General features: G+C 35.3%; 22 protein-coding genes, 4 long non-coding RNA genes, 7 other non-coding genes and 1 pseudogene across 44 annotated transcripts; 23 read left to right on the top strand and 11 right to left on the bottom strand.

Annotated features, from left to right (window-relative positions):
* The first annotated feature begins 1,085 nt into the window (after positions 1 to 1,085).
* LOC144359449 (uncharacterized) lies at positions 1,086 to 3,904 on the top strand. The gene is made up of 4 exons (XM_078012620.2): positions 1,086 to 1,362; positions 1,485 to 1,670; positions 1,800 to 2,384; positions 3,319 to 3,904. Exons 1-4 carry the CDS (start codon positions 1,086 to 1,088, stop codon positions 3,555 to 3,557), a joined length of 1,287 nt encoding a protein of 428 aa, XP_077868746.1. The 3' UTR covers positions 3,558 to 3,904.
* Positions 3,905 to 26,213: 22,309 nt separating this feature from the next.
* On the top strand, positions 26,214 to 30,405 carry LOC144359448 (uncharacterized). The gene is made up of 2 exons (XR_013422020.2): positions 26,214 to 26,422; positions 30,223 to 30,405. It is a non-coding gene; the product is annotated as an uncharacterized LOC144359448 (long non-coding RNA).
* A 26-nt stretch (positions 30,406 to 30,431) lies between these two features.
* On the top strand, positions 30,432 to 33,374 carry LOC146732809 (uncharacterized). The gene is made up of 3 exons (XM_085491972.1): positions 30,432 to 30,523; positions 32,159 to 32,427; positions 33,126 to 33,374. Exons 1-3 carry the CDS (start codon positions 30,442 to 30,444, stop codon positions 33,372 to 33,374), a joined length of 600 nt encoding a protein of 199 aa, XP_085348098.1. The 5' UTR covers positions 30,432 to 30,441.
* A 477-nt stretch (positions 33,375 to 33,851) lies between these two features.
* Positions 33,852 to 37,825, top strand: LOC146732808 (uncharacterized). Its single transcript, XM_085491971.1, has 6 exons — positions 33,852 to 33,857; positions 34,250 to 34,488; positions 34,954 to 35,047; positions 35,603 to 35,747; positions 35,984 to 36,191; positions 37,558 to 37,825. Exons 1-6 carry the CDS (start codon positions 33,852 to 33,854, stop codon positions 37,823 to 37,825), a joined length of 960 nt encoding a protein of 319 aa, XP_085348097.1.
* Positions 37,826 to 121,027: 83,202 nt separating this feature from the next.
* LOC100371916 (uncharacterized) lies at positions 121,028 to 145,928 on the top strand. Its single transcript, XM_085491970.1, has 26 exons — positions 121,028 to 121,040; positions 121,512 to 121,727; positions 122,439 to 122,561; positions 123,183 to 123,516; positions 123,679 to 124,601; positions 127,711 to 127,914; positions 128,344 to 128,484; positions 129,284 to 129,497; positions 130,553 to 130,824; positions 131,449 to 131,652; positions 132,332 to 132,712; positions 133,087 to 133,314; positions 133,669 to 133,782; positions 134,342 to 134,452; positions 135,068 to 135,175; positions 135,759 to 135,964; positions 136,132 to 136,470; positions 136,753 to 137,118; positions 137,589 to 137,754; positions 138,163 to 138,307; positions 138,679 to 138,902; positions 139,256 to 139,480; positions 140,138 to 140,326; positions 141,006 to 141,275; positions 142,265 to 143,998; positions 144,863 to 145,928. The coding sequence occupies exons 1-26, from the start codon at positions 121,028 to 121,030 to the stop codon at positions 145,087 to 145,089; spliced, it is 7,677 nt and encodes a 2,558-aa protein (XP_085348096.1). The 3' UTR covers positions 145,090 to 145,928.
* A 1,293-nt stretch (positions 145,929 to 147,221) lies between these two features.
* Positions 147,222 to 150,023, bottom strand: LOC146732807 (dimethylaniline monooxygenase [N-oxide-forming] 2-like). The gene is made up of 3 exons (XM_085492012.1): positions 149,713 to 150,023; positions 149,081 to 149,325; positions 147,222 to 148,328 (listed from the first exon to the last, which is right to left on the bottom strand). The coding sequence occupies exons 1-3, from the start codon at positions 150,014 to 150,016 to the stop codon at positions 148,011 to 148,013; spliced, it is 867 nt and encodes a 288-aa protein (XP_085348138.1). The 5' UTR covers positions 150,017 to 150,023; the 3' UTR covers positions 147,222 to 148,010.
* Positions 150,024 to 150,238: 215 nt separating this feature from the next.
* LOC100372067 (flavin-containing monooxygenase 5 pseudogene) lies at positions 150,239 to 153,421 on the bottom strand (annotated as a pseudogene). The gene is made up of 3 exons (XR_014926769.1): positions 153,301 to 153,421; positions 151,465 to 151,923; positions 150,239 to 150,303 (listed from the first exon to the last, which is right to left on the bottom strand). The product of XR_014926769.1 is annotated as a flavin-containing monooxygenase 5 pseudogene (transcript).
* A 3,011-nt stretch (positions 153,422 to 156,432) lies between these two features.
* Positions 156,433 to 164,014, bottom strand: LOC100372215 (flavin-containing monooxygenase 5-like). The gene is made up of 6 exons (XM_085491969.1): positions 163,869 to 164,014; positions 162,922 to 163,380; positions 162,373 to 162,428; positions 157,645 to 158,038; positions 157,268 to 157,509; positions 156,433 to 156,865 (listed from the first exon to the last, which is right to left on the bottom strand). Exons 1-6 carry the CDS (start codon positions 163,987 to 163,989, stop codon positions 156,590 to 156,592), a joined length of 1,548 nt encoding a protein of 515 aa, XP_085348095.1. The 5' UTR covers positions 163,990 to 164,014; the 3' UTR covers positions 156,433 to 156,589.
* An 11,453-nt stretch (positions 164,015 to 175,467) lies between these two features.
* On the top strand, positions 175,468 to 176,829 carry LOC144360591 (uncharacterized). Its single transcript, XM_078013254.1, has one exon. The coding sequence runs from the start codon at positions 175,468 to 175,470 to the stop codon at positions 176,827 to 176,829; it is 1,362 nt and encodes a 453-aa protein (XP_077869380.1).
* A 29,793-nt stretch (positions 176,830 to 206,622) lies between these two features.
* LOC100367122 (putative glutathione-specific gamma-glutamylcyclotransferase 2) lies at positions 206,623 to 208,939 on the bottom strand. The gene is made up of 3 exons (XM_002735674.4): positions 208,729 to 208,939; positions 208,023 to 208,061; positions 206,623 to 207,104 (listed from the first exon to the last, which is right to left on the bottom strand). Exons 1-3 carry the CDS (start codon positions 208,864 to 208,866, stop codon positions 206,739 to 206,741), a joined length of 543 nt encoding a protein of 180 aa, XP_002735720.2. The 5' UTR covers positions 208,867 to 208,939; the 3' UTR covers positions 206,623 to 206,738.
* A 3,787-nt stretch (positions 208,940 to 212,726) lies between these two features.
* Positions 212,727 to 227,754, bottom strand: LOC100367267 (suppressor of SWI4 1 homolog). The gene is made up of 14 exons (XM_085492239.1): positions 227,555 to 227,754; positions 225,448 to 225,612; positions 224,449 to 224,550; positions 224,062 to 224,112; positions 223,575 to 223,745; positions 222,663 to 222,739; positions 220,634 to 220,741; positions 220,172 to 220,295; positions 219,959 to 220,037; positions 217,652 to 217,706; positions 217,329 to 217,403; positions 215,797 to 215,876; positions 215,569 to 215,643; positions 212,727 to 214,224 (listed from the first exon to the last, which is right to left on the bottom strand). Exons 1-14 carry the CDS (start codon positions 227,576 to 227,578, stop codon positions 213,887 to 213,889), a joined length of 1,524 nt encoding a protein of 507 aa, XP_085348365.1. The 5' UTR covers positions 227,579 to 227,754; the 3' UTR covers positions 212,727 to 213,886.
* Positions 227,755 to 231,288: 3,534 nt separating this feature from the next.
* Positions 231,289 to 236,677, bottom strand: LOC100367420 (endoplasmic reticulum chaperone BiP-like). Its single transcript, XM_002735676.4, has 8 exons — positions 236,500 to 236,677; positions 235,412 to 235,587; positions 234,994 to 235,225; positions 234,631 to 234,878; positions 234,130 to 234,284; positions 233,701 to 233,936; positions 233,071 to 233,308; positions 231,289 to 232,807 (listed from the first exon to the last, which is right to left on the bottom strand). The coding sequence occupies exons 2-8, from the start codon at positions 235,570 to 235,572 to the stop codon at positions 232,062 to 232,064; spliced, it is 2,016 nt and encodes a 671-aa protein (XP_002735722.1). The 5' UTR covers positions 235,573 to 235,587; positions 236,500 to 236,677; the 3' UTR covers positions 231,289 to 232,061.
* Positions 236,678 to 237,271: 594 nt separating this feature from the next.
* LOC102810062 (uncharacterized) lies at positions 237,272 to 247,658 on the top strand. Of its 4 annotated transcripts, XR_438340.3 has the most exons (17): positions 237,272 to 237,359; positions 238,094 to 238,200; positions 238,419 to 238,505; positions 240,848 to 240,879; positions 241,083 to 241,145; positions 241,347 to 241,441; positions 241,646 to 241,677; positions 242,163 to 242,194; positions 242,490 to 242,541; positions 243,063 to 243,093; positions 243,615 to 243,650; positions 243,881 to 243,938; positions 244,184 to 244,272; positions 244,510 to 244,535; positions 246,230 to 246,278; positions 246,908 to 246,935; positions 247,500 to 247,658. It is a non-coding gene; the product is annotated as an uncharacterized LOC102810062 (long non-coding RNA). The 4 variants fall into 4 exon arrangements; XR_014926860.1 differs by lacking the exon at positions 240,848 to 240,879; XR_013420862.2 differs by lacking the exon at positions 238,094 to 238,200 and having other exon boundaries at positions 237,293 to 237,359.
* On the top strand, positions 240,920 to 241,011 carry LOC144353796 (small nucleolar RNA snR60/Z15/Z230/Z193/J17). Its single transcript, XR_013420864.1, has one exon. It is a non-coding gene; the product is annotated as a small nucleolar RNA snR60/Z15/Z230/Z193/J17 (small nucleolar RNA).
* LOC144353800 (small nucleolar RNA SNORD24) lies at positions 241,496 to 241,569 on the top strand. The gene has a single exon (XR_013420868.1). It is a non-coding gene; the product is annotated as a small nucleolar RNA SNORD24 (small nucleolar RNA).
* LOC144353797 (small nucleolar RNA snR60/Z15/Z230/Z193/J17) lies at positions 242,901 to 242,992 on the top strand. Its single transcript, XR_013420865.1, has one exon. It is a non-coding gene; the product is annotated as a small nucleolar RNA snR60/Z15/Z230/Z193/J17 (small nucleolar RNA).
* On the top strand, positions 243,460 to 243,533 carry LOC144353801 (small nucleolar RNA SNORD24). The gene has a single exon (XR_013420869.1). It is a non-coding gene; the product is annotated as a small nucleolar RNA SNORD24 (small nucleolar RNA).
* On the bottom strand, positions 245,186 to 245,988 carry LOC146732806 (uncharacterized). Its single transcript, XR_014926861.1, has 2 exons — positions 245,848 to 245,988; positions 245,186 to 245,353 (listed from the first exon to the last, which is right to left on the bottom strand). It is a non-coding gene; the product is annotated as an uncharacterized LOC146732806 (long non-coding RNA).
* Positions 247,659 to 248,344: 686 nt separating the features above from the next.
* Positions 248,345 to 268,229, bottom strand: LOC102801290 (histone-lysine N-methyltransferase SMYD3-like). The gene is made up of 12 exons (XM_006817664.3): positions 268,051 to 268,229; positions 260,689 to 260,752; positions 260,116 to 260,220; positions 259,086 to 259,143; positions 258,269 to 258,461; positions 257,334 to 257,436; positions 256,796 to 256,906; positions 255,843 to 255,912; positions 254,973 to 255,099; positions 253,639 to 253,803; positions 251,796 to 251,904; positions 248,345 to 250,634 (listed from the first exon to the last, which is right to left on the bottom strand). Exons 1-12 carry the CDS (start codon positions 268,209 to 268,211, stop codon positions 250,461 to 250,463), a joined length of 1,440 nt encoding a protein of 479 aa, XP_006817727.2. The 5' UTR covers positions 268,212 to 268,229; the 3' UTR covers positions 248,345 to 250,460.
* A 1,281-nt stretch (positions 268,230 to 269,510) lies between these two features.
* On the bottom strand, positions 269,511 to 273,103 carry LOC100366557 (mediator of RNA polymerase II transcription subunit 22-like). Its single transcript, XM_002735670.3, has 4 exons — positions 273,015 to 273,103; positions 272,603 to 272,743; positions 270,789 to 270,869; positions 269,511 to 269,998 (listed from the first exon to the last, which is right to left on the bottom strand). The coding sequence occupies exons 2-4, from the start codon at positions 272,732 to 272,734 to the stop codon at positions 269,780 to 269,782; spliced, it is 432 nt and encodes a 143-aa protein (XP_002735716.1). The 5' UTR covers positions 272,735 to 272,743; positions 273,015 to 273,103; the 3' UTR covers positions 269,511 to 269,779.
* LOC100366813 (large ribosomal subunit protein eL8-like) lies at positions 273,081 to 279,580 on the top strand. The gene is made up of 6 exons (XM_002735672.4): positions 273,081 to 273,162; positions 273,487 to 273,610; positions 276,278 to 276,427; positions 276,962 to 277,182; positions 278,547 to 278,747; positions 279,400 to 279,580. The coding sequence occupies exons 1-6, from the start codon at positions 273,160 to 273,162 to the stop codon at positions 279,502 to 279,504; spliced, it is 804 nt and encodes a 267-aa protein (XP_002735718.1). The 5' UTR covers positions 273,081 to 273,159; the 3' UTR covers positions 279,505 to 279,580.
* On the top strand, positions 274,141 to 274,215 carry LOC144353798 (small nucleolar RNA SNORD36). The gene has a single exon (XR_013420866.1). It is a non-coding gene; the product is annotated as a small nucleolar RNA SNORD36 (small nucleolar RNA).
* On the top strand, positions 276,613 to 276,687 carry LOC144353799 (small nucleolar RNA SNORD36). Its single transcript, XR_013420867.1, has one exon. It is a non-coding gene; the product is annotated as a small nucleolar RNA SNORD36 (small nucleolar RNA).
* On the top strand, positions 278,087 to 278,162 carry LOC146732805 (small nucleolar RNA SNORD36). The gene has a single exon (XR_014926924.1). It is a non-coding gene; the product is annotated as a small nucleolar RNA SNORD36 (small nucleolar RNA).
* A 2,883-nt stretch (positions 279,581 to 282,463) lies between the features above and the next one.
* Positions 282,464 to 292,006, bottom strand: LOC100367575 (surfeit locus protein 1-like). 2 transcript variants are annotated; one of them, XM_002735677.4, is made up of 8 exons: positions 291,860 to 292,006; positions 289,188 to 289,417; positions 288,137 to 288,337; positions 287,530 to 287,602; positions 287,218 to 287,265; positions 285,730 to 285,844; positions 283,755 to 283,836; positions 282,464 to 282,687 (listed from the first exon to the last, which is right to left on the bottom strand). In XM_002735677.4, exons 1-8 carry the CDS (start codon positions 291,908 to 291,910, stop codon positions 282,606 to 282,608), a joined length of 882 nt encoding a protein of 293 aa, XP_002735723.1. In that variant the 5' UTR covers positions 291,911 to 292,006; the 3' UTR covers positions 282,464 to 282,605. The 2 variants fall into 2 exon arrangements, with proteins under 2 accessions (XP_002735723.1, XP_085348361.1); XM_085492235.1 differs by lacking the exon at positions 287,218 to 287,265.
* Positions 291,975 to 294,075, top strand: LOC100367725 (prefoldin subunit 6-like). The gene is made up of 4 exons (XM_002735678.4): positions 291,975 to 292,110; positions 292,934 to 293,004; positions 293,565 to 293,689; positions 293,840 to 294,075. The coding sequence occupies exons 1-4, from the start codon at positions 292,032 to 292,034 to the stop codon at positions 293,955 to 293,957; spliced, it is 393 nt and encodes a 130-aa protein (XP_002735724.1). The 5' UTR covers positions 291,975 to 292,031; the 3' UTR covers positions 293,958 to 294,075.
* A 3,022-nt stretch (positions 294,076 to 297,097) lies between these two features.
* Positions 297,098 to 326,495, top strand: LOC102801411 (uncharacterized). The gene is made up of 23 exons (XM_078010089.2): positions 297,098 to 297,154; positions 297,259 to 297,289; positions 297,475 to 297,530; positions 297,940 to 297,984; positions 299,242 to 299,316; positions 300,701 to 300,805; positions 301,389 to 301,459; positions 301,812 to 301,924; positions 303,612 to 303,724; positions 304,514 to 304,594; positions 304,849 to 304,922; positions 306,163 to 306,260; positions 308,192 to 308,230; positions 308,330 to 308,410; positions 315,155 to 315,271; positions 315,917 to 315,978; positions 317,688 to 317,754; positions 318,318 to 318,446; positions 319,780 to 319,908; positions 321,611 to 321,684; positions 322,326 to 322,512; positions 323,343 to 323,422; positions 324,062 to 326,495. Exons 1-23 carry the CDS (start codon positions 297,140 to 297,142, stop codon positions 324,164 to 324,166), a joined length of 1,947 nt encoding a protein of 648 aa, XP_077866215.2. The 5' UTR covers positions 297,098 to 297,139; the 3' UTR covers positions 324,167 to 326,495.
* A 4,779-nt stretch (positions 326,496 to 331,274) lies between these two features.
* Positions 331,275 to 340,757, top strand: LOC100366967 (casein kinase II subunit beta). 2 transcript variants are annotated; one of them, XM_002735673.4, is made up of 7 exons: positions 331,275 to 331,422; positions 333,349 to 333,426; positions 336,012 to 336,114; positions 336,936 to 337,051; positions 338,478 to 338,553; positions 338,899 to 339,088; positions 340,325 to 340,757. In XM_002735673.4, the coding sequence occupies exons 2-7, from the start codon at positions 333,355 to 333,357 to the stop codon at positions 340,437 to 340,439; spliced, it is 672 nt and encodes a 223-aa protein (XP_002735719.1). In that variant the 5' UTR covers positions 331,275 to 331,422; positions 333,349 to 333,354; the 3' UTR covers positions 340,440 to 340,757. The 2 variants fall into 2 exon arrangements, with proteins under 2 accessions (XP_002735719.1, XP_077866217.1); XM_078010091.2 differs by having other exon boundaries at positions 331,293 to 331,496.
* On the top strand, positions 334,453 to 335,301 carry LOC146732804 (uncharacterized). Its single transcript, XR_014926890.1, has 2 exons — positions 334,453 to 334,583; positions 335,261 to 335,301. It is a non-coding gene; the product is annotated as an uncharacterized LOC146732804 (long non-coding RNA).
* A 6,274-nt stretch (positions 340,758 to 347,031) lies between the features above and the next one.
* On the top strand, positions 347,032 to 445,538 carry LOC100313653 (MEC2-like protein). 6 transcript variants are annotated; one of them, XM_085491753.1, is made up of 10 exons: positions 347,033 to 347,211; positions 396,532 to 396,638; positions 425,084 to 425,156; positions 429,434 to 429,516; positions 433,332 to 433,535; positions 436,624 to 436,679; positions 437,543 to 437,621; positions 438,149 to 438,318; positions 441,221 to 441,240; positions 443,295 to 443,792. In XM_085491753.1, the coding sequence occupies exons 1-9, from the start codon at positions 347,118 to 347,120 to the stop codon at positions 441,237 to 441,239; spliced, it is 885 nt and encodes a 294-aa protein (XP_085347879.1). In that variant the 5' UTR covers positions 347,033 to 347,117; the 3' UTR covers position 441,240; positions 443,295 to 443,792.
* An 8,513-nt stretch (positions 445,539 to 454,051) lies between these two features.
* LOC102801528 (uncharacterized) lies at positions 454,052 to 508,367 on the top strand. Its single transcript, XM_085492232.1, has 28 exons — positions 454,052 to 454,174; positions 456,563 to 456,756; positions 458,003 to 458,180; positions 459,098 to 459,170; positions 460,641 to 460,724; positions 460,830 to 460,899; positions 461,112 to 461,193; positions 461,601 to 461,723; positions 462,005 to 462,130; positions 463,007 to 463,138; positions 464,552 to 464,681; positions 464,991 to 465,058; positions 466,444 to 466,564; positions 466,791 to 466,859; positions 466,976 to 467,080; positions 467,380 to 467,517; positions 468,479 to 468,603; positions 468,949 to 469,159; positions 470,020 to 470,199; positions 478,128 to 478,335; positions 478,504 to 478,595; positions 482,222 to 482,319; positions 492,452 to 492,563; positions 493,182 to 493,327; positions 496,793 to 496,985; positions 501,232 to 501,884; positions 503,596 to 503,686; positions 504,388 to 508,367. The coding sequence occupies exons 2-28, from the start codon at positions 456,711 to 456,713 to the stop codon at positions 504,412 to 504,414; spliced, it is 3,681 nt and encodes a 1,226-aa protein (XP_085348358.1). The 5' UTR covers positions 454,052 to 454,174; positions 456,563 to 456,710; the 3' UTR covers positions 504,415 to 508,367.
* Positions 485,910 to 489,095, bottom strand: LOC100367879 (uncharacterized). The gene is made up of 2 exons (XM_085492354.1): positions 487,646 to 489,095; positions 485,910 to 486,712 (listed from the first exon to the last, which is right to left on the bottom strand). Exons 1-2 carry the CDS (start codon positions 489,051 to 489,053, stop codon positions 486,039 to 486,041), a joined length of 2,082 nt encoding a protein of 693 aa, XP_085348480.1. The 5' UTR covers positions 489,054 to 489,095; the 3' UTR covers positions 485,910 to 486,038.
* Positions 508,368 to 510,153: 1,786 nt separating the features above from the next.
* On the top strand, positions 510,154 to 514,755 carry LOC146732803 (uncharacterized). The gene is made up of 2 exons (XM_085492230.1): positions 510,154 to 510,320; positions 512,144 to 514,755. The coding sequence occupies exon 2, from the start codon at positions 512,152 to 512,154 to the stop codon at positions 514,636 to 514,638; it is 2,487 nt and encodes an 828-aa protein (XP_085348356.1). The 5' UTR covers positions 510,154 to 510,320; positions 512,144 to 512,151; the 3' UTR covers positions 514,639 to 514,755.
* Positions 514,756 to 552,462: 37,707 nt separating this feature from the next.
* Positions 552,463 to 570,783, top strand: LOC100374235 (uncharacterized). Its single transcript, XM_002736481.4, has 7 exons — positions 552,463 to 552,591; positions 565,467 to 565,701; positions 566,363 to 566,419; positions 568,032 to 568,190; positions 568,626 to 568,748; positions 569,744 to 569,864; positions 570,563 to 570,783. Exons 2-7 carry the CDS (start codon positions 565,468 to 565,470, stop codon positions 570,751 to 570,753), a joined length of 885 nt encoding a protein of 294 aa, XP_002736527.1. The 5' UTR covers positions 552,463 to 552,591; position 565,467; the 3' UTR covers positions 570,754 to 570,783.
* The last annotated feature ends 5,933 nt before the right edge of the window (positions 570,784 to 576,716 follow it).

Below are 576,716 nucleotides of genomic sequence, written 5' to 3'. Positions count from 1 at the left end.
AACTCCCGATCCCGTGTTTTTATGCATCAGCCGGGAAGAACAAAAGGCACGTCCTTTTGTATTCGTTCGCTCGTGTCGCTGTTAATACTTTTACAGTACAAATATATCTAAAAATAGCATGTATGTGCAGTTGATATTATTATGCGCCTAGTGAGACCATACGTCGAGTTATGTGATTAGTATTTTCACCATATCGACCATTTAAATAAAATCAATAAACGTTGCTTTTCTTATTATTCGTAGCACGTGACTTAGTGATAGGCACAAACACGAATATATACAATAATTATGTTGTCAGAAAACGGAATGGGAGTAAAAACAAATCGAAAGACAATTAGGTTGATTTATTTACACTGATATTTCAAAAGATAAAAAAAAGCGTTTTATTATTTTTTGAGCCGTTGAATAAAATAAAGGATTGGATTTTGCTCTAGTGGGCATTCAGACGAACTGCTAAATCATCTAAGTCGTGTGGCATCTTGTCTGCGATAGTCAGAAATGGGGTCTGGCCGATACGAAGACGCCACTCGTACACCGCTGCGCTTACAACTCCGTACGAAACTGACATACCGTGAAACTTAATAAAAAATCATAAAAGTAGCATTTAATTAGTCGCTGTCAATACAAGGAGTATTAGATGGAGTTTTCATTAAGGTTAACAAGCTACTCCCTGCCTCCCACTAATCATTCAGTCACAAAGTCACTGTATCTGAGAGAATCACGTGGTACTGTTTTGCTATCGGCCAATCAGAGTGCTGCTTCCAGCTGTCGGTGACACCTGCTAGATCACACCTATCAGCGCATGCGTGCGATATGCTAATGTTGTTAAGTTTGGCAGGCGATAATGGTGAAACAGATGGGTCCCTGTAGAGGGTGGGCCGGGCTTAATTAAATCACCAGACCCCCACATTTGAATAATCAAGAGCCTTATTTAAAGCGGTAAAGAGCGGTTCTGATTCAGATTGCATCCATCTCTCCAACGGAACACAACCTAGGGTCCAACAGAGAGCTGAAGAATATCCCGTACACCACCAGTTCAAACTCCGCACTTTCGTTTTACGCTTAATTTCAAAAACAAAACAATCATGCCTCGTTCGTTTCTGATAAAGAAAAACAGTAAAAAATCATCGTATTCTGGCCGCGGCAGATCAACGACACTGACAGCGTGTTCATCTTCTACCGAAACATGCACGTTTGAGAAGTGCCGTGACGTCCGATGCACCGTACAAGCGAGTTCGTACACTTCACCAGGAAGCTGCTGCAACAGTTCCAGATGTACCACGCCTGTCCTGACGATGCCCCCGTGCTTGCCAACAAGCAGGGGGAGTGCATTCAGCACTGTCCGACCCAGACATCTACAAGGTAAGCTGTCAACGCCCCTTCCATCACAAAAAGTCGCCAGCCACAAGCGAAACGATGTTCGACCAACTTTTCATACTGTCAAAGCCCCATTCACTGATTTGTTTTTCTTCTTAACTTTACAGAATTCTCAAGTCGATATGCCAAATTTGGGCACCCCGTCAATGTCGACAGCTCACCAGTGGGCCATGTGACCAGATACGACGTATTAGCAAGTAAGACTAAGCTGGGCCATGAACTAAACAGCGGCGCAGTGCAGCAGTGGCCGTGTGATATGTCATCATACACAGTCCCATCACCTCCACCAAATGGTAAATATTGTAACTTTTAACAATTTTAACAAATTTTAAAATGCTATTTTCTTGTCAAATAATGAAATGCAAAAAAATAGATAAATAAATAAATACCAACCACTGACTCGGACTTCATGTTTTCTTTAGGTTTTCACAAAATCATGGTGGAACTGCTGAAAGACGGAAAGTTGAGTTACACAGATGTATACCGAGCCCAGTTCGCCCATGCCGAGAAACAGATCATGAAGTCTGCGACGCCGGAGCAACCTCATTGGGCAGATCATGGCTTCAATATCCCTCTCTCGCCGGCAAGTTCAAGTTACAGCAGCGATGGCTCGGATGAAGGGCTTCAAATGAAAGAGGACTTTCCATCAGAAAAGAAACTGTTATCGATCAACGGATCGTTCTCGTGTCTGAAATGCAACAAAGTGTTTAACACGCCGCACGGATTAGAAGTACACTCCCGCAGATCTCATAGCGGTGAGAGACCGTACGCCTGCGAAGTTTGCCACAAGACCTTCGGACACTCCGTCAGTCTCAGCCAACACAAGGCCGTCCACACTCAGGAGAAGATATTCCAATGTAAACAGTGCGGGAAAACTTTCAAACGTTCCTCAACTTTGTCTACACATCTTCTCATCCATTCCGATACCAGACCATATCCATGCGAGTACTGCGGGAAGAGATTCCACCAGAAATCGGATATGAAGAAACATACATACATCCATACAGGTGAGGGCCTTTACTATAATATTCTGCGATACATAATGCCTGCTTAACAATTGGCTTTCCTCGCAACCCCTGAATTAGTATTTTCTTAAAATCTCTTTAAGAAAATCACTCACTATTAGGATAACAAACACTGTGAAACGGTCAAATTTGGAATTCTATTTTCGGTAATATTCGTTTTAAAGTGGGTGCCAACAAAGCTGTCGTAAAACGAAAAATAAACTCACCAGTCATTTACATATGGTGAAATAATGGCTATTTTGAGCGGTGTTTTTTATGATTTGGGCAACTCGTGCACTAACCCGCTTTCTCAGAAACATTCGGTGAAAGTAGCACTAACATTTCTAATACGCGAGCAACAATACGTGAATGTAAAATTATATTAGTTATACCACCCGATACTCGAGAAATAAAACTATTAATAATATTGTGTACATGATGAAATATGAGAGAATAACGTTGCCACCATTTTGCTTTGATCGGATTTTTAACGGTGCGGTAAAACAGCGCCGCCTGCGGCCGTTCGAAATGAAAATGGGGTACAACGAATTTCATTTGTCTCTAACCGACCGTGAGAAATAGGGGCGGCAGTGAATTTTTCAACCCGGATTAGTATAACAAATTCCTATCGTACGCTCCAATTAATCATATAACCGTAACTCACGATCGCTAAATATACGGGCATGGTGGCATTGTTAAAGCTATTTATAAATTTGCGAGTGCTTGTTGCATTAAAACTGGTTGCACAAAACATAAATTAAAAGATACATGAATTACTGACGCCACAATTAGGGCGGGATTTTTTTCTGTAATGAGCCAGCAACTATGATAAAAACAAACACAGTGACGTGACGCATCAAGGCGATATATATGTACATTGTTTTCGTAATTTTACTTAGTATATTGAATTAATATTTTTTTTTTTTTTTGCTTGCAGGTGAAAAACCGTACAAATGTACCCAGTGTGGCAAGGCATTTAGTCAGTCGTCAAACCTCATCACCCATTCACGCAAGCACACCGGATTCAGACCCTTCAGTTGCCAGCTTTGCACCAAGGCGTTCCAGAGAAAAGTCGATCTTAGACGTCACCACGAAACTCATCACGTGGGTAAAAACGAGTCTGACGTCAGCCGTGTTCTTGAACGTCTCCCTGCACCGGTTCAACTCACTGCGTGAAGCAGTGTAATGATCCTTAAAAAAAGACATTAATAGCGGATGAATCATTATTCGGCATCGATTTTTGAGAATCGGATATGGGGTCAAAGGTCGGGTTTTTATAAATATCGCTGCATATTTTAATATATGCAAACAACGCCCATGTATGGTCACAATTTAAAAGTATTATTATTACATTTTTTTTGTAAATACTTTATTTTTTTTTTGACAGCCAGGTACTAGTATTCATTTCTTAGTCTGTTCACTAGAGGGCGCTCTGACATGTCCTGGTTGTGTTTTGATAGAATATTTGTGATCGGGTAAATGTAAAAAGGGAACTTTGTTTAAATAAACATGATTGTTATATACATACGTTTTATTTATTTATTTTTATTTACACTTTCCGTATTTTTGTTTTTTGCGTGAAGTCCCGAATGTAAAAAATGTGTTTTCAGCACGTATACACGCACACACACTAAGTAGCGTTTTGATTATTATCCGGTATCGGATGGTTTCCGGTTCCGGTACTATGATAATATCAGGACTTCCCAAATTGTGATGACGCAGAAAAAAACCTGGGTTCCAGGTAATTTGAATTGTCCCCGCGTTTTTGACAATATATGAATCATTTTATATTACCGATATTCACACTTACAGATGAAGATTTTGCCCAGACAATAATTCGGTAATATGTTGTTGGATTTGTTTAACAACACACAAATTAATAATGTCATCATCAAGCAATCAAGCAACCAGTTCCCCCCCCCCCCCACTGCTGGGCGTCCACGGTGAAGGGCGTGTGCTACACGGCCGTTTCGACTGTGTTTCGACTTCTTGGTATCGCGAGTTTCAAAACAAAAATAACGAGAGTCGGTACACGAGTTGTACGAAACCAAAAGTGTGGCTAACCGGGACAGGACTAAAATACAGTAGACGCAGTACGCCGTGTTGGTATAATAGGCCTAATATAATACCCAGAATGAGGACAATCGCGCATCCTTTGCGGGTCGTCGGCACTATTATGTGTGAATATTTCGGGTATATATTATAAAATTGGAAATGTTGGTTGTCCTTTTAACATATTTCCAAATGTTAAGGTCTGGCGAACACCACCGACCCCTCAATGAGGTGATCATCCATCTGTCAGTGAGCAGGCCTGAGGGTCCAATTACGATTCTGAATAACAATTAAATGAGTCCGTTATGACCGACTGCTGACTGCAAAACACGAGTACACGGAGTTGGATAGTTACGTCATATACATGCAAATCCACATGATAAAAAAACTACATTTATATGCGTTAATAAACAAAACTAGCAATACAAATAATCATTAAATAGACTGCATGGGAAATAGGGCGGGGTGATGGTACGTAATTAGTCGATTAACAACTCCAGGCCCAGGCATGTAAAGAATAATAGTAGTATGATAACACACAATGCTGTAGAAATAGGGCAGCAAAAATAGCGGTCAATTGTGATTTGTTCGGAAACATGTTTCCTCAATCGGTCAACAATACGAGGCTGTTTCACGAATAGTTACGCAACAAATGGACACTATTCAATTTGTAACAATTGCAGTAAAAAATAACACTCCATTGAGTAAGAAACATTGAATACGGGCGGTCAATTTATTGGTGAAATTAACAACCTGTAAACAATGTAAAAGTATATGTGCATAAAGTTGTCAATGAACCGAGTAATCACTAAGTGGCGAATTAGCATTGGAACATATAATAATTATTTTAAAATAACATATATATATATATTGTTTTAATCTTTAAAGATATGTATGTGCAAGGCGATGCCATCACCGAATGTCGCTTTATGTTGTCTTTCCTGGATTTGTATGGACAACAGGAACCATATTCCATGTTAGGACCATCTTCGTATCATAATGGTGTTATGACAATTTAATGCGCTAACCCAGCACCCATCCACTGAGGCCTGGTCAAAACTTAAACAACTATTTAGCAGACATTAACAAAAGCCCTCCCAAAATCCGATATTTTATAGATTCAGTATTTCGTGGCCAATGGCCTTGATTTCCCGCTGAGTCCGTAACACGCTCACACAAGGTGCGGTACAGGTCGACCTCAGGTAGGATTTGAACTCGGGTATGCCGACCAGAGTCCGACGCAGTAACCACGTTGATGTCGGTGATGATATTGAAAATACACATTACGTAACTCGAGACCCAAATTCCTGCCCCCCAACGATGTACATATACTGAGTCACTGAGAGATGAAAACTCGAATCGAGTACACCATGAATACAAGTAAATGGGGACAGTTGAGCGAAATTCGGTTACAAACATTTTGCAGGTCAGCAAAATTGTGCTCAACGGAATAAAGAAACCGTTAATGATAAGCACAATTTCCCCCTGAAGGTAAAATTTATGTGGTATATCTCGCCAATAGTAAATTCCTCAGTTTTTGTTTGAATATATTCTTTGGTTGTGATCTTAATGTGACAGGCAGACTGTTCCATAATTTAGTTCCTAAATACGAGGATGAAAAGTGGCCTCTAGTTGTATTCATTTTTGGAACAAGTAAGTCAAATCGGTGCCTTTGTCTGGTATTGTGACAGTGCTGAATATACTTAAAGTTGTATGTTTGCAGAGAGTGTGGACCATGGATAATATCATATACAAAATTACAAATTGAATAATATGTGCACAATTTAGGGACATCAAGTATTCTACGTTGTTTAAAAATAGGTGCAGAATGGGAAGTAAAATCAGAGAAAGTTATCAATCTTGCAATCTGTTTTTGCGCTGTTATAATGCTTTTCAAATTTGTACATATGAAAGACCCTCCTCAATTTCAAGTGACCATCCCTTATTCTGTTTCAAATTTCCAAGCGGTAATGTTGTTCGCCGTTTACTATAATGAGTCTTTATAGAAATTGGCGAGCAAGATGTCGTTGAATGCAGAACTTATTACTTAATTAATTTGAACATTATCAGAAATGTGATGGGTTCCGAAGTTCGAAAACTTACCAGAAACGAAAAACTACGATCAAAGTATGAATTCGTTAACATTTCTCAATTAAAGCAGGGGTGTCGTCACCTGCGCATGCGTCAGACGGCCATAGCGTGTCATTGTTTACTAACAAGCGTCTACCCATGATCCTTTGCGTTTTTAGCGCGTGTTGTTATTGTCGTTTGTAACTCAGTTCCCGCGCGTGCGCAGGTGACGACCCTCCCGCTTTAAGTATTTCATACGAGACGCGCGTGGTGATTGCTATATTCGTTTAATAGACGAAAATAACCTAAACTCAAAATGCAAATTGACAAATGATTGAACGTGGAAAGAGTTTAAAGATAAAACATCGCCAAACAATTTGACGTAAAACAGGAGTTCATACTATATAAAATTATAACAATGTATTTTTTTAAAAGGAGAAAACTTGAAAAGTTCGATGCATCACTGTGTTATATACCTCACGAACCGGCGGTATACATAAAACCCGCGGTAAAAGGAAAATCTAAATAAAAAGCGGCGCCGACGTATAATTGGAACTGAAATGTGTTCATTTAGCCCATTAAGCACTAAAACAAGCCATCCAACGTTAAATTAGAATTGGAAATGCAATCTCGTCACGGCGGCCATACCAATACAGGACCCCCTGCGAGGAATTGGGAAGACACATGCATATCCAAAATACTTCCGCTTTGTGTATAATGCTTTAGTTTTATGGTTTGTTTGTCCATGTTAAATTGAATGAGACGTTTTATCTTATCTCTGTACATAAGTCTTAATTAAGACATACGTAGTTGTAAATCATGTGTCGGTCAGTCGATAACTAGAACAGTTCCAGTAATTGACATGCTGAGTGATGTTCATTTCCTATCAGATGGGAAACAACTTCTTTACGGTTGAAGGGGTTTCAAGTAAAAAAAAAATGTCAGTGATTTGTTTCTACAGACGATGTTTCCCCAGTGGGAAAAATCTGCGCGGATACTCTGTAATCAGATTTAAATTTGTAAAAAATGCGTATTTTGAGACGGAAATCGATTTGTATTGGTCAATGTATTACGACACAGGGACTAGCGGTTGAACCACTTTTACCGTAAGGTTGATGTTTTCAAGTTGTTATAGGAATTCAGAAGGCGGTTCGACCCAACATTGTATTTTAAATTAAATGGAATGAACAGGAGTGTGGCTCGTAAAACGAGAACTGTAAAACACTGGAATTAATTTTCGCTGAAAAGACTTTTCGGGGTTTTTGTATGGAGTATATTTTTACTGAATAAATGGTATATTCGCAGGATTTTGTTTTCATTGAATCAACCTTTCAGCAAAAATAGAAAAAATAAATGCCAAGCGGATGGACATGTAGAAACCCAAGAGAAGCGTTAATGGTTAAACAGAGAGCGTGCATTGAAAATAGAAATTGTATCGTACGCGGGGTTTGTAACTCGAGTGTAATCCTCTCTGTCTCTCATAAATGAAAGTACCCAGAATTTATGGAGTTGTTCTCAGCGATTTAAAAAATATAAGTTTCTCAAGACAACTGTAACACACAAAATAATGCTCTTCCATAGTGCAATGGGATAATAGTTCTATGATTAAACACAATAAATCAATGAACATTGTCATGCAATTTATGACCAACTTGAAGCCCCCTTGAAGCAAAAAAAAATAGGTAGTAGTAGTCTTCTACCATATGTTTATATATTCAGTGGAATTTTAGCGAAAAACAAGTTTTTACATTGTCGTCTACGGGGTGTTATTTTATAGTAGGATTACGATCAGAAATGCTGAAAAACAAAGTTGCGCTGTTTGCTGTCAGGCGACTCTGAGCACGGCATCAGACGCTTGGATATATTAAGGCGATCGTACGATACAATAAAAAAATGACAAATAACTTAACAAATGGAGGTGTAGTATATTACATAAGATTTAACCAGATTGACAATTGACAATCTACAAGTTGAACAAGTTCAAGAGTTAGTAATTGACCTTTATTGGGTGTTATCGTGAACTTGTCGAAGAACTGCATTTGCAAACACGTTCGGCGCCTGCGCGCTTCCGGGTCACAGTCTTACACCATTGCAGTTCACATCAGAACACTGAACTGCATACGGCTTATTTTTATGCTTATGTTAACGCCATTCTCTTAATTAAAAGTTGTCAAAACACACAACATACGTAACACGACAGTGGCGTACAATGGCAAAATCCACGATTCACTGACGCTTTAGAAAGTGCAGATCGAGTGTCTCGAATCGCAGCCTGAGCGCGCTGGCAAAGCTAGACTAAAAATCAGGCGAAATAGCCTCGAAATCTCAGTTATCTCTACAATTAAGATAGGCAAATAGTAAAAGCAAGCATGAAAATCGACTATTTTAAATGAAGATTGCGTGTATCTCCTTCACAAGTTACAAGCGTAAATAAGAATAGATCAAGTAGTCACGTGAATATGTCAACCTGTGAAACGTGAACTTGAATCTGATTGGGTGTCGTGGACATGAGGTATAATAAAGAACAATGTCCAATTTCATCAAGATGAAAATCTCACGAGGAATGATGATAACATTGAGTATTTTTGAGCAGGTTTAAATAATTTTGTTTGAAAATCCATCTGGATAAACTAGTGATTTATTGTAAATAAAAAAAGAGGCAAAAAATAGTATTCGCTCGATGAAATGACGAAAAAGCTAGTGCGCGTGCGCTTTGATTTATCTGTACGTACATGTAAATCCGTACGACATGCGCGATTGCGTTTCACATTATTTCATCTAACAATGTGTTTTAATTTTACGATAAATCACACTACATTGTTATTTCCAGAATTGAATCATGGCACTTATAACTAATCAAAGTTATCTATCACAATTTTTAACAAAGCCCACAATGATAACTCTAGAAGTACGAGGCAAAATACAACAAACCTGTCAGATTTACCTTACAGTGCGCCAAAAACAAGTCGAAATTAAAAAGACGAGAAGGAGGTATACACTTCAACAACAACAACATAAATCATGGCAATTACGGCGTGGGTTATGCAAATTCCAATGCAAATGAGCCTAATTTGCATTTTAAATCACAATTCATATTATCGTCACAGAGGAGCATATCTCATGTATTATACATTAATGTTGCAAGATGACGAAAAAAAGTCAAACAGAGTTCACATCTAGTGTCCAGTCGCTCATCAAGTGAACTGACATGTTTGTCATAATGATTTCACTACGCCAAACCTATCCATCTCGTCTATGTGCATGCCCCTCCTCGGGCTCCAGCCTTCCAGCTTGGTCTGTCCGGCGCCCAATTAGTCAAACAACTTGAACACATGTTCCTGAAAATGACATGCCCCACGCTCATTTATGCCTAATCCACGGGGTTTGGACTCAACCCGAAATATATACGACATATGGCATTATGTTCGCAAAATGAGGCCTCTTGACGACCCCCTCCACCTCCCATACGCTGGGAGCGGCCACAGTTATCATAGCAATTGTCTCGTCATAAAATAATTGAATCCACATTAAATGCCAAAACATTAATTTTGTTCTATCTGTAAATGTATGAGTGGTCACGTAATTTGTGTAGCCGAGTAGTCTTCTGCACCCGAGGCAGGAGATCTAGCTTTATGTTGGTCCGCGTAAATCAATGATGGAACTTTTTGGAAATAGACTTAATCATAGACCTTGACGGGGAGTATAAAGGTATTTTAGCATAGAACTAAAAGCTATACTTAAAATCACGCCGTCGTCAAAATTTCACCGTAGTTTTGTTTTCATTTGATGAAGTACTTCTTTTTCTAGCAGGGCCTAATCTGCATGCGCACGCGCTTTGCGTCGGTCACAGGTGCGGCTGAGTCATAACCTCGATCTCTGTTAATTGCGGACGAGAGCAAAAGTCACCCCACGGGAGACATAGCGGCAATCAAAGACGCGATTAAGTATCTTTATTCTACAAATTGATGGACTGAATACCAGAGTTCTGCCCTCCCCGGGGAGAATCGCTCAAATCTGTGTGCGAGAGAAAATCGTTAAAAGTCGCCGAGGTTAAGAGGTATCCTATGTCTCATAACTATTGTCCTCTTTGGATTTCCATACTTTTTTTTATTCAGTCATTATATATAACTAAACTTTCGTATTCATCTTTAAGTGCATGAAAATTGCATGGCATGCATTTTGGTCACAATGCATTGAAATGTATTTGTAATGCCCTTGTATAGCGCTCGAGTTGCACAAGTAGGGGTAATCTTCAAGTTGTATGTTTACACTGTTCAGGAAAATCTCAACAACTATCCCAAAGTACAGTTTTCTAAAAGAGTTCTCGGCCTTTGTTTTCATCGAGATGGTTGCCAAGCGGTAAAAGATGCCCGGATGTTCGACCCAAGAATACGTCGCTATGAGTCTCATATCGAACAGGACGCGGTGCGGCGACCACCGCCCTTTAAAGTTTTATCGAATGTATCGTTCCTTATAGGTCGCGCCCTCTAGCGATGACCGATTCTATGATGTCACGCGTTGACGTTCTGGTGTTCGTCTTTCAATAAAAAAAGACATTTGTTGGAGATTTACTTTTTTTCTAAATAACGAACGAATACACAACCAAACAGACGAGAAGTTGTCTATTTGAACTACATCACGCCATTTTGACGACACAAAAACGATTCAACTCCAGGGGGCGCGAGTTATTTGACAAATATATTGTGCGATGAGCTCAAAGATTTGGCGGGAAATTGTACACCACATATCATAGAAAACCCCTGTGAACTGGTGTCGCGGGCGGGACAACTACAATCTCCTTGAATACACTGTGAGGTTAAATTTCCGGTAAATTTTTCTCAAAATCAGATTTTTTTTGGTCCAATTTTTCAACTTGAGTGCTGCGTAGCAGATCTGACTAAGTCCAGCCAGACAGTGTTTTACAGATATTATCCCTATCACTTTCCATATACGTACATACCCCATTAACACTCTTTGTGACGTTTACCACGCGTTACCTGTGTTGTCCAATCATCGTTTACTGTAATTTGTCTCATCTAGCTTACATTGACTTCACTTCACTATATTCTCTGTGACGACGAAGCAACCATTATACGGATTTCCATTTTAACTGAAATAAGAATATTTGAATCTCGTTAAAAAAAAAAACATTTTATTAAGTTTTGCAATTCACGTACGCAGAAAGGGCATTCTCAATTTAAAAAAAATAACAATTAGCGAGCGTATTGCGTATTTTTAGGGTATGTATAGATGTCAAATTTATATTTTTGTTGTCGTATTTTCAATAAACAACGTTTTTGAGTATTTTGGCTTTCTTTGAGCACCTATCACAAACTACCTTTTTGTTTACATAATTTCTCTTTAAATATTCTGATTAAGAACTGCAGGAAAGGGAAGATTATGTTTATTTAAATGAAATGAAATTAAAGAAAAGACAAATAACAGTTTATTTGTGCAAGTTGAAACTTATTTATTTGTAGTCAAGTTGTCAATAAGGGAAATATTGAATTACCTGTCGCTTTTTGGCAAAAAAAAATCTTAAATTGTGAATTATTGTTTTTCGAAAAGTGGTACTAGTACATATCAGAGGAGTAAAATTTAGCATTTTAAACTTTTCATCTTAACTTTTGCTGCTCAAATTTGTTTTATTCCTGGGCTTCAATAAATTTACATTTTGTTTCCTAATGTTCAGTTTACAGGAATAAAAATAAACTGTATCGCTTATATCGAAACCATTATTGATTTATGATAAATTTTAGCGAACGTTAACAATTTGAGAAGACCACTGAAGCGGTTTCATGTACACACCACGACTAGCGGAATTCAGTTTAGTACACGTTGCCTCCCAACGGATGAAATCGGGGTGAAGAATCTTTAACGCGGCGCGGTCGATATGTCCGCGTCATTTAATTGAGATATTATCATAATGACAAGATTCCTTGAATTATCAAAAAAAAAAAAAAAAAAAAAAAAAAACACGGAAAAAGACTCGTATTAGTGAAAAGACTGAATGAGAATAATTTCGGACTCGGTGATCATTGCCAGTCGTGATATATTGTCAGGGAAATAAATCAAAGTTAGTCCATTACGGATAAAGATGGGATCCCCCGGGTACTTACCGTGGCTAATTCAGATTCATGGCGATAAAAGCGACGGATCTGTCGAGTCTTATCGCTCTTTGGCGATCTATTATGTCAATTAATCACGTGATGTCGATAGGTTTTCTTCAATTTGTTCATACAGAATGATCTAATGCGATCTAACGCAGGGAGAAAAAGAAGAAACACGAAGCTCTGTATAGTTGTTTATAGAATTAAAGATCGCAAATGAATTATTTACTATTTAGTGTTTTCCGTTTCGTGTTAGTAATATTGAACGTAGTTTCATTCCGAAATTTATAGCGGTAGGGATTGAGCTGTTACTTGTACAACGTACAATTCGTGGTTTTATATGAATAACCCTCGACCATTGGTATTTTCCCAACAAGCTTGAATTAAGAAGATATTAAGAATTCCACTCAGCAATGTCTCGTAATATCAAGTATTATTTTTTTTCAAAAACGAACACTTTGCTTCTCGTCTCAGCCTCAGTGAGAGTTTGCGTTGAAACATTTGATTGGCTGCGCAGTGTTTCCTCTGGATTAAACATGCAATGCAAATCTCACTCTGACATTTGTCGAATTTAGGCACATTTCGTATTTTGAGTTTGAGTCCATCGGGTAGCACTCCCCATTTTTTAGAGAGGTGGAGGTTCTCAACTGCCCTCTTATACATCTAGCACTCAGTTCCTAACGATTTTCATCGCGAAACTATACAGTCGGAAAACAGACTCCGAGCAATCGGCAATACAGAAACCAGTCATTATATATATAATGGTGGGGGTGCGTTCATTGTTAATTCCTGTAAATATTTAGGGTTGATGTGTGTGTTTTTATTGTTGGGGATATAATAACATATCTTTTTCAAATTAAAGACAACTGTGTTCATTTTGAAACTGGTATGTTACATCCTTTCTTCTGACATTTTGCAAACCATATTTTTGAGCCGATTTCAAGCGCCGCTCGTAACCGAGCACGCACTGCACTGCATATATGAAGCGCTGAATATCCTATATTATCGGAGTCGTTGATGAAATATCATGATGAAATACATGGAGCTTGGATCCTGAACGCTTATGGCAATGTACACGATCATTCCTATTCTCATTCTGTAATTGACTCGACAAGTGTTTTCAACTTGTTCAATACCTCAATGACATTAAAATATGACGACATATAACTTTCAATTAGGTTAGAACTGTTTAAGTGCACATACAACCACCTGTTAAATATATCAATGAAGATAATTGCTGTTGCTGGTGGTAACACTGGTAATGGAAATTGTTTATAATTTCTCAATTAGTTTTTCATTTAAAATCATTGAAGAATCAAGGGTTTACATTGTGGCTTACATGTTCACATAAAAGAATAATTAATTAAGAAATAGTCATTCAAGATCAAAAGCGAATTTGAGTGCGGCAATTATTTAGATGATCAATTCATAGATATAACATTTGCCAAATTTAATATTTTCGGGTGGCAATCTGCCAATCGAATACTCGCTAGTCTCATGTGCGCGTGGTATCGACTTCGATGACCCCAGTGACCTGTAGGCTCATTCGGTTAATGCATGCACATATCAGGAAAGTTTTTTTCGACATAGCAGAGCTTTAAGTCTACAATTCACCTGCCAAGTCCGCGTGTGGTAGGTAGAAATATTGAGAACTATTTTGATTATTTTAGGACAACTAGCTGCGTACGAGGGTGAACAAAAATGAATGATTTGATGACGCAAAAACATGCCATGTGACACTCACTGCTTATAAAAGATTGTATATAACAATGGGGAAGTTGGCGATGAACTTCACATTATATTTGAATATAAGATAACCTAAATATACATTTCCTGCGTTAGAAATGTTTTTTCCTTAAAAATGTCATGAAGAACAACGATAATCCTATAACCAAACCATTCTGCCAAATTCCGTTGTTCATCATATTATCGAGGTTCTCAAAGATAAAATATTTCGTACACACTTGGATTTTCTGTTATTTGCTATTTTATTCTAAGATTCACATAGAACCTTGCAGCTTAACGTGCAATATGATAAATACACAAATGCACACAACACATATGAAGTGAGAGACTCGGGGTGGGGGGGGGGGGGGTTACATTCAATATCGGAACATGTCCGTGCCACAAAACCAAGGTTCCAGTGTATACGCGCACTGGTACCATGTCGTAGAATTCTTTACGAGAGCCCATGGTGGTGGCTAGGTAGAGGCTCATATTTCCTTATTATTTTTGGAAGAAACAATAACTATTAATCGAATAAATAGGATTCATATCTACCAGGTGAGTGCAACCAGATCAGTGTAAACACGTAAGTAACGTCAGTTTTGTCAAACAATCAACCAAAACAGTGTAAAATCAATTCCGACCAAAAGTCTACATAATCGTACTCACTTGCACCAAGTTTGATAAGTTTTATTTATAAAAAAAAAAAAATTCACGTGAGATTTTATGGCGAGTGGGTGTTGTTTAAAAAAGAGGAATGGAGGAAAGGTCGCAGGGTCTGGTAACGTCTGTTGTTATTTCAAATGAAACCGTTGTAGCCGGGAGTATGAAATACTGCTACGAGTTTCTATTGGCATTGACACCTCACAACATCGCTTTGACGAATGAGCTGGAAGGGCGAGGGTCGCGGTACCAAGTGTTCGGCAGTCAAATCTATGAATGACAATTCCATGAATTCGCTTTATTGCCTCTGGTCAGTCCGCCGTCTTGTTGATACGGTAGGCCAGTGTACCGACAAAGCTATAGCCGGTAACAGCGCGCCCTCCATACAAATAAAGCCTTGAGTAGTGAGACGGGCCACTATTTCCATTTAAAAAAAATATTCTGCGTCTGAAAAACTGTCGAAATATCACATTTTGAGAACTAATTAATCAATGCATATTTCTCTAAGTAGAAAGAAAATGGTTTTCACGAGGCGGAGTCGGATTCCGAGTAAAAAACACGTGACGCGACAGAGAAATAGTTTAGATTAGCCAACGCACTTTCCCTTTCTTTTGTATGACAATATATTTCATGCCAACTAAAAGCAAACACAATCAATCGTTTGACTAATACTTAACGAATGTCTCTGATTTTTGTCATATGCTTCATTAAGCTATACTATTTGAAATTATTGTTGTTATGACAATCATTCCGTTGAAGTTTGTTCATATGCTCATTTCGTTTTATAAAAGTTGAAGAACTCGTGATCACGATGTTCCAGGGGAAAAAATGAGGTGCGCCCATTTCAGATGTCACAAGTCTCTTGTGTATTTCCACGATGTTTCGAATGTTATACTGATGGCATCGCGGTTGTTGCGCCGTTTTCAAATCCCAGGGGCTGTCTGAGTGCGTTCGTATGGTTGTAGTGCATAGACGAACTGTATTTGGTTGCGGGGTAGCTGAAGCGAAACATTGGCACGCGTGCAGTGAGGCTGCGACGATTTTTGTCTCCGATTTTAAAAGTACCTCGTGTACTTATTTCCACAGAAATAGTTGGGAATGCCCATAATTTTGTGTTTAAAATAATGAAAAAACTGTTTAACCCGGAGGGTAACGCAACACCCGTTCCGTAATGTAGCGTGAAAAAGCCTCGGGCCGGTTGGTGTACAGTCTGTGTCCAAACATCGCACTTCGGACCATTGAACTGCTAAACAGCCTAGCCATACAAAACGAAACAACCGACGCAGACTGTACGCGGGAATTCTGTCAGCTTAGAATTGCCACCAGAAAGAATTACGAACGAACGCGCGCCGGGACACGTGTCTGCGTCAAATTAATAGCATTTTGTTGTCCTGTCAACTTGATTGAATGACCTCTGATTGACCTTCTGCAACAGATGTGGACCGAATGAATCTTTGTATTATTGTAAATTAGTTTGAAAAGCTGCCCTCGCCCAACGACGGACAAGTGACGTTTTCGTTACTTCTAACCTGTTGAATAAACTCGGTAACGTGTCAACAAGGCCGTGTGCATTTTGACATTTTAACGTAAGGACGGTCTTGTTTTACATTGCGACACAAAGTTTATTTTGTTTTGAATGTTGTCTGTTGACATTGTTCTGAACTTTACGATTCGCGTTGTTAACGTGTAACGCGGAACGTTAATAGAATTTCTGAAGTGGTGGGCTTTACAATGACATAGTTACCGCACTGTATTGTGGGTAAGTCGTATAGGAGTACCGAAGCCGAAGGGGGGTGGGTGCAGTACATAAAATCTCCCTGACATTGAACACCATAGTCTTATCGGCTTTTTGTTTGTTTTGTATCGTCACTTTTAAATCTCAACTTTTTCAAAATTTCAATCTTATCTCATTATTTAACGAACTTTTTCTTATTGCCTCGTTCACATACATGTTGACAGAACATCGGTTCATTTATTTTACTCCGATGAGCAAGAAACAGAAAACCTCTTCCATCATATTTTTTTAACATAAAAAAGAAACAGCAATTCAGTATTACAACAAATCAAATTATTTAATTAATTCAAAAACTAAGACGAACTTACCCCCTTTTTTGCATCAGTGTCTACCAATATTCACATGATCTGCATATCAGTGTCCCCCAAATCATGCTTGAATTTCATTGAGTATTATTATTGAACAAATCCGTGTATGAAAATATTTTTTAAACTATAAATACTAAGCTTTCTGAGAATATGCTAATTAAATATCCTCAGTCGGGGGCAATCACCTCCCCATAGGTCTTTGCACTTTACGCAATAGTACCTCTTCCACAGGCAACCTTCAATTTTGTGGTCAATCACCTCACTACGCACCGACATTTTTACGCGGTTGTTTCATTTGAAACCAAACTACAAAAGGTGGGAAAAAACGTATGTGACTTCTAAACTAGTTATTAATGTCAGACTTCAGTAAAAACGTAAATACGAACCATTTTATCGCGGACTATGTTTTGCAAGGTAATGTTATAGTAGTGAAATGGCGCACGTGGTACTCTAAAACTTGGAGGAAACAACATTCTGTTAACGAATAGAGTTGGGAAAGAAACATTAATGACCATTTCACTGTAAGGAGTTTCCTAAAATTTCCGTTCATCTTGTATTCTGGTGAATATTTCAATACTATTTATGGCTTGAACGGGTTCGATTTTCCGCGTCTAACAGCCATATGACACTAAGGTTCTTGTAAATTTATAAAGTTAGTCATTTATTGTACAATGTAATGCTTTGGCATCTAGGAAAGGATTGCACTTTTCTAACTTTTCATTTATATTTTAATCTAATTACTGAAATTGTATTCGGAGTCAGGGCATGAAACGTCTTGTTAAAGCGATTAAAGTAACCGAGTGACATTACGCATACCTTTGTTAACCGACAGGGTCTTGTTCGAACGTACTTGTATTCGAATATGCAAATGAGTTCTATGCAACGCTGCTTTGTGCAGTGATGATAAGTAACGCGTATTCCACGTTGCTAAGACGCGCACCATGTATTTCTATGGCCTCTGCGCGAGCTGCTGTAGAACGCCGGTCGAAGGGGCCGGTGAAAACAGCCGAAGTCGAGAAAACAGCACAACTCGACTTTGAAGTAATCCTGAGCAACCAAATTTATACATGTTACACATGCAGGGCTAATCTTGTTGCACTGTTCAGGAGAGTCTGGACAACTATTCCAAAGTATCATTTTCTGAGAATTTTCGGTCTTTGTTTTCACCGTGATGGTTACCAGGCGGTGAAAATGACGGATGTCCGCCCCACAATACAGCGCGTGTACAATACATTGTTTGGTTCACATGAAATGTAGTTAACAGAATTATGAATTGGTTTGTAAACACATTTGAATATGTACCTTCCTGTATGTCACTGTTATGTTTCATGTGTGTTTCCATTAAAACTTGGTTTTCAGTTTTTCCTTGTAATTCGACTGAAACAATTATGGCTGACGACCTCTGTTGTTTTTGTTACAATATTGTGACATACAAACGCCTCTGCCTACCTTATGCACACACTAGTAATGTTTTTTACTCGACAAAACTGATATATCGATGGACTCGTGAGAGGAAGGATTAGGGGGAGGTACTTTATAGGTTGTCTTTCCTGTTTCACATCAACAATTCAAAATACGGAATCGATTAACAACCTACAGAGGGCGCTATGCATGTTATCGTACTTTGCCGAAAACGTATGTTTGGAAGAATTGCACCACACGTTCAAAAAATGCCAGTCATCACAAATACCGGTGATAGGTCATATTCAGAAAAAAAAAAGAGGAAAAATTAAACACAACTGCCAAGTCAATTCGCAAGGGTGTGTCTTTGTTATGAGTAATCATGATTGCAGCATCACGAATTATTTGATTTTTGGTAGGAACAATAGACTATCGTAAAATTATTCGTTAAAATAATATGTCCAGATTTACCTATGCGTACAGATAATTCAAAACGCATGCGCACAAGCAGTATATTATTGCGTCAAACTAATACTTGCGTTTGCTGTTTTCAAATAAATCTTTGTTTTTATCAAAATGCATTTTCAAACATTAATTTTCAAAGTTATTCACATTGTCGCTTCACAATCGCAGAGATCTGAGCTTTACAGATACATGCGACTATGATCTGCCGAGACATGAAAAGAGGTGAAAACACGCCATGCAAAAAGGACGTTTGTCGTCTACTCCACAGCCCGTTATACACCCGATATTTAAAGCAACACATTTTTTTATCGCTAGAATTCATTCATAGATCTAAAATTACATATACAGAATAACAAAAGCCAGACCTCTGCTTTCCTTTAATGATCTGAATTTGCGTGGAAAGAAAGTTGGTCATAAATCACATATATTTGATATCACCAGAGGTACATTACTTTGGGTTTGCAACTACGGTGACATACCAAGATCTCGTTTCAATCTCGTTCTCGCATAAGCGTTTCAACTCAGAAAAATGCGAATGCGCATGCCCGAGGTAACTAGGATACTGGGATGTCCAGGTGGATCAAAATAGCTGCTCACGATATGACGGATTACGATAACTATATTTTCTGTACATTTTTGATGTATTACATTTGTTCACCATGAATGTGGTAATACACGTTTTATTGTTTTATTACAAACCGCCTATGCCATGTCAGAAGGTCGTAGCATCAGTCTCGCTATCTATGAGACGAGACTTGAATGGGATCTTGACACGATGTCACCATACAGTACTATGCGTGTTGCAAACCCCAAGTAATGTACCTCTGATATCACTCAGTTTTTATTTCAAATAATTCAGGATAACAAAAAGTATACTATACTCAGGATCTAATTTTTACAATTTGAGATAATATCTACGTAATAGTAATATTCACTAAAATGCAACCATCATTTTCTCAAAAATAGGCTGGTGGTCTTGACTTTATAAACTACCAATTGCAAACTTAATAAATTATGGACATTTTCGATTAGGTGCAGGCTCCTATCTTAACGCTGTGATACACGGACCTGTAATTTTTGTTAACAAAAGTTGACACGTGTATCATGTCCTTAAAACGTCCAATGTCATTTATTGCTAGGCGCTTTTGAAGGGCGGCCGGCGAGCCGCTTGTATGATAACAAGTATCGTTGAGGGCGGTATAACGGTAAAAGCAACCAAATACGTTCGGTAGGGACTAAAAATTGAAAATCGAGTCGAACTATGTTCTGAATTATTTTGACGTCACAGAAGCCTTCCGTCTCTAGATGGCGCAATTTATAGGCAAGTTGTATTCAGATATTTATAAACTATTATCGAACATTCGATTACACCGTGTATGTTGAAATATAAAACAAACTACTGCTGAAAATGATTTTGAAAATTAATATGTATAGAAACTACACGGCCATCATGGATCTTCAAAGTTTCAATCCATTTGAGAAAAGTATTGCCACCATACTAATTCCATTCATTGTAATATCATTTACACCATGGGAACTACACGTGTTGTGACGTAATATACATGTGACGTCATTGGTTGGGGCGCACCATTATGATTCATTTTATGACTTGTTTTATACGGTTTTGTGTACGCATTTGCAGGTCATTTGGGGTGTTCCTCCCTCCCACTTCGCCACTTAAGTTGATTGCGAGGCATTTGCCATGGTGATGTGGTATGTATGGGGCTTTGTGAAGATTTGTATTTAGTACGGGAGTAGAAACACACTCACATTTACGACAGCAATGACTTCAAGTTTGGAAATGCGGTGTTGATACCTTGCATGGTTAGTGGCGCGAACAGAACCAGTTATTAATAATGTTATTGAATTGATAAACTAGAAACAATTTTATAAGTGTTGTGATTGGTGCAAAGTATAAAGAAGCACAGACAATGATGGACAAGTCTTTGTAAGTGTCACAAGGCGGAGTCAAGTGTGGATACCAAACTAGTTTGGTCAGTCAAACAGCTGATAATTTTACACATGATCAGAGGAGGAACAGTTGAGAAAAACGTCACTGTGCTCCAAGGCGCTCGTCGCCAGCCACAAACTGATCACACATGTGAATTATATATTCTACAAAGACAAATCGACACTGGTGTTTTGATTGGTTTTTCGGTCCTTGGTGGCGGGAAACATTTCAACATTTTAAAAGCATATTACTTATATTGAGGCACATATTGAAAATGAAAAAGTGTTATACATGTGCTATGTAGTTATAATGTGTGCATGCCATAGTGAATATCGATGCTCGACAATATATTTTCGGCATTATTTTAAGGTGGATTTCAATGGTGACAGAATAGGGATACCTGTGATGGCGCTTTCAGTGTCATCGCTAGCCAAACAGGACTGGCTTTTTGTTGTGGGCTCTTTTCCCCACTGCTACTTTTTAGCATTAATTGTGACTTGTATATTTGTATACAACCAACAAGCAATAACTGGTGACCCTGGTACATACATACATACATACATACATACAACATACAACAGATGCAATCATAAACTAGCATTTAATGGTTTATTAAATATAGCTGGAACAGATCAAAGGTCAATATTAATTAAGTCACACCGCACAAGGCTCGAACCCAAGCAGGACTACAAGTCAGACAAGAACCATGTGCTTGTTAAATTCTCAACGAGTTAGAGCCCGTACAATAGCGTGGGGCTTGCATCCAAGTGTAAACAATGTACGAGTGAATCGTTTAAACTGACGCAGTTCCAAACATTAAATATTGCCAACTTTCCAGCGTCTGACCAGCCTAGTTGGGCACAACACGTCAATAGAATGACGGCAAAGCAATACAAAATTACAGCAGTTGTATAATAAGTTGATGAATTAAATAAATGCACTCCACAATATACACGATAAAAAGGCTTAGCTCAAAATATGCATAAAATATGCAACCCTAACGTAGTGTTACTGACCAGTATCATACGACGAATGCCAATGTTTTGTAAGCAGAACTTGCATCTCTGCATTAGTTGTGAACGAGCTTCAGACAATGATGTCCAACGTGGTCAGATCGAATAGCCCCGTCGAGCATGTGACCAAGGCGTACTTATACAGATATCCATGTCCAGGTGCACATACTCGGTATTCAAATTTCCCTGACAAGACGATCTGTTCCCTGAACCATCCCATTCCAACAAAGGGTGTATGACCCATCATTTATAATAGACACTTAAATTACACAAGTATAAAATGTATGTAGGCATCAGTACAGCATTTCTAGGCACCTCGTGACAGTAAGACTACAAATTGACAGGACTGCCAACTAACCCTGTTCTAGTGAAACAATCTTGTTCTGAAAATTACCAAATATGTGTTTTGTTTTTTTTTGGTAACAATTACGTCATTTCAGAACGAAGGGGCAGTTTTTGATGTAAAAAAATATGGCGTCATTTATATTTGGTCTTAAAAAATCTACTTTTTTAGTTTTTTCGAAATGTTAACCATGTTTAGGGATGTTGTTTATTTTTGTGAAGTTTTGGGGAAAGGAACCTATTTAAACGGCACGTGACTAGACGAAAGTTAATAAAAGAAATAATATCAATCATGACTTCCATATTTCTTGTATTCCTGATTGTATCATAGACCTTAGAAAACAAGGTCTATGGTTGTATGCACTTTCCATGGGGTTAACCATTGTGAACACGGAAGGGGGGTCTGCATCATAGTGAAACATTGAATGAAGAATAAACATAATTTGCAAAGATTTTTTACCAGATTGCCCATGTGAACTGTGAATCACGCTCACTTAGACTTGGAGTATTATTCCCCGAGGAAAATAATATACGATCTGCTAAACCACATACCATTTGTGATAGAGGGACTGTGATCTCGCTCATATTTGTCTGACGCGCCACTGTATTTCTTTAAAGCGCGCCCTCGGTGTTTAATAGAACTCATACTTTTGTTTTAAGCACCATTTTCACGAATGCTCGCTCGAACTCATTGCAAATGTGTACGAATAAGTAGCTGAAGAGCCACCTCACCATCGCCTTCGGTGCGTTTTAACATGTAGCCCTAGAAATGTGATATATCTGTACGCAGCTAGGGGGTACTAGCGTACACATAAGGGATTGGTCAGTTACTCCGGCCTAAGGGGGGGGGTCGGCAGATTCCGTTTTGCCAGCTGTAAATCTCAGTTGACCCACCCCCTATCAAATAAAAAAAAAGTGGGTGACCCACCCTCCAACATTATATTTTGAAAACATGCTGACCCCCCCTCCCTGAACAGTTTTGGTTCTGACATGATTACAAAATGTATTATATGTGCATTGAAAATATCATGGTTTGTCATACTTTTTAGTGTTTGCATTTAATAGACCTTAGGAGGGGAGGAGAAGCATAAAGCCAAAAAACGACTACAGAAAAGGCTCCAGGAAGGAGGGAAATCTATGCTGCTAAAGATAGTAAATAAAAACAAAGCTGTGGAGTACTCACTTGATAAACGCCCTTATAAGATAGGAAAAGAGGATTTGAATCTAGGCGGCTTGAAAACTATGATTTACAGCCGAAGCACAGCCCGTGCTTATGAAAACAAAGGGAACTTTGATTTTTGCTTAAATTTGTGTTAGATTTTGGTATTTTACAGAGCAAAATATGCATATTTAAAAGTTAAAAAAAAACAAAAAAAACTAATTATTTATTTTTTCATTATTTATTTATTTATATATCAGCATTTTCACAAATTTAACTTGTTTGATTTGCTGAACAAAAACTGTCACTGCTCTTTGTACTAATTGCTGTGTTGTTTTTCCGTCCCCTGTTATAATTGGATAAATCCAGTAAGTATCTTATACAATGGTGACTTCAGCGTTTAAATAAAATAATCTGATATCAGCAGCACATGGACTTGGGATGTGTTTAAAACTTAACTGTATAATTGGGGTTCTGCCGCATTGCATAATCTGTTAGTTATTTGGCAACTTCACCCCAACATATTTAGCCTATAACATTTTTTGCATCAACAAATTTATAGGCAATATGGGTAATAGTTATTATTAAGAACGCATTTGTACGATTAACTTTTTATCTTTTGTTCTGAAATAAACTTTTAAAAATACTTGCATAAGCGCGTGTGTGAATTTTGGAAAACATGGTGACCCCCTATTCATGAAATCAAAAACAGGGTGACCCCCATTCGCAAAATCAAAAACAGGGTGACCCCCCTACTGATCCACCGACCCCCCCCCAGGCCGAAGTAACTGACCAATCTCTAACATAAAAGTGTGGTCTGCAAATTCAGGAGAACGACGAATTTCAAATCGTCAACATTTTTAAAGGGCGGTAGTCGCCGGGTCACGCATGCGCGAAATATATGGATCTCATATAAACAAATATGGCAACTTTTACTGTTGCGCAGATCAACGAGTACAAACTGAGACGTTACCAAGCTTTAATTAGGTATTTTTAGGTGATTGGAAGGTAATGAAGGAGTCACCGGCGATAATTAGTGCAAGTCGCGCTCAGATCAAACCTCACACTTGTGATTTCCATTAGAAGGGCGCATTGAATTGTGAGGAAATAAATGTTTATCAATACAAATTTCGCACATGCACGTAATTTTTTAAATGCCAACAATGAGAACATTTTCTACTTAATAAGCTAAAGCACGTGCCTAGTAACCAAACATTGGAAGCATTAGAGCCAAATTACCAAAACTACCAGCTCAAGCGATTCTTTCCACCACTTGCCTGATTAATAATTATGTCCTTGTCAAGTGGATCGGTACCGGATGACCGGAAGTTAGCTAAAGTTGAGACAGATCTAATAAATACTTATGGGCCAAAACTGCGTCCAATACTAGAAAGCTATGAAACCTATGTTTCCACTAAAGCAGTCTTTATTAACATTATCACATTATAAAATTAGCACAGCATTGAAGTTATTTGATAAATTAATTGTACTAATTATTAATTATAAGTGTGAAGTATGGGAAGAAGAATCAGCAAAACATAGTAACATTATAGAAAGTGTACTGTTAGCATTCTGTAGATTTCTTTTAGGTGTCAGTAAAAATTCAACAAAAAATGATATTCTTAGAGAGGTGGGTAGATATCCATTGAACGTCAAAATTAAAACACAAATGTTAAAATATTGGTTGAGACTAAAATCCCATGAAATTCCCAACATTGTAGCAACTGCCTTTATGGAAATAAAAACTTGGAAAACAGGATGGGTAGAAAGAATAGAAGAGATAACTAAAAACAACAATCTTTCAGAATTATCAAAACAACATGAAAAGAAGGTAGGAGAGGTACTCAGAGAAAATTATGTAAAAACATGGAGAAGGGAATTATTTAATGACAGCAGAATGAATGGAGCAACAAACAAACTAACTTCATACAGAAAATTTAAAACTACCTTCAATATGGAGAATTATTTAAATGATATAAAAAAATTAAAATTAAGGCGATTATTTTGCAAATTTAGAATTTCTAATCATAAACTACTCATTGAGACTGGCAGATAATTTTTTTAAATATATACAGGACAAAAAATCTGACTTCTTGAAAATGAATGAAGAAGAAAAATTTCGATTAATTATGACAAGCTTTGCAGGAATATAAACTGCACAATTCATACATACAAGTATGAACTTAAGAGATGGAACATAGTAACTCCATCAAATTAGTCTGCAGGTAGTTTTAATGCAATGGCATATTTAGTAGCTTAGTAGTTTTATTGTTATACTAATTTTCATGTTTTTTTTCTTCCATTCTTAGTTACATTTATTCAATGTTTTATTCGTGATTTTTGTGGAGTGAACTGTACTTCAGTTTTGCTTTGTCCTAAACAATAACATTAGCTTATGTTTTTTCTTCGTTCCATAATTATATGTATTTAATGTGCTATTTGTGATATTAGTTGTGTGAAGTATTATTTCTGTTTTTGTTTTACAACCATAAAACTAGTCTCTGTAGTAGATTTTCGTGTTGAATAAAATTATTATTATTATTATTATACATTTCTGTCCTCCCTATATTTTGTAAAATAGCTGAGAGAACCGTATATCGAGCCATGTATGCATATCTCGAAAACACGATTTAATTTTAGAAAAACACAAAACATTTTTGTTAAAAATAACGCCCCGAGCGATAGAATGTGAGAAATGCAAACCTTCTTCGATAGGATGAGGGCGTGCTCTAATTGGACCCGTATATGTGTTTCAGAAGGTTGAATAATTCATCGATCAATTCAAATTGTAAATAGAGTAGTGTATCGTCCTGAGCGTCGATCGTTTTAATTTTAGAAATCGGAATATTTATTTATTTTCAAACTTCGATCTCTTCATTCGTTGGAATACTGTGTGGCCTATGTACATGTAGAAGGAAAGTGGTAATGGAAACGGATTTTATCGGGAGTTCGTCGCCAACCAAGCGAAAGTGTTGCTTTGAATGGAGGTAAGTTTGAACACCATTGTCGATCAACAAAGCAGTCTACATCGCACATGTATACACACTCGGATTTATTATTAAGTTGAAGAAACGGCTGTGCATGGTCATAATATGTACGATTTGTACTTTGTTTTAAGCAATGATGCTCCGAATAGCTTTTCAAACGGCCGCGATTTTTCTTTTACGATCACTCGATGCAAACACCCCGAGAGTAGACTTGCCCGCTAGTAGCAGCTGTTCACGCTCCTCTATTGTTACGCGATTGTGATGCGTCGTACGACGACGAGAAATTTAAATGGATGTTTACACATTCGTATAGTTTTGAGGATATGTATCAACTGGAATTACATTACGGGTAAACGTAACAACGATTAATTTGATACTTTGTAACATCTGATCAACACCAGTTTACGTTACACCATTACAGCTCCCTGGTTACACTTACAGTAGTGGTACCGCAGATACTCATCAACGCGTATAGCTGGTATTAAAACCATCGCTTCATCGCAAGTTGAAACAAAACAAAACAGACCTTACGTTTTCACGAAATAGAAAAAAACGCACAGAGAAGAAATGGCCGCATTTTAAGACGATTTTTTGTGTAAAATTAATTACTGCGAAAATCAGATCGTTAACGTGCAACGAAGCGACACATACATGACCTCCGATAGGTCACCACATTGAAAGCGAGAGTGATATGGAATCGCCGTACTATAACTAAACCACAAATGCATTTCCAGGCGTTTCCGGTGTTTCCGCGATCACAGATCGAAAATATACCATTATAATAGATTTATTTCCGAAATTTGGCTTCTTGTTTAATTAAAACGCAGTAAATATTGGGGTTGTACAGTAACAACTTGTGAATATGAATCATGCATACCATATTTGTTTCATATATGGGTGTGGCTCTGACCCAGTTTTGTATTTCCCATGATTTGATATCTAAATTATACAATAAAATATTAAACAATTAAACCATACAACTGGATATACATGTAGTAAAGAATAAAAACAAAATTCAAATAATGGAGAAAAATTATATTTAAGCAAATAATCAAAATATTACAATTAATTATTTATTTTACAACTTTATTATATTATCATTAATTAAATTAAAATATTAAAGTTTGATACAGAGCAATAGATAATATGATTCAAATCAGATCACTGATTCAATATCAGTGTCATTAATTAATAACCGCAGCAAGTGTTACATAGAGGCAAAACAAAATAAAGACTACATGTAATATTAATCATGTCTGGTTTATATTAATAAATTTTACTTACTCCGTTGACCACCATTAAAACATATCGCCATATTTCAGTGTTTTTTACCATATGACTTTATTTTATACTGGTGCTCACAAAATCCAAATCCCGTATTTGCTCTATTAGAAGCGCATCTCCAGTAGAGGTGCATATAAACCATCAAATGCTTAAATTTGTTGTTTTAACATTTTATGTTTCTCAAAGTTCGGTTAACAGTTAATTAAAATTCAAGCAATTAAATTTGAACGTTAAACAAAAATAAAAATCTATGTTGCCTGTAACTCGAAGTTCAGTTAACTGTTATTTAAAGTTTGAGTTACTAAAAAATATATATTGCCTGTAACTAATTGAAATTCTGTCAACTGTTGATTGAACATCGAGTTACAATTTGAATATGATTTCTTAAAAGTGAGCGTGGTTTCAAAACTATGGGCATGGTCATTTGCGTAACTTGATGTTTTCGTAACTCTATGTGTCGTAAGTCGATGTCCATAACTCCTAACAGTTCAGCATCTCCATAGTTTTTTTCTGAGAGTGATGTCTTACATTTTTGTAAAGATGGAATGCAACTTGAACAGGATTACAACAAAAGAACACATACAAATTCTGAGAAAAAAAATAAAACTATCTTTGATGCACTATAATGTTACAAATTAAAAATTGTGTAAATTTGCAGATTTTTAAATTGTGCTTATCACATTTTGTTAGTTTGGGAGTAAGTCAACAAGATCTTGAATTTATCAGATGTATGTTCGTATAGCATACATGCTTAGAAATAAAGGCACTTAATTTGAGCTTTGACAAATGATGTAAATATCACTTGGGTGTACAACTACAAAAATATGTTGCCATGGCAACAAAACTACTAACTGAGAAAACAGCTTGTGACTAATGCTGGAAAAATGAATGATAAATATTTTATAATATAATCATTTGTTATTTTTTTTTATCAATTGTTTCATGGGATAGTGCTCAATTTTATTCTTTTAGTGTACGATGTTTGCTCCAAATCACAATGATTTTTAAAAAAAGGCAACTGATTATTTCAAGTAATTGACCTTGACAATATGAATAATTTTTACCATAAACATAGTTATCGGATTCTATAGAAATCTGCAAGCTCTGGATAGCTTTCAGGTAGCACATAAAATAATTAAAATAAAACAATTGAGCAATCAGTGTGTCACTATGCGATTTGCATTTCTTATCTGTACTGTATTATGTAACACTGGGGATACGCATGTTAGGCATGTGACAGTATTCAGTAAAGGTGAATTTGTTGTCTAATTTATCAATTAATTGTTTCTATATGTTGAATGAAATTTTAACATAAAATTGATCTTACCATATTTGCTCTATTAGAAGTGCATCTCCAAGTAAGTCACATATATAAACCAAAACGTGTTTGATTTGGTCATATTATAAGTACACCGAAATCAAAATTAATTTTGGCTTTGTTAATTTTTATCTTGAGTTACAGTGTATATAGGCCCTTATAGCCATGCAGTACACATTTAAATTTCATGTAAATAAACAATATATATTTTACATGTGTTGTATACGTTGCATGGGACCCATGTCAAACACGATACGATGTGATGACTCAACACTTTAAAGGGTGGTGGCCATTATTCGCAAGTGCACTGTCTGATGACCTCTGCCCTTAAAGTTATGCATTTCTGATACTGTGAAATACTTTATTTTCGCTTGCGATTAATTTTCGCTGAAAGAATGATTCAGTGAAAATAAAATCCAGCGAATATACATTTTTTCCTATATATTACATTCAACTCGTCAGAAATCATTGAAAATAAATTCCATACAAAACACCCAAAAAGCCTTTTCAGCGAAAATTAATTCCAGCTAAAATAAAGTATTTTACAGTAGAGCAAATTAATAAATCTTATCTTCTGTTTGATGTCACGCTTCAATCCAATCATTCGTTTGGTCTCTTTATCTCAGATGTGCGTAAACCGATGTAATCCTAACTTGGCAGAAAACCGATAATCACTAAAGTCAGTGACATTTCGCATACTCCCATGTGCTTTTGTCTCGCAGTATAGTGGCTAACTTGCACCCCCCTCCCCTACAATTAGTCTGTGGCGTCAATCCAAGGTCATTCCCCTTTGGTGTTCAACCTGGAATTCATGAGCGGTTGCACTACGTTACCAGTGACCTTTGAAAAACTGTGGCCTTATTATTATTTTGGAAACAGTAGAAAATCATACAACTTAAAAATAAAATATAATAAATTAATATTATTTAAATGAAAGATTTTCAGAAAAAAAAATACTAACAGACATGTATAATTTTTTACTCTCTGCATATTGTTAGAAAATTAATTAATACAGGATTACTAAAAACCACTGCAAATTTTTATGAATTCATGAGTTTGTGAAAATCAGAAAAACTTTGTGTGAAAATTCTCTAAATTATCAATTCGTGAAAAATTCTAGTAGCAAAAATCGAGCATGTTACAGTAGTATCTACTGTTAATTAATTTTCTAAATTTCAAAATTTTTTGTTTGTTCCAGGTTTGCATAATTACACAAGACCAATTTGGACAATGATGATACCACTTTCCAGATCAGTGTTGTTGCAGAATCCAACTATTCGGTTATCAAAAGTCGCAAAAGCCGCCATTATTTGTAAATCAAGGATACTTCCAGTGACTGTCACTCTTATCTCTCCATCATGAGATAATAAAAAAAAAACAATTTTTATATTTTTTTTTCAATCAAAAGATTAGTTTTATGTTGCAGCATGCGTCAAAGATGACACGCTTAATTGGATTTCTAAAATACGTCTTTCCACGAGTAGCAATTTTAGTTTTAGGTAAGTCGCAAGTTTTTTAATCGAGAGGAGATTAGTTTTGTGTTTAATAGTGTATGAGGTCATTGGAAGAGCTGTATTGCAAAGTATGTACTGTAAATGCATTAATTATTCACTGGGTTTTAACCTTTTCACCACCAGACTTTCTCACCAAAATTCTGCACTTTTTTATTATATTCTTCAATATTTCTAGAAATTAACCCTAATTTTGGAGCCAACAGACAAAATTTGAGACAAATTTTTATTTTTATTTAAAAAATTTGGCTATTTTTGTCCCAATCTTGAAAAGGAAAGTGCAATCTATAAATAAGACTATTTTGTGAATTTGTGATGAAAAAATGGAGTGATGGCAAAAATATTAATTTCGCTGATAAGTAAAATCTGCTAAATTAAATCTACGGGAACATGTGAAATAACAATAAAACTCATTGTTTTTTGGACACATTTGTGAAATTAAAACACAATGACTTAGCCCTGCGTACAGTGCTGTGTGTACGGGGACGTGTTCGGTTGATAGATGTCCCCCCCACCACAGCCCTGCGTACCTCCATAGACAAAGTCCGGGACTTTGAAAAATATAACTTTTTTAATGAAATAATATGCCCAGGTACCAAAAATGATGATCGATTACCAAATATATCCAGAACTCCCAGTTCGGAGTCCAATTGTGGATGAAATCGGCAACTTTGCCCTAAAAACAAACGCATTCTCTCGCGTGAATGAAATTAAAAATGGCGGCGTTTGGTGGATAATTCCTCCGGTACCTACGCGTTTATAATTTGTCCGTCTTTACTAGTCGTTTTTTTAAAGACATTTCAGTTTCAGATAACTGTATAATGGTTGTTACGGATAACTATCGTCATTTCAACCGATTTCGGCTGGGAAACTACTTATTTTTAACTTGCGCACCAATTACGGTGCGCTCCCGGACTTTGTCTATGGAGGTACGCAAGGCTGTGGTGGGGACATCTATCAACTGAACGCGTCCCCGTACACACAGCACTGTACGCAGGGCTAACAATGAATATGCTCAAAACATCAAAATAGTGAAATTAAATGTCAGTGAAAATAAATGGTTTTACAGTAGTATGGCAGGATTTGTAATTTGTTTAAATATTTTGAAAGACAAATTTTACAAATTGCACATTTTTAAAAGTGAAAATTTAGACACACAGTGATCATTTCATAAATTATCAGATTGCTAACATTTGACAATTTGTATATAATATTATACATGTTCCTGGTCCAACCCGATTTGCACTTTATTTTGAAACATCCACCATCTTGAAAATACTCTTGATGCAACAAAGGCATTTCCTTTCATCTTTAGAAATATTTATAAATTTCACAATTCAAACTGAAACGAGGGGCTTCTATTGGCTGATCAAATAACATTGGCACGTTTTTTAAACAGGGTTGTTGTTGCTATGCTCATTAATTAGCAGTTGAATCAAAATTCATGAATATTTATAAAGATGAAATGCCTTTGTTGCACCAAGAGTATCACATCACTCTTCTGCATTCAGTTTTTCCTACAAAAATAAAACAATAATTTACTGTACTTCATATTACTTACATGTACGTCTAGAGCTGTCGTAAAATTGTTTTCTAATATAACTATTATGTCTGTTTTTTTAGTTCTACATATTTCAGCGGCTCAGACTGACAGCGATAAATTCATAGACATAGACTCTTACATACAGTACTTCGGGGTGGCTAATGCTGGTCAGAATCCACTCCAAGGAGCGGAAGATCTCCTGGAATTCCGCTTTCAATATTGTAATGATCATGGAATGTTGATATACCAGGAAGGTGCCAATGGATTTACGGGATATTTCCTGGCAATTGGAGTCAACAGCGGGCGGATCTACTTGGAGTGGGTGGTTACATCAAATACTTTGATTGAGGTGTGTATTTTAATACTTACTTAAGTGTTTGAGTGAAACCTGTCTAAACTAAAGACGCAAGAACCTACAAAAATAGTTGAGTTTTCAGAGGGGTTCAGTTTATAAAGTTATAAAAATTATAATTAATTTGAGAAATTGAATATAGTGAAAATGAGTCATTCAGTTATGGGGTTGACCATTAGAAACATGACAGAAAAGGAATATTAAAAAAGAAATTGCATGGGGAATAAACAAATTCTATATTTATATTTATTAAAAAAACACACTAACAGAGGAAAGCAAAAAAAATTAACTTCATCATGAAATAAAAATCTAGCATAAAAAAAATACAAAAAAATAATATATCTTCTCTCCCTGAGTTTCTAATGATGGACATCTACCGGGTAATAAAATTATTATACTAGTAACCAGTTTTTCCCAGGTTTCAAAACTGCTCAGAAATGTTTAATAAGTTAATTATTACCTTCATTAACCAATAGGACATTTGTTGCACAGTTTTCTAGGAGCATGATTAGATCATGCAAGGTCATGCAAGTGAATCAATAATGGTAGTTTTGTAGGATTAAAGAGACATTCTCAGGGGGCAATTATATTTCACCAAGGGCAGCAAGGTGCAGATAATTGTGCTATGTTAAAATGAAAGTAGTTTTATAATCACTATTTTTTTTTAAATTTATTCAAAAATTACCCTTTTTCAGCTCTACATTGGAGATGGGAATCTACAACCAAACACATTTTACACGGTGGGGCTGTACAACTTAAAAGGGCCATTTCAAAGTACTTTTGCGTACATCAATGGCCTTCCAGCAACGGTGGATTTCCTGACTCCTGTTGACATGGGTGGACTTGATATGGATCAGTTGCTTGGTGATTTATTCATCGGTGGATATCAAGATATCAGCGAGCTTAAGGCAAGTAAATCAAAACGGTGTTCATGCTTGAATTAATTAATCCATGTTTTAAAGCAATAAACCGTTACATTGTCACTTTGAGCAATGTTCATGTTTTGAGCAGCTAGGAGGGTTTGATGATTAGAAATTTGGAGGGGTCAAGAAAAAATAAACTGAAAAAATAAATCTTACAAGAACAATTATGGTTATAAATATATACTGTATTAACTCTATTAAAATTGCATCGCAAATAGAAGTGCATATAAACCAAAAATCACATTTGTTGTTATACAAAATAATTAAAATATTACTTAATTTGTCCATAGAAAAATCTCTGTAATTTACTAAATTAATGCGCTACAGTGTAAAAAAATCTCTGACACATTTAATGCTGAAAAATTAGGTAAAACAAGAATGTTGAATCAACATCAAACTAACATGGTTATCTTTCTCAATACTAAGTATGAATAATTTCCACAACTATTTTATCCCCCTCCCGGAATTGGAATGATCGACCTATGAGTGTACAATTTCATGGAAGTAACTATCACTCCATGTCTAAAAATATTACAATTGAATTGAAATTTTGTGTATTTTTTATATTTAGAACTGTTCCCTGACTCACTGTTGGATTTTGTTTTAGGGTCCCTAATAGAAGTCACACCCATTCTCTTCGAACAATTGCGAACCACAAATTCATCATTTCTCATATGTGTAGATGCTCTAATAGAAGCCGCATCCCCTTTGTTGTATTGTACCATTTTAATAGAAGCCGCAGCTTCTAATACAGATTTCATTCATTTCAAATTATTTTGTATACATGTAAATTTTCTTACCATATTATCATGGTAACTATCACTATTTTAAAAAAGCAGATTCAAAAAGTCTGTGTCTATAACAATATCATTTATATTATTGAATTTTGTTGCCAGGTAAACACAGAGAGGTTGAATGGTTACCTAGTTACGTGTCTGGACTATATACGGAGCAGCATCAATACGCTGGACCTGAATGCAGCAGATGTCAGTCTTGGTGTCAAAGATGGTTGCCCTAGCGACTTCTGTGCTCCGCCATCAACTGTCACACTCCAGAGCAGTACATCGTTCATTTCAATGAACATCCAGCTACCACCGAAAACAAGAACAATAATTAGTCTACGATTCCGAACAATGTAAGTTATATGATACTATGGTTGACTTTATTTCAGCTGGAAATTATTTCTGTTTATTTCACTAATTTGTAATGAAACTCAGACGAACGATAGTAAAAATATTTTTTCTCACAAAATTTATTTCAGTTGATTGATGTCAAAAATAAAATAACTTCCTAGTGAAAATAAAAAATGTTACTTTAAAAACTAAAACATCTTAGACCACCCTAAAAACCATGTGTTGCAGCATATCGAACATGACACTGACACGATAACTGTACATGAGCCTCTATATCGAACACGACACTGAACAATGACTGTGAATCTCCATATTGAACATGATGTGGCTAACAACTAATATTTCTTTTCAGAAGATTTGATTATTCAAATTACAAGTTTTATTTGTTTTCTGTTCCACAGATTCTGTAAATTATACAAATGCATATCTAATCATTGTTAACACAATATAATATTTTTTCTCTACAGGGCTTTGAGAGGAATGTTATTTTATTTTGGTGGTCCTGCTTACTTGACAGTATACATGGAGTCTGGACGCTTGATTCTCGGTCTCAATACGAAGGTAAAATTTTTTCTTATATTTTGCCTAAATCGAATTATGCAAATATATACACATATATAGCAAATAAACACCAGTGTATTAATTATTCCTTGTTTAAAGACCAGTGGTCATCCCACAGCACATGTTTGAATTTTGTGTAAATAATGTTTTTCGCACACACTGGTTACGTTGCTGTGAGTCTCATATCAGAACAGGATTTCCATGGTTTAGCAATCTGATGGAACCATGATGTTACTTGTTCCTGTCTTTGTGTTTACTTTAGACTTGGTGGTTGTCATGCCTTCAACAAAAAATAGCAAAAATAAAGTATTTCAATGTAGAATATTTTGTTAATGGTCCCATGAAAGCAAGAGACAATTTTATCTTGATATATAGATTTTCTGGTATTATCTGTCAATCTGATCCTAATTTTACAGCATTATTTTTTTTCTTTAAATTGCAATCTGGTGAAGATTAATCAATATATAGAACTGTGATAAAATGTGTTATTTGGTCAAAATTCAACGTTTTGTGAGAACAATTAATTAAAGTCTAAATATGTTCTCTCGTACACAGGGGAGCGGGGCAGGTGCTTTTTCAGATCCAACAGCAAGTAGCAGCTATAATGATGGAACATGGAAGTACATCAAAGTCATTCGAGAAGGAAATATCGCCAGAATGGAAGACGAGTTTGGTACACAACTCACATCAGTAATTTACAGTAAGTAAAAAATCTTGGATCCATTTTTCAAAGTTTAAGTTCTTCTGCGCATGCGCCAACCAAACACCAGTTTATGAAATAAATTATGGTCAGCAGTCCCTGACTGCTTTAACCTTATTCTTTGTTTATCGTTTCTTTGACTTAGCCTAGTTTTGACAGTTCATTTAAATGGAATTTCCATCTACTCGGTAATTTGTAAATCAGACTTTTAACAATATATTTGTTTCTTCCATCAGCTTCTACTACCGGCACAGCACAAACATTAAATGCAGCAGAGTTAATGCTGGGTGGTGTTAAACTCACGAGTAGCGTGACACAACCGTTTCCCATCGCTGGCTTAACGTCTCTCAGAGGATGCATTATGGAACTTCGCTTCATTGTCTACAGCATCTCTCCTGAACCACCTGAACTCTTGAACTTTGACACACAGGTCAAAGAGGAAAGGTCAGTTCTTGTTTATTGTTTATTTTTTAAAGACAATTTTAATATGTCGCAAATATCAACTAATTAATCTGCTGAAAATATAATTTATTGTTAATATTGATTGTGGCTTGTTACAAATTAACAAACAAGAAGCACACATTACGTAGATGAAAACCAGAATAATCTCAAAAAAATCATCCTGAAAATAATCTAGCTTAGGGACGACGTCAAAAGATCGATGTCGGATAAAAAACTTAATTATTTTAGTTTGTTTCTAAAACCCCCCACCCCCCACTGAAACTTAATTGATAAATATTGGTCATAGCGTCAGACTACATTCACCATTAAATACAAATTGATAATCGGACAGTAGTATTTCATAGCAGTTGGTTGTCGGGTGGGTGTAAAAAGACTTTACAAATGCACCTCATTTGACGCACATATTTACACTCGAACCAAACCATTTTCTTGTCTTGGATGTTTGTTTTTTTCCTTTTCGGTTATTTATGTCCATGATTGGATAGAAAAAAAATACGAACTACAAATACTCCAAGATTTGTTTGACTTCATTAAAAAATAAAATCGTTTTTGTAAAATGGAAACTTTTTGAGGTCAAAACCCCCCACCCCCAAACTAAAGCAAATAAGTTTTTTATCCGACATCGATCTTTTGACGTCGTCCCTTAGATCTACCCTCCCAGATTTAAATTGATTTTACAGTTATCACACATTTAATTTTCAGTGTGGGTCCCATGTGATGTAAACAATGTGTTTACATTATTTGTGCTATTAGAAAGCAATGTGATGTTTTATAAAATATATTTTTGATATTCACATTGTTCATAAGTCACTAATTTTTGGTTTCAAGTAAAAAAATTAAATTCTCTAGATTATTTCAAATAATAAAATATTTGAACAAATTTCAAATATAATCAACAGAATATTGAGAAACGTGAAATCAGTCATCTTGAAAATTAACAATCATCAGTTAATTTAAAGCAGGAGGGTTGTCACCTGCGCATGTGCGGGAATTGAGTCCTAAGCGACAATAACAACAAACGCTAAAAGCGCAAAGGCTCATGGGTAGATGCTTGTTTGTAAACTATGACACGCTATGGCCATCTGACGCATGCACAGGTGACGACTCCCCCACTTTAAGTTTATTCAAAACAAATTGACAAAATCTAAGTTTGTTTGTCAATTATTTTAATATTGGGTATTACCACAGTTGGATTGCAATTCAATTTATAATGAAAACAAATATTACCTGTTATAATCATGAAACAGTATATATAGCGCCACCTATGGCCAATCTTCTAAAATCCTGTGTATAGAGGGCGCTGTTCTTACTACTGCAATTCTGTATTTGTGTCTGCATGTTTTCTCAGGGGTGTGTCACATGGAGGCTGTTTTTCTGACCAAGTTTGTGAACCAGGTTGCTCCTCGCCATCCCAGTCATGCAATTTCATTTGCGAATGCGGCCCAGGATTTTATACATTCAATCCATCTCCTTTAATCTGCTTCAATATTGACGATTGCACACCGAATCCATGTCTGAACGGTGCTACCTGCGTCGATGCCATACAGGATTATTCATGTCTTTGTACCATAGAGTATAACAAAGGTAATATATTCAGTTTCTCTTTTATACCGTAAACAATTCTTGTTATTAAAACTACATTAATTGACATTATAGACAAGACCAGTTTAAGATTTGTCAAAAACCCAGTTCTTTAAATAGTGTTTAAAGAGAATCCTATCCCATGATTCATTGCCAGTACTGTCCCATGATTCATTGCCAGTACTATCCCATGATTCATTGCCATTACTGTCCCATGATTCATTGCCAGTACTATCCCATGATTCATTGCCAGTACTGTCCCATGATTCATTGCCAGTACTGTCCCATGATTCATTGCCAGTACTGTCCCATGATTCATTGCCAGTACTGTCCCATGATTCATTGCCAGTACTGTCCCATGATTCATTGCCAGTACTGTCCCATGATTCATTGCCAGTAATATCCCATGATTCATTGCCAGTACTGTCCATGATTCATTGCCAGTACTGTCCCATGATTCATTGCCAGTACTGTCCCATGATTCATTGCCAGTACTGTCCCATGATTCATTGCCAGTACTATCCCATGATTCATTGCCAGTACTGTCCCATGATTCATTGCCAGTACTATCCCATGATTCATTGCCAGTACTGTCCCATGTATCATTGCCAGTACTATCCCATGATTCATTGCCAGTACTGTCCATGATTCATTGCCAGTACTGTCCATGATTCATTGCCAGTACTATCCCATGATTCATTGCCAGTACTGTCCCATGATTCATTGCCAGTACTGTCCAATGATTCATTGTTCATTTCTTGAGTTTTATCAATATAATATAAGATAACAAGCAGAAATTGTGAGGATACATTTTGATCAAATAATGATCTTTTAATTTATTTTATTTCAATTTATTAATTATTTGCTGGTAGTTTTTCACGTGATCGTGAAAGCCCAGTATGTGGCGAGGAGATAGTAATATAAATAACATGTAGGTAATAATAATTACAAAACAATAAAAATATATAGTAAAAATAAAATATGTATAAAATTAAATTAAATTCATGCTGTACAATACATCAGATTTTAGTGAGGTTGCTTAAAATAGTGACCACAAATATTACATATGTCTTCTGAGGTTGTTCTGCAGTTGTTTATTTGTTGAATACATAGCTTTTACCTTTTCATCACCAGACTTTCTGCCCTAAATTTTTCTGTTTTTAACTCCGCTGTCGACGTTGTCGAGTGGAACTTATCATATGAGTGATTGTCCATTGGTGTTCGTCATCGTTCATGTCTACTTTTTACTTTTTCGGCTTCTTCTTGAAAACTAACTTTCTTATTGCTTTGATACTCAGTGTATGTACCTTGGGCAGAACTCTCTTAGATTTGTTCATTTCTCTAATTTTCATGAATATTTTTGTCATTTTTGATAAAAAGTGATAGTTTTGACTTCTTGTTAAAAACCGTAAGTCTGATTGCTTTGGTACTATACATATAGGTACTACAGGTAGACCATTCTCAGATTTGTTCATTTTGTAATGATATCATCGATTCTCTAATTTTGATGAATATTTTTGTCATTTTGGTAAAAAGTGAATTTTTTGAAGCAAGTTTGATTGCTTTGATATTATACATATAAGTACCTCAGTTAGACCGCTCTCAGATTTGTTCATTTTCTAATGATATTTTCAGCTCTTTGATTGAAATGTGCATTGCTAACAGCGGAGCTATCTCAACCTATTTTGTTAACTGGTGGTGAAACGATAAAATTTCTAGGTGCATCCCAGAATGCATTGTACACATTGGAAACTTATTTACATCAAACTTTTTGTGATATTATATCCAGCAAACATAAAGTATGAAAATTTTGAGTGAACTATTTTAAATGTGTTACTATGGAAAATTAGGTTTACAAAAAAAATATTGGCTATACAAAAGAGTGCAAATAAGTTTTGCATTTACTTAGCCTATAGCAATGCATTATGGGAGGAAAATTCCTATTAAATATGATTGACGCAACCTATGATGCAACCTGTGTATAAAGAACACCTGCCTATAATGACCACTTTTAGGCAGTCTCAAGGTATAATGTATGAGCAACCTACGTATAAAGAACACCTGTCTATAGTGACCACTTTTAGGTAGTCTCAAGGTATAATGTATGAGCAACCTACATATAAAGAACACCTGCCTATAGTGACCACTTTTAGGCGGTCTCAAGGTATAATGTATGAGCAACCTGTGTATAAAGAACACCTGCCTATAGTGACCACTTTTAGGCAGTCTCAAGGTATAATGTATGAGCAACCTACATATAAAGAACACCTGTCTATAGTGACCACTTTTAGGCAGTCTCAAGGTATAATGTATGAGCAACCTGTGTATAAAGAACACCTGCCTATAGTGACCACTTTTAGGCAGTCTCAAGGTATAATGTATGAGCAACCTACATATAAAGAACACCTGTCTATAGTGACCACTTTTAGGCAGTCTCAAGGTATAATGTATGAGCAACCTGTGTATAAAGAACACCTGCCTATAGTGACCACTTTTAGGCAGTCTCAAGGTATAATGTATGAGCAACCTACATATAAAGAACACCTGTCTATAGTGACCACTTTTAGGCAGTCTCAAGGTATAATGTATGAGCAACCTACATATAAAGAACACCTGCCTATAATGACCACTTTTAGGCAGTCTCAAGGTATAATGTATGAGCAACCTACAGTACGTATAAAGAACACCTGCCTATAGTGACCACTCTTAGGCAGTCTCAAGGTATAATGTATGAGCAACCTGTGTATAAAGAACACCTGCCTATAGTGACCACTTTTAGGCAGTCTCAAGGTATAATGTATGAGCAACCTGTGTATAAAGAACACCTGCCTATAGTGACCACTTTTAGGCAGTCTCAAGGTATAATGTATGAGCAACCTACATATAAAGAACACCTGTCTATAGTGACCACTTTTAGGCAGTCTCAAGGTATAATGTATGAGCAACCTGTGTATAAAGAACACCTGCCTATAGTGACCACTTTTAGGCAGTCTCAAGGTATAATGTATGAGCAACCTACGTATAAAGAACACCTGTCTATAGTGACCACTTTTAGGCAGTCTCAAGGTATAATGTATGAGCAACCTACGTATAAAGAACACCTGCCTATAGTGACCACTTTTAGGCAGTCTCAAGGTATAATGTATGAGCAACCTACGTATAAAGAACACCTGTCTATAGTGACCACTTTTAGGCAGTCTCAAGGTATAATGTATGAGCAACCTGTGTATAAAGAACACCTGTCTATAGTGACCACTTTTAGGCAGTCTCAAGGTATAATGTATGAGCAACCTACGTATAAAGAACACCTGCCTATAGTGACCACTTTTAGGCAGTCTCAAGGTATAATGTTTAAGCAACCTGTGTATAAAGACCACCGTCATATAGTGACCACTTTTAGGCAGTCTCAAGGTATAATGTATGAGCAACCTACGTATAAAGAACACCTGCCTATAGTGACCACTTTTAGGCAGTCTCAAGGTATAATGTATGAGCAACCTACGTATAAAGAACACCTGCCTATAGTGACCACTTTTAGGCAGTCTCAAGGTATAATGTTTAAGCAACCTGTGTATAAAGACCACCTTCATATAGTGACCACTTTTAGGCAGTCTCAAGGTATAATGTATGAGCAACCTACGTATAAAGAACACCTGTCTATAGTGACCTCCCTTTCAGAAATATTTTTGCAGATTCGCCTTTGTTTAAATACCAAAATAATAATTAGCATTCAGTTTTTAAAACAATTGTTATTTTTTTCAAGTCAAACATAATTGATTTTAATCATCTCCAATTAATGTGTCTCTGTTACAACTTTACCATCTTATTATTTTCTGGACAAATATTATATCAAATGTATGAGTTGGCAATCCATAAAAAAAATACCCAGCCTCCATATAACGATCACCTGTCTATAAAGACCATAATATCTCTTGAGTGTTCACTATACACAGGTTTGTCTCTATCATTATCTTGGAATTAATCAGCATTCAAATTCATGGAAACTAAATAGAATATTTTTTTTTTTGATAATGAAATCATTTTAAAGAAGGAATTGGATACAGAGTAAATATATGTCTCGTACAATTTCTATTTTTATTTTAGATAATTATTGTCTATTATATGTACCAGGAAAATAGTTTAATATCATAAAATAAGAATTATGCTTTGTATTGATTAGAACGTAATTTGAATAACAGTAGAAAAACCGAAAGCAATGATATTGCAATATAATGATAATTGTGATATATAGAAATTTTACAAAACTGTATATTACATGTGAGCATCCAGTCAAAAGACTCAATAGATCGCTGGATTATTCCATTTCACAATAGTGGGTGAAGTTGGTGGAAAAAAGATGGGCAGATCATGATTAGGTCTAACCTATTTGAAATCTGGGTGGGGCGCTGGAGGCTAAATAGTTAGTTGCTCTTTCAACAGAAGTTCGAAAAAAACTCTTATTTGGAAAAAATGATTTCAGACATGCTCTCAAGAAAAAAAATCCTTGTCACAGTAGTGTGAAAAAATAGTATGCAATTGACAAATTTTCTCCAGCACCCAGCAAAGATTTTAAGTGGGTCACCCCTTATTTCTGAAAATGTATGCTCAGAAAAAAATGCTGTTAACTCCATGGTTTTTAATTTTACTATTTTCGTTGATAAGTAAAATTTACTAAATTAAACATTCAAAAAAACAATAGAACTCATTGTTTTCCTGCCAAGTTCATGAACTTAAAACCTAATGAATTTTTCAAATATCAAAATGGTGAAATTAAACAAAATATCATTATTATTTCACTAGCCTTCATTATTTTTTAAATTTTGCAAAACAAATAATCAGACCTGTATTCAAGTAATCCTGGCTTTCATCATACAGGAACTAAACAAAAGGTTTCTGTCCCTCCAATGTACCTTCACCACCCACAGATAAATAAACCCTCCTAAGATGGTAGCCATTTTGAATACCTAAGTGCTCATTAACTTAAGTGTCAATGTTTGAAATGGAAAGTGTACAAATGCTGAGTGCAGTGGGGGAAAAAAACACTTCCACACAAGATGCAGTTAGAATACATCAGTTTTAGCAGCTAGCATGGACCAAACAACATCAAATCAAACATGGAGAAGTTGCCTGTGAAATGTCTACTTTGTTTGATAGTTCTGTTTCTGCAGTATTCAGGTAGGGGAGAAAATAATATTGTCAGTTGGAGGTCGTGTTTACACACGTCAGTTTCACCTGTTTCACTGAGACCTTTGAGGTCACATCTGACTTTACTTTACTCCAGGGCCTGGCAGTTCTAGAAATAATACAAAGGTTCAAAAACTTACAAAATGCATCAGGTTGTCTCAGTGGAACTTCTTGGTATTCAATTCAAGGTCGATCATCAAAGATTCAATTTCCGTGATATACTCTCACAGAAAATCACTTTTTCAGACCAAATTTTGTCCGTGTATGCATGTATTGCACCAAACCATGACAATGGTTTACAACTATTTCTTGTTAACCAACTCCCAGACTATAGTAATTCAGATCATGGAAGTTACAAATATTTCTATTTTTACTTCCATTTTCAGATATGTTACACAGTGACTGTGCTTTGGTATTTTTTAACCCTAAAATGCCATAACTGTTCCCACCAAATATTTTTTCACATTTTCAATATACATGTATCTTTTTTAATAAGGTTTTTTTTATTGGAATGAAGAAAATTTCTCATATCATTGTCCTTGCACAGATTTTAGATCGAAATTTTAACATCAACAAAAAGTATGTTCAAGGTGATGGGAGTTGACTTTGTAATTCAAGGAGTTGAGAAGTTCAAACTAATTGGATCCTTGAATAGAATAGGAATGTGCATTGTTTACGCCCATTACATTCTACTAATATTGTTCTTGTTTTGTTCAAAATATTGACGTAATCAGGGACAATATAATACAGGCTACACCAAGTACGGGCTAAGATTTAAAATTATCTCATATTTTTGCATATCGACTAAACCTAATTATATTTATGAACGAGAGGAGACAATAGTTAGCTTGGGCTAAGGAACATCCAAACTTGTTATGAATATACAAATCCTCAGGCCTTTAAATTATGATTACTTAGTATATTATCCAGGAAGTTGTACATTAGTATGTTTGACCTTTTATCTTGTGCTACACATCTATCTCCACTGCACTTGAATCTAAAACATTGATGTAACAGTTCCTAATACCATAAACACACTAAAGTTTCGACCGTTTCTAAATAATTATGTTGAAATTTTGAAGTGGTCAAATTTATAATTATAGAGTAAAAATCAGTGATTACAAAAAAAAATTAAAGCCGCAAGCGGCGTCACCGGGGCCCAAGCTGACAAGATTCTGTTTCATAATTAATGTGGTCACATGTTAGACAATCAGGTAGCTTGAATTATCAGTAACATGAGGTCAAAATGAAGTTGGTACCATGTATTTACCTGGTTTGGTTATCGAAATATGGTTTTCAGGATATATAATGAGCCATGTTCTTAATAATGAGATTACATAATCATATATAGCCATTTCTAATGTCAGTTACATCTTTCATTCAATGTCTTCATAATGACACTTGTTACACGTCCTGCTCTGCGACAGTGTTTTAGATATGACTGCTTTGCATATTAATGAGTTCACATGACCATATATGGTCATCTGTTATTTTTAATCAAATCTCTTGTTCACTGTTGTCATAATAACACAGGATTCATCTTCCTAACTGCAACAGTGTTTAAGATATAATGGTTATGCATATTAATGAGTTCACATGACCATATATGGTTATCTGTTATTTTAATCAAATCTCTTGTTCACTGTTGTCATAACACAGGATTCATCTTCCTAACTGCAACAGTGTTTAAGATATAATGGTTATGCATATTAATGAGTTCACATGACCATATATGGTCATCTGTTATTTTAATCAAATCTCTTGTTCACTGTTGTCATAATAACACAGGATTCATCTTCCTAACTGCGACAGTGTTTTAGATATGACTGCTATGCATATTAATGAGTTCACATGACCATATATGGTTATCTGTTATTTTAATCAAATCTCTTGTTCACTGTTGTTATAATGACACAGGATTTATCTTCCTAACTGCGACAGTGTTTAAGATATAATGGTTATGCATATTAATGAGTTCACATGACCATATATGGTTATCTGTTATTTTAATCAAATCTCTTGTTAACTGTTGTCATAATGACACAGGATTCATCTTCCTAACTGCAACAGTGTTTGAGATATAACGATTACGCATATTAATGAGCTCACGTGACTATATATGGTCATCTGTTATTTTAATCAAATCTTTTGTTCAATGTTGTCATAATAACACAGGATTCCACTTCCTAACTGCAACAGTGTTTGAGATATGACAGTTATGCATATTAATGAGCTCACATGACCATATATGGTCATTTGTTATTTTAATCGAATCTCTTGTTCAAGCTTGTCATAATAACACAGGATTCATCATCCTAACTACAACAGTGCTTGAGTTATAACAGTTATGCATATTAATGAGGTTAGAAGCCCCCACCCCATGGGTGCCCAGCCACGTGGCCTAACAGTGTGCTATTGGGGCAAAATGATGCATCTGATGACACAAATGCACATACAAAATTTGAAAGAAATCAGACTAATACAAAACATGTAGTTGCATAATTTCTATTTTCACAAAATCCAAGATGGCGGCCAAACCACGTGACTGATCAAAATAATATTATTTTTCTCGTATGCAGCTAAGGCCAGGCATAGTAAATATAAAAACATCTAGTAGATTGGTTGAATCGTCTCTGAGAAACAAATACCCAAACTTTTGGTCAATTTTGCTTAAAATCCAAAATGGCGGCCAAACCATGTGACTGATCTGAAATTTTTTTTAGGTTTCTGAAAGGGCTTGATACACAGATGCCATGAAGCAAAATTAAAAATATTCCCTCAAGTGTTGCCAGAGTAAAAAACTACTTCCTGTTTAGAAGAAATCCAAAATGGTGGCCAAACCACGTGACCAATCGTAAACATTTTTTCAAACATAAATGGGATTCATATATAGAAGCTAAATACTACATATGAGAGCATTCTGCTTGGTGGTTCTGAAGAAGAAGATTTTCAAGTGTTTTTTGCCGTTTTTAGGGAAAACAAAATGGCGGGAAAAGTCACATGACCGCTAAAGTTTTTATTGCTGATATTTATTACACATGAGTTGTACTATATACCATAAAAAAATCTAGACGCCTAGACCCTCAGAAAGTGGTCAAACAGCCACTTCCGGTTTTATTTCAATCCAATATGGCTGCCAAACTAATTGACCAATCGAAATTCTGAAAGCATGTTGCACCAGTTCACATTAGGGACTATCAGTATAGAGCATTTTCAGACTATTCAGTTCAGCAGTTTTCTCAAACGGCTTGACGAAAGAAGTTGTGGAAGAAAGAAGAAGAAGAAAGAAGAAGAAATTAAAGCCGCAAGCGGCATCACCGGGGCCCAAGCTGACAAGATTCTGTTTCATAATTAATGAGGTCACATGTTAGACAATCAGGTAGCTTGAATTATCAGTAACATGAGGTCAAAATGAAGTTGGTACCATGTATTTACTTGGTTTGGTTATCAAAATATGGTTTTCAGGATATATAATGAGCCATGTTCTTATGCACAATAATGAGATTACATAATCATATATAGCCATTTCTAATGTCAGTTACTTCTTTCATTCAATGTCTTCATAATGACACTAGTTACATGTCCTGCTCTGCGACAGTGTTTCAGATATGACTGCTATGCATATTAATGAGTTCACATGACCATATATGGTCATCTGTTATTTTAATCAAATCTCTTGTTCACTGTTGTCATAAGAACACAAGATTCATCTTCCTAACTGCAACAGTGTTTAAGATATAATGGTTATGCATATTAATGAGTTCACATGACCATATATGGTCATCTGTTATTTTAATCAAATCTCTTGTTCACTGTTGTCATAATAACACAAGATTCATCTTCCTAACTGCGACAGTGTTTTAGATATGACTGCTATGCATATTAATGAGTTCACATGACCATATATGGTTATCTATTATTTAATCAAATCTCTTGTTCACTGTTGTCATAATAACACAGGATTCATCTTCCTTACTGCAACAGTGTTTAAGATATAATGGTTATACATATTAATGAGTTCACATGACCATATATGGTCATCTGTTATTTTAATCAAATCTCTTGTTCACTGTTGTCATGATAACACAGGAATCATCTTCCTAACTACAACAGTGTTTGAGATATAATGGTTATGCATATTAATGAGTTCACATGACCATATATGGTAATCTGTTATTTTAATGAAATCAATTGTTTAATGTTGTCATAATAACACAGGTTTCATCTTCCTAACTCCAACAGTGCTTGAGATATATCAGTTATGCATATTAATGAGGTTAGAAGCCCCCACCCCTTATTCGCTTGGCGACAAAACCCAGCCACGTGCCATTCGGTTAAAAGAATGCATCTCAAGAGTAGAATGCACATATACAATTTTAGCCAAATCTGACCAATACAACACATGTAATTGCACAAGATTTGTTTTCATAAAATCCAAGATGGCGGCCAAACCATGTGACTGATCAAAATAGTATTATTTTTCTCATATGGAGCTAAGGCCAGGCATGGTAAATATAAAAACATCTTTTAGATTGGTTGAATCACCTCTGAGAAACAAATGCCCAAACTTTTGGTCAATTTTGCTTAAAATCCAAGATGGCGGCCAAACCATGTGACTGATCTGAAATCTTTTTTAGGTTTCTGAAAGGGTTTGATACACAGATGCCATGAAGCAAAATTGAAAATAATCCCTCAAGTGTTGCCAGAGTAAAAAACTACTTCCTGTTTAGAAGAAATCCAAAATGGTGGCCAAACCACGTGACCAATCGTAATAATTTTTTCAAACGTAAATGGGATTCATACATAGAAGCTAAATACAACATATGAGAGCATTCTGCTAGGTGGTTCTGAAGAAGAAGATTTTCAAGTGTTTTTTGCCGTTTTTAGGAAAAACAAAATGGCGGGAAAAGTCACATGACCGCTAAAGTTTTTATTGCTGATATCTATTACACATGAGTTGTACTATATACCATAACAAAATCTAGACGCCTAGACCCTCAGAAAGTGGTCAAACAGCCACTTCCGGTTTTATTTCAATCCAATATGGCTGCCAAACTAATTGACCAATCTAAATTCTGAAAGCATGTTGCACCAGTTCACATTAGGGACTATCAGTATAGAGCATTATCAGACCATTCCGTTCAGCGGTTTTCTCAAACGGCTTAACGAAAAAAGTTACGGCGGAAAGAAGAAAGAAAGAAGAAAAAACCGGACAATAAGAATAGGGGCCTCGCCCTTCGGGCTTGGGCCCCTAATTAAAGCCGCAAGCGGCGTCACCGGGGCCCAAGCTGACAAGATTCTGTTTCATAATTAATGTGGTCACATGTTAGACAATCAGGTAGCTTGAATTATCAGTAACATGAGGTCAAAATGAAGTTGGTACCATGTATTTACCTGGTTTGGTTATCGAAATATGGTTTTCAGGATATATAATGAGCCATGTTCTTAATAATGAGATTACATAATCATATATAGCCATTTCTAATGTCAGTTACATCTTTCATTCAATGTCTTCATAATGACACTTGTTACATGTCCTGCTCTGCGACAGTGTTTTAGATATGACTGCTTTGCATATTAATGAGTTCACATGACCATATATGGTCATCTGTTATTTTTAATCAAATCTCTTGTTCACTGTTGTCATAATAACACAGGATTCATCTTCCTAACTGCAACAGTGTTTAAGATATAATGGTTATGCATATTAATGAGTTCACATGACCATATATGGTTATCTGTAATTTTAATCAAATCTCTTGTTCACTGTTGTCATAATAACACAGGATTCATCTTTCTAACTGCAACAGTGTTTAAGATATAATGGTTATGCATATTAATGAGTTCACATGACCATATATGGTCATCTGTTATTTTAATCAAATCTCTTGTTCACTGTTGTCATAATAACACAGGATTCATCTTCCTAACTGCGACAGTGTTTTAGATATGACTGCTATGCATATTAATGAGTTCACATGACCGTATATGGTTATCTGTTATTTTAATCAAATCTCTTGTTCACTGTTGTCATAATGACACAGGATTTATTTCCTAACTGCGACAGTGTTTAAGATATAATGGTTATGCATATTAATGAGTTCACATGACCGTATATGGTTATCTGTTATTTTAATCAAATCTCTTGTTCACTGTTGTCATAATGACACAGGATTCATCTTCCTAACTGCAACAGTGTTTGAGATATAACGATTACGCATATTAATGAGCTCACGTGACTATATATGGTCATCTGTTATTTTAATCAAATCTTTTGTTCAATGTTGTCATAATAACACAGGATTCCACTTCCTAACTGCAACAGTGTTTGAGATATGACAGTTATGCATATTAATGAGCTCACATGACCATATATGGTCATTTGTTATTTTAATCGAATCTCTTGTTCAAGGTTGTCATAATAACACAGGATTCATCATCCTAACTACAACAGTGCTTGAGTTATAACAGTTATGCATATTAATGAGGTTAGAAGCCCCCACCCCATGGGTGCCCAGCCACGTGGCCTAACAGTGTGCTATTGGGGCAAAATGATGCATCTGATGACACAAATGCACATACAAAATTTGAAAGAAATCAGACTAATACAAAACATGTAGTTGCATAATTTCTATTTTCTCAAAATCCAAGATGGCGGCCAAACCACGTGACTGATCAAAATAATATTATTTTTCTCGTATGCAGCTAAGGCCAGGCATGGTAAATATAAAAACATCTAGTAGATTGGTTGAATCATTTCTGAGAAACAAATACCCAAACTTTTGGTCAATTTTGCTTAAAATCCAAAATGGCGGCCAAACCATGTGACTGATCTGAAATTTTTTTTAGGTTTCTGAAAGGGCTTGATACACAGATGCCATGAAGCAAAATTGAAAATATTCCCTCAAGTGTTGCCAGAGTAAAAAACTACTTCCTGTTTAGAAGAAATCCAAAATGGTGGCCAAACCACGTGACCAATCGTAAACATTTTTTCAAACATAAATGGGATTCATATATAGAAGCTAAATACTACATATGAGATCATTCTGCTTGGTGGTTCTGAAGAAGAAGATTTTCAAGTGTTTTTTGCCGTTTTTAGGAAAAACAAAATGGCGGGAAAAGTCACATGACCGCTAAAGTTTTTATTGCTGATATTTATTACACATGAGTTGTACTATATACCATAAAAAAATCTAGACGCCTAGACCCTCAGAAAGTGGTCAAACAGTCACTTCCGGTTTTATTTCAATCCAATATGGCTGCCAAACTAATTGTCCAATCGAAATTCTGAAAGCATGTTGCACCAGTTCACATTATGGACTATTAGTGTAGAGCATTATCAGACCATTCTGTTCAGCGGTTTTCTCAAACGGCTTGACGAAAAAAGTTACGGCGGAAAGAAGAAAGAAAGAAGAAAAAACCGGACAATAAGAATAGGGGCCTCGCCCTTCGGGCTTGGGCCCCTAATTAAAGCCGCAAGCGGCGTCACCGGGGCCCAAGCTGATAAGATTTTGTTTCATAATTAATGAGGTCACATGTTAGACAATCAGCTGCAGGTAGATTGTATTATCAGTAACATGAGGTCGAAATGAAGTTGGTACCATGTATTTACCTGGTTTGGTTATCAAAATATGGTTTTCAGGATATATAATGAGCCATGTTCTTATGCACAATAATGAGATTACATAATCATATATAGCCATTTCTAATGTCAGTTTCATCTTTCATTCAATGTCTTCATAATGACACGAGTTACATGTCCTGCTCTGCGACAGTGTTTTAGATATGACTGCTATGCATATTAATGAGCTCACATGACCATATATGGTCATCTGTTATTTTAATCAAATCTCTTGTTCACTGTTGTCATAATAACACAGGATTCATCTTCCTAACTGCAAGTGTTTAAGATATAATGGTTATGCATATTAATGAGTTCACATGACCATATATGGTCATCTGTTATTTTAATCAAATCTCTTGTTCACTGTTGTCATGATAACACAGGATTTATCTTCGTAACTGCAACAGTGTTTAAGATATAATGGTTATGCATATTAATGAGTTCACATGACCATATATGGTCATCTGTTATTTTAATCAAATCTCTTGTTCACTGTTGTCATAATAACACAGGATTCATCTTCCTAACTGCAACAGTGTTTAAGATATAATGCTTACGCATATTAATGAGCTCACATGACCATATATGGTCATCTGTTATTTTAATCAAATCTCTTGTTCACTGTTGTCATAATAACACAGGATTCATTTTCCTAACTACAACAGTGTTTGAGATATAATGGTTATGCATATTAATGAGTTCACATGACCATATATGGTAATCTGTTATTTTAATCAAATCAATTGTTAAATGTTGTCATAATAACACAAGTTTCATCTTCCTAACTCGAACAGTGCTTGAGATATATCAGCTATGCATATTAATGAGGTTAGAAGCCCCCACCCCTTAGGCGCCTAGCGACAAAACCCACCCACGTGCCATTCGGTTGAAAGAATGCATCTCAAGAGTAGAATGTACATGTACAATTTTAGCCAAATCGGACCAATAGAACACATTTTGATGCACAAGATTTGTTTTCATAAAATCCAAGATGGCGGCCAAACCATGTGACTGATCAAAATAATATTATTTTTCTCATATGGAGCTAAGGCGCGCCATGGTAAATATAAAAACATCTAGTAGATTGGTTGAATCACCTCTGAGAAACAAATGCCAAAACTTTTGGTCAATTTTGCTTAAAATCCAAGATGGCGGCCAAACCATGTGACTGATCTGAAATCTTTTTTATGTTTCTGAAAGAGTTTGATATACTGATGCCATGTAGCAAAATTGAAAATATACCCTCAAGTGTTGCCAGAGTAAAAAAACTACTTCCTGTTTAGAAGAAATCCAAAATGGTGGCCAAACCATGTGACCAATCGTAATAATTTTTTCAAACATAAATGGGCTTCATATATAGAAGCCAAATACTACATACAAGAGCATTCTGCTTGGTGGTTCTGAAGAAGAAGATTTTAAAGTGTTTTTTGCCGTTTTTCGGAAAAACAAAATGGCGGGAAAAGTCACATGACCGCTAAAGTTTTTATTGCTGATATCTATTACACATGAGTTGTACTATATACCATAAAAAAATCTAGTCGCCTAGACCCTCAGAAAGTGGTCAAACAGCCACTTCCGGTTTTATTTCAATTCAATATGGCTGCCAAACTAATTGACCAATCGAAATTCTGAAAGCATGTTGCACCAGTTCACATTATGGACTATCAGTATAGAGCATTATCAGATCATTCCGTTCAGGGGTTTTCTCAAACGGCTTGACGAAAAAAGTTACGGAAGAAAGAAAGAAAGAAAGAAAGAAGAAAGAAAAAACCGGACAATAAGAATAGGGGCCTCGCCCTTCAGGCTTGGGCCCCTAATTAAAGCCGCAAGCGGCGTCACCGGGGCCCAAGCTCTTCATAATGACACTAGTTACATGTCCTGCTCTGCGACAGTGTTTTAGATATGACTGCTATGCATATTAATGAGTTCACATGACCATATATGGTCATCTGTTATTTTAATCAAATCTCTTGTTCACTGTTGTCATGATAACACAGGAATCATCTTCCTAACTACAACAGTGTTTGAGATATAATGGTTATGCATATTAATGAGTTCACATGACCATATATGGTAATCTGTTATTTTAATGAAATCAATTGTTCACTGTTGTCCTGAAAACCCAGGAATCATCATCCTAATTACAACAGTGTTTGAGAGATAATGGTTATGCATATTAATGAGTTCACATGACCATATATGGTCATCTGTTATTTTAATCAAATCTCTTGTTCACTGTTGCCATATAAACACATAGGATTCATCTTCCTAACTGCAACAGTGTTTAAGATATAATGGTTATGCATATTAATGAGTCACATGACCATATATGGTCATCTGTTATTTTAATCAAATCTCTTGTTCACTGTTGTCATAATAACACAGGATTCATCTTCCTAACTGCAACAGTGTTTAAGATATAATGGTTACGCATATTAATGAGTCACATGACCATATATGGTCATCTGTTATTTTAATCAAATCTCTTGTTCACTGTTGTCATAATAACACAGGATTCATCTTCCTTACTGCAAGTGTTTAAGATATAATGGTTATACATATTAATGAGTTCACATGACCATATATGGTCATCTGTTATATTAATCAAATCTCTTGTTCACTGTTGCCATATAAACACATAGGATTCATCTTCCTAACTGCAACAGTGTTTAAGATATAATGGTTATGCATATTAATGAGTCACATGACCATATATGGTCATCTGTTATTTTAATCAAATCTCTTGTTCACTGTTGTCATAATAACACAGGATTCATCTTCCTAACTGCAACAGTGTTTTAGATATAACGATTATGCATATTAATGAGCTCACGTGACTATATATGGTCATCTGTTATTTTAATCAAATCTTTTGTTCAATGTTGTCATAATAACACAGGATTCCACTTCCTAACTGCAACAGTGTTTGAGATATGACAGTTATGTATATTAATGAGCTCACATGACCATATATGGTCATTTGTTATTTTAATCGAATCTCTTGTTCATGGTTGTCATAATAACACAGGATTCATCATCCTAACTACAACAGTGCTTGAGATATATCAGTTATGCATATTAATGAGGTTAGAAGCCCCCACCCCATGGGTGCCCAGCCACGTGGCCTAACAGTGTGCTATTGGGGCAAAATGATGCATCTGATGACACAAATGCACATACACAATTTGAAAGAAATCAGACTAATACAAAACATGTAGTTGCATAATTTCTATTTTCACAAAATCCAAGATGGCGGCCAAACCACGTGACTGATCAAAATAACATTATTTTTCTCGTATGCAGCTAAGGCCAGGCATGGTAAATATAAAAACATCTAGTAGATTGGTTGAATCGTCTCTGAGAAACAAATACCCAAACTTTTGGTCAATTTTGCTTAAAATCCAAAATGGCGGCCAAACCATGTGACTGATCTGAATTTTTTTTAGGTTTCTGAAAGGGCTTGATACACAGATGCCATGAAGCAAAATTGAAAATATTCCCTCAAGTGTTGCCAGAGTAAAAAACTACTTCCTGTTTAGAAGAAATCCAAAATGGTGGCCAAACCACGTGACCAATCGTAATAATTTTTTCAAACATAAATGGGATTCATATATAGAAGCTAAATACTACATATGAGAGCATTCTGCTTGGTGGTTCTAAAGAAGAAGATTTTTAAGTGTTTTTTGCCGTTTTTAGGAAAAACAAAATGGCGGGAAAAGTCACATGACCGCTAAAGTTTTTATTGATGATATCTATTACACATGAGTTGTACTATATACCATAAAAAAATCTAGAGGCCTAGACCCTCAGAAAGTGGTCAAACAGCCACTTCCGGTTTTATTTCAATCCAATATGACTGTCAAACTAATTGACCAATCAAAATTCTGAAAGCATGTTGCACCAGTTCACATTAGGGACTATCAGTATAGAGCATTATCAGACCATTCCGTTCAGCGGTTTTCTCAAACGGCTTGACGAAATAAGTTACGGAAGAAAGAAAGAAAGAAAGAAGAAAGAATTAAAGCCGCAAGCGGCGTCACCGGGGCCCAAGCTGACAAGATTCTGTTTCATAATTAATGAGGTCACATGTTAGACAATCAGGTAGCTTGAATTATCAGTAACATGAGGTCAAAATGAAGTTGATACCATGTATTTACCTGGTTTGGTTATCGAAATATGGTTTTCAGGATATATAATGAGCCATGTTCTTATGCACAATAATGAGATTACATAATCATATATAGCCATTTCCAATGTCAGTTACATCTTTTATTCAATGTCTTCATAATGACACTAGTTACATGTCCTGCTCTGTGACAGTGTTTCAGATATGACTGCTATGCATATTAATGAGTTCACATGACCATATATGGTCATCTGTTATTTTAATCAAATCTCTTGTTCACTGTTGTCATAATGACACAGGATTCATCTTCCTAACTGCAAAAGTGTTTAAGATATAACGATTACACATATTAATGAGCTTACATGACTATATATGGTCATCTGTTGTTTTAATCAAATCTTTTGTTCAATGTTGTCATAATAACACAGGATTCCACTTCCTAACTGCAACAGTGTTTGAGATATGACAGTTATGCATATTAATGAGCTCACATGACCATATATGGTCATTTGTCATTTTAATCAAATCTCTTGTTCAACGTTGTCATAATAACGCAGGAATCATCTCCCTAACTACAACAGTGATTGAGTTATAACAGTTATGCATATTAATGAGGTTGGAAGCCCCCACCCCATGGGTGCCCAGCCACGAGGCCTAACAGTGTGCTATTGGGGCAAAATGATGCATCTGATGACACAAATGCACATACAAAATTTGAAAGAAATCAGACTAATACAAAACATGTAGTTGCATAATGTCTATTTTCACAAAATCCAAGATGGCGGCCAAACCACGTGACTGATCAAAATAATATTATTTTTCTCATATGGAGCTAAGGGCAGGCATGGTAAATATAAAAACATCTAGTAGATTGGTTGAATCGTCTCTGAGAAACAAATACCCAAACTTTTGGTCAATTTTGCTTAAAATCCAAAATGGCGGCCAAACCATGTGACTGATCTGAATTTTTTTTTAGATTTCTGAAAGGGTTTGATACACAGATGACATGAAGCAAAATTGAAAATAATCCCTCAAGTGTTGCCAGAGTAAAAAACTACTTCCTGTTTAGAAGAAATCCAAAATGGTGGCCAAACCACGTGACCAATCGTAAATAAATGTTCAAACATAAATGGGATTCATATATAGAAGCTAAATACTACATATGAGAGCATTCTGCTTGGTGGTTCTGAAGAAGAAGATTTTCAAGTGTTTTTGCCGTTTTTAGGAAAAACAAAATGGCGGGAAAAGTCACATGACCGCTAAAGTTTTTATTGCTGATATTTATTACACATGAGTTGTACTATATACCATAAAAAAATCTAGACGCCTAGACCCTCAGAAAGTGGTCAAACAGCCACTTCCGATTTTATTTCAATCCAATATGGCTGCCAAACTAATTGACCAATCAAAATTCTGAAAGCATGTTGCACCAGTTCACATTAGGGACTATCAGTATAGAACATTATCAGACCATTCCGTTCAGCGGATTTCTCAAACGGCTTGACGAAAAAAGTTACGGAAGAAAGAAAGAAAGAAGAAAGAAGAAAAAACCGGACGATAAGAATAGGGGCCTCGCCCTTCAGGCTTGGGCCCCTAATTAAAGCCGCAAGCGGCGTCACCGGGGCCCAAGCTGATAAGATTCTGTTTCATAATTAATGAGGTCAACATGTTAGACAATCAGATACTAGTAACTTGCATTATCAGTAACATGAGGTCGAAATTAAGTTGGTACCATGTATTTACCTGGTTTGGTTATCGAAATATGGTTTTCAGGATATATAATGAGCCATGTTCTTATGCACAATAATGAGATTACATAATCATATATAGCCATTTCTAATGTCAGTTACATCTTTAATTCAATGTCTTCATAATGACACTAGTTACATGTCCTGCTCTGCGACAGTGTTCCAGATATGACTGCTATGCATATTAATGAGTTCACATGACCATATATGGTCATCTGTTATTTTAATCAAATCTCTTGTTCACTGTTGTCATAATAACACAGGATTCATCTTCCTAACTGCAACAGTGTTTAAGATATAATGGTTATGCATATTAATGAGTTCACATGACCATATATGGTCATCTGTTATTTTAATCAAATCTCTTGTTCACTGTTGTCATAATAACACAGGATTCATCTTCCTAACTGCAACAGTGTTTAAGATATAATGGTTATGCATATTAATGAGCTCACATGACCATAAATGGTCATTTGTTATTTTAATCAAATTTCTTGTTCAACGTTGTCATAATAACACAGGATTCATCATCCTAACTACAACAGTGCTTGAGTTATAACAGTTATGCATATTAATGAGGTTAGAAGCCCCCACCCCATGGGTGCCCAGCCACGTGGCCTAGCAGTGTGCTATTGGGGCAAAATGATGCATCTGATGATACAAATGCACATACAAAATTTGAAAGAAATCAGACTAATACAAAACATGTAGTTGCATAATTTCTATTTTCACAAAATCCAAGATGGCGGCCAAACCACGTGACTGATCAAAATAATATTATTTTTCTCGTATGCAGCTAAGGCCAGGCATGGTAAATATAAAAACATCTAGTAGATTGGTTGAATCGTCTCTGAGAAACAAATACCCAAACTTTTGGTCAATTTTGCTTAAAATCCAAAATGGCGGCCAAACCATGTGACTGATCTGAATTTTTTTTTAGATTTCTGAAAGGGTTTGATACACAGATGACATGAAGCAAAATTGAAAATAATCCCTCAAGTGTTGCCAGAGTAAAAAACTACTTCCTGTTTAGAAGAAATCCAAAATGGTGGCCAAACCACGTGACCAATCGTAAATAAATGTTCAAACATAAATGGGATTCATATATAGAAGCTAAATACTACATATGAGAGCATTCTGCTTGGTGGTTCTGAAGAAGAAGATTTTCAAGTGTTTTTTGCCGTTTTTAGGAAAAACAAAATGGCGGGAAAAGTCACATGACCGCTAAAGTTTTTATTGCTGATATTTATTACACATGAGTTGTACTATATACCATAAAAAAATCTAGACGCCTAGACCCTCAGAAAGTGGTCAAACAGCCACTTCCGATTTTATTTCAATCCAATATGGCTGCCAAACTAATTGACCAATCAAAATTCTGAAAGCATGTTGCACCAGTTCACATTAGGGACTATCAGTATAGAACATTATCAGACCATTCCGTTCAGCGGATTTCTCAAACGGCTTGACGAAAAAAGTTACGGAAGAAAGAAAGAAAGAAGAAAGAAGAAAAAACCGGACGATAAGAATAGGGGCCTCGCCCTTCAGGCTTGGGCCCCTAATTAAAGCCACAAGCGGCGTCACCGGGGCCCAAGCTGATAAGATTCTGTTTCATAATTAATGAGGTCACATGTTAGACAATCAGCTGCAGGTAGATTGTATTATCAGTAACATGAGGTCGAAATGAAGTTGGTACCATGTATTTACCTGGTTTGGTTATCGAAATATGGTTTTGAGGATATATAATGAGCCATGTTCTTATGCACAATAATGAGATTACATAATCATATATAGCCATTTCTAATGTCAGTTACATCTTTCATTCAATGTCTTCATAATGACACGAGTTACATGTCCTGCTCTGCGACTGTGTTTTAAATATGACTGCTATGCATATTAATGAGTTCACATGACCATATATGGTCATCTGTTATTTTAATCAAATCTCTTGTTCACTGTTGTAATAATAACACAGGATTCATCTTCCTAACTGCAACAGTGTTTAAGATATAATGGTTATGCATATTAATGAGTTCACATGACCATATATGGTCATCTGTTATTTTAATCAAATCTCTTGTTCACTGTTGTCATGATAACACAGGAATCATCTTCCTAACTACAACAGTGTTTGAGATATAATGGTTATGCATATTAATGAGTTCACATGACCATATATGGTAATCTGTTATTTTAATGAAATCAATTGTTTAATGTTGTCATAATAACACAGGTTTCATCTTCCTAACTCCAACAGTGCTTGAGATATATCAGTTATGCATATTAATGAGGTTAGAAGCCCCCACCCCTTAGGTGCTTGGCGACAAAACCCAGCCACGTGCCATTCGGTTGAAAGAATGCATCTCATGAGTAGAATGCGCATGTACAATTTTAGCCAAATCGAACCAATACAACACATGTAAATGCACAAGGTTTGTTTTCATAAAATCCAAGATGGCGGCCAAACCATGTGACTGATCAAAATAATATTATTTTTCTCATATGGAAATCAGGCCAGGCATGGTAAATATAAAAACATCTTGTAGATTGGGTGAATCACCTCTGAGAAACAAATGCCCAAACTTTTGATCAATTTTGCTTAAAATCCAAGATGGCGGCCAAACCATGTGACTGATCTGAAATCTTTTTTAGGTTACTGAAAGGGATTGATATACAGATGCCATGAAGCAAAATTGAGAATAATCCCTCAAGTTTTGCCAGAGTAAAAAACTACTTCCTGTTTAGAAGAAACCCAAAATGGCGGCCAAACCATGTGACCAATCATAACACTTTTTTCAAACGTAAATGGGATTCATATATAGAAGCCAAATACTACATATGAGAGCATTCTGCATAGTGGTTCTGAAGAAGAAGATTTTCAAGTGTTTTTTGCCGTTTTTAGGAAAAACAAAATGGCGGGAAAAGTCACATGACCGCTAAAGTTTTTATTGTTGATATCTATTACACATGAGTTGTACTATATACCATAAAAAAATCAAGACGCCTAGACCCTCAAAAAGTAGTCAAATAGCCACTTCCGGTTTTATTTCAATCCAATATGGCTGCCAAACTAATTGACCAATCAAAATTCTGAAAGCATGTTGCACTAGTTCACATTAGGGACTATAAGTATAGAGCATTTTCAGACTATTCAGTTCAGCAGTTTTCTCAAACGGCTTGACGAAAGAAGTTGTGGAAGAAAGAAGAAGAAAGAAGATTAAAGCCGCAAGCGGCGTCACCGGGGCCCAAGCTGACAAGATTCTGTTTCATAATTAATGAGGTCACATGTTAGACAATCAGGTAGCTTGAATTATCAGTAACATGAGGTCGAAATGAAATTGGTACCATGTATTTACCTGGTTTGGTTATCGAAATATGGTTTTCAGGATATATAATGAGCCATGTTCTTATGCACAATAATGAGATTACATAATCATATATAGCCATTTCTAATGTCAGTTACATCTTTCATTCAATGTCTTCATAATGACACTAGTTACATGTCCTGCTCTGCGACAGTGTTTCAGATATGACTGCTATGCATATTAATGAGTTTACATGACCATATATGGTCATCTGTTATTTTAATCAAATCTCTTGTTCACTGTTGTCATAATAACACAGGATTCATCTTCCTAACTGCAACAGTGTTTAAGATATAATGGTTATGCATATTAATGAGTTCACATGACCATATATGGTCATCTGTTATTTTAATCAAATCTCTTGTTCAACATTGTCATAATAACACAGGATTCATCACCCTAACTGCGACAGTGTTTAAGTTATAACAGTTATGCATATTAATGAGTTAGAAGCCCCCACCCCATGGGTGCCCAGCCACGTGGCCTAGCAGTGTGCTATTGGGGCAAAATGATGCATCTGATGACACAAATGCACATACAAAATTTGAAAGAAATCAGACTAATACAAAACATGTAGTTGCATAATGTCTATTTTCACAAAATCCAAGATGGCGGCCAAACCATGTGACTGATCAAAATAATATTATTTTTCTCATATGGAGCTAAGGGCAGGCATGGTAAATATAAAAACATCTAGTAGATTGGTTGAATCGTCTCTGAGAAACAAATACCCAAACTTTTTGTCAATTTTGCTTAAAATCCAAAATGGCGGCCAAACCATGTGACTGATCTGAATTTTTTTTTAGATTTTTGAAAGGGTTTGATACACTGATGCCATGAAGCAAAATTGAAAATAATCCCTCAAGTGTTGCCAGAGTAAAAAACTACTTCCTGTTTAGAAGAAATCCAAAATGGTGGCCAAACCACGTGACCAATCGTAAAAAAATGTTCAAACGTAAATGGGATTCATATATAGAAGCTAAATACTACATATGAGAGCATTCTACTTGGTGGTTCTGAAGAAGAAGATTTTTAAGTGTTTTTTGCCATTTTTAGGAAAAACAAAATGGCGGGAAAAGTCACATGACCGCTAAAGTTTTTATTGCTGATTTTTATTACACATGAGTTGTACTATATACCATAAAAAAATCTAGACGCCTAGACCCTCAGAAAGTGGTCAAACAGCCACTTCCGGTTTTATTTCAATCCAATATGGCTGCCAAACTAATTGACCAATCGAAATTCTGAAAGCATGTTGCACCAGTTCACATTAGGGACTATCAGTATAGAGCATTATCAGACCATTCCGTTCAGCGGTTTTCTCAAACGGCTTGACGAAAAAAGTTACGGAAGAAAGAAAGAAAGAAAGAAGAAAGAAAAAACCGGACAATAAGAATAGGGGCCTCGCCCTTCGGGCTTGGGCCCCTAATTAAAGCCGCAAGCGGCATCACCGGGGCCCAAGCTGACAAGATTCTGTTTCATAATTAATGTGGTCACTTGTTAGACAATCAGGTAGCTTGAATTATCAGTAACATGAGGTCAAAATGAAGTTGGTACCATGTATTTACCTGGTTTGGTTATCGAAATAGGGTTTTCAGGATATATAATGAGCCATGTTCTTATGCACAATAATGAGATTACATAATCATATATAGCCATTTCTAATGTCAGTTACATCTTTCATTCAATGTCTTCATAATGACACTTGTTACATGTCCTGCTCTGCGACAGTGTTTTAGATATGACTGCTTTGCATATTAATGAGTTCACATTACCATATATGGTCATCTGTTATTTTAATCAAATCTCTTGTTCACTGTTGTCATAATAACACAGGATTCATCTTCCTAACTGCAACAGTGTTTAAGATATAATGGTTATGCATATTAATGAGTTCACATGACCATATATGGTCATTTGTTATTTTAATCAAATCTCTTGTTCACTGTTGTCATAATAACACAGGATTCATATTGTTAACTGCAACAGTGTTTAAGATATAATGGTTATGCATATTAATGAGTTCACATGACCATATATGGTCATCTGTTATTTTAATCAAATCTCTTGTTCACTGTTGTCATAATAACACAGGATTCATATTGTTAACTGCAACAGTGTTTAAGATATAATGGTTATGCATATTAATGAGTTCACATGACCATATATGGTCATCTGTTATTTTAATCAAATCTCTTGTTCACTGTTGTCATAATAACACAGGATTCATCTTCCTAACTGCGTCAGTGTTTTAGATATGACTGCTATGCATATTAATGAGTTCACATGACCATATATGGTTATCTGTTATTTAATCAAATCTCTTGTTCACTGTTGTCATAATGACACAGGATTCATCTTCCTTACTGCGACAGTGTTTAAGATATAATGGTTATGCATATTAATGAGTTCACATGACCATATATGGTTATCTGTTATTTTAATCAAATCTCTTGTTCACTGTTGTCATAATGACACAGGAGTCATCTTCCTAACTGCAACAGTGTTTGAGATATAACGATTACGCATATTAATGAGCTCACGTGACTATATATGGTCATCTGTTATTTTAATCAAATCTTTTGTTCAATGTTGTCATAATAACACAGGATTCCACTTCCTAACTGCAACAGTCTTTGAGATATGACTGTTATGCATATTAATGAGCTCACATGACCATATATGGTCATTTGTTATTTTAATCGAATCTCTTGTTCAAGTTTGTCATAATAACACAGGATTCATCATCCTAACTACAACAGTGCTTGAGTTATAACAGTTATGCATATTAATGAGGTTAGAAGCCCCCACCCCATGGGTGCCCAGCCACGTGGCCTAACAGTGTGCTATTGGGGCAAAATGATGCATCTGATGACACAAATGCACATACAAAATTTGAAAGAAATCAGACTAATACAAAACGTGTAGTTGCATAATTTCTATTTTCACAAAATCCAAGATGGCGGCCAAACCACGTGACTGATCAAAATAATATTATTTTTCTCGTATGCAGCTAAGGCCAGGCATGGTAAATATAAAAACATCTAGTAGATTGGTTGAATCGTCTCTGAGAAACAAATACCCAAACTTTTGGTCAATTTTGCTTAAAATCCAAAATGGCGGCCAAACCATGTGACTGATCTGAATTTTTTTTTAGGTTTCTGAAAAGGCTTGATACACAGATGCCATGAAGCAAAATTGAAAATATTCCCTCAAGTGTTGCCAGAGTAAAAAACTACTTCCTGTTTAGAAGAAATCCAAAATGGTGGCCAAACCACGTGACCAATCGTAAACATTTTTTCAAACATAAATGGGATTCATATATAGAAGCTAAATACTACTTATGAGAGCATTCTGCTTGGTGGTTCTGAAGAAGAAGATTTTTTAGTAGTTTTTGCCGTTTTTAGGAAAAACAAAATGGCGGGAAAAGTCACATGACCGCTAAAGTTTTTATTGCTGATATCTATTACACATGAGTTGTACTATATACCATAAAAAAATCTAGACGCCTAGACCCTCAGAAAGTGGTCAAACAGCCACTTCCGGTTTTATTTCAATCCAATATGGCTGCCAAACTAATTGACCAATCTAAATTCTGAAAGCATGTTGCACCAGTTCACATTAGGGACTATCAGAATAGAGCATTATCAGACCATTCCGTTCAGCGGTTTTCTCAAACGGCTTGACGAAAAAAGTTACGGAAGAAAGAAGAAGAAATTAAAGCCGCAAGCGGCGTCACCGGGGCCCAAGCTGACAAGATTCTGTTTCATAATTAATGTGGTCACATGTTAGACAATCAGGTAGCTTGAATTATTAGTAACATGAGGTCAAAATGAAGTTGGTACCATGTATTTACCTGGTTTGGTTATCGAAATATGGTTTTCAGGATATATAATGAGCCATGTTCTTATGCACAATAATGAGATTACATAATCATATATAGCCATTTCTAATGTCAGTTACATCTTTCATTCAATGTCTTCATAATGACACTAGTTACATGTCCTGCTCTGCGACAGTGTTTAGATATGACTGCTTTGCATATTAATGAGTTCACATGACCATATATGGTCATCTGTTATTTTAATCAAATCTCTTGTTCACTGTTGTCATAATAACACAGGATTCATCTTCCTAACTGCAACAGTGTTTAAGATATAATGGTTATGCATATCAATGAGTCACATGACCATATATGGTCATCTGTTATTTTAATCAAATCTCTTGTTCACTGTTGTCATAATAACACAGGATTCATCTTCCTAACTGCAACAGTGTTTAAGATATAATGGTTATGCATATTAATGAGTCACATGACCATATATGGTCATCTGTTATTTTAATCAAATCTCTTGTTCACTGTTGTCATAATAACACAGGATTCATCTTCCTTACTTCAACAGTGTTTAAGATATAATGGTTATACATATTAATGAGTTCACATGACCATATATGGTCATCTGTTATTTTAATCAAATCTCTTGTTCACTGTTGTCATGATAACACAGGAATCATCTTCCTAACTACAACAGTGTTTGAGATATAATGGTTATGCATATTAATGAGTTCACATGACCATATATGGTAATCTGTTATTTTAATGAAATCAATTGTTTAATGTTGTCATAATAACACAGGTTTCATCTTCCTAACTCCAACAGTGCTTGAGATATATCAGTTATGCATATTAATGAGGTTAGAAGCCCCCACCCCTTAGGCGCTTGGCGACAAAACCCAGCCACGTGCCATTCGGTTGAAAGAATGCATCTCATGAGTAGAATGCACATGTACAATTTTAGCCAAATCGGACCAATACAACACATGTAAATGCACAAGGTTTGTTTTCATAAAATCCAAGATGGCGGCCAAACCATGTGACTGATCAAAATAATATTATTTTTCTCATATGGAGATCAGGCCAGGCATGGTAAATATAAAAACATCTTGTAGATTGGTTGAATCACCTCTGAGAAACAAATGCCCAAACTTTTGATCAATTTTGCTTAAAATCCAAGATGGCGGCCAAACCATGTGACTGATCTGAAATCTTTTTTAGGTTACTGAAAGGGAATGATATACAGATGCCATGAAGCAAAATTGAAAATAATCCCTCAAGTTTTGCCAGAGTAAAAAACTACTTCCTGTTTAGAAGAAACCCAAAATGGCGGCCAAACCATGTGACCAATCATAACAATTTTTTCAAACGTAAATTGGATTCATATATAGAAGCCAAATACTACATATGAGAGCATTCTGCATAGTGGTTCTGAAGAAGAAGATTTTCAAGTGTTTTTTGCCGTTTTTAGGAAAAACAAAATGGCGGGAAAAGTCACATGACCGCTAAAGTTTTTATTGTTGATATCTATTACACATGAGTTGTACTATATACCATAAAAAAATCTAGATGCCTAGACCCTCAGAAAGTGGTCAAACAGCCACTTCCGGTTTTATTTCAATCCAAAACGGCTGCCAAACTAATTGACCAATCGAAATTCTGAAAGTATGTTGCACCAGTTCACATTATGGACTATCAGTATGACGCATTATCAGACCATTCCGTTCAGCAGTTTTCTCAAACGGCTTGACGAAAGAAGTTGTGGAAGAAAGAAGAAGAAAGAAGAAGAAATTAAAGCCGCAAGCGGCGTCACCGGGGCCCAAGCTGACAAGATTCTGTTTCATAATTAATGTGGTCACATGTTAGACAATCAGGTAGCTTGAATTATCAGTAACATGAGGTCAAAATGAAGTTGGTACCATGTATTTACCTGGTTTGGTTATCGAAATATGGTTTTCAGGATATATAATGAGCCATGTTCTTAATAATGAGATTACATAATCATATATAGCCATTTCTAATGTCAGTTACATCTTTCATTCAATGTCTTCATAATGACACTTGTTACATGTCCTGCTCTGCGACAGTGTTTTAGATATGACTGCTTTGCATATTAATGAGTTCACATGACCATATATGGTCATCTGTTATTTTTAATCAAATCTCTTGTTCACTGTTGTCATAATAACACAGGATTCATCTTCCTAACTGCAACAGTGTTTAAGATATAATGGTTATGCATATTAATGAGTTCACATGACCATATATGGTTATCTGTTATTTTAATCAAATCTCTTGTTCACTGTTGTCATAATAACACAGGATTCATCTTCCTAACTGCAACAGTGTTTAAGATATAATGGTTATGCATATTAATGAGTTCACATGACCATATATGGTTATCTGTTATTTTAATCAAATCTCTTGTTCACTGTTGTCATAATAACACAGGATTCATCTTCCTAACTGCAACAGTGTTTAAGATATAATGGTTATGCATATTAATGAGTTCACATGACCATATATGGTCATGTTATTTTAATCAAATCTCTTGTTCACTGTTGTCATAATAACACAGGATTCATCTTCCTAACTGCGACAGTGTTTTAGATATGACTGCTATGCATATTAATGAGTTCACATGACCATATATGGTTATCTGTTATTTTAATCAAATCTCTTGTTCACTGTTGTCATAATGACACAGGATTCATCTTCCTAACTGCAACAGTGTTTGAGATATAACGATTACGCATATTAATGAGCTCACGTGACTATATATGGTCATCTGTTATTTTAATCAAATCTTTTGTTCAATGTTGTCATAATAACACAGGATTCCACTTCCTAACTGCAACAGTGTTTGAGATATGACAGTTATGCATATTAATGAGCTCACATGACCATATATGGTCATTTGTTATTTTAATCGAATCTCTTGTTCAAGGTTGTCATAATAACACAGGATTCATCATCCTAACTACAACAGTGCTTGAGTTATAACAGTTATGCATATTAATGAGGTTAGAAGCCCCCACCCCATGGGTGCCCAGCCACGTGGCCTAACAGTGTGCTATTGGGGCAAAATGATGCATCTGATGACACAAATGCACATACAAAATTTGAAAGAAATCAGACTAATACAAAACATGTAATTGCATAATTTCTATTTTCACAAAATCCAAGATGGCGGCAAAACCACGCGATTGATCAAAATAATATTATTTTTCTCGTATGCAGCTAAGGCCAGGCATGGTAAATGTAAAAACATCTAGTAGATTGGTTGAATCGTCTCTGAGAAACAAATACCCAAACTTTTGGTCAATTTTACTTAAAATCCAAAATGGCGGCCAAACCATGTGACTGATCTGAATTTTTTTTTAGGTTTCTGAAAGGGCTTGATACACAGATGCCATGAAGCAAAATTGAAAATATTCCCTCAAGTGTTGCCAGAGTAAAAAACTACTTCCTGTTTAGAAGAAATCCAAAATGGTGGCCAAACCACATGACCAATCGTAAACATTTTTTCAAACATAAATGGGATTCATATATAGAAGCTAAATACTACATATGAGAGCATTCTGCTTGGTGGTTCTGAAGAAGAAGATTTTTAAGTGTTTTATGCCGTTTTTAGGAAAAACAAAATGGCGGGAAAAGTCACATGACCGCTAAAGTTTTTATTGCTGATATCTATTACACATGAGTTGTACTATATACCATAAAAAAATCTAGACGCCTAGACCCTCAGAAAGTGGTCAAATAGCCACTTCCGGTTTTAATTCAATCCAATATGGCTGCCAAACTAATTGACCAATCGAAATTCTGAAAGCATGTTGCACCAGTTCACATTAGGGAGTATCAGTATAGAGCATTATCAGACCATTCCGTTCAGCGGTTTTCTCAAACAGCTTGACCAAATAAGTTACGGAAGAAAGAAGAAAGAAAGAAGAAAGAAGAATTAAAGCCGCAAGCGGCGTCACCGGGGCCCAAGCTGACAAGATTCTGTTTCATAATTAATGTGGTCACATGTTAGACAATCAGGTAGCTTGAATTATCAGTAACATGAGGTCAAAATGAAGTTGGTACCATGTATTTACCTGGTTTGGTTATCGAAATATGGTTTTCAGGATATATAATGAGCCATGTTCTTAATAATGAGATTACATAATCATATATAGCCATTTCTAATGTCAGTTACATCTTTCATTCAATGTCTTCATAATGACACTTGTTACACGTCCTGCTCTGCGACAGTGTTTTAGATATGACTGCTTTGCATATTAATGAGTTCACATGACCATATATGGTCATCTGTTATTTTTAATCAAATCTCTTGTTCACTGTTGTCATAATAACACAGGATTCATCTTCCAAACTGCAACAGTGTTTAAGATATAATGGTTATGCATATTAATGAGTTCACATGACCATATATGGTTATCTGTTATTTTAATCAAATCTCTTGTTCACTGTTGTCATAACACAGGATTCATCTTCCTAACTGCAACAGTGTTTAAGATATAATGGTATGCATATTAATGAGTTCACATGACCATATATGGTCATCTGTTATTTTAATCAAATCTCTTGTTCACTGTTGTCATAATAACACAGGATTCATCTTCCTAACTGCGACAGTGTTTTAGATATGACTGCTATGCATATTAATGAGTTCACATGACCATATATGGTTATCTGTTATTTTAATCAAATCTCTTGTTCACTGTTGTTATAATGACACAGGATTTATCTTCCTAACTGCGACAGTGTTTAAGATATAATGGTTATGCATATTAATGAGTTCATATGACCATATATGGTTATCTGTTATTTTAATCAAATCTCTTGTTAACTGTTGTCATAATGACACAGGATTCATCTTCCTAACTGCAACAGTGTTTGAGATATAACGATTACGCATATTAATGAGCTCACGTGACTATATATGGTCATCTGTTATTTTAATCAAATCTTTTGTTCAATGTTGTCATAATAACACAGGATTCCACTTCCTAACTGCAACAGTGTTTGAGATATGACAGTTATGCATATTAATGAGCTCACATGACCATATATGGTCATTTGTTATTTTAATCGAATCTCTTGTTCAAGGTTGTCATAATAACACAGGATTCATCATCCTAACTACAACAGTGCTTGAGTTATAACAGTTATGCATATTAATGAGGTTAGAAGCCCCCACCCCATGGGTGCCCAGCCACGTGGCCTAACAGTGTGCTATTGGGGCAAAATGATGCATCTGATGACACAAATGCACATACAAAATTTGAAAGAAATCAGACTAATACAAAACATGTAGTTGCATAATTTCTATTTTCACAAAATCCAAGATGGCGGCCAAACCACGTGACTGATCAAAATAATATTATTTTTCTCGTATGCAGCTAAGGCCAGGCATGGTAAATATAAAAACATCTAGTAGATTGGTTGAATCGTCTCTGAGAAACAAATACCCAAACTTTTGATCAATTTTGCTTAAAATCCAAAATGGCGGCCAAACCATGTGACTGATCTGAAATTTTTTTCAGGTTTCTGAAAGGGCTTGATACACAGATGCCATGAAGCAAAATTGAAAATATTCCCTCAAGTGTTGCCAGAGTAAAAAACTACTTCCTGTTTAGAAGAAATCCAAAATGGTGGCCAAACCACGTGACCAATCGTAAACATTTTTTCAAACATAAATGGGATTCATATATAGAAGCTAAATACTACATATGAGAGCATTCTGCTTGGTGGTTCTGAAGAAGAAGATTTTCAAGTGTTTTTTGCCGTTTTTAGGAAAAACAAAATGGCGGGAAAAGTCACATGACCGCTAAAGTTTTTATTGCTGATATTTATTACACATGAGTTGTACTATATACCATACAAAAATCTAGACGCCTAGACCCTCAGAAAGTGGTCAAACAGCCACTTCCGGTTTTATTTCAATCCAATATGGCTGCCAAACTAATTGTCCAATTGAAATTCTGAAAGCATGTTGCACCAGTTCACATTATGGACTATCAGTATAGAGCATTATCAGACCATTCTGTTCAGCGGTTTTCTCAAACGGCTTGACGAAAAAAGTTACGGAAGAAAGAAGAAGATGATGAAGAAGAAAAAACCGGACAATAAGAATAGGGGCCTCGCCCTTCGGGCTTGGGCCCCTAATAAAGCCGCAAGCGGCGTCACCGGGGCCCAAGCTGATAAGATTCTGTTTCATAATTAATGAGGTTACATGTTAAACAATCAGATAGATCTTATTATCAGTAACATGAGGTCAAAATGAAGTTGTACCATGTATTTATCTGCTTTGGTAATCGAAATATAGTTTTCAGGATATATAATTAGCCATGTTCTTATGCACAATAATGAGATTACATAATCATATATAGCCATTTCTAATGTCAGTTACATCTTTCATTCAATGTCTTCATAATGACACTAGTTACATGTCCTGCTCTGCGACAGTGTTTTAGATATGACTGCTATGCATATTAATGAGTTCACATGACCATATATGGTCATCTGTTATTTTAATCAAATCTCTTGTTCACTGTTGTCATAATAAAACAGGATTCATCTTCCTAACTGAAACAGTGTTTAAGATATAATGGTTATGCATATTATTGAGTTCACATGACCATATATGGTCATCTGTTATTTTAATGAAATCAATTGCTCACTGTTGTCCTGAAAACCCAGGAACCATCATCCTAACTACAACAGTGTTTGAGAGATAATGGTTATGCATATTAATGAGTTCTCATGACCATATATGGTCATCTGTTATTTTAATCAAATCTCTTGTTCACTCTTGTCATAATAACACAGGATTCATCACCCTAACTGCAACAGTGTTTTAGATCTTACGATTATGCATATTAATGAGCTCACATGACCATATATGGTCATCTGTTATTTTAATCAAATCTTTTGTTCAATGTTGTCATAATAACACAGGATTCCACTTCCTAACTGCAACAGTGTTTGAGATATGACAGTTATGCATATTAATGAGCTCACATGACCATATATGGTCATTTGTTATTTTAATCGAATCTCTTGTTCAACGTTGTCATAATAACACAGGATTCATCATCCTAACTATAACAGTGCTTGAGTTATAACAGTTATGCATATTAATGAGGTTAGAAGCCCCCACCCCATGGGTGCCCAGCCACGTGGCCTAGCAGTGTGCTATTGGGGCAAAATGATGCATCTGATGACACAAATGCACATACAAAATTTGAAAGAAATCAGACTAATACAAAACATGTAGTTGCATAATTTCTATTTTCACAAAATCCAAGATGGTGGCCAAACCACGTGACCGATCAAAATAATATTATTTTTCTCAAATGGAGCTAAGGCCAGGCATGGTAAATATAAAAACATCTAGTAGATTGGTTGAATCACCTCTGAGAAACAAATGCCCAAACTTTTGGTCAATTTTGCTTAAAATCCAAGATGGCGGCCAAACCATGTGACTGATCTGAAATCTTTCTTAGGTTTCTGAAAGCGTTTGATATACAGATGCCATGAAGCAAAATTGAAAATAATCCCTCAAGTGTTGCCAGAGTAAAATACTACTTCCTGTTTAGAAGAAATCCAAAATGGTGGCCAAACCACTTGACCAATCGTAATAATTTTTTCAAACATAAATGGGATTCATATATAGAAGCTTAATACTACATATGATAGCATTCTGCTTGGTGGTTCTGATGAAGAAGATTTTTTAGTGTTTTTTGCCGTTTTTAGGAAAAACAAAATGGCGGGAAAAGTCACATGACCGCTAAAGTTTTTATTGCTGATATCTATTACACATGAGTTGTACTATATACCATAAAAAAATCTAGACGCCTAGACCCACAGAAAGTGGTCAAACAGCCACTTCCGGTTTTATTTCATTTCAACATGGCTGCCAAACTAATTGACCAATCGAAATTCTGAAAGCATGTTGCACCAGTTCACATTAGGGACTATCAGTAGAGAGCATTTTCAGACTATTCAGTTCAGCAGTTTTCTCAAACGGCTTGACGAAAGAAGTTGTGGAAGAAAGAAGAAGAAAGAAGAAAAAACCGAACAATAAGAATAGGGGCCTCGCCCTTTGGGCTTGGGCCCCTAAAAAAACCGAACAATAAGAATAGGGGCCTCGCCCTTTGGGCTTGGGCCCCTAAAAAACCGGACAATAAGAATAGGGGCCTCGCCCTTTGGGCTTGGGCCCCTAATTAAAGCCGCAAGCGGCGTCACCGGGGCCCAAGCTGACAAGATTCTGTTTCATAATTAATGTGGTCACATGTTAGACAATCAGGTAGCTTGAATTATCAGTAACATGAGGTCAAATGAAGTTGGTACCATGTATTTACCTGGTTTGGTTATCGAAATATGGTTTTCAGGATATATAATGAGCCATGTTCTTAATAATGAGATTACATAATCATATATAGCCATTTCTAATGTCAGTTACATCTTTCATTCAATGTCTTCATAATGACACTTGTTACATGTCCTGCTCTGCGACAGTGTTTTAGATATGACTGCTTTGCATATTAATGACTTCACATGACCATATATGGTCATCTGTTATTTTAATCAAATCTCTTGTTCACTGTTGTCATGATAACACAGGAATCATCTTCCTAACTACAACAGTGTTTGAGATATAATGGTTATGCATATTAATGAGTCACATGACCATATATGGTCATCTGTTATTTTAATCAAATCTCTTGTTCACTGTTGTCATAATGACACAGGATTCATCTTCCTAACTGCAACAGTGTTTGAGATATAACAATTACGCATATTAATGAGCTCACATGACCATGTATGTCATCTGTTATTTTAATCAAATCTTTTGTTCAATGTTGTCATAATAACACAGTATTCCACTTCCTAACTGCAACAGTGTTTGAGATATGACAGTTATGCATATTAATTAGCTCACATGACCATATATGGTCATTTGTTATTTTAATCGAATCTCTTGTTCAACGTTGTCATAATAACACAGGATTCATCATCCTAACTATAACAGTGCTTGAGTTATAACAGTTATGCATATTAATGAGGTTAGAAGCCCCCACCCCATGGGTACCCAGCCACGTGGCCTAGCAGTGTGCTATAGGGGCAAAATGATGCATCTGATGACACAAATGCACATACAAAATTTGAAAGAAATCAGACTAATACAAAACATGTAGTTGCATAATTTCTATTTTCACAAAATCCAAGATGGCGACCAAACCACGTGACTGATCAAAATAATATTATTTTTCTCGTATGCAGCTAAGGCCAGGCATGGTAAATATAAAAACATCTAGTAGATTGGTTGAATCGTCTCTGAGAAACAAATACCCAAACTTTTGGTCAATTTTGCTTAAAATCCAAAATGGCGGCCAAACCATGTGACTGATCTGAATTTTTTTTTAGGTTTCTGAAAGGGCTTATTACATAGATGCCATGAAGCAAAACTGAAAATATTCCCCCAAGTGTTGCCAGAGTAAAAAACTACTTCCTGTTTAGAAGAAATCCAATATGGTGGCCAAACCACGTGACCAATCGTAAACATTTTTTCAAACATAAATGGTATTCATATATAGAAGCTTAATACTACATATGAGAGCATTCTGCTTGGTGGTTCTGAAGAAGAAGATTTTAAAGTGTTTTTTGCCGTTTTTAGGAAAAACAAAATGGCGGGAAAAGTCACATGACCGCTAAAGTTTTTATTGCTGATATTTATTACACATGAGTTGTACTATATACTATAAAAAAAATCTAGAAGCCTAGACCCTCAGAAAGTGGTCAAACAGCCACTTCCGGTTTTATTTCAATCCAATATGGCTGCCAAACTAATTGGGCAATCAAAATTCTGAAAGCATGTTGCACTAGGTCACATTAGGCACTATAAGTATAGAGCTTTTTCAGACTATTCAGTTTAGCAGTTTTCTCAAACGGCTTGACGAAAGAAGTTGTGGAAGAAAGAAGAAGAAGAAGAAGAAGAAGAAAGAAGAAGAAATTAAAGCCGCAAGCGGCGTCACCGGGGCCCAAGCTGACAAGATTCTGTTTCATAATTAATGTGGTCACATGTTAGACAATCAGGTAGCTTGAATTATCAGTAACATGAGGTCAAAATGAAGTTGGTACCATGTATTTACCTGGTTTGGTTATCGAAATAGGGTTTTCAGGATATATAATGAGCCATGTTCTTATGCACAATAATGAGATTACATAATCATATATAGCCATTTCTAATGTCAGTTACATCTTTCATTCAATGTCTTCATAATGACACTAGTTACATGTCCTGCTCTGCGACAGTGTTTTAGATATGACTGCTTTGCATATTAATGAGTTCACATTACCATATATGGTCATCTGTTATTTTAATCAAATCTCTTGTTCACTGTTGTCATAATAACACAGGATTCATCTTCCTAACTGCAACAGTGTTTAAGATATAATGGTTATGCATATTAATGAGTTCACATGACCAAATATGGTCATCTGTTATTTAAATCAAATCTCTTGTTCACTGTTGTCATAATAACTCAGGATTCATCTTCCTAACTGCAACAGTGTTTAAGATATAATGGTTATGCATATTAATGAGTTCACATGACCATATATGGTCATCTGTTATTTTTAATCAAATCTCTTGTTTACTGTTGTCATGATAACACAGGATTCATCTTCCTAACTACAACAGTGCTTGAGATATATCAGTTATGCATATTAATGAGGTTAGAAGCCCCCACCCCCATGGGTGCTCAGCCACGTGGCCTAGCAGTGTGCTATTGGGGCAAAATGATGCATCTGATGACACAAATGCACATACAAAATTTGAAAGAAATCAGACTAATACAAAACATGTAGTTGCATAATTTCTATTTTCACATAATCCAATATGGCGGCTAAACCACGTGACTGATCAAAATAATATTATTTTTCTCGTATGCAGCTAAGGCCATGCATGGTAAATATAGAAACATCTAGTAGATTGGTTGAATCGTCTCTGAGAAACAAATACCCAAACTTTTGGTCAATTTTACTTAAAATCCAAAATGGCGGCCAAACCATGTGACTGATCTGAAATTTTTTTTAGGTTTCTGAAAGGGCTTGATACACAGATGCCATGAAGCAAAATTGAAAATATTCCCTCAAGTGTTGCCAGAGTAAAAAACTACTTCCTGTTTAGAAGAAATCCAAAATGGCGGCCAAACCATGTGACTGATCTGATTTTTTTTTTAGATTTTTGAAAGGGTTTGATACACTGATGCCATGAAGCAAAATTGAAAATAATCCCTCAAGTGTTGCCAGAGTAAAAAACAACTTCCTGTTTAGAAGAAATCCAAAATGGTGGCCAAACCACGTGACCAATCGTAAAAAAATGTTCAAACATAAATGGGATTCATATATAGAAGCTAAATACTACATATGAGAGCATTCTACTTGGTGGTTCTGAAGAAGAAGATTTTCAAGTGCTTTTTGCCGTTTTTAGGAAAAACAAAATGGCGGGAAAAGTCACATGACCGCTAAAGTTTTTATTGCTGATATTTATTACATATGAGTTGTACTATATACCATAAAAAAATCTAGAGGCCTAGACCCTCAGAAAGTGGTCAAACTGCCACTTCCGGTTTTATTTCAATCCAATATGGCTGCCAAACTAATTGACCAATCGAAATTCTGAAAGCATGTTGCACCAGTTCACATTAGGGACTAACAATATAGAGCATTATCAGATCATTCTGTTCAGCGGTTTTCTCAAACGGCTTGACGAAAAAAGTTACGGAAGAAAGAAAGAAGAAAGAAAAAACCGGACAATAAGAATAGGGGCCACGCCCTACAGGCTTGGGCCCCTAAAAAACCGGACAATAAGAATAGGGGCCTCGCCCTTCAGGCTTGGGCCCCTAAAAACCGGACAATAAGAATAGGGGCCTCGCCCTTTGGGCTTGGGCCCCTAAAAAAACTGAACGATAATAATAGGGGCCTCGCCCTTTGGGCTTGGGCCCCTAAAAACCGAACAATAAGAATAGGGGCCTCGCCCTTTGGGCTTGGGCCCCTAAATATAGCCATTTCTAATGTCAGTTACATCTTTCATTCAATGTCTTCATAATGACACTAGTTACATGTCCTGCTCTGCGACAGTGTTTTAGATATGACTGCTTTGCATATTAATGAGTTCACATGACCATATATGGTCATCGGTTATTTTAATCAAATCTCTTGTTCACTGTTGTCATAATAACACAGAATTCATCTTCCTAACTGCAACAGTGTTTAAGATATAATGGTTATGCATATTAATGAGTTCACATGACCATATATGGTCATCTGTTATTTTAATCGAATCTCTTGTTCACTGTTATGATAACACAGGAATCATCTTCCTTACTACAACAGTGTTTGAGATATGACAGTTATGCATATTAATGAGCTCACATGACCATATATGGTAATCTGTTATTTTAATGAAATCAATTGTTTAATGTTGTCATAATAACACAGGTTTCATCTTCCTAACTCTAACAGTGCTTGAGATATATCAGTTATGCATATTAATGAGGTTAGAAGCCCCCACCCCTCAGGCGCCCAGCGACAAAACCCAGCCACGTGCCATTCGGTTAAAAGAATGCATCTCAAGAGTAGAATGCACATATACAATTTTAGCCAAATCCGACCAATACAACACATGTAATTGCACAAGATTTGTTTTCATAAAATCCAAGATGGCGGCCAAACCATGTGAATGATCAAAATAATATTATTTTTCTCATATGGAGCTAAGGCCAGGCATGGTAAATATAAAAACATCTATTAGATTGGTTGAATCACCTCTGAGAAACAAATGCCCAAACTTTTGGTCAATTTTGATTAAAATCCAAGATGGCGGCCAAACCATGTGACTGATCTGAAATCTTTTTTAGGTTTCTGAAAGGGTTTGATATACAGATGCCATGAAGCAAAATTGAAAATAATCCCTCAAGTGTTGCCAGAGTAAAAAACTACTTCCTGTTTAGAAGAAATCCAAAATGGTGGCCAAACCACGTGACCAATCGTAATATTTTTTTCAAACGTAAATGGGATTCATATATAGAAGCTAAATACAACATATGAGAGCATTCTGCTAGGTGGTTCTGAAGAAGAAGATTTTCAAGTGTTTTTTGCCGTTTTTAGGAAAAACAAAATGGCGGGAAAAGTCACATGACCGCTAAAGTTTTTATTGCTGATATCTATTACACATGAGTTGTACTATATACCATAAAAAAATCTAGACGCCTAGACCCTCAGAAAGTGGTCAAACAGCCACTTCCGGTTTTATTTCAATCCAATATGGCTGCCAAACTAATTGACCAATCTAAATTCTGAAAGCATGTTGCACCAGTTCACATTAGGGACTATCAGTATAGAGCATTATCAGACCATTCCGTTCAGCGGTTTTCTCAAACGGCTTGACGAAAAAAGTTACGGCGGAAAGAAGAAAGAAAGATTAAAGCCGCAAGCGGCGTCACCGGGGCCCAAGCTGACAAGATTCTGTTTCATAATTAATGTGGTCACATGTTAGACAATCAGGTAGTTTGAATTATCAGTAACATGAGGTCAAAATGAAGTTGGTGCCATGTATTTACCTGGTTTGGTTATCGAAATATGGTTTTCAGGATATATAATGAGCCATGTTCTTATGCACAATAACGAGATTACATAATCACATATAGCCATTTCTAATGTCAGTTACATCTTTCATTCAATGTCTTCATAATAACACTAGTTACATGTCCTGCTCTGCGACAGTGTTTCAGATATGACTGCTATGCATATTAATGAGTTCACATGACCATATATGGTCATCTGTTATTTTAATCAAATCTCTTGTTCACTGTTGTCATAATAACACAGGATTCATCTTCCTAACTGCAATAGTGTTTAAGATATAATGGTTATGCATATTAATGAGTTCACATGACCATATATGGTCATCTGTTATTTTAATCAAATCTCTTGTTCACTGTTGTCATAATGACACAGGATTTATCTTCCTAACTGCGACAGTGTTTAAGATATAATGGTTATGCATATTAATGAGTTCACATGACCATATATGGTTATCTGTTATTTTAATCAAATCTCTTGTTCACTGTTGTCATAATGACACAGGATTTATCTTCCTAACTGCGACAGTGTTTAAGATATAATGGTTATGCATATTAATGAGTTCACATGACCATATATGGTTATCTGTTATTTTAATCAAATCTCTTGTTCACTGTTGTCATAATGACACAGGATTCATCTTCCTAACTGCAACAGTGTTTGAGATATAGCGATTACGCATATTAATGAGCTCACGTGACTATATATGGTCATCTGTTATTTTAATCAAATCTTTTGTTCAATGTTGTCATAATAACACAGGATTCCACTTCCTAACTGCAACAGTGTTTGAGATATGACAGTTATGCATATTAATGAGCTCACATGACCATATATGTTCCTTTGTTATTTTAATCGAATCTCTTGTTCAAGGTTGTCATAATAACACAGGATTCATCATCCTAACTACAACAGTGCTTGAGTTATAACAGTTATGCATATTAATGAGGTTAGAAGCCCCCACCCCATGGGTGCCCAGCCACGTGGCCTAACAGTGTGCTATTGGGGCAAAATGATGCATCTGATGACACAAATGCACATACAAAATTTGAAAGAAATCAGTCTAATACAAAACATGTAGTTGCATAATTTCTATTTTCACAAAATCCAAGATGGCGGCCAAACCACGTGACTGATCAAAATAATATTATTTTTCTCGTATGCAGCTAAGGCCAGGCATGGTAAATATAAAAACATCTAGTAGATTGGTTGAATCGTCTCTGAGAAACAAATACCCAAACTTTTGGTCAATTTTGCTTAAAATCCAAAATGGCGGCCAAACCATGTGACTGATCTGAAATTTTTTTTAGGTTTCTGAAAGGGCTTGATACACAGATGCCATGAAGCAAAATTGAAAATATTCCCTCAAGTGTTGCCAGAGTAAAAAACTACTTCCTGTTTAGAAGAAATCCAAAATGGTGGCCAAACCACGTGACCAATCGTAAACATTTTTTCAAACATAAATGGAATTCATATATAGAAGCTAAATACTACATATGAGAGCATTCTGCTTGGTGGTTCTGAAGAAGAAGATTTTTTAGTAGTTTTTGCCGTTTTTAGGAAAAACAAAATGGCGGAAAAAGTCACGTGACCGCTAAAGTTTTTATTTCTGATATTTATTACACATGAGTTGTACTATATACCATAACAAAATCTAGACGCCTAGACCCTCAGAAAGTGGTCAAACAGCCACTTCCGTTTTTATTTCAATCCAATATGGCTGCCAAACTAATTGGCCAATCAAAATTCTGAAAGCATGTTGCACCAGTTCAAATTAGGGACTATCAGTATAGAGCATTATCAGACCATTCCGTTCAGCGGTTTTCTCAAACGGCTTGACGAAAAAAGTTACGGAAGAAAGAAAGAAAGAAAGAAAGAAGAATTAAAGCCGCAAGCGGCGTCACCGGGGCCCAAGCTGATAAGATTCTGTTTCATAATTAATGAGGTCACATGTTAGACAATCAGGTTGCTCTTATTATCAGTAACATGAGGTCGAAATGAAGTTGGTACCATGTATTTACCTGCTTTGGTTATCGAAATATGGTTTTCAGGATATATAATGAACCATGTTCTTATGCACAATAATGAGATTACATAATCATATATAGCCATTTCTAATGTCAGTTACATCTTTCATTCAATGTCTTCATAATGACACTAGTTACATGTCCTGCTCTGCGACAGTGTTTCAGATATGACTGCTATGCATATTAATGAGTTCACATGACCATATATGGTCATCTGTTATTTTAATCAAATCTCTTGTTCACTGTTGTCATAATAACACAGAATTCATCTTCCTAACTGCAACAGTGTTTAAGATATAATGGTTATGCATATTAATGAGTTCACATGACCATATATGGTAATCTGTTATTTTAATCAAATCTCTTGTTCACTGTTGTCATGATAACACAGGAATCATCTTCCTAACTACAACAGTGTTTGAGATATAATGGCTATGCATATTAATGAGTTCACATGACCATATATGGTAATCTGTTATTATAATCAAATCTCTTGTTCACTTGTCATAATAACACAGAATTCATCTTCCTAACTGCAACAGTGTTTAAGATATAATGGTTATGCATATTAATGAGTTCACATGACCATATATGGTAATCTGTTATTTTAATCAAATTTCTTGTTCAACGTTGTCATAATAACACAGGATTCATCTTCCTAACTACAACAGTGATTGAGTTATAACAGTTATGCATATTAATGAGGTTAGAAGCCCCCACCCCATGGGTGCCCAGCCACGTGGCCTAGCAGTGTGCTATTGGGGCAAAATGATGCATCTGATGACACAAATGCACATACAAAATTTGAAAGAAATCAGACTAATACAAAACATGTAGTTGCATAATTTCTATTTTCACAAAATCCAAGATGGCGGCCAAACCACGTGACTGATCAAAATAATATTATTTTTCTAATATGGAGCTAAGGCCAGGCATGGTAAATATAAAAACATCTAGTAGATTGGTTGAATCGTCTCTGAGAAACAAATGCCCAAACTTTTGGTCAATTTTGCTTAAAATCCAAGATGGCGGCCAAACCATGTGACTGATCTGAAATCTTTTTTAGGTTTCTGAAAGGGTTTCATATACAGATGCCATGAAGCAAAATTGAAAATAATCCCTCAAGTGTTGCCAGAGTAAAAAACTACTTCCTGTTTAGAAGAAATCCAAAATGGTGGCCAAACTACGTGACCAATCGTAAACATTTTTTCAAACATAAATGGGATTCATATATAGAAGCTAAATACTACATATGAGAGCATTATGCTTGATGGTTCTGAAGAAGAAGATTTTCAAGTGTTTTTTGCCGTTTTTAGGAAAAACAAAATGGCGGGAAAAGTCACATGACCGCTAAAGTTTTTATTGCTGATATCTATTACACATGAGTTGTACTATATACCATAAAAAAATCTAGACGCCTAGACCCTCAGAAAGTGGTCAAACAGCCACTTCCGGTTTTATTTCAATCCAATATGGCTGACAAACTAATTGTCCAATCGAAATTCTGAAAGCATGTTGCACCAGTTCACATTATGGACTATCAGTATAGAGCATTATCAGACCATTCCGTTCAGCGGTTTTCTCAAACGGCTTGACGAAAAAAGTTACGGAAGAAAGAAAGAAAGAAAGAAGAAAGAAATTAAAGCCGCAAGCGGCGTCACCGGGGCCCAAGCTGACAAGACTCTGTTTCATAATCAATGAGGTCACATGTTAGACAATCAGGTAGCTTGAATTTTCAGTAACATGAGGTCAAAATGAAGTTGGTACCATGTATTTACCTGGTTTGGTTATCGAAATATGGTTTTCAGGATATATAATGAGCCATGTTCTTATGCACAATAATAAGATTGCATAATCATATATAGCCATTTCTAATGTCAGTTACATCTTTCATTCAATGTCTTCATAATGACACTAGTTACATGTCCTGCTCTGCGACAGTGTTTTAGATATGACTGCTATGCATATTAATGAGCTCACATGACCGTATATGGTCATCTGTTATTTTAATCAAATCTCTTGTTCACTGTTGTCATAATAACACAGGATTCATCTTCCTAACTGCAACAGTGTTTAAGATATAATGGTTATGCATATTAATGAGTTCATATGACCATATATGGTCATCTGTTATTTTAATCAAATCTCTTGTTCACTGTTGTCATGATAACACAGGATTCATCTTCCTAACTGCAACAGTGTTTAAGATATAATGGTTATGCATATTAATGAGTTCACATGACCATATATGGTCATCTGTTATTTTAATCAAATCTCTTGTTCACTGTTGTCATAATAACACAGGATTCATCTTCCTAACTGCAACAGTGTTTAAGATATAATGGTTATGCATATTAATGAGTCACATGACCATATATGGTCATTTGTTATTTTAATCAAATCTCTTGTTCACTGTTGTCATAATAACACAGGATTCATCTTCCTAACTGCAACAGTGTTCAAGATATAATGGTTATGCATATTAATGAGCTCACATGACCATAAATGGTCATTTGTTATTTTAATCAAATCTCTTGTTCAACATTGTCATAATAACACAGGATTCATCATTCTAACTACAACAGTGCTTGAGTTATAACAGTTATGCATATTAATGAGGTTAGAAGCCCCCACCCCATGGGTGCCCAGTCACGAGGCCTAACAGTGTGCTATTGGGGCAAAATGATGCATCTGATGACACAAATGCACATACAAAATTTGAAAGAAATCAGACTAATACAAAACATGTAGTTGCATATTTTCTATTTTCACAAAATCAAAGATGGCGGCCAAACCATGTGACTGATCAAAATAATATTATTTTTCTCGTATGCAGCTAAGGCCAGGCATGGTAAATATAAAAACATCTAGTAGATTGGTTGAATCGTCTCTGAGAAACAAATACCCAAACTTTTGGTCAATTTTGCTTAAAATCCAAAATGGCGGCCAAACCATGTGACTGATGTGAATTTTTTTTTAGGTTTCAGAAAGGGCTTGATACACAGATGCCATGAAGGAAAATTGAAAATATTCCCTCAAGTGTTGCCAGAGTAAAAAACTACTTCCTGTTTAGAAGAAATCCAAAATGGTGGCCAAACCACGTGACCAATCGTAAACATTTTTTCAAACATAAATGGGATTCATATATAGAAGCTAAATACTACATATGAGAGCATTCTACTTGGTGGTTCTGAAGAAGAAGATATTCAAGTGTTTTTTGCCGTTTTTAGGAAAAACAAAATGGCGGGAAAAGTCACATGACCGCTAAAGTTTTTATTGCTGATATTTATTACACATGAGTTGTACTATATACCATAAAAAAAATCTAGACGCCTAGACCCTCAGAAAGTGGTCAAACAGCCACTTCCGGTTTTATTTCAATCCAATATGGCTGCCAAACTAATTGACCAATCGAAATTCTGAAAGCATGTTGCACCAGGTCACAATAGGGACTATCAGTATAGAGCATTATCAGACCATTCCGTTCAGCGGTTTTCTCAAACGGCTTGACGAAAAAAGTTACGGAAGAAAGAAAGAAAGAAAGAAAGAAAAAACTGAACGATAATAATAGGGGCCTCGCCCTTTGGGCTTGGGCCCCTAATTAAAGCCGCAAGCGGCATCACCGGGGCCCAAGCTGACAAGATTCTGTTTCATAATTAATGTGGTCACATGTTAGACAATCGGGTAGCTTGAATTATCAGTAACATGAGGTCAAAATGAAGTTGGTACCATGTATTTACCTGGTTTGGTTATCGAAATATGGTTTTCAGGATATATAATGAGCCATGTTCTTAATAATGAGATTACATAATCATATATAGCCATTTCTAATGTCCGTTACATCTTTCATTCAATGTCTTCATAATGACACTTGTTACACGTCCTGCTCTGCGACAGTGTTTTAGATATGACTGCTTTGCATATTAATGAGTTCACATTACCATATATGGTCATCTGTTATTTTTAATCAAATCTCTTGTTCACTGTTGTCATAATAACACAGGATTCATCTTCCTAACTGCAACAGTGTTTAAGATATAATGGTTATGCATATTAATGAGTTCACATGACCATATATGGTTATCTGTTATTTTAATCAAATCTCTTGTTCACTGTTGTCATAACACAGAATTCATCTTCCTAACTGCAACAGTGTTTAAGATATAATGGTTATGCATATTAATGAGTTCACATGACCATATATGGTCATCTGTTATTTTAATCAAATCTCTTGTTCACTGTTGTCATAATAACACAGGATTCATCTTCCTAACTGCGACAGTGTTTTAGATATGACTGCTATGCATATTAATGAGTTCACATGACCATATATGGTTATCTGTTATTTTAATCAAATCTCTTGTTCACTGTTGTTATAATGACACAGGATTTATCTTCTTAACTGCGACAGTGTTTAAGATATAATGGTTATGCATATTAATGAGTTCACATGACCATATATGGTTATCTGTTATTTTAATCAAATCTCTTGTTAACTGTTGTCATAATGACACAGGATTCATCTTCCTAACTGCAACAGTGTTTGAGATATAACGATTACGCATATTAATGAGCTCACGTGACTATATATGGTCATCTGTTATTTTAATCAAATCTTTTGTTCAATGTTGTCATAATAACACAGGATTCCACTTCCTAACTGCAACAGTGTTTGAGATATGACAGTTATGCATATTAATGAGCTCACATGACCATATATGGTCATTTGTTATTTTAATCGTATCTCTTGTTTAACGTTGTCATAATAACACAGGATTCATCATCCTAACTACAACAGTGCTTGAGTTATAACAGTTATGCATATTAATGAGGTTAGAAGCCCCCCACCCCATGGGTGCCCAGCCACGTGGCCTAACAGTGTGCTATTGGGGCAAAATGATGCATCTGATGACACAAATGCACATACAAAATTTGAAAGAAATCAGACTAATACAAAACATGTAGTTGCATAATTTCTATTTTCACAAAATCCAAGATGGCGGCCAAACCACGTGACTGACTAAAATAATATTATTTTTCTCGTATGCAGCTAAGGCCAGGCATGGTAAATATAAAAACATCTAGTAGATTGGTTGAATCGTCTCTGAGAAACAAATACCCAAACTTTTGGTCAATTTTGCTTAAAATCCAAAATGGCAGCCAAACCATGTGACTGATCTGAAATTTTTTTTAGGTTTCTGAAAGGGCTTGATACACAGATGCCATGAAGCAAAATTGAAAATATTCCCTCAAGTGTTGCCAGAGTAAAAAACTACTTCCTGTTTAGAAGAAATCCAAAATGGTGGCCAAACCACGTGACCAATCGTAAACATTTTTTCAAACATAAATTGCATTCATATATAGAAGCTAAATACTACATATGAGAGCATTCTGCTTGGTGGTTCTGAAGAAGAAGATTTTCAAGTGTTTTTTGCCGTTTTTAGGAAAAACAAAATGGCGGGAAAAGTCACATGACCGCTAAAGTTTTTATTGCTGATATTTATTACACATGAGTTGTACTATATACCATAAAAAAATCTAGACGCCTAGACCCTCAGAAAGTGGTCAAACAGCCACTTCCGGTTTTATTTCAATCCAATATGGCTGCCAAACTAATTGTCCAATCGAAATTCTGAAAGCGTGTTGCACCAGTTCACATTATGGACTATCAGTATAGAGCATTATCAGACCATTCTGTTCAGCGGTTTTCTCAAACGGCTTGACGAAAAAAGTTACGGAAGAAAGAAGATGATGAAGAAGAAGAAAAAACCGGACAATAAGAATAGGGGCCTCGCCCTTCGGGCTTGGGCCCCTAAAAACCGGACAATAAGAATAGGGGCCACGCCCTACAGGCTTGGGCCCCTAATTAAAGCCGCAAGCGGCGTCACCGGGGCCCAAGCTGACAAGATTCTGTTTCATAATTAATGTGGTCACATGTTAGACAATCAGGTAGCTTGAATTATCAGTAACATGAGGTCAAAATTAACTTGGTACCATGTATTTACCTGGTTTGGTTATCGAAATAGGGTTTTCAGGATATATAATGAGCTATGTTCTTATGCACAATAATGAGATTACATAATCATATATAGCCATTTCTAATGTCAGTTACATCTTTCATTCAATGTCTTCATAATGACACAAGTTACATGTCCTGCTCTCTGACAGTGTTTCAGATATGACTGCTATACATATTAATGAGTTCACATGACCATATATGGTCATCTGTTATTTTAATCAAATCTCTTGTTCACTGTTGTCATAATAACACAGGATTCATCTTCCTAATTGCAACAGTGTTTAAGATATAATGGTTATGCATATTAATGAGTTCACATGACCATATATGGTCATCTGTTCTTTTAATCAAATCTCTTGTTCACTGTTGTGATAATAACACAGGATTCATCTTCCTAATTGCAACAGTGTTTAAGATATAATGGTTATGCATATTAATGAGTTCACATGACCATATATGGTCATCTGTTCTTTTAATCAAATCTCTTGTTCACTGTTGTGATAATAACACAGGATTCATCTTCCTAACTGCAACAGTGCTTGAGATATAGCAGTTATGCATACTAATGAGGTTAGAAGCTCCCCACCCCATGGGCGCGTAGCCACATGACCTAGCCATATGCCATTCAGGGGAAAGAATGTATCTAAAGAGTAGAATACACGTACAAAATTTTATTCCAATCGGACCAATACAACACATGTAATTGAACAATTTCTGTTTGCACAATATCCAAGATGGCGGCTAAATCATGTGACTGATCAAAATTATATTATTTTTCTCATATGGAGCTATGGCCAGACATATTATTTATGAAAACATCTAGTAGATCGGTTGAAGCAGCTTAAAGAAACAAATGCCCAAACTTTTGGTCATTTTTATTTGAAATCCAAGATGGCGGCCAAACCATGTGACTGATCAAAACTATATCATTTGTTTCAAATGGAGCAATGGCCAAACATAATATATACAACATATCTAGTTGATAGGTTGAAGCACCTTTGAGAAAAAAATGGCCAAACTTTTGGTCATTTTTATCTAAAATCCAAGATGGCGGCCAAACCACGTGACTGATCGAAAATATATTATTTTTTTCAAATGGACCTATGGCCATACATCTGATATACAACGTATCTAGTTGATCGGTTGAAGCACCTCTGAGAAACAAATGTCCAAAATTTTGGTCAATTTTGTCTAAAATCCAAGATGGCGGCCAAACCATGTGACTTATCTGAATTTTTTCTTCGATATCTGAAAGAGGTCATTATAAAGCTGCAATTTAGCTGATTAGAAAATGGTCACATAATTGTAGCTTGATAAAAAAAACTACTTCCTGTCTAGAAGAAATCCAAAATGGCGGCCAAACCATGTGACCAATCATAACAATTTTTTCAAACATAAATGTGCTTTGTATATTGAAGCTAAATACTATATATGGGGGCATTTCGCTTGGTGGTTCTGAAGAAGAAGATTTTCAAGCGTTTTTTCCCGTTTTTGGGAGAAAAAACATGGCGGAAAAAGTTGAGGTTTACGTTTAGAATTTTTTTTCATATATCTATTACACATGAGTTGTACTATATGCCATAAAAAACCCTGATCGCCTAGACCCTCAGAAAGTGGTCAAATACCCACTTCCTGTTTAACTTCAATCCAATATGGCTGCCAAACTACTTGACCAATCAAAATTCTAAAAGCATGTTGCACCAGTTCACATTAGGGACTATCAGTATACAGCATTATCAGACCATTCTCTTCAGCGGTTTTCTCAAACGGCTTGACGAAAAAAGTTACGGAAGAAAGAAAGAAAGAAGAAATTAAAGCCGCAAGCGGCGTCACCGGGGCCCAAGCTGACAAGATTCTGTTTCATAATTAATGTGGTCACATGTTAGACAATCAGGTAGCTTGAATTATCAGTAACATGAGGTCAAAATGAAGTTGGTACCATGTATTTACCTGGTTTGGTTATCGAAATATGGTTTTCAGGATATATAATGAGCCATGTTCTTAATAATGAGATTACATAATCATATATAGCCATTTCTAATGTCAGTTACATCTTTCATTCAATGTCTTCGTAATGACACTTGTTACACGTCCTGCTCTGCGACAGTGTTTTAGATATGACTGCTTTGCATATTAATGAGTTCACATGACCATATATGGTCATCTGTTATTTTTAATCAAATCTCTTGTTCACTGTTGTCATAATAACACAGGATTCATCTTCCTAACTGCAACAGTGCTTAAGATATAATGGTTATGCATATTAATGAGTTGACATGACCATATATGGTCATCTGTTATTTTAATCAAATCTCTTGTTCACTGTTGTCATGATAACACAGGAATCATCTTCCTAACTACAACAGTGTTTGAGATATAATGGTTATGCATATTAATGAGTTCACATGACCATATATGGTAATCTGTTATTTTAATGAAATCAATTGTTTAATGTTGTCATAATAACACAGGTTTCATCTTCCTAACTCCAACAGTGCTTGAGATATATCAGTAATGCATATTAATGAGGTTAGAAGCCCCCACCCCTTAGGCGCCCATCGACAAAACCCAGCCACGTGCCATTCGGTTGAAAAAATGCATCTCAAGAGTAGAATGCACATATACAATTTTAGCCAAATCGGACCAATACAACACATGTAATTGCACAAGATCTGTTTTCATAAAATCCAAGATGGCGGCCAAACCATGTGACTGATCAAAATAATATTATTTTTCTCATATGGAGCTAAGGCCAGGCATGGTAAATATAAAAACATCTGGTAGATTGGTTGAATCACCTCTGAGAAACAAATGCCCAAACTTTTGGGCAATTTTGCTTAAAATCCAAGATGGCGGCCAAACCACGTGACTGATCTGAAATCTTTTTTAGGTTTCTGAAAGAGATAGATATACAGATGCCATGAAGCAAAATTGAAAATAATCCCTCAAGTGTTGCCATAGTAAAAAACTACTTCCTGTTTAGAAGAAATCCAAAATGGTGGCCAAACCACGTGACCAATCGTAAAAATTTTATCAAACCTAAATGGGATTCATATATAGAAGCTAAATACTACATATGAGAGCATTCTACTTGGTGGTTCTGAAGAAGAAGATTTTTAAGTGTTTTTTGCCGTTTTTACGAAAAACAAAATGGCGGGAAAAGTCACATGACCGCTAAAGTTTTTATTGCTGATATTTATTACACATGAGTTGTACTATATACCATAAAAAAATCTAGACGCCTAGACCCTCAGAAAGTGGTCAAACAGCCACTTCCGATTTTATTTCAATCCAATATGGCTGCCAAACTAATTGACCAATCGAAATTCTGAAAGCATGTTGCACCAGTTCACATTAGGGACTATCAGTATAGAGCATTATCAGACCATTCCGTTCAGCGGTTTTCTCAAACGACTTGACGAAAAAAGTTACGGAAGAAAGAAAGAAAGAAAGAAAGAAAAAACTGAACGATAATAATAGGGGCCTCGCCCTTTGGGCTTGGGCCCCTAATTAAAGCCGCAAGCGGCATCACCGGGGCCCAAGCTGACAAGATTCTGTTTCGTAATTAATGTGGTCACATGTTAGACAATCAGGTAGCTTGAATTATCAGTAACATGGGGTCGAAATGAAGTTGGTACCATGTATTTACCTGGTTTGGTTATCGAAATATGGTTTTCCGGATATATAATGAGCCATGTTCTTATGCACAATAATGAGATTACATAATCATATATAGCCATTTCTAATGTCAGTTACATCTTTCATTCAATGTCTTCATAATGACACTAGTTACATGTCCTGCTCTGCGACAGTGTTTTAGATATGACTGCTTTGCATATTAATGAGTTCACATGACCATATATGGTCATCTGTTATTTTAATCAAATCTCTTGTTCACTGTTGTCATAATAACACAGGATTCATCTTCCTAACTGCAATAGTGTTTAAGATATAATGGTTATGCATATTAATGAGTTCACATGACCATATATGGTCATCTGTTCTTTTAATCAAATCTGTTGTCATAATAACTCAGGATTCATCTTCCTAACTGCAACAGTGTTTAAGATATAATAGTTATGCATATTAATGAGTTCACATGACCATATATGGTCATCTGTTATTTTTAATCAAATCTCTTGTTTACTGTTGTCATGATAACACAGGATTCATCTTCCTAACTACAACAGTGCTTGAGATATATCAGTTATGCATATTAATGAGGTTAGAAGCCCCCACCCCCATGGGTGCTCAGCCACGTGGCCTAGCAGTGTGCTATTGGGGCAAAATGATGCATCTGATGACACAAATGCACATACAAAATTTGAAAGAGATCAGACTAATACAAAACATGCAGTTGCATAATTTCTATTTTGACAAAATCCAAGATGGCGGCCAAACCACGTGACTGATCAAAATAATATTATTTTTCTCATATGGAGCTAAGGCCAGGCATGGTAAATATAAAAACATTTAGTAGATTGGTTGAATCGTCTCTGAGAAACAAATACCCAAACTTTTGGTCAATTTTGCTTAAAATCCAAAATGGCGGCCAAACCATGTGACTGATCTGAAATTTTTTTTAGGTTTCTGAAAGGGCTTGATACACAGATGCCATGAAGCAAAATTTAAAATATTCCCTAAAGTGTTGCCAGAGTAAAAAACTCCTTCCTGTTTAGAAGAAATCCAAAATGGTGGCCAAACCACGTGACCAATCGTAAACATTTTTTCAAACATAAATGGGATTCATATATAGAAGCTAAATACTACATATGAGAGCATTCTGTATGGTGGTTCTGAAGAAGAAGATTTTTAAGTGTTTTTTGCCGTTTTTAGGAAAAACAAAATGGCGGGAAAAGTCACATGACCGCTAAACTTTTTATTGCTGATGTTTATTACACATGAGTTGTACTATATACCATAAAAAAATCTAGACGCCTAGACCCTCAGAAAGTGGTCAAACAGCCACTTCCGGTTTTATTTCAATCCAATATGGCTGCCAAACTAATTGACCAATCGAAATTCTGACAGCATGTTGCACCAGTTCACATTAGGGACTATCAGTATAGAGCATTATCAGACCATTCTGTTCAGCAGTTTTCTCAAACGGCTTGACGAAAAAAGTTACGGAAGAAAGAAAGAAGAAAGAAAAAACCGGACAATAAGAATAGGGGCCTCGCCCTTTGGGATGGCGGCCAAACCATGTGACTGATCTGAAATTTTTTTTAGGTTTCTGAAAGGGCTTGATACACAGATGCCATGAAGCAAAATTGAAAATATTCCCTCAAGTGTTGCCAGAGTAAAAAACTACTTCCTGTTTAGAAGAAATCCAAAATGGTGGCCAAACCACGTGACCAATCGTAAACATTTTTTCAAACATAAATGGGATTCATATATAGAAGCTAAATACTACATATGAGAGCATTCTGCTTGGTGGTTCTGAAGAAGAAGATTTTAAAGTGTTTTTTGCCGTTTTTAGGAAAAACAAAATGGCGGGAAAAGTCACATGACCGCTAAAGTTTTTATTGCTGATATTTATTACACATGAGTTGTACTATATACCATAAAAAAATCTAGACGCCTAGACCCTCAGAAAGTGGTCAAACAGCCACTTCCGGTTTTATTTCAATCCAATATGGCTGCCAAACTAATTGACCAATCGAAATTCTGAAAGCATGTTGCACTAGTTCACATTAGGGACTATCAGTATAGAGCATTATCAGACCATTCTGTTCAGCGGTTTTCTCAAACGGCTTGACGAAAAAAGTTACGGAAGAAAGAAGAAGATGATGAAGAAGAAAAATCCGAACAATAAGAATAGGGGCCACGCCCTACAGGCTTGGGCCCCTAAAAACTGAACAATAACAATAGGGGCCTAGCCCTTCAGGCTTGGGCCCCTAATTAAAGCCGCAAGCGGCGTCACCGGGGCCCAAGCTGATAAGATTCTGTTTCATAATTAATGAGGTCACATGTTAGACAATCGGACCAATACAACACATGTAAATGCACAAGATTTGTTTTCATAAAATCCAAGATGGCGGCCAAACCAAGTGACTGATCAAAATAATATTATTTTTCTCATATGGAGCTAAGGCCAGGCATGGTAAATATAAAAACATCTAGTAGATTGGTTGAATCGTCTCTGAGAAACAAATGCCCAAACTTTTGGTCAATTTTGCTTAAAATCCAAGATGGCGGCCAAACCATGTGACTGATCTGAAATCTTTCTTAGGTTTCTGAAAGGGTTTGATATACAGATGCCATGAAGCAAAATTGAAATTAATCCCTCAAGTGTTGCCAGAGTAAAAAACTACTTCCTGTTTAGAAGAAATCCAAAATGGTGGCCAAACCACTTGACCAATCGTAATAATTTTTTCAAACATAAATGGGATTCATATATAGAAGCTAAATACTACATATGATAGCATTCTCCTTGGTGGTTCTGAAGAAGAAGATTTGTTAGTGTTTTTTGCCGTTTTTAGGAAAAACAAAATGGCGGGAAAAGTCACATGACCGCTAAAGTTTTTATTGCTGATATCTATTACACATGAGTTGTACTATATACCATAAAAAAATCTAGACGCCTAGACCCTCAGAAAGTGGTCAAACAGCCACTTCCGGTTTTATTTCATTTCAACATGGCTGCCAAACTAATTGACCAATCGAAATTCTGAAAGCATGTTGCACCAGTTCACATTAGGGACTATCAGTATAGAGCATTTTCAGACTATTCAGTTCAGCAGTTTTCTCAAACGGCTTGACGAAAGAAGTTGTGGAAGAAAGAAGAAGAAGAAGAAGAAGAAGAAGAAGAAGAAAGAAGAAGAAAAAACCGAACAATAAGAATAGGGGCCTCGCCCTTTGGGCTTGGGCCCCTAAAAACCGGACAATAAGAATAGGGGCCTCGCCCTTCAGGCTTGGGCCCCTAATTAAAGCCGCAAGCGGCGTCACCGGGGCCCAAGCTGACAAGATTCTGTTTCATAATTAATGAGGTCACATGTTAGACAATCAGGTAGCTTGAATTATCAGTAACATGAGGTCGAAATGAACTTGGTACCATGTATTTACCTATTTTGGTTATCAAAATATGGTTTTCAGGATATACAATGAGCCATGTTCTTATGCACAATAATGAGATTACATAATCATATATAGCCATTTCTAATGTCAGTTACATCTTTCATTCAATGTCTTCATAATGACACTAGTTACATGTCCTGCTCTGCGACAGTGTTTTAGATATGACTGCTTTGCATATTAATGAGTTCACATGACCATATATGGTCATCGGTTATTTTAATCAAATCTCTTGTTCACTGTTGTCATAATAACACAGAATTCATCTTCCTAACTGCAACAGTGTTTAAGATATAATGGTTATGCATATTAATGAGTTCACATGACCATATATGGTCATCTGTTATTTTAATCAAATCTCTTGTTCACTGTTGTCATGATAACACAGGAATCATCTTCCTTACTACAATAGTGTTTGAGATATAATGGTTATGCATATTAATGAGTTCACATGACCATATATGGTAATCTGTTATTTTAATGAAATCAATTGTTTAATGTTGTCATAATAACACAGGTTTCATCTTCCTAACTCCAACAGTGCTTGAGATATATCAGTTATGCATATTAATGAGGTTAGAAGCCCCCACCCCTCAGGCGCCCAGCGACAAAACCCAGCCACGTGCCATTCGGTTAAAAGAATGCATCTCAAGAGTAGAATGCACATATACAATTTTAGCCAAATCCGACCAATACAACACATGTAATTGCACAAGATTTGTTTCATAAAATCCAAGATGGCGGCCAAACCATGTGACTGATCAAAATAATATTATTTTTCTCATATGGAGCTAAGGCCAGGCATGGTAAATATAAAAACATCTATTAGATTGGTTGAATCACCTCTGAGAAACAAATGCCCAAACTTTTGGTCAATTTTGCTTAAAATCCAAGATGGCGGCCAAACCATGTGACTGATCTGAAATCTTTTTTAGGTTTCTGAAAGGGTTTGATATACAGATGCGATGAAGCAAAATTGAAAATAATCCCTCAAGTGTTGCCAGAGTAAAAAACTACTTCCTGTTTAGAAGAAATCCAAAATGGTGGCCAAACCACGTGACCAATCGTAATAATTTTTTCAAACGTAAATGAGATTCACATATAGAAGCTAAATACAACATATGAGAGCATTCTGCTAGGTGGTTCTGAAGAAGAAGATTTTCAAGTGTTTTTTGCCGTTTTTAGGAAAAACAAAATGGCGGGAAAAGTCACGTGACCGCTAAAGTTTTTATTGCTGATATCTATTACACATGAGTTGTACTATATACCATAAAAAAATCTAGATGCCTAGACCCTCAGAAAGTGGTCAAACAGCCACTTCCGGTTTTATTTCAATCCAATATGGCTGCCAAACTAATTGACCAATCGAAATTCTGAAAGCATGTTGCACCAGTTCACATTATGGACTATCAGTATGAAGCATTATCAGACCATTCCGTTCAGCGGTTTTCTCAAACGGCTTGACGAAAGAAGTTGTGGAAGAAAGAAGAAGAAAGAAGAAAAAACCGAACAATAAGAATAGGGGCCTCGCCCTTCGGGCTTGGGCCCCTAAAAACCGGACAATAAGAATAGGGGCCTCGCCCTTCGGGCTTGGGCCCCTAAAAACCGGACAATAAGAATAGGGGCCTCGCCCTTCAGGCTTGGGCCCCTAATTAAAGCCGCAAGCGGCGTCACCGGGGCCCAAGCTGATAAGATTCTGTTTCATAATTAATGTGGTCACATGTTATACAATCAAGTAGCTTGTATTATCAGTAACATGAGGTCAAAATGAAGTTGGTACCATGTATTTACGTGGTTTGGTTATAGAAATATGGTTTTCAGGATATATAATGAGCCATGTTCTTATGCACAATAATGGGATTACATAATCATATATAGCCATTTCTAATGTCAGTTACATCTTTCATTCAATGTCTTCATAATGACACTAGTTACATGTCCTGTTCTGTGACAGTGTTTCAGATATGACTGCTATGCATATTAATGAGTTCACATGACCATATATGGTCATCTGTTATGTTAATCAAATCTCTTGTTCACTGTTGTCATAATAACACAGGATTCCACTTCCTAACTGCAACAGTGTTTGAGATATGACAGTTATGCATATTGATGAGCTCACATGACCATATATGGTCATTTGTTATTTTAATCGAAGCTCTTGTTCAAGGTTGTCATAATAACACAGGATTCATCATCCTAACTACAACAGTGCTTGAGTTATAACAGTTATGCATATTAATGAGATTAGAAGCCCCCACCCCATGGGTGCCCAGCCACGTGGCCTAACAGTGTGCTATTGGGGCAAAATGATGCATCTGATGACACAAATGCACATACAAAATTTGAAAGAAATCAGACAAATACAAAACATGTAGTTGCATAATTTCTATTTTCACAAAATCCAAGATGGCGGCCAAACCACGTGACTGATCAAAATAATATTATTTTTCTCGTATGCAGCTGAGGCCAGGCATGGTAAATATAAAAACATCTAGTAGATTGGTTGAATCGTCTCTGAGAAACAAATACCCAAACTTTTGGTCAATTTTGCTTAAAATCCAAAATGGCGGCCAAACCATGTGACTGATCTGAAATTTTTTTTAGGTTTCTGAAAGGGCTTGATACACAGATGCCATGAAGCAAAATTGAAAATATTCCCTCAAGTGTTGCCAGAGTAAAAAAACTACTTCCTGTTTAGAAGAAATCCAAAATGGTGGCCAAACCACGAGACCAATCGTAAACATTTTTTCAAACATAAATGGGATTCATATATAGAAGCTAAATACTACATATGAGAGTATTCTGCTTGGTGGTTCTGAAGAAGAAGATTTTTAAGTGTTTTTTGCCGTTTTTAGGAAAAACAAAATGGCGGGAAAAGTCACATGACCGCTAAAGTTTTTATTGCTGATATTTATTACACATGAGTTGTACTATATACCATAAAAAAATCTAGACGCCTAGACCCTCAGAAAGTGGTCAAACAGCCACTTCCGGTTTTATTTCAATCCAATATGGCTGCCAAACTAATTGACCAATCGAAATTCTGAAAGCATGTTGCACCAGTTCACATTAGGGACTATCAGGATAGAGCATTATCAGACCATTCCGTTCAACGGTTTTCTCAAACGGCTTGACGAAAAAAGTTACGGAAGAAAGAAAGAAGAAAGAATTAAAGCCGCAAGCGGCGTCACTGGGGCCCAAGCTGATCTATCATGACAAGATTCTGTTTCATAATAAATGAGGTCACGTTAGACAATCAGGTAGCTTGTATTATCAGTAACATGAGGTCGAAATGAAGTTGGTACCATGTATTTACCTGGTTTGGTTATCAAAATATGGTTTTCAGGATATATAATGAGCCATGTTCTTATGCACAATAATGAGATTACATAATCATATATAGCCATTTCTAATGTCAGTTACATCTTTCATTCAATGTCTTCATAATGACACGAGTTACATGTCCTGCTCTGCGACTGTGTTTTAGATATGACTGCTTTGCATATTAATGAGTTCACATGACCATATATGGTCATCTGTTATTTTAATAAAATTTCTTGTTCACTGTTGTCATAATAACACAGGATTCATCTTCCTAACTGCAACAGTGTTTAAGATATAATGGTTATGCATATTAATGAGTTCACATGACCATATATGGTCATCTGTTATTTTAATCAAATCTCTTGTTCACTGTTGTCATAATAACACAGGATTCATCTTCCTAACTGCGACTGTGTTTTATATATGACTGCTATGCATATTAATGAGTTCACATGACCATATATGGTTATCTGTTATTTTAATCAAATCTCTTGTTCACTGTTGTCATAATGACACAGGATTTATCTTCCTAACTGCGACAGTGTTTAAGATATAATGGTTATGCATATTAATGAGTTCACATGACCATATATGGTTATCTGTTATTTTAATCAAATCTCTTGTTCACTGTTGTCATAATGACACAGGATTCATCTTCCTAACTGCAACAGTGTTTGAGATATAACGATTACGCATATTAATGAGCTCACGTGACTATATATGGTCATCTGTTATTTTAATCAAATCTTTTGTTCAATGTTGTCATAATAACACAGGATTCCACTTCCTAACTGCAACAGTGTTTGAGATATGACAGTTATGCATATTAATGAGCTCACATGACCATATATGGTCATTTGTTATTTTAATCGAATCTCTTCTTCAAGGTTGTCATAATAACACAGGATTCATCATCCTAACTACAACAGTGCTTGAGTTATAACAGTTATGCATATTAATGAGGTTAGAAGGCCCCACCCCATGGGTGCCCAGCCACGTGGCCTAACAGTGTGCTATTGGGGCAAAATGATGCATCTGATGACACAAATGCACATACAAAATTTGAAAGAAATCAGACTAATACAAAACATGTAGTTGCATAATTTCTATTTTCACAAAATCCAAGATGGCGGCCAAACCACGTGACTGATCAAAATAATATTATTTTTCTCGTATGCAGCTAAGGCCAGGCATGGTAAATATAAAAACATCTAGTAGATTGGTTGAATCGTCTCTGAGAAACAAATACCCAAACTTTTGGTCAATTTTGCTTAAAATCCAAAATGGCGGCCAAACCATGTGACTGATCTGAAATTTTTTTTAGGTTTCTGAAAGGGCTTGATACACAGATGCCATGTAGCAAAATTGAAAATATTCCCTCAAGTGTTGCCAGAGTAAAAAAACTACTTCCTGTTTAGAAGAAATCCAAAATGGTGGCCAAACCACGTGACCAATCGTAAAAAAATGTTCAAACCTAAATGGGATTCATATATAGAAGCTAAATACTACATATGAGAGCATTCTACTTGGTGGTTCTGAAGAAGAAGATTTTTAAGTGTTTTTTGCTGTTTTTAGGAAAAACAAAATGGCGGGAAAAGTCACATGACCGCTAAAGTTTTTATTGCTGATGTTTATTACACATGAGTTGTACTATATACCATAAAAAAATCTAGACGCCGAGACCCTCAGAAAGTGGTCAAACAGCCACTTCCGGTTTTATTTCAATCCAATATGGCTGCCAAACTAATTGACCAATCAAAATTCTGAAAGCATGTTGCACCAGTTCACATTAGGGACTATCAGTATAGAACATTACCAGACCATTCCGTTCAGCGGTTTTCTCAAACGGCTTGACGAAAAAAGTTACGGAAGAAAGAAAGAAAGAAGAAAGAAGAATTAAAGCCGCAAGCGGCGTCACCGGGGCCCAAGCTGACAAGATTCTGTTTCATAATCAATGAGGTCACATGTTAGACAATCAGGTAGCTTGAATTATCAGTAACATGAGGTCAAAATGAAGTTGGTACCATGTATTTACCTGGTTTGGTTATCGAAATGGTTTTCAGGATATATAATGAGCCATGTTCTTATGCACAATAATGAGATTACATAATCATATATAGCCATTTCTAATGTCAGTTACATCTTTCATTCAATGTCTTCATAATGACACTAGTTACATGTCCTGCTCTGCGACAGTGTTTTAGATATGACTGCTATGCATATTAATGAGCTCACATGACCATATATGGTCATGTTATTTTAATCAAATCTCTTGTTCACTGTTGTCATAATAACACAGGATTCATCTTCCTAACTGCAACAGTGTTTAAGATATAATGGTTATGCATATTAATGAGTTCACATGACCATATATGGTCATCTGTTATTTTAATCAAATCTCTTGTTCACTGTTGTCATGATAACACAGGATTTATCTTCCTAATTGCAACAGTGTTTAAGATATAATGGTTATGCATATTAATGAGTTCACATGTCCATATATGGTCATCTGTTATTTTAATCAAATCTCTTGTTCACTGTTGTCATAATAACACAGGATTCATCTTCCTAACTGCAACAGTGTTTAAGATATTATGGTTATGCATATTAATGAGTTCACATGACCATATATGGCCATCTGTCATTTTAATGAAATCACTTTTTTAATGTTGTCATAATAACACAGGTTTCATCTCCCTAACTACAACAGTGCTTGAGTTATAACAGTTATGCATATTAATGAGGTTAGAAGCCCCCACCCCATGGGTGCCCAGCCACGTGGCCTAACAGTGTGCTATTGGGGCAAAATGATGCATCTGATGACACAAATGCACATACAAAATTTGAAAGAAATCAGACTAATACAAAACATGTAGTTGCATAATTTCTATTTTCACAAAATCCAAGATGGCGGCCAAACCACGTGACTGATCAAAATAATATTATTTTTCTCGTATGCAGCTAAGGCCAGGCATGGCAAATATAAAAACATCTAGTAGATTGGTTGAATCGTCTCTGAGAAACAAATACCCAAACTTTTGGTCAATTTTGCTTAAAATCCAAAATGGCGGCCAAACCATGTGACTGATCTGAAATTTTTTTTAGGTTTCTGAAAGGGCTTGATACACAGATGCCATGAAGCAAAATTGAAAATATTCCCTCAAGTGTTGCCAGAGTAAAAAACTACTTCCTGTTTAGAAGAAATCCAAAATGGTGGCCAAACCACGTGACCAATCGTAAACATTTTTTCAAACATAAATGGGATTCATATATAGAAGCTAAATACTACATGTGAGAGCATTCTGCTTGGTGGTTCTGAAGAAGAAGATTTTTAAGTGTTTTTTGCCGTTTTTAGGAAAAACAAAATGGCGGGAAAAGTCACATGACCGCTAAAGTTTTTATTGCTGATATTTATTACACATGAGTTGTACTATATACCATAAAAAAATCTAGACGCCTAGACCCTCAGAAAGTGGTAAAACAGCCACTTCCGGTTTTATTTCAATCCAATATGGCTGCTAAACTAATTGACCAATCGAAATTCTGAAAGCATGTTGCACTAGTTCACATTAGGGACTATCAGCATACAGCATTATCAGACCATTCTGTTCAGCGGTTTTCTCAAACGGCTTGACGAAAAAAGTTACGGAAGAAAGAAGAAGATGATGAAGAAGAAAAATCCGAACAATAAGAATAGGGGCCACGCCCTACAGGCTTGGGCCCCTAATTAAAGCCGCAAGCGGCGTCACCGGGGCCCAAGCTGATAAGATTCTGTTTCATAATTAATGAGGTCACATGTTAGACAATCAGCTGCAGGTAGATTGTATTATCAGTAACATGAGGTCGAAATGAAGTTGGTACCATGTATTTACCTGGTTTGGTTATCAAAATATGGTTTTCAGGATATATAATGAGCCATGTTCTTATGCACAATAATGAGATTACATAATCATATATAGCCATTTCTAATGTCAGTTACATCTTTCATTCAATGTCTTCATAATGACACTACTTACATGTCCTGCTCTGCGATAGTGTTTCAGATATGACTGCTATGTATATTAATGAGTTCACATGACCATATATGGTCATCTGTTATTTTTAAACAAATCTCTTGTTCACTGTTGTCATAATAATACAGGATTCATCTTCCTAACTGCGACAGTGTTTTAGATATGACTGCTATGCATATTAATGAGTTCACATGACCATATATGGTTATCTGTTATTTTAATCAAATCTCTTGTTCACTGTTGTCATAATGACACAGGATTTATCTTCCTAACTGCGACTGTGTTTAAGATATAATGGTTATGCATATTAATGAGTTCACATGACCATATATGGTTATCTGTTATTTTAATCAGATCTCTTGTTCACTTGTTGTCATAATGACACAGGATTCATCTTCCTAATTGCAACAGTGTTTGAGATATAACGATTACGCATATTAATGAGCTCACATGACTATATATGGTCATCTGTTATTTTAATTAAATCTTTTGTTCAATGTTGTCATAATAACACAGGATTCCACTTCCAAACTGCAACAGTGTTTGAGATATGACAGTTATGCATATTAATGAGCTCACATGACCATATATGGTCATTTGTTATTTTAATCGAATCTCTTGTTCAACGTTGTCATAATAACACAGGATTCATCATCCTAACTACAACAGTGCTTGAGTTATAACAGTTATGCATATTAATAAGGTTAGAAGCCCCCACCCCATGGGTGCCCAGCCACGTGGCCTAACAGTGTGCTATTGGGGCAAAATGATCCATCTGATGACACAAATGCACATACAAAATTTGAAAGAAATCAGAATAATACAAAACATGTAGTTGCATAATTTCTATTTTCACAAAATCCAAGATGGCGGCCAAACCACGTGACTGATCAAAATAATATTATTTTTCTCGTATGCAGCTAAGGCCTGGCATGGTAAATATAAAAACATCTAGTAGATTGGTTGAATCGTCTCTGAGAAACAAATACCCAAACTTTTGGTCAATTTTGCTTAAAATCCAAAATGGCGGCCAAACCATGTGACTGATCTGAATTTTTTTTTAGGTTTCTGAAAGGGCTTGATACATAGATGCCATGAAGCAAAACTGAAAATATTCCCCCAAGTGTTGCCAGAGTAAAAAACTACTTCCTGTTTAGAAGAAATCCAAAATGGTGGCCAAACCACATGACCAATCGTAAAAAAATGTTCAAACATAAATGGGATTCATATATATAGAAGCTAAATACTACATATGAGAGCATTCTACTTGGTGGTTCTGAAGAAGAAGATTTTTAAGTGTTTTTTGCCGTTTTTAGGAAAAACAAAATGGCGGGAAAAGTCACATGACCGCTAAAGTTTTTATTGCTGATATTTATTACACATGAGTTGTACTATATACCACAAAAAAATCTAGACGCCTAGACCCTCAGAAAGTGGTCAAACAGCCACTTCCGGTTTTATTTCAATCCAATATGGCTGCCAAACTAATTGACCAATCAAAATTCTGAAAGCACGTTGCACCAGTTCACATTAGGGACTATCAGTATAGAAAATTATCAGACCATTCCGTTCAGCGGTTTTCTCAAACGGCTTGACGAAAAAAGTTACGGAAGAAAGAAAGAAAGAAGAAAGAAGAAAAAACCGGACAATAAGAATAGGGGCCTCGCCCTTCAGGCTTGGGCCCCTAAAAAACCGGACAATAAGAATAGGGGCCTCGCCCTTCGGGCTTGGGCCCCTAATTAAAGCCGCAAGCGGCGTCACCGGGGCCCAAGCTGATAAGATTCTGTTTCATAATTAATGAGGTCACATGTTAGACAATCAGGTAGCTCTTATTATCAGTAACATGAGGTCGAAATAAAGTTGGTACCATGTATTTACCTGGTTTGGTTATCGAAATATGGTTTACAGGATATATAATGAGCCATGTTCTTATGCACAATAATGAGATTACATAATCATATACAGCCATTTCTAATGTCAGTTACATCTTTCATTCAATGTCTTCATAATAACACTAGTTACATGTCCTGTTCTGTGACAGTGTTTTAGATATGACTGCTATGCATATTAATGAGTTCACATGACCATATATGGTCATCTGTTATTTTAATCAAATCTCTTGTTCACTGTTGTCATAATAACACAGGATTCATCTTCCTAACTGCGACAGTGTTTTAGATATGACTGCTATGCATATTAATGAGTTCACATAACCATATATGGTTATCTGTTATTTTAATCAAATCTCTTGTTCACTGTTGTCATAATGACACAGGATTTATCTTCCTAACTGCGACAGTGTTTAAGATAAAATGGTTATGCATATTAATGAGTTCACATGACCATATATGGTTATCTGTTATTTTAATCAAATCTCTTGTTCACTGTTGTCATAATGACACAGGATTCATCTTCCTAACTGCAACAGTGTTTGAGATATAACGATTACGCATATTAATGAGCTCACGTGACTATATATGGTCATCTGTTATTTTAATCAAATCTTTTGATCAATGTTGTCATAATAACACAGGATTCCACTTCCTAACTGCAACAGTGTTTGAGATATGACTGCTATGCATATTAATAAGCTCACATGACCATATATGGTCATCTGTTATTTTATTCAAATCTCTTGTTTAACATCATCATAATAACACAGGTTTCATCTTCCTACCTGCAACAGTGCTTGAGATATAACAGTTATGCATATTAATGAGCTCACATGACCATATATGGTCATATGTTATTTTAATCAAATCTCAGGTTCACTGTTGTCATGATAACACAGGAATCATCTTCCTACCTGCAACAGTGCTTGAGATATAACAGTTATGCATATTAATGAGGTTAGAAGCCCCCCACCTCATGGGTGCCCAGCCACGTGGCCTAACAGTGTGCTATTGGGGCAAAATGATGCATCTGATGACACAAATGCACATACAAAATTTGAAAGAAATCAGACTAATACAAAACATGTAGTTGCATAATTTCTATTTTCACAAAATCCAAGATGGCGGCCAAACCACGTGACCGATCAAAATAATATTATTTTTCTCGTATGCAGCTAAGGCCAGGCATGGTAAATATAAAAACATCTGGTAGATTGGTTGAATCGTCTCTGAGAAACAAATACCCAAACTTTTGGTCAATTTTGCTTAAAATCCAAAATGGCGGCCAAACCATGTGACTGATCTGAAATTTTTTTTAGGTTTCTGAAAGGGCTTGATACACAGATGCCATGAAGCAAAATTGAAAATATTCCCTCAAGTGTTGCCAGAGTAAAAAACTACTTCCTGTTTAGAAGAAATCCAAAATGGTGGCCAAACCACGTGACCAATCATAAACATTTTTTCAAACATAAATGGGATTCATATATAGAAGCTAAATACTACATATGAGAGCATTCTGCTTGGTGGTTCTGAAGAAGAAGATTTTAAAGCGTTTTTTGCCGTTTTTAGGAAAAACAAAATGGCGGGAAAAGTCACATGACCGCTAAAGTTTTTATTGCTGATATCTATTACACATGAGTTGTACTATATACCATAAAAAAATCTAGACGCCTAGACCCTCAGAAAGTGGTCAAACAGCCACTTCCGGTTTTATTTCAATCCAATATGGCTGCCAAACTAATTGACCAATCGAAATTCTGAAAGCATGTTGCACCAGTTCACATTAGGGACTATCAGTATAGAGCATTATCAGACCATTCCGTTCAGCGGTTTTCTCAAACGGCTTGACGAAAAAAGTTACGGAAGAAAGAAAGAAGAAAGAATTAAAGCCGCAAGCGGCGTCACCGGGGCCCAAGCTGATAAGATTCTGTTTCATAATTAATGAGGTCACATGTTAGACAATCAGGTAGCTTGAATTATCAGTAACTTGAGGTCGAAATGAAGTTGGTACCATGTATTTACCTGGTTTGGTTATCGAAATATGGTTTTCAGGATATATAATGAGCCATGTTCTTATGCACAATAATGAGATTACATAATCATATATAGCCATTTCTAATGTCAGTTACATCTTTCATTCAATGTCTTCATAATGACACTAGTTACGTGTCCTGCTCTGCGACAGTGTTTCAGATATGACTGCTATGCATATTAATGAGTTTACATCACCATATATGGTCATCTGTTATTTTAATCAAATCTCTTGTTCACTGTTGTCATTATAACACAGGATTCATCTTCCTAACTGCAACAGTGTTTAAGATATAATGGTTATGCATATTAATGAGTTCACATGACCATATATGGTCATCTGTTATTTTAATCAAATCTCTTGTTCACTGTTGTCATAATAACACAGGATTCATCTTCCTAACTGCAACAGTGTTTAAGATATAATGGTTATGCATATTAATGAGTTCACATGACCATATATGGTCATCTGTTATTTTAATCAAATCTCTTGTTCACTGTTGTCATAATAACACAGGATTCATCTTCCTAACTTCAAGTGTTTAAGATATAATGGTTACGCATATTAATGAGTTCACATGACCATATATGGTCATCTGTTATTTTAATCAAATCTCTTGTTCAACGTTGTCATAATAACACAGGATTCATCACCCTAACTGCGACAGTGTTTGAGTTATAACAGTTATGCATATTAATGAGGTTAGAAGCCCCCACCCCATGGGTGCCCAGCCACGTGGCCTAGCAGTGTGCTGTTGGGGCAAAATGATGCATCTGATGACACAAATGCACATACAAAATTTGAAAGAAATCAGACTAATACAAAACATGTAGTTGCATACTGTCTATTTTCACAAAATCCAAGATGGCGGCCAAACCACGTGACTGATCAAAATAATATTATTTTTCTCATATGGAGCTAAGGGCAGGTATGGTATATATAAAAACATCTAGTAGATTGGTTGAATCGTCTCTGAGAAACAAATACCCAAACTTTTGGTCAATTTTCCTCAAAATCCAAAATGGCGGCCAAACCATGTGACTGATCTGAATTTTTTTTTAGATTTTTGAAAGGGTTTGATACACTGATGCCATGAAGCAAAATTGAAAATAATCCCTCAAGTGTTGCCAGAGTAAAAAACTACTTCCTGTTTAGAAGAAATCCAAAATGGTGGCCAAACCACGTGACCAATCGTAAAAAAATGTTCAAACGTAAATGGGATTCATATATAGAAGCTAAATACTACATATGAGAGCATTCTACTTGGTGGTTCTGAAGAAGAAGATTTTTAAGTGTTTTTTGCCGCTTTTAGGAAAAACAAAATGGCGGGAAAAGTCACATGACCGCTAAAGTTTTTATTGCTGATATTTATTACACATGAGTTGTACTATATACCATAAAAAAATCTAGACGCCTAGACCCTCAGAAAGTGGTCAAACAGCCACTTCCGGTTTTATTTCAATCCAATATGGCTGCCAAACTAATTGACCAATCAAAATTCTGAAAGCATGTTGCACCAGTTCACATTAGGGACTATCAGTATAGAACATTATCAGACCATTCCGTTCAGCGGTTTTCTCAAACGGCTTGACGAAAAAAGTTACGGAAGAAAGAAAGAAAGAAGAAAGAAGATTAAAGCCGCAAGCGGCGTCACCGGGGCCCAAGCTGATAAGATTCTGTTTCATAATTAATGAGGTCACATGTTAGACAATCAGCTGCAGGTAGATTGTATTATCAGTAACATGAGGTCGAAATGAAGTTGGTACCTTGTATTTACCTGGTTTGGTTACCGAAATATGGTTTTCAGGATATATAATGAGCCATGTTCTTATGCACAATAATGAGATTACATAATCATATATAGCCATTTCTAATGTCAGTTACATCTTTCATTCAATGTCTTCATAATGACACTACTTACATGTCCTGCTCTGCGATAGTGTTTCAGATATGACTGCTATGTATATTAATGAGTTCACATGACCATATATGGTCATCTGTTATTTTTAAACAAATCTCTTGTTCACTGTTGTCATAATAACACAGGATTCATCTTCCTAACTGCGACAGTGTTTTAGATATGACTGCTATGCATATTAATGAGTTCACATGACCATATATGGTTATCTGTTATTTTAATCAAATCTCTTGTTCACTGTTGTCATAATGACACAGGATTTATCTTCCTAACTGCGACTGTGTTTAAGATATAATGGTTATGCATATTAATGAGTTCACATGACCATATATGGTTATCTGTTATTTTAATCAGATCTCTTGTTCACTTGTTGTCATAATGACACAGGATTCATCTTCCTAACTGCAACAGTGTTTGAGATATAACGATTACGCATATTAATGAGCTCACATGACTATATATGGTCATCTGTTATTTTAATTAAATCTTTTGTTCAATGTTGTCATAATAACACAGGATTCCACTTCCAAACTGCAATAGTGTTTGAGATATGACAGTTATGCATATTAATGAGCTCACATGACCATATATGGACATTTGTTATTTTAATCGAATCTCTTGTTCAACGTTGTCATAATAACACAGGATTCATCATCCTAACTACAACAGTGCTTGAGTTATAACAGTTATGCATATTAATGAGGTTAGAAGCCCCCACCCCATGGGTGCCCAGCCACGTGGCCTAACAGTGTGCTATTGGGGCAAAGTGATCCATCTGATGACACAAATGCACATACAAAATTTGAAAGAAATCAGACTAATACAAAACATGTAGTTGCATAATTTCTATTTTCACAAAATCCAAGATGGCGGCCAAACCACGTGACTGATCAAAATAATATTATTTTTCTCGTATGCAGCTAAGGCCAGGCATGGTAAATATAAAAACATCTAGTAGATTGGTTGAATCGTCTCTGAGAAACAAATACCCAAACTTTTGGTCAATTTTGCTTAAAATCCAAAATGGCGGCCAAACCATGTGACTGATCTGAATTTTTTTTTAGGTTTCTGAAAGGGCTTGATACATAGATGCCATGAAGCAAAATTGAAAATATTCCCCCAAGTATTGCCAGAGTAAAAAACTACTTCCTGTTTAGAAGAAATCCAAAATGGTGGCCAAACCACGTGACCAATCGTAAACATTTTTTCAAACATAAATGGTATTCATATATAGAAGCTAAATACTACATATGAGAGCATTCTGCTTGGTGGTTCTGAAGAAGAAGATTTTAAAGTGTTTTTTGCCGTTTTTAGGAAAAACAAAATGGCGGGAAAAGTCACATGACCGCTAAAGTTTTTATTGCTGATATTTATTACACATGAGTTGTACTATATACCATAAAAAAATCTAGAAGCCTAGACCCTCAGAAAGTGGCCAAACAGCCACTTCCGGTTTTATTTCAATCCAATATGGCTGCCAAACTAATTGGGCAATCAAAATTCTGAAAGCATGTTGCACTAGGTCACATTAGGGACTATAAGTATAGAGCTTTTTCAGACTATTCAGTTTAGCAGTTTTCTCAAACGGCTTGACGAAAGAAGTTGTGGAAGAAAGAAGAAGAAGAAGAAGAAGAAAGAAGAAGAAAAAACCGGACAATAAGAATAGGGGCCTCGCCCTTTGGGCTTGGGCCCCTAAAAAACCAGACAATAAGAATAGGGGCCTCGCCCTTCGGGCTTGGGCCCCTAATTAAAGCCGCAAGCGGCGTCACCGGGGCCCAAGCTGATAAGATTGTGTTTCATAATTAATGAGGTCACATGTTAGACAATCAGCTGCAGGTAGATTGTATTATCAGTAACATGAGGTCGAAATGAAGTTGGTACCATGTATTTACCTGGTTTGGTTATCGAAATATGGTTTTCAGGATATATAATGAGCCATGTTCTTATGCACAATAATGAGATTACATAATCATATATAGCCATTTCTAATGTCAGTTACATCTTTCATTCAATGTCTTCATAATGACACTACTTACATGTCCTGCTCTGCGATAGTGTTTCAGATATGACTGCTATGTATATTAATGAGTTCACATGACCATATATGGTCATCTGTTATTTTTAAACAAATCTCTTGTTCACTGTTGTCATAATAACACAGGATTCATCTTCCTAACTGCGACAGTGTTTTAGATATGACTGCTATGCATATTAATGAGTTCACATGACCATATATGGTTATCTGTTATTTAATCAAATCTCTTGTTCACTGTTGTCATAATGACACAGGATTCATCTTCCTAACTGTGACAGTGTTTAAGATATAATGGTTATGCATATTAATGAGTTCACATGACCATATATGGTTATCTGTTATTTTAATCAAATCTCTTGTTCACTGTTGTCATTATGACACAGGATTCATCTTCCTAACTGCAACAGTGTTTGAGATATAACGATTACGCATATTAATGAGCTCACGTGACTATATATGGTCATTTGTTATTTTAATCGAATCTCTTGTTCAAGTTTGTCATAATAACACAGGATTCATCATCCTAACTACAACAGTGCTTGAGTTATAACAGTTATGCATATTAATGAGGTTAGAAGCCCCCACCCCATGGGTGCCCAGCCACGTGTCCTAACAGTGTGCTATTGGGGCAAAAAGATGCATCTGATGACACAAATGCACATACAAAATTTGAAAGAAATCAGACTAATACAAAACATGTAGTTGCATAATATCTATTTTCACAAAATCCAAGATGGCGGCCAAACCACGTGACTGATCAAAATAATATTATTTTTCTCGTATGCAGCTAAGGCCAGGCATGGTAAATATAAAAACATCTAGTAGATTGGTTGAATCGTCTCTGAGAAACAAATACCCAAACTTTTGGTCAATTTTGCTTAAAATCCAAAATGGCGGCCAAACCATGTGACTGATCTGAAATTTTTTTTAGGTTTCTGAAAGGGCTTGATACACAGATGCCATGAAGCAAAATTTAAAATATTCCCTAAAGTGTTGCCAGAGTAAAAAACTCCTTCCTGTTTAGAAGAAATCCAAAATGGTGGCCAAACCACGTGACCAATCGTAAACATTTTTTCAAACATAAATGGGATTCATATATAGAAGCTAAATACTACATATGAGAGCATTCTGTATGGTGGTTCTGAAGAAGAAGATTTTTAAGTGTTTTTTGCCGTTTTTAGGAAAAACAAAATGGCGGGAAAAGTCACATGACCGCTAAACTTTTTATTGCTGATGTTTATTACACATGAGTTGTACTATATACCATAAAAAATCTAGACGCCTAGACCCTCAGAAAGTGGTCAAACAGCCACTTCCGGTTTTATTTCAATCCAATATGGCTGCCAAACTAATTGACCAATCGAAATTCTGACAGCATGTTGCACCAGTTCACATTAGGGACTATCAGTATAGAGCATTATCAGACCATTCTGTTCAGCAGTTTTCTCAAACGGCTTGACGAAAAAAGTTACGGAAGAAAGAAAGAAGAAAGAAAAAACCGGACAATAAGAATAGGGGCCTCGCCCTTTGGGCTTGGGCCCCTAATTAAAGCCGCAAGCGGCGTCACCGGGGCCCAAGCTGATAAGATTCTGTTTCATAATTAATGAGGTCACATGTTAGACAATCAGCTGCAGGTAGATTGTATTATCAGTAACATGAGGTCGAAATGAAGTTGGTACCATGTATTTACCTGGTTTGGTTATCGAAATATGGTTTTCAGGATATATAATGAGCCATGTTCTTATGCACAATAATGAGATTACATAATCATATATAGCCATTTCTAATGTCAGTTACATCTTTCATTCAATGTCTTCATAATGACACTACTTACATGTCCTGCTCTGCGATAGTGTTTCAGATATGACTGCTATATATATTAATGAGTTCACATGACCATATATGGTCATCTGTTATTTTTAAACAAATCTCTTGTTCACTGTTGTCATAATAACACAGGATTCATCTTCCTAACTGCGACAGTGTTTTAGATATGACTGCTATGCATATTAATGAGTTCACATGACCATGTATGGTTATCTGTTATTTTAATCAAATCTCTTGTTCACTGTTGTCATAATGACGCAGGATTTATCTTCCTAACTGCGACTGTGTTTAAGATATAATGGTTATGCATATTAATGAGTTCACATGACCATATATGGTTATCTGTTATTTTAATCAGATCTCTTGTTCACTTGTTGTCATAATGACACAGGATTCATCTTCCTAACTGCAACAGTGTTTGAGATATAACGATTACGCATATTAATGAGCTCACATGACTATATATGGTCATCTGTTATTTTAATTAAATCTTTTGTTCAATGTTGTCATAATAACACAGGATTCCACTTCCAAACTGCAACATTGTTTGAGATATGACAGTTATGCATATTAATGAGCTCACATGACCATATATGGTCATTTGTTATTTTAATCGAATCTCTAGTTCAACGTTGTCATAATAACACAGGATTCATCATCCTAACTACAACAGTGCTCGAGTTATAACAGTTATGCATATTAATGAGGTTAGAAGCCCCCACCCCATGGATGCCCAGCCACGTGGCCTAACAGTGTGCTATTGGGGCAAAATGATCCATCTGATGACACAAATGCACATACAAAATTTGAAAGAAATCAGACTAATACAAAACATGTAGTTGCATAATTACTATTTACACAAAATCCAAGATGGCGGCCAAACCACGTGACTGATCAAAATAATATTATTTTTCTCGTATGCAGCTAAGGCCAGGCATGGTAAATATAAAAACATCTAGTAGATTGGTTGAATCGTCTCTGAGAAACAAATACCCAAACTTTTGGTCAATTTTGCTTAAAATCCAAAATGGCGGCCAAACCATGTGACTGATCTGAATTTTTTTTTAGGTTTCTGAAAGGGCTTGATACATAGATGCCATGAAGCAAAACTGAAAATATTCCCCCAAGTGTTGCCAGAGTAAAAAACTACTTCCTGTTTAGAAGAAATCCAAAATGGTGGCCAAACCACGTGACCAATTGTAAACATTTTTTCAAACGTAAATGGGATTCATATATAGAAGCTAAATACAACATATGAGAGCATTCTGCTAGGTGGTTCTGAAGAAGAAGATTTTCAAGTATTTTTTGCCGTTTTTAGGAAAAACAAAATGGCGGGAAAAGTCACGTGACCGCTAAAGTTTTTATTGCAGATATCTATTACACATGAGTTGTACTATATACCATAACAAAATCTAGACGCCTAGACCCTCAGAAAGTGGTCAAACAGCCACTTCCGGTTTTATTTCAATCCAATATGGCTGCCAAACTAATTGGGCAATCAAAATTCTGAAAGCATGTTGCACTAGGTCACATTAGGGACTATAAGTATAGAGCTTTTTCAGACTATTCAGTTTAGCAGTTTTCTCAAACGGCTTGACGAAAGAAGTTGTGGAAGAAAGAAGAAGAAGAAGAAGAAGAAGAAGAAAGAAGAAGAAAAAACCGGACAATAAGAATAGGGGCCTCGCCCTTTGGGCTTGGGCCCCTAATTAAAGCCGCAAGCGGCGTCACCGGGGCCCAAGCTGACAAGATTCTGTTTCATAATTAATGAGGTCACATGTTAGACAATCAGGTAGCTTGAATTATCAGTAACATGAGGTCGAAATGAAGTTGATACCATGTATTTACCTGGTTTGGTTATCAAAATATGGTTTTCAGGATATATAATGAGCCATGTTCTTATGCACAATAATGAGATTACATAATCATATATAGCCATTTCTAATGTCAGTTACATCTTTCATTCAATGTCTTCATAATGACACTAGTTACATGTCCTGCTCTGCGACAGTGTTTCAGATATGACTGCTATGCATATTAATGAGTTCACATAACCATATATGGTCATCTGTTATTTTAATCAAATCTCTTGTTCACTGTTGTCATAATAACACAGGATTCATCTTCCTAACTGCAACTGTGTTTAAGATATAATGGTTATGCATATTAATGAGTTCACATGACCATATATGGTCATCTGTTATTTTAATCAAATCTCTTGTTAACTGTTGTCATAATAACACAGGATTCATCTTCCTAACTGCAACTGTGTTTAAGATATAATGGTTATGCATATTAATGAGTTCACATGACCATATATGGTCATCTGTTATTTTAATCAAATCTCTTGTTCACTGTTGTCATAATAACACAGGATTCATCTTCCTAACTGCAACAGTGTTTAAGATATAATGGTTATGCATATTAATGAGCTCACATGACCATAAATGGTCATTTGTTATTTTAATCAAATCTCTTGTTCAACGTTGTCATAATAACACAGGATTCATCATCCTAACTACAACAGTGCTTGAGTTATAACAGTTATGCATATTAATGAGGTTAGAAGCCCCCACCCCATGGGTGCCCAGCCACGAGGCCTAACAGTGTGCTATTGGGGCAAAATGATGCATCTGATGACACAAATGCACATACAAAATTTGAAAGAAATCAGACTAATACAAAACATGTAGTTGCATAATTTCTATTTTCACAAAATCCAAGATGGCGGCCAAACCACGTGACTGATCAAAATAATATTATTTTTCTCGTATGCAGCTAAGGCCATGCATGGTAAATATAGAAACATCTAGTAGATTGGTTGAATCGTCTCTGAGAAACAAATACCCAAACTTTTGGTCAATTTTACTTAAAATCCAAAATGGCGGCCAAACCATGTGACTGATCTGAAATTTTTTTTCGGTTTCTGAAAGGGCTTGATACACAGATGCCATGAAGCAAAATTGAAAATATTCCCTCAAGTGTTGCCAGAGTAAAAAACTACTTCCTGTTTAGAAGAAATCCAAAATGGTGGCCAAACCATGTGACCAATCGTAAACATTTTGTCAAACATAAATGGGATTCATATATAGAAGCTAAATACTACATATGAGAGCATTCTGCTTGGTGGTTCTGAAGAAGAAGATTTTTGAGTGTTTTATGCCGTTTTTAGGAAAAACAAAATGGCGGGAAAAGTCACATGACCGCTAAAGTTTTTATTACTGATATTTATTACACATGAGTTGTACTATATACCATAAAAAAATCTAAACGCCTAGACCCTCAGAAAGTGGTCAAACAGCCACTTCCGGTTTTATTTCAATCCAATATGGCTGCCAAACTAATTGACCAATCGAAATTCTGAAAGCATGTTGCACCAGTTCACATTAGGGACTATCAGTATAGAGCATTATCAGACCATTCCGTTCAGCAGTTTTCTCAAACGGCTTGACGAAAAAAGTTACGGAAGAAAGAAAGAAAGATTAAAGCCGCAAGCGGCGTCACCGGGGCCCAAGCTGATAAGATTCTGTTTCATAATTAATGAGGTCACATGTTAGACAATCAGGTAGCTCTTATTATCAGTAACATGAGGTCAAAATGAAGTTGGTACCATGTATTTACCTGCTTTGGTTATCGAAATATGGTTTTCAGGATATATAATGAGCCATGTTCTTATGCACAATAATGAGATTACATAATCATATATAGCCATTTCTAATGTCAGTTACATCTTTCATTCAATGTCTTCATAATGACACTAGTTACATGTCCTGCTCTTCGACAGTGTTTCAGATATGACTGCTATGCATATTAATGAGTTGACATGACCATATATGGTCATCTGTTATTTTAATCAAATCTCTTGCTCACTGTTGTCATAATAACACAGGATTCATCTTCCTAACTGCAACAGTGCTTAAGATATAATGGTTATGCATATTAATGAGTTGACATGACCATATATGGTCATCTGTTATTTTAATCAAATCTCTTGTTCACTGTTGTCATGATAACAAAGGAATCATCTTCCTAACAACAACAGTGTTTGAGATATAATGGTTATGCATATTAATGAGTTCACATGACCATATATGGTAATCTGTTATTTTAATGAAATCAATTGTTTAATGTTGTCATAATAACACAGGTTTCATCTTCCTAACTCCAACAGTGCTTGAGATATATCAGTTATGCATATTAATGAGGTTAGAAGCCCCCACCCCTTAGGCGCCCAGCGACAAAACCCAGCCACGTGCCATTCGGTTGAAAAAATGCATCTCAAGAGTAGAATGCACATATACAATTTTAGCCAAATCGGACCAATACAACACATGTAATTGCACAAGATCTGTTTTCATAAAATCCAAGATGGCGGCCAAACCATGTGACTGATCAAAATAATATTATTTTTCTCATATGGAGCTAAGGCCAGGCATGGTAAATATAAAAACATCTGGTAGATTGGTTGAATCACCTCTGAGAAACAAATGCCCAAACTTTTGGGCAATTTTGCTTAAAATCCAAGATGGCGGCCAAACCACGTGACTGATCTGAAATCTTTTTTAGGTTTCTGAAAGGGTTTGATATAGAGATGCCATGAAGCAAAATTGAAAATAATCCCTCAAGTGTTGCCAGAGTAAAAAACTACTTCCTGTTTAGAAGAAATCCAAAATGGTGGCCAAACCACGTGACCAATCGTAATAATTTTTTCAAACATAAATGGGATTCATATATAGAAGCTAAATACTACATATGATAGCATTCTCCTTGGTGGTTCTGAAGAAGAAGATTTGTTAGTGTTTTTTGCCGTTTTTAGGAAAAACAAAATGGCGGGAAAAGTCACATGACCGCTAAAGTTTTTATTGCTGATATCTATTACACATGAGTTGTACTATATACCATAAAAAAATCTAGACGCCTAGACCCTCAGAAAGTGGTCAAACAGCCACTTCCGGTTTTATTTCATTTCAACATGGCTGCCAAACTAATTGACCAATCGAAATTCTGAAAGCATGTTGCACCAGTTCACATTAGGGACTATCAGTATAGAGCATTTTCAGACTATTCAGTTCAGCAGTTTTCTCAAACGGCTTGACGAAAGAAGTTGTGGAAGAAAGAAGAAGAAGAAGATTAAAGCCGCAAGCGGCGTCACCGGGGCCCAAGCTGACAAGATTCTGTTTCATAATTAATGTGGTCACATGTTAGACAATCAGGTAGCTTGAATTATCAGTAACATGAGGTCAAAATGAAGTTGGTACCATGTATTTACCTGGTTTGGTTATCGAAATATGGTTTTCAGGATATATAATGAGCCATGTTCTTAATAATGAGATTACATAATCATATATAGCCATTTCTAATGTCAGTTACATCTTTCATTCAATGTCTTCATAATGACACTTGTTACACGTCCTGCTCTGCGACAGTGTTTTAGATATGACTGCTTTGCATATTAATGAGTTCACATGACCATATATGGTCATCTGTTATTTTTAATCAAATCTCTTGTTCACTGTTGTCATAATAACACAGGATTCATCTTCCTAACTGCGACAGTGTTTTAGATATGACTGCTATGCATATTAATGAGTTCACATGACCATATATGGTTATCTGTTATTTTAATCAAATCTCTTGTTCACTGTTGTTATAATGACACAGGATTTATCTTCCTAACTGCGACAGTGTTTAAGATATAATGGTTATGCATATTAATGAGTTCACATGACCATATATGGTTATCTGTTATTTTAATCAAATCTCTTGTTAACTGTTGTCATAATGACACAGGATTCATCTTCCTAACTGCAAAAGTGTTTGAGATATAACGATTATGCATATTAATGAGCTCACGTGACTATATATGGTCATCTGTTATTTTAATCAAATCTTTTGTTCAATGTTGTCATAATAACACAGGATTCCACTTCCTAACTGCAACAGTGTTTGAGATATGACAGTTATGCATATTAATGAGCTCACATGACCATATATGGTCATTTGTTATTTTAATCGAATCTCTTGTTCAAGGTTGTCATAATAACACAGGATTCATCATCCTAACTACAACAGTGCTTGAGTTATAACAGTTATGCATATTAATGAGGTTAGAAGCCCCCACCCCATGGGTGCCCAGCCACGTGGCCTAACAGTGTGCTATTGGGGCAAAATGATGCATCTGATGACACAAATGCACATACAAAATTTGAAAGAAATCAGACTAATACAAAACATGTAGTTGCATAATTTCTATTTTCACAAAATCCAAGATGGCGGCCAAACCACGTGACTGATCAAAATAATATTATTTTTCTCGTATGCAGCTAAGGCCAGGCATGGTAAATATAAAAACATCTAGTAGATTGGTTGAATCGTCTCTGAGAAACAAATACCCAAACTTTTGGTCAATTTTGCTTAAAATCCAAAATGGCGGCCAAACCATGTGACTGATCTGAAACTTTTTTTAGGTTTCTGAAAGGGCTTGATACACAGATGCCATGAAGCAAAATTGAAAATATTCCCTCAAGTGTTGCCAGAGTAAAAAACTACTTCCTGTTTAGAAGAAATCCAAAATGGTGGCCAAACCACGTGACCAATCGTAAACATTTTTTCAAACATAAATGGGATTCATATATAGAAGCTAAATACTACATATGAGAGCATTCTCCTTGGTGGTTCTGAAGAAGAAGATTTTCAAGTGTTTTTTGCCGTTTTTAGGAAAAACAAAATGGCGGGAAAAGTCACATGACCGCTAAAGTTTTTATTACTGATATTTATTACACATGAGTTGTACTATATACCATAAAAAAATCTAGACGCCTAGACCCTCAGAAAGTGGTCAAACAGCCACTTCCGGTTTTATTTCAATCCAATATGGCTGCCAAACTAATTGTCCAATCGAAATTCTGAAAGCATGTTGCACCAGTTCACATTATGGACTATCAGTATAGAGTATTATCAGACCATTCTGTTCAGCGGTTTTCTCAAACGGCTTGACGAAAAAAGTTACGGAAGAAAGAAGAAGATGATGAAGAAGAAAAAACCGGACAATAAGAATAGGGGCCTCGCCCTTCAGGCTTGGGCCCCTAAAGAAGAAAGAAGAAGAAAAAACCGAACAATAAGAATAGGGGCCTCGCCCTTTGGGCTTGGGCCCCTAAAGAAAGAAAAAACCGGACAATAAGAATAGGGGCCACGCCCTACAGGCTTGGGCCCCTAATTAAAGCCGCAAGCGGCGTCACCGGGGCCCAAGCTGACAAGATTCTGTTTCATAATTAATGTGGTCACATGTTAGACAATCAGGTAGCTTGAATTATCAGTAACGTGTGGTCTAAATGAAGTTGGTACCATGTATTTACCTGGTTTGGTTATCGAAATATGGTTTTCATGATCAGGATATACAATGAGCCATGTTCTTATGCACAATAATGAGATTACATAATCATATATAGCCATTTCTAAAGTCAGTTACATATTTCATTCAATGTCTTCATAATGACACTAGTTACATGTCCTGCTCTACGGCAGTGTTTCAGATATGACTGCTATGCATATTAATGAGTTCACATGACCATATATGGTCATCTGTTATTTTAATCAAATCTCTTGTTCACTGTTGTCATAATAACACAGGATTCATCTTCCTAACTGCAACAGTGTTTAAGATATAATGGTTATGCATATTAACGAGTTCACATAACCATATATGGTCATCTGTTATTTTAATCAAATCTCTTGTTCAACGTTGTCATAATAACACAGAATTCATCTTCCTAATTACAACAGTGTTTGAGATATAATGGCTATGCATATTAATGAGCTCACATGACCATAAATGGTCATTTGTTATTTTAATCAAATCTCTTGTTCAACGTTGTCATAATAATACAGGATTCATCATCCTAACTACAACAGTGCTTGAGTTATAACAGTTATGCATATTAATGAGGTTAGAAGCCCCACCCCCATGGGTGCCCAGCCACGTGGCCTAGCAGTGTGCTATTGGGGCAAAATGATGCATCTGATGACACAAATGCACATACAAAATTTGAAAGAAATCAGACTAATACAAAACATGTAGTTGCATAATTTCTATTTTCACAAAATCCAAGATGGCGGCCAAACCACGTGACTGATCAAAAAAATATTATTTTTCTCGTATGCAGCTAAGGCCAGGCATGGTAAATATAAAAACATCTAGTAGATAGGTTGAATCGTCTCTGAGAAACAAATACCCAAACTTTTGGTCAATTTTGCTTAAAATCCAAAATGGCGGCCAAACCATGTGACTGATCTGAAATTTTTTTTAGGTTTCTGAAAGGGCTTGATACACAGATGCCATGAAGCAAAATTGAAAATATTCCCTCAAGTGTTGCCAGAGTAAAAAACTACTTCCTGTTTAGAAGAAATCCAAAATGGTGGCCAAACCACGTGACCAATCGTAAACATTTTTTCAAACAATAATGGGATTCATATATAGAAGCTAAATACTACATATGAGAGCATTCTGCTTGGTGGTTCTGAAGAAGAAGATTTTCAAGTGTGTTTTGCCGTTTTTAGGAAAAACAAAATGGCGGGAAAAGTCACATGACCGCTAAAGTTTTTATTGCTGATATTTATTACACATGAGTTGTACTATATACCATAAAAAAATCTAGACGCCTAGACCCTCAGAAAGTGGTCAAACAGCCACTTCCGGTTTTATTTCAATCCAATATGGCTGCCAAACTAATTGTCCAATCGAAATTCTGAAAGCTTGTTGCACCAGTTCACATTAGGGACTATCAGTATAGAGCATTATCAGACCATTCCGTTCAGCGGTTTTCTCAAACGGCTTGACGAAAAAAGTTACGGAAGAAAGAAAGAAAGAAAGAAAGAAGAAAGAAAAAACCGGACAATAAGAATAGGGGCCTCGCCCTTCAGGCTTGGGCCCCTAAAGAAAAAACCGGACAATAAGAATAGGGGCCTCGCCCTTCGGGCTTGGGCCCCTAATTAAAGCCGCAAGCGGCGTCACCGGGGCCCAAGCTGATAAGTTTCTGTTTCATAATTAATGAGGTCACATGTTAGACAATCAGGTAGTTTGTATTATCAGTAACATGAGGTCGAAATGAAGTTGGTACCATGTATTTACCTGGTTTGGATATCGAAATATGGTTTTCAGGATATATAATGAGCCATGTTCTTATGCACAATAATGAGATTACATAATCATATATAGCCATTTCTAATGTCAGTTACATCTTTCATTCAATGTCTTCATAATGACACGAGTTACATGACCTGCTCTGCGACTGTGTTTTAGATATGACTGCTTTGCATATTAATGAGTTCACATGACCATATATGGTCATCTGTTATTTTAATCAAATTTCTTGTTCACTGTTGTCATAATAACACAGGATTCATCTTCCTAACAGCAACAGTGTTTAAGATATAATGGTTATGCATATTAATGAGTTCACATGACCATATATGGTCATCTGTTTTTTTAATCAAATCTCTTGTTCACTGTTGTCATAATAACACAGGATTCATCTTCCTAACTGCAACAGTGTTTAAGATATAATGGTTATGCATATTAAGGAGCTCACATGACCATAAATGGTCATTTGTTATTTTAATCAAATCTCTTGTTCAACGTTGTCATAATAACACAGGATTCATCATCCTAACTATAACAGTGCTTGAGTTATAACAGTTATGCATATTAATGAGGTTAGAAGCCCCCACCCCATGGGTGCCCAGCCATGTGGCCTAGCAGTGTGCTATTGGGGCAAAATGATGCATCTGATGATACAAATGCACATACAAAATTTGAAAGAAATCAGACTAATACAAAACATGTAGTTGCATAATTTCTATTTTCACAAAATCCAAGATGGCGGCCAAACCACGTGACTGATCAAAATAATATTATTTTTCTCATATGGAGCTAAGGCCAGGCATGGTAAATATAAAAACATCTAGTAGATTGGTTGAATCACCTCTGAGAAACAAATGCCCAAACTTTTGGTCAATTTTGCTTAAAATCCAAGATGGCGGCCAAACCATGTGACTGATCTGAAATCTTTTTTAGGTTTCTGAAAGGGTTTGATATACAAATGCCATGAAGCAAAATTGAAAATAATCCTTCAAGTGTTGCCAGAGTAAAAAACTACTTCCTGTTTAGAAGAAATCCAAAATGGTGGCCAAACCACGTGACCAATCATAATAATTTTTTCAAACATAAATGGGATTCATATATAGAAGCTAAATACTACATATGAGAGCATTCTGCTTGGTGGTTCTGAAGAAGAAGATTTTTTAGTGTTTTTTGCTGTTTTTAGGAAAAACAAAATGGCGGGAAAAGTCACATGACCGCTAAAGTTTTTATTGCTGATATCTATTACACATGAGTTGTACTATATACCATAAAAAAATCTAGACGCCTAGACCCTCAGAAAGTGGTCAAACAGCCACTTCCGGTTTTATTTCAATCCAATATGGCTGCCAAACTAATTGACCAATCCAAATTCTGAAAGCATGTTGCACCAGTTCACATTAGGGACTATCAGTATAGAGCATTATCAGATCATTCTGTTCAGCGGTTTTCTCAAACGGCTTGACGAAAAAAGTTACGGAAGAAAGAAAGAAAGAAAGAAAGAAGAAAGAAAAAACCGGACAATAAGAATAGGGGCCACGCCTTACAGGCTTGGGCCCCTAAAAAACCGGACAATAAGAATAGGGGCCACGCCTTACAGGCTTGGGCCCCTAAAAAACCGGACAATAAGAATAGGGGCCTCGCCCTTCAGGCTTGGGCCCCTAAAAAACCGGACAATAAGAATAGGGGCCTCGCCCTTCAGGCTTGGGCCCCTAAAGAAGAAAAAACCGAACAATAAGAATAGGGGCCACGCCCTACAGGCTTGGGCCCCTAATTAGATGTCTTACACGGTACATCACCTATTGCCAGAAAAGCAACATTTCTGTCAAAACACAATCACAATGTTTTATGACCATAAAAAAACAAAAAATGCTTTGATTCTCCAGTGTTCATACCACCACATACTGTCAGTTCAAAGATTTTTGTTTTCTTTAATTACAGCCTAAAATTTAGAGTCAAACCATTGAAATTTTGGAGAACAAAAAACGGCACAATTCTGTGATTATTCATAATTCTAGAAGCCAATAAATCACGAAAACACGCTAAATATTCAGGTGGTTGAATTTTCAGAATAGACAGCAATTGAGAGTTTATACGGTGATTTAAATCACAAAAAGATGTGGTTTTAGTGCTTTCATTTTTTTTCTTCTGAAAATTGTATATTAGTATTTCTAAAATCAACTTGAAAAAAATTGTGCATATTAATAATAATTATTAATGATGAATAATTTTTTTTCATCTTAGCCTTAAATTATTATTCTATTGATTATTCCTAGGAAAATGGGCTCTCTGCATAGACTGCTAGTTTGTCTGAGGTCTATTCTTAGATTTGTAAAGGTGCTAGACACATTTACCATGGTTTCACATAACTCGTAATTCACACCATCCAAATCATTAGCACTATGCCTAACAAAGGTGTGAAGAAAACACAGACTAAAAAATATTAAATGCCTGTATTTTGTGTAGGCCATGATGTTCAAAATGTCAAATTTGTAAATTGTGGATTTAGTTTCACTTGTAACTGCAGCACAGACAGTTGGTGCTATAGTAAAAACCTGTAATGCTATTATTTATGCGTATGGTTTGTGACTCTGATAATGTTAATGGCTGGTATTATAGCAGAAACAGACTTAAAACAACAAGTGTTAGTCATTCACTACACAAGGAAGTTCATAAAATCAAAAAGTACAATTCTCTATTCTATTCTATTCTATTCTATTCTATTCTATTCTATTCTATTCTATTCTATTCTATTCTATTCTATAGATTAATCTATTCTATAGACTATTCTATTCTATTCTATCTATTCTATTCTATTCTATTCTATTCTATTCTATTCTATTATTGTACTAATTATCAGAATAAATTTATCTCTATGTATCTTAGGTAAAAACTGCCAGTTTGCAAATAACTGCATACCAAACCAGTGTTTAAATGGTGCCACGTGTAATGACTTTCTGGGTGGATACAACTGTACGTGCGCCGATGGATACATCGGAACGACTTGCCAGACGGAAATCAATGAATGCGAAAGTAACCCATGTCAACATAACTCATTCTGTGAAGATAGGGTAGCAGGATACGTGTGCACATGCACGGCCGGTAAGAAGATTATTTAATATGCTTCTTGAATTATTGCAAGTAACAAGTTATAATATTGATTCTGATTGGCTTATCACTCAACACCTGCTAAACAGCTAGCCAATCAGAGACTGTTGTGTTAACTTGATTTTCTTTACCCACAATTTGGGTACTGTAAGCTCATTAATTATTCACCGTATTTTAAAGTCGTTAATTTTTTTCTGATACCTGAAATGCATGTGAACAAATGGAACTTGCAAATCCAGGAAACTAAAATCTAATACTCAAAATTTTGAAGTATTTTCACAGTATTCACTATATACTGTAAAATACTTTGTTTTAGCAGGAATTAATTCTCGCTGAAAAAGGTTGTTTGGTCCAGATGAGTTGAGTTGAATGAAATATAGAAAAAAAAGTATATTTGCTAGATTTTATTGTTACTGAGTCATCTCTTCAGCGAAAATAGCGAAAATAAATTCCAAGTAGAAATAAAGTATTCTACAGTAAATCACTCTAATTAGATTATGAATTCTCAATATGTTTGTCAACTCCTCACCTTTAAATTTCTTTCACATGTTTTAACAAACTTTATAACAAACTATATTACTGTATTACACCATTTTACATCTGCTTAGAAGAGGTAATTTTGTTATACTGGTGAATTCCTGTTTAGCTTCCGAAAACATCACCTGACAGCCTCTCATTCTAGTGTCCACTTTGCCTTTGTCCTAGGTTTCACCGGTGCCGACTGCGAAATCAACATTGATGAGTGTCAGTCAAATCCCTGTCTCAACGGCGGTACCTGTAACGATCTAATTAATGCGTATTCCTGTACATGTGCACCTGGTTGGATGGGTAAGTGAACCAATCATGAATGAGAGCCTTCTACTGTGAAGTATGATGCATTGTGGGATTTATTAGGGTAGCAATACTGTATTTGCGCTATTTGAGGCATTTAATATGTTTTTTGCCATAGATACACGTATCATTTTGTAACCATGTGTGTTGCTACGGTATTATAGCGAAATTTGTAGATATTCCATGCATTAATTGCATGACGATCAAAAATGACCGGGCAAACAAACATTCCCACAATTGCTTATGGTGATGACGAAAAGAGCTCAGTGCTGTTAAACTAGTGACCGATTTGTAAAACGTGAATTAAGTAAGTTCTTGAATGTGGAATATGGTGATAGTATTGCTTGTTTGTTTGTGTAAATGTAATGTAGTGTGGTTGGTTAGAATAAGTTTGATTGAAGTGCCATGAAACTTGCAAGATCATAAGATCTGTAAATCTTCCTTATTTGTATATCACAGTACTTATATATCAAAGTTATACCTTTGTTATATATATATCCTCGAACTTCCATATATTGAAATTAAGATCTGATTTAATGAAAAAAATCGCCATTAAAATAGTAATATAAATGTACTTTTATTACCCAAATAGTTATTAATCTATACTTGAATCTGTAGGTGTACTCTGCGACTCAAATATTGACGAGTGTCTCTCACAGCCTTGTGCAAATGGTGCTCAGTGCCTTGATTTGGTGAATGCTTATTTCTGTGACTGTGCTCCCGGATGGGAAGGGGACCAATGCCAGAGTGATATTGACGAATGTGCCCGTGGATACTGTAAGAACGGCGCTTCATGCACACACGGGACAAACTGGTATCAGTGTTCGTGTACCGCTGGTTGGGCCGGGACTGATTGTGATGTCAATATTGATGAGTGTGCCTCGCAGCCGTGCCAGAACGGGGCTTTCTGTGTGGATGGGGTTGCAGCATATACATGCGATTGTCCTGGCGGGTAAGTCCTTTATACATCATGTCCAGTCTGAAAATGTGAAGAAATTAAAGCAGTCATGTTATGATTATTGTTTCAAGGTTTCTTTCACAGTAAGAAAAAACAATAATGTTGTTAACATTTGGGGAATTCGTTGAAATTATAAAAATCTTATTCTCATTTTAGATACACAGGAATCCATTGTGAGGTAGAAATCAATGAATGCACGTCATTGCCATGCCAACACGGTGGTACATGTCAGGATGAAATCAATGCTTATGTTTGTACATGCCCGCCTTCATGGATGGGACCCAATTGTAATATTGAAGTCAATGAGTGCGCTTCGAATCCATGCCAAAATGGCGGACAATGTAACGACTTTATCGGCTATTATACATGCATCTGTGCATCTGGATTTCAAGGTATCAACTGTCAAATTAACATAGATGAGTGCGCTAGCTTCCCATGTCTGAACAGCGGTACCTGTGTGGATGGTGTTAATAGTTACGCTTGTTTTTGCGTTGCTGGATATGATGGAGTAATTTGTCAAAATGACATTGACGAGTGCGCTTCAAATCCTTGCGTTAACGAAGCAACGTGCGTTGATCAGCTTAATGGATACGACTGCCAATGTCCGCCGGGATTCACAGGGCCACGTTGTGATCAGGATTTTGATGAATGTGCATCGCAGCCATGTCAGAACGGGGCGTTGTGTTTCAATCTTGTGAATGCTGCCCTCTGTAGTTGCCTAGCTGGTTTCACAGGGACATTCTGCGAGACAAACATCAACGAGTGTCTAATTTTCCACCAATGCCAAAACGGTGCAACCTGCGTTGATGGTGTGAATACATACTCCTGTGCGTGCCAGCCTGGATGGGAAGGTACATTCTGTGAGATGAATGTTAATGAGTGTCAGTCGGCCCCGTGTCAAAATGGCGGTACCTGTGCTGATGTCATAAATGGATTCACTTGCACGTGTCCAAGTAATTTTGTAGGGCCAACTTGTCAGCTTGATGTAAACGAATGTCTAACTATAAGCCCTTGCGTATCTGACCATACTTCGTACTGTGACAACAACTACGGAGGATATGAATGCGTTTGTCGGCAAGGTAAGTAACACATTAAATGCAACTTCGAGAACAAATATTTAAGTAAACCTTGATCCTGTAGAATATCATAGTTGTATTTACAGAAAACATCTTTGCAAAAGACATTTTCACATGTCGTTAAAAAAATCACAAAATTATTGGCTGTCATATTGACTTTTATGAAATGTTTTTAGCTCCTGTGTGTGCGAAACACACAAGGGAGGTAATGAGTTTGGTGTTTCTGTCTGTGTAATTTTTATCAAATTTGGTACCTAGATAACCTTGGGTAATGTGCTGACATGATTAGTTTTGGAGCCATGGTCATGCATGTTAAGTAGCTAATTTGCATATTGTTTCATTTCAGCCTGTATAAGCAAAATCTCAAAAACTTCAGAATGCATTTTCATCAAATTTGCTATATATTGGTGCTGGACATCTGCTGGATGGTGATCTTATCCTCTAATGCCATTGCTCTTTCACTGACTTTCAGGAATTTTCATTTTTACCTTGCCCATACCATCGAAGATTCAAAGGGAAAAGTATATTAATGGAAAAATTTGTGTCTGTGGTTGTTGTCGACGTCGTTGTTGTAGTTGTTGTCGTCGTTAATAACTGTTATTGTGTGCACAATAACTTTACTAATTCTATTCCAAACTTTATCAAACTTGGTCACCTTATTCATCAGTATAAAGTCTTCCCTGAGTTTGAACAACATATGTCCTGTATTAAAATATCATGCAAAAATTGAGAAAATCTTATAAAATATTTTGACTGTTTCTACTTGACTGATCACTGGTGATACACATCAAAGGTCACTGATCTCAGTGGAAATATGCATTGTTGTAAATGTTCAATGAAGCAAATCATTTATCTTGTAATAATATCCTTGGTAATGTATCTCAGAATCCCATACTGAATTTCAAAACCAACTCATGGAGAGATTGCACAGTATGATACGCATTTGTAAACCTACCAATAAAATCTTTACAGAAAACAAGATGTCAGAAAATCAATATAAGCACTCCTATGAACTGGGTGCCAAACTTGGATCAAGATCTGAAGCTAATAGAAAATCTGTTTAGTTCAAAGTTATCAAATCAAAAATAATACATAAAAAATACATAGAAAGCAAAGCGTTGCATCCACATTTTGAAAAGAATATTGTACTAAAATATTTTGACTGTATTTGACAAACAGTTCATTCGACAAATGAAAATTCACAGGAATTTGTTTCAGCTATTAGAACTGAATGATAGAGCTTTTAATACAAATTTAAAAACGCACTTCAAAAACAAAGATTGCAGTGTTTAAAGATGTAGATTCTCAGGAGGCAACAGTACTGTTGACTTCTCTCTCCACTGGACACCAACTAACTACCGTATTCTGCCGTAAATTTGCCCATCCGCAAAATCGCCCTGGGCGGTTTCACGGCCCTTATTTGGGGTTCAAATTTTCAAAAAATTATCATCAAATATTTTTAGGAGGCTTATATTTTCATTGAAAAATCCACCTACACCGATTCTCAACGCCGGCAGTTGGACCACCCAAAACGAAGCTAATCTAAAATTGTATACACTTTTTTCTTGCTGGATTAAAAAGTAGATGGCACATCTTTCTCCAAAAAAATCACATTAACGAACCTTGTGCGCCAAATACAATTATTTTGTTTCATTTTATTAGTAAAAGTCGTTTCAAATAAAAACGAACTGCAACTGCATTGCTTAGTAGCAAGTGATCGCGGTATCGCAATCCTGTCATGCTGCATTTTACAATTGCTGAATAATACCTAGTAATGATTATAATAACGTGCAAAAAATAAATTTGTTGAATTGTTATGAAATGCAAATAAATTTCAAATTATTTCATCGTAAGCGAATGATTCTGATCGCATCCTCAACGCTCGATGCTGTAGAAATGAATATCCGCCATGTTTGACCTGAGACTGTGTTCTTTGAGCTGACAACTCAAATCGATAATTAATCAATGAAAACGATGGATGATGTCAACGTGTTCAAAATACCATAGCTCATTTAAATATGTTAATGTTATTGAATGCAACACGGAAGAGATTTGCAGATGTTGTTGTATGATCTTTTGGCTTGGATTTGGCCGTTCAACGGCCCTGGGCGAATTTACAGCAGAATCCGGTATTTAAGTTGATTTACATAGAAAGCAGAGCTTGCAACATGATAGTTATTCATAGAGGGAGTTTTTTTTACTTTTCATGTAATACAGTAGTCACACAATGAATACAATAAGGCAGTTCATATTTGTCTCAGTGAATCACTAATTTTTGACAGACACCTGTACAAAATACTTGGACAAAAGTCAGCTAAGATTTTCTGTTATCTTGCATGTTTTATGAATCTATTCACGTCTAAATACAGCACTTTTTTTCTGCGATGAGGCATTTATTTTTATACTAAAATATCTGAATTACTTTGAATAATAATAATTAAACAAATTAGGCACCAATGTTTTTATGAGATATTTACATCTATCAAGGACATTCGGGAGACTGATTCCCCACTGTTGTTTCAACCCCAAAACTTGTTTGTATTCAAAATTAATTACTGTAGAATACTTTATTTTCGCTTGGAATTTTTTTTTGCTATTTTCGCTGAAGGGATGATTCCGTGAAAATAAAATCCAGCAAATATATACTTTTTTCTCTATATTTCACATTAAACTCATCAAAAAACAGTGAAAATAAATTGCATACAAAACACCCAAAAAGCCATTTCAGCGAAAATTTATTCCAGCAAATATAAAGTCTTGCACAGTATGACAATGCATATTTATATTGAATCAAACTATGATAAAGGGAATAATATTACGGTATATAACAAAGGGCAAGGTCACCAGAGTTCACCTATGTTCTAGATATGTCTTTATAAAACATTTTAATTTCATGTATTATGTATTCACATGGAGGCTTTGCCGAGTTTAATTTTGATTGTATGTGTCTTCATTGTCAAAATTTGCATAAATTCACCATGTTGCTTTGATTCCAGCATCAACTAATTTTAATTGGTCATCAAGGCTGTTTGAATGCATTGTGGGATTGAAAGCTGCTACAAGTAATCCAATTTAACATAACAATCTGTATAATTCTGACTTTATTTGATAGGTTTTGAGGGGACAAACTGCGAACTTGACGTTGACGAGTGTCTCAGTAACCCATGTTATTTTGGCGGCACATGCATTGATGAAGAGAATGGATATACATGTCAATGTCAGGACGGTTTTATTGGTCCCAATTGCGAAGCTGTCATCAGACGCTGTCCGTTTAATCCGTGCGGTTATAACGCAGTGTGCGTGGAAAATCCAACAGGTAAATTTTCACAGAAAACAAACCTGAGGTCTCAAAAATGAGGAACAATTATCTTCAAGGATTTGTTTACATTTTTCTAGCCCCAGATTCTATCTTTAAGGTTGATGTTGTTGTTGGTGGTGTAATTTAAAACTGACAAATTTTTATTTCAACCAAATTATGAAATGGAACTAAACTACAATGGAAATTACCATAATTGCTCTATTAGAAGTGCATCTCCAATAGAAACATGTATAAACCAAAAAATTGTATTTTTTTGTATACTGAATCATTAACATGTGATATGTTTTGTGTAATATTAGAAAGTACATGTAATGGTAATTTTATGAGTAGTGTTTGACTCAATCTTTTGATGTAGATCTCACAATAATCTAACATGAATATTTTAAATTCAACATTAAACAAAATTAAATTCAACTTACGTTTTAGGTGGATTTACTTGTTACTGTCAGCCTGGTTACTATGGTGATACCTGCCACTTGGACGCCAATGAATGTGGTTCAAATCCGTGTATGAATGGCGCCACTTGCAATGATCTGATTAATTCATATATTTGTACATGTCCATTAGGTGAGTAAACAAACAACAAACATATTGTCTTTAGACCAGACTGACATACTTGTTTGTTTGTGCAACGATTCTGTTATTTACTCGTTAATTTTTACGGTATAAGTCATATAATTGACATTATATATGTCAACTTTGTTAAATTACTGCTAAGACTTTTTGTCATATGGAGAGATGTTCAGACCAGAGTTTACTGAACTGACACCATAGATACGAACATGGTGCCGACTTGATTCCTTGATAAACTAGTAAAAATAATTTGATCTGTTTCTAAAATCATGGGGATCTTTATTTTCTCATTCTCGCTCGCACCTGTCGTTAGTGGAAGTCTTACTTTTAACTTTCATTTATCTACCATACTTGCTCTACTGTAAAAAACTATATTTTTGCTTGGAATTAATTATTGTTTTTTTCACTGAAGGAATGATTCGGTCGGTAAAAATAAAATCCAGCAAATATACCAATTTTCCTATATTTTACATCCAACTCATCAGAATCAGTGAAAATAAATTCCATACAAAACGCCCAACAAATCTCTCTGCGAAAATTAATTCCAGCTAAATAAAATACTTTACAGTACTGTAAAATGACTGGGTTTAAATTTAGCTCATTTTTCAGTCAGCGAAATAAGCAAAATTAAAACCTAGTGAATAATGGATCTTTTTACAGTATTAGTAGTGCATGCACTGAATGACAGAACTGTCAAAATAAGTTACAAATGTATGCCTCTTTTGGAGATGTGTCTAATAGAGTGAATATGGTATTTACTTTCATTACTAATAGATTTGGTTTTCAATTCTAGGCATAACTGGTTCAAGATGTGAAATTGATATCGACGAGTGTTCCAGTAACCCCTGTCAGAATGGTGCATATTGCACACAGAGGACAACCAATACATACGAATGTATCTGCCAAGCCGGCTATGAAGGAGTCAACTGTGAAATTGACATCGACGAATGTGTTGATCAGCCATGTCAGAGTTTTCAAATCTGTCAGGATCTTGTTAACGGATTCGTGTAAGTAAATGATACACCTTTATTTATAAGAATAAAACACTAAAAATAAGTTAACTTTTTGGACAACAATAACTTTAATAGCATTACCGGTATTTTATTTATTTATTTATTTTCCAATTAAAGTTCAAATTGCCCTGAAATGCTAATTGTTTTTTAGCTCCGCTGTCGACTTTGTCGAGCGGAGCTTATCATATGAGTGATTGTCCGTCGTCGTCGTCGTCGTCCGTGTCAATGTTTTACTTTTTCGACTTCTTCTTGAAAACTACAAGCCTAAATGCTTTGATACTTGGTGTATATGTACCTTGGGTAGACCTCTCTTAGGTTTGTTCATTTCATGTTGATATCTTTAATTCTCTAATTTTGATGAATATTTTTGTCATTTTTGGTAAAAACTGATATTTTCGACTTCTTGTTAAAAACCGCAAGTGCAATTGCTTTGATACTACATCTATAGGTACTACATGTGGACCTCTCTCAGATTTGTTAATTTTGTAATGATATCTTTAATTTTTTAATTTTGGTGAATATTTTTGTCATTTTTGGTAAAAACTGATATTTTCGACTTCTTGTTAAAAACCGCAAGTGCAATTGCTTTGATATTACATATATAGGTACTACATGTGGACCTCTCTCAGATTTGTTCATTTTGTAATGATATCTTTAATTCTCTAATTTTGGTGAATATTTTTGTCATTTTTGGTAAAAACTGATATTTTCGACTTCTTGTTAAAAACCGCAAGTGCAATTGCTTTGATATTACATATATAGGTACTACATGTGGACCTCTCTCAGATTTGTTCGTTTTGTGATGATATCTTCAATTCTCTAATTAATTTATTTTGGTGAATATTTTTGTAATTTTTGGTAAAAAGTGATATTTTCGACTTCTTGTTAAAAACTGTAAGTCCGATTGCTTTGATACTATTCATATTGTTCATTTTCTAATGATGTCTTCAGTTCTTTAATTGAAATGTGCATTGCTAACAGCGGAGCTATCTCAGCCGATAGGCTGCTTGTTTATATTTGGTATTATTTTTTAATTTTCTGTTTTATAGGTGCGAATGCCCAGAAGGAATGGCTGGGGCTTTGTGTGACATCGTAATCAATGACTGCTACAGTGATCCATGCCAGAATGGTGCAACCTGTGTGGACGGTGACTTTCGCTATGACTGTGCATGTGCTAGTGGGTACACAGGCATTAACTGTGAAATTGACACCGATATCTGCGATCCCAACCCATGTGTGCATGGTGGAACCTGCGTTAGGTCGGTGTCTCCTCGGAATCCAGAACTTGGTTACACTTGCTATTGCCCGACTGGTTTCACAGGTAGGTGACATTTTGTGCAAGGCATCATGGGAAAGTATCAAATTCAATGCACCGCTTTCATCATGCAGAATACATTTGTGTTTTGAATTAATTTTACAAATATTGTGTTTGGTTGCATGGGACCCACCCATGTCAATGACTAGTAATCTCAGATAAGTATTTGATGGAGGCCGTACTTTTGATTTAGGTGAGCAATTTTTGTGATTTTCATGTTTCGATAACTTTTGCAAAAACTAAATTTTATGGACGTCACAGATCTCCTTCTAAAGAACTCCAAAATATTGTGTTTTTCCTACTCTCTACTTACAAAATGTGAATGTTCAAAGTTAGGTAAATAAATATTTTTTAGATATCTGAAATTTCTCTTGGGTCTTTCTGTCTGCTTGCAAAAGAAATATAATACTGCCCTCAAGAGTTCATTTTGCATTTTCTTTTTTTTTATTATTATAAATTACATTACATGGACCTTCCACCCCCAAATGTAAACAAATATGTATAACCTAGAAAAGTGTTTTTCTTGAAATTTAAAATAAATTAGCCATCACAGAAACCAAAGTGCTTTCAACAAATTTTCAAAATATAATTTTCTGAATTTAGATATAATTATTTCAACTCAATTTTCAGGTGCAAGTTGTGAAGGAGACATCTATGAATGCCGCTCTAATCCGTGTCAGTACGGTGGTACGTGCGTCGAAAACACAAATGGTATACCAGGATATGATTGTGACTGTATGCCCGACTATTGGGGCGTCAATTGTCAGATTTATAAGTTTAGTTGTCTCTCTAATCCTTGCCAGCATGGAGGACAGTGCACAGATACAGAGGATGGTGAGTTTTTTTTTTTTTGAGGGTATACTATTTCCTCAGTTTTTTTTTCTCAATAAATTGTACATTTTGTATGAACTAGGTATAATATCAAGGATTTAAAAGATAAAGTATTTTATTTAAAAAAAAAATAAGGATATATATGTGTGTGGTATGTGACCTATGATCTAACGTAAATTGAAGCAGTTGAAAAAATTGTGAAATCACAAAATCGTTTTACAAACATACGTTTCTTAAAATATTGATCTCTGTGAAAGATAGTGTTTGTTTCTGGCTGTTTTGGCTAGTTTTCTGTCTACGGTAATTGAATGATGTGGAAAAATGCTTACCAAAAATATTTTGTCATTTAGTCGAGAATTATTGAGTATGTTATGAGGTCTCCACTCTATCTATTATTGGTTGATTGAATATTTTTCTCATGAAGAGTGTTAAATGTTGAATTAACATGTCCATGGAAATTCTGTTTGTTACGTCTTTAAATAAGTTACTTGGAAAATTCTGATCTTTTAAAGGGCAATGGTTGTCGTTGAATTTCATGTTAACAAACAGTTACACGCATTGTTTACATTGCTATGACTACCATACAAGACATGACACTGTGTGATGACCACCATCCTTTAAATTGTTGAATGTGGACTTCATAAAAAAAATTAATTTTTCTTTCTTTATTAATACAATTCAGGTTACATTTGTGTATGTCTGGATGGCTGGGAGGGCGTCAACTGTGCCCTGGACGTCAACGAATGTCAGCAAGTCGGTACTTGTCAAAATGGCGGACAGTGCGTCAATTACGCTGGAACCTACCAATGTGAGTGTCCGCCAGAATGGATGGGAGTTTACTGTGAGTTAGATTACCCAGAATGCCAATCAGAACCATGCCTCAACGGTGGAACTTGTGAAGAGTTCATTGGCTCACAGTATCTCTGTAATTGTGCTGAGGGATTCACCGGGGATAATTGCGAAGTGAATATTGACGAATGTACATCTAATCCCTGTTTTAACGGTGGGACATGCCAAGATATGGTAGATTCTTATATCTGCTATTGCCTTCAAGGGTTTATGGGTAGGTAATTTAAATATTATGTTGACCACGAAATGTATCGTTTCCTATGATAATTAGTGAATTTAAAACCCGAAACATATACCCCTATGAAATAAAAGGGTAGGGGTCACTGTGCAGCATGACCGAATTTCGTGTAAACAATGTATTTTACATGTATTGTGTTGTGTATGTCGATACGAGTCCCATACAGAAATTGATGCAGCTCTACAGCCACCATCCTTTAAAGTTGGCAAATATATCTTTTTATGCAGTAGCGTATGAAAATGCCATAATGTGATTTATGATAGGCATATCCCGTTCATGTAGTCTCAGACTTAGAATATGGCTCACATTGCAAATAGTTTTAATGTTCAATTTCGCCTTTCATCCACCAGGTGTACAGTGTACAACTAATATAGACGAGTGCGAATCTAATCCCTGTCAGAATAGCGGCACATGTATGGACGAAGTGAATGGATATACTTGTATCTGTCCAGCGGGGTACATCGGGAGTAATTGTGAAATAAACAATGACGAGTGTGCATCTATGCCATGTCAGAACGGGGCCACGTGTCTGGATCTGATCAACGAATATATATGCCTCTGCCCATCAGGATTACAAGGTACAAACATTAGATTATTCTAGATTTACTGTTTAAAGGGCGGTAGTCATCGCGCCACATATACGCGAGATATATGGGTCTCATATGAACAAAGATGGCGACTTGACTGTTGCGCAGATGAGCGAGTACAAACTGAGACGTTACCAAGCTTTAATTAGGTATTTTTTAGGTGATTTGAAGTTATCGAAAGAGTCACCGGCGATAAGTCGTTCCCAGGTCAAACCTCTTAATTGTGATTTCCATTAGAAGAGTGCATTGGATTGTGGGAAAATCAATATTTAAGTGTCACATGACTGCCGCTGTTAATGTGCATGAGTAAAATAACAAAAATCCTGATGTGGTTTTTTTATTCAGGTGAGAACTGTGCTGACGAGACAGATGAATGTATGTCTAACCCATGCCAGAATAATGCTATCTGCGTTGATCAGTTCAACTCGTATAGTTGTCAGTGCTTACCTGGATGGACTGGTAAGTTTCATCTTGTCACCACCATAGTTCTGTATACCATCAGCTTGTTTTCAATCAACAGAATGTAAACCATTAAAACATCACTGTCTGAAGTCTTTATTATTCAATAATTTGAGTGTGTAAGATACTTCGAACAAACTAATATATTTAGAACACTGTGAAATACTTTATGTTAGCTTAAATTAATTTTCGCTGAAAAACCTTTTTGAGTGTTTTGTATGGAATTTATTTAAACTGATTTCTGATGAGTTGAATCTAAAATTTAGGGAAGGATATATTTGCTGGATTTTATTTTCACTGAATCATTCCTTCAGCGAAAATCAATTCCAAGCAAAAATAAAGTATTTTACAGTACTTCACAAGTCAGTCCACAAAAGTAACTTGCACCAGTCTGGTGAGGTTGTCATTGATGTCTACATACACCATATGCAAAACAATTTATGCACTGTAATTGTTTTTTACAGATACATGTATGATTTGAAAACTTTTACAGACCGTACGTGAATTCATGTGATTTTGCGCATATTTTTCATTTTGAATTCCTGTATTTATTTTCCAGGCTTGCATTGTACAAGTAATGTTAATGATTGCTCTCCGAATCCCTGCGTGTTTGGTTACTGTAATGATCATTTAGGCTATTATACATGCACATGTGCACCTGGTTATACTGGTAAGTAGCCAATCAGATTCAAGCTACCAATTCCAGCAATTTAAAAGGTTTTATGATGGAGAGACATATCTTGTAATTTCAAGTATCATTGAAGTTGTGATGCATGGAAATTAAAATCTGTTTTTTTTGCAAGTCTGATCCACACTTGGTAAATAAATAGCCTCTGATTTTCAGGTGAATTGTGAATAGCGCCCTCTGTAGGTCATTTGTTGAGATATTATAATAATAATACATTCTTTGTTTACTGCCCTCTATAGTCCAGTGGATGATATGTATTCTTAAAATGGTCGATGATGTTTATCAACAATTTTTCTAAAAACTGCTTCAGAATCATCAATTTTAATGACTCAAAGAACAACAAATTTTTGGTCAATTTGTTGTCTAAAATCGGTACACACAGGAGGCAGCTTTTTATTTTGAAATTGTCATTAAATCTGTGATTTTGCCATGAAACTGTATTTTTTTATCTTTTCTAAATTTCAGAACCAGAACACCCCTAAAACTAAATCTATGACATTTTTACTAACACTTGCAGTGACCAGAAACATAAGTATGTTCTTTGCACTGTTGTTGAATTTACAAAAACATATTTTCCTTTTTATAATTTGATTTCAGGATACAATTGTGACCAAGATATCCAGGAATGCTCGTCTAATCCATGTCGCAATGGAGGAATCTGCACAGAACCCCAACTAGATCTCTACCAATGCTCCTGCCCACAAGGTACAAAGCACTAAATGTATTGTTGGTTTCTTGTTGTTTCCAAAAACTGGTTCTAACTGGTATTTGAGGGCATTTTTATGATGAAATTAATTTATTGCCAGCAAGGTCAACTGTTGTTAACATTTAAAAAAATTTAAGTCCCCATATAAATTTGTTATACAAATTTTTCCAGGCAATGGGGATTCATTTTTCATAGCAAACCCAGTCAGTAAAACTTCTGACAATGCTGTTGCTAGCAATGTGTTTGAAACAGTAATCGCATCTTTGACAGATATTAACAAAGACAAGACTGTTTTTTTGTATGCAAGTGTTTATTAAGCCACATGTACAAACAGGGACAACATTCACAATAGTCTATTCAGTTTTTTCTTAAATTGTATTTTTGGTGTACATGTATCTAGGTATCTAGCCATATGGACTTTTCTTTTGACTTCTATCTGATCAAGTCAATGTAAAAGTACACGTGGCTGGCAGGATAATGCACCACAGCTGGCATGGACCCATTTGTTGAATGCATCACAGTGTGTCATATCACAGCGCTATATATAAGTTCAGTATCATGTATAATTTTTCATTTTCACAGGAATATCTGGTAAGAATTGTGCTATCGTGAATGTTGCAACCTTCACTGGTAATGAATATATCGCGTACCCGTCGATACAAGATCTTGTCAGGATGCTGGGGAGTCAAGGAAGACGACGAAGAGCTCTTGGAGAGGACGAATTGCTAACTATCAACATACAGTTCACGACTGCTGCAAGTGATGCTGTTATACTTTATACATCTGGGGTATGTTTCATAACAAGCAGCATTTGATTTATTACATTGTTCATGTTACAGGGCCTGCAATTATTTATAAAATAGTAACTACTACTTTAAATACATGATATATATATATATATATATATATACAGGTTACCCGGCCCTAACAAATATAACTTCTGACTTGTTTACAGACACAATCTGATGGGTATCCAGATTACCTTGCCATTGAGCTTTACAAAGGATGTGTACGTGTCTCCTACGATATTGGAGGTGAAACAGTTGAAGTGACACTGGGGCAGACTCTGAATAACGAACTTCAGCATGCTGTCATGGTAACCATAATTGGAGGAACGGCTTCTGTGATACTTGATAATCGTAACTGTGGCCCTGGGATCTGTTCGGCTACGCTAGCGACAAGTAGAACCGGATTTCTGAGCCTGAATGGTGTGATGTATGTGGGTGGTGTTGTTATGGATACTTACGCCAGATCTAAGTTACGAGTCTATAATAACTACATTGGTTGTCTAGAGGTGAGCATTTTGTCCTCGTTGTCAGTGTTGTTGTCGTCATTGCTAACTATTCTTGCAGTCTCATAACTCAAACACAATAACTACATTGCTGCTGAAACATAGATGTTATAATTCCATATCAACAGTGCAACCAATAACTGCAAACATGAATAAAATGAATTAAACCCACACCACAAAAATTCATTTGAAAATCTAACAAGCAAATCTGTAAAAAATGATTTTTGGGTCGGTCTTTGCAATAAAATTACAATTACTTCACTAGTGATTTGATTTCTTATACAGAATTTTATCATTAACGGGAACAGCATCAGTTTGGATTCTGAAACCTATTCAAACCCTGTTAGCGGCTCGTCACCGTCCAGAAAGAAACGACAAGCTTTCACATCGCCTACACCTGGTTGCCAAGTACAATATGGCTGCCTGTCTAATCCATGTCAGAATGGTGGCGAATGCATCGAGATGTGGCTGTCTTACGAATGTCAGTGTCCACTTGGTTTCATGGGAGTAAACTGTGAAGTTGAGACAATGGCGAGTTTTTCCCAAGATTCATTTATGCATTTTCAAGGTTCCGTTTCCTATGGTAGTTTATCACTCTGGTTTTCAGTCGACAAAGATGCAAGTTTGACCGATGGACTCATTTTGTACATGGTAAGTGCATCGAAAAAATCAAACCTTCTTTCCCCCTTATTTGAACACTTTTTATGATGTCATAATTTATATTGTCATATTTGATATCTTTTAAAGCGGGGAAGTCGTCATCTGTGCATGCAAACGGCAATAGCGTGTAGTTATTGACAAACAAGTGTCCACCCAGAAACCTTTTCATTTTTAGCGTGCGTTGTTAACGTCGATTGGGACTCAATTCTCGTGCATGTGTAGGTGACAATCCCTCTGCCTTAATCCAAATGTCAATAATTTATGTCACAATTTATTATTTATACAAAACTTGTGTGACTGGTGCTTTAAGCGACAGGAAGAATGAAATTTTTCTTTTTCAGTGGATGGTTCAACTTTTGAATTGTTAGCTATGGCATTTAATCTCTATAGCAACGAATGAACAACCTTAGGTGTAGCATATGATTATTTGTTTTTAAATCAAAACCACTTTTTTTTTTCAGCTATCTGGTGTTACAGTCAGTGTGAAAGACGACTTCATTCTTGTTCAGGTGCTTGAGGTAGGCGGTGTTCAGAGCATCAATGTTGGCACTGGCATCGTTAATGGCAATTGGTATAAACTGACACTCACCGTGGGTAACATTGATGCAAGATTGTTGACTGTCTCAGGTCAGTATATAACCAAGGGTAAATAAACCTCAAAGGGCACACAACTTTGGTTGTCTCATTGATATCAAAATATGACGTATCATTTGCATGAGCAAGCAAACAATAGTTAATGGCGATTGATGTATATATTCTATTGGTGTTTCTGTGTCTCAGTTTGTCCATAGTACAATGCTTCTAAATTTGAGCACCTCTTAATATAAAAAGTGAGATATGTTTGAGATAAAATTATTTTAGCCAGTCATGCTCATTCTCAGTCACATGATATGACATGGTAGTCACATGGTCAGCCTTGTCAGGCACATGGACATCAATGGACCATTACATGGTTAGCCATGCTCAATCACATGTCAGCCTTGTACGGGTGTTTGTTTATTCCACTTTTCCAATTCATTAACAATTTCTTTTCAGTTGGTACAGAGGACGACAATAGCTTATACTCACAGCCAACATTTTCCTCGCTGCCAATCCGACTAGAGATGCCTTTATTCATGGGTAAACTACATAATGACAACTCACTCTCCACTGTGCTAAGCATGGTGGAGACAGACACCAGGTAAGTTCACCAGATAATAATGTATTCATATGGTAAGTGTTGCCATAATAATATTTGCCAATAAGGCAGGCACAAAGGGGGTAGTATTACAAAAACAAATTATACAGTTGTAAGATAATCCATTTTTCTATCATTTTACATTTAAAAAGTTTGATGGAGAACAAAATTATATTAAAACAATTAATCAACAACAAACATTTTACTGTTGCTTAGAAATTGGACCCATGCTGTTTTTTTTTTAATAATAATATTATTGAAAATTACAATTATTCTAAAGTTTTACTGAAAATAACACTATGGTTTTATAACTTTACATTATATTTACATCCTGATTGAAACAATTATAAAGTTTACCTTTGCTTTGGTTACAGTTTCACTGGATGTATCCGTGATGTCTACCTTGGTGACCAGTTATTAGATCTCCAGTTGGCTTCCACGTATACTAGCCAGGATCCGGTACAAGCTTCACCCGGGTGTCCCAGAGATGAACTTTGTTACACAAAGCCCTGTCAGAATGAAGCTGCATGTGTATCATTATGGGATGGATTTACATGTGTATGTAGTCCAGATTACACTGGGGATGACTGTGCAGAAGGTATGTGACTTGACCTTTGACCAAACTTGACCCGTGGGTCATATTTACACTGGCACTTTGAATGTGATGCCTGTCTGTCTTTGACCCTTAACCCCATCCCAACCCAACCAAATCTGACCCGACCCAACCTGACCCAACCCGACCCGACCCGACCCGACCTGACCTGACCTATGGCTCAAGCAAGGCTGCATGTACATAGTCATATATAAATGTACACTGGAAACTCAAGGGTCATTCCCATTTGGTCCCTCAACCCCCCTCGATGAGCTTGAATTCCATTTCGTCATCTGAGTTTATTTATCTTCTCAAAGTCAGAAAACAAATGTAATGATAATTATCACATTTCTTTGTAGTCAAGGCAACCACATACAATGGTAATAACAGTACTATGCAGTTGAGAATTGACACCCAACTTGTCGGTTTTGGTGATGAATTCTCGTTAGATTTCCGCACACGTGACTATAGTGGACTGGTAATGAGAATTGATATTGTGTCAGACTCTCTGACTGGAACGATATCCTATATGTTGTTGAAAGTCGTAGATTTTATGCCTCAATTTGAAGTCTTCTTTGGACAAGGTATGTCAAATTTATTTCTATTGTAAACCATGCAGTGTGTGTCTGTGTAGTAGATGGCTGCGTTTTAAATTTATGCAAAAAATAATTTGTATTGGGGATATCAGGATATAGTTATGCACTTGTGGTACTCTCTTGTCGTTAACTTTTTATGACGTTTGTTCCAAAACTATTTGATATTAGGTAAAATAAGTGAGTTGCTGTTCAGTTGTCCAATTGGCAATTTGACTTGTGCTAGGCGGCAATGGAACTATATTCAGTGCCAGGCATTGAGTCCTAGATAATAATATGTAACAATTAATATTGCCAAATTTTTGACTATAAATGTGTGCAGCTATTCTTACTGTTTTGTGCATTGCATCATGGGAAATTTTGCTGTGAATGTTGGCCTTTAGATCTTTGAAGCTAGTTTGCATGTCTTGTTATCGTTAAAAACCAATTGTTTTAAAAAATAATAAATATATGTCACCCAGTGTGCATGTATGCATGCTTTATTTATCTATTTATTTTCCGAAATGACATGAGCGAATGGCTTTTTATATTAGTTTTGAAATTGTAATTTAATTCATGATTTTTAATTTTAAAAAATACTAATAATAAACATTCTTTATTGAAAATAATGTTCATCGATATGCTCATTTTGATTTCACCATTTTTCAGAAATTCAAATCATCGATATTCCTGTTACGGTTACCGATGGTAACTGGTATCACATAGAATGGACACGACAGCGCAGTGAAATAAGCGTAGATTTCCTTGACCTCAACTTCACAGTAGTAGGTAGTTACGATATGTATCAGCCACAGAGGAATGACATCATCGATGTCTATATCGGCGGTTACCCTGGAGGTGAGCTCATTTACATATTATGCTATATAATAGTAAAATTGTTTCTCTGTTATAAATATATTCAAACATATGTTGAATTTTATTGTCTTCAGTTTTAGAATATACTGAAATTTACTGCTTGTTTGCAATATGGCAATATATTCTCAGTTTTCTATGAAATTACACTACCGGTATATATCATACTTTATTATTTTTGTCCTCAATATTACCACCATACTGTAAAATACTTTATTTTAGCTGGAATTAAATTTCACTGAAAGGATTTTTGACAAGTTGAATGTAAAATATAGGAAAAAAGGTATATTCACTGAATTTTATTTTCACTGAATCATTCCTTCAGCAAAAATAACGAAAATTAATTCCAAGCGAAAATAAAGTACTGGGTATACTTATTTAGAGTATATTCGTGGGCAATACTGTAAATAACTAGTGCTAGTGCCAGAATTAATTATCAATATTGCTTTGAAACAATTGTGATGTGAATCCATATATTGTTAATATATTTCAAAATATTGACACATTTAGTGAGTTCCCAGAATGATCAGTTTTCCATTATATATAGTGGGAGGTCATCTCCCATAATTAGATACATGTGCAGAAACATGCTCAGTAGTGCAAAATTTGAATTCAGCCTAAACAGTCTTTATTAATGTAATAATTGTATCTTGATGTCTGGCAGGGTCACCATACTTGGATTACTTGAAAGAGTGTGTTCGTGATATCAAATTTAACGACAGAATGATACAATATGTTGACGAACAAACTAGAATGCAGGGAGTCACGGCTGTTGAAGCTTATGTCCAGACTGACTGTCTTGGCGATGATGTTTGCGCTGATAGTTTGTGTCCAGTCAATGCTCAGTGTATCGATGAATGGAATGCATATTCATGTTCCTGCAAAGAAGGATGGGAAGGCAGCAACTGTGAACACAGCATTGATGACTGTGTGGGTGAGTATACTTAACTGATGATAATCATGTAACAACCATGTGTTAATCACATGGTTGTCACGTGACTGATATCGACCAATAGAGACGAGTACATATTGAATTGTTTTATATCAGGTTTAAAGTGATGGATTTTCTTAATTAAGGATTAAAATCGAACACAAAGAAACAAATTAATTAACCCTTCGATCTTCAAAATTTTTTCTACCAAAATTTTTGTCCATTATTCTACACATTTTATATCTATCGTGTTTGCTTATGTAAAGCGCATCTTCAATAGAAGTGCAAATAAACCAACTGTTACTTTTATTGTATACCTGATTATTGAAAATGACCTGTTCTCACCTTCATCATTTATCTAAGTGCTTGTGCTACTAAAAGAGAAAATGCAATATTTTTCTGTAATTTCTTGATAAATTCTGGACCAAAGACATAACTTCTATTGATTAAAGGTTTAGCTGGGTCAGAATTTTTGATACAGAAAAGCTCTAAATGATATTGAAAAAAAATTACTCTCATTGGTCTATGTTCTGTCTATGATGGTCTATGATTCTGTTGCCAGTTTAAAATAACATTTGTGTTTGTAATTCTGTGTATCTCTTTGAGCGCAATTGTCAACTTTTGTTACCAACCACAAAATACTTTTCTACAGTCTACATCTCTCCATATAAATGTTGATAAAAATTGACAAATCTTTTGATCAAAAACTAAAAGCAGTATCTGAAACTGTCTGTTTGGTTCAAAATAATGATAAAATTTTGTGAAAATTTCACAAAATGTGAAAAGATTTGCTCTGAATTTTGGGTTGAAAAAATATTCGCCAAAGGGTTGATCTTTGAATACAAACTTGTCAATCATTTACTAAGTAAACATTCAAAATTATCTTACATTTTAATTTTATTTCAAAAATGTTCTGTCAATTTGTGATATTGCAGAAAAATGTACGACACATTTTGTCAAGGCATTACAAATTTGAATTGTTGTTCTTACAGATAATCTTTGTACAGTCGGGGCAGTATGCCAAGATGGCCACTTAAATTATACGTGCCTATGTCCGCTTGGACGTACTGGGTTCTACTGCGAAGAGACAATTTTGAAGTGCAATGATCGTCCATGCGTGGAGGAAAATACCATAAGCTGTACCTCCATATTTCCGGAGGACTATTTTTGTCTGTGCAAACCAGGATATTCTGAAAAGAACTGTAGCTACGATGGAACGCTGTGTTCGTATCGACCATGCCAGAATGGCGGGACTTGTATTGGAAACGAAGCGAACACATTTTATACTTGCACATGCCTGCCGTTTTACGAAGGTGACAATTGTCAAATTTATAATCCATGCTTCGAGCATGATTGTCAGAACAATGCGACATGTCTCCCGCTTGGAATGGATTACGAGTGTTTGTGTACGCCAGGACACTGGGGGCCTTATTGTAATGATATCGATTATTGTGCGTCAAACCCTTGTTTAAACGGTGCCAGTTGTGATACATTTCTTGATGGCTATCTCTGTTCATGTACAATTCACTATAACGGCGAGAACTGTGAGTTCCCGATTGACCAGTGCGAGATAAACCTCTGCTTGAATGGTGGGGCATGTTTTCACAATACCTCCAGACCTGAAATTGACTTTATATGTGTGTGTCCTGACGGCCTTTATGGAAACTTATGTCAGTACGATATCAACGAGTGCCTTTCTGCTCCATGCCGAAATGGAGGCACATGTAGGGAGAGCGGTAACAGTGGGGAACCTTTCGCTGCAGGATACGTTTGTGATTGCCGGGCGGGATTCGATGGAACAAACTGCGAATATGATATTAATGAATGTGCAAGTGAACCGTGTCTTAATGGTGGCACATGTGGAAATTATCAAAATGCGTTTTACTGTTTCTGCATCGATGGTTTCATGGGTGTTACCTGCGAGAGTGATATACGAACGTGTAACTTGAATTTGTGCGAGAATGGTGCCACGTGCGTGAATGGAACGCAAGGAGAAGGATTTCAATGCCTGTGTCCCGAAGGATATGGAGACGAGTTCTGTCAAACTGCCATTAATTCATGTGCGGGCAATCCATGTTTGAATGATGGACAGTGCGTGTATGATCATGACTGCGTCTGTCTCGTTTATCCAGATGTAATTTTAAATTGCGCCAAAAGGGCATCATGCGAAGTTCAGCACTGTCCAGCCACGTGCCTCCTTCGTTCTCAGAACGACCCAAGCTACCACTGTGACTGTCCAATTACTTACGAGGGAAATGAATGTCAGTTTGATATAGATGAATGTTCGAAAGAACCAGCAGTGTGCCGCAATGGTGGGACTTGCACAAATCTGCCAGGTTCGTACTCCTGTGACTGCGCTAGTGGTTTTCGTGGTACCAGCTGTAATGAAGATATTAACGAATGTAATGAACTTGAAGATGCATGCATTCATGGCACGTGCACAAATACATTCGGAAGCTACACATGTATGTGCAATGTGGGTTATACAGGTGCAACATGTGATTTGAATATAGACGAGTGTTCAAGCCAATCATGTGAGCACAATGGGACGTGCATTGATGAGGTGGGCGGTCACCGATGTGACTGTACAGGCACTGGTTATGAAGGTGATATTTGTAACGTTGACATTGATGAGTGTGAAACCAATCAACACGAATGTCAAAACGGTGGTGAATGCGTCAACAAAGTGGGCACATATAATTGTATTTGCAGTGCTGAATATACTGGTGAGTAATATCAGTAATGTAGGAATATCAGTGATGTAATTTGACTGTGCACATGGATATGTAACCTAATTTAATGAGTGGACGTTCTACAACTACAGTACAGTCCCGGTGTAACTTAACTTCCATGTTGGCTATCTGCTGCCTTTGCCTTTTCCTAAAATTGTTTAAATAAATATAATTTTCATAAACAACTCCACAGAATTGAAAGCAAGCTAACTAGCTACAAGCCAGCTAAATGTTGAACTATGCTTGAACTGTAATGTATATTTACTCACTCATCCACCTGCTCACTCATTCCAATCAATTGCTCGTTTGCTCACTCACTCACTCACTCACTCACTCACTCACTCACTCACTCACTCAATCACTCAATCAATCAATCAATCAATCAATCAATCCACAGCCACATTCAGACTATACTTTTGCAATCAATGTGAATCTACTAACAAGATTGTGCCTAGTTGGTCGCCCATACACCTAACGAACAGACAAATCAGAAAACAGCATGTTTGTTTACAGGATTTGTCGGCATATCAAAATCTGCCTTGTGTAAATTATTTGAATCTTGTAGATTTGATGGTTCAAAGTACATTTAAATGATTGCTATTCTGAACTGTTAGTTTAAACTCTCCACATACACAGCAAATAATTTGTTTGTGTAGATTCATTCAATTTTTAGACCCCATTTTCTCACCACATTTGAATTGCTTTTTAGGCCTGATTTCATGGTTTTAGATTCACAAGCAGAAATATAACACCACACTTTGAAATGATAGAATAATCAAACCTTAAATTTCATGTAGGTATACATGTATTTTATTTTGGCCAGTTCTCTGAACTTCTTTTTTTTTTTACCCATTTCAGGTGTCTACTGCGAGATTGCTGCTGAAACTGGAGTGTCATCCACGATAATCATTGTGATCATCATTCTAATAATTATATTGGCTATAATTTTAATTCTCTGCTGTCTTTGGAAAGTCCGTGACTCTCGGAAGCAGAAGGGGAAATACAAACCATCCATGGCTGAGATGCAAGTTGGTACGCCGTTATCGAACATGATAGATGCAGATGCAGATGAAAGACTTGTGTGAATTCAAACATCGAATTTCAACTTAGAACTAACAGACTTCAGTACTTTATAATCATGTGTGGACAAAATTATATATCAATGGTGGCTGCCGTCTTGTATATGCAAATGACATTTTAATGTATGCAGCCATCTTCAATTATGCTAATAAGCAAATGAATATTTGGACAGCTGCCAAAAACTGGAGCTGGACTCCAAGTATTTCTGTTTTTGTAGTGATTTTGTAAAATGTGTGATGATGACAATTCTAGGTTGACACTTTTATTCAAATATTGGACTAATTTGTGTGGTTGTTTCCACTGTTTTATTTCCAAATCATTCCATAAAAAAGTGCCCACTTTCACCTTGAGAAGAAACTTTTTATATATTTTTTATTCTATTTATATGACTTTAAGATATTGGTATTAAATGTAGAAGGGTATGATGGTATTTTATTCATGCTTTTCACTAATAAGACATATAAAACATTGTTGTTTAAAAACATATATTGCAGTCAAAAAGTAAACCTTCACAACAACTGTAACATTCCACAAAATATCCCTGTTCAAACTCGAGGAAAAGATTTACAAAATTTCAAAATGTCATTTAAATCAAAAACTGTTATACCGTCAAGCTTTGGTGCAAAATTTCCACTCCATGTAAAGAAAATATTCTTAATCTCAATGTTTGTTTCAAAGTTATCATTCATTGTTGAGAAAATTTCAGAAAACAAATATTTTGACAAACAAAGAATTGACAATTATTACCGGTAATTGCAGCGTAATCACCATATAAATGCTGATGGGAAAGAAGCTAAGGATTGAAAAGCATTTCAGTATGAGAATAAATTATTATGAAACATAATTGTATTGTTTTATTATTGGAGCAAGTTCACAGTAGTCTAAATATTTTTTAATATTGAAAGCACTTTTAAAGGGAGTGACGATGACCACTGCCCCTTATAAATAGAAAATTGTGGATGTGATTGCATAAGTGTTAGAAATTATTTCAACGCATTCCTGTAAACGTACCGAATGGAAGTGAATTCCTCTCAGTACCAGTAATATGCATATATATCAGTTTGGTAAAATAAAATGCCATTCATTGCAGCCAATACTATATATTGCAAAAGGCCTTTCAAATATCAAAGTATGAGTCGCGCAGTAAGTGGCTTTTAAAGAAAAGTCATAGGACTATTTTGAAGCTGTGCTCAGACAGCTTTGCTTCTCACTCATGGTCAAGTTGGATATAGACTTTATGGTGCTACATAAAATCCTAATTCTCTACATTGATCTAGTTACATCTCGTATTGACTGGTTTCCACAAACAATGTTGTATAGAAGTTTATTATGCGTTACTGGCTTCAGAACAAGTTTACTAGATCAGCTTCACAAACATGATAATATATCACTTGTGAAACCATACTTAGCTTATACCAATTGATATAGAGTAACGCTTGGACAGATTACAAAGCGCGAAGAAAGTGTGTGAAGCTCAGAACCAACAACAATATTGATTCCAAAACCCCAGTAGGATGGGTCGGCCTACCTATACCACAACATTCTTTATGTGAAATAAGAAATTGAAATATTCATCTACCACAGCGACAGTTGCTTTCTATGGATCTTTCTACACCCATCATGAAATGGCTTTTGTTGTTTGGGGGGGGGGGGGTGTAGCGATGTTTTAGCGATGTTCTACCAGTTGCCTGAGTCACCAAATGTGTATTGAGATGCTACTGAACTCATGATCTTGGGTTAGTGTTAATGGATATTCAGCTTTTCACAGTGGAAACCTTGGTTTAACTGGCCAATTTAGAATCATTGCTGTTATCATTACATTGGGTGTGGCCAGTACTGTATGAATCGGAGCAAATGTTGGAAATCCATGTTGCCCACAACTTTGACATTGCATTCTTTGTATTTGGATTTGATTGAGCTTGAATTTGCTTGCTGAGGCGAACAGATCTATCAATGGAACCACCATACAGGATGATCAGGCTGTTTGTCCCACTCAGGGAGACTTTCCAATCCTGGAAACACACTGGCACATCAACCAGACATTTAACTAGATATTACAGGAACATAAAACTGGGTATCAGTCATTAAACATGCACTAAATAAAATAAATATTAACATGTTTGAAAAAAAGGCAAAATCTGAAGACAGAAATGATTTAATTCAAACAATATTCGAAATAGTAATTACATATCCAGAAAATACTACAGAAACTTTAAATGGTAAAAATAATGGAGCATAAACAAACTCTGGAAACCTCTTTCAAGGGAGACTTGGATTATAGCACGATCTAAATCCTACTTTAAGCCAAAAAACTTTATTTTATGTTTAGTCCTGAACACCTTTGGTTGGTGTCCAGAAAAAAACTTAAGCCAACACGCCTTTACAAGGAAAACGTGAAAACGCGTATAATATTAAGTTCTTAGGGCTGCTGAGTCCACAAAGCTAAGCTAAGCTAAACTAAACTAAACGAACCAAAAAGCATGCGTTAGAGACCTACATATGCAGAATTTGAATTGCCAGTACTTAATCCATTTTAACATTTTGGCTACTCTGTTGACATTGGCTGTTTATTCAATATTTAGCTTTTGCGCTAATGTGCATAGAATGACTAAAAGCACACGTTTAATGGGGATTAAAAAAGTTTTAAGCAAAAATTGTCATATGCAGATAAAATTACACTTATTATTTGAAACGTAGTTGGACATAATGAGAACATAAACCGCATCACCTTAAGCTATATTGACTTATACCAATATTTGAAAATATGAAAATTCAGGAAGCGTGACATTTTGAAAGTTTAAAACATTTGTTGACCTTACTCGAATTTTGCTTTTTATTTTATGCACTGCTTTTAGCCTATTACTTCCATTTTCTCTCTGTTAAAGCATTTTATTCATTGTATCCACATTATACAAATCATTCTATGTTATAATATTAATGGAAGCAGAAAAACAGAGGCAACAGCTATCACCATCACCACCATCATGAACTTGAACTGTAACTTGAACTCTCCTTGGTGCATTTCTTGCAGTGTTGTACATGTGGGGTGGTTTTCCCGGGCGTTTATGATATTTTCCCGTGCTTTATCCCACATACCGGGACCTGTAAGTCGATATGTGGCAGGATAACATGACCCGAACATCACTGCATAGGCTAGATTAGGGTCTGTCAGAAGAAGTTTCCAGAAACTTGGCTTAGCTCCAATAAAATCTGCAAGTCTATCTTTGTATTCTACGCCAGGAATCTAAAAACATAATAAAGACATTATGGTGTTGTGAAGAGTATATAACTGGAGTGCTCTATGAATGAAGCACCCACTGATATGATGGATTCGTAAAGTCAACAGATAAGCACTATACATAGGATGCATGAAGATTGTGAAGTCTACCATCCACCATAGATGAAATATGAATAGGCTTTATGTGCTAGGGACAGCTTTAGCGGTTCGAGCTTGTGAGGGTTCCTTAGCCGTACGTCCAATCACCGTCCCTCACGGCAGTCTAATGTCCATAAGAGTGTTATCATATACTATATAGGGTTCATTGAAATAAATGCAATTGTTTCAAACTACTTGTGTTTCGTTTATTCATCTTATTTCTACCATTTATTCAAACGTTAACAGTGCAAGGTTGTATTTCTGTGTGTTTCATCACAACATCAACAAAATTCGTGAGTGTTCTAACATTCAGTCACGCTCGCAACTTTCGAACTATAACCCAGACCAGAACTTATCATTTATTTGGTTAGATGTCGGTCCTAAATATTTATCTTCCCGTGCTCGACAGCTTGTAAGTTACTGAACTGAACTGAATGATGTACAGAGACAGCAAATACACGCTATACGAGAGGTACATGTACATCGTAGTATCAAATCATTGTCAATCATATATTTACTGTCAACCGATAGAGGATTTGGAAATAATTGAACGAATATTTAAAACAAAAATCTTTAATGAAAAATTAATGTTTCCCCGAGTGTTAATTAATTTGTCTTACGTCAACAGTGATTTTCCTGTATGTCTTGTAGAATTCACCATTTCGTGTTGTTATATCTTTTATCATTGACCCTTCATCCGGCAACCGACACACCCCTTTGAATACCCGGGTTACCCATCTTGCCTGCAATTCATTGACTGGCGCTGCTTCATCTGCAACCCCAGCAAAACCTATGAAAGCGAGTGTGTGCATCTTCATCCGAGGGGGAAACACATACATGTACATTTCGTGAGGCTTCGAAGTTTCTGTTTTATGACAAAAAAGTTGTATAAGATAAATAATCGTGCAAGTGAAAACAGAAGATAAAGGGTTTGGTAAATGGGCGATTTTCTGGTCATTGCGACATCTCGCGTATTGTGCGAAAGGTACGAATCGAACATCTGCCGCAAACAATTTAAGATTTTGATTTAACATCTGTTTTGTAGCTCAATGTCGAGCTTTGAACGAGTTATATTATATGGAGATACTCTCGTGCGTTGTTTTGACTTCACTAATATTTCACGCATGACGGGCGATGCCGGAGTGATCAGAAAATGGTCTTTCGAGTAAATACTGTCATTTGAAATTCATCTGAACAATGTCGAAATAACAGTTGAGAACTGTGGTGTTTGAGTAATTGACGTTTTATTAACCTGCAAGAACATCGTTATCCAAGTATGGAAATGTTGCATTGTAACCAGTTGCACATATAACGGCGTCTACGTCATCCACTACCGTGCCGTCCACAAACTTCACACTTCTTTTATTCAATTGTTGTATGACAGGTTTACACTCCACGGCACCACAGAATATACGATTGGCAATCTCATCATTGATCATTACTCGATGTTTGTACATTGGTTTACTAGATTTCAATCCCATTCTTGTGTGATTCAGCTCGGAAAGCACTAATGTCTCCAATGCATAATTTCTCACTGCCACAGGAAGTAATTTCATTACACGTTTGTGTGTACGTTCGTGAATTGGAATAGCCTTGCTACCCATGCGTCGGATAACAAACGTTCCATCCCGCATGGAAATATACACCTGAAATAAAATGTCAACATTCCGTGTTTTTATTTATTCTAATCTATGTGAAGATACATTACGTAACTCTAACGTTTTTGTTCGATATAAGTGGATTCTCAATTCCATTCCATTTATGTTTAATCTGAATTACTACTCTACCTGCTTAGCACATCTACTGGTCTCTACGGCAACATCTCCGGCTGAATATGCATCGCCTGTAAATTTAGTAATGTAATTAAAACCCGATTTACACTAAAACTGAGTTTTAATAAAAAGACACCCAAGGGAACCAAAATATAGCTGATATGTGCTAGTTACTAGTTTAATTAATTGCAATTAATATTTAGCGAAATGTTGCGACCCATGGTAAGGAGTGCACATTCATTGGGGGAGGTGAGTTCGTGATGAACTAATGCTAATCAGTGTATTTGAATATGGTCGGTATAACAAGTAAAATCAATGACACTGATGTGCATGTTTAGTATTGCAGATGCACGAGTTTGATTTTGTAGTGAGTGTAAGACCATGTTATGTTTATCAGTTACTGTTCCAAGTTTTACATTGGGCTTTGAAATAAGAAATAAAAAACTTCAGAATAACTATTTCAAGTGAACAATTCCAATTCGCCTAGTCAAGGATTCTTACCCGTGCCTTCAGTGCGCAAGTCACATTTGTATTTACATGCCAGCTGCTTACACCATTATAGAAATGCAAATTGTTGAAGATATTTAGATAAAATAATAGCTGGTTATGCGATTTATCTATGCATATATGTAATAGACCATTTTCCGTACGCTGCGAGAATCACGCGTTATGCATGAACTGGAACGTAAAAACAGGACAAACATAGGTCATAGCGTCGTAGTGGCGTCAAACATCGCGTGGGATTTGACAAACGTGAAAGTATTTCGGGGACATTTCCATGCTTAATAATGTGCTGTCCACATTTGATGATAGGCAATTTTGATTAAGTAAGGGTATTCGGAAGCAATATTCCTCTGTCGAAGATCGGCCGGTTGGTGTGAGCTACGAAATAAGGAAATTCGAGTTCAAAATCAAATCGTTCGATTTTTGCGGCAGACGTTCGACGCGCGTCTTTCATGCATCTCGCGAGATCTCGCAATTGTACGGAAAATCACCTATTCCCGTGTACTATTTTTAAATAATTGTTTAAATTTGTTGTCTAAAGACACATGACAATATGACACGTGGCACCTTTTAAGATCTGTTAAACATAATTAATATAGTTCATAGTATATGTCATGGTTTGAAAAAGAGAAGTGTGTTTCTCACATGTTGAGGAAAAGAATATTGCCTACGAACGAACTTAAGCAGTCACCTGATGCATATCCACAATATAACAACAACGTACTTACCAACAACTACAACAGTTTTTTCTCGAAAATCTGAATCCCTTCTGAATCTATTGCTGTGCAACACGGATCCTTCAAATAAATCCATTCCTTCTATTTCTGGCATATAGGGGGAGCTGTTTAATCCAGTACAACACATCACAGCATCATATACTTCCTTTCGTTCTGACTGCCCATTAGTCTTTACATATACCTCCCATTGACCAGTCTGGGAAAAGTTTGCCACTGGCTTGATCTTTAATACTTTGGTGTTAAACTTGATGAATTTATAAAGTCCGAAGTGTTCAGCATATTGTTGATAGTATCTGAGTACCAGATGATGTCTGAGGTAGGGTGGCGCTTCTCTGGAAAAGGGGAAGTCACTAAAACACATCATGTTTTTACTGGTATTTGTCACCAAGTTTTCGTATAGTGCAGCGCCATCACCCTCACGTGGGTTGTCATGATAGTTCCAAATACCAGCTGAAATGAAAAAAATATTGTTGCTTAGTGCAATGTAAAATCTTGGTTTGGTATATAATCGATATATATATATATATATATATGCGGATATCACCTGACGATACAAAACGAATTGTTTTGTGTTGGGCAAATTTGGGGGATGATAACATAATGAAGTGATTTCAATTCGTGACCATCAACCTGACTTCCAATGCGCAGTCAAGTTTAGAATGGAAGAAATAAAATTAGTGAAATCACCAACAATTTGAGGATATCAAAAATCATTACATTGATTTTATTACACTGAACTGCAATGATATAAGGGGCTTATGTTTGCACTTAGATCGTTAGCGTCTGATTGTTAAACTCCCATAAAGATCTAACAAATATGATTTTTGAGAAACAGGATTCAATTAAATTGATTCCATCATCTACATGTGCACATTATGGTTGTGTTACAATTTTAATTTATCCTGTGATTGGCTGAACAATATGGTAATTATTATTTGAGCTGCACAGAATTTTTGGCTTTTGCAACTGGAAAATAATATGTGTTCCTGCAAACAAAAATAACAATATATACTTGGTTGCAAAAGGATGAATGCTAATAGTTCATAAAAATATTATTGTGACATGATGGTATTCAGGAGTCGATAATTTGTGAATAATTTGAAAAATTGCACAATTGTGTGCGTGTCCATTGTTCGTTGAGTGATTGGTTGGCCCAAAATATATCATTAACAATTATTTATAGCAGTTACAATTTATGTGCGACACGTTCTCAAAATAAAATATATTCTGCACATTGTTCATCTTTGTTGACTGGCATTTCTATATCATCTCCTATATCATCAATTTGGATATATTAGCTTTATTAATAAACCCAGATTTCATCAATAGAAATTACCCACTTCCAACTTTCCTATCCCTTTTTTGTTATATGGCGTTCGGCTGGCAACAATGGTACGTTCCGTGAGTTAGGTTTATTCTCTGGAATATTTTTCTTTTGCTTGTTACCAGGCTACTATAGTATTGGAATACACGCCATGTATTTATTATTATTCAAAAAATAAAAAAATAACTCTAATAACTCTAATTTTTCGGTAGATTTGTTGATACAATTACAGGATGGATGGATGAATGCTGTAAGATTAGGACAACAGATTATCTACTGTATTTCAACCAATTGCCTGCAGACTGTCTACGGCGTACGTACACATATATGTTGGTAAAAATACACATTTAGGCAGTTCAGATGTTGATACTTGGTGTGAGTATCGGTAGAAGTGCGTTTTCAATTCAGTAGTGTTTGGTAGATGTGAGACATTTACTCATAAAACTACAGTAGGGACGTAATACGTAACCCTGGGTTATTGGATAAAAATTACAATAACGTACCGATTTCTTCACTTTGTTCAAAACAAACTGGACCGAGTCCTTCATCATTGCAACATTTGATGGATACCAATCCGCTGACACCAGCTCCAATTACAGCAACTCGTTTTGTTGGTGACGACATTTTAGAAGTAATCTACCAGCAGCTAAATAAACCCACGCAAATTTTCTTTTCCATATCTATATATATAGGCTCCATGATTGGTGACGCTCATGCAGTCAGTGCGACATTTATTTGAAATAATATTACTATTTTTTGTTTTATTGAAGTGTTGACATTCTATGAAGTTCAAGAGTTTAAGACATACACTTCTATTTTATAATTGACTTACTGTTACAGTATTACTCACTTTATTGTTCTGAATTAGCATATTAGCTATCTGTAATTATGCGCATATTCCAGCTTGTTCCATTGCACATGTGATCAGTGTTGGTGTATGCAGATTGGCTACATTGCTATAACTGACATAAATATTATTATGAATGAGCTTGGTAAATATAGCAACTTCTAATTGTCCATATTGCAAAATTAGCTTTCAAAGAACTTCAAAAAATATCACCTCGCTTGTGCAATAATGGTCTGAAAATAACTAATGATCTTGTATATCTTTGGTTACCATTGATTTTTTTAAACTTTACATTGTACTTGAAAGCGCTATGTGGCGTTGTCAATCATTGTTATTTTACAGTACCCTTCCAGAGAATTCGAAGGCGCAAATGTTACTATATCATATATAAATCAGAGCTGATTGGTAACAATGTAATGAACATGTGGGTATATTGTAAGGGTGTAAAACAATGATTTAAATCCTAATTATTGTAAACAGTGTGTCACCATCCTCATGGTATTTATGAAATGATATAACGTGTTTCAAGCAGAACGGTAACATTCTGCTCTACGTATAGCACCCGTCATACAAGAATGCTAAAAATAATTGACAAACAATTTGCATGAACAAAATAACTGAGAATGTTATGGATTGTCGTTCTTTTAAAAAAATTACAATAATACCTGACTGTATTACAAAACAAAAATGATTTTATTAATTTTGCCATCAGCAATTTTCACACCAATAAAGCAATATCCCACTCTATCTCAACTACCTGAATATATGCGTGTTCCAGATTTCTTACTAAGTTATGACGTGTAATACATATGCATTGTTTTAAAGAAACGCTGTCTTCTTTCATCAAAACCATTACTAGAATGTTTTTTTGCAAATATATTAACTTTTGGTTAAATATCATAACACTTACACAGATGATTTCAGATGGCATCAGTGTCATTTATCTGATTTCGAAACCATTTGATTATGACGCATGAGAAGCAGAAAGTGTTTACCTGATAACACCGCTATATACTTTTGAGTTCGTGTATCGTTCCTTCACGGACATGACAGTGTTGTGCATGCACTTTGGTTGAATGAATGAATGCACATTTTGGAAACCCCAATTATCCTAATACCAACCAGGTGATTTTAACAATGAGCTCTATGTTAGGACTATCGTGAGAAAGATTAATTATTTGTCAACAATGACCTGTCGATCTGAGCAACTGTCAATTAGACATAAATAAGCTGGATATTCGAAATACTTTAGTCTAAAAAGGTAGCAATTGTGTTTTATTCCATGTAAGTGTATTACATGCATGGTGTCATCAGAAAATAACATATTTGAATTTTTTTTTCTTAATAGAAATTCACTGAAATATCAACTTTCAATTTGGCACTTATGTCATCATGAATCTCTTGCGTTTGCATTTCCGATGATCCAAATTTTAAGTTTAGGTGTCATGTCAACCTTCCAACTACACCAAGTTAAAATATTGGACAACAAAAATAAAAAAGCTGATGCCACTTTTTAATTTAGTAAGTAAGATAAGTATCCAAACTACACACGATACGATTGGTAATCCCACGACTAACCATATTTGACTTACTGCTTTCGGTCTCTACTACGTAAAACGTTGCAAAGAGGAAGAAGTTGAGGCACCCCAAGGTTTTTCTGGCGTTCGTTGGATTGATTGTCTTGATTGATAGTTTTTTATGTTTCTACTGTCAACACTGGACTTGGCTATGGATGAGATGTAATGACATATTGTAGGTGCGATTCCAATTTAGACAAGCGCTAATCATGAATTTTGGAGATTACTGTCTCATGGTTGTCATAAAGACACAATTTCAAGAGTTGTGATTGCCAGGTACATCAAAATGTTACAGAAGGAATTAAGACAAGGGACAATCGTTAACATCACAGATACAAACATTCTTTTAATCTTTACTGTCAGATAACTTAAACACAAATTGACAATTGTCCGCGAAATATTATTATTATTAGGTATTCCAGCGCGTTTAGAGCTAGTTTTATCCATACACGCATACAATCATTCATTAAAACAATAATTGCATGATGCCAGCAATTGCTGTTTTAATTGAGACGACTTCTATCACTTACTTATCTTATCATACGTATGGATATGTGTGATGAAGCTTCAACAAATTTACATATATTTTACAGTAAGAGTAGAGTGAGTTGTGCTTACAACTCAGCAGTGTTGTCATATAAATATACACCACACATTGGATTATATATGCGATCAAAGATACCTATAACCTATCAATCTCTTCTTTCTTTTTCAAACAAAATAGGACGGATTTTTATCAGAAAACATTTGATTGACACCCGCTATTACAACCCAAGTCAGCATTGTTTTGCTGTTGCATATTATTATGAATAATAATAAACCAGCATATATACATTGCCTAGAAACGATTTAAATTACTTCTGTTAATTTTGTGGTTGAAGATGACGAATTTTACACAAGGTATTTTACACGTTTGTATGAGTCAACAGCCCATAGAATAAGAAATATTACAGAGACGCCGGCGCTGGCTGGGACATACCCCACGAAAACCAGTCCAAAACATCACAAGGGCAGCACTGAAATGGAACCCACAAGAAAAAGAAAACGGGGTCGTCCAACAAACACCTGGCGACGGGACCTAGAGGCTGATGTCTGACACATATAACTCATTCGAATAATTTCATTAATGACAATTGTGAATAGGATCCTCATAAATGAAAATATAAAAGAGAAAAATAAGAATATATGCTTGATAACCCTTTGAATCAAAGTAATTGATTCTGATATGTTTTAATTGAACATGCAATTTTGAATATGTACATAGTACATGGATAGTATATTACAATAAATTCATTTTACCAAATACATCTTTTATACTATCAGTTTTATGATTTGACAGGAACATACTGGGCTCTGTTTTCTTGACTATTATGTTATTTTAATTAGTGCAAATAGTGGCAAAGAGACAACAACTATCACTAGGATTATTAAGAAGAACTGCAAACTTTCTTGTTGCGTGTTTTTCTGTGCATTCATGACGGTTTCCCGTGCTTTTTCCCACACACCAGGACCCGTTAGGCGATACGTTGCTGGATAGCATGGTCCAAACATTACAGCGTATGCTAGTTTAGGATCTGTCAGGAGAAGCTTCCAGAAATTGGGCTTGGCTCCAATAAAATCTGCAATTCTGTCTTTGTAACGAATCTAAAAAACAATGAAAATTTTGAGTAAGTCATATTGTGAAAATATGGTAGTGAAATGGTATAGTCGACCAACATGCCCTGTCAGTGGTGAGGTAGAGAAGGTATAGCTAAAATGGTATAGTCGACACATTTACATCGTGGATGATTGAGTTAGGCATTTGTAAAGTCAGCCAGTGTGTACGATGGAAGAAGAGTGGAAATATACCATTGGACTGAAGGGTCTATGGAAGCACGAATGGCCTAATGGACTTATAGTCAAGCAATTACCACTAATTAGGGCAATGTCCACCATGCGTTACATAATTATATTACATGCGTTATCTGGATACGACTCGTTCAAACAAACACAATTAAAATCTAAAACTAAAGTACTAATGAATTTCCAGGTATCATTTTGACTTACGCCTACTGAAATTCTTCTAAAATTTTTGTAGACTTTATCATTTTGTCTTATTTCTTTTGTCATTGACTCTTCATTCGACAACTGACAAAACCCTTTGAATACCCGGGTTACCCATCTTGCCTGCATCTCCAAAACTGGCCCGGTTCCCCCTATGTCCACACAAAATCCAATGAGAGCAAGGGTGTGCATCTTCAGCCGAGGTGGAAATACATACAGATACAATTCGCGAACCTTAAGTGAACCTTAAATGTTAAGATACGAGTGAAATCAGATCAGGGAATACAGAATCTGGTTAATTATAAACGTGCTTTCATCTCGTATGAACAATATCGAAAAAATATTTAATTTCTATGATGTTCCATTGAAATTCCATTTACCTGTGACAATGTCATTGTCCAAATATGGGCATGTAACATTGTAACCAGTGGCACATATAATGGCATCTACGTCATCCACTACCGTGCCGTCCACAAACTTCACACTTCTTTTATTCAACTGTTGTATGACTGGTTTACACTCCACGGCTCCACAGAAAATACGATTGGCAATCTCATCATTCACCATTCTCCGATGTTTGTACATTGGTTTACTAGATTTCAAACCCAGACTTTCGTGATTTGTCTCGAAGAGCACTATTGACTCCATTATGTAATTTTTAATTCCTACAGGAAGGTATTCTAGTACACGTTTATTTATTCGTTCATATATTGGAATCGCTTTTCTACCCATGCGGAGCATAATAAACGTCCCATCCCGCATGGAGATGTACACCTAGAATGATAGTTTTATGATAACTATATATTATTCCCTAATCTTTTTCTTTTGTTTCATCTGGGTGAAATACAAGTGATGTGAAAGCCATAACACCGTTAGTAAAAAAACGGATGGCAATACAGCTCTTAAGTCACAAGTTTTTTCAATGAATTCTGAATTTTACTTGTTTTTTTTTCTTTGACTTTGTTTGGAAGAATATAAACGTATTTATGCACTGCATATGTTATCCACATTTAAGTGTTGAGGATTCGAGTCACTTTCAGTATCGCGATCAGCGCCAACAAACATTGGATATTTGACCATTCTGCGTAAATAAATGCTGTTGATTTTGTGTCGATATTGTTAACATATTATTCAGAACTTGGTATATATTTTCGTTTCTAGAATATTTGTGTGGAACCATTCTGTCACAATGATTTTTGTTTGTCTATTTTTGACGCCGTGGAATGTATACCATGCGTCTTTAGCGAGCTAATATTCTATGTTTTGAAAAAAAGCCCAGTTTAGTGAGATGAAAAATGTTCGGTTATTCTTTACTGAAAGACAATCGCCCACATCGTCTATAGGTTCGCAGCGCCTCCATTGTGGTGCGTGAAGACTAGACACGGTCAGAATTAACAGGGAGAGCAGAATTATAATTTCGTAGTGGGGATGGGGGCACTTTCTTCAGAGGGTAGAGGGTGGGTACAACAGCTTTAGAGTATCCCAATTTTCGTTAATGACATTTAAAATTGATGGAAACAACTATATGAGAATTATCCATTATTCTATATCAGAATTATTTTAATGAAAATGTGTAAGATCACTTGTTGGCTGCTTCTGACACGGTGTTTCAGTACAGTGGTGACTCACATGGATATAATGTTTTTTATTGAAAATAACTAATGTATTAATGTTTTACAAACCCGGTTGTTTACCTAATCATACCTACCAGAAAATCCGTGGAAATAATAAATTTCATTCATTACTCGTTAGGCTTAATTACAGATTACAGCCCCAAACGGAAACTACTGGAAAATATACTCGGGTCCAAAAGCAACACCATAGGGTAGCGTTCTTTAAGAAAAAGGCCTTGCCTAAGGGGTCACCCCCAGGGCGATCACGCACCCAAGGCCTGTCAGTTTGAACCCTCACAAACGGCCGCTCGGAGGCTTGTGGGGAGGGAGGATTCCACAGATTTTCTGGTAGGTATGATTAGGTTGTACAACCGTAATATTTTACTACATCACCTACCAGAAAATCCGTGGAAATAATAAATTTATTTTATTACTTGTTAGGCAGGAAAAGGCAGAAAGGTCAAAAAACTGAGAGAAATCTAAAAGTACTCGTCAACAAGGAGCCTTGTCCTGGGCTACTCTTCAGGGAATCTGCCACTTGGTGTTATAAAACAGAATACATCTCAAGAGGGCGTCCACACCACTGTTGCATCTCCTCGGAAGGTGGTGAGCCATAGCTCCACCTGGTTCCGGGCACCAAAGTAAAAATCTACTCCGCTAGCTGTGACAATGTAGGGAAACATGCCAACCAATTACCCGAGTGCACTGACAGAAGCACAGAAATAGGTGTTTCCATCCGGAAGTGATTGAGCTCCACAAACCAGTTCAGTCGCCTGAGGTCCAGGACAAGACGCCACGCCATGCCTTCTCCGCTAGTTTTGTCAACATGGGGAAACAGCCCCCTCCTTGCTGTACGATGCTACTGAGGTGTTGTCTCTACGAAGTACACTCTGTAGTGGTGTGCGACCTCCTGAAAATATTTCAGAGACATTAGGACGGTCTGCAACTCCAACCAATAGATGTGGCGCCTCGCATGCATGGTCAGCCATGTCATTTGTACTAGAAGGTCCATCAGATGGTCGCCCCACCCTTGGAGCGATGCATTCATAATGAGAGTCAGCGATGGAGTCATCTGATCTAGGGGTGCTCCCCTCTCCAAGTTCCGAGTGTGCCTCCACTAAGGGAGGGCTGTCAGGACTTGGTCCAACAAGTGAACCCTGAACGTCATGTTCTGCATGTGGGCCTAGTGGCCCAACAAGCACCTCTGAATCGAACAAGGCCGGAGAGCTGTTAACGGAACTAGACGACAAACTGAAGTCATACTGCCAATAAGACACATCAGTTCGCGCACAAAAGCCGATCCCGTCGACTGGAGTTGGCTGTTGAGCTCCACAAAGGAGTCGCACCGTGCCTGAGAGGGGTGGACAAGCCGATGTTATGTTTCAAACTGCATACCCAGAAAAAACTAGGTTGCGGGACGGTAGGGTGTTGAACTTGAGAATATTTATTAAAAAGCCTAACTCGTGAAGGAGTGTTTGCGTCAATCGCATATGCTCCGCTGACACCTCCCTGTCTTGGTTGTGTCCTAACCAGTCATCGAGGTATGGTTTCAGATAAACTGACGACCAGTGGAGCAGCTGGGTCACCTGTCTAAACACACCCTGGTGAAGAGTACAGCGCCATGCAGAAACTGAAAGGGAGGGCGGTATACTTATAAACTTGCCAACTAAAGGGAATCTGAGATACTGGCAGCAAGAGTGGTGAATAGGTATGTGGAAATATGCATCGCTCAACTTCAGCGATGCCAACAAATTACCCAAGGGCACTGACAGAAGCAAAGAAATAGGTGTTTCCATCTGGAAGCGATTGAGCTCCACAAACCCGTTCAGCTGCCTGAGGTCTAGGACAGGACGCCATCCCCCAAACTCTTGAGAACGAAGAAGATGTTGGAATAGAACCATTTAAATGGGGTTCTCTACTAGGCATACCACCCTTTCTCCAGAAGGATAGCTACTTCCTGCTGGGTTGTCTCTGCCTTGACCTCGTCCCTCGATAGAAAACCAGAGGGGGTATGAGGAGTCAGAGGAGGAGGAGACCGGAGAGGACTTCCATACCCCCTGGACTCTACTGCGAGCATCCAGGGGTCAGATACTCTCCTGCGCCAAGCTGCTTGAGGCACGATCCAATGGGGAGGAGCAGACAGGGGTTGGTAGCTAGAGTTTCTCCCAAGCAACTAAGACTGCATTAGTAGCACTGAAATCTCGGTGGATTGGACCGGTTCAGCTCCTAAGGGTACTCGGCATCGATGTCAGTGCCCAAGTAGGAATACGCTGTATACTGATGTCGCTATCCGTGATGACTGGCAACTGCGTTCCCCAGACAAAAGCGATGGAACGATGCATGCCCGCCTCGGTAATTATCGCATAGAGAAACTGACTCCACAAAAAGAAAGTCTCGTCGTCAGTGCTTCCAAGGTAGCAAACAACACCTCAGTCACCTCAACGATGAATGGCTGTGAAGGTCTTGCCTCAGCCATCAATCCCGTAGCAAGTCTCAATCTCCTTCAGTCCGCGATAAGAGGCAAGCCTCGTCTCGCTACCAAGGGAAAAAGTAGAGATTCTTTTTACTCATTGAAAACAGAAACATTGTTAGCATCGGCTAGGGAATTCCCTTTTAGAGTGACGCATACCAGCTTGTGCAATCGCTTGCCCTCAGCTTCAACCACACCCCAAAGTGCTGCCACGACTGAGAATGCCACAGATCATAAATTCCGTCCCGAGTCCTGTTTGCGACTATAACAAAAATTACAACACGTATGTTTTGGGTCCCAAACTGGCAGCTCTAAGTGGCAAGTTGAACGGATCTTATGTGTCGAATTTTGTCGGCACGATCTTAGTCTTTTTAATGATTAAAGCATGATGCAATCATGGAAAAGACAGGAAATGAGAACGTGAAAAAACGAGTAAATTCACCCCGCCAAAAAGGGAGTCGACGTGAATTCAAACTGAGCTGGCGATTCAATAAAAACAGGCAAAAACTAGAGCCTTAATAATGGAAAGGCCTTACCGTAATGGTGGAAGTTAGAGTCAATCTCACAAACACTAGATTTCTAGGAAAAGCCCAGTGAAGATCAGTAATTTGCCTCTTGTCCAGACATCTTGTAGAGGGAAAAAATAATCCGTCTACACAGTGGCGGAATATAAGAGAATTGAAACTAACAGGTCTTGGGTGCGTGATCGCCCTGGGGGTGACCTCTTAGGCGAGGTCTTTTTTCTTAGAGAATGCGACTCTAGGGTATTTCTTTTGGACCCGGGTATATTCTCTAGTAGTTTTCGTTTGGGGCAGTAATCTGTAATTAAGCCTAACGAATTTAAATTAAATTTATTATTTCCACAGATTTTCTGGTAGTAAACTTGTCTGTCAACACGTTTAAATCCATAAAACGTATTTCTATCTTTTCACTTGAAAATATAAAAATAGTTCTGTCTTCGATGATCAAACGACATAGACACAGTCACATTAAATGACGTAGACTTTTTGTTTATATTACTTTACCTGTTTAGCATATCTACTGGTGTCAACGGCAACATCACCTGCAGAAAAGGAATCGCCTGCAAGTTTAGAGCAATTAGAATGTAATTAAAACTATATTATACTATATATTGTATAAAATCATGTGTGAAAATGTCAGCAATATATTCGCTAAGGTGATTATAACTTAAATTATTTAAAGTAGTTGCGACCTATTTGTCAATTTATATAACCAATCTATTTAAACCATTCATAATTTATGTAATTCAATTTTTCTTATTTGTTTGTAAGTTGAACACATTTTTATGTAATTCATTTAATGTATAAAACAATGTACAAAATAAGTATGTAGATCCGGATAAACACAAAAAGTTGAAGTAACTAATTATATTTTCAAGTTCACTATATCTCCGAAAACACTGTTAAATGTGTATGTTGCGATAAGGCTTTTTTGTGAAAACCTTTGATTTCCGAATTGGAATGAAAGATTACAATCCATTATTACTGTAAAAAACAAAACTACCCATATCATGAGTGACTAATCACATTTTCACATTATGACAACGTACTTACCAACAACTACAACAGTTTTTCCTCGAAAATCTGAACCCCTTCTGAATCTATTGCTGTGCAACACGGATCCTTCAAATAAATCCATTCCTTCTATTTCTGGCATATAGGGGGAGCTGTTTAATCCAGTACAACACATCACAGCATCATATACTTCTTTTCGTTTTGACTGCCCATTAGTCTTTACATATACCTCCCATTGACCAGTCTGGGAAAAGTTTGCCACTGGCTTGATCTTTAATACTTTGGTGTTAAACTTGATGAATTTATAAAGTCCAAAGTGTTCAGCATATTGTTGATAGTATCTGAGTACCAGATGATGTCTGAGGTATGGTGGCGCTTCTCTGGGAAAGGGGAAATCACTAAAACACATCATGCTTTTACTGGTGTTTGTCACCAAGGTTTCATATAGAGCAGCGCCCTCGCCCTCACGTGGGTTTTTATGATAGTTCCATATACCAGCTGAAATGAATACAAGAATATTTGTATTTGGGTCATCTGAATGAAATTTGTGTTTACTGTCTTCTATTATATATGTAGATATCACACGGGCGATATAATATTCACAATCTTTCAATAATTATTATAATAAGATCAAAAGTGGAATATTTTATTTCTACTATGAAAATAGATTGCCTTCATAGTTTATGTATGTGCCAATAGAGTTGTATCTGCTGATATACAGGTAGTAGCTCAGGTAACTGCAGATGTGGATTTTGTTATGTATGGCAATGAACAGTGCCTGACACTGGCTTGTATTTTCTGTATTAAGAGGACCTTCAAAATTCAGTTACTTTAGCATACGCACATGTTTCTCTCAAGGAAATATTTATGATATAAGTACTGCCTTCCACTTGCTACGTGTATGGGTAAAGGTACGTTTTCAATTCAATTCAGTGGAGTTTGGTAGATACACATTTGATTATTGGATACAAATTACACTGACTTACCGATTTCATCTCCTTGTTCAAAACAAACTGGACTGAGTCCTTCATCGTTGCAACATTTGATGGATACCAATCCACTGACGCCAGCTCCGATAACAGCAACTCGTTTTGTTGATAGCACCATTTTGAAAGTACACCTACTAGTTCAACCAGCAGCTTATACTACACTCTTTCTGTATAGTTATATATAGGCGTCACCGTTGATGGCGTAGACTGGGTAGTAGCTTTTAATAGAATAGGGGGATTAATATTAGAATAGGGGGATTAATATTAGAATAGGAGGATTAATATTTACAGTGACATATTTTTTTTTAATAACTGGTAACTTCCATGTACTGTTAATAAGCATGTGTGATTCTGGCTTCTGAATTGCTGGTGTTAACAGATGGTGAATATTAGAAACGTGTATATTTAGCTCACACTGAAGGACATCAGAGCTTTGTTTAGATATAGATCCTCACAAAATCCAACTATCCTGTGGTATTTCCTACACATATGGCCACATTCCAGCTTAACCAGTTGCACACGTGATCATTGGTGTCATGGCGTGTACTGCTTGGTGGTTTATAAAGAACATAAATGGGTAGAATTGTGACAAACAGAGCAACTTTTAAAAATATTCATTATTTTTTTTTCTTAGTCTATGTGTTTTATCGTCTAACTATAAGTGATAGGTTACCAAGCAACGAACATTAGAGAGAACAAAAACAGAGGTATGTCAAACAAGGTTAACGTCAGGAGGATTTTCAGAAGAAGAAACGCCTACAATCAGTTATGACCGTACACAGGGCGGAAAAATAGTCAGGTTCCAATATGGCGTCTTATATATTGATGGGAAAGTAAAAAGGGTAACATTGACCAGTACCACGTCAGAGGACACACGCAGTTGAATGTGTCAATAAACTGTGCCAACAAACTCATATTTTTCCTTGTGGGTTGGATTTTAATTCTTCAGAATTAAACTCATGCATTATGGCAAGAATTACATAAAGATAAACTGAAGTAATAACAAGGTAATAAGTGATGTTGTAAATAAACAGTGTTACTTAATGCAGTAAATTCCCCTATGTAGTCAAGTGCCGGTGAACAACAAACATATACCTTAATATGTAGTAGAGAAGTGTACCATGTTGTTATGCCCACGGCTAGTATGTGAATTAATTTTCATTTATAACAAGCAACGTATGGATTATTTTCAGAAGCAATACTCAATGATTTGTGAGTGAGAGATGCGGGTAGCCATTGAAAACAGTATTTACGAGAACACTTAATTTAGAACTCAAAAACATAAATGAATACTCATGAAATTTCCGAGGGCGGTTCTCTTGACATAAAACTGATTGGTTAGATTTTCAAACAAACACGAACCCTGCTTCCATGGAAACAGTCTTTTCAAAAAGGAATATTTTATTCACAGGTAATTTCTGGAATGACTTTTTGGTAATAATTTACAATTTCAGGATGGGTTGCCATTGGCTAGAATCTAGTAAAGATGTGGATCCTGTTTCTATGACATCTATTTTGCGAATTACTTTTTTTCTATAACCCGAAATATTTTGAATGTATTGTCATGATAAAAAAACTGAAACGATTGGGTGTTGGGAGATATCTGGTTCTGGTTACCTTAGAAACAATTATTTTTGAATACTTCTGAGTTTGAGAAAGGGTTTCATTTGAAACATAGAAAGTTTGAAAGAGATCTGAATATCCTTACCATGGTGTCATGAACACAAGCGTTGTGTTCAGGGATCAGGGAACTTCGTCTCGCTTGGCTGATGTCACTTACACGTAGAGGTACCAGATTCGACCCAAATGAATACACATAAGTTCATTACAGATAGTCCAGCTTTATTCTCCCAATCAATCAGCCGAGGTAATCCCTCGCTGTACAATTATCTCGTTCTCTCTCCCTCTTACAAAAGTTTACCAAACCTATATTAAAAGTAAATCTCTAAGGCGTGGCAGAGTAACCATGCGACTAGCCAATCGCTGCAGTCGCTAGCACGATCAAGTGATAACCAGGGTTGTGTCTCACGGTTAAAACCTTGCGAAGTCGCCACTACTAAATACAATAAGTGTCTATTTATAAAATTCCTGTAATATATGTTTATAATATCCACCCTAAACATGCAAATTGTTGATTCTAAACAACAGCGTGTGAACCGAATGTGCGAACGTGAAGTCGCTATCATAACAATGACAACTATCACTTTGCGGCTAGATAGGTTAATGTATGCCAATTACATTGTTTATTAGTGTGTGGCTGTATATTGGTCTTATCTAATTGGAGATTTTTAACAAATTGAAAAAAAAATATTGATGTGACACGTTTCTGAATAATATTTTGAAGTAAGAAAATCATCACAGCACATCGTGTTTGATATAAATCCAATGAAAAGTACATGTATACATATATATACAACTTGAATTTTCAAGGTGAATGTTCCGGCGAAGCACTCCACTATCACCTTGAAGTATTTCAATAGTATCAGTTTTCTAACAGCCAATCATCATATTGCTTCTTTCATTAATGCGCTTGGTCAAGCTATCAACACCCACGGGACGTAGCTGAGTCACAAGTAGTGCCTGTGCAATGCCCACCCACACGCTTCCCATGATTTTTTTGCTGAAAATGATTACTCGCATCCATGTAAATTTGAGATATTTCCCGTGCTGTAGCCACGCCCACCTATCCTGAAACGGTCGACTGTTTCCGGATTTCCGACTCTCGTCGAAAGTGCGCCACCAAATGCTAAAATATGAGAGGAAGCCATACCTCTGGACCGTACTTTTAATATCGCTGTGTCATCATTCAACATACTTTTAAAACGATATACATTTTTTGATCGGCGTTTTTGACTTTTTTGCGATCCTGATTATCGCTTTATAGAGACCACCCGTGTTATGTAAGAGGTAATAGTAATTTTGATAATGACACGACAACGAAGCGTCGGACAAACAGGAAATTACGCAGCCCTGTTTTCATTTTCGCAGGCTAAAAGTGTCTGAATTGTTTGGTGATTGGTGTTGAATGTCGAATTCACATCTTTGTTGCCTTTACTTGCAGCTTGATCTGCGTAATAATTTATGGAATAAGAATTCGGGCTTGGGCTGTCAATGTGTTTCCAACAAGTATTTTTTTAATATGATGTCATAATTATGAAAATCATGCTAAATCCACTCTGAATTTGTCTGTATGTGAGTCGCTCTCAATTATTTTTGTTATCCATTTAAACGCCGCCATTCACGCACTTGTCCCCGTCATGATCCGACGCGTTCACCAATTACAACAAATTTATTTCAACGTGGCTGTCATTTATTTAGTAACTGTGATTTGTCGTTTTTTTTAATTATCTCTCTATTTTATAATTTAATGTTTAGAATGTCAAAATATGTTCTCATTTTATTTTAATTTTGAATGTTTTTTTTACTCAGACGATCGTTGAAATAAAACAGTGTAGTGACGTGCCTGCCTAGTAACCTGCTAAATAACAAGACGATTCAGGCGTCAAATTCGATTTTGTCCAGTGCCGGGGTCCAGCAACAGTGTACAATCGTGCGTCGATGACGGTGGCGACCACGGGGACTAGCTACACCAGACCGGACATATTTCGCATCTAACTCAACCCCATGCAACAAACTTGATACTAATGTGTTCATTATGGTCCATTCTTACTCGACGAACAAGTACATAATTGGCAATTTAGTCAAAGATGAGAAAACAGCACAAGCAATTCGCCTTATTCACACGTATCGGTAATGCAAGCTACCCAGCAACTTCCCCTTCTGACGTCACAAGGGGAATTTCTGTATGCAAATGAGAAGCTAATGATTATATATGGCCATTTCTTGTCAGTTACATCTTTTGTTTGATGCCTTCATCATGGCACTAGTTGCAGGTTCCGTTCTGCAACAGATATGACAGTCAAGCATATTAATGAGCTCACATTACCATATATGGTCATCTGTTATTTTAATCAAATCTCTTGTTCAACATTGTCATAACAAAGGATTCATCTTCCTAACTGCAACTAGTTGCAGGTTCCGTTCTGCAACAGATATGACAGTCAAGCATATTAATGAGCTAACATGACCATATATGGTCATCTGTTATTTTAATCAAATCTCTTGTTCAACATTGTCATAACAAAGGATTCATCTTCCTAACTGCAACAGTGTTTATGATATAACAGTTATGCATATTGATGAGCTCACATGACTATATATGGTCATCTGTAATTTTAGTCAAATCTCTTGTTCAACATTGTCATAATAACACAGGATTCATCTTCCATACTGCAATAGTGTTTGATATATAACAGTTATGCATATTAATGAGGTTAGAAGCCCCCACCCCATGGGCGCCCAGCCACAGGACCTAGATATGTGAGTTAGAACATTGTATCTCAAGATTAGAATGAACTACAAATTTTCACCCCAATCGGATCAATATAACACATTGCTCATTTCCCGTTTTCGCAAAATGCAAGATGGCGGCCAAACCACGTGAAGGATCGAAATTTTATTATTTTTTTTCATATGAAGCTATGATGTGACATGTAACATACATATATGTATAGTTGATCTGTAGATGCACCTTTGAGAAACAAATGCCTGAATTTTTGGTGAGTTTTTCCAATAAATCAAGATGGCGGCCAAACCACGTGACTGATATGCAGCTATGACTAGACATGTAATATACAAAATCGGCAGTTAATTACAAATGAGAAAGAAATGGCGGCCAAACCACGTGACCAATCAACATTTTGGGCTCAAACTTGAAAGAGCTATGCATGTAGATGAATTATGCCACATGTTATGTCAATCGGTCTGCAATTTTATGAGAAGAAGATTTTTAAACGATTTAGCCTCGTTTTCGAAAACACAAAACAGCGGCAAAAGTCACGTGACCTCTAATGCTCTTTTACCTCGTTAAGGATAGGCATGGGCTACAGGTGCAACACAACAAAAATTGGGACTTAGTCAAAATGGCCGTGGCCGCTTTCGGTTTTCACTAAATCAAAGATGGCGACCAAATTAATGGACCAATCAAATTTTGTTTTTCAAACTAAGTATGCATAGGTGAGGATAAGCTATATACTAAGTTTCATAGCGACCTGCCTTGATATTCTGGAGAACAAGAGATTTTAATAAAAAAAAATGCTGAGTCAGAAAAAGTGACCGTGACCGTGACCGCTAAAGTTTTTATTGGCGATATTTATTGCACTTAGGCAGTACTATATACAGTAAAACATTTGAAAGCCCTAGACCCTCAGAAAGGGGTGATTACCCCCTCTCTGGTCGAATTTTGTCCATCGATAGCGGCCATGACAGTTGACCAATACAAATTTAGAAAATTCAGTGCAAAAGTTCTCATCACAGCATCAATCAGCACAGCAAGTTTGAAAACATTCTGTTCTCAAACGAGCTGATGAAAAAAACGAAGGAAAGAAGAAGGAAAACTCCAGTGATAACAAAAGGAGTTCAATTAAAAAACTGAAATTAAACTGAAATTAAAAAAATTAAAAAGGTCACCCAAATCAGATGTGAAAAGCGTAGTTTTGAGGGTTTCAAGTCATGTGGTTCCTGGAATGATAATTTTTTGACATCTTTAGGCTTTAGAACACAAATTATTACTGATATTCCATTCATATAGACAAATTGTTACAAAATCAGTTTAGTCATAAATATGTATTCATGTATATACAGTTATGCAAATTAGTTGGCGAAATGATGACAATGACATGACTTTATAATTACTTATTCCACAAATATCCTCCTCGAATTCGGTAACATAGTGAACAGAGGTTCCAATGTTTATGGTATTTCGCATTTCTCACAGAAAAGTAACTTTATCTTGATTGACGCAGTGCAGACAAGAATATGATTTATCTTATAAGTTGGTCTTTTTAAACTCATCAGCAGTCATAAAGCGATGATGTCAACTAATTGGCATTTTACTGTGGACCGTGGATGTACATAACTCCATAGCACAGTCTATACACCTGTATGTCGATGTGTTTTCTTGACAACCATGGCATGTTCCATGACGTCACTGTCTTTCTTGTTCTTCAATAATGTCTATGGCGGAATTAATCATCATACTTGGGGGGGATTGTCGAATATTACTCACGGAATGATATTGTCTGCAGTTGGAACATTTAATCGTGTCATGTGGTCCTTTCAACTTCAACAAACACTGCTCACAAAAAATGGTAACATGGTAAAATCTTTGGATTGTTATAACGTTCAAAGTAACAAAGTACATCTTCATCAATCATCGTCTTTGTTTTCTTAGAACCCTTACTTGCAGATTGCATGCCATCTATGTTTGTTTGGTCTATGATACATCACTTCATCAACAGAAATGTCATCCCTGTATTTTAAAGGCCTTTGTACATATCGTCACGGAATCTATTTGCATGTTTTATGTTATCTTTAGTTGCAGCTTACCCTGAATGTATTTGCGTAGCATGATCCCTGTATTCTTTATCCATGAGATATATGAATTACCCTGGATTAGTAAGGTGCCATTGTAATATACTTTGAATGTTACCGTATTTCTATTTTTGCTGACTAAACGTATTTGTGTTTCTTCTCTTCTTTATTGTCATTATAAACATGTCCAGGTTCTGGATAAGCCAGCTTCAACCGTTTTCACTGTAACCATATTCTTAACTGTCAGATTGTAGGGTCACTGAGGATTTGTTAAATTTGACTTTGATTTCATTTTCCTCTGTAATGTTGAACTCTATAATTCAGAAATGATTGTGGAACTCCTTGTGACTTGTGACTAATGGCTCCTTTGTTTTGTTGCTTTATTTCTTTGTCAATGGTTATTCAGCATATCTTTTGTTTAAAGTAAAGTTGGTGTGTGATGTCATCACAAGTTCAAGTTTTTCTCTCAACTATCTGAGCACGTAGAATGTTTCCAAAGTTTTAAGAGTAAACAGTGGTATACTGTGGTCATATTTACTGTCATGGAGTTATTGCGTCATTTCCTGGATGTTGTGTACCTTTTTTGTTGTCAGTGGCTGTTGACCTTGAGCTGTCTTTGTTAGTACCAGTTCCAGTTCTTTGCTTCTTTGGTGAACTTACACAAAGAGTTGAGTGTTGAAAAGTTCTCACATAAATCCTGGTATTTGTACAAGTAAACAAGTATGTTTTGAATGATAGAAAGACAAGGCTAGATTCTGGAAAAACTTGATCATTTAAGTATCAACATCCTGACAAGATGGCTGCCATTTTGCTAATTACAATACAGTATACTTACTATTGGAAGATACATCATAGATACACGATTCTGCTCCAAACCGTGTGACAAACCATGTTTTTAGTATCATTGTAAGAGGGAAGACTAAACATTATTTGTTTTTGTAGCCAGCAACTTAAAATTGTTCCAGTACGTCTATCTTGGCACTGTTCCCTTCAGCTAAGGATAATGGGATGTGTCCAAAGCAAATGTTATACCGTATTATATTCATATGGGTAGCAAAATGCAGGGTGAGACACAGATTTAATGTTAAACCATTGTTAAAACAAAGGAAGCTTGGAAAAAACTCTTATGTGCTTAAGGTATTGGAGGCATGAAGTACAAATAAGGAATACTGTATTTATTACTACATTAGAAATACATCTTCATTACACATAAAGCCTTTTGTTAATTGCATGCACAGTCATTGAAATATCTCTTATTTTGACCATGAACTTGTCTTTGTTTTTATTTTTGATAAGCATTTATAATTATAAATATTTTGGTCATATAGTTGGGCAACAAAATTATAGCAGCAGTAGAATGTCCATATCTGCAACAGTACTTAGTACAATTCAGTTAATATGCATATTAACAAACAAACATAAAATTAACGGGTAATTAATATGCATAGATTTTTATCCTTATGTGATCAGATCTGTGATTTATCTAAAAGGTAATTAGGTAATTAGTAAGCACACAATTTAACCCTTACTGATGAGTGATTGAGATATTGGTTAACATGTTAAATATTGGCTATTTGCAAATTAGGTTCATATACACGGATTTCAACCAAAAGGTAATCGGGTCCGCGTAATATCCAAGAACATCTATTTAACAAGTTTCACTGAGATCTATTTCATGGTACATAAGAAACAATTAAAAATGCTTAAAATAGGCTAATTATTATGCTCATTAGGTAATTACTATGCACCGATTTCAACCTAAAACTAATCAGGTCTGCGCAGTATCCCAGGGCATCCATGTACTAAGTACCATTGAAATCTGTTTAATAGTACATGATAAACAAGTGAAAATGCTTAAATTTGGTTAATTATGCAAATTAGGAAATACCCACAGATTTCAATTAAAACCAAATAACAGACACACATTCAGACGCACCAACTGCAAAAACGCCCATTGTGTGCTTTGCACAGCAGTAAAAAACATCCTGGTGATTTATATTTTCACAATTACATCTAATTAATTATTGACTCTTTCAGTTGGCTAAGCATAATTAACTAAACCTATTTATATAGATGAAAAGTAGGGCCTATTTTGGTACTGTCACAATTTCACGGTACTCACTAAAACGAAGGACCGCGAAGGACCGAAGGACCAAAGGACCGAGCCGAAGGACCGAAGGACTTAAACGGGCGTAATGACTATAAACCGCTGATATAAATAACGTTGATATACGTTGCATTTTGTCGGAGATTAATATGAGCGATAAATATAATCGTGATTACGTGGCAAATATGAGCGAAGTACCATAATTACGTGACAAATATGAGCGAAGGACCTCGATTATATTATAAATATGAGCGAAGGACCATAAATACGTGGCAAATATGAGCGAAGGACCGTGATTACATGACAATTATGAGTGAAGGACCGTGATTACGTGGCGAATATGAGCGAAGGACCACGATTATATTATAAATAAGAGCGAAGGACCATGATTACGTGGCAAATATGAGCGAAGGACCGCGATTACGTGATTAATATGAGCGAAGGACCACGATTATATTATAAATAAGAGCGAAGGACCATGATTACGTGGCAAATATGAGCGAAGTACCATAATTACGTGACAAATATGAGCGAAGGACCTCGATTATATTATAAATAAGAGCGAAGGACCATGATTACGTGGCAAATATGAGCGAAGGACCATAATTACGTGACAAATATGAGCGAAGGACCGCGATTATATTATAAATAAGAGCGAAGGACCATGACTACGTGGCAAATATGAGCGAAAGACCTCGATTATATTATAAATATGAGCGAAGGACCATAAATACGTGGCAAATATGAGCGAAGGACCACGATTATATTATAAATAAAAGCGGAGGACCATGATTACGTGGCAAATATGAGCGAAGGACCACGATTATATTATATTAAGAGCGAAGGACCATGATTACGTGGCAAATATGAGCGAAGGACCATGATTACGTGGCGAATATGAGCGAAGGACCGCGATTACGTGATTAATATGAGCGAAGGACCACGATTATATTATAAATAAGAGCGAAGGACCATGATTACGTGGCAAATATGAGCGAAGGACCATGATTACGTGGCAATTATGAGCGAAGAACCGTGATTACGTGGCGAATATGAGCGAAGGACCGCGATTACGTGATTAATATGAGCGAAGGACCACGATTATATTATAAATAAGAGCGAAGGACCATGATTACGTGGCAAATATGAGCGAAGGACCATAATTACGTGACAAATATGAGCGAAGGACCGCGATTATATTATAAATAAGAGCGAAGGACCATGACTACGTGGCAAATATGAGCGAAAGACCTCGATTATATTATAAATATGAGCGAAGGACCATAAATACGTGGCAAATATGAGCGAAGGACCACGATTATATTATAAATAAAAGCGAAGGACCATGATTACGTGGCAAATATGAGCGAAGGACCACGATTATATTATATTAAGAGCGAAGGACCATGATTACGTGGCAAATATGAGCGAAGGACCGTGATTACATGGCAATTATGAGCGAAGGACCGTGATTACGTGGCGAATATGAGCGAAGGACCACGATTATATTATAAATAAGAGCGAAAGACCATGATTACGTGGCAAATATGAGCGAAGGACCGCGATTACGTGATTAATATGAGCGAAGGACCACGATTATATTATAAATAAGAGCGAAGGACCATGATTACGTGGCAAATATGAGCGAAGTACCATAATTACGTGACAAATATGAGCGAAGGACCTCGATTATATTATAAATAAGAGCGAAGGACCATGATTACGTGGCAAATATGAGCGAAGGACCATAATTACGTGACAAATATGAGCGAAGGACCGCGATTATATTATAAATAAGAGCGAAGGACCATGACTACGTGGCAAATATGAGCGAAAGATCTCGATTATATTATAAATATGAGCGAAGGACCATAAATACGTGGCAAATATGAGCGAAGGACCACGATTATATTATAAATAAAAGCGAAGGACCATGATTACGTGGCAAATATGAGCGAAGGACCACGATTATATTATATTAAGAGCGAAGGACCATGATTACGTGGCAAATATGAGCGAAGGACCGTGATTACATGGCAATTATGAGCGAAGGACCGTGATTACGTGGCGAATATGAGCGAAGGACCACGATTATATTATAAATAAGAGCGAAGGACCATGATTACGTGGCAAATATGAGCGAAGTACCATAATTACGTGACAAATATGAGCGAAAGACCTCGATTATATTATAAATATGAGCGAAGGACCATAAATACGTGGCAAATATGCGCGAAGGACCACGATTATATTATAAATAAGAGCGAAGGACCATGATTACGTGGCAAATATGATCCGTGGTTCATCGTGGCCATTTCACAATGTAATCTCATCCGTACAATTAATTAAATAAAAATTTAGTGTATTAGTTTTGTTTGTGACTCGCTGTTAACATAACTCTGTACTATGGTATTGGTGATATATGAATTGGGTGCCATAGGTTGGTACTTGATGGCCAACCAACCTAATCAAATATGTATTTTGCATTGTACGAGTGCAAAATAAGTTATTAGGAAATTAGGATATTAGTACCAGCTGTTTTATACGCATGCGCATTGGCCGATCCTGTCAAATGTCGTCATCTGTTTTGGGGCGTGTCTGGTAGATGTGAAATTGCTTCAGCCATTGGGTAACAGAATTACCTAGTGTCTGTGAAAACAGCTGTAAAGTGGCAGTAAAATGAATTTGCGCGGTTTTTGCACGGCCATTTTCTGAATGATTTTGGAGCAGCAATGGAAGCCGACCATTTAATTGTCCAGAATATGATTTTAAATGGCCGAACTGTAGTATATTGAGCTTGGGTCGTATTTAATGACATGTACTTTATTACGTCATCTGCACATGCGTAGTCAAAACGCCGCCATTACTGTAATAAACCAGTTGTGTTGTTTATACCGAGATTGTATTCTTTAGCCTGTTACGGCCTTCACTGCACCCAAGAACCCAACAATTTGGCGACGAGGAGTAACTTTGACGTACAGAAAACCGTCAGAACAAGTGAAGTGAGTACAAATTACTTTTGAGCCTGTTTTGAAGACAAAACAAATCAGCGTCACAATGGACGGCAACGATGCTTTGAAACCGTTCAACCCAATTCCGCCAGAGACAGCTACAGTGCGCTGGGAAAGGTGGATAGCAAGATTCGATAATTATCTTGTAGCCAAGAATATTACACAGGATGCGAGGAAAAGAGCTCTCCTACTTCACCTAGCGGGGGAAGAAGTTTTTGAAATTCACCTAGGATTGGAGCAGGCGGAAGACGAAACGTACGTCCAGTTGAAGACAAAACTGAGTGAGTACTTCGCGCCAAAACGAAATGTAGAGTATGAAGTGTATGTGTTTCGCCAGGCAAGTCAGTTACAAACAGAAACACTTGATAAATTTGCTGCTAGATTACGACAACTAGCCAAGAACTGTGAATTTCATGAGAAAGAGAAAGAAATAAAATCTCAGATTATACAGAAATGCATAAATCCGAAAATAAGAGAAAAAGGATTAAGAGAGCTGAATTTTTCCCTTGATGATTTATTGAAATATGGTCGTTCACTAGAAGCCACTACAGTTCAGGCACATAATATGTCTACAGTCAATGCAGGGGCTGAAGCACCTAGCAATGTACCCACAGTACACAGAATGACCCATTACAAACCGAAGAAATTACACAAGCCTAGGGGGCCTGGTAATGGTGATAAAAAACAGTCATGCTGGGGTTGTGGTGGTAAATGGCCTCATGACAAAAAGGAGAAATGTCCAGCTTGGGGAAAAGAATGCAGAAAATGTCATAAGCAGAATCATTTTGCTAAATATTGCAAGTCACAAGGGAGAACAGAAAATAATTTTATTTCTACTGAACCAACCACAGTCTACTCATATGGGCAGGAAACATATAACGTTGACCTGTATAGAACTGCATCAAGTATTTCCAAAACACAGCCATATAGATACAACCTTCAACTGAATGGGGTACCGACAACCATGGAAATTGATACGGGGGCAGCAGTAAGTTTGATAAGTGAGCAGCAGTTTAAGAAACTGAAAGTTGGTCAGCAAGCATTACAACTACACACTGAGGGACTACCCAGATTGAGAACATATGCAGGAAATTGCATTAACCCCTTAGGTCAGACAGAACTGGAGGCACGTGAAGCAGATACCATACATAAATTAAAAGTATTGGTTGTACCAGGTAATGGTCCAAACTTGATAGGCAGAGACTGGTTAGAAATAATAAAACTAGACTGGCCACAAGTTTTTCATCTTGATGGAGAGTCATGGATTAGTAAACATCCAAAATTGTTCGAACCAGGATTGGGAACCCTGAAAGACACTACCATCAAGCTGCATGTTAATCCTGAGATAACACCGAGATATATGAAAGCACGTACTGTACCATTTGCCCTCTACCATTTGATAAAGTAGATAAAGAGATTGATCGCTTAGAAAAGGAAGGAGTCATTAGACCTGTATCTTACTCAGATTGGGCTTCACCAGTTGTACCTGTACTTAAAGCGACAGGTGATGTTCGCATATGTGGTGACTACAAACAAACTTTAAACAAAGCCTTATGTGTTGACAGATACCCAATACCCAATGTTGAAGATTTGTATGCAAAGCTTGCTGGGGGTAAATTCTTCACTAAGTTAGATTTGAGTCATGCTTATCAGCAATTGCTATTGGATGAGGAGTCACAGAATTTGACAGCCATCAATACTAACAAAGGTATATATGCTTACACACGTTTACTCTACGGTGTATCAGCAGCACCAGGAATTTTCCAGAGAACCATGGACAGTCCAAGGCATATCAATGACAGAAGTTTATATCGATGATATACTGGTTTCTGGACTTACCGAAAAAGAGCATGAAAAGAATTTAGATGAAGTTTTGGATCGCTTAGACAAAGCTGGACTCAAACTAAAACGAGACAAGTGTGTGTTTAAGAAACCATCAGTCACTTACCTAGGACATTGCATTGATGCTACTGGTATTCGTCCTACAGAAGAAAAGGTGGCAGCCATACAGAAAGCTCCAGCGCCTCAGAACAGAGAAGAGCTTAAAAGTTATTTAGGTCTCTTAAATTACAATCATAGGTTCTTGAAGAATCTTAGCACTGTTTTGGCACCACTGTATCAACTTGGACAACAGAACACCAAGTGGCAGTGGGGGAAAAGTCAGCAGGAAGCATTCAGCAAATCAAAGGAACTATTACAGTCGTCTCAACTGTTAGTACACTATGATAGTGGTTTGAAACTAACCTTGGATTGTGATGCTTCTCCATATGGCATTGGAGCAGTACTTTCCCATAGAATACCAAATGGAATGGAACATCCCATAGCTTTTGCCTCTCGCACACTAGCACCTGCAGAGAAGCGATATGCCCAGATAGAACGTGAAGGACTAGCAATTGTGTTTGGTGTTACCAAATTTCATAAGTACCTATATGGGCGTGAATTTAGCATCAAAACAGATCATAAGCCATTACTTGGTCTGTTAAAGGAAGATAAAGCTATATCACAGTTGGCAAGTGCCAGAATTCAGCGTTGGGCACTTACACTAGCCAATTATCAATACCAGTTAGAGTATAAACCAGGATCTAATATGGGAAATGCAGATGGATTAAGTCGCTTACCCATAAAGGAACAACCCGGCAGTGTACCTGTCCCTGAAGAGGTGGTTCTTACATTATCAACACTAGATGGATCACCAGTAACGGCTGAGCTTGTAGCAAACTGGACAGCAAGAGATCCAGTATTATCACACATCTTAAAGTGGGTAACCCAAGGTTGGCCTGAGCAGGTGGAGGAACAACTGCGACCGTATTTTAGACGCAAACAAGAGCTCTCAGTTCAGCAAGGATGTATTTTGTGGGGGTCGCGGGTAATAATTCCAGCTCGGGCTCGTGAAGCTATCTTAGAGGAACTTCATGAAGTCATCCTGGTATAGTGCGCATGAAAGCTTTGGCCCGAAATTACCTATGGTGGCCAGGGTTAGATGCTGAAATTGATGACAGAGTTCGCAGTTGTACAGCATGCCAGGATTCTACGAAATCCCCAACTAAAGCACCATTACATGCTTGGGAATGGCCTAACCAGCCGTAGTTCCGACTGCACATAGATTTTGCAGGTCCATATGAAGGTAAAATGATATTAATCATTGTTGATGCTCATAGTAAATATATAGAAGCTCACGTTATGCCGACAGCAACATCCACAGCAACAATCAACAAATTGTACCAAACATTTGCTATGCATGGTCTACCGCACGTGATAGTATCAGATAATGGTACTTGTTTCACCAGTGAAGAGTTTAGATCCTTTTGTAAAACAAATGGGATAAAGCACATCACAACAGCTCCTTACCATCCTGCCAGTAACGGGTTAGCTGAAAGAGAGAAGTGGGGATCACTAACATTCCTAGTTAGACTTCAGGATGGAAGAGTTTGGAAAAGACATCAAGATCAGCTTAGATCTAGATCGCCATCAGAGGAAATTACGCAAAGTGACCAAACTCAGAGTAAACCGAATATGGTACCTGTACCAATACGGATGCCTTCTATCTCGCCATCAGTGCCAGTTCCTAAACAGGATTCGTCATCATTGAAACCAGAAGAACATTCATCAGAGAATGTATCACCTCCAACTACTAACAAATCTACTACATTGAAAGATGAGACAACAGATCCTATAAATGAACAATCTTCAGAAACTTCTGCCTCGGTACCAGAAGTGCGTAGATCTAGTCGTCAGAGAAAAATATGATATGTATGTTTAGTTACATTTTGAAATAGTGCATATGATAGGCCAGAATAAAGCCTGCACTAGGGTGTGAGCCTAGCGCCACCCACATTGTAGTTTAGTTGAGTTTTGCAGTATTCAGTACAAGTGCATGCAGAATGAACTGATCCAGAAAAGAACATTATATATTAAATCCCCATATAGACTGCTAGAGTGAGATTCACTTAGATGGGGAGGGATGTAGTATATTGAGCTTGGGTCGTATTTAATGACATGTACTTTATTACGTCATCTGCACATGCGTAGTCAAAACGCCGCCATTACTGTAATAAACCAGTTGTGTTGTTTATACCGAGCTTGTATTCTTTAGCCTGTTACGGCCTTCACTGCACCCAAGAACCCAACACGAACTTATAGAGAAATCAGTCTCGTATTGGAAAGCACGTTTCCGGGAAGGAGAGGTATCGAGGTGGAGTGGCGTGGTGAGTAGATTTCCTCCCCAGGACGCCGAGTTGGGCGTCGGTACCGAGAGGGAATATGGTGTCGAGCGACCAACATAGTAAACCAAAATTAGAACTCGCGATACTGGTGCAGACGACTATGGTCGAACAACCATGAAAAATAAATGGCGGGACTTTGGTGTTGCACATTTAGCACAGAAATAAAAGACACGCCCACAGTTGAACATACACGATGTGCCGCCATCCAATGGCCCCGGCCAATGGCGAGATGAGCGGCTTCCTTTGTGCACAATCTTCATGAGTGAAACACGACGCACTTGCTCAGCCAGACCGTCTAGTGGCGCCCTGCTATTTCATCAATAACCAAATATACTATTATCCTGTCCCCGAATTGAACATTTGTTTATTTGGAGTAATTTCCAATTCTACGCCAGGTCCTGAGTAATTAATGATTCCACGTATTTATTTGGCCGTTATTTGACAGACGTAAAATGCAATAATGTTAATTCGCGGAAATTTAAACACACTGATACTGATAATGAATTAAAAATTTGCCAAAAAATACTAAATTTGCTATCCCATGGAAATAATTGAAATCAAAATATTTGGCAATATATTATGTTTTGCGTCGCATGCACACGATTGAATTATCATATAAATTAGTCCTAATATACTAATGTTGTATTTATTTAATTGTAAGAACGAGTTTACATCCTGGAATGGCCACGATGTACCACGGGTCAAATATGAGCGAAGGACCACGATTATATTATAAATAGGAGCGAAGGACCACGATTATATTATAAATAAGAGCGAAGGACCATGATTACGTGGCAAATATGAGCGAAGGACCGCGATTACGTGATTAATATGAGCGAAGGACCACGATTATATTATAAATAAGAGCGAAGGACCATGATTACGTGGCAAATATGAGTGAAGGACCATAATTACGTGACAAATATGAGCGAAGGACCTCGATTATATTATAAATATGAGCGAAGGACCATAAATACGTGGCAAATATGAGCGAAGGACCACGATTATATTATAAATAAGAGCGAAGGACCATGATTACGTGGCAAATATGAGCGAAGGACCACGATTATATTATAAATAAGAGCGAAGAACCATAATTACGTGACAAATATGAGCGAAGGACCTCGATTATATTATAAATAAGAGCGAAGGACCATGATTACGTGACAAATATGAGCGAAGGACCATAATTACGTGACATATATAAGCGAAGGACTTCGATTATATTATAAATATGAGTGAAGGACCATAATTACGTGACAAATATGAGCGAAGGACCTCGATTATATTATAAATATGAGCGAAGGACCATAATTACGTGACAAATATGAGCGAAGGACCGCGATTATATTATAAATAAGAGCGAAGGACCATGACTACGTGGCAAATATGAGCGAAAGACCTCGATTATATTATAAATATGAGTGAAGGACCATAATTACGTGACAAATATGAGCGAAGGACCACGATTATATTATAAATAAGAGCGAAGGACCATGATTACGTGGCAAATATGAGCGAAGGACCGCGATTACGTGATTAATATGAGCGAAGGACCACGATTATATTATAAATAAGAGCGAAGGACCATGATTACGTGGCAAATATGAGCGAAGGACCGTGATTACGTGGCAAATATGAGCGAAGGACCTCGATTATATTATAAATATGAGCGAAGGACCACGATTATATTATAAATAAGAGCGAAGGACCATGATTACGTGGCAAATATGAGCGAAGGACCGTGATTACGTGGCAAATATGAGCGAAGGACCTCGATTATATTATAAATATGAGCGAAGGACCACGATTATATTATAAATAAGAGCGAGGGACCATAAATACGTGGCAAATATGAGCGAAGGACCTCGATTACTTGATTTCGTGATAAATTTAGACGAAGGACCGCGGACTGGGAAGTAATTTATCAATTGGTATGTAATAGACTGGGTATATAATTAAACTATATAGAGTACGCCCATTATTGCCGGGTACATAATAGGGAGTACAAGCATGAACGTACAAGTCAATTATTTTAGCAATTATTTCAAGCTATTTTATAACGCAGAAAAAGTACCTGTGCTTTCCATTATAATGTAGCCTGGACTCCAGTCATTCAGATTGTCCTTCTCAGTGCATTAAAAGAATGATCTGCTGAATCGCAACGTTAATACGTAGTCCGCACGAAATTCTATCTCATCACTGAATGGCTGACTCCATGATTCTACATGCCCAGAACAATTACTAGTCTATTATATAATCTAGTTTAATTATAATCTCAATGTCATGAGAAAACCAAATAAAATGACCCCAATTCATTTCCTCATGACACATTATGGTATTTCATTAGTAATCCGGAATTAAACTACTTTTTGTATTTGTTCACAATTTGTATTGGAAATAATTAATGTTATTTGTGCAATTATTAAATTATTGATAATTTATATTTGATATTCTTACAAGCAGGGTGTAACTCGTCAAAATAATGACACCGACTGTGGCGTGTATCTCTTAAAGGTTTGTATTTAATTTTCACCAAGTTATGATGTCGCTTGTTTTTGTTATTATTTGCAATGACACATGTTTCTAACCATGCAGGAGGGATGTATTGCCGGTGTTTAGTGGATAGTGGGCTCGCATCACATACGCGAGATAGATGGATTCCATCTGAACCTTTTGTTCACTAAGCAGTTTATACATTGGATTTCAGTCTGCTATTCCTTCATGCTAAACACACATCGCTTCAATGCGTAATTACACCCGGTCCTCATGAAAGTTCATTAAGCCTGGCATATTCGTCGACTTATCATAGAGTAAACGGATTTTGAATGGATTATTGCTAATAATTGTTGGACTATGAATATTCTTAATGAGGACGATAATTTATTACCATATTATGGCACACGGGAAGAGAACACGAAAAGGTCACATACATGAACTAATTAATAATTGTTATTTATGTTTCAGTATCTCAAGAGCTGCATTTCACAGGCAACTCTTCGCTTTAGGGTAAGTTGTCAACAATGAGTTTAATAATCAATGCAATCATGTTAAATAAATATGCAAATACTTACATAGAGATACCAAGTTAGGCAGCATACAAATGTGATTTTGAAAATATATGTATATATATAGCACATATCAAGTACAATGTACGCACGTGAATTATAGTGGTGGTACATAAGGGCATCCCATTCTAGATTATGATATGAGAGCTACTCGTATAATATCAGTATGTCAAAAATGACGATATTAACACATAAATTACTAGTTTTGACATATTGCATTCATAGCGCATTACTTATTCATTGTACACAAAATGATATCAAATTCTGTTTGCATTGCTTATTAGAGTGACTCTAAATACCTGCGCTCTGAAATAATGAGTGATATGAAAAAATGGTGAGTTGAATATATTATTAATAATGTATGTGGGTTTGTCTAATCATCAATTTGGTTAGATCGGTTATTCAGTGAAATTAGCGTACTCTGAGTAGTTTGATCCTAGATATATTTTGCTTGGTAATGTCTTGATATTTTGGTCCAAATTATTATTTCCCACTCAAATCATAAGCCACAAGATGTCAGTTTCTCTCAGCTTATCCATTTTTTGCATATGTTGTTCTTGGTCTGTGACGTATAAATTGCCATATAGTTCCTGAAACACGTTCATAATATGATGTTCAATAGCTAATTCATTTATAAGTGTGCGTTTAGTTTTGCTGTTATTTTAATACGTCTTTCCGTTTAGAGTATTTTTTTATGTCCTTGGCTATATCTTTGCATGCGAATGAATAAATAATGACAACCAAATTCCCAAAATTTATACTTGCTATGTGCACTAATAATGATTCGTTTTTCTAAAATTTCTCGGTCAACATGTCACTGATCTAAGAGCATAAGTTATTTTATCTGGAATGCTGCTTGCTTCATAGTATGTTTATAATATGTATATATACAACAAAATGTGCATTTATGTTTTCCCGGAAAAATAATATGAGTATCTTCTTTGTAGGGAAAAGTTACTGGTTGGCGAGAAATGCGAGGTAGAATGCATTTCAGGTATTAAATACTTTCACTGAACTTCGAGCTTTAGAATTTCCAATTTCAATTCGATTGACGAATCCAATTCGTAGTATTTGATAACTCCATTGTTTCTAAATGTTGGCGTAATAAATTACTTAACTCGAATATTTTACAACCTGTACTTTATAACTAGAAAAAATAACATAAAATGCAGAAATCATAGATCTCGTATAACTATCTGTATCTACGTATTTCTTATTCAGACAGGCAGACTGATGAAATCATAACTAATGTGTCTAAAGAACAGGTAAACATATAACATTTTGCGTTTCTATTGTCAAAACAGCGCTGTGACTGTGGGAAAGAAATTGTGAAATGGATATCACTTGTTTATATATACTATTATTCACAACATTTTAAAATCCATCATTATCTATTATAACAGTATGTTCACATATAACTATTAATTCACGTTATTTTCCAGTTTGATGCTTTAATACCCCACATAGACGAATTACTGGAATGTACGGGGGAGGCGAATTGTAATAGACATTTAGCTAGGCATATCAAGTATCTAAAAGAATACAATCAGAATTATAATCGCAGGACAAACAAAATCACAGTAATGTATGGAGTGAAGTATATCTCAAATAAAGTAATTATTTGTTTCTTATTTAATATAAACAGCATTTTGCATGAAGTATCGTACAATGGCTAGATAGTAACAAAACTAAATAATATCGCAAAATTGTATTGATTTCATGCGAATTGACACTGTTGTTGTTATTTAATGCGCAGAAATAAAGCTTAGTGTTGATTTGTGAAATTTTGTTAATTTCAGGCCCATGACCAGCTTCTACGTCTGCTAAGGGAGAAGTTTACCAAAACCGAGTACGCTGAAGGGTGTGTTTATAATTCAACACTATGTGTCGTTCATTAACATTTTCATTAGGCACAAAGAGTAGATACGATATCACATTGTTACGCATTGGGTTTTTTTTCCTAATACAGTTTATATATGTATGAATTTTCACGATATTAAAACCACGGAAAGATCAGTGTCGTTACCAGTATCGTTAACACTTGGTATTCATGTTGCTTTTGTCTACCATCCATTTTAACTGCCAAAGGTCAAGGAGGCACTATATATATGTATAAGGCCTAAATTGCAGTTTTGAATGTTGATATGAATATTGATATAATTATTCCTCTTATGTTTGTTTTGCAGAATGTTTGAATGCAGCACACAGGTGTTGTGCACCAGTAAACGAGTACCTGTAATGGAAACCTACAGGCACAGTATTTTGTAAGTATTTTGTATTTTTATGACAATAACTTTTAGTTTCGCTTTAGTTTTTAGTTTCAGCTTATCAAATAAATATGTCAGTTCTTCTATGTATACAATGACTGGTAATCAGATAATTGTTTTACTTGCCATGTTGCCATGTAATTTTCAATATTGAAAACTCTATTATTTGGCCGATTATGATCCTTAAAATCACAAATTGATCTACCTTGTCATCGCTTTAAACAACGTGATACCGTTGCGTTTTCAGTTTTGCTGGAAGGTTCCTGATGGATGTGCTGTATAAGGAAGCAGTATCTGTACTAGTTTCAACTCTTCGAAATAGTACAATACAAGAAGCTGACGAAGAGTGTACTCTAACTGAGCGTGTCTTATAATGATGTGTTATAATCGCCACGAGCAAGTATAGGTTTTGGTCAAATTTTGTAAATGGACTGTATTATTAGAAACACAAACATTCAGTATCAGTTGGTTTTATATATGTGGTTTTCAAGAAAACCAAGTGCATTTATTATTATTGTTAAGCGTTTAGTTTTATGTACTAGTAAAAAACATGATTAATGTAATAATTGTTGTAATAATTTCACTTTTTTAGCTCAGCTGTCGACTTTGTCGAGCGGAGCTCATATGAGTGATTGTCCGTCGTCGTCCACCGTCTGTGTCAACATTTTACATTTTACATTTTCAACTTCTTTTTGAAACAGACAATTTTCATTGCTTTGATACTTGGTGTACCTTGGGAAGACTTCTCTTAGATTTGTTCATTTCGTGTTGATAACTTTAATGCTCTAATTTTGAAGAACATTTTTCTCATTTTTATGTAAACGTGATATTTTTTAATCCTTGTTAAAAACAGCAAGTTCCATTGCTTTGATACTATACATATCGTTCATTTTCTAGTGATATCTTCTGTTCTTTAATTGAAATGTGCATTGCTAACAGCAGAGCTATCTCAGCCTACAGACTGCTTGTGTTTATACGTGATATATATTGAATGGTATACATTAAAGTGATTATTGTTATTGAGGTGTATCGAGTGAATCTATGTTCTTTTATTCAACAACACATATCACAGAGAGTCGATGATAGCATTAGCACTGGAGTAATAAAAGGACACGTAAAAATGTTGTTGATTGTGCCTCCTCATATTGATATCAGGGTGTGGTAGTACTAAACATGGAGGTATATGTACTTCGCTCATATTTGTCACGTAATTATGGTCCTTCGCTCATATTTGCCACGTAATCATGGTCCTTCGCTCTTATTTATAATATAATCGTGGTCCTTCGCTCATATTAATCACGTAATCGCGGTCCTTCGCTCATATTCGCCACGTAATCACGGTCCTTCGCTCATATTTGCCACGTAATCATGGTCCTTCGCTCTTATTTATAATATAATCGTGGTCCTTCGCTCTTATTTATAATATAATCGTGGTCCTTCGCTCATATTTATAATATAATCGAGGTCTTTCGCTCATATTTGCCACGTAGTCATGGTCCTTCGCTCTTATTTATAATATAATCGCGGTCCTTCGCTCATATTCGCCACGTAATCACGGTCTTTCGCTCATATTTATAATATAATCGAGGTCCTTCGCTCATATTTGTCACGTAATTATGGTCCTTCGCTCTTATTTATAATATAATCGTGGTCCTTCGCTCATATTTGCCACGTAATCATGGTCCTTCGCTCTTATTTATAATATAATCGTGGTCCTTCGCTCATATTTATAATATAATCGAGGTCCTTCGCTCATATTTGTCACGTAATTATGGTCCTTCGCTCTTATTTATAATATAATCGTGGTCCTTCTCTCATATTTGCCACGTAATCATGGTCCTTCGCTCTTATTTATAATATAATCGTGGTCCTTCGCTCATATTTGCCACGTATTTATGGTCCTTCGCTCATATTTATAATATAATCGAGGTCCTTCGCTCATATTTGTCACGTAATTATGGTCCTTCACTCATATTTATAATATAATCGAGGTCTTTCGCTCATATTAATCACGTAATCGCGGTCCTTCGCTCATATTCGCCACGTAATCACGGTCCTTCGCTCATATTTGCCACGTAATCATGGTCCTTCGCTCTTATTTATAATATAATCGTGGTCCTTAGCTCATATTTGCCACGTATTTATGGTCCTTCGCTCATATTTATAATATAATCGAGGTCCTTCGCTCATATTTGTCACGTAATTATGGTCCTTCACTCATATTTATAATATAATCGAGGTCTTTCGCTCATATTAATCACGTAATCGCGGTCCTTCGCTCATATTCGCCACGTAATCACGGTCCTTCGCTCATATTTGCCACGTAATCATGGTCCTTCGCTCTTATTTATAATATAATCGTGGTCCTTCGCTCTTATTTATAATATAATCGTGGTCCTTCGCTCATATTTATAATATAATCGAGGTCTTTCGCTCATATTTGCCACGTAGTCATGGTCCTTCGCTCTTATTTATAATATAATCGCGGTCCTTCGCTCATATTCGCCACGTAATCACGGTCTTTCGCTCATATTTATAATATAATCGAGGTCCTTCGCTCATATTTGTCACGTAATTATGGTCCTTCGCTCTTATTTATAATATAATCGTGGTCCTTCGCTCATATTTGCCACGTAATCATGGTCCTTCGCTCTTATTTATAATATAATCGTGGTCCTTCGCTCATATTTATAATATAATCGAGGTCCTTCGCTCATATTTGTCACGTAATTATGGTCCTTCGCTCTTATTTATAATATAATCGTGGTCCTTCGCTCATATTTGCCACGTAATCATGGTCCTTCGCTCTTATTTATAATATAATCGTGGTCCTTCGCTCATATTTGCCACGTATTTATGGTCCTTCGCTCATATTTATAATATAATCGAGGTCCTTCGCTCATATTTGTCACGTAATTATGGTCCTTCACTCATATTTATAATATAATCGAGGTCTTTCGCTCATATTAATCACGTAATCGCGGTCCTTCGCTCATATTCGCCACGTAATCACGGTCCTTCGCTCATATTTGCCACGTAATCATGGTCCTTCGCTCTTATTTATAATATAGTCGTGGTCCTTCGCTCATATTTGCCACGTATTTATGGTCCTTCGCTCATATTTATAATATAATCGAGGTCCTTCGCTCATATTTGTCACGTAATTATGGTCCTTCACTCATATTTATAATATAATCGAGGTCTTTCGCTCATATTAATCACGTAATCGCGGTCCTTCGCTCATATTCGCCACGTAATCACGGTCCTTCGCTCATATTTGCCACGTAATCATGGTCCTTCGCTCTTATTTATAATATAATCGTGGTCCTTCGCTCTTATTTATAATATAATCGTGGTCCTTCGCTCATATTTATAATATAATCGAGGTCTTTCGCTCATATTTGCCACGTAGTCATGGTCCTTCGCTCTTATTTATAATATAATCGCGGTCTTTCGCTCATATTCGCCACGTAATCACGGTCTTTCGCTCATATTTATAATATAATCGAGGTCCTTCGCTCATATTTGTCACGTAATTATGGTCCTTCGCTCTTATTTATAATATAATCGTGGTCCTTCGCTCATATTTGCCACGTAATTATGGTCCTTCGCTCTTATTTATAATATAATCGTGGTCCTTCGCTCATATTTATAATATAATCGAGGTCCTTCGCTCATATTTGTCACGTAATTATGGTCCTTCGCTCTTATTTATAATATAATCGTGGTCCTTCGCTCATATTTGCCACGTAATCATGGTCCTTCGCTCTTATTTATAATATAATCGTGGTCCTTCGCTAATATTTGCCACGTATTTATGGTCCTTCGCTCATATTTATAATATAATCGAGGTCCTTCGCTCATATTTGTCACGTAATTATGGTCCTTTGCTCTTATTTATAATATAATCGTGGTCCTTCGCTCATATTTGTCACGTAATCATGGTCCTTCGCTCATATTTATAATATAATCGAGGTCCTTCGCTCATATTTGTCACGTAATCATGGTCCTTCGCTCATATTTATAATATAAACGTGGTCCTTCGCTCATATTTGCCACGTAATTATGGTCCTTCGCTCTTATTTATAATATAATCGTGGTCCTTCGCTCATATTTGCCACGTAATCATGGTCCTTCGCTCATATTTATAATATAATCGAGGTCCTTCGCTCATATTTGCCACGTAATCATGGTCCTTCGCTCATATTTATAATATAATCGAGGTCCTTCGCTCATATTTGCCACGTATTTATGGTCCTTCGCTCATATTTATAATATAATCGTGGTCCTTCGCTCATATTTGCCACGTATTTATGGTCCTTTGCTCTTATTTATAATATAATCGTGGTCCTTCGCTCATATTAATCACGTAATCGCGGTCCTTCGCTCATATTCGCCACGTAATCACGGTCCTTCGCTCATAATTGCCACGTAATCATGGTCCTTCGCTCATATTTGCCACGTAATCATGGTCCTTCGCTCTTATTTATAATATAATTGTGGTCCTTCGCTCATATGAATCACGTAATCGCGGTCCTTCGCTCATATTCGCCACACAATCACGGTCCTTCGCTCATATTTGCCACGTAATCATGGTCCTTCGCTCATATTTATAATATAATCGTGGTCCTTCGCTCATATTTATAATATAATCGTGGTCCTTCGCTCATATTTATAATATAATCATGGTCCTTCGGTCATATTCGCCACGTAATCACGGTCTTTCGCTCATATTTGCCACGTAATCACGATTATATTTATCGCTCATATTAATCTCCGACAAAATGCAACGTATATCAACGTTATTTTTATCAGCGGTTTATAGTCATTACGCCCGTTTAAGTCCTTCGGTCCTTCGGCTCGGTCCTTCGGTCCTTCGCGGTCCTTCGTTTTAGTGAGTACCCAATTTCACGATCTTACGTACGGTTGTCGGATGGTTAGCTTAAACATTTTCCTAATTGTAAACCAGATTTGCTTGAAGGTTGATGTGCATGCTGACCTTATTCAGATTCATGTGGTAACATCTAGTTTTTTTGTTTACAAATGTTTGCTAATCAACAATCGTTGTGTCTCATTTGTATATATTTTAAATAACTTGTGATACAAAACTGTGCTGATCGTGTACCACAGATAACCACAATTCTATCAAGGTTACCTTTACTTTGAAAACAACATTTTACAAGAAGTGACGTAAATTTATTTTGTACTTTCATCATATGCCGCGTCAATAACCTTGGACGCGTCAATACTGGTGGCGTACTTTGCACTATACAGGAGGAAAATCAAACGTTAAACCGAGTACTGATAAATTTGGCCCATGGCATTCTCACTGGAAAAAGTGAAGGATATTACGTGAAAATTGTTTCCATATTGCTTACAAATATTTAAATACTTTGTGAAAAATGATGCTCTGGTTGTATACTTTTTTCTACGCCAGACATTGTGTACCAATTTTGTAGTCGCAAATAAGATCGATCGCAAATTTGTAATAAATCTGCAATCCCCCTTTTTTCAGCAGTGTTATGACACTTTGACGAGTGCTAATACGAGAACTGCCCCTGTTTTTGTAGAATACAGATTCGTGTATTGTATAAGTTTTTGATTTCACTATTAATTCAATTAGTAAATATTTAACTGTGTCTTTTGTTATAACTTCAACTGCAAAAGTATTAAGAGTCTCCCCAATTCTTGTCAATTAGCCCTTGAATGGATAATCTGTGACATACAAGTAGTCGTTATAAAGTTCCGGTTTCATTTGTTCTTATTGCTACACATCTTGATAAATTGAATTTGACGCAAGTTGACTTTCTAGTGCTAATTCTAGTAATCATGTTTCCAGGTCAGAGATTTGTTGTCTACATTTCTGTTTTGTCATTTCACTGTATTTTATCGGATGTTGTTTGATTCCAAATTTGAGCTAGTCCCAAACAACATATTTATCAGTAAAAACAGAACTCTCTTCATCCAAAGTTGGGAGGGAATTATTTCAATGTAGTCTCTACCTCAGAGCAAACTAGTGTTAAGCATCCAGAACCATTACAACCATGAGTAGTAGTATTATATTGTATTTTAATAGACATATCGGAATGAATAATATTTGATGTTTCCTCAATATTTAGGATAGAGTCGCTGACTAAGCGAAAGTCGAATGTTTTTCATGTACACCCTTTTTGAGATCGAGGCTTAGTGAATGTTTCAAATCTCTGCGATTGCCATCCTGATGACCTTTGTCACATCTAACACAGTATTATGATCTCGGTCCCGATAATGTTTTCAGTTAGGTCTTTCGAATTTGTTGTTTTTCGAAATGTAATGCATATGGATTAACCAATACAAGATGTTTGCCCCCCCCAGGGGGGGGGGGCTACTTCCACATTAAGTGGGCAAGGGTGTGAAGCCCACCTCTCGAAAACCATACTCACTTCTAAACCATTTTTTTTTTCTATTTATATACCCACTTCTAAACACAAGTGTTTTCAGCGAAAAAAAACCACACAGCTCACAACTTTCGCAACCAGTGAGCGCATCAGGGCCATGCATTTTATTCAGCCTTTCCAGTATTTGGCTTTGAATATAAGGATCTGTGAAAAAGTAAATACATGCTACACATGACCAAACCAAACCAAACCATTGATAAATGGCTACCCACTTCTAAACAAAATAACGTGAAATGATACCCCAGTCGGGCGGCACATACCCGTATTGCACTTCTATGGAAGTAGCCCCCCCGGGATGTTTGCCATTTAAAAGCATGTACAAACTAAACAAGTAGCCTATCAGCTGAGATAGCTCCGCTGTTAGCAATGCACATTTCAATTAAAGAACAGAAGACATCATTAGAAAATGAACAATATGTATAGTATCAAAGCAATCGGACTTGCAGTTTTTAACAAGAAGTCGAAAATATCACTTTTTACCAAAAGTAACAAAAATATTCACCAAAATTAGAGAATTGAAGATATCATCACAAAATGAACAAATCTGAGAGAGGTCCACATGTAGTACCTATATATGTAATATCAAAGCAATCAGACTATTGGTTTTTTACAAGAAGTCGAAAATACCACTTTTTACCAAAAATGACAAAAATATTCACCAAAATTATAGAATCGAAGATATCATCACAAAATGAACAAATCTGAGAGAGGTCCACATGTAGTACCTATATATGTAATATCAAAGCAATCAGACTATTGGTTTTTTACAAGAAGTCGAAAATATCACTTTTTACCAAAAATGACAAAAATATTCACCAAAATTATAGAATCGAAGATATCATCACGAAACGAACAAATCTGAGAAAGGTCTACATGTAGTATCTAAATATGTAATATCAAAGCAATTGAACTATTGGTTTTTAACAAGAAGTCGAAAATATCACTTTTTACCAAAAATTACAAAAATATTCACCAAAATTAGAGAATTGAAGACATCATCACAAAATGAACAAATCTGAGAGAGGTCCACATGTAGTACCTATATATGTAATATCAAAGCAATCAGACTTGTGGTTTTTAACAAGAAGTCGAAAATATCACTTTTTACCAAAAATGACAAAAATATTCACCAAAATTAGAGAGTTGAAGATATCATCACGAAATGAACAAATCTGAGAGAGGTTCACATGTAGTACCTCTATATGTAGTATCAAAGCAATTGGACTTGCGGTTTTTAACAAGAAGTTGAAAATATCACTTTTTACCAAAAATGATAAAAATATTCACCAAAATTAGAGAATTAAAGATATCATTACAAAATGAACAAATCTGAGAGAGGTCCACATGTAGTACCTATATATGTAATATCAAAGCAATTGCACTTGCGGTTTTTAACAAGAAGTCGAAAATATGACTTTTTACCAAAAATGACAAAAATATTCACCAAAATTAGAGAATTGAAGATATCAACATGAAATGAACAAACCTAAGAGAGGTCTACCCAAGGTACATATACACCAAGTATCAAAGCATTCAGGCTTGTAGTTTTCAAGAAGAAGTCAAAAAAGTAAAACATTGACACGGACGACGGACGACGGACAACAAACGACGACGACAACGGACGACGACGGACAATCACTCATATGATAAGCTCCGCTCGACAAAGTCGACAGCGGAGCTAAAAAATGGTTCGCAGGATCAGAGGTCGCCTGTTTGATATCATAATCAATGTTGCAACAAATGGTTACAACACATTTACTATTAAAGTCAGTATCAGGATGCGCGCCATATCGCCTTTCATACAATTTTTACACCGCACTTTTAATAAAATGATTTTATTTTCTGAACGACTCATAATGCATGTTGGGATAGGGAGAATATGAAAAGTTTGTCACGTAGAGTTTTTCAAAACTTTCAGCCATTAGCGTCCAATGTTTTCTCGTACACTCTCTCATAAATGTATAAGACGCTATCATGAAACTTGATAGCTGGTTGTACTAGTTTAAAATCTTCGTGAACTTGTTTGACATACATATCCTTTCATCAACACTTTCATTCTAATAGGACGATAAAGTAACTTTGCTATCATCGGGCGTGGTCTGATACATTAGATTCTTAGTTGGAGTTGTCACACGTAGTATTAGCGTTGACTAGGTAACCGAGTGTACTATTATGCAGTATTTAAGTGATTTACGAAGTGCTGTTTTATTACCGGTTTATTAACCGAGTGTGGATCACTTTTTGGGTTAGTATTTATGTGGAAACTGGTTGCCATGGTGTTTGCCCGATGCCATGGTATGTGGCTTATTTTAGACTGTTAGAATTTACCGTGTACAGGAGCGAGACACGGGTTGGGGATGTCTTTCCTAAATTTGGAGTTTTTTATGCTAATTGAGAGTGACCGACCTTTGACCTAGAGTGCCGAGTTGTCGGATTGGTGGAAGAAGGAACGCGCAAAAAAGGGAGGAGGATAGAAAAATGGCCGGAAGATCTGAACTTGGTTACAGTGAGCGGAGTGAAGATTCATCTAAATCAGGCGAATAACTGTATTGATTCCCGACTGAACACCTGTAGCAGAGGAGGGGAATCATCCTGGTCGCCGCTGGAGTCAGCTGTGAGACTGAGGGAGTCTTGGATCCTGTGAAACGAACTTTCCATGAATGAAAGACGTTGCGCTTCCAGAAACCACGAGGCTGACGCTGTAACCCCGATTGCCTGCTGTTGTGTGGTGAACTTGGGACATCGACGAGTGATCAAGACGGCGTGGGATTTGCTGGTAAGCGAGCAAGTCGAGAGAAGACTCTGAGGTAAACCGTCTGGTTCGTGTGCGATAGGCCGACTTCGCCATAACCGAGTATTACATTTGTCACGATAATAAACTGTAGTGATACTCAGGTCGACGACGAGTTGGATGTAATGTAGTGACTGTTTATTAGCGAGCTCGAAATCACTCTCTCCCTGGGTTATTTCCCCCACCGCTCCTGTTTCGGTTTCCCTGGGTTATTTATTGTTTCAATGTTGTTGTGCTGAGATATTGTCCGTGTCGGATCTTGAGTGCAAGCATTACATTTTGGATTTGTGGTTTGTTTGCCGCCAAAATTGTGTTCGCCAGCGCGCGAATTTTGGACACTTGCTCAAGTTGAACGGAAAATATGTCAACAACATGGTTGCTGGTTTCCACTGATTTAGTTTGATGTGTATAAGCTTCCACATTTATTGACTTTTTGTTAAACTTGTGACTTGTTATTTTTCTGTGTTTTCTGAGTTTTGTGGCATGCGTTATTACGATTTGTGAATATTGTGACGTCATTAAGACTATTGCCATATAAGGAGTTGCACGCACTTGGTAGCTGATCGAGACTGTGCTGGTGCAGAGCGTGGTATAGTGCTGGCTGATAGTTTGTGCAGTGACATTTGTAAAGAGACATTTGATTACTTGTTTTCACTGAACTGTAGATATACCTTTTTGTGCATCGAGTGCTGTTTCAGCCTGTGTAATAGTAGCTGTGATTTATGATTAATGTTGCTGCTGATGTATTGCAGTTTACTGATCTTGTATTGCATGACTGCCAGTTGTTTGATAATATACCGTTTGTTGTTTGGAATTATTACGGTCTCATTATTTGTGCTAGCGTGTTTGTGGGTACAGTTAGAGCTGGTTCGACACAATACTTATCCATTGCCCTTGATTTGGATTGAGAGGACCGTTCTCTGGGGACTGTGTGTGCTGGCCCCCTTTTATACTGTGAGGAAAAATTTATGCTCCCCCTTCGTCCACTTCGGATCCGAAATATTGGTCCGATAGCCTGTTTGTGTTTGGTTGCCTGGCGACAAGTGGATGAGGGCGGGACATTGGCGCCCTACAACGTGTGGCTTTTGTGTTTATAGAACACTTTTTGGTGTACCAGCTGTACCCTTTGATGAGACCAGTAGATTGGCCTTGTGACTTTTTTGCCCTTTTTTGGACATTTCAGACGTTTTGGCCTTTTTTTTGCCCGCTTAGAGATTCTTTCTCTTGTTGTCTGATGTTGTATTTGTCCAGTGTTGCATGCTTTGCGTGTGAGTTGAATTTTGTATTATTGTTTGGCAATTGTGGTCAGAGTATTGAAGTTTGCCAGCACTTGAGTCATTGTCGAGACGTATCTGTGGTACATGTGCAGGAGTATTAACGTAATTAAGGGTAAGTACATTCTTATACACAGTGAGATATGGAAATGCGTGCAGGGGCTGCTGTTACCGGTGAGACTGGTGATTCACCCAGTATGGCAAATACTGGGACACCTACCCATGGTGCCCTGGATCTCAGTCAAGGTAGGGGAGTAGCAGTGAGGGGTCGTGTCAGCGCCAGTAGGGTGACGCCAGATGTTGGGTAGGGGTCGTGGCGTCTTGCCATTGGATTTTGGTCGGGACTCCCTTCCCAGTGGCTGTGGTGAGCACCGACATGCTGGAGGCCCTATGGAGAATCGTACTGTGAGACTAAACAATGAAAGCATATACCGACAGCAAGGTGGTGTACCTGTAGAATTAAGTGATCAAGGTGAGTGTGGACAGAACGTTGATTTGGAATTTAGTTCCCCTGAAGGACGTTCCCGCTCAGGTATGTTACACACACTGCGCGTGCCTACATATCTGTCAGCACGACCGAAACTGTCCACATTTTCGGGAGACAGTTCGCGGGCTAAATCGGATGCCGACTTTGAGACATGGTCGCAGGAAGTGCTTGCATACAGTGATTCTGGAATCGAACCGCCGTCGGTCGTTATCCAGACTGTTAGATCTATGTTGAGGGGCACTGCAAATAAACTCGTGATAAGAATGCGGCCGGACGCTTCAGTTGATGATATATTAGAGATGTTAAGAATCCGCTTCGGAGAAGTGGAATCTGGTCGCGTTTTGCTCAACAGATTTTTCGCTGACAGTGGGCAGCGAGAAAACGAGACTGTTGGCGATTTTGCCACGCGCATTGAGCTAGCGTTAGAAGCTGTAAGACGTCGTGGTGGTATACGCCCAGAGGAGATGGACGAGCTTCTAGCCAATCGTTTCTGGGACGGATTGAACGATGATAGAGTACGTGAAATAGCGCGCCACCAGCGTTGGGATAGCATGCCGTTTGATCAGCAGCTGTCAGTCGTACGCAATGCGGAGCAGGAAGTCCATGATCGGGCTGCCCGCAACGACAAACTCAGGGTTAACCCAGAGACAAAGAAGACACCAGCTGCACGTGCTCATGTGACTGTAGTGTCTGATCAGGAGAGTAATTGTAATGAAGTGTTGGCTGCACCGGTACATGTGCAGAAGCAGTGGACACCAGAAGATCTTTTGCCTACCTTGCAGAAGGCAATAACGCAGACAATGAAGCTCCAGCTAGATTCTGTTGCTGATCGCATGGACAGACTAGAGTCTAGACTGGACAAGTCTGAGAAGGCTCCCGTGCAGCCGAGTGCAACACCAGCGCCCCCAGCATCCTTGGCTACTGGTAAGCCTCGTGGATGTTTCAATTGTGGTGATGAAGGGCATAGGTTTCGTAGGTGTCCACTGCGTCGTGAACGAGACACTAGTAGAATGATCTGTTATCGGTGTGACAAACCAGGACACCCTGCCAGAGAGTGTCCAGACAGAAAGAAGGTCAGCCAAGACACGACTGGAAAGAGTAATCAGGACACACAGTCACAGCGGCATGTTGGGTACACTTGTAAATCTGGGAGAAAGAAGCAGTGCTCTCTGAGAAAAGGTGATGGTAACCATGTTCTCATGATGCAGTCACCTGTGCTGGATAGAGTGGTGGGATCAGCATGCGAGGCTACTGTGATGGTGAATGGAGTTAAAGCAAGATGTCTATTTGATACAGGATCTCAGATAACTACAGTCAGTGAATGGTACTATAGAGAGCACCTAAGTGAGATTCCTATTGAACCCCTTGAGGAGGACCTCTCAGTTCGTGGAGCAGGTGGCCAAGTTGTTCCGTTTTTGGGGTACATGGTAGTCAGCATCACATTGCCTACTGATCTATTTGGTGAGAAGGAAGAGCATGATGTGCATGTATTGGTTGTCCCTGATACACGCTATAGTTCTGTGGTGCCAGTCACAATTGGCACAAACCTACTGGACATGTCTGCAAATGTGAAGCAGAGCTTGTTGACCAGAAAATTTGTGCAGAGCAACCGCATGTCTGCAACTGGTAGACGTGTGATTAAGCATTTGAGTGACTGCCATAAGTTTATTGGTAGAACTGGTCACTTGGGCATGGTCAAGGCAGCAATTGACAGACCTCTTGCCATCCGACCAGAGCAGGATGCCATCATTATGGGTGACTTGCCAAAGGGCCCTGATGGTGACAAGTATGTGGTTATGGTGGAGCCGATAATCAATATGAGAATGCAAGTGACTGCTGTGCCATCAGTCACGGTGTTGGAGTGCAATGCGTCTAGTTCAAGACTGCCAGTTCATGTGTTTAACACTACCAACAGGAATGTGTATATCAGACCCGGTAGCACTGTTGGAGAAGTGACGGCTGTGACCCGTGTTCAGAGTGCTTCAATGGCCAGGGAAGAGACTGAGAGAGGTGAGCACAATGACAGAGATCCAAGTGTTGTCATCAAGGGTGTGAAGTTCAATCTTTTGGAATCTCCCATTGGTGGATCACAGATCAAAATGGTGCATAGTTTCTTTCAGCGTAACATTGATGCCTTCTCCTTGCATGATAATGACCTTGGGCGTTGTGACCTTGTGCAGCATCGCATAAGACTTAATGATGAAACACCAAGCCGTGAGCGTCACCGCAGAGTACCTCCTGCCAAATATGCAGAGTTGCGAGAGATCATCAAGGGCATGTTGGATAGTGGTGTTATACGTGAGTCTGACAGCCCATGGGCTGCACCAGTGGTCATGGTCACAAAGCGCGATGGAACCACAAGGCTGTGTATTGATTACAGACGACTGAATGCCAAGACTGTCCGTGATGCTTATGCCATTCCTCGCATCGAGGAGAGTCTGGAGGCCTTGAAGGATGCAGAATGGTTTAGCACAATTGACCTTAAGAGTGGCTATTGGCAAGTGGCCATGAGTGAACAGGATGTTTCGAAGACAGCATTTGTGACGCCTGTCGGCCATTTTGAGTGTCTCCGTCTCCCAATGGGGCTTTGCAACAGTGCAAGCTCATTTCAAAGAGCCATGGAGAAGTGCCTGGGCGAATTAGTCAACCAGTCATGTATTGTTTACCAGGATGATGTGATCGTGTACTCCAAGACATTCAGCGACCATATCAGACACCTGGGTGAGGTGTTGAGGCGCCTAAAGAGTGCAGACTTGAAGGTTAAAGCCAAGAAGTGTGAATTTTTCCGCCAGAAAGTTCACTTTTTGGGTCATATCGTGTCAAAGGAAGGAATTCGCACAGACCCAGTGAAGACCGAGGCGCTGCGTAACTGGCCCATACCTCGCAATGGGAGGGAGGTGAAGACATTCCTGGGGATGGCAAGCTATTATCGTCGTTATGTGGAAGGGTTCTCGAAAATTGCGAAGCCACTGAACGATCTTACTATGGGATTGTATCAACATGCTCATGGCAGGAAGAGAAACCGACAGAACCCTCCTGAGTTTGCATGGACACAGAAGTGCCAACATGCTTTCGACTTACTGATTGAGAAGCTGACAAACCCACCAGTGTTGGCCTACCCGGATTATGACCTTGAGTTTGAATTGCATACTGATGCAAGCCTTATTGGACTTGGGGCTGCCCTTTATCAAGACCAAGGCAATGGTAACCGAGTGGTGGCATATGCAAGTAGAGGCTTGTCTAGGAGCGAGAGGAATTATCCTGCCTTCAAGCTTGAGTTCCTCGCATTGAAGTGGGCAATTGTTGACAAGTTCGGAGATATGCTACTGGGCAGAAAATTCAAGGTGGTTACTGACTGCAACCCATTACGGTATGTGATCAGCACACCGAAATTGGACGCAACGGGACATAGATGGCTATCAAAGCTAGCTGACTATGATTTCAGCATAGAGTATAGGCCAGGAAAGCAGAACGGGGATGCAGATGCTCTTTCTCGTAAGCCTGTCCAGGGATATAGCACAGATAGTGTTGGTTCGCCTCAATGGTTGAAATGGTTGCCTCCGGAGGAACAGGTGCGAGTCAAGATGGACAAGCCAGTGGTGCAGGCACTGTGCCAGTACCACTTGGCACCTTTGGTTCCTGGACTGGAGATGGTGGGAGCGATGGCGAGCACAGCCCTTATTCCTGATGTGCGTTCAGTGGCACCAACGTCATTGACATCTGTATCACGAGAGGATTGGAGGCGCTTGCAACAGGAGGATTCGACTGTTGGGAAAGTGTTGGACTACTTTGAGAGAGGCAGTTTACCTGACAAGGCAGAACGTAAAACACTGCCAGCAGAGGTGAAGGTTGCCTTAAGGGAATGGAAAAAGTTTCAGTTATGCCGTGGAGTCCTGTACCGTCAGCGCGTGGATAACAATGGTGAGAGAGTGTTGCAGCTGTTCCTCCCCAAGAAATTCAGAGTAACAGCCATGGAGGCCTTGCACGATGATGTCGGCCATCTTGGACAGGATAGAAGCTTGGACTTGATGAGATCACGCTTCTATTGGCCTGGCATGACTGAGATGGTGGTTGAGTGGATTAAATCATGTGAACGCTGTACACGCAGAAAGATGACAGCTGATGGTAGAGCCCCAGTTCCATTGGTGAGTATCAAGACGACAAGGCCTCTGGAATTGGTCTGCATGGACTACTTGTCTATTGAACCGTCAAAGGGAGGATGTAGGGATGTACTTGTGATGACAGACCATTTCACAAAGTACGCCATAGCTGTTCCTACTCGTAACCAGACTGCTAAGGTAACTGCGGATGCATTGATGGAGCAGTTTGTGCGGCACATTGGTTTCCCTGAACGCCTACATTCTGATCAGGGCCGAAACTTCGAGAGTGCTGTGATCAGGCACCTGTGTGATGCCATGGGAATTGTGAAATCTCGGAGCACCCCATACCATGCCCAGGGCTGTGGGATCACGGAGCGATTTAATCAGACGTTACTTGGTATGTTGGGAACGCTGTCCAACTCTGACAAGCAGAACTGGAAACAGCATGTTAGTGCAGTGACTCATGCGTATAATTGCACGAAGCATGATGTGACTGGTTACACATATACTTGGGCTTGGTCACTGAGGATGAACAGGCAGAAGACATGGATGAGTATGTGAGAAACTGGCAGCGCAGTCTTGATGAGGCTTACCGAATTGTATCGCTTCGCATGGACAAAAAGAGCCTCATCAGCAAGTCGTACTATGATAGGAAGGCCAGGCAGTCTGAACTCTCACCTGGAGACCGTGTATTAGTGCGCAATGTCAAGGTGCGTGGCAAGCACAAGCTCGCTGACCAATGGGAGAAGGATCCATATGTCATTGTCAGGCAGGATGATCGTGGTATACCAGTTTATGTAGTTAAGCCTGAGAGGGGTGGTAAGGTACGAAACCTGCATCGTAACTTGTTGTTACCGTTTCATGCACTGCCAAGGCCCAGAGAAGCACGCCCAATGAGAAGAGAACTGGTCAAACCAGTCAAAAGAGTGAGGAAGCCAAGGACCAGAGCGTTGCAACGAACTACACAGGCATCATCGGAAGCTGACTGTGAAACTGAAGGCACAGATACAGACTCTGACCGTGGGTACATTGTTACTTACCCGCATGAGCAATGTGCTGAGAGGCGTCTACCTCGTGATGTTGCTGCTCATGCAACCCCTGAACCAATGTCGGTGGGGAGTGATGGTCCTGAGTTAAGAACCAGTGAGGAGGGCCCAGAACTGCTATTGCATATAGACCCTGATGTCACTGTATCCCCAGAGGTGGAAAAGGATCACGAGTTGGAGGTGAGTGCAGAAGTGGTGCCAGATGACACAGAAGCTGTCATAGAGATGGCAGCAGAGCCTGGTGAAGGAGCGATTGTCGCGTCTGAGGCTGATTGTGTTGTCAAAACAACCAGGTCAGACTCTGATGGTCGCCGCTACCCTTTGAGAGACAGAAAGCCTTGTTTGCGATATGGATTTGACTGTTCGCACACTCTTGTTAGGTCTGGCATCAATCCTGGTGCGCCAGCTTTTGTGCCTGTTAGGTGGAACAAGGCGATCATTGGAGCAGGAGGTGATTGTTCACAATCCTGCTATTAGACGTTTGTGTAACCTTTCTTCGTCGGTTGCCTGCACACCCATTGTAGTCTGTGTTGTGGTGTGAGGAATTGTACTCCTCTTCTGAGGGTGGGAGTTGAGCACCTTTGCGAACGTACTGTTTAAAGTGAGCTTCGTCACTACCCTGGTTGGGTCGCTACCACCCAGGGTCCCTTTTCCTTGTACTCTGTTCTATGTCGGCTGTGCATAGAGGATTGAGCCGTTCCTTCCTGTGGTGTAGCACAGAACACGAGTATAGTAGACTTTTGGGGTGTTGGGGTTGACTGACAGGTAGGTTGTTAGAGTTTAGTGTCATGTGGACAATGAACATCTGTTGTGCCAGGAGTCGAGATGGTGGACTGTCATTGAGAGGTGAGATATCTGTAGGATGGAGTATTGTTTGCCTGACTTTGTGTGAGTGTGCGTGCTGTATACACTTTTATTTGTGTAGTGTCCTCTTCTTCCGTAGTTCTCTACTACATGATAGGGAGAGGGCGCTTTTTTGTCTATTTACCCTTGTAAATTATCCTGGGTCCTGCCTCTGTATTGCATGTTTTGTTGTCTCTGCTTTAGGAATCTACAACTGCAGTCGGGGATGGAAGACTTTGTTTGATCAGCATGTGCCACACTAGCAAGAAGTGTCTGTAGAGGAGCAACTGGAGTTGAGCACAGTCCTTGAATCAGGAGTGCAAAACAATCATATGAGAAGACTTATTGGAAGGTTATTGGCAGATGTGATAGTTGATTGATTACTGGTCACTTGGAAGGCAGGACAGTGGTCTTGGCTGCTGTCTTGCATTCCGGGGACGTGAATGCGTTTGGGGCCAGGGTGTGTCACACGTAGTATTAGCGTTGACTAGGTAACCGAGTGTACTATTATGCAGTATTTAAGTGATTTACGAAGTGCTGTTTTATTACCGGTTTATTAACCGAGTGTGGATCACTTTTTGGGTTAGTATTTATGTGGAAACTGGTTGCCATAGTGTTTGCCCGATGCCATGGTATGTGGCTTATTTTAGACTTAGAATTTACCGTGTACAGGAGCGAGACACGGGTTGGGGATGTCTTTCCTAAATTTGGAGTTTTTTATGCTAATTGAGAGTGACCGACCTTTGACCTAGAGTGCCGAGTTGTCGGATTGGTGGAAGAAGGAACGCGCAAAAAAGGGAGGAGGATTGAAAAATGGCCGGAAGATCTGAACTTGGTTACAGTGAGCGGAGTGAAGATTCATCTAAATCAGGCGAATAACTGTATTGATTCCCGACTGAACACCTGTAGCAGAGGAGGGGAATCATCCTGGTCGCCGCTGGAGTCAGCTGTGAGACTGACGGAGTCTTGGATCCTGTGAAACGAACTTTCCATGAATGAAAGACGTTGCGCTTCCAGAAACCACGAGGCTGACGCTGTAACCCCGATTGCCTGCTGTTGTGTGGTGAACTTGGGACATCGACGAGTGATCAAGACGGCGTGGGATTTGCTGGTAAGCGAGCAAGTCGAGAGAAGACTCTGAGGTAAACCGTCTGGTTCGTGTGCGATAGGCCGACTTCGCCATAACCGAGTATTACATTTGTCACGATAATAAACTGTAGTGATACTCAGGTCGACGACGAGTTGGATGTAATGTAGTGACCGTTTATTAGCGAGCTCGAAATCACTCTCTCCCTGGGTTATTTCCCCCACCGCTCCTGTTTCGGTTTCCCTGGGTTATTTATTGTTTCAATGTTGTTGTGCTGAGATATTGTCCGTGTCGGATCTTGAGTGCAAGCATTACATTTTGGATTTGTGGTTTGTTTGCCGCCAAAATTGTGTTCGCCAGCGCGCGAATTTTGGACACTTGCTCAAGTTGAACGGAAAATATGTCAACAACATGGTTGCTGGTTTCCACTGATTTAGTTTGATGTGTATAAGCTTCCACATTTATTGACTTTTTGTTAAACTTGTGACTTGTTATTTTTCTGTGTTTTCTGAGTTTTGTGGCATGCGTTATTACGATTTGTGAATATTGTGACGTCATTAAGACTATTGCCATATAAGGAGTTGCACGCACTTGGTAGCTGATCGAGACTGTGCTGGTGCAGAGCGTGGTATAGTGCTGGCTGATAGTTTGTGCAGTGACATTTGTAAAGAGACATTTGATTACTTGTTTTCACTGAACTGTAGATATACCTTTTTGTGCATCGAGTGCTGTTTCAGCCACAACTGTGTAATAGTAGCTGTGATTTATGATTAATGTTGCTGCTGATGTATTGCAGTTTACTGATCTTGTATTGCATGACTGCCAGTTGTTTGATAATATACCGTTTGTTGTTTGGAATTATTACGGTCTCATTATTTGTGCTAGCGTGTTTGTGGGTACAGTTAGAGCTGGTTCGACACAATACTTATCCATTGCCCTTGATTTGGATTGAGAGGACCGTTCTCTGGGGACTGTGTGTGCTGGCCCCCTTTTATACTGTGAGGAAAAATTTATGCTCCCCCTTCGTCCACTTCGGATCCGAAATATTGGTCCGATAGCCTGTTTGTGTTTGGTTGCCTGGCGACAAGTGGATGAGGGCGGGACATTGGCGCCCTACAACGTGTGGCTTTTGTGTTTATAGAACACTTTTTGGTGTACCAGCTGTACCCTTTGATGAGACCAGTAGATTGGCCTTGTGACTTTTTTGCCCTTTTTTGGACATTTCAGACGTTTTGGCCTTTTTTTTGCCCGCTTAGAGATTCTTTCTCTTGTTGTCTGATGTTGTATTTGTCCAGTGTTGCATGCTTTGCGTGTGAGTTGAATTTTGTATTATTGTTTGGCAATTGTGGTCAGAGTATTGAAGTTTGCCAGCACTTGAGTCATTGTCATTTGTGTTTGGTTGCCTGGCGACAAGTGGATGAGGGCGGGACAGAGTCATGTGCGTTTTCCAGAACAGTTGCATCGTTGATATCAAACTTTTCAATTCAAGCGCGTTTTCCCACTGTGGATTCTGGTAAACCATAGAACCTAGAATATCGGGCATTGGTGTAGAATAGGCGTCCGAAGTAATCTCTTGAAAATACAATTTTCATGATACAAATTGTACATTCCAAATATTTAAACTTCGCAAGCTTAATAATTTGAAAAAAAAACTATACTAAGATTGCCAAAACATGAAGAAAATGCCCCCAAAATCCAAATTGGCGAACTAGTAAACAAATGATTACCGTGATTCAATATGGCTGTACATTTTGTTGCGAACGAGTAAACAAACTATGATGTTTTGTTACTTTACGTTTTGATAATTAATTTGAATCAAGAATCTTGTCATTTGCATGGAAGTAAAATATAGGGTAGATTGTCAACATTCAGTGTTCCATAACTTCCCCTAACTCCGACCTACTAATGTGTACCTAAAATGTGTCGTGTATTGAACAAACAACTAAACGAAGTAATTGTAAGAAGGCAGAAAAAAAGTTCAACCTTATAGTTGAATTTTGTACGTGCAACACGGTCAAAAGCGATTCTTGAAAGTTAGAACCATATTTGTGTCCCGTGTAAAGTTTATATATCACGAAAATATTTGGTATGTACTTATTTATCAATAAGTTTATATTTTTGAGGGATTACTATGGAGCTCTATTCTACAACATGTATCGTTGAAGTTTCAGACTGGTCTCTTTGACGATACTCTTCTTTTCTTATTTCATTATTGTTCATGTTCACTGTCTGGCCTTGATATTCAAGTGCATGCTCCATCAAAGGTACGTCGACCGTAATCCGCATGTTTTCAAACAAAGTATGTCTCATAAATGGAAATGCACAAATGAGTGGGTCCAAATTAGATGATTATAATTCCACTTGGTCATGAAGAAAATAGAATTGCTCATGTGCACATTATAATTTGGGAGGACATGTGGACTTAATGGACGAGTCACGTGGATCATGCAGATTGATTGAGGTAATCATGGAGACATTGGATTTGTGATGTGGACATATTACATTGGTTATGTGGGCATACTGAATTGTTTGTGTAAACATTCGATTTGTCATGTGGATATATTGGATTTATTATGTGAACATATTGGGCTTATTATGTGGACATGTTGGGTTTATTGTGTAGACACAGGATTTGTCATGTGGATACTTTGGATTTATTATGTAGACATTGGATTGGTCATGTACACATGTGGACATATTAGATTGATCATGTGGACACAGCAATTGGTCATGTGAACATATTAGATTGATCATGTGGACACAGCAATTGGTCATGTGAACATATTAGATTGATCATGTGGACACAGCAATTGGTCATGTGAACATATTAGATTGATCATGTGGACAAAGCAATTGGTCATGTAGGCATATTAGATTTGTTATGTAGACATATTGTATTGGTTTATGTGGATATATTATATTGATTGGGTATACATTGAATAGGTCATGTGGACATAATAGATTGATCATGTGGACACAGCAATTGGTCATGTGAACATATTAGATTGATCATGTGGACATGGCAATTGGTCATGTAGGCATGTTAGATTTGTTAGGTAGACATATTGTATTGGTTTATGTGGATATATTATATTGATTGGGTATACATTGAATAGGTCATGTGGACATATTAGATTGATCATGTGGACACGGAATTGGTCATGTGGACATATTAGATTGATCATGTGGACACAGCAATTGGTCATGTGAACATATTAGATTGATCATGTGAACACAGCAATTGGTCATGTAGGCATATTAGATTTGTTATGTAGACATATTGTATTGGTTTATGTGGATATATTATATTGATTGGGTATACATTGGATAGGTCATGTGAACATATTAGATTGATCATGTGGACACAGCAATTGGTCATGTAGGCATATTAGATTTGTTATGTAGACATATTGTATTGGTTTATGTGGATATATTATATTGATTGGGTATACATTGAATAGGTCATGTAGACATATTAGATTGATCATGTGGTCACGGAATTGGTCATGTGGGCACATTGGATTTATTATGTAGACATTGGATGTGTTATGTGGATATATTGCATGGGTCATGTAGACTTGTTGGATCAGTCATGTGAATATATTAATATAAATTAATGCGTATACATTACTTGTGATGTTCTGCTCACACACACAGAGCAAAATCACCAAATCTCTGAAATGGCAATGTCTAACTAGGATTTCATATTTTTCTGATATTCTTTAACAAGTTTGTCTAATTCGATTAGATATGTGTCTTCTACACCAGCAACATTGTGGGTGAAATCCAAGACTTTGGTCACATATTCATCATTCTTCATTCCAGTGGTTCCAACACCCTGTGCAATGAACTGTGCCGTCTTTTTGATGTCCTCACGTCCTGTGAACTGTGCAATACCTTCTCCACAGTTAAAAATTTCCACTTCTACAGTTTCTTTTGATTGGTCTTTTGGAAAAAACACTGTTTTTGTAGGATGGCAAAGTTCCCGAGTGATGAGTTTATTCAATACTTCTTCTTTGTCCGTATCAGAAACGTAAAGTGCTACACCCCAAACTTTACTCTGGGAATCAAGAACAATTCAAAACTGTTAAATACTGCATTAAGAACTGATGTAAAACTACAGAGACAAAAAATGCTTTTTTTTTTCACAATCAAGTGATATTCTTTTGCTCAGTGACATGCTGCTGGGATATATTGCACCTAATTGTCAAGCAAGCAAAATATCTCTGCCAATGTGCAATAAATACCATGGGTAATATGTTGTAACAATGCCAGGATTCCATCCTCAACTGAACTGAATTGTTTAAAGATGCATGTCACATCATCTTAGACATCATCATGTGACATCTAAATTATTCAATTTTTAATTTTGCCAGAATAATAATTATTTATCACCCTATCAAAGCATAACTACTACTATCTTAACATAACAGTACATACATATTATATTTAATTGCTTGTAGTACAAACTGTGGATTGGTCATGTGGATATGTTATGTAGACGTTGCATAAGATATGTAGACAGATTAAATTGGTCATGTGGACACATTGAGTTGGTCATGTGGACACATTGAATTGGTCATGTGGACACATTGAGTTGGTCATGTGGACACATTGAGTTGGTCATGTGGACACATTGAGTTGGTCATGTGGACATATATCACACACTATCAAAGCATAACTACTACTCTATTCACAGTATATATTCTCTGCACAACAAAGGCATTCTCTTCATCTTTATAAACATTTAAGAACTTCACAATTCAAACTGAAACTAGAGGTTGGCTAACTGAATAACTTTGGTACAATTTCAAATGATGTTGTTGTGCTCTGTGCTCATTGATTGGCTGGTTTGATTATACTGCCATTGATATTCATAAGTATTTATAAAAATAAAGGAATGCCTTTGTTGTACTGAGAATATTCTGTGCAGCTTTTGTAATATTTGTTTACATAACTTAACAAAATTCATATTTACCTCTGAGTCACTTTCCATTAGTGCAGCTACTCTGCCAGGCTAGAGTGGTGAGAAATATATATATAAAATCAAGTGTGAATAAATTCATGGGTATGGAACTTCAGTAACGTGAAATCTTGCATACAAAGTTCAGTACATCAAAAGTAGATGGGTAAAGAGATAATGACGTGAAACTGAATGTGACAATCGCTTGAAAATCCAACACATCACCACACTGGCATATGGCAACATATGAGGGTCACGGCCATGCTTGTTGAAGAATGTCATGTTTGAGTGACATGTCGCCGGTACATAGTCTTTACACACTTTTTTTTACCCGTACCATTGTCACCATTCGCGCTGTTCGACCCACCAACCAATAGGAATCGTGCTCTTCGCAGAGTGACACTGCGATCCTGTCGCAGAGTGCAATAATCGACATTCGGCGAGTTGCACAATCACCAAGTACCAAGATTGTAAATGTTTTTTTCTGAGTCAGAAAGATGAATGTCGAGTCCTTTTCGCAGAGTGTGTGATTTGAGATGGTCATTGGACGATGATCAAGAATCGTCGTCGCGCTACTTCAGTTTCACAATACATTAAAAACGAGTAGGCTCGTGGGTAGATGCTTATTTGTAAACAACGACACACCATGATTGTCTGCCACAGGTTAACCCCCCCCCCCCCCACCATTCACCCCCACCCACTATTCTACAGTCAGACTAACCTTTTCCTTTGTGCCACGATTGATGACACTCTCCTGCCAAAATCGACGACAGAAACCTTTCACGTGACCCACCATTTTTTCCTTATATTCAAAATTTGGTCGCCAAATTAACGAACCGTAGCCAAAAATCCACGCCATTTTTATTATTATGGAAGTTGTTTTCTGGACGACATGCCCCGGACCTGACCTCCCGGTCGATCGGGTCACCTTGATTCACATGTGACAGCGCCCTCAATGTTCAGTTCCGACTTTTTTGACGCATGCTGACCAACGTATCCGGTGCACTTCCAGCGTTATCAAACGAAAGCGTAACTATAGTGCTATTAAAAGAAAACATAATTATGGCGTTATCAAATAAAAACGTAGTAATAACAACCTTTATTGACATCGTATTCTCTCTGGGATCTAGATTAGAATACAATAAGGATATAATGAACAATAAAATACATAAGGAATAATAATAATAATAATAATAATAATAATAATAATAAAAAAGAAATAGTAAAAGCATATTAATTTAATATAAAAAGGTAATTATATAGTTATCAAATGAAATGGGATTATAGCGTTATCAAGAGAAAATGTACATACAGTATTATGAAACTAAATTGTCAGAATCGTGTAAGAATATATACTAGTAACTATTCACGTGGATAGAGAGAAAGTCAAAATTGGAACATGGCAGTTAATCTTGAAAATACCAAGGCTTTGGTGTTTCTTTTAGAAAGGAAGGTCTTATGCCAATTCTGAACAATGGTTTATCGGCAGTAATGTCATGGAGGTAACTGGTTATTATAAATATGTAGGTCCTGTTCCATCCTCGAGAAACTATTGGTTAAAAGCTGTCGCAACTCTGACAGAACAGGCAAACCAAGCAGTTTTGGTCTTAGCAATTACACGTAACAGTGTGGGGAAAAGGCAAGTGAAAAGGTACAACGTAAGTGATGGGTCTATTTCCGAACACCACAAATGAGATATTGGAGAATGTGGTTGTATGCCTACCCATAATTCAAGTATAAATCATTGTATTTACCTTTCGGCTAAAGATACGTATCCCTCTTCATGGTTACCTCATCAATATTCTTATGGTTTTGGCTATGTGTGCATATCAATAGGATTATCCGTTCTGTAATTTAATTTGCTTAAATATTTATTTCGAACATATTGAGTGTCATAGTTTGTGCGAGTCACTGCGAGTTGCGTGAAAGACGCGCACCGAGCGCCGTAGCTCACACCGAAAGGCCAATCTTTGACAGGGGAATATTGCGTTTGAATACCATTATTAATCGAAATTGATCATCATCACAGCACATCATTATTTTTTTTTATTTGTTGCTATCCTTTTACTTCAGGGGCTCACTAATAAGTAATTAGGAGCTGCAATAAAATTATTGGAAAAAGCACGTAATATATAAATGAAAAAGAAACAGACTTAAAGGAAGTACAAAAATGAAACTTTTATAACTTAAAGAAAATACAAAAAAAAATGAAACTTGTAAACCTAAAGGGAATACAGGAAATAAATCCACATAATCTTTTCTATAATCCATGGCATCAATAAGAAATCTTTTCACAACTCTATCAATTTCTTCACATATCTCATGATTGTAATGCTGAGTGCTATCGTCTAAATGGAAACATAATAAAGCTTTACCCTTCGTAATATCTTCGTAAAGATTTGCTTCACCATTTTTACATAGGATACGACTAATATTTGTTATCATAATATCCCTAAGTTCTTTGTAGCTTTCACACTCTAGAACAAAGTGTTCTAGAGTTTCATCACCTTTCTTGCAGCATGGACATGTACAATCACTATTGACATTTGCCCACTTTCTTTTCTTATACGCAAGACCTAGACCTTTATAATTTTTAACTTCTTTTAAGTATTTTATACAATTCTTGATCCAGTTTTAAATTTCATGTAGTGGATCAGTCAGACTTGATTTGTTTGCCATGTTTTCAAGTTCTTCACTTATCTTCATCATTTGTTTCCATTATTAAGCATGGAAATATTCCCTGAAACTACTTTCGCATTTGTTGAATCCCACGTGATGTTTGTCGTAACCAGGAGCTTTGTTTCCCCTATTTTTAAGTTCGATTTCACGCATAACGTTAGATCTCGCAGTGACCAGAAAATGGTTTATTATCAATATACTAGTAACTAGTAAGGGCGTAACAATAGCGTGGTGGTTATGTTTGTCTTTTAGTCTTTATAGTGTGTAGTGTAGTTATCATACGCAACTTAAAATAAAGACGAGAAATCAATAAGTACATCAATTAATAAATTGAAATACATTCCACTAGTTAAATACCAATAAAAAAAATATATACAAAAATTAACGTTTTTGTATTTTTTTCTTTATAGCATTATTATTGTAATTTTCTGTTATTGTTGTATTTTTCTTACGATACATTATCCACAGATAGTAATTGTTGAGTAATAAAGTTATTATTATTATTAATATCAATACTAGATACAACTAGTACGTGGGAAAGTCGCAAATTTATAAATCACTTATGAAATGACAATGCAAAACCAAATATACAAATAGATTGAATATTTAATATTGTATTTTATTCGAATTATCAATCATTGCGTTGCGTGTAAATCGAAGGTAGTAGTTTTGAAACCAGGAATAAATATTTGGTAAAGCACAGTCCCTAAGGCTGCTATGTTCTGAAGATAAAAATTAACGAATATAACTAGATGTGTAGCACCAGAAAGCTTTCAGAGGCAGTTATTTAACGAATTAGCAAGATATAACCCTATTCGGATCGTCCCATCTACTTTTACATTGACTTGACCACTTACAAGATGACGTAATTTACAGACGTTCGTAACAACGTAATTTTGTTCACTTTCTACTTATCAATAAATCTTCCATCAAGTAATAATTAATCAGTAAGAATAACTAATTTTCTGATGGCATCAAAGAATTAATAATACAGCTAACTAGTATATGTAATTTCAACGTCAGCCCAAGAACTCATTCGTTTAGTATGAGAATGTGTTCCTATTGCGTAGTAACAATAATTGTATTTTGTATTCACCATTTTATTATTGGAGATCTGATTTTGTGTTGCATATAGTGACTATTTTGGAAGTAATATCATTGGGAGTTTAAAAATGAGCTATCTCATGTAGAAGAATACTGGTGATAATATGACTGTATAAATCAATAGAGAAATGACATCAAATAAAAATGATTAAAGGGCCATAGTCGTCGCACTGCGCATGTGTGAGATATAGGTCAGTCTCGTATAAACAAAGATGCGCACTCTAACTAGTACAAACTGAGAGGTTACCAAGCTTTAAATTTTTTTGGTTGTGTTTGGAAGGTATTGAGGGAGTCGCCGGCAGTAATTAGTGCAAGTGGTGCTCATGGCACTCGTACTCGTTATTTAATTCGAAAAGCGCATTGGTTTATGGGAAAATCAATGTTTATCAACACAAATGTCGCAGATGTGTTGCGGGAGGACTACCGCCTTTTAAGGAAAGAAAAATTGTCAATTTATCAAACAATCTAACTTGTAAGACTGATAATTCAATTGTTCAAAACAATTCCTAAGAAAATGTATCAATACATTTAGTGCCAACACAAAATCATTGCACATCTACAAAATGTTTAATTCTCTGTATAAATCATGGTTTACAGGAGCAAAACTTCACCAAGGTTTGTGTCCTGGTGTATCAATATCTGCACTATTACACTCCACTCATACATTCTCCTATTCAAACTCTACTGGCTGCTTCACTTGAACTACCTCAAGTTTTCAGACAGACAAAGAGACCCACATATCACTTGATAGTAATATTTCGACGAATGGGCGTTAGTCAAATGAAATGAAATAAGAAAGTAGAAATAACCTCTAAACGTCACATGTCAAGGGAAGGGAAGGGGAAGGGGAAGGGGAAGGGGAAGGGGAAGGGGAAGGTTAGGACACAACAATCACCTCAACAAAGACAAGATCTCAATTTCTATAATAGACAACAATTTTGTTGTTTAGCATATTATAATGGTTAAATTTTATTTTCACATTTTTCTGACCAACTAGGGAGTTCATTTATCTAGATGTAATTGTACTTGATATTGAAATATGTGCAACACAGAATCTGCCATATATGAAGTGTGAAAATTCGACAATGTTGTGAAACAAAACTTGAATGTTGTATTTTACTGATGAAGAAACACTTTATTATCTAACCCAATCAGAAAAGACATTACTTATTTGTCAATGTCCAATCAAACCTAAGCTTGATTAACAGAGCAAATTGAGCCACCTGTGTAGATTGTGTTGAAAGTAATGTCGTCTTTAAAGTAACTCAAGATTGTTATCAGACTTAAAAGTTTTAATTTTTTGGAATTTCCAAATGGCACATCAGTTTGTTTTAATGACCTTTTTAAAAATGCAGAGTATATGTCTGAATATGCCCTGTTAATGAAAACAATAAGAGTAAAATGTTTAAAACTAAAAATCAAATTGTCGCACATCAACGCAGTTCAGTTGAGTTGAAGCATATATATGTACAAGGCAGAATTTCATATGTTGAAGAAAAATTGTCAACAAACAAGCTGCTCTCTGATTGGTCAGGATTTCAGGGATAAGGGTTGGGTAGCCAATCAGGTACAATCTTGTAAGTAAGCTTTGCATTAACTCCATCAAGCCACATGTTAAACAACTTTGTATTGTCATTAAACACAATCGGTCAAAGCATGACCATGAGAAAATGCTGTGGAAGATCACACGGACACCTTGTACCCAAATTAAATATGATTATTTTGTGAGAAAAAATACCAATATAATATATTCTAGAAATTGAATATTCTACAGTCATCTTGATAAGGACATATTTCGAAACATGATACTGTAAAAGCATTTCTTTTCACTTATATTTCACTATTTCAGTATTTTGAGGTTTTAAATTCATAAATTTTCAAATGAAAAAAAACTTCAATTGCAATTAACCATGTTCATGTGAATTCAATTTAGCAGATTTCACTTCCCAGTAAAAAACAAAAAAAAGCGAAAATAAAACCAAGTGAAAAATTGATGTGTTTACAGTATTTACACTTTTAAATTGGGAGTGAGAACTTGAATCAGACTTTCATTTAACAACTCCAGCCCATCTGTAAACCATTCAAATCCGAAATTCTCATCTTTTCCTCTTTGTTTTGTGGGACTGGGATGATTTTTTCACATGAGACTGCTTCTTTTTGTGAACATTAGACATTTTCTTATCTGTTTTTTTACTCTGTTTACCCTTCTGAAATTGTCTTTTATCTTTGGGGTTGACTTTTTTGGAAAATTTTCCTAAAACTTTAACAGGACCACTTTTAGATTTTTGTTTGGTTTCAACTTTCCATTTTCTTTTATCTTCCAGTTTTGCAGTTGGCTTTTCTTCTCTCTTTGCTTTCTTCCAAGGACCACCACTTCTTTCGGTAGTTAGCTTCCTTTTGGGGGGTGGTTTACGAGATTGAGACGGGAAGGAATCTGAAAAAAAAAAAGGCTTATTTTGTGAAAGATGACAAAATGGCAACCTTTTATTTGAGTATTTTATTACATATATTACAGAATTCATACTGGATTCTCACAATACCAGTCATTTAAAGGGAAAAATTTGTAAAGTAAATTTTAAACATAATCAGTTCAAGCCAAGAGTGATACTGTGACATTTTTGGGACAACTTTATTTCATAGTTTTGTAATGGTGTAGTTACATTACACCTGATCACCTAAGTGTATTTTCAAGTAAAAAGTAGTGCTGTTTGGTGTAGCTCAAAATGGCGAAAAAAAAAAAAAAGTTAATCGTGAAAGTTCTATGACAGAACCCCACACCCTCCCTGTGGCTTTCATTGCGTATGGAAGTTATTGTCACGAGCGATGCGGTGTATCCTACGGCCGTATTTTCACGAGCGAAGCGAGTGAAAGTACAGCAGAATACACCACATCTTGAGTGAAAATAACTTCCATATGCAACGAAAGCCACGGGGAGGGTGTGGAGTTCTGTTATTATTACATGTTCCATATTGGATTATTTCATATTAAAGAAAGAACGTGTAACAAACCGAGAGCCCTTCAAGATTTATAAAACTCAGTTTCCAGGTGTTCAACATACATTAAGTTCTCCTAATCGTAGTATTCCATGTGACGTACACCGAACACGCCAAAAATGTTGCCTGACGATTTGAACCGAACAAAAATAGCAGCCGAAAATGTGTTTATAGAATAAAAATAGTTCGGTAGCCAATGGAAATACCATGTTCAAAAATGTTGCCTGACGATTTGAACCGAACAAAAATAGCAGCCGAAAATGTGTTTATAGAATAAAAATAGTTCGGTAGCCAATGGAAATACCATGTTCATATCGACCATGAAAATACCAAAAACATTATTGCATGGGTGATATGCAAATTAGTTTTAGTCAAAATAAGTGACTGGCTAAAGGTACCATTACTGTTACTCAAATTTCATTTCACTCGGCAAGTATATTCATGTACACCAAGAGAAAAATATAGTACTTCTTAATAATGTTTATTTCTGCCATGTTTCGAAAAAAGGTACTCCTGAAGAGACTACTTTGTTTGCTCTCAGACCACATTTGCAAATGAGGTGTTGAAATACCGATTTTGATTTCAGGGACGATTCAAAATAAACTGCAGTACATATGTAATAATCTGGTTTCTTTGATGAGTCAACACCTAACAGATACAAAGATAAACTAATATGTCTTTATTTTTAGACTCCATCTAAATATGGACTTAGTAATATTGATGTTAGATTTCCTCCTCATTATGTTGCTCACAAAAATGAAACTAGCCAAGTCTCTTATACCCACCTGGATCTGGTTCTTCTCCGACTTCTCTGCGGAACCATTCAGCATCATCTGCCACATCCTCCTCAGAACTCACATCTTTATATGAAAATAGGTTGCAAAAATTTTTAGTTAATTACAAAACGTAATTTTAATCATTTAATTGTGTTGTTTTTTGTTATATTTTTATGGTCAAAGCATTCCAGATTTTAGAACAATGTAAAACAGGTCAAAGATAATTTTCAGGATTACCTGCTGTAGGCCCTTCTACATCACTGTCTTCATCATTTTCCATTTCCTTTTTTCTCTCCATCCCGGCAATGGTCTTTATTCTACAAATACAAATAACATACCCTGTAATGTTGGTATATAATGATGAACAAAAAAAAAGAAGTTTCACCTTTCAAAAATATATCAATTTTGATGCATAAGTGGCTGTAAGGCCTAGATAAAAAAGGTTTCAAGGCATTTTTTGTTTTAAATCAATGTAAACATACATGTTTTTAATTTTCCCTTTAAAATTGTCATCAAAATTTTGCTTTATTTTTATCAAAAATTTAATTTTAGCTCCCAAAAAAATAAATAAATATAAACATTTATTTTTTGTCTTTGTGTGTAATAGCAGTTTTTCATTTCTTTTAGTGTCAAGTAATTTTATTTAAATTAAAAAGAACAAGTCATTGAAAATGACACAGTCCCCGTTAAGTTCTCTTTGTGCTCATCATATTAAAGCGGAGGGGTTGTCACGAGTGTGTCCTTGAAACTTGAGTTCCAAGTGGCATATACAACAGATTGTTTATTTACATAAAACACGTGTTTCGTGTCATAGTAATATGGCCAAAATAAAAACAGCCGTTATTCGGCCATCTTTGATCTGATTATGAAACACACTGATATGTATGATGTATGTGCCAAATACGAATGAAAATGGTACGTAAATTGTGGAAATATAGTAGTAAGGCCAAAAAGTCAGATGGCTGTCAATCGTCTGAAATATGACGTTGGACAGACTGATGCACGGGACAGACGGACACACGGACGGTCGGACGGACATACTCAGGAACTCACGGACGGTCGGGGACATGTATCCTAACATGTATGATCTATGTACTACATTTGAATGAAAACTGACAAAGCATGTCCCAAATACCACATTTTCAAAAAACAAGATGGCTGGCGCTGCCAGTCGGCCATCTTTGATCCAATTGTGAAATAAATCATCATGGACATGTATCCTAACATGTACAATCTATGTACCAAGTTTGAATGAAAACTGACAAAGCATGTCCGAAATACAACATTTTCAAAAAACAATATGGCTGCCAGTTGGCCATTTTGAATCGAATCGCTAAACCACTGCATGTGCATATTTCCCACATAAAGTACTAGGCACATGCAAAGAATGAACGGAATCGGTCCAAGGGATTCTGAGATATGACTCCGGACGGTCGCACGGACCCACAGACGCACAGACGGACGGAGACCGAATTATAAGTTCCGTTTTCGGACTTCGTTCGAACGGGGACTAATAAAAGTAGGGAGGTGTGTAGTAGAAACATGAATATTAATCTGGGGGTGGGGGATTGTTGGTGTCAGTATCCCTTCACCCACAAATACAGTATTTTTCAAGCATAAATCGGTAGAAATGTACACCCTTCATCTATCCTTACCCCCTCTCCAACACAAAGACACACCCACCCACCTGAATTAACACAAACTAATATGTGGAGTACAGAAACAATTGTTGAGTGAACTAACTGAAAAAAAAAATTATATATACTCACTTGTGTTTTTCTTTCTCTGTTTGTTTCCTTTTAACATTATTTTCCTGCAGCTTTCTCCTTTTTTCTTTTAGCTGTCTGTGAAATCAAAAAGATGGTATATTATAGTCAAGCAAATTCAAGTATTGGGCGAAAATATGTTAATGACAAACAACGAAAATAAATTATACAAAATTACATCACTCAATTTATACAATTGATGTATATATGTAATATATAATGAGACATGTTTGGAATGTCACACTGGCAAATTTGTGTAATGGATTATAAAGTTATATAAGAACAATCACATATTTTCCCAGACAAAAACATTAAACAATACTTACTTTTTTGATTTTCGCTTTTTCTTAATTTGTGCAATTTCTTGTTCAGTTTTTTGAACTGCAAAATGTAAAAATTGGAGATACATTTAAATTTACATCACCATGCCAACAACATTATATATCTGATTTTATTTTCCTTTATATTTACTAATTAATAATATTAAAAAAAAGAAAACATAACCCACAATAAACAATGTACATTTATTAAAAAACATGGTATTTTTGATAGATCAACTTCAATCTTATACAGGCTAACTGTACCTACTGATTAACTATACAAGTTTGATGTCGATTGGCTGAATATTTTTGTAGTTATCACACATACAAGAAAAGTTCACAACGATGACGACGAAGCCGGGCGACAGACTTTTGCCACTACTATGACTTTCCCTTCACTTCATCGAGGCAAGCAAAAAAACGCCCTAGATTAATGTGCAACAAAATCAAGAAATTATGAAGCGGTGAATATTTCACTGAGGTCGTAATTATATTATATAATGTTGTCACCTCAAATATCATTAAATATGATTTCACAGGATTATGTAGTCATCCTATACATACATCTTGTTCGGTACTTAAAACTCAGAAATACGAAAATACAAAAATGATTTATTGTGAATCCTGATCAAAGACTGGTAAAATCAGTTCTACACCCCAACAATTATAATGTCTGTTACCATTCTAATTTTTGTTTACTTAATATTAACTACTCTGGAAGGAAATATTCAGTTGGTTTAACATTGCAGATATTCACTAGGTTTAAAATTCACTGGTTTGTGAAGGAAACAATACATTTTATGGGTTTGCTGTCAGCGAAAATAATACCCAGCAAATGAATAAGGTGTATAAACTGTGACAGTTTGGAAGGGATGAGATCTTTCGTGAATTTTCAAATATTGTTAAACACAATGCACAAGTCTTTAGCGAAGTTGGCATACGATAGCGAATGATGTGGACAAACAAAATACTTTTCGAAATTTTCTAAAGTTGTATAGAAGTGGAAAACATATTCAACATCAGTCATGGCTAGAACATCTCAATATTTAAACATAGATAACCATTCAAGCTCAACAATTTTTATCACTGAGAAAAGTAAAACAATGATAACAGGCCATGCATGGCACAGTCCCCGTTAGTTATCAAATTTAAGATATATAGTTTTGTTCATAGTAATATAGCTGGAATATAACCATGTCAGGAATATGATTTTTTTAACATTAAAATGATTGACATTTGTATCTGATCGTCAAACAAGTACTTGTCCATATTGAGAGAAATTGCTCTGGAACAGCATTCAAAATCAGCCATTTTGAATACATGTATATATATAACATGATGTATAACGAATATATAAAATTTGAATATAATCAGTCAAAGCTCTAGAAGCCCAATCATTAAAACAAAATGGCCGCCAGTCAGCCATTTTTAATCCAATCTGAAAAATAAAATGACGAGCATCAGGAACTCGTAATGTCTAATGTATGTACCAAGTTTGAACGAAATCCACTGATAAATGCTTGATATTTTATGATTTTTTAGCACAAAAATGACCACCATTCGGCCATTTTGAATAGGGTAGTCAAACCAATATATCTGTTTATCTATGACATGATGTATAATGAATATTTAAAATTTGAAAATATTATCAGTCAAAACAAGTCGGAGATATGGGTCTAGAAGCCCATTCATTAAAACAAAATGGCCGCCAGACAGTCATTTTGAATCTGATCTGAAAAATAAATGATGTGCATCAGGAACCTGTAATGTCTAATATATGTACCAAGTTTGAACGAAATCCATCCATAAATGCCAGAAATGCTTGATATTTGATGATTGTTTAGCACAAAAAAGGCCACCATTTGGTCATTTTGAATTGGATCATCAAACCAATATATCTGTCTATCTATGACATGATGTATAATGAATATTTAAAATTTGAACATAATCAGTGAAAGCAAGTCAGAGATATGACAACCACATAAAACAAAATGATGTGCATCAAGGTCCTATAATGTCTAATGTATATACCAAGTTTGAACAAAATCCATCTGTAAACAGCTGAGAAATGCTTGATTTTGATGATTTTTAGCACAAAAATGGTTGCTATTCAGCCATCTTGAATCAGATCGTGAAACAAATTTACGTGCATATGTATAATATCATGTATGATGTATGTGTGAAGTTTGATTGTGATTGGTCCAGGCATTTCTAAGATACAGGTCCGGACGCACACACAGACGCACACACAGACGCACGCACACACGCCTGTAAATCCCCAGTACAGGAGGTAATGAAAACTTATTCACTCACTGAACTGATGGTAAATAACCTCGCCATCCCATAACCCTTCCTCTATCTTGATTAACTGCAGTGACATTCGGGGTCCAATCTGCAAACAGAAAAATAAGTGGCGTATCAATAACGAACGACAGGCATCTATTGTTGTTTTCTTACTGCACAATTTTCAAGACATCAAACGGTGGAAGTAAACAAAAGCTCTTTATTTTAGCAAACTGAACTCACCTCTATCAGTCTGACAGCACTCTGTTGTGCAGATATATTTCCACGGCTACCAAGATTTTGTGGTAGCGTTACTTCATTATGGGGGCCATCTTGCTCAGCCTCACTCTCAGACAGATAGCCCGGGCTAAAAATAATGCAATAGAACAGAGTTTGAAAATGGTGTACTTCAGATTACGAACAATACTCTTGTTTGTTGTGAGAGATGACTCATTTTTGATAAAACATTTTCGGAAATGTACTTACAAGGTAATAGTTTCCTAATAATGGTTACTTTTTTTAGTGAAAAAATATTGTTCAGCTGCACTCATTCACTGGGCATTGCAGCCTGTATGCAGCAATACAATTCATGAAGCTATGACTGGTTTCAACCAGTCTAAACCAGATTATAAAACTACTAATATAATTGGTCAATTCATATCACATGAACAATATATGCCATTTGATTGGATACTGGATACTTACTTGAGTAAATATTCACTGACATCAGAGTATCTGCTCATATTTGGTATTCTGGTCTGAATTAGTTTCTTGATACCCCGACTCATACCAATGGGTACTACTTTAATGGAACTGACAACAAAAAATTGAAGAGAAATTTTATTTGAGACGATTCATATATACTTTGGTTCATTAATATTATGACTGTTATGTTCTGTGGTGATGATTTGTTTTGTACCTCTGAGTTGGTATTTTATGTGTCAATATATGTATTTATCAATTGAAAACTCAACACAATACTGTGCTTGTTAGAAGTAATTCTCTAATAAAAGTGCATATAACCTAAAATTGCATTTGTTTTCTACTGAATCATTGAAATATCACTTATTTTGATAAGAGTAAGGGACAACATCAAAAGTTCAATGTTGGATAAAAAAAAAACTCACCCCCCACTGAAATTTAATTGATAAATATTGATCATGGCGTCAGACTACATTCACCATTAAATACAAATTGATAATCGGACAGTAGTATTGCATAGCAGTTGGTTTTAGGTCCATGCCCTGAAATTGACCTCATTTGACGCACATATTTACACTCGGATCAAACCATTTTCTTGTCTTGGATGTTTTTTTTTTTCATTTTCGGTTATTTTTGTTCATGATTGGATAGAAAAAAAATGAACTACAAATACTCAAAGATTTTTTGACTTCATTAAAAAATAAAATCGTTTTTGTAGGATGGAAACTTTATGAGGTGAACCCACCCCCAAACTAAAGCAAATAAGTTTTTTATCCGACATCAATCTTTTGACGTCGTCCCTAACACCACTGTAATTTAGATAAGCACATACGCACTAACAGAGTAGTGGAATAAAACCCATGACGTTCAACATCACACGGTATTCATCTGAAATATCGCCAAGCACACAAGATCGCTCATCAGCTATGTTTCAGCACCTAGGCGATCTGTTGGTGCAGCAAAAACTATCAAAATGAGGTAAATATAATTGTTTCTCTTTGTGAATGAATTTATAGAACAATTTTTGTTTGATTAAATGAATAGTTATTTAATACTTTTGAAACGTAACATTTCTAGCATCGGTGGGTTTAGTGAGAATTTCACACCTACAACTCAGTGTGGTTCTGATGAAGTTTAGCAGAAAGTAATTAAATCCACCAAAAATAACGCTGTGACATCCAAGAAGTTATGCCAAAGATGGATATTCAATAAACTAAGTACTCCCAACAAATATATAATGCAAGTTCGTTGTTAGATCAATTTAGACACAATCAGAAACACAAAAATGGCGAGCTTGTGCTGACACAAGGTCAAGACATGAGTTCACGAATCATTCATGGCATCCAGATATGGTAGCAATGAATAAACAACAAATATTGCACCGAAGTCCTTCAAGCTGAAAGTAATGCTTTTCAATTTTATCTGCATTGACTGAGGAAATATTAATATCTATATTCATTGCTCCAAAGCACTTTTTTTCTTATCACATGCCTATAATTACATTTGAAATTCACGCTTTGTTGAAATCGTTTCTCAGAGATTTAATTCAACCTTTTCACCACCAGTTCCCTTGTTTCATCGCAAATTCACAAAATAGTCCTGGTTTATAGTCTGTTTTTTACTTCAGAAGATTGGGACAAAAATAGCCCAATTTTGTTGTCTGTTGGCTCCAACATTAGGGTTCATTTTCAAAAATATTGAAGAATACAAGAGAAAAGTGCAGAAAACTTTGGGTGAGAAAGTCTGATGGTGTTTTCCAACACAGTTTTTTTTATAAAAAGTCAGTCACAAATATATCATTTTATTCACATACAGCAACACGACATCTCAGCAACAAACTAAATAAGAAATTCAAAAACACGACACTGATATAAACAATTACAAATTGGTTTATCAAGAGGAATTAATCAAGATGCAACTCAATGTGCAACAAAATTGCACAACTGATAATTTGATTCTATGTTTATTCACAGAAGTTCATCAGCATTTTTAGAAAAGCAAAAAGCTTTCAACAGTATAAATGGTTACTTACTAATGTCTGAAATCAATCAGATTGGTCTCTGGATTGAAGTTCAACAGAACACATCTTCTAATGCTGTTCAGTTTCACCTGCGAATATAAAACATTATTATACATCTTTCACCGTAACACCACAAGTTACACTCTGTGCCGTAATTTTGCAACATTGCACTGGATATTTTCATTCTACCATATTAGCAAACGCAAATTCCAAATATGGAACGATTACACGCGTAAATATCCTCTAATAATAAAAACATGGTGCCACACAAACAAGTTCTCTAAATCTGTTCTAAGCATTTTGGATTTCGTCATTTTCATGATGTATTCCTGTGAGGAATAGATGTATAATCATAAGGTTATTACGAGGATACTGCAAAGTATGCAAGAAGATAGTATGTGGTCACATCGACCTGTGCTGCATGTTAGTCGATACTCACGCTGTACTCTCTTCGTGCATACTTTGCAGTATCCTCATACTAACCTCATATTATTTTACCTCATGACAATGACAGCCAATCAAATTTGTGCATTACAGATATACATATTCTTGTGTCTACTTGCTGACATATTCATATGTCCACCTCCAATAGGGTACCTTCCTATCGATTTTAGGCCAATAACGAGGAACATGATACGTGGCAATATTGATGATATAACTAGTTTGCCATGTTTCCGTTCACCGTTTCATCTTATTGAGGGGAAAAGTAGAATTTTGTAGCGATTTTGTATGATTGCTAATCACACTTACCGTCGGTTTCGTCAGCATGCTCGGCTATGCGCTTTGAGATTTTGCCATAGCATGACACTGCTGCATTTGGGCGTTTTGACAGTATATCATTTTGACTAAGGATTCCTACACAATCCTTCCTGTTTGAGGGCACACTGTTGACACAACTGAAAGTGTTTTCTGATCACAACTTACCCTATTGACGTTGATTGATGGGAACATATTTTGAAACATAGTAGCCATTAGTTTAACGTGAAGCCCTTCTCTTGCAAAGTTATTAAGTACCAGTAACGGATGTTGTTTAAACTGGCCGCTGTACATACTATGGTGTTTCAGAGATGACACGATGTCTTTATTCAGACAATACTGCAAAAAAAGATACAGTAAATAGATGAAGAAATGATGATAATCTCTCTATAGACCAGTCTTTTGACTGGATTCTTTGAGGCACAGTACATCACAGATAAATCAATAATGACGTCTTTTGACCGCTCGAGAAATTAAACAGATGAGAATGGCAGTCAAGGCAATAATTGTGAATATCATTATTGTCAAGGTGGCATGAGACTATCGAGCAGACATCGTCGACACCCAGATTCTAGTAACGTACTGTGAACCATTTAATTTGATGAGTTAATGGCGATTTTCACTAACTGACATCGCAAATTATTGAAGTACTTACTGAATTCACTTTAAATGTCAACGTTGGACCCCTTGGCAATCGAGAAACTTTCTGTGAAATTGTGTAGGGAAAAGAAAATATTATTTTAGATTAAATTACGACTTTTTTTAAGGTTGATGACAAATACTTTAATGTCGATTGCATATTTTGTTAAAAAATCGTGCAAGAATGAGTGGGTTTCTAGGAATGTAGCACTACTGTCAGTTCCTTAAACCTGAAAATAAACTGAAACTAAAATCCATATTCATGACCAAATTCAACATTGCTTCATCAAACTGGCATGTGCCATGTAAAATGTTTATGGTAATAATACCAAATTTGGTTAATGAGTATTCATAGATATGCAAATAAGAACATTGAAAACTGCAAATAAATTAATGTGCTTACCAGATTTATTCCTGCTTCAGTCTTGGTAAATACTATGATATGGCTAACACCAAGCAGACCAGAAACACTTAAAAAATCTTTTAGAACATTCTTTTTATGGACCTGAAGGGATGATATAAAATATATTACAGACTGTTACATTATTGTGTAAATGTGCATAGGTATGACCCCTTAAAGGTCACACATCCTGGTACTTTCTGAGGTTAACTTCTAATATCCTATCTAAATATTTGCCATGCTATTTTCAAACTTAAACATCAAATTTTATTTTAAGTTTTCAATAGTGAAAATGTCCACCAGAAAATACAAAGATGTATGAAAGTTAGAAGTCATACCTTGTTTTTAGTTTCATGGTCATACCTAAGGATATTCAGGGACGTAAATATATGAAATCACTTACCAGCAAAAAAAGATGGCCGCACACTACAGAAAAGGTTATTAACCTACAAAGGTCATCGTTTATCACCGAGGGCTAATTAGGAACATTTTTGGCAGTGATGTGAAATTAACATCAACATTTTTGATGAAACTAAGAAAATGTATGAAATTTCAGCAGTTGATGTGCAATAAACCATTCTCCCTTAAAGTAGCATATTCTCTAAGACAAGCCTGCGTCACAAACTGGTCAAAATCCCCCAAACATTGCCAACAACCAATCACAGTCTAGCTTAAACAATAGCTTTCCCTGACGATAATACTTAGCAACGTTATTTCCCCCACGCTAACTTGAAAAATCTTTTGTTTTTGTCTCGTTTCCGTTTCCGGTCTGTCTTAGAGAATGTGACATAAGGCCAACGGGATATTGTGAAATACCGGTACAAAGCGAAAACATGGAGGCCAGGGATTGCATTATTGTCTAAATCTTGCTACCCACACCTACAACATTAAAGAAGGACTCATTGTAGAAAAAGAAAGGATGCCTTTTTCGTATTTTTGTTCAGTTTTTGACAGGCCTGTAACTATGGTAACTAACACGCAGTTTGAGTGTGTCTGACCAACCTTTAAATTTGAAGCAGTGTACGGTTCCATAACTCTTCTCATATCAACAACCAATTGTTTTATATTTCTACCAACCAATCCCCGATGAAAGACAAACGAGTGCGGTGCTTTGGTTAAATCACTGTTCTCAGATTCTGTAGTTGTACCACCTTGCTTGGACTTTCTCTGTAATGGCAATATGCATTATAAGGTATGTAATCATATAATGGTTACTCAATATCTTCTATCCAGTCTACAATTCATGCATTTTTGATAACTAGTACTAGTACTCGTTGCTGCAGTTTAGCAGCTCTTATTGGCCGCTTAAGCTATTTTGATATTACGTTGCGGCCATAGAGCTGCAGATCGCGTCCATTGAGAACCGCACAGTTCGCCGCCCCGGGATCCCGGGGCGCACGCTATTTTTGATGTTATCGAACGATTTCAATGAAATTTAAAACGAATAAAAGTTATCTTTGCAAACACAAACATCTTAGGTATCTACTGACCGAAAATGAAGGACTATTTCTTCTTGAAAAGTATATATTTCTGTGTATAATTAGACCGAACATAATTTAATCGATTGAACGACGGATTTCAAGATGACCTCTGTCATGTGACCTGATGACGTGACAATGACGAAGCATGCGCAGTTGACATTTTAACTGAAAATTGAGAATGGCAGGTTCTTGCATTCATTGTGGAGATGAGTTCCAGAAGAAAGTTAAAGGGTATCGCAGGCAATCCATTGCATCTAGACTTAAAACCTCAGAAACTGTTGACAATGCATTAGTGAATGTTCTAAAGCTGAAACCCATTACTCCGTTGGCTTGTTGTCTCTTTCCGCATAATATTGAGGAGCATTGGTGGTAAAATATACATCATACTTTTGCCATACCCTGTTGGTAATATGGCCAATGTCAGTATATTATTTAAAATACAAGTAGTACCTTCTACTTGTTGAGCTTTTAGGTCAAATTTAAAAATATCTTTCAGATTCTGGTCAAAAGACTCAACAATTTTGTCCTTTGTGAATTCCATGCTGTCTGCTGTCTGCTCCTGTCACTTGTAACACTCTTTGGCAAGTTACAAGATTATTTTTAGATTTTTCACAATATATAAATAAAACTGCTTGAAAAAAATATTTTTAATAATGTACTTTATTTGATTTGATTTTTTCAAAAAAAGATGAGTCACTTAATGGTGAAATGAAATTAAAATTATAAAAAGCCGTCTGCCGTTGTTTCGTCACATGAAGCGCTGTCCCAGACAGGCGCCGATGGCCGTCTGCTGTAGTCACGTGATTACACTCGTCACTAAAAGAGCCAAGTCACGTGATAGAGGTCGGCTTCAAAATGGCGGCGTTCAATCGGAGGTTTCACTTCGGCACAGTTTTAACGTGAAATAGTCTCATTTACACGGGCAAATTTGCTTAAAGCTTGCTGTAATCAGTAACATATATATTTGTGAGAACATATTTGTCTATTTTTTCCTGCAAGTCGAGGTAATTTTATTACAATCACAATTTTAATGATACATAACTGGCATATTTAAAAATCTGTGCATTTCTTTAGGGAAGGGAACTGCAGCTCTCTGGTCGCCCGCAAGGTATACCACGACCAAGAGAGCTGCATAAACTGCAGCAATCGTACTCGTAGTTTAATTTCCTGACTCAATCAGCAGAGATTCACATGATATATCAGTTTGTGTCTTGGTCAATCATATTTGTTGCAGTAACAACGTATCTTGCTCATTAAAGTTACAGTCAAAAAGCATGATTTCTGATTGAACGACATTGCGATTACCCTTACATGTGGCGGATTCACTCGAACGTTAACAATGTTTGGCTATGTTGCGAACTAATCAAAAAACAGTTCATTGATGAACGCTCTCGAATATATTTTGCGTTCCACTCACCATACTCCACTAAAACCTTCAATCTACTAGCATTTATTATACACCATACATTGCTAATGCATATAAATATGAAATTGGATCCACCAAAAGAAGGCATTATGGCCAGTAATTTGCTTCAATAACGCTTTTTATATGTACATCGACAACCACAGAGTGAATCCCGGCCATGACGGCATGGAATCAGATGTGACATTATAATTCATACACCAACCTTTTTTCTTCTTTGCCGAGCCATAGCAATGAGTCGTGGCTATTCAATATAACCTATCAAACAAAATAAACCTGGATACACGATCAGTACGAACGTTTTAGTCGCAATATTGAAAAAATTTAAATGCACGTGTACGGTGCAGTTTTCACATGGGGGCGGCCATCTTAAAAAGTGCGCCCTCTTTGTGCCAAATAAAACGCCACACTTTGACATAGAGGTCGCTGTCATAAATTACTAGCGGGGTAGAAATAGTATCAAATAAAACATGTTTCTAGTCGATAATTTTAATAGTTGATTATATGAATTGTCTAGTGTCTTACCAATTTGAAATTTCTTTTCCTGGGCGTCAAAATTTTTCTCCACAAAATGTGCACCTCAGTTTCCTATTGGGAACACCTCTTTACGCCCCCATAGCATCTTCCACAGTTAAAAACTCGTGAATAAATGTTTTAATTTCCATATTTTATTTGTTTAATATTTTTATTACTTATGACTGTTTTTGTGTTTTAATTTTCTATTATTCATTTTTTATATATATTGTATCGTGCCAAAATATAATAACAATAAAATGTGTGCATTTTTTAGTAAAATCAAAACTTTTGAGCATAATATTTCTGTTACATTTTGTTTCATGAAAGCTTGAATGTTTTTTATCTAAACTATTTATAAATTTTTATAAAGGATATCGTAGTTATGGCCATTGATATACGATATATAAAAATATAAGCAGTTTCTCAACTGAGACAGCTCTGCTATTTTCAATGCTCATTTCAATTAAATAATTAAAGAAATCATCACAATCTGAGATAGGACCACCAGTAGTATCTTAATGTATAATTTTAAATCAATCAGATTAATAGTTTTTAACAAGTAGTCAAAAATATCACTTTTTACCAAAAATGACAAAAATATTCATCAAAATTAGAGAAATGAAATCATCATGAAATGAACAAATCTAAGAGAGTTCTACCCAAGGTAATATAAACCAAGTATAAAAGCAATTCGGCTTGTGGTTTTTAAGAAGAAGTCGAAAATATAAAATATTGATGTGAATGACTAACTTGAACACCAGCAGACAATTACTCACAAGATAAACTCCAAAACAAAGTCTACCGCAGAGCTAAACAAAATTGAACCCTATACCTACTTCAGCTTTTAATCTGATTAAATTTATACAATGCACATTTAAATTAAGGTAGAGATGCAGTTTACCTGACAGGTATTTTAATTAGTTAATTAGGAAACCAAGATGACCTCCACAAAACTATATATTTTCGGAAAGCTTATTGTATGAATTTTAAAATGTTGTTAGTATTTTTTTTATGGACACTGTACATTGTAGTTTGGAATATGCACAAACATATGTTTTTTTGGTCAAAAGTGATTTAAAAAAAATTAGCTTTTAAACCATGCTTCTGTTTCCTGTCAAAATTGGTTTATGGGTACATCTGTTTACTATGAAGAAAGTGCCGTCTTGAAAACTGTCTACCAGTTGTCAATTTTGCAGGGCAGCAGCTCAAATTTCACTTCAAGTCTATACACAAATTAACACCCCGGCAAGTTGTCTGTACGATTGTTGTAACACTGTTGAACCAAAAACAATGCCCCAACGGCGTTTTGAAGATAAACACATTGTCCGGTTTAAGACATAGCAAAGAAAAACATAGATCACAAGTGAAAGTAAAACAAATTGAGGTGCATGTCTATGTTATTGCACTTGCTAAAATTGTTTAAACTATGTTTGAGAAAATGCAAGTCTGAGGATGGGAATGAGACACTAAAATTACATTACCATACATCTCATGAATATGAACGCTTGTTGCCATGGTGCCCTACAATAAATCTTTACATGGGGCTTACAATGTTAACATATGTGTAATGAATTTGAGATTCTGGAATATGGAATACAGCAATTGCAACTCTTTGCAATTGTATTGTTAGTTCTGGACTAAAGTGGCTAATAGATCCTTTGTACAAGTCAAGCGCCCTCTTGTGTTGAATAATATATGGAAGGCAAATTTGCAGTTTTGATAAATATCAGTTCAAAATAATGCGTTGTATACAATTTAACGTTTGTCATGCCTCCCCATGGGAGGGGGGTGTCAAACATTGGTGATCTGTGAAACAAGATGCCTGCCAGTCGGCCATCTTTGATCCAATTGCAAAAGAAATTGTCATGGACATGTATTCTTACATGTATAATCTATGTACCAAGTTTGAATGAAAACTGACAAAGAATGTCCAAAATACAACATTTTCAAAAAACAAGATGGCTGCCAGTCGGCCATTTTGAATCGAATCGCTAAACCAATGCATGTGCACATGTCCCACATAAAGTACTAGACACATGCAAAGAATGAACAAAATCGCTCTGAAGGATTCTGAAATACGACTTCAACGTACGCACAGACGCACGGACGGAGACCAAATTATAAGTCCCCGTTTCCAGACGGGGACTAATAAATTGTATTCATCAGAATTTCCTAATAATTCCAGACAACCACAAGTACCCATCTTATAACTACACATTTTTTCACTGTATGTACCCGAACAAAATTTCAAGTTATGACAAAACATTTTTTGTGCGGAAAGAAGTTCAAAGACCATGCAATAGTAGTGAGCCAGGATTTTTTTCCAATTAGTGACGGCACGACCTACCTGAGAAGTATGAACAAAACCAGTCCAGGCCAAAAAAATCACAGGAGTTAAAAGCCGTTGCTGGTGAAAAGTTACCCCAACTTTGGGGTCAAATTTCTCGGTAATGAAAAGAGATATCAAAAATTCAAATAGTAACTTGGTGCCCACACTCAAGCTGAGTAGAATGAGCTATGTCTGAAGTGTTTTATCCCAAATTTGTAGGAGGAGATACATTTGGCGCAAAGCTATCCAAAAATCAGTTTTTTTGCTGTTGCTATGGCAACGGTGGGCCCAAAAAAAATTTTCAGATTTTTCCTTATAACTAGGGTGAAGGTGTGACCTACCTGCCAAGTTTGAAAGAAATCGGCCAAGCCCAAAAAAAAAAATCACAGAAGAAATCATACATGAAAACACTGGAAATGTACACACAGACACAGACAGGTGTCCCATGAATTGTGGAGCCACCATTGAATTAACTTTTAATATAGTTGAATTAACTTTTAATATAGTTGCAATATGAAACGGGTTCCTATATATGGTTGAGTTTTAATTGGAGTTTAATTAAACTCAATTACAATGCAATACAATGGAGAATTGCACTTTAATTAAGTTTAATTAAACTAGAGTTGAATATCCCGTGACTGAACATAGAAATGTTTGCGAAGCTTAGGTTTAGTATCGGGGTAAGGTATGGTATAATTATATTAATATAACATTAACCATACCTTCCCGATACTAAACCTAACTTAAATTCGATTAAATATTAATATAAATTATGAAACATTGTGGAGCCACCAATTTGGGGCTCCACTTTGTGCGTGTCTGGTCTACTTCTACACTTTGTTTTAAACAGCAAACAATGTGGAGCCCAAGTGCAAGGCTCCACTTTCAGGAGGGGCTTCACATCGTTGGTGTGTAAACAGGCCAATGGCTCCACATTTCATGGTTTACCAACGCACACCCACAAAACGACAAAAGTGATTATAAGGGCAATCCTAGCGGAGCGGATCGCCAATACAATCACATGCATATTTTCAATGAAAACTACTAGTGCGACACTAAGATTGGCATAAACTAAAACAAAGGAAACGTACAAATATTTGGAAAATCATTTTAATATTTCCAGAATACACTTAATTACAAATACTCTTGTTTGAAAACAAAATAGAAATGAAAAGTACGATGAGGGCCCACTTTGAATGGATTTTATGGCAACTATATGAAGAAAGCAAAAATTATAGCAATATTTCCATCAATTTTGAATAAATAGTATTGCATTAATTGTGACAGTCTTATGGAAGTAGCGATTCTTAACCCCCCCCCCCCCCCAACACATAAGCAATGCATTATGCAAGGTCTTCAGATCCAGGCAAACATTGCTCTTCACATTTGGGTCAAACTATGCAAGGAGAGGTTATAGGAGAGACATGGCAACTACACATTTTTGGCAGTAAGATTCAAAAATGCGAAAAATAAAACTTAATTTTGAACGGAAAACTACAAGGTGGTAGGATGACAATAAAGAAGTTTAACTTAAAATGAGGGATCATCTCAAAAAAAAACAATATAATGGTTGCATGAACAAGCAGGTAGTGAGTTAAGGATGTGACTAAAAATAAAGTTAACCAATTTTTTGAGAAGACCCCCAAAACAATTTGGTAGTAATAAAATGAACTTAGTCCTAACTCTCCATGCATGCCTGAAACCATTCATTTCAAAACACTAATATGTAAACCTTTGTACAATGACAAATGTTGTCAGGCATGCTTTTCATCCAGTTTTAGTTTCATCAAATATGGAATGTTTTTTCTCATCCAAATTGACAAAACTGAAAGAGGAACATATATTTTTTTTAAAAAAAATTGCTCTATTAAAGTTCATCTCTGTCCCAGTCATCTTCATCTGGGGCACCCTCCTCCGGTGGTGGAGCACCACCAGCACCTTCATAAAGTTTGGAAACAATTGGTTTAATAATTTCCTCGAGGACACTTCTATGTTCTTTAAAGTCTTCTGTATCTGCGTCTTGATTTTCCTCAAGCCACTCTATTTGTTCCTCACAAGCTTTGGAAATAGTATCTTTTTCTTCTTCTGTTAACTTGCCACCTAATTTTTCCTCATCGGCTATTTGGTTTTTCAAAGAATATGCGTAGCCTTCAAGTTCATTTCTTGCTTCCACTCGTTCTTTCAGTTTCTTATCCTCATCTGCAAATAATTCTGCATCCTGGATCATTTTCTCAATGTCTTCTGGTGTAAGTCTGTTCTGGTCATTTGTGATAGTAATCTTTTCTTTGTTACCAGTGCCTTTGTCCTCCGCGGATACTCTCAAGATACCGTTGACATCAATTTCGAAAGTGACCTCAATCTGTGGTACACCTCGTGGAGCAGGTGGGATGCCATTCAAATCGAATTTACCCAACAGATGGTTGTCTTTTGTCATTGGACGTTCTCCCTCAAAAACTTGGATAGTGACTGTTGGCTGGTTATCAGCAGCTGTGGAAAAGATCTGTGACTTTTTGGTTGGAATGACAGTGTTCCTAGAGATAAGTTTGGTCATTACACCACCAACAGTTTCAATTCCCATAGTCAACGGATTAACATCCAAAAGCACCAAGTCACCTAAAAACAAGAAAAAGTATTATTGATTAGATACAGCAAAAAAACGCCCACAACTTGATTAGCATGCCTACATTCTGTTTTATAATTCAAAATAAGCAGGTACACAATTTAAATTAATTTAAAATCACAATTTGCAATAAATTGAAACTTGTCAGTACCGGAATTTGTTTTGCCTACAATTATGTTTGATTTCCTATAAATTAACATAGCATAGTTTTTGGAATTTACAAAATGAGCAAATAACAATGGGTATATCAACTTACTTGCTTCATCCTCTCCACCAAGCACACCACCTTGTACAGCAGCACCATAAGCCACAGCTTCATCTGGGTTAATACCACGCGATGGTTCTTTGCCATTGAATAGGTCCTTCACCAACTGTTGTACTTTAGGAATACGAGTTGAGCCACCAACAAGAACGATCTCATGGATTTCGTGCTTCTGAAGGTCTGAGTCATCAATTACTTTCTGTACTGGTTTCATGGTGGATCGGAACAAATCCTGTTGAGAAAAATGCAATTGGGGTCAGTAACAGACAATGCAGTCCATTCAGATGATGAAACTGGGAAATACAACTCTGAGCCAGAGATGCAAAAGAACCAACGAATACACCTCTAAGTTGCACTCTCCTAGTGACAAGGCAGTCCTGTGATGTAAAAAGTCTTTGACTGATGCAAACACTATCGCTTGAATGGTAACTGGTTGTGTTATTGAGAATACAACAAATCTGATACATTTTGTAACGATCTACGAAGACAATAACTATTGCTGATGTGAACAAATGTTCATTACAACCATTTACACCACTGCAGGGCATTTGGAAATAATATCAGTCCATTTTACTACTCATTTAAAATTAATAAAACGTTCATAATTTAATCAAAAAATATTACCATGTTCAATTCTTCAAATTTAGCTCTGGTCAGTGTTTCTGAGAAGTCTTCACCATCAAAGAAAGATTCAATCTCCACTCTTGCTTGATGACCAGAACTCAAAGCACGCTTGGCTTTCTCAACTTCACGACGTAGTTTCTGAACAGCACGGTTATCCTTCCTGACATCCTTGCCCTTTTTCTTCTTGTAAAGTTTGATGAAATGTTCCATAACACGCTGGTCAAAGTCCTCGCCACCTGAGAAACCATGTTAAATACGACTTAGTAAATACCGTAGGATGTACATTATTTTTCCCTTGCAGAGAATTAAAATGATTAACAACTATGTCAATTTTCTATATACATGGTATTGCTCAAAAACCCTTTTTATTTGCTATCAAAAATCACAGATTCATCAATAACGATAAGTGTACAAAGCTGTGAAACTTACCAAGATGGGTATCACCACTGGTTGCAATAACTTCAAAGACTCCATTATCAATTGTCAGGAGAGATACATCAAAAGTACCACCACCCAAGTCAAATACCAAGATGTTCTTTTCTCCTTCCTTTTTGTCAAGACCATAGGCAATAGCGGCAGCAGTTCTGAAATTCATATACAACAAGTTTAATACCACGAAAATGTTAAGCTTTTCCGTATGCAAATTAGTCCCATTGCCTTAAATTTTTCAGGTAGATAAAAAAACAACCCACAACTTTTGATTGTCATCTAGTCAACTAATCTTTTAATATTTGAATATTTAAGAACCGGGGAGTTATTTAAATCAATCAAGTTCGCAAATTCTTCCGAAGCAGAGTTTATACATTTTTACTTGAAGACAGACATTTTAACCAAGACATCAAACTACAGGAACTTTAAAATTTTCACAAACGCTCATTCTGTCAAAGTGGAGTCAACTCGTTCAATACTAAACCTAGTAACGATACTTACGGTTCATTGATTATTCTCATGACATTGAGACCAGCAATAACACCAGCATCTTTGGTAGCTTGACGTTGAGCATCATTGAAGTATGCAGGTACAGTCACTACAGCATTCTTGATAGATTTACCAAGATAAGCCTCAGCAGTTTCTTTCATTTTACCAAGGACCATAGCACTAATCTCTTCAGCAGCAAATAATTTTTTTTCTTCACCAATTGAAACTTCAACATGTGGCTTGCTGTTCTTATTCTTCACCTTCAGAAGAAAAAACAAATATTTAATTAATTAGAGGGTAAAATTTTTATTATAAAGTGAACTGAAGTATAAGACAATTTTTTGAAACTAGCTTGTATAGAATAGTTTCATTTACCTTGAAGGGGAAGAACTTAACATCATGTTGCACAGATGAATCTGCCCAGTTACGTCCAATCAACCTCTTGGCGTCAAACACTGTATTTTCTGGATTTGAAGTCAGCTGATTTTTAGCAGCATCACCAATGAGACGCTCCCCCTCTGATGTGAAGGCCACATATGATGGAGTAATTCGATTACCTTGGTCATTGGCAATGATCTCTACCCTGCCATTCTTGTAAACACCAACACTGAAAATGCAATAGTAATTGTATATTTGAACACTGGCAAAATAAAAATACTACAAATATGTCCTAACTGACATTGAAGTGTCTTCTATCCAAAAAGTATTTGTTTTCTTCACTTAGAAAGAAGTTTTAATTTTTGTCAGACCTCCAAAGCTTCTGTAACATCCAGATAAGTAATCAAATTCTTACCAAGAATATGTGGTGCCCAAGTCGATACCGATAACAGTTCCAATTTTTTTGCTATCTTCTGCATCTTCCTCATCAGCTTCTTCCTCATCGGCTCCTATTTGAGTAAATATGGCAAACATAAAGAATGCCAAAAACAGCAATCCTACTGCAAATCTCTTCATTTTTACCTGTAAATCCTAACAATTGAAAGTGTGTGATTAATACAACAAAAAAGAAGTGGGTTTGAAAAACTACTAGCTGAGCAACTTTTGAACACATAAAAAAAATGTTCTGGCGTTCACAGCTGTGTCCAGACGACACACTTTATATAGTGTTTATGATTGAAATCATTGAATGAGCAGGACTTGGTTGGCGTAGTAAGATAGTTGTAGTAAAATAGATTCATTGTGTGCCCACTATTGTGGGGGAAATCTCATTCATTAAAAGTGCCACGTTCTGGCTAGTGAGTGGTCAACGTATAGTACGCAAAAATACGCCCATTTATTTAATGACTAATACCAGAGATCAGAGAAATCTAGAAATGTTACCAAGCTTAATACATTCCACAGCATATTTTGGTAATAATCCACGACTACGTGGCATTTTCTATGTCGACACGAATTGTAAAAAGACTACACACCCGGAAATGAAAACTACTGGAACGTTCGCTGGGCGACTGAAGATGAAACAATATGGGGACAAAAATGAAAGACTTGCAATAACACCAGTGTAGGTTCTTTTTGTAAACCCCGCGACTATTCATTGGGTCAAAACTGCGAAATATAGTTTGGCTGGTTTAGTCAGTCTGGTGTAGTAGTAAATTGGTAAACGATTTGTGTAGGCAAGAAAAAAAATATCCCACAGACAATTAAAATCATGTACAATTCCGACACAATCGAAAGCCTGATTGATTGGTCACATCCAAGCTACATAAGAAAATGTTGGGCAGTTATTTAAATTTTAAATTATTTAAAATTTATGAAAAAAAATCATCTTTTTTGCTGACTATGTAGACAGTATGTAGTAGAATAAGAGAAAACTCAATGCAGAGTCAATGCCGCGGAAGACATAATAATCAAAATATTAATATGAATAAAAAAAAAACCAACCTGTAACTTGTAGTATATATATATATCCGTGGGTTTAAAATGCTCCGATTACTAAAATATGTACTCTGGCTTGGGTAAAACACTAGGTTAAATCAGCAACTCATCAACAACTGCAATTCCTATTCAATGTCAGCTGTAGCGCACTCACGTTGCTTTTTACTTGGATGGCCGGTCGTGGCCCTTTTTGATTGGTCGAAACCCGGCTTGCTGGCTATGGGCTATTGGCTAATATGTACCACGTGATTTCGACACGTCTTTCCCAACTATGTACACGTCATGTCTTGAAAACCGACGAATCCATTTACCGGAAGCTGACGAATGTTTCCGAAAAGCTGACGACACTCCACAGCGGGTGCCTTTGTTGGTTTGAACAACTCTATGAATATGCATATTTGACCAGAATAAATATATCATACTCTAGGCCATTTAGAATAAAGAAAAAAAGTTTTCATATATGTGGTACGTAGTCCGATTATGGCCGAGTCACTCAATCTACTTCGGGTAGTTGCGAAATAGGACGGAGCTGGTTGTCTACTATAGTATATAACAATCTTTCTGATTGGTTTACCTACCATCTGAGGTTTTCATTCAAAATAGAAAATGAATGTGTTTCGCATATTATCTACGACAAAAAACTAAAATAATATTTGGACTTTAATAGACAGAACGAAAAAACGTGAAACAAAACTAGTAGATGCAAAAACACACAAAAAATACAGATCGTCATGTTTTGCATACAGTATAGTATGCCAGCCAATCAGAGCTTGTCTTACATAATCACAACTTGACCAAGGTTGAATATAAACGTTCGAAGCCTTGGACTCACAGTCTTGCTGAGTTTACTGACGGAACTTGATGTGGTAAGCGGAGTTTCCCCTCAAATTCCTCCCACAAGTTGTCCTACTTTTATTTCCAGTTGATTGGGACAGCCTCGCAAACTAGAACCTGACTAGTGACATTTTTGAGAGGTACAAATGAGACTTTTGTGCTGTGCATAATTCGATGCGCAAATCATCCATCAGTTTGGCAAATCACACGTGGGGAACCACTGTTTTTTGCAGTCTCTATGTTAGTCGGAATATTTAGCAAATCATTTCAAAAAGAATTTTTAAACGTTCATCTAACGCTTGTATACGAATTTCAAGAAAAACTGGCCCTTCTTATTTACGGATTGTTTCGGATTATTTTGGATGGCGTCCCTTCCGACACGTGTAAACTAAACGAGCAATGGCGACCATCGCTGTACTCTAGGTGTGTGTATACGCATGTTTATATATGAAGTCGCCAGATACAACACTCCTGCCCACAACCAGTTTCGTGAATTGTACACGTGAAACTACTTTCTGGATTTGCTTTCGGGATATTCCCGGGGTTTCTAAGTCCACGTGGCTTTATATAGCGTGTTTTACTTCAGTATGCATTTTTATTTTTATGGATGATGAAATCCTGATAGGGACAAATGATTTATAATATGCAATGATTATTATTATGGATCGATAGGACTGAATATATGGAAATGCACTGAAAAAAATATTTTATTTGCTTGTGTGGTATTTTGAACATTTAGTGAGCAGTGAAATAATTGTCTTTTCAGCAATGGATTTTCAAGCATTCACAATGACAATGTCGGCCATACATCGATGCTGCCATTGCAATTTCTCCCTCAAGACTTCTAGTAGATTAAACTGCAAACATTGCAAGGTAAATGAACAAGATTTCTTTTTACGGCACATTACAACAATTCGTTCCATGTATTGATGATGAAAACTAGATAGGGACAAATGATCACGATGATTATTTATCTGGATCGATAGGACTGAAATTCATGGAAGTATTGAATTTGTAGTTTTAGCTGTATTGAGCCCACTTGCATTCTTTTCTCCCCATTTCTATTATTCATATTTTTGCATTGTTTATAGCCACCCAGAGACTGAATCCTGGAATGGTGTGGCAGATAGACCCATATTTTTCAGAATATGGTTTTTGTGTTGGCAAGGCATTTGCAGGTAATTGAAAATTCACTTCACTTCACTTGAGCTAGGATGCATATTTGCACTGTATAATGAACACTTGAGGTGATTCAAAATACTAGTACTAGCTTTCTGGATTGCATTTTACTTTGATGGTAGTATGATGACAGTAAAAGTAAATCGAGTGATCCATCTGATTAAACTGATGACACTACTTGGTCCTATCTGATACCATCAACCACTGGATTATGTATTGAATTACTGCTATAAATACTAAGCAGGCATGAATTAAAAGATTTGGATGTAGCTGGCGTTGCATTCAACAAGAATACCCCCCCCCCCTCCGATGCCAAATGTCAGTGTTTCTTCTAAGCAACTTTGGTACAGAGATAATTTGTGAATTTGTATCCAAAAAATGCCTTGAATTGTGTAACTGCTTCTCAGTTTTTGTACATATCCACTAAGAAAATTTCTCGGGAATGAAGCTTAGTGAATAAGATGGTTGTCTAATGCTATATTGGCATAATAATAAATTTTAGCATGGTCAGTTTGCCGTATGGTTTGGCTAGAGGTGTTAACTACAGTGTTCTCCACAATCCAAATTAGCTGGTGGGTGGCCTAATTAGCATAAATTTGCATATCATTTACATACAGCATTCTCGCATTTATGACATGAACTGCAATACACACTAAGTTATTTACTATTCTCTTTTTAATTTAATTTTAATAATTGGAACATGTTACAATTTTTTGAAATACAGATTGGTCACTATCAATATTTACGAAATGCAAGAAGTTTGAAATCGGTGATTTATGCGTTCGCAAATTATTCTGCGTTCATGAAATGCAATTCGAGTAACCAAGAGCAAGTACAAAACATAATTGAGTTATAATGTAGAAAATATACGAGATGATTTGCCCACGAAGCCAAAACAGACAATTTGTCAAAACAAAATCCATAACATTTTTATTTGTGGCATCAGTACTCACCCGTGCCGACGGACGGTAAGATGCATTTACGCATGTACGGCCACGATACGTTGCGTTTTCACACATTTTTATGGAAGTCAAGAAAAAAATGCTAGCAATCGGCAAAATAAAAGAATCTGATATGTTCTCGAAAGATTAGACATAAAAAAATAGATAAATTGAAAAAAGTACGTGGAAAAGATAACTAAAATATTATTCAATTACAAATATACTCGCGGTAAACTAATCCAGCAGCCATGTTTGATGTTTATTACCGCTTTCCGAATTCAGTACACTAACACCCAGAATGTGCTGTTCCCCTATGCAACTTAGATACTAAATCGTTACAGCGCCAACAGCGGTGGGTAGCAGACGGTCGTTGAATGGGGTAGGCCAAAAGGTCATCAGTTTGCCTTCTCCATGCTGTTTTCACCATGAAAATCGAGCGAACGTTGTAAATACGGCTAGAATTAAAATTTTTGTTCGAGTTTACATGCAATCTGCTAATATATTTGTTTATTTTCTGTGCATATACATTTCGTTCGTATTTACTTCTTTTTTTCGTGATCGGAAGACGATTATTAAAAATACAGCTGTAAATTGAAACCACTGTAGTTGCGTATGGTGAGCAATAAGTGGCAACAATGTCGGGCGACAATGAATTCAAGCGATTGACACATTGCCATGAAAATACACTTGATAACTGCTTGCAGACTTCCAATGGACATTGTTTATGTTTGGACTGTTGAAACAATAGCAAAATAAAGGGTTGGGCAACTACTCTTTTGTTTAGGCTTGGGAAGAACAATGCAAGCTTTTTACAAATAATTTCAGCTGGATGTACGTTGGTGGGCGGGTGTTGAGAGTTACTGGGCGGCCGTAAAACTTGATGGGCGGGCCGCCCGCCTAAAACCCCTTGTGGAGAACACTGAACTATTGTGGGAAGGGAAAACTGGCGACGAGCTGTAATGACCTCACTTTGCCAGGAAAGAAATAAAATTTAGGGTTTAAAATGCAATTTCTAAAGATAGTTGTTCCTAGTCAGGAAACTTGTGAAAAATTATTAAAAGCAGGCAGTTTTATAGCTAGGTTTCAGAAATGTCAGTTAGCAAGCCATTTTGTATTCTGTAGACACTCAAAGTGTTGCATTTTAACCTACTAGTACTTACTAAATAAAGCCATCTACACCAGAACACGACAGCACCACCCCACCCCACCCTGCCGTTAAATGCTAATTTCATTGGAACTAGAATTCAGATTATTTCAAAATGTGGTCTTCCAATTTGGTATGAAACTATTCCAGCTTTGCAGAAATTGTACACTGACTAGTCAGTGAATTGCCACTATACTGATGTAAAGAGAACTGTAAACAACAAAGCTCTGATCTATTGTGGTATTTTTTTTTCCAGGTCTATGGGAATGAAATCTTTCCAGGATAATAGTGAGTGTACTGCTGGAATAAAGCAGGATTGTGTTCATATTGGCTTGCAATGATGAAACCATAGTTCAGCAGATGTAATATATGAAGAAATAAGGGAAATTAATGTCTTTTGCCCCTATCTGAGTCAAGCTGTTGTACAAATACTAAAATAATATGGAAATAATAACAAATAATGTAACAATATGAAAACTTTACTTCTTCAGGTTCAAGTGAAGATCTGATTTTCCCCTACAGTTATAGATTTCCATGAAATTTTACAGTCGTAGGTAATTTGAATGTCTTACTTTTAATGTGGAGTTTATGAAAAACTTGTTGTATATGCTTTGCCAATGATGACAAAATGTCGAATGTTCTTGACTTTGAATGAAGACTACACTACCGAGACCTGAGGCAAACAATTAATTTATTTTGCAAACGAGTGTCGGTTTTACTTTTACTTATGAAATGCAAATTTCCTTATTTCCTAGATTGTCAATGTTCTTAGTCAAGTTTTCAAACCCTGGCTGATACCGCTATGATTGTCTAATTGTCGAGTTTCCTGGATTTCGACATCATTGAACAGGTGAGCACGGGATATTTCAGTAAATACCTGTAGTTGGTGAAATTGTGTATACTTTGCCAATGATGTTAACTATATTTGCTACTCTTGACTGTTGGCATGACGACTTAACCACCTAGATCGCTGAGGCAAACTATCCACATTTAGTTACACACACTAGTGACATTTAGTTAGATTTGAATTAATAATTTGTTTCTTCTATTACAGATGACAGACTTGCAAAAGAGAAAGAAACTGGGGTAGGTATTGATTAAAATTAAACTTCCTCATTGCTTTGTTGGTGCAACACCTTTAAAAATAGCTGCAAGCAATTTTACTGAATTCAACTTTTTATTTGGCCGAATTTGTTTAAGATTTGTAGTTGGTGAAATTGCCAATGTTACTGTGAAATACTTAATTTTCGCTGGAATTAATTTTCGCTGAAAAGGCTTTTTGGGCATTTTGTATGGAATTTATTTTCACTGATTTTTGATGAGTTTAATGTAAAATATAGGAAAAAAAGTATATTCGCTGGATTTTATTTTCACGGAATCATCCCTTCAGCGAAAATAGCGAAAATAAATTCCAAGCGAAAATAAAGTATTCTACAGTAACTGTATTTGCTACTCTTGACTGTTGGCATGACGACTAAACCACCTAGATCGCTGAGGCAAACTATCCACCAAATTCATATAAAGTGACATTTAGTTAGATTTGATTTAATATTTTGTTACTTCTATTACAGATGACAGACTTGCGAAAGGGAAAGAAACTGGGGTAGGTATTGATTAAATTAACTTCCTCATTTCTTTGTTGGGTGACACTGCTAATATAGTTGTAATTTTATTGAATTCAACTTCTGTGTTGGCAGAATTTATTTAGATTAGTGAAGTAAAGAATGCCTGAAACCAGACTGCCAATGATGTTTACAAATGTCTTCAAGGTTCACAGAATTAACATTGTTGAAAAAACATTTAGTTTTCTGAGGTAGTCTGTTTACAATAACTTAAATGTAATTGCAGCTACACATATACATGTTTTGATGTACTATTTTATTTGCTTTTTTCTTCAGAAACTTGCAAGAAATTCAGAAATAGAAGCAGCTAGCAATCTGTTTGACAGAGGTAGGTGTTCTCCTAATTTAGTGTGCAATACGACATTTTCAATGGAAGTTGCACATAAGGCCAGACTTTTATTATCCTTTGTTTCGCGAATCCGACGAATGAACAGAAGCTGAAAATAAAATAATTTTTTATTTCATTTCTTCTCTCCAATCAATGGTCTTGCACTTAAAATTCTTTGAGAATCACACAAATCTAATGGGAAAAAAGAATTTCAAACAAATTGCCTAATGAAAACTCGAGAAACAAGGAATACAAAAAAAGGCTGGCCTAAACCATAAATTTATTGTAGATTGACCTTTGACATGTCAGTCATTTACACATGCACGTGCTACTTATAGAGCCATTATGGAGGTGATACACGGCTTGCAATGATGAAACCATAGTTCAGCAGATGTAATATATGAAGAAATAAGGGAAATTAATGTCTTTTGCCCCTATCTGAGTCAAGCTGTTCACTTATAAAAAGCGTGGTAAATGTACATTATACAAGAATCTAATCGTGTTTTGATTTAATCTTGCAGCTTTGATGTAGTTGTGGCAGTTTGACTTTAGGTAAGTTGGTTTATATTTCTACATGGCTTTGTCAATGTGTTCTTCCTTGGTAAAATGCCCAAGCACTGTGGCTACAAATTTCCCTATCAAATATCAATTGCTTTACAGTAAAGGTATAAACATGTCCACCTTTACTTACAGCCAGACTTTTTTTATTCCGTTTCTCAAGTTTTTATAATGAAATTGGGGGGGGGGGGGTAAAATCTTCCCCCCCCCCCCCCCCAATTAGATTCGTGTGATTCTCAAAGAATAAGAGATCACAGAAGAAATAAGATAAAATTTTATTCCATGTATAACCTCGTTTCTCATCTGTGTGAGACTTAGGTACTTTGATCATGTTGCTCCCAAAAATGCAACGACGTTTTTCACCAGTGATGTAAAGTGGAATATTTGCTACTTGACTACGTGAATGATATATTATACCACCAAGATCTGAGGAGAAAAACACAAACTTAATCTTTATTTCAAACATTTCATTAATAATTCTAGCATTAATTGTCTTTACTGTTTTTTTCCTCCAGACTTTTGAACCTGGTGTACTCTGCGAATTGTTGAAGGTAGGTTCAACCACTTCTGCTTGAAAAAATTGAAACATTGATGGAGCTAAAGTCATTGGTTAGTTACTATCTGTACGACGTCAAGTGATGACAAACTTTACATTATAAATCTGATATTAATGATGAATTTATCAGTATTAGCTCTAACTGAAGACGTCAACATTGCCATGTAAATATAGAATAGTTGTATACTAAATTATTTAATAACTTTCATTTATTTATTTTCTCAGAAATAAACCCTGATGTGCACAGCACCATCTTGGCTCTTTCGTGCAAAGGTAGTTTCAGGTAAAGTTGTATTTTTTTTCTGTATACTTCACATTAAAAATCAATGTGAAAATTTGACAACTTATGCAGTACCTTTTTGTACATTCATGATGATAATTTAGGATGCCCCCGGATGAAAGATGTGATTATTTCCTATTATAGTCCAAGAATTACTGATAATGTACAATATTGCACAAAGTTTCACCACCCCCCCAAAAAAAGTTTTGATAAACTAACAAAATTTTTATTGTAATTTATGGATGCAGAACTAGTATTATATCATGAGAAATTATTGCAGTGTGGCGTTCATCCCTTATAATGTCGTTAATATGAAGAAAGTAGTGAAATTAACAAGGTAAGTTGAGTGTGCTCTTTTCCAATCTTTGTATTCGAAAAGCATAAATAAGCAGCATATCAGTCTTTGTTGTAATTTATGGTTCACCAATGATGTTTTTATAATTCTGCCAATATGAATAGCAATGAAATGAAAACCTTCCAAGGTTTAGTTCTGAGGTAACTAACAGATCTAACTCGTACGTCTTTACTGTACATGTGATGAGTACTGATACACATTTGTATTCCTTCATTTTAGGACAACTATGACTTGCTGTGTACAAGGTGAGTACCAACATGAAACAATATAGTCCAAGAATACAAGACAGTCTTGTGTGCGTAAAAAGCATGTTCAGCTAAAACTAAATACGGAAATGCAAGTGTGCATTTTTCTCAGTTTTGCTTGATGTTTGGGAGACTCAATTTTCATACGACTGGGTTTGGGGGTGAGAAACTTGAATACTATTCGTAAAGCACCAAAATTTGAAGTTATGTTTTATTACATCTTGAGCTGTTTGACACCGATGATGAGACCTAATTCTGCCATATGAGTAAAGATGATATAAATCAAATTTACCGTTCCATTGACTGAGGTGTTAAGTTATGTTAGTAAGGTGCTAATTACAAAACAATCTGATTCAAATCTGATGTAGTGTACGGGCTTTAATTATTTTGGCCATAAACTTATTTTTTATTATATTTGTTATTAATGCCTTTTTATTTTATTATTTTACTTTGATTTTGTGATTTTTTTTAATTCCGCCCTACCTACATCTGATCCGACGCCTATGTAAGTCCCGTTCAAATCTCGCGTAAGTAACAGCCAATCACAGCCCCCCTTTTATACAGGCTGTCAGTTGCTTACTTTTCAGTGTATACGGGCAAGCTTTCTGTACATTATATTTTGCCCACTTGAATAAACCATTAATAGAAAATTGCTAGTACATTTTTATTTACAGAAGAAATTTTACAATTTTTGTCATTACATTGAATATTTTTTTCACTTCCAACAAATGTGTACACTTCCAGATACATCTTCGCCAGCCAAGGTTCGTTCATTCAGTCATCGCTTCAATTTTACATCAAACACTGAGCATAATTATCTAGAATGGAAGCAAAAAAATGAGTAAATCGTAATGATTAGAACACTGTTAACAGCTATAGTAAACAATGCAAACTGATTTTAAATTGTATAACGGTCACCGGCCCACGGAATCGACGCAGAAAATTGGAGCAAAAAATATTTCTTGATCAATTGCGATGTGTTCCAAATAACAAATATTTTATTCCAGTCCAAATCAGCTCAATTACTTTAATAAAGAGTTATTGTATAATGTACAAAATGTTGATACAATTTGATGAATATTTACAGCTACGGCTTCAATACCGTAGACGATTTTGGCCCGATCGTCAACAAAACATCACCCGTCTCCAGGGCAAGCGACTGGAAAAAGACACCGGTGTTCTGTCGAACCGGTGGAAACAAAATCGTCACTCCCAGAATAACTACGCAAAATAACGATCTAAACTCGAACCATTCGAGCCACAATATTAACATAAAAATGACTTTCGTTGAATTTGACAATGATAAACTTACCGAAAAGCCGTGTTATTCTCTATAATCCGCCATTTTATTTGAGTCTGTTTGCTACCTGACTCTGCCCGGTGACGTCATCATGTGCGCTATAGAAGGAGGTCTGTGATTCGTTGACTAAAATCGCCGATAGTGGGTCTCGTTGAAATCTCGTTACATAGGCATCGGTTCAGATGTATGTAGGGCGGAATTAAAAAAAACACGAAATCAAAATCAAAGTAAAATGATAATAAAATAAAAAGGCATTAATAACAAAAGTAATAAAAAATAAAATTAAAATAAGTTTATGGCAAAAATAATTAAAGCCCGTACACTACATCAGATTTTAATCAGATTGATTACAAAAGTACAAGCGTGTGTAATCAATTCTTGCTCTATTTTTTAGATCCTTGATAAATGGTAGAAGTTTCAGACTTCAAATTTGCAGTTTAAAGGTTAGTGATTGTAAAATAATTGTTACAATGTGTCCCCATATTAAATAGATGTAACCAAATAGCAGATGCAGTGATATGCCCCAGCAGCATGAAATTGACTTTCAATTTAAATTCTTGACTAGATGTAAAGCATACCAACATAAAATAAAGTACACCCATTGGTTACAAACTGGAAGTTCCATTTTGTGTTTTATCAAAGAAAAGTGGGATTCTATTATTCCAATTGGCCATGAAGCTATGCTATTTTTCTGAGAGAACACTATCTAATGCCAGTCATAAAATATTTTGAATGTTCAATATTAAACAAGACTTATGATTGGCTATTGTGTTGAGCTATTTCCTCTGCTGTAGAGTTGAAGTTGCAAATTTGCTACACAATATTTGAGCCAATAGGAAAGTTAGCTTCACAGGTGTTCAACTAGTGTTCTGTATAAATGCATGTCTGGACTCATCTGCAGTGTAGTAGCCTGCTTTAAGTGAGTGATGAGCATCTTGTGGGAATCTCTCTGAATTTATTGTGAGGAAACCTAATTTACAAGTTTATTCTGACACTTTAGGCAAATACTTAAAACCCTAGATTAAATTTATCACATTTCCACTCTGACAGTTTTTTTTTTCTCTTTTAATAGGAATTAAACGGGCCTAGAAAGATAAAAAGTAAGTAGTCCACTATTTGTCCTTAGACATTGTACTAGCAAAGAATCCATGTTTCTGAGACAAGTCTAGTTCAGAAAGCCATCTGGATTTAATTTGCTCATTAGTCATGTGAATTTAATCACCAAAACAGAAAAGCGAAGTACTTGTCAGTTTAAGTGCTTCTCCTACAACACTGCATGCATTAACATAATTTCCAATCAAATTACAATCAGTTCCTAATAGAAATCTCAAACTGCAGTTTATACCAGGACTAAGGACATTTTGCAATCACTGCTCTGTCCCTTTAGTTGTACCAAGACATGCTGAAAGAATGCATTTTTAAGCACCACACTTGTAATGTTCGTTGTGTTGAGTTTGTCACATGGGACTCCCACATTAAGTAGCAACTGGGGCTTCAAGCAGTTTAGAAAATATAGGACATGTGATGAAAACTAATTGAACTCTCTCACTGAGATTAATTTGATGATTCATGTACTCTTTACTGATGTCCTATTCCAATATGTATTTGAAATGTAATCTCTATTCCACTGAACGTTACTCACTGAAACCTTTCATTCTTTGTAGGTTATGGCAACGAAAATTGCGGGCACTTAGCTGATTGGAACCTCGTAGAAATTTTTAAAGAATATTGCTCAAAAGTTTGCTAGTTAATTTTAATAACTAGGTCTGGTTTATATACTGTCCTGATTAAGGAAAGGTTATTAAAGGAATGTTGACAGTCAATGCAATGTCTTGCGTTTTATTTGCACTCTTTCCAGGCGTTGGGTTTCTGTGCAACATTCAGATTGAGCGCACATCAGGGGCAGGGTGTATAAATGATATCATTTGATTTGAATAAAGCCAAAGTGCAAGGACTCCTGAAAGTAAAATGTTGAGGATGCAGGTGAACACTCTATGGTAAAACTATTCATATCTAAGAGGCATTTACCCCCCACCCCAACAAACTGTAGGTGCAATGTTCTTGTAATTTGGAGAGTCTAAACTTCATACGCAAAAATTAGTGTCAATGGAGTGCTTACAAATGGTTGATTACCCTGCCTTGACATAACTGGTTTAAAGTCTACTTAAATCCCAAAACTACTCTTTCAGTATTTTCCTCTTCCAGTAACAAATACTCGAGAATGAAATTGCAAATTTTGTTTACTTTGACATGTAAGATTAAACCCTGATCAGTATCTCGCATACAGTTAAATTCATCTGCACACATCAGTTATGTTTTATTTCATGACTTGATTGAAGATACCAGTCATTTTCAAGACCATAAATGCATGAAAATGGCACATTCTTGCCACTTTAGAACTGGATATCAGTCAACAGATTTGGTTTAAACTTGATACATGCACTGAATAATATAGTAACTTGATGCACATTTTATTTGCTGGATTCGTTTAAAAATGACAGGATGGCTGTTTAGTTCAAACTTTTATTATCCCTTGTTTTGCGAATGAACAGGAGCCATAAATGAAATAAAATTTTATTTCAGTGTAATTTCTCGTGCCCGCCGCCGCCGCCTTGAGAGTGCTAACAAATATATCTTCATTTTTTTTTTTCCCACCTGCCACCTAACAAATTTAAGTAGGAGTATCATGATCGAAGTCTCGTGCAGATCTATACTTTATGAGTGTTGCTCGACAGTGAATCTCTGGTATTGACGTCTCTGCATGCTGCTTTAGACTACTAGGCGAACATGGCGGCGGCATGGTGACATGCTGTGAAACTGTTGCCAAAAACCGAGAAATCCATCGTCAATGCTGAAATATTTGTGCCACAATTAGCGACATTGCCAACCAGGTTATACATGGAATAAAATTTCTTTTCTTCAGCAATGATCTCGCTTACAATTCTTTGAGAATCACACAAATCTAATTGGAAAAAAAGAATTATTTTTATTCTGCCCTCAAAAAAATTGCCTTATAAAAACTCGAGAAACAAAGTCTGGCCTTAGTATTAAAAATATCAGTTTTGGATGCATATAGTAGCCATTTTAGTTTTAACAAGCAGCTTCGCTGTTAGCAATGCAAATTTCAATTATAGAATTGAAAGAAGTCTACTTATATGTACTGACTACTGGTGTTGAAATAAAAATTTGCTACCTAAAATATTCACCCAAATCAAAGATATCACAAAATTAACAAATCTAAGGTCTACCCAAGGTACATACAATTTACATACGTATCAAAGCAATCAGACTTGTAGTTTTCAAGAATAAGTTGACTCTGACAATCACTCATATAAGCTCCACTTGACAAAGTCAACAGCGGAGCTAAAAATTAATCAAAATTAGTTTCTGTGCTTCACAATCTCATTCAAACATTTGACCTTGATGCAAGTCTGTTTTGCAGGTCAAATCCAAAATAAATGGTGGCAATTTTTTTTATTAGCTACGCTGTTGACTTTGTCGAGCGGAGCTTATCACAAATGTGATTGTCCATGTCAACTTTTTACTTGTTCGATTTCTTGAAAACTACAATTCTCATTGTTTTGATACTTAGTATATATTTACCTTGGGCAAACCTTAGATTTGTTAATTTTGATGAATATTTTTGTGATTTTTGGTAAAAAATAATTGTTGAAAACCGCAAGTCTGATTGCTTTGATACTATACATATAGGTACTACAGTTAGACCTCTCTGATTTGTTCATTTTCTAATATATTCAGTTCTATAATTGAAATGTGCATTCCAAACAGTGAAGCTAACTCAGCCAAGAGGCTGCTTGTTTTGATTAATGCATACATTTTGGAATGCGCATCAATTTGTTTTGCAATCCAATTCAACTTAGCCATATCACTTATTTCCACCATTCCGGAACCAGTTCAAATCAAATTCAAAATGGCCGACTGGTTTCAGTTTTGTATATTCTTGCATATCTGGGACTATTGTATCAATTACATGCATTGAAAGTTCATAGGAGAGGCCAATCAAAAACTGATGAGGGCCAATCTGATCAATGAAAGAATATATCCACGAAACAGTAACAACATACAAGTTTAATTTTTTCTTTGCATTAGTGTACTGACCACTGCTCCAAATGGTTAAAAGATATTTAGAATAATTCTTTAACTACAGGAGTTGTTTGTGCAGTTGTCAGTTTTGTAAGACACTGAACCATTATTGTGCATGGTGGTATATACAGCCAATTAATAAAAATTAATTAGTACAATATATCAGTGTGTAAGTTTGATAATTAACTAGTGTTTTCACTCAATATCCTTGTATATCCCTTTGAGTGCCATTTCATAAAATGTTCACTAAATTTCATCATCATTTTGGACCATATAAACAGTTTCAGATATTATTTTTAGTTTTCAACCAAAAAGTTTGTTGATTTCAATATTATCTGTGGGAAGGAGCAGACTACAATATCATTTTGGAGATGGTGCAGAAGGTTGACAATGGGGAAATGGTATTCCATGTCAACGACTACAGCTAAGTTTAGCAGATAACAGAACAAGTATTACTTAATATCCTATCCATACAAATTTTTAAATTGTTTTACTTTGGTGCAAAAGGGTCTGAGGCTGCATCAAATATCTTTTTGGTGAACATTGACAATTTGAGCACCCCTAAGAGGGTCGTCTGCATCTAGTTGTTTGGTTCTCTGTACCCTTCTTTCCTCCTGACATTCATGTAATAGTCTTTGTAAATCTGTTGTGAGTGGATGTCCTTTCCCATGTGTTACTTCAAGGATATTTAGTGCCTGCAATCAAACAAATTATTAAAAGTTATTAACTAGTATGCTTACCACTTGGACAGACCTATTGTGTGTAAAAAGTGAACCATTAGATACCCTGAGGGGAGTGTACAATTATTTGTTTTCCTTCAATTTTCAATCATGAATTCACTGTAATTTTTTATTTCCTGTGTGCATATTTTTTCCCCTAACAAATAGGCGTGCAGATTTTTTTTTCTGTTACGTTCCTTGCTTGATTTTCTTTTTCTGTGCAAATAATTTTTTTCCAATAGTCAATTTGGATTATTCCTGAACAAAAAGTGGCTCGTGGGGAGGAAAAATGAATGTCTTCATTACCAAGAAGTAAATAAATAGATTGCAACAGGCATACATTCATATGAGACATTCAATTTGTAAGCTTAGATGAACTCGTACAGAATATATAAGTTTGGGTGGTATGAGTGTGGATTGTTTACAACAAGCGTCTACCCATGAGCCTTTGCGTTTTTAGCATGTGTTATTGTTTCTTGAGACTCAATTCTCGCAGTTTGTACTGGACCTGTTGATTCTGTATTGTAGGTATCCAGGTTTCTATTGAATGTTTACAAACTCAATGAAACGCAGTAACTCCCCCCCCCCCCCACTTCTTGTTGTGGGTTTGTGTTGAGCATAGATCCCATTGGACTCAGAAAATTGGTGCAAATTAACACAGCAGTCGGAGAACTATCTAACTGGCTTCCGTTGAACGGCCTGTTCCTTTAATGTGCTCCTTCTCATCCATCGGATGATCTGGGGCAAAATATTGTAATCACTCATCTTATCTATTCACAGTTCAGACCCCATAGACCTACCCCAAATACAATTACAGAAGCTAAATCTAAGATACACTGTGAAAATAAATCGGTACAAATCATGACTTTTTTTTCTGCAAACAAAGATTTTTGGCGATGACAACAGTGACCAAATATGTGGATGAAAATACATTTCGTTGTTCAAGGAGGTAAAAAAACTAAACTGAATTGCTGGTCCAACTTTCTAGACCCAATTTTTGGAATATTAATAACAGAATAACCCACAACAGAGGGGGAAGCACACCAAAGTCAAAATTGTTTAAAAAAATGCTGTGAACTGAAGTCATAGAATCAAAGGCTACCAAAAAACATGAAAATGTGCCTACTAGTATCTTACCTCTTGTAAATATCTGTGTGCTTCTTGTAAATATGATAAGTACATCTGTAGTTTAGCAATCCTAGCAAACTGCACACCAGTGTTAGGATGATATGACGGGTAATGTAATCTGAAAAAACATAGAATTGTTATCAGATACTGATGCACTTTGTCTGGTAAAACTTAAAAAAAATGGCCGCCGAAATCTTATTGAGAGTGAGAGAGCCACAAGACCAATCAAATAGTTTTGCATTCTCTTATGTCATCGTGTCCCCAGGTCTAAATACCATGGTTACGTACTGTACAAATTTGCATAAATCGTCACACTTCAGCATTTTCTTTGCCTCAGCTGCGCAACATACTCATCACGTTGCTATGGCATTCACACCGCTCAGGTAGAGAGTAGACATCAGAGGAACATTGGATTCGATGATGGAAGCAAATAAAATGATATTTGAGTGGCAAAACAAAGTTTTATGACTCTCTGCCAACCTTATGTGTTAAGGAAAAGGCCTACGGGGTACATTTTTGAGAAAATTAGTCATAAATCGCATGGCGATGTTCAATGAAATAGTATTCTTTTATGTGTTATAGTGACATATTTTGAGAAACTTTTCCTAATATTTTTCAAAAATCGCTATTTTTAGAATATTTCCATAGAACACAATGTTAAAGAAAAATTGCATTTTTTGACACTTTTTAAAACCCAGAGTTTTCAGGACAACAAAAAGTACCCCATCAGTCACAATATATTATTTTTTCTGCTTATTTCACCAGCCTACAATTTGAGATATGGCATAATATGACAGAACCCCACACCCTCCCCTTGGCTTTCGTTACGTATGGAAGTTATTTTCACGAGTGATGCGGTGTATCATGCGGCCATACTTTCACGAGCGAAGTGAGTGAAAGTACAGCAGAATACACCGCATCTTGAGTGAAAATAACTTCCATACACAACGAAAGCCACGGGAGGGTGTGGGGTTCTGTTATTATTACATATGTTCCATATTTGATTATTTCATATTAAAGAAAGAACATGCAACAAATCAAATGGAATTTAGGTCGGGGAACCCCATTGCCCATTAATATGTTCCAATATAGCGATACGTCCTAGCAGCGCGTGTCAGTGTAGAACGCGTGTCAATGTCTGTGTGGAAATAAAATAATCATACGTCTAATCTGAATCACTGTCCGAATAAATTACTCTCCAGCAGAAACCTCCTGGTATCTCGATGTTCAATGGTTGCGGCTCTATAGTAATTGCTGATTTTACTGCGGGTGGGTCTTTCCAGAGCCCTTCAAGGTTTATATAACTCAATTTCCAGGTGATCAATATACATTAAGTTCTCCCAATCGTAGTATTTTATGTACACCTGACATGCCAAAAATGCCAAAAAACGATTTGAACTGGATAAAAATGTGTTTACAAAATAAAAATAGTTTGATAGCCAATGGAAATAGCATGTTCATTTGCATATCGACCGTGAAAATACCAAAAACATTATTGCATGGGTGATATGCAAATTAGTTTGACTCAAAATAAGTGACTGCCTAAAAGTACCACTACTGTTGTTCAAATTTCATTTCACTCGGCAAGTATATTCATGTACCCCAAGGGGAAAATATCGTACTTCTAAATATTATTTATTTCGAAAAACAGTACTCCTGAAGGGACTACTTTGTTTGCTCTCAGACCTCATTTGCATATGGGTTGTGGAAATACCGATTTTGATTTCAGGGACGAATCAAAATAAACTGCAGTACATATGTAATAATATCTCTACCATAGGAACCTATGGCATTATAATACTGACAAAATGGCAATTATCAACCCTAAGGTGGTTTACCTATCAATACGTACCTGTACGGCTCGGTAGTTTTCAAACCATAGTTCAATGCACTTTCCCATTGTTGAAGCTCAATACAGACATCCATGGCTTTATCGAACAACTGCACCATATAAATATTATAACTGTGTAAAACACTGTTTTCGAGATGTTGTTCACAAAGTTGTAATACTAATTCACAATCTATATGAGCAGTTAATGAAAATTGATATTTCTCGTTTTTAATATATTGTGATCAACGATGATGCTTGTGATATTTTTTATATAAACCCACAGATGAAGAGCATTTTTTTTTTTGTAAAATCACAAATAAAAAGATATTTTCATTTCTATAAGCAAAGTTCTGAGCTATGAATAACATCATCGTTAGTTGTGAATAAATTCACAAAATATTAGGAAGAAGGAAATTTACACACATTCTTTTTCAGTTTTGATAAAAAAAATGCTGCATATTTTAAATCATGGTTCACCTCTGCAAAATACCACAAAACATGGATATAACGATTGACATAGTCCGTTGCATTGTGACTTCATATTTTGCCAACCAGCGTGCAAAAGTGTGATAACAAAAGCCGTTTACTGATCAACACAGGCTTGTGCAATCTACTGCGATAACATTGCCCCAAAGTTGTTTTATTAAAGGCCCAGGTATACTATAAATACGCTCCTAAACAATAGGGATTATTTCCTTGCTTGTCACGCTGTACCAGTAGTAAACAGCTCCAGCCAAGCTCCAGTAAAAACGCGTTTTCTCAAACTTACATGTCTATTATGTCGTGCCAAAGTGGATGCATGTGACTATGAATATCACAGCAGTGACTGTATGTAGTATTTATGACAATAAATAGTGTACGAGCCAAGATTTTGGCGGATAAAAGTAAAAATCATGAACCGGGGAAAGGGATGCACGACTAATCTTGAATAATTACTACTGTTAATCAAAGTCACGTGATGTTGGATCGCTGAAACAGGATGCGTCATAGGCTATGCAAGTGATTAACACCATGCATTAGAATAGCCACACCTCCAATTCACACTTGCCCGGGGCAAGTGAATTGGGCCTTTAACAGGAACACGTACATGTATATTATTAACAACAGCAGCAAACAATGCCGCTATTTTATCTTCTTTCAGTCACTGCACCTGCACAGAACAGAAACAGTGCAATGGCTTATAGATTTTGCCGTGCTAAATTTTCTAAAATATTTAACGACAGATGTCCATTTATGAGAAATACCATTATGCACCACTCAAGAAATTGTGATCAGAAGTTTTAGAAAAGGTTAGTCTGTGAAACAAGGTGATTTTGTATGCCTGGCGTGATCAAGCAGAAAAGACTGAAAAAAGGATATTTTGTTGTTTTTTGGCATCTTCAATCTTGAGTAAAGCTTGCTTCACAACATTCACAGACTGTGATACGATCTGGTGATGTGTCTTGTCGTATTGATGTCCACATTTACTGCATGCTGCAAACCCTACAAAGACAAACAATATTGGTAGGGCCTTCATTTTGGGTAAAATTAAAATGTTTATAATTAAATCTGTTTCATCTGATCATTTAATCTGACCACTGAACATGCCTAATCTTAACACTGAACCCGTCTAAACTAAAGACTGACCATGTCTAATCTGAACACTGAACCTGTCTAGTCTGAACACTGAACCTGTCTAATCTGAACACTGAATCTGTCTAATCTGAACACTGAATCTGTCTAATCTGAACAATGAATCTGTCTAATCTGAACACTGAACATGTCTAATCCGAACAATGAACATGTCTAATCTGAACACTGAACCTGTCTAGTCTGAACACTGAACCTGTCTAATCTGAACACTGAATCTGTCTAATCTGAAGATAGAACATGTCTAATTTGAACATTAAACCCGTCTAATCTGAACACTGAACATGCCTAATCTGAACACGTCTAATCTGAACACTGAACATGTCTAATCTGAATACTGAATCTGTCTAATCTGAACACTGAATATGTCTAAGCTGAAGAATAAACATGTCTAATCTGAACACTGAACATGTCTAATCTGAGCACTGAACATGTCTAAACTGAACACTGAACATGTCTAATCTGAATGCTAAACCTGTCTAATCTGAACACAGAACCTGAATAAATGGGTGTCTATTGTAACATTGACTTGAAGTGTCAAATACATTTGAGACAATATTAAACAAAAAAGAATATTTTGTAAAAGAACTGTTTACCATTATTTTTCATCACTATTGGCTCATTACATCCACCTGTGTGACACTGGATACTTTGCTTTAAATTATCCTGTTACAAGAAAGAACTAAAAATGTCGAAGAGTTCATTCATCATAAATAAATGAACATACGCAAATAAGATATAAATTGACATATGTAAATGAGATGTAAATCAACATATGCAAATGAGATGTAAATCAACATATGCAAATGAGATGTAAATCAACATATGTAAATGAGATGTAAATCAACATATGCAAATGAGATGTAAATCAACATATGCAAATGAGATGTAAATCAACATATGCAAATGATATGTAAATTTGTATGAGCAAATGAAGTGTGAATTAACTAGTTAACATGATAAATGTTTATATGCAAATAAGACAAATGTGGCGAGCATAAGCTAGGTTATTATCTCCCACCAAATAAGCTAATTTTACCCAGAGAGAGAGCTTATATCTTCTACCGAATACACAAGCGTACTGGCGTACTGTTTATATCATGTTGATATGTGTAAATTTCCAATTCTCCCAATGTCTTTTCGTGAAATATACGATTTAATAGACCAATTTCTGTTCTCAGTGCGATCTCGCGTTATGCATGAAATCAAACATAAAAACAGGAAAAACAAAGGTCATGGCATCGTAGTGCCGACAAACATTGCATGGGATTCGACAAACGTGAAAGTATTTTGGGGGATATTTCTATGCTTAACAATGTGCTTGTGTACATTCAATGAAGTATACAATGCAATATTCAGCTGTCAAAAATCGGCCTTTCAATGTGAGCTACGAAATAAAGAAATTCAAGTTCAAATTCAAATCGTTCGGTTTTTGCGGCAGACGCTCTGTGCATGTCTTTCACGCAAATTCGCAAGATCTCACATTTATCTATATTTATACTATTATCAGTATGGTTATAAAAAAACATAGATAATTGACTGTACCTACCTTGTCTATATCTTTACAGGCATGGCAGACACACTGGAAATAGTACTGATCTTGGAGGTGTTCTCGTCTTTCACTGGTTGTGGACATCATCTCAATGTAGCTAATAACACACTGAAAGTAAAATTGATTCACAATTCAAAAAAAATACTCAAATTACTACTATAAAAAGTCTGTAATCTTGATTTAACAATTAAATACCCAAACAACCACCATAATTAAGTTTGTACATGTATTTTGATATTATTAATTTTGATTTAAAGTATCAGTTGTTGCAATTAATTCATGTTTGATATCAATCACATGTAATGTATGTAGTACGCAAGATGCTTCAAGTTTCCTCAACGCTAATAATATTGCATCAGCATCGACAACCACTTGCCGTGCACAATCAAAGCATTGCCGACAATTATATATACATTCATACCCACACTCCACTATATTCATGTCCATTCCTCATTGACGTCATTTCTATGTACATCAGAGTCAAACACTGCAGCCGATGGGTTTTGATTTAACACAGAATTGATGTCAGTTTTACCTCATCTCCCACACTGATTGGTTTAACAGCTCTTATACACAGATCTGTTCCATTAAACACGGCCACACAGTTAGGGTCACAGCTATGGTTCAGAAGAGAAGCACTGCAAATAAATAACAGTGATGAAATAAATGTACCGGTATCATAGAATATACAGTGACCCCTCACAAAGTCGCCAGTGTCGGGATCCAAGCAAAAACCACGACTTGTCAGGGGTCACGACTTATAGAGGGCCCTCGCGAAAATGCTTTGAAAATGGATAGCCTGTCTTTTTTGCCAACAAAACTAACGCCTACCCGAACTGGCCTAAAATTCAAAGTCGTGATCTCAGTAATTGACGAACAGTAGATGTTAAGTTGTATCCTCCAGCCTTTTAACAAAGTAAATACATCATGCAAAATGAAATATTATTTCTTTTACTGTATTTCAAAACTGCCGGCCAAAAAAATAGAATTTTTGGAAGCCATCCAACAACCCGCAATTTAGCCAAAATCATGACTTTAATACTGAGGCACGACTTAACGAAGGGTTACTGTATGTACAATAAAGAATTTATATGGCCCAAGGAACAAGGTCCTAAAAACAAGCAGCCTGACACTGATACAGCTTCACTATTTCTGATGCATAATGAGAAAGGAATATCAAATGAATCAGTATAGTATTGGAATAATAGGCAAGCATTTTTCAAGAATACATAGAAAATGACAAGAATATCCACTAAAATTAAAGAATTTAAAGTATCGTAACGTAATGAACAATTTGTGAGAGAACTACACAAGGTACATTTGTAGTGAGTTTAAAACACATACAGAAAACAGTTAAGAAGTTGAAAAAGTAATGTATACACCAACAGACAAACAACAATATGAACAGCTCTGCTGCTGTTAACTAATTTGACAGTGGAGCTGAAAAAAGATGGACTAAAAAATAAATACCTTGGATATATACCCACACCAATAGGTTTCATTTCGGAATCACATACAGAAAAACTATTGGACGTCATTCTACCAAATATGCATAACAAATCAGAGACATCATTTGGTAGGGTACCTTCATCTACGTACTGATTTAAGACAAACAGGAGCTGGGAAAACTGTTCTTTCTTTTCTGGGGTTAAAGCAGTGTCATCTGGAAATTAATTAAAGACAACAAAGTTCAGAATTCACCATTTGCTTTGTCAAACATCTAGCAGTAGCCTTCAGCATTTGAATACTAAATATTTGACTTTATTAAAAAAAATTCTAAAATTAATAGTTGACCATAATGTGCATTAATTCCCATTAATTATTAATTAATATTTGAAAACGAGTCATTGTCAATGACCCTGTTAGTACCGGATTCTGCCATAAATTCACCCATCCAAAACATCACCCTGGGTAATTTCATGGCTGGTGGGCCTTTATTTGGGGTTCAAAATTTCAAAAAAATTATCATCAAATATTTTTACGACTTCTAAATCCACCTACACCAACTTTCAACGCCAGCAGTTTATCCATCCAAGACGAAAGAAACTGTTGTAGAAGCTAATCTAAAATTGGATACATTTTTTTTGTTGAAAATCCATCCTGTTTGAGGTGGTTCTGGGTTTGCAAAACTGGCACACTATACACAAATTCTCGATCCAAGGCAAAGCTCGACATGAATGATGTGATGTTTTTCAATAAAGAAATGTACTATAAATAAACCTATGTGTGTATTTATTTGGATCCCGACACCCGTGAGAGTTAGTGAGGGGTCACTGTACATACTTACGTGACTGTAGAGACATGAATTCGGTTATTGTCTGTGATTCACATGATTTGTCTTTAAGCTGTGATAAATGTAGAAAAGTAATTTAAAATGGCATCTACATACATGTATAATCATTGCCTACAGCATAAAAAAAGTACGGTAATGTATTAGAAGTGTGTAAACATGTTGAAATGTAAAAATTTGTCAACTTCCATCAACTGTTTGGGCGCCTTTTTTCCTACTAACAATTATATGCAACGTACATTTTCTCCTTTTTATGTATCTTTTTTTCAATTTTTCTCTTGATTTTGGACCAAATGAACATAATTTCAAGACATTAGTTTTGAGTTTTGATCAAAAGTTTGAAAAAAAATTATGCAACATTATTTTGTGAAAGGCGACAAAATTTGACATTGGCCGTCAATGAGTAAAGTCTCCTACATCCAGCATGTGTTTAAAGGCAGATAATCTGAATATCACAAAAGAAATAACTGTTATTGGCACTATACAACATGTGACAAAAATAGTGATATCACTTTGCTTGTGATGTTATTGACTGTTATGAATTTGCTGTCAGCTTCAATTCAATTCTGATTAAAATCCGATGCAATCCAATTTTTTTTTTATAATACATTTGTAGTTGTTAAGGCGACCAAGATATGATATATAAAGAACTTAATAATGGCAGGTAAAACCAAACAAATATTCATAAACAAACAAAAATAACAATGGAAATAAAACAAATAAAAAATTTGAGCCTATACCTACATCGGATTTTACTCAGATTGCATCAATTCAAATATGAAAGAAACCATTCAAACAAAATAAAACAATGTTGCATACTGTTGAACGTGCGAGTTTCATACACAGTACGTTACTAACAAAATACTGGTTCCTGGGTACATGTATGTACAAAATAGCACTAAGACACGTTAGTGACATCCTGATTGTTGTTTTGCTATGCCCTAATACCGCTAAGTCCACACTTGTATATTAGTTGCTGCATTTTAAATAAAGCTGACTCTGGCACCTTAACAAATGGAATTAATACCTTGTACAATATCCTTGACATCAATCGAACACTGCCTGGAGGAATTCTGGGTGAAACTTTCTTAAGAGATTTACACTCAGCCTTGTGGCATGTCCATGCAGATCGCTGAAAATAAAAATAAGTAATACTGTATTAGCTCTATTAGTACTACAGATGCTTATGTATATTACCGAGTTGTTTCTATGGTCAAAATAAGTAATATTTCAAAAAATAATAAATGTGTTTATACACACTTTAGATACAAAAAAATACTGTATATTGAATTCTTACTCATTACAGTCATTACAATAAATTGAACTCATTGTTTGTATGACAAATCGGCAAATATAAAACCCAGTGAACATGTTAAAAACATCAAAATTAAATAAATGCCAGTGAAAATGAATGCTATTTCGGTTGTATTTCCTTTCAGACTTTGTCAGAACAGGGACTTGTTACTTTTGACATGTTAGTAATGTTAGTGTAAATTTGTCACTGGTGAATTAGCGTGTACATGATAGAACTTATGATTTCACTGAATACAAAAGTACTACTACAAATAAACATACTATAGAAGTCAAGTTAAATTCTTACCTGACATTTCACGTTACAATATCGTGAAAATTTACAACTTGAACATCTCAACAAACTTTCGGTGCTGAAAAAAAAAATCAAGGCCTGAAACATATTTCATTAAAAATGTGCATGTCACTGCTTTCTTTTAGAGTTTTATCAGAATGATTGAAAAAAAAAAAAAACAGAAAAATCACAGTATAGTAAATTTCACAAAGACATGAATGTTTTTCATGGATAAAATACTTATGTTTTGTAAATATCAAATGCAGCTGATTTGACCAATCACAATGCATGACAGTAAAACCAGCCAATGGTTAAAGGAAACTTGCAAAGACTCGTGGGTCATTGGACATAACTAAATGGCTTCCATAGCCAATGTTAAAAAAAACATTCCTAACTTTCATGAATTTTTATGATAGTTTTATAATAAAAGTTTTAAAAAAGCTTCAATTTCTGAAAACAAATTGGTCAGAAAGCGAACATTTGGAGGAGGGGGCTTATAAAAAGCATGTAGCAAGCAACTAAAATTATTCAGGATTCAATAACTTTTCTAATGCCATAAGTTTTGCCACAAACATTTTGGTACAATATTTTTATGTATTTTCCTATTACTTGTAAAATACTTTATTTTTGCTTGGAATTAATTTTCGCTGAAGGAATGATTCAAACATGACTTTGACAAATATAGATTTTGGTGCAAAAATGGTTAAAAATTGCATCTCATTGATTGGGCAGCAGGTACCAACGGGACTCCATGCAGAGACGTATAAAGGGTTTTACTTGTTTTTGCTATGTGCATAAGCGTAGTGACTAGCTGGCAAGAATGGTTAGTTTGCATCTAATCATAAAACAGTGTTGTCATAACAAATCATGACCTAGTGTTTATCAGTGGGTGACATTTGCATAATGGTTGAAAAAAGTGATATCATAGAGCAACGCCATATTGTGGGTATTAAAATCAACAATATCAGTTTGAAAAATAAACTACTGTGGAATGCTTTATATTTGCTGGAATTAATTTTTACTGAAAAGGCTTTTTGAGTGTTTTGTATGGAATTTATTTTCACTGATTTTTGATGAGTTTAATGTGAAATATAGGGAAAAACAAGTCATTGTCAATGACACGTCCCCGTTCCGTTCATATTTGAGTGACATATACATTCAAAGCAGATCATGACCGAAATGCACCTGCATATGTACAACACATTGTACTAAATCTGAACAAAATCCATCCATGCATGACTGAGATCTGGTTCCGGAATTGTGAAAATACATGATTTTGATGCATTTTCGGCCTTCAAATGGCCATCATTCAGCTATTGTTAAGCAGATCATGAAACAAATGCACATATCTATTTGTGACATGATGTACCATGTGTGTGTGAAGTTTGAACTTGATCAATCCAGACATGTCTTGGATACGGATCCAGAACTGAATTCTTTAACAAAATGGCCGCCAGTCGACCATTTCGAACTTGATCCGGAAAAAAAAATGACGTGCATCAAGGTCCTATTATGTTTAATGTATGTATCGAATTTGAACGTAATCCGTCCATGCATAACTGAGATCCGGGTTCGGAATGGTGAAAATGTGCGCTTTCAATGCATTTTCGGCCTTAAAGCGGCCGCCATTTGGCTATCGTTAATGAGATCATGAAACAAATGCACATACATATTTGTGACATGATGTACCTTGTGTGTGTGAAGTTTGAACTTGATCAATCCAGACATGTCTCGGATACAGATCCAGAACTGAATTCTTTAAAACAAAATGGCCTCCAGTCGGCCATTTCGAACCCGATCCAAAAAAAAAAATGACGTGCATCAAGGTCCTATTATGTTTAATGTATGTACCAAATTTGAACAAAATCCGTCCATGCATAACTAAGATCCGGGTCCAGAATTGTGAAAATGTGCGATTTTGATGCATTTTCGGCCTCAAAATGGCCGCTATTCGGCTATCGATAATCGGATCATGAAAAAAATGCATGTGCATATGTCCCATATAATGTGTGATGTATGAGTGAAGTTTGAACTTAATCGGTCCATGCATGTTCGAGATACAGGTGATCACGGACGCACACACGCACGCACGGACGGATGCACACAGGGCAAAACATAAGTCCCCGTTTTCGGACTATGTCCGAACGGGGACTAAAAAGTATAATCGCTAGATTTTATTTTCACGGAATCATCCCTTCAGCGAAAATGGCGAGAATAAATTCCAAGCGAAAATAAACAGGAAATGACTTCTGTGGCAAAATGTGTCTATGCATAATCAAACGCGCTCTCAACTATGCATAGTCATTCGAGATAAATCTGAAGCATTCTGTTTGATATTTCAACTAAATCGAGAAAGACAGGTAAGACAATATAGAATTGTGTATAAATGATTATGCATAGTTGAGAATTTCAAACTCTGGCAGCAAAGAAAGGAAATGCAGCCCTGGCGTTTGAGGGCGCGAACGCATGCGCAGATTGACACAACTTGAAGGCTGGTGTCACAGAGAATAGAAAATTTCGTCATAAATGCGTAAAATCTTGAAAAATATATGATTTGTATGTAATCGGACAACATTTTGCGATAGTTCAATGTCTTATAAGCACTCGTAACTGGTTTGGACAAGGTATTTTGTATTTTGAGGTATGATTTTCGGCAGCTAGAAAAATGTGCATATTTTGTTTCCTCCCTTGTCTTATATATAGTGCAAGCTGATCGGCCGGAAACAAGTATTAGTGATTTTTGTGGTTTCGGAGCGTGATGATTAAATATAATAACATATGCTTGCTTTGCATTACTAAACTGTTTTAATTCCATAATTTCTATTATTTTGAGCAAGGGCAAGGTCCTGTACCGGGACAGATCTATAAGCAGTACCTACACACGAATTGGTGACGTCATAAAATACATGACTTTCAATCGGGGTCGTTTCCTCGGTATATACGAATTGGTATATACAAATTACAATAAAGATACTTAAGACATTACACATAAGGTAAAACAAATCATGTGACAATATAATGATAATAACGGTAATAAATCCTAGCTTAACAGTTGAACAGAACGATCATATAGCCAGTCGGGTCACGCCGAGGGTCACGAACTGTGTTCCAAAATGGCCGTGTGGTTGAAACTGGGTCATGGCGTGACGGGTGAGGCATCATTGTACACTCACAAAATCATAATAAAACGGGGAAGTGGTTGCATATTACGGCGTAGCCAACATGGGAAATGAAAAACCGCCCACACTAGATACACACTTACCAGAACCGAAGCAATCGAAAACTAGCAATCGTTTTGGCTTTTCCCTTCAACTCATCGGAACATTGAAGTAGTTAGCAAAATGAACACCACTCAACGACCAACGTCGTGGCGTGGTACACAAGCGTGCCGCATCATACTTAAACAAAATGTTAGATCGTTCAAACCCCAACGCAAAAACAACCACGATAAAAATAAAACTAGGAAAAAATAAAACAAAACCGTCAACAATGTCAAATACACGATATAAATAACACAGCGAAAACAAGATAAAATACACAAGATAAATAACACAGCGAAAATAAGATAAAACAGAGGTTTGCTATTTGTAACAAGTCAATTGATAAGGTTTAAGTAACACTTCGAAACTCTTGTCTCTAGCGACCAACGTCGTGGCATAGTACACAAGCGTGCTATTAAAACGAAATAAAAAGCGAAAAACGTGGTGGGTTCGAGTCCCGTCAAATAAAAAAGAAAGAAATCGAACACATTAAAATTAATACAAATTAACCATCATCGCAGTCTTTGACAGTTCAAGTTACGACCAAGTTAAAGCAAGAAAATAGAAGATCGACACAAGGTAAGTTTTGGCAAAGACAAGTAATAGTATTTTCAAACACATTGGAAAATTTTACAAATATACATAAACGATTTACTACTTAGACTTCAGTAAGCACTAAGTTCGTGAGAAAGTATTTTATTGCATTGTTTTGGAAACATAGTGATGGCAATACAGGAGTAATTAGTAGTACCAACACAACCAGTTGTATATTACGCCGCAAAACTGACAACATTGATTTCGCAATATTGACTATTTACTGTCAAAGTTTCATTTATGTGGATGTAATACAGTGAGTTAACACACGTATAACGAAATCGTCATTTCAGGAGAATAGTACTTTTTCAAAGAAAATAAATACAACAATCGCTTGCAGTGTTTAGTGCAAGCATTTCTTACGCCTTAGAAATCACTGTTGGTAATGTTGGCTCCAGTGACCTTTTAACCATCAGAACTAACAACACAAGAACAACAAACCTGGTCAGCAATAAATAAATAGATAGATATGCGTCTGCTGCGATTAGTCCGGCACGTATCAAGTTCAAACTATTATTACTAAATAGCAGTCAAATAGCAAACAGACATTCGGACGCCACAAAAAATGTACTTAGAAGTGGGGTGAGATAACTGATGTTCATTGGTCCAGCCCCGCAAACAGATCAGGCCACAAATAATAGAAACACTTGCCAAACAGATGCAACGAATTGCAGGGGCACACGTCACAGCCGCACAGATATATAAAGCATCGACAAACAAGTAACTTTCGTTGCATCAGAAATAGAAACTTATTTCATGTTCAAGTTCCTATACTACTACAGCAAGGACCAGTCTCACTCAAAAAATGGCTCAAGCATCCATCAACAAGATTGGCCAGATCGACGGAAAACAGCCTACTCTGCCTGCTCTGTTTTCACTAACTTCTAACCCACAGAGAACTGTGGAATGGTGTCAGCAAAACGGACTGATTGCGAAATCACGTTCCTGTGATGCATGTGGCAGAAACATGACTCTCTGCAGGCGCACACCAGCTCTGGAACCACTGGAGTGGCGGTGTAACCATCGCGCTTGCGGAAAGCGTGTTTCTGCTCGCAACGGAACGTGGTTTTCAAACAGCCATCTTTCTGTGGCTACCACTCTACAGTTACTGTATTTTTGGTGTATTAAGTTTCCGGTTACTGAGACTAAAACTCACTTGGATGTTTCTGTTACTACCGCTATTGACTATTATAATTTCTTCAGAGAGGTTTGTTTCGCGATTCTGGCCGATGAAACGTACAATCACCAGTATTTTGCGAAGAACCCGGTGCAATTAGGAGGCCCCGGTTGTATTGTCGAAATCGACGAATCCAAATTCGGCAAAAACAAATACAACCGGGGCAGATGGCGAGAAGGGCAGTGGGTTTTTGGCGCCATTGAACGGGAGACGGGTCGTTGTATTTTAGTTCCCGTCAAACAACGGGACGCTGATGTTCTCATTCCTCTTATTAACAAATTTATTTTACCGGGTACTACAATCATGTCCAACCAATGGAAGGCTTATTCTGCTTTGAGTTCTCCTGATTCCCCGTATTATCATTTAACTGTTAACCATTCAATGCATTATGTAGATCCGGACAGCGGCGCCTGTACCAACACCGTCGAGGGCATGTGGAGTCATGTCAAAAAACATGTCACGACTACCTCTAAGGCATATATATATATATGGGGCCGTTTTAGGTCCCAAGCCCGTCTCCCAAACAATAAAGCCTTACCCCCCCCCCCTAAACAAGAACGCACACGCAAACACACACGGTTTCACCCAGAGGGTGGCCGCACCAAATCAAATCCAAAAATAGAGTATAAATAACACAAGTTCATTAATGTGCTTTGCATCCACATTGCCATTACATTAAATCCAAACGCGCGCGCGAGCACACACACACACACACACACACTCACTCACTCACTGAACACTGAAAACAACTGCATTACATAGTCTCACACAAGTAACATGAAATTAACACCAAATTTATACACAACTATAGAATAAGTGTAAGTGGCCATATTAAACATTTGCCCAAAGTTGAATTCCATCTCAAACAACCCACAATAGGTTTATTCTCACAACTTGCAATGGTGACAATTAATTAAACACTGTGTCTACACCCAAATAAGTTCAAATTATGTCCACACATTTAGTGTCACAATTTAACCACTTGTTAATGGTTGAAATTAATTAAACGAGAGTTGTCTACACCAAAATCAGTCTCAAATATATGTCCACTTATTTAGTCTCACAATTTAACCACTTGTTAATAGTGGAAATTGCTTAAACGCAACTTGTTTAATCAGTTGACAGCAATGAAACTTACTCACAGACAGTGCACAACAGAGTATCATTATTGAGCAATTATTAACAGGAACGTGTCTTGGCATTAGGGTTAGGGTCGGGTCAGGTATGGGCAACGCAGATGGCAAACACCCAATTGGCAAAATGTACACTAACGGGTTATGCCATGTATATAGTTTACACAAGCAAAAACACAAAATTGCCAATTTTTTGGACAATTGAAACTCAATAATAGAAATATGTGGTATTTCTAGATATATACACACTATATAGGTTCATCAAATGCAAACAAAACTAGTCAATCAATCGATCGTGGTCTTGTGGGGCTGTTCTCTACATAGTGATCAGGAGGACCCGGGTTCAGTTCCCTTGCCTGCCCATCTTTTTCTCGCAAACACTATTTGGCAATAAAGCTAAATATGACAACAAATTATTCAATTTGCATGACTACCAACATAGCTCAGTTGATTTGTACTATGTCAGCAATGTGAGCGAACGCTGGTTCGAATCCAGTATGTTTAGTTAGATTTTTGAATGCTAGTGAAGACATTGCTCCTATGAATAGGACTTAAATCCTATCTCTCGTGTGAAGACACTCGTGGTACAGTGGACAAGACAGTGCGCTGGGAACTCAAAGATCGCAAGTTCGAATTGGATGGATTGGACACTCCTACAAAAGACATGAAAGACGTTAAAAATATAAACAGCGGATTCAAAAATTCAAGTCAGGAAAACAGAACACAAGAATACTACCCCACATGGAAGCCAGTCGAAGTCGTCGAAGAACGAACACAGTCGAAGAACGAACACAGTTGACAGCTGAAGGTCACGTGCAACAACAGACACGAGGAGCATGGCTGCTCTCCAAATGGGTCCCTTCTTTTGTATTGACCCCCTAAGGATTGCTGATCCCCCTTTCTAACTCTTCCCCCAAAAATAATATATCGCCCCTTTTAAAATGTATTGACCCACAAATTAATGAATATTCATGAGCACAGAAACTACTACGTCATGAATAAATTAGCATAATTTTTAAAAAAATTGCATAAAGTGTAGGTACTCCTTCTGGAGCTCTGCCCATAGTCCCACAGCCCCATAGACGTCCACGCATTGAGACGAATAGATCGTCAAGCCCCTGTGGGTTAGGATTGGTGTTATGGGTGAGGGGTCCAAATGAAACTCACGCAGATTTCAAGATTAACCCGGAAAGAGGTTACTGTATTTACAAACCTGCGTAGACAAAAATCGCATCTATTTCCGCGTTCAGTGTTACATAAAACATGTACAAACGGTTGTGCTTTCAATACCAGTTCGCCTACTTTCACCCGGGTTACTGTTCTGTAGCCTCGACCACGATCTTCTGATGTAAACTTTTCGATTTTCACCGCCATGTTGCCAGAAATGACTGCCCAAGTTCGTAGTTATTGTGCCAGAGCAAATGACTCCCTAAGCTTGTTTTATTATGTATTAAATAATTTAAATGATTAAGTTTTTATACGTAAAATGTGTAGAACTTGTGAAGCTGATTGTATTACATTTTGGCACGAGCATCGACACGGTCGTCATCTGTGAAACAATGAAATGTAATAAATACCACTTATCTGCAATCTGGTAATGACAGCGCCCTCATCAATTAAGTTCACTGATTCCTTCTTTTTTTCATTATTTGAATACAGTAAAAAAAGATACCACTAATGATCAATCCAAAGTTTCAATTTGAGTAAAATTAATATAAAATCGTCCATTTTTTATTTCTTAGACAAAAAACGTTACAAAAATAACAGCTACTTTATTCACTAGTCATCTTTTGAACTAATTCATTTGGAAAAAGGGAGTAAATTCATTTCAATGACTAAATATAATTTACAACATCTGAGCAAGTCTTTTTCACAAGAAAAAAATAAACCCCATTTTGAGTCATGTTAGTGATCATTCAAACATTGTAATTTTGTGTCCTTGGTTACGGAAAAATAACCATGGCTATAAGCTGCTATTGGTCAGAGAAAGTTTGATTGATGTGAGCACGGAAATTACGAAGAACGGTAATCATATTTGCACAGCCTTACACAATGTATCTCTTCACACCTTTAGTAACGTGTTTAGCTAGCTTTGGTAAATTTAAAATGTTTTTGTTATTGTAAATTTCCCAACACTTTAAACTTTAATTTTGTTGAATATGCTGGTAAAAATATATCATTTTCCTGCAAGGTCTTTGATGTTCTCCGTTATGACAATGTCATTTGCCTGTATTTGATAACGTAAGAAAAGCAAAGTGTACATAAAGACCATGCAATGACAATATTGATCATAGCATAGCAGAGATTGATGCAACCAGTTACTAATTCTAGAGATTCCTTTCAGTTCCTTTCTTTTGATATTCCATGGCAATAACATCTGTATATCTGAGTAAATGCGACAGAACGAGATCACCCCAGTCTTACTTAGACAACATAGCTTATTACAAAATAGTTTAAAAGAATCCTGCCAGTTCAATGGAAATAACATCTGTGTATTTCAGAGTAAAATACCATTCTGTGAAAGAAAAAATATTATCCTGGCTTAACTCAAACTCAGACAATATAGTTTATTACAAAACAGTTCAAGGGATTCCTGTTAATTCCCTTCTATCAATATTCCATGGCAATAACATGTGTGTGTACAGGTATCTTATTAAATGCTGCAGAACAAGATTACCCTGGCCTTACTTTGATAATAAAGTTTATTACAAAACAATTCAAAGGATTCCTGCCAGTTCACTTCCATCTGTGTATTTCAAAGTAAAATACCATGCTGTGAAACAAGATTACCCTGGCCTAACTCAGACAATAAATTCTATTACAAAACAGTTCAAGGGATTCCTGTTAATTCCCTTCTTTTTTAACAACCATAACATCTGGGTGTGTCTTATGCTGGAGAGATAAACAAATTGTTTCCTTGGTTCAAATACAGAAAGGTAATTTCATTTGTATCTCGATGTGTAGTACTCCTCCTCAATCTCATACAAATCGACCGCGAGGTCATCCCGCAACGCCATCAGCTTATGGTCGTAATCGTCATGTGTGTTCTTCAAATATCTTGTTCTTTGTGCGATGGAGTCATTGACAGACGGAAAGTCATTAAGGATCAAGAATTGCTTAATGTCAGATATTAGTTTCATCAAAGATTCACCAGCACGTACCTGAAATGGTAACAAAGCTCAATTAAACACATTGTCAGTGGCCACCATGCATTACAATAAATTACAAAACCATAAATAAATTCTCAATCAGCAAAATAACAGAAAACCTAAATTATCATTGAATAAACATCTAGCAGCAAACTGTTAGCATTATTGGTGTACAATATTTTGGCTTTAATAGATTTAACATGTTTGACTCAACGTTCATTCAAAGGGCTTGATTCACCAATTTTTTCTAATCCATGTAATAGAAAACCAACATTAACTTTGAGATACCAAATGAGTCAACACATTTTATGTTTTTTCCTGACCTAGAATTATTCATTGTTTATCGAAAATTTTTTTATTGGTTTAAAATACGAAAAATATTAATTCGAAAATATGGCTTACAGCATAGACCCACTTTAGAAGGTCTATGCTTACAGCAAGCAGTGATGGGAAATTTTTTAAAATTGTGTACTAGAAAGCAGGGCAGGTAACTATCAAATTTTACCAGCCCTGTCAGACATTTGCCAGCACTGCATTAAAGATTATTTTAAAATACTTTTGTTCCTATTCCGAATTAGTACCACAAATACTCAACATTCCATTTTAATTGTTGCATTTTTATTTCTCTCGATTTTTGGATCAGCTATCAGAGAGGAATGATATCAACTTCATCCAATAATATTAAATCAGTTGAAATACAATTTTCAAAAATGATATGTACCAGTATATGAAATAACAGTAACTGCAAGTTAGTTTAGGTTTTAGACAGATTTTAGTGAATTGTAATATAAAATGAACTCACCACATTAGCTGCTCTGGTGTGCATTTCATTTTCATCTTGCTCAGCTTGAGTTAGTCTTGATACCTGGCTTTCATTGTCAGCCTGATAAATCAAAGAAAATATTTATGTGATTAATAAACTTGACAACACAACCAGATCAAACAAGATTTCTCATTCTTTTGATACTACTTGCATACATCTTTGTTAAAGCCAAAACTTAAAAAAAGATTTTGCTTTTTATGTGGTGACACTGTTTTAATTTTTTTCATATTGATATTATTCAATACCACAACAATAAGACATAAGTTTAACATTTATTAACTGATGCTTGTGACTGCATGTATTAAAGGTTTATTGAGATTGACAAAACATCTTCTGAAACAGAAAACAATATATTTCCTCATTCTACCATGTTACTGGTATGCAAAATTGCAACAATAAAAACGTCAGAAAGTACGATAGTGAAGAACAAAAATTATTTTTGTTTGAGCTAAAAAAACACATCAATAATAATAATAATAATAATATTATTTATTGCATCTTTAGAAATACAGTATTTCTATCAGTACAGTAGCAATAAAAGTAGAATTATAATAATAATAATAATAATGATATAATAAAAAAAATATTAAGTATAAAAGTAAAATGTAATATGTTATAATTTTTTACTAATACTAATAAGTATAATAATACTAAGAATAATAATAATAAAATTCAAAACTATCTATGTTGTATTTTTTACCAGTAATACACCCAATGTGGTGTCAGCAAATAGGTGTGCTCACTTTGTGTATTCTGCCTTCCCCACAGTTTGCATTCTATGCCCCCAATGCCGCATTTATTAATAATGCACTATCACAAAAAAAAGAGTTGTTTCCATGGTCTTACATATTTTAAAGATCCACTAGATATCATGAAAAAAGCAAATTTTGATTTTAATATGTGCACTTCTATTCAGGATGTACTTCCATCAGAGCAAATACAGTAATACTGTAAAATGACTAATATTCACTGGGTTTAAATTTCACTGATTTACCATTTCAGGCATATTCAGTGGGTTTTAAATTCACGGATTCATCATTTAGATAATGTGTTCTATGCTAAATTTTACATATTCACTGTGTTTTAATTTAGCGCATTTTTCCAGTCAGCGAAATAAGCTAAATTAAAACCCAGTGAATAATTACCCCCTTTACAGTATAAGAAAAGAAACTACTTCTGACTCACTTCGCTAAATTGCTAACAAATGGCACACAGAGGCTAATAAGCAGAGATTGGTGTTAACCTCAATTATTCTTTCTGAACCACCAATAGCAGACAATTTGGGTTTAATTAAAATGAAGAAATATATAATACTATCCAGTTCCTGAGTACTTGCAATGCTACCATAGTCCCCATACCACCACCATACATGTATAAAGGTAGCCTGAAGAGCAATTTGATTATCAGTAGTCAGAATATAAATGAAATATTAAAAGTACCATAATTGCTCTATTAGTAGCACATACACTTACATAAATAACAGGGGTATTTCTATGGTCAAATTAAGTCATATTGTAATAATTCAGTGACAACTAATGCGATTTTTGGTTTATTTGAGCTTCTAAAAGACCAAATACAGTAAACAGAATTTTGGTGACTTACCACCCATGAGTACAGTCTTGTGGGCTGATCATTTGGACCGAATCTACAGGACTGTACACAGGGATAGTGGCCTACCTGCTTGAACTAAACCAGTAAAGCGCCCACTAGAACTCCAGTATACACTCAACCAATGAAGATGCATAATAATATTGAATATGCAAATGAGCTGGAAATCTTAATGGAAAGCTTACCTTACTGAGCCTTACTATTTCTGTAAAGTTGTCAAGCATGGATTTTACGTCATCCTTCAGTCTTCTATTGTAAGACTTCAAAAGAGTGTCTTTACTCTGTGGAATTGTTCCAATTCTCTGTTTGCCTGCCATTTCCTAATACTGAAAAGCAAGATCATATGAAATGGGGTGTTTAAATATTTCGATAATTTTTTTTAAAAGCACAGTCCCTCTATCATAGAGGATCTCACGACTGTGGTAAAAGTCACAATAAACGACAGACGCGGAAAGGTCATCTGCTTGATTATGAACCCTAGATTTCCGGAACTCTTGATAAAGAAAATGGAGTTTCTATTCGCACGCGACTAATTGCCTTTGTTCCTACAAATTATTACCTGTCGGTTTTACTCCCAATTAAAAGGCAAACACTTACCTTCTTTTGCTGTGATCGAACAATCGGCAATCACTTCCGGGAAGCCATTTCCATGTCTTTGTTTTCCCATGATCCTTAGTCCGAAGTCTCGTGAAATCTCGCGACACGAAACGTGTTTTGGTCTCTTTTCTAGGCTGCCTCCAAGATGGTGGGTGAATAATATTTGACGATAGAAAATATATCCAGTTGAATCTCTCCCATCTCTATTGAGATAACGCATTTAGTAGTCAAAATGAGTTATCAAGGATGCACTTTACCAATATATTGTATATTGTAACATTAAAATGACAATTTGTGTTGATTTGAGAGCTTGTTTTTATAACAACCATTGGTGGATTTACACATGTATCGAACTGCTTTGCCACGAATGTAGGCTACAAAATCAACAGCGAATTCTAGCATAGCATCCCAATTTAAGAAACGTGGATCATAATGCTTTCCCACTACTTTGTATTCAATTTTATTTTCACAGCCTAAAGTTAAAAAGACCGGCAAAGGCAAAAAGGTGGCCCCAGCCCCCTATGCTGCAAAAGTTGTAGCCCCCAAAAAGGTTGTAAACCCTCTGTTTGAAAAAAGACCAAGGAATTTTGGTATCGGTAAGTGTCAACAGTTATTACAGAAATTATTTAGGATGAGAGTTATGCTACGATTCAGTGAAACAAATCTTCCAAACCGCACATTTTATTGGCATTTTATATGATAATGTAAACTGTCATGTAATGTTCAGTGAATGTTTCAATATTATTCAAATAGTTTGTGCGTATATTTTTCGTCTGCAGCAAAATGAAAACCTGTATTGAAGTGAATGCACTTTATTCATTTTGCTGAATTTGTTTTTAATAATAAACTCGCATCTGCGATCTTTGTTGTGATACAGTACTCCACCAACACATAAAAGTACTGGTGTTGGTGTGCTTGTGTCTTGTGCAGTTGAAAAAACGTTGATCGTTGATATGTTCCGCAACATTATACTACACCAATGCCACATACTATTTGCGACTGAGAAATGTTTGTTTATTGTGTTTGGATGAACTGCATATATTGCCCGTTGTGTAGAGACCAAGCCAAGAACAGTAAAATACAGTTCTGATGGCGATTTCGCTTTAACCTGTTTCATTACCTTCTGTTGCAATGACGATAATCAATTTTTTCATCTGAAAAGCCATGTTGAGATAAATCGAGCTTTTTAAAACTGAGCAACTTTGGGTCGTAGAAACAAGTTATTATACAAATCATGGTGGATTATTCATTTTTATTCAGCCAGCCAGAATTGCAGTAAATAGCTGACATCAGTGAGATATAACGATAATGACACTGTGGTGTTACTGGTAAGAATTCCATAAAGTCCCTTCGCCCCTAACCCTAATTCTAACCCTTCAGCTATATGATTGAATTGTACGTGTCCCTTTTCAGGAATGTTATCTGGAGGAGTATGTACATTTAAATTGGGGGTGGGGGATGGAATTTTGGGTTATGGGTGGCACCACGCATGCCCAAGATATGGGTCTTCCTTGAACAAAGATGGCGACTTTGATTGTTGCGTAGACTAACAAATACAAACTGAGATGTTATCAAGCTTTAACTAGGTAATCTGGGCTCTCTCTGGAATTTGCTAGGTAATAGTAAATTTACTAATCAAGAAAAAAAAGTATTAGTAAACTTTGTCTGGAAACTGCGGAGCATTTTCCCGCGACCGAGCACAACGGGGAAGAGAGAAGGAGAGGGAGGTGTCCCCTCTGTCGTCCGCCGAAAACAAGAACAGCATGCTGAAAATGGTGTTTGCTGGTGCAACCTGAGCTCTAATTTTGTGTGTAATTTCATGACATCAAATTAGGCAGTCTGCTCCACAAAATGTACAATTTATGATGGTACAACAAAACATCACAACAAAATATAAAATGTAGACACCAGAACCTTTATTTGAATAACTCAGTATTAATTAAACATATTCATGATAAGCTCACATTGTTAACAGTGGGGAAAATAGTCATCATTCAAAAGTTCACTGCCTAGAACACAAGTCTGTGAATAAATTTTCACGGGAAATTTCTCAGAAAAAAAACTCTATGCCAATCAATATTATTATGAAGTAATCTCCCGTGCTCATCATGCAAACCCGCATGTTGACGTTTATGACGACACAAAATGACTATTTATTTTCATTGAAATTTCTGAATTAAAGTGAAAAAGTAACTAAAGTAACTTTCGGTCTTGTAACTCTATCTCAATGCTAAGAATGCCCGGTAAGAATGTTACACAAATTATAGTATTTTTCGATCGATTCGCTAACATTGTCTCACCTTCCATTAGCTGTGGAATCATAGCCCTATGTTGCCGACCGCATTATTTACGTGACACTGGCCGGCCCATGTTCGACATACAACAACAAAAATAAAAACAAGACGTCCGAATGAAATTGGTAGGGCAAAATTAGATTGTATGTCGCACCAAAGAGCTACGGAACCGCAGCTAACCTTCCATTATTTCTGAAATTGTGCTGCAGTACGATCAACTTTCCGTTTCTTGGTGCTGTCAGGGTTAGGACACCCATATGTTTCTGGTTCTGAACACGATTTAGCGGTTTCTCCATCTCGTCGTGAAAAATATTCGTCGAGCAGTTGTCTGCTTCTTTTTGACGTACTCTCCATTTTCAATAAACAAATCACGTGTTTGATAAGGGCGACATGAAACCGTTCCATACTGAGAGTAATGTCGCGGGGTATCTTGAAACACATGTCGACTAAACTACGCATGTGCGATGACACCAAAATAACTTTAGAGTGGAAAAATACATTCAGTGACAGTTCCGTGTTGATCGCGATCACCATGTAACAATTGTTGCAATCTTAGAAGTAACGGGACATTGTTTAACTTTAAAATGACAATCACTCAAACCGTAACACGCGTGATGATCACAGTCGAGTCTTGACAATTAAATGAGGGCGATTTGCGAGGGTATTTTGTACAAAATGTGTTCGTAAATCCTACTAATAGATATTTATTTTGTTCGTAAATCTCGTCCAAATTTCGTAATTTACGACATTTGCGAGCGACAGCGAGAGCACAGATAATTTCATTGGTGATTGGAAGGTATCGAAGAGTCGCTGACAGTAGTTAGTTTGTCACTCCCAGGTCATAACTAGTACTTGTGATTTTCGTTAGAACACATTGTACTGTGGGGAAATCAATGTTTATCAATACAAGTGTCTCACATTGTTCATGATCAGTCAGTAAACTATTTTATGATTTTTTTTTTTTTATAGGTCAGGATATCCAACCCAAGAGGGATTTGACAAGATTTGTAAAATGGCCGAAATATGTACGTCTCCAGCGTCAAAGGGCAGTTTTATACCAACGATTGAAGGTACCACCAGCAATCAATCAGTTTACACAGACTCTGGATAGGCAAACGGGTAAATGATTTTTTCTGTCTACGTGTGATCTATGTGCTATGTACAACATTGGAATCTATTGCATTGTTTCATTGTTATGACGCCCATTCATTCCAAGAAGGATTTCACTATTAAATCTGTTGTAATATAGTGAAACCATCTTCCCATACTAATCCACTTTTTTAACTTGTTTCATTGCCCACCCTTTGCAATGACGATACTGAATTTTATTACCTGAAAAGCTATGTTGAGATAAATCGAGCTTTTTAAAACTGAGCAATTTGGGCTACATAGAAACAAGTTACTAACAGATTGTCAAATTCAGCTGAATGTAGGTTTGCAGGTTAAATAGTGTATCATAAATGAGTTTGGTGAAAAAACAAAACAAAAACAAAGTTGGTTTTTATATATGTATATCACAAAACTATAAATGGTTCATACCAAATAAGAAAGCACTTGGGGTAATCAAAATCTTCGGTAATAACACATTGAAAATGTAAAGAATTTACAATATTATAGTTATCCAATTAATTTAGATGTCAAAATATTTTTCAGCAACCCAGCTTTTTAAGTTAATGAACAAGTATCGACCAGAATCTAAACAAGAAAAGAATGCCCGTGCAAGGAAGAAGGCCGAGCAGAGAGTCAAGGGTAAAGAAGATGCTCCTACCAAAAGACCACCAGTTGTGAGGTCTGGTATCAACACAGTGACTTGTCTTGTGGAATCTAAAAAAGCACAATTGGTGGTGATAGCCCATGATGTTGATCCACTTGAGGTAACGTTACATTGGTACTTAACTAATGCACAAGTTCAGAGATTTTTTTTAACCAATGGGCGCAGCGCCCTCATACCATGGCCATGCAGATCCACGGGCAATCATAAAATTTTTATTGATGAGAGATAACATGTGATCAGTCTTGAACTGCGACCTGTCTGATAGTAATGGCAGGGAGAACCCTATCTTTCTCACTTGGTGGCGCCGCTGAATTGCAGTGCTCCCTCTTGCAGTTTTTTTTAGAAAACCCCCTGCAAGTTTAATATAAAAATCAAGATTGAATATACATCTATTTTAGATATAACGTTGTCAAAAACACTACAGTACATCTATAGGTCACTGCACTTGTTTACATTCTACATGTGTGTACGTATATGTGCAGGGACAGAAATCAGCTTCTGTTAAATGTACATATACATATACATGTCCTTCCTACGAATAAAACAACTTATGCACAATGTTACAGCAGATTGTGAGCTAGTGTTGATCAGTGAGAAACATTTGCTACCTTTGCATGCTTGTTGGCAAAAATGTAAACAATTACTTCAGTATGACTGCCTATAAGATGGAGCACTACTTTTGCCAATAGACATGCTTAGCATTTACGTAACTGCTTATACAGATGACAGGCATGTCTAGGTTCAAAATAAGTTGTATTTGAATGATCCAGTATACAGTTATTGTAATTGTTCATTGACATGTGATTCTACTAGGAATGTGCTTTTAATAGAGCAAATACGAATATGGGAATGAACCTAATGCTGCAAAATAAGAAATGGAGTGAAATTTGGTGTCTGAATGAATACTGCATTTTATGACCTTCATGTTTTGATGAAGATCTGTTATTGTTGATCGGCATTTGATGTATGTCTGGAGATCGCTTGATAGGTTTTATTTTGCCCTTTTGCAATGATGTTTTACTTGATTGAATTTCTTCTACTGAAAAGCCATGTGGAAATCATTTATGAATTCTGAGCATTTGGGCAGAACTATTGTGTGTGAACTTCAGAAGACAAATGAATGCCTCAGTTTCCCATGCTGTGTTAACATTTGTACATGTGTAAAATACTGCATGATGGGCAATTTCTCCAGTAAAATGTTTGATGTAGATGCAGGTGTGTTAATGTACTGCAGCTAGCATGTTATTTTAGCTTATTTAGCTAATTATTTCTGTAATTTCGTTAATTCAAGATGTAACTAATTTAACAAAGTATATTCTCCCAGGAAGATAGTTGACACTTTAGCTAAATTAAGATTCTGTTAATTCATGTCAAGAGTTAAATCCGCTAAAATTGCATGCAGCTATTTCAATGTGTTCTACAGTATACTAATCTTGTTTATTTGTTTTGCCTCATCACCCACAGATTGTCATCTGGTTACCAGCTCTGTGTCGTAAAATGGGAGTGCCATATTGTATTATCAAGGGCAAAGCAAGACTTGGCAAAGTTGTTCGTAGGAAAACCTGTACATGTCTTGCCTTTTCACAAATAAATCCAGAAGACAAACCCAATCTTAATAAACTGATTGAGGCCGTTAAGACCAACTACAATGACAGGTTTGAAGAGGTGGGTAACATGTATATTATTGATCAAATAAGGGTGTTTGTACATTAGCACAGCAAGAGATAATTTGTTTGATGTTCTTACCACACAACAGTACAAATGTCGTGTTGAGTTTATTATAGTGTATTCTCTCGCCGTTTTGAACTATTTGATACAAGTGGCAACCTCGTTCACTGCATAGCAACAATCTTTGCAAGATTCAATGTACCACAAAAAACTGTTTTGCAATAGTTCTAGCAACTGAGCAGTCTCATTGAGTGTTAGAGTTACAAGACTTGTATTTTTGCCCCCTCAATTAGCGTTTTATTCTCTTGGCATCGGGTCTACTGTTCCCATGGACACCAGTGACTACAGCTAGACAGGAAAATCAATTCTCTGTTCGATAATTTACATTTAGATTTTAGTGTCATAAAGTTTACTCAAAGTAAACAATACTAAATTTTTGAGACATTCTTCTTTGCACAAGTCAGTTTGACCTGTTGCATGTACTATGTTACTGATTAGCTCAACACTGTTACTTATACCAACTGAATATTGACCAATAACTTTTGAGTCCAAAATAAGAAATTACATTATAATGTATTTTCTCAGATATACAGATGATTTTTACTGCTTATGAAAGGTTCTAAATCTTGTTATGTTTTTGTTCTTACAGATTCGTAAACACTGGGGTGGTGGTATTATGGGAGCTAAATCTCAAGCAAAGGTAGCTAAGCTTGAAAAAGCTAAAGCCAAAGAATTGGCCACCAAAATGGGATAAGAACAGACTTTGTCGCAATTGTGTATTGTAAGAACAGTGTAATTATTGGTACACAAATAAAAAAATATTCTGAACAGGTGGAGTTGTATGGTAAAATTTTGTTGTATAGAAAACTGCACTGCTATGAGTATCTTGTAAATACCATTTATCGTCAGTTACCAAGTGTGCATTTACAGAACCAAATGCTCAAGTAACAATATGGTATTTGGAATAGTAACATGACAAGTTGTAGAAAAAAACAGAATGAATGCATATACCGGGTTTGTATGCATGCCAAAATCGTTTCCTCCAACAAAAGGTAATTTGCATACTGATTGTGTTGCATGGGACATGGCGCAGAGGCTTTGGAAATTTTGTTTCTCTAAAATGTACGGCAAGATTGGCTCATTTTCATGAAGTGTTGCACACAAAGCTGCCTGTGCTGATGGTCGTACACATTTTTTATTTAGTCTGCCAATCCAGAACGAGGTATTAGTATACATCACATTTGGTAAAGAACTGATTTAATTTTAAAAATGTGCATTTTGGATCAAGAGGATTGTAAAGCATTGATGTGGCATCTAAATAAGGAGTGGCTTTAGATTCAATGCTGGAGTTTTAATTAACTGGCCAAGTACAAGACAGTACAGATTAAGAGCATGCACAAACCTACCCCTCAATCCCTTAAAATATGAAGATCTAACATTGTCACCAAATTTGTTTGAAGAAATTAATATCTGGGTGATATTTGTATTAAATGTCTTGCATTGATTTTCAGTTTGGGAAGCATTAAAAATGGTTACATTTGGCCTTGAAATACTGTGACAATGAAAGTAAACGTGCTGCTTGTGGCACATTTCCCTAATGAATATGCTTGTACACATTGACCTTGGAGAGGCGTGTGCCTGCCCCCAAACCTATGTAGCTTGTGCATTGTATTCTCAATATTTTCTTTGGTGTTTAGATACAAGCTCAGTACTGCAGGAAACCCTGGTATACAGTACACTATGTGTAGTGCCATGTTAGAACTTCAAAGATTTCTTGCATGTCGGGAAAGTGGTAGATGGGATAAACATGGCCTCTAATAATGTGAGCATATTGAAGTGATGTAAAATCCCACATTCAAAGAAATCCATTTTACTACTAGACAATTTACTATTGCCTTACTACAATGTTGGCATGTCTAGCATTTGAATAAAATGCCTTTAATGTGTAAATTGTCAATCTGGAAATCCTTGTGTTGCACTTGAACAGGCCAAAGAAACATTTCCTGGTAGTTGGAAGTATGGCTACAAGAACACTAATGGTAGTTAACAGCCTTTTTTACTAGACCGGCATTTAACTACAGTTAGCCGAGCTCATTCAATAGATAACCATGCATTTCACTCGAGTCTTGTGAGAACCTCATTCTGAAAAACTGTCCTAGTAAATGAGTATTGAGAACAAAAATTACTAAACAGGTACTATTTGAAATTGAGAGTACTTTCCTAGTAAATGCTGAACAAAAACCACTAACTGCTAGAACAATAGCAACGAGTTAAAAAGTCGTTTCACTTTTGATACTGTAAAGGGGGTAATCATTCACTGGGTTTTAATTTAGCTTTTTTCGCTGACTGGAAAAATGCGCTAAATTAAAACACAGTGAATATGTAAAATTTAGCATAGAACACATTATCTAAATGATAAAACAGTGAATTTAAAACCCACTGAATATGTCTGAAATGGTAAATCAGTGAAATTTAAACCCAGTGAAAATTAGTCATTTTACAGTATCTCAGTGTGTGAATTGCATAAATCTGAATGTAACTGGGCATCAGTGGGGTGGCATATAGCAAGTGGAACACTGCACAGAAAACTAGGTTATACAACCTTGTAACACCAACACATGAAACACTCCATAGTTTATTACAATTATATCTGCAGTTGAACATCTATTTACATTTAGTTATACATATATATCTAGCAATTCAAATAAACATGAGTACTGGTCTACAAAATTTATTTCACATTTGCTGCTCTGCCTTGCATAATTGTTTATATGTAGCATTATTCATTTCCCAAAACTCCGTACAACTCATTTAGATATTTTCATAATAAAACCTAATTATTTGTTCGCAGCACTATCCATTCTCAAAAATTCTATACAACTTTTTTAGTGCTGTCATAAATGACAGAGCGGAGCTGTTCACAATAAAACTTTTTTTAAGCATTATTTTCAAAAGAAAGTTTTGCAACTTGCATACATGTAATACATTACTAATCATAGCACCATATGCACAATGTCAAATTTGTGTGGTTTCCAATATCATCAAAATGGATCCTCGTCTTGGGAGAAAAAAAAATCATCAGTACATCGTCGTCGTCATCAGACAAGTTAAATTTAGCAAGAACATACCAAGTGCTTATTTTCAGATGCAATAACAAATCTGTCCAACTGCTATAATTTTGCAGAAACTACATATAGTAGTAGGACAAATTTCACTAGAAGAAGGGTAATGACAGGTACTTGTCAGTGTCACAAAATTTAATACCCGGGGTAGTACTTTAAAATTCATTTAAATTCATAGCTTACATCGAAAGGTCGATCTTTATTGTGTTCGAAATTGACCATCATCAAATGTATACAGCATATTATTAACCATGGAAATTTCCCCAAAAATACTTTGGCATCTGTCAAATGCCACGCGATGTTTGTTGACACTATGACCTTTGTTTTTACGTTCGATTTTACGCACAGCGCAGTATCTCGCAGTGAACGGAAAATGGTCTATTGTTTCTCCACACTCTGTTCTAAGCAAGACATGGTCAACTCCAACATTCTGATCATGTCCCATTAGGTCTTCACATATTGGAAGAAGTGACATTTATTGTAAAATTTACAGCTTTGTTTACAAAATTAGCGACATCAAAGAATTTTAGCTATTTTGGAAACACTTGAATGACAAGAGCTGAAAATCAAGACTATTAGAAACGTAGCATATCCCCTTATGTTGGATAGGTTTACTCTGCATTCAAATCATTGGTACATGCATAGCATTGTAATTTATGCTCTAGTAACTGTCCAGCGAGGGTATTTTCATAATTCGATCTGGATAACAACTAGAATGTCTAGCATTTTATAGTTATAATGGCACTTTTGTGGGTCTCTTCTTCTTGTAAACACCAAAGAACCACATCAATGCAGTCAATGCTGAGAGACTATACCTGTAATTAAAACATAACAATAATTCTTGTAAATACTACTGTATATAGTGGATATACAAAGAAAGTTTTTTGTCAAAATGCTATAAATAGATGACGGAATATGTAAATGACCCAATTAATACACATAGTTGTAGTTTATTTCTTGTATAACATCCAGTCTAGAAGTTTAAAGGTGTCAGGTGACCAAGTAGCAAGATAATTTTGTTTATTGGTATTTGTGTACGTTGAATTCTTGTGTACCGAATCTCCACACATTCACAATTTATGATGATAATTGTGACATAAAATCACTGCTTCAATATTCATAATCACATATATCATATTTTGTGTTATGTAGTGATATACAAACTGATGAAAATTAATTTGAGCAGAACTTTGGAGCTGTTATAAACAGCTGGACTTGAAATAAATATGAAGATTGTTTGTTTGTTTGTTGTCCATTTACTGTTAAAATACTGTACTTTTGCTTGGAATTTATATTCACTATTGTCACTGAAGGGGTGATTCAGTGAAAATAAAATCCAGCAAATACAAGTTTTTTTCCTATATTTTACATTCAACTCGTCATAACAGGAAAAAATAAATTCCATACAAAACACTCAAAAAGTCTTTTACTGCTAAAATAAAGTATTTTACAGTATGTCATAGCTGTTTTGCATGCGAGCATTTCACATATGTTCTTAACCTTTTCAACTACCAGACTTTCTCATCCAAATTTTTCTGCCCGTTTTTCTCATATTCTTTAATATTTCTGGAAATGAACCCTAATTTTGGAGTCAACCGACAAAATTTAAGTCAATTTCCCATTTTCCCTTAAAAAATCTGTCTATTTTTGTCCCAATCTTCTAAAGGAAAATGCAGACTATACACAGGACTATTTTGTGAATTTGTGATGAAAAGAGGGAACTGGTGGTGAAAAGATTAAGACAGGAGGCATAGTGATTTTCACAAAGGTTATAACCGAAAATTATCAGCTCCCGAAATATTTGCACATCACAAATTTAAAAGTTTAACCTAGAAAAATTAAACAACAAAGAGAGAAAGTGACGTAATAATTTTGAACTTGCCATGTTATAATATACTGTGTGTGTTCGTTTCGTAGAGTCACCCTAGTCTGCCCTCCAACAGGTCCACCTGGAACTGAGCACTCTGCAAGTAAAAAAAAACAAAAGACATATTAATACATGTACTTGGTAACAGCCCCCTCTGATAGCAAAATGTAAATCTGAACACTACTGAAACATTGTAGCTATTCATTTTTATTATATATTGATTGGGTTGTAGTAAACCTCACTAATATCGCTGTAAAACATGTTTCGGCAGTATTTCATTTTTAACTGTTCATTGAGTTTATGACAAAAACACAGATAGGTACATGAAAAAAAAAAACTTTATTACTTTGGCAAAACAGGGGGGCACACAACGAAATCCATTGGTTTACAAGAAATATACTAGGATAGACAAGTCATGAGCCCCTACTATGTGAACGCAAGAACTCTGAAATAATACACAACTCATTAATCTGTGTTAGTAATGAAGCTTCAGTCGCTGGGGCTGTAGTGTAATGAGAGATTGCAGCGCGACTGCCAATTTTAGGTATAGGCAACGAAGGCTGTGGCAAAAAAGAGCAGCGTGGCCTCAAGAAGTTAGTAGTTATGGTAGATGCAGCGTGGCTGCGAACTACCGAAGTTAGCTGTTTGAAGCAGCATGTGAATCATCTGTGAACAAGATTTTGGTGTTTTTGAAAAATAAATACCATATTTGCTCTACTGGTACTAACAGAGATCTAAGGTCAAAATAAGTCATATTTAGCTCTGCTGTCAACTTTGTCGAGCGGAGCTTATCATACGAGTGATTGTCCGTCGTCGTCCGTGTCCATGTTTTATTTTTTCGACTTCTTCTTGAAAACTACAAGCCTGAATGCTTTGATACTTGGTGTATATGTACCTTGGGTGGACCCCTTTTAGGTTTGTTCATTTCATGATATTTTCAATTCTCTAATTTTGGTGAATATTTTTGTCATTTTTGTTAAAAAGTGATATTTTCGACTTCTTGTTAAAAACCGCAAGTCCAATTGCTTTGATATTACATATATATGTACTACATGTAGACTGCTCTCAGATTTGTTCATTTTGTATTGATATCTTCAATTCTCTAATATTGGTGAATATTTTTGTCATTTTTGGTAAAAAGTGATATTTTTGACTTCTTGTTAAAAACCACAAGTCCAATTGCTTTGATATTTGATATATATGTACTACATGTAGACTGCTCTCAGATTTGTTCATTTTGTAATGATATCTTCAATTCTCTAATATTAGTGAATATTTTTGTCATTTTTGGTAAAAAGTGATATTTTCGACTTGTTAAAAACCGCAAGCCCAATTGCTTTGATATTACATATATATGTACTACATGTAGACTGCTCTCAGATTTGTTCATTTTGTAATGATATCTTCAATTCTCTAATATTGGTGAATATTTTTGTCATTTTTGGTAAAAAGTGATATTTTTGACTTCTTGTTAAAAACCGCAAGTCCAATTGCTTTGATATTACACATATAGGTACTACATGTGGACCTCTCTCAGATTTGTTCATTTCGTGGTGATATCTTCAATTATCTAATTTTGATGATTGTTTTTGTCATTTTTGGTGAAAAGTGATATTTTTGAATTCTTGTTGAAAACAGCAAGTTCCATTGCTTTGATACTATACATATTGTTCATTTTCTAATGATATCTTCAGTTCTTTAATTGAAATGTGCATTGCTAACAGCGGAGCTATCTCAGCCGACTGGCTGCTTGTTTAATTTTCCAACATACTATAAATCATACAATTTTTAATTTATATGAACTTCTAATTGAGAATTGAATCTAATAGAGCACATATGGTTTTGTCGCAAGAGTACATGAGTAAATTAAATGATGAAATAATTAAATTTTGACAAAATCTAGGATATTTTCATTCAAGAAAATCAGTGCAATGTACATATCACTGATTTCAAGTGAAAATAAAGGACTTGATAGCACAACAATAATCACCTGCAACTGCATCCACAAATATCGGTTGAGTTCCTCCATACTCTGCCATAGCAGGAATGTCCCGATAGAGCCAGCTATTTTGACTTAGATCATTATCCGGAGAGAAAGGTGGTTTCTAGTGAAACAAAATGGAACACATGTAAAGGTACCAAAAATTATGTTACCATGGCAACTGCATGCAGGAAGTTTGGTATTGTACCATATTTCACACATCATCAGCACACCTGTTTTTAAATCTATATACTGTATTTGCTCTATTACTGTCACCGCACCGAAACATCAACATTGCCAGCTACCTGTAAGTTGCTACATTTGCAACTTGGCTTGAGTACTCACATGCAATGGTTATATTTTACGATAAATTAAACCCATGTTGTTCAGTTTATTAATGCAATTATAAATATTGGTAAATATTGCCCCTCAGCTTTTATCCAATATGTAATTATGATTTGCTCAAGAGGTCTCATTGTTAACACCAATAGCTTTTGCCGATTGGATGACATTGACCTAATTTATTAATATTAATTTTTACACACTATAATGTCATAAAACCATTGCTGGATTGTTCAATTGGAACAACTATTTCGAATTTACAAGACTTTATATTTATAAAACATTTTTAATGAACACAGGCTTCTGCCACACACTGTATTATAACTTGTGAACCCATTGTAATAACCACACCGCAAACTAGGAAATCGTTAGGCGAACCATCACAAGATCCAAGATCTTGTTTTTTTGAGGTTCACACATATGGTGTTTGAGTTCAATACAGTTACATCACTACATTGTAATTCTACACCAAGGAATTTTCACATGGTATTTCTGATTAAGAAGAGACCATTAGGAAAATGAGAAGGCTTAAAAGATTCAACCGAAACAAAACTAAAATTTAATAATCATCAATTGTTAACAAAATTAAAGAAACAAAATCTTAATTGAAATACTGTAAAATGACTAATTCTCACTGGGTTTAAATTTCGCTGATTTCAAGCATATCCAGTAGGTTTTAAATTCACGGTTTTATCATTTAGATAATGTGTTTATAATTAATTTTACATATTCATTGGGTTTTAATTTAGCGCATTTTACAGTATAACAGAACCCCACAACTCAAGAACCTACCCATTTTATCTCCCTAATTTCAAATTGCAGATATTATTAGCAACTATGACACACTTTAGGTTTAACCAAGAATTGATGGATAAAGATTTAATTAGATACAGTTTGAGGGTGCATAGACAAATTTAAAAAAAAAATCTGTAATTTTTAAAAAATTACAGAATATTCTTTACAATTGTGTCTAGGTAAAAACAAATACAATTTCAAACAAAAGAGTAAAATAGTCAAAGACAAAGAAAAATTGCGAATTTCCCCTTCCCCCAAGTTCAGAGAATGGAACCCTAAACCCAATCATAATTTTGAACCAAATCAGAGAGGATTTGATATCAAAAATTAAACCATATACAAATTGCTGGTTGCAAATACTTTTTCATTGCCTCGGATTACAGCTACAAGATCCACTTCACCTGCAATCTAAACATATAGTACAATAACAATAATAAACTCCTCAAAGCGCATTATTGAATGAAGAGTTAATTTATACAAGATGTGATGTACCTCACATATCAAAAATCTCATATTTGTGCACTACCAATAATTAGCATGGTAAAAATTTAATTAAAGGCGTTAGTCATCAAATATATGGCTCTCATATAAACAAAGATGGCGACTTTGGCTGTTGCACAGATTACCAAGCTTTAATTAGGTATTTTTTAGGTGACAATACGTGCGGCTTACCTGTCCATCTGGTCTGGATTCAGGTTGCATAAACTTGCGTGCAACCCAACCTCTATTTACTAAAATACTGATCCTACAGAAAATAAATAAGAAACAATTTGTCTTTGAGTAGTCTAAACTTTATAATAATAATAATAACTTTATTACACTACCCAAACCATCAGCGGGTTCAGTATGGTAAATAAAAAGTATTACAAGACTAGGACAATTCTAAATACAATACAATACAATACAATACAATACAATACAATACAATACAATACAATACAATACAATACAATACAATACAATACAATACAATACAATACAATACAATACAATAATAGAAAATAAGAATAAAATAAAGACTGAGTTAAAAAATAAATGTTAAAAACAATTACTAGAATGAATACAATTACAACAAAAACTGATCTAGACCAAATATATAAAAAATATAGTACTGACAAAAATGTAGTTGCAAGTATGTATAACCTCAACAGCACTTTATCAACCAAAACCACTATAAACCTAACATCTTTATATACTGGTACCAACACCTTTCTAAACCAACATCTAAACAACCAAAGTGTAAACTTTCATCTGCGTGAACTGATTTCACTTTACTTACCCCAAATCCGGAATATAAAAAGGCGTGATTACATTTGCTCCAATATTTGAAGATGAGGACATCATACCTCCCTTGGATTCATTTTTTCGTGATAATTCTGGTGAATACAAAGATCGTGGAGTCACGTATATTTCTCTAGAATGATCAAATGTTCCTCTGATCTTGACTCTTCTATATTCTAGTTTCTGTAATTCAACAGGACTGGAGAAAAAAATCAAATAAAAAATCATGCATTTACAAGAATCAAATTTGCAGAATATGCAGGTATGAATTTTTAAACCATGTGGCCCATGATAACTGGTATTATTAAACAGTTTTCACGGAAAACAATAGAATATGTTGTTCCAAAAAAGCTGTTTCAGTCCTCATTACAAAACGTATCAGCACTAATTCGATGTGCTATGGGCTATTGATGTCGCATTTGAAAACTTCCCTTTGTTTACATTGAATGCAGAAATGCTACTATGAAAGCACAGCAATTTCATGTCAGTCTTTGCACACTCAGGTAGATAAAAACACTAAATGATCACTGATACACAAGCTAGCCACTCTGACTAATACTGCATTGTTTCCGCAAAGTCTGAATGTGACTTGCATAGATAGTAAATTAAAAGTTAATTAAAAGCAACTAAAACATTGCTCTATGGCATGTAACAGGCCAAACCAACTTCATCTTAGAGATGCTAGGGTCTATGCTTTGATTCAAGATCATTGTGGTGCTTACTAGCCTAATGTCGAAACTGTGCATCACGCTCACTACACACATGCATATTATACGTCCTGAAAAACCTTGATTTATGAACATGAATAAGACATAAGTTTGTCAATTTCTTGAAATTACTAAGTTGCCCATAAATGCAGGACTGGCTTTTAGTAGATATCCAAAAAGTGGCTGCTATCAATACGCAAACATTCATTGTTGTTTGAGCCTTCACTACGCACATTCACAGTTCTGACAACAGCGTTGCTTTAACCCACACACCTTACACCTGTTTCCTAAAGTCTATGCTCAAATCCACACATACCATATTAGGAGTTCTTACTGACTTACTCAGTTGGTAAATGGTCTATAGGAGGAGCTGTTGTCCTTTCTTCCAGATCTTTGATCAATCCGAGTTTCCATTTCTTTCTCTTTACCTGCCATGTACCAAGGCAGAATGTTGTAACTGGTATGATCAGCAATGCATTCCCAAATGCGGAACTTTTTTCAGCAGTACCTTCAGATGTCTGGCTGAAGTTTCTATGGGTATTGTAGGAGAATCTTCTGCACCTTGTGCATGTCTAGTGGTATTAATAGAATATATTCATTTGGATACTGATCTATCAAAGAAGATTTAAAACGATCCAAAACAAGCAGTGTCAGCTGATAGTCACCAGATGTGCTTTATAGCTATGAACTGTCTACTGTACCATTCATCATAACACACAGGAGGGAATATACCTGTATGACTATTAATTAAAGTGGAGGGGTCTACACCTGTGCACATGCAGTAATTGAGTCCCAAGCGACGATAACAATGCATGCTGAAAAGGCAAAGACTCATGACACTTGTTTGTAAACAATGACACGCTATAGCCATTTGTCGCATGCGCAGGTGACGACTCCCTCGCTTTAAGATGACTAAATATACATATATATATATTTTAGGTTATTGGTTATTACTTGATGGGATATGCATTCATTATTGGAACAGATTTCAGAGATTTTCAGTGTGTTTGAATGTTAGTGATTGTTTTGCAACTTCCTAATTGATTTGTTGTGGAATCTCATTTGATAAAGATTTGTATTCTCAATTACTTGAGTCATAATATGGCATTATGAAATGCAACTTGTTTTACATGAAAAGGGCTTGTGAAAATGCAGGAAGATAATAATGAGACATTATTCGTTTGAAGCTATGTCTGTTATTCTGTGTATAATGTGATTTAGACAATGAAATATATCATGAATCATGTTCAGTCTATCTTTTCCCACAATGCAATGCGAGAAACAGTAGTTAAATGTTCCAATGTCGCACATGTTTGAAATACTGGAAATTTAAATACTTGTACATGTATGTTACTGTTGACTTGTATAATGCATTCGTCAAGAAAATTGATATTACAATTGAATAATTTGACTGCTGTCGAAAGTGTCTTAATTGTGTAACCATGGAGGTAAAAAGAGACCTCCATGGTGTATTGTACAGTCAAAACAAACTTAGTGTAAGTCATGGGCAACCCCCTACTATAGCAACCCTTGACCCTTTTCACAATTGGCCATGATAAAATGCTAGACATCTCCACGACTATTTCATTTACATATGAAAGTACCCGGCTCTGGTAAGAAATCTTACCAGTGAATTGTAGCCCCGGACAGTCGATTGGGCCTAACGGCACTCCATACTTCCTGACCCGGCAGTCACAATTTATTCACACCTATTACGTTTATACACAATAATTATTCATAATAATAGATTAATATTGGGTACAACCGACTGTTGACTGTATATTGAGCAAAATTGTGTTACAACAAGTCTCAGAATTACTAGGGCATCTCTAAAAATAATTTTTTTTTATATTACGAGGTATAGGACACAATCATTTGCGATGGTCAAATCCTTTTAGTCAAAAGCAAAGGTGTCAGCAAGTTTGCTAACTTGCTGCCCAATACTTATGAGACTCACTGTAATTATGCTAAATTACGCAAATTAGAAAAATTACATTACAGTTTATTAATTTTACATAGTTTGCAGTACTAGTTAGAAACGAAAACTTTCATCTCTTACTACTGGTAATATTTTATTGGTATATGTGAATATACATGTAAATATACAAAAATTATTGTACACCATTAAAATTATCAAAATTTCAAATAGTACACAGAGGGTTATTTTCGTTCAACGTAATTGCAATATTTTTTTGTTCGTACAACGTACATTAAAAAAATAAATTCAGTAATTCTGTAATCACAGGCTAGACGTACAACGTAATCAATCAAATATTTTTTTTTGTACACTGTAAAAATGTGTCATTTTTCTCGGTACGCACAAGAATTTACATCCAAATAAAAAAAGCCGTAAAGAATAATCTAGGGAAATTATATTTTCGAAACTGTAAAGCGATTAGATGACACAATTTGCTACAAAATTAAATTTTCGCTGTAAACTGTATAAACGTTTTTCTTTTCGTTGTAAATTGTAAAAAGCCTTTTTTATTTCACGTAAAACTGTACCAGCTACCCACTGCCCCCCTCTACACATGCAGATTGAAGAAAATTATCCAGAGTGATTTTGAATTGCGCCAAAATGATACGACATTATATCTAATCATAAAAATTATAAAAGGTTCATAAAATCGCGCGAAGTGTCTTATAAATATAGGTAATTGGAAAAATATATGAAATATACTCGAGTCGGTGTTATTTGAGCTGTCTTAGAAAATAGTTCCACGGTATTAGGCCAATAGAAACTCTGGGAAGAAATCTGATGAAGAAAAAAAAAATGCAAAAAATAATAGTGAAGATAGTTTTGCTGCGGAAGCAGTCACTAACGGGACTATACCGACGACTTGTCTTATCTATACGTGTCGGGTAGTTCTACGAAAAGACGGGTGACGTGAAGACCGAAGACGTGACGCCCCCGACGTGACGCGGTCAAGAGTTCAGGATGAATGAAATGACAACTTTGCAGAACATTGACTTATTTATGAAAAAGGGATGTATTGTTCTAAACTCATACTTACTCTCAAACCTGCGGACCTAAAAGACATAAACATCCATCCACGAAAGGCCATATCGCTGTGACTTTTGTCTGCTCGGTTTTCGGCACCAAAATAAACTCGGACAGGTCGTTGCCTTGTCTCACCTTTGACCCCGGAAGCTTTCTAACTGTATTGTGGGTAACGAGTTCCAATCATGGCGCCTGGTCGAGAGTTGGAAATGCTGCAAAAGCAACTTCAAGACGAACTCGATAAATTAAAAAATGTTCAAAAAGGTAAGATGTCATAAGAAATACCAGTGTTATACACTGCTTTAATAACATTGCATTAAATTAACAATATCTTGTTTTATCCGCGAAACAACTCTTGTAATGTTGGTTTAGTTTTTTGCCGGATCATGCCTTGACATTGTAATATCTTGTTTTATCCATAATAACGAAAACCTGGCTTAGCTGTGCGTGGTTAATAACCGGTTATTTTTAGGAAAAGACTTTGCAGTATACCCCACCCCTTACCCTAACTCTAACCCTAACCCTCCAGCTTCCAGTAAGTTTTATATGCCCATTTAGATAACTATAAGTGTTCTCAAGAGGGGCATATACATTTGTACAATAAATTTGGGGGGGGGGGCAATAGGGTACAAGTGGGTTAGAGTTAGGATTAGAGGTGGGGTATATTGGAAAGTTTTTCCCTTTTTAATGAAATAGTCAATGACTGCTGTATTGAGAATCTACTCTGAATCATTTCAAATTCCCCTTGGCCTGGTTGGAACATGCCCGGCGACATTCTAAAAGACCCACCTCCATCACGATATTCCAATTGTTGCCTTGACCAATCACAAACATTGCATTTTCCCTCGCGCTGACCAACTTTCCCCCACGCTAACGAAAAATCTGTTGTTTTCTACTGACTTTCTGTTCCAGTCAGTCTTTGAGAATGTCACAAAAAATGTTTTTGATTGGCTTAAAAAAAATTCTGAAAATTAAAAGAAGAAATCCCTTGGTATCATCATTATTGCAGAACCATCAAAGAATTGTGAGGTCAGAAAAATAGTGAATGCTTATGTAATACCTTGTGACTTCTCTTCTTTTCTTACAGATTACCAAAAAGCTTTGGCTAATCGACAACAGCTTGATTCACAATTGAATGAAAACAAAATTGTTAAAGATGTAAGTGCAAATAATTCATTGATTCCAGACTCCAGATGTACTGCCAGCATATAGAGATTACTGTAAAAGCAACAATTATTAGTGGTTTTTAATTTCTCTATTTTTTCTATCGTGTAAAATCACTAAATTAAAATCTTTTAAAACATGTAAAATAATAGAAATCATTGTTTCCATCCCAAGTTTGTGCAATTGCTCAAGGCATCAGAATAGTGCAAAATAAATGATTTTGCAGTATATCTGACAAACCAAACATCCCAGTTAATTAAAGGAACATCAGATCCACGCTTCTGTAATCAACATTGATGCTACTCTCTTTTATTTGAAGATTATCTACAATGATAATTAATTAGAAATGTTCAAAATGTTATATCAAATTTTGATGGCGAAAAAATTATTGTTCAAAGAGTTAACCTGGAAATTGCCAATCCATAGACCAGTCTATGGACATTCTTACAATTTATACTATTATTATTTTTATTATAATAAATTATTAACTTGAGTAAACTGCCAGGGTCTGGTACTACTATGTGTGATTTGCAACCTGTAATTTGTTACCATAGGAACTGGACATACTTGAAGATGATGGTAAAGTTTTTAAATTAATGGGACCTGTGTTGGTGAAACAAGATGTGGAAGAGGCAAAGCAGAATGTAGGGAAACGAATAGAATACATATCTAGCGAACTGTAAGTCTCAATTTTATTTTCCGTCACATCCTCGCCAAAAAATATTGCTGTAGATTGTTTCACAAAGCAAACACAATAACAGATGTCTTCATTCAATGCTCAATCAAACCCGATTCCACACTTTGACTACTCAATGTTATTTTGTTGCAGGAAAAGAATTGAAGACAGCATCAAAGATTTAGATAAAAAGCAAGACACGCATAGAGAATCACTGAGTAAATTACAACAGAAATTTCAACAAGCTCAGATGAAACAAATGACAAAATAAAACAAATGTATTTAATGTAGAATATAAATAGATATGTAGCTTATAGTATTGTCTGTCATGGATGCTTACTTAAGGTGTTGAAATAAACTGGTCATGAAAACCAACATCTTCCCTTTAATTTTCTTAGTGGTTATTGTTTTGACTTTAACTCTTCGTCCTACCTGTAACACAACCAGAGGTGCTGGAAGGTAAAAATCATTCACAGAATTTAAATCTTCTGTTTAAACCACATAACTGATGTGTTTTGTCGAGGATGAAAATTGTTTTCTGTCAGATTTTGAATGAAGGTATTGAAATGAAATACTACTACAGGTAAATGGTGAATATTTGCTATACAGAGCATTCCACACTTGAATACAATAAATTATGTGATAAATTTCTGTATGCAAATTTTTTGCAAAGTCATAAACACTGTGAAGAATGTTCCAATTGATAGGGAGATAGTGATTTTTATGATCCGTTTATTTCAGCACCTGTTTTGCCTGTGCGCATATGAAAGCTACCTAATTGTCATTGTCATTTCATATTTTTTTTCACTTTTAAACTAAATTGGCTTTTTATTTTCAGTATATTTTCACATCTGTCCAAATGTAAAAGCGACTTCAGTACCCGGTACACTGCATTGTTGTTAATAAACTTTTTTTATTTGGAAACGTATTTTTGTTGTTATTGGTTCAGTTATTGGAGTAAGTTTGAATCTGCCATTGAAGTCATTGGATGACCTACCATTGGCCATGGCACTGTGATGTCATTGTTCACATTTATGCCAACCACTATGTGAATGTAACAAATGCCGCTCACTGATCAACACTAGTTTGCAATTTGCTATGATGATGACCTTAAGTAGTTTAGTAATGAGAACATGTATTCTCTATGGGGGGGGGGGGGGGCATTTTCACTGCCTGGCAGCCAGCACTGGGAAAGCACTTGGGAAACTATAATTTTGGATACATGTAGTTGTTGAGACTGTAACGAGATCATCCTTTCATGTGCAACATGTATAAATTTGGTTGCCCAGGATTACCAGTACTTCAAAGTTGAGTGTGCTGTTTTTTATACGGGCTTTTCCACAGCAGCGCGCACAGAGCCCATATAATTCATGGTACAGTGGTGCGCATCTTACCAATGTAGAACGTTCGGAATTAATAGGGAATGTTATGGCTACTCTGTTGTACGAACACTGCATTTTGTTGACTATTTTAAAGTTTGTAGGGTAAAAATCACTGGAAACTGTTGTCAATGCAACTACAGCAAAAATCATCAAAATCAATGGGTAAATAAGTTTTACCCAAATTAGGGCTATGATATCTATCTACAATGGCTGATTTTCAAAATACTGTGATGTGGGACTGTGCACATTTCGTGTCAAGGGATTATAAGGTTAAGAAATAATTGAAATACCAATTTTCAAGTTTCAAAGTGGGTATCGGATGTTCTGTCACACACAGTCGCTCTATCATAGGTCATATATGGACTCATTCTTGCCAACAGACAGCTCTTTCAACATCAGTGTCCGAATTGCAACCTCTAGTAGAATCATAGACCTTACAAAAAGGTCTATTGTAGAATATACAGCACATGTAAACACCAATATGTACTCAAAGTGACTTGGCTGAGAAGGGATTACATGCAACATAAACTCGCACACAACCATCAAACATGGACACTCTTTTTAACTTTTGAGATTAATGGTTTTTACAAACATTCATTGTGTGTTTTAACCATAGTTTAATCTACAGTATGTTTACATAAGTTCAGGTACCTCAGACAAAACAGATCTCAATTGGTGCCGCAGTGGTAACACCTCTTTTGTTGTAGAAGTAATCTAGTAAACATGATTAGTTTATGTATCAACATAAAAGTGTTAACTGCCTTGGCTGCAATGCGGATCCTGTTGCGTAAAAAGCTGTACTGGGTACTAGCTTGAACAAATAGTATATCTGCCACAAGAGGGCGCGGTAAACGACGATGAGAGTGGCGATGAGTCAAGATACATTGAACCACAGTCCCCCACAGAGGGATTGTGACTGTGATTGAACAACAAAATTATCACATTTGTTTTGCAAGATAATGAATTTCAGATTTCTCTATCAGTTTGTGATTCATGGTGAAACTATCGAACTTATCCGAACACTCTGGCGGTCTCCGATTTATAATTGAGTAGTCACATTTAAAACAAACTGTCTGCTACGAAAAAGCTCAAGGGACTGTCAACAAATAATGAACAGGCTCAGATATAATAATAATAACAATTTGTTATTGCATCTTTCGAAATATACATTTCTTTCAGTATATAGCAATAGAAATATTAATCAATACAAAAAAATAAAATAAAATATAACAAGTTAGTAAGAAGAATTTAAAAAAGTAAATAAAATATAATAAAATATAATAAGTTCACATCACATATTTTGTTGTGCGTTGTTGGAATGCCATGAAGATAAATTGTGCAACACACATAATTGAGGTTTTGTCCTATTTTCATTATAAATTGAAATTTTTCAATTATTAATTTTGATTTCTTTTGGGAATATTATATGTGAGAACAAATCTTGCTGTAATGTCATGTATTTTGGACAAACTATTAGTAAATGTTTTTCATCTTCTACATTATGCGAATTACAATGTAGACAAATTCTATCTTGTAATGTTGTTTTGGGCGTGTGTATTGTATCTATCTGTTTCTATACCAAGGAAGGAATCCTGCGCTCACGATCGACGAGGGTTGTTTTCTAAACGAACCAGTCATTTGATGGGCGAAAACTTTAATTTGATCAATAGCCGAGGAAAATAGTTAATACACAGTTCCTCTATACTAAGTACTTTCCATGCTCTATATGATAGAGGAACTGTGATCAATATAGATAATATCGACCGAAAGCATTTGGGTTTCAACTTGCACAACTAATAAATTTATTTGTTGTCTGAGGTTTCAGCCACATTGCACGGACTCTGCTGAAGTGCATGTGATGTACAGTAAATGTGACTCCGCACTGTAAAATGGTATATAAATGAATCTCCGTAAAATCTAAATCACAGAGCGACTACTGCTTTTGTTATTGTCGTTTCTTCTGCTTGTCTCTTCGATAACTTGGCGCTATTTTTAAAAGCAGAAATCCCTTTAAATTGACCTTACTGCGCATGCGTACACTAATGTTGTGGAGCGTTGCTATCGGACGGCAATGGAGAACTACAGGGTATGTTACGTTCTTGATTTCGCTGCATTGTCATAATATTTGTGTTCGTTTTCATTTGAATTTTTTTTTACTTCAGTGTAATAACATATTCTCCCCGATTTCAGATAAAACAGCGACTAGGAAAAGGTGCACAGGGTGAGTACACAGGCGCCTTGTTGACCAGTCTGTCTTCCGGCGGACCCGGTACTGCTGCTTTCAATGTCGGATATTATCGATCACGTACAAATCGTTCACTCGACGTTCATTTTCCGGATAATTTTTTATAGCTTTTTTGCCGCTTTATGGATATTGCATTTCTATTAACTTCCCTTTCATGACAGGAGCGGTATTTCTTGTTAATAACAGGAACGACGGACTTCAATATGTTTTGAAAAAGGTACGTAAAACTGCCTGGGAGCGGAAATTAAAAATGTCAACAAACTGTGACTTTGATCAATTAAATTTGCAGTTGTCATTTACCATGGTAATAAATATGCCGCCGTTGTTGTTGTCGTGAATGCATATAATGCATAATGCATATACTCTGGGAAAAAATTTCAATTTAAATATTCTTCTTGTACTGTAAAATGGTTAATTATTCACTGGGTTTTAATTTGGCTTATTTCGCTGACTGGAAAATGCGCTAAATTAAAACCCAGTGAATATGTAAAATTTAGCATAAAACATATTATCTAAATAATAAAACCATGAATTTAAAACCCACTGAATATGCCTGAAATGGTAAATCAGTGAAATTTAAACCCAGTGAAAATTAGTCATTTTACAGTAATTGCTTTATCTCATAGGTTGAATGCAATGATGAAGGGGAAGCAAATAAAGCTTTTAAAGAGGCAAGTACATGTATTACATTTTGACATTTCTTAGGAAAACCTATTTGCCAATTATATATCCCTAATGTACAAATTGTATAAAGTGACCAAAATATTTACTCTATTCACACTATTAGAACAGTACCATGAATCTACTTACAAGACCATTTATTGTGTCAAATGTTGGTGTCATGATAGCAAATATTTGATAAATCTAGTGCACCCATTGTTTTATATATCTTACTTACCTCCTGAACCTACAATGCAAGTGGACAATTATGACCAAAATTGATTAAAATTCCTAGATAGAGCTGTGGAATAATGTATCAAAATTTAGCATGTCACATTGTACTGCAGTGCTGGCTCGTATCCCACTTTTCTTCCAGCAATTACCTAGAAATTGAATTGGTACAAGGTACATGTACATTATGACATTCATTGTAATCTAAGCCGATAGGCAACCATGTAAGAACTCCATTCACATGCACTTAAGTGAACAATAGGTCTAGACACCACAATACAAATCTTAAAATTTCACTTCATTCTGAATATTCTTCATGTACATATACATAAAAGTATTGAAATGTCTGTTTCAACTTTATTTTGTTGGGAATTATTCAAATTTCTAAATATAAAACTATTGATATTCTGATTTTGTTTTAAACGATGCATGGTTTTTGTGAGCAAAATATTCAATCCCACCTACCCTGTATGTTCAATCGTTTCTGTAAACAAGCCAGTTGCCAAAACAAACTAAGTTCCACTGCTCAAATAACTTTAATGTTTCACTCAAAATTAATTGTTAATATACTTTTTCCCCATATTTGTGATGCCATTGCATTCATTACATTATCAGCCAATATACATGGGATCTGAACTTGCTTAATATTGCAATAAGGCTAGGCTCCTAAAATAACTTTCTCCATTGATTTATGGCTTGTAAAATTTTGCAGTAGATATATGTTGTCCCCTGAAATATCCAACTTGATTGTGTGGGTATAAACATGTTTTCTTTATTTTATGACATTTTCGTAAACTTTTAAGAATAACATATAAGACTGAAGCTGGTATAAAAAATATTTTCCTGTTATTGCATAATTCTACTGACTGGAAGTTACTCAACATCGCTCAACATGTGGTAGCTAAGTTTTACCAGGGAACCATTAACTTGTCTGGGCTATGACTCATACATGTTAGTTGCTATCACATACAGAATCAACTCTTAATCAATATGGCACTAAAGTGAATTCATTGTAACTGAGTATATTCTTTTTACAGGCCATGGCACTACAAGAGTTACAACATCCGTATGTGTGTGGCTATAAAGAGTTCTTTGTAACTTGGGACAAAGAGGTAAATGCTTCAAGTATATTACGATTTACACCTGTTCTATACTATCTAGAGCTTAATTTCTTGCTCATGCCACTAATAGCAAAGTAGTAAAATGGAATGCAGTGAATACACAGTGTTAAAGGCCCAATTCACTTGCCCTGGGCAAGTGTGAATTGGAGGTGTGACTATGCTAATGAGTGTTGTTAATAACTTGCATAGCCTATGACGTACCCTGTTTCAACGGTCCAACATCACGTGACTTTGATTGACGGTATTTAATTATTCAAGATTAGTAGCGTGTCCCTTTCCCCGGTTCGAGTTTTTGACTTTTATCCGCCAAAATCTCAGCTCGTACACTATTTTTTGTCATAAATACTACATACAGTCACTGCTGTGATATTCATTGTCGAATGCATCCACTTTGGCATGACATAATCGACCTGTAAGTTCGAGAAAACGCGCTATTACCGGGGCTTGGCTGGAGCTGTTTACTACAGCTTGACAAGCAAGGAAATAATCCCTATTGTTTAGGACCGTATTTATAGTATACCTGGGCCTTTAACCTTACAATGCAGTGTTCAAAATTAAGGCCTGTCCACCTGTCCCAGACAGACAGATTTTAACTGGGACAAGTAAATATACCAGGTGAACAGGACAGGTGAAAAAAAAATATCAAGTATTTATATTAACCATCCAAATGGGATAGTCCAAAATTTTTAATGCCCAGAAAAATGCTTTTAGACTTTGTCGAGCGGAGCTTATCATATGAGTGATTGTCCGTGTCAATGTTTTACTTTTTCGACTTCTTCTTGAAAACTACAAGCCTGAATGCTTTGATATTTGGTGTACATGTACCCTGGGTAGACCTCTCTTAGATTTGTTCATTTGATGATGATGTCTTCAATATTTTTGTAATTTTTGGTAAAAAGTGATATTTCCAATTGCTTTGATATTACATATATAGGTACTACATGTGGACCTCTCTCAGATGATGAGCCGAGAATGAAAACTTTATTTCAAATATTATGTCATAATTTATCTTGCTAAGGACAGGTACATCATCAATTAGGACAGGCACTTTTATTCTCTAGCCATTTTAATATAACAGGCAACTTTAATTTCAACCCCTGAAATGTATTGTTTCATTCACAAAACTTAGTGAATAACCCTGCAATGTTTATTGATTTTTCGAGTATTTCACCATTATGAAATCTGACAAAGTCAGACATACCCCCCCCCCTCCCCCCATCTCTATACAAATAGTGATTTTTCACCTCCCAGTACAACCTTCATGTGTAAGAACATTGGATGTTACAGTTCTTACATTACGGATTTTGTACTGGTTTTCTCTCATGCTGGGCTTCAACTAGAAACATTTCTAAACTGACTGCTTGTTTGTTTTCAGGAGTCTGCCATGTATGTGTGTATTGTCATGGATTATTATAAATTTGGTGATTTGGATAAAATACTGAGACAGAAAAGACAGAAGAAAGAAAACATTGAGGAATTGGTTAGTAGGAATAAAAATTAATTGGGTGATGGTACAGTGGTGAGTGTGTTTGCTTAAGATCAGGGAGGTTTTGGATTGAATCTTGGTTCTGACTGGAAGTGTTTACTCGGCATATGTGAAAGTACAGTCTGCTCTGTCAGAATTACCGGTATGTATGAATGACTGCTGAATGACATTCCCTTCCAATTAGCACCAAGAAAAAAAAAAACTTCAGGAGAGACAGCAGTACTTTATTGTCTGTGAAGGCACAAATTTAAAATATAAAAATTAAAAAATCAATCAATTTATCCTTATTTATTATTTATAAATCAGCAATCTGGAAATGTACAAATTTATGTACAGCCAAACCTCATTGTAATCAAGAACCAAACCAATCTTCCATGAGAGGGTACTTCACAATTAACGAGCATTTCACATAAGCTTCTTGTAGCATCAGGTTTATTCAACAAAAACTCATGATCTGTCTCTTGTTTGCTTCTTTCTTACGTTTTTTTGGCAGATTTGGCATACCTGGTACATATTTGGAGATGATTGTCCATAATTGCAATTTCATATTGTTCATTGACATTATTCTTTATGATAGATTTTGAAAAAATGGTTTGGCCAGATGGTTGAATCTCTTGCATTTGTTCACAAGAAAGAAGTTATACACAGGTATGTGATTATATACATGACTCTCCTATTCAAACTAAATGTATAATCCAGATTACATTCTTCTCTATGTGCATATACAATAAGATAGGATACACATGGGTTGAAATTAATCAGTTTAGTCTTTGTACATGTATGAACACATGACAAATTAAAACCACCGACAACCACTGTTTACCAAGTTAGTCAAGCTGACTCTGTGGCACATGTGTGAACATGGTATTAGTGTCAATGCCCAGTGTACAGTGTAAATAAAGCAATAGGTAGAAGCTCTCAGCCAGCATGATTAGACGTCAAACCAGAATCACTTAGTTTAAAAGTGTCTGTCCCAATTGATAATTTCATCCATTTACAGAGATTTGAAACCTAGCAATATTTTCATGACAGAAGACTTGAGTATCTGTATTGGTGACTTTGGTGTTGCAACTATTATGGGAGATGCTAGAACTAAAACAAGAACAACAGTCGGTAAGTCTTTGGCATGGTTTTGTTATTGTTATTTAATTATTTGACAACCAGCGTCTTGACCAATTTGAGTTTCCTCTTCAGATGAAAAGCTCCTGCTACTACCGGTAATACTGCCAGTGGGGGTTCAAAGCCATGCACCCCTAACAAGGAGTTTCATCACTTGATGGTCATCAACTCCAGATCTTTCAATTACCAGGAAGACATGATAATATTTTCACTTTATATTCATTGACAAAATTGTCACTATATTTTGGTGTTATATTGATTGTAATAATTTGTGTATGTATGTTATAGCACTGTAAAAGATAACTTCTATGAAATTTAATTGAATAAACACATAATACGTACTGGTAGTCTACAACAAACAAAACAATTGCGTGAAATTAATCAGATCGAAACGTGTCCCAGTGTCGGCGACAGGCTTTGTAAACGGGTATGTTTTGGTTAGTTGAGTCGACATTTATGATAAACAAATACATTGTAGCAAACATAACGTCCAACTGTCCACTGCAGGTAATATAAATAGGTGACAGTAGATGTTGTGTTGGCGACGCACATTTGTGTTAGGCTAGTTTATAAGGGGGCATAGCTCTTCTGTGTCGATAAAAATCGTAATGTCTGAAAATAACAAATTTGATGACACCAACTAAAAAACCACCACAAAGACTAATAGCCGACACAAAAAGAGCAACTGACTCACAGCTAAATCAAACTGTTACACTCGCTAAAAAAGACCGTTTTGTACAGTTTCTGAGCTAAACGAACAGATATCCTGTTGCACTGAAGAATGATCTAGTGTCAGCTGGTGTAATTTGCTCATAGGCAAAGTATATAGAATATAGAAATTTTCGAAGCTGATTAAAGACAACGGTGGTCGTTCTAAACACCTTTATTTTGTTAAAACAAAATTTCCCGGACTATTTCACCCACACAAATGCTTTTCACAACATGATGACTGTACACGCTCAATGCGTGTTCAGAGAAACTTCCACTTCCTGAACTCAAATGGGTGCCAGACTAGGTTGCCAGACCGGGGTGCTAGGCAGCTCCAGCTTATTACAGGATTTAGTTATAGGTATATTTCGAAAATTGTCGAACCGTTACCATCCAAATCTTGTTTTTATATGAATGTGCCACATTCCAGTTTTGTTCGGCACAAATGAGATTACAGTTACCACTCCTTTGAGTAAATGGGTTTGTCTCATTAGCCTCCGCCCTTTCGTCGCTGATTGTTTTTAAAATGTAGCCAGTTTGTTGTTACAGTTATACCGGTCAACAAGCAATCGACGGCACCAGGTGTCTGGCAGGACAAACGCACAATCAATCAAACAGACCGACCGTTCCAAACTAATTTCATGCAATTATGCAGGTTTGTTTTATTTAACCGTGTATAGTGGTCGCTTGGCAACTGGTGTCCAGGTGTACATGAATCAGGTCATGGTTTAATATGCAAGTTTTCTCAACTTTTCACAACAGTGGTTATGATGTCATACTTTACCCATAATCCTTTGCCGGAGAATCAAGATAATGGACTACATAATACTGATGAAAAGTTGAATATCTAGAGTATGAAAAGTAATATAAAAAACTGTAAATTAAATTCTCCTACATTTGTGGAGCGCTTTCATTCATCATTATGTTGTTTGCCTTGACTTCCCCTCTAATGAAAACAATCTTGTTTTACTAGGTTCAATGATCTGGATGGCACCTGAAGTGATGGAGAAGGCATATGATGAGAGAAGTGATGTTTGGTCATTGGGATGTATTACATTAGAAATGGCTACCTGTGGTTTAATGGATGTAAGTATATGGGTAGAATGGTCTGTGGTTATCAACTGCAGCTGTTGTTTATATTGTTTGGTCATTGGGATGTATTACATTAGAAATGGCTACCTGTGGTTTAATGGATGTAAGTATATGGGTAGAATGGTCTGTGGTTATCAACTGCAGCTGTTGTTTATATTGTTTGGTCATTGGGATGTATTACATTAGAAATGGCTACCTGTGGTTTAATGGATGTAAGTGTATGGGTAGAATGGTCTGTGGTTATCAACTGCAGCTGTTGTTTATATTGTTTGGTCGTTAGGATGTATTGCATAAAAATGGCTACCTATGGTGGGTTGCAGTGGTCTGTCTGTGTGGTCGTCTGTCGATGTAGTTTACCATCTTGCATTACATTATATTCTTTGGTCATTGAAATGTATAACGTTAGAAATGGCTACCTGTGCTGTGATGGATGCAAGTATATTGGTTTCAGTGGTCTGTCTGTGGTCACCTGTCTGTTTTGTTTATCATGGTGGGTTGCAGTGGTCTGTCTGTGTGGTCGTCTGTCGATGTAGTTTACTCTCTTGCATTACATTATGTGTTTTGGTCATTGAAATGTATAACATTAGGAATGGCTACCTGTGGTGTGATGTATGCAAGTATATGGGTTTCAATGGTCTGTCTGTGGTCATCTGTCTGTGTTGTTTACCATCTTGCCGCTGTTTTTGGTCATTACATTGGGAATGGTTACCTTTATTTTGAGTTCATGTATGTCAGGTGGTATGTCACTAATATCATTATTCAATTCTGTTTTGTTTCATCTAGACTCCAGAGATCCAGGCAGTATTATACCAAATCAAACAGTCACCACAGGTACTGGAAGAAATATTAGAAGATGTTGCCAAGGTAAGGAATATTACAGCTTTTCTCTTATGATAAAAATAGCTGGTATTTTAAAACATCCTTCTGTTGTATTAAAAGAGCAGCTGACAAGATTCTTTAAGAGTTTTTTGTAGTATGCTAATGTTCTGTACAGTATGTATTAAAGTTCATTTGACAATAATGAACCACAGTCTTTAAACTCATGTCATCATTGACTGATGAAAATGGACTATAGTCTGTTAAAGCTATCGTTTCATTAAATTTATTTCATTTTGCAGAATTATTCAGCTGATCTATGTCAGATGATTCGTACTATGCTTAGAAAGAACTTCGAACAGAGACCATCTGTGCTGTGAGTAGCAATGCTTCCATTTCATTCATCTTCAGAAATGTCCTGATATATTTTTCCCTCCACAGACGATTTCAACTAGATTCATGATTACTGTCAACCAATTTAAGGGTGGATTAAAGGAAGATTTAATAGATTAAAATTTTCACTTCCATAAAATTTCAATATTTATACTGACTTATTATACACAAAAATATGTATCTTGTTCGGGGTGGTCATACATTGTGTCATATTTGCCTTTTTAGTAGCGCTTATGCTTACCGGTATGTGAATCTTGTTGGTATGGACCTTTGGAAATAGTTGTAAAATTGATGTGCAGATAGATGTAACAAAATTCTTTCCCTTAAGTGATTTTCAATATTGACATATAACCCTCATGACATAACATAAACAATAATAATAACAATAAGTTTCTGTTGTCAAAATAAGTACAATGTAATATGTTAATGTTTCAGTATACAACAAATGCAAATTTTGGTTTATATGTGTTTCTATCGGAGAATGTTTTTCAATAGAGCAAAAACGGTGTTTAATATAAAATTTATCAAAATTCAAAATCTGTGTTTTTCAATAGAGCAAAAAACGTGTTTACCGGTAATATAAAATTTATCAAAATTCAAAATCTGTGTTTTTCAATAGAGCAAAACAGTGTATAATATAAAATTATCATACTTCAAAATCTTTAATCATGAATGTCATATTGATTTTGAATACATTTTAAACTCAGGTTTGTTTTTCATTACATCACTATGATGTTGCAGAACTATGATGTTGGTGCTTGTCACTACATTACTGTAAAACATGTTGAAAAAGCAACATGCAATTTTAGCGAATTGTAGTAAAATGACGTAATAGCGAAATGTTGATTTAGCGAATCTCTCTTGTCATTGTTGATTTCCTTTTTTCATAATACTTGTCTGTCATGTGCCAAAACAAATGCGCAGTTATCACCCCCATAAAAACAAAGAAAAACTGTCAAGTGTAATTAGGAAGCGCTAAAGTCATTACCGGTAGCGACATCTTGAATTAGCGAATCAGTTCTCTCGCCAAAAAAAACATGCTGGCAAAAAAACATGTTCTACAGTATATATTGATACATTGATACACTGTGTTTGATATGGGATATGCAATGTATATCACCCATGTAAAATGAATATATGTTGACACAAGATTCCAATGCAAGTTGCACAATGACCACTGTCCGTTAACAATTAATGTGTGATGTTTTCTCACTTTCATGCAGACAAATGTTAGAAATTCCATACGTCAAAGATGCCTTGTCGTTGAGTAATTCTGCACTAGCTGCCAGAAAAAAGAAAGAAAAATCTGGAGAAAAAATCAGTTAGTATATTCATTGATGTTATTTAGGTGTTAAACTTTATTACTACCACAGACAGAGATTGAGTTGGCCATTTCAGTAATAGGGGAGCCCATAAAGGATAAAAAACACTCTGTAAATTATGAAAAGCTCCAGCAATGAAAGAATGATTTAGAATCTGAAAATCTTATTTTCATTCTCAACTTTTCACTAAAAAGTTGTGTATATTGTATTTTAAATATATTTGTATTTTGTATTTCAAGGGCTTGAACTTTTATAGCAATTGGCTTGATGTTCACTGTGTTTGCCTTGGTGTTCTTTGATATTTTCAATATTATTTCTCTGAGCTAAGGCAATTTCATTTATTTTGGCCTTGCAAATTTGTGCTCTCCCAACTCTGAAATCAATCCCCGGCATTTTGTTTAGAAGCACATGTGCTTATGTACTGTAAAAGAGAGTTGTTTTTGTGGTCAAAATAGGTCATAATTGAATGATTCAGTATGCAACAAATGCAATATTTGCTTTATATGCAGGATATCTTTTATCTTTCCTTTACTAGATTTTTAGCTCCGCTGTCGACTTTGTCGAGCGGAGCTTATCATAGGAGTGATTGTCCGCCGTCTGTCGTCTGTGTCAATGTTTTACTTTTTTGACTTCTTCTTGAAAACTACAAGCCTGAATGCTTTGATACTTGGTGTATTTGTACCTTGGGTAGACCTCTCTCAGATTTGTTCATTTCATGATCATATCTTCAATTCTCTAATCTTGGTGAATATTTTTGTCATTTTTGGTAAAAAGTGATATTTTCGACTTCTTGTTATAAACCGCAAGCCCAATTGCTTTGATATTACATATATAGGTACTACATGTGGACCTCTCTCAGATTTGTTCATTTTGTAATGATATCTTTAATTCTCTAATTTTGGTGAATATTTTTGTAATTTTTGGTAAAAAGTGATATTTTCAACTTCTTATTAAAAACCGCAGGTCCAATTGCTTTGATATTACATATATAGGTACTACATGTGGACCTCTCTCTGATTTGTTCATTTTGTAATGATATCTTTAGTTCTCTAATTTTGGTGAATATTTTTGTCATTTTTGGTAAAAAGTGATATTTTCGACTTCTTGTTAAAAACCACAAGTCCAATTGCTTTGATATTACATATATAGGTACTACATGTGGACCACTCTCAATTTTGTTCGTTTTGTAATGATATCATCAATTCTCTAATTTTGGTGAATATTTTTGTCATTTTTGGTAAAAAGTGATATTTTCGACTTCTTGTTAAAAACCGCAAGTCCAATTGCTTTGATATTACATATATAGGTACTACATGTGGACCTCTCTCAGATTTGTTCATTTTGTGATGATGTCTTCAATTCTCTAATTTTCGTGAATATTTTTGTAATTTTTGGTAAAAAGTGATATTTTCAACTTCTTGTTAAAAACGACAAGTCCAATTGCTTTGATATTACATATATAGGTACTACATGTGGACCTCTCTCAGATTTGTTCATTTTGTAATGATATCTTTAATTATCTAATTTTGGTGAATATTTTTGTCATTTTTGGTAAAAAGTTATATTCTTGTTAAAAACCACAATCATTTATGGTGAAAAATGATATTTTTGAATTCTTGTTGAAAACAGCAAGTCCCATTGCATTGATACTATGCATATTGTTCATTTTCTAATAATATCTTCTGTTCTTTAATTGAAATGTGCATTGCTAACAGCGGAGCTATCTCAGCCGAGAGGCTGCTTGTTTTAAAAGTGATGTAATTTGTATATGTTTGGTATTAATTTAACATTGAAACAATATTTTGACATTAAATTAAGATTTTGACAGGAAAAAGAGTTGCAAGTTGTTTTACCATTAGTACTCCTGAATATTCATACAATGGAATCCTATTATGTCTTCCATTTATTGACTTTCTTGTTCTCTTTCTAGTGCCTGTGCCAAAGGACAAAGGAATTGAAGCAGTATTTGGTAAGCTCTAGTAAAAATTTGCCCCCTCTATATAACCTTTGATGAATATGGACATTCAAGTAATATTTTGTTTTTGCTTTCATTGTTTTCTATTTCTAGAATATTTAAAGACAAACTCATCCAGTGAAACCTGTGTCAGAAATGGGCTGATGTATTTATCTGAAGTCACAAAAAATCAAGGTAATTTATGCTACTCTTGATAAAACCCTGTATTTGTTACAACAAATCTTAGCTTTGCTCTACATACGTGTATGTAGTACACTGTGCAAACAAAGTCTGAACAATTTCCAGTCTATAAAGTTGTTTTGTACGAAGCTGTTTTTCAAGTTGACAGGAATACCTTAATCTGTAAAACATGTTTAACATGTTTTACAGTATTTTAGCGAATTTGACTCCATGCATGAATTAACTGAATCTTAATTTAGCTAACGTGCCAACAATCTCATTGTAAGAATATACTTTGTTTTAAATTAGTGGCATCGTGAATTAGCGAAATTACAGATTAGCTAAATTAGCTAAAATAATATGCTAGCTAAAAAGACATGTTTTACAGTACATTGTGCATGTCACAGTGTTCATAATTCAGACCGAAACAATTTTAGTCTGAAGTAATCATATAATATTTATCTGATGGCCATCGGTAAAATCATTACTCTCATTTTACTTTCAAACTTACTATTATAAACTCTATCTTTTCTGGGCGGGGTTCACTCATAGGTAAGAATCTCAGTTGGTACAAGTATATTGACAAGGATTTATGAGATAAGGGTATGCAACGTCGATATCGATATATGCTGATATGCATTGAATATCTAATTCTGTGGGTACATGTAAGTCAATCAAACACATTTCTAACCAATGACATCACAGAATACAGTGAACGCTTGGAGTGGTTTTATTACATGAACAGAAATGGGTGACATTAGCGATATATTCATACATATGTGTAAATATACAAAGACATTTAGCAAAACCATCTGAGACAAACCCTAACCAGTTCTTTCACAGACTTTATATTTATTTCTAGAAATGTAATTTTGTGATCATCACACAATTAGCACAACTCTTCTTCAATTTGTGTGAAATCTTCATCAATTATCACACCATTTACATACTCTCATTTTATAAATCATTGATTTTAACCATGTTGTGAAATTTTTAAGTACCGGTATATATAGTTTTAATCCAAATTTTAAACATAAGATTTAATTTTTTTGTATTCACTGATGAAATCTGCGAACATTTTTTTTAACATGGGTTAAATGATAGGTATTTCTGGCAATCTGGTCCATCAGTGTTTTTATATATTTTTCTGTTACTGGGCTCATTATTGACACTCACAGTTTTAATCAATCATCTTTGAATAATATTGAGGTAGATCAATTTCACTATTTTGATGTTTTGACAAATTTGACAGGGAAACAATAAGTTCTATTGTTATTCTACATGTTCACATGAATTTAATTTAGCTGATAAGACTTAAAACCAGTGAGTAATTAAATGTGTTTACATTATTTGTATGGAATTTCCTCGGTGAATGTGGACAGGTAACTTTTAGGTTGTGTCATGATTTCTTGACATACTTTGCATGGGTGTAGCATGGCATGGTTTCTGTATATTTTAATAACAGTACCGGTACTATCCAATAGATAATCTGAGTAGAAAGTGAGCATCTTTATTCTGCAGTAATTTAATCTAGCCACATTGCAATTAATATAATGTTTATGCATTAATATTAAAATAAAATTATTATAATTTATTAAACTAGTGAATAGCTGTTATGTATTGATAAATATATCCAAACTTTTTATCAGAATCTTCAAACTGATTACATTCCAATGTAGATAGAGGCTCCAGTCGATGTTTGCTGGTGGATGTCTCCTCAAACTACATCCAACTATGCAAGTCATATTTAGATCTCACAGAAACAGCTTTCAATCTGAACTTGTGTTACACTTTCTAGTAATCCACATCCTAATTACTGTAAAATCTGTATTAGAAGCCGCGAATTCTATTGAAATGGTACAATGCAACAGAGGGGATGCGGCTTCTATTAGAGCATCTACACATATGAGAAATGATGAATTTTTGGTTCTCAATTGTTCAAAAAGAATGGGTGCGACTTCTATTAGAGATGCGGCTTCTAATACAGATTTTACGGTAGTTGACAAATCTGATCAGAGGAAAACTTCTTGAATGTGACTTGCATAAGTAGTTTAGTCAGTTGTAAAAGGTGACGTCCATCAGGGAAAGTAATTGAAAACATGGGGGCTAAATATTTGGGTTCCTGTCTGGATGATAATAATAATTCTGCCATGATGCTTGTAATATAGTATTGAACCTGCTTGTACTTGTTTATTAAAAATATCAGCCAGCATGCAGCTCATATTGTGGGGAAAATGCTCAGGTATCTTTGAACATGTAAAGTAGACAGTGCTGAAATTTCTATCATAAAGTGTCCTTTTTAAACAACAAAGGCTAGTATAAATAAAATGCAATGTGGATAAAAATATAACAATTGTTTCTATATTTTTGAACAATTTTAAACAAGACAAGCAGGCAATAGGAAATTAAATGCATTTTGTCCAAAATTAACAACGAATTTAAAAAAAAATTACATAAAGGTGTTCAAAAGGTTCATAGAATGTCTGGCCTGTGTTTCCACATCAGATTGACTTTGTGATCTGGATGAAAGCCAATGTAGATAGAGGATCTGTTTGCCTTCAACTACATCTGACCAATTACATGTATCTATACAGATCATGTTAAGGTACAACCAATCAGATCTTTTGTTGCAGACTACTGTAAAATCTGTATTAGAAGCCGTGACTACTATTGGTACAATGCAACAGATGGGATGCGGCTTCTATTAGAGCATCTACACATATGAGAATTGATGAATTTTTGGTTCTCAATTGTTCTAAAAGAATGAGTGTGACTTCTATCAAGGATGCGGCTTCCAATACAGGTTTTACGGTAATCTATAATTAGGCGCACTCTAATGATTGACAAATCTTATCAAAGCTGACCTGTTTGAACATGCTTTGCATAATATGCATTTATCAGATGTAGTTACAGGTGGTTACTGGAATAAAAAGCCTTGGAGCCGACACCGGATTTTAATCATTGAATCTGATCGGAAAGAATGGTGCGAGAAAATGCTCTATTAAACAAATCTGCTTTCCTCTATCTAAACTGTAGATAACTACATAAAACTACTGTATTTGTTATATTAGAAGTGCATCTTTATTATAAACAAAAACTTGCATTTATTCATAAACCCTACAATAAATTGTTGGGTCTATGATTTATTGTATGCTTGATCATTAAAATGCAACTCATTGTTACCATATGATTAACACACCTGTCATTTAAGTGCATGCAATATTACAGTATCTATTGTCTGAAATGAAAATGCCAACAAATGTTGACCAACATGTGACAGTGAAAGGGTTATAGCATGTTTACGCTGGTAACATAATTGCCTGTTCTGTAAAGTACTTTATTTTTAGTTGGAATTTATTCAACTCATCAAAAATCAGCTGAAGTAAACTTCATACAAAACAATCAAAAAGTTTATTCAGTAGAAATTAATTCGAGCTAAAATAAAGTATTTTACGGTATTACATCAGCATTGCATGATGTTATATATAACAAGCTGTTTTCTATGATTTCTAATATCATTGTTTTCATTCCATATTGTTTTATTTTTGGCTGTGTTCAGTTGATCAATGTAAGTTTTGTCATATTTAGTGTGTATTATTCATTGCTTTCATCCTCATTTTCTTTCTCTGGTACATCATGTGTTAAGGTAATATCAAAGATGTAATATATGGATAAGAAAATGTAATTTCTCTCTTTTCAGCATAAATTCACAAAATACGCTGTTTATAGCCTGCATTTTCCTTCAGAAGATTGAGGGGGAAAAAAGCCAAATTTGTTGAGTAAAAACTGAAAATTGACTCAAATTTTTTTCTTTTGGCTCCATAATTAGGATTCATTACTAAAAATATTGAAGAATATAAGAAAAAAAGTGCAGAAAAACTTTGGCGAGAATGTCTGGTTAATTAATATCGATTGATGGGCATTATATATATTAAACTAAAAAGTTGTTTTGCAATGCACAACTTAGTAATCGTTCAATGAAATAATGAAAAACCAAATCTCCAAAAAAAAAATATATTCATGCTCCTGTCCTATCTCCAGGTATTGTGTTGAACATGTGTGCATCACAGCTTTACTGGTATATTCAAGTCTTTGATAGAATTTTTGCAAAATAAAGAATAAGAAAAAAATCAGTTTTTAAAGTCAACGCCAAATTTTCAAATTAAAATATGCCCTTATCAACTTTGAAAAACAAGTTTACTAGACACCTTTGTTTTCTTTGTGAACATACAAGAACATGTCTATTTATCAACCTGGACTATCAAGTAGTAATATTAAAAAATACATTTTCTTATTCATGTTGCATCTTTATAAGATCATTCATATGCTGCATTTTTTGTCAATTTTTCATTTAATCCAACATCAGTTTAAATATCACAGTTTCATACACCAGGTCACATGATTATAATTATGCTAATAGCTAGAAAATATTCAAAACTTGTACTTCCATGTTTCTGATCATATCCCATGTGGTACCACAGGGATTATTTTGGCTGAGAAGTACATAAATTAAAAAATATGAAATTATTTGGTTAAAAACTCAGCTAAGGGTCATTCCTGTGCCTCAGTCTGTTTCTACATCTAAAAGTCACATTAGGATCTGTACTTGCACAAGTCAAAATTATAACCAATACAATTTGGTGCAAGAGAGATTTCTTGGGAATTTAACATCTGTGAGAATTTTGTAGCTGTGAACATTTTACTTTGATTTAAACAGTGACTTTTGTGGAATTTTGTCCCCGGAATGCTATCAAACTATGAAATTATAAAGCGAGTATATGACTTTTGCTTTTTAAAGTACAATAGTGTTCTGTGATTTTTAGTGCAATCCTTAGGGTCAACTTATTCCCCTTTAACCCTTTGAGCACCATTTTTCCCCCACAAATTTGATAACATTTTCTATAATTTTCACTGAATTTAATTTTTATTTTGGACCTTACAAACTAAATGTGACATTGCTTCTAGTTTGTGATAAAAAAAAAGTTGAAATTTTTGCAATATTTTACTTGGAAAAAAGCAGTCTATAAATGGAACTATTTTGTGGATGGTATCTGAAGTTGACTTTGGCACTCAAAGTCACATTCTTAAGTCAATTGAGTATACATCACAAATGATGTAAACTTTTATTTATTATAAAAGGAAAATCAAATGTCATATCTCGGCAACTTTATTTATTCAGTTCAGGTCAGATCAAATCCAAACACAAAATAAAGATTGGATCATAAAGCATCTAAGTATTTAACAAAATGCCTGCTGCCTCCACAGATACCCAAAATGAATGGGAAAAAAGTTCTTCAGCAGGTATTGCGTTAAATGCAAGTGTTAATTTATTCATCAACTAATATCATTTAAAATTCACACAAGATGATTCAATAATATTTCATCAACCACCCATCCATCTATTAATATTAATAATCCTAAATTCAAAGGTGATTATAGCAGTCAATGATGGTGATGGGTATAATGCCACAAGTAGCATAAGTAATGCTCACATACACCATAGTAATAGATAACTGCAACGTGTCTTCCTGTACCACTTAACCTGTCCTATTACCACATATTTTGCATGTTGCTTGTCAATATTCACTAAATTTCTTGAAGGGAGAAATTAATGAATATCAGTGACAGAAAAAATACGAGGTGCACATAGAATGTTTCCACTCCCCCCTCCCCCTCCCCTCTCCTGTGATAAGCGTGTGCTTCAGTTCAAAATCATTTTTTTGATTTCTATTGCATAATAGCCAAAGGTGATCATCCTACGATTTTAGTCGAGACCAGAAAAAAAATCTTTTATTTTAAGACTTAGCAGGCATACCAATTTGTTTTAAAACTATCTTTTGCCACTCAGCATATATTACATACATCTTAATGTCTACAATATAAGCCTAACTAAGACTAGAGTTTGAAATTATCCAAAATATGGAAGACCATGCACATTCTTCTGAAACTTGTTTATAATTATCAACTCATTAGAAACAAATTGATTAATGCTATTCATTTTGGCATTTCTCAGTATCTCATTTCAGCTCAGTGCGATTACGTGTCTTTCGAAATTTCAGGTCATCAAATTTGGTCTTCTTGAATATGAAAAGCACCTTGTTTTGCTGGCAATGGCTTGAGGAAATAAAAGTTGAATTGTTCGTTGATCATTAACCCAAATGCTTTTATAATGTCTTTATACTAGTATGATATAATGCATAAAAAGACATGCCCTCTTTATACAAGATATTGAGCATTGTAATTGTATAATCTTTGATGTAGAACCGATTAAACATCGAGTTCGTAAAACTCCGCATTTGTGCAGTTTTGTTTTAAAGCCTTGAGATGCAGTATTATTCTATTTGCAGTTAAATATGTATTCATAACCTAAAATAATGACATGCCGGTTGAAGGAAATTGGTATTGGGTGATACCAGTGAGCCTTCAATAGTGCATCAGTGAGGTACATTTAGCTACCTTATGTACATAGCCAGGTCTTTTGCGCATCTTTTCATTTGTATCAAATTAACATAAACACATATAATTGCTCTAATAAAGTGCACTCAAACCAACTTATTTTGACCATAGATACATTTTTGTCATTTACTTATAAACCAAAAGTGGAAAGTTAGTTTATTATGCTAGTTTACTTGGGCTACATTTTTTTTTAATCATGGATTTCATCAAAACTGGCTAAATCCCCTGCTCTTGCCCTGCCCCTGCTCTGATGATTTTTAATTCTAATTAATATTTTAACTCATGTAATGTTTATTTTCTCAGATGCAATCATAGGAGATACTGGTAAACTATCCGTAATTCATAACATGCGCAGTCATATGGGTAACGCTGATATACAGGTTGCAGGCTGTAATATATTGGCCAATCTCGTTGTTGCATGTAAGTATTTATTCATTTTTTGTATAGCGTATTTGCTCTATTAGAAGCTCATCTCTAATAAGAAGGTCCAGTGCAGGTATAACAGCAATTGCATGTATTGTATAGTGAATTATTAAAATATGACTTATTGTGACTATAGATACAACTCTGTTATTTACGTAAGCTTATACAGTATGTTTCATAGTTCAGGGCTTGAACTTAAGTATTCTCATAAAATGGGTGGACCCAAGTTCAAATTGTACCTGGGTTGAACACTTCTGTGTGTGTTCAACCAGCCTCTCAGGGTAGCCAGTATATCGCCATAATGTCATTATGATAAGAATATGGTCAGTCAGTCTTGTCACAGTCTGAAACATGGTACATGGTTTCTATAGCAGAATGTGCATATAAATAAAGATGTCAGGAGAGGCAACAGTGACATTCAGTTTTGGAACTGTCGCCTGGCACAAAAATATTTAAAAACAGAAATTATTTGATTATTTTAAAGGGCATCAAGGCATTCAGCTCAGGCTTAAAAATTTTAATGCCTGCTGTTTTTTTCCATTCATTTTGACTATTGGTATTTGTACAAATGCCATGCCCAGAAACTGCAGGAATGACAGGATGTAAAATCACTGAATTGATATTTTGTTTTTTATCTTTCAGCCGATACAGATGACATACTCTATACTTCACAAATCATTGAAGTTGTACCATTAGCAATGATGGTGAGTAAAAGAATTAACAAGCCTAAGACAGGCACCTAGCCTAGCCATCAGACATGTGCCGAATAATTAAACATTCTCAATTGGTTATCTGAAATATGAATGACCCAGTTGATTCAGTTCACATTGCGTAGCAGGATATGGATTCAGCAATAGTACCTGATAATTATTCCCCATTAACCTTTTGAGCACCAATTTTTTCTCTCGCAAATTTATTAACATTTTCTATAATTTTCACTGAACTTATTCCTAATTTTGGACCTTACAAACTAAATGTGACATTGCTTCTAGTTTGTGATAAAAAAAAGTTGAAATTTTTTGCAATACTTTACTTGGAAAAGAGCAGTCTATAAATGAAACTATTTTGTGGATGGTATCTGAAGTTGACTTTGGCACTCAAAGTCACATTCTTAAGTCAATTGAGTATACATCACAAATGATGTAAACTTTTATTTATTATAAAAGGAAAATCAAATGTCATATCTCGGCAACTTTATTTATTCAGTTCAGGTCAGATCAAATCCAAACACAAAATAAAGATTGGATCATAAAGCATCTACGCATTTAACAAAATGCCTGCTGCCTCCACAGATACCCAAAATGAATGGGAAAAAAGTTCTTCAGCAGGTATTGCGTTAAGTGCAAGTGTTAATTTATTCATCAACTAATATCATTTAAAATTCACACAAGATGATTCAATAATATTTCATCAACCACCCATCCATCTATTAATATTAATATTTGTTAACATTTCCTGTAATTTTCACTGAATTTAATCTTAATTTTGGACCTTACAAACTAAATGTGACATTGCTTCTAGTTTTTAATCAAAAAATTCAAAATTTTCATGACATTTCATGTGGAAATAGCAGACTATAAATGGAACTATTTTGTGGATCGTGCCTGAAGTTGACTTTGGCGCTCAAAGGCTTAAAAACGCAATGTCACATTGTGTAGCATGATATGGATTGAGCAGTAGAACTGTCATCAAAGAGTATGAACTGTTCACATGATTTTCCACCAACAAATGTTTGACTACTTCTTGCTTAGATATTTGTTACATATACTTTAGGCAGACCTCTATCATTTGCATGGATTGTATACTGGATTATTTAATTTAGACATACTTCTATCATTTACATGAACATTTCTGTTGGTCATTTTAGTTGTAAAACACCAAAAATGAGAGTTTCTATTCAGCATAAATAATAAAGACATAAATATCATGCACATAATAAAAGAAGGAATCGCACAACTGACTCCAATTTGTATCATGCCTACTGTGTCAATCAGAATAAATAATGCAACAATATCAAACTTTTGTGGAAACATTTCAGATATTCTTTGATGAATATGGTTCAAATCTGTGGAAAGAGTTCCTTTTGTACCCCCCATCCCTAACCCTAATTTTAACACTCACTGTTACCCAATTCATTTGTATATGCCCCCTCTAGATAACTATAGATATCCTTAGGAGGGGCATGTACAATTAAATGGGGAGTGCTGGAGGGTAGGGGTTGGAAGTCTTTTCGAATCTGTTGCATAAGATTTGCCTGAGCTTTTAGAATGTAATACGTTAATTTTAAGAGATTGCATGCACGTATCATGAGACGTACAATGCACAGATATGTACACATTCACTCAAATATGCTCTTACACTAAAAACAGTGCAGACTGTCATGTCATGACTTGTTGTATATGTTTTATTGCAGTCACATGCAGGTTCTTCAAGCTTACAGGCCAGTGCATCAGCTCTCCTCATGGCATTGTCTGCTGATGGTAAGAAACACTACGTTTCCTTTAACAATGCAAGGTGTTATGTTTCCAGTTACTCTAATCTAACAGTTTCAGTTAGAAAAAAATCAATAATGAAAAAATGGACACCAAATTATTGTATCAGATAATTCACTTTCATCATAAAATTATCTCTGAAAACTAAATTAGTTACCACCCTAAAATACTTATAATATAATATAAAATATAATAATAATGTTATTGCCAGAATACCTCAAAGTATGCACTCAGACAGTACACCGCGCATCGACTTTCCCTGCGCGGTGGTCGATACTCCAGCTCTTCGTGTATACCGGTACTTTGAGGTATTCTCGTAATAACCTTATGATATTTATACCAATAACACATTACCTGCAGAAAGCTTCCATTGATAGCTGATGGTTCTCTGAAGACAAAAAATTGAAGTATGATTGAAGTATGCCTTTGAGCATTTAACTCATAGAGCACTTATTAAATCCACCAGTAACTACAATTTGGAACTCAAGGAATTGCCATTGTAAAATTTTACCTGTTTAAAACTTTTGTTTATATGTTTTCTTTGAATTTAGAGGCAGCAGCTGAGATCATTGGCCAGAAAGGTGGTGTACATAATGTCCTATCAGCTCTGAGAGCCTTCCCAAATGATGCTGAAATAGCAGCCAATTGCTGTAGTGCAATATGGAGCCTAGCAGTCAATGGTTAGTATACTGAAGCTTGACAAACAAAGGTTTGCTCCTCGTCTCACGGAATAATTGAAAAAAGATGCGATTTTATTTATTTTTATTTTGTATTTTTATTTTGTATTAAGATTGACAACAAAAATATAAGTTCAATATTTATTGAACAATATTTATAAATATATACATTAATGTTTAAAAACATTTTCCGAAACAGGAAACAAACAATACCCTATTCCACCATATGTGAAAGAGCCCCAAACAAATGCATTTCAAACTGATGTACACTTTGATGAGAAGCAAAAGTTTGGTTTTGCCTGAAAACAATTTTACTTAAGGAGTTGTCGATCAATAAACTTGCCTGGTCTCCCCTCCTCTCAAAAAAAGAACAAAAGTTTCTTTAATGGGAAACTTTTACTAGTGCAGTTTCTATTTATGAACCTTTGTGTACTTGTCAACTTTGTATGTTGCCTGTTTTTGTATCATGCGTACAATGTTTTATTCATGTCAGTTTCTAGTCTGTGTTATTGCGTTATTTTATGCACACACAAAATTAACCGTGAAATGCACAATAATAAGGTTATTATTAGTATACAGCTATGTAAGTATCCTCTAAGGATAGCTAAGTGTTGACCTCTGTCATGTGTTGGTTGATACTCTCACCGTACTGGTTCATGCATATGTTGTAGTAGCCATGAGTGGCGCCCTCACCGTCAGACCCTACTAACGTCTGACCATGAAGGTATAAACTGTTTATACCTCCGTGGTCTGACAGAATAGTGTATGTCTTGTCGACAAGATAAATACTGCGAATTTGCAAAGTTCACACCTTCTTGCAATGAGTTTCAATAAATATTCATTTTTGTGGTCATGGTAACACTGTCCATCAAAGCCGTATTTGCATTGTTGGCAAAAATCACAGACTGTTTTCAACAAGATGATAAACATTGGCCGTAAATTTGCCAACACCTTATCACACATTACATGTATGTCAACAAACTCTGCAGTGAATGGTTACTCTTTGATGGCTGTCACTATCTGACGTTCCTGCAATTTGATTGGTAATGACAAAAAATCGTCGGGGAAAGTGTAAAACTACATCTTTCTGTCAGGCGTGTGTTGGGTTTTGAATACAGCAGAGGGCGCAACTCACACGACCTTGTCAGGCTGGCGTTGTGGTATCCATGTTCAAACCTCATATTATACACACAACTTCAAATGTAAGGTTATAAAAAGTATGAAATGATCTAATATCATAACGGCCCCATTCATGTCATCAAGGGAAAGCTTTCTCATTTTCTACAATTACCATGTCATCACTTCATGAATTATTTATTTCTTTGTTTTACTGTAGAAAACAATACTTTACTTGTAACTGAAGAACAAGGAGCCATTGATATCTGTAGTGCTCTTAGTAAACATACAGAGATCTCGGATGTAATGGAAGCAGCATGTGCCGCACTCTGGTCACTCTCCTTGGAAGGTGAGTTAGTTGTTTACCTTGCACAGCAGGTGGTATACAATTCTGAAGTGAAGAAAAACTTCTCAAAGACTTATTTTGCCAAATATTAGGGGTTCCCATATATGTCAAATGGTTTGGAATTAAATTGAAGTACATTTGTAAATTTTTTTTTGTCAAACTCGAAACATTTCCATGTATGTGAAGGACTATCCTCAGACAGGTTAATTAAACGCATACAAACCAGGACTTAATTTGATTGCTGTATTTCCTGTTTCAGCAAAATCCTGTGTTATGCGTGAAATTAAATGTAAAAACATGACAAACAAAGGTCATAATGTTTTGTTGGCGTCAAAACATGACTTGGGATTTTACAAACACTAAAATATTTGTTGGGTATTTCCATGCCTAATAATGTACTACTGGTATTTACCGTACTTCCCCGAGTATAAGCCCCTCCCCGAGTATAAGCCCACCCCTCTGTTTTTAGACATTTAACATGTTGAGGACATCCCCAAGTATAGGCCCAGGGTGTTTTTACCGGGCGTCGATGACATTTATTAAAATATGCATGTAAAAAGTGTATTTCATTGCACAGTAATCGTGATTGGTATGATAGTTTGGTTCCTGCTTTTACGAGAAAACTCGCATTAATTGCATGGCTGGTGAACGTACGGAACATGGTTCGCACTGTTTCTATTCTGTTATTTACTCACGATAAATCCCGATGTTACAATACTGAAGTAATCCATATTTATTTTGAGTAGTTTTAGAAACGCCAAAAATGTGAACGTCAAGTCGTGAAACCTGGTCATTGAACATCGTTTTACTTTTCCGAATAATTGTGTCCATTGAGACCTTCGTGAATGGGATGTGAACGAGCAAACTATTCTTCGACGTGACTTGTTGGCGACCGTGAAAAGTTTAATTACTTCCTCCAGCCTCAGTTTACCTTTCTAAAATTTCGAATCAACAGCTTCAGGGAAAAAAATCACTGTTTTTTGTTGAAATCAGATTTTAACATCGCAGTAATTCACTTCCGCATTGCGTTGAAAAAAATTACCTCGTCAATAATCGGAAAAATTCGTCTGTATGACACAGCATTTGATTGGTTAACGAAAGACGTGACCTGTTAGATCAAAGGAAGATGAAAAACATCATAGTGAAAATTGCTTTGTATTGAGAGTTTGCGTACGATCGTAAACATTCCACAACGAATATAATGATAAAGATCTTGCTTTCGACAGTTTTCCCACAGACCCTACCCATTTTTGCACCGTAAATTCAGACTGTATGTAAATCATATTATAATAAAATGTGTGTATTTTTATGAACATATTTGTTTCTTCATTGTAAAAAGTGTCATGGAAATAAAAAAGATGTAATATTTCTCCGAGGCCGGCGCTATGAAAAAAAAATGTAATTTGGATAATTTTCGATCTTGGGAAGATGGTTACAATTTTAAACCCCCCAAAAAATTATCTTTTCTGAGGTGGTCCTCGAGTATAAGCCCACCCCCTAATTTTCCCGATTTTACATGTTCAGGCCCCTGGACTTATACTTGGGGAAGTACGGTACTACCATATAAACGCCATGGTTCTAGCTGAAAGCTTGGCATTCACACAATCCACGCATTCTGTGAGATCTCAGTGACCGGAAAATCACCTGTTGAAGCTTTGCTGGAATATAAATTGTGTAACTGATTATTTTATTTATTTTACTTCAGATAAGAATATTTTGATGATGCAGCAAAATAAGGCTATACCATTGATGGTTAAAGCGATAGAAAACCATGTTACGGTAGGTATTTTAGACTTGAGGCAACTCTTTAGACTTCTTAACACCATTGAAAAGTCTCTCACAAAGACAGCAATACCGGTACTCTTTCTTGATATTTTATTTATATTTCTGTGGGTATAATGACATTTTTGAATAATCCATGGTTTGAAATTAGGTCTTAGTGATTGGTGGTGAAAGTTATATTTTTTGTTGTAATTAAATCTAAATGTAAACTACATTCAGATAACTAAAGAAAGTTAGGGACTGTGTCAAAAGATCCATTTAGGCTAAAAACATAAGTATATAATATTGATCATTGCCTTAAATTTTACCCCATTTTTAGGAATGGTAGAAAACCGTTTTTATTATCATGATAAATGGATTCCATGATCGGTTTATCTTTTAATCAGTATGTGTGTGACAATTAATTAAAACAAGCAATATTTTAGAATATGATCTACTTAATAATTTCACAGCTTATAAACAAGGACTCATTAAAAAAAAAATTAGTATTAGAAACTTTTCAGGGTCAAAAACCCTCAACTCGAGGAATTAAGTTGTTATCTGACATAGACCCTTAACAGAAGTCTCTGCAATTTAAAAAATTATGTTTAATATGGTAATCAAAAAAATGAATTGATCAAGATGGTTTCTCTTTACAGGAACCCAAAGTTGTAAAGAATGCATGCATGGCATTGGCCAGCATTGTAGAGACGGATGAACTATGTGGGCATGCATTTGTACAAGCGCAAGGACTACAGGCAGTCAAGAAGGCATACAAACAGCACCATGATAATCCAGAAGTTGTTGAAAACATATGTATTCTTCTAATGGAGTTGTCCGGGTATGGTAAGTTTCAATTACATGTTGTTAGGAACATGAACTTCTTCTCTGAAACTGTTTAATCATCATGATGCAATCTGAGATGTTAACTTTAGGTTTATCAGTCTTGGGAGGCAGCATCGTAATCACAATACATGTGCTGCCCTCAAGCCTGTTGCTTCTGTTCTGATTATTGTTATTTGCATTTTGTTAATTAAAGCAATGTTTTATCTCATACCTACCAGTGCTTTCTAATTAGTCCCCGCTTGAATGTTAGTAAGTATAATTATAAATATTATAATTCGATGTTCGTCTGGAGTCATATTTCAGAACCCTGTTGACCAAATCTGTTCATTCTTTGTATGTGCCGAGTACTTTATGCACATGCATTCAATCCAAGATGGCTGACTGGCAGCCATTTTGTTTTTTGAAAATGTGGTATCTTATGCATGCTTTGTAAATTATTGTTCAAATTTGGTACATACATTTAACATGTTAGGATACATGTCTACGACAATTCGTTTCACGACTGGATCAAAGATGGCTGACTGGCAGCCATTTTGTTTTTTGAAAATGTGGTATTTCACGCATGCATTTTTTTATTCAAATTATAATTTTGATATAAAAAATGCATGAATAGCATATCCTGTTTAATTTGCAATTTCAGGATTTTACTGCATTCGAGAAGACAAATTTTCACGAAAATCGCTTAGACACACTGTTCTTACTGCTACTAAAATTTGTTATTTTCTGTGACTTGCAACATTCGCGAGAATTTGTCTTTTGTTAAATTAAAACGATTTATATACATGCCTTATTTTTATTTCTCTGAGATTGTAATCCTTAATTTTTTTCAGATGACGTAATCAATGATTTGAAATCTTTTGGAATATCCGATATTTTGAAGAAAGTACAAGTGAAATATGCCAGCAATGACGTAAGTGCAGTTTTACATCCTTCTATAGTGCTGTCAGATTAATATCAAGAGAGTTGACAAACAAATTTGGGGTAAATCACATATATGACTTCAGATTTTGCTGTTCTAATGCTTAGAGTTTGTCTTATTAGATTTGTCTTAGGACCGTGGACTACCCTTTAGTTAGATGTTGACTGCTTAAACTGATGCTCTTCAATCCCTGGGATTACACCATGGAATCATGGGATACTATTGTATAAACTATAAACTATTTGTCTATTGTATTCCATTGTCTTTTTCAGTGGAGTAAGAAAATAATTGAAAATTTAAATATAACTAATGTTACTTTTGTATTTTTAAATCAATTTAATACTGATCACAAATGTTTATTGATAACAAATGATTATACATCAAGTAATATTGTAGGATGTGTAGGCTATAACATGTGAACAGCAAGCTGGAGATTTAATTTTTGTTTGAAACACTATTTGCATGTAATTAGCATAACTATAAGCAACATGATGTATTAGCCTGTGGTAACTCCTTTTTGGCTCAGTATTCCTTGGAGTGAAAATTATGAAAAAGTAACAAAACAAATATTAATCATATTTGCTGCTGAATATTATATGCAAATAATAATGCTCTTGTTTCTACATATAGGATATCATCGCTCCAGTTATTGCTTCTCTGTCTAAGATATCAGAGGACACGAAAGCTAACGGTGATCGGCCAATATCAGCAAGAAACCGTGCTAAAAAGAAGTGAAGAAGTAGAATTCTGTGAATTACTGGTACTTTATTTTAGGTGGAATTTATTTTCGCTGAAAACCATGTTGTCATATTTGCTCACTGTGTATGCACATACTAAATGACAGAGGTGTGTGTTGAGTCAAAATAAGTCATTTTCAAATGATCCAGTATACTAATACATTACATACAACTGTTCCTTTACATGAGCTTCTGGTGGAGATGCACTTCTAATGGAGCAAATACAGTATTTAGGTCAGCAGCACATGAAACTAATTTTAACTGATTTTTCATTAATTTACATGCAAATCCTGAGGAAAGTGTATTTTCAGTAATTTCCCTCATCAGTGAAAACAGCTGAAATAATTGACAATGTAGTAGTAACTGTAAATTTGGATCAAGACACTGTATTTGCTCTCTCAGTGGTGCATACACATATTAACCTTTTCACCACTAGTTCCCTCTTTTCATCACAAAATAGTTTCATTTATAGTCTGCACTTTCTTTCAGAAGATTGAGACAAAAAGAGTCAAATTTTTTGAGTAAAGACAGAAAATTAACTCAAATTTTGTTAGTTGGCTGTAAAATTAGGGCTCATTTCTAGAGATATTAGAGAAAATAAGAAAAAAAATGCAGAAAAATTTGGGTGAGAAAGTCTGGTGTTGAAAAGGTTAAAAATGTAATATAGATGAGAACAAGTAATTTCGTAATATTGTACTTTGGTACTTTATTTTAAAGAATACATTAAAAAACAGTTCTTGTAGCACACATCCAAATTTTCATTCGATGAAATAATAAAATTCTCTAATAAGCATGTGCATCAGTTGTTTTGGTATCTACAATAACAATCAATGCATATGTGTATTAGTGTTTTTGATTTTTTTTCATCCAACAAATATGGTTGTGTGCCCTGCAATCGCAACATTTTTACCCATGATGCATCATAATTTGATTTGGTCTGCTGTAAGGAGTATCAGACAATAATATGAAAAATTTATAAATCTTCCTCCATACTGCATCTTTCAATTACAGATATGTTTCTGATCATAAAATCATAATTTTGTATTCAGCATACAAAAAATGCAATGTTTATTTTGTGTGCTTTTTATCAGAAACGTGCTTGTAAGTATGATACATCATCTTGTGTTTCCCTGCATGCAATGTAATCATACTACCCGGTACTGATCACTGTATTGTAATGGAAATCATATTTACTGTGTTTGTTCCCAACATTGCTATTTCAACTGAAAAGTGAATGATCAATAACCCTCTATAGTACATCCATGGCCATCCATACTCATGCAAAGAGCGTAATTTCTATATTTATTAATTTTAATTTTATTTATCATAATTTAGAGTTTGAACCTAGTGTTTTAAGATGCTTACTGGTTTTTATTAAATATTTTGATCTAAAAAGGAAAGCGAAAGTAGCCATAATGTTTATGTGCCTTGTATAAAAACATAAAAAAACATTCCATTTTAACGTGGCTGTGAACTTTTTTCAGACACCAAACCAGCGTTACCGTCAGCTAATTGGTTGACAATACAGCTGTGTTGCAAGCAATGTTGCTTCAGAAAGCCAGTAGATTGTTTTCAGATTTGGAGGTAACATTGCTTGCAACATAGCTGTATTCATGGCCACAGTGAATAGTAATTGTGCATGACCCCTATATGTATGTATAACATGTGTAACAGCAATAATTTATATATATATGTCAATTTTAAACTGTTTATTGCATTGGGGGGGGGGGGTTAACTGAGAATATAATATGAAATATACCCCTACCCCGAAAGTACCAAGATATGCAACATTTAAGACATATTTCATATTTATATGAATAACAAGGTACATCATTAGTTTTCGAGGTGGGGGGGGGTGGTAAGAATAATGTGTCATCCAATAGTATATATTAATTTTTTAATCTTGTATATATCTCAGATATACCAAACTGTTTTTGGATTACTTTTTTTATTTCTGTACCAATTTTGAATTCATGTAAAGTTGTATATAAGACAATATGGCACATTTGTACTGTTTGATTTTGATGAAAGTACTATTATGATAGTAATGTCAGTCTGTATTTCATCTGTGTCTGAACCTTAATTCTACATGGGCCAAACTTTTTTAACAACATTTCTGAATCTTTTTATAAAAATATATTTGAACAGGTGTTTTATTGATAAAAAAATAAATTCTAATTTTCAAAGTATAGTGAGAGTTTGGCAGGTATTTGTAAAATAAATAAATTGTTAAACTGGAGATGTATGATGTTTTCTTTGGACATAATAATGTATGTTACAGAGATAGTATCACATCACTGAATACAGAAGATCTGTTGAAATCAGAATTCTCTATAGCATTCAGAATTCTCTATTCTATTGTCCTGATTCCAAAAGCATCTCATGTTTAATGCAACCAGAATTTTCTACTACAGCAAAGCTATATCTATGGGCATAATGCTCGATTCCAAACGAATCCCGAATTTTTTGCAACCAGAATTCTCTACAGCAAAGCTATATATCTATAGGCATAATGTTCTAATTTCAAACGTATCCCAAGCTTAATGCAACCAGAATTCTTTATAGCAGGGCTATATCCATAGTCATAATGTCCTGATTCTAAATGTATCCCAAGCTGAATGCAACCAGAATTCTTTACAGCAGGGCTATATCTATAGGCATAATGTCCTCATTCCAAACGAATCCCAAGCTTTTTGCAACCAGAATTCTCTACAGCAAAGCTATATCTATAGGCATAATGTCCTGATTTCAAACGTATCCCAAGCTTAATGCAACTAGAATTCTTTACAGCAGGGCTATATCCATAGTCATAATGTCCTGATTCTAAATGTATCCCAAGCTGAATGCAACCAGAATTCTTTACAGCAGGGCTATATCCATAGTCATAATGTCCTGATTCTAAATGTATCCCAAGCTGAATGCAACCAGAATTCTTTACAGCAGGGCTATATCTATAGGCATAATGTTCTGATTTCAAAAGAATCCCAAGCTTAATGCAACCAGAATTCTTTACAGCAGGGCTATATCCATAGTCATAATGTCCTGATTCTAAATGTATCCCAAGCTGAATGCAACCAGAATTCTTTACAGCAGGGCTATATCTATAGGCATAATGTCCTAATTCCAAACGAATCCCAAGCTTTTTGCAACCAGAATTCTCTACAGCAAAGCTATATCTATAGGCATAATGTCCTGATTTCAAACGTATCCCAAGCTTAATGCAACCAGAATTCTTTACAGCAGGGCTATATCCATAGTCATAATGTCCCGATTCTAAATGTATCCCAAGCTGAATGCAACCAGAATTCTTTACAGCAGGGCTATATCTATAGGCATAATGTCCTGATTCTAAACGTATCCCAAGCTTAATGCAACCAGAATTCTTTACAGCAGGGCTATATCTATAGGCATAATGTTCTGATTTCAAAAGAATCCCAAGCCTAATGTAACCAGTATTCTCTACAGCAGGGCTATATCTATAGGCATAATGTCCTGATTTCAAACGTATCCCAAGCTTAATGCAACCAGAATTCTCTACAGCCGGGCTATATCTATAGGCATAATGTCCTGATTCTAAACGTATCCCAAGCTTAATGCAACCAGAATTCTTTATATCAGGGCTATATCTATAGGCATAATGTCCTGATTCTAAACGTATCCCAAGCTTAATGCAACCAGAATTCTTTATAGCAGGGCTATATCTATAGGCATAATGTCCTAATTCCAAACGAGTTCCAAGCTTTTTGCAACCAGAATTCTTTATATCAGGGCTATATCTATAGGCATAATGTCCTGATTCTAAATGTATCCCAAGCTTAATGCAACCAGAATTCTTTATAGCAGGGCTATATCTATAGGCATAATGTCCTAATTCCAAACGAGTTCCAAGCTTTTTGCAACCAGAATTCTCTACAGCAAAGCTATATCTATAGGCATAATGTCCTGATTTCAAACGTATCCCAAGCCTAATGTAACCAGAATTCTCTACAGCCGGGCTATATCCATAGGCATAATGTCCTGATTTCAAACGTATCCCAAGCCTAATGTAACCAGTATTCTCTACAGCAGGGCTATATCTATAGGCATAATGTCCTGATTTCAAACGTATCCCAAGCCTAATGTAACCAGAATTCTCTACAGCCGGGCTATATCCATAGGCATAATGTCCTGATTCTAAATGTATCCCAAGCTTAATGCAACCAGAATTCTTTATAGCAGGGCTATATCTATAGGCATAATGTCCTGATTCCAAACGAGTCCCAAGCTTTTTGCAACCAGAATTCTCTACAGCAGGGCTATATCTATAGGCATAATGTCCTGATTTCAAACGTATCCCAAGCCTAATGTAACCAGAATTCTCTACAGCAGGGCTATATCTATAGGCATAATGTCCTGATTTCAAACGTATCCCAAGCCTAATGTAACCAGAATTCTCTACAGCAAAGCTATATCTATAGGCATAATGTCCTGATTTCAAACGTATCCCAAGCCTAATGTAACCAGAATTCTCTACAGCAGGGCTATATCTATAGGCATAATGTCCTGATTTCAAACGTATCCCAAGCCTAATGTAACCAGAATTCTCTACAGCCGGGCTATATCCATAGGCATAATGTCCTGATTCTAAATGTATCCCAAGCTTAATGCAACCAGAATTCTTTATAGCAGGGCTATATCTATAGGCATAATGTCCTGATTCCAAACGAGTCCCAAGCTTTTTGCAACCAGAATTCTCTACAGCAGGGCTATATCTATAGGCATAATGTCCTGATTTCAAACGTATCCCAAGCTTAATGCAACCAGAATTCTCTACAGCAGGGCTATATCCATAGGCATAATGTCCTGATTCTAAATGTATCCCAAGCTTAATGCAACCAGAATTCTTTATAGCAGGGCTATATCTATAGGCATAATGTCCTAATTCCAAACGAGTCCCAAGCTTTTTGCAACCAGAATTCTCTACAGCAAAGCTATATCTATAGGCATAATGTCCTGATTTCAAACGTATCCCAAGCTTAATGCAACCAGAATTCTTTACAGCAGGGCTATATCTATAGTCATAATGTCCTGATTCTAAATGTATCCCAAGCTTAATGCAACCAGAATTCTTTATAGCAGGGCTATATCTATAGGCATAATGTCCTAATTCCAAACGAGTCCCAAGCTTTTTGCAACCAGAATTCTCTACAGCAAAGCTATATCTATAGGCATAATGTCCTGATTTCAAACGTATCCCAAGCTTAATGCAACCAGAATTCTTTACAGCAGGGCTATATCTATAGTCATAATGTCCTGATTCTAAATGTATCCCAAGCTGAATGCAACCAGAATTCTTTACAGCAGGGCTATATCTATAGGCATAATGTCCTAATTCCAAACGAGTTCCAAGCTTTTTGCAACCAGAATTCTTTATAGCAGGGCTATATCTATAGGCATAATGTCCTAATTCCAAACGTATCCCAAGCTTAATGCAACCAGAATTCTTTATAGCAGGGCTATATCTATAGGCATAATGTCCTGATTTCAAATGTATCCCAAGCCTAATGTAACCAGAATTCTCTACAGCAGGGCTATATTCATAGGCATAATGTCCTGATTTCAAACGTATCCCAGGCCTAATGTAACCAGAATTCTCTACAGCAGGGCTATATCTATAGGCATAATGTCCTGATTTCAAACGTATCCCAGGCCTAATGTAACCAGAATTCTCTACAGCAGGGCTATATCTATAGGCATAATGTCCTGATTTCAAACGTATCCCAGGCCTAATGTAACCAGAATTCTCTACAGCAGGGCTATATCTATAGGCATAATGTCCTGATTTCAAACGTATCCCAAGCCTAATGTAACCAGAATTCTGTACAGCAGGGCTATATCCATAGGCATAATGTCCTGATTTCAAACGTATCCCAAGCCTAATGTACCGGTAACCAGAATTCTCTACAGCAGGGCAATATCTATAGGCATAATGTCCTGAAATTCCAAACGTATCCCAAGCCTATTGCAACCAGAATACATTGAGTTACAAAAATGACCACGCCCATATTTTTTAGACCATGCCAAAATTATAACTTTATGTTCAATTAACAGAACTTCGAATTACGGGCAACATATACGCTGTTTCTAAAACTATGACAACAAACCTAAAAAAGGTTATGAAGATAATAGTTTAAACTGCTGCGCACGATGATGTAGAAACAGAAAATAAGATTATAATAATGTCCCAATAACATGAAGTTACAAAGTAGACAGAAGTGTTTTCTTTAGCAATAGTATCTATTTCTTTCAGTACAATGCATGTTTATTCACACTAGAATCACATGAGATAAAACAAAACAGTAGTTCGTTCAATAAAATATAAAAATGCCCGTGCAATTAAATTCCGACGTATTAAATAATAATAATAATTATCTTTATTGCGTTCGTATCCCTATTAGGATTTTGACTAAAATGCAATACAGATGTGAATAAAGACAAACAAACAATTAAAGTGAGAATAAAAATACACACAAGAAAATAAAAAATAAATAAATAAATAAAAAACAACTAGCAAATAAAAGTAAAAAAAATAAATAATAATGGTAAAGTAAATTGTATGTATAGGCTGCACTCCGTTTCTAGTTATGTATCTTCTCATTATTAGCACGATACGGAAGAAAATACGGCAGGCAAACAAACAAACAATTTCCCCTCCCCTAAAATGGCCCAATTTGAAGAACGCCGCCCAATATGGTAAAACGCAAACCACAAACTAGCCCATAGAAACGACGCAAACATTTATGCCGAGAGGGCCACATATGCGCAATGGTGTTGCGCTAAAAAACAGAAGGAACGTGAACCGAATATAAAAGGCTGTTTCTGATTGGTTGAATCGCGACAATTTGAAATGCGATATTTTTGGACATTTCGTGAGATATTCACAAAACATGACAATACTTACATAGTTTTGATGTGATAATTCTCTTAATGGCTCTTAAGGCAAGTACAATATACATTTATATTAGCATGAAACGGAATAATCGTACGAATACCAACACCCGCCTTCAAAAACGAACCAATTATGAAGACCGTTAGAAAGACGTAAGAACATAATCGGTGACCCAAGTGCGCATGAGCTGCAAGGGAAGCCATTTATATCTTGAAATTTTGCGTGGTGTTATCATCGATAAATTTGAGGAAATTGAGCAAAATTTGTAGTTTAGGGTGGTGATTTTTGGTCAGTGGTGAATCGTGATTTCTCCAAAATTTAAGTAGGTAAGTATAGGAGTTTATTTTCGCAATTTCTTGAAAATTGAGGCCTACTCGGTTGTTTGTTTGGGAGGTGACAGGTTAGTGTATTTTGTTACTTTTGATTTTCCATTCCAAACCTCCAAATCCTTGATATACTTTTCGGTTATTCAGTTACAACGTGACCTCCGACAAAACAAGGTGGTACCTTCCAGGTCAAAGATACTCTGTAGCAGTGGGTGTATCTTTGACCTGGTTGAAAAATATGTAGTTGTGATAGACGGGCGAAATCATTGTTTTTTGGTGTGAATATTTCAATAAAAAGTATCAGTCATACATAGTCTAGGAATGATTAACCTAATCAAATATTTCTTGAACCATGGCCGTCTTGAATTGAATAATATGACAGATCCCCACACCCTCCCCGTGGCTTTCGTTGCGTATGGAAGTTATTTTCACGAGTGATGCGGTGTAACCTGCGTCCGTACTTCGCGAGTGAAAGTACAGCAGAATACACCGCATCTCGAGTGAAAATAACTTCCATACGCAACGAAAGCCACGGGGAGGGTGTGGGGTTCTGTTATTATTACATATGTTCCATACTTTAATATTTCGTATTAAAGAAAGAACGTGCAAACCGGGATGGAACTTAAGTCGGGGAACCCCATTGCCCATTAATATGTTCCAATATAAGTGTTACGCCCTAGCAGCGCGTGTCAGTGTAGAACGCGCCCGGAGAACGCGTGTCACTGTTTGTTTGAAATTAAAATAATCAGACGTTTAATCTGAGTCACTGTCCGAATAAATAACTCGTTGACGTTTAGTTGGGACCACAGCAGAATCAGACCTTGAACTGAACGACTATGATACACAGTTTATGTTGAAGTTAAAAGTTCCGCCACAGAATTGTGCATTGGAAAACATGCCGTGCAACTGCGGTACTCCACAGACGGGATGACTTTCGTCGACAGCGGTTGTCGCTTAGCTGCACGCTACATCTTCGTGTGTGATGTTGCTTGCTGGTCGTGGATTGACTGAGTCTTGATTACCTGTTAAAATGTTGCTCTTTTGGCGTTGGTAATTTTTATTTGGAATTGAGTAACGCCGCAACGTCGCCAGCAGAAACCTGGTATCTCGATGCTGATGGTTACGGCTGCATAGTAATCGCTGATTTTACTGCTGGTGGATCTTCCGAGAGCCCTTCAAGGTTTATAAAACTCAGTTTCCAGGTGGTCAACATACATTAAGTTCTCCCAATCGTAGTATTCCATGTGATGTACACCTGACATGGCAAAAATGTTGTTGAACGATTTGAACTGGATAAAAATAGAAGACGAAAATGGTTTACAAAATAAAAATAGTTCGTTAGCCAATGAAAATACCATGTTCATTTGCATATCGACCGTGAAAATACCGTAAACATTATTGTATGGGTGATATGCAAATTAGTTTGAGCCAAAATAAGTGACTGTCTAAAAGTACCATTACTGTTGTTCAAATTTCATTTCACTCGGCAAGTATATTCATGTACCCCAAGGGGAAAATATCGTACTTCTAAATATTGTTTATTCCGAAAAACTGTACTCCTGAAGGGACTACTTTGTTTGCTCTCAGACCTCATTTGCATATGGGTTGTGGAAATACCGATTTTGATTTCAGGGACGAATCAAAATAAATTGCAGTACATATGTAATAATGGGTGTTCTAGAATTTGCAAGTATATATGCGTAACCTATGGCCATAACCTGCTTATCGCATCGTGTATGAGATCGAAGCATTGACAACCCTGAAAATGCCTAACTTTCATTCTGATTGTCTACTCACCAACACTGTTTGATTGGTCGAAAAGTCCCCAGTTTATACATTTTTCTAATTGTATTTAAGAGAATAAACATGCCTTTGCTGACTTTGGTGTATTATGATAATAACATTGATAGTGTTTCTAATTTACAGGCCAAAATGAGTAGTTCAGAAGAAGTCTCATGGATTTCCTGGTTTTGTGGACTCAGGGGAAATGAATTTTTTTGTGAGGTGGGTACACGTAATTACTAGAAAATGTTTTTATTACCCAAATCATTTGTAAGTTTTTTAAGTATTTTTGCAATAATATTGCTCAAGTTCAAATTCAAATAAGTAATTTGTAATTTTGTACTGTCATCTACATGTGAAGTGCAAAATTTTGACATATCAAAAAGGTTGGGTTTTGGCACTGTGGCTTTTGTCCTTATTGCGCCTTATTGTGCCGTTATGTACATGTACCATTTATGTAGGCTATCAGTGGAGGCTTTCCGCAGGTGATGATGCAAGTGGTAAAAATTAACTATTGAATGCAATTTACACTGAAAAAGTCAGGAGAGACAAGTGACACTCAATGTTGTTGACTGTCACCTGGCACAAAATTAACATACCAATACTGTTCTCTTGCTGTCGCTCGCAAATGTCGTAAATTACGAAATTTGGACAAGATTTACGAACAAAATAAATATCTATTAGTAGGATTTACGAACACATTTTGTACAAAATACCCTCGCAAATCGCCCTCATTTAATTGTCAAGACTCGACTGTGATCATCACGTGTGTTACGGTTTGAGTGATTGCCATTTTAAAGTTAAACAATGTCCCGTTACTTCTAAGATTGCAACAATTGTTACATGGTGATCACGATCAACACGGAACTGTCACTGAATATATTTTTCCACTCTAAAGTTATTTTGGTGTCATCGCACATGCGTAGTTTAGTCGACATGTGTTTCAAGATACCCCGCGACTTTACTCTCAGTATGGGACGGTTTCATGTCGCCCTTATCAAACACATGATTTGTTTATTTATTGAAAATGGAGACTACGTCAAAAAGGAGCAGACAACTGCTCGAGAAGTATTTTTCACGACGAGATGGAGAAACCGCTAAATCGTGTTCAGAACCAGAAACCCATGGGTGTCCTAACCCTGACAGCACCAAGAAACGGAAAGTTGATCGTACTGCAGCACGATTTCAGAAATAATGGAAGGTTAGCTGCGGTTCCGTAGCTTTTTGGTGCGACATACAATCTAATTTTGCCCTACCAATTTCATTCGGACGTCTTGTTTTTATTTTTGTTGTTGTATGTCGAACATGGGCCGGCCAGTGTCTGTCACGTAAATAATGCGGTCGGCAACATAGGGCTATGATTCCACAGCTAATGGAAGGTGAGACAATGTTAGCGAATCGATCGAAAAATACTATAATTTGTGTAACATTCTTACCGGACATTCCTAGCATTGAGATCGAGTTACAAGACCGAAAGTTACTTTATTTACTTTTTCACTTTAATTCAGAAATTTCGATGAAAATAAATAGTCATTTTGTGTCGTCATAAACGTCAACATGCGGGTTTGCATGATGAGCACGGGAGATTACTTCATAATAATATTGATTGGCATAGAGTTTTTTTCTGAGAAATTTCCCGTGAAAATTTATTCACAGGATGACTTGTGTTCTAGGCAGTGAACTTAATGAACTTTTGAATGATGACTATTTTCCCCACTGTTAACAATGTGAGCTTATCATGAATATGTTTAATTAATACTGAGTTATTCAAATAAAGGTTCTGGTGTCTACATTGCATATTTTGTTGTGATGTTTTGTTGTACCATCATAAATGGTATATTTTGTGGAGCAGACTGCCTAATTTGATGTCATTAAATTACACACAAAATTAGAGCTCAGGTTGCACCAGCAAGCACCAAAACATGCTGTTCTTGTTTTCGGCGGACGACAGAGGGGACACCTCCCTCTCCTTCTCTCTTCTCCGTTGTGCTCGGTCGCGGGAAAATGCTCCGCAGTTTCCAGACAAAGTTTACTAATACTTTTTTTTCTTGATTAGTAAATTTACTATTACCTAGAAAATTCCAGAGAGAGCCCAGGAATACTCATTTGATGTTGTGACTGTTGTATATAAACATATAAACAGTAGACTTGAGCTGCTTGGAGTTAGAGTTTGCCTTGGTACCCTTTGAAAAATATAGATTTTCCCTATTCTCCGGTGCGACGCTACGTCATAAGACGTTCCATGCTGCTAAGACTTGCACCACTGTACCATGGAAATCTATGGGCTCTGCGCAAGCTGGTGAAAATAGCTAAATTCAAGAAGACAGCACAAAATGAAATTTGAAGTAATCCTGAACAACCAAATTTTATATATGTTACACACGCAGAGGTAATCTTGTTACACTGTTCAGGGTAGTCTCAACTACCATCCCAAAGTACCGTTTTCTAAGTGTTTTCGACCTTTGTTTTCACCGTGATGGTTGCCAGGAGATGAAAATGCCCGGGTGTCCACCCAGAGAATAGTATATTTATATGCTTGAGGCAATTTTATTAAATTTTACCTTGAAAATGGGTGTCCTTTCAATCCCAATTTCAAGCCCAATACAGATTTGAAGTTCTGTTGAAAAATGGTTTTGGCCTGCTGACAAAATTCCACCCGTCAATGTTTCTGAGACAAAATTGAAATTGTTATGAATTTCGCTAGTCAGTCTTGTTTACACCAAATTCAAATATATGCTGTGCTACAACTGGGGCACTTTAAGAAACTAGCTGTATTGTCTCATATCACTTTGTATTGTCTTACCTAGGTTGATGAAGATTACATTCAAGATAAATTTAACCTAACAGGTTTAAATGAACAAGTACCACATTATAGGCAAGCTTTAGATATGATATTAGACTTAGAACCAGGTGAGTTAAATAATAATGACTAGGAACTATTGATGAGCTTGTTTACTACCTTGTCCATATAATTAAATGTCGATGAAATAAAACGTGTACATCTTTTTACACTTAGTTGGGAAATTTTCAACCAATCTGTTATATGCTCAGACAAGTAAAATAGACTTGTTTCAAAATTGAGGGTGGGTGTGTGTTTCGTGCTTGTAAAAAACTCAAAAAACGCTAGGCTAGACTGGTTCTTATTTTAATGCACAGAAATTATCAGTTGTATTATTTACGTAAAATCTTGATTAAAATTCTTGATTTGGATACTGTGAAAGGATCAATTATTCACTGGGTTTTAATTTTTGCTTTTTTAGCTGACTGGAAAATGCGCTAAATTAAAACCCAGTGAATATGCCTGAAATGCTAAATCAGTGAAATTTAAACCCAGTAAAAATTAGTCATTTTACAGTAGAGCAATATGTATATATACTAACTGAATATGCGTGGATACACAAGATAACTTGCTTATGCCCAAAACCTGGCATGTGTTCTCATGCTGTCTGGCACACACACCAACATTCAGGATATATTTTTAAGCATTCTTTGTTTATATACATGAAGCTTACTCTCCTAAATAAATGCCGAAATTGGTCGTTAGCAAAATCCAGCCAAAGTTTTCGATGGCTGTAATCTTGTACTGTTTGATGCGTAGCAATAGTCCGTCAAAGTGGCCACGATCTATACAAGCTTAACTGGCAGAATGTTCTGGTACGGCATTTTCATGAAAGTGGACACATATTATAATGTTCATATTATTGATGAGTTTAATATTTTATCTTGACAAGATGATGAACTAGAAGAGAATCCAAATCAGAGTGATTTGATTGAACAAGCAGCTGAAATGCTTTATGGACTTATACATGCAAGATTCATCATGACAAATAGAGGCATAGCACTTATGGTAAAATAATTATTCTTATTCAGACTGTGAACTTAGAGTTCTTTTTTTCTATTAATTGTGACTTTACCATTATTTTATTTATTCAACCACAAAAGTAACTATAGACAATTTTTTATTTAATATTTAAATCACAGAACTGAGCAATGATAAAAGGTTGTTTAATACAATTATGAACTGATTCAGAATCAAATTTGGAATTGGGAGATTGTAATTTCCTTTAAAATGTTTCTTCAATTCTGTCTTATTACAGAGCTTCACATGCAAATACAGAGATTGTTGATATTTCTGAAACTTAAATGACTATTACATGCGATTTTTGAATGTTTTCACTCTGTTGTACATTGAATTATGGGAAAATATCGGCATACAATACCTCAGTACTGCAAACATAATGAAACATTTTTCTTCCACTGCAAGATCCTACGTTATGTGAAACTGAATGTAAAAAAAAAAAAACGACCATGAAACATTGCGTGGATTTGACAAGTGCAAAACTATTTTTGGGGTATTTCCAAGCTCAATAATGTACACATTTGATGATGGTTAATTTTTTTTTTTTTTTTTTTTTTTTTAAATATTTTTGTGCCAGGCGACAGTTCCAGACATTGAATGTCACTGTTGTCACTCCTGACTTTTTTTTTTTAAGTGCAAATTGCAAGTGCTAGTGTTGACACATAGTGCATTTTGCCACAGAAGTCATTTCCTGTTTGGGACTACATGACCGTGCTGTGTGGCCATCTCCCTATCAAATGGCAATTTTAATGCGCTATCCTGGCGTCAACCAGGCTCGGTCGAACACAAGCACCTGCGGACCTTAACCAAGGTTCCCCCAAAGTCGCATTCGTAAGTGAATGAATCTCGGCCAGCGGAGTTGGCCTTCCCATTGAGTCTGTGGCACACTCACCCAGGGTAGGGGTTGACCCTTTGATATTCAGCCTAAGGTTGGATTTGAACTTGGGTCTACCGATCATGAGTCTGATGCGACAACCACTATGCTACCAGTGATCGGTTAGATGATGGTTAATTTTGATGAAGTAAGGGTATCCCAACATTATATTCAACATTTCACTGAACTATAAAATTAAGAAATTCAAGTACAAAATCAAATTGTTTGAATTTGCATCAGACGTTTGGTTTGCGCCTTTCACACATTACGTGAGATCTTGCAGTGAACGGAAAATAATCTATTGCAATTAATATCTGCTTAATACAAAAAAAATAGTATTGCAGGATACCCAATATTTGTGGTGTCTACTTTTGTGTAATGAATGTAACTCAAAGTGTAATTCATCAGTACTTTATTATTAGCTCTAGGATTATTCATCAACATTTTATCATCAGAATATATCTGTTAGATTAATTTAATGAAACACTCACTAATATTTACTAAACCACAGAATTATCTTAGCATTGTTTGTTTTTATAGCTTGAAAAATATCTTCAAAATGATTTTGGTCATTGTCCACGGGTATATTGTGAAAATCAACCATGTTTACCAATAGGTAAGTATAAAAATAAAACTTGTGATACTATAAGAGTCTTTGTAATCATAACTTGTCTTCTAAGCTACCATGAAAGCTCAATTAATAATATAGAGCCGATCCAGTAATTATTATTCTTGCTCGTGTTCACTATTCTTCTGACCTCATGTAACAATGGTATTTGGTACAGTGTTCATGAAATGTTTTGCAACATGTTTTTTTTTTAATTACGCTTTCAATAATTAATTTTCATAAAGAAGTAAATTGATGCAATTTTAATACTGCTGATCTGATGATATTATTTAAGATGATATATTCATAAATTATCAATTTAAAGAGAAACTGTATACATCAATTCTTTTCTAGGACTTTCTGATGTACCTGGTGAAGCAATGGTTAAACTGTATTGTCCTAAATGCCAGGATGTATACACTCCTAAATCGTCACGTCATCATCACACTGATGGTGCCTATTTTGGCACAGGATTCCCACATATGTTATTCATGGTACATCCAGAGTACAGACCTAAGCGACCACCAAATCAGTTTGTTCCCAGGTGTGTAGCATTAACTTTAAAACTCTGTCATAAATGTTGCTTATATATTTGCTATAGTCTGTTCAGACAACTGAGTTACTAGTCATTTGGCTGAATGGCGATTTTACTTGTCATGGGACAAACCCTTAGTGCCAAGCCCTGCATACAAATAATACTGCATGAAAAATATACCATATTTTTACCAAGAATTACATATTTCGTGTCATATTTTGTATGTGGATAATGAATACATTGATGTGTATTTGGTTAGGTTTTGTGGGAGAGAAAGCTAAAATTTAGAAAAACAGCTGCCATTGGCTTACAGGAATAAAATGTTGGTAATAAAATACAATACATTTAATAATAAAGTGAATTTTCAGTCATTATTATTTCTGATTTCTAATTAAAGATCATTCTTTTGTAAATACTAAGTCATGATTGTTGCCATTAATAACTGATTTGGATTACATGTAAACATTTGAGAAGAGGTGACATTGATGAAATTGTCTTCCCTCTGAATGTTCAATTCTATTGTAATTTTAACTGACAAGATAATTTTTAATTCAAAATAAAATTCTTATATGTGATCATGTCCTCAACTATAGCCCTGAGATAATAGGGCTCACTGGGTGTGTTGACATTCCATCTTGGGGTACACTGATCAGTGGCCATTGTACATTTGTTGTGCCCATGTGTATGCCTCTTTTAGTACATTCTGCGACAAAAATACCACATAAAATACTGCAAAATTACGGCACGTAACAGCGTTACGGTGACAGATGTATAATAATAAATGATATTGGCCTGTTTTTAGTGTAATATGCCATATTTGTGCTATTGGTAGCTATGGTCAAAATAAAATTGTATTTTAGTATGCATACATTTAAAAAATGTAATTTTCAGTTTCTTTGTGTTTTTATCTGAGATCACTCCAACTATGGTAATTAGAATAATATTGTGCGTTTTCTAATTTGTGTATTTTCATCATTAATACTCATAACGAGGTCTGCGAATGTAACCTCTTTGTTTATTGTCTTTCTTTCTCTCTGTATCTTCCATGTATACAGATTATATGGTTTCAAGATACATAACCTGGCATACGAAATGCAATATCAAGCAGCACCACGCAATCGTTCTGCTATATCACGCACCAGTGGTCCACGAAACAAGTGACCCTTGCATGTTAGTCCAACCCATAGGCATATACCTGTTGTGAGACTTGCACTCTTTAATTCCTTCATGTTTCAATTCTTTCAGATTGTATGGTTTCAAGATCCATCCGATGGCATACCAGATACAAGCCCAGGCAGCATCGTCTCGTAACCGCACTGCCACTGCTCGGCCACGCACTGCCAAACCCCATTACAAATAGCATGGAAACTTTTCCAGATCCCTTCTGTTTCTGGCATGTGCGCAATACCCCTCATCAACCTCAAAAAAAGAAAAACTCACCTGTACATTATTTACAAGTATTTTACATAACTTTCAAATCAACCCCTTTATATTTTCTTTTGTATCCCATTGTGAACTTCTTCTGAATGTCTTGTGCAAATCTTTGTGTTGCTGTACCATGTATATTTTGCCTTCACATCAGATGATCAAAACACGGTTACATTGTGCTGGGGTTTTGCTGTACATGTACAAAGTGCAATTGTCGAATGAAACATTGTGATAAAAAGACTTTGTTATATGCCTATGGGTACTTTTTTTTTTTTTTTTGAACAGAATTGATAGGTTGCATTATTTCTTTTATGTTTTGATAACTTATTAGTCACTTCCTATTGGATATTGAAGCCTATGCTTTTGAAACTAAAACAACACGTTTGTGAAATTTTCTACAAAGGAGGTCGGAATTGGAATCTTTGGTCATGTTAATTTTTTCTACATGAGCTTCAACAAAAAATTCTGTTTTGAATTACAACTGATGGCTTGACCATAATTCACCAGAGATACCAATCTCATCAGAATGTTTTATTGAGTGTCAACGTCAACTTCGGAATTGTTTTTGCATTGATTTTCTTACTGTTGACCTACTGTTGAAAAATGTCAGTCCACCTTGAAATGGTATATCACTATTCAGGACAAAAGACAGTGTTCACAGATTGAAATGGTACATAAAATGATTATTATTGATCAATGTGAGCTACAACAAAAGTACTGTAGAATGTGTCCATTGTTTAACTGGATTTGATGTTGCATATTGTTAAATCTGAATATGCTCTAGTGACACAGTAAGCAAAAATAAAACTATAAATGAATCTTTTCACCACCATACTTTCTTGCCCAAATTTTCATGCACTTTTTTTTGATATTCTTCAATATTTCTGGAAATGAACCCTAACTTTGGAGCCAACATACAAAATTTGAGTCAATTTTCTGATTTTACTAAAAACATTTGGCTATTTTTGTCCCAATCTTTTGAAGGAAATTGCAGATTATAAACAGGACTATTTTGTGAATTTGTGATGAAAAGAGGGAACTGGTGGTGAAAAGGATATCCTACTACAGAATTGAAAGATTCATGTAGCCTGCATAAATTATCAAGAACGATAAGTTTTAAATTGGATCACAATTTGGAAATACACGTGACCCAGTTTATCGATTTAACTTTAATACATACAAAAACAACTTATTGAAGTGATTTGGTGAAGCATATCCCACACTTTTTGACCTTTCAGGAGAACTTCTATGATAAACTTGTACCATAGATGGTCAGTGAACACAATCACTCTCTGCTGTTAACAGTAAATTTGAATAGTTGTTTAAAAATTCTCCTGATGTAAGAAATGTCAACCGTCATGGGGCTCTGTGTCTTGGTTGCTGAATTTAAACTGATCTTATTTTGATTCTTTGTTCCAGTGAAGCCTACCAATCATATTTAATGATAATAAATCTGCCTTGCCATGCATTTAATTGCACAGGCTTGAAAGTTAAAAAATGTTTGGCTCTGTGAAACCTGAATATTTTTGATATAATTGTCTTGAGGACACAGCTTTACTAATTTAGTTGTCCTAATTATTGCAGAGCTCCAAAGTATCCCATTGATTTTTCTGAACTGCATGGAATGCCACATAGATCAATATTTCGTACTTTTGAAATTTGTTTATCAATTCTTTTTGCTCAACATTCATGGATCTATCTTCTAACTTGTTCTTTGTGGGATTTTTTCATGTTATTGAGCTGCACTTACAAGAACAAAGTCCTTTCTAGTACGCACTCTTGTCCAAGGTACTATATACATTGTGAAACTTTCTATGTTGCAAAAATCTTCTTGTTTAAACATCATGTGGAACAACTTTTTGTACATGTTCTTTTTTTCTTTTTTTTTGTATCAGTTTAGAAAGTGACAGTAAGCTGTCTCTGTATAAGTAAATTTCTGTAGTGAACAAGCTGTTTCAGTGTCTTTACTTTTCTTGTTAGTACATCAAGCCCTGTCTTGTATAAATAACACCTGAAAGTGAGGGCTCTTTTGGAATTTGAATATACACAAGATAAAAATATAAGAAGTGTGATATTTTATCATGTGTATGAGGTGCTCAACATGTCTGCCACACTAAGCAGAGCTTTTATTTTGTGATACCTGAATGCAGTTCATTTGTGAATATTTTGTGATTGCCCACAATCCTATTTCGTTTGTACTAGCATATATTGGTTGGTAAATGTCCCCAATGCACAGCCATCTGTGAATATGCTTCATTCATTCTGAAAAGATTCATGCTTTTCTTTTCTCAAAATTTGCTGAGTAGTGTTCTATCTTGTCAACAGTAAACCAAACTTGAAGCGGTGGAGTCGTCACCTGCACATGTGTCAGATGGCCATAGCATGTCATTGTTTACAAACAAGTGTCTACCCATGAGCCTTTGCGTTTTTAGCGTGTGTTATCATCGTGTGCGCAGGTGACTACCCTTCTCACTTTAATTTATAACCATACTAAGCAATTCCTAAATAACAAAGGAAATCTTTAACACCTGAGTGTCTTTAAATGGATGAAACAAAGAAATGTGGCATCAGTTGATGAGCGGGAGTACTTATGTTGGTGATAATGTTTATTGTCCATTGACACCATTTTTAGCATCTCTATAAATTCAGTTTTGTCCGACTGAGGTGAATTTGACATTTTGATCACGCATTGCAAAACATGTTTTTGAAAGAAAAAATGCAGCACACTTCTTGGGAATTTAAATAGTGAGCCAGTAATTTTAAGTAATCAATGGTACAATATCTTCTGCAGGAAGGAGCAGACTATAAACAGGAATATTTTGTAAAATTGTGATGAAAAATGTACTGGTAACGAAGAAGTTAATGATCATATCTGAATATGATATCGCCAGTAAAATGGACTTCAAATTTCACAAATACGGTAGATTCTAAGTTGGTCACCGTAATTGATTATACATGTAAAATCCCTTCCTTAGAATATTTCAAAACATTTAGTAAAATGTCTGCGATACCAATTATTGGTCTTAAAATATTCTCTGGAGCAGACGTCCTGGAATTTTCACCGCCTGGCTACCATCAGGGTGAAAACAAATGCTGAAAACTCTTTAAAAATGTACTTTGGGATAGTTGTTGAGACTCCCCTGAAAAAATGTAACAACAACAATGTAACATGTGCAACATATATAAATTAAAGTCTAGGTAGAATTTAGGTGAAATTTACTGTAAGTTTGTACACCCACTTTTTCCACAAATTATTCAGAACTGACTATTGTGTCATTTTTTTTTCTTTTTTGCAAATAAGGTAATGCTAAGCCACATTTGTCGTATTAATCGAATACACTGAAACATTACTTCCAGAACAATCTATTTTAGCTCGTAGTATGATGTATTACAAGTAAATACCCTGATACATTCATTTTACCCCCTAACTCAATGTATATTATTACAAATCTAGCTTACAGTGGGGGGGGGGGGTAATTCAAGAGAGCCGCTCACTTTTCTTCACACACCATATTGGCAATTTACCTGTTTTTATAAATAGGTGGCCGAAGATTTTTTTTTTGGTGATTTTCAATAAAATAAAATAACTGAGTGTATAAATGGCGAAAGCAAACAAACAAGTAACCTGGCTTTCGCATTTTATTTTATTAAAAAAACAAACAATAACCAATGAGGAAACTCTTAAATTCTATTTCCTTGTACACACCCTCTAAAAGCTATGACCAAGATGATTCCACAAGCACTTTTGGTTAAATTAGAACTGATGAATATCGCCCAAATTTTCTTCACTTTTTTCCTATATTCAATATTTCTGGAAATGAACCCTAATTTTGGAGCCAACAGACAAAATTTAGGTAAATTTTTACTCAAAAAAATTTAGCTATTTTTGTCCCTATCTTCTGCAGGAAAGTGCAGACTATGAACAGGAATATTTTGTGAAATTGTGATGAAAAAGGAACTGGTGATTTTTTTTGGGGGGGTGATTTTCAATAAAATAACTGAGTGTATAAATTGCGAAAGCAAACAAACAAGTAACCTGGCCTTCGCATTTTATTTTATTAAAAAAATAAACAAGAACCAATAAGGAAACTCTTAAATTCTATTTCCTTGTACACACCCTCTAAAAGCTATGACCAAGATGATTCCACAAGCACTTTTGGTTAAATTAGAACTTTCAAATTTCTATTGTTAGGAGATACATCAGTGAAAGGAAAGTTTGTATGGAGTGAAGAAAATCTCTTGATTGTGTGACTGGTGTACGTGATAATTATATATAATTATATAGTGTTCCCTCTACGGTGGTACCGTTTGTTTTTAATGTCAATACCCCCTGCTCCATCTAATACGAACAATTTAATGAACAGGCCGAGAAACAAGGATTTTTACATTTTTTTCGAGTAACTCGCTGTTTTATGTGACTTTTTCTGCTGTTACATATCGCATTGTTTGTGTTCTTTGGTAGAAAGACAGTTGATGACCTGGAGCATTTAGGGGTGTTGTAACCAATTTAAAAATCCGTTTTCAGCTATATTATCAACACTGTACTACATTACCACACATTATGTGCATAAATTAAATGAAAAAAGGACAAAATAATTCCATTTTGAAAAAATAAAGAGAAACAGGTAAGCATTTGTGATACATTTTAGCCGAACCATTACTCAAAATAAATACGCCTACGCAGATACGTCACGGAAAGTTTCGGCAATAAATGAGACCAGACGTTCCGTGTCACAGTGAACAAACCTCACACAACTAATAAATTAGTTATTCGAGAACAAACTGACCAAGGTGTGACGTTATGTTATCGGGGGGGGGGGCTGTCCTGTTTACGTGAAGACGACGACAGGGCCTATATAAAGGTCATCGCGCTAATTTATCTAATTCCATTATTGAGAAAGTAGAGTAGAAGATTATGTTTCTGTCAGCACGCGTCTCAGTTTATATTAAGCTTGAATGGTGTGTGTAGGGGGCTTGAAAATTTTGTGAGGGGTCGAGCATTTGAAATCATGGGGGGGAGGGACATTTGTTGGGGGATGTAAGCTAGACACATGTAAAAAAAAATTACAAGAAAACTATAAAATGTACAGACCAGACCACGCGGAAAATAATTACTGATCAAATTATTCCCAGTCACCCCCTTGATCGACCCCTTAAAAATATCGTATTTACCATATTCAAACATTTCATATGCCATCTAATCAAGATTGTTATTACATTTTTATTGTAAGTAAATAAGTGAAATAAGTAAATAACTCTATTGATTTCGTATCCTTCTTGGGATCTTGAAAATTATACAATAAAGAATGCGTTCAGTAGCAATCTGATTAAAATAAGATCCTGGTTGGCTTAATTTTTTTAAATATAATTACTATTATTATTTATTTTGATTATTTACTATAATTATTATTAATTTTAATTATTTTTTAATCAGATTGGTGCAGTAGTGAACACCTTGTTTATATGTTCATGGTATTATCATGCTGGATATTGCCTTTAATTTATCGTTATCTAAGTATTACCTTACAAGGTGTTGTTTTATGTGATATGCCACATTTTATTGAAATCGACATGTAATAAATATACGCCCGATGCAGTCAGTTACATTCATGGTAATAACAACATTACTCATTGTCACAAATCAGCCCGAGGGAGACGATCCATCAACCAGCAAATTAGTGTGTTGAACTTACTTACATGGCATATATACACTTGTTCATATCATGTAGTCTTTATACTGAGACCAGAGTAAGATTATACACAACATTTTCAGAATCAATTGAAAATTTTGTTCAAGCAAATAATACAGAAAAACTTGTTTACATTTTAAATACTGAGAACAGACCATTGATAAAAGAATTAATTAAATACATAAAAACATCATATAAGACAAGAAAACAATATTATCAATGTTAAACAAAAACTCATAGAAATGTAATATTTTAATTTTTATCTTCATGTAGCAGTAATATTTTTTACTGTATCTTTATGATAAGTATAGTTTTAGTTTTTAGAATAGTTTGTTATACCTTTATTACATTTGTATTCACCTAAATTGAATTTCTTTCAATATGGTTGTACTAAAGAATTCAAGTTGTCTTATCTTATCTTATTTATATATTTTTGGGATAAAAACGTACCCTAGAAAATTGTATTTTATAATATCTTCATAAAAAGCGATGACCTCTCCATGTACCAACGTCCTGATTTCAAGATATACATAGTTGTGTATAATACTAGTGATACAAATATGATTATTGCATATTAAATTGGGAAAATAACAAAACAAAGACGTCATAGTTTCCTGCAAACACATAAAACAAACATCTACTGTGACAACTTTTATCACGAAATGAACAGTATTGCGAAATAGAGTCATTGGTTGACTTGTATAATTTACTTGTGATCCATGGATCGTCTTGGTAACCACGGAGAAGTCGTGAAAGGAGTGTTGTCCAATGACTATTAGTCATCATCTCGAGTAAACAGCGGGCATTTTACAGCAAACTTAGGGGGTCTTGTGCTGGCGCACTGCGAGGGGAGTTGTTTTGCATATTCACGTTTTAAATACTACCAGCTACACCGACTGTACACAAAAAAGTGGCCGTGTATGTCGAATAGAGTAACGCCAGACGGCACTGAAAACGAAATCCTGATGGCGGAGCGAAGTAAGCCAAACTACCAGACAGATACGCCGATTGGAGGTAAGTGCAAACGTACCCGAAGCAAGATGTCGTCTGCGCGTTTCGGTGATCGTGGAGATGAAAGTAAACTGTTTGTAAACGTCTTTTATAAAAACGCTTTGCGTTCGTGTGTTCGTCGTCGTAGTGAATGTTGCCCACATACTAATTACAGCCACTGACACAGTATGGGTGTTTAATATAAAAAATGTAACGTCTGCGTGCAACTATTCCGCTATCGGGAGAATCATATCGGGCTCGGGGATGTCTTCAAGGCGTTTTATTCCCATTCCCAGCGCCATTAGTGTTTTTTTCCTGGCTCGTAAACTCGTAAAATTAATAGCGCTATTCTATGTTTACGTAGGACCCACCCTACTCGTTTCAGTATATCTGTCCATTCAGAATATTTTGTCAATAATATTTAATTAAATGTAAGACGTAAATAGAAATATTGAGATCCATCCAGATCATGAGATTATTTATATTTATGATAACGCGTTTTGTGAACATCGTAAATTGTAATTTATTTTTGAGCACTTTCTCTATCTCGAATAAATTATTTCTGCACAGTTTTATTCAAATATTTAGACATTTTAAACACTTGGTTAATCAAACTATTTTACTATTAGGCCTATGATTGAACATAAAGAAAGATCATGGTTGTTGATCTGAGGTTTCAAATCCAAAGCAGGCTTGATTGTGTAGTACCTGTATCATGAACACACATTGAAGGTTTCTCAAGGTCAATGTGAAATCAGCCATTCAGCACAATAATTATAATCATATTTTTAGTGGGATATAAAGGTCAAATTGTGTGCTTTAAATTTTATGCATGTTTTGAATGTAATGATATCATAAATAGAGAAAACCTTGAAATGCAAAGGTTGTTGCAAATGGCAATATGTGCATGTGTGTTCGTGTGTGTAGCCTGGATCCATAAATGATGCGGTATTTTTTTTATCTCTTATGTATTGTATGTATTTATGTTCCTTACCATACAAAAACCCTCTGAAGGTTTTTTAGTAGTGTAATAAAGTTATTATTATTAATCCATGGCAGGAGAGGATAATTGTGTGTGCATGTTTGTTTTTTTCTGGAGTGGTCTGATATTATAGAGCTCTAAAATCAAACTAGATAAATCTGTTAATATGATTCGTTGCCAAAAAAAAAGAGGAATTTGTTTCCAAATAGCACGCAGTTTAACTCGACCTTATTAAACTGTTGGAAGCAAATATGCAGTATAGTCAAGAATTTTCTTATATGTGCTGTTTCAATTTCTGGAAATTTATTTCTGTGCTGATTAGGAAATATAGTATGCAGTTCAATATTGTTATTATACTTAAATAAGAAATGAAATGGTTATTACCGTAAATGCTTTCTAGCAGTTGTGATACCATGTAATTTTACTGAATTTAGGTGCCTTCTTTATAAAATCTGGAAATGAAAGTAAGATGAAGGCGAAATAAATAGTTATTATGTGATCAGGCCATTTGCGTCACGATTATCAATTGATGTAGTGGTGAGTTAAACATCCATGTAAACAAACCATTTCATTTATCATCAATCAAGTCGATAGGACAGCAGGGGCAATCCTAATGTTAGTGTGGTTGGTTTTCAAAACATTTACATTTTCACATATTAGAGGAAGGTTAATCATACTACAGGTGTATAATCATTGTTTAAAATAATTTCTATTAATACAAGATTGTTTAAGTTTCCCTGGTACCTGATGTGTCTATGTGACAAATTCACAGCGAATTTAGTATAAACCTTCTAATACAAAAACACGAGTTGCTAATGTCATCGCACTGTGGAGTCATTTGTTCAATTTGTGCAAACCAGCTAGTTCGTTCTGTTATGACAACATTGTCCATCAGTCATTGTTTTATTAAACCTAATTAATACGTTCATGTATATTTGATACAGCAACTGCAGACAGCACCATTATTTCACCATAGAATGTGAATGACTGTTTCTTGCCAACCAGCATAAACACAAAATGTAAACAAATATATGTGTCAGCCTATGTAAAGCATATGTATTCAGTAAAATGTAAAATATAGTAAAAATACTTGATATACATGTACTAGTATACAAAATTGTTCACCCATACAATGTATTATGTCCTTCATATTTGTCACAATTTCAAACAGTACAAGACATTTTTAAAATTATGACTGAAACCCAGTTTGCCATTTTCAAAGAACATGGCCCCCTACAGGTGGCTGTAAAAAAGTAATTCCCCATAGTTGTACATGTTAAATGTGTATTGTATAGTATTGTTTACTGTGGGGAAATGTGTTTATAGGCAGTATTGACATTTGCTCCTCTGTAGATAGCTGTTACAAAACTTGTATTGAGATAACACTAACCTACATTCTACCATGTGACAGTGAGACTGTCATGAGTCAATGACATATCACAGTATTGACTGTCACATGACTCAGCTATTTTACAACAATGGTAACCTAGTAACAGCACAATAATTGTATGTGAGTGTTGACCTCTAACAGTACCTGTGTGTAGTGACAGTAAGGGGTTAGTCATTAATAGTGGACTGGTCCTTCTGTGGCAGATATGAAAAACAACTCTGTTCAGGATCTGCATTATAATGGTAGGAGCATTTTACAGCACTGTAAAACCAAATTTCCTGAACTTTGCGCTATAGATAAGGGTTATTCTGTACAATTCTCTACCTGTTGTTGAATTAGGCAAAAAACAAGTTGATGCACTGCAAATGCAAATCTCAAGAACGAACATAACATATACTTCAATATGGTGACTAGAGAAGGTGCTAAAATATTTACATAACTGTTATATAATCCTGTTTGTCTTGCCTAATTGGATGTTCTCGTTCCTTTAAGTTTGCCGGAATTTGCCTATCCAACCCTTCTCTACTGTTCCTCTCTTCTCTATTCTTTCTCTCTTTTCTATTTTCTTTCTCTTCTCTATTGTTTTTAGCTCCGCTGTCGACTTTGTCGAGCGGAGCTTATCATATGAGTGATTGTCCGTCGAACGTGTCAATGTTTTACTTTTTCGACTTCTTCTTGAAAACTACAAGCCTGAATGCTTTGATACTTGGTGTATATGTACCTTGGGTAGACCTCTCTTAGGTTTGTTCATTTCATGTTGATATCTTCAATTCTCTAATTTTGGTGAATATTTTTGTCATTTTTGGTAAAAAGTGATATTTTCGACTTCTTGTTAAAAACCGCAAGTGCAAATGCTTTGATATTACATATATAGGTACTACATGTGGACCTCTCTCAGATTTGTTCATTTTGTAATGATATCTTTAATTCTCTAATTTTGGTGAATATTTTTGTCATTTTTGGTAAAAAGTGATATTTCCGACTTCTTGTTAAAAACCGCAAGTCCAATTGCTTTGATATACTACATATATAGGTACTACATGTGGACCTCTCTCAGATTTGTTCATTTCGTGATGATATCTTCAATTCTCTAATTTTGGTGAATATTTTTGTCATTTTTGGTAAAAAGTGATATTTTCGACTTCTTGTTAAAAACCGCAAGTGCAAATGCTTTGATATTACATATATAGGTACTACATGTGGACCTCTCTCAGATTTGTTCATTTTGTGATGATATCTTCAATTCTCTAATTTTAGTGAATATTTTTGTCATTTTTGGTAAAAAATGATATTTTCGACTTCTTGTTAAAAACCAATAGTTCAATTGCTTTGATATTACATATATAGATACTACATGTAGACCTTTCTCAGATTTGTTCATTTTGTGATGATATCTTCAGTTCTCTAATTTTGGTGAATATTTTTGTCATTTTTGGTAAAAAGTGATATTTTTGACTTCTTGTTGAAAACTGTAAGTCCGATTGCTTTGATATTACATATATAGGTACTACATGTGGACCTCTCTCAGATTTGTTCGTTTTGTGATGATATCTTCAATTCTCTAATTAATTTATTTTGGTGAATATTTTTGTAATTTTTTGGTAAAAAGTGATATTTTCGACTTCTTGTTAAAAACTGTAAGTCCGATTGCTTTGATACTATTCATATTGTTCATTTTCTAATGATGTCTTCAGTTCTTTAATTGAAATGTGCATTGCTAACAGCGGAGCTATCTCAGCCGATAGGCTGCTTGTTATTTTCTCTATTGTCTCTCAATTCTTTAATGTCTATTATTCTATTACAATACAAGTTCATTTCATGACATTACACATGTATGTAAATGTGTCGAAATGGGCGTAGTGCGAGTGGCTAGTGCTAGTAGCACTAATCCGAAAAAGTACTAGATCTAGTGCTAAAATGGCACTAGATCTAGTGCTAAAATGGCACTAGATCTAGTGCTAAAATGGCACTAGATCTAGTGCTAAAATGTGCACAGTGCGAGTGGCATTGTTATCGCATTGTCAACGACGTCGAATAATAGGAGGGGCATCAACAACCACTTTCATATGCAAACTACAAACAGTATAAAACATGGGCAATATACGCGAGATGTCCATAATAATACTTTCTTTATATGCCGTCGTAAATTAGCCATCCGAAAATCGCCTGGGGATTTCACGGCTGGTGGGCACTTATTTTGGGCTCAGAATTTCAAAAAATAATCATCAAATATTTTTTGAGGACTTCCATTTTCATCATTGAAGTATCTAACTAGTGTACGCAGACTTTTAACACCGTCAGTTGGGCCACCAAAGACGAAAGAAACTATTGCAGAATTAACAATAATAATTAATAATTCTTGTTGAATTAAAAAGTAGACCGCCTGCAATTTCATTACAATATCGCCCAGTGTCATTTTTCAAATACATTTGTTTTTATTTTATTGGTAACGAAAGTATATTCTCAACGAAGTTTCAAATAAAAACGAACACAACTGCATTGTGTAGTAGCAAATGATTCTGGTTGCGCAATCCGGTCATGCTGCGTCTCACAATTGTTGAATATTATTCAGTAGTGATTATAATAATGCACAAAAAATAAATTCGTTGAATTGTTATGAAATTCAAATAAAATTCACTTAGTTTCATCGTAAGCAAATGATTCCGATCGCATATAAACGCTCGATGCTGTAGGGTATCCGCCATGTTTCTTTTGCATGAGTTGAGTTAATAGGTCAAATCGCTAATTAACCAATCAAAATGCTGAAGGATGCCCATGTGTTCAAATCACCATAGCTCATTTAAATAGATTGAACGCAACGCGGAAGAGATTTGCCGATGTTGTAGTACGATATTTTGGCTTGGATTGTGATGGGAAAATGGCATGATTTTTTTTTTTCAAGTCAAAAAATAGCTGTTTTCAAAAGATGAACTGAGCATCAGAAGAATAATTTAATATTGTTTACAGTGATAGCAGCTCTTTGTCCACACGAAGCTTACCCATTCACGCTTGTAACAATAAACACGCTCTTGAATAAAAATTTAAATCACCGTCCGTGTTGAGGGACGGTGCTTAAATAGACTATTTTAGGCGTCCGGAAAGATTGAAATGTCTAAAAAATTACGCCAAAATATTTAAAAACTGCCGAAAAATCGCCGCATTACGAAACTACGGTCATCACGTATGCGCACTGGGTTTGTTTAGCTATGAAGGGTTAAAATACGCATTTCACAACCGGAAATTCAACAGACTAACTTGTAACTTCACAGATTTCACATGTTTTAATTATTAGCAATTGTAACAAGAACAAAATTTCGAGAGTCTAGAACAAATAATAGGACTCCTAAAAAATACTATTGCTGAGAAAGTGTCTACATATATTATATGGTCATGTTAAAAAATCGGCGAGGTTATATCATATTCCGCTAACTGGTTACTTGTGTAAGCAATCGCAAACTATCATTGGCATCAAAGATGAGCTAGACAGTGTCCTTATCAGGATTAACTTGGGTTGAAACGAAAGGAAATAAGCCAGTTAAGAGGCTTAAATGGCCACTTGAGAGGGGTTGTCGCTCCTTCCGTTAGTACCTCCTTGCATAGACATTCTAAGGTCTATGCTCCTTGGTACAATGTAACAACAGGATTGCGTGAATCCACTTTTATAATTGGTTGATTATGTCCGCAAAGGTCAATGTCATGACAACCAGACAACGGTTCATTTTCTGTCTGGTTCCCAGCGGTACTGAGCGACATGCCCATTCACAGGTCGCCGTACACACAAAATCCACCGAGCTTTACAGGGACCCAGGACTTAGACTAGGAGTATACACATTTTTTATTTAGTTCACATATGGCATCATAATTTCATTTTCGAAGATCTATTTTCATTAAATGTGGCGCCGACTAGAAATAAAACGGCACGTCAGCGATTTAAAAAAAATCAACGCTGAATTCCACCATTTACATATAAGTTACAAGTTTATATCCACCGAAGCTGAAAACACAAACTTCCACACAATACGATTTCATACAGTGTATCTATTCACAATTTGTAAAAATTGCGAAGTTTGACCTGCAGTTTCACTGTCTGTGGAGCTAGTTTCCCGGCCGATCGCGTTGTTTCAAAGGTCTCTTTTAGTAACGGTGATTACGACAAACGTGGACAATGACATTCATGTACATTCTCAATTTTCCCACTGCAGCACATTTCCCAATGAATGAAAGATACAACAATTTACATAAATATTAATTCATTTGATTTACATAAATATTAATTCATTTTCGGACAATTACGGGATGTCTCGACGTCGTTGACAATGCGATATCAATGCCACTCGCACTATGTACATTTTAGCACTAGATCTAGTGCCATTTTAGCGCTAGATCTAGTGCCATTTTAGCACTAGATCTAGTACTATTTCGGATTAGTGCTACTAGCACTAACCACTCGCACTACGCCCATTTCGACACATTTACATACCTCCATTACATGCTGAACACAACAAAAACACCTGTAAACTCCCAATATTGCTGCTCTAGTTTGCTGAAAAGGGTTTGCTAGTTCATACGTAATTTGTATCGCAAAAAACTTTATGTAACATTACCCCCCCATATTTCAGTATTTTTCTATAATTCCTTTTGACCCAGTGGATGATATAAATTTAAAAAATATATATATATATATATATACATACACACACTTATGTATATAGAAAAAGTTGGGCAGATTATATATGATGAAAAGTGCGTAAATTTGACTGGCATTCAAGATTTTATAATGTATTTACAAAGATGAAATCTTTCTAAGGGCAAAGGTCATGGAAGGTTAGTGTAGCCTTTGGTCATGTGAGTGATAAATCTGTGGTAGAATGGCTTTGAGGATAAGATAAATAAATTATGCAAATATGAGATAAAAATATAAATTATGCACATAATTTTTATATGATAATTTCAAGCGGTACATTTTATTTGTGGGTGGGGTTTTCCCCTGGAAAGTTTCATTTACATGCAAATTGCACTCTGAATCAACAAACTACCTTTAATATTAAATTTATATATATAACTACATATACCTTTAATATTAAATTATATATATATTTATAGATGTTACATTCTACAGTAGGCCCTTCTCTACTCGCTGATGCTGAATTCGAAAATGTATGGTTGTTCCTCCCTGTCCACAAAAATAAGATTTGTAAAGTCACATTTGAATAATCTTTTAGATGAAAATATTTAGAAAATGTTAAAAACACAATTTTGAGAGTCTGTTTGCAATATTCCATACATGTTGTATAGAATTGTGACAGTATCCATAAATCACATGGAAATATTATCCTTGTTTCAAACAGTGTGTTGTGTCAAACAGTACAGTAGGCAAAGGAATTTTATCTTTCAAAATCTTAAGATGTTTTGCAATCAGAACATAAAGTTATTGTAGCATTATAGCTCAGTGTAGCTATGCGTATGATTCCAAATATCATGTTAAGAACAAGTGCAATGAAAATAGGGTCTATAAATGCCAAAATGTGACGAGTTCCCTGGATAATAGATATGGTTTTACTTATAAATGTTATATTGTCAGCAACATTTTGTTTGAGGCCTTCAGCAAGTAAAGTAATACATTTACATGTATGTGTAATCCATAACATGCAACTGTTATGGTATGTTTGCAAGATATACTAATAGCTGAAAATTACCGATTGTGATTTGTGATTGAGTTTTCACCATCTTAGGGTGTCACTGAATCTCCCTTCAGATTATCTGTTTGACAATCGAAGATCACAAAATCAGTATGCGATGTAAAGCATTTGCCATTACGATTAGTTTGAGATGCACACTAGACTTTTCAGTTGTTTTCTGTATATAGTCATTAGTTTCTTTTCTTTTGAATTTATAGTACAAATATTGGAGCAAACTTTGAACTTGGAGCGGTATGTACTTCCTTGGATAGTTGTGTTTAGCATACACCCAATGCAGAATTATGATTTGATTTATTGTTGTGGTGGGTAAATAAACTTGATAAATTAGGTGAAATATAGCAGATTGTGATTAATAAACCTCACATACGAATATATTCAGAACTTTAATTAAATTTTGCTGACAGTACAACTTTAATACTGTAAACTACTTTCACAAGTGGCAAATTTTCACAAGGCAGGGTAAATTATGAAATTTGAGCAGTTAATATTTTATTCAAATCCACAAGATCAGGGCATCATGGTGATTTTCATGATGTAAATATATTTATCACATACATATCCCTGCAAATATGCAAATCATGAAAAATGGTAAAATATAAGATGTTAGACATTTTAAACGTTTGTATCTCAGACATGAATGGGTGATGTGGTGTGCAGCATATTGATGATCTTAATAGGTGAATCTGATGTGTGAGAGCTGTGCATGTAGTTACTGTTGTTATTCAAATGTATGTACATATAGGACATACCAAAAATAAGCAAGTTTTGGGTTCTAGCTTGTCTTTAAAAAATGAAGACTTGACAAAAATATAAATAACAAAATAATGAATAACTAAAATTGGTACATGCTACATGTTAAAGATCTCGGTCAGTTAGAAATGTGTATGTCAATTTTTTTTTTTGTGTTGTATAATGAATCATTGACCAGAGATACCTCTGTCATTTATGTAATGAATGCACTACTATTGTAAATTTAGTAAATACAGTATTTGTTTTCATAGAAAATTAACAAAGTTTTATAATTAAAATTGAAAAAAAAGACACTCACATTAATTTTATAAAACAAGTTGACCAGAAAGTTTTTAATTTAATTCTGGGTCTAATGGTATTTTCACTGACTTTTTTAATAGTTTTTAAGGTTCGTGGCTAATTTGAAAGTATTTTGGGGGGATTTTCTGCATCTATATCAAATAATAGTTTTAGTTACAGAATGAAATTATCTTTAGAAGTTGGAGAAATATGATAAAAAAACTTGATATCTCTCAGAATCTATCAACTTGGATGTACTGTTTGTGATTCAATCCATCGGTTCGCGGATTACAACAGATTACCATAAGCAATATTTGGGAGATGCTGCATTTGGTTTGGCTCATGCACAAACCACTCTATATGAGAAGAATCACAGGATTTCGAGTGTGACCTCCAGTTGCACTTATGTCCATTGGTCAGTTTGACAATCAAATCAAGTTGAGGGTAATGAATACTTCAATGTTGTTTTACCTTCTGATCTGTTCTTTGTTAACTAAATAAACTCTACTTGGTCGTCATAACGCCACACAGTGTTGTGCACAATTGTTGCTATTGTTGCACATAATGCATTACTGTATACTTTATTGTGAAAAAAGGCATGCATTCATCAGTGCTGTAAAGAATGTATATATATATTATTTTTAACCTATTGGTTTATTTGTTGGAGTGAATTTGGCGTATAGTAACAAGTCCCACCTGTGATACAGAGTGAAACTTAAAGCATTAATGCATTAGCTCATGTATACTAGATCCCTAACTTTATATGGATCTGTAAACTGCTGCTATATTTTCTTATTTAATGATTTTATGTCATTTGTGAAAATAACATTTCATGAAAGTTGCCAATACTTTGTGTCGCAGGACTTGAGAGCGAAATTTTCACTGCTGCAAAATTTTCATCTGGGAAATTACAGTGGTTCACAGTATGGATCATTACCTGTAATATCTTGTGTACATTTTGTGGATCACCATAATCATCAAATCTATATAATTTATAATAACAATGATTATCAAAAAAATCAATTTATTCTGAAATGTAATAAATGTTAAACACAAAAATAAGAATAATCACAGTGACTTTAAAAGTATCATGTCTGGCATAGGACTTTAAATAGGTAATAATGTGTTCCATAAGTGGGTCAGTTGTGTTCATGATAATTTGTAACTGGTATGTATTCAGGCAACTCTATTAAAAATGGCTGCCCAGTAGTGCAGATCAGTTTAAAATATACAAAAGCAAATGGGTGATTTTCTCTTCTTTTTTTCTTACCTACAGTACTCTGTTTTGTCAATTTAAAACAATGAGAGGCATGTGAACTATTCTTTGCATCTTCCTCTTGTTATTAAGTGTGATTTATTATTAAAATTTTGCTGGTGAAAAAGAAATTTTACTTTTGTGATGAGTGAAAAACCGTGACTATGAATAGAAGCTTCCCAGACTTTGTATGTGCATTGCACTGAATGATGGGATTAGGCAGCAATCATGCAAAGAAAAATCTTCAAGCCAGCCTGTTTTGGCTGCTGAATGATTAGATTGAAAAACACTCTGGCATATCACATGCCGGGGAGCAGTGGAAACTGACTAAGTGCTCTACCTATTTTGGCGTATGCGATACAGTGGCAAAAATGGGAAACATTAGAAAACAGCTAATGTGATACGTAATCACGCAGTTCCCTTTTTCACCGTACTTGAAAGGTTTTTATGGGGAAAAAAATCTCACCATTTGAAAAAGTATCATCTACTTTACAAAGTACGGTAATCACAATTACAGAAGATGAGAAGCATTTCTATGGAGCATACTGTAAAATTTTTTATTGACATCATAATTTCACTTCAACCACCACCACCAGTGGCAGTTCCCTCTTTTTATCTCAAATTCTCAAAATAAATAGTCCTTATAGACTGCACTTTCCTTTAGAAGATTGGGACAAAAATAGCAAAATTTTTCGAGTAAAAACTGAAAATTGACTCAAATTTTGTATTGACTCCAATATTAGGGTTCATCTCTAGAAATATTGAAGAAGGAAAGAAAAAAGTGCAGAAAAATATTTGGGCAAGAAAGTCTGGTGGTGAAAAGGTTAATGAACAGATTCATTGATCTTGGGAGAAATTGTTAAAAATCAACACTTTATAATTAAATTTAGATTTTTCTGTAATTTCTTAGTAAATTTTGAACCAAACAAGGTTTTTCTACTTATGTGTATGTGCATGTAGCAGGTGTATGTTGTTTTGAAGGATACATGTGTCATCTTATTGTCGAATAAAAGAATCTAAATATACTCGTAACCGTAAGGTTTTAGTAGACATGCAATAAGGATGTTATGACCTATCTAACATATTGTGAGATTATGCTATCTGAATCAATTTGGGAAATTCATGATCCACTCAATATTTCCATAATTTCCAGACACTGTGAAAACATTATGTCTGAAGATTTAGTAATCAAGGGTCAACGTGTGAATGTGTATCAGTGCGAGTTCTCATAGCAAAATGTTCTGTTAAAAAAACATTGATCTTTGTGGGTGTGGTTTAATTTATCTGATGCAAATACAAATATGTGATAACTCTGAGAACAAGCTAAAACCATAAGTGTAAAAATGATGATGTTTGTGCTATCAAATTTTGTCTATGCACAGATATGTACAAACTAACTTTATTCAAACTTGGTACAAATGCAATTTATATGTTTGTTGTCTTTCTTCACATCTGTATTGCATTTTCAAAATCATAATAGGGATAAAGCAATAAATATAATTATTATTATGATATTTTCTTTATTAAAAATGTTCGTAAAGTAATTTTTTTGTTTATGGGAGCTCTGTTAAACATAGCTTCTAATAGAGCCCCATCAAGATTATAAATAAGCATCATTTTTCATAAAATTATAAAGATTTTCTGGTTCAATGAATTAGGAAATACATGTATTGAGTTCAAGTAATCATAATACTTCCTTGAGGGAATATTTGTAATTTTGATGGCTCTAAAACACTTGATAACATAGTTAGTGAGGATTACCTTATAATATAAAATGCAAGATTTTAATAAATTGGATCTAATGAAAATATGAATTATTAAGAAGCTGATATTACCTTTTTTAAAATTAGTATGCTATTCTTAGTAGCCTTTGTGCATATCGATAGCCTAATTATGCTAATAGGAGAGTGTATAACTTGACTAATTCATAATTTATTCATTGTCAAAATATGTGAATATTTGTAATTTTATGTGAAAAAGATTTGGCTTGCGACCCATAGCCACATTCTAAAAAAAGTCAATGCCGCATGATAGACTGGTTGCTTTAACAATTTTTAAAAAAATTCCATGATTTAATCACAATCTGATGCCTTTCCAGGAATGACACATTGGCATATTAATATTCTATAAACCTTTTAACTTGGATCTTTTTGTTTTAACGCCAACTACCGGTACAAAAAAAAGATAGTGATATTTCCTTATTAATATTGAACACAGTAGATACATATCACACAGTATGATACATTGATAAATATAGCAGTCTGGTTACCAAAACTACAGCTGTTTGTTAATCTTTCTGATTTGGTTGATTTATTTTTTTAATACTTCTATGCTTTTATGAATACACCGTAATAATATTGTTGCTAGTAGCGATTCAGTCTATTTTGTTGTGCATCATCTTGTACACGTACAATTGCCCAGTCTATTTAGTTATCACCATTTTAAAAAAAAATTACTATTCAATAATATACTTCAGTTAATTGGTTAGCTTATATGATTAATATACAATTGACAACCAACTTCAAGGTAACAGCTACCTGTGATTGCATTCAATGACTATCATTCCTATTATATAGATTATGCAGGTCTCTGAAGCCATTTATATCTAGATTGTAGCCATACAAATGATGGTTTTTTTTTTTTTGTACAGTTGTCATAGTACAAAAATGTCATTTCCAGTAATTATTATAAATCCCAAAATATTGTTCCTAAAATTGATTGATTTAATAGTACATAATTCTTGATTGGTTATAATTGATACATTATGTACTTTGTAGTACACAACTTTTGATTGGTTGAAAATTGTACAAGGGAGTACATGGATAATGATTCTACACCTGTCTCTGCTCATGCTCCTAATCAACCTGTATTAATTAATTATTATTACAAGTCAAGCATATCATCCTTAGTTATCCCCTTGGGATTCCTTGACTGCAGGGTAATTTTGTAAAGTGTACCTTTCTTTCACTGTGTTATTATAATAATAAATGATTATAATAAATCATTGGCCTTCTTCATTTTTTCCTGCAACATGAGCCATTTAGTCGGAATATCTATGGATTTAAATTGTTAAAAAAAGTTATCCATTATCTGTGTTAGTGTGAAGCAGTGTGCAGGAGGGCATTTATTGTATGTGTGTATGTATGTATACATGTACATGTATGATTCATGTGTATGTTTGTAATAAAACTCAAAGGTAGAAATAGGTAGACTTCGAAACTTGGCGCATATGTTACCCATGTCACAAAACACAGCAACATTCAGTCACAGTATGTGCTTACATGTTTTTGTGCTATTTAATATAACTACATGGAGGGAAAAACAGCCAGTGCCTTCAAAATTGGCACACATATTTTCTTGTGCAGCTCACTTATACCGGTGTTCTCAGGATTTTGGTCAAGGATGGTCGCTAATTTGCATAATAATTAGCATATGAAGTACATAATTTATTCATAAATTCAATAATATCATAAATTAGAAATAGTGGCTAAATATGTAATCTTGGTTAATTGACAACAATAACTGAACTGTTTAAAATATCTCTGGCTGTAGTGAGAACTGAATGTTGCGTCGGTCGTAAACAATCATAGCAGCTTGTGAGTTACCTTAATTAATATGGGTCTAGCCAGAATGCAGTATTTCAGTTGTCTCGACATAGCGTTATGATAAGAGTACCTTCGACGACAGTTAGGCTACAGTCAGTGAATAAGGTAGGTCAAAAACTTCACCAGCCATGATGGAAAGCAAGTTGCACTTTTTGGCATCAAGTTTTCAAGGCCTTACGCGAAACCTGCAAAAATATTTTGATTTCATTGATGTTTTAATCATTAGTAAAATAATAAAAAGTTTTATTTTTAACATTGGAATCAGCAATTCTTTGAACAATGAAGCAGTAAAGTATTGTACAGACTGAATTTGTGATATTTTACCGATTCCCAGTTATAATGAAAAAACATGTTGAAAATTTATTTTAGACATTAACATAATCTTTTCTTTAAACGTTTCATTTTTGACATCGACTATACGTGATCAGAGAATTATGTAAACAGATTTATGGCTGATTATGAACAGCGAGGACATGTCTCATAGAACAATAGCTATGGAAATCATAGGTAAATGTGCGGAAATCAAGCATGGTGATAATGATTTTGAGTGTGGTGGTGTCTGACAAGCATGGCAGTCCTTCAGAGCTGTTTGTATCTTTGGGAGAACTCTGCTTATATTTATTCAATTATATTTTTGGTTCAAGGTCACAATACAAGGTTATGTTTGTCTGTTAAATATATTCAGTACAGGGAGAAAAGAGATTTCAAACTTTGTACACATATTCCCCATGCGACTCATGAAAGGTGGGTACATTTTAGGGACAAAAGATCAGTACATGTATCTGTTTATCTATGATCAGTATTGAACTATAAGGGGAATATAGCTAGGATCTTGAAACCCATGTTCCATGAACCCGCAGGACGTAGCATAATTTTTGGCACAAAAATATCAAGGACACATTATGTGTTTTCGCACTGTATAATTGAACACGTATAAAAAATAGCCAGCTAGATAATGAGTTTTAATGTGTGATGTACAGTCCTGGCACAAGTTTATAAATTGATTGCCAATTATGTTTTCCACTAACCATATCAAATGTCAGACTCAAATTTTTTCATCTTTCGCAAAGTAAACCCAAATAATTTATTCCATATTAAAAAAACAAAAATTGATCAAGACCCATAGTCAGTTGGAAATAATGTCCAGTTTGGTTCAAAATTATCAAAGAAATTAGAACAGAGAAATGACGTGCCTAAATTTTGGCAAGAAAAGGTTTATATTCTTTACTCTTTACCATGTAACAAATATGCTTTGGCTTTATTGATCGTCTTTCAGTCAGGATGATTTTACGATCATTTCTACAGTATCTTAGTATTTAGTATTTAAGGTCAAACAAATGCATCATGGGAGAACCGTGATGCATTTCGAAATCCATGTTTAAAATATTTAAAAATTGTCTTCAGTTGTGTAATCAGGGTGTGGCCACTTAACTATGTATGCTGACTTTCAATTTAACGCTCACCTGAACAACTGTTTTATACGTCTGTAGATTATTACGTATAGTGCTACATATTTTGGAAACCTTTTGTGAACCTCATCGCATATTATACTGATTAATATAAATAAATCATTTCAAATAGAATTGAATTGACAGTTAGCATGGAATTTCTACACTGTATACACATAGTTCAATTAATATTACCAGTATACTATAAATTTCAAGTCAAACTTGTAATTGTTTGCTGTCACTCATTTTTGAGGGATCATAATACCTACCTCCAAAAAAGAAAGGAAATTAACTTATTACTGTCTTTCATTGTTAATTAAGTGAACTGCATTACATTAACTGCAGTATAGAAAGTGCTGTCTTTTTTGCTTAAAATTAATTCATTGTCAGGTATATGCATATGTGATGAATTGCAGATTCCTAACTTAATATACAATACATACAATGTATACCGTATTTGTGATGTGTGTGCTTTTAACAGCCTTGTCACTAAAGCCTTGTTCACATGTGTTGACTAACGGAGGGATAGATTGTTTTTTTAGTATTCCTTATCAGTGGGCTAAACCTACATTCTGCTCTTACTATAGTGCCGTTCATGTTAGAGATCTCGGCACGTGCCGAAACTTGTGTGTGAATGGTCAGGCCGAGTCGGCATGTGCCGAAAAAAACTTGATCTCGGTCCCGATAGGTTCTTGGGACCGAAACTTGACACGTGTCGAGATTTGCTGCCTGAACGCTCGGCACAAGCTGAAATCACGCCCTCGGTGGTAAATTTAAGAGAACATATGCTGATTCATACTAGTATGAAATGACGATGACAGAAAATGCAGATATACTAGTATATGGTCGGATGCTGTAGTAATGATGAAATGAATGCAAACCGTCGTCTGCGACGAATATTTATGTGCTGCTGCAACCACTATTTTCTTGCAATGCTACATTGACATGAAAAAATAATTGTTTTTGAATTTTCTTTGCCGTTCATGTGCATGATGACTCGTAATAAATACAATAACAACAAATGGATATAATTTCAATATAGCAATTATTATTATCATCGTATGTGTATCTTTTCCAAGTTTTGGCCAAAATACAGATCGACGAATGAGGGCATAATTTTGGCACAAGCGAAGTCTGTCTTAAGTGGGTCCCGAATACCGTGAATGCAACTGCAGTAATCCCTCTGCAAACACAAAGGATTAAAAATTTCGACACGTGCCAAGATCCTGTAACGTGAACGTAGTAATTGAAATGGTATATATTTAGCTTGATGCTTGCACCTCATTCATGTATGCCTCATGTACCTGCCATTGGATTGTCATTAGAGGGCATTGTTTTAACCCTGATATCTTGGTCACACTTGTCTCATCTTGTGGTTAAACACAGCCAGTCTTCTGACTGTGAGCTGAACTAACCCGGGTTAATCTGTTCACACATGGTTTTCAACAGTGGGTAAAAATAAACTCTTGGTTGAACCCTGCGTCTCGCAACACGTGTGAACACTATACAAAGATCTGAATGGGTATGTTCTATTTGGAAACAAAAGAAATAGTTTTTGTTTTGAATTTGATGCAAGCTCTTAAAGTGGGGGGAGTCGTCACCTGCGCATGTGTCAGATGGCCATAGCGTGTCATTGTTTACAAACAAACATCTGCCCATGAGCCTTTGCGTTTTTAGCGTGTGTTGTTATCGTCGATTGGGACTCAATTCCCATGTGTGTGCAGGTGACAACCCTCCCGCTTTAATAATGGAACGAATATTTAGCATTGACTGTTGCATATGATTGTATTTGTTCAAATCATTTAATGCATTGTGCACTCCTGCACCACTGTTGTATTGGGTCGCTTACATGCCACATGCATGCACTGTGTGCTAATAAAATACTGACAAAAATCTTGTTAGGTTTCAGATCAAAACGTGTTAGCAATATCAGGTTTACTGGTACTGTGCTTTCATTGTGGTCATTTTCAACCAACCAATCAAATTCAAACGATAGTTAGCAAGCCATTGAAAATGTCACAGCCTCCTCTGCTCCCCTTGTACTTAAATAAATACATGACAAATGAAATGTCAGGATTTATATGCATCTATTGTACAAATGCATGTACCAATTCTGTGCAGTGAACAAAATTAACTGCCAGACAATTTAACAATATAACCATCGTTAATTGAATTGTGACATAATCAACTAATTACTTTCATTGATATGCTAGAATACAGTTGCCTGTGAACCAAGTTTGGACATAATTGAACAAATGATAAGTGTGCCTCAGTATGACAACAGGTCTTATCAATATTCAGTTAGAACAGAAGTGGCTAGCACAACTTAGAGGTAATGCTCTGCACATATAAAATGTTTTAAACTATTTTGGGGTCAAATTTGGCCGACACTTGGTGTTAAATCAGAAAAAAACAAATCTGGGGCATAAGTACACCATCATGTATAAATCATGGATGGTATTTTGGACATTCTAAAAGGTAGCGTATTTCATCTTCTATGTCATGCAAAGAACAATGTGTGCAAATCTTATTTTCTAATGAAGTCTTTGGTTAGGTGTGTCTTTCACAATGGCTAAGTTGTGATTTTTTGAATCTGATAAGAAAAATATTTTTGTTTTGTTTTTACAATGTTGGAGTTGTCTTCAAAATTGTAATTTGTTTGAAATTTAATGAAACATGTTCGTGTATCGTGGAATACTCTATTAGTACATCTCAAATACAAGTGTAGTAAACAAAGTGAATCAGTTACATGTACTGTATATTGGATATTTGAAATTTGACTTATTTTGACCATCAATACACTATTTACATAAGCGCATATGCTACTAATAGAGCAAGTACAATATTCATGAAGAAATGATGTTCACTGTTAAAACACATCAAATTTTTCCTGCAATAAATATGATGTGCATGTATATACATGAAGTTATATGGCTATTTACCTTGTAAACATTATCTTTTGCATATGGTACAGCAGTGTTCTCCCCAGAAAAATGTATCAGAGTGGCGGCTAATTTGCATATAATTTACATATCATTAGCATTTGTCTGAAGATAAAGAAAACAATAATGACAGGCTTGCATGGATGAAAATGTGTCTTTATTTTTTAACAAATTTATGTAGAAGATTAAATGAATCTGCTGCTGTGTGATTTCTATGTAATGTTGATTCTTCGGACTTTCATGGAAGCCCAGTGATCTGCAGCTTTTGAGAACGCCGTGATTTTCTTTGCTTCCCACTTCTATTAAATGACATGGCCTTCTTGTGCATCTTGTGCATCGATAGCATATTTCGTAATAGTTATACATGGCATAGAATTCCATACCAAAGAACTATTTCTGGATGTTTTTAAGTTGAATTTTTCACATATGTGTCACAGCATTCCTAAAAGATAAGAAATAGGAGCGAATCAATACTTGTATTTAAAAAATATCGTCACGATCAACACGAAAATAAACAAATTGCCGCCATTTTGAAAAGTCGCTAAACTTAAAAATTGCCACGATAAACTTTACCCAACTATTTCAAAACACAATACTAGTATTAGTTACTTTGATAAATCGTAGCCAACGATTTTTGAACTTCCAGAAAGAAGGTCGTTTCCAAAAAAAATTTTCGATGATCGGCAAAAAATGAAGCCATACAAAAATTTACTAAACTAGGTCAAAACTCGCTTCCAAGTAAAACGCTACAAATAAATACTTTTTTTACCTTTGCCATCGGATGTTTCTCTCAGCCACGTATATTTTGTTGTCCATTGTGCATCAAATCTAGAGTTTATTTTTTTGCACTTTTCGTTGTAACATCATCTTGGACACGTTTAGTACCACTGCCGACAGGGGTACCGGTGACCGCGTTGCTGGTGGGTTTATCGCTCGCAACCAGGGGCCCAGCAGGGCGTTCTACGCGGAACCACAACGTAATATTTCTGCTGTTTGACATCGTTGCTTCTTCCAGCCAAATATGCTACTGAGAAAATACTCGCTATTACCCCAATTAAATAGGGCGAAAGTGTTTATTGTCGAAGTACGAAGCTGTATTAGTCCATTGTCTTTGCGTAATCACTGACATGTTTCCATTCACACCTGATTTGGCTCACAGTACCGGACGCTGATGACTCTGACTAACAGATTCGCACGTGTATTAACAAGCTAAAAGAAAGAGTAACAGGAAATGCCACATAGTAGCGGGCAATCTCTCAGAGTAGCGGCATAAATAATGGAGTAGCGGCCCCGCTACGCTAAAACGCTTTGGGGAGAACACTGGTACAGAACAACAAATGGATAGTATCTAGGAGTATCTTTAATATAATATTGTTGACAGCTATAACTAATAGCTATACACTTAATTAAAAACTTACCATCTGGGAATCATATCTATTACACATGATATGATTTCTGGGTAGCAAAAAACTCAGTTTGTTATTCACATTTCATTAGACATGTAACATTTTGTTACGTACCACACACACACATACGCACTCACTCAAAAAATATATTATGGTACTCTCTTGTGAAGAGTAAATTCACTACCAATGTGAATGTCTAATTATTTCCTTCCAAACATTGCAAGTAGTTGTCATTGAAATTTTAAAAAGTACAGTTGCAACAACAGTTGAGGTATACTACAAACAATTGTATAAGAATATTCCACAAAGTGGCAAGATAAAAAAGGTTCATTAGTATCACAATCATGTTACATTTGTGGGTTATAAAACTTAAAGTTGCACTGTGAGGTAATTTTTTCAGATTTATAGATGTTCAAACCATCATGTGACAGAATGCTATGTATAAAAGTTATTTTAACGAGTGATGTCATGTATTCTGTGGGTGTATTTTCAGAAGCATACTATAGTAAATATAAACACAGCATGTATATACCACATTCACATCACAAGCTCTAAAAATAATTTATTGCATTTCTAATACAAAACATTTAAACTCACATGTGTGTGTTACATAAACACTCATAAAAACAGACAGATTATGTTTGTTTGCTCATTTGCATATCATGCAAATTACTGATTATATTTTCAAGGGTGCAACCAGGCTAGAGTAGCAAAGTAAACTGCAGTACATAATGTAATAATCACATACATCTAGTACATCTCAGCTTACAACTACAGTATGACCTTGATATATACATATGGACTTGTAAATGACCTGACCTGACCTGACCTGACCTGACCTTTTAGATCAATCCAAGCTGAAGTTGAAGCTGAAGTCCTTATACAATTTTTTAATAATTTAAAACTTTGTCATTTTATACTTTTTTTTGAAGCAAAAAAATCTTGTACATTGTATTCCTTGGACCTTTCCTAATGAGTTCAAATTAAACCTGCTTTATCACCATTATATGGTGGAGATCACTCTTGAATACAAATAATCACAATTTCTTTCAATCTATACACTGCAATTTATATTCACAAAACATGTTGAACATTCATCACCTGTTTAATTTAATTAATAATTGAAAACTGATGAAGTATAGTGAGTAATTTGTTTTTATAAAGTTTAACTGGATAGAAGACAGAGATGCTAAAGGATGATTTCCATCTGCATGTTCAGTTGTCATCAGTTCTTGTTAATATGCGGCAGAAGTCAGATGCATGCATCTCCCGCTGTTTTCCCCCCAGGCTAGAAAAACCTTCAATTATAATTTTGCTAATTAAATAGATGCAACATTGACTAACTTGAGATAGAAAAAACAAACATCAAAAATGTTGTTAGAGTACTCAGTATTTTCAGAGGACTGCTGCATATAATTGTTCACTAAGTATTAGAAACAGGGATGGTTTTGTCTCATCAATTAGTGCTTGTAAATCTGTGTGGGTGTTGCATCGTATTTATCTGTTTTAGTTTCATTCGTTTGAATGCCAGAGGTTACTAAAAATAACCTGTGTTGTTCAGGGTGAGAAGCAGAATCTAATGCAACTTTAGATGGACATTGTATTATTCACAGGTCTGACTGCCATAAGTAATTTAGTCATTTGTCTCCATGAAAAGAAGGATGCCGGCCGGATCTCTTATTTTTCAATATTTGAAAGAGTGAACAAGGTTTTTTAATGGACCATATGCTATCTGTTTTTTTCTGATTTTCGATCTATAGAATTTGTTGACGAATTCAAGCATTCATCTTGTGACTCTATTAAATCAATTATTTATTATTTGGGAAAGGTCTTAATATTTAATTTTTGTTTAAGAAAATGATAACAAATATCTCTAGTATTCAGTTACTTGTGTTGAAAATGAAAACTGCCAGTGACTTTAAAAACAACAATAATATGTTTGTTCTGGTACATGTGATGACAATTATCAATGGAGACATTTTTTCACTTGCTGCAGATTGATGAGAGTGGAGAAACGTTGTTGCACTGATGGCAAAGTAATCGTCTTAGTTTCAAAAGAACAAGAAGCTTGTAGTATGTCAGACAATCTGACCTATGGGGCTGGCAAGACATATACAGTGTATACCGGTATACATTACCGATATATGGAAGCAGCACTTCTGAGAATCTTGTAATTTCAGTCTAATTATCACTATGTCGAACAATTAAAAGCCATAATAAATATTGCCTTAAGGGGGAGCCGTTCAATCCCATAGATTCGTGGGTAATTAACTCCACCTCTGTTCACTAAGTAAATGATTGCTTATTATGCTTGCTTACTCAAACTGTGATTGACAGGCATTTTGCATACATTAGCCGCCATTTTAAACTCATGATTTTTATTTGTCGCGGCACGTTTTGACCGAAAACAACAACTTTTATACATCAAAAGCCCAACCAGATGAATGTAATTGCCAGCGTACATATTCATGCCCCTGCAGAAATGTATTTGGAATCACAACTTGATCTCTAAACATTTTCCGGACCTTCTGCCACGATGTGAGTGACTTGGTTCGGATTAGCATACTAATTGCGGTGGCCATCTAAAGGCATCTTGCCCTTATTTATAGTATTTGTTCCCCTTTAAGTCACTAAATGGTAGATGAAAGGTGCTTATTGAAATTTTATAGCTGTAATTTTATGTAAACAAACAATCTATGTATTTATGTATGGAACCCATACCAAACCTGATGAAATACGACTTTTGATTGTAAAATTAAGCATTGGATACTAGAAAAAAACATGAATATGATGAAGGAGTGAACTTTAAACTCATTGAGAGTTAATCCTTTTTCCTGTAGTGTGGGGGCTTCAAAATAAATTACTCCTTAACAAATTAAGGCCAAAATAAGATCCGCGACAGTAATTCTAAATCAGGATTGACATTTTGAGGACATATAAATTAGTTTTCATTCACACAATTTTTCTGTTAATGTGATAATGTGTCTGCAATACAAAGACAGTATAATACCATAATTAATAATCTGTGTATTATAATTTGTGTTTTAAAATTAATCTGGAATTCCATTGACTCTAATGAATTTCATCCATGAAAGGATCTCTATTATAAGTGCATATAAGCCAAAAATTGTATTTTTTGTATACTAAATCGTTAAAATAAGGCTTATTTCTATAATACCAATGCCGCTTTCATTGTTGAATGTGCTACTATCATAGGTTTTCATAACTATCATTGTTGGTTAAATATATCTCCTATAATTCTGCTGCTGCTAGTGACAGCTATGCTTGTATGTATGTCAATTTAACACACTGACAAGTGAGGCTAACAATAGATGCAGTTACTGGAATATCTATTTGAACACCGCAAATGGTGATATGAGAACCACAAATGACACGAGTGATGTAGCAAATGTGATATATACACCCATAAAAATACTGGATTTAGAGGTCAACAAAAGTTCAGGTGAAAACTGTGTCTTTCTAGGTATTGATCTGGTTTCAAAGTATGAAATTATAATAAATCAAGGATAGAATTAGAAAAAAAAAAAAAATTACTGAATGCATTTGTCGTTTGGTTGTTGACAGGGGCCTCGAGGGAGAATGTGCTTTAATTCAATAAATACTGTATTAATGACAGCAGTAATATGAACTGAACATTTGCAAAGCCGGCAATGTAAATTATCAAAAGACATGAATTGAGGTTGCATATATTACCATCTTGCATTCAATCTGTGTGTGGTGTATTAATGGCAGAATGAAAGAGACATGCCATTAACGCGTACAATATCATTTGTGAAATTAAGCAATCTTGCTGGATGCTCCATTTCAGAACACTATCAGTGTCATACATGTAATGTTGTAAGATTGTGGGCTTGATTCCCAGAGTTTACTGTTTACACGCAGTGTTCAGTTTGGAAGACTGGTTTACACTTGCACTTAGCATCAAAAAAAACAAAAAAATTGGTTAGGAGAGACAACAGTAACTTCAATATCCGGAAATGTTGCTGGGCACAAAAAAAAAAAATAACATGATCATCAGCTTTAATAAGCTAATATACATAACAATGGGATATGTTGATAGCTCTATTGTTTAGGCCAAATTATAGAGTAGGACCCCGACTCTGTAATGCTCTGGGGTGAACTGTATAGTTTGACAGTTTGGCGCCAAAATAAACTAATCATGAAAACCCTGTCAATTTTCTTTTGAACATGTCATTGGAAGATTAGCCACATTATTATGACTTTGCATTCAAGGGATGCAAATTTGCATATCGAAAATCACACTATATTTGATAGGGGTGTTCAAATTTGAAATTAAATTCTATGCTTTTGATGAACATTTACAGTATTAACTATTATAATATTTCATGCATTTCTTTCACTCGAAATCTGATTGAAAAAAGTTTTCACAGAAAAATATACGTAACACATGTGGGTAAAAGAAAAATTGAACAATTTTACCACCTAGCACCCCTGGTAAATATGGTTGTGTCCAGGGCGCCAGCTGGTTCCTAGGAAAATTGATAGGGAGATAGTGATATTCATGATCCGTTTATTTCTTCTCCCACCTGTAATCCAAGTGCAAAATTTAACTATGATCCTACATTGAAAATTTGTGAATCTAAAGTAAACAGTGAGAAATTGATCATACCTTGCCAGGGCTTGAAATTTGGTATTCTGAGGGTGTCCAATTTCAAGACTGAAACTGAAATTGCCTCTTATGAATTGAAATTGTGATTATAAAGGTCATTGAGACATTCCAGTGGGGACTCCATGAATTTCAAATCCTGCCTTGTCAAGAGAAATCGATTGATATTTATCATCAAATAACTGACAGATATTAAAAAGCTCAAAGCCTTATTATTCTAAGTATTGTTATACATCTATCACCATATCTCCATTGGTCACAGTGTATGCTCATAATTTTGTGGTATTGCAAAGAGTATCTACATTTTACCTTAAAAAAGGCAAATTTCAAATACGAAACGATGACGTGGTATTTCCAAGTTGGTAGGCATGTTTAAAAAGCTCACCATCTTGATCTTGCCTGAGGTTGCTACACGAATAAATATTTATTTTTATATGAGAGTTATCAAAAGATGACTTTGGTTTCACAGTCATGTTTGGTATATGTCCTATGTGTTATGCATCACTTGCATATAACAGTGCAAAATGCATTGGTAATACTGACTGTAATCTATTCTTATATTTATTATCAAGCGGTATAAACTCACCTTTTAATGCATTGTGCCTATGAAAAAGTGTTAAAAACTCCATTCATTTGCAATGTTAAAAATATTTTTCTGGAGAGCATAAAATAATAGCATTCAAGTTGTCTTTATTTCTCTTGTGCGCGATTCACAGGAAAACTAGAGATCATAGCCAAAAAACCCTGGTGACATTTTATTTTGTGATTGGTGTGGACAGTTGGATATAATCTGACTATTTACTTTTACCATATTTGCTCCAATAGAATCACATACATGTATAAGCCCCAAATTGGCTGTATACTAAATCATTAAAATATTTCTTATTTTGACTATAGAACAATCTCTGTAATTCAGCTATTATATAAAGCACGTGCGTTACTAATAAAGCAAATACTGTATTTCTCAAATAACAAACCATAAATAGATACATACTTTTTGAAGGTGAAACATTTATTAAATGTTACAGCTTTATACCACTTAGCAGAGGTTGTATGTTAGGTTGAATGTCCCAGACAGTGATTGGTGAATATTATTTAAACAATTGTAGCTATGTTTTAGAGGTCAAAGGTAGTTTTTAAAACTACTTTATGTGTAATTCTAAACACATTAGCCTCTGCTACAGACGACAGAATAAATGCGAGCTATTCTCTGCTCGACAATGTTTGAATCTAATATTCTCCTTATGATACTGGAAGTGCCTTGTTGTGTTAATCATTGTAATAGTGGGATGACATTTAACCTTTAAGGTGGTTTGCTAAAACTTATCGCCAGATTTCACTGAATGTTACCATATGGCTTTATTTAAGCCTGCTACTCACAAAATCCAGATAAAAAAGTATGGACACCAAATTACATTTTGCACACAAGAAATGCAAATGAAAATAGTTATTTTTGAATCATTTGGATACACATGGTGAGGAAAATCATATGTACCAAGAATTATTTATAGGATGGGTAATACAGTGGCCCCTCGCTAAGTCGCGCCTCGGTAAGTCGCGATTCGGCTAAGTCGCGGGTACTTGGATGGCTCCCAAAATTTCTATTGTGTTTTGACAGCAGTTTTGAAGTACACAGACTAATGTTTCGTGGCATAGTGTTTTTAACTAACCGTTAAAGAGACAACTTAACACCCACTGTCCGTCAATTGCTGAGACGAAATGGGTGACGGCGGCCTTACTCAAGGTGTCAACAGGGGTGTCGAGTAGTGACCGTACATACTTCTTGGCCGGTCCCATTTGGTATACCTCTAAAAAAAACTCGCTACAATGAGTTGAATTCATAGAATTCTGATCTCTATTTCTCAATTGAGCAGCATGTCAAAGCAAAAGCTATCCAGCCTGTTCGTACGCCATAAACTCACGGCGATCGACCGTGTCAAGTAGAGGTGAAACCAAGTTATGGGTTGCACGTGATCTAGCCGTGGTTGAACCCACTATTTGTGGGTGGGTAAGAAATGAAAAGTAAATTTGTTTTCAAAGTTGACCAAGAGGCGGGACTGAACAGAAAAACATGCGAAAGTGTCCGACAATGATGACACCGATAAAGCTGTTTACGTTTCTTCAAGAACGGTCTGCCGGAACTCCACTATCTGGTCCCATCACCCAATGCAAAGCACACAACTCAGATATGACGACTTTGAATTTGAGGCCAGTTCTTGCGATGGCAAAGAGGACACGCTATCGACACATGCAGTCTCAATCCAAGCTCGATCTGTGAACATGGACGCTGTCAGAACTTTTCCCGAAAAACTGAGAAAAAATATCTATGAAGGTGGTTATTTTGACGAACAAGTTTATAATTGCGATGAAACTGGTTTATTTTGGAAGCTGTTACCGTCGAAGTCGCAAGCAACAGCAAGCGACCCACATAATATCGGACACAAACAAAATAATCAACGCAATGTTTACAGCAAACATAGTCATGATTTTATTCGAATACTGCCTGACACATGTGATGACACATCAATTAACTAAACCGAGGGTTTATATGTGCTTTTTATATGTTTTTCAATGCACGACCTCCCTCTTTCACGACGTCCCTCGGTAAGTCGCGGCCCTCGATAAGTCGCGGTTTTTGCTTGGATCCCGACACCCGCGACTTAGCGAGGGGCCACTGTATCGTAGTCACGAATTATTGAGAAATTCTGACAAATACTATTTATTTTTTACAAAATAATACATGAATTTGTCTCAAAATAGATCTAAAAGGCACATTTTTGCATGTTTTCGAACTGTTCTTCTAAGTACTAAGTAAAATGACCAAATCAACATCTTTGTAACATTTTTTTCAATCTTTTTTAATACGTAAAATACTTCAGAACGACCTTAAGAGCTAATCCTTGTTTTGGTTACATGCAGCGATGTAAAAATAAGTCTGTACATGATCGACTTCCACTGTGCTTTCGTTTTGGAATAATTTGCATAACAAATACATGGTTTGATTATGAATAATTTGCTCATAATATTTACCCACAGTACAGATATAAATAGAACTCATTAAATATCGCATTCATCATATTATGTGGTTCTAAATTATATTCATACTATGTATTGTCAAGTCACTTCTTACTGCCAAGTCCAACCCTCATATTTTATAATATTATTTCTCTACTCTAGTAGACTCCACCTCTTTTCTTCCACATACATGATGTATGGTCTGTTGTTGTATTTACTCTTCTCATACACTGAATAAACCAAGAATAAAAAATGAATGAATGCATATCTGTCATGTTAAATTTTGAGAGGAACATGTATTTCATGAATTATGTCATGGGAAATAATGAATTTTTTTAGCAGTGAACATTTCACAAAGTTACATTTTTCACTTATTTTTTTCAAAGTTTTGATTTTTAAAATATGCGCAATGTTATGGTGCTCAAATAGTTAAGAGCAGCTTTCGCAAAATTTTGTGAACACCCTTACATAGTAAAACATCAAATTGCAGAATTTATAGCAGCAAGATTTAATGGTTTATACGTGAATACTATACAGTGTCCATTGCGCAAGTCCAGGGGAGACCCAAAGATGATCTTCTAAGTGTTCCACTCTCTTCTATACCTGAGAATGAATGCTTAAATGGGATTGTAAAATACACATGTACATGTCTTTTTACTAATTACACATGAATATTTACAACGCAACATTCACTGTTTCATTTAACCTACTTGACTCTAATATATGTGCCCGGCCTAATACAACTCAAGAAACTGATTATTCACGGGAATAAAAAATTGGTCATTAGATATCCCCTTGGTTCACACCTCTCCTAAAGGAATAAAAATTGGTTACTTGATAGCTTCTCTGTTGATACCTCAATCTTTACACATGATATCTTTGGCACACATTGTGAGCACAGCCTTAAACATGTTTGTAGACAGATCAAATTTGACCTCAATAATATTCTGCACAGATTTCTTGAATTTCAATATTGTACAGAAAATTTGACTTGATTTTCTATTTTCAGCACTTCCGCTCATTCTAATGGACAAAATAGTATACACATGTATATGTAGTATTAGGCCAAAAAAAAAAAAACTTATGTTACCCTCAAGGCGGAAAATTGAAAAAAATGGGTCGGTCAGTCAGATTTTTTTTAAAACTTGTGAAAACTAAGGATATCGTATATAGAAAAAAAAACGCGACCCGATATTTCATTTTTTTTTGTCGGTCGCTGAGGGCAACAAAACATTTTTTTTTTTTTGGCCTTAGTGTTTGCTTTGATACTAGTATCTCAGATTCCTCTCAAATTTAATTTATAGGTGAGTACATATGCATGTAGTTTTAAAAATTAAGTCTTTTATAATTAAATCAGCCTATTTTTTTTTTGTGTGATTCACAGCAAAAATAGAGGAGATCACAGGAAAAGGCACTGATGATATTCAGTTTCTAGAACTGTCAGTCATCAGGCACAAAATATTTAAATCAGTAGAAACTATCACATGAAACAAAAATCTGTCTTTGAGAGTAGAATATACTAGAATATATATTCTATGGTGATCAGAATCATGAATAATGAAGTGATGTTGATGTATGACTTGCAATAATACCGCCCACATTAATTGTTATTGGTTCAGTTCACAGTTTGAACATCATTTTCCAATTTAGTTATAAGTATATTTGACAGTGTTTATGATTTATGAAGAGACAAATTTAGAACAAATATTATTCTACCGGACATTTTTTTCTACTGTCAACATACTTTCTTGTTCTAAATCTGATTACTGTATTTGCTCTATTAGAAGCACATCTTTAATAGAACCGCACATCATCCATAAATGTCATTTATTGATAAATGGGTCATTCAAATATGACTCATTTTTACCATAGACATTATCACATACCTTGACCATTTACTCGTACATTACTGATACTAAACCAGCCAAATTTTCTGAATACATGGATGTAAAAATACTGTGGTCATGAAGACAAATGCAAAACCAAAGATAAAAAAAAACAAAACAAAAAAACAAACGAGTGAAAGAATTCACACTTGTTTCTCAAAATCCCCTTCACTGAACCTTCTTAAATTTGTTATCTTTTTCCATGTTGATATTCTACATTTTGCTATATCCAATACAAAAGCCCTTAGTAGTAGATGTCGCAAAATGTGTAATGATGTCGATAAAATCCAAGTCGTTTCCTTGGAAACTAGTTTGAATACCAAATTTAATACATCTATTCGTCACCACTCCCAAATGATCACAGGAGATGTAGCGAACTGTGTGTACTAAGTAATATGGAAGCATGTCATTTAGATGTTCTCATGAAAATCAAAGTGCATGTGCGAATCTTTTGATCATTGACGTCAATGATTATAAAGCTGATAAGGCAGTACATTGTCCTGCTCTGCAATGTCCTGCAACCCTGGGGATATTATGTTACGGATCTACTACATGCATGTGTCTTATATTCCTTTAAAAATACTCTTATTTGATTCTCTTGATCAAGTTTTTATACATGTTCATCAGTAATCTTACTGTTAGTTGAAAATATCTTAATTACTTCCTAATGCTGGTTGATTTAATGGTACCAATTATATAATCTAAATTCTAAAAACATAAAAAAAAATATTCAAAATAAACTTAAAGATACATATAATAATGAATGAATGGATGAAGCAACTCAATAAAGACAACAATCAAAATGTTGGCAACAAATTAAGGACATACTTACTGGTAAAGAAAAATTACAAATTTGAAAATTATCTAAAAGTAAAATAAGATCAGCAATTACAAAATTAAGAATTTCAAGCCATAACTTGCCAATTGAGAAAGGGCGATACAATAATATCCATCAAAAACAAAGAATATGCAAATTGTGCGACTCATCTGAAGTGGGTGATGAAAAACACTATGTTATGAACTGTTCAAATTCAGATATTAAATCAAATAGAGAAATTTTTTTTCACAATATTAGCTTTCCAGAATTTGAAAAACTAAATCAAGAATGTAAATTCATTTACCGTATTTGTTAAGTGCTTTGGATACTCATCTTATGATACTTTTCGCCAAATATGTTAATTCTATTTTAAATGTAGTTAATAGTTGTATTCAGTGGCCATACTGCCGTATTGTACTATATCGATGTTGTGTCAATAAATTATTATTAATATTATTATATAATTTACAGGCTTTACTTTGGTGAGTGATCATTCTTCTCGCCTAACAATTGTCTAGCAAGACCCAGAAGAGCTAATTATTAATCTTTTGATCCATATTATTTGAAGAGATTTTAATAGCATAGCTCCTCTAATCACTTGCCTTACTGTGCTCAGGAGAGCCTTATGTATCTCCCAGGCCATTTTCAAAAGGCAAGACCTGGATTTAATCATTGGTGCCTGTAATGGCGTGGCCTAAGGATCCTCACGGCTAACATACTTTTGGAACAGGAATTGCTTGAAACTTTGCAAAAGGTTCTTTGGGATAATAAACCCAATGTTTTAGTTTTAGTATTTTTCAAAGTACCTCAACTTGGTAGTTATGCATTCTTTAAGTATTAAAACCATCTCAAAAAGTTTTATAAAATCTTATGTATACACTTGTCAACATCTCAAATCTTTGATAATTTGGTATTTAAAATGACAGCCACTTTGGGCTTCAATACTATCGATATCTGAATAATATAACAAATACAAGTTCCATGTTTTTTAAGAAAAGTGTTATTGTCAAACATTTTTCACATACTGCAAATTGTTAATAATCTGTAGAAGAGTGTCAGATGATGACGAATTCGCTAAAAAGGGGTTATTAGCTGGCACACTGTGACGTCGTTTGTTTACATTTCTGCCAACCAGGATGCATATACCGGTATGTTTGACAAAAAATAGCATGCATGGATCAGCATGGTAGCTCATGCCTAACTGTGACAACGTTGTTTTACGAACCAGAACGGATACATGAACACTAACAATGTTACATTTAATTTAGTCTACTTTCGTACAGTACTATTTATTGCTGAATCTTGTCTGTGATTCATTAATTTGAATGCCATATTTATGTACCAGTATGCACAAATTTTGGTGCAATATTTTACAGTTGTTATGCATTTTTATGTAATTTTGTCTAACAAACTGACTTAATTTCATTCTAATTGACTAATGATCTTGATTAAATTTAAAATAATGTGAATGTACTGTATTTTACTTTATCGTTCATATTCTTGGACACTGAAAGATATAGTTTGGTTGTCTTTCTGTATATTTGTGGCTGACAGACATGGAATAGCTTACAGGTCATCACCTCCTTTGAGAGGCAGTGCTGTATCCAGATTTATCCCTGAAATGTGAGATGATGGTTTGTTTTTTGAAACAGCACTCATAGACAATCCTCACAGGGATTACAATAACATGTACAGTTGTGACGAGCATAAAACCTAGCAGCTATGTTTTTAAAGGTAGAATCTACTCGTGCATTTTCAGTGATGTGTACGTATTAGGACATACAGCAATGTCAAATATGTGTATAATTATTTTATTTTACTTATAGTCAAAATGTGGGGACTATAAATCTGTGTTTTGAGAAAAATTGTTGAATAATATCAAATGACAGTTTAACAGTAAATCCTGGTGACCAAATGAAAACGCATTTTGTTATTAAAAGCCACTATTAAAAGTACTGTAAAATGATTAATTTTCACTGGGTTAAAATTTCGCTGATTTACCATTTCAGGCATATTCAATGGGTTTTAAATTCACGGTTTTATCATTTAGGTAATGTGTTCTAAGCTCAATTTTACATATTTACTTGGTTTTAATTTAGCGCATTTTCCAGGCAGCAAAATAAGCAAAATCATGGTGTATAAACAAACACGAATTAGACGCAATTTTCTTTCACACGAAAATTTCATTACGTGAACATTTCTCATCCCACAGTATGTTAATTCGATAACTTGTTGTTTGCTGCTAGATTAACAAGCAAACATAATCACTGAATAAACGGCGGAAATGATCATGGAACGTTTGATCTTAAACCAGTTGCCACTCCTTCTGTTTATACCTCCATGGCAAAATTAAAACCCAGTGAATAATTAATCCTTTCACAGTAATGCCAATTTTGTAATTCCTTTAACATCACAAAGTACCTTATAGGATGATACATATTTTTTGTTGCACTCTATGTCACCCAGCAAAATTTTGTGATCAAACAGACAAAATATGCTCATTCCACTTTGTTTGTCAATTTTTTATGAACCTAATCTAGAAGCTCATACACAATATAATTGTAATGTGCTTTCTTCATATATTTCTATATACATTGTATAACATGCAAACTAAAGAAAATTTTACTTCTGCTGCCTTGTATAATAATAGCCTACAAATTGCATGGTTACGCTGTTTTATTATCAGATTGTTGAAACACATGTGAGCTAGTGTCTTTAAATTATTCATAGTTTTCCCATACTTAATGACAACACTTCGTTTTGTTATCTGCATATCATATCAGTCTACTTGTATAGTGTGAAGATACTTTTCATGGAGGAATGATTGTGACAAGAATCTGCATAAACTTGTCGCTTTCAAATAGTCTACATGAATACAATTAAATTTCTCACTGTTGGTGGTGACAACACTATTGATTTAATTCAGTACTTTCATCGTCAGTTCTATTAGTACGAATGCAGTAGTAGTCTCTCATCGATTGATGAAAGGTGAAAAAGAATATTTGTTTTTTACCATCAGCTATACAATAAATATTTATGTAAACTGTTTTGGCCAGTTCATGTAGTTCACACAATTATTTTCTTATTGGTCATGAAAACAAAGGATACTAAACCTATATTGTTGTATTATAATGCTTTGGTACTTGTGTACCGGTAGTTTTATTTCTGACAGCATTGCTGGAAACTAAACTGAAGTACTCTTCTACATTTACTAATGTATGACAGAGTTTGTACCCCCAGTAATTAATACACCTGGATGTCACCATTCATATTGCATTTGTCATCTGAGTTAAAGTGCTTGATGTGCTGTAGTCAATGATGCCCATATTTCAGAAACCATGGCCACTTTTGCGAAACCACGCCCAAATTGTAACTCGATGTTCAGTTAACAGAATTTCAAGTTATGGGCAACATACATTTTGGTTTTTGTTAAAACGTCCACATTTAGTAACTGGATATCCAATTAACAGTTAAAGCGAGAGGGTTGTCACCTGCGCACGTGTGGGAATTGAGTCCCAAGCGACGATAACAACACACATTAAAAACGGAAAGGCTCACGAGTAGATGCTTGTTTGTAAACAATCACACGCTATGACCATTTGATGTATGCGCAGGTGACGACTCCCCGCTTTAACAGATCTTCGAGTTACGGACAACCTATATTTTTTGTTTTTGTTGAACGGTCAAATTTAGTAACTCAAATTTTTAATTTTAACTTTAAACATGCAGCTTGCAATAGAAAATCAAAATTTTCATCTCCAATGACAAACAAAAAGTCAGTTCACTATTCAAAGTAGAATGGTTTGGAAGGGGAAGTCAGGTATGATTAACATCCTGAGATCATTTCAACTATGGATTGCCAGGCTTATTTAGCATCAAACAAGAAGTTGCTATGGCAACAGGCATGTGCCTCCACCTTTTTTTCCTGGGGGTATCTCACCACTTGTCTATGTAACTTAATGCTCCATGAAATTGAAGTATCTATCTATAGTGTCCTCTGTGGAATTTATCCATTAGTAGAAATAACTGCTGTCCAAGTTCATTTGGGATTCAATCTCAGCCAAAGCAATACATTTACTGTGGCAACCTATATGCAGCTGTATTCCAGATAATAGCTACAAAATAATTTACCATATTTACATTATCAGTACACTTTTCTTTTTGCCCTTGTGTGCCTCTATTGAAGATTAATTTTAATGGAACAAATATTGAATCTATTGTTTAACCACAGATACTGTTAAGTTATAACAACATTAACAAGTTTGGGACACGCGTACTCATTATTAGTAGCCATATTATGCTCGCATCAGTGTTTTTTATTCCCTGATTTTTTGGGCTATTACAGACTCCCAGGATAGCACAATAGGCTTTGGTACACCGTGAGGTTATATTTTTGCTAATCAGCTATGCATTATACTCAAAATGTTGCATAGGCATCAAAACTAGCTAATAATCTGCTGTGACAACCAATCACTGAATGCATACCCTAACTATCAATAATAATAGCTTTGGCTGACAAAGATGCCGTTTTGGCATGTTTGCCTCTGCCACTTCAGTTGTAAACAATGCAAAGGATATATGAATCTAACAGTTACAGATCGAAATAATATGCTGCTATGTTAGCTATCTTTCTTAACTTGTCAAGGCACATTACAGAGATATAATGTACTTCTTTGATCATGTTCGCACAATTTGAAATATTTGACATTATCTTTTATTAATTTCTTGCCCTGGATGATCTGCAAATATAAAAAAGGTCACACACATGTATGCTTCGCAGCAAAGCCCTGAACTTGTTAATTGACAGCAATTTATATTGAAGTAATGTTATGTGACTGCAATTCTCTGAGGGGTAGCATATTCTACAATAATGAAGGTCAGAAAGGTGTAACCTCTGACCACCATTATTATTCATGATGAGAGTCAAAAAATAGATATATAACAACCATGCTTAGCTGGTGAGCATACCATGAATATACATGATTTGAAGACCTGATCTGTCACTTTGAAGGTCTTCCACCGTGAGCAGAATTATGGATTCATGCAAATTTTGAGTGCTACATATGTAACACTAAACGTAACCATACGATTAAATAGATGGGTTGCTTTTTTGATCTTGTAAAATATGCACGTTTACTGGATCTCTCGTCAGTAGTGTTGTCAGTACACTGATTTGAGAAATTATGATCACCTTTGTTTAGAGGCCCATTAAACATCATACATGTATTAAATCAGAATTGGGGTTTAATAGTGTATCTGCATTTTTAGCATCAGGAAGATTGTGACTTCAGCTCCTGCGGTTGTCTGCACTCCAGCAGAGGGGAAAAACTCAAACATTCTGCTCAGTTTATCTGGCTTATGATATTCCTAGTTGAGTGATTGAATGACATTAATTCTCTGTAAAGTTGTCAGTCCTGTGTATTGTTATTGTCCTCAGTGGACATAATAACAGCATATCCTTATCACAATGAGTAGTGATTTATCACAGGGTATTGGCAGATTTCTCCTTTATAGAAACATATATATATGTCTGTATGTCGCAGTGCACCAGCATTACTGAAGCTAAAATAAATAAGTGTGTTTGTGAATTCATAAAAAATTAAAATGAAAATTTAAGACCTCGTGAATATCAATACAATATTAAATCTGCTATTAAGATGATAATAAGTAAATATATATTAAATTGTTGTGCTCCATACATTATACCGATATATATAGGCCACTGTACACCTACCTCTAGTCGTTTGCATTACACTAACCCATGACTAGCTTTGCACAAGCATTCTGAACTGTGCCACTATTTTATTCGTTCAACACTTAAGGCAGTGTCAATACAGTACGTAATTATAATTTTTAATTTATTTTGTTAATTGGGCTGTTATTAAATGCTGTACTGCACAAGCCAAGTACATCTATTTTTCAGGGATAATTACAAAAAATAAGCCTCAATAACTTTGGGGAAAAAAGCTCCCTCGGGTGCAGTTCAATACTATGCTGTGTCGTTCTGTTGTATGTTGACAAATTACATTGCATATTATTTAAATAATAGATTTATTATACAGTAAAACTAATCACCATTAAACAGGCCCTGTGAATCTTTCATTCATAGCTGAATCAGCTATATTTACAGACATCATATAAACAAAACAGAATTATTCATGAAATATGAAATTAAATTTAAGGTTGTCATCAAAGACCTGTACCTAAACATGTATGAGGAATCATTAATCATGTGCTCTATTCATAGCGGATCTCCAATAGCACATATAAACCAAAAATTGCTTTAGCTTGATACAGAATCATTAATATATTACTTATTTTGACGAGAGAGAAATCTGCATATTTCATGTAAGTGTATCTGCTTCTAATAGAGCAAATACGGTATGATTCACATGGCTTTGTTACTCTGACTGTTCATGTAGTCCCTGAATAGTTAGCATTGTTTTATTTACATTTAATGAGGGTCTATGCTTTGTCTTCAATACTAGTATTTAGAAATTGCATCAACAGGCTTTAGCTGACGAAGATGCTATTTTGTCATTTTGCACCAACAATTTTAGCTGGAAATATTATTATTTCATGCTTTGCCAGCTATATTATCTTATGTTTCTATTTTTAATTTCCTTGCTAAAAATATATGTATTAAAGGTGTGGTTCCTAAAGTACGAGACTTTACTATAACGACGGTAGAGGCATATTCAATGCTGAAAACTGTGTTTATGTGAATTGTAATGTGTTTTTATTTATAGTGGAATAATCTGATTACGGTCAGAGATGCTGGTTTATATGACGTATGTAATGAATGACATCTGCTAGCAGGATTCTGTATGATTCTGGTGAACTTTTGTCTTTTTGATTGAACTCAAGTAAATAACATAAATGTCTCTTGAAAGGACACATTCAACCATAAAGCACCATTTGTACCATCTACAAAAACATCTACCATATTTGCTTTAGTTGGAAGCATATATGTGCTTATCATCTGTTAAAAAGTTAGTACATGTACATATTTTGTGCTATTTTTTTTTTTTTTTTCACCAATACTTGATTTATTGGAGAAGCTCTGAGTAGTGCAAATATACATGCGCCTGTTTACAGATCAACGGTGTAATTTTTTTCCAAAACAATTTTGCAGATTTTGATGTATTTTTTTCAGTTTCTTTGTTAGTTTTGGTCTTGATCAAACTTTTGGAGGAAAAATAAATTATGTGGTGACACCAATATTTGTTTTCAGGCATTATTAAATCTCTAATTTTATCGCAACTCTAAGGGCTTGACATTAACTTTTAAACTCACTTGTCCAAAACATATGTTGTCTATATATATTAACTATAGTCAGTTAAGACTAGTGTCATTATTCAGTTGTCCAAATAGCAATTTTACTTGACTACCCGCAGTGTCAAGCCCTGACATAAGTAATGTCAGAAGAAATTATTGACAAGTAGAATCACCATTTGTGTCTATTCAGGTATAACCCAGCATTTTATTAATCCTAATGCAAAATGTCAAAGGATGTAACCATGGTAACATTGATTAGGATGACTGATCCTGATGCTTGATTTGTACATGTACTGGCATCTGATGTTTATTGTAACATTTTTGTATTCACTTCAATTCATGGGTTAATTCAATTTCCTCTATTGTCATGTCATAAATGATTCTGTATTAGGTAAGTGTTTATTATAATTTGATGATTAAAGATGTGATATAAAAACCATAGCAACAGTATGAAATACTAGATAAAGTTGAAGCAGAGAGGTTGTCACACACCTGACACACGTCCTAAGTGACAATAATATGGCAGACTAAAAAACGCAAATGCTCATGGGTAGACGCTTGTTTGTAAACATTAGCATTTTGGTTTATTCGGGATTCTATTAGAGATGAGAAAATACGGTAATAATCAACACATACTGGTTGATGTACTTGGATCAAAATTTTATTAATTTATTTATTAATTGCTTGTTTGTTTTGTTGTTGTTGTTTTCATTGTGGTAATGTTTTTGTTAGCTAATATGCTACATGTACCGTTCATTTTGTCTACTAGTATTTCTCTTTATGATTTTATCAAATTAAATGTGGCTCTAATTGATCAAATATGGAAGGCTTCAAATATTGTTTTCAAGGTTGGTGTAATTTAATATGACATTACACTTTATTTCTTTTGTTCAAAAAGGTCAGGTAAGCTAACATATAAATTAGATATTATTGTCATAGTGACATATAATAGTTTATTTTCTTTGCATAAATCAATAACACTGACAGGCATAAATAATAGTATTACATGTTATATGTCATCTTAGTAACGTTAATGTATTCTACATTGTTAGTCGTAGTAGGTTTAAAATATTATTAGTAATAAATATAAATACAGGTATTTTCTCATCGAATTTCAAGGTTGATAATTTCAGAGAAATTTGTTAAAACAGAATTTCAGGAAAGTCACTGTACCTCGCAGTCTTCTCGATCCCAAGTTTGTCTCTGTCTTGGCCAAATTTATGTCAATATGTCTTTTGTGAAATTAGAGTGGTTTACAAATAATGATACCAAAATAGCTGTGGAAATAAGTTACATCTCACATCCTGTTTCCATGGTTATAAGTTTCTCATCGAAACAAAAACAGTTTGGAAAATGTTTCTGTTCTGATTATTTTGATTGTTTTAACATGTTTTCAATTATTTGTTCTCAAAATAGAACACTGTTTAATTATTCAGTGAAATGTTGACAAGCTAGTACAGTGTACATGTAGTAACAATTTACGCTTTAAAGCCTGCCCTCTATGATGTGTAATTATTTTTCATTTCTTTGACACCAGAGGGCAGCACAACAATATGTTTTGCACTTTCACACAGGGTGGAGTAAATTTTCTGCATTAGATTGTGTTAACCTTTTGAATATTTTATAATAATATAAAAAACAATATGGAGATTTAATAGACAAGTTTTGAGTTTATTGGTCATGTTCCATGGCTGCTGTTAGTAGGTAGGGGTGGTGTTTATAATTAGTCATTCAAGTGGCTGTTTTCACAAATAACAGACTTACTTGTATTTTGTTCCCCAGAAACAAGTTTTACGAACATTTTGTAAACTTTTGAAAATAACGTGAGCACCAAAAATACTGAATCAACAGGTTTGGTACAAAACATAAACTGCTATAGTAAAACATCTGCCTAAAACAACATATATTGCTACTGATTAGAAGTAAATCATCTTTGACCCCTCCCCCCTTTCCCTTGTGCACAAGCTAAGCAACCAGGAAACCCGGATCTATGCTATTTTAGTGTTTATTATAATTTGATGATTAAAGATGTGATATAAAAACCATGGCAACAGTATGGAATACTAAATATACAATAATATGGCAGACTAAAAAACTCCAAGAGCAGATACTAGAAGCAATGTTTACACATTGAGTAAACTGAGAGAGTAATGTCAATTTTAATTTAGAAGATTTCCCTTGTCTCTACCTTAAAACTACAATTTATGTTATCACTCCCCTGTGCACTATTATCAGTATCAGACTGACATCTCTACTGTACTAAACTACTATTGTGTGTACTTGTTGTTGTATTATCTGTCACGACTTTACACAGCCTCGAGTTATCTGTCTCTATTATGTCCTCAGGTAGTGTCTTCTGAGAAACGCATTACTTACAAAGCACATGAACTTCTCTTGAACTTTTAGAAATAATTTCATCACTTGTTTTCAAACCTTAGCAATAACGTGCATAGAAGAGGGTATAAGAAGTTATGTTTTATTTTATTAGCTCCGCTGTCGACTTTGTCGAGTGGGCTTATCATATGAGTGATTGTCCGTCTCCGTCGTCGTCGTCCGTGTCAATGTTTTACTTTTTCGACTTCTTCTTGAAAGCTACAAGCCTGAATGCTTTGATACTTCGTGTATATGTACCTTGGGTAGGCCTCTCTCAGATTTGTTCATTTCATGATGATATCTTCAATTCTCTAATTTTTGTGAATATTTTTGTAATTTTTGGTAAAAAGTGATATTTTCGACTTCTTGTTAAAAACCGCAAGTCCAATTGCTTTGATATTACATATATTGGTACTACATGTGGACCTCTCTCAGGTTTGTTCATTTCGTGATGATATCTTTAATTCTCTAATTTTGGTGAATATTTTTGTCATTTTTGGTAAAAAGTGATATTTTCAACTTCTTGTTAAAAACCGCAAGTCCAATTGCTTTGATATTACATATACAGGTACTACATGTGTACCTCTCTCAGATTTGTTCATTTTGTGATGATATCTTCGATTCTTTAATTTTGGTGAATATTTTTGTCATTTTTGGTAAAAAGTGATATTTTAGACTTCTCGTTAAAAACCAAAAGTTCAATTGCTTTGATATTACATATATAGATACTACATGTAGACCTTACTCAGATTTGTTCATTTCGTGATGATATCTTAAATTCTCTAATTTTGGTGAATATTTTTGGTAGAAAGTGATATTTTCGACTTCTTGTCAAAAACTGTAAGTCTGATTGCTTTGATACTATACATATTGTTCATTTTCTAATGATGTCTTCAATTCTTTAATTGAAATGTGCATTGCTAACAGCGGAGCAATCTCAGCCGATAGGCTGCTTGTTTTATTTTATTTTATTTTTATTGTTTTCTTGTAAGTTGTTTCTAATTTGTTTTAAAACGCATCAAGAATAAAGAAGCTTAGATTTTATGTTGTTCTTAATTATTTAAAATGTCTAACGAATACAAAACAATCCCCTGAGTCTACAATATACTAATTAAGTAGCCTCAGAGCCTAGCTGCATAAATAACTTGAAAGCGTTCTTTATTTCTTGAAAAGCAGAATTTAGAAAGAAATGAATAAGATAAATTGCTCTGAAAATATCCAAATGTTTTTTTCTTCTTCTCCTTTTCAAGATAAAAAATGCTTGTAGCAGCTCTGTAGAATTGAATCAGCTATTATTGATGATGCTTGATTTCATTATAATCTCAGCTATTGAAATACGGAACCCTTGAAGCGACGGATAAATTATATCTCATTTTACTCATTAAGGTTCAAAACAAAATGCGTTTATTTATATATTGCTAACCAAGTCTACTGCCCCCTGGAGGCAGAGTTTATTAAGATGTATGGCTAAATTGATTGATCGCTCATAGTAGTTGTGAGCTGTGGTCGCTGTTGTCCGCAGTGATTAGTCTGCCATGGAATAATGTACATACATGTTGGAATTTTTGGAGAGTTCTTTTACTATGCTATTTTCATTGTCGCAGTCTTGATTGGATTCTGCTGGTGTTACAAACTTTCTCAGGCTGCAGGTAGAGCTTTCACTTTGGGTTGATATTCATTTACTATTTTCTTTCATAATTTTATAATATGATGTGTGCACCTCCAATTTGCCGAGCTTTCATTGCACTTTTAGTGTAAAAATATAGCACAGGTGGATCATGCGTTATTATTTGTAGTGATCCTGCTATCAGAATTGTAATCTCAATGCTTTAGTGTCTTTCATACGAGACTGGTTAGCAGGCCAAGTTGGAATTTTGATCATGTTAATGGCATGCAATTTTTTTTTACAAACAAAGCCTAGAAGAACATCATTATAAAATCTTGTGATAAATCATGCTTCATTGAATAAATAAGTTATGACAAGGTCTGCTATTATATAATGAAGGCTTTACATTATTATTTTATATATAAATGCTTTAGCTGCTGCAGATTCAAAGATCTCAGTTACAAATTAGTGGTCTACATGCAGAGTGCTTAACGACGAAAAATTGCAGTGTTCCTGCTAATGCTCATTTTTGTTTTGTTTTTTTAGCTCCACTGTCGACTTTGTCGAGCGGAGCTTATCATATGAGTGATTGTCCGTCGTCGTCCGTGTCAATGTTTTACTTTTTCGACTTCTTCTTGAAAACTACAAGCCTGAATGCTTTGATACTTGGTGTATATGTTCCTTGGGTAGACCTCTCTCAGATTTGTTCATTTCATGATGATATCTTCAATTCTCTAATTTTGGTGAATATTTTTGTCATTTTTGGTAAAAAGTGATATTTTCAACTTCTTGTTAAAAACCGCAAGTCCAATTGCTTTGATATTACATATATAGGTACTACATGTGAACCTCTCTCAGATTTGTTCATTTTGTAATGATGTCTTTAATTCTCTAATTTTGGTGAATATTTTTTTCATTTTTGGTAAAAAGTGATATTTTCGACTTCTTGTTGAAAACCGCAAGTCCAATTGCTTTGATATTACATATATAGGTACTACATGTGGACCTCTCTCAGATTTGTTCATTTCATAATGATATCTTCAATTCTCTAATTTTGGTGAATATTTTTGTAATTTTTGGTAAAAAGTGATATTTTCAACTTCTTGTTAAAAACCGCAAGTCCAATTGCTTTGATATTACATATATAGGTACTACATGTGGACCTCTCTCAGATTTGTTCATTTTGTAATGATATCTTTAATTTTCTAATTTTGGTGAATATTTTTGTCATTTTTGGTAAAAAGTGATATTTTCGACTTCTTGTTAAAAACCTCATGTCCAATTGCTTTGATACTACATATACAGGTACTACATGTGGACCTCTCTCAGATTTGTTCATTTCATGATGATATCTTTAATTCTCTAATTTTGATGAATATTTTTGTAATTTTTGGTAAAAAGTGATATTTTCGATTTCTTGTTGAAAACCGCAAGTCCAATTGCTTTGATATATTATACATATAGGTACTACATGTGGACCTCTCTCAGATTTGTTCATTTTCTAATGATATCTTCTGTTCTTTAATTGCCATGTGCATTGCTAACAGCGGAGCTATCTCAGCCGACAGGCTGCTTGTTCAGTTTCTCAGTGAAATATGACAATGCTAGGAATATTTTTTTTTATTTCTTGTATTCAAATATATCTGATTCAAGGTGTTCTTTTCAGATGCAATCACAATATTTCTCAGTGCCCAATTAACTTTTCTACTTCAAAAATGTTATAACATATGACTAAATTATGAAAATCACTTTGAATCTCTGCTTAAAAAACCGAAGTATCAAAAAATGTTCTACAAGTTTTTCTTTGATTCGATTCGAGTCATGACACCGAGTCTTATGTGGAATTAAGAGTTTACTACATTAGATGTGATATCAAGCACTTACATGTATATATGCACTGGTAAATATCAAAACTTTATTAAAATCCACTTCAGATAATTTCTATTAATGTATATTAAGGAAAGTATTACATATAAAATGATTATCTGATAATCTTAACTGTTTTTCCATGAAGTTATATTCATTTAAGAGTACCTCTTTTTCCCCATGTATGTACTGTAATTTGTCAATATAATAATGAGATTTTTTTAATTAGTACAAATGAGATGGTATTCTATTGAATGAATACTGTAGGGACCAATGAAGAAATAAAGTAAATGGACTTTTTATGTTCCTATTCAATTAGCGTTCTTTATCTGTGGTAATATGTAATAGCAAAGCACTTTTATGATTTGTGTGCCACTAGTTAGGATTATGAGTGATTGCAATCTATCATGTTTATTATGTGTAAGTACCATAAATTAAGTGTTCATCTTCTTAAATTTTTTTTTCTGTTTGGTATTGTGAGGAGGTTCCGAATACTCAATCTCATGAAAATCTCTAACTTTCTTATTGGGTCAGTGCACTGCTAAACAATTTTATCTATCTCCCCCCGAATTCATGAAAATTTGGCTTATACATGTATGCCACATGTAGTTTATCTATTGCTGTAAAAAATCAAATATATTTACATATATTTACTCAGTTTTAAATTCATTGGTTTGTGAAGGAAGCAATACATTCTGTGGTTAATATACCGGGAATTCTTTCACCGAATTTAAAGGATTTCTTGAAAGCTAAACAAATAATATATTCTATGATGCTTTATAAATGTCATGTACATGTAGTAGACCCCCATATCAAAGGTGTTTGGCAACTACTACTGCCTTTAAGTAGTAGGACACTTACAATGCAGATATTGGTGATGAATGTGATGCAACTGTCGTATGTTCGAGGGTGGTCTGTTTCAACTTGATGGTTGCTGTCATGCTTTCTGAGCATCTTAAGGTTTTATCATGTCACATTGATTTTGGGGTTGCCTGCACAGCAATTAGAGAGTGGGATTCCATTTGACATCGAAAGAAGATGAATAAATCACATGCTGCATCAAATAATTGTGCCTGATAGTGATATACACATTGCATCCTGTTATCGATGAGTGGCTGACTTAATGCGTAATTAGCTAAATTCACATTCAACCCTTTACATTTCATCTGAAAATCATAGAAAATTTAAAACTTGTGTTTTAATACTGGTAATTTGATGCTTGTGTATTTTACTGTCCTTTCCTGCAGAGCAATTGATTCCGCTCTTCCTTCTACTGTGCTTATTTGTTTCTAAAAGGTTGTGACATAATCTTAGCTCTTACTTAGATTTTATGAGCCTTTTGAGTATTGATAAAGCTTACAAATGGAATAACACTCATTGTCTATCCAGCAGGAGTGTTGAACAATGTTTAATCAAGTTTGATGTAAAGAACTCAATAATAATATTGCCTGATTATAAGCCACAAGAAGTTCATAAAAATGATTGATTGAATGTTATAATATTAATTAACAAGTTGACAATATGATAAATGATCTGAATGATTGATTTGATGAAGTCATGATTAGTTAATGAAATGTTCTAAAGTGTGAATAATCCATTTTACACAGATTTGTGGATGATTCCAATCCTGCATTCTAGGATTGACGCTGTTGCTCTTCAATCTATTTTTGTCAATCAGTTTGTTTTTTAATGACACGTAAAGATTTGTGAGGATTTCTGTGATTTGGTTCAAGAAAACTGCAATTGGTGAATTTTATTCAGTGTTGTGTACTGACTACTTGTAGAAATATTAAATATTAATATTAAATAATAATAGAAATATTAATATTTTGTATGCATGACCTTAAAGGTCACATATGCTGCTACTTGTACAACATTTCTCATCAATATTATCAATATTATGTAAATTAACAACTAACAATATTATTTTATCCACCGAAATTATCAATCAAATTAACAATATTACCTCAATTTTTGCTATGTTAAATTTATTCTGAACTTGAACGATAACTGCCTGAATTAAAAAAAAAAGTAATTCAGATATTCTCATTGACAATATACCTCCCCCTCCTCCTAAGTACAAGGATGTGTGACCTTTAGGTAAGATACAAGGATGTGTGACCTTTAGGAATTGTTCAGTAAGCCTATTAATAGAACAATATATGAACAATCTGTAATCACAGCTGTGACAATATTTTCAATTTTTAATACCTAAAATTTTAATTTTGAACTACTCGTTCTCAAAAATAGAATCCCTGAAAGGTTATTTAATGTAGCTGATATCATAAATCAAAACTGTGTACATACTGGATGTTGGATTGTATATCCTCTTCACGGTTGTACTGTTCTGTAGGGACTAGGATCTAGAGAGATAAAACAGCTCTGTATTGAATACCAAAATGAGTGGAGGAGGCTATGAGAGTAAGTAATTCATTCATTCTTCTTCCTCCATGGATGTAACATTTAAGTTTGATCTTCTGAACTGGAATCTTGTGATGACGATGCTATAAAACATGTCTCAATACATGGGAAGAATATAAGCCTTCCCTCATGAATTTCTGTGATCGTATTTGTCAGATCAATGGCTACTCCTGGTTAGAAACTGTAATCGAGTGTGTGCGATTGTAAGTGAGTGGGCTTACTGCTAATATTTCATGTATTGATAACAAATAAACATCTGCGAAAGGGTTGCATGTTATGTGAAAAAAATTTATAAATTAGTCAATCTTTACGATCTAACAATAATAGTGTATTCATAGGGTAAAACATATTCTATTCTATTCTATTCTATTCTATTCTATTCTATTCTATTCTATTCTATTCTATTCTATTCTATTCTATTCTATTCTATTCTATTCTATTCTATTCTAATTTTATTCTAGATTTGATATCAATTCATTCCTTTTCAATCTATTCCATTCCATTACCTACTACTTATAATAAAATATTATTTCTTAAAATATTAATTAGAAAAGACTGAGTTTGTTCTTTTGACTGATGTTTATAAGTCATAAATCCCATGAGTATTCACTTTTCAGGTGTGTTTTTTTTGTACCCATGTGTTCTCTGGAATCTAACCTAAATGGCCTACTACCTTATTTAAATTTGGATGCTAAATTTGGATGCTACATGTAGTTAAATACATTGTACTGAGTGAGAATGATATTTTTTATTTTGCATTTTAAAAATAAATATGTTCTTTTCTTCTATTGTTAAACACATTCATATCTGTATTGAGGTCTTGGGATGATTATGTGAAATACCAAAATGAATTTGTTTCAATTATAGGAAATACATGTATGTACTTAAAAATTTCATTGATTTTCAATATGTCTGAATGTTGGTGATGGTTTCGGCTATCTCTTTGATTGTGTGTTCAAATGTACAGTGCTTTTGAATATTGTTTTGGTATTTGTGGATTCATGTCTGTTCTCAAATTACAGATGCAATCCTCGGCATTGCTACATTCCTTTTTGTATTACAAGTAACATGTACCATTGACTGCTCCATAATTTGCCATAGTGGTTTAACGATTAACAGATAGTCACCCAGCCTAAGGGGAAACATAGGTAGATATTCATCAGAAATATTATTCACACCCAAGGTCAGTCACAAATTGAATGGCTTGACCTCTGTTCCAGGTTCAATGTGATATGATTTTGATCTTTGGTTATTTCCATATAGACCGATGTAATAAACGATTTCGCTATTTAAATGCATATTTATTCACCAAACCAGGCTTCTATTTTGCTGAAAGAAATTAAATCACTCGTCCTTCTTATGGGAATACAGCAAGGGAAAAGGTTTTCAGTCTAAAGTTATTCATCACCTCCAAACATCGTGACTTTGATTATAATTTTCTGTATCATAATAAAAGTAATGCTACTCTTAAATCATGTAATTCAGTGAACAAATTTCACTGTATTCCACATCATAATTTCATAACACTAAAATTGTTGCCTATGAAGAATTTCATGCAGAATTGTGCACGCTGTTACATATTTTTCTGCAAATTCTTAGTTAGTTTTGGACTGAAAATTTTTTTAAAAATTATTCAAAAATTATTTTGGATAATTCGATGAAAAGCGACAAAAGTCAACTTTGGCATTCAAATTGTTAATGGTTGTGATTCTATTGTGAAGCCCTGCAAAATAATCTGAGTTGTTAATGATTCTTCTTGTTATTATTGATTTTAAGATGAAATCAGTAGTCAGTATATTGAATACACTGTACTGTTCTATATTGAATATCAATTGGGTTCTGTGTATCCCGTGTGGTCACATGTGCCTATTTACAATGTAATCTAATTGAAAAATCATAAAATCACGATGTAATTGTGTCTAGAACAGTTTCTACTTTGTATCATGCATACTAGGTTAAAGGTTCATCTGCACGGCTGGCGGCCATTTTTTTTTTTTTTAATCGTATCTATACCGTAAAATCTGTATTAGAAGCCGCATCACTAATAGAAGTCACACCCATTCTTTTCGAACAATTGCGAACCACAAATTCACCATTTCTCATATGTGTAGATGCTCTAATAGAAGCTGCATTCCCTGTGTTGTATTGTACCTCTTTAATAGAAGCCGCAGCTTCTAATGCAGATTTTAGATTTTTGTGATGGCTTAGAACTATAGCTCCATACACTCATAAGGGAAATGTAGCAAAATATACTTGCACAAGCTAACTTAGCTGGCTGACCATAAGCTTTCATAAATTGTGAACTATTTAAATAAGCTTTCTACATGTAGCTGTTGCGAGCTAGCATAATTCCAAAGGCATTGTGTTCACTATGGGTCCCAGGGCTTTCTCTCCCCCTTAGTCATCAATGGCAAATTTAATTTCGATTTGGCTATAATAAATAATGTCACTTTTGCCACAAATGTCTGTGAACCATTTCAAACCATGAATTATTCTGCAAAAAATGGCCATCATTTAAAAACAGCATATTTGTACAGCATATTTCAATTTTCAATTATCTGACAAATTCCAGATTTCTTTCTTTCTGTTTGTGACTGAACCTGTTTAAAATCAGCAAAGAGAAACAATGTAGTATTAGCCAATGTGACTAAGACTAGCCCAGCTGGTCCCATTTATTGTACATTGTTTGTTGACACAAAAATCTAACATGCAATGTGGTGCTTTAACTATGTAAAGTTAATTGAGGAAGTCTAATTTAATAGCACATTATATTGTAGTTCATCCTGTCCATCATTCTTCAAGATGCAGCATATGGTTTTAAACAGTGTGAGTCAGTCATTCCTCTCAAAATTGTATTATACGCAAACCATGATAATTCTTTTTCCCAATTTTTACCTACATTTAATGCGTTATAATAGTGACTGGCTGCTTGCTGACGTGACTTGTATCATTATAAAATGTCTGGATAATGATTGCCAGAGTAAACTTTGAATAATGCACTTAGTAAATCCATAATTGTATGTGTGACTATGTACAGAGTGTCATTCATTCGTTTGTGCATGTATGTACTTACATGTATACTGTAAATCTATTTTCATACGATTTTGTGCTTGGTTTTTGTGTGAAAAATCACAACTGTTCTAGCACTGAAAGTTCTTAAGAGTCATTATGAAAATCATAAAATTATCAATTCCACGAAAACTTGTGGGAGGAAAAAATGTGCTGGCTTGTAGTATATTTGTTTGGATACTAAGTATGTGATGACATGTACTGGTACTTCAAAAGATTGATGAATTAAGTGTTGTATAAGTCTGATGTCTATGAATACTGTCTGTCAGTTCCATTACTGGGTAATTTACATTCTGGGTATTTTGTTGCCAGGTGTTCAAATTACAAACATAAATTCCCTCTCTAAAAAATTTGTTTCAACAAGGTTTCAGTCATTTTGATAATTTAGTGACACTGCAGTCATGCACGTATGTGAGAGTCTCTCAGGAACTGAAACAGTAAACAAATTGGTTGCTAAAATATCAGCTAGCTTCAAGTCACTGAATTACTCTAACTTTCACTGAATTACTCTAACTTCATTAAATCTATCAGGTGCTTTGAAATATATTTAAAAAATATTGACGATATTGAGATTATCATAGTTGACCAAGTCTATGTTTTTGTTTTCAGCTGGTGATTCTGATGGTTCCATCGGTTGCTGTGGTTGGATTCTGACAGTGTTTTCCTGGATTCTATTCTTTTTAACCATTCCTTTCTCCCTATGTATTTGTATCAAGGTAAGTAAATCAAAATACATTGTACAGAGCAGCATGTATGTTACTGCACATTGTCGTTAGTAATTTCTAATCCCACTCCTGAAATTTTGGCATTTTCATATAATTTGGGTCTATTATCCATTGATCCTTCTGGTTAGAAACTGAAATATTTATTCATGTCACATGAAAACAAATAAGTAACTTTCCCATGCAACAAATACATAAGAGCTTTGCTACTAGAGGATGGTATGCTAACCATGAGCCAAACAACCCTCTACCCCCTCCCTCCACCTCCCAAGCTGCATGAATTATATTGATACAAGCATTGTGTCATGAGTTTTCCGGTTAGTATCAGTCTACTGACAACATAGGCCAGAAACTCACCTATCCGCATTTGTTGAAATAGTTTAAAACAACAGTACAGTTCTCGCGGAAGCTTTGGCTTCACTTCAGCTTCACCTTCGCTTCAGCATCGCATCATTATGGCATTGTTATGGCTTCAGCATCGCTTCAATGTCGCGCCATTAAAAAGTTAGGCGATTATCGCTTCGCTTCATTGTGGCCTCATTATGGCGACAATGTGGCATCAGCATCGCTTCATTCAAACAAAGAAGTTTAGTAACCGTGTATAGATGTTGAACAACCGTCAAAAGTTCAAATACTTTTTGTTTTAACTATCTATAATTATATGCACGCAATCTGACCCTTTGACCTAGATTTGGCTGGGATTGAATATTTTATTTTAGACAATATTCCGACGTGACGCACTGCTACAAAATGTATTCAACTGAAGTACAACATGGTTGTCTGGGTTTCTTTTCCTGATTGTGTTGAGTTTACGATTTGTATAATTATTGTTGTTTCCCCCCAAGCAGAAGACAAGCCGAAGGACCATGAAGCTAAATAGAATTCCCACGCATGGACGTGGACTGAGTGAAAGAAAATATTTCTAAGGCTAAAATAAAAATGACCTACTATTACACCTCTTTGTGTATTTGTCAATTTTGTATATATTTGGTATGACCGTATGATCGTAAATACCTAGAAAAATCTCGTCTTTCGTTAATAATTTCATTTGTTTGAAATGTCTACCGACCGTAATTTGTTTCTCCAAACGGTCCCGACGTCCGTCATTCAACACAATCAGCATTTATTTATCGCAATTCATGGGGATCATGTCCCGTAATTTGCGGGCTGTACAACCAAATAATTAAACAAGTACTATTTATTGTATTTTTGTTTTACCTCGCGAAACTACAACAGAGCGTAGAGTTGTCGCGGTTAAATAGTCGCCTTGAAATCGATGGAACTTCAACTACAAGTATCGATTTCTCAACTTGAAATAAAAAAATCGAAGAGCATCGGGGGATATATTATTAACCAGTCTTACGAATCGCTAGCTTTATTTTATTCGAATTTATAAAATTCACGAGTTTTCGACATTTGTTGGCAACTTCCGCGCTAAAATGGTTGAAAATGTGGGTGTGGTTTTCTCGCAAAGTTCTGTTGATAATACGGACTTATATGGTTCCGTGACCCAGGTCGTGCTCCGATCAGGTGACTCTCAGCCAATCAATGATGTTGTAACAAAACATATTTAACGCAAATTGAAGGGTCGTCGTACCATCCAATCTCCATCGTCGATTCACAAAGTTTTTTTTGTGCTGTGACAAGTTTCGCAATTATTCACTGAAAAACATCGGTATATTTTGACAAACGGATGGGATTTTACCTCAGTTCAAAAAAAAGAAAAAAAAAAAAAAAAAACAGGGCTGAGATACAAATCAGTTTTGCAAGTTGGGAAATAAGGTATCGAAGGATTTCCGTGTGAATCATGATTTTCAAATTGTTCATCGGCTGGTGACCAAATATTTACGGCCACACTAAATGGACACGTTTTTTTTCTGAAGCCCAAAAAAATATTTCTGCATGTCAAGTGCTATTCGATTTTTTACAGAGCATGTGGCTCGTTTTCATTCGAAAATATGTTTGTGAGAATACTTTTAAAGTACGTATAGATCAAGCTCAGATCACACTGATCATGACTTAATTTTGAGAATTGGTTGTCAAATTTTACCAGACCGACGCCACCACAACCATCCAATCGTATGTTGGAAATGTACGCACTTGTTTTGGAACTTTGTATCAAGATGACTGGCGTCGACGCCGACGCACCAGGCGGCGTACGTGTGTGTTGCATGTTTTAGTAGTCCAGGCATGGGGTCGGACTCGGCTACTAAAACTAAACGAAACACAGAAAAATACCACCGAAATGAGGAATCTGAATCTGCTCTTCTAGCAGCAAATAAAATGAGCAAAAAAAGGTAAATTTTATAACAAGAACAGTTTCACTTCGTATACAGCAAATTGCATCGTGTGATTTGAATTTATCACGATTTTCCTTCCAGTCAATATGAAACAAGTCACCTTGCCGATTGTAATTTACTTCGCAAAGTTTTTGGTGCCCAATACTCGCAACACTAAAATAATTAAACAAGATATCTTTTTAAAATGTCATTTTACTTTTGATCATATTATTTTATTCGCCTTGAATTTCAAATCGAATACATATCGAACTTCTGTACATGTTTTTGTCTACTGCCCTTCTGCGTGCAAATAATGAGGTCATACTCATGTCACAATACTTTGAAGCTGATGCCATGTTGATGCCATGAGACTGCGAAGCTGAGGCCACGATGATGCCACAAAATAGCGAGGCGAACACAGCTTCAATTTTCAATGACGCGAAGCTGATGCCACAATGATGCGATGCTGAGGCGACAATGAAGCCATGTGTAGACGACAATGATGCCACAAAAGCCAAAGCTTCCGCGAGAACTGTACTGTACGTGACTGTGTACATAGTGTTTGATTAATCTTAATTTATTTTTAACGAGTATCTCTGAACTCTGATCACAATGTACATTTACTTTATAGTGGCCATGTCTATGTACAAATGTACTACCTTTACTGTATTTATCTGAAACATCAACCATCATATTAAAATATCGCTCATGGGTGATGTTTCAACACCTGGGCCATAAAAACAAATAAATATTGTAACAACTCAAGTGGTAATAAGATTAATTGTGTTTTTTTCATAATCGAGTTAATAAGATACGAATGAAAATTATTATTTTTTTTTTGTATGCGAATTAATAGTTTTTGGTTGATATTATAAATAGTTGAAAATGTAACATAGACAGATGTAACATTTGCCATGATATGATCTAGCATCGATAATTTTAGTAAGAATTACATGCATCAATGACAGTGTTGTCTGTCAAAATCACAATGTGACATCCAAGGCAAAAAAATAAACTTGGTAGAACACAAGTCTGCCAAAATCACAATGTGACATCCAAGGCCAAAGAATAAACTTGGTACTCGTGATGTTTTTCCCTAAAAATATATAACTCAAGTTTGTTGTAAGATAAATTTTGATGAGCTCAGAATTTCAAAATTAAGCTGCTGAGAGTTTTGTTGATCTGGCGAGCTTGTACTGACACAGAGTCAAGCAGCTATTCAATCAAAGTTGTGAATTCACTCATCAGGTCACTCATGGCATCTATATATATATACAACATCGCATTGAGAATAAAGTGCCAAAACATTGCCCTGGCTTGGTTCAGAAGAACTGTGCATGAAAATGTTAAAGAAATATTTCATTTGAAATATTATAAATTATGCGCTTATCACAAGAATACTGCTATTCAGTATGCATGAAAGCAATATGAAGATTGTATTGACCCGCATGTAGTGGGGGTTGATGCGATCTCATCCTGCCTGAGTAGTGATAACAAATACATGTATATATGGTGGGTGTTATTTTATGATATTTTATTTTATGTACATGTATGTTAATAAATATTACCTATTTTCCATAAACACTTCAGCAATAAATATATGAGCTTTGAATATTTTGACGTAATCAGTATGATTCTGCCGTACAGTTTATTTTATTTGTCTTCATCTGACTGTTTTAGACAGAACTGACAGGTATAATATTCACAGAGGAAATCAAAGCTAACTCTTATAATAGAAATCAAATCACTGTAGGTTTACACTATTCTGTAATTACAATAGTTTTTCTTAAACTCAGTTGCAATGAGCCCAAAAAAATGAGACCTTCAGCAGGAGGGAGGATTTAATAGTCATATATTTAGCATTTAAATAAACGCTTACTTGAAATTTATTCATGCAATACTATTAATATGGACATTTTAAATTGTATGAAGGAAGACAAAGGAAATGAATCCATCCAGTTCCATTATTAACTGTTGAAAAATGAATGAAATGCAATTGCGGTGTTTATACATTTCAATTCTTAAATTGGTTTAAAACATCAAAGGAACCGTGATATAGGCACTGTGTTTGTAACGATACTCGATCAGATTTGTTATTTGTAAACCGACTGTCGTTTTGATTCAAGTAAAGAGAAAACTGTGACCTTTACCCTAAAGAACATTAAACATAGCTTTATATAGTTAGTAGTACACGAGACAGCAATTAAGTGATATCGTTGAAGGTTTGTGGAACTCTTTTATCTATTGCTTTAAATGTGACATAGTTATCTTTCTTGCATTACAATTACAAACTTTATATTCCACAACGCTCTTTGTAGATTGACTGTGAAGAAACATAACTCTGTTCTCATATACCTTTGGGGATGCCATAATATCATCGTGATAGATTTCTAAGCTTGATACACGCATGCTAACGAACAGCTGTACATGTTAAAATTACTGTATGAAAGGGATTACATTACTGTAACAGGTAATATAGGAAAATGGCCCGCAGGTGATTACATGTATAAAATCTTAGTAACATGGCCTAATGTTTCCATAGTTTACATTTGTATATAGTTGTCATAGAAGGTAAAAGCTTCACTGTATAAGCTAGTCATACACAATTGTCTTCTGGAGTAAACCTGTCACAGATAAATTAATATTGCATTGTATATGTGTTTTTTATCCTGCCCAGACTGTTAAGTTGAGTTAACACTTCTTTTTAGATGATGTATCAGATGTGAATGGTGCTGTATAAATATATGGCTTGCATTGTGTCACTACTCATATTTTACTTTGTAAATTACAGACATGCTTCCATTCAGGTGTTACATTTAGCCGTGTCAATGTGAAAGTTGTAGATCAAGTGGTCACATAGTGATTTATACCCATAGACTTGTCGGTGTTATTGTATTTATATTTGCTTACTGTACTAACTCTGGTACTATTTGAATGTTTAATGTATAATTATTTTCATTTGCTTTACATGATAAATAAGTCCTAAAGCTAGTACAATGCACCGCTGAGATATCAGTGGCTCATAATGGTCAGTTCTCTATTTTCTCTCAGTGATCATGGACCTAGCAACATTGTGTTGCTTTGTAAGGCATTTGAACACTCCTCCAGTTGTGACATTCTCATTAACCAACCAGGGTGCTCATTTGGATGTTACTGTAGGATGATATACTTATTAAATGCAAATTACTTTTTATTCGATTCCATGCTTTGTAGTCTATTTAATATGGCAAGATTGGCAATTTTCCTACATGATTTCCCAGTTAAAACAGATGATTGTGGACCTTTAAAGTGTATTTTATATTCCAGGACTGACAGGAAGTCTACTGCTGAAAATGTTCAATTGTTTGAGAGACAAATTTGACAGTTAACCCCAATGGAATGTTAATTGCTATAAAATTGGATGATTTCTCCCCTGATTTGTGAGATTGTCTCTCAAAAAATGTGTGTTTTATATTTCTCACAAAAGGACGTCTTCATAAAGTCTTATTCCTCAGAACATTTTCTTACTCAATATAACATTCAATGGACAAAAAAATTGGAGTAAATTGTAACAATCATCTTTTTGACTCCCGTGTGCGAAGCATAAAAGGGAGTCTTTGCAGTTACCCTGTCTGTATGTCTGTATGTCTGTATGTCTGTATGTCTGTATGTCTGTCTGTATGTATGTATGTATGTATGTATGTATGTATGTATGTATGTCACTTTTTTTGTTCCACCGTTATCTCAAGAACCACTAATCAAATTTTGGTGAAACTTGGTACATAGATGCTCTGGGATAATGCACAGAGTTGATTAGGTTTTGGTAAAATCTATGAATATTAATTACCTAATTTGCATGATAATTAGCTGATTTTTAGCTGTTCCAAGACTGTTCCACTGATATCTAAAGAACCACTCATTGGATTTTGATGAAATTTGGCACATGGATGCTCTGAACTAGTGCGCAGATTTGATTAGTTTTGGGTAAAAATCTATGAATATTAATTACCTAATTTGCATGATAAATAACTGATTTTAAGCTGTTCTATGACTGTTCCACTGATTTTTGAAGAACCACTCATTGGATTTCAATGAAACTTGGCACATGGATGCTCTGAACTAATGCGTAGATTTGATTAGTTTTGGGTAAAAATCTGTTAATATTATTAATTACCTAATTTACATAATAATTAATCAATTTTCGGCTTTTCCACTGATATCTCAAGTACTAATCATAACATTTCAATAAAACTTGGGACACTGCACATACCTGATAGTTTTTAGGGTAATATCAGTACATATTAATTACCTAATTTGCATAATTAATTAATTTTCAGCTTTTGATATTTCGAGTAGTAATGATCACGTTTCAATGAAACTTGGTACATAGTTACTTGAGGACTGTGCAGAGACCTAATTAGTTTTTGGGTAAATATTTGTGCATATTAATCACCTTATTAGCATAATTAGTTAATTTTCAGCTTTTCACCTGATATCTCAAGTACTAATCATCACATTTCAATGAGACTTGCGACATAGATATTCTAGGACTATGCAGAGACCTGATTAATTTTGGGATAAATAATTGTGCCTATTAATTACCTAATTTGCATAATTAGTTAATTTTTGCTGTTCTATGATGTCTAAAAACCACTCATTGGATTTCAATGAAACTTTTAAAGAGTACCCATCACATTTCAATGAACCTAAGACTATGCACCATATTAGTTTTTGGTAAATATTTATGCTTCTTAATCACCTAATTAACATAATTATTTAATACTGATATCTCAAGTATTGATCATCACATTTGAATAAAACTTGGTACATAAATTCTCTAGGACAATAGACAGTCTGATTAATTTTGGGTTAAAATCTGTTCATATTAATTCTCTAATTAGTATAATAATTAATATTTTTTTGGTTCTAATCACATTTCAATGAAACTTGGTACATTGTGCAGAATTTATTAGTTTTACACTTAAATCTGTTCATATTAGTTACCTTATTTGCATAATTAGTTTTCAGCTATTCCATCAATATCTCAAGTATAAGTAATTTTGAATTAATTTGTAATGTGTCTCCAAAACTCTCAGCACACGGGAGTTCTTTCTAAGCTTTCTTTGATTTTATTCATGTTTCTTATTATTACTTGTCTTAGAGTTGTTTTCACAACTTACTCCTTTATATGTCTTCACTGTAACTATGTTTAAAGTAGAACTGTCAAAATTCATTTAAAAATAAAGTAATCATATCCCAGAGGCTAAAGTGACTATAAGCTTAGATTGTCTATTAAATGTATCATTCTACATCACGCACTTCTTAGAATTATTTTTTGGTGAATTAATAAATCCACGTAAAATCATAAAATTTTTATAAGAGTTTTATTTCATGATATTGCATGTGTTTTACATGTGTTATATTTTACAGTTTCACATCAGACAAATTAGTCGCAGTTCAGTGACTCCACTTTTTGTCTGCAATTTGCTTGTTTAATGAGTTTCAATCTTCATAGCTGAGACATTTTTAAAGTTTATAACCAATAATTACTTTCACTGTAAAAGAGTAGATATCAAAGCTACCCATTAAATATCATGGAATTACTGTTTTTTCCTGTTATATAGTGTTAGAAATCCAAAATTAGAAGAGAGGGATTTAGTTTTCAGTTCAGCAATTATTCTCTGATATTTGACAACACTTCAATGTTAAACCATACATTATTGGTGATGCTGATCGTTAAACCAGATTACTGCATATAAAATAAAAAAAAGGGGTATATGATAGCAATTGCATTTCAAGCAAGATTTTTGTGTGTGCCAGGTGAGGTTTATATATTTATTTGATTTTATCATAATATCGGCCCTGTTCATGTGGCTAAGTGGAGCTTGAAGTACATCTCCCTTTCAAGCCTTGATTCTGGGATTCTACTGCTTTGATTCTGTCACTTTTTCTACCAAAATCATCCAGTTTTGATTTGATTTCTAAGAGTTGGCCATGTTTGTTCTCATTTTGGTTTGATTGGTCGGGCATTAATAGTCCTTAGGAAATTGCTTGACTCGCATTTACTGCAAAGCAGAATATCTCATTGGCACAAATGAACACCTTTTGTAGCTCTACAGTCATTGCATTTCATCCTGATGGTTCGGTATTGACTGGACATTTGTAGTTAAGTATGCTCTAAGTTTCACCAGAGCTCAGAGAAAGTTTTTACAGTAGAGGATGAGATTGTCATCTCCAATTTAATTATTGTATGTATATTGTATATAAGTTGAAATTTTTGAAGTAGCCGGAAAATGGTTGAAGTAGATGGGCAATTTGGTCGGTTACCAGCCTTTAATGAAAAGCCTTAAACTAGAGAGCTAGACATGATTGCTACAGAAAGGCAGATGCGGTGAACCATAAGAAGTAGCCGTATATAATTTGATCATTACCAGAACTTTGTATAGGAGTGAGTGTGAAGAATAATCCAGGTTTCTTCCTATCGTACTATGATTCTCACTGATCATATGTCTAGAAGAATATTAACAAAATTGATTTCAAAGCAACATCCTTATTCACAAGGTCAAGGATTTTCACTAGCAATGAACAAACCTTTACTCATAGTAATATTAAAAGCACTTTGGACAGAACTATTTCCTCTATGGTTCACAACTCCATTATCAATCACTGTTAATACTCTCATTGTCATTTGTATGTAAATTTGTTAAAATCCCAATTCCAGCTATTAATACTCAACACAATTTGTACTTTAGGTGTTAATTCTCCTCTTCCTCAGGAATCACAGTACTCCCACTAATAAGAAAATGAAAGATTCAAAGACTGACATTTGGTCATTTCTCATCTAGATAAGAAGATGAATTCTTGAACTAAAGCACTTTCACAAATTGCAGATGTATGACCTTTTTTCTTTAAAAAAGCTGCTTCCAGTTTATTCACAATGAATGTGAAAATACAAAACATGAAACACTATTAAAGTAGTGCTTCCCACCCCTCTTCCTATCAGTTGCACACTACAGTCCTGCGCACTCTATCTATTATGTAACCATTTATGTTCCATTACAAACACATATATGAAGTATTTTTTACCAGAGGGATTCAAAGGACATCAGCCAACAAAAATGGAATAAATATAATGTCATGTGTAAAGGTGAAAATGCAGAAGTTTTAAAAGCACATTGCAGAGCAAATGAGTGACAAGGAGCAAATAAGAGGAAGAGTGGTTTTTATGGAAACATTGCCTTATGCTATACTTGTCAAAGTTAAAATACATTGAATACACCTTTCCTATAAATCTGATGTAAATAGATGCAGTGTCTGTTCAAATCATAGATATCTGTTGTCAAGATTATGTTTTTAGGAGATTATACTTTATTCTAAATGATGAATGATTGCACAACCACAGTTATCGATTTGAATGAGGTTGCTTCTGATGTCACAGAAGTTTTCCATCACTAGAGGGCGTGGTTTATAGTAATGGTGCATTGTGATTCAAAAACTAGTTTAGTTAATTACCACAGGTTTTTCTTGAAAAAGCCATACAGTCTGATGGAATAACTTAGCAACATTGGAGGACATTTCTATGCCAAAAGTGTGTTAGCTTCATCCTTTAATTCTTGCAACACAAATCTAAAATTCAATAACCAAATAATAAAGAACAAAATGATTGCAAGCTAATCTTATAATGTTGAGAATACTCTAAAACTTTAATTCTTGCCGCTCGCTAGGAATTTTTCAAGATTTTGATGTATATCATTGTCTTTCAACTCCAAAATAAAGCATTATACATTATATTATATTATATTATATTAAGCCGGTATATCATTGTCCTTCAAGTCACTGGAATCAGCTGCACGACGAAAAGTTTAAGTATTTTAAGTGTTTTTCAATTTCGTAACATTGTCAAGGCTAAGAAAATTAGTATCTTTTGCTTTAAAAGTCCATTTGGTGATTGTTATACAAATATTTTCTAGAAATTATCTGCACACCCTGTTTAAGAGATTTAGATTGTTGTAATCATTTGTCGTATTGGTTGCAATTTATTTCTTTGAGAATTTAACTTAAATACGGTCTTATGTGCATGTATGTGTTTGTATTCACTAGATAGTCCCGCTGAGTGAAATTTGTGGTAGAAGTAATGATGTAATTGTTCACCCAGGGGGTTCTTCCTTACATGGTGTGTTTCATTGTCCTGAATTTGTATATTTTGTTATGCATTAATGAATAACCTTTCACAATTTTTGGTCACAGGCAGGTGTAAGACGAGAGATATTTTTTCTAGAATGAACTAGAAATAGCAACGGAACAAGTCTTCAGTGACACTTCAATGTGTTGAATTCTAGCATTCAATTCTTCATCCAAAGTAATGTATTCAGTATTTGAGGCAGTGATAAATAAGTGAGATGTAGTCCATTACTCATTTCACCATCCCTTCTAAATTTGACACATGTACACATCATTCAAATACTGTTACTTGGCAACCATATTGCAGCTTTATACATGTGACAAAAAGAAAAAGAGGCCTGGGGTACCATCACCAAAATGTCTATATTTATTGGTAAAGTCTATCCTATCATTTTTTCTCAGTACCATGCTCGTGAGTAGATGTGAAATGCATATATAGTTTGACTCAACTTGTTCTAGTCACGTAACAATCTTAAGACACATAGCAATCCAGTCAGCAACTTGGCTAACAATCTTGCTGTTTTAGTGTTCATAACAGTATGGCGATGACGTGGAATGCATTGAACAAATTGTTGTGGGGGGACCCAGATATAAAAACACAGTCGTCAATCAATATATGTGAGGAGATGCATTTAATAATCAATATCAATTTGTCTTTCTTCGGTCGCATGTAATAATAGTAATAGTAGTACAGTAAAACCTGTCAAAACCGGCCCCTGGATAAACCGACCTACTGTCAGAACCGACCAATTTATGTAGCCCCGAAATTTCTCCATAGACGCCTATGTTAAAATAACCTGTGAAATGCGACCACTGTCTACTCCGAACACCGACCGCATTGATCGGTCCCAGGTCCAATATTCACACTGAATACATCGACCATCCGACCAGTTGCATCACATCCGATGTCTAGTAATCCGGTCTGCCCGACCTGAAAAGTGTGCATTGTGTTCAATTTACCGTGAACGTCACAGAAACAATATCAAATCTCACACTACAAGTAACGTCCAGAGTAAAACAATGGCAACTGGTTACGTTTTTCACATCACACGCCCACGCATCGCGTGGTGTCTGGACAGTATAATGACCCCGGATATAAACAAATGATCAGGGTCATTACTTTCAGTTACGGTAAAACGTACTACATCACCTTTTCAACGAGCGAAAGACATTGAGTTTTCTTCTTTTCATAACGATTCTGATCGATAATATTGTGCTTTCGAATGTTTTCGTGAAGGGGGCTTCAAGATTGAAATTGATGATGACGAAGAAGCAGACGACAACAAAGAAATCGGAAACCTTAATTAGAAAGTTGCAGACCCTCAAAAACAGTGTAGCGACGTATGACGGCGAGAGAGAGCAACATATTGTTGGGAATTTTATTGCAGACAAAGAAAGGAATCTACAAACAACGATGACATAAATTGCAACGACAGTCAAATTATCGACAGTGATTTGACGCATGGTGATGTGCTGGCCTGGGTGTGCTAGACATGTTGACGAGATTACAGAACTTCGCAATGAACAAAGACTCCAGTTACTTGACAGATATCCAAGATCTCAAAATTCGAACGGAAAACAAAATTGTTGAAAAAAGATATTCTTTAAAGCAGTCAAAACTTGATGATTTTTTTACATCGTAATTTAATTCATTGACTTAACAGCAAAATCAACTGTCTACATAAATTATGATAATTACATGTAGCTCACGTGAACTTGCGTTGTGATGTCATTCAAAATGGATGCCTCCAGTTACGATACGTGATACTTACCCGGTCTGTTCGAACAGTTATTTTAATATTTTTTGATTTTATGTACATATCATAATATTCTTTTCTTGTTTGGTAAATTATTTTATTGAAACAATACAATAAATGTAAATATAATCACCGGAGGCAAACTCCGGTGTCTTTCATTTGTCCCGTGTTTACAGCACATGTAATTGTTGTTTCAATGGAATTGAGTTACGCCAACCCTGAATAAACCGACTCCCTCTGAAAACCGACCATAGATCCCAGTCCCAGTCATGGTCGGTTTTGACAGGTTTTACTGTAATAAGAATGTCGGTGTTTGTGGTTATTTTACTCGGCTCACTTTGGTGAGCTTTAATCAAAAGATGATTGGCAAGTTTGAAATGAAAGCTGTATTGTTATTGAAGTTCCACCACAATCACGTTTGATCAACACTCCAGTTTCTGTAATACCATCTTTTCTAAGCTAATGAATGATGTTATCATATCATTGTGTCATATTTGGCATGCAATAAATGTTGATTGATGCTTTGAAAAATTGATCACATTCAAATTGGCAAGATAATTATATCATCCCTCATCAGTTACAGGTTCTGTGTCCATTTTTAGTCCCTGTTTTGTTTTGACATCCGTGCTTCCGTCCGTGCATGCGTGCGTGCGTGCGTGCGTGCGTGTGTGTGTGTGTGTGTGTGTGTGTGTGTGTGTGTGCATGCGTCCGGATCTGTGTCTTAAAAATGCCTGGACCAATCACAATAAAATTTCACACATACATCATACATGATATTATACGTATGCACATCAATTTGTTTCACGATCTGATTCAAGATGGCTGAATAGCGACCATTTTTGTGCTGAAAAAAAATCATCAAAATCAAACATTTCTCGGCTGTTTACAGATGGATTTTGTTCAAACTTGGTGTATACATTAGATATTATGGGTTCCTGATGCACATCATTTTAGTTTTTAGATCGGATTCAGAATGGCTGACTAGCGGCCATTCTGTTTTAATGAATGGGCTTCTAGAGCCACATCTCTGACATGCTTTGATTGATTATGTTCAAATTTTATATATTCGTTATACATGTATTCAAAATATTTTTTTTTAATTAATGCTATTCCAGAGCAATATCTCTCAATACATGTTAAACAATCATTGTAATCATATTCCAACTATATTACTATAAACAAAACTATATATCTTAACTAACGGGGACTGTGCCATGCATGGCTTGTTTTTTTTACTTTTATACAAATTAATACAGGATCAAGATCAAAAATTTGTTCTTTATCACGTCCGATGACTCATATAAGTGTGGTCATTTGAACTCTATGTGTGAGCCCACGCAAAACATTAATTTGCTGTGATAGATAACGATGCATGAAACAATCTCTGCAGGAGCCTTTCAGCATAACATAATGATTACAGGAAGAATATGATCATCAGAAGATCGCATCACTGATTGTGAATATTGTGGCTATACATAGCATGAATATTAACAAGTGAAAGCCTATCAGGCAGACAATATTACACTTAAAGCACATAACAACTAATATACACATCTTTTATCAACTATAAAGAAAATTATAATCAGTACTGTACCTAATCTAACTGACATTTCGCATGTACATGTATGTACAAGTGAAACCATGGCTATGTGATGGTTATAGTATTAAATCTATGAGTGCAAAGTGTGAGCGGTGCCAGAACCATTGAGTGACAATGATTTAACAAATTTCTATCATGTACAGCCCTCGTGAATTTGAGAGTTTCAGCCAATCAGACTGTTGTTGTGAATATATGTAGTGTTAAATAATTTGTTGCATACTGTAAAAAGATTAATTATTCAGTAGGTTTTAATTTTGCTTATTTCGCTGACGGGAAAATGCGCTAAATTAAAACCCAGTGAATATATTAAATTTAGTATAGAACACATTATCTAAATGATAAAACCGTGAATTTAAAACCCACTGAATATGCCTGAAATGCTAAATTGGTGAAAATTAGTCATTTTACAGTATTCCGGAGTTGTATTTTAATCTCATATACCAGGCCATAACCAGGTTACGACATATAACTTTTGAAATTTCATTGCTCATTGGCCAATTCAAAACAGTCGTAATACAATAAATGAATAATTTAGCCATACAGGTAAAAAGAAGCAATTAGTTGATGGGAACACAGGGTTTGATGAATTGCCTTAGGTAAAAAACGTTCACTGTAGTACATACTAGATGCGTGCAGGGTGCAGTAATATATGAATACATTACACTGTATCTGAACTTCCAGAAGTACAAACGTATTACCAATTTTATTCCTCACACGTACATTGCAAATGAATATACTTGACTGGTAAATCGCAATCCTGTTTCGCTGATTCACACTTTATAGAAGTCAATTTTGTTGTATAAGTGCTGTTGAAGATCCAATTCCGAGACCTACCGTAATAATCTTTCCTAAAAAGTGCAAAGTCTTGTAGATAATTTCAGACTACAGCAAATGATGGTGCCAATTTTCTCCAGTTCCAAGATAATTTAAGTAATAAACCTTCCACTGAAATTTGAAGGCCCTACTATATTTTCACTCCCTGAAATGGAATGTCCTTGTATGTTTGAAGTTTCAAAAACATATATCGGTATATTAAAAGTTGATTTATTACGTGTCAAAAGGTTTTTATAAAAGTTCTGACATGTATATCAATTTTAATATTGTCTTGATTAAAGTAAGTTATTTGCTTTATTCTTGACCGTGGACAAAGTACAACAAACTAATTAAAAAATGCATTGTTACTGATGATATTCTGTTCAGGTCACAACATTTCCAAGCAGTGTAAAACAAAAGTCTTAGTGTTAATACCCTAAATTTCTAATGCACAACATTACTGCAGAGTAGCCACTTGTGTTTCAGACACAGGTTTCACTCTCTAAGCGATAGCGTGCAAACTCCCCATAGACTTCCACAGCAAGTTTAAAAGTGTGACCTCAGTCAGTTGAGAAATTGAAGCAATTTCTAATAGAAATGCACATATGATATTACTTTTGATTTTATTCATATCTTCACAATCACTTCTACCATATTAAAAATGTTCTTCTATTAAGACATACAATGTACATGTATTTACACATGCATGTTCTTGTACGGTTATATTTAATATATGAGATTGAGCCTTAATACATTGTACATGGACATATTCTGGATTAAAAATAATTAATTTGTAAAAACCTTGATCTGTTCTTGACCTTCCAAATTTTTTGTTTTAAAAATTTTTTTTAAAGAAATGTCTGCTGACTGTATCTTGTAATTATGCATAGTTACGTGTATACGCATAGGTACAGCCAGAAGTGGATATTTTATTGCTGTTTTCCGGGCAGATATAAAAGTTACTGTCTGGTTTAAAGCTGATTATTTCACTCAATACAAAATGTATAATATATTAAAGTTGCCTTTTAATATGATAAGGTGAAATTGATACTCAACATTAATATCATGATATAATCTATCGATTTTAGGGTAATCACAGTCTAAACTTTTAGACTAATTTTTTTTATAAATAAATAATAAAGTGTTAAAGTTGATCCTGGAATGGTAAGAGTACACACGTATGCTCTCAGTTAGTGTGAAACCCTTTATATTGCAGTACTATCTGTTATGGTAGGTATACTAGTACATTTTATAGTACTAATGCCATGCTCCTTTAATACTACTCAAGATAGACAACTCCATGATTTTAAAGGGCAGTGGTTTGCATTTTGTGTGAACAATATTTTTTTTTTAATTGTGTATGTCGCTATGAGTCCCATATCAAACAGAATGTGGTGCTACGACCACCACCCTTTAATTCATATATGCAATTCAATCACCTGGTAGAATTCTATTTATCCAACTGATGTTTCTTCTGACAAGAAATAAAACTAGTTGCATCCTTTTATTTATTCAGACCTATCATTATGTACACTGCGTATGGTCAGTCATGGTTCCTTAAGCATGACACATCAATAATGATCATGAATGTACATGGCATATGTGCTATCTCATGCAAGGTTCCACAGGGGAACGCTGGTGGACCACAATCCAGTCAATTCCATGACATGGCCTTCCTACATACATGTACATTCTTGTCTGTACACCGGTCTACTCTCCAGCAAGGCTTCTGGATCTGTAGTCTTCAACCAAACCCACTACATAGCCATATACAACACATAAGTTTTTCTCATGGGCTTCAACAAAAGGGTATGCTCATCACTTGATTTGTGCCATAGTAGATCGAGCTGTATATCATGCCTCAATTATTTATTAGCACACCTCTCTTGATCTGACCAGCAAATTTGCTTTTGTAGCCTGTACAGAGGTTTTCTTTCTATCAAGATTAAATAGATCATTTGACTTAACTGGACACACTAATCTGTAACTGACAACAAAGGTCTGAGACTTTTCTGACCATGTCAAGACATCATTCATGTGCATTGCTGATGATAAATGTGTGAAAGTCAAAATAAAGATGTTAAATGTACTTCATACCAAAGGTTGTTGAACCCCTATTTCCCAGAGAGCTGCATGTAGCTACTTTTTCAGTTCATGGGTAGGACATACATAGTTTAATTCCTATAGAGAAACATGGTCAGCAAGTATTTACCCGGTAATTAAAATATTGATATTTACAAATTGTTCTATCATCAAATACCAGTAATCCATTGAACTGAGACTTCAGTTCTGGTTTAAAGGAAGTACATGTATGTATGACATTGAAAATAATTTTCATTGATAGTTCTCCAGAAGATGATCCATCATTATAAAGTCTCATGGGTCAATAATTAATTCTGTTCGGAAAAATCTTTAGCTTTTGATGTGGATGTCGACGCCACATGGAGGCGGCTTAGTTAAAAGTAATGTGAATCTTTTCAAAGTGCAGCGAATTTTTGCTACATGTAATTATTAGCAGAAATGAGTATGCTAAGAACGTGACTGTTTGATGAATATAGCAAATCTATTTTTCAAATCCTGCTGATTTGGATTGGGTTGCTGGTATATGCCTGATTGCTTATTACTGTAGATAGATTGCTTTTGTGTTTCAAGTTGGTAATCGCTTTGCTCTGCCTGGATTTAGAACAGTGAATTCTTGGTTCGCTATATCACCCAATTACATGTACTAGAACACAGGGTAACCTTTAAATAACAACTAGATAGAAGGCAGCTAGTGTTCAACACCACATGTAGAATGACATGCGTCCTAGTTGGTCTCAACTCTACAAGTTTATTTATAACAAGTTTTAAACAATTATAGCTGATGAATAAAAAAAACAGATTGTGACTTAGCTGTTTCTAATTTATTCTTTTAGTTTTTCTTCACTGGATTTCTATGTCAAACATATTTTGTTTGGATGCAGTTACTTTATGAGTATTTTTAGCTCCGCTGTCGACTTTGTCGAGCGGAGCTTATCATATGAGCGATTGTCCGTCGTCGTCGTCCGTGTCAATGTTTTACTTTTTCGACTTCTTCTTGAAAACTACAAGCCTGAATGCTTTGATACTTGGTGTATATGTACCTTGGGTAGACCTCTCTTAGGTTTGTTCATTTCATGTTGATATCTTCAATTCTCTAATTTTGGTGAATATTTTTGTAATTTTTGGTAAAAAGTGATATTTTCGACTTCTTGTTAAAAACCGCAAGTGCAATTGCTTTGATATCACATATATAGGTACTACATGTGGACCTCTCTCAGATTTGTTCATTTTGTAATGATATCTTTAATTCTCTAATTTTGGTGAATATTTTTGTCATTTTTGGTAAAAAGTGATATTTTTGACTTCTTGTTAAAAACCGCAAGTGCAATTGCTTTGATACTACATATATAGGTATTACATGTGAACCTCTCTCAGATTTGTTCATTTCGTGATGATATCTTCAATTCTCTAATTTTGGTGAATATTTTTGTCATTTTTGGTAAAAAGTGATATTTTCGACTTCTTGTTAAAAACCGCAAGTCCGATTGCTTTGATATTACATATATAGGTACTACATGTGGACCTCTCTCAGATTTGTTCATTTTGTGATGATATCTTCAATTCTCTAATTTTGGTGAATATTTTTGTAATTTTTGGTAAAAAGTGATATTTTCGACTTCTTGTTAAAAACCAATAGTTCAATTGCTTTGATATTACATATATAGATACTACATGTAGACCTTTCTCAGATTTGCTCATTTTGTGATGATATCTTCAGTTCTCTAATTTTGGTGAATACTTTTGGTAAAAAGTGATATTTTCGACTTCTTGTTAAAAACTGCAAGTCCGATTGCTTTGATATTACATATATAGGTACTACATGTGGACCTCTCTCAGATTTGTTCATTTTGTGATGATATCTTCAATTCTCTAATTAATTTATTTTGGTGAATATTTTTGTAATTTTTGGTAAAAAGTGATATTTTCGACTTCTTGTTAAAAACTGTAAGTCAAATTGCTTTGATACTATTCATATTGTTCATTTTCTAATGATGTCTTCAGTTCTTTAATTGAAATGTGCATTGCTAACAGCGGAGCTATCTCAGCCGATAGGCTGCTTGTTTAAATTGTGTCGGAAATGGTATCGGAGCTGATCTAGTGCTGCATATGTAACACTGCTATTGTTCCGATGTTTTAGTAAAGATGATGCAAAGGTGCATCTATATTTCTGGGCTGCTTGCATGATAAAAGGCAGCCACTCAAAAGCTGTTCTTCTGTGCCACAGTTGTGCTGCACCTGAGCCCAGCTTCTCTTGTATCGCATACCTTTGCAAAAAGCCAGACATTTTCAGATTTTTGTTTGCATGTAAGTTCATGGAATCCTATTAGACATGTCTATCTATACATTTTTAGCTCCGCTGTCGACTTTGTCGAGCGGAGCTTATCATATGAGTGATTGTCCTCCGTCGTCGTCGTCGTCGTCGTCGTCCGTCGTCCGTCGTCCGTGTCAATGTTTTACTTTTTCGACTTCTTCTTGAAAACTACAAGCCTGAATGCTTTGATACTTGGTGTATATGTACCTTGGGTAGACCTCTCTCAGATTTGTTCATTTCATGATGATATCTTCAGTTCTCTAATTTTGGTGAATATTTTTGTCATTTTTAGTAAAAAGTGATATTTTCAACTTCTTGTTGAAAACCGCTAGTCCAATTGCTTTGATATTACATATATAGGTACTACATATGGACCTCTCTTAGATTTGTTCATTTGGTAATGATATCTTTAATTCTCTAATTTTGGTGAATATTTTTGTCATTTTTGGTAAAAAGTGATATTTTCGACTTCTTGTTGAAAACCGCAAGTCCAATTGCTTTGATATTACATATATAGGTACTACATGTGGACCTCTCTCAGATTTGTTTATTTTGTAATGATATCTTTAATTTTCTAATTTTGGTGAATATTTTTGTCATTTTTGGTAAAAAGTGATATTTTCGACTTCTTGTTGAAAACCGCAAGTCCAATTGCTTTGATATTACATATATAGGTACTACATGTGGACCTCTCTCAGATTTGTTTATTTTGTAATGATATCTTTAATTCTCTAATTTTGGTAAATATTTTTGTAATTTTTGGTGAAAAGTGATATTTTCGACTTCTTGTTGAAAACCGCAAGTCCAATTGCTTTGATATTACATATATAGGTACTACATGTGGACCTTTCTCAGATTTGTTCATTTCATGATGATATCTTTAATTCTCTAATTTTGATGAATATTTTTGTAATTTTTGGTAAAAAGTGATATTTTCGACTTCTTGTTGAAAACCGCAAGTCCGATTGCTTTGATATATTATACATATAGGTACTACATGTGGACCTCTCTCAGATTTGTTCATTTTCTAATGATATCTTCTGTTCTTTAATTGCCATGTGCATTGCTAACAGCGGAGCTATCTCAGCCGACAGGCTGCTTGTTATTTAGTGGGAAACTGTTTTGTTAGTTTTTAAGGCATCTCAAGCCATTGACAAGAGTACCTTGCTATTCTATACATGTTGCCCCTGTTGAAGTAATCTTGTTACACTGTTCAGGAGTGTCTCAACAACTAGCCCAAAAATCAGTTTTTAGGGTTTTGTTGTTTCCAGGCTGTGAAAATGCCTGGGTGTTTGCTCCCAAAAATATTGTTTTAAATTTGTATTCTGCACATGACCATCTATGCTACTCATAGTGGTAATTTATTGATTATAGAGGTACTGTATGTAAGGGGGTCTAAAATCTAACTCTGCGATGATATTGTGAACTACGGTAAGTAAGCATAGTGTTTACATAGTGTTTACATACACTATGTACCGGCGACATGCAGCACTATTCGGTGATCGGCAAGCATTCCTGTGTTTGACTGGGACTGCTTTTTAGTTTTGTCAAATAAAAATGATAACCTAGTGTTTTGTCAAAGCAGTTTCACAGTTCTCATTTTCTCCACTCCCATGGTGGTGAATAACCCTCAAGTTCAAAGTTACAAGGGTGACTTACGAGCTCGTTATCACATTGACAAATTCTAACAATCCTGCTGTGATTTCATTACAGTTTTGGCGTCTGTGTGCTTTTGTTGTTGCGCAGCGTAGCCAAAATAAATAAATATCATGATCATAAAACTAACAATTTCCCACAAAACAAAAAAACATAGTACAACTCCGGTGATCAACCTAAGCCGCTGTTGCCTTTGAGGTCGTTCAAGGTAATAGGAGGTAAAATTCGTGAACGGAACGGAAAGGATGTGTTTCGTTTCGTTTCATTCCAGCTGGCGGTCTTATAAATTCACGCTTGTCAACCAAGGGTTTCTCATGCTTGGTACAAAGTAACAATAGGGTTGTTTGAATCCATTTATACCATTGGTTGGGTGAGAGCACAATCAACGTCATGACAACCAGACATTGATTCATTCTGTGTCTAGTTCACAGTGTACAACATGCCTGTTCACAGGCCACCGTACACACAAAATCCACCAAAGTTTACGGGAATCCGCGACTTGGACTTTACGAATTTTATATTTAGTTTAAAGCTCTTTGTCAGTTACAGCATTATATGCCATAATCTTTTTTAATTTTTGAAGATCCATTTTCATGTGGTGCCAACCTGAAAAAAAACGGCACGTACATGTATGCCAGTGCGTTTTTTTTTTAAAAATCAACGCTGAATTCCACAGCTTATAGACGTTATATAAACCACATACGTCCGTAAGATGACATGTCTTTACAGTGTCTCTATCCACAATCTGTAAAAAAAACAAAAACTGCACTTTCACTGTCCATGAAGCTAAATATATGATTTCCCGGTCAATCGCGCTTTTGAAAACACAGCAATTTCCTAGTGTTTTCATTATCACAAACAATAAGGTATTAATAAAATAACAATGAAAATTCTGTCAGTACAGTACACAGAAAATTAAATATTTAATCGACTCATAATTTAAAATTTCAAAATGTTGAGAATTGATATCAACATGTAACAATGCATGCATATCACGTCCCCACTTGATTACACTGTGACAATTGGTCTTCCAATCAGAATATGTCACAGAGTGACACTGCTACCCTTTTGCAAAATGCAATAATCGACATTCAGCATGTCGCACTATCGCATTGCAAAGTTAGTTTTTAGACCCCCCCTTACATACATGGATTATGACAATGTCACTTGATTATTATTATTTGACCCCAAATTTAGATTTGCATGTAAGTTTTTAAAAGAAGACCATTCTAATCTTAGATTTAAAATAAATAAATAACTTCCGATCGTACGTGAACTTGGCCAGAATCAATTCGCCTGCGGTTCTCATCTGACCTCAACTTTCTTCTTTATTTGTACAAGAATATTTTTAATGACAACATGTAGTGATTTCCATTTCACAATTTATTTTTCCCAGGAGAGTCACTTTTATCATTAATTAAAACAACTACTTATAAAGGTTATCTAAGTGGTGACCTTGTGATCCATCTCATCTTTGAGGCTCTTGTGATTATAGATCACTGACAACTTGACATGATTATAGGTCCTCTAAAATGTGGGTGTCACGTTTTTTCGTGTGTTTTTCTAGTATATAGTTTTTTTTGCTAATATTAGACCAAGTAGAAATAATTCCCTGCTTGCTACAGATTCAGGTCAACATTTCTTAACAAATCTGGACGAAATTATGAGATTATCGGTATGTGAAAAGTTATAAAAAAGTTAAACTTTTAAACTTTTCATAGCCTACGTAACAACTTGAACAAAATCAGACTTATCTTACATACACTGTATAATTTAAACTGTAAATTCAGAAGGTGTGTGAGGCATGTGAGTTGAAAAGTTGTTGGCACTGCTTAAATGTTGTTGGCCCTCTAAACTGATATGATATTCCACTCGGCACAGATTTGCTGTGAAGCAATTTCATGTCACTGGTATGTTATTGATGTAACAGAAAATACTTTCAAGATTAATAAGAATAATCTTCAAAAGTATCTTACGATATATCTGTATGTAGTTATAAAATATGTAATTCAAACATAATTTGCATTTTATACACCAAATTAGGGTAAAAACAAAAGAAATCCGAAAAAAAAAATCATTTTTATCTACACCTCCAAGTCACCTACACAGCCATGTACAATATTATTTTTTTTCTTGGAAACCTTGAAGTCAACAAACCAACTTGCATTGAATTGTGGGCGGGGGTCTATTTTAAACTCAGGATTCCAACAAAATTAGTCCTATTAAGAGGGCACACTGGCTGTTGGGCCAATATAAAAATATAAGATCTTTAACATTTTGTGCTGTTTTGATGAGCAAAAGTGAAACTTGTCACTACAAATAGTTTCATTCTAAACAGTATTATACTACGGTCATCAACAATGTCATAAACTGACTAAAAAAAGCATGCTTTGTCAGGCTGGTATGTTGTTAGGGATTAGGGCTTCAAGCATGGATACATGTATGACTTAGTTTTGATCATAGAATCCAATGCCATCTATTTCAGAATTATGGACAGAGGTATATTGCCTGCTTATTACCTGTGAATAGCAAGCCAATCATATTTCCTGAAAATTATATTGAATATCCAGGACAATAAGGATATAAAATGAATTGAAAGTCAGTGTAAAACTAATTGTGCACAGACAGTTAATTGCGTACATGCATCCAACTAATACATCTTCTCCCAATGGGGGTAGCCTACTGTGTAGATATTTTCTATACATTTAATGTTAGGTTAATATATAAATGAGATTGTATAGGTCTCTGCAGTGGGGAAAACTATTTGCATGTCATATTTTTCAAAAAAAGAAATCACGGTATCCTTTGATGTTTGAAATGAAGTTTTCAAATATTGAATGCCGAAATGAACTATTGTCTTCATTCATGAAATAAACCTGCAGAATTTTTTCTTAAATTAAAAAAAAATATTAATTGCTCAAAAATAATTCAAATATATATATATGTAAAAATGTTGGCGGGAGAATTATAGCATTTAAATGGATTATGGAATGTTTCATACAATTCTATGTGAACATCACAACTAAGCCTAGCTTGTTCCCCCGCCCCCACAGAACCTGGAAACAAAATACCATAAGTATTAGTAATCTGTTAAGGGTGGATACGTCATTAAAAAGTAGAGATGTGCCCACACTGGCCACGCATTATAAAAAATAATTAAACCATTAACTTAACTGCTATCTGAAGAATATGAATGTTGTTCAGAGATGTTATTTTACTTTGGCGATAAATTATATTTTATGTTTGAATTCATAGCAGATACCAGATAGATGCAAGAAAAGATTCCATGTTATCTACTTTTATGTGTACGACCCTCATTATTTGAATGATACATGTACACCTTATTTCTACTAATGTTGCAAAATGAATTCTGCTATTACATGTATTAGTGGCACTTTTTAAGGGGACTTCTCTAAACTATGCATTTGTATACATGTATTCAGTTCAGACTATTGATACTGTGTGTGTACATGTATTTAGCATTATTATTCATGCCAAAATGTGTTATACACTGTATTTATTACATTGAGTATGTACACACTTGTATTTATAATCAGAATTTATAAGGCAGAATAAACGTTTTATTATTAGAAACCAAGATGGACCACTATTGTGATGTCTGTTAGTTCTTTGAAAGGTGGTGTTCACAAAATAGTCCTGTTTATAGTCTGCACTTTCTTTCAGAAGATTGGCACAAAAATGGCCAAATTTTTTGAGTAAAAACTGAAAATTGGCTCAAATTTAGTCTGTTGGCTCCAAAAAAAGGGTTCATTTCCAGAAATATTGAAGAATATAAGAAAAAAGTGCAAAATAATTTGGGGCGACAAAAGTCTGGCTGTGAAAAGCTTAAGCTCCTACATGTAACTTTGAAATCACAATAATTGGTTAGTTTGTATGCCCTACTTGGTAATGCTAGCTAAAATAAAGTTATAATGGTTTGTTCTGAGCAGTGCTCCTAAGCTGTATTATGCAGAAATTTCTAAATAAGCCTGACATGTATATCAGTGCAATTATTGTGTAGTAGTGAATTCAGTTCTGACATATTGTTTGTGGAGTACTCTCAAAATAAACTAGTAATTTCTTGAGTACTGTATTGTAATGTAAGACATATAATCGTTTCTTTGAGTTTTCCCAGTTTTGATCATTTTTAAGCGACCAAGTATTCACTGCTGTGGAACACTATATTTTAATGTGGAGTTTATTTTTACTGAAGATGTAAATCAACGAAAATAAAATCCAGTGAATAGTAAGTCTGCTTGTAATTTATGACAAATCAGTGAAAATAAGTGTGTCAACATAATTTGTTGTTTTCAGTCAATCAAGTCGTGGCAGTTCCATACTCTTTGTTTGTACAGATGGTACATTATACAGATATTGGTGTACATAATTTCGTGTAATGTGTGTAACTCGATATTATCTTGTCCTTTCGCACTAGTCATTAAAATTACATCAGAATAAGTCTACTTTAATGTTAAGTTCCATTCTAGTTTGTTGATTTTATTCTCATGTTGCTACTATCTGTCAGATCAGATTTCCATTTCTAGTGTTAATGTATACTTATTCCAAGCTGACAGAATTAGTACAGGTTTTTATAACAGTTAAAAAGTGGCCACCTCAGATGTCTTGTTTTCACCATGTTGATTTGAGAAATAAAAATGGTATCTTTTTTTTCACTGACCATTTATTATACTAAAATACGCTTGTACATGTATTAGGAGCATGTTGACCATGGTATTTCTTCATCAGGTTAATGCAACTCTGCATTTGAATTTTAAAAATTAATAAAAGTATATACGCCCTCTATGGCCAAATTAAGATTTGGGATGTAAATATAGTTCTGGAAAGAAAAGGCTGAACAGAGTGAGTGATAATGTGTTCAACTTCGACAGACGGCATGAAATAATACTAATTACATGTATGTCTTTGCCATTAGAAGTTCATTTTAAGCCTTTTCTGTCTAGACAAGGTTATTATCTATGGAGTAATGATTGTATAATAATTTGGTGCCACTGCTGACTGTCTAATATGTAAACATGTACTTTCTATCAATAATTACATGTGTACTTTGTTTTAATGGGTAAAATGCTAAATCGGAGTTGCAAACTGAATGTAATGACTATTCTGTGTTTTTCTGACTTCTGTGCAAAGTTGTAGAGCAGTACATTTTACAAGTCCTATTAATTTCTCAATTTTGATGTGACACAAGTGTTTCCATTAAATACATGTAGTAGCAATGTGATTAACGAAACAGTGTTTGTTCTACATGTACGTGTATTAGTGGCACATGTGCTTACAAAATTGACAGGGGTGTGTATATGATCAAACTAAAAATTTTAATGATCCAGAATACAATGAGCACAATTTACTGTCTGTGTGCACTTCTATTAGAGATGCTCTTCTAATAGAGTGAATACGACACTGCATATTTTCAATGTGCATGCGTGGAATTTTTTTCAAATCAAGAAAAATATTATTATTTTTAAAAAGTTGTGAAGATGGAGTAATACATATAGAATCTGTTACATCAAATGCATTTATTGACTGACTAGTATTTTTAAACTCCTGCTTAAAACATGTTCATATCTGTACCTCCCAGGAAAAAAACATGCATTAGATTTCCTCAAAACACAGATAGTAAGTTTGTGATAATAACTTTATCTTCCAAATGATAAGTTTCATCCATAATTCATGCAGAGTGACCCAGATTCCATAGTCTATAGGCTTTCTCATGGAACTGCCCCAGGGTTCCTCATAAATATTTAATAATGTTCTGAATATATTTATGATTTTTAAAAATGTTGAGGAGAACATGATATGTCTATAAAGTTGATTGCCACTTTGTATGATCTGCAGAAAACCTCTCACTGACTCTTGTTAACATTAAAAGACTTTGGATTTTGTACAGTTCATAACGAATCTTATCCAACCAAATCTTGAAATCAAATTTAGAATAATCTCCTAAAATTTAGTAGCAATGAAAATTATGTTTGATTTTGTGATTTGACACCATGACCTTCAGTACAGGCAAGCTTCAGTGATCCAATGTTCAGAATTTGTATATTATTCCTGGATGTTTTCTATTAGGTTGATGTCAGTAGACAAAAATACTTACTGAGTTTAAATCAATCCAAGATGTAGGCGAGGATTGAAACTACTCTGTTGGTAATCACAAGTGTATGCTTGCGTCAACTTTAGACAAAATATAATGGAATTATATATTTTAAATATCATATGCATATTTCCACAGTACAGAGTGAAATGTTGAAGTGTAGATGTAGAACTATTGCTGAAATAACACAGAGAATATATCATTGCACACCTTGTGTATTAATTTACTGACCCCACTTTGTTCTTTTCATCTGAAAAGAACCTGTCTAGACCAGAAACCACACTAAAAACATGGGCAATGTAAATGTATATCTTGCACACACTTTACAAAATAATAATGTCAAATGTATATCTTGCACACACTTTACAAAATAATAATGTCAAATGTATATCTTGCACACACTTTACAAAATAATAATGTCAAATGTTACAATATTTTTAATAGCTTGATTCTTAATCCTTTGAATGTTTACACACAAATAGTCCTTTAATCTGTCTTTTGAGTTTTGTTTTCTACATTTTAATCTAGTATTACAATATAACTGAATGAATCATGAGATTTTGCCTGTAGCTAATTCATACATACATGTACTTTCACTATCCATCTGTCTGTCTCCCTGTTTCCATATACTTTTTGATCTCATATCTCATAAAAGTTGCACAGTTCTGATACCATTTCCCATCACAGAGTTTCTAGTGGTTTTCTCTTTATACTGTATTACCTCTATTGGAAGCCTATCTCCAATAGAAATGCATGCTCAAAGTGGCATTTGTTGCATAATGAATCATTAAAATATTACTTATTTGCCCATAGAAACACCTCTGCAACATACATTATGTGAGCACTTATGCTTTGAATATAGCAAATACAGTGCTAACAAATATTGTATTTTTGCTCCATTTCCAATTGGTTTTATTTTATACATCTACACTGAACTCACACTGAACTATTATCCTAACAAGTAATTTTAATAAGTGCTCATACTTCTTATTAAATGTTAAACAGAACCTTTTATATTATTGATAGATGGCATTTCTGTGGTTGACAGTTAATTCAATACTTTTAATATACACGACTTGTTAGCTCATAGGCCTACTAGTTTTGCCACAGCATTCAATTAAGAATGATGCCTTCAATTCTTTATTTGGTGTGAATGTTTGTAGTAATTAAAAAGGAGATTTGGATCTTGAAATCCAACCTTCCCTAGATCTTTATATAGATAACTGAAAAGTGGCTGCTTGAGGGTGCTCATTTCCTGTTACACAAACTCCCCACATGATTATGTCTGCCTGTACAGACACATCATCATGTACATTTAATTCATATAATGCTTCTGTATAACCATAAACCTTAGAGAACTATAGTATAACTGTATGGAATATATATTAAACATAAAATAAAAAGTTATACATGCCTATACTGGTACTACCCTATTTTTGTTTTCAATGTGGTTACCAGGAACCAAACTTCTTTATTTAGTGCATGCACTTATGTTAATTACCACAGTGTGTCCATGGTTAAAATAAGCCATATTTTATGATCCAGTCCACAATAACGCAATTTTTGGTGTAAGTGCATCCTTATTGGAGATGCAAATATTGTATTCATTTTGTTGCTGTCATTACCAGTCTTAATTTACTTTTATAATTTGTTTTTCCAACTTTCTTTGTAGGTGGTGCAAGAATATGAACGTGCAGTGATATTTCGATTGGGACGATTGCTGCCTGGTGGTGCCAAAGGACCTGGTATGTACACTAGTCATTGAGTAAAGAATGCCTTAAACTATTTTAATTTCCCATGAGCCCATTTGCAAATAGTAACATTTTGTTATGTTGAAATTTCCACTGGGATCATTAAGACTGAGTCACTGAACATTACTTTTTCCTTCATGAAAGTCCTTCACCTTTTTGAACACAAAAGTTGACTTTGGTCACTTTTCACTAAAAAAATCTGTATAAATTTTTTACACAAATTTTCCAGTCAAAACTTGTAAGCAATAGAAAATTGTGTCTTTTTGAGTCAAAATTAACAAAGAAGTTATACAAAAAATAAAGAAAAATATGCAAAAAGTGAAATCCATTTGGACGGAAATATTATGGTGTTCAAAGGATGAAATCATAAAAGTTCTCAGCAGCGGAAATTAAACAGTTTACATTATTTGTATGACTATGTACCGGTAATCATGAATAATTATGTGTGTTGTTTTGTAAAATTCTTGTTTGTTGCTTGAAAGATTTTAATTTTGAAGAATTGGGTGTTGTATGAGTAAGTATGTAGTTACGCATGTGCAGACAACTGGAATACTCAATTGGTGTGGCGCCCTCTATTTGCTAAACTGTCAAATCTTTTGTCTGGATAATTTAATTCATGCATGCAATCCGTGATTTTTGAAGCCAAAAAGATACGAAACTACGCAAGCTACCAGTATTGAGATTTTGACAGTTGATGAACACAACATCATTATTTCTTCATGAAAACTCTTCACTTGACTTCTGTATTAACCTGAATTGTAAGAAGGTATAATACAATTTATAAAGCATTATAAAGAAACTGGATGAATGAATTATGTCTCACCTCTGAAAAATCTCACCATTTTAAGAGGCTGTCTATTATTAGTACTGACACACAAGAAATATAATTGTTTTATTTGTCCCCCAAGTTAATTTTGTACCACATATGTCAGAATCGCTATAAGAAATTAAACAAAACAAAAAAATGACTGTGAGTGAACTTAACTCATTGTACACGCAATACAAAATAGGCAATACAAAGTGGAAGTGTACATGAATGTACGTAAACAAATTTTCCTTTAGTGAGAAACTTTAATTTCTTGGTGGAGAAGGGAAAAGTCAGCACAAGTTTTCCATGCATCAATTACATTGAGCGACAAACTCTAAGGGGTTTTGAAATGCTAAATAGGACATCCAGGGTCCAGGTATTATATATCATAGTAAAACTGTTCTCAGTAATGATTTATGTTTTGAAATTTGTACATCATTGTTACCCAACGGAGGTTCTTTTCTTAATTTTAAACCTGCTTTTGATCATACTATAGTATTTTCTATGTTTGGCACACACTGTTTATCAAACTACAGGGAAAAAAAGATGCATTATTAATCTGATTGACAGTTATTAATTTAATCAAGAATGATGTACATTTTAAAATTTTTCAGTTGATTACTTATTCTCGTAAACATACTTTGTACCACCTTGAATTATGAGTTCTTCCTCTCAATTAAAGCCAGTTGATTTGATTTGATTTGGATTGTCAGTCTCATTAACAACATCAAGCGTGAAATTTAATTTCCTGATGGCGAGACCTTGATGTGTCAACTTGAAAATTGCTGGTATTTAGTGTGGTGTTATTAATTTACCTGTAAAGGTGTGTCTATTGGAAGTATCAGTCATGGTTTTGATGTTGAGTGTGTAAAGATTTGATGCATTGTATGATTTAAGTGTACATTGTTATTAAATTATTTGTGCTGTAGTTGTCCTAGTGTATGTATAGTCACCTCCCAATTTTGGTATTTAATACTGTGATCTAATTCAATTTCAATGCATTGTATGAAAAACATATCAGCCAGTTTTGTTTTGCTTTGGTGATGACTAGACTAAGACAACTGGAGTAGCAGTAATTAGGATTAATGATAGAAAAACATGTCTACATTGCTGTACAGAAGACCTAGTTCAATGATGCTATGTATGAGTTGTATATGTACAGTTGTTAACATTGTAACGTTTCCACATCTGTACTTTAATTTCAGCTAATCAAACTCAAACAAATCCAAGTTCATTTCATTGAATCATATGTGTCATGCATGCACAGTCTGTGTCTACCATTGTAATATTAACATTTTACTTCTATCATTGTTTTGTGCATAATTAAATAGTAGCTATGTTAGAGTGGTCATGCACTAACACTAGATGAGATATTAGTTTCCTGGTTGCTTTTTAATGAGTGCACTCACAATAGAAAAGGGCCTTTCTTTAGCCTGTTTGCCTCAGTTTTTCAGTTGAACAAACAATCTTGACGTTCATCGACCTCTTTTTCATGCACATCGTAACTAAGCAACCAAAGAACATGAACTCATCATTTGTAATTGTAACTGCACTTTTTGTGATTAAAAGAAAAATGTCATCTTAATAACATTATATGCATACATGTATGTGGATCCCATCCAATGACAATGTTTACATAGCAGCCAATTTTAGGGCTGCCACAAAACCAGCACATGTTAATACAGGGATGTAACTTTTCATCAGTGCTCTATTCTCTCCTTTCATCTTGTCCACTGTTTAAATACCATTGTTACACAGGTCAGTGGGATGTGGACGCAATGAGGGGAATAAATGGAACACTAATTTGAAAAGCATAACAAATAAAACTTCATCTCTAAGTTCTATTGAGCAATAATGGAACAAAATAGATTAAAATAGATTTGTAAACTCACATACATGTATGCGCATACAAGTTCAGATGGTAAGGTTCTTACAAATTTTATCCTGATTCTGAAAAGACTAACGCTCTAATATACTTCCGGTACCATTCTATCTTCTCACATACATGTATACATGTGCACATTTCTGTTAGTGGTATAACAATATGGTACTTACCGGTACATTAATGACATTTGAAAGTTATTTTGGTTGGAACGTACATCAGTGAAAGTAAGATCTACTGAAACTTCATTTCCACATATATTTTGCAAGTAAACTCAGTATTATTATTATTATTATTAGTTATTTATTGCTTCCCTTTTGTAACAGGGGCTCACTATGTAAATTAGGAGCTGCACCAAATAAAAAAATACATTTCACTCAAAGACTAATGAAAAAACTTTTGATAGACAAAAAGAAACTAAGTTACATGAACTACAAAATATAACAACAACATAAACATCTAAAAGTAGCCAAAAAATATGAAAACAGTATAAAGCAGTGGAAATGTATGACAAGCAACACTGGAATTAGATCATGTAATAGTTTGGCAGATTTTCGTTTTGTTTCTATTCTGATCAAATAATTATAATTATTAGGTTCTCCAAGATTTTGTTCATCTTAAGGCCATGATATACAAATCAGTTTGGTTGCAACTTTTGGTGTTAACCAATGTTGATCTGTGTATCATACATTGTTTCATCATGAGAGAGATTCCTCAACAATCTGCAACTTGTTGATTGAAATAGATGCATGCTCTATTCTTTACAACAATTTGCAGGTTTGTTGATGGCACTCTGTCAACATGCAGCATGATATAATACACAATTCAACTTTTGTTGACAGCAAATATTTTCAGCAAAAGTTTATGATTTTTCTTCTTGGACCTATAAAAACATTGTTGAAGAATAATATGCAGTGATATGAACAATAGAAAAATCAATATATTATTCGCAATCAATTATCTAGACTGTATACATACAATTGTACATTGTAATTGTTCGCTAAATTTGGCCTGCCACTAACAGGAACATATGTGAGAAGTTGTGCTTGGAGGAATTTGGAAGCATGCTATTATTTATGACATTTTCATGTCTGAAATTTGCTCGTAAGTGCATTGTATACATCACAAAAAACCAAGGATGATCAATTAATGTGATTGTTAAAAGTTGTTAAAATAGCAGTTTGTTTGATAACAAATCAGATATATTTTTTCTGGAATCTAAATTTTGACTTACATTCTGACTGAATATAATCATCTAATGACTGTTTGTTTCACAATAATAAATACATTTGGTATTTTTCGGATTGTGTTACCATAACAACCCAGAATTACATGTGTCAAAGCGAAAGATTTGAAAGATTTTATGGCATGCTTCCAGAATTTACATGTATTGTTGTGTAATATGTTTGGTATGTTCTCTCTTACTATATCTGTCTTAATTATTATTCAGAACTCATCCCTCACTCTTGGTGGCTCAGACAATTCACCCTGGTAACCTATACCATGGAAAATATCACACACAGGGAACACGTAGCGAATTCCTGATTTTGAAATCGCTCATTTGTTTTTATTCGTATACAGGTATCTTTTTCGTCCTGCCTTGTATTGAGAATTATACCAAAGTTGATTTGAGAACTATCTCATTTGATGTCCCACCCCAAGAGGTGAGTTTAGAAAACCGCGCATGAGAATTTAGGTTGCTTCTTCTCTTTTTTTTGTAGGGCTTTTTTTAGTTCTACCTTGTACAGACTCATACAACGTAGTTGATCTGAGAGTGGTATCATTTAGTGTGCCTCCACAAGAGGTGAGAATCAATGATGCAATGTTCAAATGCCCATACGCACCGTTTGAAAAACTTTGGTGCACCACTGCACAGTAAATGTTGTTTTTTGAGCCTGTGTATGCAGACCTGAAACCTGATGAGCCACATCATGCATATACTTGTAGGACATTTTGGAAATACAAGCCATCACAAGTAAAAGATCACACAAGAGACCATTTGGTCCTAAAAACACGCAATTAATAATGACAAAGAATTAACATGTTTTAAAAAATACAAAGTTTAAATATTTGATGCATGGTGCACAATATGTATGCTAGTTAAAATTTCTAATTTATTCTCTGGTACGTAAATTGTATTGTTACACATAATAACTTGAAGAATAGTCTACCTTCATATTTCTCTGTATTTTAAAATTCAAGGATACATGAAAATAGGATGTACACTTACCTCGGTATAATGTGTAACAGCATGTATGTGTATTTGATCTATTCAGAGGAAGTCTTAAAACAAGAGCTTATGCATTGTCTTACATGTATGTGCATGTACACCTGTATCTTGGACATGCCTTGAACAATCACAAGGATTTTTGGATACTTATGTATGTCTATTTATTTCTTGACCATTTTTGTGCTAACAATTCTGTTATTTCGTGTGGGAGCAAATTTTATTTCAATTTGGTACATTACAAGCATTGGACATTATAGGGCCTTGTTGCATCCTTGTTTTTCAGATTAGATTCAAAATGGCAGACTGGTAGCCATTTTAAATTGTTTTAATGAATAAAGTTCAAGTTTGACATGCTCTGATTGTCCATGTTCAAACTTTATATATTTCTTACACTTGATAACATATGGGACTATGTAACGCAGTTACTAGTTCTACCTAATTTTGAATATGAGATTCTTACCCGATCTTTCCTGTGTTTCAATTTTGCTGATCAGTGAAATCAGTTAAATTAATACTTTTATAGTATATTCTGTTATCTTTGAATATGAATCTGGACTAACTACAACAGAATTGCCTAGCTCCAGTAGTGCCTGAATTCCGTAAGAAATGCTGAGTGCAAATTAACCCAGTAAACATGTATGCTACCCACCAGACCAGGGAATGGTTTTCCTGTTATGCATTGCTCTGTCCTCTGTCATGTGGGTTTGGTTCTGTAATTTAACGTTCTACATGTACCAAAGTAACTCTTGGTTCGTTCTTAATTCATTGCCTGCTGAAAGCCTTGGTAGTTAGCTGAAATGAACTGGAAAAATAGGGTCAGCAGACAATGTGTTAGCAGCACTGCAATTACAAAATAAGGCCTAACTACCCGAAAGTCTGAAGCATACCTAAAATTAGTACATTTAGTTAATACATAATAACTAGTGTATTTAGCCAACTTGATTGTACCAGATTACTGTGGAATACTTTATTTTCGCTGGAATTAATTTTCGCTGAAAAGGCTTTTTGCTTGGAATTTATTTTCACTGATTTTTGATGAGTTTAATGTGAAATATAGGAAAAAAAGTACATTCGCTGGATTTTATTTTCACGGAATCACTCCTTCAGCGAAAATAGCGAAAATAAAGTATTCTACAGTATTGGATTCTTTGGTGTCTAAAGGTTGCCCTCTATGGCCAAATTGAGCACATTGTTTAGGTTGAACACGAAGTGGAGGTACATGTACATTGTATGTATGAGCCTATATACATATATATGTATAGATACATTGGATCTGAGTAATAAAGTTGAAGAAAAGAGAAGTCCATGTTAATTTAATTTTTTCTTTATCGTAGAATGACATCTGTCATACTCAATTGCTGATCTATTTACCAGTAAAAGTGTGGAAGCTGTCGAGGAGAATTTACTTGTTTGATCGTCATTGCCTTCTCACCCCAGCTTTTTAGCTTCGCTGTCAACTTTGTTGAGTGGAGCTTATCATATGAGTGATTGTCCGTCGTCGTTCGTGTCAATGTTTTACTTTTTCGACTTCTTCTTGAAAACTACAAGCCTGAATGCTTTGATACTTGGTGTATATGTACCTTGGGTAGACCTCTCTTAGATTTGTTCATTTCATGATCATATCTTCAATTCTCTAATTTTGGTGAATATTTTTGTCATTTTTGGTAAAAAGTTATATTTTCAACTTCTTTTTGAAAACTGCAGGTCCAATTGCTTTGATATTACATATATAGGTACTACATGTGGACCTCTCTCAGATTTGTTCATTTTGTGATGATATCTTCAATTCTCTAATTTTGGAGAATATTTTTGTAATTTTTGGTAAAAAGTGATATTTTCCACTTCTTGTTGAAAACCACAAGTCTGATTGTTTTGATACTATACATATTGTTCATTTTCTAATAATATCTTCTGTTCTATAATTGAAATGTGCATTGCTAACAGCGGAGCTATCTCAGTCGAGAGGCTGCTTATTATGAATACTGTGAAATCCTTTATTTTTGCTTGGAATTAATTTTCGCTATTTTCACTGAAGGAATGATTCAGTCAAAATAAAATCCAGCGAAGATACTTTTTTTTCTATATTTTACATTCAGCGCATCAAAAATCAGTGAAAATAAATTCCATACAAAACACCTAAAAAGTCTTTTCAGCGAAAATTATTTTACAGTATCGGTTCTCACTCAGATAAAGTGTGCATAATCAATGGAAGTTATTAATTTAGACTAACTCAAGCTCTGTCTCTATCATAGACCTTATATTAGATTTGTATTCACATTAAAATTTTGCAATTGGTTATTTTCTGTTCACTGTGAGATCTCACATTTTATGTGAAAGGAACGAATAACTGTGGCCAAAAAAAGATTTGATTTTGAAGTTGAAATTCTATTTTTTTCATAGTTTTGTGTATAGCACATAAAACATGGACATACCCAAAAATACTTGTGTTTGTTGAATCCCACTAGATGTTTTGACCCAACTACAACACTTTGAACTGTATCATTATGTATATCATAGTACATGTATAGTACTCTGGTTAAAAATCACATTTTGATAGTGGCTCTGTTTGTTTTTAATAAACTCAAACTATATCTGACCAGTTCTTTTATTTTAACTTTTATTTTAAAATTCTGTTTTCATAACAAAAAATTAAATATGTTATGACTATTTATGCTCTAAAATTTTATGACTATTTTAGTATTTAAAAATAAAAAGCAATCTGCCCACATTTAGAAGACAAATTTGGCCAGATTTGTATTTTATTAGTCTAACAAGCATGTCTAGCAACCTTAAAATCATCAACAAATCATAACTAATATGAAAGCATGCTTTCTTGTAATTTGGTTCAACAAACCTTATAGTAAAGAAGAGCTACCTATTTTATCTAAATTTGATCAGATGTACAACTGCATTAGATTTGTTTCAGATTGAATATCATTAGTCAAAATTGAAGAAAAAAACCCTCAATGCTATATACATGTACATGTATCTGTTTTCATTGTTAACATTCTCTGTTTTCATTGTTAACATTCTCTGTTTTCATTGTTAACATTCTCTGTTTTCATTGTTAACATTCTCTGTTTTCATTGTTAACATTCTCTGTTTTCATTGTTAACATTCTCTGTTTTCATTGTTAACATTCTCTGTTTTCATTGTTAACATTCTCTGTTTTCATTGTTAACATTCTCTGTTTTCATTGTTAACATTCTCTGTTTTCATTGTGTTGTGAATGCGCTTTTTTCCGACTAGGTGCTGACAAAGGACAGCGTTACCATTTCTGTGGATGCCGTGGTCTATTACCGCGTCAACAATGCAACCATATCAGTTGCCAACGTGGAGAACGCTAACCACTCCACTCGACTTTTGGCTCAAACTACGCTTAGAAATGTATTGGGAACCAGAAACCTCTCTGAAATCTTGTCGGATAGAGAGACTATCAGCCACCAGATGCAGGTGACTATACGTATTTGCATGTTTTTACATAAGCTGTATTGTCATGAATTAAACATGTAGCAGATCAAGAAAGCTTGCGTATATACATAATTAACGACTGCTCATATTTGAAATGGCGCATGTAGCTGGTTCCAGATTTTGTTCATGTATCACAAACTAATAATTGTATTCATTGCTGACCTGCTCCCTTCCAACGCATGCTTCTCATACCTGCCACTATGATCTGTGTTGCGCCATACCTAAATAGCAAAGGTGTATAATTAGACAAAATAAGTCATATTTCAATAATCCAGCATATAAATGCCATTGTTGCCTCACTCTTGCTTTTATTTGATATAGAGTATATAGAATAAATACTGTACCCAATTTAATATGTATGTAAGCACAGTGTGTCAATTTCTGAGTTTGACCCTTAAAAATAAACTCAAAACCTGAACAAGTATCTCATTTTGTTTTTTGAAATTGTTTGGCCAAGTTAAATATATTTTTAATAAAATGAATATCAAATTAGAAGTATATATTCAGTCTGTTAGGTCCAATGTATATATGTATGAACTGGAACTGAACATTACTGTTGTAAAGACATTTGCATTGTATTTTAGATAATGACATACTAATATGACCTCATATATGTTAGATTTACCGGTACTAACATTTACACTATAAGGAATCACGCTTTCTTAACTGATGCATTAAAAGATCCAATGTGTAACAGCGCACAAGATTATTTATATACTGTGGTTGGGCCTTCTCACTTTACTTTTCATTGGTTTGATTCTAGGTGTGTGTGGTACTATGTGTTCACGCAGGTGTCTTCAGTGGCCTGTATGGCATCTGCATGAACATATTTGTATAGTATACTTGGTTGAGGTGTAGGCATGAGTACCGGTACTTATCAGGCAGTATTCTCTTTGCTTGCACTCCAGATTGCACTGTTTCCTTGTGGCTCACTCTGTCTGTATTGATTTGATCCTTGTCTCCTCTTCTGTGTCGAAGGTCAATCCTTTTCCAATCCTCTCTAAATTCTTCCTGAAATCAGCATTTGTTTGTAAAGCATTCTTTATCACTGTGATTAGATGTTGCACTTGTTTTACACTTTCAAAACTATTGTGTTTTTGAAGTTGTCTCCGAGATCAACTCAACAGGCATTTTTTTAGCATCCTGTCTGGTTGGGTGTCAATATCTATATATGGTACAACTACATAACACAAGGTATCACCTCAGTCTATGATGCACCCCTCAAGACCATTGGTCATTAAAAACACTTCAACAATTTAAACGTCGATGTAAACTATTGCCACCATTCACAAAATTAAACCCACCATTTTTTATAATATTTTACATAAAATTACAAGACTTGTAGTCAACCTAAAATTATGTCTGGTCCGAAAATAACAAACAAATTTCTAGAAAAATACATTATACACTTGCATGTACAAAATATCACACCAAAATTGTATCAGAAAAAATTATGGTTTTTAAAGGGTTTACATAGCAGAAATATAGTTATAGTATTGAGAATTATCACTGTTGTAGGACAACCGTGTGTAAAATTACCATGATATGCAACCCTCCTGGTCATGTAGAGGATCTGATAATCGTAGGTTTAAAAGCCAATCAGGAACTGAATTATATTACACTGAATTATGTAATTCGGTAAATGAACACTTCACAAGTCATATTTCAAGTAGATACATATCTGCATGTAGTAATACATGTAGTAACAATAATGAGTTTTAAACCAATATGCCACAACAGCAAAGTTAAAAAAGTGTATATTGTTATACTTTTGAAAGCGAAAATCTTAAAATCCAGACAATATTGTGATATAATGAAGACCTCCTAGTTATGGGCCTTCTCACTCTAATTGCTCATTTTCATGCGTGGTACCATGTACATGTATGTACTTGCAGATGTCTTCGGTTCCCTGTATGGCATCTTCTTCTTCTTGTAATATACTTGACTGAGGTGTGAGCATGGGTACTATTACAAATAGCTGTATATGGAATGCATGTTTGGCTATGTTGTTTTATTTTGTTTAGCCGTACTTACCTTACACCCAATCAATCACTCCAAACTTTTTGATCTTGTCCCTAATTCAGAAATAAAACACTTCCATATTGCTTCACACAACAGACTCCCCAGGATTATTTTTTAATTTTCTGATTATCCAAATGTGATGTTGCAGTAGTTGCCAAAAGTCGCTGATAGCTATGCTTTGTGATTCGGGGTCCAAGGTACATGTACCATTTCATCATATGCCCATTCTACTTCCTTCCTGCTTTGTGTATCAACAAAATTATTTGGAGTAGCATGGCAACACAGACAATTGATAAATATAAACCCGTAAACTTCTATCCCAGGAGGGTATAAACAGGTGTGCGCGATAGACATATCACAGATAAATGCAGTGTTGGTTTCACCTCTTACTTTTTGTTAAATTACCTGGTTGGGGCATGTATTCCACCAATGTCCTTTTTAGATTTTGAGTGAAAGTAAGCAATTTCCTCACTTACAGGATATCTTGATTCAGTGTTGGATACCTGTCTTACTAGTTTTTAGTTAAACATAAAATATTAGTTTTGTACCTTTGTAGCTTTTTTCTTACTAAGGAGTCAGCTAGGTTTAAACAAGGATTATACAACAGCAAGTACAATGTAACCTCTCTCTTAGCTTTGGTTAATAATTATTAGGGATTTTAGATTGTGCCCCTCTTCCTACTAAGGAATTTAGGAATGGTGTAATTGGTGGCTTCCAGCAATATGGAGGTGTTTTATTTCTAAATTAGGGACATGTTAGAGTCATACCAAGGAGTTTCAATCCATATCTTACCACTGATTGGGTGTAAGGTAGGAATGGTTTCACTCATCTAGGTGAATTTGTTATTCTCTCTCTGACAGAAACATTGATAATCTCATTTTTCGCCTTGTCTGATTTATTTTGCACACTGTAGATGATCTTGGATTTGGCCACAGATCCATGGGGTATACGTGTGGAACGTGTTGAAATGTGAGTACTTCCTCCCACTATAAAAAGGCCATTTATATTCCCCCTGTCTCTAACAAACATTCATTTTAAATTAATATAGACTGGTTTGGATGAAGCAACTGACCCTTGGGGTATCAAAGTGGAACGTGTTGAAATGTGAGTAAATCAAACAATGCTATTACATATGCGTCATGTTCCAATCAGGTTTATAATGGCGTGATTTGTTGAGAACCAATATTCAATTTATAAATTTTCTAGTGTTGAGCATTTTCTGTAGCTCTAAAATTCAGTAGGTCTTTTTAATTTAGCGACAGTCTCATAACTTTCAGGGTTGACACATTCTGACATTTTGTATGGAAAATGTCGGGAAAACCTGAAGTTTATGGCACAAATGCGCATTATAATGTACATGTTTTTAAGAATCACTTTGTCTTTTATCCATACTGAAAGATTATGTTTCCACATTTCTCAGTAGTAGGTCATAGTGGAAACTTTTTGGACCTTTTTATAGGCAATTATTTGTCATTTCTTTTCAAGCCTGTTTCGTTTCCCACTTCTCTGCATTTTTTTCTTTTCTTCTGCATATAAATTTGTTGTACCAGTAGTTTGTTTATATTATTATTACACATAGAATTTTCGTCATGTTTATATCTAAATCTTATAGATTACTTTTCGTCATGTAAATAGTAATTTTCCTTTCCTTTACTTTACCAGTACTTTATTAATTTCTACTTGGCAGTCTGGGCAATGGACTGGACAAGTCCATAAGGACTATTTCCATGGTCCACATCAGAATTACTACCATTTTATTTTGTTTATCAGTTCTGTAAAAATGGTCATTCTGGTGCAATAAACAAATAAACGTAAATGTTTGCATTTTGAAAAATCCAAGATGCACACTGTAGGTTCTCTGCCTTGTTAGACACTCCGACAACTACATGTCCATTGCAATTATTACATTGGAGGAATTTTCTGTATATTTCTTGTCATCTCATTATTTAATTGTTCTTAAATTGCAGTAAGGATGTACGTCTGCCAGTCCAGTTACAACGTGCCATGGCTGCAGAGGCTGAGGCTGCTCGAGAGGCAAGAGCAAAGGTATGTAGCTTTCTGATCATGACACTATCACATATTTCAACGTCAAAAAACTGAATGTGTTGCTTAGTATAGAATACGTGACGGCCAAGAACGTGCACACAGATTTATAGTTATATGCATGATATGCATGATGCACTGAACTGTTTGTAAAACAACATTGTCTTTGCTTTGCCTGTAAGGGTATGTATTTGAAAGAAGTCTGTCCATGTCGGTGTCGTCGTTCTTGTGGTTCCAATAACTAATGTATTGTATTGTATTGTATTGCCATGATGTAACACAATGTCTAAATATGGCTAACAATATTTTATAATATTTTGGTGCAACTTTCTTCAAATTTTTCCAAAATAACTAAGGTTTTGATCAAATTTTTGATGAATTTTTTGTGAAAGTGAAAGTTTCCAGGATTAATATTATTCAAACTATTCAATGTATGATTTAAAATTAATGTAGAGGTACTGCTACTCATTTGCTACAGATGTAAACTGGTAGGAGAATTTCAGTAATAACAGTAACAATTGTACTCATAGGTGATTGCTGCTGAAGGAGAAAGAAATGCAGCACGTGCTTTAAAGGAAGCAGCTGATGTCATCTCTGAATCGCCGTCTGCTCTGCAGCTGCGTTACCTCCAGACTCTGAATACCATATCAGCAGAGAAGAACTCCACTATTATATTCCCACTGCCCATCGATTTATTGAGGTAATGATTTATATCTATGTGATGCCAAGCTTTTATTAATAATTATCTCAGCAGGCTGACTCAAAATAATCAGGGTATATTGCTCTGCAGTTTCCTCAGACTCAATCACTAAGAGGTGAAAACAGCCTGTTGATGATTATTCGTGAAAGCATTGAAAAATGTTAACACCACAGTCGTCGCACCACACTGTGTTCGATATGGATTCCATAAGACATAATATAAATTATATTCATTTTGTGTTCATGAAATCTGAATACAGGCTCAACAATGACTGAGGTGTTTTCTTTCACATTTTAGTTCTTTGTATTTTCTTTATCGTTTGCAATATGTGCCATTTCATTAGGCATGTTTCCTTTAGACATCATCTAAATTTTGGGCTGATGTCTGAGCCTGCTCACGTGCACTCCTGTCAATCCATCATTAGCCAGATGCTGGTGTCATGGCTGTCAATGTGTTAACAAGACATACATGGCTTGGTCGTAGTTTCAAGAATTGCACGAACTTATGGCAAGCTCTTATGTACATCTTATCCATTTTCAAAATGACTGTGTACTACCCTATTTGCAACCAGAACTGCAACTTGTTACCAGTACCACACTGAAAATGGCAAATGAAAACAGAATTTCATTGTTTGTCAGTGGTTTGATTGGTAGTGAAAAATCGGCGCATATAAATGCATAAATAAAAAACAGTCAGTCAGTCAGTGCTTGCTGAAAAACCAAAAAATAAGATCGATTGTTGTAAATAGCATTGACATTGTATGTTTACTGTGGCACATGTATGCCATCATCAGCTTGGTTACTAGTTTTATTTTGTTTATGGCTTGGGGGTTTCTATAATAGATTAATCCTCATGTTCTCATGCACCTTGTTCATTTCATCTACCAAGACACCTATATCAATATGCTTTCAAAAATAAATATTTGACAAATCTTAATTATTCATGTTAAGAACAATTTTTTTCCAAGATTTTAATTCTCATAGTAAGAACAATGACAAACTGATATGTAACGTAATCAATGAAAATTAGAATTCCGATTGATGAGACTGGGCCTTCAAAATTGCACTCTAGCTGAGATGACACCTTTAGAAATTAGTGTTTTGGTACAGTTATGTGCCACTATTGATAGTACACATGTGTAAAAATTGTGACAAACAGATTGGTAATGTTTGAATGACTGTGGTTGCTGTGTTATATTCGCAAAGTGAAATATATAGTGTATGTAACATGATATTAAAAAGTGCTACACTATGATCACTGTCTCCTAGTGATTTGTCGCAATTCACCCTGCATTGGAATTACTGCTGACAGAAATTCACAAATTAATCTTTTCACTTGAAAGATTCAAGAAAGTGTTAAACCGAAGGAAACTGATTGAAATTGCAAATACATAGATACATTGTCTATTAGATTAATCACATGATTGGGAAAGTTACATTGTCAGCTGCTAGTGTGGTCTCACAATGTTTATTTACTGAAGTACATTTATTGTTTTTTGAAAATTAGGTGATCCTTTTGTACGTCAAATATTTGATGTGCTGAAAATCATTGAAATTTGAACGTGTATGAAAATCTCTTGATTTGTGCATATATCACATTACTGTCCCAAAACACCAATCAACCTAAAGTGTCTTCTCCGAGTGCAATCTGATTCAAATCTGATGTAGGTAGAGGCTTTGGTCGCTTGTAATACACAGCCGTTAGTAACAGCATCTGACCAGTCATGTTCAAGTCTTAAATAGTTTACAAATCCAATCAGAGAGCTACTTAAAGATGGATGCAGCTAACCAGAGTAAACCTTTCGCATAACACTATTGCATCGCATCATTGTCACATTTGCATCAGGGTTAAATAGCATGTTCCTATTATTGAATATTAAGTTCAATTTTGTGTAAAGAATAAAATTTTATTTACATCAGTTTCTCTAAACCAAAAGACAAATTATTATCCTGTGTTTATTTCACAGGAACTGGAAAAGATGAAATAGTACATCCAGTATTTTTAAACGTTTTAGACCATATTTTACTCAGTTCTACGCATAGAAATGAAGCGTGGTCCAAGTATGACGTAACACACAATTTCAAAGTTCAGTCTAACATTATAATTTGTCCTTTGCTTTGTATTTCTTGATCACGTTTTTGAAAATCATAATATTATTTTATATAATTTATCTCTGCTTCTATACAATACATGAATATTTTTCATTTTCAATCTGTTCACTGTTACACATTTCCAATGAATAAATGATATAATAACAGTTTTATGTACTAAATATTTATTGTGATGTGAAAGCAATATTTTCCTGGCAATTATTTTGCGAACATTTGATTTGACAACAATGTGACACTGATTTGATATGACCAGCTGTCATATTTGACCAAAAAAAATGAAATATGTGAGACCTCATGTAAAAGTTGTACTGTAGCAGAAATGCGGAAATTTCACAAGCATTACAAATACTTGATATGTTTCCGAATAAAGGACAGAGAGCAAATCGAAGGTATCTGAACTTGTTTCCATTGACTTTGAAATTTTCTCGTGGTGTTTAACCCTTCGTTAGTGACCATTTTGGATTTGAAAATGGGCAAAATACATACAAAGAATGACTTAGCAAAGTTTAGGAGATTTCTGTCTCAAAAGTTAGGTTAGCCGAGACAACCCTTGAATGCATTTGGTCAAATGCAGTTAGAGATGACGTACACCTATCGTTGTATATTAAAGTGACCTGAGCCGCTATCTACATCAGTTTGCAACAAAAAAGAAATATTATCTGTTTCACTTTTGAAATAGTAGGTTTCCCTTTTTTAAATCAGGACAGTTGTTGTATAAAAATCCATTTCTGTGCTATGAGTATTAGTAGTAAGTAAAACTATTTTTCCCCCTCATTCTATTTAAACATCAGTTCATTTGTTGGGAAGTAAGGTAAGTGTGTTATACACACACATTCACTGATTCACAAACATGTTGCCATGTCCTTGGTTATCATGATATCGACACTACTTGAAGACTACTTTAAATCTAGTATATCGCAGACAAATTAATAAAGGAAACACTGTAAACCATTTAATTTTTAATGATTTTAGCTAGCAACAGTTTTTTGATTTTTCAATCTTTGATAATAGGTCACAAGTGAACAAGTGAAACATGGAGCAATTGATTCGAAAAAAGGATGTTAAATTTCCCTATATAAGATAGTTTTTTGAAATCCTGATTCTCGTCCCCTTGGCTATTATCCATCCCGAATGTTAGTTCCCTTGATGTCTCTAATAAATAACCTGTCTAACCACTGAACTGAATTCATGTTCTTATCAAAACTTAATTAGGTTATTTTTTCACTTTCACATTTTTTGAAACTCAATTTTTGAGGATTAAGGTCATTTGGATCAGACAATTTGTTTTGTTGATGTTTAAAAACCTATAAACATTTTTTTTTTGGTGAATACAAAAAATGGTCTGTTTAAAAAAAGCATGTTTATCTCAAAATTATAATATTTATTGATTTTAGTAACTTCAGAATAAGGCATCTACAACCCTCCAAAATTTGATAATGGTATTGTCCAAGAAAACTCAGCAACATTAACTTGAATTGTAGTTACTATTTAGTAATTATGGTTTAATTTAATACTATGAAAGCATCATTTCCATCATTATTAGGATTCCTGCATGAAGTTACATGGCTAGGAATATTGCAAGGGAAAATAATGCTTTTTTTTGTCCAAGCTGTATAATAGTATATTCTCTTTATAATATTTGATAGTATGTTAGTCAGTTGTCAAATGTGCTAACTGGAACCCTGTTGAGATCAATTCAACATTTGTACTCTCAAATAACTAAAAAAATATGATATGGATGTCTTTGCTGTTTGGGTTGAAGTTGCAGTTCTGGTAAAAAATATCCCTGACAGCTGGTATTTTTTTCAATCTGTTGGTAGATGGCATGCTAATGTACTGTAAACCGCTTAATTGTTGCCACTAAAAACTTGCGAGGGTTGATGATCTTATGATATATGTAAAAAGAAGTTTTCGAAAGTAACTGACACTCACGAAAATTGTCACTGCTTCGAAATGAAATTCACGTAAATTTATTTTTCACAAAATTAAACTGTTTACAGCATATACCATTTTATACATGTGCTTGTGTCATACTAATAGTCTAGTACCCTTTATGCAGAGCACAGAATGGGAGCTTATGTTGTCTGTGTGTCTGTCCATGTACACAACTTGTCCATTCAGGGAACTGATAGATTATTGACAGTCATGTTTCAAAATGAAGTTCATTGTCAGAACATTTCTCAAATTGTGACCACTTGCCTGGTTGAACTGTTTATATTGAAAAACATTCCAACTTGGTAGTAGAATATCTTAAATTTATAAATTTTTAAGACAGCTTTAACGTTTAAGGAACAAGATGGCATATTACAACCAGCCTCATCTTCCCAACCATCTATCTCGACTCTGATTTGTGTGGTGAAAATAGGGTGATTATTAATAGAATCCAAACACCTTCAGGTGGTTGGCTAGGGAGATTTTTCATTAATTTTGAATGACAGAGCTATTTGATGATAGTATAATAAATCAAAAATATTTTGCTGTTTAATTGAAAAAATTATGCCATTTTGTTTCCAAAGTATTAAAATTGTTCGACAATTTTATAAAACTCAGTAAAAAGTCAACAAACAGAGACTAACTTTAGTAGGTAGGTTATACTGACAATAAATATGTGGCTCTATATGTATTTAATTGTCTGAGACTTCAGAGATTCACCTTACGCATGTTATTTAGTCACTGTAGTTCTATGTTCATTACACGCCATGTAGAGCTGCCTTTTTTTTGTCTGTAACTGTGTAGTATGCTGTGTTTATACACTTGTAATTTGCTTGTCCATTTTTAGCCTGCTTCGCATCCATGTTATTGTTGATCTTCATGTAGTGTGGTTATCATGACTTACCCAATGTCTTCTTATCTGATTTTTTTCAGTGGCCTGATGAAGAAATAAAATACGCAAATGTTGTCATGGATGGGATGATGACCAAGTTCATAATGAGAAAACCATATTTCTGTAGTAATAAAATCTTTTTAGTGTAGGAATATTTTTCTATATTTAGAATGGCATCTTGACATTACCTTTGATTACAAATGTTTCCCTATTATACCAACATGAAGTGGGTGCAACCATTATCATCTAGGGATGACAGGAGAATTGCAGAAGGGATGAATATCACAAATTAGTTGAAATGATCAGGAGTATTATTCTTTCATACCCTGAGAAGACGTTATAAAAATTGATACCAATCAAATTCTTGTCAATGTAGTCCATGATGTAGTTTTAATTTCACTTCCCTCACAGAATAATCAACTCCCCTGTGATTACTGAAGCTTAAAGGGTAGTAGGATATTCTGAGAGACATACCGATGCACTTTAATAATAATTAAATGTGATCGTAGTGTAGTTTGGACTTTTAATATATAGCAAAATGAATTTTTACTTGGTTTTAATTTGTAATCAACTTTGATGTTATTTTGTGCTTCACTTTTGTATTACTGTACCTTTTGAGGCTTTCTTTACGAGGCTTTTTTTTATTAGTATTCTAAGAGCTGATCACATGAGGTTGCTTGTTTGTATACATATTCAAAGACTGTGCATCTATACATTATTATGCAGGTATCAGGGTCACACTTTTCCCACAGACCGTACCCCAACACATACCCACACATGTATTTCACAAAATGAAGACAGTTATATAATTATATTAACGACAAATACCCAAACATATACATATTGGAACAGAGAAATTTCAGCTACACAAACCAAGACGCATTCTTCCAAAAATTTCAACACGTTACCTACGCTCACCTGGATTCGTACATACCTGAATGCGAACACCTGTTTAGACAAATCCTTTGATTTAAATCACCTGCTATATGTATATCATTGCATATACATGTAATAGATATCAGATTAAAAGCATACAGACACACTCAACTCTTCATGCATAAAAATGTATATTTATTTCTTATTAATCTTCACATAAATCGAGACTAAAATGACAGTTGAGGCCTTTGTATGTATTAAATTTCAGTAGTACATGTACAAATTAACTATACTGACTGAATATTGAAACAAATATCAGTCTATATCTTTTTTAAATGTTATAGGTGTACCAATATCAAGTATTCAGTGTTAAGTTATACTTTCTAATGTCAAGGGTCTGAGGAAGGTTCATGATTGTGATCCAGTTTAATTCTAATTGTGCTGAATTCTGTTTCTTTTGATATATCTGCGTAAATTATGAATCATGTACTGGCTCATATTATGATACATTCACGATAGCAAAAAATATGTAATCTATAGCAATAGAGATATTAAAACAAATCACAACCATTCAGCAATGTTTTTCTTCTATTCTCAACAAAATTCACTAATGTACTGTGTTTTGTAATATCTGATAATTATTCATAGTTATAGCGAATCAAATTGAACACATGTAAAATATTCTCTGTACATTCAATATCCATTTTCACAAACATTCATTTGGTGATATCAGAAAAAGATCCACTATGTCAGTAAACAAATTATCACAGCTTTTCAAAGCTTGCAAATTAATCATTTGCTTTATAATATAATAAATGTTGTGAAATTGTGATGTCTCGAGGGTTCTTGTATCATATTCCTTTGTTGAGACTCAACTTTTTCCAGTAGTGGTTTAGTATATTGTACACATTTGATATATGTAAACCCTTGTATACCCACTGAATCACAATATATATATATTTAGACTCTTTGTACTAAACAAATGTTTTTTCATTTCATTCACACCAAAGACAATTTTAGAGATCTCAGCTACCGGTACTCAACATGTGATCCTCTTGATTTTGTTGCCAAATTGAGTAAGCCCAGCTCTTACTACTATCCAGATGAATATTTTGATGTGATTATTCATGATTGTTTTGTATTTTGCAACGTTTATGTGAAACATCATACTCTTGTATGATGTGAAGAGATATTCTGAGTTGTGGCAATACCTGTACAGACATAGAGGCTGATTAGGCAAAATAAAATATATCCCAACATTGGCAAACACTGCATCATGTGGAATTGCAAATGACTGGTTATAAATAACTTGCTTGGTAACCTAGCAACCAGAGATCTCAATACTTATCTGTTGATGTGTAAACCTTATATAGTCTTTTTTCGAATAAAATTATTACAGTTCTCTATTATTTCTTTTTATTTGTTGTCAATTATTGATGTACTTTGTTCCAGTCTGATTTAGTAAAAGGCTCTGGATTTTCTTAATACATACAGTTTATGTCTGTTGGTGTGCATACCAATTATTTCCATGGTAACATGGCAAACAATTTAGTTAATCGTTAATTTGTTCCCTACTGAAACTAATACAAATATAATTGCCCTCTGCATCGTGGTTGAAAGAATATTGTATTCTTGAACAAGAAAACTTGTATCCTCCGGAGCGGACATCCGGGCATTTTCACCACCTGGCAACCATCACGGTGAAAACAAAAGCCGAAAACTCTCGGTACTTTGGAATAGTTGTCCAGACTCACCTGAATAGTGTAAAAAGATTAGCCCTACGTGTGTAACGTATATAAATTTGGTTGCTCAGGATTACTTCAAAGTTGAGTTTGTGGGTTTTTTTTCGATTTCATCCATTTTCACTGTCTCTTCAACCAGCGCTCCACAGCACCTCGCGCAGAGCCCATAGAAATACATGGTACGGCGGTGCGCACCTTAGAAAAATACTTTGATGTAGCTCCACCCAGAGGATACAGGAATGTTACGTGAAGTCAAGCTATGCTGGTCAGCTCCTGTTGAGTTATGTTTACATAACTACCAGTATACAAAATGGCCTTTATTAATTAAATTACCACAAATGGAACAGCACACTCAATTTTGGAGAGGGCACCAGCTGAACCCAGGAGAGTCAAAATATTTATTCCATTTTTGCCATAATGTAACAGACTGAAGGAACAAACTTGAGGAGGTAGATGCATTTGTGTACCATGTTTCAATAAAACTTGGTACATAAATGCTCGAGGACAATGCATTGACTTGTGTTAAAATTGTGTTAAAATTTGTTCATATTAATTACCTAATTTGCATAATAATTATTAATTTTCAGCTTTTTTATTGACATCTCAAGTTCTAATCACATTACTTTGTATGGTACATATGTGCCCTGGAATAATTAATACACAGATCTAATTAGTTTGGGGTTGAAATCTGTGCGTAATAATCACCTAATTTTCTGCTGTGCTTTGAGGATTGTCTTTTCAGATTATATCTAGTGATGTCTCTGTTACAGGGTTTTAGGATTATTGGACATGTGATATCTACAAAGTGTGATAAATAGCGTAATAGAATCTCATTACATGTGATATCTACAAAGTGTGATAAATAGCGTAATAGAATCTCATTACATGTGATATCTTCAAAGTGTGATAAATAGCGTAATAGAATCTCATTACATGTGATATCTACAAAGTGTGATAAATAGCGTAATAGAATCTCATTACATGTGATATCTACAAAGTGTGATAAATAGCGTAATAGAATCTCATTACATGTGATATCTTCAAAGTGTGATAAATAGCGTAATAGAATCTCATTACATGTGATATCTACAAAGTGTGATAAATAGCGTAATAGAATCTCATTACATGTGATATCTACAAAGTGTGATAAATAGCGTAATAGAATCTCATTACATGTGATATCTACAAAGTGTGATAAATAGCGTAATAGAATTTCATTACATGTGATATCTACAAAGTGTGATAAATAGCGTAATAGAATCTCATTACATGTGATATCTACAAAGTGTGATAAATAGCGTAATAGAATCTCATTACATGTGATATCTACAAAGTGTGATAAATAGCGTAATAGAATCTCATTACATGTGATATCTACAAAGTGTGATAAATAGCGTAATAGAATCTCATTACATGTGATATCTACAAAGTGTGATAAATAGCGTAATAGAATCTCATTACATGTGATATCTACAAAGTGTGATAAATAGCGTAATAGAATCTCATTACATCTGATATCTACAAAGTGTGATAAATAGCGTAATAGAATTTCATTACATGTGATATCTACAAAGTGTGATAAATAGCGTAATAGAATCTCATTACATGTGATATCTACAAAGTGTGATAAATAGCGTAATAGAATTTCATTACATGTGATATCTACAAAGTGTGATAAATAGCGTAATAGAATCTTATTACATGTGATATCTACAAAGTGTGATAAATAGCGTAATAGAATCTCATTACATGTGATATCTACAAAGTGTGATAAATAGCGTAATAGAATTTCATTACATGTGATATCTACAAAGTGTGATAAATAGCGTAATAGAATCTCATTACATGTGATATCTACAAAGTGTGATAAATAGCGTAATAGAATCTCATTACATGTGATATCTACAAAGTGTGATAAATAGCGTAATAGAATCTCATTACATGTGATATCTACAAAGTGTGATAAATAGCGTAATAGAATTTCATTACATGTGATATCTACAAAGTGTGATAAATAGCGTAATAGAATCTCATTACATGTGATATCTACAAAGTGTGATAAATAGCGTAATAGAATCTCATTACATGTGATATCTACAAAGTGTGATAAATAGCGTAATAGAATCTTATTACATGTGATATCTACAAAGTGTGATAAATAGCGTAATAGAATCTTATTACATGTGATATCTACAAAGTGTGATAAATAGCGTAATAGAATCTCATTACATGTGATATCTACAAAGTGTGATAAATAGCGTAATAGAATCTCATTACATGTGATATCTACAAAGTGTGATAAATAGCGTAATAGAATCTCATTACATGTGATATCTACAAAGTGTGATAAATAGCGTAATAGAATCTCATTACATCTGATATCTACAAAGTGTGATAAATAGCGTAATAGAATTTCATTACATGTGATATCTACAAAGTGTGATAAATAGCGTAATAGAATCTCATTACATGTGATATCTACAAAGTGTGATAAATAGCGTAATAGAATCTCATTACATGTGATATCTACAAAGTGTGATAAATAGCGTAATAGAATCTTATTACATGTGATATCTACAAAGTGTGATAAATAGCGTAATAGAATCTCATTACATGTGATATCTACAAAGTGTGATAAATAGCGTAATAGAATCTCATTACATGTGATATCTACAAAGTGTGATAAATAGCGTAATAGAATCTCATTACATGTGATATCTACAAAGTGTGATAAATAGCGTAATAGAATCTCATTACATCTGATATCTACAAAGTGTGATAAATAGCGTAATAGAATTTCATTACATGTGATATCTACAAAGTGTGATAAATAGCGTAATAGAATCTCATTACATGTGATATCTACAAAGTGTGATAAATAGCGTAATAGAATTTCATTACATGTGATATCTACAAAGTGTGATAAATAGCGTAATAGAATCTCATTACAACCTATATACAAATTACATATTTTTACCGTGCCCGTATCATCAAAGATGAAAGGTATATTAAGGGGGAAATGTCCGTCGTTGTCGTCGTCATTGTTAATAATTGTTAATGTGTACACAGTAACTTTACTAATTCTATTCCAAACTTTATCAAACTTGGTCACCTAATTCATCAGTATAAAATCTTCCCCTAGTTCCAACGACAGTTGTCCTGCGTGAAAATATGCAAAAATTGAGAAAGTAGTTGTCACAATCTGAAAATTTTGACTGTCTCTACTGGACTGATTAGTGGTGATCAAAGGTAACTGTCCCAGTGGGAATATGCATTGTTATACGTGTTCAATGAAGTAAATCATCTATCTTGTAATCAATATCATTGGTAATGTATCTCCCAAATCCCTTGGGAATACTAGACTGGTTTCTCATGGTTTGTTGCACAGTCTAATACACATTTGCAAACGTACCAATAAAATACATAAACTATCTTAACAGAAAACAAGATGTCAGATAATTAGTCTAAATCGATATAAGCACTCCTATGAATAAATCTTTGGGTGTCAAACTTTTGATCAAGATCTGAAGCCTATAGAAAATTATGTCTGTTTAGTTCAAATTTATGGAAACAAAAATAATGCCCTCCCTATCTGTTAAAATTTACATTCTACATGTATGTTGTTTTAAAGTGTTGCACCCTAGTTGAATCCAGGTTGACATACATTTGTGATTCAAGGCCGAATTCATGAAAACCATACCTTCTCTGCAAATATTTTGCTGAACATTTTTTTCCTTCAAAAAGTAAAATGTCATTCACACTGTAGTCCAGACCTTATAGTAAAGAGAAACATAAAAATATATTCTTCTCTTGATTTGTGCTCTGAATTAACACCTAGCTCTAAATATGAGCCATAAATTATACCCTTTTGCATGCAGATATGCTGCTCCCAATATGTGTCTGAATTATACCCCCTCACACACAGATATGCTAATTGTATGTCCCAGTATGTGTAGTTATACTGCTCTCAATGTGAATTATATCCCCCTCGAACAGATTTTCTGTCCCCAGTATGTGATGTGAATTATAACCCCTCATAGACTATGATTAATAATTCTCTTGTAAAGAAATATTTTGGCCCCAATATAATCCTAAAACTTGTTTGTATTCAAAATTAATTATGACAATGCATATTCATATTTTAACAAACTATGATAAAGAAAAAAATATTAAAAATCAAAGGGCAAAGTCGCCAGAGTTAAACTATGTTTCTTATTAGAAGACAATGGATTCTTTTCAAGAACATGAACATGTGAACAAAAGCATGTAAGTCAACGGTGAATACAATACGGCAATACATATAAATGACAGTGTGAACACAACAACATTGTACCATGGACGTCCATGATTGTACAAACATCCAGAAAAACAATATACGAACGAGCTAGCTGTTTCAAAGTTACTCTTCAAAGTGTGACAAGCTAGAATGTCATACCAGACTAATTGGCCAATGCATATACACAAAACATGCGTTCATAATACTGCACTTGGCGCATGCTGAAAACTCATCTCAATTGCATGTAAGCTCGACACAAAATGGAAATCACAGTTGTATTAAAGCAAGGGAGTCGTCACCTGCGCATGCGTCAGATTACCATAGCGTGTCATTGTTTACAGACAAGCGTTTACCCACGAGCCTTTCCGTTTCTAGCGTGTGTTGTTATCGTCGCTTGGGACTCAATTCCCGCGCGTGCGCAGGTGACGACCCTCCCGCTTTAAGTAAAGTTCAATTGGTTTCCTTCATGATACAGTCACGTTTTACTGGTGACATATTTGCCTACCTCATTCAGGTAATTATAATAATGAATTTATTGCATCCTTAGAAATAATTTTCATTGGTTGACAGCAATAAAATGTTAGTAATAAAGTACAGTATAAAACTAAAGTAAAAGTAAAATGTCAGCTATTGTTATTTCTGATTTCAAATATTTTGTATAAGTATTCACCAACTTGTCTTATTAGTACGTCTTCTCTTGAACTCATAATATATAAAATAAGTTTATAGCCAAAATAATTAAAGCCCGTACACTACATCAGATTTTAATCAGATTGAGTCTGGTATAATAAGACCAGTGAATAATCATTTTCATCTAATGAACACATCTCAACTGAGTGCGGGTAAAATCTCAATCTGGCAAATGACACAACAGTCGACACAGTCACCAACAAAACATGGATACCTTACAGATATCTTTATAGAACAAACATAGAACCAAATAACAAATACTTATTCCAATGTTCCGATGTTAGATGTTAACTGAGTCAACATTTGCATTATTTTTATGTCTGAACAAGTGAGCAAATAATTATCTACAAGCCTTTTGGTAATGCCTGTTGCTGAGTCTATAAAGAACTGGATTTACAGAGTTGCCATTATGTATACATGGATATAACAGCAATTGTACGTCTAGTGGTGGCCACTTTCAGAATACATCATAGATTGCCATCATAAGGGCAAATAGCAGATACCCCATCAATATCGGAAAGAATATGCCCAATAATACCATTAGCATATTCCATTCCCGCGAGATAGCATATTCCATTCCCGCGAGATAGACCTTGTGATTTGTTGTTGTTGCCAAGGGAATTACTTTGTTCGTTTGGTTGGTGTGCTTGAACACGTATTTTGCTTTCTGAACATACAGAAAAATTTGGAAGAAGCAAAAGAGAACAACCATAGCTGGGAGATATATCAGTACAAACATTATGACAGTGGCGGATCCAGAGGGGGGCAGGGGGGCATGCCCCCCCCCAAACGCATGACGATTTATATTATCTGGATTATGCATAGCTTCTCTGCGATTTACGCTCCGTATATCTTAAGCGAAGCTTGGACCCCCCCCCCCCCCCGATACATTTTGCTGGATCCACCACTACATTATGATTAGACTTCCTTTTGACTGGAAACGAAAAGCAGTCTGGTAATAAATTGTTGGTGAATTACACTGGTTATGGACTTGTAGTATTGCCGGGAAGGTCCAGATAAATGCTGGTATAATGGTGACTTTGTTCATCATTTTTCGGTACATACTATAATAGTATATTTTTTCAAAATGAAATTATTTAGTCCATGTTTATTTCATTTATGCACGAAATGTGTGATAATATAGTATTGTTATGATAATACAGCAGGAAAACCTGTTATCGTGGGATATGCCTTCTGAAGTCAAAAACAAGACGCCACCTACGGTGAAATTTGGAGAATGGCGTGAAAAGACAATAATTGTGAACAGTGTAATTATAAACGGTTAATATCGATGAGTACAGATATGTAGAAAGATATGCTCAGCATTAATGGATGCAAAATATGGTGTACTTCACAAAACACATCACCCTAAAGCCAACGTCGAAGAAAGCTGGAACCCGTAACCGAGGAGAAAAGTACGGCTGATGTAACATCAGTTAAGCTATTATTCACCACCAAAATATCAGCGACATTTCGTAGTTTCTTCTTCAGAGCTACAGCAAAGACGAAAAACAATAGTGCCGTGATAGCGAATAGAACGCCACGTACCCTATGAGCTGGGTTACTCATAATGCAGGTAACTTCAATGGGGAGACGCCATCATAATAAGTTCTATTGTTCATCATGTTAAGTTGGCCGCTTAATAATGGCATTTAGTGATGAATTGAAAATGGAATGTACACTATCCACTCGTTATCCGAGCCTGACCGTTATCTTTGCAAGACATGCACACCCTGGGCGGGCGGATATATATATATATATATATATATATATATATATATATATATATATATATATATATATATATATATATATATATATATATATATATATATATATATATATATATATATATATATATATATATATATATATATATATATATATATATATATATACATATACAATATAATGTATATATACAATATATTGTATATATATATATATATATATATATATATATATATATATATATATATATATATATATATACAATATAACGTTTCCTTATTTGGTTTGAAATCTTTGAGCTGTCATGCTGGTATACCCTATCTTGACAACCAATGTAAACTTTAATTCGCAACCTTTGACAAAATGTGAAAGCCGCACATAAGTTCAACATTACTTCAAAAATGTTGATCAATTAAATTAAAAATCATGTCCATTTTGTCCAAAATCAAATGGAAGATTTTTTTTATCAGATATAGAGAGGAAATTACCCGACAAGATCAGATTATTTAATAAAAATAGTATCCTGCTTATTTTATAATAGTATATATTATTAAACGTAACAAAATGTCGGAAATTGTGTGAACTCAGGTATATGACTCAGGGGAGAGTTGTTTTTTGCAGTAAATAATCGTCGATATTAACTGATATTTGAATCATCATCATGATGCATACAAAAATAATATATACATTCTTTGTAATATATACTAGTACAACATGGTATAGTTATAATTTTGATGATGATATGAATAACGAAATGATAAGATTAACGAAAAATCGTAGTATCAGATGCATAATGTATTTATGGTAGTCGGAACTGTAAGTATGCTTCCGAGTGTATATAAATAGACCATTTTCCCTGAAGTAGCAAAACTGAGGTGCAAAAATACTTCTGATTTGTCATGGCGGAAAATAAAAAAAAAGAAAGTTTTCTGATAATCAATAGAGTGAAATTTTATTCTTATATAGTCTTACATCGATAAAATATGTGTTTACTTCCAAGGACTTACTATCCCAGTTACTACGTATATTTGAAAGTTGGAAATAATAATAACTTTATTACACAACTAAATTATCAGAGGATATAGTAAGGTAAAGAGAATAACAAGAAATAAATAAACAAATGTAATAAAAACAATAAAACTTTAAAAATAAAGACTAAAGAAATATCAAAATAATAACTTCAATATTCTCGCAATATTACGGTAAAGTGAAAAGGCTTTTTCATTTTTCATTACCTCAAGAAAATATCATCTGGTAAATTAGACTTGAGATCACAATCTTCAAAAAGTCTTTCCTTTCACTTTTAAAGGAAGGACATTTAAGGATAAAATGGTACGACCATGGAAAATGGTCCTTGGCTATTGGCTTTCTATAATACTAGTATGGTCTTTACATCTAGTTTTAATCACGTTGACCTCTTGGTGGCGCTCAACTAAAACATTATAATCACGAGCCCTCTCGCGACATCACATGTTCAGTATGACCTTTGACATAGTATGGCTGCCAGTACCACTTGATTGAATTGCTTTGCTGCGTACTGTGTTTGTTTTAGCTGTGTGTAAGACTTGTTATTGTTGTTGTTGTTTATAGATGACCCACATTTAAGGTTAGTTATCGTATAACGTGTTCTATTCAAGCCAGAATAATAGCATAGTGTAAGAATCGGCGATTCAATCGATTATACATCTACGTAACACGTATAAGTCGCCAATACCCAATATAATGTTTATTGACTGAATTTAATTAGTCACGTCACGTGATCACCTGACTCTTGAGACTTACTTTCTGCCGAGGCGATCGATTATTGCATCACAAGTATCGTTCACGTCTTGAATAATTTGTATTGCAATTTTACCAAGTGTGGTATCAAAATCACTACGACTACGAGTACGAGTACTATTTAAGGTAGCGAGACTATTATTTGTGTTGAAAAATACGATTTTCACATTTATTTATTAATTGATGAAATGCACTATAAACTTTCATGTGATAAAGTCAACGAAACATAGAATGTCATGTAAGTTGGTTAAAATGTAGATTTTCTGAAGGGAAGCAAGGCAGCCTCAGTAGTGTTTTCCAAAATCAACAACACAGGTTTAATCTGTGTGCCTATAAGTTTCAAAGATAAACTCAAGACAAAGCAATGTTAGGATGTGTTATCAGTAGCTATCTGACACACAATGAGTGTTTCCAAACATTTGAGTGGTTTGTCTCTGCCCCTGTTTGTTTCACAGATTAGTCATTTGCATATGAATGTGTCAGACACAAGGTCATACAGTCACTGAAAAAAAATCATTGATTTTGGTGTTTTCATATGACGAATTTATTCAATTATAGCTATCCCATTCCTTTATTTTTTTGGTTTCCAATAGCCTTACACATTTGGATGTCCCTACACATGTTAAAACAGACCTTGATGGGAAAACAAATTGATTGTGCCGATAAACAAGTTTGAAAATCTTTGCTGTTACTTCATGGACGTTTTCTAGGAGTTTATGTTTTTCAAAATACAAGGTCTTTAACAAAAAATAACGTATACTTATTGTCGTCGGATTAACACCAAATTTTCACAGCTTTAAGGTGACAGTGAGAGGAACTTGAATGTGTCCAGACAAACTATTTCATCGATTATTTAACAACGAGTTGTGGTTTGAGTTGGGGGCAATGCGACTAAAACAGTAATTGAAATTCAGCACACTATTTTTTAAAACGCGTTGCTTGAATAAAACTGACCAGACACATTCAATTTACCAGACTATTGAACAACTAGGAAAAGTGAAAAAAATACTTCTTATCACCAGCATAAATGCGTAATTATTTTTTTTACAGAAAAAGTAATTTTTCACCTTTGATTGAGTAACGCGTCGTAGAATGCAGATACCGGCATGCAAAATACACTTGTAAAAAGTTTGAAATCTGGCGATTCTAAAAATATATACTTTTCCGGGTCTATTTGTAGTCATTTAGTCACAATTAGAAGATGAAAACAAGTATGCAAATAATAGTCCCGCTACCTTAAATATGGTAGACTGAAAATCAAGGTCTGTTCGATAACCCCAAGATCTGATGAGCATCACCCCATTTTACTCGAAGGTGTAAATCAAGTTATTATTGTTCCTGTGAGATCTCAACATGAATTATAGTTGGATGTAGTTAGAAGCCTGTCTCTTAATTCTGTTACAGGTGTTACTAAAACCAGCTCCCTGCTAATGCTCCAGTCAATGTCAAACCCCCACCCTCCCCACCTCGGGGTTTAGTGGGGGATTTGGAAATTATTGTTGTAAAATTTGCCAAATTCCTCACCTCCTGGGGCAAGAAGGATAAGCAAATCATCACCCAAACCCTCCCTCCCCACATTTCCCCCACCCTCAACCCTGGGGGAACACCACTGTCCACCATGCATGCTATCAGCATGCTACTCAATGAACTTATACGCATTCGCAGCTAGTGATGACGGGACACAAAACACAGCTATTACCCCACCTCCACGGGCACAGTTTGGCAGTAAACCCCGCCTAATGCCCGACATTTGCCCCGTATCGCACGAGGTGGGAGAGGTCGGGTTGACATCGACTGGAGCATAAAACTGACTAAACTTACTATGCAAGTCGCATAGAAGCAACTTTCCTCTGATCAGATTTGTCAACCAATCAGAGTATGCCTTACAACTGGAATGTGGCTATAACATAAGTTCTGATTGGCTGATATTACTGCAAGGTCTGAATGTGACTTCTATTTGACCAAAGTGTTACTTAAAATTTCGCATCAGAGAACAAAATTAAAAGCGACTGGTGTCTCACATTTGAATTGAATTTATCTGAAACACAACAGCTAGACATTCATTTATGTGTATGCTTGTTCATGGGTTGACTATTGACATAAAGTCAGTCCCTAACCCCGGTACCTCTAATTGAACCACCTGTATACATGTACCAGTAATACTGTCTCTGCAGCTTTTCAATACATTGACTTGCATCATTCTTCATCATTACAGCTTTGTAGAGAACCATATCAAATGAATGGTGCAATCTGAAGAACTGATAAAAGAATAAGAAACTATAGACGTTTATCTGGCAAATCATCCATAAAATCCTATGGAATATGCATTTGTAATTTTTGTGTGCGTGTAGCTATTGTCCAGGATGAATTCTGAACTATCGGGATATCTATATCTTCAGCCCAAGGGAGGTAAGTGTTATAACTAACTTGTACCCCATTTTACCCCCCCCCCCCAAACAAATTTCATGGTTTATCCACCTTACAGCAACATAGTCTTTGACATATTCTTTACAATTGTCATGGTAACCTATTTATTAATTATAGACACAATCATACCTGATAGTAATTGCATTATCGGTTATTAATAAATAAATAATATATGCAAATTAGCAAAACAAGTGTAACAGCTTAAAATTTTTTGTACTATTTTTCATTGCCATTTTTAACTTGTTTCTGAAGTGCAGTCATAGCATACATACTCATAAAGCTTTGGCTTTCCCCTTAAAACATCATGACTTACTTAGTATGATTTGTAAAAACAACACACATCATGACTTACTTAGTATGATTTGTAAAAACAACACACATCATGACTTACTTAGTATGATTTGTAAAAACAACACACATCATGACTTACTTAGTATGATTTGTAAAAACAACACACATCATGACTTACTTAGTATGATTTGTAAAAACAACACACATCATGACTTACTTAGTATGATTTGTAAAAACAACACACATCATGACTTACTTAGTATGATTTGTAAAAACAACACACATCATGACTTACTTAGTATGATTTGTAAAAACAACACACATCATGACTTACTTAGTATGATTTGTAAAAACAACACACATCATGACTTACTTAGTATGATTTGTAAAAACAACACACATCATGACTTACTTAGTATGATTTGTAAAAACAACACACATCATGACTTACTTAGTATGATTTGTAAAAACAACACACATCATGACTTACTTAGTATGATTTGTAAAAACAACACACATCATGACTTACTTAGTATGATTTGTAAAAACAACACACATCATGACTTACTTAGTATGATTTGTAAAAACAACACACATCATGACTTACTTAGTATGATTTGTAAAAACAACACACATCATGACTTACTTAGTATGATTTGTAAAAACAACACACATCATGACTTACTTAGTATGATTTGTAAAAACAACACACATCATGACTTACTTAGTATGATTTGTAAAAACAACACACATCATGACTTACTTAGTATGATTTGTAAAAACAACACACATCATGACTTACTTAGTATGATTTGTAAAAACAACACACATCAGTGGACTTTGCATGGTCGCCTAATTAAACCTTTTACTTTTCTTTATTCTCACAATTATGTGAGGAATTAATTCTTCGTTTAATAGTCTTTATTTTTGTTCTCAGCCTTGAGTCGATTAAAACGACGACAAGTATGGTTTGTGTTTGACGATAGCACTTGTCATCTGTTTTACTATAAAACAGATCAAGATATGGAATTCAACCACCTTCCGATTGGTTCAATTAATATTAGGAAAGCTGGATTGTCACTGCATATGGATCAACACCATCAGTTCTGCATTAGGTAATTATTACCACATCCGCATAGAGTGGATATGTAGGCCAAAAAAGGTTTGGTTTTATCCAGAGAGAACTAACAAATAATGCGATAATACGGTTTTTATTTTTTTTAATATATGTATTAAGATTATTTAGTACAACATGATATATATTCAACATTTAGCATTTATTGAATAATAAATTTGAATACTGTAAAATGACTAATTTTCACTGGGTTTAAATTTTGCTGATTTATCATTTCTAAATCTCTAATTTAGCCCCCCCCCCTCTAAGAGTGAAAAGCATTAAAATGGTTTTTGGCATCACGAAATGTTGAAAAATTACAGTTAATCAAAAAAAATGTTTGTATTTGTACATGATAACAAAAATACAGTATACAGTAATATGCATTGGTTTAAATTTTGCTGATAACGAAAAGTAGTTTCAAAAAGAGTTTCAAAAACAAACATGAATGCATTCCTTAGTAGCAAATGATCAGTGTGTCTATAGTGCAATCCGGTCATGCTGTGTTTCATGCTTGTTTCCGAAGTGTTGCAATTGTCAATGACCCTCAGTAGTGATTATAATAACGTACAACAAATTTGTTGTATTGTTATGAAATGCAACTAAAATTCAACTTTGTTTGATGCGATACGATATCTGCCATGTTTTTTCCATGTGATCTGATAGGTCAAGTCACTAATTAACCAATCAGAATGCTGGATGGTGCCAACGTGTTTAAATTACCATTATAGCATTTAAATATGTTGCTGAGCCACAATAAACATCAGTGACTCCGAAAAATGTAAATTAGGTTCTAATTTAGGCGTCAGAAAAGTTTAATATGTTCGAAAAGTGACGCCTGAATTAAAGATTTTACTGTAGTCATCTTTCAGGCTGGTGTTGTACATAAAAGTGAATATTATTATTTTTATTTTACAGTAGTGAAAACAGAGATCATATAATTACAGCTGATAGCCATGATAGTATGATGCATTGGCTCAACGCATTACAGGTGGGTGTCATTTTTACTGGGCAAGGTTGTGATAGTTGTGCTATGTTTAGTGGACTAGCTGTACATGCATGTATATCATATATACTGTAGAATACTTTATTTTCGCTTGGAATTTATTTTCACTATTTTCGCTGAAGGAATGATTCAGTGAAAATATAATCCAGCGAATATACCTTTTTTCCCATATTTTACATTTAACTTGTCAAAAAGCAGTGAAAATAAATTCCATACAAAACACCCAAAAAGTCTTTTCAGCGAAAATTAATTACAGCTAAAATAAAGTATTTTACAGTATTTAACCTCATTTTTCATCGCTTGCTGAAATAAATGAATAAATGGGGAAAAATTGCATCAACAGACGTGATTTGTGTCAAAGTACTTTTTTTACGTTGACACTAGTAGACAATTGTGATTGCCTGTGTACTACAAGGCATTATAAGGATATTGACTTTAAAAAAAGTTGTGGATCACCAGCTTAATTTTCGAGAAAATTATGATTGTATTTTAGTAAATAGTTGTCAACGCTTTTACCATGGGATCCTGTGGCAGAAATATATTATGCCATATCTTAAATTGTAGTCAGGTGACATAGGATGAAATATATATATACTGTAGAATACTTTATTTTCGCTTGGAATTTATTTTCGCTGAAGGGATGATTCCGTGAAAATAAAATCCAGCGAATATACTTTTTTTCCTATATTTCACATTAAACTCATCAAAAATCAGTGAAAATAAATTCCATACAAAATGCCCAAAAAGCCTTTTCAGCGAAAATTAATTCCAACGAAAATAAAATATTCCACAGTATATTATGAATGATTCGGTTGTTTTTGTTGTGCTTAATTATTTCAATAATCTGGGTTTTAAAAAATGTCAAAAAATGCAAATTTTCTTTCATATATACTCTATGGAATTGTAAAAATAGTGATTTTTGAAAAATATTAGGACAACCTTTCTCAAAATACGTCACTGTAACACACAAAAGAATGCTATTACATGTGCTTTATGATTTTACATAATAGACCAGTGAACACTGTCATGAGATTTATGACCAACTTTTTCAAAAATTATGAGTAGGCTTGTATTTACACGACTGTCTTAAAATTATTACGATATGTCCTTTTTTCAATCAGATTAAAATCTGATGTAGTAGGTGACACTGTTGGCTTTTTATACCTGGTCACTGTTTCATGGTCACCAGGTGGCATCTTCTCTAACTACATCAGACCAATTACCTATGCCAGTTGTGTTCAGAGCTCCCAAGATATGATCTCGATTCGAACAAATGTTACATACCACTTTCTCGAATAAAAATTCCATCAGAGCAAAGACGCTTGAATAAACATTTGTCGGTAGTTGGTTGGTTAGATGTCTTGGTGATGCCACCCATGAGCAAGATTAAACGTGACAGGATTATTGCCTCCAAATCTACCCATATTTTAATAAAGAGAAGAATGTTTCTTTCAGCTTAAAAGAGATGCTTTTGCTGATAAACATTCAGTGCAGTGTTTTAATGAAGAACAGTACAGAAAACATCAAACCAAAACCAAGGTATGTCTGCCTGTCTCATCCACCTTTCTGAAATTTTGTTCTTTGACATATCTTGTCTTGTTTTCACGTGTCCTTGTTGGTCATTCCTTCATTGTCTACTTATAGACGTCTAAACTGAGTGAAGGAGTAGAGGAAGCGGAAGAAGCAAAATCAGATGACAACGGTGAAAAAGTTGGTAAGTACGAAGAAAGTATGAAGCTTAGCTTAATCCTCTTCACTCCAAAGTATGAAGCATGCATAGTCAAATGTTCAAATAGAGCACTGAATTTTGTTTGAATACTATGCACATTATGTATTGTTTTAGCTATGCAAATTGTATGTCGTTTGAACTATGCAAATCACAAACTAATATAATTCTCTTTATTTATTTTAATAAATCTGCTTTAGAAACAACAAGTTGTCATAGCAACTCGCTAAGAGTTGTCAGTACATCACACCATGGAAGCATTTCGTCATTTACAGATGTAAGGTACATGTCACAAAGCGTTACTAAGTCCAAAATCAGAAAACTGTACTCTTTTTTTTTTAGTGATATTTTTTTTCAAATTAAGCTTTCATTTGTCAATATTAAAAGGTATTATTATATATCTGTCACCGTAACACCATAAGTTACAGTGTGCCGTAATTTTGTGATATTTTACGGGGTATTTTCATCCTCCCATATAAGGAAATGCTTATTTTAAATATGGTAAACTGATGGTGAAAAGGTTAAAGGTTAACAAAGGTTAACAACGTACAGTTGGTGCGAGTTACTTCACTTGGATATAACCTAATTTTCCTTCAGTATATGTATTTTGCATCTGAGATAGTCATCAGCATGAATCCAGTAACTCTATAATATTTCAAGTTTAATCATCTTCTTTTTTCCCCCCATAGCTCAGAAAGTTCATTTGAAATTGAAAGTCATGCTGCGAATGGGCTTGACAATCTGTCAATATCCTCAACTGAGGGAAACAGCGCCCCCATAGGGTCACTGAGGGAATTGCAAGCCGAGTTAGAGTATGTATTAATTTTTTTTTACTAATAATTTTATGAATTACAAGAAATATTTGAACACCCACCCTCCTCTTGATGTGTTGAATTACTACGAGTCGTAGTATTTTGAATTATTAAATGTGCATGAAAAATGTTATTTTTAATATGTTGCAAACATTTGGACAAATATCATTGAACTATGAATAAGCCTTTTTGAAGACTCCTATTTTAGGATTTTATACCATCCAAGTTGTGGCAAACATGTAATAATCTGGAAACGTAACTTTCAATGTGTTACAATACAGGAAGACAAAGAAGGAATTAAAGAGGCTGCAAAAACGTGAAGAGGCTTACAAGGAGTTACTTGCATCACGAGAAGAAGTCATTATCGAGTTAAATGACAAAGTAGAACAATTGGGTCATAAAAATAGGTAAAATGTACCTTTTTATATTTCACAAATTTTTTTGGTACTAAACAAGAAAACAAAAGGAGACACAATAAGTGATATGTCATGTCATGTGAGCTATATTTATGACAATAGACGAAAATGAGTTGTTTTTCGAACAACAAATAACCATTCTCACAGACGGACCGGATCAGGAAGTCAGTAGAAGACAAAAAGATTTTTTGTTAGCTTGGGGGAAAACAGAGGTGTTAATCTGGAAATTCATTGTCTTTTCCTGTTTGTGATTGATCCTGGCAACGTTTGGGGGATCATGACGTAGCTCCGACTGTGAGAATTCAGCTGCATAGCTATATACATACTTGTGTATCCAAAAATATTAGTATTAGAACATTGTACTGATATTTACAGAATTAATTTCTTCAATTGACCCAAGTGATGAAATACAATACAAATATCATGTAAAATATCAGTATTGTATTTTTGCCGGTGTATGTATACTTATAAAATCTTAATTTTGCTCTGTCTTTATTATTTTCCTTCATCCTCTTCATCAGCTGTATACTGTGTGTATGATATATACCGGTACATTTGGGTTGGCGGCCGATTACAGTATATTTGAATAATTTAAATTAAACTTGTGTTTTACGCATATGTTAATTAATACCCGTATGTACTCAGTTTGAACTACAAAGGATAAGTTAGCTCTGTATTATGTGGATTAAAATAAAAAAACTTAAATTTATGTTAGCAAATGCACTACAAATAGAGCAAATACAGCATGGCTCTGAGAAAAAGAAAACTCTTTATAATTTGTGGTCAGTTTGTGACATGTTTAAAACTGTCACATGTCCAGAAACATGAATATTCTATATGCCTAACAATATATGATTTGTGTTACAGTTTTGGATCCAATTCAGAGGCTGGGGCATATTGTCAGAAGTTACATGATCAGAATACTTTCCTAAATAACGAAATTCAGCGGTTGACGAAACACAAACAAAAGGATCGAACAAAGCTTGTAAACAAACATAGGTATGCCTGGAATGAGTTTATTAAAAAAAAGCCTTTGCTCGTGCTTTCTATTGAACAATTTTTTGTAGGGGTTTAGTAGTGTTTACTAACAATAGTATGAGGAAACTCGCCAGCATAACAAAAATGGTGGGAAGCTTTTGGTGAATGCACTTTCTCAATCATAAGAATAATCATGATGTATTTGTTTAATGATCTCACCTTCACAAAAATGCAATCAAGGAGTGGTACTAAAACTTAAAAGATAGATTAAATGTAAGATAATAACTTATACAATCTGTAATCACTTACGATGCACGTCAAAATAGTAATACTTTCCCTCAATTAGTAGTCTATCTGATACAGGGAATTTCCAGGTGGCTGCTTTATGAAGCATGCCCTCAACAGGTGGCTCTCTACAATCTTTTGTTTATGATCTATATAGTTGCTGTGCACATCCTTGTTTGAGAAGGCAAATTCATATTAAATATTGATAATTTATGTTTTTTTATTTCCATGATAAGAAGTTCTGGGGAACTACTATATGTGCTCTGTTATGAGTAAATCTTGAATAGAAGTGAATATAAGCTAAAATTGCATTAATCTGGTTGAGTAAAAATACCATAAACACGATTCTGTTATTTATGTAAGCATATACGCTATTAACTGTAAGTTCATAGCTGCTGTTGATATTGGAAGTAAGGCTAAAATTTGTTTCTGGTCCTAGGATTTTTCAAAACATAATGCAGTGATGCATTAATGTTTGTGCTGTTTTTTCTTTCATGTTTACAGTATTTTGGCTGTAACAAAAAAAGAAAGTGAGTGGCCTCATTTGAATTAATGCACACGCTGACCTGAAACCAATCTCTTTATTTTAGCCTAAAGCTGTATTTATGTCCACTTCCTGTTCAGTTTTAGACTGGTTTCGCAATATCTAGGTTATTAGTCGCTGTTTTCAGACTAGTGTCTTGACATCCATGTGTATGTCTGTGTGTCTCACCTGTATCTTAGAGATCACTGAAATGATCACATTTGGTATACATAATAATAAAAATATGTTTATTTTGTACTGTGGCCATTGGCCTTATGTACAGATACAAATAAATACATAATAAATTAGATTTTGTATACATATGTGAATCTTATTTGTTTTATGATACAATTCAATATGGCCGAATGGTGGTCATTTTAATGTTCAAAAATCAAGCATGTCTGCAATCCCAGATTTCGGTTATGCATGGATAGATTTTGTTGACATTGAACATTATGCATGACATTTTGTTTCCCAAATCAGATTCAGAAATGGCCGACTAATGGCCATTTGGTTTAAATGAATGCACTTCTGGAGCCATAACTCTGACATGATTTGACCGTTCATATTCAAACTTATTTCATAAACTTGATAACTCACAGGAACTATGTATATGATTTTTTTAGGAATCTTCAGGAAGTTGAAGCTGAGAATAAAAAACTAAAAAGAGATTATGTATCTTTACTACAAAGTTGTATAACTTTATCATCAATAGAAGCGCCATGTGACTTACAACAAAAGGTGTTCGGAAACCGAGTAAGACAGTTTTGTATATTGTGAATACAAATGAATTCAGATACTAGTACTTTTCTAATTTAATTAAAACTTTTAATTAAATCTAATAAAGCTTTAGACTGCTTGTTCCCTTAAATTGTTTATATAGATTCGAAATATTTCTGTTTGTGAGCTAGGAAGTTTTCCGTTGTTGAGTTAGGCATATTTTTTTAGTGAGTCAGGTTTCTGTTCAATGGTTAGTTAGGCAGGTATCTGTTGTGGAGTTAGGCATGTTTCTTTTGCTGAGTTTACCAAGGAATTATTTATAGTTTCTATATTTTTCATTATCAGCATTTACAAAGAATATCACAATTAATTGAAGAATGTCGACAGACAGATCCTAAACTGCCGGATGCAAGGTTGTTAATTTCATTCTCTTCATTTTAATATTGTATGGATAATTAATATGCATGCATCTCATTAACTTCCATTATTACAGCAATATCTCAATATCATGTATATTCAATTATTTATATATCTATATAATTATAAATTTAAAATGACACAGCTCATGCTGCAGCACATCATAAAGGGATGGAATAACTTGTATCATTTGGGCACTTGAACAGAATGAAGGCTAGACTGTCACAGTGTAAAGCATTCTTATCGCAATTGAGAGGGCCACCCACAGAACTCACACTGGACAGGGGGGTTCTTTCACTGCTAGAATAGGGTAGACAAGACAATAGTACTGGAAATGAAATTCACATATACCAAAATATGGAGTTAAAGCTCCTGGCTTTAATAGCTATCAAAATAATTACAAGAAACAAAGCACAGAAAAATATAAATTACACTAAAATTGCCTAGAGAATTGTGCATTGGTGATAACTCACAGTACCAGGATGTAGAAATGGGTGACAGTCAATGGCTTCGGCAACACAACAATGAAGAAATACAGGAGTCTTGCTTGCAGAGGAACGCTGGTATTCTGAATTCAATCATCTCGTTTGGATAAATTGGATTTGAATAAGACTGCTGTAAACTGAAAATAGTTTTGTTGTTAAATTTATACAAATGTTGATTTGTGTTCTTGTCAGTATTCTCAAGAGCGAACATCCAAGCATTTTCATCGCCTGCAATCACAACCGCGAAAAACTATGGTCAAAAACCCTTGGCTAGTTTTTGAAATTTTACTGAACAGTGTAACGAGACTACCCCTACATGTGCAACTCAAATAAATTTGGTTAATTAGGGATTGTCTCATAGTTGAGTTTGTGCTTCAACTCGCCAGACATTTAGCTGTTTTCTTTACTTTTAGTTATTGAACGACGTTCGACAGCAGCTTGCATATAGCTCATAGAAATACATGGTACAGTGGGGTGTGTCTTAGCAACGTAGAACGCTCTGTGATGTAGCTCTGCCCTCGAGAATTTGTAAAATCATAGCTCGTTTCTGTTAATACCTGTCATTACTTTTAATAGAAAAAGAAAATTCACTGCATTACCTAACTAAAATCAATATGTAAATTCAGAGTTTCCTAGAATCTATACAAGTATCCAATAAAATTAATATTTTAGTGAGTTAAATTCCATGTTTGTGTCTGGCAGTAGAGGCATCAAATGCGGTATACGCTTCCTTTGTTCAAAAAGTTGTCCATTTCTTTCAGTTATAATATTTCTAGAATGCATGCTTACCTCATGCTCAGTAGAATTTTTAATCAAAACAAATTACAAAAAAAAAAGTTTTCTATTTTTCTCATCAAAATGCTTTATGTTTACTCTAATCTTTCATTTCTCGGAAGGACTTTATTTAATACCGAACATATTGATCAGTACGGGTTTATTCATCCGCCAAAGCATCAAGCATTATTCATACACTATGTGTGTCAGTTACTGTATCAGCATTATTCTATGGATATCTTGGTAAGTGACAACAAACCTCACTGTCTATTAACATCTGTAGGAACATGCACAGTATGTGCAATCAGAACTTTGCATTTTGGGTAAAATTCAGTAAATTTAAGATGAATGACACAAAATCTTGGACTTTTCATCAGCTGTAAATGATAACTAAGCTACGACAAAAAAGTAAATTCAATTTTTTTCAGATTATATGATTTATTTTCATTATGTTAATTTTATTTTTTAGGAGAAAGCTGAATATCACAAACGCTGGGATAATTTCATGGTAAACCACAGAAAGAATTTCCATGAAATGGTAAGTGAGTTACTAACTATTTTAAATTTGCATAATGTGAATGCATGAGTCTAATATGAAATACTCAACAACTAGTCAAAATGACTTATCACATTATTTGGCAATTTTTTTTTCAGCCTGAATTACGGGAGTTAATATTACTAGGTATACCTGACGAATACCGAGCGGTCATTTGGACGCAGTTAGCGATAAACCACGTACAGGATATCAAGGCAATTAAGGTGAGTGCAACAATCATTGTGATTCATATCACATATCATGGTTTGTTTTGATTTGACCATTCATTTATTCTTAAGATACATTGCCATTCACAACTCAAAACACGTCTCATTGCTTCACCAATTAAATTCTTTCTTTCAGGAAAGTTGACCAATCACTGTTTCTCTTTCATATCTTCACAATACTTAGCCAATCACAACCTATAACATGCCACATTGATTACCCAATTACATCTTTTCTTTTAGAAAAGTTTATAATTTGACCAATCACAGGTTTTCTTTCATATCTCTGTTTTCCACAGGGGGATAACTACTATAAATCCTTGCTAGCACAGATACCAGGTAATTTACATATCAAATCCTACCAAAGACAGATAGAACTTGATTTACTGAGAACTATGCCGCAGAATATCCATTTTAAAGATGGAAATTGTGAAAAAGTAAGTCTACATGTTCACTGTTTCACATGGGACCATTATGTCCTTTTTTATTTCCCCACTCTGCAGTTTGTATGATAAGACCCTAACCTTTCAATGTAATGTAACCATTTAAACACATGTGACTTCATACTACTGTATTTAACTTAATGTATGAGTGGAAATGAATTTGATGCATAGATGTAAAACAGTTATTTTACCTCTAGCAGCAAAAACAATAGATTTAAGCAATCTGTACTCGCATGTTAAAATTTGTACATTTGACTTCCTTATTTTAAAAATATTCATTGCATTTTAATGTGTCACATCCATAAGTAATCAATATACCGTACGTTGAAATAGCTGCATGGTATTTTAGCAAATTTTACCCAATGCATGAATTAACATCTCATTGTCAGAATGCACTTTATTTTAAATTAGCGACATCTTGAATAAATGAGATTATAGGTTGGCTGAATCATGAATTAGCTAAATTAGCTAAAATAACATGTTATCTAAAAATTCATGTATACATTTAATGTTTTTATTTATTATCCTTAAATATGGTTAATGTTAATATTTTTGGTCAATATTAGTTACACAACTGTTTGATGAATGTTGATAATGGTCTCTCCTAGATTATTTCTTGCTTCTGATATCATTTTGTGTGGTACTGGCCTTTGTTGTTATAACATTCAAAAAATCTTATTGGATGGGTGATACTTTTAGTTATGCTCGTTACTCTACTGGAAGCAGATTTTGATTTAACTTGAAAAGTTTCAACTTTAATACTGTCTTGTTATTTTTTCTTGTAATAATGAAACAGTTATTGGCATCGGTCGATATCAAGATTTATTGAAGTTGTTCCCTCGTGGACGGTTATTGGTCTCAGTCTCTGACTTAGGCCAATAACCACCACTTGTAGGATGGAAATTCTTGATATTGGTCACAGACAAGACCATTTTTTATATTTTTCTCATGTCAGGTTAATCAACTGCGTGAAGTTCTAGAAGCATACTGTATACATAACCCTGACATTGGATATTGTCAAGGGCTGAACTTTAGTGTTGGCACATGTCTACTTTATATGGAAGCTGAACAAGCCTTTTGGTGAGTCTTGAAAATCTTGCTCTTAATGGAGGAAATTTCATCGTCAAATGTCGGCCATCTTGTAATATTTTACCCTTTTCACCACCAGAATTTCTTGTCCAAATTTTTCTGCTATTTTTTCTTATATTCTTTAATATTTCTTGAAATAATCCCTAATTTTGTATCCAACAGACAAAATTTAAGTCGATTTTCAGTTTTTACTCAAAAAATTTTGGCTATTTTTGTCCCAGTCTTCTGAAGGAAAGTGCAGACTATGAACGGGAATTTTTTTGGATTTTGTGATGAAAAGAGGGAACTGGTGGTGAAATACCGTTCATTTTTAACTATTTCTTTTTTCATTACAAGGTGCCTCGTCGCGTTTGTTGATCGTTACTTCTCATCTGGATACTTCGATCGTTTTTTAGTCGGTGCTCAAGCTGATCAAGCTGTCCTCCAGGAATTGATCGCTCAAAAACTTCCCGTTTTGTATGAACATTTTAAGCAACTTGATATAGAAATATCCACCATTACACTTACCTGGTTTCTGGCGATCTTTTTTGACAGTGTGCCTTTTGAGGTAAGCATGCAAAGGTGTTTCACAGCAACGAACAATGTCTGGTGACGTCTAACTAAACTACGAATATTAAAACCATGTTTAGCATTCACTGCCTGTCATTCACTTCACTTAGAGCTCCATGCTACACACAACCCCTGAAAATAACTTACTGAACCAACCAACACTGTTCTGTACACATGCAGTAGAGGGGGAATATGTTCAAAGATATTATACATTTCAAAAAAATTTCTGATTATAGAGAAAATATAAAAACTAAGCAGAGCATCATGGGTATTTTCTGAGTAACTACATACAAACTACAAAATGACGATTGACTTAGCCGCTTTGAAATCACCTTCCATCAACCCTTCAACATAAACTTCTACAATTTATAACATGCATAATGCAAAGTAAACACCTTCATTCACAATGTTATAATTTCGGTGTATTTGAAGACTAAATTTTGTTGTCACTATTAAAATGAGAAATTTGTTCATGTTGGAGCATAATTCTATGCCCAGAGACAGGCAGAGAGTTTCACATTTTGTTCTGTTTTTGGAGTAACTTCCTGTTTTATGTGACTTTTTCTGTTGTTACATATGCATGAACATATCACCTTGTCTGTACGAGTATAAAGTTTTGTGTTCATTGGTGGAAAGTCAGTTGATGAACATATTGCGGGGTGTGCGATGATTGGAGTTACACTGCCTTTAAAGTCTCAACAGAGAATTTTGATTTTTAACAACTCATATATTCAGTCTAGTAGCACTGGGGTGTTGAAAGTTTTCTATAACATAAAAAGCTGTTGCCTTGAGAGCGAGAATTGTTAAATAAATATAGCTAATTCCGGAGCAAGTTTAATATGTAATTTTTTATTTCAGACATTACTCAGGATCTGGGATTGTTTTTTTCTGGATGGGCCAATTGTACTTTTCCGATTCTCTCTTGCTATCATGAAAACCTATGAAGACCGACTTTTACAAGAAGGTGATACCATATCTATTATGAGACAACTTAAATCAATTGCTAAGTTTAGCTTTGATGCTGATGGATTAGTGAAGGTTAGTGGTAGTTATGATATCAATTGCTAAGTTTCTTGTTGATGTTGATGGATTAGTGATGGTTAGTGGTAGTTATGAAATCAATTGCTAAGTTTAGCTTTGATGCTAATGGATTAGTGAAGGTTAGTGGTGGTTATGAAATCAATTGCTAAGTTTAGCTTTGATGCTGATGGATTAGTGAAGGTTAGTGGTGGTTATGAAATCAATTGCTAAGTTTAGCTTTGATGCTGATGGGTTAGTGATGGTTAGTGGTAGTTATGAAATCAATTGCTAAGTTTAGCTTTGATGTTGATGGATTAGTGAAGGTTAGTGGTGGTTATGAAATCAATTGCTAAGTTTAGCTTTGATGCTAATGGATTAGTGAAGGTTAGTGGTGGTTATGAAATCAATTGCTAAGTTTAGCTTTGATGCTGATGGATTAGTGAAGGTTAGTGGTGGTTATGAAATCAATTGCTAAGTTTAGCTTTGATGCTGATGGATTAGTGAAGGTTAGTGGTGGTTATGAAATCAATTGCTAAGTTTCTTGTTGATGTTGATGGATTAGTGATGGTTAGTGGTAGTTATGAAATCAATTGCTAAGTTTAGCTTTGATGCTAATGGATTAGTGAAGGTTAGTGGTGCTTATGAAATTGATTGCTAAGTTTAGCTTTGATGCTAATGAATTAGTGAAGGTTAGTGGTGGTTATGAAATCAATTGCTAAGTTTCTTGTTGATGTTGATGGATTAGTGATGGTTAGTGGTAGTTATGAAATCAATTGCTAAGTTTAGCTTTGATGCTGATGGATTAGTGAAGGTTAGTGGTGCTTATGAAATCAATTGCTAAGTTTAGCTTTGATGCTGATGGATTAGTGAAGGTTAGTGGTGGTTATGAAATCAATTGCTAAGTTTAGCTTTGATGCTAATGGATTAGTGAAGGTTAGTGGTGGTTATGAAATCAATTGCTAAGTTTAACTTTGATGCTAATGGATTAGTGAAGGTTAGTGGTGGTTATGAAATCAATTCCTAAGTTTAGCTTTGATGTTGATGGATTAGTGAAGGTTAGTGGTGATTATGAAATTGATTGCTAAGTTTAGCTTTGATGCTGATGGATTAGTGATGGTTAGTAGTAATTATGAAATCAATTGCTAAGTTTAGCTTTGATGCTGATGGATTAGTGATGGTTAGTGGTAGTTATGAAATCAGTTGCTAAGTTTAGCTTTGATGCTGATGGATTAGTGATGGTTAGTGGTAGTTATGAAATCAATTGCTAAGTTTAGCTTTGATGCTGATGGATTAGTGAAGGTTAGTGGTAGTTATGAAATCAATTGCTAAGTTTAGCTTTGATGCTAATGGATTAGTGATGGTTAGTGGTAATTATGAAATCAATTGCTAAGTTTAGCTTTGATGCTGATGGATTAGTAATGGTTAGTGGTAATTATGAAATCAATTGCGAAGTTTAGCTTTGATGCTGATGGATTAGTGATGGTTAGTGGTAATTATGAAATCAATTGCTACGTTTAGCTTTGATGCTGATGGATTAGTGATGGTTAGTGGTAGTTATGAAATCAATTGTTTAGCTTTGATGCTAATGGATTAGTGAAGGTTAGTGGTAGTTATGAAATCAATTGCTAAGTTTAGCTTTGATGCTAATGGATTAGTGAAGGTTAGTGGTGGTTATGAAATCAATTGCTAAGTTTAGCTTTGATGTTGATGGATTAGTGAAGGTTAGTGGTGGTTATGAAATCAATTGCTAAGTTTAGCTTTGATGCTAATGGATTAGTGAAGGTTAGTGGTGGTTATGAAATCAATTGCTAAGTTTAACTTTGATGCTAATGGATTAGTGAAGGTTAGTGGTGGTTATGAAATCAATTCCTAAGTTTAGCTTTGATGTTGATGGATTAGTGAAGGTTAGTGGTGATTATGAAATTGATTGCTAAGTTTAGCTTTGATGCTGATGGATTAGTGAAGGTTAGTGGTGGTTATGAAATCAATTGCTAAGTTTAGCTTTGATGCTGATGGATTAGTGAAGGTTAGTGGTAGTTATGAAATCAATTGCTAAGTTTAGCTTTCATGCTGATGGATTAGTGAAGGTTAGTGGTAGTTATGAAATCAATTGCTAAGTTTAGCTTTGATGCTGATGGATTAGTGAAGGTTAGTGGTAGTTATGAAATCAATTGCTAAGTTTAGCTTTCATGCTGATGGATTAGTGAAGGTTAGTGGTAGTTATGAAATCAATTGCTAAGTTTAGCTTTGATGCTGATGGATTAGTGAAGGTTAGTGGTAGTTATGAAATCAATTGCTAAGTTTAGCTTTGATGCTGATGGATTAGTGAAGGTTAGTGGTAGTTATGAAATCAATTGCTAAGTTTAGCTTTGATGCTGATGGATTAGTGAAGGTTAGTGGTAGTTATGAAATCAATTGCTAAGTTTAGCTTTGATGCTGATGGATTAGTGAAGGTTAGTGGTAGTTATGAAATCAATTGCTAAGTTTAGCTTTGATGCTAATGGATTAGTGAAAGTTAGTGGTACTTATGAAATTGATTGCTAAGTTTAGCTTTGATGCTGATGGATTAGTGAAAGTTAGTGGTGCTTATGAAATTGATTGCTAAGTTTAGCTTTGAGCTGATGGATTAGTGAAGGTTAGTGGTGCTTATGAAACTGATTGCTAAGCTTAGCTTTGAGCTGATGGATTAGTGAAGGTAAGTGGTAGTTATGAAATCAATTGCTAAGTTTAGCTTTGATGCTGATGGATTAGTGAAGGTTAGTGGTGGTTATGAAATCAATTGCTAAGTTTAGCTTTGATGCTGATGGATTAGTGAAAGTTAGTGGTGCTTATGAAATTGATTGCTAAGCTTAGCTTTGCGCTGATGGATTAGTGAAGGTTAGTGGTAGTTATGAAATCAATTGCTAAGCTTAGCTTTGAGCTGATGGATTAGTGAAGGTTAGTGGTAGTTATGAAATCAATTGCTAAGTTTAGCTTTGATGCTGATGGATTAGTGAAAGTTAGTGGTGCTTATGAAATTGATTGCTAAGTTTAGCTTTGATGCTGATGGATTAGTGAAGGTTAGTGGTAGTTATGAAATCAATTGCTAAGTTTAGCTTTGATGCTGATGGATTAGTGAAAGTTAGTGGTGCTTATGAAATTGATTGCTAAGTTTAGCTTTGATGCTGATGGATTAGTGAAGGTTAGTGGTAGTTATGATATCAATTGCTAAGTTTAGCTTTGATGCTGATGGATTAGTGAAAGTTAGTGGTGCTTATGAAATTGATTGCTAAGCTTAGCTTTGAGCTGATGGATTAGTGAAGGTTAGTGGTGGTTATGAAATCAATTGCTAAGTTTAGCTTTGATGTTGATGGATTAGTGAAGGTTAGTGGTGGTTATGAAATCAATTGCTAAGTTTAGCTTTGATGCTAATGGATTAGTGAAGGTTAGTGGTGGTTATGAAATCAATTGCTAAGTTTAACTTTGATGCTAATGGATTAGTGAAGGTTAGTGGTGGTTATGAAATCAATTCCTAAGTTTAGCTTTGATGTTGATGGATTAGTGAAGGTTAGTGGTGATTATGAAATTGATTGCTAAGTTTAGCTTTGATGCTGATGGATTAGTGAAGGTTAGTGGTGGTTATGAAATCAATTGCTAAGTTTAGCTTTGATGCTGATGGATTAGTGAAGGTTAGTGGTAGTTATGAAATCAATTGCTAAGTTTAGCTTTGATGCTGATGGATTAGTGAAGGTTAGTGGTAGTTATGAAATCAATTGCTAAGTTTAGCTTTCATGCTGATGGATTAGTGAAGGTTAGTGGTAGTTATGAAATCAATTGCTAAGTTTAGCTTTGATGCTGATGGATTAGTGAAGGTTAGTGGTAGTTATGAAATCAATTGCTAAGTTTAGCTTTGATGCTGATGGATTAGTGAAGGTTAGTGGTAGTTATGAAATCAATTGCTAAGTTTAGCTTTGATGCTGATGGATTAGTGAAGGTTAGTGGTAGTTATGAAATCAATTGCTAAGTTTAGCTTTGATGCTGATGGATTAGTGAAGGTTAGTGGTAGTTATGAAATCAATTGCTAAGTTTAGCTTTGATGCTAATGGATTAGTGAAAGTTAGTGGTACTTATGAAATTGATTGCTAAGTTTAGCTTTGATGCTGATGGATTAGTGAAAGTTAGTGGTGCTTATGAAATTGATTGCTAAGTTTAGCTTTGAGCTGATGGATTAGTGAAGGTTAGTGGTGCTTATGAAACTGATTGCTAAGCTTAGCTTTGAGCTGATGGATTAGTGAAGGTAAGTGGTAGTTATGAAATCAATTGCTAAGTTTAGCTTTGATGCTGATGGATTAGTGAAGGTTAGTGGTGGTTATGAAATCAATTGCTAAGTTTAGCTTTGATGCTGATGGATTAGTGAAAGTTAGTGGTGCTTATGAAATTGATTGCTAAGCTTAGCTTTGAGCTGATGGATTAGTGAAGGTTAGTGGTAGTTATGAAATCAATTGCTAAGCTTAGCTTTGAGCTGATGGATTAGTGAAGGTTAGTGGTAGTTATGAAATCAATTGCTAAGTTTAGCTTTGATGCTGATGGATTAGTGAAAGTTAGTGGTGCTTATGAAATTGATTGCTAAGTTTAGCTTTGATGCTGATGGATTACTGAAGGTTAGTGGTAGTTATGAAATCAATTGCTAAGTTTAGCTTTGATGCTGATGGATTAGTGAAGGTTAGTGGTAGTTATGATATCAATTGCTGATGGATTAGTGAAAGTTAGTGGTGCTTATGAAATTGATTGCTAAGTTTAGCTTTGAGCTGATGGATTAGTGAAGGTTAGTGGTGCTTATGAAACTGATTGCTAAGCTTAGCTTTGAGCTGATGGATTAGTGAAGGTAAGTGGTAGTTATGAAATCAATTGCTAAGTTTAGCTTTGATGCTGATGGATTAGTGAAGGTTAGTGGTGGTTATGAAATCAATTGCTAAGTTTAGCTTTGATGCTGATGGATTAGTGAAAGTTAGTGGTGCTTATGAAATTGATTGCTAAGCTTAGCTTTGAGCTGATGGATTAGTGAAGGTTAGTGGTAGTTATGAAATCAATTGCTAAGCTTAGCTTTGAGCTGATGGATTAGTGAAGGTTAGTGGTAGTTATGAAATCAATTGCTAAGTTTAGCTTTGATGCTGATGGATTAGTGAAAGTTAGTGGTGCTTATGAAATTGATTGCTAAGTTTAGCTTTGATGCTGATGGATTACTGAAGGTTAGTGGTAGTTATGAAATCAATTGCTAAGTTTAGCTTTGATGCTGATGGATTAGTGAAGGTTAGTGGTAGTTATGATATCAATTGCTAAGTTTAGCTTTGATGCTGATGGATTAGTGAAAGTTAGTGGTGCTTATGAAATTGATTGCTAAGCTTAGCTTTGAGCTGATGGATTAGTGAAGGTTAGTGGTAGTTATGAAATCAATTGCTAAGTTTAGCTTTGATGCTGATGGATTAGTGAAAGTTAGTGGTGCTTATGAAATTGATTGCTAAGTTTAGCTTTGATGCTAATGGATTAGTGAAGGTTAGTGGTGGTTATGAAATCAATTGCCAAGTTTAGCTTTGATGTTGATGGATTAGTGAAGGTTAGTGGTGGTTATGAAATCAATTGCTAAGTTTAGCTTTGATGCTAATGGATTAGTGAAGGTTAGTGGTGGTTATGAAATCAATTGCTAAGTTTAACTTTGATGCTAATGGATTAGTGAAGGTTAGTGGTGGTTATGAAATCAATTCCTAAGTTTAGCTTTGATGTTGATGGATTAGTGAAGGTTAGTGGTGATTATGAAATTGATTGCTAAGTTTAGCTTTGATGCTGATGGATTAGTGAAGGTTAGTGGTGGTTATGAAATCAATTGCTAAGTTTAGCTTTGATGCTGATGGATTAGTGAAGGTTAGTGGTAGTTATGAAATCAATTGCTAAGTTTAGCTTTCATGCTGATGGATTAGTGAAGGTTAGTGGTAGTTATGAAATCAATTGCTAAGTTTAGCTTTGATGCTGATGGATTAGTGAAGGTTAGTGGTAGTTATGAAATCAATTGCTAAGTTTAGCTTTCATGCTGATGGATTAGTGAAGGTTAGTGGTAGTTATGAAATCAATTGCTAAGTTTAGCTTTGATGCTGATGGATTAGTGAATGTTAGTGGTAGTTATGAAATCAATTGCTAAGTTTAGCTTTTATGCTGATGGATTAGTGAAGGTTAGTGGTAGTTATGAAATCAATTGCTAAGTTTAGCTTTGATGCTGATGGATTAGTGAAGGTTAGTGGTAGTTATGAAATCAATTGCTAAGTTTAGCTTTGATGCTGATGGATTAGTGAAGGTTAGTGGTAGTTATGAAATCAATTGCTAAGTTTAGCTTTGATGCTAATGGATTAGTGAAAGTTAGTGGTACTTATGAAATTGATTGCTAAGTTTAGCTTTGATGCTGATGGATTAGTGAAAGTTAGTGGTGCTTATGAAATTGATTGCTAAGTTTAGCTTTGAGCTGATGGATTAGTGAAGGTTAGTGGTGCTTATGAAACTGATTGCTAAGCTTAGCTTTGAGCTGATGGATTAGTGAAGGTAAGTGGTAGTTATGAAATCAATTGCTAAGTTTAGCTTTGATGCTGATGGATTAGTGAAGGTTAGTGGTGGTTATAAAATCAATTGCTAAGTTTAGCTTTGATGCTGATGGATTAGTGAAAGTTAGTGGTGCTTATGAAATTGATTGCTAAGCTTAGCTTTGAGCTGATGGATTAGTGAAGGTTAGTGGTAGTTATGAAATCAATTGCTAAGCTTAGCTTTGAGCTGATGGATTAGTGAAGGTTAGTGGTAGTTATGAAATCAATTGCTAAGTTTAGCTTTGATGCTGATGGATTAGTGAAAGTTAGTGGTGCTTATGAAATTGATTGCTAAGTTTAGCTTTGATGCTGATGGATTAGTGAAGGTTAGTGGTAGTTATGAAATCAATTGCTAAGTTTAGCTTTGATGCTGATGGATTAGTGAAGGTTAGTGGTAGTTATGATATCAATTGCTAAGTTTAGCTTTGATGCTGATGGATTAGTGAAAGTTAGTGGTGCTTATGAAATTGATTGCTAAGCTTAGCTTTGAGCTGATGGATTAGTGAAGGTTAGTGGTAGTTATGAAATCAATTGCTAAGTTTAGCTTTGATGCTGATGGATTAGTGAAAGTTAGTGGTGCTTATGAAATTGATTGCTAAGTTTAGCTTTGATGCTGATGGATTAGTGAAAGTTAGTGGTGCTTATGAAATTGATTGCTAAGTTTAGCTTTGATGTTGATGGATTAGTGAAGGTTAGTGGTAGTTATGAAATCAATTGCTAAGTTTAGCTTTGATGCTGATGGATTAGTGAAAGTTAGTGGTGCTTAAGAAATTGATTGCTAAGTTTAGCTTTGATGCTGATGGATTAGTGACGGTTAGTGGTGGTTATGAAATTGATTGCTAAGCTTAGCTTTGAGCTGATGGATTAGTGAAGGTTAGTGGTAGTTATGAAATCAATTGCTAAGTTTAGCTTTGATGCTGATGGATTAGTGAAGGTTAGTGGTGGTTATGAAATTGATTGCTAAGCTTAGCTTTGAGCTGATGGATTAGTGAAGGTTAGTGGTAGTTATGAAATCAATTGCTAAGTTTAGCTTTGATGCTGATGGATTAGTGAAGGTTAGTGGTGCTTATGAAATCAATTGCTAAGTTTAGCTTTGAGCTGATGGATTAGTGAAGGTAAGTGGAGGTTATGAAATTGTGTTTTTTATACACTTAATGTTATATTCTGGGGAGTCATACAGAAGGCCATAGCATGTTATTATTTACAAATAAGTATCTACCCATGAGCTTTTGCATTTTTAGTATGCTTTGTCTTTTCTTAAGACTTCTATGTGTGGACAGGTGATAACCCCTCCACTTAAAGTCAGGAAATATGTAATACGTAATATTTTTGTTGCTGCAGGCTGCCTATGAAGAACTCAACCCTTTTCCAGACAAAGATTATATTGCAAAGAAACAGTATTTCCATGCGGAGAAATTGAACACATTCTTCCTTGTAAGAGAGAAAGAAAAACGAGACCGAGAAGAAACCGACAAATTATGGCAAACAGCGCAGCAATTAGAGAAAGCAAATGCTCAAGCCATGGAATGTGCTGTGGTTTATAAACCAGGTAAAGGTCAAACTAAATCATGGCAAACAGTGATGCAGTCAGAAAAAGCAAATACACAATTAAGCAGTTGTCTATAAGACAGGTAAAGATCAATCGATCGATCAATCAATCAATCAATCAATCGATCGATCGACCGACCAATCAATCAATCAATAAATATATTTATAGGTAACCTGTGGGTATGTCAAGGACAACAGAATGAAGCATGCATATGTGAAGTCAACCTCCATGATGCAGAAAAAGAAAAACTTTCTTTGCAGGTGAGTATTTGTTAAATAATATTATCAATTTTTTAAGTAGTTGATCAATGTGAAAATGAAAAGAAATCACTGCATTTCATGAAAGTGAATGAAATATCGGCTTATTTTCACTGCTACTAATTGGGTAATTTTATAGTTTGTGGATATTCAATTGAATTTCGTGAAAGTTTCTGTGACCTTTCAACCCACAATTATTCCTCTTAACATTTTGACCATTTTCACTTATTTCTCTGTGAATTCTTTATTAATTTTTGGCTAATTGGGCATAATTTTTATTCAGCTACTCTTATTAACTGAAATTTAAAAAAAAATATGAAAAAAGTTTGGCTTTCCAAGGGTTAATATTCCTAACGATCTGTTTGTTTCATGAACTTGAAGCAGTTTTAATACAGTGTTTTTGTCACAGTGTAAGGCCTGCTTATCGCTAATGAGAGGGCACCCACAGAACTCACACTGGACAGGGGGTTCTTTCACTGCTAGTACAGTACAGTTCTTGCGAAAGCTTTGGCTTTTGTGGCATCATTGTCGCCTAACATGGCTTCATTGTCGCCTCAGCATTGCATCATTGTGGCATCAGCTTCGCGTCTTTGAAAATTGAAGCTGTGTTCGCCTTGCTTATTTTGTGGCATCATTGTGGTCTCAGCTTCGCAGTCTCATGGCATCAACATGGCATCAGCTTCAAAGTATTGCGACATGAGTATGACCTCATTATTTTCACACGAAAAGGCAGTAGAGAAAAACACATGTACAGAAGTTCGATATGTAATCGATTTGAAATTCAAGGCGGTAAGGGAAATCAAATAATATGACCAAGAGTAAAATGACATTTCAAAAAGATATCTTGTTTAATTATTTAATGTTGCGAGTATTGGGTACCAAAAACTTTGGGAAGTACTTTGCAATCTGCAAGTGACGAGTGTCATATTGACTGCAAGGAAAATCTTGATAAATTTAAATCACACGATGCAATCGTCGTTCGGATACAACTCAATTTGCTATACGAAATGAAACTTTTCTTGTTATAAAATTGCCTTATTTTCGTTCATTTTATTTGCTGGTAAGAGAACAGATTCAGATTCCTCATTTCGTGGTATTTTTCTGTGTTTCGTTTAGTTTTAGCAGAGTCTGATCCCATGCCCGAACTACTAATACATGCAAAACACACGTACGCTGCCTGGTGCGCCGGCGTTGTCGCCTGCCATCTTGATACAAAGTTCCAAAACAAGTGCGTACATTTCTAACTATGATTGGATGGTTGTGGTGGCGTCGGTCTGGTAAAATTTTACATCCAATTTTCAACCTGAGCTAGATCTATACGTACTTTAAAAGTATTCTCACAACAAATATTTTCGAATAAAAACGAGCCACATGCCCTGTAAAAAATCAAATAGCACTTGGATTTGACTGAATAAAATAAAGCTAGCGATTGGTAAGACTGGTTATCAATATAACCCCCGATGCTCTTCGAATTTTTTTATTTTATTTCAAGGTGAGAAATAGATAATTGAATTTCCATCGATTTCGCTTTGTTAAGGTAAAAAAAATATATAATAAATAGTACTTGTTTAATTAGTTGGTTTTACAGCCTGCAAATTACGAGACATGATCCCCATGAATAAATAAATGTGATAAATAAATGCTGATTGTGTTGAATAACGGACGTCGGCACCGTTTGGAGAAACCAACTGGGATCGATATTCCAAACCGTGAAACAAATTATTGGGACACAGTAGGTAGACATTTCAAACAAATGAAATTATTAACGAAAGACGAGATTTTTCTAGATATTTACGAACATACTGTCATACCAAATATATGCAAAATTGACAAATACACAAAGAGATATTAGATTTTATTTTAGCCTTAGAAATATTTTCTTTCACTCAGTCCATGCGTGGGACTTATATTTAGCTTCATAGTCATTCGGCTTGTCTTCTTGGGGGAAATAACAATAATTATACAAATCGTAAACTCAACACAGTCAGGAAAAGAAACCTAGACAACCATGTCGTACTTCTCTTGAAATACATCTTGTAGCAGTGTGTCACGTCAGAATATTGTTTAAAATAAAATAGTCAATCCCAGCTAAATCTAGGTCAAAGGGTCAGATTGCGTGCATATACTTATAGATAGTTAAAACAAAAAGTATTTGAACTTTTGACGGTTGTTCAACATCTATGCACGGTTACTAAACTAGTAACCGTGATCTATGAAAACCAGAAAATTGTTAGTAGTCCGAATTTGTGCACAGTCGAAAATAAAGCGGAAATTCAACAAGCGGTCGCAAAAGCGAGCGATTGAAAAGCGGAAGCGAGCGAGAGGTTGGACGAAATGAGTTCTGTACATCTTTGTTTGATGAAGTGATGCTGATGCCACATTGTCGCCATAATGAGGCCACAATGAAGCGAAGCGATAACCGCCTAACTTTTTAATGTCGCGACATTGATGCGATGCTGAAGCCATAACAATGCCATAATGATGCAATGCTGAAGCGAAGGTGAAGCTGAAGTGAAGCCAAAGCTTTCGCAAGAACAGTACTGTATGGGGTAGACAAGACAATAGTACTGGAAATGAAATACACATACCCGGTATACCAAAATATCAAGTTAAAGCTCAAAATAATTACAAGAAACAAAGCACAGGAAAATACAATGAATAAAGTCACTAAAATAGGGGATTGCTTAGGGAAGTGTGCATTGGTGATAACTCACAGTTCCAGGATGTAGAGATGGGTGACAGTCAATGGCTTCTACAACTCAACAACGAAGAAATACAGGAGCCTTGCTTGCAGAGGAGCACTGGTATTCTGGAGGGCACTATCAGGGGGTAAATTCTTCTTCACGGGGTTTTCCACACTGTCCGGGGGGAAACTCGTCTCGACTCTCTATCTCGTCCCCTTGAGGTACGGGATCGGGAAAGTCACTTATACTTTACAGTCAAATAAGGCACACACAACGAAATACGTTTCAGCTCTCGTCTTAGTCGATCAATCGAGCACTCTACCAGACACAGCGCCCTGGGGAAAAGTCCCCAAGACTGTCCAAGGCTGACCCAAGACTAGCCCAAGACTGGACTGCCTCAAGGCTCGCCCCTGGACTCTCTCGGACTCGACTCGACTGCCCTAGGCTGCGTCTGTCGTGGAGTATTCTTCAAGACCAACTCAAACTCTCTTTATTCATTTTCAAAACTCTAACCAATTACAAAGCAGTAAAAAGACTCTAAGGCGTAACCTTCAATCATAAAGCCAATCAAACTAAGTACTGAATACGTCATATCTTTTGATTAATCGTTCACTACATTAATAACTATGAATACCAACTGTCAGAATCGCGACGGATATCTCGTAATTAGTTCCAAACCACTGAGCCAAGTTCCGTCCAAAACTTCAAATAGGCCTAGACGATGACAGACATAACACAGCAATTCGCTAATAATCAGTTAATTAAGTCGGTTAACAGATACGCGAAAACAAATTCATGACAGCACCACTGAAAGCAGGAGATCGCAGAGCAGTTCATACAAGTCTCACAGAAGGATGACTGTTCTCAATGTGCTGCATGTACATGATCATCATTTCATCCATCTTGTCTGTTTGTCATGCCGTTTATTTTATGCTTTATTCATAGTTTGATTCCAGAGTAATGTGTATAACATCTGTAAACAAAGATGTAGTGCTTCTTGGAACATTATCATGGGATCTCTATGCATTCAGTACAACTGAAAGGTAAGCTACTCAAAATTATTTATCTTTGTTAGTTGATTTTAATGGAAATCTTTGCTTCTCCAATAAAATAGTACAAAATGCCTAATCTAATCAATGTGCTACACTGCCCTCTAGTAAAAATAAATGGAAATGTTACAATGCCCTCTAATAAAATGGTGAGTAATGATACACTGTGCCCTCTAGTGGCAGCATTGGAAATGTTGCACTATGTCTTTAATCTTTCCACCACCAGACTCTGTCGAGCGGAGCTTATCATATGAGTGATTGTCCGTCGTCGTCCTTGTCAATGTTTTACTTTTTCGACTTCTTCTTGAAAACTACAAGCCTGAATGTTTTGATACTTGGTGTGTATGTACCTGGGGTAGACCTCTCTTAGATTTGTTAATTTCATGATGATATCTTCGATTCTCTAATTTTGGTGAATATTTTTGTAATTTTTGGTAAAAAGTGATATTTTCAACTTCTTGTTAAAAACCGCAAGTCCAATTGCTGTGATATTACATATATAGATACTACATGTGGACCTTTCTCAGATTTGTTCATTTCGTGATGATATCTTAAATTCTCTAATTTTGGTGAACATTTTTGTCATTTTTGGTAAAAAGTGATATTTTCGACTTCTTGTTAAAACCAAAAGTCCAATTGCTTTGATATTACATATATAGATGCTACATGTGGACCATTCTGAGATTTGTTCATTTCGTGATGATATCCTCAATTCTCTAATTTTGGTGAATATTTTTGTCATTTTTGGTAAAAAGTGCTATACATACTATACATGTACATATTGTTAATTTTCTAATGATATCTTCTGTTCTTTAATTGAAATGTTCAATGCTAACAGCGGAGCTATCTCAGCCGACTGGCTGCTTGTTTTCTTATATTCTTCAATATTTCTGGAAACCCTAATTTTGGAGCCAACAGACAAAATTTGAGTCAATTTTCAGTTTTTACTCAAAAAGTTTGACTATTTTTCGTTCCAGTCTTCTGAAGGAGAGTGCAGACTATAACAGGACTATTTTGTGAATTTGTGATGAAAGATTGAAGTTGTATTGTCATCAATATTTTATTTGACACCTTTGGCATGATGAGTAATATATATACAGTAATAAATACAACAGCTAACGGATTCGCAATATATCCTTCTTGTCAATATCTAAACTCCATTGAGCAGTTTTGTACAGTTAGTGGTGAATGAGTTCTTTGAATCTAAGGATGCCATCAAGTCACTGAACCACACGAGATTCTTGTTCAGAAATCAAATTTGGGCTATACTACAAAATCATTTGATATGAAAATAGGGAATAGACTGGGATGCCTTCAAGACTCTTTAATAGGTTGTTTCCTCTTAAGCTGTTTGTTATTTGTTTACTCCAGTTTCTCTTGTTTTTATATGATGATTATTTCACAAATTTTTACACAACATCCAAGCGAACGTTAAACATTATTTACTTCTTAGTTTAGTGCACTCCCAAGCCAAAATTCAAACAGCAATGCATGATGTGATTTATTGTAGTGTAGACAAATAATAAATTAGATGATAAACAGTGTCAGGTACATGTATATCTATTAGTATAACCCACAAACGCTGAAGCTTTCATATTTGATTTTTTACCAAAGTACTCAAAATTTAAATTAATGTTTTTTGACAATACAATCTTAGGTATTGAAAGTTTTGAATAATGCCATAGCCAGTGAAATTTTAAACAGTGCCCTCAGATGAAATGCAGAAAAAATGTTCAGAAGTACACTTTAATGAAAAAGATGGAGTGTAGTTTTTCTAAATACTGTACAACATTTAATTTAAGAATGCTTATGTGGAATGAAGGATAGAGGTCATAACCTTTAAATTTGTTGGGTTCTTGCGTTGCTAGATTATTTAACCTTCTCTGTTAATGATTGAAACCAAGTTTGTGGGTCAGCAGGGAAGTTTCCCGGTCAGTGAGGGAAAGTCCATGTCATGGCGGCCATTTTGTTGTTTTTTTGCAATTTTGAAAACTACCAATATTATCAGTAAATAAATCCCTAACCCAAATTCTAGAACGCAATGTTAAACAGTTTTGAAAAAAGGTTTCAAGAATGTATTTAAAATATCGGTTTGACCAACAAAGTGAAAACTTATAAGAGAGATGCATTACAAATACAAAATCTGATTAGTACTTGTTTTCAAAAAGTGTTTTTCTTTCTATCAAATGTTGCATGTAGCACAACAAGATGAAAGACAATCATACTATAAGCTATGTTGTTGTCAGTAACCCACACATATTTGACAATAATATGAGGTTATTCAAGGAAACCTCAAAGTATACTCGAAGACAGTAGAGCAGTAGTATCGACCGACCGACGCAAAGCAAAGGTCGATGCAACAGCATACTGTCTGAGTGCATATGAGGTATTCTTGTATTATTATACATCTTTTTCTTCCAAAGATACGTCATGAAAATGCAATACTGATTGTATCTTTGATCATATAAAAGTCAAATTAAAATGTATAAAAATAAGTTAAACTGAGAATTTGGTGGTACCATTTACAAAACAATTTTGTTATCTGCTCCTCTCCACATGAAATGTTGACAAACGTTTTGATCAAAAACAAATAACAATAACTGTCATTATGGTCCAAATGATGATGAAAATTAGTAAAAAATGCACAAAATGTAAAAATATTTTCTCAAAGAGATCAAGACCCCATTCAATGCTTACAAATATAGGAAATATTTGTTTCTTGCAAAAGTCAATTTTAATATAATTTTTAATATAACAAATAATTTACAGATGTTATGCACTGCTAAATTTCTTTTATTACAACATTATCATTCATATTTATCAGTTTTAGTGTTTTACCACAAAACTGACCTTTTTGTTTAGGGCTGGACAAAGCCTGATGACCAGAGGGGGTGAAATTCACGCTAAATGAATTCATTGAATTTTCATGGATTCAATAGGAAAGCATTTCATGTTCTGCGTAACTTTGTGAGGTAGAGCCAGGTATAACAAACAAAATCCCAAAATGTTTACTGTCAGTTTAATTAAAACTACTAGATACCCAGGAAAAGACATGATGATTTACTGATTGTTTTCATGACAACCAATTTATAGAATGATATTTTACCCATCACGGAGGAGCAAACTTTGATTTCATGATGAACTCGCTGATAAAATTACAACTTCTATCTAGTTTTCAACAAACTGAATAATGCTTACACATCCTTGCTGATGCAATTATGTCCTATCCATTGTCTAAATGGCATCTCCTAACATCAAACCTTAATCAGACAGTTTAAAATGCTGTAGTCCTGTCGGGAATCCACTGTTCAGTCTGTGAAATAGGGAGTATGTTTTTTTTTATAATATTATAACTTGTAAAAAGTTGATTGATTTCCCAAATTAGTTATTCAAATCATCGTTACTTAAGTTGATTTCAGCTAGTCTAAATGATAAAATTTTGTCACCAAACTTCATAGAAATATTCCTTAATGTATATATAGGCCTTTAATACATTTCCTGCTGACGCCTCCCCCCCCCCCCCCATTCATTTTCAGCAGGCAATGTGTTAGAATCACTTCTTATCTTAATTTTCATGAATCCACTTTTGTATAGAAATTTGCATGCACATGTGTTTTTTATGGGAGGGGAGTACCCTATGCCAAGCTGGGCCTGTTATTGCCATTTTCGCCCCAAAAATGGTTATTTTAATCATTTAATACGGTTTAAGTATTCTAGTCCTGTCGCTTGATCATTAATTTGGTTGCTTTAAGAGAATACCACCAGCTTTGCCATTTATCCCACACAACACCATCAGTCCATTCGTCTTTGCTGGAGTAAACCCCGTTCTGGTAATATAGTCCGTTTGGGTTTGCATTCCACCCACGTCGATACCACCAACCTCCTTTCCACCTCTGAGCTGCGTTTTCAGCGGCACTCCCATCATTATCCACGTCATACGTACTAAATTCGGCACCATGGTGATAAACCATCGAATCGCCAGCATTGCCACTGTAGCCACCAACTCGTAAATAGTATTTATCAGCTTCGTCGTCAACGCGAAAAACATCGTAAGTCGCATACCTTGTTTCCCCACGCCAATCGTCAAGGTCTATACGTAGCTTGAACTTGCCGCTTTTCGTGAAGCGATTGATGTTATCGTTGCCAAGCCAATGTTCTTTGTCAACATCACCAAAACCATTTTTATATTCGGTCCAGTTGCGATAGAAGTCCTCCGACCCATCAAATCGGCGCTGAAACACTGTCCATCCACCGCCGTCTGTTTCCATGTCGCACCACACACTCATTGGCGATGTACTGTCTTCTTGTTTAATTGTGTACACTCCAGATGTTCTAACAGCACCAAATCGATATAGTTCACTGCAGTCAGTAAAGTAGCAATTGTGTCCTAATAAAACAAAAATTATTAAAATATTATTATATATTTCCTGAAAATTTATGCCCGTTTGATACAAAATTAACAATTAAAAATTTGTAAAATTGGGAAATTGATGCATCCACAATTTGGTGGGATATTATACGGTCTTTAAAGGGTTAATCAAAGTCTGATTAAAAATGTTTTAATTTTTTGTTTGACAATCAGTGATACTCTGAAGGAGGTTCATGGAATACCAAGTGACAGTGAATTTAGTTTTAGTATAGCAAGCCAAGTTATGAAATGTTGAAAATTTCTGGTGATGGAAATTAAATAGTTTTTAGTGGATTCATTGTGTGGTATTTGAATAATAATAATATTAAATCACCAAAAAAAAAAGATCCAACTCAATCAGTCAAAATGCAATGAAAAAATAGAAAATAGTAAAATTGTTTCCTTTTCAGATTATGGTATACATTCATCTTGAGAAAGGTACGGGGGAAAAAAAGTGTAGACAGACTTTCAAATTTACTTTCAATTAGACTTAGTTTCATGCAGAGTTTGACATAAAAAAAGTAATAAAAAAACAGTGACTAATCAATTTTTTTGCAAAATTGGTGTGGGTGTGTTTTATTTTTTAAATTTTCATTAAAATTATAGTATTTTTATTTTATGTCGATTTTTTAAGTCAATTTTTCTTTTCTTTTTTGAAAAATTCTGTCAAAAACCTTGTAGCTGGAACATTTCTATTAACTGATGTGTTTGACAACCAGAAATATAAATTTTTGCTTTTTACATCTTAGGCCCTCCCAAAAATATGATTTGTTTTTTGCCTGTTTGTGTTAGTTCAGAAGAGACCACTCACAATTGGGGGTCCTGCCAATGTACTCTTAAAATGAGGGTAAAAAGGCATGTCAACTAATTTTTCCAGCCTTGCACAGATTTACAACACATTGCACTTCTCACCTTGAACTTGCTGACTTAAACAGGTGTAAGAACTTCCCAGTAATGAGGCCGTCTTTTGTAATCCTCCGGTCTTTCTTTCGATAATTCCGAGTTTGTTTTCCATATATGATGTAGCATTTTCAACATATTTCATCCTTGTCTCCAGCTCTGTGTATTTACTTTTGTCCGTAGTTCCCATTCCCTTCAGCGTATTGTTTATTTTTGTGAACATCTCTTGAATTCCGCTGGTGAGTTCGTTTTTTTGTTCAATTTCTTGGGTGACTGATTGCTCAAGATCATTGTAACGTTCATGACTGATGTCAAACTCGACTTGTATTTTGTCATTATCGGCGGCAAGGTTTTGGAACTGTGACCTCAGACTGTTGGTGAAATTGTTCAAATTATTGTATCCGGTTTTCAATTCTTCTAATTGTGTAGAGAGACTGCTAAAACGATTAAAAGTTTCGTCTTTCATCAAAGCTGTCGACACATCCAGATCTCTACTCAAATCTTGTAAACGCTGCATGGCCTCAGTGATGCCTTGCCAGTTTCTCTGGATTGTGGCCGTTACGTTTTGCTGTGCCCTGATGTAGCCAAATAGTTGATCTAGTCGGGACTGCAATGGCTGGAGTGTTTCTTGCGACGCTTGTTGCATTGTTGCTTTTGTAGCATTGATCTCACTCTCAAGTCGGTTATTTTTCGATACAAGCTCTGCGACTTGGCCTTCCAACGCTTCTTTACGAGTATCCATCCCAAGCACTAAACTCTGCAATCGCATAATTGTGTGCAGTAGATCTCTCAATCGGTTCTTTACGTCAGCGTTCTCACTTTCCAGTTCTTGTACCTGCCGTACAACGTATTTCTCTGCTTCCCAGATTTCAACTCTCCTTTCAAACTCTTCCATTTGCCTTTTCCATTCATCGTTTCCCTGTTTCAAGAAATCCTCCATCAAATTTTCCAATGTCCTTATTTGGTAACCTTGTCGTCGATCGATAGTATCCTGTAATACTTGAAGTCGTTTTAAAGAATCTCTTAGTTGCTTCAGTTGCTCTGTTTGGCTGACTTCATCTGAAGTGATGTTTTCTTGCTCCTCAGACTCCTCTTTTTCATCTTCATCATCGACCTCATTGCTTTCCACCTCAGCCTGGCGCCTCATAATTTGATGTGGTCGCCCCTCAGATTTCTCTGTACCATCTTGTAAGGTTGTATCCACTATGGTGGCCAAAGTTTTCACAATGTCGCCCAATACAGCTTCTTTACATTCACGCTGCAGCCAGTGTTGTACTAAGACAAATTCTCCATCCACTTTGTCTTCTGATGGTAACTTATCCAAATACTTACAATATTGTTCAGCATTTGATAAAGCGCTAGTCCCAGAAATCGCAATTACCGCCAAAAACAGCAGCGATAATTCCTGTATTCCCAACATGGTGATTAACACTACAATAACGAACGTGTCAGATCACTCGAGTCAGTACCATGCTTTGACAGACCTTGACTTGATGTTATCTTGAGATATCTTATCTAGGTTATGTCCGTTTAGTGCATTATATTAGCATGTACATAAGAAATACTTTGTTGTACGGATTTGTATCTTCAAATTCACATTTGTACCTGAATTCTACATGGCATATGAATCCTGCTTGTACTGACGATTGGTAATACACACGATTCTCATCTCTTGCCCCACCATGTGGCGGACATTTCCTGACAAACACATTTTATTTAAGTTTCCCACTTTTATATGTATACACAAGAATTACTGCATCTTGGGCGACATATTTCTGGAAAATGACGAACATATTTTCATCCCTTTACAAGCCAAAAGCTTTAAAATTAGTGAACGATTGCTGGGAGAATATTGATACAAAGTGGATACTTGAATACTCCTTTATTTTGGGCAATATATGATTAGAATTTAAGGTACAAGTTATTATCTCAAAATACAAAATTTGAGGTATTATATTAATTTGCGTACTACTGAAGTTTATGTGGTATACGGTATTTGGATTTCATTTTTGAACTGAGGTATTTCTATCAGAACGTTTGGTTTAAAAATCCTTGACTGATTTTTAAATTCTGTCAAGTCTTCACTATTTTAAATCGCCTTGTGGGCATTAGCATCATTCAGCTTTGGGATCTTAGAATTTGTTTATTCATTTTTTCAAATAAAATCATATATATTACCATTCCATAGAATCATTTTCATTTCACAAGAGATTTGCTAAGTGAGGAAAAATTCTGAAACTTCTTACCAGAAAACATTTCACTGGGGTTCTTAAAACTTGGTAGTGACTTTGACTATGGCATTATGCTCCTTTAAAACATGAAACATTTTGAGCAGAAAAAACGATTTATAGAAGGTTTATGCACCCTACCAGTATTGATGATTCTGTCCATATATGCCTTGTTGCACTGCATTAAATATAAGGACAATTCATCCCTAACACTTTTAGTCTTGAGAAAAACAGGAGTTAGGATCTTGGACAGGAATCCAAATCTTCATTGGTTGTATAATGCATGAATGCCGAAAATAGTCAATGCCATTAAAGTAACAAGAAAATATATTTGATTGGCCTTATCTTGTTTACGTTTCCACTGTATAACATCCTGAGGTCAGAGGGGACTGTTTGTTGTTGGTACATAGCACGCATATCTCATGGTGAGCCCTGGACTTCTGTTTAAATTGTAGTACAGTACAAAGTACAGTTCAAGGTAGACAAATCTGTGTGATAAAAATACCAAAAATAAAATCCCTGAGATTGAATCTTCATATATTGAATGTAGAACAGCGTAAATCATTCAATTCGCTGGAAATGTTACTGGAAAGATTGAATAATGTTCGGGTGTTTACAATACTCAATGAAAAAGTAGTAACTTTGAAGAATGTCTGTATTTTAGAAAATTTGTTGATATTCAGTAAAATTTATCTGTGATATTATTTCAGATACTATTAAATATGAGAAACATTTCTTATGAATTAAATTGATTTCACTGTAAAAGTGTCAAATTTTTGCCAGAAAGATTTCATAATACTTGGGAGCCCCATATGAATAAAATTGTGAACCTATGTATTTGCATTGGCTCATGTGATTGGAGATGCTATACAAGAGGCAGCCAATCACAGTTGATATAACAGATTGTGAACCTATATATTTGCATTGGCTCATGTGATTGGAGCTGCTATACAAGAGGCAGCCAATCACAGTTGATATAACAGATTGTGAACCTATATATTTGCATTGGCTCATGTGATTGGAGCTGCTGTACAAGAGGCAGCCAATCACAGTTGATATATCAAATTGTGAACCTATGTATTTGCATTGGCTCATGTGATTTGAGTTGCTATACAAGAGGCAGCCAATCACAGTTGATATAACAAATTGTGAACCTATATATTTGCATTGGCACATGTGATTTGAGTTGCTATACAAGAGGCAGCCATTCACAGTTGATATAACAAATTATGAACCTATGTATTTGCATTGGCTCATGTGATTGGAGCTGCTATACAAGAGGCAGCCATTCACAGTTGATATAACAAATTATGAACCTATGTATTTGCATTGGCTCATGTGATTGGAGTTGCTATACAAGAGGCAGCCAATGACAGTTGATATATCAAATTGTGAACCTATATATTTGCATTGGCTCATGTGATTGGAGCTGCTGTACAAGAGACAGCCAATCACAGTTGATATAACAAATTGTGAAAATATATAGTTGCATTGGCTCATGTGATTGGAGCTGCTGTACACGAGACAGCCAATCACAGTTGATATATCAAATTGTGAACCTATATATTTGCATTGGCTCATGTGATTGGAGCTACTATACAAGAGGCAGCCAATCACAGTTGATATAACATATTGTGAACCTATATATTTGCATTGGCTCATGTGATTGGAGATGCTATACAAGAGGCAGCCAATCACAGTTGATATATCAAACTGTGAACCTATATATTTGCATTGGCTCATGTGATTGGAGCTACTATACAAGAGGCAGCCAATCACAGTTGATATAACAAATTGTGAACCTATATATTTGCATTGGCTCATGTGATTGGAGATGCTATACAAGAGGCAGCCAATCACAGTTGATATATAAAATTGTGAACCTATGTATTTGCATTGGCTCATGTGATTGGAGCTGCTATACAAGAGGCAGCCATTCACAGTTGATATAACAGATTGTGAACCTATATATTTGCATTGGCTCATGTGATTGGAGCTGCTGTACAAGAGGCAGCCAATCACAGTTGATATAACAGATTGTGAACCTATATATTTGCATTGGCTCATGTGATTGGAGCTGCTGTACAAGAGGCAGCCAATCACAGTTGATATATCAAATTGTGAACCTATATATTTGCATTGGCTCATGTGATTGGAGCTGCTGTACAAGAGGCAGCCAATCACAGTTGATATATCAAATTGTGAACCTATATATTTGCATTGGCTCATGTGATTGGAGCTGCTGTACAAGAGGCAGCCAATCACAGTTGATATAACAAATTGTGAACCTATATATTTGCATTGGCTCATGTGATTGGAGATGCTATACAAGAGGCAGCCAATCACAGTTGATATATAACATTGTGAACCTATGTATTTGCATTGGCTCATGTGATTGGAGCTGCTATACAAGAGGCAGCCATTCACAGTTGATATAACAAATTGTGAACCTATATATTTGCATTGGCTCTTTATAAACCCATTACCCCCCCCCCCAAAAAAAAAATACACTCATACTTATTGTACATACTATAACAATTACTGATCTGATTTTCAATCTAACAGTTGTTTCCTTGTGTTACATTTGTAGAAAACAGTTATGGTGCCGACACATGCATGATACTGTACTGAGTATAAAATATCAGTCATATACCAATAGAATTTATGTCGGTTTAGCCGATGGAACACTTGCCGTCTGTGAGGTAAGACATGTATGTTTCTGATAGCACATGTATGTATATAGACAAACACATTTTAAGCTGGGTTTTGTTCAGAATAGAATGTCAGGGAAAGTATTTGCAAATTTTGTTTAGTTTTCTCAGAATATATTTTTTTATATATTTCAACTTATATAAAAACAGTGATTGAGTGAAACAAAATTTAAAAAAAAAAAGATGTTTCAACTTTGTAAAGATTGACCTAGATTGCATCCTTGAAAGCAAAAATAGTTCATTGCTAGATGGCCCGGAGTGGGGCACGAGTGAAGGTTGCACAATGATGGCGCACAATACTTATTAATAATGTTAATATTGTTGAAAGGGAATATGTTATATTTCACTCTATCATACCAACCCCTTGTACTTTTACATTGACTCGACCAGATAAGGGTTAAAGTGAATTGTTCTGAAATTTAATTATCTTCATCTACACGCAGCTAAATAAGAGAAACTTAAATTTCAAGCTATTAGGGTGAATAATGTTTGGTTTTTGGATGAAAATATAATATCTATAATTTATTCACCATATTTAGATAATGATTGTGATAATATTAAAAAATCGGCTACAAATCACAAATTTATTTATTTTGTCTTTTATTTCAGAATTTGGATCCTGTGACCAAACAGCCATTGAATGATCCTATTTATCTACCCGTTGGGCAGTATCCAGTTTCGTACCTGTTAGTCGTTGATCCACTGAGGCAATTATGGTGTGCCTGTGGAAATGGTGTCAATATAATGGATCTTAGGTAAATCAAGGGCAAATAAAATAAGGGCAGCAAACATCTGTGATGTCTATGTAAAGTCTCATTAATCATTCGTTTTGCAAGATTTTCATTTTTCCCATTACTGTGAAACCATCCCAACTGATTTTTGGTGCTTTTTCAGATTTCCCCAATCAAGTTTACAGTGTAATTATTAGTCACGTCAGAAAACAGGAACTTATGTCTTGACCTCCGTGTTTCCGTGCATATGTGCTGCGTCCAGACCTGTATCTTAGAAATTCCTGCAATCACAATCCAACTTCACACATACATCATACATGATATTATACATATGCACATAAATTTGTTTTTCAGATAAGATTCAAAATAGCCGACTAGCGTCCATTTTGTTTTAGAGAATGTTGTTCTAGTGTCATAATTCTGACTTGCTTTGACTGATTATATTCAACTTTAAATATTCATTATACATCATGTCATATATATACAGATATATTGGTTTGATGATCCTATTAAAAATGGCTGAATGGTTGTCATTTTTGTGCTAAAAATCATCAAATATCAAGCATTTCTGGCATTTATGGATGGCTTTTGTTCAAACTCGGTACATACATTAGACATTACGGGTTCCTGATGCACGTCATTTTATTTTTCAGATTGGATTCAGAATAGCTGACTAGCGGTCATTTTGTTTTAATGAATGGGCTTCTAGAGCCACATCTCTGACATGCTTTGACTGATTATGTTTCATATATTCATTATACATGTATTCAAAATGGCTGATTTTGTTTAATTAATGCTGTTTCAGAGCAATATCTCTCAATACTTGTTTGACGATCAGATACAAATGTCAATCATTTTAATGTTAAACAATCATCATAATCATATTCCTGGCATGTTTATGTTATATTACTATAAACAAAACTATATATCTTAAATTTGATAACTAGCGGGGACTGTGCCAAGCATGGCTTGTTTGCATTTTAGTATTTAGTTCGATTCACAATGTGCTCAGTTACACTTTTAGTTCGGTTCATAATGTGCTCAGTTAAACTTTTAGTTTGGTTCATAATGTGCCTTAGTTACACTTTTAGTTCGGTTCATAATGTGCTCAGTTACACTTTTAGTTCGGTTCATAATGTGCTCAGTTACACTTTTAGTTCGGTTCACAATGTGCTCAGTTACACTTTTAGTTCGGTTCATAATGTGCTCAGTTACACTTTTAGTTCGGTTCATAATGTGCTCAGTTACACTTTTAGTTCGGTTCATAATGTGCTCAGTTACACTTTTAGTTCGGTTCATAATGTGCTCAGTTACACTTTTAGTTCGGTTCATAATGTGCTCAGTTACACTTTTAGTTTGGTTCATAATGTGCCTTAGTTACACTTTTAGTTCGGTTCATAATGTGCTCAGTTACACTTTTAGTTCGGTTCATAATGTGCTCAGTTACACTTTTAGTTCGGTTCACAATGTGCTCAGTTACACTTTTAGTTCGGTTCATAATGTGCTCAGTTACACTTTTAGTTCGGTTCATAATGTGCTCAGTTACACTTTTAGTTCGGTTCATAATAAGCTCAGTTACACTTTTAGTTCGGTTCGTAATGTGCTCAGTTACACTTTTAGTTCGGTTCATAATGTGCTCAGTTACACTTTTAGTTCGGTTCACAATGTGCTCAGTTACACTTTTAGTTCGGTTCATAATGTGCTCAGTTACACTTTTAGTTCGGTTCATAATGTGCTCAGTTACACTTTTAGTTCGGTTCATAATGTGCTCAGTTACACTTTTAGTTCGGTTCGTAATGTGCTCAGTTACACTTTTAGTTCGGTTCATAATGTGCTCAGTTACACTTTTAGTTCGGTTCATAATGTGCTCAGTTACACTTTAGTGTTTAGTTCTGTGTTTGCAATGTGCTCAATTACACTTTAGTGTTTAGTTCTGTGTTTGTAATGTGCTCAGTTACACTTTAGTGTTTAGTTCTGTGTTTGCAATGTGCTCAATTACACTTTAGTGTTTAGTTCTGTGTTTGCAATGTGCTCAATTACACTTTAGTGTTTAGTTCTGTGTTCACAATGTGCTCAGTTACACTTTAGTATTTAGTTGTGTTTGTAATGTTCTCAGTTACACTTTAGTGTTTAGTTCTGTGTTTGCATTGTTCTCAATTATACTTCAGTGTTTTGTTCTGTGTTTGCAATGTGCTCAGTTACACTTTAGTGTTTTGTTCTGTGTTTGCAATGTGCTCAGTTACACTTTAGTGTTTAGTTTTGTGTTTGCAATGTGCTTAATTACACTTTAGTGTTTAGTTCTGTGTTTGCAATGTGCTCAATATCACTTTAGTGTTTAGTTCTGTGTTTGCAATGTGCTCAATTACACTTTAGTGTTTAGTTCTGTGTTTGCAATGGGCTCAGTTACACTTTAATGTTTAGTTCTGTGTTTGCAGTGTGCTCAGTTACACTTTAGTGTTTAGTTCTGTGTTTGCAATGTGCTCAATTACACTTTAGTGTTTAGTTCTGTGTTTGCAATGTGCTCAATATCACTTTAGTGTTTAGTTCTGTGTTTGCAATGTGCTCAATTACACTTTAGTGTTTAGTTCTGTGTTTGCAATGGGCTCAGTTACACTTTAATGTTTAGTTCTGTGTTTGCAGTGTGCTCAGTTACACTTTAGTGTTTAGTTCTGTGTTTGCAATGTGCTCAATTACACTTTAGTGTTTAGTTCTGTGTTTGCAATGTGCTCAATATCACTTTAGTGTTTAGTTCTGTGTTCACAATGTGCTCAGTTACACTTTAGTGTTTAGTTCTGTGTTTGCAATGTGCTCAGTTACACTTTAGTGTTTAGTTCTGTGTTTGTAATGTGCTCAGTTACACTTTAGTGTTTAGTTCTGTGTTTGCAATGTGCTCAGTTACACTTTAGTGTTTAGTTCTGTGTTTGCAATGTGCTCAGGTACACTTTAGAATTTAGTTCTGTGTTTGTAATGTTCTCAATTATACTTTAGTGTTTAGTTCTGTGTTTGCAATGTGCTCAGGTACACTTTAGTATTTAGTTCTGTGTTTGCAATGTGCTCAGTTACACTTTAGTATTTAGTTCTGTGTTTGTAATGTTCTCAATTATACTTTAGTGTTTAGTTCTGTGTTTGCAATGTGCTCAATTACACTTTAGTGTTTAGTTCTGTGTTTGCAATGGGCTCAGTTACACTTTAATGTTTAGTTCTGTGTTTGCAATGTGCTCAGGTACACTTTAGTATTTAGTTCTGTGTTTGTAATGTTCTCAATTATACTTTAGTGTTTAGTTCTGTGTTTGCAAGTTACACTTTAGTGTTTAGTTCTGTGTTTGCAATGTGCTCAGTTACACTTTAGTGTTTAGTTCTGTGTTTGCAATGTGCTCAGGTACACATTAGTGTTTAGTTCTGTGTTTGCAATGTGCTCAGTTACACTTTAGTGTTTAGTTCTGTGTTTTCTCGATTAAAAATAAAATTGATCATTTCTCTTTCCCACAGCTCTCTGGATCTACTTGCTGGATTTGAAGTGTCCAGTAACCGTTATGACCATATATCCAGACTGATATATAGCAGTTCTGGTGTCTGGATTGCAATACGTGGAACATCTCTCCTACAACTCTGGTGTCCAATGACTCTTATTTGTTTGCTGGTGTTTGATATCTCCAGTAATGCTACTACTATTATGAATAAGGTAATTTCAAATAAATCATCATTCATTCATTCATCCTTTCATTCATTCATTTCATTCATTCATCCTTTCATTTGTTCATTCATTCATTCATTCATTCATTCATCCATCCATCCATCCTTTCATCCTTTTATTCATTCATCATTCATTCATTCATTCATTCATCCTTTCATTCATTCATTCATTCATGTATTCATCCTTTCATTCATTCATTCATTCATTCATCCTTTCATTCATTCATTCATTCATTCATCCTTTTATTCATTCATTCATTCATTCATTCATACATCCTTTCATTCATTCATTCATTCATTCATCTTTTCATTCATTCATTCATCCATCCATTCATCCTTTCATTCATTCATTCATCATTTCATTCATTCATTCATCCTTTCATTCATTCATTCATTCATCCTTTCATTCATTCATTCATTCATTCATTCATGTATTCATCCTTTCATTCATTCATTCATTCTTTTATTCATTCATTCATTCATACATCCTTTCATTCATTCATTCATTCATCCTTTCATTCATTCATTCATCCTTTCATTCATTCATTCATCCTTTCATTCATTCATTCATCTTTTCATTCATTCATTCATCCTTTCATTCATTCATTCATCTTTTCATTCATTCATTCATTCATTCATCCATCCATTCATCCTTTCATTCATTCATTTCATTCATTCATTCATTTCATTCATTCATTTCATTTATTCATTCATTCATTCATTCATTCATCCATCCTTTCATTCATTTATTCATTCATTCATTCATTCATTCATCCATCCTTTCATTCATTCATTCATTCATTCATTCATTCATCCTTTCATTCATTGATTCATCCTTTCATTCATTCTTTCATTCATTCACAGTGAGGCTGTCCCTTCCCACATATGTCTTTTCTTACTTCAAAGGATTACCTTAATATCAGCTGAAGTCTAAATCCAATAAGTGCCCTAATTAATTTGAGACCCTATTAATCTCCTTATCCGTTTTGCAGATTGTTGATAACATAAATACATCAGAATCATATACTATGTTCACAAGCAAAAAATTTTCAGCTTGCTTTGTATCTCAATAGACCTTTTTTGTACATTGAGAGATCTCATATTATGCATGAAAACGAATGTCAAAACAGGACAAACAAAGGTCATAGCGTTGTAGTGATGTCCAACATCGCGTTGTATTTGACAAACGCAAAAATATTTGTGAAGTATGGGTATCACAACACAATATTCTGTTCTCAAAAATCAGCCTTTTGACTTTGAGCTATAAAAAATGGAAATTCAAGTTCAAAATCAAGTCTTTCGATTTTTGTGGCAGATGATCACGCAATGCATGATATCTCGCAGTGAACGGAAAATAACCTATAGCATACAGGTTTGCTGTTCCTTATATAAACAATAACAATTTATCATCACCACTAAATAATTTGACCAATTTTCTGAAAAATATATATTTATTTAGGGTTTTATGGATCCATTGGTAAAATTTTTACTAAGTTTGGTAGTAACTCCATTAGCATATCTTTTTTCACACCTTTGTAAATTCTGAAATTACCACTATATAAGAATTTTTCAGCTATTTTGCAGCGCTCTCAAAGTTATTTAAATACTTATTTTTAGTCCTCCTTCAGACACACTCGAAAGCGGGGACTTATGTTTTGACCTTTGTGCTTCTGTGCAGGCATGTGTGCATTTGTGCATCCAGACCTGTATCTTAGACATGCACGGACCAATCACAGTCAAACTTCACACATACATCATACATGATATTATACATATGCACATCAATTTGTTTCACGATCTGATTCAAGATGGCCAAATGGAGGTCATTTTTGTGCTAAAAAATCATCAAAATCAAGCATTTCTCGACTGTTTACAGATGGATTTTGTTCAAACTTGGTATATACATTGGACATTATAGGACCTTAATGCACATCATTTTGTTTTTCAGATAAGATTCAAAATGGCCGACTGGCATCCATTTTGTTTTAAAGAATGTTGTTCTAGTGTCATAATTCTGACTTGCTTTGACTGATTATGTTCAACTTTTAAATATTCATGATACATCATGTCATAGAAAGACAGATATATTGGTTTGTGGATCCTATTAAAATTGGCCGAATGGTGGTCATTTTTGTGTTAAAAATCATCAAATATCAAGCATTTATAGATGGATTTTGTTCAAACTTGGTACATATATTAGAGGTTTTCTGATGCACGTCATTTTATTTTTCAGATCAGATTCAAAATGGCTGACTGGCGGCCATTTTTTTTTAATAAATGGGCTTCTAGAGACATATCTCTGACATGCTTTGACTGATTGAGTTCAAAGATAGATACATGTATTCAAAATGGCTGATTTTGTTTTAATTAAAGCTGTTCTGGCGCAATATCTCTCAATATGGACAAGTCCTCATTTGGTGATCAGATACAAATGTCAATCATTTTAATGTTAAACAATCATCATAATCATATTCATGACATGGTTATATTCCAACTATATTACTATAAACAAACCTATATATCTTAAATTCGATAACTAACGAGGACTGTGCCATGCATGGCTTGTTCTCTTTGTACACATTTTGGCTGGTAGCCTATTGTATGTGAATGAAATTTAGGAAATTTCAAATAGATATTGAAAAAAGTATTGCCAAGTCATATTTGGCATTTTTGTAGATTACATCACAATATTGAATTGCTTGCATCAAGAAATCAAATCAATGATCCATTGGATATTAGGGATGGAATATCAAAATGCCACATTGACTGTATCACAATATTGAATTGCTTGCATCAAGAAATCAAATCAATAATCCATTGGATATTAGGGATGGAATATCAAAATGCCACATTGACTGTATCACAATATTGAATTGCTTGCATCAAGAAATCAAATCAATAATCCATTGGATATTAGGGATGGAATATCAAAATGCCACATTGACTGTATCACATGAAACAGATATGTTACAAAGGATACATAATTTTAATCTCATCATACAAGGCTGTATTGGTAACAAAAGTAACAAATGTAGGGCAGGGCACAATAAAATTTCCCTTCACATGCCTGAAATAACCTTTTTCAAGCATATAACTAAATCGTAGGTCAAAATTGACCTCTGGTGCCAATATATTGTCAGTTGTGTCAGACATATTGTTGCCCTCTCTGTTAGAACGTCAGAGACGACAATTACACATTTGAAGTTAATGTCAACTTTCCTAACCAAGATGCATTTTTATTGGCAATCGTGATCATGCAATAACCAATCAAATCAACTGTGTTATTTATGAGAAATAATACTATTTTTCATTGACCAATCAAATCAACTGTATCATTCATGAGGGATAATACTATCATGCATTGACCAATCAAATCAACTGTGTTATTTATGAGGTATAATACTATTATGCATTGATCAATCAAATCAACTGTGTTATTTATGAGGGATAATACTATCATGCATTGACCAATCAAATCAACTGTCTCATTTATGAGGGATAATACTATTTTTCATTGACCAATCAAATCAACTGTATCATTCATGAGGGATAATACTATCATGCATTGACCTATCAAATCAACTGTGTTATTTATGAGGTATAATACTATCATGCATTGATCAATCAAATCAACTGTGTTATTTATGAGGGATAATACTATCATGCATTGACCAATCAAATCAACTGTTATTTATGAGGGATAATACTATTATGCATTGACCAATCAAATCAACTGTTATTTATGAGGGATAATACTATCATGCAATAACCAATCAAATCAACCGTGTTATTTATGAGGGATAATACTATTTTTCATTGACCAATCAAATCAACTGTATCATTCATGAGGGATAATACTATCATGCATTGACCAATCAAATCAACTGTGTTATTTATGAGGTATAATACTATCATGCATTGACCAATCAAATCAACTGTGTTATTTATGAGGTATAATACTATCATGCATTGACCAATCAAATCAACTGTGTTATTTATGAGGGATAATACTATCATGCATTGACCAATCAAATCAACTGTCTCATTCATGAGGGATAATACTATCATGCATTGACTAATCAAATCAACTGTTATTTATGAGGGATAATACTGTCATGCCATGACCAATCAAATCAACTGTGTTATTTATGAGGGATAATACTATCATGCATTGACCAATCAAATCAACTGTCTCATTCATGAGGGATAATCAAATGATTTCTGTTTTATACCAGAATGATGACAGCTACTTCAATATCTCAAGAGTGACATCATTACTTTGTCACAGCCATGAATTGTGGGTAGGTACTGGTGATGGAAACCTTTGTATGTACAAGATACAAGAAAAAGAGTCGCGTGGTTCTCAAAGCTTCAGGTTTTCCTGGTCAGCTGACGATGTCTTCGTTAACCAACCAAGCAAACTGACTACAAAATGTAAAAGTTTGGCCTACCTGAACTTTACGCCAGCACCAATGTCTCTTTTGCCAGAGCAGAGCCGAATTAGAATTCCCAAACTTCCCCGGAGTTGCAGTTTCAACGGGGAGCTTCCAACAGATAGCCATAGAAAAGATAATCGCAGACGCAACATGTTTCGCAAGTTTTCTGCCGATAACGAGGATGATGATATGATCTTGGAGGAGAAACATGCCAAACCAGCATCAGAGAATGATGAACCAACTGAGCTTGTCGATAATGATGCACAGTCTGACGAACCACTAGTGTTAGACAATACAGATAACGTGATCGCTGATTATTTTGCTGCCGAAAGAGACCCACGCTCTACAAGAGAGCAGTTCAGTACATCTTCCCTCGCTGAACCAGTGACTTTGGAGCCAATATTTAAATGGAAGCAGTCAGACAATGCTGTTAGATGTCTTTCCTTGACAAGGTAATAGAGAAGTTTTGGATTCTCTGGTTGCTAAGCATCTATTTACCCAGGAGGATGATAGGTGATAATATTGTTCTAGGTAGATATTTTTCTGTACAAACTTGTACCCAACATAGTTGTATTTTTGGTATCCTACCCCATTAACATATTCAAATGTGGTTTCTACCCATTGGCATACTCAAATGTTGGTTCTACTCATTAACATATTCGAATGTGGTTTCTATTCATTAGCATATATTCAAATGAGGGTTCTACTCATTAGCATATATACAATTGTTCATTCTACTCATTAGCATATTCAAATGAGGGTTCTACTCATTAGCATATATTCAAATGAGGGTTCTACTCATTAGCATATATACAAATGAGGATTCTACTCATTAGCATATATACAATTGTTCATTCTACTCATTAGCATATTCAAATGAGGGTTCTACTCATTAGCATATATACAAATGTTGGTTCTACTCATTAGCATATATTCAAATGTGGTTTCTACTCATTAGCATATATTCAAATGTGGTTTCTACTCATTAGTACATATTCAAATGAGGGTTCTACTCATTAGCATATTCACAAATGTGGTTTCTACTCGTTAGCATATATTCAAATGTGGTTTCTACTCATTAGCATTTTCAAATGTGGTTTCTACTCATTAGCATATATTCAAATGAGGGTTCTACTCGTTAGAATATATTGAAATGAGGGTTCTACTCATTAGCATATTCACAAATGTGGTTTCTACTCATTAGCATATATTCAAATGAGGGTTCTACTCATCAGCATATATACAAATGTTGGTTCTACTCATTAGCATTTTCAAATGTGGTTTCTACTCATTAGCATATATTCAAATGAGGGTTCTACTCATTAGTACATATTCAAATGAGGGTTCTACTCATTAGCATATTCACAAATGTGGTTTCTACTCATTAGCATATATTCAAATGAGGGTTCTACTCATCAGCATATATACAAATGTTGGTTCTACTCATTAGCATATATTCAAATGAGGGTTCTACTCATCAGCATATTCAAATGTGGTTTCTACTCATTAGCATATTCAAATGTGGTTTCTACACATTAGCATGTATACAAATGAGGGTTCTACTCATTAGCATATTCAACTGAGGGTTCTACTCATTAACATGTATACAAATGAGGGTTCTACTCATTAGCATATTCAACTGAGGGTTCTACTCATTAACATATTCAAAGGTGGTTTCTGAGCATTAGCATACATTCAAATGTGGTTTCTACTCATTAGCATATTCAAATGTGGTTTCCGGGCATTAGTATATATTCAAATGTGTTTCTACTCATTAGCATATTCAAATGTGGCTTATACTCATTAGTATTTATTCAAATATGGGTTCTACTCATTAGCATATACAAATGTGGTTCCTATTCATTAGCATATATCCAATTGTTGGTTCTACTCATTAGCATATTCAAATGGGGTTTCTAAACCATTAGCATATTTAAATGTGGTTTCTATGCATCAGCATACATTCAAATGTGGGTTCTACTGAGCATATACTCTTATGTGGTTCCTACTCATTAGCATATTCAAATGTGGTTATTTGCATATTCTAACATACTCCAATGCAATTTTTTTTACACTAGCATATTAAAATATTCAAATGACCGTCTACATCAATCAATGACCGTCTACATCAAGTTTTCCCATGTATTTTTTCTAACATTACAGAACTGACAATGCAGAACCTGTGATTATCAGTTGTGCTGGTTGCTATGGAGACAATGGGGATATTATTCAATGGAAGTATGACAAGGAAAGGGTGAGAATGCTTTATTATTCAATATTAGATAATAGTGTAATGGTGTGTTTTCATCTGAGTATCCAAAGCCGATAAATTTTTGTTTTTGTTTTTACATATACAGAAGAGCATACATGATACTCATTTTTACTTAATTTTGTTTCTGTTTTTGTCAGTACTATTTGTTTAAAAAATATACTAAATAAAACAGTATTAGCTTACAAAGCATAGCAAAAAAGCATTTGTGGGGTTCTGCATCACATGGTATTTTTGCTAAATTACATCATAATTATCCGCCATTTTGTTATCCAAGTGAATATCACCTTTAGAATGGAATATAAAAATGTAAAAAACACTACAAATGCTTCATATTTTGCTTTGTGAAATAAAGTTCCATCAAATAAAGGAGAAAGCAAAAAAAAATTGGGGTTACCTGAACATGTCACCATGGAAACAATGACTTTGGTGGCCATTTTGAATTAGAATAAGGGAATGTTTGCGGCCATTTTGGAATGGGAAAATGGCAAAATGTATGCAATTTCAGATCATATTTAAAAAACTGTTTCAGGTACCTCAAGTATTTTCTTTAGAATTTAAAATTGACAAAAATCTTTTATCAAAATTTCAAGAAAACTTCAGTCTCAAAAGTTTATTTTACATGGCCACTCACAAATTGTCATAGAACAGTATGATATATGAACAGATGCTTCATTTTTTTTCAGGCTCGCTGGTACAACATTGGTATCTGAATACTACAGAAAATATTCTGGGTTGTTTGCTTCAGACCTTTTTGCACAAATCATGTTGAAATAATCTAACTTAAAACAAAAAATTATAGAGAGAATATAGTCTCATGGTTGGAAATAATCTTACAGTGCTTGGGTTAACTTTTTCACCACCAGTCTCCTCTTTTCATCACAAATTAACAAAGTAGTCTTGTTTATAGTCTTCACTTTCTATCAGAAGATTGGAACAAATATAGCCAAATTTTTTTTAGTAAAAACTAAAAATTGACTCAAATTTCATTTGTTGGCTCCAAAATTAGAGTTCATTTCAAGAAATATTGAAGAATATAAGAAAAAACTGCAGACAAATTTAGGTGAGAAAGTCTGGTGGTGAAAAGGTTAATGGTGAGCCAGAGTGTAAAAACAAAATGTGTATTTTCCGGTCAAATTACCTTTTATTGTCTCAGTAAATTTGCTGTACGATATTTTTAATTATTTTATCAGACATTAACAAGACATGTAAATTTCTTTCAGAATTATGATTCAAAAAGTTAATATGTATTTTTTGCAGTTAGGTAAAGAAATATTTCATTTTATTTTATTGATCTATGGACAAGTTTTTTAAATATTGCATTTTTGTTTCCAAATTTGGTGAAATAATTTAGTGCAATACAACATTTTAATGTTGAAAAATCTTGCTCAAATTCAATATTTGGAAATTGTTTACTTTGCATGAAAGAAGATTTGTTTTTGTCTCCCATTCATTGTAGAAAATATTATTAAATACTTTAAAATATATTATTAACAAATTATTAAATACTAGATTATTCTGATTCTGGGTAAATCAATGGCACCTGGATTATTCAGATTCAGGGTAATTCAATGGCACCTAAATTATATTCAGATTCTGGGTAAATCAATGGATTCTGGGTAAATCAATGGCACCTGGATTATTCAGATTATGGGTAATACAATGGCACCTAAATTATATTCAGATTCTGGGTAATTCAATGGCACATGGATTATTCAGATTCCAGGTAAATCAATAGCACCTGGATTATTCAGATTCTGGGTAAATCAATGGCGCATGGATTATTCAGATTCTGGGTAATTCAATGGCACATGGATTATTCAGATTCTGGGTAATTCAATGGCACATGGATTATTCAGATTCCAGGTAATTCAATAGCACCTGGATTATTCAGATTCCGGGTAAATCAATGGCACATGGATTATTCAGATTCTGGGTAATTCAATGGCACATGGATTATTCAGATTCTGGGTAATTCAATGGCACATGGATTATTCAGTCTCTTTGTAAGTAACAATTAATTATAAATTGAAGTTGGATATAATGAGGACACAATTTGCGTCTCACAAGTCCCAATTTATGGGTGGTGATCATTGCACTATGTATGATACCGGAATACTAAAATGGTTGAGGTTATCGACCATGTCAATGATGATAAAGTACATGCACTAAAAAATTAATTAAGAAATATTCCTTTCACAGACTAGTATTTCTAGAAATGTACGTTTACAATGTGATTTCATAATCTGTCATGAGAACTTCATTGTATGTCACCATAGTAGCCTGCCCTTATCTTTCTATCCACCTTTGGTTGAATCTCACCTGTAATATGACATGTATGCCCCATTGTACTTTATACATCACATGCTATTGTCAAGGGTATGGTGCCGTCATATAATTTGCGATGACAATTCAAGTGTTGATAAATATGCGATTTCTTCTCTCAAGTTGGGTACGTTTCTGTTTCACTCAAAATTTGAAAAAAAAAGTGGGGTTTTTATTTGTGGATGAGTTAGTCATTTTGGCGACTCTTCAGTTTCTTTTTTCAAAACAGCAACAGATGTATCACATTGAAGTTGTTTTCCAATGCTTAACAGCGATGTTGGTGTTTCTGTTCTTTTAATGTTGTAAATGCTTTAAATCCAGTTTAATTTCAGGCATATGAAATATGGGTAATTGAAGAACAGTAACTACGAGGGGTGATCAATAAGTTCTCGCCCTTCCTCATAAAACGTTACAGAAAGAAGATTTTTCTTACACTATTTTTCAACATAGTCCCCTCTAAGTTCAATGCAATTTGTCCATCGATGTTCCAATTTTCCTATTCCCTGCTGGATGACGTCATCATCAGTCTTAAAACCATGACCACGCAAGTGGGACTTAGAATATGGTTACAGTACTTTGTTTTGATGCTCACAGATTTATTTAAAAAAAAACTATTATGACCTTTATTTTGGTTCTGAAATACTGCCTGAAGACATATGCATGTATGAGGGCACTGTTCACTGTTGCTACTTTCATTAAGTGGCTTTCGTCCACTGATGTCGCACCTTCGGATTGATTAGAAACGTGTGAATACTTACACTATGACTATACGTTTCACTGCAACTGCCTACAACACAACATCTAAAAACTCTCTCTCAAAAAAAAGAAAATAGACAAAAAAAGAAAGAAAAAAACGTAGACTGAAAAATGTATATCGTTTAGAAGTATACTGAATGACCAGTGTTATTACAGCTCAGGGGTATGACTTCCTCTCACATTTTGGCATTTGGTGGCGCACTTTCGGGGAGAGTCGGAAATCCGGAAACAGTCGACCGTTTCAGGATAGGTGGGCGTGGCTACAACACGAGAAATATCCCAAATTTACTTGGATACGAGTAATCATTTTCAGCAAAAAAATCAATACCTGCCATTTCAGTGGGACACAGATCTAAAATGGGAAGCGTATGGGTGGGCATTGCACAGGCACTTTCAATTTTGCTATTTTCGTTGATGGATAAGTAAATTCCGCTAAATTAAAACTATGTGAACATATAAAATAACAATAAACTCATTCCTTCACAAATTTGTGAAATTAAAGCACAATTACCGTAATATGCTCAAAACATCAAAATCGTGAAATTAAATGTCAGTGAAAATAAATGGTTTTACAGTACTGGGTTTTAATTTCGCTATTTTTGCTGAGTACGCTAAATTAAATTCATATGAACTTGTACAATTGCATGAACTTATTGTTTTATTGGAAAATAACTCTGAAAGTGTACTCCAATAATCCAAATAGTGACTTAAAATCTCAGTGCAAAATTAATTTATTAACAGTATTAAAGGGCGGTGATCGTCGAGCCGAGCTGCGTCGCGTCGCGTCCTGTTCGATATGGGACTCATAGCGACCTACACAACGCGTGTAAAATACATTGTTTGTTTACATAAAATTCGAACACGCGCCACACGACGACCACCGCCCTTTAACAATACTGTAGGAACTCTGAAGGCGCTGTATATTATTTCATGTGACAATTGTACAGTCATTCATTTTGTGTGTAATCATGCAATAAGTCTCGCAAACAATATTGCATTGTTCCACCTTAAGGTATCATGTGTATATCTGGTGTTTGGTAAATAAAAACTTTGGTGCCGTTGCCATTGTTTAAATGCGTATCTTGCAAAAAAACTGTCAAAACAATCAGAGCATCAACGCTTTTTGCTGTTGAATTTCAAACAAAAGTATGCCCTCTATGGAAACAAATTACAGTTGTACTTTACATTTCTTGTCATTTCCAACTGAAATCAGTAAATACAAATTTATGTTTCTATTGTTATGAATATCACGAACAAAAATTATCAAAACCATTTTTTTGGCCCTTTCTCCAATGTAAATGTCAGTATTGGGTATATTTTGTTTGTCTTTTAACAATAACTGGAAAAGAAGTGGTACCCCTAAGTGTTTTGTAATAATGGCCTGTACACCTAGGTGCTTGGTAATAATTGCTGGTACCCCTAGGTGCTTTGTAATAGTTGGTGGTACCCCTAGGTGATTCGTAAAAATGGCTAGTGCCCCTAGGTTCTTAGTAATAATGGCTTATCTCATCTGACACATGGCTATTTATTGATCATAAAATATCAATAATTTATTCCAGATAATAAATACAAGTTGTCAACCCCATGTTATCAGTGTCTGTGTTTATTATTTTTTTTTACGACATGCAATCTGGACTTTGATACGATATTCAAAATATAGAAATGTATGATCAATGTGAATAAGTTTCATCGTATACAAACTTAAATATGTGCAAGATTATTATCCTATTGAGTCTGTATTTCTATATTTACATAATTAATGAGGTCTTCACCAAAGTGGTTTGTATTTATGTGTGCCTGTTTTCATCTTAGGGCATTAAAATGTTTGCATAATAATGAGCTTGCATGTTTTTTCTGAAAGGTCTTGTATTTCAGTTCTGGCATAATGAGTGAGGTCACGTGTTTAACCTAAACTGTCCCCCATTTTAACCTTTTCGGCTCGTATTTCAAGTTCTTGCATAACTAATGAGATCAGACATCCTGTACTTCAATGTTTGCATAATTAATGAGGTCACATATTTTCACTTAAGGGGTCCATATTTCTATATGTGCGTAATTATTGAAGTCTTGCATCTTCACAAAAGGGCTCTGTCATGCATAATTATCATTAAGTCACGTGTTTGTTTTTACCTAAAGGATCCATATTTCAATTTTTTCGTAAACAATGAGCTTGTGCGTTTAATCTCGGGGCTTATAATTCCATTCGGACATAATTAATGAGATCACATGTTTTGACCTAAGGGGTTCCATATTTAAATTTAAATTAATGAAGCCATATGTTCTCATCTAAGGGTTTCCTATTTCTATATGCGTAATTATTGAATTCGCACATCTTCACCAAAAGAGCATTTCAACGTGCGCATAATAAATTAGGTCATATGTTTTTATAGCCGGTGGGTCATCACCTGCGCACACGCGGGAATTGAGTCCCAAGCGACAACTCAACACACGCTAAAAACGCAAAGGCTCATGGGTAGATGTTTGTAAACAATAACACACTATGGCCATCTGACGCATGCCCAGGTGACGACTTCCCCGCTATAACTAAGGAATCCATATTTTTGCATAAATAGTAAGGTCCCACGTTTTCACATATTAAAAAAAGTACGTTTCTCGTCACATATTTGGCACCGACTAGAAACAAACAAATGTATCTAGTATCCGAGTACACCCCCCCCCCGATTCATATCACAGTTGTTCTTTACCTGTAACTGTAATAATACATTATTAAGTGTTGGGGTTTAAGGAATCTTGGGGTTTAGGGAATCTTTTGAATTAATAATATATCGTTTTAGTCAGGTAATGAGCAACTATGATGCAAAATGTTATTCAATGTATGGTGTTGGTGCTTGAGGAAAGCGGGCGGCAGTCGTCGTGTCGCGTTCTGTTCGATATGGGACTCATAGCGACGTATTCAACGTGTGTAAAATACATTGTTTATTTACATGAAATTCGAACACGCCCTGCGTGTCGACCACTCCGCTTTAAATTTACGTTATTTGTGCTAGATGTGTTTTCGTCTTGATTTTGAGTCTCTGTCCCTCGCGTATAGTTGGTGTTCCTGTTATAGTGCTCTCATCGGCATTCGCAGTAACGCAGTGGCTAGAGACTGAGACAGGATCTAGTTTTGAATGTATTTTTAATTTCAACCTTCCTTCATTGAACCCATCGTCGTACTAGTATGATACTACTGATATTACAAAAATCATTCGATTCGGGACAGTATTATAGCGCCCGCTATTGGCCAGCTGTGGTCATTTTAGAAATGGGTGTGAGGTCACTTGGGATGACCGCCGTACCTACCACCTATTGAAACGTCCCACGTTAATGGCCAGGTCGAGGTCGAACGTTTAAGTAGTAGTTGTTTTTAACACAGGTTCCCGTTTGTGAATAACAAGCGGCACGGTGCATATTTACCTGTGCTGAAGTTTTATTCGAAGTTCGAATCGAACGCTGCCAGTGTACACATATTTAATACGACGTCTATCGTCATCGCTAGGTCTCCGCCAAGTTTAGCAACACTAGGTCTCGTCATAAGGTACGTAGTATTAATCGGGACGGGGGTTGTTTTAAGTTCAAGAATGAACACGCCTTAATTTGATTGCTCAAAACGAACTACTTTTTCTAGCACTTTTCTGGTTGGCATTCTAAGTTCGAACGGTGGAGTTCCACTGCATTGGGTTTTACTTTCTGGGATGTTATACTTCTAGTCTTAAAATTTAATAAATACTGTCTAATAATTATTATCAATCATTTGCTTTCGCCTCGGATGACGTTCAACTTGTAAATAGTTAAAATACCTGTAGAGGGAGAGTTGCTTAGACTCATCCAGTTTGAGTATTTTATGTTGTCGTGGGAAAGAGATCGATCTATCCAGCGGCATGTGACTGAAGATAAAAGAAAATCTATTTTTGTTTCTGTTTACCGACCCATGCTATTAAAGGGAGCACCTTGCTTTATGTGCCAGGAATATCAAAGAAAAGGTCACACGGCGTAATCATGAAGTGAAACGACCGAAATTGGAGCTACATACAGTCTCTTGTTTGTTTTTGGTGTGTTTTTTTCAATAAAATTAACAAACCACGCACGAATAAACTCAAATAAAGTGGCTTCTGAAAACACTTTAGTGAGTGCATTATATGCTGACCAATAAGCCATTTACATGTTATATACCAAATGTCATTAAAAAAATGATTAATTAGATAGCATTACAGTTTTCGGTTTAATGTTTAACTGACGACCAAATCATTTCATAATTAATAACCACTATGGCAACATGTGGACAAGAGAAAAAATAATATTAATTTCAACACGAATCATATTACGGTTACATCACAATGAAGTCCTTTGTTACATACAAGTTAGTTAGATGCTTCTCGTCATCGCGTGCCTCGGTTGAGGGGGGCGTGGGCAAGGTGGGTAGCTGGTACAGTTTTACGGGAAATAAAAAGGGCTTTTTACAATTTACAGTGAAAATTAAATTTTGCAGTGAATTGTGTTTTCTGGTCGTTTTACAGTTTCGAAAATGTAATTTCCCTGAATTATTCTTTACGACTTTTTTTATTTGGTGGATGTAAATTCTTGTACGTACCGAGAAAAATGACACATTTTTACAGTGTACGAAAAAAATATTTGATTGATTACGTTGTACGTCTAGCCTGTGATTACAGAATTACGGAATTTATTTTTTCAATTTACGTTGTACGAACAAAACAATGTTGCAATTACTATTAATTTATCACAATGAAGTCCTTTGTTACATACAAGTTAGTTAGATGCTTCTCGTCATCGCGTGCCTCGGTTGAGGGGGGCGTGGGCAAGGTGGGTAGCTGGTACAGTTTTACGGGAAATAATAAAATACATACAATTTGCAATTACGTTGAACGAAAATAACCCTTGCCCCCCCCCCCTCTCTCTCTCGGTTGAAACCTGCGTCTCATACTCTTTTTGTTATTTCGCGTACTGGTGAAGTGCGCCACAAACTGTAGAATGGGGAAATGTCTGTTAACCGGCGTTTCGAAAGATGTTATGCCTATCCAAACCAACCTTTAAAATGTACATTTTATAGCATTTATTTATTTAATACATGTTAAACTTTGAACATATATTGTGTTGTTATGATATTAGAATTATCTTAATTAAACAAATAAAACCGCCTACAATTTTGTCGGTAAAAATCATGACTCTTAGTTGAGTTCAATAGGAATGAGAACAGAGAAGAGGCCCAAAAGCGCCATAGTCCCACGTAGTGCACTCAAATAATGTATTTTATATGCTATGAAACCCATCTCGAACACGACTTTAATTTTTTGAACGTTCGTCTTCTGTTATTTTACTAATCATTTTTCTGATTATTTTCAGTCGTCGTCATGTCGACCCATGACAGCGAACTCATCCAGCAACTGTTACAATGTCCCGTATGTAACGGACCGTTCCATCGTCCAATAATACTGCCGTGCTTCCATCTTTCGTGCCAACGATGTACACCTACCTCTGCCAAAACACTGACGTGTTACGTGTGTAATAAAACATTCAAGAACACGCCACAGCAGCCGCCAACAGCACATTTCATCGACCATCTCGTGAAAAAAGGCGCGAAATCCCTCGTGAGAAAAATATATCGTCTGTGCCAAGGATGTGCCGAGGGCGCTGCTTCGCACCACTGTTCGGACTGTGCCATATTTTTGTGTCAACGTTGTAACAAGTCACACAGTAAATCGCTCGATACGAAAAATCACCAGCTTTGTTCAGTGGAGGACTATAGAAGAGAGAGTAGGAGTCTGATTGTATGTCCGTCGCATTCAGACGAGGAAGTCGTTTTTATGTGCAAACAATGTGAAATTCCCGTATGTACAGAATGCGTGGAAAGTACATCTCTTCACGGAGACCACGAGTATACGGAACTGTGCACTGGAATGGACGCATTTGTCGACACAAATAAAAAAATAATTCAGGAAGCTAAAACGAAAGTGACAGAATTGAATATAAATTTGGAGGTTATGAAAAACTTGAAACTAGAGTTGGAAACAAATAAAGATTCGACCGCACAGGAGATAATGAATCAGTTGGACACTTACCTCAAAGCTATGTGGGAAGCGGGCCAGCAATTGGTGGAGGCCTCAAATTTGAACTTCGACCGCAGTATCTCTAGTTTGTCGTCTGCAATAAACTATGGAACGGAAATTCGGGAAAAATTGGACGAAATGTCGTCTTTAAGTGACGATTTATACCAGAGTGGCGACAGCTCGTCCCGTTTTTTCCTTGCACGACAGTGCATTGGCCGATTGAAGAATTTGTTGAAAACTTCGGATGTCAGAATCCCAGCAGACGACATGATCAGTGCAAAGTTCGTTGCAAATGATGAGTCTCTCAGAAACGTTTCAGGGGAACTAATTGGGTCAGTTAACACTGTTGAAATTCGGTTTCCTGAAAATTTTGACAGTTTGGTAGTTGAAGTTCCCATTGAAACCACCACGGCACATGAAATCGCGGTGTCCCCAGTTACTGATTTGGGAAGTGCAGAAACACGTACGGAATGTGCCCAGAAGACTGTAAAGTCAGTTGCGCCACTCACAGAAATACAAATAGAGCACGAAAATGATATTGCAGTGACTTCTGGTGAGCATATTTCTCCAGCTTCGTCATTGTCCATAAAAACGAAAGAACATGTCTCCAGCGTCGCTGCTATGGCAGGTGACTGTGAAATTACTACAGACACTGGGGGAGCCATTCAACCAGACGCCCGACAAGAACCGGAGCCAATTGAAAACCCGGAGTCAGTTGTAAGTGAAAAGGTTAAGAGAGAAGTTAAGAGACAAGTCGGCGTTCAAGTTGAAGGAATTCGACGTGTAGAACACGTACAGACTGGGCGACTCGGAAGCAACGGTACGAAAAAGCTAAGTACGCACGCAAAATTGACAAAAACGACACGAGAGACGCATGAGCAGGCAGAAGATTTCAACTTTTATGTTCCAAGCGCCAGAGATCGGAATAGCATGGTTCAACAGAGCGTGCGAGAGGAGATGGACCTTGGCGCAAGCAGCGGAGTGGAATTTCAAGAACCTCATGGTATCGCCATAGCAACAAACGGATACGTTGCCATAGCAGACACGGGCCGATGTGAGGTTAAACTTTTCAACAGGAAAAACAATCTTGTTCGAAGTTTCAAGATTAAACGAAATATATTTTCTTCGAGCAAATGTTGCCCGTTTGATGTGTCGTTCATCGGGGTTGATAAGTTGGTTGTTACTGACAGTGAAAATGATGCTGTATACATCTGTAATCTTCATGGCAAAATATCGAAACAAATCAACGACGAAAAATTAAAGAAACCGAGAGGAGTTGTAGTTGACGCGCAAGGGAGAATTCTGGTGGTTGATGGAGGAAACCGTCTCTTGAGAGCTTACAACAGCATTACAGGTGACGAAATTCCAGAGTTCGGCTTGAACGCACGCGCAGATACAGATGGTGCTTATTTGCAAGAGCCCTGGTTTATATCCGTAGATGGCGCTAACAACGTTTACGTAACAGACAGCAGCACTTCGGGTATTCAAATCTACGACCAAAACGGACATTTTATCCGCCGCGCTTACGTAAAACGAAGCGTGTACTCCGAAGAAAATATCAGCCCCAGAGGAATTTTTGTTGATAAGCAGGGGAATATCTGCATCACGCGATACGACTCGGGTCGGGTTTATGTATTCAATTCAGACAGGCGGTATCTTTTTGAATTTGGTGAAAGTTGGCAGAATTATTATTCGTTAGTCGTTAATACGGAGGGTTCATGGTCGGCTTATATTACCGATAAGGCTGGCAGCTCTGTGTATGTATTTCAGAATGCTGACGAAAAAAGTTAACTGGCTACAGTACTACAGCGAATTTCATGATGGTGTGAATTTGTTTTATGGACATTTATAAAATATTTTCCGCAGAAGATCTTTCATTCAAATAAATTCCAAACAAGATGTCCATTACCCATGAGTCTTTGAGGGTTTCTTTCAGTCATATGGCCGATTTACGGCCATGTATCCTGAACACGTGGCGATTGGTCTAGTGGTTTTCAACCATCATTTTAATTTTATAAAACATTTATAAACATTGATTAACACACTCCCTTCGCCATTTTTAAAAATATTTATGAATTTCCCATTCAAACTGAAAGGAGAGGTTTCTACTGACCAATTGAATAACATTGGATCATTGTGACAATTACGTCATAAAGTACAGCGCTTATTGATTGGCCGATCGGATTCAACTGCCATTAGAATTTTTAAATATTTATAAAAATGAAGAGAACGGGTTTGTTGTGTAGATAGTAAACTACTACGATGGAGGAATAATATCCAATCATACGTAAACAAGGCCATTCTTCGCAGCGAACAGTGTGGGTTTCTGTATCACATGACATTTTGTCCGACTATGTCATCAAATCTGTGACATATACCTACGTTTGCCCACAACCAGTTGAAAATGCAATGCGGATAACTTTCCCGACGTCTGAACTTAAATATTGGACCCACGCACAAGAAAAAAACACCAAACTTGAGCGAAATAGTATAAGCGACATTTAGAATCAATGTAATCCATGGCCCAAAACAACAGAAAATGTTAAAAAACAAAATGATTTTTTGTTTTTACAAGTGTGTTTGGATACAACTACTATCGGCACAACAAACCCGTTCCTTTCATCTTTATAAATTTCATCAGCCAATCAACAAGCGCAGTGCACCGTGACAATGACCGTGACGTCATTTGAAAACATCTCATTGTTATTCAATCGGCCGATAGAAACCTCGTTTTAGTTAGAATTATGAAATTTATAAATATTTATAACGATGAAGGAAACAAAAGATGGATTAACGTTGTAAACAACATAAACAATAGTCTCCCATGATCCCTGGGTTTGGCAGGTTCCCCTTTGTCTAGTGTCTCTCATGAACAATTATTGTATGATTTTCACAAAATAAAAACCTTTGTTCTGGCAACACGGTATTCGATTGATTATATACTGAAAAACTATATGCATCCCGAATTTACATATATGCACGACTACTTGAAGCGAGGAGTCGTCACCTGCGCATGCGCCAGATAGCCATAGCGTGCCATTGTTTACAAACAAGCGTATACCCATGAGCCTTTGCGTTTTATCGTGTGTTGTTATCGTCGCTTGGGACTCAATTCCCGCGCGTGCGCAGGTGACGACTCTCTCGCTTTAAAAACTCGTTTTAAACCTATACCGTTTAGGTCAATATACACAAACTGGATTACCGGTACTAACAGCCGCAGCCCGGAAGTCGAGTCTCGGTAATGTAATCTGCCGTGCACATCTTATGGCCAAATTAGGTTGCAAGCCAATCAGTATCTGCAGTATATCCGATCCATCACTGAAGCCAGTCGCGTCAAGGTGCCCGAGTCAGTGCTGCTGGTTGCCAGTAAAAATGTGACTACTGTCATGAATTTGTTTTCGCGTATCTGTTGGTCGACTTAATTAACTGATTATTAGCGAATTGCTGTGTTATGTCTGTCATCGTTTAGGCCTATTTGAAGTTTTGGACGGAACTTGGCTCAGTGATTTGGAACTAATTACCAGATAACCGTCGCGATTCTGACAGTTTATATTCATCGTTATTAATGTAGTGAACGATTAATCAAAAGATATGACGTATTCAGTACTTAGTGTGATTGGCTTTATGATTGAAGGTTACGCCCTAGAGTCTTTTTACTGCTTTGTAATTGGTTAGAGTTGTGAAAATGAATAAAGAGAGTTTGAGTTGGTCTTGGGGAGCACAGCACGATAGACGCAGTAGAGAGAGAGTGCAGTCCTGGGCAGTCGAGAGTCCGGTCCAGGGGCGAGCCTTGAGGCAGTCCAGTCTTGGGCGAGTCTTGGTTCAGCCTTGTGAGATTCTTGGGGATTTTTCCCCAGGGCGCTGTGTCTTATAGAGTGCTCGATTGACCGACTAAGACGAGAGCTGAAACGTATTTGGTTGTGTGTGCCTTATTTGACTGTAAAGTTAAAGTGACTTTAAGTTCCCGATCCCGTACCTCAAGGGGACGAGATAGAGAGACGAGACGAGTTTCCCCCCCCTGACAAGTGTGGAGAACCCGAGAGTAAAAGAATTTCCCCCTGATACTACTAAGGATTACCGGCGTCTGAGTTTTTTCCCGCAGAAATAGTTTTAAAGGGGAGCAGAGGTGTGGCGTTTGACACTCTGTACATGAAATTTGAGATCAATGAATGAATTCTGTCGATAAAAACAACTTATACAAGAGAACTGGTGATGGTTGTAGAACCATAACTGCCTCAGCTCAAAGACCGTTATGTAATACAAGGGAATGTGAAGGGAAATGTATTGTAGTGTTACCTCTGTGTAATTTACAATATATCCGCATTAACCTTCACTATTAAGGTAGCGAGAAGGGAAATTTTCACTTTTTTCTAGATTTTTCAAAAATTGATAAAACGGTTACTTTAGACCTTGATACATCACCCCAGGTTTACAAAAGATCGAAATTGCGAAATAACGTTGCTCAAATTAGTGTTTTAAAACACTAGCAGAAAAGACTACAACTGCCGTTTCGTGGATATTTGCATAGTGTTTATCTTTGGAAGGAATTAAATGATAACATCTTATCTGTATACTCTGTTGTTGACGATTCTGATATAACGGGTGATAAGCTTCCAGTTGCAAACAATGCGTGTTTATCTAACGTCCATTGTCAGCATTATTGTCAGTCGAGACTTCGTCGGAGAAACATGGTCATACAGTACTCATTTCGCCCAACCTTCCGCTTTTACATCGACCGCTTATCGCTTAATTTCCGACCACGCAGTCTTGTCCGACCGGAAACCGACCGCATTTTAATCGCGTTTTTTTTTTCGCTCGCTCGCTCATTGAAAACATTGACCGCTCGCCCAAACACTGGAAACTAGCACATGGGTGGTCGAAATGGTGGTTTTGATAGTAAAGTGTGAACATACAACTAGTATTAACTATTATTACATTCTGAGCGACACTTCAAATCTAATAGCTGTGTCATGAATTTGTTTTCGCGTATCTGTTGGTCGACTTAATTAACTGATTATTAGCGAATTGCTGTGTTATGTCTGTCATCGTGTAGGCCTATTTGAAGTTTTGGACGGAACTTGGCTCAGTGGTTTGGAACTAATTACAAGATACCGTCGCTATTCTGACATCCGTAGTTATTAATGTAGTGAACGATTAATCAAAAGATATGACGTATTCAGTACTTAGTGTGATTGGCTTTATGATTGAAGGTTACGCCCTAGAGTCTTTTACTGTTTTGTAATTGGTTAGAGTTTTGAAAATGAATAAAGAGAGTTTGAGTTGGTCTTGGCGAACACTCCACGACAGACGCAGTCCTGGAGAGACTTGGGGCGAGCCTTGACGCAGTCTAAGAGAGTCTTGGGTCAGCCTTGCGATACAGTCTTGGGGACTTTTCCCCAGGGCGCTGTGTCTTATAGAGTGCTCCAAAAGATCGACTAAGACGAGAGTTGAAACGTATTTCGTTGTGTGTGCCTTATTTGACTGTAAAGTTAAAGTGACTTTCCCGATCCCGTACCTCAAGGGGACGAGATAGAGAGACGAGACGAGTTCCCCCCTGACAAGTGTGGAGCCCCCAGAGAAAGAGAGTTTTCCCCCTGATACGTGAGTGGAGATCCCGGGCAGGTGTTTAACACACATTGACATCCTGTGAAGAGAAGTGGAATGGCGAACATGTGTCTTTCTTGTGAACCGAACTAACAGCTCGACGACTCGGAAACTGCGCTTGACGACTCACGACTTTACCAGTATGGCACCGATGAACGACGCTGAAGAGATGAAGATTTCAGAACCCCTTCGGAAGGACCAGTACCGGATAGGACTGTATAATTAAGAATTGAGCGACATTAAAGACAAGAAGATGACAAAGAACGACCCGGACTAACGCGACGACAAGAGAAGAAGACGCTTATAGACTTTGATTAGAACTTTAGCTATTTGCTTGGAGAACCGCTCGTTGGACACTGTAACGGACACTGTAACTCAAGGACGTTGAACTCTTTTCACAACCCTAACCCTATTGCTCAGTAATGTAATGTATTGCTTGCTTTTCCTATCGTTTTTACCGTTTCTTTTAGTGATGTTGAATTGTATGTGTGTAAGCGCCCAGATCTTTGTTTTGAAATGATATTTAGTGACGTTCGAGGTCCTTTATAACGATTTAAGCGCATTTCAGTGGACAAGTATTTGCAACACAGTGTTTTGGGTTTTGTGATGTTTTATGGTGTTTTAATGAGTTTATGAGTAAGGATTATGATGGGGAAAGTAATGCCCCAATGAGTTTTTCAGAGTTTTGAGATTTGTCGATGTACAGAGATATCGACGTTTTAAGAGTTGTTTTTGTTTATGTGTTGTTTTCCGGAATACTTTTGAGGCTTTTTGAGTCGAATAGACCTAGCTCGAGCCATTCCATTAGAGCGCGTCCGTTCCATTACAGAGCGTTCCATTAGAGAGCGGTCACGTGACGTGTGATCACCTGACAAGTGCTGGATACACGCTCTAATGGAAAATACCGTTAGGTTTACGAACCGTTACGAAAGAGTTTGCTCGTTCGAAGGCCGTTTTTGTAAAAGCGACAGCCTTGGTCGATACACTGTTCATTTACACAATCTTTCCTGGCACCATACGTACTCACACTGTTAGCGGCGGAGTGAAACGCGCCCATGTCATACCATTAACCGATTACTGACGTCTATGTATTTCATGTCTTTGGCATGAAAGCTATAAAATATATAAAATACAATGCCTTGCCATCGTTTGAACATTTCAAATATTTAATTAGTTTAGCGTTTTTTTTTCATTCCATTGGAGACGAGTCGCTCTTCATTTCATTACATTCAAACCACTCTCTAACGTCGCTCTATTTACTTGAATTGATATGGGAGCTATTAAATATATGTAATACAATATATTCAAACAGTTTTGAACATTTCAGTTATTTAATTGGCCAAGCGATCGTGTCATTTCATTACAGACGAGTCGCTCTTCATTCCATTACAGGACGGTATGACTCAAACCACCCTCTAACGTCGCTCTATTGACTTGAATTGATATGGGAGCTATTAAATATATTCAATACAATATATTCAAACAGTTTTGAACATTTCAATTATTTAATTGGCCAAGCGATCGTGTCATTCCATTACAGACGAGTCGCTCTTCATTCCATTACAGGACGGTATGACCCAAACCACCCTCTAACGTCGCTCTATTTACTTGAATTGATATGGGAGCTATTAAATATATTTAATACAATATATTCAAACAGTTTTGAACATTTTGATTATTTAATTGGCCAAGCGATCGTGTCATTCCATTACAGACGAGTCGCTTTTCGTTCCATTACAGGACGGTATGACCCAAACCACCCTCTAACGTCGCTCTATTTACTTGAATTGATATGTGAGCTATTAAATATATTTAATACAATATATTCTAACAGTTTTGAATGTTTCAATTATTTAATTGGCCAAGCGATATTGTCATTCCATTACAGACGAGTCGCTCTTCATTCCATTACATGACGGTTTGACCCAAACCACCCTTTAACCTCGCTCTATTTACTCGATTTGATATGGGAGCAATTAAATATAATTAATAAAATATATTCAAACAGTTTTGAACATTTCAATTATTTAATTTGCCAAGCGATCGTGTCATTCCATTACAGACGAGTCGCACTTCATTCCATTACAGGACGGTATGACCAAAACCACCATCTAACGTCGCTCTATTTACTCGAATTGACATGGGAGCTATTAAATATAATTATTAAAATATATTCAAACAGTTTTGAACATTTCAATTATTTAATTGGCCGAGCGATCGTGTCATTCCATTACAGACGAGTCGCTCTTCATTCCATTACAGGACGGTATGACCCAAACCACCCTCTAACCTCACTCTATTTACTTGAATTGACATGGGAGCTATTAAATATAATTATTAAAATATATTCAAACAGTTTTGAACATTTCAATTATTTAATTGGCCAAGCGATATTGTCATTCCATTACAGACGAGTCGCTCTTCATTCCATTACAGGACGGTATGACCCAAACCACCCTCTAACCTCGCTCTATTTACTTGAATTGATATGGGAGCTATTAAATATATTTAATACAATATATTCAAACAGTTTTGAACATTTCAATTATTTAATTGGGCAAGCGATCGTGTCATTCCATTACAGACGAGTCGCTCTTCGTTCCATTACAGGACGGTATGACCCAAACCACCCTTTAACCTCGCTCTATTTACTTGAATTGATATGGGAGCTATTAAATATAATTAATAAAATATATTCAAACAGTTTTGAACATTTCAATTATTTAATTGGCCAAGCGATCGTGTCATTCCATTACAGACGAGTCGCTCTTCATTCCATTACAGGACGGTATGACCCAAACCACCCTCTAACGTCGCTCTATTTACTTGAATTGATATGGGAGCTATTAAATATATTCAATACAATATATTCAAACAGTTTTGAACATTTCAATTATTTAATTGGCCAAGCGATCGTGTCATTCCATTACAGACGAGTCGCTCTTCATTCCATTACAGGACGGTATGACTCAAACCACCCTCTAACGTCGCTCTATTTACTTGAATTGATATGGGAGCTATTAAATATATTTAATACAATATATTCAAACAGTTTTGAACATTTTGATTATTAATTGGCCAAGCGATCGTGTCATTCCATTACAGACGAGTCGCTCTTCGTTCCATTACAGGACGGTATGACCCAAACCACCCTCTAACCTCACACTATTTACTTGAATTGACATGGGAGCTATTAAATATAATTATTAAAATATATTCAAACAGTTTTGAACATTTCAATTATTTAATTGGCCAAGCGATATTGTCATTCCATTACAGACGAGTCGCTCTTCATTCCATTACAGGACGGTATGACCCAAACCACCCTCTAACCTCGCTCTATTTACTTGAATTGATATGGGAGCTATTAAATATATTTAATACAATATATTCAAACAGTTTTGAACATTTCAATTATTTAATTGGCCAAGCGATCGTGTCATTCCATTACAGACGAGTCGCTCTTCGTTCCATTACAGGACGGTATGACCCAAACCACCCTTTAACCTCGCTCTATTTACTTGAATTGATATGGGAGCTATTAAATATAATTAATAAAATATATTCAAACAGTTTTGAACATTTCAATTATTTAATTGGCCAAGTGATCGTGTCATTCCATTACAGACGAGTCGCTCTTCATTCCATTACAGGACGGTATGACCCAAACCACCCTCTAACGTCGCTCTATTTACTTGAATTGATATGGGAGCTATTAAATATATTCAATACAATATATTCAAACAGTTTTGAACATTTCAATTATTTAATTGGCCAAGCGATCGTGTCATTCCATTACAGACGAGTCGCTCTTCATTCCATTACAGGACGGTATGACCCAAACCACCCTCTAACGTCGCTCTATTTACTTGAATTGATATGGGAGCTATTAAATATATTCAATACAATATATTCAAACAGTTTTGAACATTTCAATTATTTAATTGGCCAAGCGATCGTGTCATTCCATTACAGACGAGTCGCTCTTCATTCCATTACATGACGGTTTGACCCAAACCACCCTTTAACCTCGCTCTATTTACTCGATTTGATATGGGAGCAATTAAATATAATTAATAAAATATATTCAAACAGTTTTGAACATTTCAATTATTTAATTTGCCAAGCGATCGTGTCATTCCATTACAGACGAGTCGCACTTCATTCCATTACAGGACGGTATGACCAAAACCACCATCTAACGTCGCTCTATTTACTCGAATTGACATGGGAGCTATTAAATATAATTATTAAAATATATTCAAACAGTTTTGAACATTTCAATTATTTAATTGGCCGAGCGATCGTGTCATTCCATTACAGACGAGTCGCTCTTCATTCCATTACAGGACGGTATGACCCAAACCACCCTCTAACCTCACTCTATTTACTTGAATTGACATGGGAGCTATTAAATATAATTATTAAAATATATTCAAACAGTTTTGAACATTTCAATTATTTAATTGGCCAAGCGATATTGTCATTCCATTACAGACGAGTCGCTCTTCATTCCATTACAGGACGGTATGACCCAAACCACCCTCTAACCTCGCTCTATTTACTTGAATTGATATGGGAGCTATTAAATATATTTAATACAATATATTCAAACAGTTTTGAACATTTCAATTATTTAATTGGGCAAGCGATCGTGTCATTCCATTACAGACGAGTCGCTCTTCGTTCCATTACAGGACGGTATGACCCAAACCACCCTTTAACCTCGCTCTATTTACTTGAATTGATATGGGAGCTATTAAATATAATTAATAAAATATATTCAAACAGTTTTGAACATTTCAATTATTTAATTGGCCAAGCGATCGTGTCATTCCATTACAGACGAGTCGCTCTTCATTCCATTACAGGACGGTATGACCCAAACCACCCTCTAACGTCGCTCTATTTACTTGAATTGATATGGGAGCTATTAAATATATTCAATACAATATATTCAAACAGTTTTGAACATTTCAATTATTTAATTGGCCAAGCGATCGTGTCATTCCATTACAGACGAGTCGCTCTTCATTCCATTACAGGACGGTATGACTCAAACCACCCTCTAACGTCGCTCTATTTACTTGAATTGATATGGGAGCTATTAAATATATTTAATACAATATATTCAAACAGTTTTGAACATTTTGATTATTAATTGGCCAAGCGATCGTGTCATTCCATTACAGACGAGTCGCTCTTCGTTCCATTACAGGACGGTATGACCCAAACCACCCTCTAACCTCACACTATTTACTTGAATTGACATGGGAGCTATTAAATATAATTATTAAAATATATTCAAACAGTTTTGAACATTTCAATTATTTAATTGGCCAAGCGATATTGTCATTCCATTACAGACGAGTCGCTCTTCATTCCATTACAGGACGGTATGACCCAAACCACCCTCTAACCTCGCTCTATTTACTTGAATTGATATGGGAGCTATTAAATATATTTAATACAATATATTCAAACAGTTTTGAACATTTCAATTATTTAATTGGCCAAGCGATCGTGTCATTCCATTACAGACGAGTCGCTCTTCGTTCCATTACAGGACGGTATGACCCAAACCACCCTTTAACCTCGCTCTATTTACTTGAATTGATATGGGAGCTATTAAATATAATTAATAAAATATATTCAAACAGTTTTGAACATTTCAATTATTTAATTGGCCAAGTGATCGTGTCATTCCATTACAGACGAGTCGCTCTTCATTCCATTACAGGACGGTATGACCCAAACCACCCTCTAACGTCGCTCTATTTACTTGAATTGATATGGGAGCTATTAAATATATTCAATACAATATATTCAAACAGTTTTGAACATTTCAATTATTTAATTGGCCAAGCGATCGTGTCATTCCATTACAGACGAGTCGCTCTTCATTCCATTACAGGACGGTATGACCCAAACCACCCTCTAACGTCGCTCTATTTACTTGAATTGATATGGGAGCTATTAAATATATTCAATACAATATATTCAAACAGTTTTGAACATTTCAATTATTTAATTGGCCAAGCGATCGTGTCATTCCATTACAGACGAGTCGCTCTTCATTCCATTACATGACGGTTTGACCCAAACCACCCTTTAACCTCGCTCTATTTACTCGATTTGATATGGGAGCAATTAAATATAATTAATAAAATATATTCAAACAGTTTTGAACATTTCAATTATTTAATTTGCCAAGCGATCGTGTCATTCCATTACAGACGAGTCGCACTTCATTCCATTACAGGACGGTATGACCAAAACCACCATCTAACGTCGCTCTATTTACTCGAATTGACATGGGAGCTATTAAATATAATTATTAAAATATATTCAAACAGTTTTGAACATTTCAATTATTTAATTGGCCGAGCGATCGTGTCATTCCATTACAGACGAGTCGCTCTTCATTCCATTACAGGACGGTATGACCCAAACCACCCTCTAACCTCACTCTATTTACTTGAATTGACATGGGAGCTATTAAATATAATTATTAAAATATATTCAAACAGTTTTGAACATTTCAATTATTTAATTGGCCAAGCGATATTGTCATTCCATTACAGACGAGTCGCTCTTCATTCCATTACAGGACGGTATGACCCAAACCACCCTCTAACCTCGCTCTATTTACTTGAATTGATATGGGAGCTATTAAATATATTTAATACAATATATTCAAACAGTTTTGAACATTTCAATTATTTAATTGGCCAAGCGATCGTGTCATTCCATTACAGACGAGTCGCTCTTCGTTCCATTACAGGACGGTATGACCCAAACCACCCTTTAACCTCGCTCTATTTACTTGAATTGATATGGGAGCTATTAAATATAATTAATAAAATATATTCAAACAGTTTTGAACATTTCAATTATTTAATTGGCCAAGCGATCGTGTCATTCCATTACAGACGAGTCGCTCTTCATTCCATTACAGGACGGTATGACCCAAACCACCCTCTAACGTCGCTCTATTTACTTGAATTGATATGGGAGCTATTAAATATATTCAATACAATATATTCAAACAGTTTTGAACATTTCAATTATTTAATTGGCCAAGCGATCGTGTCATTCCATTACAGACGAGTCGCTCTTCATTCCATTACAGGACGGTATGACCCAAACCACCCTCTAACGTCGCTCTATTTACTTGAATTGATATGGGAGCTATTAAATATATTCAATACAATATATTCAAACAGTTTTGAACATTTCAATTATTTAATTGGCCAAGCGATCGTGTCATTCCATTACAGACGAGTCGCTCTTCATTCCATTACATGACGGTTTGACCCAAACCACCCTTTAACCTCGCTCTATTTACTCGATTTGATATGGGAGCAATTAAATATAATTAATAAAATATATTCAAACAGTTTTGAACATTTCAATTATTTAATTTGCCAAGCGATCGTGTCATTCCATTACAGACGAGTCGCACTTCATTCCATTACAGGACGGTATGACCAAAACCACCATCTAACGTCGCTCTATTTACTCGAATTGACATGGGAGCTATTAAATATAATTATTAAAATATATTCAAACAGTTTTGAACATTTCAATTATTTAATTGGCCGAGCGATCGTGTCATTCCATTACAGACGAGTCGCTCTTCATTCCATTACAGGACGGTATGACCCAAACCACCCTCTAACCTCACTCTATTTACTTGAATTGACATGGGAGCTATTAAATATAATTATTAAAATATATTCAAACAGTTTTGAACATTTCAATTATTTAATTGGCCAAGCGATATCGTCATTCCATTACAGACGAGTCGCTCTTCATTCCATTACAGGACGGTATGACCCAAACCACCCTCTAACCTCGTTCTATTTACTTGAATTGATATGGGAGCTATTAAATATATTTAATACAATATATTCAAACAGTTTTGAACATTTCAATTATTTAATTGGCCAAGCGATCGTGTCATTCCATTACAGACGAGTCGCTCTTCGTTCCATTACAGGACGGTATGACCCAAACCACCCTTTAACCTCGCTCTATTTACTTGAATTGATATGGGAGCTATTAAATATAATTAATAAAATATATTCAAACAGTTTTGAACATTTCAATTATTTAATTGGCCAAGCGATCGTGTCATTCCATTACAGACGAGTCGCTCTTCATTCCATTACATGACGGTTTGACCCAAACCACCCTTTAACCTCGCTCTATTTACTCGATTTGATATGGGAGCAATTAAATATAATTAATAAAATATATTCAAACAGTTTTGAACATTTCAATTATTTAATTTGCCAAGCGATCGTGTCATTCCATTACAGACGAGTCGCACTTCATTCCATTACAGGACGGTATGACCAAAACCACCATCTAACGTCGCTCTATTTACTCGAATTGACATGGGAGCTATTAAATATAATTATTAAAATATATTCAAACAGTTTTGAACATTTCAATTATTTAATTGGCCGAGCGATCGTGTCATTCCATTACAGACGAGTCGCTCTTCATTCCATTACAGGACGGTATGACCCAAACCACCCTCTAACCTCACTCTATTTACTTGAATTGACATGGGAGCTATTAAATATAATTATTAAAATATATTCAAACAGTTTTGAACATTTCAATTATTTAATTGGCCAAGCGATATCGTCATTCCATTACAGACGAGTCGCTCTTCATTCCATTACAGGACGGTATGACCCAAACCACCCTCTAACCTCGTTCTATTTACTTGAATTGATATGGGAGCTATTAAATATATTTAATACAATATATTCAAACAGTTTTGAACATTTCAATTATTTAATTGGCCAAGCGATCGTGTCATTCCATTACAGACGAGTCGCTCTTCGTTCCATTACAGGACGGTATGACCCAAACCACCCTTTAACCTCGCTCTATTTACTTGAATTGATATGGGAGCTATTAAATATAATTAATAAAATATATTCAAACAGTTTTGAACATTTCAATTATTTAATTGGCCAAGCGATCGTGTCATTCCATTACAGACGAGTCGCTCTTCATTCCATTACAGGACGGTATGACCCAAACCACCCTCTAACGTCGCTCTATTTACTTGAATTGATATGGGAGCTATTAAATATATTCAATACAATATATTCAAACAGTTTTGAACATTTCAATTATTTAATTGGCCAAGCGATCGTGTCATTCCATTACAGACGAGTCGCTCTTCATTCCATTACAGGACGGTATGACCCAAACCACCCTCTAACGTCGCTCTATTTACTTGAATTGATATGGGAGCTATTAAATATATTTAATACAATATATTCAAACAGTTTTGAACATTTTGATTATTAATTGGCCAAGCGATCGTGTCATTCCATTACAGACGAGTCGCTCTTCGTTCCATTACAGGACGGTATGACCCAAACCACCCTCTAACCTCACTCTATTTACTTGAATTGACATGGGAGCTATTAAATATAATTATTAAAATATATTCAAACAGTTTTGAACATTTCAATTATTTAATTGGCCAAGCGATATTGTCATTCCATTACAGACGAGTCGCTCTTCATTCCATTACAGGACGGTATGACCCAAACCACCCTCTAACCTCGCTCTATTTACTTGAATTGATATGGGAGCTATTAAATATATTTAATACAATATATTCAAACAGTTTTGAACATTTCAATTATTTAATTGGCCAAGCGATCGTGTCATTCCATTACAGACGAGTCGCTCTTCGTTCCATTACAGGACGGTATGACCCAAACCACCCTTTAACCTCGCTCTATTTACTTGAATTGATATGGGAGCTATTAAATATAATTAATAAAATATATTCAAACAGTTTTGAACATTTCAATTATTTAATTGGCCAAGCGATCGTGTCATTCCATTACAGACGAGTCGCTCTTCATTCCATTACAGGACGGTATGACCCAAACCACCCTCTAACGTCGCTCTATTTACTTGAATTGATATGGGAGCTATTAAATATATTCAATACAATATATTCAAACAGTTTTGAACATTTCAATTATTTAATTGGCCAAGCGATCGTGTCATTCCATTACAGACGAGTCGCTCTTCATTCCATTACAGGACGGTATGACCCAAACCACCCTCTAACGTCGCTCTATTTACTTGAATTGATATGGGAGCTATTATATATATGTAATACAATATATTCAAACAGTTTTGAACATTTTGATTATTAATTGGCCAAGCGATCGTGTCATTCCATTACAGACGAGTCGCTCTTCGTTCCATTACAGGACGGTATGACCCAAACCACCCTCTAACCTCACACTATTTACTTGAATTGACATGGGAGCTATTAAATATAATTATTAAAATATATTCAAACAGTTTTGAACATTTCAATTATTTAATTGGCCAAGCGATATTGTCATTCCATTACAGACGAGTCGCTCTTCATTCCATTACAGGACGGTATGACCCAAACCACCCTCTAACGTCGCTCTATTTACTTGAATTGATATGGGAGCTATTAAATATATTTAATACAATATATTCAAACAGTTTTGAACATTTCAATTATTTAATTGGCCAAGCGATTGTGTCATTCCATTACAGACGAGTCGCTCTTCGTTCCATTACAGGACGGTATGACCCAAACCACCCTTTAACCTCGCTCTATTTACTTGAATTGATATGGGAGCTATTAAATATAATTAATAAAATATATTCAAACAGTTTTGAACATTTCAATTATTTAATTGGCCAAGCGATCGTGTCATTCCATTACAGACGAGTCGCTCTTCATTCCATTACAGGACGGTATGACCCAAACCACCCTCTAACGTCGCTCTATTTACTTGAATTGATATGGGAGCTATTAAATATATTCAATACAATATATTCAAACAGTTTTGAACATTTCAATTATTTAATTGGCCAAGCGATCGTGTCATTCCATTACAGACGAGTCGCTCTTCATTCCATTACAGGACGGTATGACCCAAACCACCCTCTAACGTCGCTCTATTTACTTGAATTGATATGGGAGCTATTAAATATATTCAATACAATATATTCAAACAGTTTTGAACATTTCAATTATTTAATTGGCCAAGCGATCGTGTCATTCCATTACAGACGAGTTGCTCTTCATTCCATTACATGACGGTTTGACCCAAACCACCCTTTAACCTCGCTCTATTTACTCGATTTGATATGGGAGCAATTAAATATAATTAATAAAATATATTCAAACAGTTTTGAACATTTCAATTATTTAATTTGCCAAGCGATCGTGTCATTCCATTACAGACGAGTCGCACTTCATTCCATTACAGGACGGTATGACCAAAACCACCATCTAACGTCGCTCTATTTACTCGAATTGACATGGGAGCTATTAAATATAATTATTAAAATATATTCAAACAGTTTTGAACATTTCAATTATTTAATTGGCCGAGCGATCGTGTCATTCCATTACAGACGAGTCGCTCTTCATTCCATTACAGGACGGTATGACCCAAACCACCCTCTAACCTCACTCTATTTACTTGAATTGACATGGGAGCTATTAAATATAATTATTAAAATATATTCAAACAGTTTTGAACATTTCAATTATTTAATTGGCCAAGCGATATCGTCATTCCATTACAGACGAGTCGCTCTTCATTCCATTACAGGACGGTATGACCCAAACCACCCTCTAACCTCGTTCTATTTACTTGAATTGATATGGGAGCTATTAAATATATTTAATACAATATATTCAAACAGTTTTGAACATTTCAATTATTTAATTGGCCAAGCGATCGTGTCATTCCATTACAGACGAGTCGCTCTTCGTTCCATTACAGGACGGTATGACCCAAACCACCCTTTAACCTCGCTCTATTTACTTGAATTGATATGGGAGCTATTAAATATAATTAATAAAATATATTCAAACAGTTTTGAACATTTCAATTATTTAATTGGCCAAGCGATCGTGTCATTCCATTACAGACGAGTCGCTCTTCATTCCATTACAGGACGGTATGACCCAAACCACCCTCTAACGTCGCTCTATTTACTTGAATTGATATGGGAGCTATTAAATATATTCAATACAATATATTCAAACAGTTTTGAACATTTCAATTATTTAATTGGCCAAGCGATCGTGTCATTCCATTACAGACGAGTCGCTCTTCATTCCATTACAGGACGGTATGACCCAAACCACCCTCTAACGTCGCTCTATTTACTTGAATTGATATGGGAGCTATTAAATATATTTAATACAATATATTCAAACAGTTTTGAACATTTTGATTATTAATTGGCCAAGCGATCGTGTCATTCCATTACAGACGAGTCGCTCTTCGTTCCATTACAGGACGGTATGACCCAAACCACCCTCTAACCTCACTCTATTTACTTGAATTGACATGGGAGCTATTAAATATAATTATTAAAATATATTCAAACAGTTTTGAACATTTCAATTATTTAATTGGCCAAGCGATATTGTCATTCCATTACAGACGCGTCGCTCTTCATTCCATTACAGGACGGTATGACCCAAACCACCCTCTAACCTCGCTCTATTTACTTGAATTGATATGGGAGCTATTAAATATATTTAATACAATATATTCAAACAGTTTTGAACATTTCAATTATTTAATTGGCCAAGCGATCGTGTCATTCCATTACAGACGAGTCGCTCTTCGTTCCATTACAGGACGGTATGACCCAAACCACCCTTTAACCTCGCTCTATTTACTTGAATTGATATGGGAGCTATTAAATATAATTAATAAAATATATTCAAACAGTTTTGAACATTTCAATTATTTAATTGGCCAAGCGATCGTGTCATTCCATTACAGACGAGTCGCTCTTCATTCCATTACAGGACGGTATGACCCAAACCACCCTCTAACGTCGCTCTATTTACTTGAATTGATATGGGAGCTATTAAATATATTCAATACAATATATTCAAACAGTTTTGAACATTTCAATTATTTAATTGGCCAAGCGATCGTGTCATTCCATTACAGACGAGTCGCTCTTCATTCCATTACAGGACGGTATGACCCAAACCACCCTCTAACGTCGCTCTATTTACTTGAATTGATATGGGAGCTATTATATATATGTAATACAATATATTCAAACAGTTTTGAACATTTTGATTATTAATTGGCCAAGCGATCGTGTCATTCCATTACAGACGAGTCGCTCTTCGTTCCATTACAGGACGGTATGACCCAAACCACCCTCTAACCTCACACTATTTACTTGAATTGACATGGGAGCTATTAAATATAATTATTAAAATATATTCAAACAGTTTTGAACATTTCAATTATTTAATTGGCCAAGCGATATTGTCATTCCATTACAGACGAGTCGCTCTTCATTCCATTACAGGACGGTATGACCCAAACCACCCTCTAACGTCGCTCTATTTACTTGAATTGATATGGGAGCTATTAAATATATTTAATACAATATATTCAAACAGTTTTGAACATTTCAATTATTTAATTGGCCAAGCGATTGTGTCATTCCATTACAGACGAGTCGCTCTTCGTTCCATTACAGGACGGTATGACCCAAACCACCCTTTAACCTCGCTCTATTTACTTGAATTGATATGGGAGCTATTAAATATAATTAATAAAATATATTCAAACAGTTTTGAACATTTCAATTATTTAATTGGCCAAGCGATCGTGTCATTCCATTACAGACGAGTCGCTCTTCATTCCATTACAGGACGGTATGACCCAAACCACCCTCTAACGTCGCTCTATTTACTTGAATTGATATGGGAGCTATTAAATATATTCAATACAATATATTCAAACAGTTTTGAACATTTCAATTATTTAATTGGCCAAGCGATCGTGTCATTCCATTACAGACGAGTCGCTCTTCATTCCATTACAGGACGGTATGACCCAAACCACCCTCTAACGTCGCTCTATTTACTTGAATTGATATGGGAGCTATTAAATATATTCAATACAATATATTCAAACAGTTTTGAACATTTCAATTATTTAATTGGCCAAGCGATCGTGTCATTCCATTACAGACGAGTTGCTCTTCATTCCATTACATGACGGTTTGACCCAAACCACCCTTTAACCTCGCTCTATTTACTCGATTTGATATGGGAGCAATTAAATATAATTAATAAAATATATTCAAACAGTTTTGAACATTTCAATTATTTAATTTGCCAAGCGATCGTGTCATTCCATTACAGACGAGTCGCACTTCATTCCATTACAGGACGGTATGACCAAAACCACCATCTAACGTCGCTCTATTTACTCGAATTGACATGGGAGCTATTAAATATAATTATTAAAATATATTCAAACAGTTTTGAACATTTCAATTATTTAATTGGCCGAGCGATCGTGTCATTCCATTACAGACGAGTCGCTCTTCATTCCATTACAGGACGGAATGACCCAAACCACCCTCTAACCTCACTCTATTTACTTGAATTGACATGGGAGCTATTAAATATAATTATTAAAATATATTCAAACAGTTTTGAACATTTCAATTATTTAATTGGCCAAGCGATATTGTCATTCCATTACAGACGAGTCGCTCTTCATTCCATTACAGGACGGTATGACCCAAACCACCCTCTAACCTCGCTCTATTTACTTGAATTGATATGGGAGCTATTAAATATATTTAATACAATATATTCAAACAGTTTTGAACATTTCAATTATTTAATTGGCCAAGCGATCGTGTCATTCCATTACAGACGAGTCGCTCTTCGTTCCATTACAGGACGGTATGACCCAAACCACCCTTTAACCTCGCTCTATTTACTTGAATTGATATGAGAGCTATTAAATATAATTAATAAAATATATTCAAACAGTTTTGAACATTTCAATTATTTAATTGGCCAAGCGATCGTGTCATTCCATTACAGACGAGTCGCTCTTCATTCCATTACAGGACGGTATGACCCAAACCACCCTCTAACGTCGCTCTATTTACTTGAATTGATATGGGAGCTATTAAATATATTCAATACAATATATTCAAACAGTTTTGAACATTTCAATTATTTAATTGGCCAAGCGATTGTGTCATTCCATTACAGACGAGTCGCTCTTCATTCCATTACAGGACGGTATGACCCAAACCACCCTCTAACGTCGCTCTATTTACTTGAATTGATATGGGAGCTATTAAATATATTTAATACAATATATTCAAACAGTTTTGAACATTTTGATTATTAATTGGCCATGCGATCGTGTCATTCCATTACAGACGAGTCGCTCTTCGTTCCATTACAGGACGGTATGACCCAAACCACCCTCTAACCTCACTCTATTTACTTGAATTGACATGGGAGCTATTAAATATAATTATTAAAATATATTCAAACAGTTTTGAACATTTCAATTATTTAATTGGCCAAGCGATATTGTCATTCCATTACAGACGAGTCGCTCTTCATTCCATTACAGGACGGTATGACCCAAACCACCCTCTAACCTCGCTCTATTTACTTGAATTGATATGGGAGCTATTAAATATATTTAATACAATATATTCAAACAGTTTTGAACATTTCAATTATTTAATTGGCCAAGCGATCGTGTCATTCCATTACAGACGAGTCGCTCTTCGTTCCATTACAGGACGGTATGACCCAAACCACCCTTTAACCTCGCTCTATTTACTTGAATTGATATGGGAGCTATTAAATATAATTAATAAAATATATTCAAACAGTTTTGAACATTTCAATTATTTAATTGGCCAAGCGATCGTGTCATTCCATTACAGACGAGTCGCTCTTCATTCCATTACAGGACGGTATGACCCAAACCACCCTCTAACGTCGCTCTATTTACTTGAATTGATATGGGAGCTATTAAATATATTCAATACAATATATTCAAACAGTTTTGAACATTTCAATTATTTAATTGGCCAAGCGATCGTGTCATTCCATTACAGACGAGTCGCTCTTCATTCCATTACAGGACGGTATGACCCAAACCACCCTCTAACGTCGCTCTATTTACTTGAATTGATATGGGAGCTATTAAATATATTCAATACAATATATTCAAACAGTTTTGAACATTTCAATTATTTAATTGGCCAAGCGATCGTGTCATTCCATTACAGACGAGTCGCTCTTCATTCCATTACAGGACGGTATGACCCAAACCACCCTCTAACGTCGCTCTATTTACTTGAATTGATATGGGAGCTATTAAATATATTTAATACAATATATTCAAACAGTTTTGAACATTTTGATTATTTAATTGGCCAAGCGATCGTGTCATTCCATTACAGACGAGTCGCTCTTCGTTCCATTACAGGACGGTATGACCCAAACCACCCTCTAACGTCGCTCTATTTACTTGAATTGATATGGGAGCTATTAAATATATTTAATACAATATATTCTAACAGTTTTGAATGTTTCAATTATTTAATTGGCCAAGCGATCGTGTCATTCCATTACAGACGAGTCGCTCTTCGTTCCATTGCAGGACGGTATGACCCAAACCACCCTCTAACCTCGCTCTATTTACTTGAATTGATATGGGAGCTATTAAATATATTTAATACAATATATTCAAACAGTTTTGAACATTTTAATTATTTAATTGGCCAAGCGATCGTGTCATTCCATTATAGACAAGTCTCTCCTCATTATTTAGAGGCCACTATGGCAGAAACCACTCTCTACGTCACTGTATTTATTTTATTTTACATAGGAGATGAAGAATATATGTAGTAAATTTCAATTATTTATTCGCCAAACGATTTGTATTGTTTGAAGTACGCACAAAGGCTATTGCTGATTCAGTTGCTATTCAGTTGCTAACTGAATGAATGATGTCTGAACATCATATGCATAAAACTATTTCCTGATTATAGCGACGTTATATCCATCTCATTAGGCGTTGAATTACGTCACCTTCGGTGGTCGTCTAATTTATTCAATGACATATATCGCCCGGCAGGCAAATGGTTTTTGAGCTGGACCTGTATTTGGAGTCAATACAAAATATTTTGATGCATTTTGTTTCCTGGGACGATAGACTTGATGAATCGGTATGGTGGCATGACATCATCCTTGGGTATTTTTTTCTAATTTTGCATAAATCCGAAATGGTCATCACGATACCATAACACGGCATATCAACACCTCCAATTAATATTTGTTTGTGATTTAAAAAGCGACATTCTTGTTAAAAGGTACTAGAATGTCTCTTGAGCGAATCGTGTGATCATTTTAACATTCCTTATTTGCATAACTCCAAGATAACCGCCTTAGTATTATACTATTGATTTCTCCATTAGAATTGTGTTTAGTTCAAAAATTAGTCTAGTATTTGTCAGATACGGGAAGAATCTGTATCATTGGTATGTTTAATTCCTGCGTGATTTTTATATATTTGAATGGCTATAATATACGCATATAATGCGTATTGTGAAATGCCTGCTATTTTTTGGCCAAAATCATTTATTGGTGCATCAATATCAGTATTTTTTACGTTATTAAGTATAAAATAAATTTTCAAAGTGAAAAAATGGGTTTCAAATGTAGGTTTAAAATGTTATTTTAATGTATTTTAAAACGAGGCTCTTCATTAACTCCTCATTTGCATACTAGTACTCAAATATCCTTTGTGACATATGAAGGATAACTTGCTGGTCAGCGTACATTGCCGTTAATGTATGTAAGACGCATTTCTTATTCAATTTTCTTGTCTTTGACTGAATTGCTACTCAGGTATTTGTTTCTCGAGGATGAGTGGACCATATAGACCACATATTATCGTTATAAGTTTATCGTACAGGGTTGAGTTAGATACAAAATATATCCTTTCTGACGCGCCTGGTCGCCGCGATCAACCGTGTAATGTACAATCACAGTCAATTGCATTGTGGTCGATGAAGTCGGTTGAAGTGCCGACTACTATTGCCGTAGAACTCTCAACGATCGCTATGTATATGTCGACTCGAGTTATCGCGATTGTCATAATTACGACATCACATTAAAGAATACGTGGACGCAAAATATTGACAGTCCACTTATTACGCAGATCAAATTGCAAGAAAAGATCACAGAAGTGTGAAATCAACACCAATCACAAAACAATTCAGTAAATTTTAGACAGCATAATTAAAAACAATTGCGTGTGAATGCTGCGTGATTTAATGTAGACGCATCGGTTTTCGCGTCACGTCATTGCTACCTCTTACATAACACGAACTATATTAGTCTGGAAGCTACTTCTCAAAAGCCTTCTAAAAACGGTTTTAGCTGCACCCCACGTCAAACATTGTGGAAACAGACTTTTCTTACGCAAAATTATCTGACATTTTCAAAAATGCCTGTTTCCAGGGCGGAAAATGCCCTAAAAGTGGTGAAAATTGACATGTTGTTATGGCAACCTGAAAATAATATGAAATCATTAAAAGATCTATATTTTCAATACATATGAAGATATAGAAGTAAAGTTGGTACCAAAATGTAGATCGTGGATTGGCCAAATTATTTATGACATCATATATGCTAATTAGATAATTAGCATATTCAGAAATTACCAACAAACCTGTTTTTTCAACGAAAATTGTATATATTGCGTGTTTTGTTTTTTCAGAACATATAGTCTTCACAACACTATTTTTGCTCAATATTATTCTGAAGGTTATCATTTTATTTTCTATAATTATAACATGTTATAAATAAGACAATACAACTATGAACATGGCAATCAGATTTGAAAAAAATAAAATCTTTGTTCTGGAAACTAGCATGTTTGAAAAAGTCAGAACATCTTGCATAAGAAAAGTCTGTTTCCACAATGTTTGACGTGGGGTGCAGTTAAACTCCAAATTCTTGGCCTTAGCTTCCAGACTATATGGTCTCTTCAAAATGTTATCCAGAATCCCAAAACATTTGTCCAAGTTGTTCTTTAATAAATGGGGGCAATTGTTTCGCGTGGGGGTCTATGGTATGACGAGAATATAAAGAGAATGTCCATCCCAACTTTTTCACATTGATTTTAGGGTTTTCGTATACTGATGTTACAACTTCGGATCGTTTGAAAACGCGTAAATTCTCACACCATTACGCCAAAAATATAACGTTTAAAAAAACGCAGACCGAAAAATATATATCGTTAATATTATTATTAAATGACGCAGTATTATAAAAGTATAGTACAAGAGCATGGCTTCCTCTCATATTTTGGCGTTTGATGGAGCACTTTTAATTCGGCTAGAGTCGGAAAGCCGAAAACAGTCGACTGTTTCAGGATCGGTGGGCATGGCTACAACAAGAGAAATATCTCAAATTTTCTCGGATACGAATAATCATTTTCAACCAAAAAATCAATAATTGTCTATTTCAGTGGAACACAAACACAAAACGGTAAATGTGTGGTTTGGCATTTCACAGTCACAGGCATGTTTTTGTAGAAATCATGACTATTAGCATAAATATATAATAAGCAATCAATAACATATTATAATAACAAAATATACTGGTTCAAACAATAAAAACTAAATACATGCTAGTGCACAGCTAGCTGATCTTGTTGTAACAATCTTCTATGTGACATTCACATATAATACATGGTAGTCATTTTACTTAATACAATCATGCATTTTTGGTACAGGATACTCTCACATGAATAGCTATATGAAATGAAATACTATATTGGAACACGCACCGCTCATCAAGTATTAGTAAGACTTAGTAATTTCATCACACATTCAACAGTGAAGTATAATATCTAGCGCCGGGGTACCATACTTAAATACATGTTTCATCACAAGAGCTTGCAAGTGAAAACGTTCTCTTTTTCAGTTGTGGTGGTAGTAGCGTTTTGTGTTGACATGCTATGTTTGCGAACTTTAACTTAACCTAACCTAAAGGACCATATATGGGCATCAGTTTTTGTGAATTAAAGATAGGTAATTTATACATATTCCGCAGTAGATTCATCGCAAATTCTTCCAATATTATACACATAACCACAAAATTTTTATTATTGGATGTAGGTACACCCATGAAGAGATAAGTCATGAAGGAGAAGTGATCCAGCATCAGCATATCTCAACTTCTCATGTAAAGAAATATTAAATCATTACGCTACAAGCAGTGATGGATGTAAAGCTAAATAGATGTACATGTATAATGTATCGGCAGTTGATACTTATCATCTGTACTATGTATATATCCATCTCATACTATTGAGAGCCACATCTTAATGTATAAACTGTAATTAACACCGGAAATACACAACATAGCACAATACCTAAGTGTTGTCCATGTATGCTCTTTGACATATTTGGCTGTTATTTTATAATTAAAGAAAGTTCGTCATAAAACACATTTAAGAATGCTATTCAATGTCATAACATAGCAATGTCCATGTGCTCGAACCTATCATAGCAACACACTAGGCTACAAAATCTTATGAACAGAAATATTACCTGCAACAGAATTGCAAGATCGTGTATGGGAACATGAAACACCAACACTAGTTTATGTTATGCAATAGCTATTTCTTTGTTGCAAATACTATACTCGATAGTGTTACCCTTTCTCCAAGTATTCAATGCGATCCTGTATGAACGAGTCATAAAAATACAAAACTACCATGTGTTATTATTTGGAAGCCACACAAGTCGCCTGTAAAAATGAGATGACAGCAATATGAGATATATGATGCAGAGAACTAAATTACAGTGCATGTATCTTCTGATTATTAGAGATGTATCAGTAACATGAACATGTACAGGTATGATAGTAAAACAATATATAGGTTTCATCAATTTATTTGTATTACATGCATTATTAGGAAGAGCATTCGATATCTTATATAATGCTGACCATTATTATAATTTAGTAACTACTGGTGCCACACAGGCATTGTAACTTCGAGTTACGGGTGACATAGATTTTTTATTTTGTTTAATGTGTTATGTTTTCCGTAACTGGAAGTTCAGTTAACAGTTAATTCGAAATTTATTAGGTGGTTGTCAAAGAAATTTTGGTCAATAAATGCAATGTGTAACTAATTAATTATTAATGTAAGTCAGTAATTTAATTACGTATATTAATAAGCAATTAGTAGTTGCTCCATATGTATTTCAAGAACCACTTAACAAGCATGAGTAAAAGTTGAAACTCTGGAACTATATATGTATGGTACAACAATTTTCCTTACTCTGTTGTATCGTATCTTTGGTAGAATTATTAACTTCATTACTGTTGATCACATTTCGAATTGTGCATCTCTGACAGTTTAGAACGGTTTAACACAAGATTGAAAACGCATGGGTTTTGGGACTCATAGTTACGCGTAGTGAAAAGATGAACGTGTAATTATATTTTATCTGGGAGTTATACACAGAGTGGTTTTCGTTTATGACAGTTGAAGTTGCTGTCATGATTTATATTTACATGTATTTAGTTACATGTATTTAGTTTATAAGAGTATATAGCTTTATTACCATCAACTTTTAATAATTTAGGAAACAGCGATATATAATTCATTCTACCACATCAACACCGATGTATGCGGTCAAACATGGGAAAAATATATTTTGCTTGAATAAGTTCCTGTAGGAAGATGTAGTTAAAGATGCATTCACACATCAAATCCAATAGCAAGCTAAATACACAAATAATTTGAATGTTATATATTAAAAGAAAAGTCTGACAACATAAAAACATACAATTTACAGTTTTTTTCATATCACTGTTCATTCTCTAGATACTTAACTTTTTAATTATTTATGTAGTACACCATCTTGATTCTTCAGCAGAGTATTATGGGTAAAGTATGACATCATATTCTCTGTTGTCAGAAATTGACAAATGATTTCATCTATAACTTCGAACTTCAAATTGGCTGAAAGTGTAGAACGTGGTAGCATGCATGTACCGGCGCCAAACAAGCATATAAAAATAGTTGTCAGGACGAAATGTAAATACTAGTATTCATTTGTGTGTTTTTCTACCAAATGCTCAAATGTCCTTATATTGTATACAATTTATCAATGTGAATAGGTTATACGGGTAATATATAACCTGTTGGCAACAAAAAGGAACAAAACAATGTCATTCTACTTGTAATGATTAAAATAATGATTGTTATTGTTTTCACGTTTTTGGCAATATCTTCACTTTATGTTTATTTGTAACATTCTAATTTCCATTACTACACTTATACACGTGAGTAATATGCACACTGACAATTTGAACAAATTCGCTTCAGTATTTTTCACGTTATAAATTAATACAATTTCTCATTTTTTTACAACAGTGGATATGATGTCACACTTTACCCACAGTTTTTTGCTGGAGAATCAATATGACGGACTACATAATAGTGATGAAAAGTTGAATATATAGAGAATGAAAAGTGATATAAAAAACTGTAACTTGATTGCTACAGTTGAAGAGGTCTTTCTTTAGGGAGCATTATATTGTTTGGCTTGACTTCAAAGTACATATCATGCACAAATCATATCTACTATATAACTGGCCCTCTAAGTAAATAAAGCCAACTAAGAGTAATTTAAGAGTGCTGCGTAAAGTCACATTTGAAGTAAATTTCTCGCTATCTAACCACTATATAATAACATGCTACATAGTTATCTACTAAATGTATCTAAAGAGCCGCCATCTTATAACATTCCAACATTGTAAACTAATCTAACAAAAAAACAAAAAAAAACTATTCTAACATGCATTTTTCATCAATATTTGATGCCCTTTCTTAGAAAAAGTCGGTGACCCTATATTTTTATTTCAGAATCTTTAACATTACAGTAACCTAATCCCTCTAGCTGGATTTCTGAGTATTTTTAGTGGTAGCAAACTACCCTAAGTAGGCATTCACTTTTTACACCCTCCGGAAATCAGTTATCTAGCGTGTTTAGAGTGTGTTATGATCCTCGCTTTGGACTCAATTCCCGCGCGTGCGCAGGTGACGACCCCCGCTTTAACTAACTTTGAATTAAAGAAAATATTACTATGACGTTGTGTGTTTCATGACTTCATTAAATAACATGTTTTTTTATCTGATAAATAGGCATGTTTACTTCAAGCATTAACAATGTGTTTACCATATTCTGTTTATACTTATCAATTTAAATCGATTGTTTGTGGAATAATGTAGGTAAAGGGATGAGCACATAATACGTGAATATGGCTAATCAAATTATTGAAATGTTGGAAACTGTTTGAATACATTATATTAAATATATAGTATAGCTCACATTTCAAATCAATAGGATGACGTTATGGGTTGTTTGGGTAATACCGTCCTGTAATGGAATGAAGAGCGACTCGTCTATAACGGAATGACAAGATAGCTTGACCAATTAAATAATTGAAACATTCAAAACTGTTTGAATATATTGTATTAATTATATTTAATTGCTCCCATATCAAATCGAGTAAATAGAGCGAGGTTAAAGGGTGGTTTGGGTCAAACCGTCCTGTAATGGAATGAAGAGCGACTCGTCTGTAATGGAATGACAATATCGCTTGGCCAATTAAATAATTGAAACATTCAAAACTGTTAGAATATATTGTATTAAATATATTTAATCGCTCCCATATCAATTCAAGTAAATAGAGCGACGTTAGAGGGTGGTTTGGGTCATACCGTCCTGTAATGGAACGAAGAGCGACTCGTCTGTAATGGAATGACACGATCGCTTGGCCAATTAAATAATTAAAATGTTCAAAACTGTTTGAATATATTGCATTAAATATATTTAATAGCTCCCATATAAATTCAAGTAAATAGAGCGACGTTAGAGGGTGGTTTGGGTCATACCGTCCTGTAATGGAATGAAGAGCGACTCGTCTGTAATGGAATGACACGATCGCTTGGCCAATTAAATAATTGAAATGTTCAAAACTGTTTGAATATATTGTATTAAATATATTTAATGGATCCCATATCAATTCAAGTAAATAGAGCGACGTTAGAGGGTGGTTTGGGTCATACCGTCCTGTAATGGAATGAAGAGCGACTCGTCTGTAATGGAATGACACGATCGCTTGGCCAATTAAATAACTGAAATGTTCAAAACTGTTTGAATATATTGTATTAAATATATTTAATAGCTCCCATATCAATTCAAGTAAATAGAGCGACGTTAGAGGGTGTTTTGGGTCATACCGTCCTGTAATGGAATGAAGAGCGACTCGTCTGTAATGGAATGACGCGATCGCTTGGCCAATTAAATAACTGAAATGTTCAAAACTGTTTGAATATATTGTATTAAATATATTTAATAGCTCCCATATCAATTCAAGTAAATAGAGCGACGTTAGAGAGTGGTTTGGGTCATACCGTCCTGTAATGAAATGAAGAGCGACTCGTCTCCAATGGAATGAAAAAAAAAAAAACACGCTAGACTAATTAAATATTTGAAATGTTCAAACGATAGAAAGGCATTGTATTTTATATATTTTATAGCTTTCATGCCAAAGACATGAAATACATAGACGTCAGTAATCGGTTAATAGCATGACATGGGCGCGTTTCACTCCGCCGCTAACAGTGTGAGTGCGTATGGTGCCAGGAAAGATTGTGTAAATGAACAGTGTATCGACCAAGGCTGTCGCTTTTACAAAAACGGTCTTCGAACGAGCAAACTCTTTCGTAACGGTTTGTAAATTCGCTAAACCTAACGGTATTTTCCGTTAGTGCGTGTATCCAGCACTTGTCAGGTGATCACACGTCACGTGACCGCTCTCTAATGGAACGCTCTGTAATGGAACGGACGCGCTCTAATGGAATGGCTCGAGCTAGGTCTCTCTCTTTTGAGTTGATAGCACCTTTGCAACGTTTTTTGATGCCTTTTGGAATGAGATGAGTGCGCTTATATACGTATTGTTTGATATCGCAAGCTTTTGTTCATGATTTACAGAATTATATGTAATTCAGTAGTGTATATCGTTTTACTTTTCCGTCTTTTTGCCAGAGGAGTAATGTGTTATGAAAGCGACATTGTCTTTGCATTCTGTTTTCACGCCGTATGACTTTTGTTTAGATTAACGACTTGTGAGTTCTGTTGAAGTTTATAAGCGTATATGACAAGAGTTTGATTAATAGCTTTTTATTCATTGTTTATTAGTTACCGCTTTGCAATGCTTTAACCGAGAGACGCATCCCCGGTAATCACGTGATCATGCTGTCGACTGCAGCGATTGGCCGATCGCTTGGTTACACCGCCACGCCTTAGTTTTTTCGACCTTTTGATATAGAGATTGTAACCTTTAGTAACGGAGACAGTGTAGCGAAGGGTTACCCTCAGCGGACCGTTTTGAGAAAAGTGAGTCGTTTGGTAGCCTTTCCTTTGTTTTTGATTTATAACCGTTGATATTTGTGACTTTATAACCATTGTATTTAGACTTTATAATCATTGTACTTAATTAGTGTGTTTTTCTCTTTTTGATTTATTCCTTTTATTATTAGTATTGTATTTAACCTGTATGACGATGAGTAGAGGACGGTATCTTTGATTTATGAACGTGTTATGCCAAGAGGCATATCTCAGTTTGGGTGAAGGGATGTGTCATGAATTTGTTTTCGCGTATCTGTTGGTCGACTTAATTAACTGATTATTAGCGAATTGCTGTGTTATGTCTGTCATCGTGTAGGCCTATTTGAAGTTTTGGACGGAACTTGGCTCAGTGGTTTGGAACTAATTACAAGATACCGTCGCTATTCTGACATCCGTAGTTATTAATGTAGTGAACGATTAATCAAAAGATATGACGTATTCAGTACTTAGTGTGATTGGCTTTATGATTGAAGGTTACGCCCTAGAGTCTTTTACTGTTTTGTAATTGGTTAGAGTTTTGAAAATGAATAAAGAGAGTTTGAGTTGGTCTTGGCGAACACTCCACGACAGACGCAGTCCTGGAGAGACTTGGGGCGAGCCTTGACGCAGTCTAAGAGAGTCTTGGGTCAGCCTTGCGATACAGTCTTGGGGACTTTTCCCCAGGGCGCTGTGTCTTATAGAGTGCTCCAAAAGATCGACTAAGACGAGAGTTGAAACGTATTTCGTTGTGTGTGCCTTATTTGACTGTAAAGTTAAAGTGACTTTCCCGATCCCGTACCTCAAGGGGACGAGATAGAGAGACGAGACGAGTTCCCCCCTGACAAGTGTGGAGAACCCGAGAGAAGAGAGGTTTTCCCCCTGATAGCTGTATTACACTTGTATCGTGAAAGCAACTGAACTGGGACTTCTTGTTACGTGTTTTGGGTGCTTGTTCTAGATGTAATATTTTTATTTTTATTTTAATGAGACAGTTACGTGAAAAAAGCCTAGGTAACTCCTTTTGACAGAGCAGAGAAACGAGGAAATGTTAGTGATTAATTCCAAAAATAATGATATCGAATCCACATCGGTCCACGTCTGGTAAAATTTGACATTCAATTTTTAAAATTAAGTCACGATCATTGAATGAGCTCGATCTATACCGTATACGTACCGCAAAAGTGTTCCCACAAAAAATATTTTCGACTAAAAACGGCCACATGCCCTGAAAAAATCGAACAGAGCTTGACATGTATGAATAATTTATTGGGCTTAAATGAAAAACGTGTCAAATTTAGTTATAGCCATAACTATTTGGTGGCCAGTCGATGAACAATTCAAAGTCCTTCAGGGCTGAAAATCATCGACGCTACTCTGGTTTACTTTATTTCACAACTTGCAGAGAAAACTGATTCGCGTGAGCTCTAATGTATCTTAGCCTAGTATTTTCTTTTTGAACTAAGGTCAAATTCCATCAGTTTGTCAAAATATATGTTTTTCAGCGAATAATTTTGAAGCCTGTCACAGCACAAACAACTATGTGAATCGACGCCGGTGATTGGATTGTACGACGACCCTTCAATTAGCGTCAAATATGCTTTGTTACAACATCATTGATTGGCTGAGAGTCACCTGATCGGAGCACGAACTGGGTCACAGAACCATGTTTGTCCGTATTATCAACAGGACTTTGCAAAATAACCACACCCACATTTTCAATCATTTTTAGCGCGGAAGTTGCCAACAAATGTAAAAAAAATCGTGAATTTCATGGATTCGAATAAAATAAAGCAAGCGATTGATAAGGATGATTATTAATATTTTCCCCGATGCTCTTCGAATTTTTATTTTTTTTATTTCAAGGTAAGAAATGGCTAGCTGAAGTTGTATCGTCTTCAATGCGGTTGTTTCACCGCGAACAACTCTAGCTCTGTTTTGGGCATGGTTTAGTTTTGCGATGTAAAATAAAATATATATTAAAATAATAATACTTGATTAATTATTTGGGGTTTCAGCCCACAAATTACGGACATGATCTCCATGAATTACGGTCAATGTTTGTCTTCTCTCGGCTGATTGTCACGGTGTTGATCGACGCCCTTCCTAAACTCAGTATGGAGAAACCAACGGGGATCGACATTCCAAACAAACAATCGAAATTATGAACGAAAGATGAGGTTTTTTTTTATATTTACAAACATACTGTCATGACAAACATATGTAAAATTAACAAATACACAAAGAGGTGTAATATTAGGTTTTATTTTAGGCTTAGAAATATTTTCTTTCACTCAGTCCATGCATGTAACTGCCATTTAGCTTTACGGTCCTTCAGCATCGGGGGAAAACAACAATAATTATACAAAACACATTGCGAAGACTCAACAATCAGGAAAGAAACCCCAGACAACCCTGTCGTACTTGTGTTAAAATACATTTTGTATTTCAGGTCAGAATATTGTTTAAAATAAAATATTCAGTCCAAGCCAAATCGAGGTCAAAGGGTCAGGTTGCGTGCATATAATTATATATAGTTAAAACAAAAAGTATTTGAACTTTTGTCAGCTGTTCAACATCTATAAAAACCAGAAAGACAATTATAAGACAATGTGAACCTCGGAAATTATTCTGTTAGTCCGAATTTTAAATGCGCGCGAGCGAACAGGTGGGCGGTGATATTTCGGGGTTTGCGCGGTCGAAAATAAAGCGGAAATTGTCCGGTCGAATTCAACAAGCGGTCGCAAAAGCGAGAGAAAAAGGTGATTGGAAAGCGGAAGCGGGCGGGAGGTTGTGCGAAAGGAGTACTGTAACTTTGCACAACTTTCTTTTAAATCGTTTTATTTTCCAAGTCAATATTCTATTTTACTAATACATTTTTTTTCTAACGCAATGGCGAAGAAAAGAAAGAAAGCGTTGACAGACGAGGCAAAGAAAAATCTGCCACTCAGTGTCGCACTCTGACACAGCAATTTTTTTTCAAACATCGGCCATTTTGTTTCACCATGAAAACCGTTTTATTAGATGTCTTATCTGAGACACTTGAAAGATTAGCTTGTTTGTAAACTGTCAGCGTGTACAGTGGGACAGTAATGTTTGTCAGAGGATTATCCCTCGTTGTTCGTTTGCATAACAATGGAAAACCCGAACGTTCCTGGAGTACGGACTCAAATGCCAGCAGTTTTCTTCATTTTTCGCACTCGAGCTTGAAATTATTCATTATCTGACACTCTTTATTAGTTCTGTAATATCAGTGGTTAATATGTTTGGCCATTTTTAGTGTATATTTATAATAATGCAGCAAATCTACAGTGTTTTATTAACCAAAACTGTTTTTCGCGTTTTTCTCGAGGTGAAGTTTTGATCGAGAACGACTCATTGGGACCGCCGCCAAATCAAGTGCGTTCGGACTAGGACATTCAAACTCGCAGTTATCGTTCAAAAGATAATGATGGTGCGAAATATGTCTGGGTTTTTAAAGAAAATGCTTTGTCACAGAATAATAGTCTGTTAAAGGTGCCAAGTATGAAATAATTTGGGGACAAAAAAACAAACCTGCATAGAAATCGGAATAATAGGTCTTTTGATTATCGGAGACGCATTTCAATGGACTTGATTACGGACAATGCATAACTTAAATTTCACCAGGAAATTCCGCAGTGTGCTCTCGCAATCGCGTACTTAGTCATTTTTACAAGGTTCGCCATTTTTGATGTCACGTGATAATTATGTAAACAATGTCTGTCCAGTTTGTGCGAACTTGCACCTCTATACTTAGTCTTTTGATATATATAACCTAAATTACTGTTCTGAACGAGACAACAGACAGAGAATGTTTTATTTAAAAACGTCACAAAACCTTCTCGCTACCTTAAGGACAATATGGGAGTAGAAGCAAGGCTACGCAAATTTGCGAAATAGTAGTTAGTTAGAATTACCAGACATTGTGGGATATAAAGAAGTGGCATATTAACCCAACAAACATACTCGCACATATCCATGCATGTCTTATTGAGTGGGGGAAAGCTGTCATGTACACATTCATAATAACTGGAAATGGTTTCACAACAGAAAACAAGTGTTATTGCTGTAAATAATTATGAACAATAAAAACTGAAATTTAGAAAAACTACGAACAAAAAATAATGAAAGTCTGTGATTTTCTGCACAGTTTCCAGGAAATTATTAACCGAACCATAACATTTATAAAAAGCACAGTGCTGAGATTCACTTCGAGTATATCAGAAATATAATCTTACAATTGCATACGAGTCGTCAAAACGTACAGTTTGGTGACATAATTCAAATTTTGTATAGTTCAATATGCATACAACCACCCATGTACTAGTACATTTTGACAATAAACCCCTCTTTCACATTGTGCAAATACAAACAAGACATTAAACCTTCCTGACAGTAACATGTAAGCGTTGTATTAACCCGAATGAAAAGTCTTGAGTCACGGCGAATACTTCTATCGAGTCGCCCATTTAAAAACCGCTTCAACTAGCCAAGGCCAATCAATAATGTGCGGGGTCATTAATTAAATAATATTAATTTTATTAACACTTACACATTCCCCGGAGGGATTTGCAATGGCTATAAATGTTTAAGAAAGAATAAAAGGTTAAAAAAATTAAATAAATAATATAAAATAAAAACATACAAAAAACTAAGCTAATACATTACTGTAACAGAGAAAGAAAATATTAAGACTAAATTATTATACAATAAAAAGATAGAAAAAATGCAAAACTTAACTGTGAACGAAAATTGTCACTGGGGTTGCTGTCTTATTTCAAAACACTTCTTTAGGCACCTTGCTACAGAGAGTGTTAGACCACTGTTGTTTAGCAGGGCTATGAATTGTGTCTTTGGTGACAAATTTTGGTTTTTGCCATTTCAAATAAGACATTTATATCGGGGGTACAATTTTGCATGACATCATTAGGTGATATTCATCTTCTACTTGATTCTGATCACAAAGGTTACATAATCTATTAGCAAGGGGTATTCCGTTGTGTCTGTCAGTCACAATACTTTGCAGGGTAACAAGGTAGGTTTCAAAAGCAAAATTGTTTTTTAATTCTCTGTATGTTCTTAATTTATTTATATTTCATTTTGGTTTGATTAATTGTCGTTTTGTAATTCACTTTTCCAAGTTGATATAAATGATGTTTGTATATTTTTATTAATTTGTCCTAATTGCCTTGTTGTTAGAATTTCATTGTTGTCAACCAGGTTATACTGGTTGATGTTAATCAAAAGGGAGTGTACCATTTACTATTAATTTCTTAATATTAATAATTTACTATTAAACTCAAAAACATCGTAATGTTATTACTTCTTCACCAGGCAACACCAATTAAAACCAAGATCGATTTAGAATTACTGTGGTCAATGACATTAACATTTTTTGCTTTTCCATAAAGCAGCAGTTCCCCTTTTTTAATCATCAAAACTACCCTTGATACCCCGGAGAAGTATGTCCATTGTTTCACAACAACGACTGTCCCAAGAGATTTTCGTCTTTTCAATTTCTCAAGATAACCGTCCCAGGGTTGTTTTGTTTACTAGAAGGAAATGTCCTTTGACAGCATTTCTTGAATTAATTTCCATTGCACAAAAAGCAACAAATACTCTTACTGAAGCACAGAATTGGCATGATTTTTCCCGGCCATTCACGCAAACTGCAAATCAAGACTTTTACCGCATCCATAGTTGTTGACAGCCGATGGATGATGATGGATGTATTGTAACGTATTTTGACCCCCGGATTCTGACCTTGCATTCTTGCCACATTTACTTTCATACCCGTTCAATTTCCTTTCATTATTTCATCTAGATTCCATGATATTTTATATTTAAAACCAACCTTTATTTCGCAGTCACTCAAGTTTTCACTTTTCTAAAATTATCTTACTGATCAAAAGACTTTTAACTCCCATCATGCAATCTCCCATAGTACAAAATACAAAATCACGTTGTTGGTTGCGAGAAATCGGCGGAAGAACTAACCTGAAAGTGAAGACACGTACAGCGTTCTGGCTATAGTAAACAGTGAGTGAATAAATATTGTACAGTTAAAACTAAATGAGAAATATGCTAATATCACTTGAACCACAGTACTCATTTTTTTTTCTCTCGCTCGCTTATTGAAAACACCGACCGCTCGCCCAAACACTGGTCACCGGCACAGGAGTAGTCAAAATGTTTGGGGATATACAACGAGTGTTAACTATTATAAATTCGGAACGGCTCTTCAAATCTATACCACTCTGTATCGTTTGCGAACAAATTCATCTGTGTCCAATACTAGAGCCGGTACAATATTGTAAACAAATGCCATGATATCTCAGCCATATCGTTATTGTATACACTACCTTTTTTATTTTGGTTTGCACAAACGTTGAATAGCCGTCAAAAATTCAAATATATTTAGTTTTTAACTATCTATAATTATATGCACGCAATTTGACCCTTTGACCTAGATTTGATTGGGATGGAATATTTTATTTTAAACAATATTCTGACGTTACTTACTGCCCCCAAAATGTTTCAACACAATTGCGGTATGACTGTCCGATTTACAAGTACATCGGGTAATATATTAATAACCATTCTCACCAATCGCTAGCTTGGGAGAGAGTAGGAAATCAAACAGCCGCAGGTCGCCCGCCTTTTATGCATAGATTTCATGACGCCGTCTGACCGCAGTCGGGTACGAAAAGCTCGCACAGCAATTCACACTTATTGTCAAGACAATGAATGAACAGAAAGGAATAAGAAATTAAAAAGATTATATTTCCACAAAGTTAAATAAATCTGGCTGCATCAAAAGCTTGGAAACTAGTTATAATATTGTGCAAAAAACTGAGTGATCAACGACATCATTTTGGGACGCAATTGAACTTTAAGTACTTCATTGCGTAACTTACTGCGCGGCGATGCTGACATCAAGTTTGTGTTGACCAAAGTTTAACCCCCCAAGTCACGCACTGAACAGGCGCGTTACCTCAGCAATATTTTTCTTTCAGGCTCAGCGCGTCGATCTTGTAAAATTATTATTAGTTCTGACGGTGCTGTACGCAAACTTGTATATTTTGAGGTCGTTTACTTAGTGCGCTGCTTTTTTAATTACGCAAATTTGTTTACAATGTTGTACCGGCTCTAAAAATGTCAACATTGTAATATATCGCTTTCATAATAATAACGCAAAGTCAGTTATTTAATATAGGACACAGGTGAAGTTTCGTCCGCGAAGATACAATGTGGTATAGATTTGAAGAGTAGTTCGGAATTTAATAATAGTTAGTACCCATTGTATCCCCAAACTGTACCACTCAAAACCACTATTTCGATCACTACTCTGCCAGTGACCAGTGTTTGGGCGACAGATCGGTGTTTTCCGGTCGGAAAATACAGTACGGTCAGAAATTAATCGATAAGCGGTCGATTAAAAGTGGGAAGTTGGGCGAAATGATTACTGTAGTTCAAGTGATATTAGCGTATTTCTAATTTAGTTTTTAACTCAAACAATACAGTTGTATTTATTTACTCACTGTTTACTATAGCTAGTGTGCTGTACGTGTCTTCATTTTCAGGTTTGTTCTTCTGCCGATTTCTCGCAACCAACAACGTGATTTTTTTATTTGGGATTTCGAGAAACATAACATGAATCGTTATGGCATTCATAACACAACACCTCGCCATGTTTCAACTTTTAAGTAGTCAGTTAACAAGGTCTTTCATAGTAGCATTTCTATGGGATTGACGTACCAGCATAAATAGGTTCAATTATCAGTGTTCACTGATGACGTCATTTGACTGGCCCTCTAGAGGCGAAATGACGCCAGGAAAAGCGGACGTTTGTAGTCTGCTTCACATCCCGTTTTATACTAGCTGCAGTTCTGTAGCTCACTTGGTTTCGCTGCCGGTTATTTCGTTCGTCGTGGTGTTAACGCGAAACCATGGAGCTACAGTTCCATCCTATGCGAGTTACCCTATTTTACCGAACTGAAATCAGGTCGGGCCGTAACAGCCGTTTTTTTTAATTATTTTCGCCTGTATATGTATATAGTAACTTATAATTCACGTGACATACATTCCACGGGATCAACGAAATGTCTCTACGTCTTATCCGTGTTCTCCGCATCGTTACCTCGGATGAACTCTGCACGGATATATAACTATTATTTACCGCGCATGCGCTAGTATGAGGACAATTAACTTGAACACTTTGTCCGCGGCCATACATGTACTTAAATCCGCTACGTGACCGCTGAAGGTCACATTGGTCGATTAGATGGGACAGTCAGTTCTGTACTGTCTCGCCAAATATTTCTCGACGACAAACAATGTCTTTTGCCCTCGTGATAAGAGTAGTCACGTATTTTTCCGAGTAGGGAAGACCCTAGCCAAAATGTTTCTAAAATGGGAGTCATTTTCAGCTGAAAATTGCATAAAAAATTGAAATAATATGAACACACTTTCTGCTTTTTGTCATCATTGATTTTCACACTGACAACGATTTCATCGACTGTGGTGTCTTTCGGAAAAAATGAATAATTATTTTAAAAAATGGTTGACGAATATTAAGCAGACGACACTACGTCACAATACATAAATTACATCGTCTAAACCACATGCACCTAAGGAATCCGATGACGTAGATCCGGTCTTTCCCAATATCTTTTCCACGGATAAGATACATTAGGCATATTAGGTCGGCACATGCCGGGTGAGGCGGGAAGAGGGTAGTCGATTAAACCGGACATATGTGTGTCAGGCGAACAGGTAAGAATATACATTTAATATCCAAGCAAAACACGATTTTGTGCCATTTTAACATTTACTACAAATATATTATACGACTATGTCTTCCATAGGCACGTGACACAGACCGTGCTGTCGATTTCAGTAGAGCAGTCAAGCCTATTAATGTAGTCGTCGCAGTCGACGGAACGGTGCAAACATGGAGTCGATTAACGCGAATCCTTATACCATCGATTGAACCCAGTTTCATCGGTATACCGAAATTTTAACTCGTTTTTATTTTTTATAATTTAAAAAAAATGAAAGCTCTGAGTCGAAAATATGTAGTTCATCGCAGTGGGATGACGAGTGGGATTCGTTGCGTGGTTACGCGACCTTTTAGTGGAAGGTAGTCGTGACGATCTGATGGCAATCAAAATAAATTGTTCGTCGTGGTACACTGAATTTGAACGTGGCATCATAAGCTATTTATAGATGTTATTGTTTTATGAGTTCATAATAATTTATCTCAGGCTAGGTGACATTCTACTGTGTGTACGGGGGGCACAACTACAAGAACGTTCGAGTAACTGTACTGTATGTTATAATGTACGTGTTCATGGTATTGAGACAGAGCGAAATGTCCAGCCTCAGATTAGATCATGTGTTGTAATACGGTCTTTTAAATGTTATGGCTTTCGATGGGAAGCTGTCTGCTAAAAAAAAAATAACCGCGACTGAAATTGCCATAGGGAAATTAATAATTGAGTTTAGTGTCAACACACGAGAGTTACGATGTTCGACGACTGTTCATTATTTTTACTGATTGTGTTATGCAATATGTCGCGGGCGTGTCACGTGACTACATTTTTTCCCATATTTGGCGGGGATCGCAATATTAGTCGCAGACGATGTCGACACCCACGCGCATAAAACGTGTAAAAAAGTGACACGTTTGTAAGAAACCGCCGAAGTCTCCGCCTACAGTTAATTTTATGATGGTGTGGATGCTTGCTTTGTAAAATGTTTATATAAATGATAAAAAATTGCAAACGACGGTTGAAAACAACCTGACCAACCACAACACTAACGGAGATGGCAGTATCGACCAATGGTTGAAGGAACCACGTAAAGACTCATGGGTAATAGACGTTACCCTATTCATTGGATTTGAACGAAAAGTGAGGATGCATCAGGGTATTTTTTTTATAAATCAACATTCATGCCTTATGATTTTTTTCATAAAAATTATAAAAAAATACAGAATAAAATCTTTCAGATGTGTAAGAATCGTCTTAATCACTTTTAATTTTTCCGAAAACACGAATTTGTCTTCATACCAAACTACGGGGTACCTATCATTGACGCAAATGTCCCGTCCTGCCTAGCGCTGTCTAGATAGACTGATCAATTCATGCTTCGCTCAACATTATAACAATTGGACTTGAATAAACAAATTGGATCGCAGCTGACAGCTGGGAGCCGGCTTGCTATTAGCAGACGTGCTTGTATATACGTTCCACGTAGATTATTAAAATCTTCTGTTTTGTTTTGACTGTGACGCCAACGGGTTCAATTCGGGGGCAAAATGAACCCCACAATATACTCTCAGCGCAACAAAGGCGTACCGTCATCTTTATAAATATTTATAAATTGCAATGGCAGTTGAAACAAACCAGCCAATCAACGAGCACACTGTACAACGACGTCACTTGAAAACGTGCAATTCATTTAACCGGCCAATGTAAACCTTTCGTTTCAGTTTGAAATGTGAAATTTATGAATATTTATAAAGATGAAGAGTGTATTTATATTTCGAGCACACCTCGTAATGAATCACTGAGTTCTATCGCAATTTTACATGTCAAACGTGCATTTAATTTGGAAAATTCCACTTCTTTTAGTACTGTAACAGTGAATATCATGAGGCATGAATGTTTTTATATAAATTACTTACAAATGTTTTATAAATTACAAATGAGAATCGGGAACAATTTGACAAATCCGCATCAACGGTTGCTCGACAGTAAATCGGAACCCGCAATAACTTGTGACGTGCCATGAGCGTTACCAAATAAATTTCAGTAGCCAATGAAAGCGTGGTCTTTAGATTTAAATAAAGCGCGTGGATCCTCCAGGGTAGATTTTTTATAAATACTTTATAAATTTCAATGAAAAAGTCATGCCTTCATGAAATTCACTGTAGCTTCAAAAACTGTGAAAATGAAGCCTCGTGAAGAATTAGTGATTTTAAAGTATAAGAGGTTACCGCAGAACATTTCAAAAGGCATGTTTCGAATGATGAATTATTTTGTATATCAGATATCTCAAAAGAAATTGTAATTGGAGTGGTGATAGGTAGCATCTTTGGAAACACGTTTTGAAAACATGATCACATTTCTTTGTCCTAGTTTTTTGCGTGCAGCGTCCTATATCACAGCGCGCGGCAGTACAAATTTCGCGTAAAAACACCAATGTATTTTACTCAAGTCGCATTTGTCGCACGATACTCACCAAGAAGCGGCCGTTACGAACACTCATTAATGTTAAAAGGCGGTAGTCGTCGCGCCACGCATGCGTGAGATATATTGGTCTTATATAAACAAGGATGGCGACTTTGACCTTTGCGCAGACCAGCGAGTACAAACTGAGACGATACTAAGCTTTAATTAAGTATTTTTAGGTGATTGGAAAGTATCGAAAGAGTCGCCAGCGGTAATTAGTGCAAGTTGCACCCAGGTCAGACATCATACTTGTGATTTCCATTACAAGAGCGCATTGGATTGTGGGTAAATCAATGTTTATCAACACAAATGTCGCACATGCGCAGCGCGACGACCACCGCCCTTTAAAATTGCAGGACACAAAAAAGTATTCATTATTATGGTACGTTTTCATGTCATGTACATCATAATCAGACGTATTCTTTAACTTAAAGTATCAAACAACAACATTAAAAATTAAATGTTCTCGTCCATATTGTATCTTTAAAGCGGGAGAGTCATCACCTGCGCATGCGTCAGACGGTCATAGCTTGTCATCGTTTACCATCAATCGTCTACCCATGAGCCTTTACGTTTTTAGCGTGTGTTGTAAGCGTCGCTTGGCTCTCAATTCTCGCGCGTGCGCAGGTGACGACCCCCCCCCCCCCCCCGCTTTAAAGCATCACCTGCGCATGCGGAAAACGGTAATAACGTGTCGTTGTTTACAAACAAGCGTCTACCCATGAACCTTTGTGTTTTTAGCGTACAAGTACGTTGTTATCGTTGCTTGGGACTCAATTCCCGCGCAATTCTATGCGCTCGTGACGACCCCTCCGTTTTAATTTTTTTCTTGACTGGGCAATGATAAAAAATATGGCAATGCTTCGACAACTGATCACATTCAGGCGATGTCGTGACGTCTCGGATTTATGGAGTCGACTGGCATTTCAACTGTCTGGTTTTACATTATTGTACAATTTCTAGGGGCACATTTCTGTGCTGTTCTGAGAAATCATATTTTTTTCGATAGCTATTTTTTGCAGGCTTGATTTATTTTGCTATTTTATTCCCCGTCCAGAAAAATCGACCGCCCTTACTCTCAGTCACAATATCAGCCTCATTAGCAATACAACGAGCTTGACAGTCATGATAGAGAGGCTCATTTTCCTTCCCAGAGTTCCTTGCGGTTAGAACTCTGCGTGATGTGAGATTTAGAAGGGCTATCAAGCATTCGTGAAAATAATCGATTGGACTATAACAGTAACGATATATTATAACGACCCGTATATACTGTTAATTAATTCACTGGTTTTTAATTTTGCAATTTTCGTTGACGGATAAGTAAAATTCGCTAAATTAAATCTACGTGAACATATAAAATAACAATAAGCTTATTGTTTCCTTGACAAATTTGTGAAATTAATTTACAATTAATATGCTCAAAACATCAAAATAGTGAAATTAAATGTCAGTGAAAATAAATGGTTTTACAGTAATATCGCACGTGTACGTACTCATTACTCAATGAATATCATTAAGTAATACACATAGCGCATGTATGTAATACACACATTATTTTACGTAGTACAAAGAGTATGCATACGCATACACAACAAACGTACACGTAATACACACAATGCGACGCAATTGTCGATATATTATATTGATTATATTGATTACTGACTACATACGGGTAAATTGAGCTATTCTGTTTTGAATACATATACAAAGGTTCTGTAAAATTTTAAATGATTAGTAAAATGAATATGTTTTTAGCAAAGGAAACGTCATTAAATATAAAAAAACATAAATATTGAAAAATCTAGCTCGCCCAATCTACCGTACCGGAAATACGACACATACTTACAATTTTTGCTGAGCAATTTTCTGTATTAAACGTGGCAGCACATGGCGGCCATTTTGAATCGGAAAATAGTAAATACAAATCTAAATATTAATACATTTCGTGGCTATTTTGTAGGTATTAATGTGGTCAGCCTTTTGAGGATTCGGTGTCGAGATGGGGGGGGGGCATCTCGGTAACAACGTCACGGTGCCCCTGAGACACAAAATCATGCCAAGAGAATAAAACGTGGTTTGTATCGTCTGCTCGATAGTATCATAGAATAAATGCTAATGCATAATGTAGGGACTGAGAATGTGACTACAGTGCTGTATTGAACGATGTCAATATGTCAAGCAACCGTATTGCTAACACAGTTATTGTTCACCTCTTTAAGTCACTATAGGAAACAATACGTTTCTTTTGTCGAACATTTTAAATTCTAGATCGTATTGATTTGAGTAGGCGATTAATTCTGCAGGTGGTGAAGGCTAGAATAAATGCTAGTGCATATTTGCAGCGATTTGGAATGTGACTACATTGCTGTATTGAACGATGTGAATGTCTCTAAGCAACCCTGTTGCTAACACAGTTATTGTTCACCTCTTTAACTCATTCTAGGGAAAAATACGTTTCTGTTGTCAAACATTCTGGATTGTATTGATTGGAGTAGACGATTATTTTTGCAGGGGGTGAAGGCATGCCGATTTAAATCATCAGTAATGTGACAGCTCAAGTAGAGATACAATAAATATCCGGGAGAGTTGGAGAACACGATTATACGGTACAATTTTGTGCTGTGAGGCAAACGAAATATAGTGTCTAGACAGATGAAATAATATATGCAGCTGCTAAATTACCTGTAAAAAACTAACATGATTCGATTATTTTATTTTCAAAGTTGGTGATTCTAACAAATTGAAACATGTTCTCCACACTAATATGGCAAAAATGGAGGCTGTCACGTGTATATATATATATATATACGTGTGAGTCTCACAACAATATATCCCGTGAGTACTCACCTGGATTTGAGGTGGGGGTGCTCCGCAGCCAGTTGAAAACTGAACCAAAAACTTGAAAGGTTGATGGCGAGGCCTTATTTTGGTTAAAAAATTTAGGTTTTCGCTAACAAATGGCCTAAATTTTGTTAAAATGACCGAAAATCCTTAAATTGCAGGTTAAAAAGACCGGCTCAATCGTGAAAAAAGAATCAAAACAGGACGCATACCCGGATACTTCAAAACTGGGAGTACTGGTACTCCGAACCGAACGCACGTGGGGTCTGATGCCGTTCGGCCGGCGAGGGCGCCACTCACACCTACATGTCAGGCTATACCGTTTACTGCCGTGGCCAGATACTGCCCCTTTCCTCATCAGTGAATTTGTTCTGTAGTATCGTAATATAAATGCAAGTGCACATTGTAGCGATTGGGATTCCATTACCGCGTATTGAACGATGTCGATATCATTTCCAAGCAACCGGGTTGCTACAGTACCGGTAGTTATTGTTCGCCTCTTTATTTCACTATAGGAGAAAATACGATGCAATTCTCAAATATTTTGGTTTCTGGATCGTATTGATTTGAGTAGGCGATTATTTCTGCAGGTGGTGAAGGCTATAATAAATGCTAGTGCATATTTGCATCATCGTCCGCCTGCACGGTGTTGCTCCGTTCGGACATTCCTCCCTCTACAACACCGTGCGGTAATTCTATTCATAACCGTGTATGTCACGTGGTTGCGCGATAGAAAGTTTACCGACCAATAGAAAGCTTTGTTACAATGACTGCCAGTAAGCGCTTGGAGCTTTGCGTTTCCGATGTCTTTGGCTTCATTTCTGCCAATATATGTTGCAGTGACGTCATGAGCTTTGAGATATAACACCTCGTCTTCTATAATACTCAGCAGTGGCGACAACACTATTACCACGCTCGATGGTCGAAAGGCCGGTAAACCATAATAACATAAGGATTTACTATTTACAGTGCGACAAAAAACGAACACATCAGACTCGGCACTAAGTATAGTTTGAATAGCTTTGGTCTGAATATCTGTGAGTTGCATCATGTATGGATGTCTTCGATGTATTGCCTCGACATCCAAGCCAAAAAAGATTCCACTGTGCGCAGCGACATTCATTCTCAGGTCAGGCATTTTCACCGCCTGGCAGAAAACGGTATTTTGGGACAGTTGTTGACACCCCATGAACAGTGTAACAAGATTATCCCTACATATGCAACATATTTAAATTTGGTTGTTTAGGATTTCTTCAAATTTATGTTTGTGCTGTTTCCACGATTTTAGCTATTTTCACGGGCTCGCACAGAGCCCATAGAAATACATGGCAGAGTGGTGCGCGTCTCAGTGACTTTGACCCGCCTTGAAGATTTTGAGAGCTTTCCAAGCGCGTTGTAGAAAGAAGCAATATGATTGGCTGTTGGTAAACTGATTCTAAACTGTGAGGGCATTGTCACATACACATAGTCCTAATGAAATACTTCAAGGTGATAGTGGAGTGCTTCGCCGGAACATTCACCTTGAAAATTCAAGATGATTTGCATCGATTCGGAATGTGATTACAGTGCTGTATTGAACGATGTGAATATGTCCAAGCAACCGTGTTGCTAACACAGTTATTATTCACCTCTTTAAGTCACTATAGGAGAAAAAATACGTTTCTGTTGTCAAACATTCTGGATTGTATTGATTGGAATAGACGATTATTTCTGCAGGGGGTGAAGGCATGCCGATTCAAATCATCAGTAATGTGACAGCTCAAGTAGAGATACAATAAATATGCGGGAGAGTTGGAGAACACGATTATACGGTACAATTTTGTGCTGTGAGGCAAACGAAATATAGTGTCTAGACAGATGCAATAATATATGCAACTGCTAAATTACCTGTAAAAAACTAACATGATTTGATTATTTTATTTTCAACGTTGGAGATCGTAATAAATTGAAACATGTTCTCCACACTAATATGGCACAAATGGAGGCTGTCAGCTGTTTATATATATACGCGTGAGTCTCACAACAAGTCACCCCGGGAGTACTCACCTGGAGTGCTCCGCATCCAGTTAAAAACTGAACCTCATAAGATCGACTTAAGGCTGCCTTTTGTTTGAAAAAATTAGGTTAATCGCCAAAAAAATCGCCCAAATTTTGTTAAAATGGCCGTAAATTTGAATATTGGAGTTTAAAAAGATCGGCTCAACCGTGAAAAATGAGTCAAAACAACAACTCCAACAATGGGGAACATATTTAGGCATCAAAACAATGTTGCAATACTTGAGACTAGCTCGTATATATCTACTACGCCTGTAGTGTAGTGTAGTGTAGTGTAGTGTAGTGTAGTGTAGTGTAGTGTAGTGTAGTGTAGTGTAGTGTAGTGTAGTGTAGTGTAGTGTAGTGTTGATGCTCAGACCACAAAAAGAAGTGGACTCAGCTGAGATTGATATGGGTCTCAAACTTTGGATATACTTTCGTCATAATTGATTTTCAATAATAATAATAATAATAATAATAATAATAATAATCGTTTCTGCTTATGGAGAATGACCACACACGTGATTATAGTAACGAGGTCGAACAATATTCCCCTGCAATGCGAAAGCAGAGATTAGAATATATATATGAAACTGGACATTTTATTTGAGTGAAGTACTTAGACAACTTTTTATGGAAAAAGATAATCCGTGTTAAAGCGCAGTGGTCGTCGCGCAGCGCGTGTTGGAATTTCATGTAAATAAACAATGTATTTTACACGCGTTGTATACGTCGCTATGAGTCCCATATCGAACAGGACGCGGCGCGACGACTGCCGCCCTTTAAGCACTTTGATTCAGGATCTTCCATTAATCTTATAAATGGGGGTAATCGCTACAAAATGTAGCGTTTACTGCCGTGGCCAGATATTGCCCCTTCCCTCATCATTTACCGAACTTGTTGCATGTAACTAAAATAATTGCTATTTTCAGGGCGGAGCTACGTCACAGAACGTTCTCCGTTTCTACGACGCGCACCACTGTACCATGTGTTTCAACATATTATTACACAGTTCACGGGAATCTCAACAACCATCCCAAAGTACCGTTTTCTAAGAGTTTTCGGCCTTTGTTATCACCGTGATGGTTGCCAGGCGGTGAAAATACCCGTGTGTCCGCTCCTGGTAATATTTAGCTTTAGATTTTAGTCATTAGTATTTTACGCCATCGACCTTATATACAAAAAAGTCGTATTATAACCAAAATAATATGTGTGGAGCAAAGTATTTCCTATCAATTACATATATTATATAAATATATAGTTAAATAAATATTTTTTTCCCTAGAAGATCAGCTCTTTTTTCCCATAGCATATTATATTGTGTTTTGCACAGTCTTTAATGGTTTGTGGTATTTTACTGTTCATTGATATTGTGGTCGGTGGTTAAGTGAAGTGTGGTGGAATAAAACGTTATCTGAGTAAAAACATAACAGTTCAAAGTTGATCTCGCTTTTAATATCCCAAATAACGCCAATACACTGATACATAGCACTATCAACCTTTTCACCACCAGACGTCTTGGCCCAAATTTTTCTGCCTTTTTTTCTTATATTCTTCAATATTTCTGGAAATGACCCCTAATTTTGAAACCAACAGACAAAATTTGAGTCAATTTTCAGTTTTTACTAAAAAAAATGTTAATTTTGTTCCAATCTTCTGAAGGAAAGTGCAGACTATAAACAGAACTATTTTGTGAATTTGTGATGAAAAGAGGGAACTGGTGGTGAAAAAGTTAAATATTGAATTAATTTCTATTTAATGTATTTATTCAAAATAACGTCGCATCTCACATGATTGTCATAAGCTGAAGATTTAATCCAATTTAAGTTCTAATTCGGTAATGTCGGTAATTAAAAACACGGACATACTACAAAATACACCTAACGCGAAGTTAAATCAAATTAGGTAATGTCACTTGCATAATTCAGTGTATTCAAATTTAATTTATTGAACACTTTATTAGACGTTAGCATTCTATGTTTTGATCTATGGCATCTACGAATATAGTCACAGAATATAGAACTCCTAGTTTGAGGATACTAGTCCCTTCGGATACCGTACATTTACATAACCCTGGGGTTCCTCCCTGGATGGAATGGCTGAATGTACTTCAAAGAATCCAATTCATCCAATTCAAGTCATTCCCGATTGAAGACGCATGTGTTCATTAGATAGAGGGACTGTGGATCACGTCTACACAGCATGTTTGCTTTTGCACTCTCCACAAGATTGATGATACATGACAAGGTCAATGGTACAAAAGTTGAATTAAAGGGAGGCGGTCGTCGCTCAGCGCGTGTTCGAATTTCATGTAAAAAAACATTGCGTTGTATACGTCGCTATGAGTCCCATATCGAATAGAACGCGGCGCGACGACAACCGCCCTTAAACCTTATCTGTTGTGCACGTGGTTGACACTAAGTAGAATGTTGGCGGTGTTTTCCCGCTGGAAGGTTCCGAGACTCGAAATTATTTTCTCGAAAACAAAAAAAAATCAAAAATCAAAAAGGATAACAAATCACCCCAAAATATAAAATAATATTTTAAAGTATAAATTTTAAAGGCAATGTGAATAGATTTGTCAATTTTTCAGCAGTTATAATGTTGACATTGTCTTTTACTTGCAGCAATAAAGGTCTGAATCATTGTGCAATAGACAGTGTTTTGGCAGCAAACAATAGTTTCAAATGCGCATGCGTCCCAGAATACCTCCTACACGAAATTATCCAAGCTCATTTTTCGGGGATGTATTTTTAAGCAAACAGGAAAGCCCGTGCATTCGTTTGTTTGTCTATAATTCAATATTTCACCATGGTTCAATTATTACCCCATTCTATATAGGTTACTGTATACGTGATGCTGCTACAAAACACGTCGTCACACAACCGTTACTATGGAAACCCATTAGCTGATTTTTCAGTTTCAATGTATTATTTTAATGTCTGTGTTGCTCGTGGAACTACGCATTGCCTTTGGCGTAGTGTTCATAACCGGACAATGAACCGTGAAACTGTTGATTTATTTAAAATTACTAATGATTTTTTCACTGATAACTAATACTTATAGACCGTGACCTTTTTATATATATTTTATTTGTAACAGACAAAAAGCTCAATTAATGGAACATCTGGAACAATCGAATGATACATAAAACACGTTACATAACATAACATAACTTAGAATAAAATACTAGTAAAATCAGTTGATTTTGATTGAAGGGTATCGGTAATATCAAAGTAATGACAGAATCATTAAAAATGCTATTATAAAACTCACGAGTACGTGATAAAAACGAGAATTTTCTTATATTAATACGGGAAATGCCCGATGAAAAACAAAATCGTTCTGAGAATCCACCCAGGAAATGAAAAATAATTTTTCCCAAGGTATAAACGAGGCATACATGTTATTTATACATTTGATTAAAAATATTAAGTCTCGAACATTAATCGAGGGCCAAAATAAGTCTCATACTAGCGTTCTCGTTCAACGGAACCTCAGCGGCCATTTGTGTTGATATTTATTGCAGGTGTTTTTATCTTTATGAGGAATGTCTCATACAAAACCTGATAACTTTTGACAAAACTTTTATTTGCATAGATGAGTGTTGCATAATGAATCACACGGCCTTCAACACAGACATGTAATATGATGTCTTCAGGGCATGCGCAAATAGGTTGGTTATGCAAATTAGACAATACACTGACCAAGAAATTATTTGTCAATTTTGACGACGTCAGCGATTGTTGAGATTATTGTTACTGATTAGTAATGAATGCTACGGTATAATTTACCGATGTGTCTGAATCAAAATAATCAATGATTATCCAGTATGATCGTGTCTGATGCCTCCTGTCCTTTATGAACGAACGAACCGTTTGATGATTACTAGTATTTACACCAATACTATGAATATTTTAAGAAGGAAAGTTGTAATTTTATTTGTCACTTGTGTTTGATATCACATCTTGATACGGACAGTAGACTATGTTTTAGCGTTGCGTTGTTTTTTTTACACCAAACACAGTGGCATTCGTTAGATAAATTAATGAAAAGGCTAGTGCACTTGCGTTTTCGAATTACCAGTACGTGAACTTGATTGTGTAGGTAAATCCAGGGTGCATGAGTGCTAGCTTTTTCAGCGACAGATCAAAATAATATAACATTAAAACTTTTCGACGACACAATTAGAGTTTGTCATTTGAAGAGGGGTCTGGGTCTAAAATTATAATTTCGAAGCTGCATCGACCTCAACCTCCAACGCAACTTTGCACTCGAAACGAATGCACATTCAATATGGCGACTGGCTATGTCGTTGCTATACTAGATAGAAGCCATAGCAACGGCAACTTTCAACCCTGTTCCTGCTTTAAAAAATCAATGTTGTTTTCGTTAATACCTCTACTCAACTTAACAAACCCTGAATGATACAGCAACTATCCCTAAATATTTCACAGCGAGACCACATAATCATATGACGTTACCAACTGCTTTCGGTGGCGGCCATCTTTTTTATTTGCTTGCATACTTCACCTGTAATTTTGGTATCATGAACTCGAGAAGCGCTACAGTCACAATTTTGTATTGGGCATATGATCATGAATGGAGACTTCCTATGTTTTTTCTTTCTCTTCAGAACTCACTTAATTGAGAACATGTGTGCTGTCCAATTTTCAGCAGATATTATTTTATTTTTCCGTGCAGACTATTTTTTTTAGATTCGCTCCTTGAATTTATAATCACAATAGCAGTAACATGGAACAGATGAACTTTGTTCATACGGAAAAAATGTATGCATAACACCGCGAGTGGTTCGTCTATTTAATGTCATATCCATGTGTAGTCTATACATATATGTTCTTAATTATTCCAAGCACGCCCTCTGTTTTTCAACCGAGCGAAACAAATATTACAGACACGTCATTGAAGTACTAAATATTACGCATCTGCTGAAATCAATCGTTTCAGCAGTCAGTAATTCGTCTGATTGAAGACTAACATTTGCTTATAGATAAAATATTTAACTTTAAGCTATATTTTATTTTTAAATGTGTGGGATTTGTTTTTATGAATACATTTTTCCTGTAAAATTGTTTTCTCAAGAGCTACCCCTCGAGTTTCTAATGGTTAACCCTCTAATGCCATCAAGTTCAACCATTTTGCGCTGTTAAAGAAGTAAATCAATTAAATACTGGACCATCGTCACATAATTAGTTGGTGTGAATCATTTCTGACTCCGTGGATCAATTATGCTTTTCAACATTTCAAATTCATAGTTGTTGTACATCGTCTTGCCTAGAGTTAGTCAAAAGCACTGATATAAAGACATGAAGCGCCGCATCGTGTTCGATATACTTGCCTGCTTACTAATACAACGTAGCGTGTAGAATACATTCAGCTGTGTGTTTTATGAATTCCAAAGGTAATCTGCGTAAGAGATGATGAAGGATGGAGCGGGCACACATGGCCGCATTTGTAACCCCGGAAACTTCGAATTGTTACAAAAATTAACAAAGCATTAATTTCGGATTTTCCCAGAATGAGTTGCCATCAAGGAAGGGAAGACGTTGTCGGTGTCCAGGGACCAATCCCAATGCAGCATGCTGCGCCGAGTAGACATGGAAGAAGAAAACACTTCTCTCACAGAATAGCCGCCGGATTGGGAATCAGCCAAGTGATATTAGGAGGCATTCTTATAATGTTTGGCATAGTGTCTGTCGTCATTAAGACGCAGTTATTTTTCATAGGGGCACCTTACTGGTGTGGCACATTGGTAAGTATTTGTAGATTCAATAGTAATCCACTTACCTTAATACAGATTTCACTGGAGTGTCCAGGAAAGTGCCTGGGGATGTTGCAAAGTCCCTTGGTAATTGCCTACCAGGTGCAGGAGTTAGGTGTATGTAAATATATTGTGCCCGCTGTAAAATTAGTGCACGACAGAAGCCTGTGTCGTTGTTTATAAATGCATATTTATAAACCACTCCTCCAGCTTTCATTCAAATTGTTTTAGTGCGAGAACTCAACATTGTCTAAGCCCAATTTTTACAACCATGTCACCAATGATATTGTTTCTTGACCGCCCACTTAATCAAATTCGAATGTTTGCTGACTGAATGACGTTGAGCTTATTAATATAAATTTTGCCACAACACTTTTGTTGGTTGATTAATTTGAAATCTAATAGCAATTTTAAATTTATAAAATTGAAAATATGAAACATTGATAAAGTCCACACAGGTTTCTAATGCACACTGTATACTAGTAATTGTTTTTCATTGCAATCAAAAGGCGGTGATTTGACAATGGCATGTTTCTCTACGATTTCCCTCCATTAAAACATATTGATTTATTAAAATATGATTGAATATTTCATGATTTCGACTCAACTATTGGTCTAGAAATTGTACAATAATTGTGTTTTTGTTTTTCAGTTTTCTGTTACGGGGGCCGTGAGCTGTGTGTCCGCTTACAAAAAAACTACACAAACGGTGAGTCGTGCTATAAAATCAATATATCGATATATCACCTGCAAACTGTCACCATCAATGCACACAAGTAGAATTTCCTCCTTTCAACGGAACAGTCGAGACTTCTTTTTATTTCCATCTAAAATCAAAATTTGGTTCGCGATCACCGGGATTGTGAATTGTGAACAACTAACGAAATATGTATAAAAAAAAGAAGTCCAAACTTTGTTCCTCCCACTTCTTCCTATTCAGCACGTTTTTGACTTCATCTTTAATAGGTGGCTATTGAGATATCTAGTGTATCGTGTTTTCAATGCTTTTACGCAATTATATTTATACATAGTATACATGCCAAAGTGTTGAGCAATTCAAAAACAGACTCGGATCTGCCCGCTCACTTAATGGAAAACATGGATTTCCTTTTAAAGGACAGAGGTTGTTGCGAAGCGTAGTGTTCGATGTGGGCCTCATATGACTTAATGCTTTGGCTTCATTTTTTCGTTTTTTTCCACACCTAATTTATGTTTTTTGTTATTGCGAGTGAATAAAGACACAAGTTGAGATGACATAAAACTCTCGTACAATACATTTTATTTTACATGTGTGCACAGATTGCAATACAATGCGTGTAAAATAGTATTTGTTTACATGAAATGTAACTACCATCTTATTTTTAAAAAAGTTGACGCAACAAATTGAAAATATGATTTTTTTTAACCAAGTCACGTATCAAGTTGTGACCATCGGACTATATTTTGGCATCAATATTTTATTAAATAAACGCAATATCTATACGCATATATGTTGCCACCAAATATCATCAATTAAACTTCCGGGCCCCACCAAGTATAGTGGACCATACGTACATCGCGATGGATATTGTTCTCAGGCATATGCCCACATGAATCTTCTTTAATTTTCAAAGTATTGGTATAGGAGGGGGCAAGGGGGTATAGCTGGCACAGGTTACAAGACATAATAAATGCATTTTACATTTTTACAGGGAATAAAAAGGACAAATTCATTTACAGTAAAAAAATAGTTTTGTTTACACTTTACATTTAAAGCAAATTCCTAATTACATTTTACATTTTTATATTATGCTTGATACTGTGTTTGAAAATCAAAATCGGAAATGGCGCACGAATACTTTATACACTTATTACAAAAAATAAGTTCTTTGTACAAATTACGGATGAATATAATAGCTGATTACATTTTACACCATGTCCATGTCTACGAATTTACGTTTTTTTATTTTATTTAAAATACATTATTACGAAAACAAAAACAATTGATTATAGCTTACGAAAATACCCCTTGTCGACCCTCAGTATAATTCCAGTTTATTCTCTCCACATATTGAATTGTCACTCCCACCCCTAGACTGGCGCAGTCGGGCGATTAATTTGTTTTTGTAGTTTAAATAAAAGTTAAAAAAATCGCGAAATGGAAGTGTTAGCGCGAAATCAGTTACAAATCAGTTACAGTGGATTTCGCGCTAACACCTCCATTTCGCGATTTTTTTAATTTTTATTTAAACTACAAAAACAAATTAATCGCCCGACTGCTCCAGTCTATATCCCAATCCGTATATTGTCGTCCAATCACTAACATACTAACTGTTTTACAGATAATAGCATCGTTAGTGTTATCCATTTTGTCATCTGTTGTCAGTGGTATCGTGTTACTGGTGTTGGCTTCCATTGCATTAAGTCTTGAAGATTACTATAATGATTGTTATGACTATCTCCACGGCCGCGGTAGTTATATTTGTACCATGGAAACGATAGTAAGTTTCATCGCAACTTGGCGGCCATTTTTAAAACTGAATTGTTTCTAAACATGAAGTATAATATTATTATGCACGTCATTCGGTGACCACGGGAACAGTAATAAGTTTTAAAATGTCTTAGTGGTCATTTTATGATTTTAAGAATGTTATAATTACTCACACGGCATTTTAATGACCGCAACACTTTTGAAACACCCTGACCACTACAGTTGGTAACCATGGGAACAATAGTAACTTAAAAGTTCCATTGTACCTTGATGGCCGAGTTTGGAGAATAAAGTTCCGCTTAAAGATAGTCACATTCGATATAGTTACTCCAATATTAATTTTACAAATCCAAATTTGAAAAAGTAATTTTGAACTTGTTGTCAAAAACGTTACAATACATTAATCAAATCATAATTTATCGTTGTACTTTCCCGTCTCACTCAGAAAGGGCGTCTTGCAGTGGATGGTGCTATTGTTGTGATCGCTTTCCTGGAATCTATATTTGGCATACTGAGTGCTGTATTTTGCTGTCGAGCTGTGTGTTGTGGTGACCCAGGGGCTCCAGTGGTACGTATTCATAAGTAGATCTATGATGTCCCATGACGCATGCGTGGAAATCACGAACGCTGTTATAGATAGTGTGGCCAATGCTGTGTTTTATATTCACAATTATCATCAGTTGAATTTATTAACTTCAGAAAACAGAAAACAAGCAGAAGAGTAATACAGTCAAGGGTGTTTTCTTTCAAACGCATCTGCATAACATTGTGTCCAATGATCGGACTACGAAACGTAACCATTTATTTAAATCGCGTATGTACCGCTACTCTGATCACGCTCTCGTTAACATCTTCGACCTAATACAAAATTTAAAGCAGAAAACTTATAATAGTCGCACGAAACTATTGCATTACAACTCATAGGATAGTTTTCTTGTAGGTGGCCCAGAATAAACTTAGGGTGTGAACAAAAACCTTACATTTATATGAAGTCTGATTATATATTTTGATGTTTATTCTGAAGCGAGTTCGATGGTCTCACAATTTCTCACAAATTGCGAGAACTGTTTCTGTCCGAGAACTGGCACTGTACATACAGTACACTACTCAAATCAAATGAAACTGTTTCTGTCCCATCAATCACGCATTTCATTCTGCGAAACATTTCCTGATATCCAGTCTCTGACGGTCTTTATATCAATATACATGTACTGTAAAACACAATGAAATTTGATTCAATGCATGAATTAACAAAATCTTATTTTAGCTAAAATGCCAATAATCTCATCGTGAGAATATACTGTATTCTAAATTAGCGACATCTTGAATTAGCGAAATTACAGATTAGCTAAATTAGGTAAAATGACGTGTTTTACAGTATTGCCATAAAATCGTGTGTGGATTGCGCCCTCAACTATGTCACTATTTTCACTAGCCGTCGATGAGGGCGCAGCAGTTTCATATTGCCATAAAAGCTTGCACCGATTTTAAGTAACACATTCTATCTTGGATAACGTTTATTCTGTGTGCAGTCAGATTGTTTCCATCAACCATTTTTTGCAGGTGTACTTCTTTGCCCAGCCAGATGCGGCTCAATCGCAGTTACCCATGGCAACAGTCACTGAAGGCGCTCCAGCCGTCGTAATGATCCCACAAGGCGTACAGCTTATTTCACAGGGGAGAGGTTGGTAGCTACATCACAAGTCGTAGAGTTTTTCCTGATTGGCCACTGAGAGAAAAATGTGTCATATTTTTAATTAAAGCAGAGGAGACATCACCTGCGCATGCGTCCGATGGCCATAGTGTGTCATTGTTTACAAACAAACGTGTACCCATGAGCCTTTGCGGTTTTATCGTGGCTTGGGATTCAATTCCCGCCCGTGCGCGTGCGCAGGTGAAAACCCGCACGCTTTTAGTTTGAACGGACCACGACGTCTGTTTTTTTCTATGAAACCATTGGACCATTATTTTGATACATTTGGTAAGACAAATACGTGTATTGTGGAGGGATTTCAATCACGTGAAGACGTTGTGACGTATATTTGAAGAATTAGTGGTCATGACCTTTAGAGTGGCTTGTAAGTAGTGTTACCATGGGAATATTTACAGGTGTGTTTCATTTAAATCAAAATGAAGGTCTGTGATTGGCTCTTGGTCTGCGGACTACGTATAAATCCAATGAAGTCAAATACACAAGTGCTCTGATTGGTCTCAGATATCAACTGAAATCTTATAAATTGTTGTTAGATTTCAAATTGACCTTTTCAAAAATGCTATTGTAATATTAGACTAATAGAAGAAAGTGTTTCTAATCCCCCATTTCTTAGCAATCACACATTGCCCACTTCTATAACTAATATTTCTATATATTTCACCTTTAAGGTATGCCGACACCAACAGGCACGCCGACTCATAGGCTGGTTACGATACAACCAACGCTTGCCGACATCCCGCCACCAACTGGCCAATCACCGCCACCGAGTTACGCAAGTGGAAGCGACCAATCACCATCTTCCCCTTCAGTGCGCAGAACGGGTGACATCATGAAGGCGCCACTTCTGAGTGAAACCTGAACCTACAACTTAATCTAATCAATTTCAAAATTATTTATATCATAATGTAATAACATTTTAGTCACCCAGTGTTAATCACTTGAAGATAAACGAGGTTAAATATGTGGCCTTGATTTTTTGCTCATTGACAAGCTCCAACAAATAAATAACAAAGAGAAAATAATAGAGCTGGGGTACCCGACCTGGTTTCCATGGAAACAATGACAATGAGATTTCCCAATAACGTTAAATTTTACTTTGGCGGTCATTTTGGACTGGGAAATGATAAAGTGCATACAGTTGAGGAACTAGTTCGGGTACCCTAATTTTTTTCCCAGAATTTAAAACAGCCAGTCGCAAAGAACAATTTAGCAAAATTTCATGAAATTCCTGTCCTAAAAATGTGTTAGCTGCGAACATCCTTAAGTCGACTTGCATATTATTTAAATGCTGATAAGGCCAGTCTAAATCAATTAAGATCGTTGTTAGGGCTTTATTTGTCTATTTTTTATCAGTGTAATCTGAACAATACAAGCGATGAGTGTAATGATTGTAACTAAACAATGCAAGTAATGAACGTAATCTGAACAATACTAGACGATAATGACTGTAATCTGAATAATACAAATAATGGTTGTAACTGAACCATGCAAGTTTGGTAGTGTAATCTTGACAATGTAAGTAATGGTTGTAACTGAACAATGCAAGTAATGAACGTAATCTGAACAATACTAGATGATAATGACTGTAATTTGAACAATACAAATAATGGTTGTAACTGAACAATGCAAGTTTAGGAGTGTAATCTTGACAATGTAAGTAATGGCTGTAACTGAACAATGCAAGTAATGAACGTAATCTGAACAATACAAGTAATGGATGTAACTGAACAATGCAAGTTTAGGAGTGTAATCTTGACAATGTAAGTAATAAATGGAACTGAACATTGCAAGTAATGAGTGTAATCTGAACAATTCAAGTGATGGTTGTAACCGAACAATGCAAGTTTAGGAGTGTAATCTTTACTATGTAAGTAATGGTTGTAACTGAACAACGCAAGTAATGGTTGTAACTGAACAATACAAGTAATGATTGTAGCTAAACAATGCAAGTAATGAACATAATCTGAACAAAACTAGATGATAATGACTGTAATCTGAACAATACAAGTAATGATTGTAACTGAACAATGCAAGTAATGGTTGTAACTGAAAAATACAAGTAATGATTGTAACTGAACAATGCAAGTAATGATTGTAACTAAACAATGCAAATAATGAGTGTAATATGAACAATACAAGTAATGGTTGTAACTGAACAATGCAAATAATAAGTGTAATATGAACAATGCAAGTAATGAGTGTAATCTGAATAATACAAGTAATGAGTGTAATCTGAACAATGCAAGTAATGAGTGTAATCTGAATAATACAAGTAATGAGTGTAATCTGAACAATGCAAGTAATGAGTGTAATCTGAACAATTCAAGTTTAGGAGTGTAATCTTGACAATGTAAGTAATAAATGTAACTGAACATTGCAAGTAATGAGTGTAATCTGAACAATTCAAGTGATGGTTGTAACCGAACAATGCAAGTTTAGGAGTGTAATCTTTACTATGTAAGTAATGGTTGTAACTGAACAATACAAGTAATGATTGTAGCTAAACAATGCAAGTAATGAACATAATCTGAACAAAACTAGATGATAATGACTGTAATCTGAACAATACAAGTAATGATTGTAACTGAACAATGCAAGTAATGGTTGTAACTGAACAATACAATTAATGATTGTAACTGAACAATGCAAGTAATGATTGTAACTGAACAATGCAAATAATGAGTGTAATATGAACAATACAAGTAATGGTTGTAACTGAACAATGCAAGTAATGAGTGTAATATGAACAATGTAAGTAATGAGTGTAATATGAACAATACAAGTAATGAGTGTAATATGAACAATGCAAGTAATGAGTGTAATATGAACAATACAAGTAATGAGTGTAATATGAACAATGCAAGTAATGAGTGGAATATCAATATCGCCTTATGATGCAAAGAATGTTTATTTTACTTTTACTGGAATATATGTATTACATCATCAACTGCCCATGCGCAATTTCGTTTATAAGTATTTGTAAAACTGAATTTCTTGAGTTTCAAATAACTGTGTACTATTGTCATAGCTGTCATGCTGCTTGTAATCCTTTTAATTGTTAAATTTTATTATTTTTATCTGTAAAGTTTATAAGAATGCGATGTTCTACAAAAATAATAAATTATGGTTCACTCATTATTGCCTGCTTGCTTCATTAGTGTACATGTAATTACATGAAAGTTTGTTAAATTATTCACATATGCAGTTTATTATCAGAAAGTTTCCAATTTAAAATTATCTGGGAATAGATAAATGTTGTTAAAAATAAGCTGAAGGAGGTCGTTTTTTTTTTACATTGGAAAACATTTATATATAAACCAGGCAGACAAGGAGAGGAATTCCGGCCGGAATCCGGAATTGCATTAAAATAATAGAGTATAATTGAGTCGGGCATTCATTTTGGATTTTTGTTCCAATGAAATAGACAGTTACTGATCTTTGGTTGAATGAATGATTACTCGTGTCCGAGTAAATTTGAGATATTTCTTGTGTTGTAGCCACGCCCACCTAATCCTGAAACAGTCGACTCGTGACAGTTTCCGTCTCTAGCTGAAGTAAAAAGGCGATACCAAACGACAAAGTATGAGAGGAAACCATACCCTTCGCTGTACTTTTATAATACTGCGTCATTTAACGATACATATTTTTCGGTCGGCGCTTTTTGAAACGTATTATTGGCGGGCTAACAATGCGTATACTGTAGTAAAAGTGTGAGAATGTATGCGTTTCCAGTAGCCCTGCGTACAGTGCTGTGTGTACGGGGACGCGTTCGGTTGATAGATGTCCCCACCACATTTGTGGTGGGGACACACACCACACAGCACTGTCAGGCCCGTAGTTTGGGGGGGGGGGGGGTTCGGGGGGTTCGTTCGAACCTCCTAAATTTTGGAAGTGAATAGATTTATGATCGTAGATTAGAACATAATAAAACAAACAGTATTAATTAAAATAATTATCATTGTTTAAATCACTTGACTCCGTGATGTAACTATCAGAGTAATGTAATGAGTAATGCATAGTAATGAGCATTTAGGTGGCAACGATCTTTAAATATCAATCGTGAAGTTATGCCGTCTCAGCTCAACAGCAGCCAATCAAAACAGGTTGTTATAAATAGGCAAGCTTTTATTCGGTTTTTCCCGCGATGGTGTAATGAAGATCGCGTTCAAGCACCTGATGTTAAATATTAAAACAACATTGAAACAATAATGTAATGGTAGTCACTCTCTGAATGATGTGGTGGTCCTGAATAGGGCAGTTTGTCTTGTGCTAATGTTCGCTCAGTTAGTAAAGTGTGGAGATCGAACGGGATTGACACGACAACACCACACTGTACTTTCCTAGTTTGGTTCATTAGTTTTGTATTCTTCAAGTTAATAATAACTTTATTACACAAGTGCACCATCAGTGGGTGCTGTATGGTAAGGATACAGATCAGAAAAAACAAACACAAATAAACAAAAACAACAAAAGTTTCAAAATTACAAACAAATCAAAGGGTATATATAAAATACGTATTACAATTAAGTTTTATAAATTGTATTTTTTAAGTATTTTGCAAGTGCAGTACTACTATTTATGATGCAAGTGAATATTAAATTTCGGTTAGTTGTACTGCACATTTCTAATTTACAATCTTCTAAGAGGGTATTTCTTTCTTGAGTGAAGAAGCAACAGTCAAGGATGACATGTTTTTCATCTTCTACAGTACCTGTGTTGCATTTTTTACACAATCTGTAATTTGCCTCCATTCTTGGAAATTTTCTCCTGCCCAATTCAATTTCCAAATTATGGTCACTAAGTCTAAACTTGGTAACCATTCTTCTCAAATTGAAGTTCTGAATTTCTGTTAAATATCCTTCAAATTCATATTTCATTTTAAACAAATTATACGTTCTTAGTTTGTTTCCTGATTTTCCGTTTTTTGGGACATGACTAAGTTGCTGATACCATGTTTGTATATATTTATTTTTTAATTTTTCTTCCAACAATTTTGTTAATTCAGCGATGTTTCCCACTTTATATATTTTATTTACTTCAGATAAGTCAGTATGTCCAAGAATTGTTTTAACATGTTTTATCCAGCTTGAGTTTGAGGACACTGTTTCTTTAAGTGCACTTGATGGCATATATGCTGTTTTGTTTCAAGTGTATCAGCCAAATGTAGTCAACTCATTGTATTAGTACGTGTAGCCTCTGTTATTGGACAATAGTGTACAGCTACGGGTTGAACATATCATTAAAAAAATACCGAAGATTTATCATCACGTCTTGTATAGGTCGAAGAGCTTCTTGCAGCCAACAATTTACCCTACAGTGTTGCTTCAGCACTGAAACTATGCGATGAATCATAAATTGCAAACATAATTTTTTTACACGTTTTTTTTTTGATGTCTCAGAAAATTTACTATATTTTTAGTGGGTTCATAAAAGGAGTTGTAGTCATTGAAGTCTATTGAGACCGCTTCTAAACTGCCACTATATGCATATTATTTTACCACCCTCTAAAAACAGATTTACAGTGAACCAAATATATTTACATACTGCAAGAAACATGGTAGTATGCCATTGGTTAGTGCATTTAATTTGTTTGATGCAATCATTGTGCCAACTATTTCTTATGGTAGCGATATGGGGGTACGTAAATTCGGAAATCGAGAGGATACAGATAACATTTTGCAGATATCTACCCGGTACTTAGCATTAATAGTTGTACAAACAATGTAGCGATGTTAGACGAATGTGGAAGGCTGCCATTGTGCTGTGGTTATTTCAAGCGTTGTATCTCATATTGGTTAAAATTACTGAAACCCCAAAACATGTTACATCATGCTTAAACGATTAGACAAGACCGGCAGACCTGCTTGGGAAACCCACATAAAAATCTCCTGTTCAAATATGGTTTCGGCATTGTCTGGTTTGAAAATCAAGTTGAAGATACTGCAAATTTGTTAGGAATATTCACTCAAAAAAAATAAAAAAATAGTGGCATGCCTCAATTTCACAATCATTCAGGCTGTGTATTTTAGAAAAGTAGTAATATAACCTGGGAGATTTATTGGCAAGCAATTATAGACTAAAATATATACTGACGAGTTTTCGCTGTTTTGGCCATAAACATAATGTCGTGTCACTTTTATGTGGCGCTAACATCTGCGAAGAGCGAAAAAACTCGTAAGTAGCCTTCTACCTTAAAATACTTAGACAATAATGCTAAGATAAGTACAGTCTTGTCTTTTTTTGTGTACAACATTTTGCCGTAGTGAATCAATGGTGTGGATGTGTTTGAGGAATGGCTCAGGACCGCTTCTCTAAAATGGTAAAATAGTTCAAAGATGTTATGTGAAATATCTTACCAATAAAATTTAATTTAAAACCGATAATATAAAAATGTCTGTAACAGAGCTCAAAAACACTTTTTGAATAATATAAAATTCACACATTTCACATCAAATGTATAATTGTTGTTTTCGAACCCCCTATTCAAAAGTGCTGGCTACGGGCCTGACTGTGCACCGGGCTAGCGTTTCCAGATGATCCGAAGGTGTGACATCAGTAGACAAAAGCTTACGCCGAATATCTGTCCTTATTATTCTCCATAAAGAAGTAGTCCGAAAACGGGGACTTACGTTTTGACCTTCGTGCGTCCGTGTGTCCGTTCATGCGTCCGGACATGTACCTTAGACCGATCACAATCAAATTTCACACATACATCATGCATACTATTATACATATGCACATTAATTTGTTTCACGATCTAATTTAAGATGGCCGAATGGTGGCCATTTTTGTGCTAAACAATCATCAAAATTAAGCATTTAT

Source organism: Saccoglossus kowalevskii, chromosome 17 (genome assembly GCF_978046115.1).
Source record: "Saccoglossus kowalevskii chromosome 17, keSacKowa6.1, whole genome shotgun sequence".
Lineage (NCBI taxonomy): Eukaryota > Metazoa > Hemichordata > Enteropneusta > Harrimaniidae > Saccoglossus > Saccoglossus kowalevskii.
This window is presented reverse-complemented; position numbering and strand designations above follow the sequence as displayed.

Excerpts from the sequence above, each read along its gene's own strand:
- LOC100367725 (XM_002735678.4), top strand. The coding sequence starts at position 292,032 with ATGGCGCCTGGTCGAGAGTTGGAAATGCTGCAAAAGCAACTTCAAGAC. Across the intron at positions 292,111-292,933 it reads ATTAAAAAATGTTCAAAAAG|ATTACCAAAAAGCTTTGGCT; the intron begins GTAAGATGTCAT and ends CTTTTCTTACAG. Across the intron at positions 293,005-293,564 it reads AAAACAAAATTGTTAAAGAT|GAACTGGACATACTTGAAGA; the intron begins GTAAGTGCAAAT and ends TTGTTACCATAG.
- LOC100367575 (XM_002735677.4), bottom strand. The coding sequence starts at position 291,910 with ATGGCCTTTCGTGGATGGATGTTTATGTCTTTTAGGTCCGCAGGTTTG. Across the intron at positions 289,418-291,859 it reads TTAGGTCCGCAGGTTTGAGA|ACATGCACAAGGTGCAGAAG; the intron begins GTAAGTATGAGT and ends TAATACCACTAG. Across the intron at positions 282,688-283,754 it reads ACACAGTATATTATAACATG|GTATAGTCTCTCAGCATTGA; the intron begins GCAAGTTCAAAA and ends TTTTAATTACAG.
- LOC100366813 (XM_002735672.4), top strand. Across the intron at positions 277,183-278,546 it reads ATGATGTTGATCCACTTGAG|ATTGTCATCTGGTTACCAGC; the intron begins GTAACGTTACAT and ends CATCACCCACAG. Across the intron at positions 278,748-279,399 it reads ACAATGACAGGTTTGAAGAG|ATTCGTAAACACTGGGGTGG; the intron begins GTGGGTAACATG and ends TTGTTCTTACAG.
- LOC100367122 (XM_002735674.4), bottom strand. The coding sequence starts at position 208,866 with ATGGCGTGGATTTTTGGCTACGGTTCGTTAATTTGGCGACCAAATTTT. Across the intron at positions 208,062-208,728 it reads ATCGTGGCACAAAGGAAAAG|CCTGGCAGAGTAGCTGCACT; the intron begins GTTAGTCTGACT and ends TCACCACTCTAG. Across the intron at positions 207,105-208,022 it reads TAATGGAAAGTGACTCAGAG|AGTAAAGTTTGGGGTGTAGC; the intron begins GTAAATATGAAT and ends CTTGATTCCCAG.
- LOC102801290 (XM_006817664.3), bottom strand. The coding sequence starts at position 268,211 with ATGGCGGTGAAAATCGAAAAGTTTACATCAGAAGATCGTGGTCGAGGC. Across the intron at positions 260,221-260,688 it reads ATTGTAACGTGAAATGTCAG|CGATCTGCATGGACATGCCA; the intron begins GTAAGAATTTAA and ends TTTTATTTTCAG. Across the intron at positions 255,100-255,842 it reads AATAGTGATGAAAAATAATG|GGTTTGCAGCATGCAGTAAA; the intron begins GTAAACAGTTCT and ends TTGTCTTTGTAG.
- LOC100374235 (XM_002736481.4), top strand. The coding sequence starts at position 565,468 with ATGAGTTGCCATCAAGGAAGGGAAGACGTTGTCGGTGTCCAGGGACCA. Across the intron at positions 566,420-568,031 it reads ACAAAAAAACTACACAAACG|ATAATAGCATCGTTAGTGTT; the intron begins GTGAGTCGTGCT and ends ACTGTTTTACAG. Across the intron at positions 568,749-569,743 it reads GTGACCCAGGGGCTCCAGTG|GTGTACTTCTTTGCCCAGCC; the intron begins GTACGTATTCAT and ends CATTTTTTGCAG.
- LOC100371916 (XM_085491970.1), top strand. Across the intron at positions 122,562-123,182 it reads ATGTGCACCTGGTTGGATGG|GTGTACTCTGCGACTCAAAT; the intron begins GTAAGTGAACCA and ends TTGAATCTGTAG. Across the intron at positions 141,276-142,264 it reads CAGCATTGATGACTGTGTGG|ATAATCTTTGTACAGTCGGG; the intron begins GTGAGTATACTT and ends TTGTTCTTACAG.
- LOC144359449 (XM_078012620.2), top strand. The coding sequence starts at position 1,086 with ATGCCTCGTTCGTTTCTGATAAAGAAAAACAGTAAAAAATCATCGTAT. Across the intron at positions 1,363-1,484 it reads CCGACCCAGACATCTACAAG|AATTCTCAAGTCGATATGCC; the intron begins GTAAGCTGTCAA and ends TTAACTTTACAG. Across the intron at positions 1,671-1,799 it reads CCCATCACCTCCACCAAATG|GTTTTCACAAAATCATGGTG; the intron begins GTAAATATTGTA and ends TGTTTTCTTTAG.
- LOC146732808 (XM_085491971.1), top strand. Across the intron at positions 34,489-34,953 it reads AGTCTACGATTCCGAACAAT|GGCTTTGAGAGGAATGTTAT; the intron begins GTAAGTTATATG and ends TTTTCTCTACAG. Across the intron at positions 36,192-37,557 it reads ACACAGGTCAAAGAGGAAAG|GGGTGTGTCACATGGAGGCT; the intron begins GTCAGTTCTTGT and ends ATGTTTTCTCAG.
- LOC102801528 (XM_085492232.1), top strand. The coding sequence starts at position 456,711 with ATGAATTCTGAACTATCGGGATATCTATATCTTCAGCCCAAGGGAG. Across the intron at positions 470,200-478,127 it reads ATGCTGATGGATTAGTGAAG|GCTGCCTATGAAGAACTCAA; the intron begins GTTAGTGGTAGT and ends TTGTTGCTGCAG. Across the intron at positions 493,328-496,792 it reads GTCAATATAATGGATCTTAG|CTCTCTGGATCTACTTGCTG; the intron begins GTAAATCAAGGG and ends TCTTTCCCACAG.
- LOC100367420 (XM_002735676.4), bottom strand. The coding sequence starts at position 235,572 with ATGAAGAGATTTGCAGTAGGATTGCTGTTTTTGGCATTCTTTATGTTT. Across the intron at positions 235,226-235,411 it reads TTGGGCACCACATATTCTTG|TGTTGGTGTTTACAAGAATG; the intron begins GTAAGAATTTGA and ends TTGCATTTTCAG. Across the intron at positions 232,808-233,070 it reads TGGTGGAGAGGATGAAGCAA|GTGACTTGGTGCTTTTGGAT; the intron begins GTAAGTTGATAT and ends TCTTGTTTTTAG.
- LOC100367879 (XM_085492354.1), bottom strand. The coding sequence starts at position 489,053 with ATGTTGGGAATACAGGAATTATCGCTGCTGTTTTTGGCGGTAATTGCG. Across the intron at positions 486,713-487,645 it reads TTTAAGTCAGCAAGTTCAAG|GACACAATTGCTACTTTACT; the intron begins GTGAGAAGTGCA and ends TTGTTTTATTAG.
- LOC100367267 (XM_085492239.1), bottom strand. The coding sequence starts at position 227,578 with ATGGCTCGGCAAAGAAGAAAAAAG. Across the intron at positions 224,113-224,448 it reads CTGAAGCAGGAATAAATCTG|AAAGTTTCTCGATTGCCAAG; the intron begins GTAAGCACATTA and ends ACAATTTCACAG. Across the intron at positions 215,644-215,796 it reads TGTAGAAGGGCCTACAGCAG|ATGTGAGTTCTGAGGAGGAT; the intron begins GTAATCCTGAAA and ends TTTCATATAAAG.
- LOC146732803 (XM_085492230.1), top strand. The coding sequence starts at position 512,152 with ATGTCGACCCATGACAGCGAACTCATCCAGCAACTGTTACAATGTCCC.
- LOC144360591 (XM_078013254.1), top strand. The coding sequence starts at position 175,468 with ATGGACGGCAACGATGCTTTGAAACCGTTCAACCCAATTCCGCCAGAG.
- LOC100366967 (XM_002735673.4), top strand. The coding sequence starts at position 333,355 with ATGAGTAGTTCAGAAGAAGTCTCATGGATTTCCTGGTTTTGTGGACTC. Across the intron at positions 336,115-336,935 it reads GATATTAGACTTAGAACCAG|ATGATGAACTAGAAGAGAAT; the intron begins GTGAGTTAAATA and ends TATCTTGACAAG. Across the intron at positions 338,554-338,898 it reads TCAACCATGTTTACCAATAG|GACTTTCTGATGTACCTGGT; the intron begins GTAAGTATAAAA and ends ATTCTTTTCTAG.
- LOC146732807 (XM_085492012.1), bottom strand. The coding sequence starts at position 150,016 with ATGAAATTACTTCCTGTGGCAGTGAGAAATTATGCATTGGAGACATTA. Across the intron at positions 149,326-149,712 it reads GGATAACGATGTTCTTGCAG|AAACTTCGAAGCCTCACGAA; the intron begins GTTAATAAAACG and ends GTCATAAAACAG. Across the intron at positions 148,329-149,080 it reads ACAGGAAAATCACTGTTGAC|ATTCCTGGCGTAGAATACAA; the intron begins GTAAGACAAATT and ends TTATGTTTTTAG.
- LOC146732809 (XM_085491972.1), top strand. The coding sequence starts at position 30,442 with ATGTTGCAGCATGCGTCAAAGATGACACGCTTAATTGGATTTCTAAAA. Across the intron at positions 30,524-32,158 it reads AGTAGCAATTTTAGTTTTAG|TTCTACATATTTCAGCGGCT; the intron begins GTAAGTCGCAAG and ends CTGTTTTTTTAG. Across the intron at positions 32,428-33,125 it reads CATCAAATACTTTGATTGAG|CTCTACATTGGAGATGGGAA; the intron begins GTGTGTATTTTA and ends ACCCTTTTTCAG.
- LOC100313653 (XM_085491753.1), top strand. The coding sequence starts at position 347,118 with ATGTCGAATAGAGTAACGCCAGACGGCACTGAAAACGAAATCCTGATG. Across the intron at positions 347,212-396,531 it reads GACAGATACGCCGATTGGAG|CTGGTGATTCTGATGGTTCC; the intron begins GTAAGTGCAAAC and ends TTTTGTTTTCAG. Across the intron at positions 433,536-436,623 it reads CTATCAGCCACCAGATGCAG|ACTGGTTTGGATGAAGCAAC; the intron begins GTGACTATACGT and ends AAATTAATATAG.
- LOC100372215 (XM_085491969.1), bottom strand. The coding sequence starts at position 163,989 with ATGGTGCTATCAACAAAACGAGTTGCTGTTATCGGAGCTGGCGTCAGT. Across the intron at positions 163,381-163,868 it reads TGAACAAGGAGATGAAATCG|CTGGTATATGGAACTATCAT; the intron begins GTAAGTCAGTGT and ends TATTCATTTCAG. Across the intron at positions 156,866-157,267 it reads TTAGAAGAATTTCAGTAGGC|ATTCGTTACAAAGACAGAAT; the intron begins GTAAGTCAAAAT and ends ATTGTTTTTTAG.
- LOC100366557 (XM_002735670.3), bottom strand. The coding sequence starts at position 272,734 with ATGGCAGGCAAACAGAGAATTGGAACAATTCCACAGAGTAAAGACACT. Across the intron at positions 270,870-272,602 it reads AAATAGTAAGGCTCAGTAAG|GCTGACAATGAAAGCCAGGT; the intron begins GTAAGCTTTCCA and ends TTGATTTATCAG. Across the intron at positions 269,999-270,788 it reads ACACCAGAGCAGCTAATGTG|GTACGTGCTGGTGAATCTTT; the intron begins GTGAGTTCATTT and ends TTACCATTTCAG.
- LOC102801411 (XM_078010089.2), top strand. Across the intron at positions 297,290-297,474 it reads ACTAGGAAAAGGTGCACAGG|GAGCGGTATTTCTTGTTAAT; the intron begins GTGAGTACACAG and ends CTTTCATGACAG. Across the intron at positions 300,806-301,388 it reads AAGAAAACATTGAGGAATTG|ATTTTGAAAAAATGGTTTGG; the intron begins GTTAGTAGGAAT and ends TCTTTATGATAG.